General features: G+C 45.7%; 2 protein-coding genes across 10 annotated transcripts in view; both read left to right on the top strand.

Moving 5' to 3' along the window:
• Positions 1 to 59,426: 59,426 nt before the first annotated feature.
• Positions 59,427 to 445,373, top strand: ZNF385B (zinc finger protein 385B). Of its 9 annotated transcripts, none has more exons than XM_083154697.1 (9): positions 59,427 to 59,538; positions 140,516 to 140,821; positions 352,950 to 353,092; positions 376,774 to 376,884; positions 404,233 to 404,374; positions 426,519 to 426,761; positions 431,042 to 431,220; positions 435,702 to 435,803; positions 443,965 to 445,373. In XM_083154697.1, the coding sequence occupies exons 2-9, from the start codon at positions 140,521 to 140,523 to the stop codon at positions 444,175 to 444,177; spliced, it is 1,434 nt and encodes a 477-aa protein (XP_083010823.1). In that variant the 5' UTR covers positions 59,427 to 59,538; positions 140,516 to 140,520; the 3' UTR covers positions 444,178 to 445,373. The 9 variants fall into 9 exon arrangements, with proteins under 9 accessions (XP_083010823.1, XP_083010828.1, XP_083010827.1 ...); XM_083154700.1 differs by having other exon boundaries at positions 59,439 to 59,538; positions 140,519 to 140,821; XM_083154698.1 differs by lacking the exon at positions 59,427 to 59,538 and adding an exon at positions 122,510 to 122,640.
• Positions 445,374 to 492,493: 47,120 nt separating this feature from the next.
• SESTD1 (SEC14 and spectrin domain containing 1) overlaps positions 492,494 to 527,500 on the top strand; it is a 126,264-nt gene continuing 91,257 nt past the window's right edge. The window contains exons 1-2 of the mRNA XM_083154707.1: positions 492,494 to 492,642; positions 525,224 to 525,295. Coding sequence (XP_083010833.1) covers positions 525,241 to 525,295 — 55 coding nt within the window. The 5' untranslated portion in view covers positions 492,494 to 492,642; positions 525,224 to 525,240. The remainder of the gene's footprint in view (positions 492,643 to 525,223; positions 525,296 to 527,500) is intronic.

A 527,500-nucleotide genomic window follows, 5' to 3' on the forward strand; every position in this document is an offset into this window, starting at 1 on the left:
ACATTTACGCTAATTGTGTTAAAGATTCATAGCATTGAATGAAGTTATTTTGAACCGTGTCACAATGGAGTTCACATATGTTACATTCAATAATTCCTATTTGTACAATTATTTATTAATTTATTAACAGTTTCTTATATAACGCATACATATTACGCTGCGCTTCACAGAGAATATTTGAACATTCACATCAGACCCTGCCACACTGGAGCTTACAATCTATATTCCCTACCACATATACATGCACACACAGACATTCTAGGGTTAATTTTGTTTGGAGCCAATTAGCCTACCAGTATGTTTTTGGATTGTGGGAGGAAACCGGAGTACCCAGAGGAAACCCACGCAAGTACGGGGAGAATATACAAACTCCGCACAGTTAGGACCATGGTGGGAATTGAACCCATGACCTCAGTGCTGTGAGGCAGTAATGCTAACCGTTACACCATCCGTATAATGGCATATGCCGCTCATAAACGTTTGTGCCGTTGTATTGCTGGCAGATCGGGTAAAGCAAGGGAGTTAAATGACAAAACGCCATTGTTGTGTGTTTGCATGTATATACATTGGCGTCTCCTCTTGGGCTTCTTAAATTGTGCAATGCAACACATAATATACATTATTATCCTTTATATGGCACCACAAGGTATCTGCAGAGTACATAAATGAATAAGCAAATCAGGAAACCATGACTTACAGTTGAATACAGTAGAGCAGGGGTGGCCAAACCTGTCCTCAAGATCTACCAACGGTGCATGTTTTCCAGGCAACCGGTGGATCTATAGTAGGAATGAATGCAGCATGTTTTAAAATGTGACAGTTAATAATGACTACAGCTGTGCATCAGCTAGGTAACCTGGAAAACGTGGACCGTTGGTAGATCTCGAGGACCGGTTTGGCCACCCCTGCAGTAGAGGAAACACCTACAATAGTGTAATCAGCGCCCAGATGATGTAATGTCCCCTTAATGGCAAATCACATAGAATAAAAATATTATAAAAAATAATAATACACTTTTGGCTTCTTGATTTCGGCGTAATTCTTGTTTCTTTTTTTGAAGTTAAGAACCCAACGCGTTTCGTCCCATTTAGGGACTTCATCAGGGGTGTATGATCTACAAAATGTAGTACAAGCAAGTAAAGCATATATATTGACATTACATTAAACATAATATGACATGATAATTGCAAATAAAATAGTCATTGATTAAAACATGAAAAAAAAAGGGGAAACAATAATGGACTGAACAGATAAAGGAAACAGATAGATGCAATAAAAGGTTTTTAAGAGTTTGATGGTTAATAATTCCATCTTGATTGAGTATATGAGAATGCATACCTCCAATGTATCTCCAATTTATCTAGGCCTTGTAGGTCTGAAAGGATTGTAGTCTCAATATAATGTATTTATTGTATTAATTAATATATATTTTATCAGCCACATTACAAAACCTTATATGTAGAAGACTAGAGAGAGTATATCAATAGTGTTGTATAGTATATCAATAATATCAATTTGTTACCTACCACAAGGAGAAGAAATTAGCTTTCAGTAGAGAACAAGTACATGTGACATGTATCTAAAAAACATATCCAAAATTTGTTCGTTCCTTACTCAAGACACTGCAAAAACTCTAATCCATGCACTCATTATATCACGCATTGATTATTGCAATAGCCTCCTTACCGGTCTTTCTAAGAAAAGACTCTCACCACTACAATGAATACAGCTGCGAGGCCGATCTTTCTGGCTAGATGTTCAACGTCTCCATTGGTTGCCTGTATATTACCGCATTTAATATAAAATACTTCTACTTACATACAACATTACCCTTACTACACCGACATATATCTCTTCGCTTATCTAAAAATATATCCCCACCCGACCTCTCTGCACAAGTTCTGCGTCTCTCATCCACACTCTGGGGGAGATTCTCTAAACAAAAAATGCGGTAAAAACCCCGTTATCGGGTTTTTACAGCATTTTCGGATGCTCTAAGGCAGGCATTCCCAACCACAGTCCTCAAGGCACACCAACAGTGCAGGTTTTGTAGATATCCAGGCTTGAACACAGGTGACTTAATTAGTATCTGAGGGATTCTGATTAAACCATCTGTGCTGAAGCCTAGATATCACTAAAACCTGCACTGTTGGTGTGGGGGGGGGGGGGCGCCCAATTAGCATACGGACGGTAACGTAGGAAAATCGTATCGCACAATTTTTTCTCTTTTTTTGTACACCACAATATTGCATCGCATAGCATCTCCCACAAAATTGCATGCGATTTTATAGGGTGTGCGATGCCATGACATTATGTATACAATAATATGATTGTATGTCCCAAACATAGGTTTAACGCACCCCCCCCCCCCACTATCTCCTCGCGGGGCTCGCTGCGATGCGATGCGATTTCCCTATGCAGAATAGCCCACTAAGCAAATTGCTTAGTGGGCGCCCAACTAACATATAAGTACCCATTTAACTAACATTCCACATGACAAATTTAAGCATTTAAAAAAAAAACTCTAGTTGTGCGATATACTTGTATTTCTTAGTTATTGATCATTTAAAAAGAACAACTAGCGTCTCTAAAATACTCTGCGCATAAGAAAACCAATTATTCCTATTCGATTAACTAAAAATTAGATGTGTTTGAAGACTGAGCCTAAAATATATCAGAAGCACAAACTCTATAATAATTATTTATATTACATAGAACCCTTTGGTTGGGTCAGATGAGTAACCGATTTGTGAGCGCCCGTTGTAGACATTACCATTCATTCATTAGGTTACATTTTTTGGAATCCATGAAACACTCAGATCCTTCTGAATGAGACGCTTGGAGATATTTGTAGCACTTTAATCCATCTATATGTTTTCCAAAGGTTAAAGATAGAAATAGCTTAAGGCAGGCATGCCCAAAGTCAGGCCCGGGGGCCAAATGCGGCCCGTGCTGTTATTTCAAGCGGCCCACAGCCTCCAGCTGGAAGTGGGCAGAGCATCAGATGTGAGAAGCACAGCACAGGACACTAAAAGCGAGCGCACCTTTACCTTGCTGTCTGCTGCACTGAGGAGGTGCCGGCAGCCACAGTCAGATGTAATTGGCATCCTACCCCTGCTGCTGCAATTGTATATCACCCTACTCCACAATCACAGTGACAGCAGTGTTTGGGGAGGGGGGCAGGAAGGGGGAAGCTTGCTTCTGTAACAGAGTGGAGGAGGGCAGCAGTGGGAGCCTAAGCATCTCCTGTCCTTGCAGTTCTTGCTTTGCCTCTCCTTCCTCTGGCTCACACAAGGGGCTGGGAAACATACAGAGAAGGGAGGGGGCAGAGTGGGGGACATACTTTGAAGTAGGGTCAGGCTGGGGGACATACAGTGAATGGAGGCAGCAATGGCCATTCAGAGAAGGGGGAGCAGGGGCTGGCTGGGGGACATACAGTGAATGGGGGCAGAGTGGGATACATAAAGAATGGGGGTCATACAGTGAATGGGAGTCATACAGTGAAGGAGGGTCAGGCTTGGGGACATATAATGAATGGAGGCACTGATGGACATTAAGAGAAGGGGAGCAGGCTGGGGGACAGAGTGAATGGGTGTAGAGTGGGGAACATACAGTGAATGGGAGCAGGCTGGGGGAAATACAGTGAAGGACAGGCTGGGGGACATAGAGTGAATGGGGGCAGAGTGGCTGACCATTCTGATGTGATTAATGATTCAAAGAATGTCAGGCTGAATGGTCGGCCCCCACACATTTACACTTCACCGAATCTGGCCCTCGTCGCAAAAAGTTTGGACACCCCTGGCTTAAGGCATTTCAAACACCTTCTATATTTAGTATACACCATAATTATGCGTATGGTAAGATTGCCTGTTATTTTTGTTACTTAAGCATACGTTGTACTGGGTGGGGTGTTTTGCTTGTCTGCCAATATAGTTCCTCTGTGAATTTTAGGAACAGGAAAATTGATGCACTGAGCGTATTGGTAAAATGATATATACATAGACATTATGCAGTGACAGGATGTAGAACGGGCTACACAACATGCTGGGCCAGATATACTAAGCCTTGGAGAGAGCTAAAATACCAACCAACCAGCTCCTGTCAATTAACTTGACAGCATATACTGTGCACGGGGCAATTACAGCCGTAATGGGGCCTACACGGTTATGGTGTATTAGATCTACAATGTCTAGTTCTAAAGTCATATGGTCGACAGGGTCCAAAGGTCGACAGGGTCCAAAGGTTTAAAGGTCGACAGACAATATATTGACAGGGTCAATAGGTCGGCAGCCAGAATGTTGACATGGAAAAGGTCGACATGAGTTTTCTGTGTTTTTTTTTTGAATGTCGACATAGGTCGACATGGACACTGTCTAAGTGTACTGCATCCCCACGCCACAATATTATATTTTCCCTCCACACCGTAGTGAATGGTAGGGCATGAAATACCGCCTGTCAGCACATGTTGGCTCAACATTTTGATAAAAATTGCATGTCGACCTTTTTCATGTCGACCTTTTGACCATGTCTACTTTTGGCTGTCGACCTATTCACCATGTCGACCTATTGTCTGTCGAGCTTTAAACCCTGTTAACCTTTTGACTATCAACCTTTGGTCCCCGTCGACCTTTTCACTGTCGACTTTTGGACCCTGTCAACCTTTTGATTGTCGACCTTCAGACACTGTCGACCTTTTGACTGTCGACCATTAGTTGCCGCCCTTATGACTGTCGACCTAGAGTCAATCTATGATCAGTCTGGACACCGGCCTACACATGGGGAGATCTATGGGCATTTTCTCAGTGATCTCACCAGATCGCTTATAAAATGCCCCTACATCGCTTAGTGTGTAGTTGCCATAGCGATGCGCAGCCCCTCAGCCACATCTCCCCATGTGTAGGCCCATTTATTAACCTATCTAGATTGCTTAGAAATGAAGCATGGATCGCTCTGTGTGCATGGCCCCCGGCGATGGCGATGCCCGGTCCCTGCATGCAGTATAAATCTAGTCATCGCCAGTGTTCTCTCTCCAGACATATCGATGAGCACACATCGATGGTGCATCGCATTGTGCTGAGCGCTCTGTGCTTAAGTAGATCGCTCAGCACAAATGTCCCGTCGGCCTGTGTGTACGGGGCATTAGGAATTGATTGGCTGTTACTATACCACACTCTACTTTATCACTTTTCAAGGCTTAGTACATTTGGCCCAGTGTAACTTGTAAGATTAATCTGACTGAAAAATAAAGCAATACATACCATGTACAAACATATAACCAAGCATCAGTAATTATCTTATACATACCGCCCAACATTTTGAAGATATGAAGCATGACGTCCCGTTTTCTTTTGTCACGATGGGGGCATGGCCAGCGCGCCGTGAGCTGCTGGCCACGCCCTCAGCCTCTCTTTCTTCATGATTAGACATTGTGCGCATAGCGTCTAATGAGATGAGATGAGATTTACCCCCAATATATCAGGACAGCAAAATTGAGTTTTACATCCAATCCGAATCCCAGTACACAACAATAAAACCTAAGGTGCAATATCCAACCCTCCATCAACCCAAAGTAGAATTCAATTACCATGAGAAATTCAAGGTCAGCTGATAAACGTCTCTCTATGACCACAGAGTCCATGCACCAGGGTTTGTTAATATAAATGTATGTATGAACCTCCACCTCTGGTTTTCCCAGCATCACTAGATATTATGTCTGCCCTCAATTCATATCAGCCCGATAATTCAATGATACTGTCCGATATATTATTGGTCAGCCGTGTCTCTGTAAAGATTGTGATATTACAGTCATAACATCTCTTCCAGTGCATGATGTTTAAATGTATTTCATCCATTTTGTTCACCAGGGATGCAAAAAACAATGACCCTTTAATTTTTAGAAAATAATATGATCTTGGATCTAGGCTGTGGGGAGAGGAGGTTTAGGAACTTAAAATAGGGGGGGGCTAGGGATTAGACAGTGGAGCATTAGGGTTAAGTACTAGCAGTTAGGGAGGGATAGCTTTCAGGGGGGAGGGTTAGGGTTAGGCTCTCTCCCTGCTGTGTCACCCGTAAATGAACTCTGCAGAGAGGAGCAGCAGTCAGCTGTTCTCTCACAGTGAGTATGTGCCGCGCAGGTGTCCCCAGCCTGTCTCGGTCTCTGGGGGGGGGGGGGGGCTAAGAGGCAGGGGGGCTTGGGGTGAGTACTCCCTGGGCTCCCCCTTAATCCATGTCTGAGGGCAGCCAGTCAGTGTTATAGACATACTTGCCTACTTTTATCTTCACCTTTCCGGGAGAAGCCCGGAGAGGCAACACATCAGGGGGGCGGGAGCAAGGCTGACATCACTTGGCCCCGCCCCCATGACGAAAACCTCCGTGATTCGCGGGCCGAGAGGGAGGGGGCGTGGCTTAAATGCCGCGAAATGACGCGATCGCGTCATTTAAGCCCCGCCCCCTCCCCGCGTACCCGCGATTTCATGTAATTTTACCCAGCGGGCAAGGCTGGAGCGGGGCAAATCCCAGAATGCGGGAGACTTGCCCACCTTTCCGGGGGGCCGGGAGAAGGACCCGATTTCCGGGAGGCTCCCGGCCATTCCGGGAGGGTAGGCAAGCCTGGTTATAGACACTGAGATAGCGCTGGCTTTCATCTCAGCTCACCAACAGGGGAAGTCAACTAAGCTCAGCCCGGCTACTGACTGTCACTGCTCCGCATCAGGTGGTTTGCTAAAGGAAGCCACCTGACGCGGAAGCGCTGAGATCCGGACAGTCAGGCAGTAGCCGGGCTGAGCTTTTATGACTTCCACTGTGTTTAAGCTGCGATGAAAGCCAGCACTAGCTCAGTGTCTAGTATAACACTGACTGGCTGCACTGGGTTTAAGGGACAGAATGGGGCTGTCAGGGGGCTGCAGGCATCCACAACATTAATTGAAATCAGCTGTGTGCGCCAATGCGAGGTGCTGCCGCCCGGAGCACAAGCTCCGCCGGCTCCACCGTAGCTACGCCTCTGCTTCTAGTGCCCACTAGACTGAATACGGAACAGCCTAAAGGGCCATACACACGTAGAGATGTATGCTATGCAATTTAGGATAGGCGATTTCCTGGTGTCCACATCTCCCATGGAGAGCACATACACATGCAGAGATTTGTGCTAACTGCTAAGCGATTTTGCTAAGAAATTTTGCTTAAGCAAAAAAAAAGGCCGGGTAGTGGTTGAGAATGAGAGATCTCGATCGGTATCTCTCATTCTGTACACACAGACAGATTTGCACTCACCTGCTAAGCAATTTGACTAGATTTTGACTGCATGCACTTGACTTAGCAGGAGATAATTAATCACTCGGAGTATAAACACGGAGAGATCTGTGCTTACATTCTAAGCAATCTGGTCAGATTGCTTAGAAAATAGCACAAAATCGCTCAGTGTGTATGCTCCTTAAGGGTCTTGACCCAAGTCTTAACCCTCCCAGTGTGACATTTTGATTGCACATGGATACTGCAGCATAGCAAATAAATACTTACAGTATAAACTATATAATTCTGCACACTTAAACCAAAAAAGCATGCCATACCCAATGTACAGCAATGAATGATAGGGTACGTTTTAGCTAACCCACTTGTAATGTAAGATAAGTTTCAATTTATTACTCAAAAACATATTTTTATAATTGAGAGAGCTTGGCAAGAATTAATAATAATTACAGGAAAAATTATTTTCAGACATAGAATTACTTTTTCAACACCACTAAATATTTACAGCTTATCACAGATGCAACCACAATTTTCATTAGTATTTCTATTAATGGTGCAATTATTTGTACCTAGTGTTGATCACTACAACGTCATCTAATCTGATCATCTATGTTTTAGAATCTAAGGTATTTCCATGGACTCTTTCCAGCGATAGCGAGTTGCAAACATCTCCTTTTTTGGTTGATGTGTACAGATGTAGCGCCTGTCATTCTTGCAGGTGCGGTAGATTCACCAGCTGTCAGCCCCCACCAGCCTCCGGAAGGGGACGTGCGTGCGGAACCCCCCACCGGGATCCATTTCTCCGACATCGGCATCTTGACTGTCAGGACCCTGACTGGAGGGCAAGCGCATTCAAGCACATTGGTCGCCACCTATTCTATTCTCGCTCTAAAGGGGGGTGTAGACCCCCGAGAGGGAAAATATCTGAGTAAGTCAGGATTCCAACTGTCGGGCTCCTGACAGGCAGGATTCCAATGTCGGAGAAATGATAGTCGGATTCCCAACTGTTGGTCAGTTATCCGGAACCCACAGGAATATAGGCCTAATTCATTATGAGAAGTTGCAGTTGCCCAGACTAAAAATCCCGGAACATGGAAGCATCTTCTCCGTCTGTGCAAATGTTATTAGGTCTGAGGCTGCCACTAATCTGTGACTGATACAGGCTGGAACTGGACAGTGCCAATGTCAGAGACTCCCCGAAAGGCTGGCCACGCCCAGAAAGTGGCAGGTTTACCACCAGAAATGCTAGCTTCCTGTCAATCAGACTGTGACTCCTTAGCGTTCGGGAACTTTGGCGCTAATTGTGACCATTCATGCACAATGCGGCCGATGTGCAGTAGTTCGCTAATTGGCTGGATTGTGAAGTCACTAATTAGCGATCGATGCTGATTTAGCGCCCTATGTTGCACCAAACGGGGTATGCTGGGAATTACAATCCACAATAAAATAAACACATCTCTGATCAGCTAAACTATCTTGTCCCCCCTTTCTTTTTTTTTTTTAAATTGAGTAGTTTTTATTGGTTTTGTACATAGAACAAAAACAAACAATACGCTACAGTATAAGCAGTGGTACTATACAGGGTGCACATTTCGGTAAGGAGATATCCATAAACACATACATGCATCGGTTACAGGAGAGTGGCTATAGGGAATCGCGTTTATAGGTACAGGATATATTGAGCGAGGATCTACCTTCCAAGGCACTGATAAACACATGAAAACCCGGAGGCGCCATCCGGGGCTTCACGGACATATGGATATAAAGGAGAGTGCGAGTCTATCATTGCTTTTCTCAGTAATTATTAAGCACCATCAAGTTGCAATTTTAAAACAATTTCAAGTTGAAAGCACCACTGGACAATATACATTAATCTACCGCTAACCTATCCCCTTACCTAAACCCACTAGCTTTATTAAAATAAACCACCCAGAATCCCAAAGCAAACCTCCCACATAACCCCCCACCCTGTACAACCCATCCCAACTAAGGCGTACCTGGATCCCATTAACTACCCCCTACCCCTTCCCTAAGCTAAACTAATCTAAACAAACTCCCCCCCCCCCCCAGATCAGGATATTGGAACAAAGATATATCGGGGCGATGGCATGAATATTATATACTGTACTTGTTATTGCAAATATGTGTTAACTTATAGTATATAGCCCCATAGGTGAGGTCGAATTGACTCCACCAAAACCATAGGTTAAATAAAAAAAATAAAAAATGAAAAAAAAAGGCATATATGATAATCGGTTTCATATTGACGGACAACAGAAAAAAATAACAGGGTATACAATTGTTATATAGTGTTAGTCTGGCCATTCTTCGAAATCAGAAAAAGAAGAAGTCATTAGATTAGAATCCTTGCCGGCAACATGGGGGATATCAGGATACGTTCCACAATAACAATACGACCATACCCAGCCAGATACAGAGGATAGGATGCGAAAATGGGGCAGTCCCAAGCAGGTACTGGCAGCATAAGGATGTTGGATAGTCCCGGAGTGGTCAATTCGGAAGGCATGAAGAAGTTGCAAGTAGATCAGGTCATCATAATGGCAGTTGACAACATGAGGATAACTTTTCTCCACTGGGTAGGGTATCATTGGATAGAAGTGGGTCAGCTCAGAGCCAATAGGGGAATATGAAGATATCTCTACAGGCGAGGAAATGAATGGATCCGACACTTTGACCTCAATTGTAGGTTCAGGAGCAGAACAGGGCAACTGGCTAGTGGCAGTTATAGAGGAAAGCATCTGCATCAATCTCTGTGACGAGGCATTCAGCGCCATCAGGATTGTAGACACATTAATGGCCATCGTGAGGTAAGTATAGAGGATGGACCTACCAGCACAAGAGGACCTCCAGGAGTGTAGTGCAATTGAGCAGTCTCTTTGAACAGGCGACGGCTAGCACGTCGCCCAGATCAACAGCATTGGATGTACAGTCCAGCAGGATAAGTGCAGGCACCCGGAGCTCAAAATGGCCACCAGTCACCGCCAACGTTTCACACAAATCGACACAAGCAGCCCAGGGTCATCAGGATCCCGCAGCACATCCCACGGAGCAATTGTCCAGCAACTTTGCCAACAATCCGCGTCCCACCAGGATTCAAACCCCTCCCTGCGGGCTTCAGACAGAAGAGGAATGTCTGCCGAGCCCAGCGTCTGCAGAAGTCAGGCACCTCCGATCCCGAGACCGGCAGGCAAGATGGCGCCGGGCTCCCCGTGCGGTCAAGCAGCGCGCCTCGTCAGAGACGACTCCCGCTCTCCCCGCTACTGCTCCGGAGAGTCTCCAGGCGCCCCCACCCGCCGAATCACCCGACCAGAGACACCAGAAGAGCAAAGGAGTCCAGTCTGAGCCGCCGGAGGATCCAAGATGGCGCCCGCTTCGAGGAGAGGGGTTCACGGATCGCAGCAGGCCTTCCAGTCAACCAGTTCTCCACAGTCCGTCAAGGGGGTCCACAAGTGGCGTCTGTAACTCACGGGCAGTTCCGATGCAGGAGGAGGTGAGTATAGAGTGTCCACGGGTCCCGGGGAAGGATATCTATGCAGGATAATCTTGTCCCCCCTTTCTAAAGATACCGGGCTGCAAAATATACTCTATGGCCACCAGGCACGTCTAGCATATTCCAATGGACTGTTGGGCGTTCCGGCCACACAGAGAACCGGGCTGGCCTCATGCAGGGAAGCCTTCTGGCTCTCTGTTTGACCCCCCTTCCCTGGAGCATTTGTGGCTGGCACATAGATAAATGAGGGCGTGTTGCGAGACCAAGCCCCCCTGACTCATGGCTCACCCTCACAAGCACATTGACATGCCAGGGCTGTAAAGCAGCCCCAGTCCGTTCCTGCACATGGTATTGGTATATCTTGGCTTGGGCATACCTCACAACTATAGTCTTCATAGAATCAGGGCTGGAGGCGCACCCTGCCAGCAAAGGGTGGAGCCTCATGATGTGGGGGTGTGGCCTCAGGTGGAGGGTGTGGCCTCACACTGCAACCTCCAGTTTTTGCTATTTTTGGGGGGGGGGGGGGGGGGGCGTGCCAGCAGTCCAGCATCCAGTGAGCAGGACTGTCCAACTGTCATTGTGGCAGTTGGGAGATATGGCTTGTGGGATACTGTGGTTGCACATTTATGATCTTCCTAACAAATAAGGCACAGTTCCTATTTTAGGCTTGTGGTTACTGGAAGCAGCGTTTTTTGTCTGCATCTCCATACTGACACTTTGACGGATGGACTCCGCTGCAACAGGCAAAAAGAAAGCTGACAGGTATTGAATTAATGGAACCATTTGCCCACACTGCTAGATTTGGAGAGCACTCTACAAAGGCATCCAGCTGGGGGTGGGGATAAAATATGCTGACAAGAGAAAGGATCTAATATTTATCTTACTAAAGTAAATCCTTTTGTAGTATGGTCTAAAAAAAAAGTATAATGTTCCTTGTAGACCAGGGATAGGCAAGATGTGGTACACCGGCCGCTGTAGAACTACACATCCTAGCATGCCCTGTAGTTTTAACATGCCCTAACAGCAGTGCATGCTGGGATCATAGTTACCTACTCTCTTGCATTCTGCAGGAGACTCCCTGAAATAGCAGCAATCTCCCTCACTCCCTGATTAGTCTAGCAATCTCCCTCATTTCACCTAGCCCACATTATGCAGTGTTTTATTGGGAATAAAAGGAATAAGAGATATATACTGTACATTTATATTGAATCAGCAGCACCATTTCCCAGCATTGGTGATAAAACTCAATGAGCCCAAATGCTACATGCATTTCTTGTGGCCATTTATATGGAACCATGTGTAAAACACAATAGATGAACAATCCCTGACGCGTATCAGTGACTTATTTGTACCAAGTATAGTAGCTCTTACTCACTGCTTTGGGGCTCATCTACATTTGGATATAAGTCATTTTAAAGCTTCCCCTCAGATGTAGCAGTACACACCCACGCTTCTAGGTGCCGCGTTCACAATCTCTTTTCACAATCTCTCCATATATGGAGCATGACATGCCCTCTCAATGGGGCACTGTGCAAAATTCTACTACCAACTATAATCTCACTGAAACCAGTTTTCAAAAGTAGGTAAGTAAAGGCTGGGATGCTTCATTATAGATGGCCCCTGTTTAAAAAAATCTATAGCTAACACTATAGGCTGAAATAAAGAGAAGGAACCCCTTTGTGTTTGCAATGTCCAGTTGTATTTGTACCGTGGTTATATTTTCAGTTTGGAATGATGTGAGCAAGCAGCATTCAAGTCATTGGTTCTGACATGGGGATCATGTAGCGATCAGTGTTAGCTGCTGTTATTGTTGGGGCCACATATTTCCCATGTCCCGGGATATACTCTGGAAATCCCAAGAACGTATGAGATCCTCCCAGCATTTGCCGCTGAAACTAACAATAGATATAATGTGATATGTCCAATGCTGTATCTAGCGGCTCACCCAGATAATCATTTCTCTCCTGCAGTCTGTGCAAAACCTTCAATGTCCTAACTAACAGTTGTATTCCATTGTATAATTGTATTATTTACATTGTGCCAACATACAATACAATGAAATGTAACTGTACGTTTAGGGATGTTCATTTCTGCGCTGACCGCTGCGTTCATTGCCGACATTATGTAGAGGGCACCTCTACAAACCGCGCACAACACCAGGATTATAATAATTCCCTTCCACAGTGCAAAATGCCATCAGAAATCCGATCTGGTCTGTCTTTGAAGTCAGCGAAATTGGAACTGAATAATAAATTGACTAATTAATCTATAACTTTAAATTAGCTTTAAAAAAAAAACAGTCTTAACATGTTCTAGTTTATCAATGACCTGACAAACAATCTGAGTGGTAACAATGTAACAGAAAACCCCTAAAATAATCACAGCACTAATATTACTATATACTGTATATTCACCCAGCAGATGCTTTAACCATCTGTAACATACAGGTCAACGGACCTTATTCAGGTCCTTGCGCAGATAGCCTGCGCTCGCACGGGGACCAATGTTTTTGCATACGCATTTTTATGCGCATGTGCTTGGTGCGTGCGTGGGCTGGCGTACCACCAATTGCAAGGTGGAGTTAGGTTGACTCGCAAGGATGCAAATTCACATCTGAGCGAATCAACCAGAATAAGCTCCAAATGTGTTTCCCTCTGTCTCTGTGACTCCCCAGTTGTTCAGGACGCTGTACTGAAGTTGATACGAGATTTGCTCAGACTCTATGAAAGAGACAATGACAAGTGACACAAGGTGTGCTGTAGCTTCAATGTAGTGAGATAGTTTAGGCTTGTCATTGTATCCAATAACACCACAAGGGTTTACGCCAGGATGTACAGCGATTATAGGAGTGACTTGTATTTTCTCACAGGAAAATGGCGTCATACCTATTAAAGATCTATGTCTGATCTAGAAATGAAAAGCCAGGATACCACAAAACAAGATGTCTTAAAAAACCACCAACCTGTGAAGGTTATGGGTCCCCAACAAGCAAAAAGGGGAATGGATGGACCTTTAACTAGTGGCGCAAAGCTTAGCAGCTTCTGCCCCATTATAAGAACTGCATCATTAGCATAAATCCACCCAAATCGCAGGTAGATGGTTAGCAACGTTACTATCTCTGGTTAAACATTTGACAAAAGTATCAGACTAATGGGCAGATTTAGCAATAAGTGATATTCTTGTTATCACTTGTTATGAATGAATAAACATTGTCCCAGCCAATCAGCTCCAAACTAACAAGTGTTTGAAAAAAAGGACAACTAGGAGCTGATTGGCTGGAACACCATTTATCATTTGTACATATAAGCCAAGTTGTGCAAAATGACAAAAATGATCTTCTTATCTTTTCAGTGCTAAATATGCTCTGGTCATTTCTGGGAGCGGGAACCTGGCCCTACGCACCAATGCGGTGTATTTCCGCAAAACTCACGACTATTATCTGAACTCATAAATCTGTCACATGACACACTTATGCAATTAGGCAACCTCATTAAAAAGTGTTTGTAATCGGAATCAATTAAATCCTAATAGATACTTAAACACATTACTACCACTTTACATTAACCCTTACATCATGTGAAGTGCTATTCATTCATTGTTACCCCTTTACCTAGATTTTATGTATGCATATTATATCATAATTGCACGTCAAATGCAATATTCTACAATGTGCTAATTATTACTAACACATACTAAAGCAAACTTACCAACAGTTATAAACACAGTGTGTGTGTATTTTGTTGTTTGGATAATGTTATTTGCTCTACAATTATAGTACATTTGTGTATTGCAAGGATGTGCACACTACAATAACATACATCTATATACAGTATTTACCTTTTGCAAGTAACAAATATTGCAAACAATTTACACATATACTGTTTAATGTCCAAAAAACTCACACACAACTTCTAACTGTCGACAACAATTTATTTTTGTAACAAATTATGATCCAAAAGGTAGAAAAAAATAGAAAAAAAATTACAGCAGCAGGTCTGTCAAGTCCTGTAGGTCCGCTGCCAGAGCCGAATTTCCCATTAGGCACGTGAGGCACCGGCCTAGGGGCGGCACATGTTTGGGGGCGGCACTTGGATGCCTGTGATAGTACTTTCAGCCCAAAATGTACCAATAACTGCAAAATATCCACTGTACTGTACTATATTCCATCTTAAATAGAGTGTAAATGGATAGGACATGCAGATACTGCCCCAATAAACTGTCCTACTTAGTAAACATTATTGTTGTGCCTAGGGGCGCCCTCCTCCCTAAATCCGCCCCTGTCCGCTGCCAATAGCTGCAGATGGTGCCTCATTCGAAGGAGGGCCCCACGGACACCCTCATCTACTTGGCTAGGGTAATCTGTGGGCATGTTAAAGGGGGTACAAAATTACTATGGCTATTCATGAATACATTTAACATAGTCATACATAAATCCACAACATTCAAGTTTACCTCTATATTTATATATCTGTATATATGTAGATATTTATATATATATGTATATATAGATATAGATAGATATATATGACACACACATACATGCATACATACCACATGAAAAGCCTGTTTTTGTCCCTCTACCCTTTACTCTGTAGAAGACCTCACAGTCATAGTGCTCCCTCAGAATCCCAAACCACCCATGACTAAGCTGCTGCTGCTGTTGTCCTTGGACATGAGAAGCATGTAATGAGCTCCACCAATCACAACTCATCAAAAACCTCTCAGTCTCTGTTCTCTGATGCAATGTGGCATGGGACTTAGTCAACTCTCAGGAATGCAGAGTACACTTGTGTAATCACGGATGGCTTGGCTCCATTAATCATTGTCATATTGCCAGTTAGGTGAAGCTGCAGCACTAACCCACTCCCATGCACAAAAACATTATTAAGTCAAAATCAACCAACAATTATGTTTTCAAAAATACATGCCAACCACAGGGGGTGCCTAGCTAGAGGAGGGCCCAGGGGCACTGACCACTTGTGACTCCATTATAAGCCAGGCCTGTCCATACTCCCGGCCCTGCTTCTCCCGGCCCTGCTCCTCCTCGGCCTCCTCCCGGGCCTGTCTTGCGCGTTCACGTGCTGGTAAAAAAAAAAAATGCAGAGTGTCAATTAAGGCACATTATTTTTTGAATCATCATTCACCAAAAACAATGACATATTATACCCACATTACAGCATGTCAAAGAGTAAGTAACACATATATAGTGAAGCCATTTTCAAATCATTACCAGCCATTTACCCACATTTACATAAATAATCTACTTAAATCATTCACTGGTAAATATGTAATGTTTGCATAAAAACTCACATCTTGCAATCTGCAGCCTCAGACGCTGCAGAAGCTCAGGCTGCCGTCGGCGCAGATCCGACCACCTGCGTTCCAATTGCGCGACGGACCTCTGCACCTGTGTCCGCGCGAAAATTCGTCGGCGGGCAGCAAGATACGCCCGCCGCTTTTGTGCATTGGTAATAAAGGGCCCCGCACGCCCTAGCCTGGTCTCCATTACAGAGACCAGGGCCCTCAGCTCTGCAGTGGTGAAAGGCGCAGCACGCTGGTAGGTCCCCATTTTACCAATGGGGCATCACAAACAATCATGTACTGTAATTGGTTGGTAAGATTGTTATTTGGTATTAACTTTATTGTTCATTTTTACATGCACAGTGTGTATGCGCTACAACAATCGGCGAAAACATCGTACCGCCAAACGCTTGCTATACCTTGGCATCGCTGAGCTGCCCTTCGCAGTACTTACTGTATGCAACTAATATTGCCAACAATAACCACATCACCAACACATACAAAACAGACAGGGTGAAAGAAGTTGGGAAAAATATATACTCAGCAAACATGGCAGAAAACAACAGGTGAAACAATATACAGTTACACATATATCTACAAGGTACTAAATTAGACAGCCTTATTGGTGTGAACCCAATACACAACAAACATACAAAATAGTGGAATAGCTTTTCCCATTATTAGGCCATGGTGCCATTTAAACACTAACCTTATACCGGCCCACACTATAGACGTGGATTCAAATGTACCTAGCATCAAGGCAGTATTGAGAGGCCTATCACATGTGATTTTGATGCAAGCAGTGATTACTATTGCATGAGTTGTGGACTGGATTAACATATGGAATGGGTTAGTGTCATTTGTTGTACATACCAGACAAGTGCACAGTACAAATAAACATTAACATATATAATTTATGTCTGGCCAAAGTTGTAGGTGTTTATTGGAGTCAAAATCTGCAAATGAGTACAATATCACACTTGGACGCCTGGTTTTGTACAATTGATTTCCCGGTGGTATGGGCGTGGCTTAAGCGCCGCACAAACAACACGGTTTACGTCGCCGTACGGTACGCTGCCGCACAGAACGCAGGGTGGGGCTGATGTACGCCAATTACAGCAATGTGTATATATAGGTGTGCAAGGAAAAAAACATTGTGCTGCAAACATGTCTGGTTCACTATCAGAGGGAGAACAGGAGCATCAGTGCCTCCTAGCTCAGTTGGACTCCATCACCTCCAATGTTCACCTCACCAGAGACCAGCCATTGGGAGGTGAGCAGGCAGCTGGGCCATCTGCAGCTGGCCCATCTACAGCTGAGCCATCTTCTGCCTCAGCAGAATCATTGGGAACACAGCAGGTGGCTTCACAAGAGAGTAGCCTGGCCAGCACTTCAAGTACAGCGACTGGTAGCCATGGCCGTGGCCGAAAGAGGCCAACAGAGGAACCAAGCAGCAGGAACATGGCATTCAAAGCGCAGGAGCTTGCCATACTGGTACCCCGTGCACGGGATTGGATCGAGTTGACACAGGAGAGGTTGACACACACAAGGAGATGGAAGATTTGGGAGGGCATAACTGTGGAGATTAATGCGGTAGCTCCACAAGTTCGTGAGGCGGAACATGTGAAAAAGAGGCAAGTTCAAGTGTGTTAAATTTGAGCAGAACAAGGCCAGTAATGTTTTTATTAGATGTTAGATGGATTTGGTAAATGGCCGGTCATGTTGCTAGAAGCAACAGACATGATTGCCATGTCACTTATTCTATATTTATTAAAGGGTGAGTGTGAATTTTTCTTCAAAGTGTTGGTTTTATAGTTTAACATAATGTAAGTTATGTTGAATGAAGCACACATAGAAATCTGTAGCAGATTAAAATGCATGCTAAATCAAACGTCAGGGGTAACATGTAATAATATTTAAACTTTGTTTGCAGGTGGCATGATTTCAAAACCTCCCTCAAGAGGAAAATGCACGTTGGAACCACAGCCACACCTCTGGGGCTGGCCCCATGCCACGCCGACTGCAGCTCACCCCCCTGGAGGAGTTGGCTCTGCCCTGCATTGCAATTAAGGAGGTCCGGGGGGTGAGCAACATGGACAGTGAGGCCCCAGTGGACATTTTAGCTGCTGATTTAGAAGGTAATTTGTTTGCATGGCATAAGTAGTTTGTACTAATTTTCTAGGAATGTGTTGTAATTGTACGTTTCTCTTTCAGCATCATCTCCAACGTGCGGGAGTGATACTCTTGAGGAGGCGGAGGAGACTGTGCCACCTGCCACCAGTGGCAGCCATGTGCAGAAGCAGCAGCCAACGGCCACACAGGATTTGGACAGGTGGGTGCAGATGCTTGGGCAGATTCGCCAGCAGGGAGAGTTAGCATCAGAGCGGCTGCTTAGGACCGAGGAGGTCATGCAGGGTATTGTCAGCACCCAGCAGACAATCGCTGCCACCCAGCAGGGCATGGCTGCCACCCAGCAGTCCATAGCTGGCAGCCTGCAGGTGTTGGCAGATCAAGCCCTGCGCCAAAATGACCTCCTCCTCCGCCATAATGAGCTTGTGGTGGAGCTACTTAACACCAATAGGGCCCTATTGTCAGTCGTTTCTGGTGCATTCCCAACACCAGCACTCCCTGCTGGCAGAAGGGGAAGACCATCCCCCCCTTCCACATCATCTGCCCCACCATCCCAACGTGGCCGTGGCCGTGGAGCTGCTGCACGTGGCAAGGACCCTGCCAAACGGTCCCGAAAGTGAACTTGGCTCCGCATTAATCTCCACCCTTATGTCTTCCCAAATCTTTCATTTTGCTGTGTGTGTCAGCTTCATGTGGGCAACCCAATCCCGTGCACAGGGTACCCACATTTGCCCTCGGTTCGAATGTTTTGTTTGGTTCCCCTGTTGCCCTCTTTCTGCTACCATTACTGTGTGCTGTACTTGAAGTGTTGGTGCTATACTTTTGTTGTGAAGCCACCTGATGTGTTCCTAATGATTCTGCTGTGGATATGTATGAAAAGAAGACATTTTTGTACTTTTTGGTTTGTTTTGTAAATTCGTGTTATGGTACCTTTATTTTTTGGCATGTGCCAAATAACATGCTATTAAAATGTTATGCTTTCCCTAACTGTAATAAATTTTTCATTTGATCCCCAAATGTGTGGTGTTATTACTGAATGTAAAAGTGACATGTATATTTATATTAGTGATACCAAGTTCTGTCCATTGCTTGCAGTGTAAATGTGTCTAAAAAATGCAGCCGTGCTTTCAGCATATATTTGTGTGTTTTGTAATGGTCCATTTAGGCTGCAATGGTTCCAAATGAAGCAATGAAAAGAGTGTAATTAATGAGTAATGAGTAGAGGAGTGGATTGTATTGTGTTCATCTGACAGTGGTTCAGGTGCGGCCGTACTAATTGGGCGATCCGAATGCCTAGCCACATGACCGAGTGGTGTCCGCAAAGTAATACTTGCTTATGAAGACCGCATATTTCCTGGCTGTTGGTTCATTTGCAGTCGGTGTTCTGTCCGAATGCACGCCTACCAGAGTTAGTGCACTCCCTTGTGTACGCCCATATTTACGCCCAGTTTAGCCCACTTGTGTAGTTCCGAATGACGCCCATATTACACTCATATTTCCCAAGTGAATGCAGTGGACATTTCTGTACGGTATTAGTGAGAACGAGTACTGAGACCGTGCGTGGCACATGCGCATAGCGTTGCCTACGCATGCGCAGACGGCTAAAAAACGCCATCCAAAAGAATTCGGAAAATTACGCATCGACCAGAATAAGGCCCTGTCAGGCAGGAGCTGATTGCCATTTTATCACTTTTGAAGCTTAGTACATGTACAATTTTATTTGACGGAAAAATGATGCCCATCCAAAAGGTTTGAATTGGGGAAACCAGTTCTCTCCGTAATTGACGCATTCTTCAGAAAGTCATCTCAGATCGTGAAAGTAAACTGCATTCTGTCAGGTTGGGATGAAATAAAAATCATAGATTGCGAGGAAAAAGTTAGTAATTCTTCAAAATTCCGCAAAAATCTGCTTGGTAAACCAGTCACATTCTTCTCCTCTCCATTACATTCAGGCCATGGATAATGAATGCACGGTTCCTTCAGTATTCCAAAGCTATAGGTTAATACAGTGTATTTTTAGCATTCTTTTTATATAAAAAACCACGTCGTTTTATGACGTAGCCATGCAGAAATGGTAAAAAAATATATATATGATTTTTTTTTTTTTGGGGGGGGGGGGGGGGGATTCTATGGGAGATTTATCAAAGCTTGGAGAGAGATTATGGGGGGAATTCAATCTGTGGTGATATTTCCTGACAGGGGAAATACTGGCACTCACCTATTCGATGCTGCCGTTAACAACAGCATTGAAGGGTGTCAGATCCGATTTGTTGGAAACGGCAGCGGATTGCCATTTTCACCGTGTTTTCGACACTCGACAAGTTACAGTCAAGAGAACAAAAACGGTCCGGATTCCAACTGTTGGGACTTTCCGACAGTTGGAATCCAACATGGGGTTGGCTATCTTTAGAGTAATTCAAGAGTTTTCAGCACGCGCACAGGATCTATATACCATCTATATACTATCTATATACCACTGCACTGCATCAATGAGAGAAAGGCTCCCAACTGCTCCCCTCATCCCACCGTGGGACACTGCTGCACACAGGTGGGAGTGTATTGCCAAAACCAGGACTTTTGGGAGGTATGATTCTTTTCACATCTTACGGAACGCACTCTGATTAGACCAGAGTATTTAAATGTTCATTCTCTGAGTGTCACAAACTTGGGGTGCACTACCACTCAGGGATTGGCTAGACCTGACACAGGGGCGCGGAGTCTAACCATGCCGGGGGTTTTCTGCCAGTGACCCCTCCAAGCGGGATATGGGCTTCTGCGGCACCCGACACGTCGGTCGCGGCCCCCTGGTCAGGTTCCCCGTATGAGTGGTGGTAGCTTGTGGAATATGGAGCGTGGTCGTCAAGCCGGGTCAGTAACAGGTGGACAGAAACGGTACCAATGGATGCAGCAATGATTAGTCAGAGTCAGGCCGGGTCATACACAGGAAGGCACAGGATGCGGTACACAGGGAGCAGGCAGGAGGATGGTCACAGAACAAGCCAAGGTCATACACAGGAATCACTGGACACGGTACCGGAGGATCAGGCAAGAGAATGGTCAGGAACAAGCCAAGGTCAGATGCTATAATCAGAAGTCTGGAATAAAACAAGGCACTGGAACGCTGGAGCTGGTGTGAACCTATACTCTGGCAGCTTCTTTCTGCCAGAGACTGCCTTTTATAGGAAGCACAGGGAACTCACAGGTGAACTAATCAACGGGCTGAGCATGCTCAGTTTACACTGAACTCTCCTGCAGGAGAGAGTTACCAGGTGTTACTAATTAGCTGAGCTCAGATCTCACAGCACAGTTCAACTATACAGAGCTATCAGCAGCATGAGACAAAGCCAGCAGGATTTGACCAGCAGGTAACTGAAATACATGCATATTGTGACATTACCTCCCCCTCTAGGGGTGGGCTCCGAACACCCCATAAGGAAATTTTTAGGGTCGTCTGCGGTGCTTCGTCTTTTTGGAAGATCGCTTGGATTTGGTCGATTGATGTGCGACCTTTGGGTCTACAAAACGGGCTCTGGCCAACACTAGACCCCCCAGAAAGGGAGCGGCATCGTGTTCAGAATCATAATCTGAGTTGGAGTCTAGTTCTGGGGTGCAGATCAAAGACTTTTTGGCTGATGATTCACTGAGACCATGAAGTGCTAGAGAGCCGACACGAATGCCCCTAACTGTTGAGTTCTTTGATTCAGATCTTGGTAAAAAAAAAATCCCAGAAGCACTAGTAGTCTCCGCATGCCGTCTAGATGACCCATGGTTTTGAAGAGGCATGGACAGACTTTCAACTAAGGAAGATGAAGGAGTCTTTGATCCAAATTTGTCAATCACGGCCCTGGAGAATGATATCAGATCTCGCAGTCGAGGATCATTGGCTTCAACAAGTGGATTGACCCATTCTAGTGCTTCTCCTCGGAAGGATAAGATCATACATTTTACAATATTTGCCAGATTAACCCCGGAGGATGGATCAAAGTTCATGGCATCTAAGTAGTAATCAGCTACAGCCTGGTAATGGGCAATGTTCCCATCAAAGCAAATGACTTCAGAAGATTCTTCAACTGGCTTTTGTGTACTAGCCAACCCTGGTGGGACCTTAGACACAACGGATGTCTCTTGGACTTGAGGCACTGCTGAAGCCTCATGGATGTCCAGTACAGTAGGCATCGGTACTTTAGAAATTTTTCCTTGGCTGACATGTTTAGGCCCAGAGATCATGGAAGCAATAGACTCAGGCCCAGAGACCACGGAGGAAGGCCCAAAGGCCAAGGAACCATACCTGGAGACCACGGAGGCAGGCCCGGAGGCCACGGAAACTGGCCCGGAGGCCACAGAGACTGGCCCGGAGGCCACAGAGACTGGCTCGGAGGCCACAGAGACTGATCCTGAGACCACAGCACACAAGTCCTCATGCCCGGAGGCAAGGGCAGATGGGTCCTCATGCCCGGAGGCAAGGGCAGATGGGTCCTCATGCCCGGAGGCAAGGGCAGATAGATCTCTACCAGGAGTGACAGACCTGGAACCCCCACCTGGGGTGACTGGCTCGGAACCCCCACCTAGGGTGACTGGCTCGGAACCCCCACCTGGGGTGACTGGCTCGGAACCCCCACCTGGGGTGACTGGCTCGGAACCCCCACCTGGGGTGACTGGCTCGGAACCCCCTTCTGGGGGGACTGACTCGGAACCCCCTTCTGGGGCGATTGACTCGGAACCTCCTTCTGGGGCGATTGACTCGGAACCCCCTTCTGGGGCGATTGACTCGGAACCCCCTTCTGGGGCGATTGAATCGGAACCCCCTTCTGGGGCGATTGACTCGGAACCCCCTTCTGGGGCGATTGACTCGGAACCCCCTTCTGGGGCGACTGACTCGGAATCCCCTTCTGGGGCGACTGACTCGTAACCCCCTTCTGGGGCGATTGACTCGGAACCCCCTTCTGGGGTGATATATAGAGCCCCTTCTTGAGGCAAAGTGCTCAGTGGCCTAACATGGGAAGCCACACTCAGAGACCCTTCCTGGGGTGTGGCGACCAGAGGATCCTTTTGGGGTGCAACTCTCAGAGATTCCTCTTGGGGTAGTGTACTCAGAGGCCCTTTTTGGGGTACCACTTTCAGAGACCCCTCTTGGGGTGCAGTGCTCGGGAAACCCTCCTGGGGCGCAATGCTCAGAGACCCTGTTTGGGGTGTGGTACTCTGAGACCCTGCTTGGAGTCTGACAGTCTGAGACCCCTCCTGGTGCACGACACTCTGAACCCCGTTCCGCTTGAGAATTTGAGAACCCTTCTGGGAAATTACCCTCCGAGACCCCTTCTGAGGAAAAAGACTCTGTACCCCTTCTTGGGGCTCGCCATTCTGAGACCCCTCTCGGAACTCGACACTGTGAGAGTCTACTTGGGGTGAAACACTTTGATCCCCCTCTTTGGGCAAGACACTCGGAAGCTCCTCCTGGAGCACAATACTTGGAAGCCCCTCCTTGGGCTGAACTGACAGGACCCCCATCTGGGGCTGGCTAGAGAGAATCCCATCTTTGGGTTTGATACTTGGACTTTCTTCTCGGGTCTTGATACTCGGATTCCCCTCCTGGGGCTTGTGACATTCTGAGACGCCCCCTCCTGGGGCTGGAAATGAAGACTGTGGACCCTTACTCGGGGCCTGGATCAAAATTTTACTTGTTTTAGGTAAAAAGATCTTGGTTCTTGGACCCCAGTGATAGCCATGAAACTCTTCCTGAGTGGGCACAGAAGCAATAACCTTATTCCTGGCCTCTCGGAGGGAGCAATCCCCAATCAAATGGTCCTGGCCTCCACAATAAAAACATAAATTTAAGGACCTGCGTCGCTGGCGTTCCTCATCGGACAACTGGGGACGAGGCCGACTCACGTACTTGTCCTTAAAGGGCACAGATGTATTTGCCAATGGGGTACCCAGAGTGGAATCTGAGGGTCTTGCAGGCACCAAGCCCACAGTAGACTCGCCGAGCAGTTTGGTGACAAGGGTGAGGACGTTAGACAGCAGCTCCTGTAACTGCTGTATTAGCAGGCGAGGCACCCTAATGGACTCCGGATCAGAAATCACTGGTGTTGCAGAGGGTGTAGCGAGGTCCAATTGCTGCTGCAGAGTTTGCAAGTGTCACAAACTTGGGGTGCACTACCACTCGGGGATTGGCTAGACCTGACACAGGGGCACGGAGTCTAACCGTGCCGGGGGTTTTCTGCCAGTGACCCCTCCAAGCGGGATATGGGCTTCTGCGGCACCCGACACGTCGGTCGCGGCCCCCTGGTCAGGTTCCCCGTATGAGTGGTGGTAGCTTGTGGAATATGGAGCGTGGTCGTCAAGCTGGGTCAGTAACAGGTGAGCAGATACGGTACCAAGGAATGCAGCACACAGGGAGCAGGCAGGAGAATGGTAACAGAACTAGCCAAGGTCATACACTGGATGTCACGGATGTAGTACACAAGGAGCAGGCAGGAGAATAGTCAGGAGACTAGCCGGAATCATACACTGGTAAACACTGGGTACGGTACACGAGGATCAGGCAAGAGAATGGTCAGGAACAAGCCGAGGTCAGATGCAATAGTCAGAAGTCTGGAATAGTACAAGGCACTGGAACGCTGGAGCTGGTGTGAACCTATACTCTGGCAGCTTCTGTCTCCCAGAGGCTGCCCTTTATAGGAAGCACAGGGAACCCACAGGTGGACTAATCAATGGGCTGAGCATGCTCAGTTTACACTGAACTCTCCTGCAGGAGAGTTACCCAGGTGTAACTAATTAGCTGAGCTCAGATCTCACAGCACAGTTCAACTATACAGAGCTGTCAGCAGCAAGGACTCCTCCAGGTGCTGTAATTAGCAAAGCTCAGGCCACACAGAACTTCCTTGCAGCATGGAGCAGGCTGAACAGACAGGAGAAGCCACAAACCAGGTAAGAAACAATACAATAACTGAATGTTGTGACATTACCCTCCCCTCTAGGGGTGGGCTCCGAACACCCCACATGGATACTTTCAAGGTCCCCTGTGGTGCTTCTTCTTTTTCTTAGAAGAACACTTAGATCCCTTCAAGGCTGGTGACGCCTCTGGCTGTTCAAAGTGGGCTCTGGCCAACACTAGACCACCCAAAAAAGGAGCAGCATCGTGTTCAGAATCATAATCTGAGTTGGAATCTAGTTCTGGGGTGCAAATCAAAGATTTTTTAACGGATGATTCTTTGAGACCATGAAGTGCTAAAGAGCCGACACGGATGCCCCTAACTATTGAGTTCTTTGATTTAGATCTTGGCAAAAAATTTTTTGCAGAAGCTCTAGTACTCTCGGTATGCCGTCTAGATGACCCATGGTTTTGAAGAGGCATAGGCAGACTTTTAGCCAGGGAGGATGAAGGAGTCTTAGATTCAAATTCCTCGATCACAGCCCTGGAGAATGATATTAGATCTTGCAGTCGAGGATCATTGTGGATTGACCCATTTTAGTGCTTATCCCCGGAAGGATAAGATCATAAATCTTACAATATTTGCCATATTGACACTGGAAGATGGATCATGATTCATGGCATCTAAGTAGTGATCCGCTAAAGCCTGGTAATGGGCAAGGTTCCCATCAAAACAAATATCTTCAGAAGACTCTTCAGCTGGCTTTTGTGTACTAGCCAACCCTGGTGGGACCTTAGACACAATGGATGTCTCTTGAACTTGAGGCACTGCTGAAGCCTTATGGATGTCCAGTACAGTAGGCATCGGTACTCTAGAAATTTTTTCTTGGCTGACATGTTTAGGCCCAGGGGTCATGGAAGCAGACCTGGAGACCGCAGAGGTAATGGAGACAGGCCCGGAGGCAACGGATGCACACCTGGAGACCATGGAGGTAGGCCCGGAGGCCACGGAGACTGGCCCGGAGGCCACGGAGACTGGCCCGGAGGCCACGGAGACTGGCCCGGAGGCTGTGGAGACTGGCCCGGAGGCCGTGGAGACTGGCCCGGAGGCCATGGAAGTGGACCTGGAGACCACAGAGGCAGGCCCGGAGGCCACGACACACAAGTCCTCATGCCCGGAGGCAAGGGCAGATGGGTCCTCATGCCCGGAGGCAAGGGCAGATGGATCTCCACCAGGAGTGACAGACCTGGAACCCCCACCTGGGGTGAGTGACTCGGAACCCCCACCTGGGGTAAATGACTCGGAACCCCCACCTGGGGTGACGGGCTCGGAACCCCCACCGGGGGTGACGGGCTCGGAACCCCCACCTGGGGTGACGGGCTCGGAACCCCCACCTGGGGTGACGGACTCGGAACCCCCACCTGGGGTGACGGACTCGGAACCCCCACCTGGGGTGACGGACTCGGAACCCCCACCTGGGGTGACGGACTCGGAACCCCCACCTGGGGTGACGGACTCGGAACCCCCACCTGGGGTGACAGACTCGGAACCCCCTTCTGGGGTGACAGACTCGGAACCCCCTTCTGGGGCGACTGACTCGGAACCCCCTTCTGGGGGGAAATATAGAGCCCCTTCTTGAGGCAAAGTGCTCAGTGTCCCAACCTGGGAAGCCACACTCAGAGACCCTTCCTGGGGTGTGGCTACCAGAGGATCCTTTTGGGGTGCAACTCTCGGAGATTCCTCTTGGGGTAGTGTACTCAGAGGCCCTTTTTGGGGTACCACTTTCAGAGACCCCTCTTGGGGTGCAGTGCTCGGGAAACCCTCCTGGGGCGCAATGCTCAGAGACCCTGTTTGGGGTGTGGTACTCTGAGACCCTGCTTGGAGTCTGACAGTCTGAGACCCCTCCTGGTGCACGACACTCTGAACCCCGTTCTGCGGCTTGAGAATTTGAGAACCCTCCTGGGAAATTACCCTCCGAGACCCCTTCTGAGGAAAAAGACTCTGTACCCCTTCTTGGGGCTCGCCATTCTGAGGCCCCTCTCGGAACTCGACACTGTGAGAGTCCACTTGGGGTGAAACACTTTGATGCCCCTCTTCGGGCAAGACACTAGGAAGCCCTTCCTTGGGCAGGACACTAGGAAGCTCCTCCTGGAGCACAATACTCGGAAGCCCCTCCTTGGGCTGGACTAACAGAACCCCCTTCTGGGGTTGGACTGATGGGTCCCCCTCTTGGGGTTGGACACCCGGACTCCCCTCTCGGAACTTGACACTCGGGTTTGCTTCTTGCGGCTTGACCGAAAATGTACTGCTTTTAGGTAAAAAGATTTTAGTTCTTGGACCCCAGTGATAGCCATGAAACTCTTCCTGAGTGGGCACAGCAGCAATAACCTTATTCCTGGCCTCTCGGAGGGAGCAATCCCCAATCAAATGGTCCTGGCCTCCACAATAAAAACATAAATTTAAGGACCTGTGTCGCTGGCGTTCCTCACCTGACAACTGGGGACGAGGCCGACTCATGTACTTGTCCTTTAAGGGCACAGATGTATTTGCCAATGGGGTACCCGGAGTGGAATCTGAGGGTCTTGTAGGCACCAAGCCCACAGTAGACACGCCGAGCAGTTTGGTGACAAGGGTGAGGACGTTAGACAGCAGCTCCTGTAACTGCTGTATTAGCAGGCGAGGCACCCTAATGGACTCTGGATCAGAAATCACTGGTGTTGGAGAGGGTGGAGCGGGGTCCAATTGCTGCTGCAGAGTTTGCAAGCTTTGCATAATCAGAGCTTGGTACTGTCCTTGCTTGTCAACCCGGACCAGCAGGTGTTCCAGGAGTTCTTTATGAGACATGCCACTAACAGCATCCATATTCCAGTTGGGCCAGAGTATTCTGTCACAAACTTGGGGTGCACTACCACTCGGGGATTGGCTAGACCTGACACAGGGGCGCGGAGTCTAACCGTGCAGGGGGTTTTCTGCCAGTGACCCCTCCAAGCGGGATATGGGCTTCTGCGGCACCCGACACGTCGGTCGCGGCCCCCTGGTCAGGTTCCCCGTATGAGTGGTGGTAGCTTGTGGAATATGGAGCGTGGTCGTCAAGCTGGGTCAGTAACAGGTGAGCAGATACGGTACCAAGGAATGCAGCACACAGGGAGCAGGCAGGAGAATGGTAACAGAACTAGCCAAGGTCATACACTGGATGTCACGGATGTAGTACACAAGGAGCAGGCAGGAGAATAGTCAGGAGAATAGCCGGAATCATACACTGGTAAACACTGGGTACGGTACACGAGGATCAGGCAAGAGAATGGTCAGGAACAAGCCGAGGTCAGATGCAATAGTCAGAAGTCTGGAATAGTACAAGGCACTGGAACGCTGGAGCTGGTGTGAACCTATACTCTGGCAGCTTCTGTCTCCCAGAGGCTGCCCTTTATAGGAAGCACAGGGAACCCACAGGTGGACTAATCAATGGGCTGAGCATGCTCAGTTTACACTGAACTCTCCTGCAGGAGAGTTACCCAGGTGTAACTAATTAGCTGAGCTCAGATCTCACAGCACAGTTCAACTATACAGAGCTGTCAGCAGCAAGGACTCCTCCAGGTGCTGTAATTAGCAAAGCTCAGGCCACACAGAACTTCCTTGCAGCATGGAGCAGGCTGAACAGACAGGAGAAGCCACAAACCAGGTAAGAAACAATACAATAACTGAATGTTGTGACAGCAAGCTTTGCATAATCAGAGCTTGGTACTGTCCTTGCTTGTCAACCCGGACCAGCAGGTGTTCCAGGAGTTCTTTATGAGACATGCCACTAACAACACCCATATTCCAGTTGGGCCAGAGTATTCTGTCACAAACTTGGGGTGCACTACCACTCAGGGATTGGCTAGACCTGACACAGGGGCGCAGAGTCTAACCGTGCCGGGGGTTTTCTGCCAGTGACCCCTCCAAGCGGGATATGGGCTTCTGCGGCACCCGACACGTTGGTCGCGGCCCCCTGGTCAGGTTCCCCGTATGAGTGGTGGTAGCTTGTGGAATATGGAGCGTGGTCGTCAAGCCGGGTCAGTAACAGGTGGACAGAAACGGTACCAATGGATGCAGCAATGATTAGTCAGAGTCAGGCCGGGTCATACACAGGAAGGCACAGGATGCGGTACACAGGGAGCAGGCAGGAGGATGGTCACAGAACAAGCCAAGGTCATACACAGGAATCACTGGACACGGTACCAGAGGATCAGACAAGAGAATGGTCAGGAACAAGCCGAGGTCAGATGCTATAATCAGAAGTCTGGAATAGAACAAGGCACTGGAACGCTGGAGCTGGTGTGAACCTATACTCTGGCAGCTTCTTTCTGCCAGAGACTGCCTTTTATAGGAAGCACAGGGAACTCACAGGTGAACTAATCAACGGGCTGAGCATGCTTAGTTTACACTGAACTCTCCTGCAGGAGAGAGTTACCAGGTGTTACTAATTAGCTGAGCTCAGATCTCACAGCACAGTTCAACTATACAGAGCTGTCAGCAGCATGAGACAAAGCCAGCAGGATTTGACCAGTAGGTAACTGAAATACATGCATATTGTGACACTGAGAAAGCTGCCACTGAAGAACTCGTTTATAATACTTTGTTTGGAGTGAGGAAAAAAAAAATAACAAAATCACTTTTGCTTTTGGATGTAATTATTGAGGTAACAGTCAGGGTCCCCAGTCTTTAAAAAAAAATAAAAAAATGTTACGCCTACAGTCAATTGAATTTCTTTATACAAGCACCTATATTAGTTACTGTGATGTATTAGAACACTTCAGATAAATAATTCGTGCTTCCTAATAAATATGAAACCAGTATGACATAATGAGCTTTTAAGTATATACTGTACAGTATTGAGGCAATGTACCATTTCCTGAAACTGGCAATGCACAGAGGAACGACTGTCATTATATCACTATAGTGTAAATGAAGCATAACAGAAATAATAGTCCCATGTCGTTGTACTAATAACATGCTTCCATCTCAGTGTTTAGGTTTTTTTTGTTATTCGGTGACATTTACAACCTGTGACGTCATAAAATCCACGTAAACAATTAAATAATTTTTGTCAACACAGCCATCTGTTAATCTCATCTCTAATTAACCTAGCCACAATGTAATAGAGGCATTAAACCTATGAGTGCCAACGTCTCTGTGAGAGGGGTTCAATATATCCACTAAAAATGCCAGTGCCGCTCACATGGACCTGTCAAACATTTCTTGAGAGAAAGTGATGAATGTACCTACTAAATACATGGCGAAGCCAAGAGCATCAAAGAATGGAATGATAGCTGGATCAGAGACTAGTTGAGTTGGCAAATGGACAATGGAGATTGGAAGATATGGTTGTTAATAGGAAGAGTAAGACTCTTTCTCTATGAAGGCAGCATTGGAGGATCATTTTTTCCACTTGAGTTGGTGGTACTGGAATACTTATAAAGGTCTGAGATAAAAAGTTCCTGGTGTACTGTAGCAATACTCAGGGCTGGACTGGTGCACAGGAGGAAAATCCTGGTGGGCCCCATTGTCTGAGGGCCACACCATCTCTATTTCTGTCAAGCTTCAGACAGTATACTCAAATTATACATTGTTATATTATTACATGGTCAGTTACCTGGTAGTACAGGAACATGGATGACCTGACCTGAGGAAAGGAGACTGTAAAATGGGAAGAGGTCTCTTCACTGTGATGGGCCAAATATGATCTCCAATAGAAGAAACCAAAGAGGGGAGTAAGGGAGAACAATTTAAAGACAGCCATGTCAGTATGGTTGCTGATAAGGATGTTCAGTTCTTCAAAATCTCTGTACTAGGCTTGCTGCCTTAACACAGTGGTTCCCAACCTTTTTTCTCTCCCGTACCCCTTCATTAGGCTTTTCATTGATGAGTACCCCCTCCTCTCAATTTAAAATATAGACAGTACTTATGAGTGGAGTGGAAGTGAGCGGTATGCGTATCCTTATGCATGTCCTTATATTAAGGAGTAGCGGACAGGAATCGTGCCCTTCCGTGTCTTGCCGCTGGTTGTGTATTGTCTCCAGGGTTCCCACTAACACCTGTAGGATTAATGCCGCTGCTTCTTCCACCCGTGTCAGTGCAGGGCAGATGATCGCTGATGTCTGAGGGCAGCACGGGTAGCTCCCATTGGATTGCTGGTCAGGCAAAAGCTCAATGAGACGCTGATGGTGCTGAAGACAAAACCATAAGTGACACTACATGGTTCTTCTCCATAGCAATGGGTCTCTTCTGTCATCAAAATACTTTTTTTCATCTTCCGCCATTACCAATTTTATTTTCAAGTACCCCCAACTGGTCTGCAGAGTACCCCCAGGGGTACTAGTACCCCAGGTTGGGAACCACTGCCTTAACAGACTGAGCTGGTAAGGGTTACTGAGACGTGATTAATGACTGGACTCAACCTCTCCTCCACCATCCCAAAATAGAGGTGGTCAATTATGGGTTTTCCATCAATGGGTGCAATTGACGGGGAACCACAGGAAGAACCATTGATGGTATGAACACTTGCAATGTTATACCATTGATGGTTTTTGCCATCTGTGTTTGCACATTGCATGTCCCTGAATCTCATGCATTTCCCAGCTTAGAGGCGGAGACTATGCCTACAAGGGTAGGACAAGATGTGAGTAGATGTCTTGCAGGTTTATGAATGAGTGAGTGGGCGGGGCTGCAGTGCTGACTGAAGAAGGATACAGTGTACTTGAAGCCAGTGTCGCAGCACAGGGCTCCATGCTGCAATTTTAGAGATAAAAAAAAAAACAATAGCAGGTGGGCCAATGGCTTCTATCGATGGTCTGAAAGTAGTAGTTTCACTGCCATTCTTACATCAGATGATGACCATCGATGGTTTCTTATCATCGGTGGTCAATGGCCATCTCTACCCCAATATCACTACAAGCCTCCGCCTGTATTGAAAGTTTTAAAAAATTAGGTAGTGCACATAAATCACCACACTGGTACATTGGAATAAATATGGATGATGCGCGGCATGGAGGCCAGTGGTCAGAATACCAATTCCGCCATCCCAAAGGAGCTTCTGATAGCTTCCTGGTAAATATGTTAAACTTCCCCTTGCACTTCCCCCAGTCCCTAAACCCTTACCTACATGCAGGTATAACATTTGGAGTATATACAGAATCAAAAAATGACACCAAGCTAGCTAAATAACTCAGGGGTAGATTTATTAAGCTTGGTGAAGTGAAAAAAGTGTCTGTTTTTTTTTATCACCGGCCAATCAGCTCCTACCTGCCATTTTTCAAACCAAGGCTGTAACTTCACAGTTAGGAGCTGATTGGCCGCTGATAAAAACTGGACACTTTTTCACTTCACTGTGTTTAATAAATCTAAGCTGCAGGTTACACACTTCACAGACTTTAATAATTCATCATTAAAATTTTGTTTTGATGTCCATTGTCACCTTAGGGAAGAACGCTTATTGCATATTTATTGCCTCTGTCCGTGTGGGTTTAGTCTAGAAGAGATGAGGTAGGAAAGCACTTTTCTGGCCTCATTTTCTTTCATCCAAAGTGGCAGCTGTATGAAATATTGAAACAACAACCGCAACAGACATTACACAGCCAATTACATTTACTAAATGCTTTACAAAAGTGACAATGCACTAAAGGTTGTTCTACCAAGCATACATCATAAATCTGTTCAACAATAAAGTGGAAATAATCAAAATAAATGAGTATATAGTGTTACTAGAGGCATTCCTCGAGATCATGTATTGCATTAATGTAATTATGTTAGCAGTACAACAACGGGTGTATGATTACGCCTCAGACAATGAATATAGACAAAGTTGCCTATGGTTATGGTAAAACACACCCGCGGTGACAACATCTGCAGCGCAATAGAATATGTTACCATACTGAGACTCCCCAAACTTTTGTTCTTTCAAGGGCTTTCTGATATAACTTTTTACTGCGTGAGTGCCATGAAGATGCTACAATTCACTCTGAATTATATTGCTCGCTAGACAGTAACTTGTTCTTGCTGAACAATTTGTGTCATAAAAAAAGGTTAATCTGATTTAAATGAACGTACCCAGAGGGGGGAATTCAATTGTTTTTAGGGGAATCTAAAGCTCATCTATAAGAACATTTCAATTTGTAGTGCCCATTAGCCGCAGTAGACACTAGTGGCGATGGCTTAGTTAGAAATTTTGCAGCCCCCCAGCTCAAAAAGTTTCTGACACCCCCCCCCCCCCATACAATAATTATTATTGTGTTTTTTGTTTTTTTAACTACCTACTCTTTATTGCTTATTCCCAGGGGTTACAAGTTAATTTCCAGGTGTTTCTTGCTCGTTGGCAGGGGTTTTTTTGCTCGTTGGCAGGGGTTTTTTGCTCATTGCCATAGGACATCTAGGGTGACATTCTATGGGATGAGAGTTTTTCCCACGTCAGTTTTTCGCCCATTATCGCACTTTTTTCAAATCGCATTTTTGCCTTGGATTCGCATATTTAATGAGGTGCGTGGTCCGGCAAGAAAAGTATGATTGAGTGCGATAATGGGCGATTTTTAGGCATGAAAATGTGCGATTTTTAGGCATGAAAATGTGCGAATTTGAGCTTATGTGCGAATTTGAGTTTGTATTAAAAAAAAAAAAAATTGCATGGGGTCCCCCCTCCTGAGCATAACCAGCCCCGGGCTCATTGAGCCAGACCTGGTTCCAAAAATACGGGGGACAAAAAGTGTAGGGGTCCCCTGTATTTCTGAAACCAGCCCCGGACTCTTGGACCGGTCCTGGTTCCAAAAATACGGGGGACAAAAAATCTGGGGGTCCCCCGTATTTTGAAACCAGCACCGGGCTCCAACAGCCCGCAGTGTCATGCCACAGCCGGGGGACACTTTTTACATAAGGTCCCCCGGCCGTACCATGAGCACCGTGGCTGGTCAGCCTTGGACGGGGTACCTGGAGAAGTGGGGACCCCCCTAATAAAGGGGTCCCCCCCAAGGCTTCAGCCCGGGGCTGTCACCGGCGTCCCTGGCCAGTGGACGCTGGCCTGATGGTGTCAAATCTTTCAATCCTAACATTGCTTTATACAGGAGAACTACAAGTCCCAGCAGACCTCCCCCGCAGGCTGGGACTTGGAGAACCACAAGTCCCACACAGAAAAGTAAAACTTTATTACATACACACACACACATCTCACTTTTACAACCACATACTCACCGATCCAGGATCCAGCGCTGGTCTCCCTTCTGCTGCAGAGCCGGTCAGCCCGCACTATCAGCGGGCTGAACCGGCTTTCTCCGATGGAGCTAACAGCTTCTGTCGCACTGTCCCAGCGCAACAGAGGCTGAGAGCGTCTTCGGCTTATGCGTCTCCATGGAGACGCATAGCTCAGCCAATCAGGGCTGTGTCGTGCTGGGACAACGCGACAGAAGCTGTTAGCTGCATCGGAGACAGACGGTTGTCCCCGCTGTCAGTGCGGGGGTAGCCGGCTCTGCAGCAGAAGGGAGACCAGCGCTGGATCCTGGATCGGTAAGTATATTTGTGTAAAAGTGAGGTGTGTGGATGTGTATGTAATAAAGTTTTACTTTTCTGTGTGTGTGTTTTCTTTTAACATTCTTTTTACAGATGGACTACAAGTCCCAGCGAGCCCATTAATGCCCCGCATGCTGGGACTTGTGGTTCTCCAAGTCCCAGCCTGCGGGGGAGGTCTGCTGGGACTTGTAGTTCTCCTGTATAAAGCAATGTTAGGATTGAAAGATTTTACATCATCAGGCCGGCGTTTACTGGCCAGGGACTCCGGTGACAGCCCCGGGCTTCAGCCCTGGACGGGTGAAGCCTTGGGGGGGGGGACCCCTTTATTGGGGGGGGTCCCCACTCCTCCAGGTACCCCGTCCAAGGCTGACCAGCCAAGGTGCTCATGGTACGGCCTGGGGACCTTATGTAAAAAGTGTCCCCCGGCTGTGGCATGACACTGCGGGCTGTTGGAGCCCGGTGCTGGTTTCAAAATACGAGGGACCCCCAGATTTTTTGTCCCCCGTATTTTACTACTGGCTGCTTTATTTTTACACTGCAATTTAGATTTCAGTTTGAACATGCCCCACCCAAATCTAACTCTCTCTGCTCATTTTACATCTGCCCCACCTGCAGTGCAAGTGGTTTTCTCCATTTAAGAAAAAACTGCTTTGCGATCAGATCTGATGTTTCAGAAATTGCGTATGGATTCAAGGGTGAATAGCTGTTATAGTTTCGCAATTCATTTGCAGATTTGCAAGGGGCATTTTCTCTTTCTATCTAGGTGGTGGCTATTTACTCTCAGGGAACTGCGACTCTCAGGGAACTGCGACACTCCAGGAAGTGTGGCCACTTCCTGGAGGCCCTGTCTGGTAGCCACACCCCCTCCATTTTCCCACAACTTGTCAGTGCCCCTGCATACAACTCTTAATCAGAAGCTAAGGGGGTCAGACCTGCACAGCTGCGAATTAACAGGCTGGGCGATAATCAATAGACTGTGCCTATTCGTTGTATTCATGCACAAGGCTATACTGGGATAAAATCTTGCTACCTTTATGATCGCCGGCTGGATGAAAGTGTAGCATCAACGACATCTTTACCACAAGAGAAAATGCATCAAGGGTTATTATTTGTCTGATGGTTTAGAGCAGTGTTTTTCAACCACTGTGCCGTGGTACACTAGTGTGCCATGTGCTATTCTCAAGTGTGCCCCCAGATTTATAGATGCCCAAACCAGGTTACAGCCACCCCCAGTTTGAATGTTATTTACTGGTCTCTTCTTTTCATGTAAAGGGCCAGTGTCTTTTATATTTGTTACTTGTGGGGACCAGTGTGCTTTTTTTTTTTTAATATGGGGGCCAATATGTTTGGTTTCTTTCCTGTGGGGGCCAATGTGTTTTGCCCTGTGCGGATCTCATGGTGTGCCTTGGCAATTTTGAAATCTTATTAATAGAGATGAGCGGGTCCGGATTCCCGAGATCCGACAGATCCGAATATCGGGGATCCGGGCCAGATCCGAGCCGGCTCGGGAGTTCCCGCCTGAATTCCGGACCAATAACGAGGCCGAACGTCATCATCGCGCTGTCGGATTCTCGCGGGAGCGGGATCTTATAAAAGACGCACGCGGGCCCCGCCATCTTCACTCCAATCTTGGAGAGGGAAGAGGGTGGTTGGGAAGCTCCGTGTGCTCCGTGCTGTGCTCTGTGCCATGTGCTCCGTGACCTGACCTGTGCCCTCACTGCACTGCCCTGTGCTGTGCTCCGTGCCATGTGCTCCGTGCTGTGCTCCGTGACCTGCCCTCACTGCCCTGTGCTGTGCTCCGTGCCATGTGCTCCGTGCTGTGCTCCGTGACCTGCCCTCACTGCCCTGTGTTGTAGACTTGAGAGTCAGTGACTGTTTATAGGCCTGAGCCCTACAGTGTGATTTAACTAACTAGGTGCTGCAGTGCTCACACGCAGGGGCTGCAGTGTCCACTGTCCAGGGGCTGTCCTGTGGCCCGTGCCCTGTTGTGATTTATTTAGCCCTAAGCCCTGTGTTGTGATTTATTTAGCCCTGAACCCTGTGTTTTTTGTGATTTAACTAACTAACTCAGTGCTGCAGTGCTCACACGCAGGGGCTTCAGTGCTGCTGAGTAGTACACTGTGTACAGGGGCTGCAGTAATACAAGGGGCTGTGTCCAGTGTGACGGCCTATATCTTATCCATTGTCCAGTGTCACGAGTCACTCACGACATATATCCTGTGTCCTGTCCTGTGTGACGACTGACGACATATCCTGTGTCCAGTGTGACGACATATATCCTGTGTCCAGTGTGACGACATCTATCCAGTGTCCAGTGTGACGACAATATATCCAGTGTCCAGTGTCACAAGTCACAACATATATCCTGTGTCCAGTGTGACATGTAATGTGTGCCGGCATATATCCTGTGTCCAGCGTGACATATATCCAGTGTCCAGTGTGACGACATATATCCTGTGTCCAGTGTGACGACATATATCCTGTGTCCAGTGTGACGACATATACAGTATCCTGTGTCCAGTGTGACGACATATATCCTGTGTCCAGTGTGACGACATATATCCAGTGTCCAGTGTGACATATATCCATTGTCCAGTGTGACTACATATATCCAGTGTCCAGTGTGACAGGGGCTGTGTCCAGTGTACAGGGGCTGTGTCCAGTGTACAGGGGCTGTGTCCAGGGGTTGTGTCCAGTGTACAGGGGTTGTGTCCAGTATACAGGAGCTGTGTACAGGAGCTGTGTCCTGTGTCCAGGGGCAGTGTCCAGTGTGACGGCTGTGTCCAGTGTACAGGAGCTGTGTCCCGGGTGGTGTCCAGAGGCTGTGTCCATTGTCCAGGGGCCGTGTCCAGGGGCTGTGTCCAGGGTAACGGGCTGTGTCCATTGTCCAGGGGCTGTGTCCAGGGTAACGGGCTGTGTCCATTGTCCAGGGGCTGTGTCCAGGGTGACGGGCTGTGTCCAGTGTCCAGGGGCAGTGTCCAGTGTGAAGGCTATGTCCAGTGTACAGGAGCTGTGTCCAGAGGCTGTGTCCAGTGTGACTGCTGTGTCCATTGTCCAGGGGCTGTGTCCAGTGTGATGGCTGTGTCCAGTGTACAAGAGCTGTGTCCAGAGGCTGTGTCCATTGTCCAGGGGCTGTGTCCAGGGTGACGGGCTGTGTCCAGTGTACAAGAGCTGTATCCAGAGGCTGTGTCCATTGTCCAGGGGCTGTGTCCAGGGTGACGGGCTGTGTCCAGTGTCCAGGGGCAGTGTCCAGGGGCTGTGTCCAGGGGCAGTGTCCAGTGTCCAAGGGGCCGTGTCCAGTGTGACAGGCTGTGTCCAGTGTAAAGTAAGAAAAATAAATAAAAGTAATAAATAAAATAAAAACACATTTTTGGAGGATGATGGAGGAGGAAATAGTGGGAGATCAGCAACCTGATAGAAGTGCTGAAGCTGCTACCACCAGTCATGACAAGGCCGATACCTCTTTGTATTTGCTCTTTGGAGCATTTCTCTTTTTTTGGGATAGTTTATTAAACTGCCACCCTGTCTGCCCCTGCAGTGCCGCTCTGCCAGGTTGGAAGTGTAAGGTCCACATGTATGTGATGCCGACTGCTGTCGCTTAGCTTAGTCATCCAGCTACCTCGGTATACCCTTTTGGCCCAACTACAGTAAATGAAAACAATTTTGTAAGCTGTTAAGTGATCAAAATTGACTAGAAATAAGTGGAAACTAATGTTATTGAGGTTAATAATACTTTAGGGGCAAAAACAGGCCCAAATTCTGTTATTTTAGCCATTTTTAGCATTTTTTCATAAAAATCCAGATCCAAAACCCACAAGGGTGGTTTTGCCAAAACCAATCCAGATCCAAAACACGAAGGGAGATCCAGATCCAAAACCAAAACCCGAAAAAGTGGCCGCCGCACATCTCTACTTATTAAGTGTGCCGCAAGGTAAAGAGGTTGAAAATCACTGGTTTAGAGCAAGTTGTATAAACTCATCTCTAACTAAGAACAATGTTGGGTACACGTACAATTGAATGCTAATGAAGACTGACTTTGGAAGACTCATTTCTATTTACAACGTTCGTTTCGCTGCATCAGAGCTGACAAATAAAATCAGACAGCAGCTGTTGTATTTATATTTTGCACAAGACGATGGAATAGTTATGTATTCAGTTATATATTCTGTGTGCATGTGACCTTTTTTGTAGACTCAAGGTCGCACTTCTGAATACTTTTTAAGAACTTGGTATAGTGTATTATTCCCTTACTTCGATTTATACATAAACACAAATTATTTAACTGACAGATAGTTTTATCCTTCTGGTAAACATGGAAAAGCTATGAATACAGATGAAGGGCCTAATTCAGCGAGACGATCTGCCTATGCATGCACGTGAACCCTGAATCTGCGGTCACATTCCCAGAAATATGACCGCAGTGTAAGAGTCGATGGGGGTGGTGATGGACTGTTGCAGGGGTGCGGTCCTGAAACGGAGGAGTGTCTAGACCTTATGGGGGAGAGTTGGGAAGCAGCTGCTGCATGGCGTCATACACAGCCTCTGCGACACTAGGGACTAGCGGTAGTGCCCCCAGTGCATGGCATCAGAGCCAACTGCAATGAAGGTGCCCACAGCTGTTGGAATTATAATAAGTCAGACTGATTGTAGATCAACTGTTGTTAATGCGCCACACCATAACACAGAAGGACGCGGTCTGGCCAGAGAAGAGGAAGAAGTGCTTCCCTTTCCTTCATCCAGCTGTATATCTACCGCTTGATCAGGATTGCAATCACCAAGGGTGCCAGCTGAGGTGGGTCACTACCTACCCATGCCCAGGGAATAGATTCACACCCAGATGTGGCTAAAGTAGCAACCAACCTAGCAATCCTAAAGCTCTCTCCCTGTCATCCACTGCCTCTCCCCATCACCTTCCCAAATAAACCTCTTCCTCTCCCCTTCACCCACTGCCTCTACCTGTCACCCTCTCTAAATCACCCCCTGCCTCTCATTTTAACCCTCACCCCATCACCCTCTGCCTTCCTCCATCATGCAAAGCCTCTCCGTCACCTACTGCTCATCACCTATTGCCTCTCCTATCACACCCACATATCACCCTTTAGCCCCTCCCACTGCCTCGTCCTGCAGTGTCTCCCACTGCCTCTCCATCACTCTCTGCCTCTCCATCCCCAACTTCTTCTCACTTTCACACTCTGCCCATCATCCGCTTTCTCTCCCTGTCATCCTCGTCCTGTCCTACTCAACATCTGCTTCCACCTATCACCCACTACTTTTCCCCAGTCACCCAGTGCCTCTCTCTCAACCGTCTCCCAACCACCCACTACCTCCCCCTATCACCCACTTACTCTAATTGCATTAATTGCATTAATCAGACAGTAACAAAAGTTAGACGTATATTTTATCAGTCTTTGGCCCTGCAAATTCTGTTAGCAGCCCTGGATGGAGATTTTAGTGATGAACCTCTTTTGAAGCGATGATTTTATCACTGTTGCTTTCTACAATAGTGTTTTAGTTTGATCCAAAATCCACACTAAGAAGTTGAGACAGGACCATTGTTAACATAGCATTCACGGGGAAGATCTCCGGAGGGCCAGCACACACACACACACTCTAATGTTTCATGATGCTCATGCCCCTCTTATTAGGTACATCTGTTACTATATACTGTATGCATGTCTATTGCTATGTCATTTGTGGCATCTCCTAAATAAGGATGATGTAAAATATATGGATAATTGGGCATGGTAGGAAATTCCGCAAGTGGGTAGTGACTTGGGGGAAGTCTTGTGAAAGAGGTCAAAGGTAGACCATAGTGGCTAGAGGGTGAGATTATATTGGAGCTATATAAAGGGATGTGGTTGTTTAGGATTTACACAGAGGTGCAGCACATGTTGGGAAGTGAGAGAGGAAGATTACTCTTCTACTATAGATTGAATCATACTGTAGATAGATGATTGAGGGATTGCTGGCCAGAAGGTGATTGAAGAAGTCAAGTCCGGAGATTTTGAGACAATGAATAAAGATACAGTAGGACACAGATTATTAAACTCACACACCTGCAATCCTCTACTGATCATCAGCCACCAAGGATCCATCAACACTGACAGAAGATAATGATGAGGGGAGAAGCCTTCTGCAGAGGGAGGAGATGGTTCAAAATAATAGTTCACACACCTCTCCTATGTCTGGCATGCAACCTGCACATTTGCAGGCCTTACCTTAGTGGTAACCTGCAAATCATCATCATAACTCATGTTAATGTTTGTCCAATTATTATTATTTTTGTCAGAAATTGAATGGATGATAACAATGAGATCACCACATTAATATTGTTTGTGTATGAAAGCAAGTTTTCCCACACTGCAAAAAAAAGACTGCAGACTCAGCAGAATAGGAATACTCCATGTTGCAGAGTGGATGGGGGAGAACTGGGCTGGGATGTCAGAATAGGAATACTCCATGTTGCAGAGTGGATGGGGGGGATGGTCTGGGATGACAGAATAGGACATGCATTAGTTATATATTGGCAACATTTAGACATGCATTAGTTAGACATTTACAAAACTTAGGCATGCCTTATTTACACATTGAGAAAAGTTAGACATGCATTAGTAAGACATTAACACAAGTTAGACATGCATTAATCAGACATTAACAAAAGTTAGACATGCATAAATCAGACATTAACAAAAGTTAGACATGCATTTATCAGGCATTAACAAAAGTTAGACATGCATTAATCAGACATTAACAAAAGTTAGACATGCATTAATCAGGCATTAACAAAAGTTAGACATGCATTAATTATACTTTAACAAAAGTTAGACATGCATTAATCAGCCATTAACAAAAGTTAGACATGCATTAATCAGGCATTAACAAAAGTTAGACATGCATTAATTAGACTTTAACAAAAGTTAGACATGCATTAATCAGACAGTAACAAAAGTTAGACATGTATATTGTATCAGTCTTTGGCCCTGCAAATTCTGTTAGCAGCCCTGGATGGAGATTTTAGTGATGAACCTCTTTTGAAGCTATGATTTTATCACTGTTGCTTTCTACAATAGTGTTTTAGTTTGATCCAAAATCCACACTAAGAAGATGAGACAGGACCATTGTTAACATAGCATTCACGGGGAAGATCTCCGGAGGGCCAGCACACACACACACACACACATAAAAAAGATAAACAACTCTGATTATACAGTATAAATACAATTCTAAAAAGTTCAGACAGAAGCCAGAAAGATCATGCAATATTTGCAGGAAGGCATGTACAAGATATTCTACCAAAGGGTCAAAACACATGAACAAATCAGAGCCATAAGGATGGCAGCGATGGTGGCGGAGGGGGCAGCTCCTTGCATTCAGTTTCACTGCTGCAGTGATTGCTGACATCCTGCAGTCTGTACAACAACTCCGAGCATGCTGACAGGGCCGGCGCTACCCACTCAGCAGCTCCTGCAAAGCAGGGAGGCGCCATGCTGAAAAGGCGCTGTCTCCCTCCCTGCTCTGCTAGAGCTGCCTCAGCCCTCACTGTCACTGCCTCCTGCACGCCGCCCGCAGCGCCTGTCTGACAGCGGGTGGCAGTATGGAGAGGCTGAGCAGCTCCCTGCACCGCGCACACACTGTCCTCCTCCTGCGACCTGCCCCCTCTTCCTCACGGACACTTGCGCTGAGGCATGAAGTGCTGTCTGTGAATGCCTGTATGACATGTCATGTCCGGATCCCCCCCTACCCACTGCTCCCTGCGCCTGTCAGCTGTCAACCAAATGATGAACAGGCAGCAGTGCCGCCCTTCCTTCCCTCTTCTCAGTGTGCTGTGCCAGTGCCACTGCCAGTCCTCAACACTCTGCCCCCTCTATCTCCTCTCCTCTTCTTCCATCTCCTCTTTCTCTCCCCTCCTTTCCCCCTCAGTCATGAGAGGGGTGTAATGGCGTCCTCAGTGTCCTGCCTACGCAGATAGAAGAGGAGGGAGTGCATAAGAGTTAAAGAGCAAAATAACAGTGAGTCTTTTATTATACATGTTTATAACAAATTTTTTAATAATTGTAGATTTGTTTTATATTAATTTAGACACTTTTTAAATAATGGGCAGGGTTATGTGCCTAAAGGTGGCCATACACGCTGCAATAGCAGCGTGCGATGCGATGTGCGCTCCTGCGGGCATCACACAGTACAAAAAGTATGTGCTGCACATACTTTTTGTACTGCTTTCAGATCGCATTGCACACACATTCCATGCATGCCGTGTGATGCGATGCGATCTAGCCCATAACGTATGCGATTCTCGCAGCGTGTATGGGCACCTTTAGTGCCTGCAACATTTTGCGGACACAGCACCGAGATGGTGTATGCATACATGTACATACGCTCCCACAATCGGGCTGCAGCTTGTTGCAATGGCAATCTGAAAGGGCGCAAAATTTATGGTTTGCAGGAGGGCGCCAGACACCCTAGCACCGGCCCTGCATGCTGAGGAGCCTCCTGGTGCAGAGATGTCCCTGATGTGCTGGAAATGAGAGAAGTTTTAAGTTGGTATTCATTCAAGAACAGGGGCTGGCTGGCAACTTTTAACCTAGGGGGCAAGTCCAGAGCACTGGCCCATAACCCCCCCCCCCCCCAGGAAAAATAAAATATTGCCGCAAGTGGGCAGAGACTAATTCAGTAAGAGGGCGAGGACAGAGCTACTATCGCAATGCGTGATCGGCCAAAAAATCAAACGTTTGCTCCATCAGAGGTGAGGGGGGTGGGGGCTGCTAAGGGCTGGGACCCCCCCTCCCCCTGTATAATAATAATAATAATAATAATAATAATAATAATAATAATAGGACACCACAGGGTGCTCCCCTTGCATAATGCCAGGACACCACAGGCTGCTCCTCCTGCATAATAACAGGACACCACAGGCTGTTCCCCCTGAATAATACCAGGACACCACAGGCTGCACCTCCTGCATAATACTAGGACACCACAGGCTGCTCCCCTGGCATAATACCAAGACACCACAGGCTGCTCCTCCTGCATAACATCAGGACACCACAGGCTGCTCCCCCTGCATATTAACAGGAGGACACCACAGGATGTATATGGCAGACATATTATATGACCACTGTCAGCAACACACAGGATGGAACCGCGCTTCTCTGCCTTTTCCTGCGCCCGCCCTGACTCTTCCCTAAACCCCACACGTCAGGCGCAGGGGTGACAGAGTCAGTGTCATGTGCACTGAGGACATGTCCTCAGTGCCGGGGGCCGGCGGCCATTTTCCTATAGCCGCGGCCATGTTCTGGCAGCCGCGGGCAGCGCTGGACGGCTGGAGAAGGAAGACAATGTGCAGGATCACCAGATGGTGATCCAGCCCGGCCATCAGCCAGTAATTGGTAAAGCGGCCCGGGGGGCACATGGCACACTGCCCCCCGGCCCAGCCCGCTCCTGTTCAAGAGGGTGGCCTGTATGCACAGAAATCCTTTATAGCGGACATCACTATCACTATTATAGCCCCGATAATTCCATATTATAAGTTTAATTTATATAGCGCACTTTCTCCAACAGGACTCAAGGCGCTTATACAGCAACTCTATAGTATGCATCAGCTGGTAGACACTAGTGCAGCAGTCTGGGATCCCAAATATCTTGTTGTTCAGCTGAGTGGGTGTGAGAGGGTTTATTTAACCTCCCTACCAAGGGTGACTCCAGAGGAGCGGCCACAGCACAGTTCAAAATTCAAATAGGGGTGTCACAGCAACTGCCATTACAAACTGACTCACTCGCAGTAGGTGTGGTTCCCCTATTTAAATTTTGAACTGTGACTATACTGGAATATGGATAGCACACTCTGTGTGGATTCACAGTGTTTAGTTGGTTTTGGGGAAAGAAAAGGGGAGGAAGAGATGGGGGGGGGGGGGGGTATGGGAGTGGAAATGGAAAAAAAAAAAAGGGGGGGGGGGATGATTCGGGGTGGGTGGGATGGCTGACAAATTAACCTGGATGTCTGAATGAGGATTCGACACACGCTTTGTGTCGAATCCTCATTCAGACATCCAGGTTAATTTGTCAGCCATCCCACCCACCCCGAATCATCCCCCCCCCTTTTTTTTCCATTTCCACTCCCATACCCCCCCCCCCCCATCTCTTCCTCCCCTTTTCTTTCCCCAAAACCAACTAAACACTGTGAATCCACACAGAGTGTGCTATCCATATTCCAGTATAGTCATTACCAAAGGGTTCGGACAACCCCCAGGACAAGCAGCACCAAGCACATGTACCTGGTAGAGCGCAATATACCCGATATCTTGAAATTTTGAACTGTGCTGCAACCACTCCCATCTGAAGTGCCCAGTGGCCTTGAGAGGGGGGGAGTGGGTACTTTTTACCCAGGTCTGCTGGAGGGGCTTGGGTCCTTCTCACCCCTCCCTCCTTGCAAGGAGCCTGGCAGTGGGAAGAGAGATGACAGGTTGCTGCCGCAGCACAGCCTCTCTCCCCAGCTCAGCACACGCTGCTCATTGTCCCATGTGCTGAGCTGGAGAGAGACAGCTTTTTTTTTTCTGTGGGGCGTGGCCACCCCGTACCAGAGGCCCTGCCCCCTCTGTTTTAACAAGGCCTGGCCAGCCTGTCCGGCACCCCAGCATCACCTGACTGTAGCTATACTATCTAGTGCCTGTGAAACACATGACCGTTAGGAGCTGATTGGCCGGAGGACCACATAAGATTAGTAATGACTGATGACAAGAATATCACTGCTGTTAAATCTGCCCCTTCATCAGACCCTTAGGGGTTTATTCTAGTTCATTCTTTCTGACAAAATCCTTCTTAGATGGACAAAACCATGTGCACTGCAGGGGGGCAGATGTAACATGTGCAGAGAGAATTAGATTTGGGTGAGTTATTTTGTTTCTGTGCAGGGTAAATACTGACTGCATGATTTTACACTGCAATATAAATCTCACTGAAGAAAAACCCCACCCAAATCTAACTCTCTCTGCACAAGTTACATCTGCCCCACCCGCAGTGCACATGGTTTTGTCCATCTAAGAAGGATTTTGTCAGAAAGAATGGACTAGAATAACCCCCTTAGTGTTCTAAGAAGTGACTTGGATTTCTCATGCTAATATTACACTTTCCCAGGGAAGTTCTTCAGGTCCGCGGACGCTCAGCTGTGCAAGATAAATGAGGCAGATCTGCATTTATTTCTAGGGCATCTCCATGGAATGCAGAAGAATCTTTAACCCATTCTGGACCAATCCGGTGTCTATTCCGTTATCGTCAGGCGCATTTCTCTGCTCCCCAGTAAGGTGCCAGTGATGTGAATGTGTAGGAATATGTGAATAAAGCAATGAAAGGTGAATTTCAAATGTCAGTGTATATTTCTCAGATACAGTAATTCAGTTAGAAATCCGCTGCGGAATACTTTACAACTGAGGCCAGGCTGAGAGTAGGCTTTGTGAGTACAATATCATTTTATTGTATGTAAATGATGGGACGAGAAAAATAGATATTTCACATCATCATCATCGTCAATGCCGTCATTTGCCACAAAGTGATACATTTATTTTCACTCCATCTGAAACCTATTTGGGATTGTTTCTTTTTGCTCGTTAGTTTCCTTTGCGTCTATGCGAGGATTTCTCTACTGCATATTCTATACACACATTTACATTTGTTATGAATGCTATGTATTATCATGTGATGGATCATTACTACTGTGTATAGGGGTAGATGTATGAAGCAGTGATAATGGAGGAGAAGTGAGCCAGAGATGTAGGCCATGACAACCAATCAGCTGCTCTGTATAATTTTATACTATGCAAATGACAGATGTAACTTCAGTGCTGATTGGTTGCCATGGGCCACTTCTCCTGGGGGTCACTTCTCACTGCTTCATACATTGCCCCTATATTTCTTGCTTTGTGACACTGCTCTATTTCTGTCTCTGCGTTGCCTCTCCCTAACACCAAGCCATCATTTCTATGTAACTACGTTATGGTTACTGGATGCTGGGCTAATGCAGGATTAACACTGCCCACTGCATGATAACTGATTAACACATGGCAGCCCAGTCATTTCCACATGAATCTTCACGTTCATTGGGCGCTCTTCACACCGTTGTAAGGGGCTGCGCCCCCTTAATTTGTTAATGTTTGTATATGAGAAAGATGGTTAGAATTGTATGAAAGATGCCTGTATTGCAACTTGAGTTATAGGTGAAATGTGTTAAATAGAGAGCATATGATTTGGAAGGGGGTGTGTATTGTTTTGTTTTGTTTAATTAAAAAGCGGTTAGAGTAAGATGTACATTGATAGTGTGGAGGGTACAGTGACATTTGTGGGTGTGTGGGGGGGGGGGGGCTGAGTGTGCATGTTGTTTAGGTGTGTGTGCAATAGTATAGTAGGGTGTTTTTGAGTCAGCGGCTCCCCACTGGCAGAGGTCACGACACAGGAAAACAGGAGGCTGGGTAGCGGGAGGGGGGTGGGGCACGGGGGCGCGATGAATCACCTAGTTGGTTATATATTCTTGTAGAAGGATGGTAGGATGTTGCTGTCATTCAGAATGCATTTACATAAACAGTAATAGTGGCAGTAAAAGATCTGACTTAAAACACCTACAGTAAAACAGAACAGGTGTTATATATTATACAAAGAATTGGTTGATGATGTCTAGGTTGACGTGCACAAAGTTGCCAGTGGAAAAAAATTGCCACAAGAAAAAATCAACACAGAAAGGGGTGGCGGTGCTGTGAATCGCGGGAGGGGGGGTCACAGGGTGGGGGGGTGCCGAGAATCGCGGGAGGGGGTGGTCGTGGGGGGGGGGGATGCCGCGAATCGCCACAAGAAAAAATCAACATAGAAAGGTCACATTGCGGGAGGGGGGGAGCGCAGGGGGTTGCAGCGAATCGCGGGAGGAGGGCGGGGGGGTGCTTGCCGCGAATCGTGGGAGGGGGGGTCGCGTGGGGTGGGGGGGTGTGCCGCAAATTACGGGGGGTTGCCGCGCATCGCGGGATGGGGCGGGGGTTGCCGCGAATCGTGGGAGGGGGGGTCACGGGGGGGGCGCGTGAATCGCGGGAGGGGGGTTCACGAGGTGGAGGGGGGCCGCGAATCGCGGGTGGAAGGGTCGTGTGGGTGTTCCGCGAATCACGGGAGGGGGGGTTTGCCGCGAATCGCCACAAGAAAAAATCAACACAGAAAGGTCAACACATGTAAATGTTGACATAAGTGTGGCACTTCATTGGTGTCCATGTCGACACATGAGAATGAATATGAAAACATTAAAAAAATGAAAACTAAATCTTCAAAAACTCATGTCAACCTTTTTCATTGTCGACCATAGCCATGTCAGTGTTTTGCATGTGCCATTTAATCCTGGGGTTGCCGTGAATTGCAGGGGGGGGGGATGTCCGCGAATCGCGGGAGGGGGGGTCACAGGGGGGTTGCCGCGAATTGCGGGAGGGTGGGTCGTGGGGGTTGCCGCGAATCGTGGGAGGGGGGGTCGCGGGGGTGGGGGTGGTGCTCTGAATCGCGGGAGGGGGGGTCACGGGGTGGGGGGTGCCACGAATCGTGGGAGGGGGTGCCACGACTCGCGGGAGGGGGTGCCGCGAATCGCGGGAGGGGGGGTCGTGGGGGGTCGAGGGGGGGTTTGCCGCGAATCGCCACAAGAAAAAATCAACACAGAAAGGTCAACACATGGGAATCACGGGAGGGGGTGTCACGGGGGGGCGTGGGTTGCTGCGAATCGTGGGAGGGGGGGTGCCCGTGAATTGCTGGAGGGGGGGTCACGGGGGGGGGGTGTACCGCGAATCGCGGGAGGGGGGGCGCGGGGGGGCTGTATACCGCGAATCGCGGGGGTGTGTGTGTGTTGCCGCGAATCGCGCGGGGGGGGGGGCACTCACCTGGTGGCTGTGGAGTAGCTGGGCAACATGGGGAGGCAGAGGGTGTCTGGCACTGTGGGCTCACTGGTCTGGTTCTCTGTCATGTGAGTCAGAAGCTCCACCCAGCGTTACAGACACACTCACACACTTTGAGTGACAGATGTAGCCAAATATATAAGAGATACCAGTCTGAGTGGATGTGCCAATGCTGGGGGTCCTCTCCTGGGGCCCAGACTGGGGACGAGCCTTCCATCCCCTGGACTACTCTTGGGAGGGTCTAAACTGATTTTTTTTCTGAAAGCAGATCAATGAAAAGGGGGCGGGTGCTGATGTTATGTGACGTGGACTGCCCGCCCCGAGCAGGGGATACGGTCATTAGGTCTACAGCAAGATGGTCGACAAGCATTGGGTCGACACCATTAGGTCGACATGGGTCTAGGTCAACATGGGTCTAGGTCGACATGGGTCAGTGTCGACATGGGTCAAGGTCGACATGGGTTTAGAGTCAACAGGTCATTAGGTCAACACAATCATTAGTTCGACATGGGCAAGGTCGACAGTCAAAAGGTTGACATGGGTTTTTTTGAGCCAACCTTTGCCGACAGGTGGTATTTATTGCCCCACCATCCACTAGGGCGTGGTGGGAGAATAAAATAGCGTGCCTGTAGCATGGTGAGCACAGACATAGACCGATGTCGACCTAGACCCATGTCGACCTAATGATGTCGATCTAATGCTTGTCAACCTTCTTGCTGTGGACCTAATGATCCATATTCCCGAGCAGGCATTTTCACACCTTTCATGTGCAGGGGAAAGTCCAGGGCCGGACTGGCAAATGCTAGAGGGGCCGATGGCCAGGTGAGCCGATTTCTTTGTGCAAGGTGGAGGCTCCGCCTCCCAATCGGTGCACAGAGCCACTGGACTCACGGCAGGTTCCGGCGTCTCTCTCTGTGTGTCGCTGAGGTCCAGGAGAGAGGAGGGGGCATCACACGCCACTATTCCCCTCTATCCTGCAAGCAGGGAGAGGCAGCCGTGCGCATTCTCGGTGGGTGTGTGCATGCACATGCGCGTGACAAATGCCAGGGCTGATTCGGCGGCCCAGTCCGGCGATGGGAATGCCCATTGAGTTTGTAAATACGTCTGAGATATTAGATGCAATTACCTTCACACTGAGCATCATCCCCACATTAGGCTTGTTATAAACCGAGCATATTCCTTTGTAATATACAGGAAAAGCTCATTCCTTAGGAGTTCATTCTCTGGCTACAAGGTGCATCTGAATGTCTCGGACCACAGTCATGCCAGGGGAATTTGTACAAATACAGGCAAACATTGACGCAATCATGTCACTTCCAGGTTCCATCAAAACTGTCAGTGCCTGCAGTCACCAGGCACACAGGTCTGATAATGACCTGCAATTCTACAAGCAAACCCGCACTGATCACCGATCCCGTACCAACAATACATCAGAACAATTCGGCTTAACACAACTATGGAAGACGACACTAATTCCCATCCTCTGATTACAACGTCATATTACTCAAATCGCATTGTAAGTTTTAGATAGATGGATGCTTCTTTGCCAGCGCAGGACCTGAATGGATGTTGAACATAGATTTCTCAGACAGCGCCAATTGTATTATATCATCTGTAATCGGTGATGTAGCTAGAAATTCTACTCACCACTGCCCAAAAAAAATTCCAGCCCCCCCCAAATGGGGCGAGGCAATGGACTACGGGCGCTGCTGGCTAAGCTGACAGGCGACCCAGGCAGCAGTGAGCACTGAGCTAGTCCCGCTCCGTGCATATCTAATGAGCGGGGACCCAGCGCAGTGCATATTTAATAATAATAAGCCCACAATTTCATATTCCTATCTTATTCAGCAACTCATAAGCTCTCCTCAAGTTTATAACAAACATGTCCCCTGCTGGTCATGCATGATTTACCTGTCCTAAGGATGGTCATCCTAGGTTAACCATCTATGGTCACCAATGATGAAACCATTGAAGTTTTACCACATTCGTATAAAACCATCTGAAGTGAACCATCAATGGTTGCTCCCACCAATGGTCATCAATGCTGTTCTATTCAAGGTACTGCATGCCAATCACAGCCTGGGGGTGGGGTTTTGAAGGTGTTGGGGGGGGGGGGAGCTATGCTCTGTGTCTTGGCACTTGTAGGTGATGATGATGGTTCTGTACCATCGATGACAGGAAACCGTTAGTTTCTATCTCAATGATGTCAAAATCATTTGACACCAGCCATAAAACATTTTTTTTAACATCAATGGTCAATGGCCAGACCTAGCCTGTCATCCTATATCATATTGGGATTCACTGCCAATTCCAAATTATAAATTTATGTTAGAAGTTCTAACACAAGTTTTCTCCCGACAAAGAGTTATACGAGGAAAATGGTCAGGGGAACAAGATAGCCCTCATATTAAATCTTATACAAAAAAGATATTTAAATCTTTGTAACCTCCCAAGATACACAATGCTCTAGTTCTTCTCTGGATAATGTGAAAGCTATGTCCTACATAAAAAGGAGGAAATGTTTTACTGCTCCTTTGCGTGGCAGCGTAGGAACGTTGTCAGTAGTCTATAATTCTAAATTGTAAAAGCAATAGACCGGGCTGATTGGATGTTTGTTTAAACCAGCAGCCAATCAGCATCTACCTATTATTTTTCAAACCCAGCCTGTAACCTGGCAGTTAGAAACTAATTGGCTGCTTGATTATCACTCTCTATTTTCTGACTTTTTGAAGTTTGATACATCTGGCCCTTAGTATTTTGATTATTAGGATTGCTAACACTGAGCTTCCAAAATTCTGCTTCAGAATTGGGTGGGACAGTGCCCAAAAAAAGCATGACTGTCCCACTCTCTGAATCCCACCCACAAGGAGGAGGTAAGGTTTATGTCCCTGTGAAGATGAGGCTCTCAGGCCAAGCTTTGTCTCCTCATGGGCACATCTGATTTGTATTTCTTTGCGTATGGCTTCCCTGTTTGTATGAATGATGTCCCCATGCTTTCACCAAATGATTTTTTTCACAGCGTTTACTCCCTAAAAAATACAATTTTTTACTTATTTACTGTATAGATTTTTTCCGTGTTCCTTTTTTGGATCATGAAACACTGATCTGTTCTATTTTTTTATTTTTTTCATTTTTACAACATTAATAAAAATGTTTTAAAAAATGTTACACTGTGTTTTTCTTTCTCTGTTTCAATGGTTCGTGCATTTATAAGATTTGTCAACAAGGAAAACCAAGAGATCAACTTAAAGATTTCACAGAATGACAGCTTTTCTCTTCTTTCTGACTATCAGGACTATTGTACCTCATGGGAGATTTTATGTACATTTCTGTTTCTTTTTTTTTTTTTTTTTTTTATAAACCTACTAATATTAATTTGCAATTGGGGACATCCTTTGGCATTACAGGGATGAATTTTGCACACCTGCACTATTATATAGGATGTGGTCAGAATGGCAACACTTAATGCTGACAATAATATTGTCGATACCACATTGTCTATAGTTATGATGTCATCATTGTTGAAATGTCGACATTGAACACGTCTGCATGTGTAATATGTTGGCATGTTCACAATTTTGACATCAGAAAAGTCAAACTACTTTCTACATGGACAGGGGAAGGGGTTTGGGTTAGGCTGTAGGAGGCGAGGATAAGGCTCGGTACGCCTTTCGACCTGATAATTTGCCATTCTACAGGGTCAACATGGGTCTTTCCGAATGTGAACGGAACAGCCCGGGTCAACATTACCGGGTCTTAAAACCTACTTTATTCCTGGGTCAAAGACCCGGTAATATCAACCCGGGTTTTTCATACTAGAAAAAGAAAAGGACCCGTGTTGAAATGCAAATTAACGGTTCTAAATGCTTGACTCTGTAATTTGCAGTGCTGTGAGAACATGGCACGTGTATGTTACACTTCCCTAATATATCACATGTATTAATCCACAAAATACACTTTATTATATGTGATTTATTGTAGTGAACATGATATAAACAAGCTAGACAATATTTACAATTGTGCTAACCCTTATCAGAGGCATTTAAACATACTGAAAGGCAGAGAGTGATGGGGAGAGTCAGACAGAGGCTGACGGACAGAGTTAGAGGTTACAGGGAGATGCAGAGGGTGATGGGTAGAGTATGGCTGTGACAGGCAGAGGCTGATGGACAGAGGCCAAGGGTGATGAGGAGAGTCAGTGGTGACAGGCAGAGGCTTAAAGGCAGAGGTATTCTGTTACCAGGAGAAGCAGTGGGTGACAGGGAGAGGCAGGGGGTGAACAGGGAGGGTAAAGTGTTATGGATAGAGGAATGGGGTGATGAGGAAAGTCAGTGATGACAGGCAGAGGCTAAGGCAGCGTTAGTCTGTTCCTGGGAGAAGCAGTGAGTGACGGGGAGAGGGTGAACAGGGAGAGGTAGAAGGTGACAGGAGAGGCAGAGAGTGGATTGCAGTACAAAGTGGAGGAAGACAGACTGGTCAGGTCGAGAGGACACAAAGAAGCGATCTCTTCCTGCCTGCGGCAAGTTCAACATCACCTGGCAAAGTATATGCAGAAGCCAAGCCTGTGTGGGACTGCTAACAAACCAGACTGTCCAAGGCAATTCCAGACTGGCAGGAGGAGATGATGATGACGATGCAAATGAATGGTGGGGACCTCGTGCCCCCTTACTCCTCAGAGGGCCCAATATGATGCACTGTTGGTAGTCCCACCTCTACTAAGGGGGAAATATGTCAAACCTTCTACAGAGAAGAAGAGGATGTGTTGGACCAATGAGATTCTAGCTATCAATTTGTAGACTATACTTGTTCATTTATAGCTACACCTGATTGGCTGCTATTGGCAACACCTTCACTTTTCCTCTTAAGATGGTTTTTATAAATCTATTCCTTAAATACGGGAAAGGGCGAATCACTACAAGTGCTTAGACAACCAGAAGGGATATTTACTAAGATGGGAGTTCTTTTTGACTAAGTATGTTGCTATGGGCAACCAATCAGAATTGACTTTATTTATTTAGCACCTTCTATAAGGTAAAAGACAGGATTTGATTGGTTGCATAAAAGCAACATCCCATGTGAAATAGAACTCCAATCTTAGAAAATGTCCCCCCTAGACCCTCTGTACTCATCTGCAAGGAAGCAAGAAAATTCCTAATTCAAGGCCTAACACAATAATAATAATAATAATAATAATAAGGGCAGCACAAACTTGCATTTTATATATATATATTTATAAAAAAAAACCTCCCATGACTAAGATATTATGGAGGAAATTTACTAAGATGTGTATTCTACTTCACATGTGATGTTGCTATGGGCAACCAATCAGAATCTACTTCTTATTTATATAGCACCCTCTAGAAGATAGTAGACATGATCTGATTGGTTGCCCATGCAACATCACATGTGAAGTAGAATACACATCTTAGTAAATGTCCCCCTATATGTTGATTCTCATGTATATTTTTATACTTATTATAAGTGATGTATATATTGGAATCTATCACTCTACTTCTGGTATAATAAATACACACACAGTTCCCAGAATATAATAGATCCATTTAGCCTAGATACAAGTTATGAGTATGTATCTCGCACATCAGCCCTCTATGAACTTCTGGCCTGGGGGGCAATATGTTCATGTCAATAAAATGACCCTACTGGCTGACGGATGGCTTCTCACTGTGTGCAGCGTTCTCCGGTTGTAGCCAATATATGACCTACATTAAGGCACCGTGTCACATGTGAAATGTTAGGACAATGCTATAGCTCAGTAGGCAAAAGGCTCTGGTCCATATTCTCTAAGCTTCAAAAGTGATAAAATGTAGAGTGATAAACAGCCAGCCAATCAGCTCCTACCTGCCATGCCACAGACTGTGTTTTAAAAATGTCAGACAGGAGCTGATTGGCTGGCTGTTTATCACTCTCAATTTTATAACTTTTGAAGATTAGAGAATCTGGCTCTCAATCTGGTACTGAGCCGCAGTTTAAGGGTTCAGCTGCACCCCTCTTCCTTTCTGGTACAATAAGTGGTAATAGCTACACTATCACTCACAAACTGCTTTCAGTTCTGGAAAGGGCCATCGCAACATTCCTTAATGTCTGCCTATAACAATAGTTGGAATGCCTATGAGCAGCAGCGCTGTAAGAGAAAAGGGCCACGTGCAGTCTCCTCAGTTCAGGGCCCTTCTCTCTGCCAGCAGCAGCGCAGCAGAACCGGAGCACTGGAGTGAAGGCTACTACGCAGAGGCGTAGCTACCATAAGGCAGCCACCGCTGCTGCTTGGGGGAGCAAGCGCCAGCGGGGCGCCCCCGGTGCCCGGGCACTCTGGTCAGACTCCCCCCTTACCCCTCCGCATGCCGCCGCCACCGCATTCAGTCCGGCACCGCAGATAGCCTCCGGGCTCCGTCTCCTGCAGTAATGAAAAATGACACGACAAAATGGCTGCCCCCTAATAGCAGACAGTTTTTACGGATGCTAGAGGAGGCCGCCGCCTCCTCTAACATCCCTAAAAAAAACTGTCTGCTGTACGGGGGCAGCCATTTTGTCGTGTCATTTTTCATTACTGCAGGAGACGGAGCTCGGAGGCTATCTGCGGTGCCGGACTGAATGCGGAGCCGGCGGCGGCATGCGGAGGGGTAAGGTAATTTTTTGGCGGGGGGCGACACAATATTAGTTACGCCTCTGCTACTACGCATGCGCAGAGCTTTGCAAAAACTGCATGTTTCCAGTGATTTCGGCAGTGCTGCAGACTCCGAAAGGGTGAGTACCGGGGTAGTGCAAGGCACCAGAGCGCCCCAAGCAAGTCGGGGTGGGGGCGCCCCGGTGTCTGCCGCCCGGGTACCTGTCCTGCAGCGGGGGGTCCCTGCAGTCAATAAGAAATAACGAGCGCTATCCGCCGGGCTATGCGTAAGTGCTTCTCTTTTGGAAACAGTGGCCGCACGGTGCACGCTGATTGGCTGAATCTCAGCCAATCAGCGTGCGGCCAGTGTTTCTAAAAAAGAAGCGCTGGAGAGAGACAGCTTTTTTTTTCTGTGGGGCGTGGCCACCCCCTACCAGAGGCCATGCCCCCTCTGTTTTACCAAGGCCTGTCGGCACCCCTGCATCACCCGACTGTAGCTATACTATCTAGTGCCTGTGAAACACATGACCGTTAGGAGCTGATTGGCCGGAGGACCACATAAGATTAGTAATGACTGATGACAAGAATATCACTGCTGTTAAATCTGCCCCTTCATCAGACCCTTAGGGGTTTATTCTAGTTCATTCTTTCTGACAAAATCCTTCTTAGATGGACAAAACCATGTGCACTGCAGGGGGGCAGATGTAACATGTGCAGAGAGAATTAGATTTGGGTGAGTTATTTTGTTTCTGTGCAGGGAAAATACTGACTGCATGATTTTACACTGCAATATAAATCTCACTGAAGAAAAACCCCACCCAAATCGAATTCTCTATGCACAAGTTACATCTGCCCCACCCGCAGTGCACATGGTTTTGTCCATCTAAGAAGGATTTTTCAGAAAGAATGGACTAGAATAACCCTCAATGTGTGGGACTGGGACTAAGGGGCCCGTGTGCACTGCACACACTGCACTCATTAGAGATACGCCACTGTCTATGCAGAAGACATCCTTGATGTATTTAATACAGGTGGTGGCTGTGGATATTCTAGGATACCACTTCCACACTTTCACTTATACCCCTTTCACACCAGAAATGCAGAGACAAACCCGGGAATTAAATTCCAGGGACAAGCAGGGACATTCCCGGGTTGGGACCCATTCACACATGCTTTTGAAGCAGGGGCAACCCGGGTCAGCACTTTTCATACTGAACCCGGGATGACCCTGCATTTCTATGAGAATAGCATTGAAAATGGCCTTTTTTAGGCTCACATTAGATTATTGATTATTAATAATTAAGACACAAAATATTTGTATTGTTTCAGCCTTTGTTTACTTGTATAAAACAAATTAAAAGGCATATGAAAGCATCTTCCCCTCGAATGATTAATAGCTCTCTCACCTCCTCATTTGTCCAAGACATGGCACACATTGCAGGCTTTCAGGGGTTAAAACGCACTTCTGGGGTCTGTGGTGCCACAGAACATGCACACTGTCTCCCTGCACGCTGTATGCTGTCTCTGGGCGTGTCTGTGAGTGTCCACCACAACAGGAAGTTGCCCTGCTAGCAAATCAGCACTAGCAGAGGCAACACGGGAAGCAGGGACATGTCCCTGCACCTTTCACACCAGCCAGTAACCCTGGAAGGACCCGGGAGTAACCCTGCTACCTAGCAGGGTTGAATTGCCGGCAAATTAACCTGGGAATTTGTCCCTGGAACCTTTCACACCAGAACTAGTCCCGGGTTGTTCCAGGACCCAACCCGGGAATTTAGGCTGGTGTGAAAGGGGTATTAAAGGGCAGGAAAGTGGGTGTTGGTGGTAGTGTGAGGTGGTGTGTGTGTGTGTCTGTGTGTATGTGTGTGTGGGGACAGACGGGCGGACAGTAGAGTTCTGCCTAGAGTGCCTAGAAGCCTTACACCGACCCTGGTGACATAGCTCTATATATATACCAGGCACTGCAGCCGAGGATCACCAGTGGGGTGTGGGCCATTGGGTCGATCAACTTAAGGTTGACATGCATTGGGTTGACCACTGAAGGTTAACAAGCCTTAGGTCGACACTTGAAATAGGTTGACATGGGTCATCAGGATCTGACGGTCAACACATGCATTAGGTGGACAAAGGGAAGGTCAACAGTCAAACAGTCGACATAAATTGTTCACATTTGCTTTTTGTCCCGAATGTTGACACAGTCGACATGGACACCGTCTAAGTGTACTGCGTCCCCTCGCATGACTCGCTACGCTCGGCACACTATTTCAATCTCCCACCACGCCATAGTGGATGGTAGGGCAAGAAATACCACCTGTAGGCACATGTCGGCTCCCCAAAAAAATGTGAAAAACTCACATCGACCCTTTGACTGTCGATCTTCCCATTGTCGACACTATATCTGATGCAAAGGAAAATAAAACTTTATTATGCAAATAAAGCATTTTTTTCCCATCGATAAAATGGCTTTTAAACAATGGCTATTCGATGTTAAAACACAGCTGCATTCGAGATCGGCCGCAGGTGACATGCATTGGGTCCACCACTAAAGGTATACATGGCTTAGGTCGACATGTCTAAGATCGACAGGGTTGGAATGTTGACACAAGAATTAGGTCGACAATGGCTAGGTCGACAGTCAAAATGTCAACATGAGTTTTACTCTTTTTTTTTGAGCCGACATTTGACGACAGGCGGTATTTCACACTGAGCACAGCGAGACACCATGCCTGGAGCATGGTGAGCATAGCGGTATATACTTTCATGGTGTCCATGTCAACATTCGGGACAAAAAAAACCCATGAAAAACTCATGTCGACATTTTCACTGTCGACCTAGCCATTGTCGACCTAATGCTTGTGTCGATATTCCAACCATATCGACCTTAGCCGTGTTGATCTATTTCATGTATTTACCAAAGCCATGTTGACCTTCTGCGGTCGACACAATGCATGTCGACCTAATGTGTGACATTTAATGGGATGCGAATTTGGTGTTTTGGCGATTTTTAGTAAAAAAAACTCCAGAATACCCACGTTTTCCCCGAAATCACCACGGGATGCGAGCTGCGGGAAAAATCACAATTTTTTGCTTCGAATTCGCATAAATAGTTGAATTCTGGATAAAAGCTGCGATTTGAAAAAATGTGATAAGGTGCGATTTCAGAACTTTGCTAAAAATCGCATCCTAGTAAATGTCACCCAATATGTGTTACCCAATGACCCATGTAAACGGGTTGGGATCATTTGATCTACAGCATGATGGTCAACAGTCATTAGGTCGACATGGGAAACGGTCGACATGGGAAAAGGTCGACATGGTTCTAGGGCGAAAGGTCGTTAGTTCGACAGGTCGTTAGTTCGACAGGTCATTAGTTCGCCAATGTCTATGTCGACAGTCAAAAGGTCGACACAGGGTTTTTCACTGTTTTTTTTACCTGAATGTCAACACAGTCGACATGGACACAGTTTCAAGTGCATCGCTATGCTCGGCACACTATTTTATTCTCCCACCACGCCCTGGTGGATGGCAGGACATGAAATACCCAAGTATTGTATATTAAGCCAACTAGGTGGAGAAATATAAACAGGCACTTATAGACGGTTTTTTGGCTAGCTGCTCACACCTAGGGGTGGTCAAACCCCAAGAATATTTTTATGGAAAAAGAGAAACAAAGGGTGGTGGAGCAAATATAATATATTTGCTAGAATAAAATATTTGTAATACCCAATTGGTCAAACTTATATTTTTATGTAGCACTCCACCACCCTTTGATTCTCTTTAGGGCATGAAATACCGCCTCTCAGCACGTCAGCTCAAAAAACAGTGAAAACCTCCATGTCGACCTTTTGACTGTCGACCTAGACATTGTCGAACTAATGACCTGTCGAACTAACGACCTGTCGAAGTAATGACCTTTCGACCTAGAACCATGTCGACCTTTTCAGGTGTCGACCTAGACCCATGTCGACCTAATGGTGTCGACCTACTAATGACTGTCGACCATCATGCTGTAGACCAAATGACCGCATCCCCATGTGAACATGCTGTATACTTATAATGTACATTTAGCGCTCTAGTTAGAACACATAAATCTGTGATATAACTTAAGTCTTCCCGACTAACTCAATAGAGCTACTGTAATATCAATATTACCAACATAAAACTAGCAGGTTACACATTACACCAGTATATTCCATGTCAATGAGAGTAAAGCAGCAGCAGCCCCATCTGGGCTCTGAGTGATGCTGTGAGCTTACACTCCCTCTAGTATCCCCATCACCTTGCGCCATTGCGCATGTGCGCCACAGATCCGGAGCTGGAGATCTAATGCACGGCTGGGAGAGGGGGTGAGAGCCTGTGCCGAGAAGGAACCTGCGCTGCTGCTTCTGCTGCTGCAGCTATCTCCGAGTCTCTCCAGCAAAGGTAAGGAGACCCTCCCTCCTGCTCCCACCCAGCACCTCACACTTTAGGGAGTAAGTTGTGCAGGGGCTCTGCTGCATGTGTGCAGGTACTCTAGGCACCTACCACTGACACTTGTACCGGGCTGTTTAACTATCGCTGCTCTGCAAAACTCTGTTCTCTTCTATAGCATCCTTCAGGGATCCCTGGCAGATGGGTTAAAGCAATCCAGGGTCTTTAATGTTAAATCACCTGCCTGCTGCTGCTGCTGTGTGGCAGGGACTGGAGAGAAAAGTACTAGATGGGATCTGTCAGTTATAATAAGTCACTGTCCGTATGAAAGCCCAGTGCTTAATGCATTACCCACAACCCAGCCTCCCCTTGGAAATAGGTTAAAGCAGCACTGGAATGCCCTGAATTGTTACTTATAGCGTGAGAGGATTACTGTTGCCTTGTGGGTTGGCTTCCTGGAGGATGCAAGGTTTTACAGTGTTCATTATGTTATTTATAATGTGGCAAACAAAATGCATAACTTTTATTTCTGATATATATATATATATATATATATATATATATATATATATATATATATATATATATATATATATATATATATATATATAACAGTACGGACGGTGTAATGGTTACTGCCTCACAGTGCTGAGGTCATGGGTTTGATTCCCATCATGGCCCTAACTGTGTGGAGTTTGTATATTCTCCCCGTGCGTTTCCTCTGGATACTCCTGTTTCCTCCCACAATCCAAAAATATACAGGTAGGTTAATTGGCTCCCAACAAATTAACCCTAGAATGTCTGTATGTGCGTGTACATGTGGTAGGGAATATAGACTGTAAGCGCCACTGGGGCAGGCACTGATGTAAGTGTTAAAATATTCTCTGTACAGCGCTGCGGAATATGTGTGCGCTATATAAGAAACTGTTAATAAATAAAAAAAAAATATATATATGTATATGTTTTTTTATATATATATTTGTGCCATACTATATAATATTATCACGTTGTTTTATATTTGGAAGGTATTAGACTTGTTTTATATTTAAACACATGTAGTGCAGAAATTCTAGATTCTCCCCTATGTGATATTATTTAAAAACCTCCGCCTTTAAAATACTTCTCCAAAAAAGTAAAGTTAGTTTTAAAAAAGTGCGGCCTGTTGACCTGTCATACACCAAGAAATGTTGTCATTGGAATCCGCATTCCCTACAGCGCCAGTGACGTCACCTGGACTGAGCATCTTTTTCACAAATAACTGACAAATACAATACCTGCTAGGCGAGAAATGTCCGCTAGATTCTCTGCTCTATGATACACAGTAATAATTCATATCCATGCCCTATATTTTACACTTCCGTTCTTAGAGGGTACCGAAACTGGGTCTTTTGTCAATGAAGGTCATAATGATCAATCACAATCCTGGTCTTTTGTTTGTTTATTTATTTTGACTTTTTCAAAACAGATAATAAAGCCGGTATTATTATTAGTTATTGTTCTATGATTATTTGTTTATATTTAATTTAAAAACGTGTTTGTTGTGGAAGTGATTTGAATTATCGAAACATTTTTTTACATTGAATCGTTTTCAGTAAACTTAATCCCCCGTTATGGTTGGTAAGGTCTTGTCTGTGTAAAGCACGTTGCGAAAGGGATCTAGTTTCATGTCCAAGGCTCATATTTATTGGATGAGGGAGTTCTAGGAGTGTCTCAGGTAATTAGGTGTAAGTGTGACGGATACCCTCGTCAAGGTATATGTGGAATCATTTAATTTTAATAGCTCTGTATCTAAGCATTTTTTTAAGAGGAAGAGCGAGCAGTCCTCTGTTGGAATGTCGTGTGTTAACCACACTTTGATGGAACCTGCTGTGCTGTGTAACCTTTCAAATATTGAGACTGATGTTACACATTTAGCAACTAAGTCTGAAATTAGATTTTCCGGAGCGGTGTGTGATCTAGATTCAAAGTGAGACATTTGCCGTGTGCTTCGGGGAGGTTCGTTTTGAACCTTACAAACACTTCAGCAGTATGTGCTGGGCTTTTTGAAGTTTTGGTCTCTTTAGGTGATGATTGGGCGTTTGTGTGGTGGGGGTGGTGTTAGAGCAGCAAGGTATTGCTTTTAACAATCAGCATCAGAACCAGGAACAAGTATGTAAGTCAAGGGCAGTGAGATGAAATCAAGAGGACATTGTAAAAAGGGAATATGAGATTGTGGCGGACACATTGGAAGGTCTAAATAGAAAGACTTCTGTCAATTCCGTTAAATATCAAATTTTTGCCGGTATACACATACAAGTAAGCCCGCTCGAAGCAAATGCTTCAAAAGCTAGTCTGCTACCTTGTGATTGCCTCTGTGTTTGTGCATGTGTGAGACAGAAAGAGATGTAGTTTCACTTTCTGCCAACAGATGGCGGTGTTTTGGAGACACAGAAACGGACTCTAGACATATACACAGTGGCGGATTCACCACGGGGCGACAGGGGTGGTCGCCCCGGGGCCCCCACACATCAGGGGCCCCCACACTCCAGTCTGCAGTGGGCGGGCAGCAGGGTCCGGGCAGCACATCCCTGGTGTCCAGGCAGCAGGCAGCAGGGTCCGGGCAGCACGTCCCTGGGGTCCAGGCAGCGCAGTGCGGGCAGGGGGTCCCTGCGGCGGCTGGACAGTCAGCGGTGGGGTCCCTGCGGCAAATGGGAACTACTTCCCATCCGCCACAGGGACCCCGCCACTGCCCATCAGCCGCAGGAACCCCCTGCCTGCCCCATGCTGTCCCTGTCACCGCATGGTGGATCCGCCACTGTATATACATAGATGATAACCAAGTTCTAGCAGTATTTATTGTATATACTTGAGTATCTATCTATCTATCTATCTATATGTGTATGAATGTTTATTGGTACTGTAGGTACTATCTCTCTCCACTTTATCACTCTCCAAGTCTTAATACATCTGCCCCTATAGTTCTCTCTCTCTCTCTTTCGCTCTATCTATCTATCTATCTATCTATCTATCTATCTATCTATCTATCTATCTATCTATCTATCTATCTATCCTCGCTATTTCATTTTCTCATTCTATAGCTGTATTATTATATCTATAGTTTATATTTTATACAACATGTAATGCAATTGATTATCATCACTTGTATCTACTTACAGTGTGCATTGCTACTGTGTGTCTTTATCATTTTCCTGTGTGTGTGTGTGTGTGTGTGTGTGTGTATTTGGTTATATTTGCTTCCAATGTATAGTATTATATTATTACGCAGAATGTTGTTTTCCTGTGTGTGTGTGTGTGTGTGTGTGTATATGTATTCACACAGTATATGTATATACACATACACGCGTGTACACACACACACACACATATATATATATATATATATATATATATATTTGCTTCCATTGTATATTATTATATTATTACAGAATGCTGTTAGCCAGTATTGTTGTTTTATCCCTATTGCATCTTCTACACGTGAACTTCCTCCGGCCGGAGCATGTACTGTATTAACTCACTGCTACTGTACACCGGTGGGAATAATAGTACTAAACAGGAATGTGTTAGAACTGTGTATTCACATCTTTAAGAACACAATACAGACGTACTGTACATGCTTCTTCCTAAATGATCTAACTGCGGGACAGCAAAATGTTCTCCTTTGGTGGATGGAGCCCAGACTGATGGAATGAAGAGAGCTGGCTGTAGTTCCTGTATTATTTCATCATCTCAAAGTGACTTTGTGGTCAGCAGAGTAATGTGCTGCGTTTCCTATGTCTGGTTTGGTCAATCATGTTATCTGTGCAGCGGCGAGAGCAGAGAGGTGGGCACAGACAGAGGAATAAGTGCACTTGGCGGGTCCCATAGATGATGTACATTGTGATTGATATTGCTTGTGAAAATGATTAATTTGTTCATTAGTGATAATAACCCTCTTCCACTCCGCTGTTACCTATTACACATATGAATATATGAACTGTGACATTATTATTTTATCAGGAAATAAATTATTACAATGTATCTCAACCTTATATCTTGTTCTTCGTAAGGATATATTGTTAGGGACTCTTTAGGAACCTCGTGTACAGTATGTACGCATACAGGCATAACAGTGATTGAATATTTCGTTGTCAGGGAATTCTAGGTTAATTATTGATATGTAATATGTGCAGTGGAGACACTTAAAAGCCATCTCATATTTACGGTGCATAATACATGGATACATGAAGCCATTTGCAACCTCACATCATTCATTTTAAAGTGCATCTGTAACCCCCACATAGCGGGAGCAGATGCCTTGGTGCCTAAGCTAGTATCCATGTGAATGCAGCCTATCAATTCACTAAGTAACTGATGACATCACTGAGTGTGCATCAGACCTCAGTGATGTCACCAGTGTCTAGCAAATTGATTCAGTTAGTATGATCCAGACCACAAAACAGAGGCCTCGAGTGTGTGTCTATAGGGCTAATTCAGACCTGAACTGTCCAAAGCCGTTCGTTAGATGCTCATCATAGAAGGCTTTTTCCACTGGGCACCAGTCATCGCAAGCTAGGAGTAGACTAACTCGGCGGCTGCTATGAATACAGGCATATCCGACCTGTTTATGACATCACACACTCTGCCCTAAACCGTGTGGGAACCCCAGTGTTTTCCCTGACACTCCCAGTGTTTTTCTTGCCATAGAACGTCCAGCTTCCACTCACAGACGCTTACTTACTGTTAATCACATGACGAACGGCTTGCAAATAGAAAAAGTAGCAGGACTTCATTGTTATCCAGCGCATTGCGGTTTATACGCATGTACAGTTCATCGAAAATCATGCGATCGAGTCTGAATCGTGCCCTATGACTTGCACAGGTTGGTGCATTGCATTTGCAGGTGTTCTTGAGTATAAAAAGGAATAATATTTCAGCGAGCTTAGTAACGAGATTTAGCTGATGACTTATACCCCTTTCACACCGCACAGTCTACCCTGGTCGGTGGCCATGTCGAATTTCCTGGGTCCAGCAACCCAGCAATCTGACCTGCGATAAAAGCTATTAGTTATTTCCAGGTTGGACCCGGGATGCTGGGAAGTGTGAACAGGTAACCCGGGTCACATTCACTTCTATGTAGGAGGCACCAGCGTCACCTCAGTGCTGCCTCATCCCCTGCCCCCCGCCTGATGTGTCACCGCTCTGCCATGCCCCCGGATGACGTCGTTCCCGGGACGGACCCGTGCCCAAATCCCAGGTGTGACCCAGTATTTACGTTGTGATAGGGGTATAATGTAACTACAAGAGAAAAGCTCTGCGGGTTTGATGGGTCTCATGGACATACATTTGGTGTTTGCACAAAAAAATAACATTAAGCAAGGCAAGCCCCATTTAAATAAGTAGTGAGGCGCCATTATGGCTTCCTGCTGTCTATGCGGCCTCTCCTGTGTGTGCTGTCAAAACCGCTCTGACCTGCCAAGGGATGGATTCTGCCAGATCTATGAAGGTGTCCTGTGATAACTTGTGCCAGAACGTTACCTGCAGATCCTGTTGGAAGGTGGATCGGAGCGAACGTCTGGTGAGGCCAGGGCAACGCATTGAACATCAGCGCCTCAATTCATTCACGGACGATGCTTGCAGTGTGGCCAGACACATTATCCTACTGAAAGAATTCACTTCCTTCAGGAAATACTGCTGCCATTAAAACAAGTACTTGGTCCATAACCATGTTTAGATAGATGGTACTTGTCAATTTATCCTCCACATGAGTGACCAGACCCAGGGTTCCTCAGTAGATCATTACCCAAAGCATCGCACTATCTGCTCCGGCATTGTTTCCTACCCATAATGCATTATGGTGCCATCTTTTCTGTAGGAAGATGACTCATGTACTTGGGTATCAACATGATGCAACAAAAAATGGGATTCATCGGACATACGATTTATCTGAAGTCCAGTTTCGATGTTCCTGTGCTCATTGTAGGCACTTCTGACAAAAGACAGGGGTTATTTGGGGTACTCTGTAACACATCACTCGCATCACCATCAATGACATGATCAGCCATTTGTTCAGCATTTGTTATCTATTGTTTTTAGCAGGCGGTACAGCTTTCGGTACTTGTGTAGTTTCACGGCGCCAGCATGGCGCCGTAGTTTCACGGCGCCAGCATGGCGCCGTGCGTCTGAGTCCACTTGCGGGGCTCGCTTCGCTCGCCCACGCTGCGGGCTCGGTGGCTCACTACGCTCGCCACGCTATCTAAAATAAACTCCATGCCAACATGGATAGTGGTGGTATGAACTATCCATGTTGGCATGGAGTTAAGTTAGTTTATTTTAGATAGTTTGCCGAGCGTAGAAACCGGAAGTAGCACGGCGCCATGCTGGCGCCGTGAAACTACACAAGTACCCAGCTTTCTTGCGTCAATGAGTCTTGGCCACCGATACTAGACCAATCTCTGTGTGCTACCTCTTGCATGTTTCATGCATTTGACTGAAGGAGGTCAGAAAACAGAGGATCTGATCTCCGCTGTATATTACCTACTTAGTTAGGTTGTCATAAAGGGGCAGATGCCTTTGAGAGTGTTAAAGTACATCAATGGTGGCATTGATGTGCGATGTGGTGTCGGTGGGCTAAGAAAATTTCCGATCTTTGACACAAGTTGTCATTTCTAAAAAAAATGAATATGCTCATCTTCTATTTCAAAAGTAAAATTTATATTTTAATGAACAACATTTACATTGGCACGGCTAACTTTCCAAATAAACATAAATCTATATTTATGTACTTTTTCCAAGTCAGCAGGTTTGCTCTAAATTAATTGTTGTTCCATTCCATATAATCTTTCCATTTGTCCAGAAAAGTATTGGCATAGCTAAGGGCGAACTAGGTTCCCATAGCTGTGCCAAGTTTCTGCAGATACAGAAAATATTATCGTTAAATATGAAGTTATTATTAAAAAGAATATGGGTTTTGTAGTTGGGAGAGAGTCATTTTATATGTACATTGTAGGACACAAGGAGCCAATGTAGTGATTTGCAGATAATTGAGAAAGGAAAATATAACTTGCTACCTCACTTAGGGCCAGATGTATCAAGCTTCATAGAAGTGCTAAACTGGAGAGTGATAATCAGCTCCTAAATGGCATGTCACAGGCTGGGTTTGAAAAATGACAGGTAGGAGCTGATTGGTTGTTTATCTCCACTTAATCACCTTTTGAAGCATAATACATCTGTCCCTATTACGTTGAATTGAAGTGGTGGTACATGGGTGCGAGGAATGCAAGATTGGATGAGGTTGGAGCAGTCAAGGCAGAGATGAAGAGAGAATGGATAAGAGTTCCGGAAGGATAATGAATGTTATGTTGGTTGTTAGTTGTTGAGGTGTTTCCGGAATACAAATGAGTGAATTATTTAAACAGTGAAGGGAGGTAATTTGGGGTTATGTGGGGTATTCAATCTGTGCCAATATTTCCAAACCATTGAGGACAGCATTGAAGAGTGTCCGATCCGGCTTTGTATAAAGTCAGATCTGTTTTGTCGGAAACGGACGCGGATTGTGGACATCATGGCCGTTTTTCTACAATCCATGCCCGTTTTTACCACTCAGCAGCTGGAACATTCAATTCTAGCTGTCGAGTTACAGTCGGAAGAAACTAAACAGCCCAGGATTCCGACTGTCAGGACGATCCAACAGTCGGAATCCCGGATTGAATCCATCCTAAAGGATAGATGTATGTATAAGGGAGGAGAAGTGATAAAGTGCCTGGAACTTTATCACTGGCCAATCGGCTCCTGACTGTTAGGTTGCAGGCTGGGTTAAAAAGGGACAGTTAGTTGCTGATTGGCCGGTGATAAAGTACCAGGCACTTTATCACTTCTTGTCCCTTATCACTGCTTCATACATCTACCGCTGTGTGAGATAAACAGAAGGCCACGAACAGAGCATCGTAGCACCCCAACAGGTGATGAAGGGGAATATGTCAGAGGTGTATAGACACAAAGCAAAGGACTAATAAATATATGATCAGGTAGAAGAGAGTAAGACAAGTTTATGCGGGTGCGCAGAAGGTTGCCAAAACCCCTATGATACATGTACACAGAGAGGCGCTGCTGCTGCTGCAATCAGGACGGATGGTATCGGAACATTTATGGGCATTACTGTCTGGTGACTGGGTAGTATCTACATTAAATGCAAACAATGCCAATGCAAACGGCTGTGTTCCCAGATGTGAAGGTATAGGAAAATTGCATCTTCAATTTGGCTTCTGCCATTTAATTATGGCATCTGAAGATGCACCAATCAGTATTACAACGTGGACGGGAGGTCAGGTCCCATATACACAAGTAGAGGAGTTTGTAGTTCATTTGCATAAACTTGCAGATGGGTGAATGCCAAGGGTGCCCGACAGTTTCCTGAGAGTCGGGATCCCGACAGTCAAAACCCCGACACTCGGGGTCCCGATGGCCACCAGCTATTCTCTCTCGTGGGGGTCCACAATCCCTCCACCGTGCCCGCAAGGGGCTTTGTTGCGCTCGCCATGCTGTCTGAGTCCGGCCAGTAACGATCACGACGTCGGGCTAAATGACTGTCGGGACCATATACCACACCCGAATGCCAATCAGTTTTGCTGTATTTATATGCAACTTAAAATCGGGTCCTTACACCCGGTAATATAACTCAGCTACTCCAGTGATATTTGTTAAATCGCGCTGATGACATGTTAGATTGTATATGGGTGTGATAAGCGACTATAGATATTTTATGTTATTGCTGCACACAGATAAATACCCCTGTGCATGTGATCTGCCACTGTACCTGGGATATATGACACTGACATATCAGGAGCAGAAAACTATAGTACATACAAAAAGGAAAACATTGCAGAAGGAACTGATAAATATCCTAAGAACATACAGTATTGTACAGCACCTTGTGGATTGTCTCCTGACCAGAGATATTTCTGGGTTATAACCTCAAATATGAAGCATTACTACAGTACAGGTCAAGTATCCCTTATCCGAAATGCTCGGGACCACGAGAATTTTGGATAAGGGATATTTACGTTTTTTGGAATAATATTGATTTTTAATACTTACCTGGTTCCCTGGTGGTGCCCGATGGTCCCACGACGTCCACAGTGTCCCCCGGCGTCCACGGAGGTCTTCAGGATCCTCTTTAGTGGTCCCAGGAATACATTGTGTGAGTTTGCAGTGGAATATTTTGGATAACGGACCTACGGATACGGGAGACTCGACCTGTGCCTGGTATCTGCAGCTGTCCAACATTTACATTACAGTTTTTTATAGGGGCTGCTGTATTTTGAGCTTTACCCAATGTTCTGGAACTTAGCCCCAGTAGCTGGCATCAGACCATTGTAGCCTATGTATCATGCTGGGTACACACTATGCAATGTGTGTACCAATGCTGGCTTGACAGAGTAGAGGCAGGGTCCATACTACATTTGGAAACATGGCTCTCGCTTGCGATGTCCTCAGTCTTACTGCATGTACAGACGACGGAGGATGTTGCTGACGACACGCTGGAAGTAGATGGTATTGTTATCTGTCAGTTACGCAGCTTTAAAACTTTTGAAACTTTTGTGTGCGCATGTGCAGCCGCTTTGTGCGAGCGGGTATGGTGAATTGCTTATTCGCCGACTTGTTCGCACCTAGCAGTGCGGGCAGGGGCGGGGTTGCGCCCGTGGGAACGACCAGCTTTTCATGAAAACACTGGACATTGCCATGCTAATGCGGCTTTGTCAAAGGTGCGGGAGGCTGGCAGCTGATGACAGTGGATGTCAGCTGCCCGTCCACTTCCCATACAGGGACCCCGCAGATCTAAGACACCAGAGAGAGGTATCTGGTCTGAGAGCACTTGCAAAATCATTGGTTGGCGACCATCGACTGAGTTTGCCCCCGCGTGCAGGGGGTGTGTTCGTGCATGCGGCGTGCGGGGTTTATATGACCCGCAAGGCTGCGAATTTCACAGCTTTTAGGGTCAACCAGAATGAGGGCCTTTATACATACATATGTGAGTTTGTGTAATAAATAGATAGTTATACAGTATCTAGATCGATCTTTCTATCTATAGTATCTTCTATCTCCTGGAAAATAATGCCTTTTTTAACCCTTTAATTAGCATGTGTATTCGAATGCTCAATCTGGCCTTGGCAGTGAAAGCGTTAAGCAATTCTTCTTATTCCATGTGAACCAATGTAGCGCGCTCTCGCCCCACGAGCAGCATGTGTCAGAAATGACTTAGCAGCAGGCTCTCGCTGCATGACATGATATTCCGCACTCTTCTGTCGCCTGCAGTCCAGCATTACCGGCGCACAGACAAGCCACAAATAGAAGCATGAAACACCTAGAACTGGCAGTGGTATTATTGTCTCGCAGAGGCAGCAGCCTTGTGCGAACAAAGAGTTACGTAAGCCCTCGGTCAGGTGCGCATTGCTATTTAGGTAACCACTGATAGATAAGGCAATAACCAGGGCCACTCGTGCATCTGCTGGCAGCGTATAACCAGGCGTATGAGCGGGTTCCAGAGGCGCTCGCTATGAGCACAAGATTAAGCTCATCTATACATTCTTTTATTCACATTGATTTTTGCGCTGACTTCGTTAGGTCCTTGTTTTGAAAAATCAGATTGCAGCTTTCAGCAGTGTACATTACCAGCAGCATCATAATTAAAATGTTAAAATCATTAGTCATTTTTGCTAGAGCGCATTCAATTATTTAGTAGATTAATGTACGGCCACCATATATGGCACGCGTAACATTTTATAGTACTGCAAAAAAAAAAACATAAATGCACAGAAAAGACACATCAAGCTAGTAATGGAAAGCACACGGTGCGAGATCTAGTTCCACATGCGGCAAAAGACACCAAACAGGCCTGAATTTTGGTGTACTATTGTGTCAAGGGCTTCCAGGACATCTATATCAGTGGTCAGGGAACAGGGGTAAATTACCCCGAATGCGGTGAAAATTAAATTCCTGGGAGTAAGGGATGGTTGTGCTGCCCAGGAATTTCATGTTTTATATTGCATATAGTATCTATATATAGATTCTATATGCATGCCTGGCTGTGTGTGTTACAGTACTGCAGTGTACAAGGACCTGATGCAGTGCAGTGCGTCAGGCCCTTGTGTATAACACGCCTCCCTGTGTGATGCCCCAGGCCCCGCCTCCAAGTCCGCCCACTTCTTCAGTAGAGTTGACTAGTTGCTGCACCATCTCGGCAGCACACAGTCTGTAGTGCCTATGTGGCACCGAGTTTCTTTGCCTGGTTACAGGATCCTGTCAGGGTATACCTATGTCTAGTCTAGGGGGAAAACATTTCCACAGACTGTCACTATATCATCTTGTAATACTGACACTAATAGTTACCTGGACGCGCACAGCCTGGCAGCCATTGATGATGATGATGATTACCATGTATGGCTGTGTAAAAATGTGTACAAATTATGTACCACACTCAGCCATACATGGTAATCATCATCATCAATGGCTGCCAGGCTGTGTACTGTACTAGCAGGATATAGCATCAGTTTCTGGGGGTACAGTGTGTATTACAATTATATGATTTCCTTCCTTTCAAATTAAGGGGAGTAACGTGGGTTTATCTAAATATATTTTAGGGTAAAAGGTTAAAAACTTCCCTGACCCCTGATCTATATTTAAAAACGGCTAACTACACCTCACAGCTAAATTACTCCTTTGTGTGTGGTAAAATAAGTCCTAACAGAAAGTGAGAGCAATTTTTGCACAGACACTGATCTGTTTCTAACATGCTGGATATATAGAGAGGGAGATATGAAGACAGAGATTGGATGTAGGAGCAGATAGGGACCAGGGGTGGGGTGCAGAGTTTGTGGGTTAAAAACTGTCACCGCTCAAAGTGAAAGTAAAAACTGTCACAGCTTTTAAATAGTTCCTTAATAACGGACAGATTTGAATTACACAGATTCTGGGGCTGGCTGGCAGAAGCTGTGTAATTCATATGTGCCGTTAAAAGGGATGATCTGTTGCATCACTACAGATGGGTCCTCATACATAATCGCTGCAATCAACCAAACAGTCCAATCCAGTGTATCAGGTCCTGTGTTACTCCGCTAGCTAGCGTCAGGTATCTTCCTGTTGCGGCCAGATTAATGGACACATCTTTAGCTAACAGCTTAGAATTTTATTGTGATGCTTTTACATGGCCGATAAAAATCTGAAATGTTTTTAAGTGGTAATCTGCCATCACAAAACAGCAGCCTTCTTTACCATGAGGATTACACTGGTTGTGTCTCTGAACTTGTACACTTCTCTTTTGTGGTTGATTTAAATTACCGCCTTAATTGTTTGGCTCCTAATGCCCGCGCTCAAGCTGAAAAGGCAATCCTCAATGCAGATCCGCACACATGTAACTGTAACTCATCCTAACTCGCTTCCTGCTTAACCTTAATCCACTTTATCCACTGGGACCACATGTTATGCTAAAAATGTTCTCACAGAAAAAAAAAGGTATTAGTGTGTGAATCTGCTCACACATGACACCAGCCTGTGATTCACAAACTGTAACCCGCAGAGCTCGGTCACATTCCCTCATCAGTGACCAATGATTGTAACGTCATTGTGCCTCCTGCCGCCCACAGCCCCTGACATTCACCCACAGCCCCTGACATTCACCTACAGACCCCGACATTCACCTACAGCCCCCAACATTCACCCACAGCCCCCGCCATTCACCTACAGACCCTGACATTCACCTACAGCCCCTGACATTCACCCACAGCCCCTGACATTCACCTACAGACCCCGACATTCACCTACAGCCCCCAACATTCACCCACAGCCCCCGCCATTCACCTACAGACCCTGACATTCACCTACAGCCCCTGACATTCACCTACAGACCCCGACATTCACCTACAGCCCCGGACATTCACCCGCAGCCCCCGACATTCACCTACAGCTCCCGACATTAACCTACAGGCCTGGACATTCACCCACAGCCCCTGACATTCACCTACAGACCCTGACATTCACCTACAGCCCCTGACATTCACCTACAGACCCCAACATTCACCTACAGCCCCCGACATTCACCCACAGCCCCCGACATTCACCTACAGCTCCCGACATTCACCTACAGCCCCTGACATTAACCTACAGGCCTGGACATTCACCCACAGCCCCCGACATTCACCCACAGCCCCGGACATTCACCCACAACCCGACATTCACCCACAGCCCCGACATTCACCCACAGCCCCTGACATTCACCCACAGCCCCTGACATTCACCTACAGCCCTGGACATTTACCCAGAGCCCCTGTCACCTACAACCCTGGACACTTACCCACAGACCCGACATCTACCCACAGCCCTGGACATTCACCCACAGTCCCCTACATTCACCCACAGCCCAACATTCACCTACAATCCCTGAAAATCAACTACACCTCCCAACATTCAACCAAAGACCCTTACATTTACATACAACCCACCATGGCCCTAACTGTTCGGAGTTTGTATATTCTCCCTGTGCTTGCCCCCAGTTTCCTCCCACAATACAAAAATATACTGGTAGGTTAGTGGCTCCCAACAAAATTAACCCTAGAATGTCTGTGTGTGCGTGTACATGTGGTAGGGAATATAGATTGTAAGCTCCACTGGGGCAGGGACTGATGTGAATGTTCAAATATTCTCTGTAAAGTTGTAAAAGTTTTGGGGTGCCCTATGGCTTGTGACCACATTGTTTAAATAGAAATTGTAGGGGCTCTGCACTCCCTAAATGAACTGATATTGAAAGTGGAGATTTGGTTCATGTATTGATCAATGCATTTAAGCCTGCCGCCCCCTTCACAGGACCCCACTTTTCTGGAGGTCCTAACACACTATTGCTCAATATTATTACAATACACATAGCTATCACATCAATGTTTGATTCCAGGCATGCTATCTGGTGTAAAGCTCACAGCAGACTATGCTTTAAAAAGCAAATTATCCACTAATTCTGGTGACCTTTTAGTAATGCGATACTTATATTGAAGAAAGCTTTCCCTGTATGTAAGACATAACTATAAGTATGGTCTAGGATCCACTTGTAGGCACACAGTGATCCTTTTATATGTAACATTATCCCTTGGTGAAACTTTTGGACCATACCTACCAGGTTTTGTCCAAACGGACACTGAGGTGCCTAAATTACCTTTTTAAGAAACAGTTCTCCTTTTTTGTACTACCCATCATACATCTGTTACTGAATGACCCCTGATAACGTTTCCATGTAGACGAAACGTGTTGGGTTCTTCTCTGCGTTTCATACAATTAAAAAAAATCATACAAAGAGATCTGCATTTTGTGAAGCTTTTATCCACTTTTTTTTTCAATCAAAGACTTTTAAGAAAATAAACAACATACTGTATATATGGACTTTTTGATTTTCATTCACTATTGAGGCTACAAATTCCACTTTATTCGGACCTTAATTTGGGGCGCCATGTTAAAAAAAATTCTGTTTAGTTTCCAATGGTAAATTGTGTAGGACTGCCCCCCTCTACATATACCACAGATGTATATATATTTAAAAAAATCTTTTACCGGATTTCGAGTATTATTTCACACACAAACACACACACACGCACATATATATATATGTGTGTGTGTGTATATACAGTATATATGAGCCACACTGTTGCAGGAATATAATTATTAGAATTTCAATAAGCGCAACATATAAAAAAAAATCAATAAAACAATTTACAGTACGTGGCGGCTACAGCATAGACTAATATCTAAAAGATGCGGATAACTAAACTCATATAAATTCCAACTCCCAACAGGTCATTCATAAGATTGCAGATTTGTTTTTACATCTTTTTATTGAACAAAGTCAAGTACAGTCAAAGAATATACATAACTCATAGTTATAGGACATCAAAAGGGAATAAATATACATACAGAGGTCTCCAGATAAAGAAATATGAATTATACAACAACCAGCAGTACAGATCTGCATAAACAGTTGTATCCTTTATTCAGATATCACAATCCCTATGTGCATCAATAATAGCAAATGGAAATATATTCAGAAAGGCACACGTGTGTTCCTTGGCTATGGCATTGCCCATTACTCAATTTGTCCCCCTGTATTTTGGGAACGAGGGCTGGCACCAAAAGCCCGATGCTAATTCTTTTTTTTCCTCAAAAAACGTCATCCTGCTAAAATGCGATGTGTGATCATAATTTTAGGAAGGATACTATGGGAAGGTGGCTAAGCACTGCCTGGGATTATGGGAAAAACAGTACACAATCCAAATCCCTATTGGTATACATTGTATTTCCCTGTCCAATGAGCAAGTAGTCAGGTTCTCGAGAAAGCACTGGTTGTGCAAGGTTATATAAGACATAAGGTCAGACACCTCTTATCCATGCCAAGTTTTGGTAATCACAACTTAGAGAACGCAATCATCATTTTTTTTACAGGTGTGTTGCCATAGAAATTTAGCGAACAAGGCTTCAAATCTCTTAAGATCTTTGTATGTATTTCTTGTGATGTTTGCCTCTGATGAAATTGTGCAGGTGAAGGTGAAACGCGTCAGTTTATATCCTAGGAAGTTGTATGCAGAAGTACAATGTCTCTCTAGTCAAATGACTGACATATATAACTTATTTCTATGACTAAGGAGCAGCACCACTTATAGGATCAAGGTTATAAAAATATTGGAGTGTTGGACTCTGCTAGGGATCACTTAGTTTATTTTTGTTTTTTATTGTAATATTCTAGTCAGTCTTTGGGTCTTAATAAGAGACTTTTGTCTGCGTCTCTGTTTGTTTCAATATATTTTATTGGCTGTGCTCTTTGTACCATGTGTTTATTTTGTCTGTAGTTTTCCTATGGTGCTATATGTACTCCATTTATTAAACACTAGCTGAGGTACCCGGCGTTACCTGGGTTTGGTTGTGCAATGACTGTAGCATTACTTGGACCTTATTCTTCTCTTGTGTTGAGCTTGGCAGCTCTTCCAACAGGAGGTGGCTCTCTGGTATTATCTGAAGTTTTCATCCAAATCCATCCAGTGGAAGGCCCGGAACATGCTCCCCATGCCCATGGTGTGCCCGGCATACACCTCAGCATGTACTCTCTGTGCTCGGCTTCCGAATCTGAACACATTTTTTCCCCTTAAACCTCATGTCCTCTTCCCCGTCTATGTTATAGAACTTTGCCATACAGTATCTTCTTTGACCTACTGTGTGTTGTGGCTGGACCACTTTTTGGGCCCCCAGGACCCCCACGAGGTCGGGGGTCTTAGTGCCCATGAACCTTATATGGACCAAGTCAAGCCACCTTGCATTTTCATCCAAATCGTACCAGTGTCCAAATGCATATCGGACCCATGTCTATGGTGTGCCCGGTATACACCTCTCTGTGGTTGGCTCCCAGATCTCAGCACATTTGTTTTCTTAAACCCCATGTCCTCTACCCCCTCTATGTTATGCAACTTTGCCATATCTTGCTTCCCTGACCCATTTTGTGTAACGGTCGTTGGTTTTGTCCACATCGGACCAACAGTGCCCAAATGCATACTGGACAAACAGAGTTTTTTCCTAAAATACAAATTATACAAATAAAAATTATTGTTTGAAATAAAAAAAATTCTTGGGAGTTTTTTGCCAACACCTCGGACACTGTACATCATGACATCACAGAAGAGGAGGGTCAGGGCAGGAAGCAGGACTTTAGGTGCGACCTGCTCAGTTGCCAGCACCTGCACTAGCAAGTTAAACCCCTTTTACACCGCCGTAAAAATCCTGGTCAGCGGCGGGACAGACCCGGATCATCGGTGGTGTAAATGGGTCACGCCGTGTTCCTTTACACGGGACTTCTACCCAGGTCCTGACCTGGGTAGAACACGGCTAGGACCTGGGTAGAGGGCGGTGTAAATGGGTACGCCGGGTCATCCGACCTGGCTCCCGTTTACATGAATGGGGGACGTACAACCTGCCAACCGCAGTGAACGCATGACATTACAGAAGAGGAGGGTCAGAGCAAGAAGCTGGACATCAGGTACGACCTGCTCAGTTTAGTTTCTCCCCTCTGCCTGTGCAAATACCAGCACCTGCACTAGCAAGATATACCCCTTTTACACCTCCGCTAAAACCCGGGTCATCGATGGGTCAGACCCAGGTCAGCAGTTGTGTAAATGGGTCATGCCATGTCCCTTTACACATGACTTCTACCCAGGTCCTGACCTGGGTAGAGCATGGCTAGGACCTGGGTAGAGGGCGGTGTAAATGGGTACGGCTCCCGCTTACATGAATAGAGGACGTTACAACCTGCCAACCGCAACGTCCGCAGGTTGGACAAGGGGCACACGCAGCCTCCTCTGCTATCTTACTCTGCAGACAGCAGCAGCGGCAGAGGAGGAGGTGAATGGATGCCTGTTTACGGCATCCATTCACCTCCCTGACGAGGGCTGGGGGGTTGCACGGGGGCTGGGGGCAGCACAGGAGATTACCTTAGTGCTGGGCTTGCCCCCAGCGCAGCAGTCCAGGTCCCGGTGGCGTCAATCGGCGTTTGGAGATGATGTCATCTTAAAGCGGCGGCTCAGGAACCGCCTGCGCCGAGTGGGGGGTTGCGGCGGTGTAAATGGGAACAAATGCCGGGTCGCACCCAGGTTGAATCTATGTCCAAAAACCCGGGTGTGACCCGGCGTTTTGGTATAAAAGGGGTATAACTCTTTCCTTCCAAAGTTTTGAGCTATACCAAAAAATATACCATATGTGCGAAACAAGGTACACAGCTGATCGAAAACTGCATTACCAGTACAGAGCTGCTGTTTTGGAGCTGTTATTACCAAGGAGGACGGGATTGCCCACCCAACATCGGCTAACACTCCCAATTTCACTGATGCTGCCATATGGACAAATTGATCATTGCCAAAAAAATACTCCTTTTAAATTTCCCCGCCATTATCATTTTTTAAACCTTGAAAACTGCAGGGAAAGGTTCCGAGGGCTTATTTTATGTAGCCCTTGTATTTTACCTTTAATTGTCCTTTACATTTATTGAAGTGTCTGTTTCTTACAAGCTACATTATTAATGTTCACTTCTAAACTAGAAAATGCACTTTCCTAGGTAATGTATTCAGTCTCTCCAAATGGTTTGTACAATCCTCTTATTTATGGGAAACACTTGCGATGTACAAAGCAAATACGTTTAGAAAGTTGGAGTCTGTTCTGCTTAACATCTTCCCAGAGTAGATTTATTTGGTGGTGCTTCTTAAGCTGGGTACACACTGGCGATATGTATTTAAGCATATAGACGATATCGATATTGGTAATGATATCTCCTGCATAACATCCAGTGTACGATCAATCTCATTAACGATGCACACGTTAACGACATCCCCCCCTCCCCTCCCGTCGTCTGTACATGCAGCTCAATCTAAAAATCTTTTCAACAACAGCCATTATGAACCTTATCGGTCAGTGGTCCTTATTCTGATCGGTGCGTACTTAACCAAATTCTTTCGGATCGCGTTTTGTAGCCGTCTGCGCATGCGTGGGGAACGCCATGCGCATGTGCCACGTATGGTCTCCGTACTTGTTCTCACTAATACCATACAGAAATGTGCACCGCAATCACTCGGCCAATATGGGTGTGTTATGGGCGTCATGCGGAATGACACAGGGGCGTAGTTTCAAAGTGGGCTAAACTGGGCGGAAACATGGGCGGACACGGGGGAGTACACTTATTTTGGTAGGCGTGCATTCGGACAGCACACCGAATGCACGCGAACAAAAAGGGAAGAAATGTGCGGTGTCCAAAAGGCTAGTATTGCTTAGCGGACACCACTCGGTCATGCGCTAGGCAATCGGAACGCCTAATCAGGACGGACGCAACACAACCAATGTCAGCTGAACCCAATACAATCACCTAATTTACTCATTACTTGTAAATTACACGCTTCTCACTGCTTCAATTGAAACCAATGCACCCTAAATGGACCATTACCAAACACACACATATATGCTGCAGTTTGCACACACTTTTACACTGCAAATAATGAACACAGCTTCATATGACTAATACTAATACACATGTCACTTCTGCATGTATCAATTAATCCAGACATTTGGGGGGCAAAAATAACATTTATTAAATCAACATAGAAAATATTTTCAAAACCATCACAAAATAAATGGTACCATAACAGGACTAAAAGTAAATAATATATAATAAATAGCCACAGCAGAATCATTAGGATCACATCAGGTGGCTTCACAACAAAAGTAGAGCACCAACACTTCAAGTACAGCACACAGTAATGCTAGGCCAAACAGGGCAACAGGGGAACCAAACATGACATTTGAACCGCGGGCAAATGTGGTGACCCTGGGCACGGATTTTGACACAGGATGCTGACACACACAGCTCAATGGAAGATTTGGGAAGACATAACGGTGGAGATTAATGGGGACACAAGTTCATTTGCGGGCACGTTTGCCCCTGGCAGGCTCCTTGCCACGTGCAGCAGCTCTTCGGCCTCGCCCACGGCCACGCTCAGATGGTGGGTCACGTGGAGCACATGCTGGGGAGGGGAGGGATCTTCTTCCCCCTCTGGCAGCAGGGAGTGATGATGGTGGTAATGCACCAGAAACGGGTGACATTAGGACCCTATTGGTGGTAACTAGCTCCACCATAAGTTCATTATGGCGGAGGAGGAGTTCATTTTGCCGCAGGGCTTGATCAGCCAGCACCTTCAGCGTAGCGGACTGCGAGGGGTCGGAGCTTAGCGGACCGTATGGGGGGGGGGCTTAGTGGGTGGAGGAAGGGGGGGCTGCCCAGCTTGTGTTGGAGCACTGTCTGACTGGCTGTGCTCAATGCAGCATCCGCCTGCTGATCCTGACAGCCGGGAAGGATGATCCGGCTGTCAGGCTGCGGATGCTGCATGAGGGACTGATTTCTGTGTCCATCATCACACAGAACGGGCTCCATGAGGGGCGGAGCTTAGCGGTCAGTGAGGGGCGGAGCTTAGCGGGCTGTGAAGGGGCGGAGCTTAACGGGTGGAGGAAGGGGGGTTGGGGCTGCCCAGCTTGTGTTGAGCACTGCCTTACAGACTGCCTGTTGCGTGCAGGCAGAAGCCTTTCCACAGTTCTCCTCCCCTTCCTTTCCACACATGTCATCAGTGTTAAGCTCCATCCCCAAGAACAACAGAGGAGCTGATGCTGCTAAGGCAGCTTATCAGTGCTGCTGCTACTGCCAGGGCCGTAACTACCTTTGTGTGCCAATGGTGCCTCGCCCACAGCGCATTAGCACTGGCTGTGCACCATCTGGCAGAACCACTCTCCTTCTGCCCACTGCTGCCCTGTATGCTATGTGTGGTGGCGCCATGTACGGGGACCCCATCATGCTACTGCAGGCCCTCCGCAGCCATAAGTTACTTGCTGTCGGGCTACAGGGCACCCTCTCTTCAAGCAGGAGCCACAGACTGCCAGACGCCAGCAGCCAGGACAGCATCCTGACCGCGCTCTCCCCAATTAACATGGAGAGGCAGGAGAAGATCAAGCAGTAGCGCATTGTACACCTGGAGGAGAAGTTGCGGGACCTGAAGAGCAAAAAATGCCAGCAGGAAAAGCAGCTGAAGGACTGGGTGCAGGAGCTCCCCACACACAGCTGCCAACTGCTTGTCACGGCTAAAGGGCTGGATGGAGTCGTGCGGTGCACAGGAACCGGAGACGGACCAGGAGGAGTAGGATTGAAACGTGCAGGTTTAATAACTGATTTCATAAATGATAAACTTCACTCAAATACTTCTTTAAGTGACAGTTGGAATAAATTAAATAGAGTCCAGCACAATACAAATAACGGGCAGGGAAATCTGGAAACGTATACTTGGTGAGCCAGAGTACATAGATGAGGATCCGGAAGGAGGTTGATTTGATGACAGAAGAAATGGATCCGGATGACTGAAAGATGATGGAATGAATGAGTTGTATGAAGGAGGACAGCGGAAAGCTGTGCAGGGTAATTCTGGGACACAAGCAGGAACAAGCACTAGGTAGGACTTGCAGCATTGGTGTCAGGAGAAAACTTCCTTGTAGCAAGATGCAGGGAGCTAGGCACCAGAGTCAGGAGAGAAAGAGCCAGGATCCGGGAATCAGCTAGGAGTTGTGAATGACTCCAAAGACTCATTGCACTGACACTGAACAGCCTAGGCAGATCCCCTATATCCCCAGGGGATGGCTGCCATTGGCTGTCAGCACAGGATGAGGAGGGAACCTCCACTCTGGGCCAATCTGTCTCCTGCCCTCAACCAAGATGGCGACGCCGGCCTCCCGGCACCACTACTGCTGCCATCCCTACCCAGAGCTGCCGCTACCCGCACACCGCAGACCGGAGCCTGCACACGCTAGCCGGCGGCGGGCGCGGACGGGTGAGTACTGTACCCGCCGCGCTCCGTCGCGGCTACGTGTGACAGTACCCCCCCTTTTCAGGGTGACCCCAGGGCGCCTATGGGCCTTGTGCGGATTTCTCTGGAGAAATTGCTTTACCAGTTTTGGAGCGTGCAAATCAATGGAATCCACCCAAGAGTTCTCTTCGGGACCAAACCCAACCCATTCCACCAGATACTGGGTACGAGAATTGCGGCAACGAGAGTCTATAATGCGTCTTACCTCGAATTCAGACCCACTTTCGGAGTTAATCTTGGGCGGTTTGGGAATCTTCTTTTGATAAGAGTTCAACCTTAAAGGCTTGAGGAGGGACACATGGAAGGAATTCGAAATCCTTAGGGAAGGAGGAAGTTGAAGTCTATAAGCGACAGGATTAATGACTTGGATGATAGGGTATGGCCCAATGAACCGGGGAGCCAGCTTCATAGAGGGCAGACGGAGGCGTATATGGCGGGTAGACAGCCATACCCGGTCTCCGACTTTCAATCTGGGCGCTGCCCTTCTTTTCCTGTCTGCCATCCTCTTGTATCGGGCGGAAGATTTAAGAAGAGCGGTGTGGACATCCGACCAGATTTTAGCAAAGCGTTGTAATGAAGTGGTTGCTGCAGGAACTTCGGAAGAGGATAATTCTGAGAAATCCGGAGATCGTGGATGTTTGCCGAATACTGTAAAGAAGGGGGTGGTTCCGGAGGAAGAGTGATAGGAGTTGTTATGCATATATTCTGCCCACGGGAGAAGATCCACCCAGTCATCTTGGGACGACGAGACAAACAGTCGGATAAAGGCCTCCAAGTCTTGATTCACCCGTTCTGTCTGGCCGTTGGTCTGGGGATGAAAGGCAGTGGAAAACTTGAGTTTGACCTGTACCGCGGCACAGAGAGCTCTCCAGAACTTTGCAACGAACTGTACTCCGCGGTCGGATACAATCTCTTTGGGCAGTCCGTGAAGTTTAAAAATGGTTGAGATAAATAGCTGAGCCAGTACTGGAGCAGAGGGGAGACCTTTTAGTGGGAAAAAATGGACCATTTTCGAGAATCGGTCGACCACTACCCAGATTGCGGTATGACCTTTTGAGGGAGGTAGTTCGCAAATGAAGTCCATTGACAGATGGGTCCATGGTTCTGTGGGAATGGTTAGAGGGCGGAGAGGACCAGCGGGAGTTGTTCTGGGCACCTTATGCTGAGCACATCTTACACAAGAAGCGACGAAGTTGGTTACGTCGTGGCGGATGGTTGGCCACCAATAAGAACGTGACAGGAACATCAAGGTCTTTTGTGCTCCTGCGTGCCCTGCGAAGCGGGAAGAATGTGCCCATGACAATATTTTCTTGCGGAGTTCGGGGGGAACGAACGTTTTACCTGGAGGAGGAGATGGCTGTACGGTTACTTGGGCGAAGACCAGCGGATCGAGGATTGGACGAGGAGGTGTCTCTAGGTCAGAGGTCGTCTCAAAGGAGCGGGATAGAGCGTCTGCCTTAGTATTCGTGGTTCCAGGTCGGAATTTAATTTGGAAGTCAAAGCGTTCAAAAAACATGGCCCAACGGGCTTGGCGGGCAGTAAGGCACTGAGCCTGTTTAAGAAAGGACAGATTTTTGTGGTCTGAATACACGGTGATCTTATGCCGTGCCCCCTCCAGAAGGTATCGCCACTCCTCTAACGCAGTTTTGACTGCAAGCAACTCCTGTTCCCCGATGGGGTAATTCTTCTCTGCCGGGAGGAATTTTTTGGAGAGGAAGGCACAAGGGTGTAATTCTTGATCCTCACCTTTTTGTGACAAGATGGCCCCGATCCCTTCCGAGGATGCGTCCACCTCGAGAATGAAGGGCCTGTCGAGGTCTGGTTGGAGGAGGATTGGTGCCGTTATGAATGCTCTCTTTAACTGCTGGAAGGCAGAGGATGCTTCTGGCGACCATCGGCTTGGATCAGCTCCCTTGCAAGTGAGAGCAGTGAGGGGAGCAGCGATAGTAGAGAAGTTCCGGATGAATCGCCGGTAATAGTTTGAGAACCCTAGGAATCTCTGAATTCCTTTGAGTGTTGTGGGGGCTGCCCAGTCTTGGATGGCTCTCACCTTCTCTGGGTCCATTTCTATCCCAGTGGCGGAGAGAATGTGACCCAAGAATGGAATGGACGTGACCTCAAAAACGCACTTCTCCAACTTGCAGAACAGTTGATTTTGGCGAAGACGTCGTAGGACTTCGGACACTGTCTGTCTGTGAAGTTGAAGATTTGGAGAGAAGATGAGTATATCGTCTAGATAGACTACGATGGAGTGGTACAGCAAGTCCCGAAAGATATCATTTACAAACTGTTGGAAGACGGCGGGGGCGTTACAAAGGCCGAAGGGCATCACCAGGTATTCATAGTGGCCGTCGCGCGTGTTAAAAGCCGTCTTCCACTCGTCACCTGGACGGATCCGGATCAAATTGTAGGCCCCTCGCAGGTCCAATTTAGTAAAGATTGCTGCCCCTCTGATCTTGTCGAATAGTTCTGCGATAAGGGGTAAGGGATAGCGGTTTTTAATGGTGATGTCGTTCAGGCCCCTATAGTCGATACATGGCCGAAGACCGCCATCCTTCTTTTTCACAAAGAAAAACCCGGCCCCGGCCGGAGAAGTAGATGGTCGAATGAAACCTTTGTTTAAGTTCTCTTGAATGTACGAGGACATGGCCTCAGTCTCAGGTAGCGACAGGGGATAGATGCGGCCACGAGGAGGGAATTTCCCGGCCACCAGCTCTATCGGGCAGTCCCAAGGACGGTGAGGAGGCAGGGTGTCGGCACCACCTTTACTGAATACATCTGTAAATGAACGATATGGTGCGGGTATCAACAAGGGTGGAGCTGAAGAGGATGAAGGATAGTTACCCTCACGTTGTGGATGGGTCTGGTAGACCGGAAGGATCTGAGGAATGCAAGTAGACTGGCAATCTGTTCCCCAGGCCTTGACCTCCATATTGGTCCAGTCGATGTGTGGGTTATGTTTGGAGAGCCAGGGAAGGCCCAGGACCATTTGGTGTGAGGACTGTGGAAGAATGAAGAATTCGAGGGTCTCTTGATGTAGAGCTCCTATGAGCAGTGTCACCGGGGTGGTCTGATGGGTGATTTGTCCACTACGAATTCGACTCCCATCCACTGCAGTGAGGACCAGCGAGTGATCCAGGGGTTGCACAGGCAGGGCATGTTGGGTGACAAAAGAAGAAGAAAGGAAGTTTCCCGCTGCTCCAGAGTCCAATAGGGCCTGAACTCTTTTTCTCCCTTGGGGACACACAAGGGTAACCGGAATGGTGGAATCAGAAGAAGAGGGAGATGGAAGCAAGACTCCTAATCGGACCTCCCTCGGGGAGATTAGGAGCGGTCGTTTCCCGGCCGCAGCGGGCAGGAAGCCAATAAGTGAGCTGAGGAGCCACAGTACATGCATAGATTCTCTCGCCGTCTTCGGGACTTCTCTTCGAGAGAGAGACGGGAGCGGTTGATTTGCATGGGCTCATCTGTTGACACCGCAGGAGGCGGGGTTGGTTTGGAGGCTGGTGCGACATTGGAAGGAAATCGAGGGCGAAGGCGATCAGAGCGATTCCTCTCAAGTTGGCGTTCTTGGAGTCGCAGATCGACTTTGTTACATAATGAAATGAGTTCAGCCAGGGTGGAAGGAGAATCGCGAGTTGCTAACTCGTCCTTGATGCGCCCGGCTAGGCCGTTCCAGAAGGCAGAAACGAGAGCCTCTTCGTTCCATCTGAGTTCGGAAGCCAGGGTTTGAAATTGTACGACATATTGTCCCACTGGGCGACTGCCCTGACGAATCCTTAGGATCTCTGTGGCTGCGGAGGACACTCTGCCAGGCTCGTCGAAGATGCGACGGAAGGAGGCCACAAACTCTTCATAGTTATTGAGGATGGGATCCGCACGCTCCCAAAGGGGGGACACCCACTCCAGGGCTGGACCCGCCAGTAGGGACACGATGTAAGCCACCCGAGTCTTGGGAGAGGGGAAATTGGAAGGCTGGAGGGTAAAATGGACGTCACATTGATTCAGGAATCCTCGACACCCCCTCGGGGACCCGTCATATTTACTGGGGGTTGACAGGTGTAGATGGTGAGGAGCAGCTGGCCCAGGGGGAGCAGCAGAGGCCGAAGCTCCGGAGGTTGGTGCTGCTGAAACTGAGGGAGCCACCTGAGGTGATGACAAGGTCTGGAGAAATTGAGCCACTTGACGCTGGGTAGTCTCTACTTGTTCCAATCGAGCCATGATGCCTTGAAGAACATCCGTCATGGAGGCCTGTGCTTCACCCGATTCCATCGGGTCAGTGCAAACTGTCACGGCTAAAGGGCTGGATGGAGTCGTGCGGTGCACAGGAACCGGAGACGGACCAGGAGGAGTAGGATTGAAACGTGCAGGTTTAATAACTGATTTCATAAATGATAAACTTCACTCAAATACTTCTTTAAGTGACAGTTGGAATAAATTAAATAGAGTCCAGCACAATACAAATAACGGGCAGGGAAATCTGGAAACGTATACTTGGTGAGCCAGAGTACATAGATGAGGATCCGGAAGGAGGTTGATTTGATGACAGAAGAAATGGATCCGGATGACTGAAAGATGATGGAATGAATGAGTTGTATGAAGGAGGACAGCGGAAAGCTGTGCAGGGTAATTCTGGGACACAAGCAGGAACAAGCACTAGGTAGGACTTGCAGCATTGGTGTCAGGAGAAAACTTCCTTGTAGCAAGATGCAGGGAGCTAGGCACCAGAGTCAGGAGAGAAAGAGCCAGGATCCGGGAATCAGCTAGGAGTTGTGAATGACTCCAAAGACTCATTGCACTGACACTGAACAGCCTAGGCAGATCCCCTATATCCCCAGGGGATGGCTGCCATTGGCTGTCAGCACAGGATGAGGAGGGAACCTCCACTCTGGGCCAATCTGTCTCCTGCCCTCAACCAAGATGGCGACGCCGGCCTCCCGGCACCACTACTGCTGCCATCCCTACCCAGAGCTGCCGCTACCCGCACACCGCAGACCGGAGCCTGCACACGCTAGCCGGCGGCGGGCGCGGACGGGTGAGTACTGTACCCGCCGCGCTCCGTCGCGGCTACGTGTGACACTGCTGCTGGGGGGAAGGGACACTCAGTTTTCTGAGAACCCCAGCACAGCCTGTCCTGTGTATCTACCAGCACCCCCCTCAGGTGGCCCCATCCTCCAAACTGACCACCAAACCCTAAGGGGGTAGAAGAGAGGGGCAAGAAGCTCAGCCTACTGATGTTGATCTGAACCTACTGATGCCATTGATGGTTGAGGGGGGCCAAGAACTACGGTGTGTGGCATAATGTGTAATAGGTATTACGGTGTGTGACATAAAGTTTAATAGGCATTACGGTGTGTGGCATAATGTGTAATGCGCATTATGGTGTGCGGTATAATATGTAATGTGCATTACGATGTGTGCCTAAAGTGTAATGGGAAACAGGATGTGTGGTATAATGTTTAATAAGCATTACAATGTGTGGTATAATATGTAATAGGCATTGCAGTGTGTGGTATAATGTGTAATGGGAATTAAGGTGTGTGACAATGTTTTAATGGGCATTACTTAGGCTTGGCATAATGTGTAATGGACACTACAGTGGGTACACTTTTAGCAATGCAGTTCCGCCATCCAGCAGCTGCACTCTGCATAATGTGTACACAGTCTGTGACCGTTCCCGTTTGCTTTCAATAATGGCACTACCCAATGTTCCCTCTAATTTTACGAAGGCTGTGTGCGGCAAAGGATTTTGGCTGTGCAACTTTGGAATGAAATAAAAAAAATTGTGCGTCACTTATATATAACTGGAAAATGACATTCAGCATTTGTGTTAACTTTACTTCAAAATGATATTAAACATTCAAAACACAGCACACAATTAGTAGTTAATGGGTGAAACACACATTAACTGAGTCCACAACTGCAAAAAGGGACCACTGCTGCTTTGTGCGCTCTGTTGTAATGTCTGTGCGCACACTCGTCAAGTTGTGTGCGCGCGCACGTGCGCACAGCTTAGAGGGAACACTGGCACTACCGTGTGGTGTAATGTGAATAACAAATACTAGAGTGTGGTGTAATGGGAATAACAGACACTGCTGTACGGTGTAAGGTGAATTGGTACTGATATATGGCCACGGCTCTTCCCCTTGAAGTCTTGGCAAAGTTTTGCTAAATATTTAGCGTATGCTTTCGGAACGCTCTGGCCCTATTCTCGGTATAGGGGGCACCAATTAAAGTGGCATGCGGAGGAGTTCGACTGCATAATAGTGGCATGTGGAGAAGGTCATGTCATGTGTGCTATAACCAGTGCTGTTGATACTTACAACAATCCTTAGCATGTATGACAGCAGATAACATAGTGGAAAATCTATGGTATCTGCAAACATCTAACCATTTTGCCGTCACCATACTATTGTATGGCGACAGAAGATAATTCAGATTTATCACAAAATAATAAGCGCACTTTTGCTGCTTATCGTTTTTCACATATGGGCAGGAGATGTGGGCTGGTAGAGAAGCCAGGGCCACTTGCTTGTGTTTGGCCCCCGGGCTGAAAGTTGCCAGCCAGCCCCTGAATGGGGTGGATATTTGTAACCACCTACAAGTAATACACATGGCCTAAAATAAACATGATTAAACCCATTTTTATTACCTTTTCAAATGTTGGAGGGTATGTCATATACGCACTCAGTCACACACTGTTGACCTTTTGTCCATTTTGACCTCCTGACTGTCAACATTTTGTCCATGTTGACCTTCTGACTGTTGACCAATAGTTGTCGACCTTTAACTTGACCTTCACACTGTAGATCTAATATACCATAGCTCTGAAAACTGGGCGCACCGAGCAACTCTCAAGTCCCTTCCAGCCAATCCACAAGCTGAATATAACCGCCACTGGGGCAGCGATGGTGCCACCCTCTCATGTTTGTGCCCTGGATGTCCTGAGAAGCATTATATCATATTTAAGGATTTATTATTAACCCCTTCAGTGGTGTGTTTTTTTTATGGTGAGCGCTCCCCACTGGGCGAGTTTTTAATGGGGAGCGCTCCCTTAAAAAATACCCACCACTGCCTCCCTGGGTCAGAAAAACGCCACTGAAATGTCAATCAGCTGCTGCCCAGACCTGCACCCCGTCCCTGTCCCCGGCAGCCGGCTTGTTATTAGCCGGCGCCGGGGACTTCAATACAAAACCCGGAGGGGAGGGGGGAGGAGGAGGCGAGGCAGAGGGGAGGGAGCACTGAGCGCTGAAGCTGCCTGAGTTCAGTGATTGGACTCAGCAGCGCTGCCCGGCTCTAAACAGTGGCAATCCCGAGAATTTTCCGCGCTTGCCAGACTGGGCACTGGGGCACAGCCCGGAAAATTCTCGGGGTTGCCACTGAAGGGGTTAATGCAACCTCACTATGGGCCTTATTTTGGTTCACTCTTTCTGACAAAATCCTTCTTAGATGGACAAAACCATGTGCACTGCAGGGGGGCAGATGTAAAATGTGCAGAGAGAATTAGATTTGGGTGAGTTATTTTGTTTCTGTGCAGGGTAAATACTGACTGCTTTATTTTTACTCTGCAATATAGATCTCACTTTGAAGTAAAACACCACCCAAATCTAATTCTCTCTGCACAAGTAACATTTGCCCCACCTGCAGTGCACATGGTTTTGTCCATCTAAGAAGGATTTTGTCAGAAAGAGTGAACCAAAATAAGGCCCTATGTCTGCCCTGGTTTTATTATATTATAAGTGCATATCAGTGATGGACATGACACGCTGTGATTGACATATCATACGGTATATTCTACTTCATTATAAATGTTTTAATGTTATATTAAAGCAAGGCTTATATAACTAATGTATATAGGGAAAGCAGTACAGTGAGTGAGAGCGAATGGACCTTCTGTATATAATTAATTGTAATAAAGTCTCTAAGGGTAACACAATACAAGGACAATTAATCCTCTCACTTGCTCTGTATATATGAGATATTGTAGCGCACATCATTTGCTTTATAGACTGACCTGTCCTGTGGGCGCCATTATCAAGCAGATTGGATTGGAAATTATGTATGGGCCGAATCGCTCCGGGAATATCCTCATTATAAGGAAAACTGTGATTTCTCAATTCCTCTAATTCTCACATCCTCTAATTCAAAAGCACATCGCTGATGGACGCTCCGTCTCTCCTCTGATTTTCCAGAAAGTGGCAGAATTAATTATTACACACGGGTTTTGATGATCGTAATGATGACTATTTAATGCAGTCAGTTGCAGATCACAGCTCCCATGATCCCTATACAGGTGAGAGGAACGCCGGAAGGACGGCATCGTGCGGAATGAAAAATAATGAGTTGTGTTTGAAGTTTAATCATAATCAAATATTTATTTACTATATCATCCACGTTCCGTTCCGTGAATCCACAAAGGTCACTGATCTATCTAATGGTCACACAATTCATTTCATTCTCTGGAATTGAAAGTTCCCCTGTAAGAATTACATTCGCCATTTAACTCATCATGGGCGGGATGTATTAATATACATCGCCGCACCGCCGCTGCACTAACATATGCGACTAGCATCGCAATGCAGTGACAGAGGCCCCCCACGATACCTGCGATGTGGTGTGTGTGGGGTCTCCGTCACATCCCTGGCTCAGCGGCAGTCCCTGGCGCCTCCTCCTCCCCCTGCAGCCGGTAGGACCTTCGGCTTTGACATGCTGCTAGGGGGAGGAGGAGTTTGATGGAGAACGGGACTAGTGGGGTCGGCAATTGTGGCGGGCAACGATAGAAGCCCATAGGCTTCTATAGGGTTTTGCCACCCAAAGGTGGCGATACCCTGCCAAGCGAAGACGGGGCAGCCGGGTCTTAGTAAATCTGAAAATGCAGTAAAACCCCCGAAAGCGCATTTTTCCCTTAGTACATCCCGCCCCATGAACCAAGCTAGATCCAGCACATGGAGGGCCTAATGTCTTTGACGCACGCCTTGAGATGCTACCATCGGGTTCACCATCAAAAAACTTGCAAAAAAAAAAAAAAACTCCCAGATTTTAAAGTTTAACAAAAAGACATATGGTGAATGCTTTTCAAAATCTTAGTACATCATATAAAAGTACATGAAATACAGTTTATTTTCAATTGGTTTGTATTTCAATTGGTTTATACAGTCATTTCTTGGCATATAGCAGCCTTCAGTTCATCATTGGTCCTTGGTCGATGTTTGTAGACCTCAGCTCTCACATGGTCCCGATGTTGAGGCCTTTTGACCCGTTGAGTGATGTGAAAGAGGTGGCGCAAAGATTTGCAGCAATCTTGTGAAGAAGAGTATAGCTGGGAACACACTGGGCGATATATCGTCAGTAATATGCAGGTTACTAATATCATTAATGATACATCATGAACATCCGCCAGTTAGATTAGATTAGATACGTCTTTATTGTGATCACCCCAATTAGGGCGACAAAATTCAGTTTAGCATCCATCCAAATACAAACATATAATAAAATACAAAAATGATCCACAGATAATTTACCATAAAACTTAAGTCCCAATTACCCTCCCCCCATGACCCAAACAAGCATTTAATTCTAAAATGGCCCTAGGAAAAAAACTATTCTTCGTCCTACTGGTCCTATTCCTTAGGCAACTAAACCGTCTACCCGAAGGCAGTAATACAAACAACCCATTAGCCGGGTGGGTACCATCTTTTAAGATATTATGCGCCCTACGCCGACAACGCTTCCGCTGAATGTCATCAGCAGAAGGGAGAGTAGTACCCGATATCCATTGGGCAAGTTTAATCACCCTCTGGATTGACTTCCGTTCTGCAACAGTACAATTCCCATACCAGACGGAGATACAACTGGTCAGAATGCTTTCCACTGCACAACGATAAAAATTTACCAAAATTCGCAGTGACAATTGTTGTTTTTTCAGCATTCTGAGAAAAAAAAAAGGCGTTGATGGGCCTTTTTTACCAAACATTTTATGTTAGTTGACCATGTTAAATCCTCAGAGATATAAGTGCCCAAGAATTTAAAATTAGAGACTTGGTCAACATTTGTCCCATTAATCTGTACCGGCATAACTGGGGTAGATTTTATTCTACGAAAATCTACCACAATCTCTTTTGTTTTGCTTGCGTTGAGAAAGTGTGTATGCATCGGTCAGTGTGCAGGAGTGAGTATTGTTAACGCCGTGACAGTGACACTGAATGTTTTATACCATAGATCGGTGGTTCCCAAACGGTGTGCCGTGACACCCTGGGGTGCCTTAGGACAAATGCAAGGGTGCCTTAGTTTGGTGGTCAATTTATTTATGGTCAAATGCTTGTGGCTTCCAATCATAATTTACATGGATAAACAGAAGCAAATTCTATCCTTCACACATAGTTTAACCTAAGAAAATTACTTAATTGTAATATTTTCTTCAACATTTCTCAATAATAATCTTTTGGCCTAAGGGTGCCAAAAAAGCTTGGGAACCACTGTTATAGTCACTGATCAGTAAATAAAGGGGATTGTTTGTATTAAAGAGATTTACTTTTCAATTATAATCATTTGTGTTGCTTTACCAGATTATCAGTGTTCTCAATAATGTTTTTTAAAATGTTCTGTTACCAGTGAGAGGTGTGAGTGGAAATATTTTACTGCATTTATTTATCTCTCTACTATATTAATTATACCTCCGAGAACTGATCGTTAATCATCCAAGATATGATGCGTGCTTTAAAATGACTAATTTATGCATGTGGTTCCCAACCTCCCTCTGCTCTTATTAGCTCCAAATAATTGGTTGCAATGATATTAAATGAAAACAACAATGTTTTTGAGATTTGACGGCCAAAATATTCTTGTGAAGACCATTGCCTGCTGCAGACGGTGGGCCTGGTTCATGGTCGCATAGAAAGTGTCTGCCTCTGCAACCGCGTTACAATAGATATGGATCTGCTGTATTCAGAATCGGTGCATCCATGAGGCTGCCCCTATACATCCGCTTATTATTATTACCTATTATTATAAGGGCACATTTACACCAGCTCTGTCCTTGGTGCAAAAGGTTTCTCTGAAGTCAGCTGGATCCCTGCTTACAACAGTGCGTTACTGAAGCCAGCACTGGCAAGTGCATATACAATTGCCGATGCTGGCAGCTAGGATGGAGGGGGAGCGCGGTCATTAGGGTATCCATTCTCGGGATAAAATAGGCAGGATTTGAATCCCGGGATTGAAGCTCTCAAACCCAGGATTCTGGAATTACAGCGGCCATGCAAAATTCAAAAATATTAAAAGCCGGGCAGCGCTGAGCACCTTATAGGGCTCAGATGTGCTGGCCGCCTGCTAGTACTGTCCCCCCCTGGCAGTGCTGCTGTGCACAGCGCAGACTGACGTGATGTCAAGGGTCATGCTGCACAGCCCAGCCGCTGGTATGCCGCTTACTGTAAGCCCACTCTGTCTCCGCCGTACCCAGTCACCCAGCCACTCTAGCTCAATGTGCCACTCCCAGACGCTCCCCGCTGTGCTGTTCCCAGACACCAGCCCGCTGTGAAGACGGGAGATGGTCCTACTGCTGCCGGTCACCAACGCTGTGTAAGTGACAGTGCAGGACAGGGGGGAAGGGAAGGATTGGTGGGGGGATTAGTTGGGAGCGGGGGCGGATATTTTTTTTAATTAGGGAAGCTAATCCCGGGAATCCCTGGATTGAGTATTTTTTAATTGCAAATCCCGGGATTGAAAAAATGCCCTGGGATTGGCATCCCTAGAGGCCATGTTGCATTCAGCAGTCTGGCATCACTAGTGAGACAACCCACTAAAGAGTTTCTTGTACAGGTGACGGGGCTGTCGCTGGTGACATGCTGGAGCAGGTACATACTGGGTCATGTACAGGTGACGTGGGTGTCGCTGGTGACATGCTGGAGCAGGTACATACTGGACATTGTTGGGATGACATGTCGTTATCAGCGAATGAATGGCTGTATTCTGCAGTACTATAGTACCAGGCAGTGCATGGCCCATGCCCCCAGCCTCACATGGCCGGACACGTACAGCTGGTAATAAGGTAACAGACTGCTACTAGACATATAGTACACCTAGTTTAGAACAATGCAACATAATCTATATAATACTGTAATAATGAACCACACTGGCAGTGGTATGTACTAAAGGAGTGTTGGCAAAACCCTATTTTGAGACTTCATATGCATTTCCCTTAAGTTATAAGCTCTGTAAGTAAGTAAAGGATAATACCAGCAATGTAACCCTATAGAATCCTATGGTCTTTTTCCTGCTTTTTTTTCCAGAGAGGGATAAAATCAGATCCCTCCCAGCAAAGAGGGACTACCATGTCCAAAACCCGGCCATGGTAGTCCCTCTTTTGCAACATCTGTTGTCTGAAGAGCCGTCCTTTGCGATACTAATCCCATATGTACTACATATGGGATTAGTATGTAGGCAGTGGCGTAACTCCCAGAGACATTGTAGGCACTAGCCGCTGGGCTTCAGCTGTCAAAGGGGCCCCAAGAAAGACAGCTGCTGAACTTGGACAAATCTCTTTACTAATTTCATAGAGATTTGCTACAGTCACTGATGTCCCCTTGAGCTGAGGAGTCTCAGAATGTGTGATAATAGATCGCAATGTTTACAGGGTAAGCTACAGCTCTGCTGTTGTGTCTTAAAGAAAGAAGATCTGCCTTTCACACTGCAGCCGAACTGATTCAGACCTGGGTCGTGAACCATGACACGGATCGACCCTTTAACACTGAGCCAGGAGCCGGGTCACACCAGCGTGCCCTGTCAATAACCCAGGTTCTCAGCTTAATGTGAATGGAGTATTAGTGAATAAGCAGTGCCCTATCTTTTAGTCTAGGGGGTGTGAAAGAGCGAATCTTGTTGATGAGCTGCACATCAAACTTAGCGACACCATGTTAATGCTGGATTATTATTGTGTCTCTAATATTGGGTCTCTGCTTCCATCAGACTACGAAGGTTCTTACGTACAAATTAGACTTTTTTTTGTATCAAGGTCACAGACCTATCCCTAAACTTTTTAAGAGATAATAAAAGCGTTTGTGGTTCTTTATAAACCGCAATTTTATCAATGGGGAGCTAATCTACTAAAATGCGCTATGTCATACGCCGTTAATAATGCATAGATAAAATGTGCCTCCATAATTGATCCCTGCATAATCAATTTACAACGGAAACGAGACAGATGGAAGAAGAGAACAATCTAAGAAAAGACTTAGTATACGTCAAACTAATAGCTGTCAATAAAATGTGGAATGGGAGCCATAATGCAAGCTTGCTGAATCATACACATTTATGCCCATAATATTTATTGCACAGCTCTGCGATCTGCTTAGACCTCGGAGAAACGGCCTCAGAGTTTATTTTTGGAGTACACAAATAGTTTGCTGCCCAGCTCACATTTAAGTTGGCCAGTGTGATTAGCAAACGGGTCACACATGTGGGACTGAGCTGTGACTTTTCTCATGTATAGGCTAAAGCTGACATCATCCTGTATAAATGGTGTATTAAATGCCGTGTACAATATTCGTTAGGGCTGTTGCTAGACCTTTAAGCCATGCAGTGCTAATGGCGGTATGTCAGTGTATTCTGATTTCGTCAGGCCTGGGGCAAAGGTTACATATACCCCTTTCACACCGCACAAATAACCCGGGTCCGAACGGATGCATAGTGCGGGTTGCTGGACCCGGTATTGAAAAAAAGGTTGGCACATTAAATCATTCCTGTTCCTGTCTTTTATTTTTTTTTGTGTCGGGTATTTTCCAGAGAATCTAAGATATGGTTTATAATGTACCCACGGTGTTTTAGAAATGTTGCATTTTTTTGCTTTGGCCAAGATTTTATTACTGTAGTTTGCTGTTTATTTATCAAATATTATACCTTCCAACTGCCCGTTTACCACGGGACAGTCCCTTTTTTGGGGGGACTGTCCCACATCCCACCCGGTGCTGCCAGTGTCCTGGGGTGTGCGGGCCAGCTAGGATTCCCCCATGCAACAGCTGTAAATACAGTAGCGTGAGTTCGTTCCAGTTGCCCGGAGGCAAGATATATATTGGTGCCCCCCCCCACACACACACACACACAACCCTATATAACTTTATATAAAATATATATTTCTGTTCAGAAATATCGATAGATAAAGATAGATAGATAGATAGATAGATAGAGAACACATATATAGATAGAGAACACATATATTTCAGAACTCAGCCACAGAAGCAATATTGTTGGCTTTTAAATAACTGATTTAAACTTCCAGGGGAAGGAGAGGTGCCCCCTTGGGAGCAGGAGCCCAGAGGCCGATGACTCCATAGCCTCCCAGAGTTCTGCGTCTGGGTAAATAGACACTGTACGCATGCATACAGTTTCTACTAACTGAAGAGGGAGTCAGGGGGCACAGCCAGCAGCTCCTAGAGCGCTGGCCATGTCCCCACAGCGGTGAAAATAGGGGAGTGGCCTCGCATAAAGCACCTCAATCGCAGGCCATGCCCCCTAGCCAGGAGGCCACGCCCCCTGATTTCATGCGCACCGCAGCATTTGTACATATTGGCAAAAAGAGAAGTTGGGCGGTATAAAATATTATTAGCGGGATATCCTGAAACACCCATTTTCAGGGTGGGGGTAGCCACAAATGTTAAGGGTCCCTAGCATATAAGAAAGAGGGACCCCAATATCTGCTCTGTTAGCTTCAGTTCCAATTTCAAATGTTATGTATTTATTGCTTTATCTGATTTATTCGTTCAATATCTATTTCAAAATGCCATTTCCATATTACTCTTTAATGTGATGTAGCTTTAAACATGATGGATTATTCTCTTATTTGTGTTAAAATGAAATACGGGCAAATGAAGTGGAAAGCTTTGCGTGGTGCGGCCGATTCTCAGTATTATTCTGTGTGCTGAAGGAGAAAGGAAAGGTTGAAAGCAATTGCATATCCATTTATCACAGTGAGATCTGAAAAAGATCAACGTACATTAAAATGACTATTTCATGTTTTTAATGAAAGTAAAAAAACAACAATTTGCAGCCCACCTGCTGGAAACAACAGATCTCCGCAGTAATAATTGTGAGTAAAGAAATGTTACGGTTCTGTGAGACTGAAAATCGCTCTCCGGGTGTAAAGCGCGACAGCCAGTAGCATCCCTGGGTGAGGGCCCGCAAGATGTTCTTAGGGCCAAATGTAAAAGGGTGTGGGAATCAGAAAGGGCCAGATGTATCAAGCTTCAAAAAGTGGAGAGTAAACCACCAGCCAAACAGCTCCTACCTGTCATTTTTTCAAACCCAGCCTGTGACATGGCAGGTAGGAGCTGATTGGCTGGCTGTTTATAACTCTCCGTGTTATCACTTTTTGAAGCTTGATACATCCGGCCCAAAGTGGGAGATTTGGGGAGAGTTTTCCCATTTTTTTAAATCGGCAATCAATTACATGGCAAAATCAACCTGGGTTTTCAGTGTAAATGATTGCCGCTTTTAAAAAATAATCTCCCCAAATCTCTCCGTTTTTGATTCTCACACCCTATAAAATTTTTTAGCCCATAGTCTTAGTTTGTACATTCCTGGGATTTACTTATACACTAAGGGCCTGATTCAGATATGTCCGCTAGGCTGCGCATACTCACAGTCTAGTGAGCAGGTAAAACACCACCCGCTAACGCCTAAACACCCCCCCCCCCATGTGTGAATGCCCTCTCTTACATACGAGTGGGTGTGTACGCTGACACATCTCTTTGCATTCGTCCTCAAGGAGGAGAAAACATTTGATGGTGCTATGGATTGTGTGAGGGGAGCGGGCCCCAAACTGGTATCTTATCTAGGGCCCCCTGAGGTCTAAATCCACCTCTGCTTTAAGGCATACGTTGGAGGATGAAGCAGCCAAGCCACACAGGAGGAGGGAGTGGGAAAGTGAAAATGTGGTATGGGGGCGGGGAAACATGATACATCACTGTTGCACCGCCCCTCCCCTGCTTTACAGTGGCAACATTACTGGTATTGTGGAGCTGGGGGCGGGGCTGTGATGACACAATTTAGCACGAATAACATCATCGTCTTGACCATTTCTCATGCTGGTGGGGGGGGGGGAGGGTTAGCGCAATGCAAGAGACATTATGGCATGTAAATACAAATTTACAAAATGTGTAAAAACACTAAATGTTTCTAATCCCACGTATTTTGGATACGGGGTACTCAACCCACATCTCTATGCTTCCTAGCGGACCCCCAAAGTTGTCCATTTGGTACTCTTTACCTAGCACGGCGCCCATCGCGGGCATCGCGGCCATCAAATGCACTAAAAAATGGGTGCGACGCGATGGCCGCGATGCCCGCGATTTCCCATAGGGAACAATGTTAAAAGTGTGATTGGACACGATTTTACTGTTCAATGCCTCAATGCCCGCGATTTTCCCATAGGAAACAATGTTAAATGGGCCACAGAGCCCAAATAGTCCCCCTGAAGTCTGAAATGGCCCCCACAATTGTTAACGCCACCCCACGATCAACGTGAAGCCGAAGCGTGGCGAGCGCAGCGAGCCCGCGAGGGGCGGCGGTACGCGTCCTCCGACCTTTTCATACCCCCACTATCCACGTCGGCGTGGAGTTGAGAATAGAATAGTGTGGCGAGCGCAGCGAGCCACCGAGCCCGAAGCGTGGCGAGCGGACGCGGATACCTTCACAGGTAAACGCGTCCCTTCGCGGGCTTCACAGGTATCCGCGTACCCTCGCGGGGCTCGCTGCGCTCGCCACGCTTCGGGCTCGGTGGCTCGCTGCGCTCGCCACACTATTCTATTCTCAACTCCACGCCGACGTGGATAGTGGGGGTATGAAAAGGTCGGACGACGCGTACCGCCGCCCCTCGCGGGCTTGCTGCGCTCACCACGCTTCGGGTTCACGTTGATCGTGGGGTGGCGTTAACAATTGTGGGGGCCATTTCAGACTTCAGGGGGACTATTAGGGCTCTGTGGCCCATTTAACATTGTTTCCTATGGAAAAATCGCGGGCATTGAACAGTAAAATCGCGTCCAATCACACTTTTAACATTGATCCCTATGGGAAATCGCGGGCATCGCACCCTTTTTTTAGTGCATGCGATGGCCGCGATGCCCGCGATTTTTTACCCCCGATGACCGCGATGGACATCGTGGGCGCCGTGCTAGGTAAAGAGTACCGTCCATTTTGCTTGAGATACACTTGCTCCAGCTGTGTCTAAAGAATAGAAAAGGGCAATGTGACTTCTGCCCTAATAACAAACGTCCCCTGGTCCCAACAATGAAAAGACGTGGGAACATTACAGTATATAAATGTGTAGAAAGTGATTTTTTCCCTGCTGTTTCCTAACCTGTTCATCAAACCCTATAAAATCTGTGACCGACGCTGTAATTTGTTCCTTGGCTTCCTCTAGAGTCAGCACTGTACAAGAAGCGAAGCCATCCTCTCCCTACTAATTAATTAACATTACTTTCTACTTAATTTGCCATATTTCAAAAGGATATTGAACAAATCTGTCTGTGTGTAAGGATGTGAATATGTGAGACGTGCCTGAATAATATTCCATTACGCGTTCCTGTTTTACTCTAAAGTACCTCAAGACAATTGGAATCAATTACAGGCCATAACATAAACATAATTCTGTGAACACAGCATTTTGTTCTGCTCCATTTTGCAGGCAAATAGCTGTTAAAAGTCTATAGCTTTGCATTATTGAAATGTCCCCGGTGCTTATCTGCGGGCAATAATCTATGCGAATAGTGAAGGATGAAAGCTTTGCTGCTTCATGGAGTCAATGTAGAGCTGTTCCAGAGAAATAGGAGAGTTCCAGAGACAGTAGCAGTCAGCGGTGGAATCTTGGCATTGCCAAGCCACAAGCCAGATTTAAGGGAGGGCTTGGTTCACGCTTGTTTAATTTCCTGAGGACCTTCTGAGAATGAGTTGGGTAGGACATGAACAGCGAAGCCCAGTTCAGGTCCTCTTGGTCATGAGACATGAGTTGGCCTAGGGTATACTCACTTCAGAGAATTTGCCTGTGCTGGTGCATATGATCTGGGGGCCGCTTGACATGCTCAGAACAGCAGAGCTTTAGGAAGATGGTCTGGAACTGGTGGTCCACCCTCACCTCTGGGCCTGTAGCACTAGCAGTGGTGGTAATTCTGCCATTGTTGTCATGGCAACATGTTGGTAGAGACACCAAGAGGAAATGTAGGCCCCAATTTCAAAGCTCCTCCTTTGCAAACACTTGTTCTATGCTCAGAGCCTCCTCATCTGTAGGTCCACAGAGTAATCAGTCCCATTTGCCGCAATCTGTCATCTGGATTGGATAGGGGTCATAAAAATGGATAAATGAGCCAGAGCTGTGGATCTGTTTAAGCTTCCTTCAGCCATTCCAGTCTAGGACCTTTATAAGCTGCCACTATTGTACAAAGTGGGCGATTCAGACACACTCGGTGCGGGACGAATTCGCTACCCCGGGCGATTGTTGGGGTTTGTGCATGCAGATGGCAGAGAGGACAGGAAGAGGAGGAGACGCAAGTTAGAGAGGACAGTAGAGTGAGATGGATGGAAGAGAGGACAGATGGGGGTGGGGCGTGCATGACAGAGAGGGAAAGAGGCCAGATTTGATGGCAGAGATTATGGGGGGGGGGATGAAATAGAGGACAGGTCAGTGGCAGAGAGGAGAGGACGAGAGAGCGCTGTAATTGTTGCTGATTTACAAAATAATTTCAGGATTACAATCTCTAACTCTAGATTATATTGTACCGTGTTACAATAATATTCTATCTCTAATTGTCCAGGTGATTTTGCTTGGTGTTGTGTACCATATTAAGAATGCTATTAATTCGCATTTTTATGGACATCATCTACTTGGTGTCAATTAGCCATTAAAAAAAATGCTTAGCTGCATTAAAAAAAGTATGCAATCAGTTTTTGTCACGGACCCTGTGATGCTCGTGTTTCTGCATTTATACTTCTACCTCCAGGCAGTATTTCTTAACAATGCAAGCAAAGGGCAAAAAAATAAATTGGGCTCATGTCCTCTATTCTCAAAGGAGCATTATAAATGATAGACACAGCCAGGAAACTGGGTTACAAAGAGCACACCTGGTTTTCGTAATTATCCTGTAAGACAGGTGCTGCACCATTTAGGGAACGAAGGTGCCTTTGGACTGTCAGTCATTTAGCACTTGGGAAGAAGCAGCGTATTAATAAGAAATATTGCATAATGAAATCTATTTGTCATTATTGCTAAATTGGCCAGCCGTATGTTTAGTACGCAATTTCTATAGCAATTGTGTGTGTGTGTGTGTATATATATATATATATATATATATATATATATATATATATACACATACACCATGCGAGTATAAGACTACTTTTTCAGAACATTTTTTATGCTGAAAAAGCCCCCCTCGGCTTATACTCGAGTGAGGGTCCCACTTGAGTCAATAAGTTTTTTCCCATTTTTTTTGTTGTAAAATTAGGTGCCTCGGCTTATAATCGGGTCGACTTATACTCGAGTATATACGGTATATATATATATATATATGCATATTGTAGTGGCATGGGTAATAGCTTTATCTTGGTTAAAGCACATGACAGTAGTTAAACATGGATCCAGTCCAGGCTTTGATTCAGGTCTGGAATCAACTGCAGCCAAGTTGATTAGTTGCACCTGTTAACTGACTTTAATAATTGTTTTTGAAGTCAGAGAAGTGACTCCTGATGCTTGACAAGCTGGCCAGGTGATATGCTGGGGTGATAAGGAGAAATAAACCTGCACCCAATCAGCTCCTTACTGACTTTTTTCAAACACAGCCTGTAACATGGCAGTTAGCAGGTGATTGGCTGGACGTTTATCTCTCTTTATCAGCCTTGCATTTATCTCTTGTTAAGGCTTAATACATCTGCCCCATTGTTCATAGAATGACAGTGCAGGAGTGTAAAGGTGAACAAGTGTATTACACTACAGAACATAGCAAAGGAATATATTGTGTCACAAAATGTGCAGTATGCGGCGATAAGTAGTGTAGTAGTGTTGTTTTCAGGGCGCAGCACATTTGAACATAAATAGGCCACAAAATGAGCAGAATAAGCCATCTGGAAAGTATCCTGACCAAATCTCTGTGTAAGTTGATCCATACACACGCAGATTTATCTTCAGATCTGGCTGGTTGGAACAAAAACATGGTTATGGATGAGAGCATATGACAGTTGACCATTTGCTTGGAAATGCTGGAAAACTGACAAACTGTCACTCAACCATAACCATGTTTTTGTTCCAACCAGCCAGATCTGAAGATAAATCTTACTAGTGTATGGGTACCTTTAGATACATCTGACAATTCTGAAATGGGAGGATGTGCATTTACGCCTGTCTTTCTGTGATATACAAACAGTTCTAAACCGCACTATGCCTGTAAAATCTAGCTGGTTGTGGATGTAATTGTTGGTTGTACAGTATCAGCACTCTCTGACTTGTCTATAAATGGAGACTGAAATCAGAATTCTTTGTAATTCAACTTTCTAGCAAACTTTCATATATTGTCTAATGCAGAAGAGAATATTGTAGAATGGTTTTCTCAGAGCCTGCCCTAGCTAATTTAATGGCCCATGCAAGATTTTGGTTGGTGCCCCTCTAGCACTGTTACTAATTCCACTTCTGAACCATTGATCCATTTTTACCACATCGTATTGCTTATTCACAGTACACCACACTCCTTATTCACACTGAAAAACACAGTAGTGCCCTTAATACACATTATGCCACAAAGTAGTTCACATTATGCTACACGGTAATAGCGACCCTTATACACATAATGCCACACATTAATGCCTCTCACACATTATACAACACATAAGTAGTGCCCTTATACACATAATTCCACACAGTAATTCCCCTTAAACATTATGCTGGACATTAGTAATGTTCTTATACACATAACGCCACACAGTAATGCTGCTTACACATATGCCATACATATATTATAACCTAATCCACCCACCCCCCTCTCCCAGACACACACACACACACACACACCACCTCACATCCCCTGTACAGCAGAGCTAGATTAAGGTCTAAATGGGCCTGGAGCTGAAAATTATCAAGGGCCTATTATGCGCAATGATAGGGGTTGTGGCCAGCACCTAATAATGTAGGGGGCGTGACCAGTGTTCTGGCTGGTTGGTCTGCTCATGGGTGTGTCTCTATTTGTGTAAATACTTTCAACTAATTATATATGCCTGGAAAAGGCAGGGGGCTGGCATAGGAAAAATCCAGTTAGATATATTGGCGGGTGCCCTCCAAAGGTGCACCCGCAGGACGCCGATGTCCTAAGATACTTGTGGGGTGAGGCAGTACTCCAGTCATAAAAAAAGGTACTTGTGTACTAGCACGGCGCCCCTGATATTTGGTCGCATGACATATAATCGCATCGCATTGCATGCCATACAGCCGATGCACTGCGATGCGATTTAAAATTGTATAAGCCCCCCATGCGATGTTAAATTGTATAAGCACCCTAATGGGGGCCTACAATGTTAAATGCACCCCCACAATGTCATACAATTCAATGGTATACAATTTAAAATTGTATAACATCGGCTGCCATCGCATCGCATACCATCGCATGCCTTATGGTCTGCGATGCGATGGGCGCCGTGCTAGTACACAAGTACCAAAAAAAACCTGAAAGCCGAAACTTGGTAGAAAACATTTCAGCACCTTTTATGTGGTCACCTAAGTTTATCACACCATATACTGTACCCCTTATACAAATCATGCAACACAATAGTAAACCCCTTATTCTGTACTTGCCCCTTACACAATATGCCACATGGATTGAGTCAAAATTCACGTTATATCACACAGATAAGGCAAAAAGCACATTTTGCCACATGGATTGACCCAAAATAAACACTTTACTAAACAGATTCAGCAATAATGCACAATGTGTTCCACATATGGAAAATGGAAATTTACACCGTAATGCTCATTACATGTTAAAGCCACACACTATAATGTCCATTACGTATTATGCCAAACACCATAATGCCTAGTAAAAATGATGCTACATAAGTGTTGCTTACCTACATGCTCATTGCCAGGGGTTCCATGCTCATTGCCAGGGGTTCCATGCTCATTGTCATGTGGGATTACATGCTCATTACCAAAGGGGAATACATGCTCGCGGTAACTGGGGGACAGCCGCAACGGGCAGAAAGGACAGCCGGGCAGAGAACAGGGGGCTGCCCGGCTGTATTCAGAGCACTGCAGGTCCCGGGTATTTGAAATAATACCCCTTTCACACCATAAAATGCAGGGACTTACCCAGTAATATGGTCCCACGATCATGCAGGGACATTCCCGGGCTGGCCCCTTTTATACCATCCTAGTCCTTGCATTTTCTGGTGTGAGGGGGATATAACCCCTCCTTTAAACAACCAGCTATATCTTCGGAACCAACTGACCCATTTTCATTTGGGCTTCAAATGATTTTGGTCCCGTGAATCTGGGCCATTTGGTTCCAGAGAAATCTGCCCTCAAACAACATGAACAGCCATAAAATTACATTTCAGAAATAAAAAAAAATCGGTTTACCCGCAATATCTCTAGAACCAATGAACCCATATGGACCAGCCTGGTATCAGATTGAAGGCCCAGCGATTGGAGATCAACCTCAAGCTTCTGTGATGCCGGAGGGGGAACTGGCAGCCGTTGAAACAGGGTGGGGTTGTAATTAGCGGGTCCCATGTTATCCTATGGGGAAAATGTTCCAGCTTTGCCTGGCGGTATCTCCAGTTCCCGGGAGGCTAGGAATGCGTTACCAGGCTCGTTGGAAAGCCCTGGCCCTCAGCTACAAAATGGGCATATTTGGAGCTGTAGCTCCATCAGGCCCATTGTTAATCCGGCCCTGCTGTACAGTACTCACCCAGCCTGGACTCGGCATATATGGGGAGCCTGGGATGGCTGCAGGATGTCAGCCAATGCAAGCTCATTCTGCTGTACTCCACAAAGACCTATGGGAGGAGGAGCTGCTGCAGCTGGGCATGCACATCAGCCATCCTCCAGGAAAGGTAGCCATTTTTGTTACTGCCCACCACTGCCTCTGTTCCCCTCACTAGAGTTTCTGCAGTTGCATAAGCTGCATGCACCTAGACATTGTAAATGCCCTAGACATTTGACTAGTCTGCCTATGCCTAGGGTTGGTTCTGGGTTATTTCCAAGTGGAACTAGTTACACAAAAAAGAAACAAGCTTACAAAGCAATACATGTTCTGCTGACCTTTACAGGATTCTCACACAGAACAAAAGTAAATTTTGTAACATCCACCTGCTCCTGACTATTGAAACCAAAAGGGGCGTATTTGACCGCTTTCATCTGCCACCACTAGGGTGATGCCAGCTGGGAAGTCCCATGTGGTTGTCACATGATGAAACACATGATGTTTAATTTAGTAGAATGTAGGTGACGCGTTTCACCACAACTTGCATCGAGGCCACAGTGGAGTGGATTAAATCAGTAGGTTGGACTTCATCAGGGATGGCCAAACCAGTTCTACCAACAGTCCACATTTTCCATGCCACCTAGTTGATGCACAGGTGTAGTTATTACTAACGGTCACATTTTCAAACATGTGCTGCACTCATTCCAAACCGACACATTCTACAGATCCACAAGTGGCCTGGAAAACATGATATGTAGGTTAGATCTTGAGGACCGGAGTTGGCCAACCCTGACCTACATTCTCAAGAGTTTCGAATGGCTATCCAAAATCTATTCCAGGAGAGGAGGCAAGAATTGTATGCACAAAGCTGTGAAGTCTGGCACAAGCACTATATAGACTGTTCCCTTGTCAGTAGAGAAATAGTAATCCTCACATTTTGGTTATTCCATGTCAATTGCTCTAATGCAATTTATCTTACATACATTTTACTTTTATTCTCTGCAGACATTTAATACTATGCGGCATATTAATTATTATTTCCTACTAGGTGATTCATCGCGCCCTACAAGTGCTCTTCACACCATCGTAAGGGGCTCTTGTGAATGACTTTATTGCATGAAATATGGTTTGTGCGGGAGGGGCGCGTGGGGAAATACTGTGGGTGCAGGAGGGTTTGGTGTGGTGTTTCCACAGGTGGATGTGGGAGTGCTGCAGGTGGTGGAGTGGCGGGTGTGGTGGTGTGGCGGGTGGATGTAGAGCGGGTTGGTGAGGTTCGGGTGCCATTGGTGCCATGGGTGGGGGAGGTTGATTGGTGGTGGTGTGCGGGGATATTGCAGGTAGTGGAGTTGCTGGTGTTGGGGTGCCCTGTGTGATTGGTGTGGGTTGCGGGGGGGGGGCATACCTCCACAGGCAGGCACACAGGCCACATACACGTTATGTCACACACTATAATGGCAATTACACATTATGCCACACACCAGGATGCCCATTACACATTATGCCATGACTGGACAATTTAAAAAAAAAGAGGGATAATATATACAGTGCGCGCCATACTGCCTATTTGACATCACACACCCATATTATACCACATGCCATAATGGCCATTACAAGTTATGTCAGGGCTAAATAATTTTTTTTTGTAAATAAGGACAACAGGGACAGTTTACACCATAATGCCTATTATACGTTACACACCCATTACATAGTATACTACATGACCATTACACGTTATACCACACAGTCTAATGGGCATTACAAATAATACCAAACACCATAATGCCCATTACACGTTATCTGAAACTCAATGTAATGCCCATTACATATACCACACACCGTAATGGCTATGACATATGATGCCATATAAGTGCTCTCTACTTACATGTTAATTGCTAAGGGTTTCTTGCTTGATGCCAGAGCCTTCATGTTTGATGCCAGGGCCTCCATGCTCGATGCCGGGGGGTGGGGAGTGTGTGTGCAAATGCCCATTACCAAGGTGAAGGGCAAATGCTTGTTGCCGAGGGGGAGGGCAAATGCCTGATTCCAAGGTGGAGTGCAAATGCTTATTGTCATGGGGGGGTAAAAATGCTCGTGGCCAAGGGGAGTTCAAATGCTGATTATTGCCAAGTGATAGAGGAAATGCTCGCTGCCAAGGGGAAGGGTGGATTGAGTGACTGACTGAATCTGTCTGAATTGGTGGTGACGGTCTGACTCGAGGCTGAGCAGTGCCTCATGAGCTTTTGACAGTGGCTGCCAGTGCCTGCTGCTAACCTGCTCAAGTCCTGGCTGATAGTGGCCGCAGCCTGGCCTGGGCCCCAGTAGATGGGCGCAGCACCGCCGCCCAGCAGGTGACTCAGGTGAGAGAGAGACTGAGCCACCACGCAGGGCACACTGTTAGAGACACTGCGGCAGGAGGGGACTGCAGGATGGGGACTGAGCACTGTAGAGTGCGGGTTGAGCGGCACAGTGCGCAGCCTGTAGAGACTTCACTGTACTGGCCCGGCGGCAGGCTGAAAATAGTAACTGCACCTCCTTCCTCTCCTCACGGCTCACACTCACGGCCGTGGCCGTCATCATGCAGTGCTGCAGGTGGGCACATGACATGCTGCCCCTCCTCCTCCTCCCAGAGCGCGCCGCGCCGGAGTTTCAGTCACAGACTGAATGAAGTGTGTGACGTGGGTGGCCAGGATGGTAACCGGCGGGGGTGGGCATGGGCGTGGAAGGGAAGGGCAGTGAGAGGGCGGCCATGTGTGTTGATCTCTATAGCCAGATCTGTCTGTCTGTGTGTGTATAACGCTGGGCGGGGGGCGGAGTCACAGAGTGACAGTTCTGGGCTATTATATAAGAGATTATTATATTATTTTCACACCATTCCTACATTATTTTAGTATCACTGAAATATATTAAAGAAGCCGTGTTTGTGACTAGTAACGTAAAAGGAAAGTTTGTAACCTAAAGTTTCTCTAATGCCCCTTTCCCACTGCAGCCTTAAAACGGTATTTTGCCGATTTTTGAGGGCAAAATACCGTTTAAGGCTGCAGTGGGAAAGCGCCAGAGTTGAAATACCGTTTAAAGTTAAACGGTATTTCAACCCGTTTTCAGAGCAGGGTTTTAGCCGGTAATCTACCGTTTAAGAGGCAATGGGAATGCCTCTTAAACGGTTTTACCAGCAGATGCAGCGAGGATGGCTCATATTTGAGCCATCATCGCTGAATCTGTATACAGCAGCCGGGCTGAAAGATGCGCGGCTTTCAGTCCAGCTGTCTGCTCCCTCCCTTGCCACCCGCCCTCCCTGCCCGCAGCGATATATACTCACCGCTGCTCACCGGCGCCGTCCCGCTGTCGCTCACCGGCGCCGCCCCGCTGTCAATCACCGCCCGGCAGTCCTGCTCCCCCGCCCGGCCACACAAGCTGGGCGCTCCGCCCCTCCCGGCCTGCTCGCCACGCCCCCCGCCACGGAGACCTGCTCGCCCCGCCCCCCCCGCTGAACACGGAGCCACTGAGCCAGTAATGGAGTATCAGCCAGTAATATATACATTGCTGGCACAGGCCAGCAATGTATATATTATTGGTACCACTGCACACCAATGATTATTTATCAGCCAGTAATATATACATTGCTGGCACAGGCCAGCAATGTATATATTATTGGTACCACTGCACACCAATGATTATTTATCAGCCAGTAATATATACATTGCTGGCACAGGCCAGCAATGTATATATTATTGGTACCACTGCACACCAATGATTATTTATCAGCCAGTAATATATACATTGCTGGCACAGGCCAGCAATGTATATATTACTAGCACCACTGCACACCAATGCTGTAAAAACGTTTTGAAGAGCTGAAACGTTTTACCTGCAATGGGAATGGGACTTAAATGGCATTTCAAACTGTAATCTGCTGCAGTGGGAATGCTAAATACCATTTAAGATTACCTGTAACTTAAAACGGTTCTGCAGTGGGAAAGCATCATCAGAGGCTTCCTTATACAATAGAGAAAGAAAGGGACAATTTTGTGTTATGTTGTAATGGGTACGGGTCATGGGCCGACAGAACCAAAGTTGACAGTTATTAGGTCGACCACTATAGCTCGACAGTCACTCGATCGACACATGAACTAGGCTCGACATGGTCATTAGGTCGACATGGAAAAGGTCGACATGAGTCAACATGGATACTGTATAAGTGTACCGCATCCTCTGGCATGGCTCATCATACTTCGGGCACACTATTATATTCTCACTCTATGCCCACTTGGATAGTAAAGTATGAAAGGGTGTGGGTTGTTAGGTCTACACCAACTAGGTCGACAGGCAGCAAGGTCGACATGGGTCTAGGTCGACAGGGACTGACTGTCGACCTTTTGACTGTCGACCTAGCCCATGTCGACATAATGCTTATGTTGACCTAATGACCTGTCGACCTACACACATGTCGACCTAAACCCATGTTGACCTTGCTGCCTGTGGACCTAGTGGTGTCGACCCAATGCTTGTGGACCTAGTTGGTGTAGACCTAATGACCGTTTCCCGTATGAAAAACCACCCGGTAATTCTTGTAGACCCTATGACCGCATCCCGTTGACTTAATGTCGGCATACTTACTTACATAATATAAATAACATCAGAATTGTGTTCAGTGTATATTATATTGCTTCAGGTATTGTTATAGGGTGAATTGAGTATGAGAAGAGCATTGTTCTTGCTGTTTTAGTTAAATCTTTGAAGTGTTTTGTGTGTTCTTGAAAAGGAACCTGGCTTTAGAATGCCTACAAAAACCCAGCTCTTTTGTTGGCTGTTACAAATGAGGTAAAGAAGCTATTATACAGCGTTTCCATTCTTTTCGTTACTCTCTTTGGAATCATTCAATTTCAGAACGTGTATTAGATTCTGTGAGTGAGTAAGCCATGAATAGAAATGGAGGTCTGCAGAGAATATTTTATAATGGAAATGTTCTAACCTCGTATTTTCCACCAATGCGGAAACAGCTGAACTTGCAAAATTTTATTCGTTTATATTTATATTATACAGCACAGAGCTGTATAAAGGATAAAACATTCGCCATGTTTGGATGAACAAATTCTGAAAACACAAAACTTTAATAAGCTTGCAGAACGAAGGCGGCCATTTTGTATTCTGTAGCAATATCTATCTTATGTTATGAGAATAATGACCCGTAATGGCTTACTATTTAAGGAAAATTTTAATTAGTTCTATGAGTTGTAACAGTTTAATAAATAGAACTCCCTTGTTGGATTGGCATTAAGTAATGTGCTTATAGGGCAGTGACAATACTTAAGGTACTACGCCTAAGCATATATTGGTGTACAACAGAGTGGGTCATAGGGCAGAAGGGAGCAGTGGCAGCACCAGGGTCAGTGACCAACATTACCCCCTTTGTGCCCCTGTCCAACAAAGGGACATTTTCTCTTGGAAAGGAGTGTGGCACCATGGGCAACCCCAGCTGATGTCATTGTGGGGGCGTGACTATGCGGGAAGCCCCAATTACATCACTCTGGGGGCGGGCCGAGAATCCCTAGTGCCTGCAAAGCTGCCTTCTTCTCAGTGACAAGAGCTGGTTGCCTCTGGATAATATGACATTGAAGCACCCGGCTCCTATCACTGTAGAGGAGCCCTCATAGTGGTGTCACCCCCACCCTCTTCCTGGAAGGGTGACAGTAGTGTGTGACCCAGACCCTCCTTATGAATCACTGTTTCAGGGAGCGGCATTAAGTTTGGACCCCAAGTCCAACTGAGTTCAACAATTGCCCTAACTGCATACTTGACGGACATACCAATGTGTCATATCCATGCTTCCCAAAATGATGATGTTGTCTTTACCTGAGAATTTTTTACCCAACATTCCCTCTTTTAGTGGGACTTAACATGTACGGAGGTTATACAGGAATTACATTTCCCACATCGGTCATGTTAAAGTAGTGCAAATCTGTGCAATACTCCGGACCTTACCCTGTTTAAAATTTTTTACTTTAACATCAAATTTGTGATCCTCGGTCCGACCTGGCATTGTAATCTGAAAGGGGTATGACGTTCCCCACCATATGAAAGCCATATATCACACAGCTGGATTTAACTCTGCAGTGGGAAAGTGGTTGGAGCACTTGTGGGTAGTGGATAGTGTACTGCCAGTGGTATTGTGGGCAGGAATACCCCAGAGACACTGTGATGCTGCAATGTGTATTATTTCATGTACGGTCTGCAGTTAAAATAAGCTTTACAAAAATAAAGAGATATTAAAAGGACCACAAGATAAATCGCTCCATACTGTATATTCATTAAAAGTAGAGTTTAAACATCATTAAAATACCATTGTCATTAGTTTCATTTACTTCTGGGTGAGATTACTTTGCAGAAGTAAAAATGTATCCATAATAGGATTTTAATGATGTTTTAAGAGTCTTCATTTTAAAATAGAACAGAAAACGTTAATATTGACTAATGCCTTTATTCTTTACTTTTTAACAAATGAAGAGCAGGCTATTAGGGCCAGATGTACTAACCTTGAAAAAATGATAAAACGGAGAGGGATAAAGTGCCAGCCAATCAACTCCTAACTGCCATGCCACAGGCTGTGTATGAAAAATGACATTTATGGTCTCATTTAGATGGTGGTTTATCACTCTCCATTTTATCACTTTCCAAGACATCTCGTCCAGGGCATATGTGATGGCTTTTGTGCTTCTCTGGATTTCTTTAGGTCCATACGTACTTGCCGACTATGCCCAGCGTGTATGGACAGCGATGATCGCTATCATCGCTTGGGGGGAAAGCCACTCAGTGCGTACACACTGAGCGACTTTGCCCCTCCCCGGCGCCGTCAGCAGGGAGAGGATGGCTTTGCATAGCGCAGTGCTATGCAAAGCCGTCCTCAAAGCTGCTCATCTGCTGGTATTACCAACAGATGAACGGCTTTCCTGGCGATGATGCGGGAGCGCGCAGCAACGCTCACTGCTCATCGCCGCAAACTTGCTGTTTTGAGCGGCTTTCAGCTCAAAGTTGCCCAGTCTGTATGGGCCTTTTAGGTTTTGATTTCAGTATTATGCAATTAGGCAAAAGTAGATGAAAATGATCTCGTCCTAGGGGGTATATTTATTAAGGGTCCTTGTGATTTTGAGTCGATTTTGAAAAATCAGATATTTATTACGGCGAAGTGACTCAAATTCCTCACAAAAAAAAAGACCCCGCAAAGGAATAGAACAGACTAACAATACTTTTTGCATAGACCTCAAAAGAAGCCGCTAATTTATAATAGTTGGGTTAAAAAAATAAAAAAACTTTAGAAACCGTCCTATTTCCACAATTGGCTGCAACCTCCAATGATACCTAAAGCAGGGGAGACAAGCACGTGGGGCATTCTTACTGCCCAAATCATGGCATTTAAATGTACAGCAATGCTTTTAAATGTTCAGGAATAAGCAAATTAACTCTGTCTTGAGCGAAGGGTAATACAGTGCATGTGAGACATTTTAGCCAATTGGAATGCTCCTGTATATTTTGGTTAATTCTGTGGTGATTTTGCGGTAATTTGTAATTTTACTGAGGTTGATTTGAACACAAATAGAAATTCAAATAGAATTAGATGAATCACTGAAATAATACAAACAGAATGAAGAAATGACTGGTAGTAAATAATCTATCTACTATAGAACACTAGAATCGATTTTGTGGGGAATTTGGGTGATTTTGGTTAACTTTGAACCCAACAATTGACCCTTATTGACCTTACTAAATCTACCACATAGTGCTCTTTATGTGTTATGTATTAAAAGAAATATAATTGAACATAAGTATTTAATTAAAAAACTCGTAAATGAGCCGACATGAGTTGTAAAATACCCTGAGGTAAATGTGTGCGCCTTGATGTACGCAGGTTTTTTATGTCCGCTCCATTCATATCACCTGTCTTTGTAGGAAGCTCCATTATTGCCCAGTCACTAGTGGCCATGCTAATACTACAGAGCCCAGTCTCCGTCTGACCTGTACGCAAAGTGGCTGTAGTTGCTGACAGTGACGGAAGCCTGACTTACTATCCCAATGCGCAAATGGGTAATGAAGGGGGGATGAGAACACTGGCGATATAACTAGATTTTGACTGCATGCTCTTAGTAATTATACAAATCTAAGTACAATACCTGAGGCAACTACATCATTTGTAACAGAAACAAGTACTTGTGTTTACCATCACTCTCACATACTGTATCCCTTAACTTTGCCATGTTTCAAAATGTTTTGTAGACATTGTAAGTCACATGCAGAAATCTCGTTAACTCGTGAAGTTCTGGCTTTAAAGACCGATATTTCTTCTACAGGATCTGAGACAGTGTGGTGGAAATTTACTAAGAGTACGAATCTGAAAATTTGTATTGGTATTCTGAATACGAATGAATACGACTGGCATCGCCGTCGTATTTAATTTACAAATTAAATCGCTCTAGTCTCCAACAGGTGCAGCATGTGCGGTGTGGACCCACACTCTAGACCCATTACAGTATTGTGGCAGAGACAGCAAACTTCCAAATGAATTTAAATGTAAAAGATATGATCTAGGTTTTAGAGCAGCAGGAAAACTGATGTGATCCAGGTTGAGCTGATTAGCAGCACCTGTGCTTTCCTGATACAAGTGTTTCCAGGACAGGAACAGCTGCCCAGGTGATAGGCCGGGGATGTGGCCTATGATAGCGACCACTGGAACATACTGAGGAGTTTGTACGATGCTGTGACATCTGTATGCTGCAATGCTGTAACCACTCTTGCCTATGCTGTTTACCTGCTACAAAACAAAGACCAAGACTTCATATTATCCAGCGTACGTGATTCCTTGACACACTATGCTAATGCGTTCCGTATAGAAAGTACAATTTGACATCTCTTTGGTTAAAAGTTTGAAAATAATACCATCAAAAAAAGCTACCAACTGTCATAAAAGTGCATCTTCTGGTTCTCGTAAAATCCCAACATAGCTAATTATCACCCTTCTGCAAGGATATAGCTTTGTGCCAAAAACATGTATTTCTAGGAAATGAATGGCAGACTTCCCATCAATTACTACATGGCTCAAACTGGTGCATGAATCATATTAAATAGAGTCTAATTAAACAGATGTAATTAAACGTGGGCTGCTTGTTGCTTTGTAATGATTTACTACTTATTTCTTCATATTAATATCTGTGCGATGTAAAAAACATAATATCATCGTGTTGTCATGCGCGTCTGCCTGTCGGACCTATAGTGCGCATTTTATAATAAAAATAACTTTTTTTTCTTTATTGAAGCAAAAACAATCATACAAAATCAGTGTAATACGCTAAATGCCTAAATGTTACCATCTGTTTTTTGCTTTCTTTATGTACAATAAAGATTTGCCTTTTCAATAAAAAAAAAATCAGTGTAATATGCATACATAATAATAAACATAACTATTTGCAGATGAGAATTAAATCTGTAATACGCACATTGGGTTATATTGCAATGGATACAGAGTACTACTGTAGGTAGTATATCGAGAGCCAATTACATGGTGCATCATACTGGTTCAAGATGAATGAACATTGGACTGGATCCAAAACCAATTGATGTTTTTTACACATGGAGGAAAGGCAGGGGCAAACAGGATTTTCAGAAGGGGGTTTCCAGAGAGGGGCAGAGCAAAGCACAGAGATGGACACTTAGGTGACCCAGTATATGCCAGGTCAGTTAAAGTATTATAAATAGACCAAATGTGTATGTATATATATATATATATATATATATATATATATATATAGGGAGACAATACTCCGGCACTCTGTGTGTCCCCAAGGACTTCCTTGCTCCGGTGCCCTCTTGATCACTCCCGTCAGGAGCGTGGAATATAGGCAATAGAACATGCGGCACTCGGAGGCTGAGACTTGGTGTGAACAAGTGTTTAATGCCAAATCTACGTTTCGGGGTCAGGTCACCCCTTCATCAGGATAAAAAGCAAGTGGACACGCAGTGTATATATAGTGAAAAAAACTCTTACCTCCTCCCTCCGTCCGTTCCCGCGCCCGCCGGCGCCTGCACTGGGTTTCCGGTCCGCTTCCGGGGTCGGCTCTGTGCTTCCGGCGGAGATAACGTTCCGGACCCTTGTGCGGCGTCCGTCGTAGCCCGGCAACTGGACGTTGTCTAGGAGACAATATCAACAAACAATGTTACGCCAGTGATCAGTGCATAGTACAACAAACTAACAGTGAAATTAGGGGCGGGCATATGAAGCTGGTTTACAGCGTCATTGCTCGCCAAGCTAAACAGTGAATTAAGACTCCAATGGCGGAGATATATATAAACATTTGAAAAATACATCTATCAAATACATTTTAAAAAAGGTGTGAAATTTTAAAAACCAGGACGACCTTCCCCGTGGGAATTAGTCTGCGTGGATCAGGGTGACTATACTACCCAAACATATTTGTTATAATGACTACTGACCTATTTCACCCACCCTCCCGTGGGTGGTCTATGTGGATTTTTTAACTATTTATGGTCAGGCTATACTGATGCACCAGTCTTGCTGCAACATGACATATCGTTTGGAAGTTTATAATATTTGAGACACCCATCGACATGAGTTGACCCGCCACCCCCCGTTACACTGAACCTGTGTCGACATTTTATAGAAAGTTTGACAGGCCCAGTGTTTCATTCAAACCCTTTGGTTTAAGCGTTTCTAAACGGAAGATCCACTGGGTCTCGAGCTGAAGCAGCCTTTTGCTGCGGTTGCCACCTCGCAGATCCTGTGGTACATGGTCCACTATTTTGTACTTGAGGGTGGCCATGCTGTGTCTATTATCCGCAAAATGGCGAGCCACCGGTTGCTCGCTTGTGCCCGTCGCAAGGGCCGTGCGGATAGCTAGCCGATGTTGTGCCATGCGGGTCTTGAACTGGCAATCTGTCTTACCGACATAATACAACCCGCATGGACACATTATCACGTAGATTACAAATTGTGTGCTACACGTGAGAGGCCAGTTGATCTTAACCTTCCTGCCCGAATGGGGATGTAGAATGTAGTCCCCTGGTACTAGATGGCTACACGTGGCACATCCCAAGCATTTGAAGCAGCCATTCCTTCTACTCAGGAAGTGTGTGGGTTTAGGGTTTTTAAATTTGGTGACATCAGTTTTAACGACCATATCCCTGATGTTTTTACTACGGGAATAACTAGGCATGAATTTTGTGCCTTTGAGGCCTTTTAAGTCTGGGTCACTAGTAATAATGGGCCACAACTCCTTTGCTCTTGTGCTGGTGTGCCTGCTATGGGTATTGTATTGGTTGACCCAGGGGAAAACGTTTTTTTCTACATTTTTATTGGACTGTGTGAGTAACTCTGCCCTATCTCGTGACTTAGCCTTCTCTCTAGCTGCCAGGAGTTCCTTTAAAGGGTACCCCCTATCGATGAATTTTTGCGTCATCTTCTCTAGTTGTTCCTCCAGCTCCTCAGGGTTGCTGGTGGTCCTGCACACCCTGATATACTGGGAGTAGGGTAATCCTTTGACCGCTGCTCTAGGGTGAAAGCTGTCGTGTCGCAACAACATGTTGCGATCCGTGGGTTTGGAGTACAAACTTGTACTCAGTTCTCTTGACTCACTGTCAATTTTGATTTTAACATCAAGGAAGCAAATCTCAGATTTGTCACAGGTCATGGTTAGTTTGATGGGGCTGCTGGAGAGGTTGTGTGTCTCTACCAAATCTCTCAGCTCCTGCTCCTCCGCCCTCCAAAATACCAGCAGGTCATCTATATATCGATGGTACACCATCAAGTGTTCTGCTACACCACTTTCCTCGAAGAACAGGCTGCGCTCGGTCTCCCACATGAATGTATTTGCAAACGTGGGAGCCACTGCGGAACCCATCGCGCAGCCTGTCTTCTGGCGGAAAAACTTTCCATTAAAGATGAAGAAATTATGCACCAACGTGAATTCCAGCAGGCTAAGCATGAAATCGATGTCAGGGCCCTCGTAACGCACATTCCCCGTGACCAGTCGCCTGACTGCTTGTAATCCTGCCTCATGGGGAATGCACGTATACAGGCTCGTGACATCGATGGTTGCCATCACCACATTCTCAGGTATTGGGCCAATGCTGGCAAAGCTTTTCAATAAAGTGCTAGAGTCCTTGAGATGGGAGAAAGTGTTCTGTATGCAAGGTTGTAAGTAGTGATCCAGATATTTGGCAATGGGTTCACACATCGAATCCCGGGCCGATATAATCGGTCGTCCCGGTGGTCTTTTAATATCTTTATGTATCTTAGGGATACTATAGAACACCGGGACTCGGGGATGATCCACCAGCAGTTTATGTATAATTTTGGTGCTGATGATATTTTCTTCATGGGCTTGCATAAGGATATTATTCAAAGTCCGTTGGAACTCTTCTGTGGGGTCCATAGTTAACTGTTCATATGTGGCAGTGTCACTCAATAACCTGTCGCATTCTGCAATGTAGTCTTGTGTGTCCTGTATTACTATGGAGCCGCCTTTGTCGGCCCCCCGGACAATGATATCTTCCCGCTTGCCAAGTGCGACGAGTGCAGAATGTTGTTCTTTTGTAAGATTAGAGTGGCATGGGCCCATATCTCTTCGCCCTTCTTGTTCAATTAATCGATGGAATGTTTTAATTGATGCATTATGTGATGTAGGGTCAAAGCGTGACCTAGGGCCCAACTGTTGTATCCTAGCCAGTATTTGTTCACCAGCTGTGGCCTTCCCAGGTGACTGTCTAAAAAAATGCTCTTTAATTTTAAGGGAGCGTTGCAGTTTGTACGTGTCCAGTGTCCATTGAAACTTGTTAGGGTGATTGGTGGGGATAAAGCTTAATCCTTTGCTGAGGACAGTATGTTCAGTGGCTGTGAGAGGTTTGCTGGATAGGTTAAAGATGAGGTCTTGTTGATCTACCGGGTGCGGGAGCCTTTTTTGCCGCCACCTTTGGCCCCCCCGCCTCGTCCTGTGCCTCTGCCTCGGCCTCGAGGAGCCGCCGCCGCCCTGGTATTCACCCCTAAAGGGATGCTCTGCGGTGGTGTTGAAGGTGTTCTTATTTGATCCTCGGACTCACTGGCAGAAGTGCTGGGAATCTCTATGCCAGTCCTTCTTCTCCGGAATCGGGGAACTTGTTCTCTTTTGCCTCCAGATTGCTGGGTAGCACCCAGCCAGGAGTATACTTTGTGTGTGGAGTAGTCCTGCTGTACTTTCACAAATTTTTCTCTTTTGTAACGTAACAGCTCACTGCGGTATGATTCCACCTGTTTGGTGAGCTTAGCGAGCCATGGGGCATTGCCCTCTGTCTGCCACTGTTCCTTATGTTCTTCTTCTAAGGTGGCAATTTTCTCTTTAACCGCTTGATGTTCTTTAGTGGATTCCTCCACCACCAGGAGGATCAGGTCCATCGAACACTTATTAAGGATTGCAATCCATCGCTTGCAAAACGAGATGTTGTACCTGCCAATAGTGGGCGTGTTGTGGATCCTGAACCCCCTGGGGATTTGTTTTGCCCGATAATAATCGGACAATGTCCTGCTGTGGTACAGGTAGTCAAGTTCCCTTTTCTTCAATTTGAAGAGTTCCCGGTATAAGTCCTCATTAGTCACCTCTCCTGTGTCCTCAAACACGGGCTCCTTGTGGAGGATGTTGTCAGCTTCGATGTCAGAGAAGCTTAAGGTGTCATATGTATCACACTGGAGCAGGAATGTGGTAGCATCAGTGTCCTCTGCAGAAGGGGAAGCCATCATGGTATGTGTGTGCTCAGTGCACCACGTGAATACAAGGTGAGACAATAGTGAAAACAAACTGATCACTGAGTGAAGGAGGAAAAAGTTCCAATAGTAAAAATGCACAGGTGCCTTGAGATAGATCATGGTGTCCGTTCCGGATGCTGTGAATCTTGTATATTGGGAGACAATACTCCGGCACTCTGTGTGTCCCCAAGGACTTCCTTGCTCCGGTGCCCTCTTGATCACTCCCGTGATCCCGGGAGCGTGGAATATAGGCAATAGAACATGCGGCACTCGGAGGCTGAGACTTGGTGTGAACAAGTGTTTAATGCCAAATCTACGTTTCGGGGTCAGGTCACCCCTTCATCAGGATAAAAAGCAAGGGTGGGTGAAATAGGTCAGTAGTCATTATAACAAATATGTTTGGGTAGTATAGTCACCCTGATCCACGCAGACTAATTCCCACGGGGAAGGTCGTCCTGGTTTTTAAAATTTCACACCTTTTTTAAAATGTATTTGATAGATGTATTTTTCAAATGTTTATATATATCTCCGCCATTGGAGTCTTAATTCACTGTTTAGCTTGGCGAGCAATGACGCTGTAAACCAGCTTCATATGCCCGCCCCTAATTTCACTGTTAGTTTGTTGTACTATGCACTGATCACTGGCGTAACATTGTTTGTTGATATTGTCTCCTAGACAACGTCCAGTTGCCGGGCTACGACGGACGCCGCACAAGGGTCCGGAACGTTATCTCCGCCGGAAGCACAGAGCCGACCCCGGAAGCGGACCGGAAACCCGGTGCAGGCGCCGGCGGGCGCGGGAACGGACGGAGGGAGGAGGTAAGAGTTTTTTTCACTATATATACACTGCGTGTCCACTTGCTTTTTATCCTGATGAAGGGGTGACCTGACCCCGAAACGTAGATTTGGCATTAAACACTTGTTCACACCAAGTCTCAGCCTCCGAGTGCCGCATGTTCTATTGCCTATATTCCACGCTCCTGACGGGAGTGATCAAGAGGGCACCGGAGCAAGGAAGTCCTTGGGGACACACAGAGTGCCGGAGTATTGTCTCCCAATATACAAGATTCACAGCATCCGGAACGGACACCGTGATCTATCTCAAGGCACCTGTGCATTTTTACTATTGGAACTTTTTCCTCCTTCACTCAGTGATCAGTTTGTTTTCACTATTGTCTCACCTTGTATTCACGTGGTGCACTGAGCACACACATACCATGATGGCTTCCCCTTCTGCAGAGGACACTGATGCTACCACATTCCTGCTCCAGTGTGATACATATGACACCTTAAGCTTCTCTGACATCGAAGCTGACAACATCCTCCACAAGGAGCCCGTGTTTGAGGACACAGGAGAGGTGACTAATGAGGACTTATACCGGGAACTCTTCAAATTGAAGAAAAGGGAACTTGACTACCTGTACCACAGCAGGACATTGTCCGATTATTATCGGGCAAAACAAATCCCCAGGGGGTTCAGGATCCACAACACGCCCACTATTGGCAGGTACAACATCTCGTTTTGCAAGCGATGGATTGCAATCCTTAATAAGTGTTCGATGGACCTGATCCTCCTGGTGGTGGAGGAATCCACTAAAGAACATCAAGCGGTTAAAGAGAAAATTGCCACCTTAGAAGAAGAACATAAGGAACAGTGGCAGACAGAGGGCAATGCCCCATGGCTCGCTAAGCTCACCAAACAGGTGGAATCATACCGCAGTGAGCTGTTACGTTACAAAAGAGAAAAATTTCTGAAAGTACAGCAGGACTACTCCACACACAAAGTATACTCCTGGCTGGGTGCTACCCAGCAATCTGGAGGCAAAAGAGAACAAGTTCCCCGATTCCGGAGAAGAAGGACTGGCATAGAGATTCCCAGCACTTCTGCCAGTGAGTCCGAGGATCAAATAAGAACACCTTCAACACCACCGCAGAGCATCCCTTTAGGGGTGAATACCAGGGCGGCGGCGGCTCCTCGAGGCCGAGGCAGAGGCACAGGACGAGGCGGGGGGGCCAAAGGTGGCGGCAAAAAAGGCTCCCGCACCCGGTAGATCAACAAGACCTCATCTTTAACCTATCCAGCAAACCTCTCACAGCCACTGAACATACTGTCCTCAGCAAAGGATTAAGCTTTATCCCCACCAATCACCCTAACAAGTTTCAATGGACACTGGACACGTACAAACTGCAACGCTCCCTTAAAATTAAAGAGCATTTTTTTAGACAGTCACCTGGGAAGGCCACAGCTGGTGAACAAATACCGGCTAGGATACAACAGTTGGGCCCTAGGTCACGCTTTGACCCTACATCACATAATGCATCAATTAAAACATTCCATCGATTAATTGAACAAGAAGGGCGAAGAGATATGGGCCCATGCCACTCTAATCTTACAAAAGAACAACATTCTGCACTCGTCGCACTTGGCAAGCGGGAAGATATCATTGTCCGGGGGGCCGACAAAGGCGGCTCCATAGTAATACAGGACACACAAGACTACATTGCAGAATGCGACAGGTTATTGAGTGACACTGCCACATATGAACAGTTAACTATGGACCCCACAGAAGAGTTCCAACGGACTTTGAATAATATCCTTATGCAAGCCCATGAAGAAAATATCATCAGCACCAAAATTATGCATAAACTGCTGGTGGATCATCCCCGAGTCCCGGTGTTCTATAGTATCCCTAAGATACATAAAGATATTAAAAGACCACCGGGATGACCGATTATATCGGCCCGGGATTCGATGTGTGAACCCATTGCCAAATATCTGGATCACTACTTACAACCTTGCATACAGAACACTTTCTCCCATCTCAAGGACTCTAGCACTTTATTGAAAAGCTTTGCCAGCATTGGCCCAATACCTGAGAATGTGGTGATGGCAACCATCGATGTCACGAGCCTGTATACGTGCATTCCCCATGAGGCAGGATTACAAGCAGTCAGGCGACTGGTCACGGGGAATGTGCGTTCCGAGGGCCCTGACATCGATTTCATGCTTAGCCTGCTGGAATTCACGTTGGTGCATAATTTCTTCATCTTTAATGGAAAGTTTTTCCGCCAGAAGACAGGCTGCGCGATGGGTTCCGCAGTGGCTCCCACGTTTGCAAATACATTCATGTGGGAGACCGAGCGCAGCCTGTTCTTCGAGGAAAGTGGTGTAGCAGAACACTTGATGGTGTACCATCGATATATAGATGACCTGCTGGTATTTTGGAGGGGGGAGGAGCAGGAGCTGAGAGATTTGGTAGAGACACACAACCTCTCCAGCAGCCCCATCAAACTAACCATGACCTGTGACAAATCTGAGATTTGCTTCCTTGATGTTAAAATCAAAATTGACAGTGAGTCAAGAGAACTGAGTACAAGTTTGTACTCCAAACCCACGGATCGCAACATGTTGTTGCGACACGACAGCTTTCACCCTAGAGCAGCGGTCAATGGATTACCCTACTCCCAGTATATCAGGGTGTGCAGGACCACCAGCAACCCTGAGGAGCTGGAGGAACAACTAGAGAAGATGACCCCAAAATTCATCGATAGGGGGTACCCTTTAAAGGAACTCCTGGCAGCTAGAGAGAAGGCTAAGTCACGAGATAGGGCAGAGTTACTCACACAGTCCAATAAAAATGTAGAAAAAAACGTTTTCCCCTGGGTCAACCAATACAATACCCATAGCAGGCACACCAGCACAAGAGCAAAGGAGTTGTGGCCCATTATTACTAGTGACCCAGACTTAAAAGGCCTCAAAGGCACAAAATTCATGCCTAGTTATTCCCGTAAAAACATCAGGGATATGGTCGTTAAAACTGATGTCACCAAATTTAAAAACCCTAAACCCACACACTTCCTGAGTAGAAGGAATGGCTGCTTCAAATGCTTGGGATGTGCCACGTGTAGCCATCTAGTACCAGGGGACTACATTCTACATCCCCATTCGGGCAGGAAGGTTAAGATCAACTGGCCTCTCACGTGTAGCACACAATTTGTAATCTACGTGATAATGTGTCCATGCGGGTTGTATTATGTCGGTAAGACAGATTGCCAGTTCAAGACCCGCATGGCACAACATCGGCTAGCTATCCGCACGGCCCTTGCGACGGGCACAAGCGAGCAACCGGTGGCTCGCCATTTTGCGGATAATAGACACAGCATGGCCACCCTCAAGTACAAAATAGTGTACCACAGGATCTGCGAGGTGGCAACCGCAGCAAAAGGCTGCTTCAGCTCGAGACCCAGTGGATCTTCCGTTTAGAAACGCTTAAACCAAAGGGTTTGAATGAAACACTGGGCCTGTCAAACTTTCTATAAAATGTCGACACAGGTTCAGTGTAACGGGGGGTGGCGGGTCAACTCATGTCGATGGGTGTCTCAAATATTATAAACTTCCAAACGATATGTCATGTTGCAGCAAGACTGGTGCATCAGTATAGCCTGACCATAAATAGTTAAAAAATCCACATAGACCACCCACGGGAGGGTGGGTGAAATAGGTCAGTAGTCATTATAACAAATATGTTTGGGTAGTATAGTCACCCTGATCCACGCAGACTAATTCCCACGGGGAAGGTCATCCTGGTTTTTAAAATTTCACACCTTTTTTAAAATGTATTTGATAGATGTATTTTTCAAATGTTTATATATATCTCCGCCATTGGAGTCTTAATTCACTGTTTAGCTTGGCGAGCAATGACGCTGTAAACCAGCTTCATATGCCCGCCCCTAATTTCACTGTTAGTTTGTTGTACTATGCACTGATCACTGGCGTAACATTGTTTGTTGATATTGTCTCCTAGACAACGTCCAGTTGCCGGGCTACGACGGACGCCGCACAAGGGTCCGGAACGTTATCTCTGCCGGAAGCACAGAGCCGACCCCGGAAGCGGACCGGAAACCCGGTGCAGGCGCCGGCGGGCGCGGGAACGGACGGAGGGAGGAGGTAAGAGTTTTTTTCACTATATATACACTGCGTGTCCACTTGCTTTTTATCCTGATGAAGGGGTGACCTGACCCCGAAACGTAGATTTGGCATTAAACACTTGTTCACACCAAGTCTCAGCCTCCGAGTGCCGCATGTTCTATTGCCTATATATATATATATATATATATATACACAGCAGTTTAGACCCCTGGGCATAGCAATGTATTGGGGCCCCTACCGATCCTCCAGCGGTAAGTGTGTGTGGAGGTGTGTGGAGCTGGATCAGTAGCCAGTTGCTTGAAGGCTAATATCTCTGGTTCTGGGCACAGTAGAGACCAGCTTCTAGTGTCCATCAAAGGGGGAGAGTCCCAGCTTTTGGAATATACCCTCAGAAAAACTATAAGTCAGACATAACCTGAAATATCTGACTGGAAAGAACAATTAACAGGCTTGGATGGGGACCACTGCTTTGAAGTCAGATATCTCCGGTTCCCCAGGGCCGATTTTTGAAATTCTTGTACCCATGGAAAGAGGGGACCCTCAGCTTTCAGTGTAAGGCCCTTAGATTCCTGTGGGGGTTTCTGGGTACTCAGAAACCCCCCCTGCGTGTGCTACTGAGGAAAGGGAACATTGTAAGAGAGAGAAGGGGTAATAGAGGCTGTAGGAGAGAGGGATGGGGTAAGAGGGGGAGAGGGGAAGCAAAGGAAGACAGTGGATGTTTATTATTGAATTTAGGAACAGAATATTTTAAAGTATGTCCGGAGCCTATCAATTAAATGCCATACTTCAGATGCTAAAGTGCCATTGATTTAAAGGAAAGGGAGAGAGAGAGAGAGAGAGAGAGAGAGAAGGAGAGAGAGAGTGAATGAGATAGAGAAACAGGTAGCGGTGGGGACAATGGCTCAGCCAATCCGCAACCGCCCATTGTATTGTATATTTTTCTTTTCTTTTTTATCTCCTGCGCGGTGCTTCCCCTTTCTGCAGATAGAACATATGTGGAGAGTTAGATTTGGGGGGGGGTTATTTTGTTTCTGTGCAGGGTAAATACTGGCTGTATTCATACCTACACACGTAGCGATTTAGTGGCATTTTCTAAGTGATCTCACTAGATTGCTTGTTAAATGCCCCTACATCGCTCCGTGTGTGGATACCAATGTGCGGCACCCCCGTGCGTCGCTATTGCCGGGTGAATAATATCCAGCATGCTGGACAAATCTAGTCAATCACCGGTAAGGGCCAGTGACAGCAAACACCGTCCTTATGCTATTGCTATATAGCTATCTACACACACACACACACACACACACACACACACACACACATAGACACGCACATAGACACACACACGCGCAATTTTATTTATGTCAGTAAACAAATAAGGCACATTGATCACATTTACTCCCCCCCACACACACACACAAAATACTTCCCTCTGCTAGCATTATAAATACAGTATATAGTGGGTGCTTGCATGTATACTCCTACAGATTTGCACAGTTGTATATAAACCCTTAGGAACTTAATCCTGACAAAAGGGCATCCATCAATCCCATATAAATATAGCATTCCCCTCCCCCAGCGCTGAGACGCGGTAGCAGGGTGAGGAGTTTCCTTGCTCCAGTTACCTGCGGATTACGCTTTATCGGTCTCATATAGTACACAAATCATTTAGATTAGACGTAATCTGATTGTATGGAGGTACAAATTATAGCACGAATGCACTTCAAGTGGGTTAAGTGACCAAGGTTTGCAAACACCATATGACTACTGATTGGTCGGTAAAGGAGTATTATCTGAGAGATAATGATGAGCATTAAGGCAAATCCCTAAAACAGAACAGCTGTAGCTCGCAAATGAGTTCAGTCTCTGGCGACCTTGTGATACGGGGTTTAGTTTCTTTCAGTCAACAATTTCTTAAAAAGTAATGGATTGTGACTAAGCACAAAGAGCCATATGCTTCCCTATATATACTTGTGACAGTTGTGATATGCTTGCTTCACACACACACACACACACACACACACACACACACACACACACACACACACGCACACACACGCAATGAGCTAATAGTGTCTGCTGGTCAGACTGTTTAATAAGCGTACAAGGCAATGCAGTTACCTATTGGGAGTGCATAAGAAATGACTGTATAATTAATATTGCATTGGCGTTCAGGGTAATTGGCTTTGCTGTGCGCTGTAAATCTCGTAGACTGTACACAGAACATTATTTTAGCTATTTAATTATTTGTTATTTTAGTTACATTAAGTGGCGTTCATTTCTTCATTTGTGGATATACTGTAAAATAATAAACCAGCGTGCAGTTGGTCATAAGCTGTCCATTGCATTGGCAAGTTCATACACACAAAAAGGGAAAAAGTGGAGCGCTAAAGATTGGATCAATATGGTACAATTATATACGTGGTTTTATTTACTTAATAATAAGTGGATTTAAAGCCACTTTGTAGGTATAAAATGTTTCACACAATAATACATATAGACATAGTTGAGCGAAATACAAAAAAAATGTAAGGATAAAAAAAGGAATATTAAATGGTACATATAATAAAATGCAAATTAGGGTAATACTTATGGCATGGATTCCCTTGATAGTGTCCTTTTATGGAGGTACTTGTGTATGCTGGATTTTAGCGTCCTGAGGCTAGATAGTGGTGGGGTCCATAAACCTTGGCTTGTACACTTTTAGCCGTAAGGCTACTAGTTTTTCAAGTTCATACACACGCACCGATGAACGATGGTGTTAAGTGTGGGGGGGAATTTTAGTGGGGGCCATTCTGCAGAGTCACCCTTATTTATGACATGCTCTGTTGTCTGTACATTCGGGGGCGACGGAGGACATTGTTCATGAACCATGGGAGCATTGTGTATGTTGACGATATCGAACATACACACTATGGGGGATATTCAATCGCCGTCGAGCATCTCCCGTGGGGGAGATGCTCGACGGGCCCTATTCAATGCTGTCTTCCCCGACAGCATTGAACAGGGTTTCCTGTCAGAACGAGCCCGACATCTCTAGCTGTCGGGCTCGTTCTGCCGAGAACAGCCGGGAAGTGACGAGCTGCCGGCTGCAGCTCGTCACTTCCCGGCCGCAACTCGCGGCCACGCCCCCTTCTCGCCCCGCTGCAGGCGGGACATTGAATCCCGCCTGCATGTTCTCGGTCGAGCTGACCGAGAACGGGACTGGGTCACGGCAGGCGAGCAAGCTCGTCTGCCGTGACCCGAACATTGAATACCCCCCTAAGCCAGCGATTTCCAACCCTTTTCAACTTGCGGCACACCAAACAAGATTTTAACATAATGCCAAAACACACTCTCAGAACCCCACAGGAAAAAAAACAATTACATTTATCCCCACAGGTAACAAAAATAAAATACATTGGCCCTCACATGAAAACAAGAGTCCATTGAATAACAGTTGAACAGGTGGTGGTGGCTATACACTGGTGTGGACGTCTCTCGATCTGATGACATACTTGAGAACAACTTAAGGCATGCATGTCCAAACTATGGCCCTCCAGCTGTGGTGAAACTACAAGTCCCATCATGCCTTGCTACGGTTTTGCTATTAGGGAATGCTAAAACTATTGCAAGGCATGCTGGGATGTGTAGTTTCACAACAGCTGGAGGGCCATAGTTTGGACATGCCTGACTTAAGGCACACTAGTAAAAAACGCTGTAGTAAGCGATATTATAATTGATATCGCTCAGAAGGGGCAAAATGAACTTAAACTATGGCTTAGTGTGTATGGGGCTTTATATCGTGTGTCACATCAGATTGCAGTCAGTCATTCTGTTTCCCTCAGAAACGTTCTGTTCTAGAGCATGTAGCAGTGTCACAACTTGATTATAACGTTCGTGTGTTAAAATAAACACTGAGATTAATGTGGCCTCTATTAGCCAATATCCTTTCCCATTTTAATCCTGTCAATAATATGCTGCTGCTGGGCACTAATTAAACAGAAAGGCAAACATTCCCTTCAGTCTGTTATTTCTAACCTCAATTTATGATATTGGAAAAAGCCATTGAAAATCCATTATGGTCATGTCTCAGGCAATTGAGTTGAAGAACTGATTGTCCTACAGCAGGATGAGATGGCAATTAGGTTTTAGCCGTACAATAGTCACATTCATTATTGATATGGGAAGGAAAAGGCTTTACGGACACATAGAAGTCATTACAATTGTGGAACTTAAAAGGTCTTGCATATTTCGGTACTTGTGTAGTTTCACGGCGCCCGATATATCGGTTGAGATATCGGCCGATATATTAATGTGATCCGATGCAATTTTTTACCTGTTTATAACCCCACTATCCACTACGCATGGAGTTGATTTTATATAGTGTGGCGTGCGCAGCGAGCCACCGAGCCGGAAGCGTGGTGAGCGGACGTCCTGCACTCGCCACACTATATAAAATTAATTCCATGCGTAGTGGATAGTGGGGTTATGAACAGGTAAAAAAATTTGCATCAGATCGCAGCGATATATCAGCCGATATCGCATCCGATATATCGGGTGCCGTGAAACTACACAAGTACCCTCTTAGCAAAGCAAGTATTATTATTCTTATTAATAACAGTTTCACACACATATTCCGCAGCCCTTTACAGATAATAGGGCAGATGTATTAAGCCTGGAGAAGAGATAAACTGGAGAAAAAGTGAATGGAGTTAAAGCACCAGCCAATCAGCTCCCAACTGTCATTTTCAAACACAGTTTATTGGCTGGTGCTTTATCTCCTTTCACTTTATCTGTATTTTATCTCTTCTCCAGGCTTAATACACCTGCCCCATTATTTGAACACTCGCATCAGTCCCTGCCCCAGTGGAGTTTACAATCTACAGTATATTCCCTACCACATGTACACGCACACACATTCACTCTTGGGGTAATTTTGTTAGGAGCCAATTAACCTACCAGTATATTTTTGGAATGTAGGAGGAAACTCACGCAAGTACGGGGAGAATATAGAAACTCTGCACAGTTAGAGCCATGGTGGGTATTGAACCTATGACATCAGTGCTGTGAGGCAGTAATGCTAACCATTACACCATCTATCATTTAGTAACAGTGTTTTTTGACAGTGCTTCCGTGAGAATTAAGATTGAGAGGTTGCTAACAGAATACCCCTTTCACACTGCTGCTTCGATGGGCCCGGGTCCACAAGGGAAAAACCTGGATTTTCGCGAGCAAGTAAAAGGGGTATTAGTGACCTGTAATGTTTCTTTATATAGGAAATATAATCTTTTTTTTTTTTTTTAACAACATTTTTTTATTTGAATTTATATAACAAATGTGAGCGGCACTGGAATTTTTAGCGGGCATTTTGAACATCTCCCATAGAGATGTTGGCACTCAAGGTTGGCACTCAAGGGGTTAAAATACATGATACATAAATATGTCCGATTTATTAAATGTAATATTTGTCTTGGGAGGAAAATATTTGGTGTTATCATTGAAAAAGATGTGACAACACTACCCAGTATTCACCCTGAGGAACACCTGTCTTCAGTTATGTCATCTGCAAGGCAAGCCAGGCATTGGTGCGTCTGTTTGTGTTTGACAAATATCAAGTTGGAATTACTGCCATAAATATCTGTCTGTGGACAGGCGGCATATGTATAGCACTGGCAGCGTGGCAGATACTGACATACTGTAATTGGGCAGCTGGAATTCAGAGTTTTGTGCTATTGCTGATCTCATTATGTAAATGTGGTCAGTTAGCCCATTTGACACTGTATAAGCCAGGCATGGCCACTACAGTATGGCCCTCCATCTGTTGTGTAACTACACGTCCCATCATTCCTTGCCACATTTGTGCTATTAGAGAATGCTAAAACTGTGGCAAGGCATGCTGGGATGTGTAGTTTCACAACAGCTGGAGGGCCACAGTTTGGTCATGCCTGGTATAAGGAATAGTTATCAAAGCTTGGAGAGAGATGAAGTGGTTAGAGAGATGAAGTTGTAGCCAATCAGTTCCTGTTACATGCTGTGTTTTTAAAATAATATGATCTGATTGGTTGGTTCTTTATCCCGCACCAGTTTATCTCTTTCCATTTCTTGATACATATCCCCCCTAAGTCTTTATTGACAGGTAAATATAAATACAAGAATAATGCACACATAGGAGGTGGGGATCGTATGATGCAGCTTCATTTTTACTTTATCAAAAGAAAAAAAATCCATATCCTAAGATTAAAAAAAAGTTAAAATGTAATAAAATACCTGACTGTCATTTAATCATTAGACTTGAATGGCGATGGACTGGGAAGGCTCAGAGAGACACAGAATATCAATATAGATTACTTTGTCCTCCCAGGAGCTTTTAAAACTCTATATTCTAGTTTTCATTTACTTGATGTCACAAGTCAAGGAAAAAAATCGTAATGGGAGCACAGCACAGAGTATGGGAGCACAGCACAGAGTATGGGGGCACAGCACAGAGTATGGGGGCATAGCACAGAGGGAGCACAGCACAGAGTATGGGAGCACAGCACAGAGTATGGGAGCACAGCACAGAGTATGGGGGCATAGCACAGAGGTAGCACAGCACAGAGTATGGGGGCACATCACAGAGTATGGTGGCACATCACAGAGTATGGGGGCATAGCACAGAATATGGGGGCACATCACAGAGTATGGGGGCACATCACAGAGTATGGTGGCACATCACAGAGTATGGGGGCATAGCACAGAGTATGGTGGCACATCACAGAGTATGGGGGCACATCACAGAGTATGGGGGCACATCACAGAGTATGGTGGCACATCACAGAGTATGGGAGCACAGCACAGAGTATGGGGGCATAGCACAGAGTATGCGGGCATAGCACAGAGGGGGCATACAGAGTATGGGTGCCCGGCCAGCACAGAGTATGGGGGCATAGCACAGAGTATGGGAGCATAGATAGCACAAATTATGGGGGCCCAGCACAAAGTATGGGGCATAGCACAAAGTAAGGGGGCATATCACAAAGTATGGGAGCACAGCACAGAGTATGGGGGCACAGCACAGAGTATGGGAGCACAGCACAGAGTATGGGAGCATAGATAGCACAAACTATGGGGGCCCAGCACAAAATATTGGGCATATCACAAAGTATGGGAGCACAGCACAGAGTATGGGAGGCCTAGCACAGAGTATGGGAGGCCTAGCACAAAGTATGGGAGGCCTAGTACAGAGTATGGGGGCAGAGTAAAGAGTATGGGGGCAGAGCAAAAAGTATGGGGGGCTTAGCACAGAGTATGGAAGCATAGCACAAAGTATGGGGGTATAGCAAAAAGTATGGGGACACAGCACAATGTATGGGGGCATAGCACAGAGTATGGAGGCACAGCACAGAGTATGGGGGTATAGCACAAAGTAAGGGGATATAGTACAAAGTATGGGGGTACAGCACAGAGTATGGGGGGCACAGCACAAAGTATGGGGGCACAGCAAAGAGTATGTGGGGCATAGCACAGAGCTTGGAAGCATAGCACAAAGTATGGGGGCATAAGGGGCAGCACGGACGGTGTAATGGTTAGCATTACTGCCTCACAGCACTGAGGTCATGGGTTCTATTCCCACAATGGCCCTAACTGTGTGTACATCTCCCCCTCCCACTGTGAAAGAGAATACTTATACCGCTGGAGAATGTGTGTCCAAACTACAGTCCTGTGGCCGCTTCTATGGGCAGTATTCAATGAGGATAATTCGCCCTGTTTCACGGTGAATTTGTGCTATTTTCGCATTGGAAGGTGATTTTTTGGGTCAGAAAGCGAATCACCCTATTCAATGTGCACTTCTCGCCGTCTTTCTAAGTAATTTTCGCCATGTGTCGCCGTGTAGCAAATCGCCATCTTTTCATGGTGAAGTGGAAAGTGAACTTTTAAAATAAAGTTGTTGTTGTTTTACATTTGGTATCAAAATATCAGGAATTTTATTCTGTGAAGGGGCATGCTATTTTTATTCATGCGCTTATAGCACATGAATATATATTTAATTTTAAATAACATATATATTTTTTACACATAGCAGCCAGCAGGGGGCCGGCAGCAGAGAGCCGCTCATTAGATATTCATATATTCACTGCTCTCGATCATTACATATGCACGATCGGGTGCAGTGAAAACCTGGCCCACTGCTGGCTCTCCTGGGGGGAAGCCTGTGCTGCATGGCTCCCAGGGAGCCCACCTCCCCCCCACATACGTTCTGGGGCAGGCAGGGAGACTTCCATCTCCCTGCCTGCCGCCATCCTCAGGCTCCCTGCGGCGGTTCACACACGCCGTCAGGGGCAGCGAGCCCCTGCCTCGTTGAATACGGGGATAGCAGTGGGACAGCGAGGCTCCGGAACACGGCAACTGTGCAGCGAATCCTAAACAGGATTCGCTGCACGCCGTGAATATTTTCATTGAATACTGCCCTATAAGTGCTAACTGAAGCCCTAAGCCGCTCTCCTACCTGTTATTGCTGCTTGTGTCCTGACTTCGGTCCAGTTGCTGCTATAATACGGGAATACTTACATATTCCACCGGTAATGGTTGGGGCCATGTTATTCATTGGGAGTAAGCAACATTTTGCAGTGGTGGGCAGGGCCATTATGTCCCAATTTGCATCAATATAGCCTACATTTGCCCTTTTTTTCCCCTCCCAGAGGGAAGTTCTAAAAACTGTGTGAAGTTTTTGGGCATTGTTGACAGATTTAAAAAAAAACAGGATGGGATGCAAAGCCACACCCCCTCCCTTTAAGCCATGCCCCCTTTTTGAGAGCAACCAACTGTCACAATTTGGTGTATTATTAACTACTAGTTAAAAGCCTGTCAAAACGACGGCTTCTGCAATGTACTTTGTACAGTTTTAGCCCACAAACTCTACACCCCACCCTTAGTCCCTGGGCCAGATGCACTAAGCTTCAAAAGTGATAAAATGGAGAGTGATGGACAGCCAGTCATCTCCTACCTGTCATGTCACAGACTGTGTTTGAAAAATGTCAGGCAGGACCTGATTGGTTGGTTGTTTATCACTCTCCATTTTATCACTTTTGAAGCTTAGTGCCTCTGGCCCCCTATCTGCTCCTACCTCCAATCTTTGTCTTCACAGATTCCTCTTTCAATAGCCAGAAAGTTTGAAACAGATCAGTGTCCCTGCAAAAATTGCTTTCCCTTTCTGTTATGACATCATTTTAGCGCACAAAAAAGTCCATAGAGTGGCCTCTAGTGGTCACTGGCAGTACTACACTTCATAGAGGGGAATACCGCATTTGCATACTGTATAACACAACACAAATCATTGCTGGCTCCTTGTAGTCTTTGTCCTCTTTTCACTTAGAACAAGTGAGAGCAGGGGAATGATGTATCGTACAGTATGCGTCCCTGAGTCTGGCTGTCAGATTGTCCATTTCAGCCAGACACACATAATGAAATACGCTGACCTGACTGGATTGCAGTTAGATCAGGTGAATGATGAAGGGCTTCAGCTTTCCAGCTGTATTGTGACAGATTTAAACAAACATACAGAACGCACAGTTTGTGATCAATGCTTTATTTTGGTTAACGCAGAGTAAGATGAGACCCTTACCGTACCCAGCGCCTTTTCCCCATTTGTAATAGTTTTGCTTTGAACCTAACGTCCTTTCAAGGTTGTCCTCGCTGCTCTGAAGATTCCATAATTAAAACATTTTTCATTGTTACCAGGTGCCTGTTTCAGTGGAATAATGGGCTGCTGATCATTCGTTTTTAACCGCGTCTTAGCAGGGTTTTTTAAATACTTTTTAGGTAATTGCCGGACTTGAAGACATTTAGCAGTGTCAGGCAAGTGAGAACAATTACCCTCCAACGCTCAGGCAGTAGATGAGGGAAAAGGTTTCTCACACAGGCCCTTATTCTGATTGATGCGGACTTTACCGCGTACTTACGGATCGCGTCTTTATGACGTCTGCGCATGCGTGGAGAACGCTACGCGCATGTGCCACGCCTTGACTCGGTACCAGTTCGGCCAAATCCCGTCCAAAACTGTTCACCGCTATCAGTCGGGAAATAGGGGCGTATTATGGGCGTCATGCGGAATGACACATGGGCGTAGTTTCAAAGTGGGCAAAACGGGGCGGAAACATGGGCGGACACGGGGGAGTACACTTATGTTGGGGGGCGTACATTCGGAAACCACTCCGAATGCACGCGATGAAAAAAGGGCAGAAATGTGCGGTGTCCACAAGTGTACTATTGCTTTGCGGACACCACTCGTTCATGCGGTAGGCGAACGTACGCCTAATGACTACAACCATTAACACCTGAACCCAATAGAATCTACTCCTTTACTCATTACTCACTAATAGGACGCTTGTCAGTGCTTTAATTGAAACCATTGCTGCTTCAAGGAACCCGTACTAAACACCCACATATGCTGTACTTGTCAGACACTTTCAAACTGCTAACAATGGACATGACAGAATATTAATACTAGCAATACACATGTGTATTTGACATGTACTCATGAAACCACACATTTTGGGTAAAGTAAACACATTTATTTATATTCATGTCACAGTCAAGTTTATGAGGATAGGTAATTGAATAAGTGGGTCATGTGATGTATTGCAGAAGATACTTCATAGTGGGTTGTTTGGCGGAAATCCTCCGCTTACGTGCGGTAGCACCGCTTGGCTCCCGTTCGGATGCGGTATTCCCGAGCATACTCTGTAATACTCTGTAATACCGTGCCGAATCGGAGTGTTTCTCCCGCACACGCATGATTTGTATGTCGTCCGTAAACACGCCCTGTTCTTAAAGAGTGAGTCCGTCCGAATGCGGAGGACACGTGGGCGTTTCTACGGACGATGGCCGCATGCGGAAAAACACCGTGGCGTGCGGACCGCTCCGTAAGAATGCGGGAATTTCCGCACAGATCAGAATAAGGGCCACAGACGGCACGAGTCGATACGAGAAAGATGGTTTTTCTTTACCGGTTATTGGGCCTGATTCAGAGCTGATCGCTATTTACAGAATTTGCAAATCGAGTGATTATTGAATGACTGCGTATGGGTACTGTATGCATTGCACATGAGCAAGGGTGAATAGCAACAGAACATTCTGAAAGGTCGACATGAGTTTAGGTCGACACGGGTCTGTGTCGACATGGGGTTAGGTTGACATGGGTTACGTCAACAGGTCATTAGGTCGACACATGCATTCGGTTGACCTGGGCAAGGTCGACAGTCAAAAGGTCAACATTGGGGTTTTCACTGGTTTTTGTCCTGAATGTCGACACAGTCAACATGGACAATTTTGAGTGCACCGCGTCCCCTCGCATGGCGCTCGCCATGCTTCGGGCGCGGTGCCTCGATATGCTCGGCACACTATTTTATTTCTCACCGCGCCCTAGTGGGTGGTAGGGCATGAAATACCGCCTGTCGGCACATGTCGGCTCAAAAAACTGTGAAAAAACCCATGTCGACCTTTTGATTGTCGACCTTGTCCATGTCGACCTAATGCTTGTGTCGACCTAATGACCTGTCCACCTAACCCCATGTCGACCTAGACCCATGTCGAACTTTCAGCATGTCGACCTAGTGGTGTGGATCTAATGACTGTCCAGGGGCGGATTCAGGATAAAATGACAGGGGGGGGCACCATGATAAAAGAGGGTTTAGGTGGGGGAGGGGCAGTGTTAGTGATGCCAGTGTACATGCTAAGAGAGCAGCAGAGAGAGGGTGGGAATGGGATTAAAAATAGGCGCTGGCATTTAAAGTACACAGGCCCACCATGGCAACAAAAGTGAAGGATGTAGTTGTGCGCACGCCGAAGGCGCGCTCCGGAAAAGGGGTGTGGCCACTCAACAGAGGTGTGTCTTTGAGTGTAGTCTACAACACCATATACAACTTCTACACATTAGGCAACAAAATACTAGACCCCATTATACTTCCCCTTACACATGATGCCAAATGGAATGAGCCAAAATTGACATAATGCCAAATGGATTGAGCCAAAATTGACATAATAACACACGGATTGAGCCAAAATTCACATAATGCTACATGGATTGAGCCAAAATTCACATAATGCCACATGGATTGTGCCAAAATTCACATAATGCCACACGGATTGAGCCAAAATTCACATAATGCAACATGGATTGAGCCAAAATTCACATAATGCCACACGGATTGAGACAAAATTCACATAATGCCACATGGATTGAGCCAAAATTCACATAATGCAACATGGATTGAGCCAAAATTCACATAATGCCACACGGATTGAGACAAAATTCACATAATGCCATACGGATTGAGCCAAAATTCACATAATGCCACATGGATTGAGCCAGAATTCACATAATGCCACACAGATTAAGACAAAATTCACAATACGCTTCATAAACGGGGACATTGTGTGCCAAAGGCACGCATTAAACATTTACACCATAATGTCCATTACACGTTAAGTTACATGCCATTATGTCCATTATGTATTATGCCAAACACCATAATGCCTATTAAAAATTATGCTACATAAGTGCTGCTTATCTACATGCTCATTGCCAAGGGTTCCATGCTCATTGCCAGAGGTTCCATGCTCGTTGCCATGTGGGATTACATGTTCATTGCCAAGGGGGAATACATGCTGGGGTTAATGGGGGACAGCCGCCGCCAGGCAGAAGTGATAGCCACTGACAGTGGCAGAGCCTGGCTGTATTCAGAGCACTGCAGGTACCGGCTATTTGAAATAATACCCCTTTCACACCAGAAAATGCATTCCCAGTTTGGCCCCTTTTACACCAGCCTAGTCCCTGCATTTTCTGGTGTGAGGGGGAGAGAAAACCACCCCCCCCCCCCCTTTAACCAGTTATCTCATTTAACCGGCTATATCTTCGGAAGCAACTGGCCCATTTACATGAGTATCATATTGAAGAACTTTTGAGTGGGCTTTGAATGATTTTGGTCCAGTGAAACTGGAACGTTTGCTTCCAGAATAATCTGCCCTCAAAGAACATGAACAGCCATGAAATTACACTTCAAAAATACAAAAATCGGTTTACATGCAATATCTCTGGAACTGATTGACTGATTTGGACCAGCCTGGTATCATATTGAAGGCCCAGCGATTTGGAATGGAATGAGATCAACCACAAGCTTCTGTGATGCCAGGGCGGGAACTGGAAGCCGTCGGAACCAGATGGGGGTCGGAATTGACGGGTCCCATATTATCCTATGGGGAAAAAACGTTACAGCTTTGCCAGGCGATATCTCCGGTTCCCGGGGGGCTAGAGACACGGGGCTGGGCTCGTTGGAAAGCCCTGGTCCTCAGCTACAAAATGTAATGACAGGGGGGGCACGTGCCCGGGTGCCCCCCCTGAATCCGCCACTGTGACTGTCGACCAATTTATGGTCAACCAAATGACCGTTTCCCAGATCGTAAATGTGCATGGATCCTGTCAGGTTGGCTAACATGAAGCCAGCGTTTGGGCGTGGCGACCTGCCATTTTCTAAGTGTGTAAGACAAAACGAATGCGTGTCCAGGCATTTTAAGGGAGGGTCTCTGAGGTCAGCCCTGGCCTTGTTCAGCCTGTCTCAGACGCAGATTAGCGGAATGAATCTAACAAAGGCGGATTAAGCGCTGCAGAGAACCAGAGTTACAATTTATATCTACAGTATATTCACCTCTGTGTATGGCCCAGGTCCGGCACATGCACAGTATCGTCAGCGGTACTGCGCATGTGCAGAATCCGTGTTTTAGGGGCTGCCCCTCAGTTGCGCATAGAGAGGCATTTCAGAGGCAGGGAAATGTCCCAATGGGACTGCCTTGGGTGACTGACAGGTCGGACTTCCAATAGGAAGTCACTGCCAGTCACAGTGAAGCCAGGGCAGTCTCACAGACTGCATCTGGCTTCACACAGTGGCAGATTCTACCTTGGGGGCTGCAGCCGTGCGGCCCATAGGTAAAAAACGCCATTGTTTATATTCTAGATCCGAAAATTCCACTGTATAGTGTCTGGGATCTGGTCAGACTGGTATTACACTTTTGGGACCTCCTAGTTTAACCCTTTAAGTGGCAAGGAAATTTGTCGAAATAGGTGTGAAAATCACCAAGCAAACTTTTTTTTATTAACCCGTTGAGTGCCAACGTTGATATGAGAGATACTCAAACTATCCGTTATAAATGTCAGCGCCACTTACAGCGACGGTTCTTTGTTTGGGTGCAATATTTAACTAAACTTCTGGCTGTATCTGTATTTATTTACACTATAGGAGCAGTCGCTGTGACACTCAAAGGGTTAATGAAAATGCGGTAAAACCCCCGAAAACTGGGTTTTTACTGCATTTTTAGTTTGATGACTCTCGCCCAGTATCTTCTCACATTAGCGATCAGCACTGTATTAGTGCCATTGTGTAGTGGAACTGACGGAGGGCACGGTACAAACAACTCAGTGAAGTTTAAATAGTTTGTTCTCATACATTCTGTAACATGTCCGAGCACCGGCAGTCGGGATTCCGATGTCGGGATACTGACCGTCGGTATCCCAATTGCCGGACCGCAATACCACACTGGTAAATCTTGGCAACACTCCTGATCTCGCACCCCCTGCCGCCCCTTTTAGGTGCTTGACTTGCAGATTTTTGCTCGCTGCCCTTTGAGTTTGCAGTACAGTAAGGGGAGCATAGCGACATCTTTGCAGGGAATAGCATTTAGTCCAAAATATTTAACCAAAAATGAATACCATATGTGTCTGAAAATATACATCTAGGTGTATTTGGTAAAAAAAATAGGAATAACAAAAATTCAATGAGTCGGGGTGGCTGGTTTCAACCAAATGTTTTTGTTTTTTTTGAATCACCTTTTTTAATTATATACTGCCTTCAGGTGTGGTGCCTGAAGGCAGGAAGCTTATTATAAGGGAATCATCCTGGTATTCCACATTTTTGTTGCCTGTGATCTGTATGTGAGCTGAACCAGTGCAGTAAGTTCACACTCAACAGAGATGCAGGGAGGGTGGGACATACTTGCCTACTTTTGAAAACTAGTTTCAGGGAGATTATAGTTGGTAATAGAATTTTGCACAGTGCCCCATTGAGGGGGCGTGTCACGCCCCCCCCAAAGGGCTTGTCTAGTCCCATATATGGAGAGATTGTAAAAAGAGATTGTGAACATGGCCCCTAGAAGCGTGGGTGTGTACTGATACATCTGAGAGGAATCTTTTAAAATGACTTATATCCAAATGTAGATAAGCCCAAAGCAGTTAGTAAGAGCAAATATACTTGGTAAAGTGCTGGGAAATGGCGCTGATGATTCAATGTAAATGTATCTATATCTCATTCCTTTTTCCCCAAAAAATTTAACAGTGTAATGTGGGCTAGATGAAATGAGGGAGATTGCTAGACTAATGAGGGAGAGAGGGAGATTGCTGTTAATTCAGGGAGTCTCCTGCAGAATGCAGGAGGGTAGGCAGCTATGGGGTGGGACGATGAACCAGATAAGGGAGGTACTAAATCTGCCTAGCATCAGCTAAAAATCTACAAACTCCTCCCCTAACATTCCTATAGGACAGGAGAAAACCACAACCAACATTCTCAATTTTAAAGGGTAAACAATTCCAACACAATAAAGGGGCAATACACAGAGAAACACCTCATATGGTTTAATGTCCTTCATGTTTATTTCAATTCAAAAACCTTCAGTCCTATTGAGAGGTCTCTGAGCATACTTTGTATATTTTTAAAATGTTTAGTCTACCTTTATATATTCAGATGTAATATATGTAAAATATGGCTCTAGTAATGTTTTTGGTGTTTTTTTAGATGTCTTAGCTGACGCTAGGCATATTTAGTACCTCTCTTATCGCTGGTTCATTCTCCCACCTTCCTCGTATCTCTGTTGTGTGTGTGTGAACTTACTGCACTGGTTCAGCTCACACACATGAGACATTACCTACCTAACTCTGGGGATTTATGTTGCCCTGTCTATTTGTACCACAGGAAATGCAAACTATTCAGTGTTTAATCCATATGTTTGCAGTTTACATGCTGTGTTGATTGATAACTGTTGTCAAACAAAAGGGCTAACGCTTGCATTTTGCATTGGCGTATTAAGAAATAAGCAGTACAACACTATGCACGGCAAAAAGAGTAATGACCGTACAGCTATCGGATAGGCTGTAGCTATGGTTCCAAGTGTCTTGTGTGTATTATAGCCATGTATGTGTGTTATACTGTTGTTGCGTTTTAAAGAAAACTCCATGCTATAGTAAAATGATACTGTAATACCTCCACACAGAAACACACACACATATACAAAATCTACGCTCTTCTTAACCCTTTCAAGTCCAACGTCTAGTCAGGTTCAATAGCCCTAGCGCTAGAAGCAGATCCAATGGGGAACCACTTTAAAATAAGAACATTAACATCGTTCAACATTCAATGCATTTTTAAATTTAAAAAAATTTCAATTCATTTAAAAATTTAAACCAAACTGTTTGAATTGCAAAAAAATATTTTGGATTGCAAAAGGTTAAGATACCTCAAGTCAACCGATCAAGCATTAGTTCTAGTGCTAAAACAGGGATAAGGAGTTCAAATTTCGGCAGTCTGAGCTCTTGTGCCAAGGGCTCTGATTGGATATCCCCTTAGCACTGGCAACATAACAGAAGAACATAACATAAGATTATGTTGACCAGTAATCCTGCGATGGGGTAAATCACAAACCCAAGGTGTCGTGTACCACAAGTCACAGTTCTTCTGGATAAGGGAAGCTGGTGTAACATTACTGGCATTACTGTGGGTAGAGTCCATCTTTAAAGGCTTGGAAGTGGTGAGAGTTAAAATATTGACCAATCCGCTTCTAAAGCCCCATACAGACTATGCGATAAAGAAAGATGATATGCGCAATATCACAATATATTTTTAAAAAGTCGGATCTGTTTTGTTGGAAAATTGTCAAATTCACGGCCGTTTCTCCACAATCCACGTCCGTTTTCGCCGGCACACCTACTTTTCGACACTCGATAGGTGAAACATTGAATTCCACCTGTCGAGTTGCAGGCAGGCTGACTGAAAATGGCCCATTGAATACCCCCTATATTTTCTTTCTTAAGGAAGTAACGGAATCACAATGCTGACTGATAAATGATACTTTATTTTTTATAACCGCCATTATATAACTTTTATTGATAGGGGCCCCACAAGTTTATTATCCAGGGCCCCAACAGCTTTAATTCGGCCCTGGAGCAGATAAATAGCGGAGCTACTATATAATAGAAATCCATGTATTTCATACTTGCCTACTTTTGAAAACTAGTTTCAGGGAGATTATAGTTGGTAATAGAATTTTGCAAAGCGCCCCATTGAGGGGGCGTGTCATGCTCCTCCCAAAGGGCGTGTCTAGTTCCATATATGGAGAGATTGTGAAAAAAGATTGTGAACGTGGCACCTAGAAGCGTGGGTGTGTACTGCTATATCTTAGGGGAATCTTGTGAAATGATTTATATCCGAATGTAGATGAGCCCCAAAGCAGTTAGTAAGAGCTACTATACTTGGTAACGTGCTGGGAAATGGTGATTCAATGTAAATGTATCTGTCTCTCATTCCTTTTTTTCCCCTAAAATGTGAAAGTGTAATGTGGGCTAGGAGACATGAGGGAGATTGCTAGACTAATGAGGGAGAGAGGGAGATTGCTGCTATTTCAGGGAGTCTCCTGCAGAATGCAGGAGGGGAGGTAACTATGATGTAACAGTGTAATGTGGGCTAGGTGACATGAGGGAGATTGCTAGACTAATGAGGGAGAGAGGGAGATTGCTGCTATGTCAGGGAGTCTCCTGCAGAATGCAGGAGGGTAGGCAACGATGATGTATTTGGGTATTGGACAAACATATGACCCCATTTACCTGTTTATCCAGCAGGTATGAAACGTCCGTTGAGTCCCGACCACGTGCTGGAGAACGGGCGGATGAGCACGGCCATGTTTCTGAGGTGCTTTGAGGAGAAGGTGACCTGGACGGACAGGGCGGACTGCCAGTTTTCCAATGAAAATAAAAAGATCTTCTATTCACTGTGCGATGTGTGCAATATACAACTGAACTCCGCAGCCCAGGCCCAGGTACACTACAATGGGAAATCCCATCTGAAAAGAGTCAAGCAGCTCAACAATGGGAAACTACCGGCAAACACATCACCCGGATCTTTACTTGTGAGCACCAGCGCAGGTAGGAGACAAATTATCATTCTATGTATATTACAGTATTGGACTCCTTTATCTCGGGATTGCCACTGTTTAGAGCCGGGCAGTGCTGCTGAGTTCAATCACTGAACTCAGGCAGCTTCAGCTCCCTCCCCTCTGCCGAGCCTCCTCCTCCCCCTCCCGCTTTTCTATTGAAGTTACCGGCGCCGGCTGCTGGGGACAGGGACGGGGTGCCGGGGCGCAGGTCCGGGCAGCGGCTGATTAACAGTTCATCGGTGCTGCCCGGACCCAGGGAGGCAGTGGTGTTTTTTTTTTTAAGGGAGCACTCCCCATAAAAAACTCACCCAGTAGGGAGCGCTCCCCCCCAAAAAAACCCACCACTGAAGGGGTTAATACAGACGTGTAAATTGTGTTTGATTACATTCGGCCACTGTCTGCCTGGAAATGTAAATTTTGGAGCGAAACTCAGCCTATACAGAGATCCGTGAATGGGGGATTGTGCTACAATGGGACAGTTGGCAGATGAGCATCTGGATGCGTATTTGCATAGAATTATACTTGTAGGTTGCTGCCACAATAATTACACAGAACGGACGGATCCAGGCTCAGCGGTGTGCCACATTTTGAGGAACTTGCTAGCCTTGTATTTGCCCTTGGCTGATAAGTCAGACTTTAGTTAACTGATATATGAGATATGCAAACACATTGCAAAGTCAGAATCTGCAGTACAAATGTTCTTCACTGCAGGACAAGGAGAGGCGTGTCGGCCAAGTAAAAGGTCAGCACCGTAGCACACAGATTAATCCAGCTGTAAGTGTTTCAGACCACTATGAAGCCGCCACATTCCATAACAGTCATTAATCAACTTACACAGCACAGGAATAGAGAACACTGAGGTTACACTGTAGCATCTGTGACGGAAACACTTGATTTGCTAGAAAACAACAGGGGTTATGTTCATCTCTTTATACCATACCTGCATAGAGGCAGCCATAATAACTGTACATGACTGGAGCAGGGGGGCTTGTTCTGGGGGCCCAACCTAGGGAAGGCCCGGGGAACGCAATGCATTTGGGGCCCCTTCACTCCCATTCAAGGGGAAAAAATGTAAACAAAAATAATAATAAAATGCCCCTCCTGTGGTCCCATGCCATCTCTCCACTGGCTTCCATACAGTGAATGGCTGTCAGCACTCTGATTGGTAGATAGCTCCTGCTATCCAGCACTTCACTGGCTGGGAGACAGGTGCTGGACTCTCATTGGTGAATAGCTCCAGACATCTGCCAATCAGCTTGCTAAAAGCCATTCACTGTCTGGTTGCAGGCTGGGAAGCAGGAAATGATTGCGGCCTGGCTGCTCTGTGTATAATTCACAATCAGAGCAACCAGGCAGCATTCTCTACTGCCTTCTAGGAAGCTCAGGAGGCAGGTGGCCAGGTGCCCACACGCCAATTTGCCCCAGCTCGGAGGCCACTAGAAGTGGGGGGCCCTTGGGCAGATGCTCATTAAGCCCATACATTAAGATGGCCTTGGGGCACACAATTCAGGGTGAGCAGAGGATTGGTCAGAGGCAATGCCAGGTAATGTGCTCACTTGGTAATACACATTAATATTCACACTTCTCATACTGGTGCCAATAACATACTGTTTGCTCTATGTTGGCACTGGCTGTATTAAGTAGGACTGGATCTGGCTGAGCTGGGACTGCTTGTGCAGAGCTGGGACTGGCTGTGTAAAGTGGGGACTGGATCTGGCAGAGCTGGGACTGGATCTAGCTGAGCTGGGGCTGCTTGTGCAGAGCTGGGACTGACTGTGTAAAGTGGGGACTGGATCTGGCAGAGCTGGGACTGGATCTGACTGAGCTGGGGCTGCTTGTGCAGAGCTGGGACTGGCTGTGTAAAGTGGGGACTGGATCTGGCAGAGCTGGGACTGGATCTGGCTGAGGTGGGGCTGCTTGTGCAGAGCGGGGACTGGCTGTGTAAAGTGGGGACTGGATCTGGCAGAGCTGGGACTGGATCTGACTGAGCTGGGGCTGCTTGGGCAGAGCTGGGACTGGCTGTCTAAAGTGGGGACTGGATCTGGCAGAGCTGGGACTGGATCTAGCTGAGCTGGGGCTGCTTGTGCAGAGCTGGGACTGGCTGTGTAAAGTGGGGACTGGATCTGGCAGAGCTGGGACTGGATCTAGCTGAGCTGGGGCTGCTTGTGCAGAGCTGGGACTGGCTGTGTAAAGTGGGGACTGGATCTGGCATAGCTGGGACTGGATCTGGCAGAGCTGGGACTGGATCTGGCTGAGCTGGGACTGTTTGTGCAGAGCTGGGACTGGCTGTGTAAAGTGGGGACTGGATCTGGCTGAGGTGGGGCTACTTGTGCAGAGCTGGGACTGGCTGTGTAAAGTGGGGACTGGATCTGGCAGAGCTGGGAATGGATCTGGCTGAGCTGGGACTGGCTGCGCAGGGTTGGGACTGGCTGTGTAAAGTGGCTCAGATTAGAGCTGGCTGTTCACTGGTTTTGTTTATAGGGTTGACCCAGAAGATTGACATGCACAATGTCAACAATGGAAAAAGGTGAAAACAAGGAAAGTTTGCCATGAATATGGCCGACACATGCCCAGTGGCTGCCATTGTTAATCTGCATGTGCTCGTGAGTTTCAGAAGCCCAGTAGCCGGGGAGCATCAGAAGAGCTGTACTTTGCATTACTAATTGCATATGTTAGTGCATAGGTGATTAGAATGGATGCGATACCCCGTGATGTGTAGCAGGATGCAACGGCAGAGTTCAGTGCATCTCACCAAAAGTTTTATTGAAGGGCCCCAAACAAACCTTAACCCAGCTATTGCCTGAATAAACTTTAATGACAAACTAAACTGTACTGTATTAATTACTTTGACAGGGACTGATGTCATTGATTAAACATCCTCTGTAAAGTGCTCTGTAATACGTTGGGGCTATTTAAGTAGAAGATAATATAAATAATGGTCATTTTATTTCTCATTTTCTATCTCTTTGTATTGCTGATGGCAATGATCCTTAGCGGCACAATATTGAATGCATGCAGGATGGAATAGTAGTGCATGAAGGGTTCAGGATTAGATTTGACATACTGTATTAGGATCTTAATGTAAGGGTTTTGCAGAACACTCCCCAAGAACATAAAATGCTGGGATTTCCTTACAGTACATTTTTAATGATTTTCCACACCGAACGCTGTTAATAGTGGAACACATTGGCACAAACAAATGTAAACTAATGCAAAATATAATCTAAACCGGAAAAGAAAATACAGTATGCAACATTTTTTTAATGAACTATGATAACACTGTACAAATTAGGAAAATTGAAAAGTTGTTAACTATAATTACCACTAGATGGTGCCATAATCATATTGCATAAAACAGGAATAGTCAAGTAACATGATACGGGACCGAAATATGCAGGCAGTATGCTGTACATGTTCTCAGATGCACTATATTTTTATTGTTACTATTATGTATACTACTACTACTACTAAAATTATATCTTTGTCTCCCCCCCGCCCGTGTGCAGTGGCCACGTAGTGAAATACTTACAGTGATGCTTCTTGGGAGTTTGACATTAGGGATGCCAGTCCTGGGGCATTTTTTCAATCCCGGAATTCGGGATTGAAAAATGCCCGATTCCCGGGATTGGTTTCCCTAATTTTTATAATTTTAAAAAAATGCCCTGTATGTATATGTACCTGTATGGTGCCGGCGGGAGCAGCTGGGGAGCTGTGCGGGCCGCCGGCTGTGAGCCCAGTGTCAGGGAGCTGGGAGCCTGGTAGCTGTTCTGCTGGATGTGTGGCTAGATGCTGGGGAGCTGGAGCTCGGCACCGGGTAGCTGGGAGCCAGGCCAGGGAGCGATGGATGGGCCTGTGGCGGGCAGAGCGGCTGTTTGGCCTGCGCAGTGTGACCTCTGTGGACCAGGCAGAGCCGCAGGCATCGGGTACAGCTGGGCAGCGTCTGAGTAAGTGCTCAGACACTGCCCGGCACAGTTTAATCCCAAAATCCCGGGATTGGAAACTCCAATCCTGGCGTTTTTGGGGCCAAATCCCGATATCCGATAAGGAAGAGGACTTGATGACACATTTCTCACAATCCTGGCATGCACGGACACAATCTGTGACATCACACAGCACTGGGCGGGGTCTGATCATGGAAATTATGTCATCACAAACCCTGCCCATACTAGGGATCCCAGTGGTGACAGGAAGCATCCCAGAAAATGGGGGCAAGACTATAAAGCAATGGTTTCCAACCCTGGTCCTCAAATACCCCAACAGCTCACATTTTCCTGGTCACTCGGCGGGTGAGACCTGGAAAATGTGCACTGATGAGGGTACTTGAGGACCAGGGTGGGGAACCACTGATATAGAGAATCTAACTCTCTCTGCACATGTTACATCTGCCCCACCTGCAGTGCAGCATGCTTTTGCCCATTTTAAGAACAAATTTCTCCTGCGATCAGGTCTGAATTAGGCCCATAGTCTTGGCACACATTCAGTGACTAAGCGTTGTGTAAGATACACATATTTAGTATCCCTTCTGAACGAGCCATATGCGTGGCAGCATTATTCGGGACTGCATTAGGCGGGACTGTATTTTCCTTATGATTTGGCTTTGAGAGATGTTCAAAATATCTGGAAAAAAAAGGCCAGCGTCTCTCACATTTGTTATATAAATTAAAATAAAAAATGGTGTGTTAAAAAAAAAGATTATGGGGTGATTCAAATTGGCTTGCTCTTTTGCTCTTTTACTGGGCATGCCCACACAAACGGTGGGTGTCCCCATGTGAACGCAGGCGTGTCAAAGCCTGTTCGGGGCGGGCGACTAACGTCACATGGCAAGTGAACGCATGCCTAGGGATCAGTTATGAATTAGGTCCTATATTTCCTGTATAAGGTAACATTACAGGTCATTAGGATGAATACAAATGATTGCTTGGCAATTTTCTCATTTATTTTGACAAATTCCCTTGGCACTCAAAGGGTTAATTCATTCAGGCAACTGCTTCATGGCCCTTTGGCCTTGCAGTGGTTAATTTACTGCTGTCAGTGCTGGAAATGTCTCCTCTGCAGGTAAATGGGTGCCATCACGTCACCTGTCAGCGGGTTTAGGGAAGGTGCTTTGAGTCACAGCCTCTGATATTTTTAGAGATCTGTCAGAGTGAATCCTTGCCTGTCTCTGACACCTGTATAAACAAGAGGAAAGTGGAGTATGTCAGGATGGATGTTAACGGTGCTGAGAGGATGGCTTATTATAACACTTGACATTTATTAATAAATGCAAATTACAAAAAAAAGATCCGTTTAGAAATTTCTACAACAGCTAAAAATTCACTAATCTAATTGATGTCTCGATGACTGTAATCTAGAACTTGAACCTTTTTTCCTGGGTGACAGACCTCTTGGCAACCTACAGAAGGTGAGGTCACCCCAAAAATGGTTTATTAACACATACACTCAGGGGTCCTGATAGTGAGTTGGATGTTTTATTGGTCCTAATAACCAGCTGTATGTAGTTTTGCCCATAGATTATGAAGTTTACGAGCAGGGCCCTCCAACCTTTTTGACTGTCTGTAACTACCCAGTTTATTTTATCACTGGTTCCAATTGTAAAGCGCAACTGAATTTTCTGCGATTATATACAAGAAACTGTTAATGATAATAACATGACTCCTACTGGTCTGCACCAGCTGATTATTTGGCTGGTTACACAAGGCATTAGAATAACCACACAAAAATAATGTGCTATATACAACATTAATACAACAAAACATACATAAGGAATTATCAGCTTAAGAGGTGAATACATTGTCAGCCAACCAGAAGCAGGTAAATCCACAGTCAGCCAACCAGAAGCAGGTGAATCCACAGTCAGTCAATAAGAAGCAGGTGAATCCACAGTAAGCCAATCAGAAGCAAGTGAATCCACAGTCATCCAATCAGAAGCAGGTAAATGCACAGTAAGCCAATCAGAAGCAAGTGAATCCACAGTCATCCAATCAGAAGCAGGTAAATGCACAGTAAGACAATCAGAAGCAGGTGAATCCACAGTAATCCAATCAGAAGCAGGTGAATCCACAGTCAGCCAACCCAAAGCAGGGGAATCAAGCCAATCAGAAGCAGTTATGTGTAAGTAATAGTACATGTGCTTCAACGCCCCACATTTAACAACTCATCGGTACTGTGTCTGCAATTCTTTGCATGATACACTTAATGCTAAATGCATACCTCCCAACTTTCGTGCTGAAGAAACCGCGCGAGCGCCCGAAAAGGGGGCGGGTGTATGCAAATGAGGGTGCGGCTTATGCTAATTAGCCGCAACCTCATTTTCATACGAGAATAGACGCTGTGCGCATGCGCACAGCATCTATTCTATTAGATTAAGGGGTCTCCCAACTGCCACCCCCCGCAGCGGGACAATGCCTGCCGCGGGTGGGACAGCGGGACAGGACCGAAAATCGGGACTGTCCCACTGTAATCGTGACAGTTGGGAGGTATGCTAAATGTATAAAGTGGCGCTTTCCAGAAGCCGGCACGTCCTCAGTGGTTTAAAAGAGCAATTATAGTCAATACAAAAGAGATGGAAAATAAAGAGGTGATTACTTACAAAATGTAGCCCTTATGCTACCCACACGGTGAGATGTGTGCTAGTATCTCCTGGAGCCAGCAGTGTTATACTCTGCTGTGTTGTGGAGACTGGCCCAGGTCATTCTCACCTCACAGAGTACAGGTGTTGATGCCTTTCATGCTCACAGTCCCGCCCCCGCAGAGCGTCTATTCCTGCAGCCAGCTGCTAGGCATGCACCCACAGCACCGAAAATGGGGTGTGGCCTCGCGGCAATGCCACAAGTACAGACCACGCCCCCTACCCACTAGGTCACCCCCCCCCCAAATCTCATTGCACATTGACGGCGCGCACACTGTCCCTCCTTTTCGTGATGAAAATTTGGGAGGTAAGCTTATACAGTATACTTGTGTACAACTCTGCATGGGAAAGAATACATGCCCTCCCACTCTACCTTTTTGGCCAAAAGGGGCTTTGTACCACTATTCTAGGTTTGCAACTCTCCATTGAAAGTATAGGAAAGGGGGCATGGTCATGCACCCTTTACCCATAGCCACTGCCCCTTTCTGAATTTGTACCAGTTTCTGCCCTCCAGATGTTGGTGGGTATGCGAATATAAGAATTAATTTCTATGCACAAACATTGGAGGAATTTAGGGCTATATTAAGGTCCTGGGGCTAAGAATGTGTAAGGGTCTATACTGAGAAGGAGAGGAGCTATGACTAGTGGTGTGTGATGTAAAGGGCATTACAGTGTGTGACGTAATGTGTAAGGGGCATTATGGTGTGTGGCGTATAGTGTAAGTGGCATTACATTGTGTGGTGTAATGGGCATTATGGTGTGTGGCGTATAGTGTAAGTGGCATTACATAGTGTGGTATAATGGGCATCACATAGAGTGGCGTGTAGTGTAAGTGGTATTACATAGTGTGGTGTAATGGGCATTATGGTGTGTGGCGTATAGTGTAAGTGGCATTACATAGTGTGGTGTAATGGGCATTACGGTGTGTGGCGTATAGTGTAAGTGGTATTACATAGTGTGGTATAATGGGCATTACATAGTGTGGCGTGTAGTGTAAGTGGTATTACATTGTGTGTTGTAATGGGCATTACGGTGTGTGGCGTATAGTGTAAGTGGTATTACATAGTGTGGTATAATGGGCATTACATAGTGTGGCGTGTAGTGTAAGTGGTATTACATTGTGTGAGTTATGGGCATTATGGTGTGTGGCGTATAGTGTAAGTGGTATTACATAGTGTGGTGTAATGGGTATTATGGTGTGTGGCGTATAGTGTAAGTGGTATTACATAGTGTGGTGTAATGGGAATTACGGTGTGTGGCGTATAGTGTAAGTGGTATTACATAGTGTGGTATAATGGGCATTACATAGTGTGGCGTGTAGTGTAAGTGGTATTACATTGTGTGTTGTAATGGGCATTACGGTGTGTGGCGTATAGTGTAAGTGGTATTACATAGTGTGGTATAATGGGCATTACATAGTGTGGTGTGTAGTGTAAGTGATATTACATTGTGTGAGTTATGGGCATTATGGTGTGTGGCGTATAGTGTAAGTGGTATTACATAGTGTGGTGTAATGGGCATTATGGTGTGTGGCGTATAGTGTAAGTGGTATTACATAGTGTGGTGTAATGGGAATTACGGTGTGTGGCGTATAGTGTAAGTGGTATTACATAGTGTGGTGTAATGGGCATTACGGTGTGTGGCGTATAGCGTAAGTGGTATTACATAGTGTGGTGTAATTGGCATCATTTTGTGTTGCATAATGTGTAAGAGGCATTAAGAGGAGGGGCTGAAACTATTTTGGCTGGGAGGAGCAACATTTATAGTTACGCCATGACTAGTGCTGTGTGGGTGTGGACAGAGGCACGTGGGCATGCACACCCCTACACCATTGACTCCATAACTACATAACAATAGGAAAATTGCATGAATTGCAGAAGATTGCAGAAGACTAAACATTTTTCATGCTTATAATGATGGGCCTATATTTTGATGTGAAGGCCTCATTATTAGCCGGCCCTGGAGCATGTATGGCTGACTTTGCATTCAACGCTACATCAGCTCCTAAGTGTTGTCTTCAGCTCCAGATCGCAATCAACACCAAAATATATTGTTCTTAAAATAATCTATACATACAAGCAACTTTCAATTGGAGAAGGTAAAACCTTGTTTTCCTCTACTGTTTGAAATAAAAGAAATCCATCTCTAATACGCATACCCTTAAGCGGGACAACATGGGACCATAATACCAGCAATAGTATGCTCAGATGATTTGCTTTAAACTGACCTGATCACCCAGGAAATCTGTCTCCAGGCTCATTAAACTGCTACCAGCATATAAAGAAGGTTTGTATTCATTACCCTTTGTCCGCTGTTAAAGCATGCAGATAATTGCAGCATGATACCGGCGGTATGATGTCAGCAGAAGAGATATTATAAAGGAAAACATTACAATAAATCTCGGTGTGCACCGCGGAGTCAATAGAAATATCTTGTAAGTTTGGCTGATCGTTAAGATAAATAGAGAATAGTGTAGTAATTCCCCATTTGCATGCAGAGACTTTATCCACTTTATTTACTCAAAAATATCTACTAAATGTGGCCAAAAACTTTCCACGCTAATTTCTTTGCATGTTTCACAAATTTTGGGGGCCCAGGACTGACAATAAAATAGGCTGGTTCTCCTGTTACCCTTCTCGAACCCTCGGCATGATTGGCGAGACCTCCAGTGTCCGCAGCAATGGCCACACTATTGTACCTCTATATTGCTTCAGGGGAATGTGAATTTTACCTACCCTCCTGCATTCTGCAGGAGACTCCCTGACATAGCAGCAATCTCCCTCTCTCCCTCATTAGTCTAGCAATCTCCCTCATGTCACCTAGCCCACATTACACTGTTATATCATAGTTACCTCCCCTCCTGCATTCTGCAGGAGACTTCTTGAAATAACATCAATCTCCCTCTCTCCCTCATTAGTCTAACAATCTCCCTCATGACACCTAGCCCACATTACACTGTTACATCATAGTTTCCTCCCCTCCTGCATTTTGCAGGAGACTCCCTGACATAGCAGCAATCTGCCTCTCTCCCTCATTAGTCTAGCAATCTCCCTCATGTCACCTATCCCACATTACACTGAGAGATAGATACATTTACACCGAATCATCAGCACTATTTCCCAGCACTTCACCAAGTACAGTATCTCTTACTAACGGCTTTGGGGCTCATCTACATTTGGATATAAGTCATTTTACAAGATTCCCCTCAGATGTAGCAGTACACACCCACCCTTCTAGGTGCCATGTTCACAATCTCTTTTCACAATCTCTCTCCATATATTGAACTAAACAAGCCCTTTGGGAGAAGCATGACACGCCCCTCAATGAAGCGCTGTGCAAAATTTTATTACCAACTATAATCTCCCTGAAACTAGTTTTCAAAAGTAGGCAAGTATGTCCCTATCTGCTGCTACCTCCAGTCTCTGTCTTCCCAGCTCCCTCTCTCCATAGCCAGCAAATTTGAAACAGATCATTTTGCTTTCACGTTGTGTTAAGTAGTAATTTGGGGCGAGATGTATCAAATGGAAAATGCGGTAAAACCCCGGTTTTACAGCATTTTCCAATGTATCAAAAATGATACCGCAGTGTAGGGTATCGCCACCTTTGGGTGGCGATACCCTATAGAAGCCTATGGGCTTCTTTTCGCCGCCCGCCGACGCAAACCCGCCGCCTCGCCGACCCCCCCTCTCGCTTACCTTCCTGAAAGGTCCTCCTGGACCCTGGAAGGTAAACCCCTCCTCCCCCTACTGACGCAGCCGGACGTCCTTCCGGCTGCAGGGGGGAGGAGGAGGCGCCGGGGACAGCTTGCTTAGCTGTCCCCGGCGTAAGGGATGCAGGAGCCGGCTGGGAGGTGACGGAGACCCCCCGCACACCACATTCCAGGTATCGCGGGGGGCCTCCGTCACTGCATTGCGATGCTAGCCGCATATGTTAGTACATATGCGGCGGCATCGTGGCGGGGGGGGGGGGGGCGTGAAGGGCGGCGATGTATTTTAATACATCCCGCCCTTGGTCCACCGAATGGTCTCTAGTGGTCACATGTGGTACTTCACCTCAAAAAGGTGAGGAATTGTTAAGCTTATACAGTATATATAGATAGATAGACTCTAGTCCTCCCCAATGGCTGCCCTGGCGGTTATTGTCATTTTATGCTTTTTCTTTATTATATCTATTTTGTCTCTCTTTGGGGAAGAGTTATCAATAAATGAGTGAAAAAAATGAATAAAGAGAAGAGAGATAAAGTACCAAACAATCTTACATTTAAACAATATTTAAGAAATGAATAAGGAGAAGTACCAATCAGCTCCTAACTGCCAATTTTATTTCCCAAATTGTTGGGGGGGGGGGGATATGTGCAAATTAGGTGAAAAACATGTATTTAAAGCCAAACTAAATAAGTTTTATATTTAATAAAAAGTTTTTTTCATATTTGGAAAATGTTATTCTTGTAAATATCGGAACATTGGACCGCCAACATTGGAACACGTTGTGAACATTGCAGTTTTGATATTCCAGATTCATTTGATTGCCGGATAAAGACTGATTGGCTGGGGGTGCGGTTAATGTGTATTACTCTTCTGTGTAGCCGTCGTGTGGGGGGTTGTGCCGTGCTGACCATCAGCAGTGATCAAGCAATCACAGAGGGGAGATGACCAGGAAGAAGGGGAGCCGGGAGGTCCAGAAAAAAAACAACAATAATACAGGGGGTCTGACTAGCCCTTATTAAGTAGCCGCTGGTTAATCATACTGTACCCCATCAGTGTCTGTTTTCTGGTCTTAAATATCTTGTTTTTTGGGGGGAAGGGGGGAGCTGGGAAGTACCTCTGAAAGCAGCACCTGTGGAAAGTCCCAGCTCCATATTAAAAAATAATTGTTGATCACCGCAACAGTGCTGGGTTCTTGGTGTCAGTCGCTCCAGACCAGATTGGTATAATATAAAATAAAGTATGTGCTGACAGCCTGAGTCCTGAATCTTACTGAAGGGTTGCATGACAGATATGTTCTATCATAGTCTCAGTGATATAATGTGGGGCTGTCATCACTTCTATACTTCCAGGCCAGGAGGAAGATATGTCTTCTCCCGGTGCAGTGCAAACATGCACTTTGTAGCAGAGTGGTCCAAGCCCCCCCCAGTCTCTGTTCACCAGCGCATGAGGAAAGCACCATCACCCCAGTGGCGTAAGTACAGCACCGCAGCCCCCGCGGTCGCGGGGAGGCGCTGGGTAAGTGCGGGCGCCAGGGGGCTGCGGTGCTATTGTAATGGCCCATCCCCAGCACCTATATTCGCTGCGGTGGTCCCGGCTCCCCTGTTTTCATTCTGATGCTATTGCGACGGGCTATCATAAAATGTCCGCACCATATAGCAGACTGTTCTCTGAAACTGTCTGCTGTATGGGGGCAGACATTTTGTGATGGTCCGTGTTTCATATCATCAGAATGAAGCCAGGAGGGGAGCCGGGACCAGCGCAGCGAATACAGGTAAATATGCGGGGGATGGGGGGGTGGTCATGGGCGGCCAGGGTGGTGGTGGGGGCGTGCTTTATCATCAGCGGGGGGGGGGGGGGGGGGGGCACCCAAATTATAGTTACGGCACTGCATCACACCATGTGTTTTCTGGCAGTAAAATGCAAGTGCGAAGCTGCCGTAGATGACTTGTGACCGCTAAGGGACATTGCTGAATGCACATCCTATAACCTATTGCAGCGGTTCTCAAACTTTTTTGAATCATGGCACAGTTTTCTTTTACCGCACCCTAGGCCAAAAGTTTTTACGGAGAAATTCAGATAAAAAAAATGAATTAAGTTTTGCTTAAATGTGATCCTCAGTGTCTGTTATGTGGTGAGGGACAGGAGTCACATTTTTTATGATTGGCAGCCACTTAATCTGGTTTTACATATTACATTGACCGTTAATATTTTGAATAGATCCTGGACCACTTACTCACAGCACCCAGTTTGGGAACCACTGGCTATTGAATGTCAGTTTTGTAGAAGATGACCTTGTGGTAACATGCTGGCTATAGAAAGTCCTAACAGCATATTAAAAGGAAAGGTAAGTGTGGGGTTGTTTGAGGGCCTGATGACAGGCTCCAGGTGTCCTAGGCTTACACACATGTAGCTCCCCTTGTAATGCTGCTAAACACACGTGTATGGGCACTCGGGGACTCGCCCTACATACTGCCTATGTGCATGTAACGAAGGTTACACAACTGGCATGTAGGATATAATACATGTGGCGTGTGAAGGAGACTTTGACTTTAGACTGCCCAGCTGGCGCTGTAGCACAGTGTACATAAAGTAATGGTTCCATCAGTAAGATACATTGGCACACCCATCTGGCAGTCACCTTAAAATTTTTACCCCCACAGTACATCGGGACAGGCGATCGCTAACAAGTATGGAATAAAGTAGGCCTTCATTTTATTTCTCGGATGCCACCGGCTATCACCTTACCCCCACCCACCAGTTCTGGCGCTCTAGGCTATTCAGTCTAGTGGTTAATAAGGCACTGTTGTGGGGCTGTTCATATTTCATTAGCCACAATAACGCTGGTGTGCACGCAAAATACCGTGCAATATTCACATTCAATTCATGTGTGATAAACGCGTTATCAGAGCTAATTGAATTCCCCTATATCACTCATGGCAGGGTTTCATGTAGAGTCAGATGAAATTTCCATTTAAAACACAGGTAAAATACATATGGAAAAAGGACACAATTATAGTGGTATACTGAGTCGGACGCAAGACGCATCTCCTATTGCAGAAATATGCTATATTATACATTATTATTTTATAGCATACAGTAATACCCCTTTCACATCACACTTTTAAAACGGTATATTGCCGTTTTTTTTCCATTTTAAAACGTTTAAGGCTGCAATGTGAAAGTGCCAAAGTTGATTTACCGGTTAAAGTTAACCGGTATTTCAACACGGTTAAAAAGCAGAGTCCTACACGTTTTAAAGCCGTTTTTTTGGCAGTTTGAACAGCTCTATTTCAATGGCTTGAAACGTGTCCCTTGGGGGTTAAACGGGTTGAATGTTTGAATGGTATTAAATGATTTTTAAAACGGTTTTCACCTGCAATGTGAAAGGTCTCAAGGCTCAGACCCGTTTTAAAGTCCCATTTAAGAATACCGTGTCATTACCCATTTCTGCAATGTGAAAGCAGTATAAGTGCCAGATTTAGACTTGGCATTTGTGCTTGGTTTATACCACAAAATGCTAAAAACATACTACCCCAATATATATGCTATTATTTAATAAGTGTAGTAGTTCGGATGAACCCCAATAGCAGATGCCCATTACATCAGTAATAAGCAGTGAGCAACCAAATTAATCATTTACAGTATAGTAATGACATGTGTTGCTCATGTGTAGAGTGGTCAGACAGATTTGGGGAAATTTACTAAAGGAAATGTGTAAAAAATAGGTGTAAAAATAGGTGTATTTGTATCCAGAAATACACTTATTTTTTACATTTTCTATCCCGAAAATACGGCAATTCGTATTGATAGCACATCAATACGAATTGCCGTATTTTCGGGATAGAAAATGTCAAAAATAAGTGTATTTCTGGATACAAATACACCTATTTTTACACCTATTTTTTACACATTTCCTTTAGTAACTTTCCCCCATTATGTCTGGTCTTCCAACGGTCAGGTGAGCGAGAGAGCCAATAGGGAGCAGGCAAAGAAAGTCCACATGCAGTCCAGTGACTGGTACACTGACAGGTCTAAATGAGTCTAGGTAACAAAGAGTGGTTAGCGTGGCAGAAATCCAAACAATGGAACCAGGTCATAAACAAGGAATCAATATTTGCAAAGCAGAAGTCCAGGTGACTTGGTACACAAGGAATCCACAAGTTTAGCTCATCGGAAGTCCAGTTAATGGAGTTGGATCAGTAGGTATAATCCAATAGAAGTCCAAGAGTCAGCAACAGTTGTCTACTATATTAGCAAGACTCACACAGTTTACAGCACAGAATGTAATCACCTAGCACTGAGTGCCAGGTGAGTCCCAAATTCATAGTAATAGAAAGTGTTGGGAGCAAAGTAGCTGTAAGTAGCACCTGGACAAACCATGTTGTAGAGCAAGGGGTATAAAATGAGAGATAAGAGCTACAACAAAATCTTTTACATATTTTGGGCTCTGAAATCTTTGAACAGTTGGGTTGGGTATATTTGTGCATGTAAATTACTGTAATAAATCATAAGAAAGTCTTCATGTTCTCTTTGTACCTGGTCCACTTAAGTTCAATTGTATTGTGTGATAAACATTAAACTACGACTCAATAATTGATCTCAAAGATTGTGTTACCATTTATTCCTAGTAAATAATAGCAGCCTTTATCAGAACAATATACCCATGACAAGGTATGTATACTTTTAAGTGCAGTAGACAATTATTTTTAAGGCAATTATTTAAACCTGACATTGGACATTTATAGTGTGTCTGCCAAACCATTCCAGGTATTATTGTTGGGAAAAAAAAAAACATAGTTCTGTCACTGGCTCCGAAATCGACTCGTTGATCATTTCTAAAACCACACAATGAAAATAATCAAGTGATCAATCAAAAACAAAAAGGTTCAAGCGCCTAAAAGATTTCTATTACAAGAAAAAATAAAAATCTATATCTTGGCGGTTAGACAGACTTGCCAGGATTCAGTAATACGCTAAAATGTTCTTTGTCACATTGATACTTTAATGTTGCATAATTATAATTCCAGGCTTTGGAACAGGCGACTTGGTTTTTTGATTTAATAACCATTAAAACTTGAGGCTAATGGTATATACACACAAAGAAAGTGACACCACCACACCACTTACACACATATATATATATATATATATATATATACATGGGTGCCGATTTATGTTTTTGCTGGTGGGTGCTCAAGCCAAAAATATAGATGAGTGGCTTCATGGGGAAGGGGTGTGGCCACAAAATAATACCAATTTATATTATGGAGCACAGTTGTCTCCAATATTCAAATTACGGCAACAGAGTTGCACATACATAAATGCCCCCACAGTGCAGGTACATAAATCCCCCCACAGTGCAGGTACATAAATGCTCCCACAGTGCAGGTACATAAATGCCCCCACAGTGCAGGTACATAAATGCCCCCAACTTGCAGGTTCATAAATGCCCCCACAGTGCAGGTGCATAAATGCCCCCACAGTGCAGGTACTCCGTGGACAGAATACACTCTTCCCGGCATACTGTTTCCCAGGTGGTGGGTCCGGCAATGTGGGTGCTGCAGCCGCAAATTAGCAAGTCAATATAGCGGCCCTGCAGCGGGACTCAGGCCCGTGGGTGCTCATCAATTTCAGTGGGTGCTCGGGCCCTTGAGCACCCACAGAATCGTCACCTATGTATATATAGATTTGAGGCTGAATGGCTGATTAGAACAAGAGGAGGTCAAATTTGCCACAGATCAAATTGTTCTACCCTATGCCATATATAAGGTTTTTGATTCTGGGTATAGAGAGTAAGATGATTGACTACCTGAGGTTAGTTTATGCACATCAAGATTCAGTGCTGGAATCAACGTTTATTAACCCTTTAAGCCATCTGTGAGAGATGTTCAAAATATCCGCTAAAAATGCCAGCGTCGCTCACATTTGTTATATAAATTCAAATAAAAATTGTTGTGTAAAAAAAGATCACATTTCCTATATAAGGTAAACATTACAGGTCATCATGATGAATAAAAATGTTTTCTTGGTAATTTTCACATCTATTGGCTGATTGTAAGCCTGAAGACAGTTAAATTCTAAAGGTGGAATGAACAACGCTTTTTTAATTGCAATTTTGGTTGCCCCTTTAAATGTTTAAAATAGTAATTCAATATTATAATTATTTTTTAGCCTATTTTTTTTTTTTTTTGCTGCGGTGGGGTTTCAAGGCTAAATTGAAGTGTGGTTTGTCCATTCAGTGGCGTCTTAGCAATGCAGAGACAAGATGTAAAATAACAATTAACATCATCGTCATGTTTATTTAGCCACTGCAAGCCGCTAACAGATCATTTTAGGATTACGTGTGGCATGATCCGCAGAAGACGATCAGGTGATGAACTATTGATTTGTTTCGGATTTAGGAAGAATACAATCTCCTGGTGATCCAACCAAGAATATTAAAGTTACAATTCCCCTACTAGTAAACAGTTGGCAAATTCTTGAATACACACAATAAACTAGCTAATAATAATAATAATAATGATAATATCTGTCAGGATGCCACTGTTGGCATCCTGGCCATAGGATTACTGAATGCCGGGACTTTATACCCAACCCGCATTAGGACATGCATATAGCGGCATTAATTCCAGTCCCTACAGTGCATGGCTATTTACTGTAGGCTGGCCCCTCCTCTGAGACCAGTCCTGCCCATCTCACCTCCCACATCCTCACCTCTCCCCCTCCCACCTTTGTATGTCCTCTCCACCCCCTTCACCCACTGCCTCCTGACTTCCCACCATTTTCAAATAGGTTTGGCTGAAAACGGACCCAGTAAAGTCTTCCCCATGATCCATAGGATTGCAATGTTGTGTATGCTTCTTTGACCGGGCTGCACACAGGTGCAACTAGCTGCAATCATGATTCAGCCACATGTTCAGCCCATTTGTGGGCAAGTTACCGGCGGCTGCACCTGTGGATAGATACATAGATAGGTTGATAAATAGATAGATATTATTAGGTAGGCCATGTGACGGACAAGTCCAAGTGACACTGTAGGGCGCCATTCAGCAATGATATCTGGCAGCTCACCCCCTCCCACCAAAAAGTTGTGGCACCCCTGGCTGCAATGATGCTATTCTTGGCACTGTGTCACTCTACTTCAGACCTAGACCTCCACCTTTGAGATTCCCAGAGAGGAACAACATATGTCCTGTGTGGTGGTCCCCTGACTAGGGGAAGCAATCAATATAAAAGAGCATTTCAAATGTGTAACAATCATTCTTACAGAAAAATAATATTAACATGTGAGCAATACAGCGAAGGATAATAACAGATATAAATATAAACAGCAGCAGAAGAACCTACCATACTGTGTTGAATCTTTATTTTAAGAAACAGAGACGATAACTTGTATATTAGAAGAACATGAGTATAGAAACTTTTACAGCGATTATTACATTCAGGTGTAGTAATCAGCGTTAATTAGCAGACCCAGAGGCGTCCGCTCGCATCGGGTATCTCTAGGGGTGGTCTGGAGCTATCTTTGGCGTCCGCCTGTTTTTGGGCCAAAATGCACGGTGCGTTCGCCGATCGAGGCGGTTGTGGCACCATGCATTTTGTGTGCACACCCCCGTGTACGCCCATGTTTACGCCCAGTTTTCCTCATTATTCCAGCCGCTCCCATAAAAACGCCCACATGCCGCCCACAATGACCGTGTTCTTGCAGACAGGTTTTTTTGCACAGAGAGACCCGTCCGTGAGCGGTGTGCGGTCACCGCACATGCGCATTGCGAAAGCTACGCATGCGCAGATGAAAAAAAAACCCGATCCGCCCGTATACGGTCCCACCGTACCAAGCAGAATAACGCCCTAATTGTTTAAAAGCCATGAGTCACCTTCAGACAGGAATTAGTTTCCGTTCGTAACATCAGTACTTGGATTGTGGTATAAACTACTATAAAAATACATAGAATTATTTTTATGTTATCAAATGGTATAGACAGTTAATTAGAATTACTCCTGCCTTTCAAGTGCTGTTTTGACCCACTTGTGTATGAACACCGTGTCACAGAAACAGGTTTGGTCCACTGCCTTTAATAACTTCAGGACAGATGTTCAAGATGACTCGGGATCCCACCACCCAAAAATGTCCACCACAGATGATAATGTGTGCCTCGGGAGACTAACACAAGACGGATTCAGTTTAAACCCACTTTACTACAGGTTGTGTGCTGGGGAACTTCCTGGATAGGTCACCTGACACTGCATCGAGCCACGCACCCTTCAAGTGAGGCAGATCTAATAACTGCCTCCCTCTTCATGCTTTCTTTTTGCAGTATTATTGCCCAAAGTGTGGCCCCGCCCCCCAGCACTGTCTGACTAAAGGGGTGTACACACAGTGCGATTGCCTATGAATCGGGATCGAATTGCACAGCAAGGCAAATGCATCAGATTTGGACTATATATTACAGATCTGTACTATATAGTCTTGCCTGCACAGTCTATTTTTCTATTCCATTTCGAAGCCGCAGGGCCATGCTTTGAGATCGAATCGAAATCAAATGTATTTTAGTTCCATTCAATTCTGATTTGATTTTGCTTATATAAGCAAAATCAAATAAAAACTATATTGAACCGTGTATACACCCTATATCACAGAGCGGAGGCTGAGCTTGTAGGTGCCTCACCTCTTCCCTGACCATAAACATCATTAGAAAAGATGATATTTTTAAGTCATAAATATCCTCTTTGCAGAAGGCCCGGCTTCCCCTATCTACGCTGACTACACACCACTGCTCACTGGTCCAATTAGCTACAGGGAGTCTTCTTTACCACCTTGTCCTACATATGTCTCAAACTGTGCTAACTTGGAGGACAACGACTACTGGGTTCTCGGTTGCAAAATCCTTTTAGTCTTGTGAAGTTCTTTTTTTGAAAATGGGGTTTTCTATTAGACTCTCCAGTCCCAGGTCACTAGTGCCAAACCAGGGTAGACCGGTTCAGGATCTTCCAATTCACTCTGCAGAGTGAGTGACACAAGACATGTGCGGCATGATGTCCAAATGGTCCCTGCTGGGTTCTTTTGTGGAATCATCTAGAGATGTAAAGTTGCATATGAGCTAAGAAGAAGAAGCCAGTTGTTTTTTATTGTACTAGATTTGGCTTTCAGTGACATGTTTTTTCCTCAGGAGCGAAAGTAAACTTTTCACACAGGGTAAACCAACTCGCCTGTCACCCCAATGTTTCAGGGCCAAATGTATTAAGCTTCAATAAGTGATAAAATTGAGAGTGATAAACAGCCATCCAATCAGCTCCTAGTTACCACGTTACAGGCTGGGTTTGAAAAATGACAGGTAGGAGCTGATTGGCTGCCTCTTTATCACTCTCTCACGCTCTCAATCTGTTTGTGTTGGGGATTAAAGTGAATTGATATCTATCCCCATAAAGAACGTTATGTACAAGGTGATAATGCTCCAGCCAATCAGCTCCTAACTATCAATTTACATATTGGAGCTGATTGGCTGGTGCCTACTACACGTGTCCACCACATATCCAAAGAATCTCCAGCAAGTGACAGGGTACCCTGTTGGCTAAAGATGGGGCTTTTTTTTATTGATGATCAAGCTTTCGAAAGGTTCACTTTTGGAGCTTGATAAAATTGGTGGGAACCGCAGAACCCATCTGAATGCCCCAGATACCACCGGATACCTGCTTCCAGCCCTTTTTGTTTTTACTCAGTCAAAATGCTACTGGTGCGCTCCCATAGTAATACAGATACATTTAAAAAAATAGTCTCATGTCACCGGCTGGGTTTGAAAATGGCAATTAGGAGCTGAGTGGTTGGCAGTTTATCGCTCTCCATTTTAACACTTATCAAGGCTTATTACATCTGGGTCTTTTATTTCCTGAATCTGTTTCCTTCATTTATTTAAAGGGCTTTGCTCCCAGCTGCAGCACGCACCTATGGGTCTCTAATGCTCTGTAACATGCATCAAAAGTATGTATGAATATTCCTATTGCTTCCCCACCACGTCTATTGGATCTTTTCTACCCTATGAAAGGCACCCATCCATTATTTTTAACTTTTCTCTCTTTCACCAGCCCTGTAAACAAATACCCCTGACAGCTCGGACTGGTGATTATTCTCAGCCTCCACGGCCCCATCATTACTGCTTTTTTTAAGAGAGCACGTTGATAAAGATGTGAGCCTTCATCGTGTAGGCTTCGGAGCTGATTTGGTGGAACCTCTCATAATCACATGCCTTGTTGAGGCTGCCGTGAATCTGATCTCAGGAGCTGATTCCGTGCATTGATAATGAAAGGTTTTTGCCTGCATAATTTCACATGAAGCTTCTGGTGTGACACCGTTCTGTGTTCCAGTCTGTATATAGAGACACAGGGCTGTAATTGCTTTTTTTTTTTTTTTGCTGTTTCTTTACAAATGACTCAGTGTGCGTCTCTCCTTCTCTAAAATGTTGCCAGCGTGTAAAGGATTTTCATTGAGCATTGAGATGAAGCTGCATCCACTGTGCTCGGAGCTGCATTGATTTCAAACTGCACAGACATAATACTGATGGTCGGTTGGAGATCAGTAGTTCTATACGTTACAACATTTACCTTTCGGAACTTCCGCTGCTCTGACTCAGTCTCTGGCTGCTAACTAACCGAACGTTTCCTCCCTGCAAAAATGTGGAGTGGATTATCACGTCGAGGTACCGTAAGCATCATCTTCTCTCAATGCACGTTTGTTTTTTTATTTGTGGTTTCATATTAATTGTGTCTGTACAAGTATGGCAAGTTATTACAGTCATGTACAGTTATCTATTGCATAGAGGCTCTGTGTAAATATATACTAGACTGTGTTCCACCTGTAATGCAGTGTTCCACCTGGACTTTAATTCCTTGTTATCGTATCTATCTATCATCTATGCTTATTGTATTATTTTGGTAGCTTGTCAGTTATTGCAATGTTGCTGTTGTTTATTGTTATTGTATTTTAGTTATTGTTTGTTGTTTTTTTTTGTTTGTTTGTTTTCCATTGGTATATTTGTTTTGTTTATATGCTGTAACATTAAAGAATAACATCCATGGTTACAGAAGGCAACAATAATAAAAAAAATAGCAGACCCAGCTCAGGGGGACTTGGACAGATCAGGTAGGAACACACTTCACCTGAGCACCACCAAATAACACACACAAGTGACAATTTACATGCAAAATACAAAAAAATAAGAAAAAAAATGATACTAAAAGTCTGGGATGTATGCCTGAATTAGAGTAAGCTACAATGTGATACAAACTGGACGAACTACAGGTTGCAAAAGGCATAGCTATAGTACATGGGATATTATTTTTGCATACATAACGCAATGTAAAATCTTGAAGGTGTCATCGGTGTTCTCTGTGTAATTGAGATAGGTTCCCTACAACAAAGTTGTTTAGCCACGGAACGTGGTTGTTTTACTAAACTGTTATATAAAATGGTTCATCTAATGCAGGGACGGGGAACCCTTGGCCCTCCAGCTGTTGTTGAACTACACATCCCAGCATGCCCTGCAACAGTTTTAGCATGGCCAAATAGCAATACTGTAGCATGGCATGCTGGGTTGTGTAGTTAAAAAATAGCTGGAGGACCAAAGGTTCCCCATCCCTAATCTAATGTAAGGCACGTTCTAGTCTGTTGCATGAAGCAGTTAGTGTGTTTATTAATGCTAATTGCTGTAATGAGGCAGGTGTTTCATTTAGCATGTATCGATTTCACTATTACAGAAGGTTCCAGAATTTCCCTGTGTTGCCTCGATTTGCCCAGGATGGTTTCTCCTGACTATATCCGGAAACAAACCAATTGTGTTAGGCAATCTGTCAGGTCCCAGGGCCACTATCTTGCCTGAAGCCACTGGGTGCTTTTGAAACCATGAAATTAGTTTTATTCTCAGCACATGGTTTCTCATTTAACTGGTCTTTTTTATGGTAATGGTCAATTTATGGTTGAGTGAGAGGATTAGAGAGTGCAGTAACTGATAGCTTCCTGCACATGTCTGTTGGAGTGAAAATATAGGAACTGTACTTCCGAGACCTCACCATTTGTCCCACCGCGAATGTTTGCCAGAGCATGTTACATCCCCCATGATGAACTCTTGCAAAGCCAATGCACAGACTTGGCTTAGGTGTTTTCACTGTAGAGAAAATACTCTCTGGGGGCATTTAATGTAGAGTAAAGACTCACTGGAGGCATTAATGTTGAGTGAAGACTCACTGGAGGCATTTAATGTAGAGTGAATAATAGCTGGAGGCATTAATGTTGAGTGAAGACTCACTGGAGGCATTTAATGTAAAGTGAATAATAGCTGGAGGCATTTAATGTAGAGTGAAAACTAACTGGAGGCATTAATGTTGAGTAAAGACTCACTGGAGGCATTTAATGTAGAGTGAAGACTCACTGGATGCATTTAATGTAGAATGAAGACTCACTGGAGGCATTTAATGTTGAGTGAAGACTCACTGGAGGCATTTAATGTAGAGTGAAGACTCACTGGAGGCATTTAATGTAGAGTGAAGACTCACTGGAGGCATTTAATGTAGAATGAAGACTCACTGGAGGCATTTAATGTAGAGTGAAGACTCACTGGACGCATTTAATGTAGAGTGAAAACTCACTGGATGCATTTAATGTAGAATGAAGACTCACTGGAGGCATTTAATGTTGAGTGAAGACTCACTGGAGGCATTTAATGTAGAGTGAAGACTCACTGGAGGCATTTAATGTAGAGTGAAGGCTCACTGGAAGCATTTAATGTAGAATGAAGACTCACTGGAGGCATTTAATGTAGAGTGAAGACTCACTGGAGGCATTTAATGTAGAGTGAAGGCTAACTGGAGGCATTTAATGTAGAGTGAAGATTCATTGGAGGCATTTAATGTAGAATGAAGACTCACTGGTGGCATTTAATGTAGAGTGAATACTTCCTGGTGGCATTTAATGTAGAGTGAAGACTCACTGGTGGCATTTAATGTAGAGTGAAGACTCACTGGGTCATTTAATAAAGAGTGAAGACTCACTGGTGGCATTTAATGTAGAGTGAAGACTCACTGGAGGCATTAATGTAGAGTGAAGACTCACTGGAGGCATTTAATGTAGAGTGAAGACTCACTGGGTCATTTAATAAAGAGTGAAGACTCACTGGTGGTATTTAATGTAGAGTGAAGACTCACTGGAGGCATTTAATGTAGAATGAAGACTCACTGGAGGCATTTAATGTAGAGTGAAGACTCACTGGAGGCTTTTAATGTAGAGTGAAGACTCACTGGAGGCTTTTAATGTAGAGTGAAGACTCACTGGAGGCATTTAATGTAGAGTGAAGACTCACTGGTGGCATTTAATGTAGAGTAAAGACTCACTGGTGGCATTTAATGAAGAGTGAAGACTCACTGGTGGCATTTAATGTAGAGTGAAGACTCACTGGTGGCATTTAATGTAGAGTAAAGACTCACTGGGGGCATTTAATGTAGAGTGAAGACTCACTGAGGGCACTTATGGTGACAATCTTCCATGTTAATCTAAATGGCTATACAAGTGCTTAAAGACAAGTATTGTGCAGGTCTTACCTCAAGGATTGAGGGATGAAAATACTATAAGTAGTAATTTTACTGGGAGCTTATGCAAGTAGACAATGAAGTTCAAAATAGCACATTACATCAGCATCAAACTGCCATAAAAATGACGGTTGGGAGCTGGGTGGTTCTTTATATTTATCAACTTTTTCTCTCTTCAAAATTTGATACATCTCCCCTTTACTGTGGTCCTGCCTCCTTTTGCAGAATGTTGCCTGTCAAGGCACTCTACAATTGGTGATGCATTGCCCATTTGCACACATTATACTTGGGATTTAGCTCTACTTGCAAATAAAGGTGAAAAAAAAACAACAACTGTCCAATCAAACACTGCATAATTGATCATTCAGATATCCCTCTATTAATCTATACATTTCCCTATTTTACCAGTACTAATACTCATTTGGCTATTTGGTCCTGCAACACATACATTTTTCATCATGCAAATTGAAGCTGATAGCGAGCTGGTCTGTGAGGTCAAGAGACTTGAATTTATCCAGCTAATTTAGGTTAAACAGAATACATGTGTCCTATTTGTTAGTAGAGCCATCAGATAACCTCTGTCATATTTCATTATATCCATCTGGAATGGTATGTAGCAGTGGTTCTCAAACTTGGTCCTAAGGATTATTAACATGTGACAATTGGTGATACACAGAGCACCTGCAGTTTGACCCTTTGTGGGGTTCTGGGGACCGAGTTTGAGAACCACTGGTTTAGAGCACAGGTTCTCAAACTTGGTCCTCAAGACCCCGAACGCGGTTTATGTCTTCAGGGTCACTTGTGGATTTTTTTTTTAATGTGACAGTTGGTGATAAACGTGACCTGATTGGGGTTCGGAGGACTGAGTTTGAGAACCACTGGTTTGGAGGATTTGATTGAAGACAATGCAGCCATGGTCCTATTTCCTGGTGTTGGAATTCTTCAAGCTAAAATAGACCTGGGCAGTTTTGCCCTCCATGAAAGCTACCTACAGTCAGTAGATGTTTCAGCCAATAGGTGGCGGATGGTGTCTCATCCTTACTGCGAGTCCATCTCACTCGTTATGCTCATAACATTTTATTTAATTAACAATACATTTGTGAATTTGGAGCTGTAAATGATGTGGGACAACTATAGTAAATAATTGTCATATCTGTCATGAGATGCGGAAATAATTTCATCAGACTAATTAATTTTTTTTCATAACCAATTTGGTTTTCTTTTTTTTTTTTTCTTTTTGTGAAGAACCTTTGTTCTTTTAATTGCTTTTTCAATGAATGACCCGATTTTCTCTCTCATTAAAGGTATGGCCAAAATGTAAGCTTTTTTTATTGAAACTTTTATCTTTTTTTTTGCATTTAATATAATTAGTTGGTGACCTGAACAGTCATACCTCTTCTTCCTGCTCTGTGTACTGATACAGGCTGAGTATCCCTTATCTGTATATCCCAAAACCGAAATATTCCGGTTTTCAGAATATTTCAGTTTTTTTTGTTTGTTCCCCCCATACTCACCTCGTCCCCTGGTGTCCACGGCGAACATCGGAGTTGTCTTCAGCGGCATCCCTGGTCCCAACGATGCGTTGCGCAGGTGCGCCGTCCTTGGAACCGAGGATGCCGCTGAAGACAAATCTGGTGGTGGATGTGGACGTCGGGCGACCGTCGGGGGACCGTCCGGGAATATGAATGTGAATATGTAAAAAAATAAATAAATTCTGAAATCTGGAATAATTCCCTAGGTTTACCATCTATGTCTTTTAAAGATAACTAGAATGGCCTAGCTAATATCATAGTAACCTAAACCAGGTTACCCACTGCCCTCTGTTGCCCCAGTGCTGGGCTGATGGCTGGAATAGAGTGGGCACTACCGATTACAACAACTCAGTGGGGCTGGGTGACGTCACTGACTCATTTGTTCAGTCATATCGCTCAGTGTGTATACCCTGTATCATTCACCCGGGAGGGGGGGGGGGGGGGGGCGCGAGTGAATCATTCAGATCCAAAAAGATCAATTATCAAAATTCAAGGTCTGGGTTTAACTGGGTGGAGATAGTTGTGGTGCGTCCCAATGTGTATTAAGATTCAGGGTCAGAGGTTGCCATGAGTTGTTTTTTGTGGTTTTTTTTTGGTGGTGTCAATATGTAGATTTCTTCACGTGGATGGTAAAGTATAAAAAAGTTCAACAAAAGAAAAAACATTGCCAAAAACTCATGTCGACCTTTTCATGTGTCAGCTGTTGCCACGTTGACATGTTGCTTGTGTCTTTTGTCTATGGCGACCTTCTGCCTGTCGACTGCCAACCTAGACACTGTCGACCTATCAGTCGGGTACCAGGAGACTCACCCAAGCAATATCTCTCTGCGTTCCAATCTTCATGAATATCGGAATTATTATTCAAACTAGTCACAATGACGGCTTCTGCGATGTACTTTCACTTTGAGCTGTGTCAGTTTTTACTTTCCCTTTGAGTTGTGACAGTTTTTAGCCCACAACCCCTCTACCCCACCTGCAGTCCTTAGCTGCTCCTACCTCCAATCTCTGTCTTCACAGCTTCCGCTGTCCATATCCAGCAAGTTTGAAACAGATCAGTGTCCCTGCAAAAATCAATTTCACTGTTATGCCATTTTTAGCACACAAAGGAGTATTTTGGTCTGCCAGTGGCCTCTTGTGGTCAGTGGCGGTACTTTACCTCATGAAGGTGAGGAGTAGTTTGCGTTTTATATATATATAATTTGTTAACTTCTGAAAATGGGGCGAAACTATATTAATGACTACAATAAGGATATATAGAAAGAGACATGTGTGCACTGGCGTAACTATAGCACCACAGCCCCCGCCACCGCGGGGGGGCGCTGTGCATATGGGGCCGCCGGGGGCTGCGGTGCTATAGTTACACCTCCCCCCAATCCCCCGCAGGCTTACCTATTTCGCTGGTCCCGGCGGCTCCGTTCTTCTGCTGAGGACCACCACAAAATGGCCGCCCCCATATAGCACACAGTTCTCTGAAACTGTCTGCTGTATGGGGGCGGCCATTTTGTGGTGGTCCTCAGCAGAAGAACGGAGCCGCCGGGACCAGCGCGAAAGGTAAGGCTGCGGTGGATTGGGGGGGTTTTAATGGGCGGCGCCCCCCCTTAACGGCGGGGGGGGCGCCCAAAACGTAGCTACGCCGCTGCATGTGTGATCATAGATAGCAGGCATAGAGGTCTATTCAGAAACCCCGAAGCCAATGATAACTGTTGACGGGCATTGCTTCTCTATGTGGACGGCGTATGGCATTGATACAATCCATCTCAGGCTGTTTTCTGTTTGCTACTTGATGCCCAAGTGCCGGCTTTTGATGCTTATTTGTCAGGTGACAATGCCAGGTTGTGGATCATTCTTCCCTACTCTTCTGGATGGTCAGGAGGCACATTATAATCAAGTGGCACTCCCAGGCACCTGCAGGGTTACAGAGATCAAGGCTCGGCCTGGGTAATACAGGGGATGTGGCCTAAACGTGGGAGTTATGGCCATGCCCCCTGTTTATTTAAACCCTTCAAAAATAATACTTATGCTTTACTTACCCCACAGCCAGGTGGAGATCCAGGTGGAGCGCGATCGGTTCGAACGCATTTCCCCACATATGCTGGCTGCTGGGGACAGAGAGTGGCTTCTGCCAACTTACTTGTGCGCCTGGGTAATTTTTACCAGCCCCTTCACCTCCCTCTCAGTGCCACTGGTCTTCCGGATCTGATTGCCACCTGCCTGCAGTCATTCAAAGTCACCCACAACCGCTCATTTACCAAGAGAAAGTCCCCAGGTCAGTAACATAAATTGCAACATTTTATAGTGTGTGTGTTAGGGGGAGGGGCCAAAATTCCACAATCACCACACACAATGACCTGCCCACCTTCTTGTAAAATGTCCAACCAGCCGAAGCAGTAATCTTTTTCCAACAAAATCTATTCATGAATTTACAATGATAGAAGAGTTTCTATCGCAGGGTACTGCCACGTATTGATAAATATAGCCCAAATAAGTAATTTGATTACACTTTGTACAGTCATATTGATCCAGGTTGAGTTTAATTAACTTCCATTGTCCTGATATTCTAAGGAAACACAGTGTTGAGGAATTACTTTAGCTTTTGTCGGAGACACGCAATTGTTATTCTATTGATTCAACCAATTAAGCATTCCTATGCATTCATAATCAAGGCGTAAGGGTTATGTTCCTTTCTGTAAGATAAAGACATTTGAAAGCCATGTTCATTATTTTATTTTTGGCAGAAAACGGGAAAGAATAAAATATATTTTTTTACATCCAGTTAACACAAGAAAAATATATATTTTGGATGATTATGTTAACCCTAATCTATTCCAAATCATAATTCCAGTCAAAGCCTAATTTCACCCAAACCCTGAAATGGAGTGTTTACATTGTCAGTGTCAACATCGTGAATCTCGACATTTTGAATGACGATATTGTGCTCCATTTATCATTCCCATTGTTCACATTCAGCACATGTCAACAGACTGGTGTTGACATTCCGAATTTCGATAAACTAACTATATACAGGTTGAATATCCCTTATCCGAAATAATCGGGACCATGAGCATTTCGGATATGGGATTTTTCCGGTTTTTGGATTTTTTTTTTTTAACATACTTACCTGGTCCCCTGGTGGTGCTCCGATGGTCCCCCGGTATCCACTGTGTCCCCCGGGTTCCACCGCGGCCTTAAGGATCCTCTTCAGCGGTCCCAGGGGTGCATTGTGCGAGTTTTTAGGTGCACCACTGGGACCAGAGATGCCACTGAAGGGGATCCTGAAGCCCGCCATGGACTCTGTGGGACATAGTAAGTATGAAAAATGGGGCAGGGGGAAAAAAAAATATTCAGAAAAACCACGTTTTTTAAAAATATTTTGGTTTTTGGATATATGGATAAGGGAAACTCAACCTGTATCGTTTCTCACGATTGGGCTGGCCCATAGGAGGAGGGGGGGATCCCTGTTGGGCCCCACTGTTTGGTTGCCCAATCCACGCACTCTCTAGTTGTTAGCCAAATCTACACGCCTGTGTATGTTAATTTGTAGAGTACGACGTGGGCAATAAACCGTCACCCCCGATGTAGAATAGGCTGCTTTACATAGAATCCTCCTAGGTTGCAGATCTTGTGAAGCAGCTTATCAGTCGTTAATTACAGAGTAGGCAAAGCGTGACAGCTCAGATTGCTGTGACACTCACAAGTACGCCCATCAACACGTCTTTCATACAATGTTCTGGCACCGAGAGATGGGAGACAATTCATGTCGATGCATTTAGATCATGAAGTGAGTAGATATTTCACGTAAACAACTCTATGTTAGGAAATCATCAAATGCTGATTATGTCTGTTTTTGCTAATTGTGCAAAGCAATTACCATCATAGTATTTTATGGTAACTAACTTCTCCAATTACTGGCCTTGAGAGTATTTAGATTCGCTTAAGGCTAGTCTCTCGTGCGGAATAAAATCTCTTCGTCAAAAAATAAAATATGCCGTGGAAAGGGAAACGGCTATTTGTGGGACGTGGAAAGTATGGTTTGATGACGTGTTCATATTGAATCACACTGTTGTGGTCGTACTTAGGAGCACGAAGGGGGGGGGGTAGAAATGACTTGAGCCTCTATTGAGAAGCAGCACCCCTCAAGTGCTTTTTTTTAAAAGGGGCAATCATTTACAAGGCAAAACCATGCCTTGTAAGTGGTTGCCCCTTTAAAAGAACATTCGGTACTCTTTACCTAGAAGGGCGCCCGTCGTGGTGATCGCGGGTAAATTTATGTCTGGCCGCGACGCGACCGACGCGATGCCCGCGATTTCCCATTGAAACCCATGTTAAACATGGAAATCGCGTCGGTCGCGTCGCGGCCGGCCATAAATGTACCCGCGATGCCCGCGACGCGATGCTCCCGATTTCCCATAGGAATCAATGTTAAATGGCCCGACCGACGCGATTTTACTGTTAAATGCCTCAATGGACCCGATGTGGCCATAGGAATCAATGTTAAATGGGCTACAGAGCCCAAATAGGCACAATTAACCCTTAAATGTCCCCCCAAATTTTTAACGCCACCCCACGATCCACGCCAACCCGAAGCGTGGCGAGCGCAGCGAGCCCGCGAGGGGCGGCGGTACGCGTCCTCCGACCTTTTCATGCCCTACTATCCACGTCGGCGTGGAGTTGAGAATAGAATAGTGTGGCGAGCGCAGCGAGCCCGAAGCGTGGCGAGCTCAGCGAGCCCCGCGAGGGGACGCGGATACCTTCACAGGTAAACGCGTCCCCTCGCGGGCTTCACAGGTGTCCGTGGCCACACGGACACCTGTGAAGTCCGCGAAGGGACGCGTTTACCTGTGAAGGTATCCGCGTGCGCTCGCCACGCTTCGGGCTCGGTGGCTCGCTGCGCTCGCCACACTATTCTATTCTCAACTCCACGCCGACGTGGATAGTAGGGCATGAAAAGGTCGGAGGACGCGTACCGCCGCCCCTCGCGGGCTCGCTGCGCTCGCCACGCTTCGGGTTGGCGTGGATCGTGGGGTGGCGTTAAAAATTTGGGGGGACATTTAAGGGTTAATTGTGCCTATTTGGGCTCTGTAGCCCATTTAACATTGATTCCTATGGCCAAATCGCGGGCATTGAGCCATTTTACATGAAAATCGCGGTCAATCAGCCTTTTTAACATTGTTCCCTATGGGAAAATCGCGGTCATCGCGGGCAGCAGATTTTTATGTACCCGCGATTTACCCGCGATGCCCGCGATGACCGCGATTTTACCCCCGACGCCCGCGATTCCAATCGCTGGCGCCCTTCTAGGTAAAGAGTACCGAACATTCATGTTTGCCCAGCATCCAGCACTTCCGCCAAACTCGGGCAGCATTACCTCCAGCCAATAGTGTTTCAGGTTAGGGTTGAGGGCTAGGGTTTGGCACTTGGAGTAGGGTAAGTTTGCTAGAGTATGGGTCATAAGGTCCACCCAATTAAGAAGAACAGTCAATAGGTTGACCCCTATTGGTCAACATGCCATAGGTCAACACATTAAAAATGTCCACTTGACTTAGGTTGACACTGGGCAAAAGGTGGACGCTAGCAATGTGTTGACATGGAAAAGGTAAACATGAGTTTTTCACATTTTTTTGTTTGTCTGTGTTGACCTATGTCAACATGGACACTGTATAAGTGTGCCGCATCCCCTGGCATGGTGAGGGAAGCTGCCTCTATATCCAGTGGGATAGTTAGGTATAAAAAAAATCATGTCCGCTTTTTCCACGTTGACCTATGGTATGTGTTGACCTTGACCATGTCAAACTAAGGTATGTCGACCCTTTTTACGTGTCAACTTGTTGACCAATAGTGGTCAATCTATTAATTGTCGACTTATTTATTGTCACCCCTGCTGACCGCATCCCAGTTTCCGGCCTAACTAGTTAGGGTTAGGCATTTGATGGAGAGTTATGGTTAGTATTACTGTTAAAATAACAAATAAAGGTACTTGTGGATTATCACGGCTCCCATCGCATGCCATATATAGTGGCATGCGATTGGATGCGATTTTTGCAGTTTTTTTTCCATTCTTTTTTCAAAATCGCATGTGATCGCATGCGTTTTTTAACAGAAAAGCATCCAGAAAAGCATCCAAATGCATTGAAATTAGTATCAAACATGTTCAATGGCCCCCAAATGTCATTTTTGAGGCTGTACCACCCCCACTATCAACGCAAACCCGAAGCGTGGCGAGCGCAGAAAGCCCGCGAGGGGCAGCAGTACGCGTGTGGCGAGCCCGAAGCGTGGCGAGCGGACGCGGACACCTGTGAAGCCCGCGAGGGGACGCATATACCTGTGAAGGTATCCGTGTCCGCTCGCCACGCTTCGCGCTCGCCACACTTTCTATTCTCAACTCCACGCCGACGTGGATAGTGGGGGTATGAAAAGGTCGTAGGACGCGTACCGCCGCCCCTCGCAGGCTCGCTGCGCTCGCCACGCTTCGGGTTCGCGTTGATAGTGGGGGTGGTACAGCCTCAAAAATGACATTTGGGGGCCATTGAACATGTTTGATACTAATTTCAATGCATTTGGATGCTTTTCTGTTAAAAAACGCATGCGATCGAATCGCGATGCAATCGAATGCGATGCGATCGAATGTGATGCAATGCGATTTTTTGCTATGCGATGCACATCGTGGGAGCCGTGATTATCCACAAGTACCCAAATAAATCATGTGTCAACCTTTTGTGTTGACCATTTGACCCTGTCATCCATTTATCTGTTGTCCTAATGACCCTGTCGACACAATTATAATATGAGTGAAGCGATCGATCGCACCTATTATAATTCATCCAACTGAATTGTAATTTGTGCGTCTAATTCATGTACAGAGACCATTGCACAGAAATGCAACAATCTGTATGTGTGCAGAGCCGGATTAAGCCTTTGGGGGCCCGGGGTCAATTTAGAAAGGGGGGCCCCCTTGTACTTGTCATTACTGGCCACAAACTGCATGGGAGAATATTACACTGTCAAAACACAGAGTAAAGGCAGAATAAATTTGGTCAATGGTCAACTACAGGGGGGATTAATAAAAACATATATGAAAAGCCTGTGTTTGTTCCTCTGTACCTTACTCTGTAGGAGCCCTGACAGGCTCAGCACTGCCTCTGATTAAAAACCCTCCCACGACAAGGCAGCTGCTGCTGCTATTCTTCATGGGCCTGAGAAGCATATGATGAGCTCCACCAAGCAGAGCTCAGCACAAGCCTCTCAGCCTCTGACCTCTTGTGCAAAGTCTTATGGGGCTTGGTCAACTCCCAGTAATGCACTGCACACTTGTGCAGTCAGTGTGCCTTGACTCCTGATGCTCAGCACCACTCAGCACATAATCTGCTCACGATTTGCATCTGATGCGATTCCGATCCGATCCCGAACTGTACCCAGTTGGGGTCGTTTTCAAATCTTGACTGCTGCAGGTAGGATCTGTAAAACGACCAAACGACCAGCGGGGACGCGCATAGGATCGGAATCGGGTCTAAAACATGCCCAATTTACATACAATTATATTGAAATTGGGGGAATTGAGGCCAAATCGTTCTGGTGTGTACCCTGCATAATTCAATGCCTCTCGGCCTCCCGAGTTTAACTGGTGACATTGATACATTGATCACATTAAAGGTTCTGTACACCAGCGTTGAATACTATTAGTTTCTTCTTATTCTCTTGCCAGCAACCAACGTACAATTGCTAACATTATTCTCGGATAAGATCCTTCCTTATTGAATATGTGGGAACATGTCGGCAGGCATTAATGAGATGCAGCGTGCAGATGCCGGTGATCACCAGAGATGGTGCCAGTTGTGAGGGTTCATCCCTGTGATATTTACGGCTTGTGATGTGTCTTTGTAGATGCTGACTACCTGCCTGCCGCCGCCGCTGCTGCATCTGTTCTGCGTTCTGCATGCTGTTCCTGTACCGTACTTACTGACAGCGAGGATTTCATATACAGGATAATTGCTTTATGGTTCTGCCCTGTTAATTGATTTACTGGTCTTGGCTTTTGCCCGAGAGTACTCGTAGACTGTCTTTATAGAGGATCCAAGCCGGCAGCAAATTGTTGCTGCAAATGTTCCGGAGATATTGTTATTAATAGGGCAGCTTCGGGAATTACTCGGTCACATCTTGCCTACTGTAGCTGGCTATGTAGCTTCTAGCAAACTGTTCTCTCCATGAAGCAAGGTCCTCCCCGCTAATTTGTTATGGACAGTAGGTTGCAGCTGCCCGTCCAACAGCCTGATAATCAGAAATTAATCTGATCATATGCAAATCTGTATCTCACACAGAGAGCTTAGGGACAACATCTTCTGCATGAAATCTATCAAAGCGTTTGCTGTAGAAGAGGATGTTTTTCCCCTCCGGATAGATGTGTGTTCTACCTCCCCCGTTCTGTATAACCTACATGCACTCATATTGGTGGCTCTGGGGATGTAAGTGGATGCAAGAAGGATAACAATATAATGTAGGTGGCATTTGTACTAGGACTAGAGGGTTCTGTTTATTACAGGGAGGGAACAGTGCCAGGAAGAGAGCTTGTTTCTGCTCCTGCTTACTTACGAATGGGAGTTAACAGCAGCGATTAGGGTGGCCAATCCCAGGATCGGGATTGGTGGGATCCCAGGATTTGGCCACTAAATTGCTGGGATTTCAATCCCGAGATTGGATTCTCATCGCAGGTGCCGTGTAGCCCAGGAGCTGTGATGAAAAACAGGCCTATCCGGGCGGCTGCTGACATCACAAACCCTCCCCTATCAGGCTTAGGCACGCCTGCGTTTTCTCTGGCACTCCCAGCATTTTTCTTGGCGCTTCCATGAAATGTGTGTCATGTGTAGGCAAAGGGGATGCCAGATCCAGAGGGATCTCCTGCTCCGTGCACACAGTAGGTGTAATACCACGGATAGCAATATAGACATGGGTATCCCAGTGGCGTAGCTACGTTTTGGGCGCCCTCCCGCCGTTAGGGGGGGTGCCCCCCCTCGCCGCCGCCCCGCCAAGCACCCCTACCCCCCTGCCCTGCCGCCTCGCCGCCTATGCAAACCCCCCCCCCCCCCAATCCCCCACAGCCTTACCTATCGCGCTGGTCCCGGCGGCTCCGTTCTTCTGCTGAGGACCACCACAAAATGGCCGCCCCCAAACAGCAGACAGTTTCAGAGAACTGTGTGCTATATGGGGGCCTCCATTTTGTGGTGGTCCTCAGCAGAAGAACGGAGCCGCCGGGACCAGCGAGATAGGTAAGTCTGCAGGGGATTGGGGGGGGGGGTTAACTATAGCACCGCAGCCCCCGGCGCCCCCACATGCACAGCGCCCCCCCCCCCGCGGTGGCGGGGGCTGCGGTGCTATAGTTACGCCGCTGGGGTATCCGGACCTTACGTCGGCCATGTCTAGTTCAACATTCATTAGGTCAACACCCAGTAGTGGACAGTGAGTAGGTCGACACCTATGAATGGTTGACAGGGTTGACACAAGCTTAAGGTCTGCCATGGGAAGGTCATATCAACCTATGAATATTGCCTATTGCAACCAATCAGATTGTACTTCTTATTTATTTAGCACCTTCCAGAAGATAATAGAGAGAATCTGATTGGTTGCTATGGGCCACATCCCATCTACAATAGAACTCCCATCTTTTGCCCCTAAATCTGCCTGATGTCTGCCCTCTGGTGCAGCCTGATGTGCTCAGATGCCGTATTAATCCTGAACAGTAACCCCGCCCATACTGCACCTAACAACTTCTCAAACGGCAGTTTTATGTAAAATAGGGGCGTGGCTTCATGGCAATGCCCCAATTGCCGGTCATGCCCCCATTTGCCATCACTGGGAGGGCATAGACAGCTCTCTGTGGGGTTTATTTACTAAGATGGGCGTTCTATTGAAGATGGGATGTTGCTACGGGCAACCAGTCAGATTTTATCTATTATCTTCTAGAAGGTGCTAAATAAATAAGTCGATTTTTATCGCCCAGTCTGGATTATCCCGTTATATTCGGGACAGTTGAAAGGTATGCCGGCCTGCTACTGTATCACTACAATATTCACAAAGTTTTGGGCAGCACGGACAGTGTAATGATTAGCATTACTGCCTCACAGCACTGAGGTCATGGGTTCCATCCCCACCATGGAATTACCTGTGCGGAGTTTGTATATTCTCCCTGTACTTGCGTGGGTTTCCTCCGGGCACTCCGGTTTCCTCCCACAATCCAAAAATATACTGGTAGGCTAATTGTCTTCCATCAAATTTACCCTAGAATGTCTGTGTGCGTGTGTACATGTGGTAGGGAATATAGATTGTAAGCTCCACTGGTGAATGTTCAACTATACTCTGTAAAGCGCTGCAGAATATGTGTGCGCTGGAGCCGGCTTTATCTTTGCCCGGCGCTCGCCAGAGCCTCCTCTCTGGCATGCGCCGGTGATAGACACTGGGAGGCGCGTGCGTGCGTCCCAGTATCATGTTGGCTGGGGAGTGTGTCCTTGCCGGGGAGGCAGCGGAGCCCCCCGCCAAGCTCCATTGCCACAGGGAGCATGAGCGTCTCGTGCGCGCGCGCCCCTGGGGAACGCAATATAATCGCCATCCCTTGCAAGGATGGAGCTGGCGCCATCTGTATATAAATAACTGATAATAAATAATAAAATAATAAAGTACAAATGGTTATCTACCAGCTAAAATAACGTTTTCCCGATATTCTAATCTGCAGTCTTCTACTGAAAGTGAGTTTAGTTCAATATAGAAAGCTCTTTTTGCTTTAAAAACCGGTAATAATATAAAGTGTGCTTATATAAACATTATTTATTATTGTAATAAATGGAAATGGGCTTCTGGTATACTAAGCATTAGAAATAACTGTTCTACCTTCTGCCAGAATTTAGTCCATAACAGCAGATTTTATGGTTAGTTTCCTGTCCGCAATGTTTTGCAGTTGAGTATATAAATATTATCTGGGAATTTTATATACAGGTTTTGTGGTGAAAATTGCTTTATAGTCTGTACAGAGTCGTCCCCCCCCCCCCCCCCCTTCCATTTCCATTATGTTTTATACAATAGGTTGTTGTTTTTTTTTAATGTTATTATGATATTAATTATGAGATTGACTAGTTTTCCAGCCTGACAAAAGGACAGAACAACATACAGTAACAGTCACGTCAGCACAGATGGCTGTGCCTGACCGAACAGACCAACATTTGAATTGGGCGCCATCTAGTGGCCCCCGGTGCGCAAAGCACTTGAATCCCTCCTGTAGAGGTGAGGAGCTGCTTTAGACTGAATATACTTCTCAACGTTGCTGCAAATTAAATCAGGACCCCCGACAAGAGGGGTAAAGCCTTGTGGGGAGAGGGACATGACCTTAATGTAATGTTATAGCTATGGGGGGTTGCGATAGATCTGGATGTTACATACATACTGCACATAGTAAATACAATTATATATTAACTCATAGATCCTTTACCTGAAGCTATTTTAGTTGGTTACAGATCTATCCTTTGAGTGGTCATTACATGTTGGAAACAATGATAGAATGAAGGTTAATGGCTGATTCCTCACTTTTCCTGTTTCCAACATAAGTAGAGTTATCATTTCCTCGGTAAGGGCCAGATGTACTAAGCATCAAAAGTGATAAAGTGGAGAGTGATAAACTACCAGCCAACCAGCTCCTAACTCAGGGTGGCCTACCCTCCCGGAATGTCCGTAGACTCCCGAAAATCTGCTCCCCCTCCCAGCCCCCCACAAAGATGGGCATGCCTACTGCATTCTGCTGGCTCTTTTCCGGCAGCCCCCTCCTCCAACGATGAAATAACTGTATTTGCGACTCTTTGGGAGGGGGCGGGATAAAATGATGCAAATCACATCATTGTAGCCCCTCCTCTTTCTTGAAGAGCTGCGAATGGCGGCATTTACTGTGCTGGAGCGGGGCTTCTCCCGGAGAGGAGACATGTAAAGTAGGAAACCCTGTCCTAACTGTCAAACTGTCACATTTTCTTTAAACACAGACTGTAACATGGCAGTTAGAAGCTGATTGGCGGTACATTATCTCTCTCCACTTTATCACTTTTTGAAGCTTTGTACATCTGGCCCCCTAGGTGCCTAGGCCCCCAGAAAGTAGGCAAATTGACTTAGAAAGTTTTGTATTCTGGGAACTATTTTACACAATTTAGAGGTACTCAATACTGGGTAATTTGCTAAAGCTTCTAAAAAAAGAGCGTCCCATAGCAACCAAACAGATTATGGGGGAGATTCTCTAAGCGTCCCCCGCCGGGTTACCGCGGTGGGGGGCATCGCCAGAAAAATCTGGAGATGCCCCATAGAAGCCAATGGGCTTCTACCGCAACCCTCCACCGCCCCACGCCGACCCCCCGCCGCCCCGCATCGCCCCCTCACCTGTGTCCAGGCAGCACAGCGCTGTGCTGCCCGGACCTGTGACCTCCTCCCTGCACTGATCCTCTTCCGGGTGCAGGAGGAGGAGAGCCCGGCGCAGCAGCAGCAGCACCGGGTGTGTGAGGGAGGGGAGAGCCGCCGGGACCTGCTAGGACCCGGTGACCCTCACCGCAAAGGACAGCTCTTAACGCAAGAGCTGTCCTTTGCCTTAATTATCGCATATGTTACAACATATGCGATAATTAAATATGCGATGGGCGGCGAAGGGGGGCGGAGATTCTTAGAGAATCTCCCCCTATGTCTTTCATTTTGTAGGCTGCGATAGAGATATAACACACTCTGATTGGTTGCTAGATTTCTTCATGCAATATCCTCACAGCACCTAAGAAACAAAAAAGCATTTCATGTAATAACTGATGGATTATATTAGCTCAAAAGACAGAGGGAAGAAAAATAACCAAATGCATTGTGGGTATTAGTTATTTCCAGATGTAAAAAAAAATATATATACAACCCACGTTCAGAGATTAAGGTCAGCCAGGATGTATTAGAATTCAGTGTGAAAATAAGTCAGAAACTGTGTTGGGATTTAATATTCAGGTTGCCTTCTACCTCCAGCACTTCGCAGACACGCACACACAATGACCCTGTCCAGAGTGCCCCCCTTTTATTACTGTATGGTACCCGTGTAATATTTTTATTTTTGCGTAAATAATTAAAAAAGTTTTTTTCTTTTAATTATTCCATTATCCATCTTCTAGATCATTGATTGGCTGGGAGCGTGATATCACATCGTAGCCTGCCGCTGATGGCCATTAGTGTCATTGCCATCGATTGTTACCATCAATGACGATTTTGTGAGTGACCATTGATGGTAGTAGCCACCTAGGCAGTGGATGACCATTGAGGGTTTCACCAACAGATGCTCATCCCTTTTCTTTGACTGACTGACCCGTAAGCCAACCAGAACCTGTGGGCGGGACTTTGCAGGAATTTGGTTAGGTTGCACCATTAATGAAGGGAAACCATCTGGTTCTCTCCACCGATTGCAAAAAGTACTGTAATAGGCCAAATACCATAAATGGCATCATCGATTGTCAATGACCTCCTTAGTAATTGTTGTGGAGGAACTGTCGCAGACATCCCCCATATCTTCCAGGGCCGCCAGTACATTGGGTGTTTGCTCTAGCGTATTGAGTATATATCCATCAGTCATTTTTGGCGATAGTCTATACAAACATTGTGCTGCTTTTTTGCCTTTCATGATAATGACCCAATTATTTCTATGGCCCATTCATTTCAGTAGTGTTATGCACTAATGTAGAAACAGTGTTGACACGAATAATCCCTTAGAAATGCTGACTTCCCCATACTCACCAGTAATGACGGTAGAATTAAATTAGGACACAATTGGCCTTTGATTCTGTACCCAGGCTTAACAACATCACTGCTGCAGTATATTGTGCCTGTTCTGTTGCATTGTTCATTCATACTGTTTTATTCTTTTCCCTGTTCCGGGTATACTTGCCTACTTTTGAAAACTAGTTTCAGGGAGATTATAGTTGGTAATAGAATTTTGCAAGGCTCCCCATTGAGGGGGTGGCGTGTCGTGCTCCTCCCAAAAGGCGTGTCTAGTTCCGTATATGGAGAGATTGTGAAAAGAGATTGTGAACGTGGCACCTAGAAGCGTGGGTGTGTACTGCTACATCTGAGAGGAATCTTTTATAATGACTTATATACCAATGTAGATGACCTCAAAGCAGTTAGTAAGAGATACTATACTTGGTAAAGTACTGGGAAATGGCGCTGATGATTCAATGTAAATGTATCTGTCTCTCATTCCTTTTTTCCCAAAAAATTTAACCGTGTAATGTGGGCTAGGTGACATGAGGGAGATTGCTAGACTAATGTGGGCGAGCGAGAGATTGCTGCTATTTCAGGGAGTCTCCTACAGAATGCAGGAGGGTAGGTAACTATGCTGTAACAGTGTAATGTGGGCTAGGTGACATGAGGGAGATTGCTAGACTAATGAGGGAGAGAGGGAGATTGCTGCTATGTCAGGGAGTCTCCTGCAGAATGCAGGACGGGAGGTAACTATGATGTAACAGTGTAATGTGGGCTAGGTGACATGAGGGAGATTGCTAGACTAATGAGGATAAGAGGGAGATTGCTGCTATGTCAGGGAGTCTCCTACAGAATGCAGGAGGGTAGGTAACTATGCTGTAACAGTGTAATGTGGGCTAGGTGACATGAGGGAGATTGCTAGACTAATGAGGGAGAGAGGGAGATTGCTGCTATGTCAGGGAGTCTCCTGCAGAATGCAGGAGGGGAGGTAACTATGATGTAACAGTGTAATGTGGGATAGGTGACATGAGGGAGATTGCTAGACTAATGTGGGAGAGCGAGAGATTGCTGCTATTTCAGGGAGTCTCCTACAGAATGCAGGAGGTGAGGTAACTATGCTGTAACAGTGTAATGTGGGGTAGGTGACATGAGGGAGATTGCTAGACTAATGAGGGAGAGAGGGAGATTGCTGTTATGTCAGGGAGTCTCCTGCAGAATGCAGGAGGGGAGGTAACTATGATGTAACAGTGTAATGTGGGATAGGTGACATGAGGGAGATTGCTAGACTAATGAGGGAGAGAGGGAGATTGCTGCTATGTCAGGGAGTCTCCTGCAGAATGCAGGAGGGGAGGTAACTATGATGTAACAGTGTAATGTGGGATAGGTGACATGAGGGAGATTGCTAGACTAATGAGGGAGAGAGGGAGATTGCTCCTATTTCAGGGAGTCTCCTGCAGAATGCAGGAGGGTAGGCAACTATGGTTCCGGGTATATAGTGTGTTTGCTTTGTTTTAATAACGGGGCATATTTTGAACAATTTTACAATAAGAAGCACAAGCTCTGCTGTGTAATCTCAGGTTAGTAGATCTGGGTTAATAGCAGATCAAATACTTTAAGCAAATAAAATGATAAAAATACTTAAATTCCAGTAAGAGATGTGTTCCGAGTGGGCAATACAGTATACAGTACAATGGGAAAGAATGTCCAGCAGCAGCTCACCGCAATTGTTTCATTTATGGTTCTTCTGCTGGGCTCTCAGGCATATGTGATGCAGCGCGCTGAATGGAAAGGTTCACAAGTCTTTATGAAAGGATGTATTCTTACATTTTCCTATATTCTGATTACTTTTAAAGGGTTAGCACTTAATAAAATAAGCTTTCAAGGTGAGGGTAGTTTTGAACCAGGTTTGCAACAAAGACGTGTTTGATGAGGCTGTAAATGTGTTTCACAGTTCGTCGTTCCTACTTTGAATAGAAGCGCACAGCATTCAGCATGAACACAGCCAGCCTTATGTTAGAGGACCTGCCGTTTTTACAATAGTTTTACATAATAACTTGTTCAATATGTATGATCTAAAAGAAACATCCCCAAATGCATCTTCCATTATGTTAGCAAGTGATCTAATCAGTACCCCGCTACCAGGGCCAGATTAAGGTTTGTGGGGGCCCTGGACAACACGAGGTTTGTGGGCCCAAGGCCCTCCCCCCCTTAACACAGACTCCACTCCCCCCCCCCCCCCGGCCCGGCCAGTTGGTCAGTCAGAGGCACAGTCCACACACACACAGACACACCCCCGGGATGGTACCTTGCGAGGATCGGTGCTGCGCTGGGTCCCTGCGGTGGATGTAAGGTCAGCAGCGGGGTCCGTGCGGCAGATGGGAGCTACTAGTTCCCATCCACCGCAGAGACCCCGCTGCGAACCTCACATACACCGCAGGGACACGCTGCCCACCCCACTGCCTGGCACCCATTCGCCCCCGCTACAGCAGTGGGGTGGTGGTTGTGGGGGCCCTAAAATGTGTGGGGGCCCTGGGGCGACCACCCCTGTTGCCCCGTGGGTAATCTCCCACTGCCCGCTACCCATTTTATACCTTAACAAACAATTAAAACACCAGCAGGCACAAAACACTGATGAACCACAATCCCGACAGCCGGAATGTTTACAAAAATTATACCAAATTCTGTTTTTCATGATTTTTTTCACAAAAAAAAGACTTGTAGTGAGGCACCGTGCCCGAAGCAGGGCAGTCACAGGGAGCCGTGTCGACATTACAACTGTCAGCATTTTAACGTGTTCAGCATTTTAACATGTTCGGCATTATGATCATGTCAGTATTTCAACTGTCAGGATAATGTACCTGTAGGGATATTAACTATTGGTATTTACATAAAAAGTGTCGGCCAAGTGATTGTTGGTAAATCATACTGAACCCCGAATTAGTGCCCCCAAAAATGCTAAACAAGTCATTATAATTTGCAGTACAGGTTTAGTATCCCTTATCCAAAATGCTACATATGTCCTCAGTATTGCCAGTTACATATCATGTCCCCAGTAGTGCCAGTTACAGATTATATACCCTGTAGTGCCAGTTACATATTATCCCAGTAGTGCCAGTTACAGATATCCCCAGCAGTGTCAGTTACATATCATGTCCCCAGTAGTGCCAGTTATATATCCTGTCCCCAGTAGTGCCAGTTACATATCACGTCCTCAGTAGTGCCAGTTACATATGTCCCCAGTAGTGCCAGTTACAGATCATGTCCTCAATAGTGCCAGTTACATATGTCCCCAGTAGTGCCAGTTACAGATCATGTCCTCAATAGTGCCAGTTACATATGATCCCAGTAGTGCCAGTTACAGATATCCTCATTAGTGCCAGTTACATATCATGTCCTCAGTAGTGCCAGTTACAGATCATATCCCCAGTAGTGCCAGTTACAGATTATATACCCTGTAGTGCCAGTTACATATTATCCCAGTAGTGCCAGTTACAGATATCCCCAGCAGTGTCAGTTACATATCATGTCCCCAGTAGTGCCAGTTATATATCCTGTCTCCAGTAGTGCCAGTTATATATCACGTCCTCAGTAGTGCCAGTTACATATGTCCCCAGTAGTGCCAGTTACAGATCATGTCCTCAATAGTGCCAGTTACATATGTCCCCAGTAGTGCCAGTTACAGATCATGTCCTCAATAGTGCCAGTTACATATGATCCCAGTAGTGCCAGTTACAGATATCCTCATTAGTGCCAGTTACATATCATGTCCTCAGTAGTGCCAGTTACAGATCATATCCCCAGTAGTGCCAGTTACAGATTATATACCCTGTAGTGCCAGTTACATATGATCCCAGTAGTGCCAGTTACAGATATCCCCAGCAGTGTCAGTTACATATCATGTCCCCAGTAGTGCCAGTTATATATCCTGTCCCCAGTAGTGCCAGTTACATATCACGTCCTCAGTAGTGCCAGTTACATATGTCCCCAGTAGTGCCAGTTACAGATCATGTCCTCAATAGTGCCAGTTACATATGTCCCCAGTAGTGCCAGTTACAGATCATGTCCTCAATAGTGCCAGTTACATATGATCCCAGTAGTGCCAGTTACAGATATCCTCATTAGTGCCAGTTACATATCATGTCCTCAGTAGTGCCAGTTACAGATCATATCCCCAGTAGTGCCAGTTACAGATTATATACCCTGTAGTGCCAGTGACATATGATCCCAGTAGTGCCAGTTACAGATATCCCCAGCAGTGTCAGTTACATATCATGTCCCCAGTAGTGCCAGTTATATATCCTGTCCCCAGTAGTGCCAGTTACATATCACGTCCTCAGTAGTACCAGTTACATATGTTCCCAGTAGTGCCAGTTACATATCATGTCCTCAGTAGTGCCAGTTACAGATATCCCCCATAGTGTTTTTAGCAAAAAAAAACAAGTACATTCTGGAAACTATGGTTTTCGGAATAATTTGTATAACAGATATCTGGATAAGGGATACTCAACCTATATAATGTCTGGTTGTAAATGACCCCCCGCTGTGCTATGTTACATGATGCACATAGTATCTATAGGCAATCTACCATCAGAGTATAAAACTCGCCTTTCTGAGGGCAAAATTAATGAACAAGGAAATTGCTACAATATGACCCTCACCTGAGGGTGACTTTAAACATTTAATTTCTAAAATGTGCTGATTAAAAATCATTGTTAAGAGAGGCTGGAGTGAAATCAGTTGTATAACTCGCTCCAAATCTACAAGTCACAAAATGAATTTCCTAATTAGTGCTGAGATTGAACGTTGGAGCTAATCGACCATTGAAAAAGTGTAGTCTGGTTGTATGCAATACGTGTCTTTAATGAAGGACTGCGCTCTGCTCTTGATCATAAGTGCTTAATTAATTCCAGAACCACAATAGATGCTCCTCACCAATAGGCAATTTAATCCACTCGCACAATTTACTCGTACAATTCTCTCCAAGCAAAAAAAAAAATACTTTTTGAAGTTAATATTTTTTCAAAAATCCCACAGGTAATATTTTTGCTGTGAACAAATAGGGGGTGGGGGAAATTTATTAATTGCCTAAAGAAAATCAGCTTATGTCTATCACTTTATAAACCGTCCTAGATAAATGATAGCCACAGAAGACTGGTTGCTTCTAGCCGCTTCTCCGCTTGTCCTCTTTAGAGGTCTTGATGCATCTTCCCCTAAATACCAGTAGTATGGAATCTTTAAAAGTGGCATACATACACTAGTGCGATTTGGGCCCTTTTTATCTGATTCCGAAGGATCGGGATAAGATATAGCATGTGTTTTGGCTCTGAATCAGAAGCGTGGCCCCACAAAGTAGCCTGTATGCAAATTAGCACGGAACTCTGGAGAACTGCAGAAGTGTGTCTTTAATGACTGAAATCATGCTGAACAACCATGGCTGAAGAGATACTTCCTGTATAACAAACTGGATGATGTAATTACCACCATCTACATACAGCATACAAAGTGTAATGCTTACTGCAAGGGATATCGTCTGCCATAAAATAACTTTTCTTGCACGGGCAAAGAAATAACAAGCGCAGTAGCCACAATGTGCACCCTGTAAGATACTTCTTTTTCTTCGTGGGTGTTTAGGTATAACTTTAAGTAGTGGGTAGCACCCCCCAGACTAACTTTGGGGAAGACTTGTTCTCCCTAAACTTTGGAAATAACTGGGGGAGGAGAATCCAAAACAAAAGTACTGGTGCGGGAATTCCTTCTTTTTTTGTGGCAGTAGGCACAATGGTTTGCCCTTTGAGAAATATGGTTTCTGTCACAGACAGCGAAATCTAATATCCTGTCTTTTCCTCAACACATAGAAGAGTGTTGCTGAAATGTGTTTCGTAAACAGTACTTTAGAAAATGTGAAAATATAATGAGCTTATTACATTTACATATGTTCCTGTCAGGCTGCATGTGCAGCAAAGAGATGAACCTAAAGTTTGAGGTGAAGAGGTGCACGAATGAGAAATAATGCAAAATATATCAGGTAAGGAAGGAGTTCTGTAAAATATCACATAGTAGCAGCGGCAGTTTCCACTGGTCTGTAGCGCCAACCAAATACTACAGGAGGGAGCCGGCCATCGTATATTAACATACATGTAAAGTTGTATGTAAGATACGTGCTGGCTGCCTTAGCCAGGGATCAGCACCAGCTGCAGAACAGGACACAGCACTCAGCCTGTATAATGTCATTAAGCCTGCTCCTGACTCCCATTGGCTAGTTTCACAGGATTTGGGGGGCGGGCTTATCGACCATAGACACGCAGTGACTGTGTAACTGTCTATACTACTGACAATGTAACTTTATGCCACCCTCAGATGGCATACAGCCCATCAACAGTTTGAATGGTAGCATATGATGCCAAGAAAATGGTGATTTAATGTATGGATATTGTAGATTTATGCTCCGTTGCCTTATTGTGGATGGCGGACAATGCATCACTGCCATCTACTTGTTTTTTTAGGAACTACACCTGAATCCTTTGATCAGCATGACTGCAGCTCGTAGAGTCGCACTCAGGTGTCTAGACCCAGAGGGTGAGATTCTATGGTTTGCGCTAAATGCGCATGTTTTATTCGCGCACCACATCGCCGCAAATCGCCTTTTTCTAATTCGCACTTTTCAGCCAAAATTCGATTATTTAATGTGATGCGCATTGGAGGCTGAAAAGTGCGAAGAGGGGCGATTTGCGGCGAAGTGGTGCGCTATATTTAGTCCTGAAAATGTGCGATTTTCATGTCTGAAAATCGCACATTTGCAGGACAGCGCAAAGTGTAAAAAAAAAAACGAGCGCGGGGTCCCCCGCCCGAGTATAACCAGCCCCGGGCTCACTGAGCCGGTGCTGGTGACATAAAATCAGGGTCCCCGACAAATAGGGGTCCCCTTGATTTCATGAAACCAGCACCAGGCTCAAGGTCCGGCGCTGGTTCCCAAAATACGGGGGACAAAGTGACTAGGGGTCCCCCGTATTTTAAGAACCAGCACCGGACACAACCAGCCAGCAGGGTAATGCCACAGCCGGGGGAAACTTATTATATAAGCTCCCGCGGCCAAAGCATTAACCCCCTGGCTGGTCAGCATGAGCAGGGGTCCTGGGGAAGTGGGGACCCCCCCAATGAAGGGGTCCCCCCCCCTCCAGGACTTACCAGCCCATGCTGATAGTCCGGGGCTGTCCCCGATGCCCCTGGGCGGTGGGCATCGGGCTGATGGCTTGTGTAAAAAAAGAAGTCAAACTATTGTTTTATACTGGCGAACTATGAGTCCCAGCAAGCCTACCCCGCATGCTGGGACTTGGAGAACCACAAGTCCCAGCATGCGGGGCATTAAAGGGCCCGCTGGCACTTGTAGTTCAGCAGTACAAAAAATAGTTAACAAAATCACACTGACACACTGTAAAATAAAAGTTTAATACATACAAAACACACACACACTGATACTTACCTACCTTGAGCCCGTAGGTCGGTCCCTGGATCCTGGGTCCGTCCTCCGGGGCTCCAGGGCAGAAGAGTCCGGTTCCGGGGCCTTGGTCCTGGTTCCGGGGCTGGTCCTGGGGTTCCGGGGCTCCTGGGCTGCAGAATCCGGGGTCCGGGATCCGAGGTAGTCCCCAGGGGTACCTAAGGAAGCAAATCCAACTCACCTGGTCCCCGGCGACGACCTCGGAATCCTCTCCGGTGACAGCGCTGGTCCCATCTGCTACCCGGCTCGCAGGACTTTGACAGGCGCTGAGATGTTTCCTCCTCGGCGTCTCTGCACAGAATGATTTCTTGGCCAATCAGGAGCCGACTTTCTCAACTCCTGATTGGCCAAGAAATCATTCTGTGCAGAGACGCAGAGGAGGAAACATCTCAGCGCCTGTCAAAGTCCTGCGAGCCGGGTAGCAGATGGGACCAGCGCTGTCACCGGAGAGGATTCCGAGGTCGTCGCCGGGGACCAGGTGAGTTGGATTTGCTTCCTTAGGTACCCCTGGGGACTACCTCGGATCCCGGACCCCGGATTCTGCAGCCCAGGAGCCCCGGAACCCCAGGACCAGCCCCGGAACCAGGACCAAGGCCCCGGAACCGGACTCTTCTGCCCTGGAGCCCCGGAGGACGGACCCAGGATCCAGGGACCGACCTACGGGCTCAAGGTAGGTAAGTATCAGTGTGTGTGTGTTTTGTATGTATTAAACTTTTATTTTACAGTGTGTCAGTGTGATTTTGTTAACTATTTTTTGTACTGCTGAACTACAAGTGCCAGCGGGCCCTTTAATGCCCCGCACGCTGGGACTTGTGGTTCTCCAAGTCCCAGCATGCGGGGTAGGCTTGCTGGGACTCATAGTTCGCCAGTATAAAACAATAGTTTGACTTCTTTTTTTACACAAGCCATCAGCCCGATGCCCACCGCCCAGGGGCATCGGGGACAGCCCCGGACTATCAGCATGGGCTGGTAAGTCCTGGAGGGGGGGGGGACCCCTTCATTGGGGGGGTCCCCACTTCCCCAGGACCCCTGCCCATGCTGACCAGCCAGGGGGTTAATGCTTTGGCCGCGGGAGCTTATATAATAAGTTTCCCCCGGCTGTGGCATTACCCTGCTGGCTGGTTGTGTCCGGTGCTGGTTCTTAAAATACGGGGGACCCCTAGTCACTTTGTCCCCCGTATTTTGGGAACCAGCGCCGGACCTTGAGCCTGGTGCTGGTTTCATGAAATCAAGGGGACCCCTATTTGTCGGGGACCCTGATTTTATGTCACCAGCACCGGCTCAGTGAGCCCGGGGCTGGTTATACTCGGGCGGGGGACCCCGCGCTCGTTTTTTTTTTAATTTTAACCCTTTATTTTATTTTTTACAGCAGAACCCTGCACAGAACATTGCGATCTGTGCAGGGTTCTGGCTAATTCGCCAAACAGACCCTGGTCTGAAATAAGTGCGAAAATTAGGCACCTAATTAATGCGATGTGCAAATGCGCATTGCATTAAATAAGCGACTTGTATACTTTTCTGTGCGAAAACATCTGGATGCGATAAAAATGCAAATTAATCTCGCAATTTTTATCAGCATACCTTAAAGCATATAATATGCGATTTCAGTCCCTTAGCGCATCCCATTAAATTTGCGATTTCTATGAAAAAATGCGATATCGCCATTTTGTGGTCTAATTACTGCAAAATAAGCAAAATCGCATCCCATAGAATGTCACCCAGAGTGTCTATGCTTGATATGGGATACGGTCACTAGGTCTACAAGCATTAGGTCGACACCACTAGATCGACATGCATTAAGGTCGACATGCAGGAAGGTCGACATGGGTTCGGTCGACAGGACATTAGGTCGACACAAGCATTAGTTCGACATGGGGAAGGTTGACAGTCAAAAGGCCGACATAGGGTTTTTCTCTTCTTTTTTTTGAGCCGACATGTGCCGACAGGCGGTATTTCATCCCTACCATCCACTAGGACGTGGTGAGAGAATAAAAAAGTGTGCGAGCCATGCGAGGGGATGCGATGCTACGTTTCATTGTCCATGTCGACAGTGTCGAAATTCAGGACAAAAAAAAAGGGAAAAACCCCATGTCGACCTTTTGACTGTCGACCTTCCCCATGTCGACCTAATGCTTGTGTCGACCTAATGACCCGTCGACCTAACCCATGTCGACCTTCTGTCAAGTCGACCCTCCTGCATGTCGACCTAGTTGTGTTTACCTAATGCATGTTGACCAACTTGCTGTCTACCCAAGGATCCATACCCTTTGATATCTGCCGCTAAATTCAGAGCCTTGCTGGTTTCTGGTCCCGTGCTCATTGGCTGTTCAGCCTTTTCAGGGATTCCACTGTCTTTTGTTGGTTGCAATCAGAGTGATTTTGACGCTCGCTTGAATGCCTGCTCGGTTCTGCTGAACGGAGCTCGTTTATTTGTTCTAGTCGGAAGATTTATTCGTTTTTCTTAGCGGTTATCAATCTTGTCTATTCGGACGATAGGAGCAGCGTCTCTCTGTAGTTTAATTACCTGTGCTATTTAGGAGCTCTGCCAGTATACCGCCACAGTGCAACTGATCTGTGATATTCAGAAAATCTGCCAGCTTTAGTATTTACTTGCCATATGTAGATAGTGCCATCTGGTGTAATGGTATATTTCAGGATTGCCTACCCTCCCGGAATGGCCGTGGAGTTCCCGAAAATTGGATCCCCCTCCCAGCCCCCCAGATACCGGCGCCCACCCCCATCTCCCCCGTGGCAGCGTTAATTTCCCACAATTCGCTGGTATTCTCGGAAGGGGCGGGGCTAAATACGTACATCTCATCATTTAGCTCCACCCCCTCCTTGAAGACCCACGTATTGCTGGATTTGCAGTACTGAGGGCAGGCTTGATAACGTCTACATCAGGCCCCACCTCCCATGGAGACTTTCACTGATAATTTTAAAAATTAAACACAATAAAAGACTTCACAGTCTAAACAACATACAATCAACATTTAATTAATAAATGCGCAATTAAGATCCTTATTGGGTATCTCCTACTAGCATTCAGTGAATCCAGCTCCAGTATAACAGTAGTAGTTGGTTTATTTATAAGGCGCCACAAAGTGTCCGCAGCGCCGTACATAGCAAACAAAAAAAACAAATTACAAGGTAACGTACAGGGTGTGTTGATAAAATACAGCATAAATAGGGGTATAGCTGGTAGAACTAAAATCAGCATCAGTTCTGAAGTAGGTGTCGAAATTGTCGAGGAGACTGAATACGAAGTAGAGGAAGGGAAGAACAGGACAGGAGCACAGGTGAGGTAAAGAGGTAGGGTGAGTACTTGAGGAAGGAGGGCCCTACTCATAAGAGTTAACAGACTAAACGGAGGTGGGTGGACGAACGAAAGACAATAGGATAAGTAGGAACGGATGGGAAGAGATGGAGGGGTAGGGGAGGCAGGATAGGAGGAGCGAAAGAGGTTAGGAGGAGGAGGGATAGGCTAGTCGAAAGAAGTGGGTTTTGAGGGAACGCTTGAAGGAGGGAATCAGAAAGTCTGATGGGTGGCGGGAGGTTGTTCCAGTGCATGGGGGCAGCGCGAGAGAAGTCTTGGACACGGGAGTACGAGGAGGTGATTAGGTGAGAGGTCAGGTGGCGGTCGGCGGTGGAGCGAGGACAGGAGGGAGTGTGGATAGAGATCAGAGAAGAGAGGTATGGAGCAGTGGAGGAGGAGAGAGCCTTAATAACACAAGCTTATGGCAAATGTCTCTTAGTTGTTACTTATTGGGGTAGAAACATCCCATATATAATGAGGAATTTGCAAGAAGTAAATAATTCCATATATAATGAGGAATTTGCCAGAAGTAAATAATTATTGCAAGTTATTGAAAGATAGTTTACTCATCCAGTAAAGGAAGATGTATAGTCAATTGATGAAGTAAAAGCTTATACTTAATGGTTGTAGACAATGGATACTACCTTAATAGGTTGCCTCCGTGATAATAACAATGTGTTCAAGAGACCTCCGTTTAGGATCCACACGCAATGAGAGTATAAAGCAATTGTGAGGCTCCAGCTACACCGGCCTGGAATTGACGTCCCCTGATGGAACATACTGGGCGTTTGAGCCGGGAGCGACCCATCCTCTGATGGTGGAAATGCGGTGAGGATGAAGGTGGATGGAAATAAAAATCAGTACATCAACAAACACTGGCCATGGCGACCAGTTTCTGCTTCCTGAATGGAGGTGTCCGAACCCCATCTCCCCCCTCCTGACACCAGTGGCAGTGCTAGCAGCGGTAACCGACCCCTGTCTCCTCCTAAAACCAGCGGCAGTACCTGACCCCCATCTCACTAGCGGCAGTGCTGGTAGCGATAACCCTCCCCTGTCTCCCACTCCTGACACCAGCAGCAGTGCCGGTAGCGGTATCTGACCCCCATCTCCCCCTCCTGACACTAGCTGCAGTGCCGGTAGCGGTAACCGACCCCTGTCTCCCCCTCTGACACCAGCGGAAGCGTGGGCAGTGGTGCCCTGCCCGGTTGTATTCAGACTCGGAGCAGGTCCGCGGCTGTTTTTAAATTTCGCCCTGACTCATGAGCCAACCGCGAGCTCCGATTGGCTCACAAGCCAATGCAAGATTTAAAAATATCCGCAGAGGCGCAGACCTGCTCTCTGCCTGGCTGTCCCTGCTGTCTCTCCCCCCTAATGACACAAGCAGCTGCGCGGGCAGTGGTGTCTGACCCCCCCCCCTCTCCCCCTGACACCAGCGACAGCGGAGTATGAATACATCCGGGCAGGGCACCACTCTCTGCCAGGCTATCACTGCTTTCAATAAGAGCGGCAGCATTTCACTCCCCCTTGGCCAGGAACGTTTAACTCCCCCTTAACCAGGAGCATTTAACTCCCCCTGTGGCAATGAGCATGAAACCCCCTTGGCAACAAGCATGAAACCCCTGGCATTGAGCATGTAGGAAAGCAGCACCTATGTAGCATAATATGTAATGAGCATCATGGTGTGTGGTATAATGTGTAATGGGCATCACAGTATTTGGCACAATGTGTAACAGGCATCACGGTTTGTGGCACAATGTGTAACGGGCGTTACGGTGTGTGGCACAATGTGTAATGGTTTAAATTTTTTGCAGCGCGCCTCCGGCATGCACTGTCTCTTTTTGCAATGTCAATCAAAACGCACGGTGCGCATTGCACCGTGTATGGGCACCCTTTGTTTGTCTAGCTCCTACACTTTCATCCTGGCTCCTAGATTTTTTCTTAAATTGTCAAGCCTTTATATAGAATAGACGGACTATTATTTACTGAAGGGGAGAGAAATCATTGGATGGTCAGCCCACCACCTTCTATTATATATATAAATGCTTTTCAAGCTGCTTCACGGTCACAACCTGTTTGACATCCTACCATCCGGAAGACTGTTCAGGTCCATCATCGTCAAAACGTCCAGATCCGCAAGAAGCTTCTTTCCGTAAGCCGTCCATCACCTGAACAATCCAATCAAAGCAAATGCAATCCCAATATCAACAGCCAAACAACGTTTCCCTACTTGGCGACCTGGCCACCATAGTCGTAGCTAGAAATGAAATGCTTGTAATGTCTTTATGTAATATATGTAATATCTCTCCCCCCCCCCCCCACTTTCATCCCTTCTTGATGCTGCACTGTAGTAATCCACAAAAGATTCCTAGTGTGCGCAAGCATACATGGACAATAAAGTTGATTCTATTCTTCTATTCTATTCCATTATTATAGAAAGAAATAAGGTTGTGATGTTTTTTGTTTGTCCGTTAATATACACTCATTGCCGGTGAATGATACACAGTTCGTAGACATCAGAAAGAAATATAAAGCAATTATATGAATGCAATTGCACGGAATGATGCCATGAATCTATACAAGACTCTAAATATATTAAGTGTTTTCATCCTTGCAAAACAATTAAGATTTTAATTTGTAAGATGATAAGCCCTCAAGGGCTCATTTGTTTTCATATTTGCTCTTTGGTTTACCACAGAACAGATGGGATAGTAATATAGCCAGTCACAAATAAAACATTCTAGGCTCACTATTTCCATAGAAAAGGATGTTATTTACGATTACCAGGCACTGGGTATTTTTCTTATCTAACAAGTGGTAACACATAATTGAAACATGTTCGCTGAATTGCCTTTGAATGAGAATGTTTGTGGGCGACAGGCATGGTAAGACATATTTATTATAAACCTTTAAAGAGCACCAGTCAACTATAAATTAATCTTTCCAGTTCTTTGACAAACACATGCACACATTAGAGGAGCCATTTTGTCAGCAGAACAATATTTCTGAAATGACAGGCTCTCTAAGTCAGCCATTTTGTCAGGTAAACCAAAATTGTTGGCCAATAGCTGCGGTCCAGTCAGAGGTGTCATCGGGTGTGGCACTCCCCCTGAAAAGGGGGAGTGGCCTGATGGAAGGGGAGGCGATGGTACTTGTTTTCAGGACTCCAGGATTTGTCCAGCGTCCCTGGAAAGGCTGGCTTGGCTGTCTCCTGTGCTGGCTTTTTATCTGTGACAGTAGCTGAGTGCTGCAGGAGAGTATCACAACGCAGCACAAGGCTCCTGTCACTACAGATGAGCCAGTGTTTTGGTGCCACCCATTTTAAAAGCGACACAAAGGGGCGCTCCACACACCCCGCGTCTGACCAGTGTCGCCACTGAGTCTAACCAGAGCTGCTTGTGTGTGTTACATTTTATATTACTTTTCTAACAGTTCTGTGTGCGAACCAAATTAGTTCACTACTGAGAAACGCTTGCAGAGTAAAACTCTTCTCCCCCTATGGCTATGGATAATGGCAAGCAGCATTTTGATTACACTTACAGCTTCTAATAGCCCTATTCAATTGCGCGGATGATTTTTTTTCACCTATGCTACAAATTCAGAAGTGGCGCAAAACACTTGGATCGGCAAATTAGTCACCAATCCTTTTCGCTGGAAAAAAAAAGGTGAAAAGGCATCGCCTAAAAAAGGCCTTCAGTAGCTGCGGAAACGGACACAATTGAATAGTTGGGGATTGAATTAGGTGTACATTCTCTAAAAAGGTAAAGCGGTGACGTTGCCTATAGCAACCAATCAGATTATGTCCATTTTTTTATTGCATCCTAGAAAATGATAGATGGAATCTGTTAAGTTGTTATTGGCAACATCACCCAAGAAATTGTGAATCTCCAAAAGGAAAGTAAGCAAATACAGTACGAGTACCGTATATATATATATATATATATATATATATATATATATATATATATATATATATATATATATATATATAAATAAAACAAATCCTGCTGACTGTTCATTTGCTATAAGACTACATCACAATGATTCTCAAATAAGCAGCAGCTAAGCATTTCCGGAGTTAGGGCCCGATGCGTCAAAAAGTGATAAAGTAGAAAGAGATAAACAACCAGCCAATCAGCTCCTAACTGCCATGTTATAACTTACAAGCTGGGTTTGAAAATGACATTTAGGAGCCAATGGGCTATTTGCTTATCACTATCAAATGTATCACTTATTGACACTTATACCTTATTCAGATCTGATCGCAGTACAAATTTGTTCTCAAAATGGGCAAAACCATGGGTACTTGTGTAATATCTGGGCGCCCGATTTTTTTATCGGGTAGGAAAAATCGGGTCCATCGCATCGCATGCGATTTGGTTGCATGTGATTTGGTTGCATGCGATGCAATGCGATCCTCCCGATTTTTTACATTGGATCCAATGTTATATGCCCCCCAGACCCCATTTTTTATTGTATACCCACCCTGTTCATACCCCCACTATCCAAGTGGGCATGGAGTTGATATTATATAGTGTGGCGAGCGCAGCGAGCCACCGAGCCCGAAGCGTGGCGAGCGCAACCGGAATACATGTTAAGTAATCGGCATCCCCTCATGGGGCTCGCTGCGCTCGCCACGCTTGGGGACGCGGATTACTTAACATGTTTTTCCGAAAAAAATCGGGTCCATCGCATCTGATTGTATGCCTTAAGTTAAGGCATACAATCAAAAAATCGGGCACCCAGTTTTTACACAAGTACCAAACCATGTGCACTGCAGGTGGGGCAGATGTAACATGTGAAGAGAGAGTAAAATTTGGGTGGGGTGTGTTGAAACTGAAATCTGAATTGCAGTGTAAATGTAATGCAGACAGTATTTACCCTGCACAGAAACAAAATAACTCACACAAATGTAACTCTCTATATACATGTTACATCTGCCCCACCTGCAGTGCACATGGTTTTGCCCATTTTGAGAACAAATTTGTACTGCGATCAGATCTGAATAAGGGCCTATGTGCATCTGGCACTAAGAATTTAGAGAGAAATTTACTAAGATGGGCGTTCTATTTCACATGGGATGTTGCTATGGGCAACCATTCAAAATCTACTTATTTATTTAGCACCTTCTAGAAGACCATATAGTGTTCCTTCTAGGAACAGGGGCGGGCAGGGCGCCGCTGCACGGGGCCAGAGTCAAGGGGGCGGACGGGGCTGCCGACTTCACTGTTATGGGTGGTCCCAGGCTGCGATGTGATGAAAAGGGGCGAGCCTGGCCGCCGCCGTCAAGAAAAGGGGCACGCCCAGCCGCCATCGTCACTGAAGGGGGCGGGCCCGGCCCCCCAAAGGCTCTGCACTGCCGGGGAAGCGCCGGGCACCGCTATCTACTGCGGCGCTGGGCTTTCCCCGGTACCACCGTGCGAGTAGGAGGCAGGCTGTTTTAGCGGGGCGCTGCCAGAGGGGCAGGGCGCATTTTGCCCTTTAAAAATCGGGCAGCCTAGCGGGAACACTAATCATAGATTGCTTCTGACTGGTTGCCCGTAGCAACATTCCATCTGAAATAGAACTCACTTCTAAAGCCCCGTACACACGGTGTGATTTAAGCCATTACTGCCGGGCATAGGGTCGCTGAGCGACCGTATCCCTGTGTGTACAGGGTGACTGTTGCCGGGAGCGCGGCTTCCCCCGGCAAATAGCTGTTTCCCCCAGCAGTGTCGCCTTTTCATCAGGATACAAAAGGGACACTGAGCAATATATTGCTTCGTGTGTACGGATATTTAGTAAAGTATCACTTAGAATTGGATGTTATATATCTTGATTTTTTTTTTATTGATTCTGTTGAGCTAGACACAACTAATTGTCTTTTGATTCACATATTTTAATGCACATTTACAGGACTGCTGTGGATAAAAAATGTTAACTAGTCCTAATGATGGTCCAAACACAGTTTACGGATTTTTTTTAAGAATACATATGCAAATGGTTGGTAGCCATAGCAATCTGAGTTTAACGGGAAGCTTGAATTTATAACATTCAATTTTGTTAAACACAGGAACACAGCGTTTTGTTCAGGTAATCTGAAGCAGAATTTCGGCATAGAGAGTTTTATTGATTGCCAGTCTATTTTTGTTGTTAAGTAGATGTGTACGTGGGGCACAATACTGTTTCTGGGAAGAACCACATGTGACATAATGCATACCCTCCAACACGGCCCATTCCATTAGGTACAAAATGCTCTGTTTCTGGACTTCCTTACCAGTGACATGTACAGAGGTCGGACTGCACCACTGTCCAATATTCAAAAAGGGGAGCCACACCTAATGCCACTCCAAGCATCACTGTGCTGGACTCACTGGCAGTTGATGTGTCCCCCCTATTTGAATTTTGGACTGTGCTGGAGTCCAACCTCTGTAACTGCCACTGACAGGGAAGTCCAGGAACAGAGCATTTTGTACCTAATGGAATGGGTCATGTTGGAGGGTATGCATATTGCAATCGAGGGTGTAAAGATACATAGGGCCCTATGCAGAGTGGAATCCCACTCATGCAAGGGTGCACAAGGCTTGCGACCCGATCACTGATTTGCAGATCCATTTGCAACTCACCATCCAATGATTTTCCCACTCTGTTCAAATGTGCGTAACTCCGACTCTTCCTTAGCTCTGCGACAGAAACAGGGTGATCGAGGCTGAAGCTGACATCACGCACACTCCTCAAAATCGACACTCGCAAAAAAATGCCATATTGCTGTCAGTCAAATTGTGTTTTTTGTCGTTGTTCGGCCTCGCTCATGCGTTCTACTAGTACCTACATACCTCCCAAATGTCCCGATTACAGTAGGACAACAGTCCCGCTAAGACTGTCCCACTGCCCCTCTTGTTGGTCACAGTGTCCAGCGCGTGGGGGAGAAGGGGGGGCCTGAGACCACTTCTGCTGAAGAAATGTTGTCCACGTGCGCACGGCATCTCTTCAGTGCAGGGAGGGGGAGCAGCAGATGGCCATGCCCACACAGTCAATAGCTCCACCCCTTTTTAGGGTGCCACTATTAAAGAGTCAAAAGTTGGGAGGTATGTACCTATCTATACGCACGTACAATCGTTAACCAGATCCCGTGCTGCACAAGCACCACCACCATCGCACCACAATTCCCTCACACAACACCGCTGAGCCAACACTGCTTCCATGGGGATTGCCGATTGCAGCTCCTGCAGGGCTGCCAGTTATTGGGGTTCCCTGCTACTGTGCATCGGGGGTGATAGCAGCAGCAGGCAGCCCAATGTCTGGCAGCCCTCACCAGAGCACCGATCATCGGACCTGGGGGGGTGTCCGATGTGCACGGGACCGCGCATTGGACCCGACTGCATGTCAGGAAGAGACGATTTGGTCCGATTTAACAGACCGATTGGTCGCAATCAGACGAAATCAGACCAAATCGCCTCAGTGTATGGGCACCTTTACAGTACTACAATAACTTTAGGTACTCTTTACCTAGAACGGCGCCCACGATGTCCATCGCGGTCATCGGGGGTAAAAAATCCACGTCGGCGTGGAGTTGAGAATAGAATAGTGTGGCGAGCGCAGCGAGCCACCGAGCCCGAAGCGTGGTGAGGGGACGCGGATACCTGTAAAGCCCGCGAAGGGACGCGTTTACCTGTGAAGGTATCCGCGTGCGCTCGCCACACTGTTCTATTCTCAACTCCACGCCGACGTGGATAGTGGGGGTATGAAAAGGTCGGAGGACGCGTACCGCCGCCCCACGCGGGCTCGCTGCGCTCGCCACGCTTCGGGTTCACGTTGATCGTGGGGTGGCGTTAACAATTGTGGGGGCCATTTCAGACTATTAGGGCTCTGTGGCCCATTTAACATTGTTTCCTATGGAAAAATCGCGGGCATTAAGGCATTGAACACTCAAATCGCGTCCAATCACACTTTTAACATTGTTCCCTATGGGAAATCGCGGGCATCGCGTCGCACCCGTTTTTTAGTGCATGCGATGGCCGCGATGCCCGCGATGGGCGCCGTGCTAGGTAAAGAGTACCTAACTTTATTTTGATTTATTTCCTGATGTACTCTTAAGGCTTTGTCATCTCCTTTCCAACCTCATGCTGCTTATAATGCCCTCAAGAGGACCAGCGGCCGAAAGGATAACACTTAATTCTATCGTCATGTTCATAATATTACTAGCGGCACTAGATGCTCAGATAGCTGCTACTTGCATTGTCCTGCTGAGTTCATTATAATTATATGTGACTGGGAACAGGCTGCGCTTCTCATCATGTCTCTGGAACAGCGGCGGGTGAAGAGGTGAAGTGAGTGGTGATGTATTGCGTTGTTAGAGTTTTGCCGTGGAACAGGTAGTTTTGCCGAGCTATTGAGTTCCGATGATACAATCTTCAAGTTCCACTTTTGGTTCCTAGTTCTGCTGTAATGATATATTTTGTTTTAAATTCACATATGCAGGAATTTATATCTGATACTTATGGGCCCTACACACATAGCGATGTGTGCAGGGCTACCTAGCTATGCTAGGTCGGGCTGTGCTGCGCCGCTATCGCCTAGCACACAGAGCTGACAGCCCACACACAGAGCGAGCTGTCAGCTCTGTGTGCTAAGCGAGCAGACAGCGCCAGTGTTCTCCGGTGGGAGAACACTGCCGATGCCGAGATTGATGGACACTGTCCATCAATCTCGGCCAGCGATAAAGACGCGCGGGGACGCGCACTGCTGCCGATATAGCCCCCACACATACACCGATGTGAGGGCATTTGCTAAGCGACTTTGCCAAACTAAGCAAAATCGCTTAGAAAATGCCTTAATATCGGCATGTGTGTAGGCCGTATTAGGGCTGGGATTAGGACATTCAGTGAATTCTCATAGGTTGCATTGTGGGGATAGAGTACTACAGTCCATGTAGCACTGAAATTAATAACATGGAATTGATCTTGAAGGTCGACACAAAAATTCTGGTCGCCAATGGGAAGGTTCGACACTCAAAAGAGGTTTTTTTCTGAGCCGAATTGTGCCGACAGGCGGTATTTCATATACTACCGTCCACTAAGGTGTGGAGGGAGACTATAATAGGCCCTTATTCAGATCTGATCGCAGTACAAATTTGTTCTCAAAATGTGCAAAACCATGTGCACTGCAGGTGGGGCAGATGTAAAATGTGCAGAGAGAAATTAGATTTGGGTGAGTTATTTTGTTTCTGTGCAGGGAAAATACTGACTGCTTTATTTTTACACTGCAATATAGATCTCAACTCAAGTAAAACCCCACCCAAATCGAACTCTCTCTGCACATGTTACATCTGCCCCACCTGCAGTGCTAATGGTTTTGTCCATTTAAGAATGAGTTTGCCAGAATTGAGTGAACCAGAATTATCCCCCATAGAGTTTCCACTGGAGTATACTCATCGCCAATGCCACTGCCATGTGGTGTTCAACAGGGTTCTATTCCATCCCCCATGCTTTTAGCAGTATACATGCTACCACTGGGTGAAATAATTAGACGTCACGGCCTGGTCTACCACTGCTATGCAGATGATACACAACTGCACTTGTCCTTTGCTTCAGGTACTGAGAACCCAATAACATCTACAAATGGCTGTCTAGCTGAGCCCCAGTAATGAATGAGTGCCAGTTGGGTGCATTGGTCCATATGATAAGTCACAAGACAAGACTACAGCGTAGCCAACCAATAGGACTTACACTTGGAGGCTCAAAACTACAACACCCTGAACATGTGCGGAATCTTGGCGGTGTTCTGGATGGTGGTGCGACACTTAATCATCAGGTATCAGCCACAATCAAATCCTCATTCTTTCAGCTAAGGAATATAGCCAGAATCTAGCACTTAATTCCCCCAGAAGATCTGCCTGCAGTCATACATGCATTTGTGTCATCACGTGCAGACTACTGCAATGCCCTCTACCTCGGTCTCCCAGCAAAAGACTTGCACCGCTTGAAAAATTCATCTGCCAAGCTATTAACCAACCAGGCCGGTTCCAGCCACATTACACCCATTCTCAACTCCCTTTAGCTGCGGGGCTATAGTTACCTGCGGTCTGCATCTCGCCCGGCTCTCTGGCGGGACCTTCCTGACGTCACGGTCCCGGCCGGCTCCTGCTGCAATGAAAACTGACAATTAGAAAATGGCTGCCCCCATACTGCAGACAGTTTTCTGTCTGCAGTATGGGGGCAGCCATTTTCTAAGAATCCGTTTTCATTGTAGCAGCAGGAGCCGGCCGGGACCGTGACGTCAGAAAGGTCCCGACAGAGAGCCGGGCGAGACGCAGACCGTGGGTAAGAAGGGGGGGGGGGCAGGTTAGGTGTGTGTGTGGGGGGGGGGGGGGGCGCGCCGAATAAACGTGCGGCGGGGGGGGGCGCTAAATAGTTAGTTACGCCCCTGGATGGACTAATAACTGTACCTAGTGTCCCTGAACTTATTAGGGGGTTGGGTTTCAGCTTTGTGGCTCTGACTCTATGGAACTCTCCTCGCACAGTGCCAGATGCCCCCACTGTACGATTCTTCATAAATAGACCCAAAACAGGTCTAAGCTGGGTCACGAGGTGAAACCCTCCATATTGGTGTAACACGGGTATAATGTTCGTCTTTTCCTATAAATCAGAAACCTTATCCTGGTTAAATAGACATAAGAGCCCTGGGGTAATTGATGTTACATAAGATAAAACCTAACTTCCTTTTTTCTGGGCCTTTTACTATCTGTCCGATAACACATTATTTTTGTACTTTATGGCGGACTGTAAGTTCTTCCTGAAAGAAACATTATTTTCATTTTCTGAAATCTCGATGTAGCTTTGTAAGTAAGTATAATTTTCTTATTCTGGCTGCTTGCATCCGTGTTACAGGGCTCACTGTCCAACTGTGCTCTGCGTGATCCGGCTTACAGCTTCATGGAAAATCGGAAAATATGAGCACACCAGAAATACTAGAGTACATTAGAGTCTCTCATTCTGGATAATCTATTCAATTTTGTAGCATTAAAGAGTAGAATAGAATTCTATACATGAAACCTTTGCAAACTACTGGTGTTATTGAGGTGCTGGTATTCAAAAGTGACCGTGTTCTGACCCGTTCCTGGAGACTCGAGGGCCTATTGAATATAAAATGTGATAATGGTTTGAAAGGAGTTTCATACGAATGATCGACAGATGGGTCAGAAGCCCAAAAGCAGAATCCCAATGGATAGAATCCAGGCCATATCCCTGCAATCCCCCCCCCCCCCCCCCCACGCTAAATCTCCCATCCCACAGCCTAACTTTCCCCCCAACAGCCTTTCCCTACCAGTTAGCGTCTAACCCTCCCACCCAGATTTATTACGGCCAAGCAGCCCCTAACTGCATGTAGTTATCCTATATACATAGGTTCCACTATAGCTTAAAACCAAATGAGGAATCACAGTCACGAATTTGAAATAAGGAATTACGTTCGTAATTTTTTAAATACCTGGCAAGGGTCTTCAAGGGTAAAAACCAAATAAGGAATCATGTTCCCGAAATAACAGCAGGGGGTTTTCAGGATAGATACTGTACAAGTAAAAACCAATGATAAAAGTTCTCCCATTGTGTCTTCTGCCAATTCATGGTGCCCACCATGTGTGGGCACCATGAGTCTTGCAGAACGTACTTATATAAAATTGTTACATTAAACAGGCTGATTGTTGCCATTATAAATAGCGTGGTTTTACGCCTGTAGTTTCATTTAAATGGGTCTTTATGGTCTAAAGGCCCATACACACTGGGCGACTTTGAGCTGAAAGTTGCTCAAAAGAGCATGTTTGAGCGGTTTTCAGCTCAAACCGCCCAGTGTGTATGCCCCGGTGATGAGCGGTGAGCGCTGCTGTGCGCTCAATCGCTGGGAAGCCGCTCATCTGCTGGTATTACCAGCAGATGAGCTGCTTTGAGGACAGCTTTGCATAGCTCTGCGCTATGCAAAGCCGTCCTCTCCCCGGCGCCGGCAGAGGGAAAGTCATTCAGTGTGTATGCACTGAGCGGCTTTCCCCCCAGCGATGATAGCGATCATTGCTGTCCATACACGCTGGGCATAGTCACCCAGTGTGTATGGACTTTAAGACGTTCTAGTAATCTGCAATACAGGCAGTAGATAATGTGTTGGATCGGTAACCCTCTTTGGTACCTTGGAGAGCACCTCCGTGTTCTCAGTTTCTTATCCAGATTAAAGAATTTATTTTACATGCATTTTTTTTAAAAAAACCCTTTGACCTGCATCTTGATGTAATGGGTTGTCGATTGGCCATGATCTTCTGAGTCTGATTAAACCAAAACCTCCCCAGACACGCAAACTGACAGAAGTAGTTTAACTCTTTCCGTACCTGAAAAGCAAAACCTGTTAAATACACACAACCCTGAGTGTTATCATTGTGTTTTAAATTGCATTTAAAGCACAATACTATGCATTCATTCAGGCATCCAAACTATGGGGGTTATTCCGGTTGACCCGTACGGATACACATTCGCTCATATCCGAGCGAACGAATTGCACACGCACACGGGGAGCGAAGCTACGCCTACATGGCCAACGGTGGCGCACGTTCGGAATGACACAAAAAGGGGAGTGGCGTGCCAATGCACGTATGCTACCAGGCTCATATGGTTCTCTGGCCGTGCGCTCGTAGTCCGAAGGTACGGCTGGCCGAACAGGATCTGCGGGTGTTTTTATGCGCATTATTACAAATTCGCTCTAAAGTAACGTCCAACCCATTAAGCAATTACCCTGAAATTATGTACTTTATTGGTCTCCATTTAATAATTAAATTTCCGATTTTCAATATAAATGAACCCTTATTACATATTAATTGATTGTGTTGTGAATGTGTCACTTCTCACAATAACTGGCAATGTCTGGTTCTTGTTTTGCTCGAACACTCTCTCGGTTGAGAGTCCAGCACTTTTGGACACCACCCATGTACACGCCCTGGTCACCGCCCAGTTTTGCCCACTTTTGTAGCCGCGCCCCTTCAACACGCCCACATAACGCCCACTCTGGCCGACCGTGCTCGGAGGGGAATTTGTGCTCGCTGCGTCCTGTGCGAGCGTGGTGGCCAGCCCTTGCACATGCGCGTAGCGTACGGTACACATGCGCAGTAGGCACAAATATGCTCTCTGTGGGCCTCCAGCTGTTGGGAAACTACATGTCCCATCATGCTTTGCCACAGTTTTACTATTAGGGAATGCTAAAACCATGGCTAGGCATGCTGGGATGTGTAGTTCCACAACAGCTGGAGGGCCACCGTTTGGACATGCCTGCAGTAAATCATAAAGCAGCGTTATATTGGGCGCGACTTATTGGGTGCGCATTTGCACAGCGGGCGATTATCGTTATACTATGCATGCATATGGGAGCAGTGCACGTGCACGCCACCTGCTGGCGAAGAAATCCTTTACTAAGCTGTTTGCAAGGTGATTGACAAGAAGAGGGCATCTGGGGTGGTTTAGTGGGAGTGGAAAAATGCAAGCATGACCGAGTAAACGCTAGCCTATAAAAACGCAGATGTGCCCAATCGTTTTAGGGGAGGGCGTGTGATGCACCTTCAGGCCGGATTAGCCTGGAAATTTCCCCCTAAGTGTTTCTTTCTTATTAAATAGAATGGCTTCGCTCTGGGAAATGTCACTCTGTTTGTTTAGAACCCACATAGGGTTTAGCTGTGTCTAACCAATCTTAGTGGCATTTCCCATCCATTCATGTATTACTACAAGCAGTGGCGCAACTATAGAGGGTGCAGGGGGTGGAGCTGCTATGGGGTTTGGGGGGCCCGAGGCTCAGCAGACATCCCCTGCACCCTTTTGAAGTTATTTTCATTAAGTGTGCCCACCCAGCAGAGGCTGTGGTCATCTACCCTTATCTGCGGCTCGCACATACAGTATGTGAGCGGGAGATGCCGCGCCGGCTCCAGTGCTGAAAGTGAAAGCCAGCAGGGGATCTGGCCTTGGTAGCACACTCCTCCCTGGCGCTGATCATCACAGACGTCGCGCCGGCTCTGACTCCAGTGCTGGAAGAGACTTGGCGACTCCCCCCTCCTCCTCCACCACTGATCGTAAGACCCCCATGCGGAGCTTGGCGGGCCACCACCTCCCGGCACTGATCAAAGAGACTCCTGTGTGGAGATTGGCGGCTTCTTCTCCCCCCGCACTGGCCTCATCAGGATCCAGCGCTGATCCTCAGAACCAGCAGGGGGACAACACTTGGCGGCTCCCACCCTGCCCTCCACCAGCACAGACCTACAAGTAGTAGCTGGAGCTGAGGAGGTGGATTGTGCAGTGCAACCAAAGAAGCAATCCCAGGTCAGTGCTATCTTCCACTGCCCCCAGCCCAGTGCACTCAGGTGCCCGGACCCCAGCCCAGTGCACCCCCCATATGACCAGCCATCCTCAGCCCAGTGCCCCCCCCATCTAACCAACCATCCCCTGTCCCCAGCTCATAGCCCCTCATCTAACCAGCCAGCCCCAGCCCAGTGCCTCCGCTGTCTGACCAACCATCCCCTGTCCCCAGCCCAGTCGTCCCCACTATCCCAGTGTCTGTCACCCTGCCTCTCCTTCCCCAATCAGCTTACTGCTCACATCCCACTGCCCATGGTCTAACCCCCAGCCAGAACAATCACAGCCCCCCCATAACCTTAATCCTCACCTCACCTTCCTGCCTTCTATCATACCCCTCCCTATGTTCTAATATGACACCAAACCCCCCCCCCCGATTCTGCCAGAATGCTGCTGGGGGGGGGGGGGGGGGGGAATCCCGACTCACAGGGGCTATTCTCCCTTGTGGGGGTCCACGACCTCCATAGAGAAAGAAAAGAACCTGTGGCGAGCTTAGAGAGCCACCGAGCCCGCAGTGTGGCAAGCGCAGCAAGCAAGGGACTACTTTGCACTCGCCCCCCTGTTGGAGCACCCTGTCGGAGCGCCATACCACACCCTCCCTAGCTTAGCGTATGTTCCTACATGCATTGGGTTTCAGGTGGCTATTCAACAGGAGCTCCCTGCCTGTGTGGGGGGATAAGGCCTTCCTGTGGATTTTCCCCTGGCTACGGGGCTCCAAGATGTGATTTTGGGAGGTGTATAATACAAATACACACACACACATATATTTCTATATACACACTGTGACAGGAGTGCTGTCTTGAAGCTGGACATTATTATGGAGCAGTAAGCCATAAAGAGTGTCTTTTCTCCCCTTTGCAAATTACCATATATTATTAACACCATCTTTGCTTCTTCTTTTTCTCAATACCTTATTTTTTTTTTTTATAATTGGACGACCCAGACGCCACTCTGCAATCATAATTAGTCTGTCATAGTTTGACGTGGAAACTGAAAGCAGCCAAACAGCTGATCAGCGCACACCTCTAATTACAGCGACTGCATGCTGCTGGGAAGAGTACAGTCAATCATGATTCACCAAGCATCAGATGTGAATAGACTTCTGAAATCCCCTGATCCATGCAAATTAGTCTTTTCTCTACCACTGGTTCTTATTTGTCCAGGTTCAGCAATATTTTATCACACTTAACGGTCCCGGTGTTCTGCTTTTGTCTTCCCCTGAAAGCTTCAAACTGTTATTGGAAAAGTGGTTTTAATCACATTAGTAGATGGGGCGAGTAGATAGTGGAAATGTGATAGCAGTGAGTCAGGCTGGATAGTGAGCCTGTGACGATAGATTCACAGGGAAGACTCATCAAACATCGGGCTCACATGTCTTCACTTAGTTTAGGTTTTGCTTTGATCTTTCGCTGTGCATTGCAGAATAGCGCGCTTACTGGATTTTTGGTGCGTTTTATCAAAGCCTCTGTACTACTAAGTCGCCTGTAGACGCTACAGTCGGAAATACAAAGTATGGCAGACATTGGAAGGAACAGACAAGTGACAGATAAAATGTTTGAAGCGAGCAGAACCCGTACGGTCATAGTGTGCAACAAACACAGAGGCTACAGAGTGAGACACATCTGGCACGCGGCCGTCGACACGCAAATAAGGGAAAATGCATTCTGTATGTGCATCTATTAAATTGGACATAGTGCAAGTTACTTCCTGCTGTATAATAGTAACATGACAGATATACAGATGTGTATCCTTGCCAGGGGAGCCTCCGTGGTAAAATGGAGGGGGCAGGGCCACCGGATGGGGTGTGGCCTCTAGGAGGGGCATGGCCACACCCCTGCGCTACAGATGTCTCCATACCCCAGCTCAGCACACGGCACTGAGCATCATGTGCTGAGCTAGGGAGAAAGGCTGCGCTGCGGCGACAGCCTGACCTCTCTTCTCCCCACTGCCCGGCTCCCTCCAATGGGGGAGCGGGACCTTGGCCCCTCCAGCAGACCTGGGTCCATGTAAAATGTTCCACCTCTTTGGATCAGGTTCCAGACTCCACTAGTCCACTAACCCTAGTCCACCTGAATTACGCATTGTAAATATGTTACATAATTCCGCACATGACTTCATGGTTTCATTTCTACAGAGCATTGCTGTTATTAATGTGGTACATTTTCATGATGGTACTTGTAGTGTTTAATACATATATTTTTAGCAAGGGGCCTAGATCTAATAGCCAAACCTGTTAGGATCTCCTGTGCCCCGCTGTCTGGCGAGACACCACGTGACACTGGCTGGAAGGAGATAGTGACAGGACCAGGGCAGCCTCGCCAACCTGACTCCGTTGTACTCAGATGGAGTTGACGTGTGTGTGCGGGGTGCTAGGCTTCACCAATAATAGCCGCGTTCGTGGGAGCCCGTTAGTCAGGCTCCCACCTCGATGCCACCTGGTCTTATGTTAAGGACAACACACACGCCAAGGCCAGTGATGAACAAGGGGAAACCTATCTACAAACAAAGAGGCGAGGACCACCCTGCCCTGCGGAGAGGGGTGCCAGTGGTTAGCACTCTAAACAGGAACCCGCTGTGCTAATGCTTAACAGGTGTAACCATACACAGTATGCTGACACACTAAGAACTGCTGACGGGTGTAACAATACACGATATGCTGACACACTAAGAACTGCTGACGGGTGTAACAATACACTATATGCTGACACAATAAGTACTGCTGACAGGTGTAACAATACACGATACGCTGACACACTGAGTACTGCTGACAGGTGTAACAATACACTATACGCTGACACAATAAGCAAATGATTAGTAAGGAGACAAAGAGGGGGAATCTCCCAACTTATCTGGAACCGAGGGATATCAATTTAGCTGGAGAAGGAATCCCACAGAGACCAACAGGAGCTGCAGGGACCGGGAGACGGATAAAGGACGACACACGGACACCGGGAGGACAGGAGACTGGATGGAGGACACAGCTGGAAATCAATGACAGGATGCAGGATGACTGGGAACGGGAACCAGGAACACTTGAGACCCTGAGGTACAAGCTATAACCGGCATGGGAGTGAACAACCAGAGGGTTTATATAGTGAGCACAATGTGGTGCTGATTACACATTGCCTAAAGGTGTGCACTGCAGGCTAGGAGCCTAATCAAGACACCTGAGGTCCAGAACACACAGTACTGAAAGTAACCTGCAATGGCCCAGGCTGACCACTGGATGCCACTAGCGAGTAAACACACACACAGGCTGGGATAAACCCAGGGAGCAGAATCCAGGGAGAGCATGACACTACACACAGAATATGTGAATCTGCGCATAACACAGATCCGCTGGAGGCGGATCCTAACAGTACCCCCCCCTTGAAGAGGGGTCAAGGGACCCCAATACCAGGTTCTCCCCTACATGGAGAATACCAACCCCTGGAATGGGTATCAACCAACAAACAGAAACAAGCTGTGACTGCAGCTTGTAACAGTGCCCCCCTCTCAAAGGTGGCCTACGGACACAACAAAACCAGACAAACAGATATGACAAACAGGACAAAGCAAAAGGTCAGTGCATATACTTCTTTTTTCTTCTCTTAGAATGTTTGGTACGAGAAGATGTCCCTGGTTTTAAACAGGCTTCTTCATAAACCATAGGGCCTGTATACACCGGATACCCATCAATCTCAGACACAAATTCTGAGTCTGAATCTGAGAAAGCATCAAACCTGGATACCAGTGCTCTAGGTGGTAATAATTCAGGAAGATCTCTGTAAGAGGGAGACAAAAAGGCACACCCAGTGGTAATAGCTATGGGCTGGGCCCTTTGTATTGACTCTCCTAAACATGGAGTCTCTGCAGACAAGATGGTCGGCCCAGAGGCATCTGAACCACTTTTATTGGGACCAAATTTTTTCACTACAGCATCACTAAATGCCCGGAAATCCTTAAGAAGGGGATCTTCAGAATTAATCAATTCGAACGCCCATTTGGAAGGCTTCCCTCTAAAGGAGTAGATCATATAGGACACAATATTATCAGAAGTGATACCTAAAAATGGTCTGGACTCCATAATGGAGACATAGTGGTTCGCGAGTGCAACAAATTGGGCTAAGTCCCCATCAAAGACTAGAGATGTAGAGATATCGTTCAAAGAATCAACAGTAACTTCATTATCAGCTAACTGACTGGTCTGTATAGCTGGAATTATGGCCCTTGAGGCTGAGACTTTAGGGACCCCCTTAGAGGTTATGACCTCTTCCAAGTCTGATGGTCTTTCTGGTTGGGCAGCACTATGATGAGTCTCTGGCTGATCACCACTGTGACGTACCTCTAAGTGGGCAGCACTATAGTGAAACTCTGGCTGGGCAGCAACAAAAAGACCAACAGATGGTCCCTCCATGTTACCGACATGGCTGGAACTCTGCTCAGAGACAGGACAATCAGAATCCCTCTTAGGGACTAGATGGACAGAGTCCCCATCTGGGGCGACACAGGCTTGCACCCCCTCTGGGGAGACACCGGCTTGAACCCCCTCTGGGGAGACACCGGCTTGAACCCCCTCTGGGGAGACACCGGCTTGAACCCCCTCTGGGGAGACACCGGCTTGAACCCCCTCTGGGGAGACACCGGCTTGAACCCCCTCTGGGGAGACACCGGCTTGAACCCCCTCTGGGGAGACACCGGCTTGAACCCCCTCTGGGGCGACACCAACTTGAACCCCCTCTGGGGCGACACCAACTTGAACCCCTTCTGGGGCAACACCAACTGGAACCCCACTCGGGGCTGCGCACTTCGGAACCCCACTCGGGGCTGCGCACTTCGGAACCCCACTCGGGGCTGCGCACTTCGGAACCCCACTCGGGGCTGCGCACTTCGGAACCCCACTCGGGGCTGCGCACTTCGGAACCCCACTCGGGGCTGCGCACTTCGGAACCCCACTCGGGGCTGCGCACTTCGGAACCCCACTCGGGGCTGCGGCCTCCGGGCCCCCACTCGGGGCTGCGGCCTCCGGGCCCCCACTCGGGGCTGCGGCCTCCGGGCCCCCACTCGGGGCTGCGGCCTCCGGGCCCCCACTCGGGGCTGCGGCCTCCGGGCCCCCACTCGGGGCTGCGGCCTCCGGGCCCCCACTCGGGGCTGCGGCCTCCGGGCCCCCACTCGGGGCTGCGGCCTCCGGGCCCCCGGCGTCTGACCGGCTCGGCGGGCCCCCGGCATCAGACCGGCTCGGCGGGCCGCCGGCATCAGACCGGCTCGGCGGGCCCCCGGCATCAGACCGGCTCGGCGGGCCCCCGGCATCAGACCGGCTCGGCGGGCCGCCGGCATCAGACCGGCTCGGCGGGCCCCCGGCATCAGACCGGCTCGGCGGGCCCCCGGCATCCGACTGGCCTCCGGCATCAGACTGGCACGGCGGGCCTCCGGCATCAGACTGGCACGGCAGGCCCCCGGCATCAGACCGGCACTGCGGACCCCCGGCATCTAGCTCGCTCGGCGGGCCCCCGGCATCAGACCGGCACTGCGGGCCCCCGGCATCAGGCTCGCTCGGCGGGCCCCCGGCATCAAACTGGCACGGCGGGCCCCCGGCACATGACTCAACCACCTGGGCTTTCCCTTCAAGGGTTTGCAACTCTGACTTAATATGAACAGAAATCCCATCATGCGGGGAGCACCTCCTCTGCTGATTATTAAACCCAAAATGGGGACTCCCAGCACTTGGACCAACCGTATTAATCAGAGCGCTTTTACTGGGCGACTCAGAGCACTCCTCTGCCACAGTGTAGACAGGTATAGATCTGACAACCTGCCCCGACTTGGCCAGAGGAAACACCCTGTTGCCACCACTGGAGTTGCGCAAAACACAAGTTTGCACAAAGTGGCCTGAATCTCCACAGTATAAGCATAGATTCAAGTCTCTACGCCGCTGACGCTCCTCCAATGGGAGCTTCGGCCGTAGAACACTTCTATGCATTACCTGAACCTCTGGGTCTGAGGACTTGCTGCCTAATACCTCCTTAGGCAGGGTCCCATTAGGGGCTAAATGAACCCCTGTGACCTCTGGGAGGATCAGAAAAATTTCTGTGAGGAGTTTTTGCAACTGCAGTAAGGACTGCTGCAAAACCTCTAACTGCCCAGGTTTAAAGGCAGAAAATGCCAAATTTAGAGCCGCTAAAGTTTCTTGCATGGCCTGCATGATATAGCCGTGCAAGGTTACAGACCAGACACAACAAACAATGACACGACAAAAAGTGGCTCGACAAGGACAGTGACAAAACAGATACTGTGACAAGACAGGAAAACTGCAGGACTGAGAGGGCAGAACTCAGCTCCAGAGTAATCTGTTTAGGCCGGTTATAATGTTAGGATCTCCTGTGCCCCGCTGTCTGGCGAGACACCACGTGACACTGGCTGGAAGGAGATAGTGACAGGACCAGGGCAGCCTCGCCAACCTGACTCCGTTGTACTCAGATGGAGTTGACGTGTGTGTGCGGGGTGCTAGGCTTCACCAATAATAGCCGCGTTCGTGGGAGCCCGTTAGTCAGGCTCCCACCTCGATGCCACCTGGTCTTATGTTAAGGACAACACACACGCCAAGGCCAGTGATGAACAAGGGGAAACCTATCTACAAACAAAGAGGCGAGGACCACCCTGCCCTGCGGAGAGGGGTGCCAGTGGTTAGCACTCTAAACAGGAACCCGCTGTGCTAATGCTTAACAGGTGTAACCATACACAGTATGCTGACACACTAAGAACTGCTGACGGGTGTAACAATACACGATATGCTGACACACTAAGAACTGCTGACGGGTGTAACAATACACTATATGCTGACACAATAAGTACTGCTGACAGGTGTAACAATACACGATACGCTGACACACTGAGTACTGCTGACAGGTGTAACAATACACTATACGCTGACACAATAAGCAAATGATTAGTAAGGAGACAAAGAGGGGGAATCTCCCAACTTATCTGGAACCGAGGGATATCAATTTAGCTGGAGAAGGAATCCCACAGAGACCAACAGGAGCTGCAGGGACCGGGAGACGGATAAAGGACGACACACGGACACCGGGAGGACAGGAGACTGGATGGAGGACACAGCTGGAAATCAATGACAGGATGCAGGATGACTGGGAACGGGAACCAGGAACACTTGAGACCCTGAGGTACAAGCTATAACCGGCATGGGAGTGAACAACCAGAGGGTTTATATAGTGAGCACAATGTGGTGCTGATTACACATTGCCTAAAGGTGTGCACTGCAGGCTAGGAGCCTAATCAAGACACCTGAGGTCCAGAACACACAGTACTGAAAGTAACCTGCAATGGCCCAGGCTGACCACTGGATGCCACTAGCGAGTAAACACACACACAGGCTGGGATAAACCCAGGGAGCAGAATCCAGGGAGAGCATGACACTACACACAGAATATGTGAATCTGCGCATAACACAGATCCGCTGGAGGCGGATCCTAACAAAACCTCTATGGTGGTTGGCTGATTCCCCACTGGAGCCTGGCCACACCCTTAAGCACAGGCCCCTACCACCATGCAAGCCCTTCATGACCGAGTCCAACATTGTTATCAATATAACTACAAACAAATACAAAATACAGTACACAGATGTGTCCTCGTACATCTAGCCTTAATACGCCATGTACTGCTACATATGTGTCGTAAACCAGCTGGTAATTCCGTGCAACACAGCCATATGCATAGAAGTCGAACGAGCTGATATTGCTCATTAAAACGATATGCAGCATGCCTATATTCTGTGTGTGACTGTGGCTCTACCTGCATGAAAAACACTGTGAGATGGCATTTTGTATAGAGAGACAAGATGAGGTTGCACAGGGAATATAGACATGCCTAATATCATTTTAATCAGCATAAGCTGCTTATGCAGGTAATTGGACAATAATGGAGTTTTGGTCACTCCTATTTGGTGGGAGGCAATATTCTGCCTACATGGCTAGCCATGGCCACAAGTGGGTTCCCAGGACCAGTGAAAGGTTTTTTTGGTACCCTAGACAGACCCAATACCACCTCAGGTGAAAGTGTGGATGTGCCGTCTTAGAAGTTCAGCACCTGTTGTTTGCATTAAACTCAACAATGTTGTCTCTCAGAGTCGTCCTTAATTACGTGATTGACTCAAGGGTGCCTTTCCCACATTCCGGAGCCCCTCAGCTGCCAAAAGTTGCCTTTACGGTTGAGCCTATCTTGTGAGTTCCCCAGAAATACCCAGGCCCGAGTGTTTATACCCGCTCCAAATTCTTCGCTACGCATCAGCCGCCAGCATTCATAAGAGATTTGCCTCGTTTCCGGTGTGTTTTTGCCTGTAGCCATGAACAGTTGGGTTGCAGTTATGTGACCATACCTTTACTATACTTTGCCAGCACTCTGGAGATTCAACAGTAGTATTTTGACTTTGTAATGGGGTAACCCAGGTCCCTAGGGTCTAGAACAAGAACAGATGTGGATAAGCCAACTTTTCAATAACCATTAAAAAAAAGTTGTAGTCCCCTATAGCTTGCACACCACCTGACACTCCAGAAATAGGTGGCTAAAAAGGTATACTCAGGCCTATTTAGTTGAGCTGCACAGAATAATAAAAGATTTGGTCAGAGGACAAAGATCTAAATGTAGATTTACTAAGTATCCAACCTGCTGACTCTCTGCGGTCTTATATACTGTACTCTCCCCTATTCCAAGATGTCCTAAAACACGCTAATCAGATCAGTTCTGTCTGATCTGTGGACACTTGCTAGATTGCCTCCAAATGTATAACGAATCTTCCTGAGCGCTCTGATCTGACCGGCAAAATATGGTCAGCTCGCTGTATGGAATACACAACAAGCATATTACCAGGCACTCACTGCCCCTTGGAATCTGTGGCTATTACATTTGAGCTTCCACCTCCACTCTGAGCTGTAAATGACGTTAATTGCACATTTGTCGTGAGACTCTATCACCGGTTTCATCAGCCTCAAGACTGACCGTGCTGTGCTGTAGACTGGGACAAACAGATACTGTAACATTTATAGCTACTGGATGGTAATTTAATATATATTTTTTCGGAATTGTGGTTTTTTTTGTAACTAGAATTACATTACGGCAGTTTTTTCTTCTATTGAGATAAATTTGCCTTGAGTGAATTATCTCTTTAAACTCTTCCAGGACGGATTATTATTATTAGATCCAACAAGATTACTTGATAAACTCTGTCGCTATGTGAAGAATGTACTGTATGCATTCTATGATACTCGTCTTGCATTTTAATCATACTTTCCTACTCTCCATGAAGGTGCAGGAGTGTCTAGAATTTGCGTGCAGTCCCCCGGACCCCATAAGAGTAAGGGTGTGGTATGACAGGCCAACATTCAAGATTCCAACGGTCAGGATTCCGACATCGGAATTCTGACCGCTGGTACTCCAACAGGAAAGTGCAAAGAAGGCCTTTGTGGGCTCGCTGAGCTCCCCACAGTTTCTATTCACCCTCTATGGGGGTTGTGCACCCCCAGGATTGACAATCACCCCTGTCAGTCGGGTTCCCAACTGTTGAGCATTTGAACAGTCAGGATTTTGATGTCGGTATACTGACCATCGGGATCACGACTGTTGGGCCGTCATCCGTTACCCAAGAGTAGTCATCCCTTTTATATTCAACCACTTCCTTGCAGAGAGGGGGGGGGGGGGTTGTATGTAGCACCATATGTAGCACCATATATCTTCTTTTGCTCATGTAAGTATTTCCTACAAAGTATTGTATTTATTATATTTCCTATACAATAGTGAGAAGGTGTGTCTACGTTTGTCTTCCCGGCAGGCACCCGCGGGATCTTGGTATATAGATGCGCTCAATAAATTACAATGCCATGTTCTTTGAATTATTTACTCGTATTACTATTGGACAATTGCATCCATTGTTGCTTAAGAAAATCATGTGAATTTACATGGTTTGCAGTCACTGGGTAGACAATGTCAAGGTTCTCCGGTTTCCAACCACAATCCAAAAATATACTGGTAGGCTAATTGGCTCCCAACAACCGTAGAATGACTGTGTGTACATATGGTAGGGAATATAGATTGTAAGCTCCACTGGGGCAGGGACTGATGTGAGTGTTCAAATATTCTCTGTAAAGTGCTGCGGAATATGTGTGCGCTATATAAGGAAATGTTAATAAATAAGAATAAATAAATAAGAAATAGTGCACTGAGTGCATTGAGGCACCGCGCCTGAAGCTTGGCAAGCGCAGCAACCCGAGGGGCTCTGTACACTTATAATGGTGTCCATGTCTACATATGTTGACATAGACCCCCAAAAAAGTGAAAACTCATAGCCTCACCCCCTGCCTCACGATCATGGTTATTTCGCCATTTTGCAGTGGAGGCGGGCCATGCCCCCTGTTTCTTCTCCAACTCAGCATCATGTTTGCCCCAATACGCACCCCAAGTAGAGCTGCATCCCCTAGCTGTGACAACCTGTAGGGGGCAGCCACATGGTCAGGTAGTATGCATTAATGAGCACAAACTCCTGATCTGTCACACACACGTAGCTGTAGACTACAATGTCAGCTCTTTTCTTGCTGCCAGATTAGCGCGCACACAGTGATCTGTGCTATTTCGGCAGCTACATGAACGTCAAGTGTTTGGTACAGTACATTTACTGCATACAAAAATTGCCATCTAGATCAGACAGCGAGGGAGGTATGGGGGTGGTGGTAGTGGGGCGATTAATACGGCATTGGGGGTGTGGAGTGGACCGTGATGCTTATTAAGTGTGTTACTGGAGAATGTATCGGCGAAACCATACCATTGTGGCCCTGCCCCCCTGCTACACAATGCAGAGATTACTGGTATTGTGAACTAGGGGGCATGGTCACAGTAATGCCACCCCTCCTGCATTAGGATCCATCCCCTCTCAAAGACCCGCAAATCGCAGGTTTTGCAAATTCTAGTTGCTCTGTTCTTGTTGTGTGTCTTGGCAGCTATAATGTCAATTACACACACACACATACTGTACATACAGCCTTATATATACTACTGAGACATAGGAGCGGATGTATTTAGCCTGGTGAACAGATAAAACGGAAGGTAATAATGCACCAGCCAATCAACTCCTAACTGTCATTTTTTAAACACAGCTGATTAGCTGGTGCGTTATCTCCTTTTACTTTATCTCTTCACCAAGCTTAATACATCTGCCCCTTAGTGCCTTGTGTCACTAGTTCATGTCTGGGAGATGCTAGAGAGGAAGCCTTGTTGGAAAGTGCATGGGGCGTGGTACTGTGGCGGGATAAATAATGTCAAAATTACATGAAGCAAGTTATCCAGTCATTGGCCCACCCACTTCATTGGGAAGGCTTATTCACTGAACTTTGGTAGTCTCCAGGGCCGGACTGGGACCAGAAATCGGCCCTGGCATTTTGAGCACACAGGCCCACCTGCAGCATGCGGGACCCTTGGGGGTGTGATCGGGGGATTTATTGATCTTTGCCAGAGGGGAATTGCTTTATCATTTTGCGAGGCTGAGCTAGAGGTTCAGAGACAGACCTTTAGGATCTGTCTCTGTGTCCTGTCCTGTGAGCGGGGGCGGCGGGCAGCAGGGGTTCGGGCTGCCACTGTGACTTAAGAGGGGTGTGGGGCAGCAGGACGGACAGCCGCAGAGGACGCGCAGCTGTCACTTCAGCAGCGCAAAGGAAGCTGAGCATGTACGGTGGCCAGCGGGGGACCCTCGGCCGCATTTGTGACAGGAGCATGGGGCAGCGTGAAGTAGGCTGAGCGTACACAGTCAGGGCAGTGGCTCCCACAAGTCGGATCCCTCCTGCCCGGCCGCCGCAGCATGTGGGCTGCACAAAATCGTCCCACAAGGCCATCGGCCCTTCTGGCATTTGCCAGAAGAGCCAGATGGCCAGTCCAGCCCTGGTAGTCTCCCTGACATTAACAGAGTGCAAAAAAGCATGCACTTGTTCTTAATGAATTTACATTCTGCACTTTTATGATCACTCCTATTCATTTACACACATGTTGTGAGGAGTCAGGATAGCGTTCTATCAATCTGTGGCCTCTGCAGTCCATATATAATATATGCGGAGTAATTAGAGAGAGAGCACTGATCATATATTGGCTCTGAGAGAAATGTCTTCCCTATTCATTAACCGTTACAAAAGAAACATTCCAGTATTCATCTAAAAGTTGTGAAATTCTGCAGCACAAGATGTAGAAATTGATTTGTGTCATTATGTACGAATCGCCCACAGAACTCTCCTTTTATTTCTCCCAGAGACACAATCCTTATTTACAGCTTCAGATGTAGAAAAATGAATTCTACGAGATTGATGCTGAGAGATAAAATGTTGGGAATAGCCGTCATAGTATCAATTTGCATCAAATCAACATCAAAGGAGTACAATTTCTCTTGACTCGTAACTAAACACAGAGGAGACTATCATTTTCTTTTCTTAAAATACTAAGAAATATAGAGTTGAGTGTAGAATAATGTGAACACTATTACATGGTAGTCCAAAGGGAGGAGGAACGGAGGCTGGTTTGTTAAATGCTGTGTAGCGTTTTGAGCATTTAGTCGGGTATAATGATTTTTTTTTTTTGGTTCATCTCTATTGTAATTTTTTTTTTTTACAAAAACATAACGTATGTGGTCTGAGATAAAGCTTTTCGACATGTAATATAATATAATAAGAATAGATAAACCTGGGACTTTGGTCGCATCTCAGACCTGATACAAACACATTCACTTACAAACATGTACACACGAGTCCCCTGATCCATATACAAATTGTCCGATGCCATTAGACTGTTGGGTCCAACAGGATACCCTTTAATGCAGGGTTGCCGACCCTCCCGGAATTTGCGGGAGTCTCCCGAAAATCGGGTCCTTCCTCCCGCCCCCCGGAAGGGTGGGCAACCCTCCCGGAATCAGGGGGACCCCCACTGAGCCCCCCGATCGCGGCATTTATATGCCGCAATCCGCGGGTCTCAGGGGAGGGGGCGGAGCTAAAACGGCACAATCGTGTCATTTTAGCCCCGCCTCCTCCATGGATATCACTTCTTTCGGCTATTTGCTGTAATGGGGGCGGGCTTAATGACGTCACAGTTAAGCCCCGCCCCCAAACCTCGTAATGCAAGATTCCTCTCCGAGCTTCTCCCGGAGAGGATTTGTTGAAAGTCGGCAACCCTGCTTTAATGTATTGCATTCCTATCAGAACATGGATTATTTATTGTTTATTAACAGTTTCTTATATAGCGCACACATATTCCGCAGCGCTGTACAGAGAATATTGCAACAATCACACCAGTCCCTGCCCCACTGGAGCTTACAATCTATATTGCCTACCACATGTACACGCACTCACAGACATTCTAGGGTTAATTTTTTGGGGAGCCAATTAACCTACCAGTATATTTCAAGATTGTGGAAGGAAACCGGAGTACCCGGAGGAGACCCACGCAAGAACGTCTAGAATATACAAACTCCGCACAGTTAGAGCCATGGTGGGAATAGAACCCATGACCTCAGTGCTGTGAGGCAGTAATGTAACCATTACACCATCCGTACTGCCCCGTATATAAAACACATGGTGGGGATAGAACCCATGACCTCAGCGCTGTGAGGCAGTAATGTAACCATTACACCATCCTTGCTAAATTAGTTTGATTTTGCAGTGTAAATGATTGCGCTTTATAAAAACTTTCTTTCCAAACCTCTCACTTTTTGAATCTCTCATCCTATTAAATCTCACCCAGTGTGTAGCTTAATTTGTTCCTTTTCATAATATTGTTGGCATTGTCTTCTTGATTTCTGCCTGGCCTGACCCGTGACATGAATCTGCTGTTTTTCACTTTCCCTGTCCTCTGCGTGGATATTGGATCATTCTTGCTATGTACTTGACCTTGCATTTGCCTGTTTGTTGGAACATTTGTTGCTACCAGCCTGTCCTGACCTTTGCCTCTATAGTGGACCATTTTGCTAGCTACCTGCCCTGACCTATAACTAGACTTTTCTTAGTCAGTACATATTAATATGAACTACATATTTCCCAATAAACTCATGCATGTAAATAGATGTAACAACAAAAAGGAATAGTCTCACTTGCGCTCAGGGTATTGTTCCAACACATATAGTGGATCCATATGATTTCCACCTTCCCCTCCAATCCAAAGTAATGGAATGTGGAAACAAGCAAAATAACACAATATTGTAATAATACAACACTTTAAAATGCTCTCATCCTCCCATAATTTCTAAAATATTCACACTTAGCCAGGATTATTCAGCATACAAGTATTATTCCATTCCTTTTGTTTTTTTATTTAATCATTTACTGTAATTATATTGTAAGCTTTTATGAAAAGAACCTCCACATCTAAGTTTATTTTAGTTGGCTCGGTCCCTGGCGAATTCACATCGGGGACCGTTGTTACATAGTTACATAGTAGTTAAGGCTGAATAAAGGCTTGCGTCCATCAAATTCAACCTTGGTAGCGAGTATGATCTATTAGCTTCATCCCTTGTTATACGTAGTGTATTCGGATATCTTTAAAGACAGATAATGATTATTGTTTGTAACCCCTCCCCTCGCACTTTCTGGCCTGGATGATGCAAGTCTAGGTCAGTCTAGATTTGCGAGCAGGGAAAAAATCCTTCCATGGTCGGTGACCATCAAATTATTTCGCCCCTGTACACTACAGTGGGAATGGATGTTTATGCAAAACATCCATTTGCAAAGTGGCGGGGATGCGTGGACCGTGGAGGGGGGGGGGGGGGGGTTGCGTCCATTCGCGCCGGCGGCAAATTTTTTGCAAGTCAATCAGAATCACCCCCAGTATGCGAACCAGTATGTTTGTCTTTCCGCTTGCTATTGTCAGCATAGGTGGCCCACTTCTGCCTGGATTAGTATGTTGCTGATGGCCTACTTACGTTTATTTGATAAATACAAATCTTGCTACTTGAATCAAAGAGCATATATCACTGGTGAAGGTCAATCACCGAGTCTGAGAGCGCTGGGAGAGCCTCTCACACCGTTTCTATGCTTTGGAGATAGCAGCCCCTGGGCTGTGTTCTGCATTATGACACTGCTTGACAGATGGATTGACAGTTATATAACGTGTCATTATAATCTTAGGTGGGAATCTTTGATTATGTTCAAAAAGACATTCGCCAAGCAACAGCTTCTGCACTTTCATTAGTGCTCTCCTTTTCCGCAATATGTTTTAACGCATTGAAAGGAAGATATATAGCATTTGCTAGCAACATTTCATTTCCCTCCTGTTAACAGTAAAATGTTATATTTGCTTGTTTTGAGATGCTTTTCTGTGTTCATAAGTACAACTGGGAAATTCCTCATTCCCAGCTTGGATTGCTGACTAAACAAGAGCATAGAACAGTAACTGGGGCCAGATGCACAAAGCTTCAAAAGTGATAAAATTGAGAGTGATAAACAACCAGCCAATCAGCTACAGACTGTGTTTGAAAAATGTCATGCAGGAGCTGATTGGTTGGTTGTTGATCAATCTCCATTTTATCACTTTTGAAGCTTAGTGCATCTGGACCTGGGTGTTGTTCTGGTAGGTATACAAGATTCTATTCCTACTAGTACTTCAGTGTTTTTAACCACTAGTGTGCCTTGTGCTGTTCTCTAGTGTTCCACCAGAGCTAGAGATGTCCACACCATGTTAAAGCCACCACCACCAGTTCAACTGTAATTCACTGGTCTCTTGTTTTCATGTGAGGACCAATGTACTTTATTTTTGTTACCTGTGTGGACCAGTGTGTTTTTTTTTTCCTGTGGGGGCCACGGTGTTGTTCCCTGTGGGGTCTGATGGTGTGCTTTGGCAATTTTGTTTGGTGTCCCGCGGTGGCTTGTGGGAGCCAGTGCCAAGGGGGAACTTGGGGATCGCTGAGAATACAATGCAGTCCTGCACAATATACTCAAGGGAGAAGTGAGTGAGCCAGTTCTTTCCAGAAGCAGGACAGAATAGCACCCTTCCTTACTCCAGCACTTCTCACCAGCGCTCCTTTGCCCACACACTTGTCCGTCTCACCTCTCTCACGCCTTACTTTCCATAAAGCTCCCTTCTGCATTGACAGCATCCATCTGGAAACTATGACTGTAGGGAGGCAGAGAGGCAGGGAATTCCCACTGAGAGAGGCAGTTGTGGGAAGATGCTCTTCCTGCAGCCGCGCACTCTATGGGGTGTATTGAATATACTAAGGCAAGCTGTGACAGGGAGCAGTGCCGATAGCTTGCCGTCACAGCTCGCGGGTCAGTATTCAACTGATCCTGCTGCACTCGCCGTTTCCACCTCGCTGGGTTTCTCCAGGGAGGTGGAAACGGTGAGGCCATCAAAATGGCGCGGGTCGCTGCTATATGCCAATAGACAAAAAAAGGTGTTAACACACAGCGCTCAATGTATAACCTTAAAAGCACAATACAGATATCACCATTTTTTTCCAAATAGATTTTGTTGTTGGAGATTTCTCAGATGGGTGATAGTATCTGAAAAGATAACCACCAGTTCTCACATAATATGTGAGTTGGTGGAATAGAGGACAATCATAGTGCAGGTTATCTTTGGTTAAAAAGAGGTTTTAATACAAGTCTGCACTTACAACAAGTAGACTTTTTCACAGCATGTATGATAAGACCCTCAGGCAAAGCTGCTAACAATCAGATGGAACAGGAACAAAACAGCATCGATAGGTCCATATACCAGTCCGGAACCAGATGATGGAAAATCTCTGCTGTACCGCCTTGTGGATCGCCAGACAGCTTCTTCTTCCTGGGGGGTCGTCACATCAACACTCAACGCGTTTCGATAATCTTCTTCAGGAGTGTATGCCTTCTGCAGGTCCTACCTGGGTATTTATACCCTGGAGATCCCCGCTATCACCTGAATCAGGTGCGTTGCACTCGGCAAAAAGCCGGATGTCCGGGTCCGGAGAAACCGGAAATAGTCATAGGCAGTGGGTCAGCGTCATATAGAAGATGGCTGTGCGTTTCAAAGTTCCGTCCTTTGGAACGCAAACAACCAGATCACTGTCTTAAAGTAGCTGCCTCTACACTACAGCAAAAAAACATTATCTGCAGTATTACATTTTGCACATTGTATTAGGGAAGCAGGGCTAATATACATATTATTAAAAATACCAATAGGTAAGCTATATAAAATTTTCATTTTAATGTTACGAAAAATATATATAAAAAAATATTTCATTTTATATACTCTAAAAAATATATATAATATCTTCATAAAAATATTTTATTTTATTTTGCTTATAAAAAAGAAATTTATATTTAGCCATCTTCCCAAATACTTACAATAAAAAAAAATTTTCATAGATGAAGAAAATATGGATAGTGATTTCTTTATATTGATCTAGAGGAAAAATAAAAATATATGAGTCCACAAATCAACATGATAATATACAATAAATGAAAAAAAGGGGACCAGAAAGAATGAAAAAAGGGGGACAAGAATCAAAAAGGGGGATAGATTAGATGAGAAACGGTTTTAGCTCGAGTTCACTATTGAGTCCTTGTGGGACCAAGGTCCTCAAGCGGTGAATCCATCTCATCTCGGTTTGGGAGAGTTTTAAATCTACCCCACAAGATCTCCAATTGGCTGAGATCTGTTCAATTCCCCAAAAATTCACTATTTTACATGGATTTGAGTTATGATGGGTCTTAAAATGAGCAGGTACAGTATGGGTTACAAGGCCTTTTTTGATATTGTATGTGTGCTCTGCGAGCCGGACCTTCAACTGTCTAGATGTCTTCCCGACATATGAAAGTCCGCACTCGCATTGCAACACATAAATTACATTTTTGGAATGACAAGTGATAAACTGTTTGATTTGATATATTTTACCATTAACAGTGAATTCAGTAAACTTTCTGCTAGATGTTTTGACAGTTTTACATATAGTACACGAACCACACCGGTGAAAACCGATGGTTCCTATACTTTTTCTTGTCATTAATTCCGACGAACTCTTTACAAGGTGATTACGAAGAGAAGGAGCCCTTCTATAGATAAATTTGGGCTCTTTGGGAATTAAAGTGCCAATTACTGGATCTTTTACCAAAAGTTTCCAGTTTGATCTAAAAACCCTTTCAATTTCTTTATGTTTCGAATTATATTGGCTTATAAAGGCCCATTTAAGTTCTTCCTTTTCAGGTTTTTCAACTGTTTTTATTTTGAGAAGGTCAGTTCTCTCGATTTCCTTAATGCGAGATCTTGATCTACCAAGTGTATTTTGTGAATAGCCTTTGGCGCTAAGACGTTCTGTTAGTTCGTCTAACTGGGCCTCACATACCTCATTATCGGTACAATTCCGCTTGATACGGGAGAATTGCCCAAACGGAATTGTACTTAACCAGTTATGATGGTGTTCACTTGTAACTTCAATGAAGCTATTAGAGTCCGTTAGTTTGGGGCGCTGCTATATGCCCCCAGAACATAGATTAGGGTGAGTGGGTGGCAAGGGGGACTTGTTTTCGGTGATCCTTGTCATATGTGATCAGACTGATGATGCACTTACCGATGTGGGCACAAAAGATGCAGCCATGCCAGGCAAGTGGTAGCTGCTAAGACACAAACAAATAACTAAGGTGCTTAAAAGGAGTAGGGTATTCATGTCCCAGAATTATACAAAAGTATTTTTTTCCATAATTAAGTGATAGCTGCTGTTTGTGGATTCTTAGGGAACAGAAAAGAGGCCAGCTCCTTTCTATGGCGTATGAACACAACAACTACAAGAATACGGGTTGTAGAATGTCATGTTACATTCCCATCTAGACTATTTCCCTGACAACCTGAGTAGCGTAAGTGAGGAACAGGGAAACATTCTCCCCATTATATTCTGACAACGGAGAATCGCTATCAAGGACGATGGGATCCTGTGATGATGGGGGACTACAGCTGGTTCCTTTTTAGAGAGACCAATGAGACACTGTATAAAACAAATGGAAAGGGTCAATATCCTGTCTCCCTAAAGAAAATGGACTTTATTTTTGATCTTTTATGCTGCTTTCCCATTGCCTACACGGGTAAAGACCTGGTTTTTTAAACGGGTCTTTAAACGTGTAAGAGCCATAAAGCCCCTTTCCCACTGCAGCTTTTAAATGGTAAATTACCGTTTAAATGCCGTTTTTGTCCCATTCCCACTTACACGTTTAAAGACCCGTTTAAAATGATAGTAAAGATGGAGGGGGGGGGGGGTTTAAAAAAAAACGACGTGGGGTCCCCCCCCCACTGCCATAACCAGCACCAGGCTGAAAGAGCCGGGGCTGGTATTAAAAAATCAGGAAACCCGACAAATAGGGGTTCCCTGATTTTTTAAAACCAGCCCCAGGCTCCAGGTCCGGGGCTGGTTCCCAAAATACGGGGGACAAAATGACTAGGGGTCCCCCGTATTTTAAGAACCAGCCCCAGGCCAAACCAGCCAGCAGGGTAATGCCACAGCCGGGGGGAGACTTATGATATAAGTTCCTGCGGCCAAAGCATTCATCCCTACTGACCAGTCAGCCTGGCCAGGGGCCCTGGGGGAGTGGGGACCCCCCCCAATGAAGGGGTCCCCCCCTCCAGGACTTACCTGACCAGGCTGAAGCCTGGTGCTGTCCCCGATGCCCCTGGGCGGTGGGCATCGGGCTGATGGAATGGTGTAAAAAAATAGAATAAAAACTATTGTCTTTTACTGTGGAACTATGAGTCCCAGCAAGCCTCCCCCGCAGGCTGGGACTTGGAGAACCACAAGTCCCAGCCTGCGGGGCATTAAAGGGCCCGCTGGCACTTGTAGTTCCACAGTAAAAGAAATAGTTAAATAAACACACTGACACACGTGAAAAATAAAAGTTTAATACATACATTACACAAACACACTGATACTTACCTATCTTGAGCCCGTAGGTAGCCTTCAGTCGGTGTCGGCATCCGGTGTCGGTGTCCGGTTCCGACACAATCCATAGGTGTAGCTGTGGAAGGAAACTATACTTACAAGTGTCCTCCGGCGAAGATCACGTCCTCTTCTTTCCATGTAGCATCCCCGGGACTTGGCAAAATAACAAACCGGCTCAACGCGAAACCCACGGACTGTGAGCAGGAGCCGCACGTGTGTTTGTTTACATCGTGCGGCTCCGCCCCCGAATGCCGCTATTGGCCGCTAGGCACTGCGAGCCGGGTTTAATTTGTGTTTAACCCTACTCATTACCTGGGTTGAAATGGGTAATTTCAACTGGGTCCTTTTACACTGCACAATATTTTGGGTTGCTGCGCGTTCATGTGCAATAAGTCAGGCTATTTATGGCAGTGTAAAAGGGGTATAAGTATGAGTCATTCAGGACCGGATAAAGGCTGGTTGGGGCCAAGGCACAATGACTTTGGGGACCCCCACATGTAAAATCGCTGTCAAACACCAAGCCATCTATGACACACATATATATAAAAACCAATCATGAGACCTCAGGCATCTTGAAATGAACCATGAGTTTTTGCATTTCGTTACCTATGAAATATATTATATACAGTATATATATATATATACTGTATATAATATATTTCTAGGAGTCATGCAGTATGAAGTGCGAGATTTTGAAGTTACTGTGCACAAGTACAAAAGACAGGGCCTCTTACATGCATTTGCCCCCAGGCTAAAAGTTTCCAGCCAGCCCCTGTCAACGTTAAACTGCATTTTCCACCTTTCCGCCCACGTTTCCAGTTTATTTACTGTAAGTCACTTTGTAGTGTTTCCACATCCTCTCCTGAGTTAATTTCCTTACTCAACATCGTGTCGTCCGCAAATATTGCAATTTTACCCACTATGTCACTTCCAATATCACTAATGTATATATTAAACAAGGTGGGTCCCAATCCACATACCTCTCCACATATCATTACATGTAAGTACTGAACACTGGCCTTCCATACTATTACATGTACATACAGATGTTGTTCATTGTCGGTGCCCGCCAGATCCTTCCCTCTGGCGAGCGCCGGTAGATGGGGACTGGGACACGTGTGCGTCTCACGCACGTCCTAGTATCACAGCGGCTGGGCAGCGTCTCCCTGCCATGGGTTAAGGGGGGGGGGTCGGGGAGGCGATGGGGACCGGTGGGGGAAGCAGCGGACGGCAGCGGGCAGCTCCGTTGTCACTGGGCGCATGTGCTTCTCGGGTGCACGCACCCCCTGGCAGGAGCTGGCCATCGTTATGGTAAAAATATTGATGGTCGTCCATTGCATAGTTTAACACTATCGATGGCCACTATGATGGCCATCCCTACTTGTCGGCAGAGAAAGTTACAACTCACCAGTCACAGATCTGCTCATCCTGCAGACGGACAGTAAGAGACAGATCCAGGCGCTGCATCCAGCGGGCTACCCAGTGTAAGTCATATAGCGGCGGCTGTGTGCCGGGCTTCTCTCCATCCCCTCACACACTGGCCGGGGCTACAATCCCTCAATGTCACATTATGGCAGCAGCGGTGGCCTAACCAGTTTGGCATTATGTATCCTGCTGCTGCCATCCGTTATGGAACCAACAGTATGTGGGGGCCTAAGATGGCCGCCGCTATCAGCCCTCTCTTAATACGACCCTGGAGCCATTGTTCATTCCTATGACACATTTTCATCTAGAGAAACACATGTGGTTAGAGTCTATGTACATCTCTATGGCTGGAACTGGCACTAGCACTATGTATTTGTCTGCAAACAATTACTAAAATGATCTATGAACACCGCTCAGAGCGCTTGTTGTTGGTCTCCGCAAGGTTCCGAGCACTTTCTTCCAACACAGTAAGTCTGGTGAACACAGAATTGTACATCCCTCCTGAACTCATAATACCCAATTTAAGTCTATATTATTCAGGCTTCCTTTGATCGCTGAAAGACTCTAAAAACGTTTTCAGATAGAGTATCGCTGAAGATGGATAAAAGGAATTGTATGTGCGAGATAAACCACTTTATTACGCCTTGCTTGGCTTAACAGTACTACATAAAATCAGGCCTGACACTGTGAGCTTCAATTTGGAAATGGGGGGGATGTTTGGGAAATGGGGGGCTACTCTACTTAGTAATGGCACTTATCAAGTCGGTCTGCAAACATCAGATATTTTAGCAGTAATGGTAATGCTTCGATTTGGACATATTTTGGATTCAATTTTGCTTCTAGAAGCAAAATCGAATCGAAATCGAACAGTGTTATCTGCCTTTGATCCAGATTCGATCCAGATACGCGGCACCTGGATCAAAAGCAGAAATAGACTTGGCAGACAAGTCTATTTCTGCTTTGATCTGAAAGATCGAAGGCCGTTACATGCTGCTCTATGCAGCATCCCCTCCCCTCCCTCTGCACGCCATCCTACCGCCATCCTCCTAGCGCCCTCCTGTTCGATTCCGGCAACCCACCGGGTCCTGGCGGCCATCGATATCAAATCGGTATTGACGGCTGCTGGGATTGAAGATTGTGTACACGCCATGAATGTTTTATTTATTTATTTTTAAATATTTGTCCAGCGGAGTAAATGTAAACATGCTGCCTGATTCCATTTCCAATCTTTAGATAAAGATAATACCTTCAGGCAGGCAGCCTGAGGGGGGTCAGTTAAATTTGAGTACATGTTGACACATTCATTATGAGATGTACAATATTAAGTTGACTTGATCTCATCCTGTGTCGTGTATATAATGGGTGCAATGTGCGCGGTACACATGGGCCCCCGAGTCACAAGGGGCCCACACTGCACACTCTGTACCCATTCTTTAATGCTTACTCTCCGTAGTCCGACAATGAAGGCAGTAATCACCATAACAAAAATTCTGCTGCATCATTTTACTGGTTGTGCAGTAGAGTCTGAGCGTTCTGGTACTGAGACTCTTCTGAGCTAGGCTGAGGGGCTAACGTGGCTCTTTTATCAAGGAGCAGGACATCCTGATTGTCCTGCACCTTGGTAAAAGAGCCACAGAGCTCAGAAACGTTGGTAAATCTTTGCCTGGTCTACATTATTTTCGAGTTCAGTTGCACCTTTCTGGTACCCAATCTACACATTGATATTTAGAGCTGTATATTTTGAAACAAGTATCCAATATACTGTATACATTATATGATGACACCAATAGCAATTATCTGCAGTCACAGAATCACATTATGGTAATCATGCAATAACAGATAGATGTAGACGCCTGGCACCTCCACACTGAATTTCCCAGAGGCCTTTCTGTGCTGGAGACCCAAGACCTGTTACAATATCACACTCAGTGTAGAATGTATAGAAGAGTTTTATTTATGCTGCTGGTGTAACCAAGCGGCGTGTCAGCTGTCCACCCACTAACTTAGCGAAATGTGAGAAGTCGCTCTGTAAAGCGTAGAATATGGGAAACCCTGCATTAAATAAACAGGATAACAAATAACGCTCAGATTTATAAATTAAAACATTTACTTCAACTCCCAATGTTTCTAAAGACCCAAAAGGGAAATGTAAGAACAGGCCAGGCTTTTTATGTTAAAAATATAAAAAAGTAAAACACTAGGGGCTATTTCACACACTCCGGCTCCTGCCGGGCAGCGAAACCCCGCACAGCTAAAAGCCGTGCCGCACACCATAGTTAATAATGGACACAAATGTATCCATTCACACGGGGCGACCACGGCCCGGCCGCCCGGTTGCAGCCAGATCCCACCACTGGAAGGGATGACTGCCGGGCTGTGGCCATCCCCATCATTGTAAACTCCTGAGTGTGGCACGGCTTCATGGCCGTGCAGGGTTTTGCCGCCCGGCAGGAGCCGGAGCGTGTGAAATAGCCATAACAGCATCAGTTATGTTTGTACACAATGCTACTGAGTGATTATCGGGAAGCTGTGCCCTGGACGGGTAATGTCCGGAATTCACTTTTTCGAATACACTGGAAATTTGTGGTCCCATAGCAAAATCTTGAAAAGGACCCCCAAGCCACAGATAGAGCCCCCTTATACACATTACACAAGGAAGAGCCCCTCATACACATTACACCAAGTGGAAACCCCATTACATTTTATGCCAGGTAGAGCTCCTTATACACAATATGCCAGGTAGAGCCCCATTAACACATTACACCAGACACAGCCCTCTTTACCTATTCCGCCAAGTCGAGACCCTCATATGCATTGTGCCCGACAGATCCTCCTTTATACATTACATATTATGCCATGTAGGCATACACATTATGCCAGGCAGAACCCCTATTGCACCTGGTCCATCCCCTCATATACACTACACCTAGTTAGACGCCAATTACACATTATGCCAGGTAGAGCCCCTTATGCACATTATGCCAGGTAAAGAACCTTTATACACATTTATAGCGGGTAGAGCACCCTTATACATGTTACACCAGGCAGAGCCCCCCATTACACCTTACGCCAGGTAGAGCGCCATAACGTCAGGTAGAGCCCTTTTACACCTTACATCTGAGAGCCCCCATTAAAACAAATAGAGCCCCCTTACCCATTATGTCAAGTAGAGCCCCCAACACAAGGTAGAGCCCGTTACACTTTACACCTGGTAGAGCCCCAGTTACACCAGCTTTAGCCCCCTACATGTTACGCCAGGTAGAGGCCCTGTTATGCCAGGTAAAGCCCCCTGTACAGCATCTATTACACAAGGTAGAGCCCCCGTATGGGTTTCATCTAGGAAAGTGGGGACTTCCCCACCTTTCTGGGGTCCAGGGGGCCCATTCAGTTTTTGGGGGCCTCACGGCCATTACGGGAGAGTAGGCAAGTATGGTTTACATTTGTGCCAGTTAGCTACTAAACAGCTATTCAGTTAATAACTAGTGTTGTCCCTCAGTAATTTGTTCAAAGCAATAAAGCTATAGCAGAAAATAAAACACTCATATCATCTAAGACTAACAACATAAATGATATACACATCAAAAGCTCCCAACAGATCAAGTACTAATAGGATTATAAAGGCATAATCCACTCATATAAGAACACAACTGTCTTTTATTATACTTGTTGCTTTCTAAAGGGCCCCATACATGTATGTGATTTGGTCCGATTTCACCCGATTCTGACAGGCTGAGAAATCAGCCAAAATCGCCTGTGTTTGACATCGCATCCGATGCGCTGTCCTGTGCACATCGGAATCAGAGGTCGGACCTGCCTGCACGCCCGGCCTCCGACTCGGACCCCCTGTCAGCAGTGGGGAACTGGGTCACATGCGATACATCACATGCAGAAGGACTGCTTGCAATGTATCGCATGCCTGGGCGGCACAAGAGGATCGGATGGCCATACACTTCTCTGAGAAATTGCCTGACCAACGGAATCGGACCTGAAACACATGCGATTTGACACTTTTTATCCAATTTCTCGGGCCGATCCGTTGGAATCGGATGGAAAGTGCCCACATGGTACTAGCGCTCACAATCGTACTAGGGCTCACATCGTACTAGGGCTCACATCGTACTAGGGCTCACATCGTACTAGGGCTCACAATCGTACTAGGGCTCACATCGTACTAGGGCTCACATCGTACTAGAGCTCACAATCGTACTAGGGCTCACAATCGTACTAGGGCTCACATCGTACTAGGGCTCACATCGTACTAGGGCTCACATCGTACCAGGGCTCACATCGTACTAGTATATGGGCACCTTTATTTGCCTCCTCTCTCATTAGCAAGAAAGCTTTACCCATAGATCTTCCGCTTACTGAGGGGGAGATATATACAATTTTTGAAAGATAAAATTGAGAGAAGTACTAACCAATCAGCTCCTGGCATGTTACAGGCTGCATGCATTGTTGCATGTTGCATGCATTGTTGCATGCATCATTCTGGTTATTATTACACCCTCTGCATTGTTGCATGCAGTATTCTGGTTATTATTACACCCTGTGCATTGTTGCAAGCAGCATTCTGGTTATTATTACACCCTGTGCATTGTTGCAAGCAGCATTCTGGTTATTGCAAATCCTGCAAATCGCGGGATTTGCAGTAATGGGGGTGGGGCTTCATGACGTCTACATTAGGCCCCACCCCCTGAAGTTCTGCTGATAGTCTCCTCTCCGGGAGAAAGTAGGCAACCCTGAGTTGTACAGGTCCACCACAAGTTTATTTGCAGCCATGTTTGTACATGAGGCAAACTTCAGTGAAACTTCAGCAAAACACAGGAAATTGTGGGTTAACTGTTTTTATTTCTTCCTATAGCAAATGCATATACTGGAATTCTATTGTTCCGAGCATACTTAATTCGTCTGACTGTCTAATACTCTTCATGTCAAATTACTGTACAGTATTTTTTTGCTAGCTGCTTGAACTTTTAACATAGGAGGGATTAATGGATTAAAATAATGTATTAAATAAAGTCTACTGCTTTTCAGCTAATAAGGAGACTCCCAGAATGCACTTGGGTCTGTTCTAGTTTCCCACATGTGGGTTATACACCATGTCATACCAGTTAAATAGTATTACAGATTTCGATTGGAAAATAAATGCAACTAAACAGTTTATCCTCTCAGTTACTCTGTCTCGTCTGTGCTGATAAATATCCTCTATGACTGAAAATGACATGGAAAGGGAGAACAGTGTTGGAAGGGTTGGGGGGGGGGGTCCTAGCAGCATTGACAGAGCTATGGCGGGGTGTGTGTGTGTGTGTGTGTGTGTGTCAGAATAGATACATAAATAGAGCAGTATATTTTGCAATTGTTCTGTATGGCTTTCCACCTCAACTATAATAGCCTGCACGACACCGGTGCAATTTCAGTACTGAAGATGGATATTTGTGTCAACCAATCTGGTCTTACATTAAAAATTGCTGCGTTTAATCTAGTGGCTATATTACAAAACATTGCCGGCTAATATAGTTAGACACTGGCATATCTGTAATAGATCCACACCTTAACGCTCTGCACCCATTTAATCATACTCCTCTCTCCGCTGGTCTCGCTGCACAGCACATAAGTCACTAGGTACAGTTATTGTCTGCTGCGCCCATTTTCCTGGTGATTCGGGCATGCACAATGCAGGTGTCCTTAGCAATACAGCACGGGCGCCATGTTCCTGGAGACCTCCGCATGCACAGTAGACTAGCAAAATGCTAGATTCTCTGCACAGCCATAGAGAACGAGGCCCAATCGGAGCCTACACACAGGCCTCCTTCTCTCTTCCTGGAGTTGAGCCTCCATCTTTGTTACCACAGCTACTTCAAACTAATGAGCACAACACAGAGAAACGTGATCTACAGTAATTCCTCAAACTGCAGTTGTACAAAGCAACCATATACTGTTGGGCATAGTTGTTTTATGATACCTCCCAACTGTCCAGATTTTAGCAGGACAGTCCCATTTTTTGTTCCACCAATAGGCAGAAATGTTCCACGGTGGGGGAAGGGCGGGGGTCAGTTGGGAGAGTCTCCGCCTTCAGTAGCTACTCTGCTGTGATTACGCGCTGTGTTCTTGCGAACAGCATCTGCTCAAAGAGACAGAGGGGCTGGGGGCATGGCCAGCAGCTCACAGAGTGCGGGGCATTCCCCCCATAGTGCAAAGAAGCGGAGAAGTGTATTGTGATTGGGGCATTGCCCCCCTCACAGAGGCCTCACCCTTTTTGGGGAGGGGAGGGTTTTACTGATCTCTGGCTTTTCAAAGATGGGAGGGATGGTATGTTGACTACACGTACCGCATCTTCCTGGCAAACATTTTGCCCCTATACTTACAGTTAGCTTTATAAAGTTCTCATTTGCATTTTGGACTAGAAAATGCAAATTAAACCCACTTATGTAAAGGCCCCCATACACTAGTCAGATTTGCCTTAAGGGCAAATCGGACCCAATTTCCCATGAGCTCCCCTGGCAGCTTCCCAGGAGGGCTCACATCGGACTGCCGGGGGAGTTCAGGGGAAGTCGGATGATATACTGGGTGGTATTCAATGTGAATTCCGGCGACGTGCAGCGAATCCTGTTTAGGATTCGCTGCACATTAGCCACTGGTCGCCGCGTTCCGGAGCCTCGCCGGCTCTGGTATTCAATGAGTCAGGGGCTCGCTGCCCTTGACCGGCGAATATGAGCTCCTGCGGCGAACGCCGCAGGGAGCCTGAGGAGGCAGGCAGGGAGATGGAAGTCTCCCTGCCTGCCCCAGAAAGTTTGTGGGGGGGAGGTGGGCTCCCCGGGAGCCAGGCAGCACAGGCTGCCCCCCGGGGGTGCCAGCAGGGGACCGTGTATATTCACTACACCCGATCATGAATATGTAATGATTGGGTGAAGTGAATATATGAATATCTAATGAGCGGCTCGGGCCCCCTGCTGGCTGCTCTGTGTAAAAAAAAAAAAATAATAATATTTTTTTTTAAATTAAATATATATTCATGTGCTTACAGCACATGAATAAAAATAGCATGCCCCTCCTCAGAATAAAATTCCAGATTTTTTTACACCAATTGTAAAAAACAAAACACTTTATTTTAAAAGTTCACCTTCCACTTCACCATAAAAAGATAGCGATTGCTACTCTGTGAATCATGGCGAAAAAAACCTAGAAATGTATTCGCCATCTGGTCATTGAATAGGGTGATTCACCGTTTTAGTCAAAAATTCGCCTTACAGCACAAAATCGCCATAAAAACATGGCAAATCAGCATGATGTGCTGTTGTCGGCTGCACACACTGGGGTTTATTCTAGTTCACTCTTTCTGACAAAATCCTTCTTAGATGGACAAAACCATGTGCACTGCAGGGGGGCAGATGTAACATGTGCAGATAGAAATAGATTTGGTGATTCTTTTGGTGATTCTTTGCAGGGTAAATAATGGTTGCTTTATTTTAACACTGCAATATAGATCTCACTTTGAAGTAAAACCCCACCCAAATCTAATTAGATCTGCACAAGTTACATCTGCCCCCCTGCAGTGCACATGGGCCCTTATTCTGATCGGTGCGGCCCGATCAGAATATGCGGCCGCAACCGTGCAGGCGAATCCCCGCCTTCCATACGGATCGCCACCTGCCGTCCGTACGCGGATATGTGGCGATCCGCATGAAATTGGACGGGGATACGCCTCCTCCGTCTTGGGAGCTGCCCCTGCATTCGATGGTCGTCGAACATCGAATGCAGGGCCGCACGCTCCACCAGGTCCCGCAACACAAGACCACACGGACACTTGTCCGTGTGAAATCATGTATGGGGGCGGGCAGCTGACATCCGGCGATGTCAGATGCCCGCCCCGTACCCACGCGTCACGGCCTCATTACCATGCATACGCCCCGCGTTTGCATGGGAACGCCCATGAAACGGGGGGCGTATGCATAGGGTAATGAGGCTAAATAGCCCCTCACGCCCCTCTACGCCCCCTGTGCGGCGTATAAAGAATCCATGCGGCGAAATCGCCTGCACATGCGCAGAGTGACCTCTGCACATGCGCAGACAATAAACATCGGCGGGCCGTACGCAAGCGGGAATATCCGCACCGATCAGAATAAGGGCCATGGTTTTGTCCATCTAAGAAGGATTTTGTCTGAAAGAGTGAACTCGAATAAGGCCCACTATCTCATGTGCATTCTGTCCGACCTCCGACCCCGTCCCGATGCACACAGGATGGAGTGGATGTCAAACACATTTAATTTGGCCCAATTTCGAGTCTCAACATATTGGATTATGAATGTTATTTTTTTTTTAAATTGTAGAAGTAGTTGAGATATTTTAAAATATAGAAGTAAAATTGTACAGCTCTTGGAACTTCTAAGTAGATATATATATATATATATATATATATATATATATATATATACATTTACAACAATAAATCAGCAAGTTCTGTACTCTCAGCTTCTTTAATCTCGCTGTGAGTCATTTCCACTCAGACCTATATTACATTTCTCCTTCGCCTTCTATCTTTACATCATGAAAGAACCTTGATGTTCTAAATTATCGCCGTCTGACAGCAATCACCTCTCTGACCGGGAACCTCTTAACGCTCAACAGTCCCGCCATTCAGCTGGTGTCGCCAATAACAAGATCACATTTCCTTTTCACTACATACATGTGTGCCCAACATCATTGGAAAGATCAGTGCTCAGTTCAAGTGTCAGGACCATCGTGAGGGTCTGAAGATAACCCCACATACAGGCTGATGGCAGCTATTTGCTAACTGCATTTAATGCTTTTCAGCCATGAATAATATAAAGAATGCACAGTTTGTTTGTGATCCCCATGAAGCAGCTTTGTGTGTTTTGACTTCACAGATCTCTGTTTGTTCCGTCATTCTGCTTTTAGTTACAGATAGAATTGTAAGAAAATATACTGTATATACTATGTATCAGTATTTAGTGGTGTAGGAAAGGAAGAGGTGGTGGCAGGCCTAAGGCCTAATTGATGGGCATCAGACTAATACCTTAAAGGCTTGTCATAAAATTGACTTACATCAAGTTGTGTTGCCATTGGTTGCCTGTATTTTACCGTATTCAATATAAAATACTTCTACTCACAAATAAAGCCATTACCCATACTGCACCAGCATATATCTCTTTACTTATCACAAAATATCTCCCAACTTGACCACTCCGCTCTGCACAAGATCTGCGTCTCTCTTCTGCACGGATCACTAGCTCCCATTTACTATTACAGGACTTTCATCGGGCTGCTCCCACCCTATGGAATGCCCTTCCACGCACAATAAGACTCTCCACTAGCCTCCAAACTTTTAAGCGTTCCCTGAAAACTCACCTCTTCAGCCAAGCCAATAATATACAAGTACCACACGCATAACCCTCTGAGGCACTTATGTATTATATAGCTTCCCTTCTCGACTTGCAACTTGGTGGGACTGCTATGCTATTACAGGTGCATGTCCTTGTGTTTCCCTCCTATATCCCTATAGATTGTAAGCTTGCAGCAGGGCCCTCCTACCTCCAAGTCTGTCTGTTGTTACCCAGTTTGTTCTATCACTGTCTACAATTCTAAAGCGCAACAGAATCTGCTGCGCTATATAAGACACTGTAACGGAATCTGCTGCCCTATATAAGACACTGTAACTCTGCTGCGCTATATAAGACGCTGTAACGGAATCTGCTGCGCTATATAAGACACTGTAACGGAATCTGCTACGCTATATAAGACACTGTAGCGAAATCTGCTATCGCTACATAAGAAACTGTAAATAAATAAATAAGTGTAAACAAGCCCTTAAGTAGTTAAAGTTTGGCACTTATATGTACTATATGAAAAAAAGGAAGGAACTGTAGCCAGGGCTGCAGAGAGCCAGGCTGGGCCCAGGTACTTTTCAGGAGATTTGGCCTAATTGTGGGAGGCATGGTTATGCACCCTTGGACTAAAATACAGAAAAAAAATAGTACTTTAAGCACCTTCCTGGACACACACACTGCAGTCCAGCATACATCAGCATGGGCTGAGAAGAGCTGGGCCCCTCCATCAGACCTGAGCTGGGTAATTAGTACCTCCTCTCTCGGCACCACTGACTGTAGATAAAGGGATCATTGTGCCTTATAACCAAAGGGAAAGTATCTCACATGAATGTATATACATACCTCCCAACTTAAGATCAGCGTGGCCTGGTGGCAAGGGGCCTGGTCTATAAAATGTATCACTCCCGCGAGGCCACTGTCCGTTTTTCCACGGTGGGAGCATGGGCAGCAACTCTGAGCCGCTGGCCATGCTCCTAGCCCCTCTGCCTGTGGGAAAAGACACTGTGCGTATGCGCACAGAGTCTATTCACCAGTTCCCCTCCCCCTGCCCCCCCTGACACGGGAAAGTCCCCCCAAAATGGGACAGGCCCACGGAAAGCGGGACAGTTGGGAGATATGGTATATAGCTCTAAATCCCTCCCACCCCCGAGTATATAACAGCCAGGGGTAAAGTACAATAATGGAGAATGCTGCACTCTTTGGGGAGTCATTAAGATTGGGGAGTCATTGAGATTGCTTTTATCTGCTGACTTTTTAGGGAGAGTTGTTATGTGTGGTGCTGACGAAAATACTTGTTGCGGATTTAGACCGCGGCCAGCTGAATCGGCCCTTGTGTACAGAGCTTACCACACTTGCGCTGAATTGAAGTACTCCCATTGATTAGGAGAATGGGTACTTATATGTTAGTTGGGCGCCCACTTAGCTATTTGCTTAGTTTTCCGCGTCCCTACCAGAGAATGTATTATAGTAAATGAAAGAAATCTATTGCCCCAAAAACATTTAAGGTACTTACAAACCATTCAGCATTGTATCAGGACTTCATACAGTAATTATCAAGGGTCACCAATTTATAATCATTCTGCCACTAAAAGATCCTTAAACAAATTGAAAACATGTTTACCATCTTTTAGGGACAATAAAACCCAGTTTGCTGACAAAGGCTTGAAAGAATATGTCATCGTAATGCCAACCAAATCTCATTACGCGTCCTGTGCATGAGATTCCAGGTCTTGCTGGGTCTTATTTAATTATTGTTGATTTAAACAACATGACCAAGAGGAGACGCTGATTTTCTTTTGAAGTTTGATGTTAGAATATAACCTCTACACTATGTATTAATCACTTTGTTGAAATAATAGTTAGATGTAGTGTCATTATTTATTACCCATTTCATACTTACAAATGATTTCTATAACATACTTACCGACTTTTCAGCTGCCCTTTCTGGGACAGGGCAGCCAGCTCTGTCAGGCAGGGGGGGGGGGGCGCTATCTCCAGGAGTGCAAAAAGAGGCGGTTCGGGGGTGGGGCCACATACATGCTGTCCTGTTGGGGGGCGTGCCTACAGCGTCGGGTCATTTTAGCCCCGCTGTGCAATGCTGGTATTTCAAAATGCAGCGATCGCAGCATTTTACTCCCCCCCCCCCCTGCCGAGGGACAGATTGCGGGAGATGGGGGGATTGCCACCCTGTTCTATAATCTGCTTTAAAACTCAACGTTCAGATGAGCACAGTATTCCCTATGTGTGTGGGATATTCCAAACTTGTGGGCGTTGGGTTATGGCATGTGCCGGCAAATTCTTTAGATGATTTTGCACAGATCCTTTTGATTAATGATACTAATCCCTTTATTATGATATTATTGGTTGGCTACACTCCAATTACAGGTGGCTTACTTATTGGAATTACCTGACTTTGGCGTTGACTCGCAATATATAGAGTTTGGACCTGTCCCGATGTTTTGGGGACTGTGCATACGCCTGGTCTATTATGCGCATGTGCAGCTACCCTTTGCGAATGGCTTGTTCAAATTGCATAGTCGCCGAGTCCTACGCAAACATGGGAGGCGGACCGTGGCGGGAATGGGGCCCACCCATGGGAACGCCCAGCCAGAACGTTGGGGGCGCGCGCAAATGAAAGTTAGTTCCCGCTGACTTCTATGCAAAGGCAAGAGAAATCATTTGATGGCCGGAGACCATGGAATGATTTCTCCTGCAGCGGAGGCATGGGAGGGGATGTGTTTTCCTTACACATCCCCTCGCATGTTACCGAGGGGAATCGGCGGCGGCAGGGGGGCAGGTGTTCGGACGGGTAGCGCTCGGTAAACTTCTTACCGAGCCAACCTGAATTGGGCCCTAAGTGAGTAATAGTGTTACTCTGCTAATCCCCTACTGTATTGTTCTATGTATTGTATTGCAGCTGAGAACAATAGGCCTTGGCAGTGGCGTAACTAATATTTTTGTGCCCCCCCCCCCCCCCCCCGCCGAAATTGACATCGCCGCCCCCCCCATAGCCCCCGCCCACTCAAGTAAAATTAAGACCCATCCTTACCCCTCCGCATGCCGCCGCCGCATTCCTGGTCCGGCACCGCAGATATCCTCCTGGCTCCGTCTCCTGCCGTTATGAAAAATTACTCGCCAAAATGGCTGCCCCCTAATAGCAGACAGTTTGGTACTTGTGTATTATCTGGGCACCCAAGATTTCCATCGTAGGGCATTGTACAACCAAAAATCGGTCGTATCGCATGCAATCATATCGCGTGTGATGCGATGCGACCAGATTTTTGGTTGTACAGGCACCCTGATGCCTGATTCCTATGTTTAATGCCCCCCCAGACCCGATTTTTAATTGTTCACCCACCCTGATGGGTGATTACTATGTGAAATGCCCCTCCATTGTTAACGCCACCCCAGTATCAACGCCAACCCGAAGCATGGCGAGCGCATTGAGCTGCCACCTCCTCTTACATTCCTAAAAACTGTCTGCTGTATGGGGGCAGCCATTTTGCCGTGTAATTTTTCATTACACGACAGGAGGATATCTGCGGTGCCGGACCAGGCAGGAATGTGGCGGCATCATGCGGAGGGGTAAGGGGGGCGGCTCTGAGCAGTGTGCCCTGATGAGCACCGGCGGCGCCCCGCTGGCGCTTGCTCCCCCAAGCAGCCGCGGTGACTGCCGTACGGTAGCTACGCCACTGGGCCTTGGCTCACCATAGCTATCCAGAGGAGGCTGGCTGGGGAGGGCTCCATCTGTATGTAAGAACCGGATGCTCCCTGCGTACCACAGCACAAGTCCAGCAACACATAACTTAGCACCGGATTTGTTTATGCTGGCGCTGTAGTGCTGGTGGTGTCTGTTCTGCCCCACAGACTGGGATATATACCGTTCCGCTGGAGAGAGAACATTGCTGCTACGCCCAGCTGTGTTTCTCTCACACGGTCGGCATGGTGCATAATATTGAAGGAACAACGGAAGCCGTTCTCGTATTTTATTGCTGATGAATAATAATTGTGTTCTTAATCTTTAATGTGGATTTCTGCACTCTCTGGTTATAAATGATGAATCAGACAAACTGGCTTTCTAAGAACATTTATACAATATGTCAATCCATAGTTGAGGATCTATATCAGGCACATTGTCGCTAGAAGACCATTCATGTCGCTGTATCAGATAAATTGTCTCTATGAGTCTGTTGATGTATTGTGGAGATTACACATTTACTTTAATTGAACTGTCAGCATTCAATGTCTTTTGGTTGATTGGAATAATATGAATATGTTGTGTAATTATTTTGATGTCAGATGCCGCCATATCAGTTTCTCAGTGTGATCCCAATTCAGTTCCATGTTCTGTCTATGTTGTTTATTGAAACCTAGTTTCCCCGTTTGCAACTCGGTAATTGCTGTTTGGTTTATTGTAGATGTGATTTCTGTTTGGCTGCATGGTAATTTGAGCGCATTGATTTGCAATTGCCATCCAGTTCCCATTTAGTTTAATATATTTATCATTATTAATATTGCTACATATAAGACATTCATGTTTATTGTTCTTTGTTACATGATTAGTACAATATTAGTACATTCTGGGCAATATTTTGCATGTGCACCGCTTGTTAGCACTGACTATGAGGATTGTTATTTTATATTTTTGCAGCTGTGTTTATATGTTTCTAATTCTAAGGAGCATTTGTCATATTTCTTATTGGGGGCCAGGTGCCCCCCCCCCCCCCCCCAATAATTAATACCCCTTTCACACCGCAAATGCCGGGTCACACACTGGATTTTGGTTCAACCAAGGAGGTGGTGTGCAATAACCTGGGCCGCTGATGTCAGACTGGGGTGGTGCAGTGCACCCTCAGGGGCAGAACATCATCGGTGGCATTTTTCGTGCACTGCCTCCTCCATAGTGTGAACGGTACCCAGTTTGCTCTACCTGGTTTACCGAGTTGCTTTAATGGGTAACTCTCACGCTGGTCCTGCTGCAAATCAGGTGTGGCAGTGATGGCTCCTGATTGGCTGCCGGACTGTGAGCTCCGATTGGCTTGCAGTCCAGCGAGAGAGTTCAAAATAGCCGTAGAATGCCGAACAGCGCACAGCTCTCTGAGCGCCTGTGACAGCTTTAAATTGTGTGCGGCTGGCGCCTGTCTAACTTACAGTAAACGGCAGAATTTCACTCCCCCTTGATAAAGGGCAATTCATTCGCCTTTGCAATGAGCATTTAACTCCCCCCTGGCAACGAGCATGTATTCCCCCTTGGCATCGAGCATGATGCCTATGGCATCAAGCACATAACCCCTGGAATGGAGCATGTAACCTCTGGCATTGAGTAAGAACCACCTAGCAATGAGCATATAGGTGGCAGTTATGTGGCATAATATGTAATGGTCATCACTGTGTGTACCATAATGTGTAATGGGCATCACGGTGTGTGGCATAATGTGTAATGGCATCACGGTGTGTGGACTATGTGTAATGGGCATTATGGTGTGTTGCATATGTATAATGGGCATCACCGTGTGTGGCATATGTATAATGGAGCATGCTACAGGGGTAGATGTATGAAGCAGTGATAAGGGAGGAGACATGAGCCAGGGGAGAAGTGGCCCATGGCAACCAATCAGCTGCTCTATATAGTTTTATATTATGCAAATTATAGATGTTACTTAGTGATGATTGGTTACCATGGGCCACTTCTCCTCTGGCTCACGTCTCCTCCCTTATCACTGCTTCATACATCTTCTACCCCATGGAACCTTTGGATGTTTTTGAACTATCAAAAAGTCTATTTGGTTGCAATTATTTTTTTTTATTTTTCAGTCATTTAAACCAGTTTAATTTATTTGTTAGCAGCCATTTAACCACAACACCAACTGTGCTACCTCATTATACCAGATTCTTATGCGTACCAGTTTTCGTAAATGTTCCAAATCTCTGTATACTGTAACTAAATAAGTACAAATTACATTTGCACATACACGAAACAAGACACTTGTGATTTTCCCTGAGCATCTGTAAGCTTCTCATTTGGCTTTTGTAGTGTTATGTAGCAGTGGTTAACGTCCAGTCCTCTTGTGAGTCCTATTATCAACGCCCTATGCTCTGTTGTCTAATGGATATTTGCTAAAGTGGGTGCCAAGCAAACACAGTGCTTTGCCATCATCTTGTGCAAATATGCTGGGTCTAATAAATAAAATATGATCGCAAAATTGAAGATCAGAACTCAATTCCTAATACAGGAATAGCTTCAGAGACTTGGGGGTTTATTTACTAAAGGTGCATAAACACTGTACAATTTTTTTGACCAACTTTTTTGACCAATTTCGTTCATTTCGGCCCTTCTGAACGAAATTGGTCAAAATATCTTTCAGTGCGTTTGCGACGAAGGACGAATGATGATGCGCATCAATTTGGATATCTTTCAAAAAGAGCCTTTAAACTGTAGCTAGATCTTTCGTCTTTCGTCTGTCAATATCTTTCATCAATATCTTTCATCCAGGACACTGGGTTCAAGGGAAATATCTTTTACTGAAATTGGTCAAAAAAAATTGTACAGTGTGTATTAGGGATGGCCATCGACCATCGATGATTCGAAATCATCGATGGTTAATGGCCGATGTCAAATACTTTTGCCATCGATGGGGGAGAACCAGATGGTTTCCCCCCCATCGATGGAACAGCAGTCTCAAAGTGCCGGGACACGTAGCATAGCCCCACCCCTGAAGCACCACCCCTGTGTTTTGATTGACCCACATGCCAATCAATCAAACAAAATGAATGACCATTGATATGTAAAAATATCAACGGTCAGCCAATACATAGTTTAGCACTATCGATGGCCAGTTGCAGAATTGCCATCGATGGCAACCCACGATGGCAATGGCAACGATGGCCATCCCTAGTGTGTATGCACCTTAAGATAGGAAATCTTTTGAAGATGGGATGTTGCTATGGGCAACCAATCAGATTTTAACTATTATCTTCCAGAAGGTGCTATATAAATAAGAAATATATTCTGATTGGTTGCCCATAGCAACATCCATCTTCAATACCCCCTTGCAGTATTATGGACATAAAGCCGGCGTTTAGGGAATTAGGAAGGTAAAGCCTCCATCTCATGTGAGTTATAAACAGTCTGAATTCATCTCTCTCCAATGGCTGCCAGTGGCCACAGTCTAGACCAGGCCTGGCCAACCTATGGCTCTCCAGCTATTGTGAAACTACAAGTCCCAGCATTCTTTGCCACGGTTTTGATATTAGGGTATGCTAAAACTGTGGCTAAGCATGCTGGGATGTGTAGTTTGACAACAGCTGGAGAGCCACAGATTGGCCAGGCCTGGTTTCAACACTTACCCAGCTTCGATAATGGGCAAGTTCAATCCAGCCATACAGTACAATGGAGTAAAAAACACAAGCCGGCCTTTTGATCTGTGGACCTTTTGTCAGTGTTGATCTGTTGACCTACTGACTGTCTACCTAGACATACTGTAGTCTGTGAGCCGTCCGTATACTGCTGATTCACACTTTTGTTTTATTTCATTAGCCAATCAGGCTACAGCGCTGCCTTTTCTTTGGTAATATAGCACTTTGAGGCAAGGAATTTCCAAATAACATTTTATGCACATAATAATGTAGAAGGCTGTGAGACGCTTGACATGTATTTCAAACACAGCTGCCCGGTGGGTACAAAATAGCAGTAAGTGAAATTACTGTCTTGTCCTCATTGTGGATGATACTGAGATCGTACAGCTCCTGCCAGTATAAAGGATGTTCCCCTGTGGAAACAGTGCGACAGTCATCTAGAACATACTGTATGCAACGAAAGGGTGGCCACAGGGCCAACAGCAGGGAGGAAACCAGGCTCGGTGCTGTCTTGGCAGTATTTAGTTCTGTAGTAGCAATATTACTGTGACTTAATAGGAATCATTTTGCCAGATGAACAGCTACCTATCCCCCTTGTAGGGAGCTGGGCAGTGGCCGCCACAGCACAGCCTCTCTACCCAGCTCAGCACACGCTGCTCAGTGCCGTGCGCTGAGCTGGGGAGAGACACAGCTGCACTCTCCATCTCGTTTTTTTCTCTTCCCCTGGGATGTGGCCACGCCCCCTCCTGGAGGACCCACCCATCCAGTAGTCACGCCCCTCCATTTTACCAGGCCCCGAAGCATAGCAAGATGTCAGTGATTCCAAACATTATGGGCCAGATTCTATACTTCAAAGTGATAAAATGGAGAGTAATAAACAGCCAGCCAATCAGCTCCTGTCTGACATTTTTCAAACACAGTCTGTGATATGGCAGGTAGGAGCTGATTGGCTGGCTTTTTATCACTCTCCATTTTATCACTTTTGAAGCTTAGAGAATCTGGCCCTATGTCTTTTCAGGAACGTTTATGGGGTTTTTTTCCTCCCCATTGTGTTGCCTCAGATATCCTCATATTTGTTAACCCTCAATGTCAGTGAGACTCCCTAAACTTTTGAAGATCTCCCTAAATCCTTAAAGCCTCTAGCAAATTCTTTGAGGCCCAGTAAAATAAGAAGTATTGTGCTACAAGACAATGGCCACCACTCTCCAGCACACTGATGACTACATAACTGGCTATGTGGCATAGTTGCCTGATGTCCTGGATACTGCGGTAGAGTCCTGTTCGAAGCTCTTATCTCCTGCTGCACCAGGGTCATTGACAAGTGGTGTGGCCAAGAATCCCCCTGGCGTGCCGAAAGAAGAGGCATGGCTTCCTGGAAAGTAATGACCTTATTCTGGTGGCATCGGCTCAGCATCCTGCAGGAGGCTCGTGGTTCAGTCATAAATCTCCTGCTGCCCTGTATTGTACTTCTAATCTCCTGGATTCTTCAGATTCCAGGGGTGCCACTAAGGAGTGATTTTCTGTAATCACTGTGATCTGCTGTAACTGCATAAAAGTCCCTGCTTATGACTCCCTTTCCCCCCTTGTGGCAACCTCTAACAGGAGATAGGCATAGAGGGTGGGATGTAATGAACCCCGAGATTGGCTGACATGCTATAAGCCACCAATCACATTCTAGCTATTTAATAAACCCATATTTTAGTAAAGATACTCCTAAGTGTGTTTACTTTACAGGAGTACACATACTGTATGTATGGCCTCCTTGAGAATTTGTGGTGAAATGTAATGGGGCTAAAACTGATGGACATGCCTTTCAACATTTTCACTGTGCCATTCAGTACCCTTGTGTTGCGGAGCGGTGCACAAGCGCGAAAAGGAGACGTGGCCTCTGTCAAATCATGCATGGTCTTTCTGGGATATTGTGCCTTCAAGCCATGTCCCATTTCCTGTCACTATGGGGACATGGCCATCTCTCAGTGAGTTGCTGGCCAGGCCCCCAAATTCCTCTATTTCACTGAGTAGACGCTGTGCACATAACGTCTGTACACTGAGCAGAGACGAGACAGGCAGGGGGGGGACTTCCAACCCCCCCCCCCCATACACACACACACACACACACACACACCGCAAGGCACTGCCAGCCACAGGTGGGATGTGGGACAGTCCCCAAAAAATAGCACTGTCCAACGAAAATCAGGACAGTTGGGAGTTAAGGTGCGTACACACGTACAGATTTTCTGTCTGATCTATCTGGTGGGAACAAAAACCTGGAAATGTATGGGAACAAATGACCATCAAAAATGTCCACCCAAATGTAGGAAAACAGAAAAAAAATATATACTTTGATAAATTTGTTATATCAGAACGATTAAACAATTTGTCTGACTGATCACTGTCTGTTTTCAAGTGTTTGGGAACAATTTTTTGATTGTCAGTTGCTCCCATACAGTTCCAGGGTTTTTGTTCCCACCAGATAGATCAGACAGAAAATCTGTACGTGTGTACGCACCTTTATGCTGATGAAGGTGAAGGATGCCAGATGATATTAGACTTTTTTTAAAGCGACAATCATTTACCAGGCATGGTTTTGCTTGTAATTGATTGGCACTGTAAAAAAAAACATCTGGGATCAGCTGGCAACCTGCATCTCTGGTAATCTCAGACCCTAGTACATTTCCCCCATGGCATCATTTCAAATGCTGTAAAAAAACTGTAGTAAGGAGACCCCTGTCACTCACTGCTCTCCCTGGGTGTGTAGCTCGTGGTCAGAGCATCTCTGAGAGGCCACACCCCTTTCCATGAAGGCCAAACCCCTTTCAGGAGGACGCTGGAGCCCCAATTCCTGACATTAAAAAGTCGAGAGGTATGCCATTGCCTCTAGGTAATTAGAGTCAATAAGCCATGACCATTATTTGAGGGATTTGCCGCAAAGCTTGTGATGTTGGTTGTATGATTTGGTGAGTTATCTCTCCACCGACTGTGGAACTTTTACATACAAAGTCCGGTGAGTCTCCTGTGGGGATATTATGTCAATCATATGGTCCACCACCCAACAAGAAAGACCTGAATCTTGTAAATACTTGAAGAAAGTGAGGCGACTCCAGACCAGAATATGGGATGTACAAGGTGGATATTCTCTAAATGTATGTCCTGTTATTGGCAATAAACACTGCTCCATCTGTCTATCCGTCTATATAGGCTGCATCCATCACATTATTACCACTGATTTACAGTACAATGCATAACAGTAGCGGTAAGAGGTGCACTTCATCCTTGACATCAATAAAGGTCCATACACACAGCGATGATGGGGAAAATCGCTGGGCTGAAAACCGCTCAGAGCATACACACAGAGGCATATTGGGCCGTCCCACCAGCAGATGATTGGCGGTGGCCGGTGATGATGCCGGAGCGTACATCAGCGCTCATTGCTGGCCTGTACCCACTGGTCAGCTTTTGAGCTCAAACGACAAAACTGAGCTGCTTTCACCTCAAAATCGCCCAGTGTGTATGGGCCTTTAAAGAGCTGCAAACTATTCAAAGAGAAGTCCAGTGTGACACTACTGTTATTACTACAACAACAAGTAATAATAATAGATATAAGGAAAATCAAATGACACTAATATAAAATGAGTTATTTTCAGCCTTTTACTACCTGCACCGTAGCAGCCAGCTCTGAACTAATATCCCAGCGTTGTTGCGATGAAGACATTTATCCCAGCCATTATGCACATAAATGTGATTGATTTGTACATTAAGCGTGCAATCGAAATTTAGACATCTAATAAGCCGGCCATCAATCCGCAGCTGCTCTCACAGAATGTCTGCCAGTCATGATTTATCTCACATTGCTGCTTACTCATTACAATAATTGTTTATATATGGACATGCTGTTGTGTAGACTCACATTATATCTATGTTTTCTGCTATAATGGACCTGGGAATACACTGAACGTGGTGAATAGATGGTATCTCTGAGAAGTATTTTGAGACACAATTTTTAAGTTGTTTTTTTGGGGGTAATTAAATTACAGGTTGAGTATCCCGTATCCAAAATGCTCGGGACCAGGAGAATTTTGGATAACGGATTATTCCGTATTTCGGAATATTTTAATATTTCAATGATGTATTTTGAAGTATCTTGCATTTATGCTGTATAAACACATAATATACACACAAATATATTTTAATTGTTCAAAAAACAAGGTTTCAAAATGTGAAACAAAATGTGTGTACTATCTCAGCACTGAATTTGAATGCCAAGCAATCATTGTCTTGCACATATATAGTGCCAGTTACATATCATGTCCCCAGTGATGCTGTTACAAATGTCCCCAGTGAGTTTTTAGCAAAAAAAAATTTTTTTTTCACTTTCTGGAATGTCCGTATTTCGGAATAATTCGGATAACGGATATTCGGATACGGGATACTCGACCTGTATTATGACTGCAGGATTCCCATAGGAATTATTCAAGTAGTTGATGATATGTTCTTCACACACACAATTTACTAAGATAGGAGGTCTGTTGAAGATGGGATGTTTCTCATAGCAACCAATTCGATTATGGGCAACATGCACTAAGCTTCAAAAAGGAGAGTGAAAAACAGCAAGCCAATCAGCTCCTACCTGCCATGTCACAGACTGTGTTTGAAAAATGTCAGGCAGGAGCAGGGCCGGTGCAAGGCACCGGAGCGCCCCAGGCGAGTCGGGGTGGGGGCGCCCCGGTGCCGGGGGGAGGGAGGGGGGGTGGTACCTGTGTAAAAAAATTGCTGCCCCGGCATCCCTGCAGTGCTGGGGCGGTCAGGGGTGTCCGTGCCGTAGGGGTACCTGCGACGCCGTCATGTGTATAAAGCTGGCTGCGGCCGGCGGGGTCCCTGTAGTGAATAGCAAATAACTAGCGCTTCCCGCGCCGCTGCGCGCATAGCGCTAGTTATTTGCTATTCACTACAGGGACCCTGCCGGCCGCAGCCAGCTTTATACACATGACGGCGCCGCAGGTACCCCTACGGCACGGACACCCCTGACCGCCCCAGCACTGCAGGGACGCTGGGGCAGCAATTTTTTTACACAGTTCGCTGGGGGTGAGGGGCGAACTGCCGCCCTCCAGGTGCCGGCGCCCTAGGCAAATGCCAAGAGCTGCCTAGTGGTGGCGCCGGCCCTGGGCAGGAGCTGATTGGTTGATTGTTTTTCACTCACCATTTATCACTTTTGAAGCTTAGTGCATCTGGCCCTATATCTGTTATCTTCTATAAGATGCTAAATAAGAAGTAAAATCTGATTGGTTGCTATGGGCAACATCTCATCTTCAATAGAACTCACATCTTAGTAAATGTACCCATTCAAGTTCAAAGACTGGATCTAAAGTTTCCCATAACTCTATTATTAGTGTTATCACTAGTATTAATATTAACAGGGCAATATTAGCAGCATTGTAATCATTGGGCAATGCACTGGGGCCCTACACATTCATTCGGTTCCATGTCTTCTCTACATGCTTCCGTATAGTGAAGGGTTGTCAGCACTCTGGCCCTTATTCTGGTTGGTGCGGCCAGAGCCGCACACGGGGCTCCGGCCGCACAAACCAATCCCCGCCCACCCTACGGATCGCCACGGCCGTCCGTACACGGACGGCTGGCGATCCGCATAAAAATGGTGGAGGCTACGCCTCCACCATGGTGGGAGCTGCCCCCTGCATTCGATGGTCGTCGACCATCGAAGGCAGGTCCGCACGCCGCGGCAGCTCCCGCAAGCTGAGACCACACGGACAATCGTCCGTGTGGTAGCTTGTATGGGGGCTGAAAGCTGACATCCGGCGACGTCAGCTTTCCGCCCCCATGAGTTGCGTCATGGCCTCATTACCATGCATACGCCCCGCGTTTGCATGGGAACGCCCATGAAACGCGGGGCGTACACATAGGGAAATGAGGGCATGATGCCTCTCACGCCCCTATACGCCCCCTTTGCGGCGGACGAAATACGTCTGCGGCGAAGGGGGCTGCACATGCGCAGATTCACCTCTGCGCATGTGCAGAGTAAAAACATCGGCGGTACGGCCGCACGCGGGCCGTACCGATCCGATTAGAATAAGGGCCACTGATTGGTGGATAGCTCCAGCCATTTACCAATCAGCATGCTGACTGCCATTCACTGTCTGCCTGCAGGCTGAACGTCAGGTAAAGAATGCTGCCTGACCATCTGGCTGTGTGACCACCACCCGCCCTGGTCGAAGGTCTCTAGAATTGTGGGACACTGAGCAGCTGCCTAGTTTGCTTGTACAGATGGAGCGCCTCTCATTCAGCGCTGGCTTTCGCCAGATCCCCTCCGCTGACGAGAGCTGGCTGAGAGGCGCTCCATCCGACGGGGACATGCGTGTCCCCATCACTCGGGTCGGGGAGCGGAATCCCTCCACATTAGCGAGATGGGCAGGGTTAGGGGGGTGCGGAGGGCTGCGGGCACCAAACGGGGGAGCGGATTGGGGAAGCTGCGGGAGGCGGCAGTGGGCTCAGATGAAACGGGGATCGCAAGCGTCTCGTGCGTGTCCAGCCTCTTCCGTCTGATGGCGGGTGCCGGCGATTGGCCATAGAATCGCCAGGACCCGCAATAACAAGAGGCATTCCATCTGTATGTTAAAATTCCCCGATTCTTCTTGTTCCTCTTCTATCCTTTACTCTGCCTTTCACCTTTATCTTCTCCTCTTTCTCCTCATTGGAACATTACCACAACAGTGGGCAGTGCAGAAGTTGCAGGTGTAGGGGAATGGGGGTTTTGGAGTCAAGTCTAAGGTCATGTCTAATGAATGGGAATCTGTCTAGAAGGATATAGGACATTCCAGTTTGGAAGCAATGGAGGAAAAATTCCAAAGAAAAGCGTGAGGTCGACAGCTGAGGAAGCAGGTGTGAAATTGAGTTTGGAGATGTAGGGAGGAGTAGACTGCTCAAGGGTATTATAGGTAAGCAAGATTAGATTGAACTTGATTTGGTAAGGAAAGGTGAGCCAATGGAGTGACTGGCAGATGTGGAAGCAGACAGGAGAGAATGAGGTGGGCATGTTCGGTACAGAACATGAGGCAGAGCCAAACCTTGGCATCGGCAAACTAGGCAAATGCCTTAATTATGAAGGACTAGGGGCATGCAGCTCATACAAAACGAGCCAGCATGGTGAGGGGGACCGGTGGAGACGGCGGGGGAGGCATCGGGGACCACCGCTGACCACCGCTGAGCTCCGTTGCCACGGGGCGGGAGCCGGCCGCTGGCAAGGATGGTGATAGAAACGCCATCCACAGCAAGGACAAGGCCGGCTCCATCTGTACTAAAGGGAAAAATGTGGCCAAAATGCCAGGAATTTATGTTTTCTGAGATTGTCCGCATTTCCCATAGGTCCCAAGCTCCGAAGAATGTTACTTTGCCCTCCCAGGTACGACCCAGTAGGCATTTTGCCTAATAAAAGCCTAAGGCCTCCTTATTCCATTCTTCCTGAGAGAGATCTAATCAGATACCTCCCAGTGTCCCCTGTGGTGAATCGCTGATCAAACAATAGGCTGATTTTGCTGCAGCCTAGGGCGTCAGGACTGGGGGGGTAACCTTGCAGGTGACAGCCGAGGAATAAAATGAAGGCCTAATTTATTCCATGCTTGTTAGCTTCTACCCATCCTGATGTACGTTTTAACAAGATGGGACACCCAAATCATTTGCTGCATATAAAGAATGTATACAGTAGTAATAAGAAATGTAAAAATACAATCAAGATGGCTAAATTACACTGAACGTAAAATAGCCGCAGATAGCAAATCTATTCCCAAAAAATTCTACAGTTATATAAATGGGAAACGGTTAAGGAAGGAAAATATTCACCCACTAAAAAATAAGCAGGGTACCCTGGTAATAGAAGGAAAAGAGAAAGCGGATTTATTCAATTAATTTTTTGCTTCGGTATTTACAAGGGAAGAATCTTCAGAAGATCTCCCACAGATTAAATGCTAGGCTCTTTATTGCTCCCAAACTGTATGTTTGAGTGAGGAAAAAGTTAAAAATAGATTACAGAACCTAAATAGTAACAAATCTCCTGGCCCGGACGAAATACACCCTAGGATACTGAAAGAATTGAGTTCTGTCATAGAACTACCATTATATCTGATATTCGAGGAATCAATAAACTTTGGGATGGTACCAAGTGACTGGGGCATAGCTAACGTAGCACCAATATGGAAGAAAGGTAGCAAAACTAACCCTGAAAATTATAGACCAGTCAGCCTTACATCCATTTTGGGGAAAATATTAGAAGGAATAATAAGAGAGAGTGTCCAAAATTTCTTAGGACAGGAGGAAGTGATAAGTAAAGCTCAGAACGGGTTCATCAAAAATAGATCATGTCAGACTAATTTAAATAGCTTCTATGAGGAAGTTAGTAGGGGACTGGATTTAGGGAAATCTGTTGATGTAATGCTGCTCGATTTCGCTAAAGCTTTCAACACGGTGCCTCATAAAAGGTTGTTAATGACACAAGATAATTTAAGGTTAGGAGATAAAATGTGTAATTGGATTAAAAACTGGTTGCACAATCGGGGACAGAGAGTGGTGGTAAATGGCATACATTCCAGCTGGGGTAAGATCCAAAGTGGAGTCCCACAAGGTTCAATATTGGGACCCACCTTGTTTAATATATTCATTAATGAAATTGCAATACTTGCGGACGACACAAAATTGAGTAAGGAAATTAACTCAGGAGAGGATGTGGAAACACTACAAAGTGACTAAAATAAACTGGAAAGGTAGGCTAAAAGGAGGAAAATGCAGTTTAACGTTGAAAAATGTAAAGTAAAACTCGACAGTACTTATAGGCTAAATGCAGTTATTATAGAGAATTCTGCTATAGAGAAGGACTTGGGGGTCAGATGAAAAATTGGGTAATAGTGCACACTGCTCAAGTGCAGCAGTAAAAGCAAGCCGGTCACTTGCATGCATTAAAAGGGGAATGGATTCAACGGATGTCAGTGTTATAGTGCCTCTTTACAAGGCATTGGTGAGACCACACTTGAAATATTGTGTTCAGTTCTGGGCACCGCACCTTAAAAAGGACACAAATGAATTGGAACAGGTACAGAGAAGTGCGAATATGCTAGTAAAAGGTCTCAAATCACTAGAATACAAAGATAGGTTAACCAGGCTGAATATGTTTTCACTGGAGAAACGGAGGTTGAGATGTTCAAATACAGGATTGGGAATCATATGGAACTGGGAGAGGATTTGTTCAGTAAAAATTCTATACTTAGGACACGTGGGCATGTACTAAGGCTCGAGGGGAAAAAAATTCCGTACTGAATTGAGAAGAAGATTCTTCACCATTAGAGCAATAAAATTCTGGAACTCATTGCTGGTGAGGGTGGTTACAGCAACTACTGTTAATGAATTAAGATTAGGATGCATGAATTAAAACTGGATGCAATTTTGGCCACTAAGGGAATCCTATAGATATGACTTACTCAAGTCATTAGTTGCAAGTTAGATAGGTTGAACTCGATGGACTAACGTCTTTTTTCAGTCTTAATTACTATGTTAATATATGTTACTATGTTGGGTAACGTTGATAAGGTGACTGCCAGATGGCTGGGTTGCTTTCCTTCTGCCGGGCCTCCTGAGCCAGCATGCCCCATGGCAAGTGTACCCCCTGTACCCTATATTACCTTGTGACGGTGAGCAGGTAACCTCCTCTGCGGCACCATCTTCCTGGTAATACTGATGAAGGAAGATGGCACATTCACCATACCTCCAAACTGTCCTGATTTTCACAGGAAAGTCTTGGCATCTATTTAGGCAAACAAAGGGGCCAGGGACATTTTCAGCAGCTCTTACTGCGGTTGTCGTTCCCCCCACAGTGGGTAAAATGGGGGCGTTTCCTTGTGGGAGTACCGTGATCCTAGGCCATGCCCCCTGACTTTTATGCCCAATAATTTTGGACACACGCCTTCATCCCTCCTCCACTGCCACCATGGTTGGGAGGTACAGTATGCATGCACATGCAGTAGCGCACGCAGGGGTGGTTTCTGAGTACCCAGAAGGGCCCTAGACTGAAAGCTGAGGGGCCCCTCTTTTCATGAGTACAAGAATTTTAAAAATCGGCCCTGGGGAACCGGAGATAATGGACTTCAAAGCAGTGGTCCCCATCCAAGCCTGTTAATTGTTCTTCCCAGTCAGATATTTCAGGTTCTATCTGACATAGAGGTTTTCTGAGGGTAGATTCCAAAAGCTGTGACTCTCCCCCTTCGATGGATACTAGTAGCTCGTCTCTTCTGTGTCCAGAACCAGCGATATCAGCCTTCAAGCAGCTGGTTACTGCTCCAGCTCCACACACCTGGTATGTAGTTTTCTATACTCGTTGGCAGATTGCTCTGCCTCCTGAACTCTGATCCCCTAGTCCCCAGTAACATTTGGTAGGTGGGATTCTCTAGTTTTTAATAGCATTAAATGCCAAGAAATCTATTTCCGGGAACTGGAGATATCTGCAGTCAAGCAAGCTGTCCCCTCACACTAGAAAATTATGAATAATAAGCCCACTCCACTATACACCCCTCCTCTGCGTATTAAACATCCTCTACCACCCTGGAAGTTATGTATCAGGACCCCGTCATTCAGCCCAATGCCCCCTTCTCCCACCCCATCTCCCACCATCTGTGCAGTAAAGAATTAGTGGAAATTACTGATCCATGCCCGACATGCTGAGCGGTTGATATAATACCCCCTACCACCCGCGGGACTTGAAAGCTTCCGCTCATAGCACCCCCCACCACTGGAGGATCGGTAGGGGCTCCAATACATTGCTATGCCCAGGGGTCTACACTGCTGTTTTATATATATATATATATATATATATATATATATATATATATAGTCCTGGAGACTTGCACTCGCAATGATCCTCCAAACGGCCAATGATGCCCAGGTGTGTTTATATTATTATTATTATTATTATTATTATTTATATATATACACACACATTTGGTCTATCTATAATACTGTAACTGACCTGGCATATACTGGGTCACCTAAGTGCCCATCTCCGTTCTTTGCTCCGCCCCCTCTGGAAACCCCCTTCTGAAAATCCTGCGTTTGCCCCTGACATGAGATAATAAGCTCTGGAACAGTGACACAGCCTTTGGCGCCATGGAGTGAGGAGGGTCTTGCTGACTGATACAAAGTTCCCTTGTGCAATGCATACCCTGCTCCCATTTTAAAAACACCACTGATAAATTACGCCTGTGACTAAGTCATGGGGTACTTTAAGAAACTAATACAGTATGTACGGTAAGTAGTAACTTTGAGCAGTTTCCATTAATGGACATTTTTTTCTGTTATTGATTTAATATAATTAAACATGCTGTAATTTCCTACGCACCACTTCTGTTAATTAGCACAAACTCTGGTTCCTCAACATACTTATGAAACTTAATGCTACCTAACTGATAGGAAGTAGTAATGTGACAAGTACATGAGTGGAACAAGGTGAGGATAATTAACAGAAGAGGGAAAGAGACAATTGCAGCTGGAACGAGCATTGTTCTGTTCAATAGAATTTCAGTCAGTTACATACATCAAGGAATAGAATTAAGTCACAGATAATACAGTGTAATTGTGGATACCTTCTGCAATTGACATGTGGAAATATATATAGCTGGCCATACATCAGACCAACTTTCATCCAACCATCCAACTAGTTGGTTGGATGGAATAAAAATCTGGTACTGGATGGAAGCAAATGTAATTTGTAATTCAGTAATTTGCGCCAAATATATGGAAATGGGCAAAACCGGTCGCTCATACAAAGTAATTTAGTTGTTTATGTTTGATTTAAATAATTTCACTGAATGTGTTTGTCCATTTTCCTGGGTATTGTGAGCAAATTGCTCTTTGTCCTTTGCTCCCATCCATTTCCAGATTTTTATTCCATCCAACCAACTGGTTGGATGCTTGGATGAAAGTTGGACTGATGTGTGGCCAGATATTTGACTGGCTAAAAAAACATGACCACAAAGTTGACAAATTATGCAGATTTGTTAATAAAAGTATTCTGAATTGGGGCTAAGCAGCTGTCATTTCTATAATTATATATGTGAACAAAATAAAAAACTTTGGGGGCATTTAGGAAATTATATATATATATATATATTTGTAAAAAATATATGTGCGCGTGAGTGCATGTCAGCTACACACCTCAATGTTTGACCATATTTCCGCCAGCCTACCACGTTACTCCTGATGTTGGGACAGTATAACTGATATGAGGCACAGTCTAATGACTGTGAGGGGGAGCAGCAGTCTTCCTGCTCTGGTGGGAAATTAGGATTCAATAGAAAATATTACACACACATGAGACATCTTACCTTAAGCCCCGTACACACGGGGGAGATATATTCCTCAGCAATATGTTGCTAGCAATATATTGATGAGCAATATATTGCTCTGTGTCTCCTGTTCATCAGCGCCCAGAGATGGTCGCTGATGAAAAAGAAACTGCCGGGGGAGCCCGGCAGTGGAAATCAGCTGGTCGTTAGGAGCATGTTCCTGCGACCAGCGATCACTACAGGGGTAAAAACGGGAGCGCGCACCCGGCGATATATCACCGGTGCACACTCCCATCGCGGGCAAAATGGTCGCTCAAAATCGCCCCCGTGTGTACACAGCAAACCACTGTGTATGTAGAGATAGACAGAGAGTTAGATAGTTAATAGTTAATTTTGAATATAGATCATCATCGTCACTTATAGCAATCTGAATGCATCACACACTGAATACGTTATTTAAAGTATGAACGAATTTGAGTTGGACATATCTCAGTTGTTTCTTTTTTTTTTAAGCCGCATGATTATTACTGGGGGGGGGGGCAATGGGTTGTTAATGAGGCTTTCACATGTAGAATAAATCTGCCGTGGGCATGTCACGAGCATGTGCACATAGTTGCAGCCAATTCTGAGTGGCGCCTATGCAGGGATTCGGACAATTACAGTCGGTTCTCCTGCACCAAGAATGGGACTTGTGCACTGTTGATGATGGTGACGATGACTGCTCTTGCTAGCGGAGGGATTGGGGTAACACAGGCGCATTGCATACTGATGTATTTCCAGGGTGTGGTATAGGGTTCCGACAGTTGGGATCCTGACAGTCATTAGCCCGACGTTTGGATCCTGGGATCCCGGCTGCCCGAACACAGACAGCATGTTGAGCACGACAAAGCCCCTTGCGGGCTCGCTGCGCTCGCCACGCTGCGCTCAGGACGCTGTGGGCACGGTGGCTCGCTACGCTCGCCACCTATTCTAGTCTCCCTCTATGGGGGTCGTGGACCCCCACGAGGGAGAATAGCGGGTGGCCATGGTGCACCTCCAGGGCACTCTATGCACGGCTCGGGTGCCAAGTTTTTTGGCACCCGAGGCAAAAATTCATCTTACTGCTACCACCACCACCCGCACACTGACTTTCCAGAACCTCGGGTGTGAAGGTGGCGTCTTAGAAGTTCAACGTCTGCTGTTTGCATTAAATTTAACAAGGACGCCTCTCTCCAAGGTATACTTCATTTGGTGATAGGGGCCCCACCCCCAAGATTCCGGAGCTTCTTTGCAGCTGACTAAAGTTACCTAATGGTAAAGCCGGCCCTGACTCCAGGGCAAGACTCTACCATAATGCCCACATCTCGTAGTGCCAGATTACTGTGGCTGAATAGGGCCCATTATTAGCAAATCTATGTATGTAGAACCTATAGGTTGACCTTCCATTGTTCTACTAACTGAACAACCAATAACATACCTCCCAACTGTCCGTTTACTGCAGGAACATCCTGTGTCCCGTGGCTTGGGGGGGGGGGAGCAGTTGGGAGTCCCCCGCTGCCACCTGCTTGTCAGCGGGGAATAGACTCCTCTATTATCCGCAGGCAGAGGGGCATCAGCGGCAAAATGAAGTTTTGTACATTACACTCGCAATTAACATAACTTTTCTAACTACAATCACATAGTCTGGTTATTTACTTGTACTCACATAATCAATTTCATTGATATATTATCTTTATCCCTATTTTTATTTTATTTATATTCATTTATTTATATTTATTTTTATTTTTCTTCTATTTATTTTTCATCATTTTTAATTCATTCATTTTTATTATTGTACTTCATCACCCTCTCCTGCCCGGACCAGTCATATTACACTACCCCGTTTATTAATCCTAGCGCTCCTAGCACCGAACCCTTGAACTATTACTTATATTGGAGCAGCTTATTAAACTCAGAATGCAGTCAAAAAACAAAAAACTACGCATCGCATTGTATGGCATTGTATGCCATATACAATGCCATACAATTTCAAAATTGTATGACATCGGGAGACATCGCGGAACATTGCATCGCATGCCTTATGGTCTACGATGCGATGGGCGCCGTGATAATACACAAGTATCAGTATTTCAATGCAGTTTTTGTTCCTTCACAACACTGAACCCATTTTAACCCATAGAAAACAGTGGATGAAAAAAAAAAAAAAGGATCTGAAACGGGTAGGATCCTGCTTTATTACCGTTTAGAAATACCAAATGGCAAAATAACGGGTAAAAAGTGCGGTCTGAAAGGGGCATAACTGTACTCGGTACTGGTGTACCTAGGGTATAATATTCATTTGTCTGTTCGAGAAAAAGCCAGTGTAGTGAACAGGGGGAATGGCTCCAAAATGAATTATATATCCACTACTCGCCTTCTAATTTCATGCTTCATTTGTGTTTTTCATCTCATCTAGGAATATTTACTAAAATGAATGTAACCTTTTCTGCAGTTACATAAATGCATGTGACTGGGGTACTTCTTCAAAATGTGAAACAATTCACTAAATGCGATGGGGTTCATTAATGGCAGAGAACATTGATACTGTATATGTACATTGGATACGAAATATAACTGACTCTAGTCTCTAATCATTCTCCCCCATCTCAGCATTTTTTCACAAATTTATTTGCAGAAAAATAAATGATCTGGGGCATATTTCTCTATTATTTTAATCTACAATAATGCGAAACCGGTGTTCTCCCACTTTTTTAAGATTATTTCAGTATCACCTAAATGTCTATTTGTTACAAGTTATTTCTATAGCGGACACATATTCCAATTTACAGAGAACATTTGGCCATTTAAATCAGTCCCTATCCCAATGGAGCTTACAATCTATATTCCCTACCACATGTTTTGCATGCAAGGGTTAATTTGGTCAATTAACGTACCAGTATATTTTTGGATTCTGGGAGGAAACTAGAATACCTGAGGAAACCCACACAAGCATGGGGAGAATATACAAACTCCACACAGTTAGGGCCAAGATTGGAATGGAACCCATGACCTCAGTGCTATGAGGCAGTAATGCTAACCATTACACCGTCTATGCTGCCTCAAATAGCCAATGGGAGGAGAATTCAAAAAAGTCTCTGATTCTCTAGCAAACGGGTATTTTGTCTTTTTCATTTTAGTTGTAATGTGAAATGCAGTCTACAGATTTATTCAAATATAATTGTGAAAAAAATGGTTACGGCAGGAGCACAGCTCCAGATGACAGTGGTCACGGCAGGAGCACAGCACCAGATGACAGTGTTCATGACAGGAGCACAGCACAAGATGACAGTGGTCACAGCAGGACCACAGCACCAGATGACAGTGTTCATGACAGGAGCACAGCACAAGATGACAGTGGTCACAGCAGGACCACAGCACCAGATGACAGTGGTTACAGGAGGAGCAAAGCACCAGGTGACAGTGGTTACAGCAGGAACACAGCACCAGATGACAGTGATTACAGCAGAAGCACAGCATCAGATGACATTGATCATGGCAGGAGCACAGCACCAGATGACAGTGGTCACAGGTGGAGCACAGCACCAGATGACAGTGGTCACAGCAGAAGCACAGCATCAGATGACATTGATCATGACAGGAGCACAGCACAAGATGACAGTGGTCACAGCAGGACCACAGCACCAGATGACAGTGGTTACAGGAGGAGCACAGCACCAGGTGACAGTGGTTGCAGCAGGAGCACAGCACCAGGTGACAGTGGTTGCAGCAGGAGCACAGCACCAGGTGACAGTGGTTGCAACAGGAGCACAGCACCAGATGACAGTGATCATGGCAGGAACAAAGCACCAGATGACAGTGGTCACAGCAGAAGCACAGCATCAGATGACATTGATCATGACAGGAGCACAGCACAAGATGACAGTGGTCACAGCAGGACCACAGCACCAGATGACAGTGGTTACAGGAGGAGCACAGCACCAGGTGACAGTGGTTGCAGCAGGAGCACAGCACCAGGTGACAGTGGTTGCAGCAGGAGCACAGCACCAGGTGACAGTGGTTGCAACAGGAGCACAGCACCAGATGACAGTGATCATGGCAGGAACAAAGCACCAGATGACAGTGGTCACAGCAGGAGCACAGGATCAGATGACAGTGATCATGGCAGGAACAAAGCACCAGATGACAGTGGTCACAGCAGGAGCACAGGATCAGATGACTGTGGTCATGGAAGAAGCACATCATCAATTGACAGTGGTCACTGCAGAAACACAGCACCAGATAAGAGTGGTCACTGCAGAAACACAGCACCAAATAAGAGTGGTTACAGCAGGCGCACAGCCCCAGATGACAGTGGTTACAGCAAGAGCACAGCACCAGATGACAGTGGTCATGGCAGGTACAAAGCACCAGATGACAGTGGTCACAGCAGGAGCACAGCACCAGATGACAGTGGTCATAGTAGGAACAAAGCACCAGATGACAGTGGTCACAGCAAGAGCACAGCACCAGATGACAGTGGTTACGGCAGGAGCACAGCACCAGATGACAGTGGTCATGGCAGGAACACAGCACCAAATGACATCGGTCATGGTAGGAACACAGCACCAGATGACCGTGGTCACGGCAGGAGCACAGTACCAGATAACAGTGGTCACAGCAGCAGCACAGCACCAGATAACAGTGGACACGGCAGGTACACATCATCTAATATTTATTATACAACTGCTGAACAAACCACACATCTTTATAAAAGTCCATTCAGGAACATTGTTGAGAAGGAAATTATTTAAAATTGACATTTAAATACCTATACTCCTTTTACCCCTAGTCTTTATCGTCACACTGGAGGGTTGCAATGAGGTATACAGTGATATTTAAAATTTAATTAATTTGCCATTATTATATTGTATTCCAGGTTTGAAAACTTATGCCATGTCATACATTGCCAAGGCCAGAAATAGAGACGGTCGTGCTATAAATAGAAATGGCAGAGCTATATAATAGTATGTAGAAATAACAGCACTGATTAGTACAGATACAATTATAAGGATTCCAAAATGTCATCAAGATGAACCCACACACTTCAGATTTATATATATAATATGACTTTTTGTGATACTCTTTTGTGCAATCAATACTTAAAAGCTGAATCGATGGGTCCACAGGGTGGGGGGGCAGCGCAGTTCAGAATTTGAATAGGGGAGGCACAGCAACTGCCATTCCAAACGGACTAACTGGCAGTTGGAGTTTCTCCACTATTTAAATTTTGACCCTGGATCCGCCACTGGTTATAATTATCTTTACACCTGTAAAAGTGCTCTAAGGATACCAATAAAAGTTTAGATTAGTGTTCATCCTAGCACCCGCCATCTTTGAAACCCATTCAATTCCTGTTCCCTGTCTGGGGTGTCGCTGTCTGCTGTGGTGCTTCTAGCACAGGTCTGGTTTTCATATCAGTGCTGATATACAGACCACACTGTACTAGAAGCACTACAGCAGACAGTGACACCCCAGGCAGGGAAGAGGAACTGCATGGGTTTTCAAAGATGGCGGTGCTAGAATGAACACTATTAGATACTGCATTTTTGTTAGACATTTACTTCTAAATAAATCTACTATTGCGCTAACACTCTCTTTATTGTTGCCAACAATTAACCCATTAAAGTATTGTTGTTTGTTTTCCCCCTTTGAAATGCTGTTTTTACAGAATATTAATTATCCTCTATATTTTGTCTGAATGTTGTAATTAAAACAATGTGATGGTAATTCCAGATTGCAGCAAGGTAGACTGATTTTTAAGAGCGACTACACATTTTATGCAGTAATTCTTTTGTTTCCATGACAACAGAAAGTATAACAATAAGAGGGACTTTCTTATACGATCAGCTAAAAACTTAAATGCTACAGGCAGTGATTACTAGGTGTAGTACAATCAATGCAAGAGACTGAGATCGCAGTTAAGAACTACTCTTCGCATAACCCTTTTGTGACATTTCTTAAGTAGAATAAAAAGAAAAGGCTACTACAATATTTGATGAATTATATATTATTTTTACTCCTCATACCCTGAATAAAAGGCAATGACAATGGGAATAAACGCAGCCTGTGAAAACTTAAAGTGGTTTGACTTATTCCTCAGTCTTCATTATGTAAAGCTTTTTTGGTATCACCTATGTCTTTTGAATTTTTATTTCTTTTGGTAATTGCATACCTCCCAACTTTGAGGAGGGAGGAGGAGTGACGCTGGTGCGTGGCAGAGGCACGGGCAACATTTTTGTGGGTGTGGCTTAGTGGGAAGGGGGTTGGCCTATACTTGCGAAGCTCCCACTAGGCCACGCCCCTGGGTTCGCCACTGTGGTGGCATGAATAGACGCTGTGGGCATCCCAACTCCCCCCCACCCTCCGCGAGCCCCCCTTCCCCATCCGCTGACCTCACCTGTCTGCCCCCCCCCGCACCCACGTCATGGACGCATTTACATGGGAACGACCAGCATTTTCATGGGGATGTCCATGAAACGCTGCGAATTCCCATGAGCGCAGCCCATTGCTGCCGCTCCTCCACCTCCCTCCCGTACTGCTAGGTGCAAACGGGACGGCCCTCTCGTCCCGTTTGCACCTAGCAGTACGGGCGGGGTGGAGGAGCGGCAGCAATGGGCTGCATATGCGCATAAATGCTAAATAAATGCGCAGTCGCTAAACATCGCCTCCCCATGGGAACACGCGGGTTAGCGAGCTGATCAGAATAACCTCCAAAGTCTGGGTCTTCTCCGCTTCCAAAGAGGAGGGGACCTGCTCTTAAAGAGCCCCTGCCAGTGAGTAATGTGAAATTGGGCACCACATTTGTTCTGATCAGTACTGAAGTGCAATAGGAGACACAAGGTGACAGCAAATAATGTGACAAAGCACTATGTAATTACACAAGAGCTGAGAACGGAACACATCATTTGGGCTCCTTAGTCACAGACTAAGTGGACAGTTACACTGGCTGCACCGTTGCTTCCATCGATTGGAAATAATTGCTCTGTGCTTAGAACATTGCGTCTTTCCTTTCTGAATGCAGATCAGCAATTATATGCGGCATAATCTAGTGATAATACATTTGGGTATCAGTTCCTGATTGTGGTTTCAAGGTGAGGTTAATGTTTTTAGTATTCATTACATGGTAATGTGTAAACGCTATTGACTCAGGAATTTAGTTTGCTGAAGAACCTTATTACTATTCCGTACTAGGTAATTGGGATATTTATACAAGATCAAAATGTTATGAAACTATGAAGGGATTGCTTGTACTAAGGCTCCCAAAGGAAGTGAACAATTCTGTGTGTTTGCTGTATTAATGAAAGAAACTTTGATATTGAAGCGTTCTCGGTGGTTCATTAAATCCATCCCGCAGCTCGGTAAAACAGATGGGTATATGGTGCATGCTGTAGCCGGGTGTAACACACTAATTCCACTGGAGATATGTTTTATTTTTACATTAATAGGAATGTAACAGTGTGACATCTCTGACCTACATTACTCACTATTACATTACTGTATATAGAAACGTTCTGTGTTTCGGTTGGCATAGGTTAAAGCAGACCTGTACTTTGGTTCACTCTTCACTGATGTATTAAAGATTGCCTGCTGCATACACACAGATGAACCAGCTCTTACCAATATACCTTGGATTGTCACCTATCAATCATTATTAGAAACTTATGTGTGCCTTATTGATGTCAATAGTACTGTACCTAGTCAATTGGAAGGCTGTATATGGGTTTAACTGGTACTACGGGGACATCTGTAACTGGTACTATGGAAACATCTGTAACTGGCACTACTAGGGACATTATATGTAACTGGCACTACTGGGGATATCTGTAAATGGCACTACTGAGAACATGATATGTAACTGGCACTACTGGGGACATCTGTAACTTTCACTATAGGGTACATGATATGTAACTGACACTACTGGGGACATTTGTAGCTGGCACTATGGGGGACATGGTATGTAACTGGCACAACTTGGGGACATGATATGTAACTGGCACTACAAGGGACATATATAACTGGCACTATGGGGGATATGATATATAACTGGCACTATTGGGTACATCTGTAACCAACTACTGGGGACATGATACAGTATGTAACTGGCAAGAAAATGATTGCTTGGCATTCAAATAGTACACATACTTTGTGTCATGTTTTGTCATGTTTTGAAACCTTGTTTCATGCACAAATAAAATACATTTGTGTGTACTTCATGTGTTTGAGATACCTAATTGAAATAATAAAAATATTCTGAAATATGGAATAATCCGTTATCCAAAATGCTTCTGGTCCCGAGCTTTTTGCATAAGGGTTAAACAACCTATATAAAACTTACAGTATACCTCAAAGAAATTTGTTAATAAAATTATACAAAATATCAAACAATTTTATGATGACAAAGATCGGCCGAAATTGAAAACATTTGATCATGAGATTAATTTATGAATGAAATGGAACCCAGTGTAAAGGAAGCCTAGTTATACATCTGACAGTCATGAATGGGTAATATATTCTGCAAGTAGTGTCAGAGTAATGTAATACATACCACTTGTCTGTTATTACTCAGTCTATACCACTTGTCTGTTATTACTCAGTCTATACCTCTTGTCTGTTATTACTCAGTCTATACCACTTGTCTGTTATTACTCAGTCTATACCACTCGTCTGTTATTACTCAGTCTATACCACTCGTCTGTTATTACTCAGTCTATACCACTCGTCTGTTATTACTCAGTCTATACCACTCGTCTGTTATTACTCAGTCTATACCACTCGTCTGTTATTACTCAGTCTATACCACTCGTCTGTTATTACTCAGTCTATACCTCTTGTCTGTTATTACTCAGTCTATACCACTTGTCTGTTATTACTCAGTCTATACCACTCGTCTGTTATTACTCAGTCTATACTACTCGTCTGTTATTACTCAGTCTATACCACTCGTCTGTTATTACTCAGTCTATACCACTCGTCTGTTATTACTCAGTCTATACCACTCGTCTGTTATTACTCAGTCTATACCACTCGTCTGTTATTACTCAGTCTATACCTCTTGTCTGTTATTACTCAGTCTATACCACTCGTCTGTTATTACTCAGTCTATACCACTCGTCTGTTATTACTCAGTCTATACCACTCGTCTGTTATTACTCAGTCTATACCACTCGTCTGTTATTACTCAGTCTATACCACTCGTCTGTTATTACTCAGTCTATACCACTCGTCTGTTATTACTCAGTCTATACCACTCGTCTGTTATTACTCAGTCTATACCTCTTGTCTGTTATTACTCAGTCTATACCACTTGTCTGTTATTACTCAGTCTATACCACTTGTCTGTTATTACTCAGTCCATACCACTTGTCTGTTATTACTCAGTCTATACCACTTGTCTGTTATTACTCAGTCTATACCACTTGCCTGTTATTACTCAGTCTATACCACTTGCATGTTATTACTCAATCTATACCACTTGTCTGTTATTACTCAGTCTTTACCACTTGTCTGTTATTACTCAGTCCATACCACTTGTCTGTTATTACTCAGTCCATACCACTTGTCTGTTATTACTCAGTCTTTACCACTTGTCTGTTATTACTCAGTCTTTACCACTTGTCTGTTATTACTCAGTCCATACCACTTGTCTGTTATTACTCAGTCCATACCACTTGTCTGTTATTACTCAGTCTATACCACTTGTATGTTATTACTCAGTCTCGTTTTATTACTGTTTAGGTCCCAATTGCAAAGCTTCACGGAATATACTGGCTCTAAATGAACAAATGTTAGTAATGTTAGTACACTTTAATATCAACACTTTCAATGGCTTGTATTATATGTTTGTTATTATACTATTTATGTTGGTGTTTATCCAGTTTTTATATTTATTGTGTTTTCCATTGTTTCTAATGCTAACCTAGGAATATTTGGTAAGTCACATAAATATTTTTTTTTTCTTGATACACATGAAATCAAAATGTTAATTTTGTTTTGTTTAAGAAATTCACATTGAAATTTTATTGTGTAACTTGATTGTAAATGCAATATTGGTGTTAGCATTCGTGTAGAGACCCAGGTATAATATTATGTTCCATTATTGCACCCAGTATTATTTTTTTTTACTTTTTCTTTTGAATTCATTAACCTTAAAGAAGACTCAAAACTTTTATTAAGTTTAGAACTAGTTCATTAGGTCAAGAGTATTACCAGAGGTGCTTTAAGAGAGGAGGAGGCCCATGTGCAGCCTCCTCCGTTCGGGCCCCCTCCTAACTGCCACCGCACTAGTGCATAGCACAGTTGAGTCTGAGCACTAGATCGTGGGACTCTGGAGGAGTAAGTATTAAAATATGGGTGTAGTGTGTGCACCCATTATAAATACACCATTAAGTATTACTTACTATTGCAGCTCTTCTCTGAGCTGTCAAATACCCTTATGCTTTCTCCTAGCTGGTGTTAGCTTGCTCGAGACCAGTGGTGTCTGGGTGCCGGATGATGCTCCGACAGCTGGGATTCCGATGGTCATTAGTCTGACATTGGGAATCCTGACTGTTAATCCTGAAGGTCGGGATCCTGCCTGACAGGGGCTTTTCTCCCTTGTGCGGGTCCATAAACCCCCATAGAGGGAGAAAAAAACCCGACCCCGCACAGCAAAACCGCAAGGGGCTTCATAGCACTTGCCCCTGAAAGAGACAACAACACACCCCCTGTCGGAAGTCCCGGCATTTGGGATTCCGATGTCCGACTAATGACCATCGGAATCCCGATTGTGTGAGGATTATACCACACACATATATATATATATATAAATATATATATATATATATATATATACACATATATATATATATATATATATATATATATATATATACACACACACACATACACCACATCCATATATTTTTCAAAATAGAAAATTAAAGTTTTCTCTGTCTTTTTGTTGTGCTTTTCCATTGCATTTATTTACAGCCCCTGAAGAAATTGTTTACAATCTGAAATGTCGACCAGATGACTGGTGCCAATTGTGATTCCTTTGGTCTGGCAATTCAATTAACCATTGGTCTTCTGCTGGTGCCTTCACAATAAATAAAACAGTCCTCAAATGGTTTAGAATTCAGCCAGGACAACTGTTTCAATGTTTCAGTGCTATATTGCACTATCATCAGGATAAACAGTGCGTCATTGATGTTAGTTCAATAAAGCACTAAAACGTTGACATAAGACACAGTTGTTCTGGCTCATATCATGTCATTCCGCCCACCAGTTTTTCCCTCTTGTGTCACTCTGCCCATCAGGTTTTCCCTTAAATGTCACTGTATGTAGTGTTGTACAGAGAATATGTAATTGTTAGGTCACGGGTCCTCAAACTGCGGCCCTCCAGATGTTGTGAAACTAAAAATCCCAGCATGCCTTGCCACAGTTTTGCTATAAGGGAGTGTTAAAACTGTGGAAAGGCATGCTGGGATTTGTAGTTTCACAACAGCTGGAGGGCCGCAGTTTGAGGACCCATGTGTTAGGTGCTGGGTTCAGACGGCGCCTCCTCCAGTGGCTGGGGCGGCTGTGCAGTGGGACATGGGCTGGGTTGGAGCATCTGCTCTGTTGCTAAACGACAGTCCCTGGGCTAAAGCATCGGGCTGTTGCCTGGTTGTGGGTATGGGCATCAAGTGATGCGCATGCATTAAGTGCGCCAGAGGATGGGGTCATGGGGCTGGCAGGCTCCTAATTGGGTGGCTCAGGTTTTAATTTGGCGGGTGGTCTTTGCTGGACGCCGGTTATACTCTTTGTGCCGTGGCGCTGCCTGTGAGTCCTAGAGAGGGTACTGCTTGATCCTCGGTCCCTGGTCCTTGAGCCCCATTGGTGTTCTGTGTTCTCCATCTGGTCTAGTCCCCTCCTGGAGGTTAAAGATAACTGTGTCCTGCCATTTTGAAACTGTCTTTACCATCCACTAGAACCTCTGTGTGGAGTTATATTGTCTTTTCTCTGGGTCAAGTGTCTTTTAGGACCATGTGTCTTAGTCGCTGTACATTGGCTTTAAGTAACATCCTCATGCATTGTTGCATTCACTGGCTTTGTGTTTTTACATTTGTCTAGTTTAACATCTTCAAGCATTGTTGCATTTGCTTGCGCTGTACAGTTGGATTTCTTTTTGTAAGAACATGTTCATGCATTGTAGCATTTAATTTTGCCTAGGCCGAAATAGTCCGTTAAGGGGCCATCTATATTGTACATTGGACTGCTGGAGGAACTGTTAGCCGTGGGGGACAGCTGTGCCATTTTATGTTTTTTCCACTTTTTCGGGTTTTTAACATAGAAATATAGAATTTGACGGCAGATAAGAACCGCTTGGCATATCTAGTCAGCCCCTTTTTTAAACATGTTACCTCAAACCATATTTGACCCTTATTTTTTTTGTAAGGATATCAATATGCCTATCCCAAGCATGTTTAAATTGTACTACTGTATTTGCCTCTACCACCTCTGATGGGAGGCTATTCCACTTATCTACTACCCTTTATGTGAAATAATTCGGCACTCTATACCTAGAAGGGCGCCCATCGCGGGCATCGCATGTACCAAAAAATCGCATGTGATGCAACGTACGCGATTACAGCGATTTCCCATAGGGAACAATGTTAAATGTCCCAATTGACCAGATTTTCCATAGGGAACAATGTTAAAAGGCCCACAGAGGCCAAATAGCCACCCTGAAGTGTGAAATGGCCCCCCCAATTGTTAACGCCACCCCACGATCAACGTCAACCCGAAGCGTGGCGAGCGGCGGGGATACGCGTCCTACGACCTTTTCATACCCCCACTATCCACGTCGGCGTGGAGTTGAGAATAGAAAGTGTGGCGAGCGGCCGCGGACACCTGTGAAGCCCGCGAGGGGACGCGTATACCTGTGAAGGTGTCCGCGTCCGCTCGCCACGCTTCGGGCTCAGTGGCTCGCTGCGCTCGCCACACTTTCTATTCTCAACTCCACGCCGACATGGATAGTGGGGGTATGAAAAGGTCGGAGGACACGTACCGCTGCGCTCGCCACGCTTCGGGTTGACGTTGATCGTGGGGTGGCGTTAACAATTGGGGGGGCCATTTCACACTTCAGGGTGCATATTTGGCCTTTGTGGGCCATTTAACATTGTTCCCTATGGAAAATTGGGTCAATTGGGACATTTAACATTGTTCCCTATGGGAAATCGCGGTAATCGCGTTGGTCGCATCGCATGCAATTTTTTTCCCTTACAATGCCCAAGATCAAAATCGTGGGCGCCCTTCTAGGTAAAGAGTACCAGTAATTCTTCCTCATATTTCCCCTGAATCTTCCTCCCTCTGGTGTCAGTGCATGTCCTCATGTTCTGCTGCTCCTCTTCCTGTGAAGAATGTCTCCCTCCTGTACCTTGTTAAAACCCTTGATATATTTGATAGTTTCTGTCATGTCCCCCCTTTGCCTTCTCCGATCTAAAGTATACATATTAAGATCTTTTGTCTTTTAGTTGTCCACTTTGGAGGTATTAGGCACCTTGTACCTCATAAGATCTGGTGGCACTGGAGTTGGGGCAGACATAATTTATTCTAGGTGAAGCCTTAGCTCCGCAGGTGCCTATAACCTCTGGAAGGATTAACAGAGTCAGGGGAGGAGATGTGGCCAGTCTTCTACCTTCCTGGTTACACATGTACTCCCTAGAGTCGTAACAGTAATTCATCCTATCTCCTAATATTGGAGGTCTTATAAGTAGGACAGGAGTGTTGTAGCTACAACAGATGCAATAATTATTGTAGCAGAGTTACAGAGATATGTCTGTCGATAGTTTTCACATTTTCTGGAAAGCTTCCATTGAAGCTGGTTTATATGCCATAGGTTGGTGTTTTCTGTTGACATAATGTATTGTACAGATTTTAAGAGCTTTTTTTTTACAATCTTTCAATTGTTTTTTTGGGGTATTTCAAACTATGGTATGTCCTACAGTCTTGAATGTCAACACAATGAAAGTCATTTTACGTTTGTTTGCAAGACAGCTCAGCGATGCAAATGTATTTAGTTGCAAGCTGCAGAGAATAGCGAATGAACCAAATGATTTGCCTACATGAAACCTGTGCTGGGAAATGATTACGCAATATACTGTATGCACTCTGGTTGTACTTGTACGTGGCATGACAGGGACAATTGTAGTACATCAAACGACACTGGATGTGGGCTCATCTGCTTAGTAATATATTTCACAAATTTGTTTCCTTGCAAATCTGTAAAACCTTTAAATTGTATTGAACATGGAATGCAAAATAATAACCTACTGGCGCTATATATGAATAAATAGTATATATTTGCATCTTTACGTGTAATCTGTAAGTACGCACCTGTTAGAAATAGTATGTGATCGTTGCTGCCGAGGTGGGACTAGTTACAGAGGCTCGGGGCTGATGGAGGGGCCAAGGTCTATCCCTTTTGTTGGCAGGCAGCAGCAAGAGCTCTCTTCTCAACCCAGCACATGTTCCTGAGTGCTGGGCTGCCATGAGGCCTGAGAGTTGCCAGTTCGGGTGGGAAGAAAGTGATCATACTGATCTTGCTCTCCCTCCAATTCTCCCTCGCTGAGGACACACCCCCCACACCCAATGGCATTGAGGGGGGTAGCCAGTACTTTTTACCTGGGCCCGGGTCCTACTTCCCCCTCCCCCGTTGCAGGGAGCTAGGCAGTGGGGAGAGAGATGACAGGCTGCAGCCGCAGCACAGCTTCTCTCCCCAGCTCACCACATGCTGCTCAGCACTGTGTGCTGAGCTGGGGAGAGAGAAAGCTGCAGCGGCAGCCTGTCCTCTCTCTCCCTCTCATTTATTTTTTTCCAGGGGGCGTTACCACACCCCTTCCGGAGGCCCCACCCCTTCTGTTGACCACATCCCCTCCATTTTACCGGGACCCGGCCAACCTCCCTTTGCGATGCTACAAATACTTTTTCTTTCATTTTTTTCCCCAAAGGAGATGTGGCCACACCTCTTGCTAATAGGCCACACCTACACATTTACCTGGGCATGGCAGAGTTCTCTACAGCACTGTGCATGATATAGACAATTTATAATTACTATTCACCTTTATGCATTGATAGTCCAAAACGTGCTCTTCTAAAAAAGTCTGGCAAACACCATACAAAAGGTGAATGCAGGATACTAGGCATCTTTCAGTTTTCCTGGTAAAGCAGGTGATCACTGTGGGCTAGTGGTAACCATCAACCATCGATGATTCATAATCATTGATGGTTTATGTCCGATGTTGAATACTTTTGCCAAATGTTTTATTTTTTTTAAAAGATGTCAGAACATAGAGCATAGCTCGGCCCCTGACACCCACAAAGTGTCTCCCCATGTATTCATTGGCCCATGCAGCAGTTGGTGAAACTATTGAAAGTCATCCATCGCATAGTTGATATCCATTGATGGCCACTTGTTAAATCGCCATCGATGGTAACTGCACCAATAGCCATTCCTACTCAGGGCAGTCTTAATAGCAGTGTGGGCCCCTGGGCAAAGCAATGCACTGGGGCCCTTACCCATTCTCCCCTCCTAGGGGTGGGGGGTGCTATCAGCAGCAGCTTTGATGTCCCACGGGTGGCAGGGGGTGCTCTATCTTCCATTCAACATGTAGGACCTGGAGCAGTAACTTCTGCTAATTACTCCTTTACTGCACAGCTGGTGGGAGGGTGAACACTAACGTGTGGAAGGGGGCACTGAGGTGACTGAAGGGTCCCTTGTAAATGACTTCCAGGGAGGTAGGGGGTGTTTTATACACAGGGGACGGTTGGATAATGGAGTGGGCTTAATATTCATCATTTTCCGGTGGAAGCAGTGGCGTAACTATAGCACCGCAGCCCCCGCGGTCGCGGGGGGGGAGCTGTGCATGTGGGGGCGCCGGGGGGCTGCGTTGCTATAGTTAGCACCCTCCCGTCCGCCCGTCCGCCCATCCACCGCTTGCCGCCCGCCCATCGCCCGCTAATCCGCCGCCCGCAGCCTTACCTGTCTTCAGTTCTGCTAGTGAGACGGACCACAATAAAATGTCCGCCCCATATAGCAGACAGTTCTCAGAAACTGTCTGCTGTATGGGGGCGGACATTTTGTGTTGGTCCGTCTCCATAACAGAAGAATGAAGCCAGCAAGGGAGCCGGGAGCAGCGGCAGCAAGACAGGTAAGGCTGCGGGTAGGGGATGGGGGTTGCTGCGGAGGGGGGGTGCTGCGGAGGGGGGGGGAGGGGGCGCCCCCCCATTAATGGCGGGGGGGGCGCCCAATTCATAGTTACGCCCCTGGGTGGAAGGGCAGCTTGTTTGACTGCAGATATCACCATTATCTGGAAATAGATTTCTTAGCCTTCAATAGTATAAAAACCTAGAGTCCCAACTTTCAGGAGGTGCTGGGAACTTGGGGATCAGAGATCAGGAGCCAGAGCAATCCATTGACAAAAATATAAAACTACAACAGACGTTTGAAGCTGGAGCAGGGACCGGCTGCTGGAAGGCTGATATCTCTGGTTCATGATAGAGACAAGCTGCTAGTGTCGACAGAAAGGGGAGAGTCCCAGCTTTTGGAATATACTCTCAGAAAAAGTCTAAGTCAGAGAGAACCTGAGAAATATGACTGGGAATTGCAATTAACAGGTCAGATGTGGACTACTGCTTTGAAGTTGGATATCTCCAGTTCCCCAGGGCCAATTTTCAAATTTCTGGTATCCCTGGAAAAAGGGGAGCATCAGCTATCAGCCTAGGGCCCTTAAACATCTGGGGCCCCTGGGCAAGTGCCCATTAAGCCCATATGAAAAGACGGCCCTGTTCCTACTGTTGAAGGGGGGAAGAAGCACGATGCAGCAAATTGCAGGTTTAGGGTGAAAGGTGGGGCCTATATTATACAAATTGATTAGATTTTTTTCTGTATTTGGCTTTATTTTGGGGTGTTCTTTGGTACATCTGCTTGGTTAAGCGCAAAAAAATTGACTTTGTGTCGTGCCTTCTAACACTGTACGGCCACCTAATTTTATACTTTTAAAATATAATTTGCTAATCAAATGTCATGTATTTTTTAACCATAGGACAGATTAAATACTGGGACCATTTCTATTGCGTTTTACATGCTTATGTATATACTAGTTAAAAGCCCATTACTTTCACTTTGAGCTGTGACAGATTTTACCCCACAAACTCTCCATCCGGAAAAAATAGAATTTCAACAAGCTCAAAATTGTTACATTCCTTGTTCTGAAAAATAATCAAAGGATATCTGAAGGTGAATTTAGTAATGATACTTTTGTATTGCCATGATTGCAATTGCGTAGCAATTAATTTATTGCCAATAGTTTAGTATATGTATATATTGCTTTCGAAGGTCACATACAATCAAGGGTAAATAAAGGCAGTTATTCACCTTATAATCTTGAATTATTTATTTGCGTTGAAACTTAACCACATCCTCTAGAAGCGTTACTAAAAATACATATATGAGTTTATCTTCTTGCGCTGAGGTTGGTCAGTCACCCGCCAGTAATAGGATATAACCCTGTAGCATCAATTAGGTTTCATACAGCATATAACATCTATATCATCAATAAATGAACTCTTTGGATGCATGTTTAATATGGGTACTTTTATTTGCTTACAGCTCTCTGTTGGACTGTTCTGTGAAAGTGACTTCAGTAATTGCCGGTCTCAGTAATTACCAGTCTATAAGTAACGCTACATGATTCGGGTTATCTTACACTTTGTATAAGCCAAAGTTGAAGGAAATGACATAACTAGGACACACTGTCACAGCATGCCTCTAGGCCTGGGGTGAATGTCGTTTTGAATGCTTTGCCAAAAGATTTCTGAAGCTGATATTTACAAACAGAATATGAACAAAATGACTGATATATATCTCATCCTATCAGAACAAATGTAAATGTACAGGAGTTGATTGGTTGGTTTCTTAAAGTATAGAAAATAGAAGGCTCCATTTAATCCCGGTGAGGGTTGAAGTCCAAGGTTGTTGTGAAGGATGCCTGATATTCAGGTCAGTGTGTTGTTGCTTTAAGATTTTGGTGCTGTTTTGGATTAATGTCTGACAGTAGTTTGTTGAGATAATGCTCGTTACGGGTGGTGCGGAGGGGTTGGTTTTAATTGCTTATATAATTAAAGGCCCATACATACTACACCATATTGGTCAGAAAATCGTCCAGTGTGTACGCTATGCATTGTTAACGATGAGCGCTCCTGCGCGTCCATCGTGTCCGGACGAGGGAGGACATAGTCAATGTTGTCCCCCGCCGTGGTCTCCCCCCTCGTGTGTGGCATCGGCAAGTGGGTATGCACTTGCCGATGCCAGTCCTGCCGCCGACAATATCAGGTTCGGCGTAGTGTGTACGGCTCTTTAGGCCCAGCAGTTGTTTGACTTACTTTGCTGATATCCTGCCACCCTCCTCCGCCCCCTACAGAAATGAGGGCAATTCTCCAGGAACCAGCCTCAGCCTCCTTTAGCCTCCTGCACCTCCCTGTAACTTCCATTGAAAGTGTGTGTGTGCATGGGGGGGACCTAGAAGGCAGATAAAGTTGTTTGTGCTGTGACATTTGGCACCAAAATAACTTCAAAAACTCATCGACCATGTGACCATCGTTCTAACGCTGGCGTCTAATTTCCATTACTGTAGATCTAGATGCGGTTGACATAGGCGAATCTAGAATTATGGTAATGGATAGTCCCAGATCTAGACATAATAGTAGGGGGACCTTTGCGCGGCGCAGCCGCGCGCCTAAAAAGGGGGCCTGGCCTCATGGGAAGGAGGCGTGGCATCACAAAAAGGGGTGTGGTATTACACCTTAGACCATACACAGTAATACCCATTACACATAAAGCCACACGCCGTAATGCCAATTACACATAAGGCCACACACCATAATGCCCATTACACATTGTGCCACACATCATGGTGCCCATTACATATTATATAACAAACCGTAATGCCCATTACATATTTGCCACATAAGTGCTGCTTACCTACGTTCTCATTGCTAGGGGGTTCTTGCTTGATGGCACCATAGTACCCATTACACATGATGCCGCACACCATAGAACCCATTACACATGATGCCGCACACCATAGTACACAGTACACATGATGGCGCACACCATAGTACCCATTACACATGATGCTGCACACATAATGCCGCTTACACATGATGCTGCACACCGTAATGCCCCTTACACATTAAGCCACACATTATGCGTAATGCCCCCAACATACCGCCACTTGTTGCATCCCTTAAGCAATGCCCCAAAAAAGTGTCACTTACTGCTGCAGGGAGAGATGGAGAGCGGTGCAGCTGCTTCTATGGGAAGAGGAGCAGAGCACAGCGCAGAGCACGCTACCACTCCCCTCCTGGTGTCCCCCCTCTAGCCGAGTGGACATTTGAAATATTGTGCATGCTGTTGTTGTGCTTGGTGTCAGGGGAGCACGCCGGGGGTCGGCACCACATGATTAAAGGGGGGGCGGGCTGAGGTGAAAGTGTGAAGAAGAATTGGAGCGGAAGCTGCAGGGGTGACAGTCATTGACAGCTGGGCAGAGAGCAGGGGGCTGCCTGGCTGTATTCAGAGCACTGCAGGTCACGGCTGTTTGAAATAATACCCCTTTCACAACAGAAAATGCAGGGATTTACCCGGGAATATGGTCCCAGGATCATGCAGGGACATTCCCAGGCTGACCCCTTATACACCAGCCTAGTCCCTGCATTTTCTGGTGTGAGGGGGAGAGACAACCACTCCCCTCTCCCTACCCCCTTTAACCAACCAGCTATATCTTCGGAACCAACTGACCCATTTACATGAGACCAGTATTATATTGAAGAACTTTTGAGTTGGCTTCGAATGATTTTGGTCCCGTGAAACTGGGCTGTTTTGTTCCAGAGAAATCTGCCCTCAAAGAACATAATCAGTCATGAAATTACATTTAAGAAATGTAAAAAAAAAACGGTTTAACCTCAATATCCCTGGAACCAATTAACCCATATGGATCCAGCCTGGTATCAGATTGAAGGCCCAGCGATTTGGATTAGACTGAGATCAACTTTGAGCTTCAGTGATGCCGAAGGGGGAACTGGCAGCCGTTGAACTGGGTGGGGGTCGGAATTAGCGGGTCCCATGTTATCCTATAGGGAAAACGTTCCAGTTTTGCCTGGCCGTATATCCGGTTCCCAGGGGGCTAGCGACACGGGGCTGAGCTCGTTGGAAAGCCCCATCCCTCAGCTAATGGGTGGTCCTGTGCACCCCCTGACCACCCCCTTGATTCGCCTATGGCGGTTGACTATCTTTAGGGTTCTAATATGTGTGGTGGTTGATTTAGACAGCTTTGATCCACTACTATACCATACACCACCATACTGTGCTCTAATTTGTTAACAAATATTTTATACAATAACTGTTTTGTTTGTCGCTATGATTTACATGGTTAAGCGTTAATATTAGTTAATGTTTGGCCCAATCAAGCAGCAGCAGTCCTCAATCATTAGGCTGTTAATGACCTGAGCTGGTTCCTGCTAGAGTTACAATCTAGTTAATCTCTGAAATCTTTAATGTTGGGTAATAGTTTTTCTATTCTCCATTTTGCTGTAATATCCTTTCAAGCAAACAGTTGTTGTTCTTTATTAACTCATATTCCTACATTATATCTACTAATAATAATATAATAATATCTACTAAGCATGGGCCCTAACAGGGAAAGCTGACCTCACACAGCTACTGTAACTAAGAAGTCTGCTCACCTCCCTGCTAAATATCAGCATAAGAGAAACAAAAGCTAGATGGTACTTGCTTGCAGGGAAGGGGGATGAACAGCCAGGAAATAGCCAGAGGTCGCCACCCGGGATTCCGTTAACCAGAGGTTAACTAGCAGGACCGAACACACCAACAGAGCAGTCTTCAAACACTTCTATATCCAGCACCAGAGCAGCCCAAATGAATCCCTTATAAAAGCTTCCTCCCTGTGTTTCCGCCCCTGATTAGTAATGAACAGCAGCTGCATGCTGCCTCAGGTGCGCTTACTGATTACTTCCCTGCAGCTGCCTGCTGTCCCCGTCACCTAGGCAACCACTGGGGAAGAGGTGGTGCCGGCCGTGAGAGACGCGCTGAGCGCCTTGCAACCGCTGAGGTGACGCCGTCCCGGACCGGAAGTTCGGGACCAGCCGGGACCAGAGCTGCATGGCCTGGCTGCGCTGGGCAAGCGCCGCTAATGAGACCCCTAACAGGATTAGGGCGAGATGTATCAATTGGAAAATGCGGTAAAACCCCGGTTTTACTGCATTTTCCAATGTATCAAAAATGATACCGCACTGAAGGGTATCGCCACCTTTGGGTGGCGATACCCTATAGAAGCCTATGGGCTTCTTTTCGCCACCCGCCGACGCAAACCCGCCGCCTCGCCGACCCCCCCTCTGGCTTACCTTCCTGAAGGGTCCTCCTGGACTCCGGAAGGTAAGCCCTGCCTCCCCCTAGTGAAGCAGCCGGACATCCTTTCGGCTGCAGGGGGGAGGAGGAAGCGCCGGGGACAGCATGCATAGCTGTCCCCGGCGTGAGAGGAGAGCGTGGCGGCAGGGAGGTGACGGAGACCCCCCGCACACCGGTTTACAGGTATCGCGGGGGGCCTCCGTCACCGCACCGCGATGCCAGCCGCATATGTTAGTACATATGCGGCAGCATCGCGGCGGGGGGGCGGCGATGTATTTTAATACATCCCGCCCTTAGACTTCAAGAATGGAGGGTTATGGGAGGTTCTAGTGTCGGCATCCTAACAGCCGGTCATCCGTATGTATCCCGTTTTGAACCTGTGGATGTAAGACAATTGCTCCATTAGGACCTCTGCTCAATGAGAAACAATTTCAAGTTTCCGTTAAATTGCTTTTAGGAATTAAGAACAAGGCTGATGTTACAAAGAAAACAAGGTAGCACCTACGACTAATTAGTATCAACTGTTCTCTCCTGGTTACTGTTTGCTTTTATTTCTGTTCCATTCAACCCAGACGATTTTAGGATCATCTTATCGTGGTTCACGAAAGCGGTAACTCTATTCTTTCAAGGGCTGTCTTGTCTTCCAAGGACCCAAGGGACCTGAGACCCAAGTTTTAATAGCGCCTCTGCTCTCTAAGCCCGATTAGTAAGCTCTAGGAAGGATAATGAATGTCTCAGTGCCCTCTTTGCCGCTTAATTAACTGACCATGTACATGATATGACGCTTTACACTGAGGGTTCACATGAATAAATACAAATTTCTTGCTAAGCTGTTATTTTAAGTTAAGGGAAAATAATCCCTCTGGTAGCTTGACTGAATCTGAATTAAACTCTGATTGTCTAGTTTAATAGTTCCCGATTCCCAATCACCACTAAATAAAAAGCAGATCCAGTAACAGAAAGATTATGGATTTGGCAACATAATTCTGTTAGCGTTCCAAATCAATTTGCATTCAGACAATAGGAGGATTAGTGCGGACCCACCCTTTAAATCTGTCACTTTTCTCTTCAAGAACGTTATCTGCTGCATTATTTTCATGCTTTATCCTTTGCTTGTTTGGAACATTGTTCTACAGTTGAATCCCCAGAGATGATATTTGAAGGCAGGAGCACAGTGTACAAGTCCTCATTAGACCCATTATAATGTGTTTCTTGATGCCCCGAGTCTGCTGAATTGGGCTTTAGGTACTATATATGCTCAGGGCAGTGAGAGTGTCATTGCTCTGAGAAGGTCTCACACAAAACTTCTGAAAGAATTGTTGATCTTGAAGATGAAGTTTTGCCTCGTCTTAATCTATAAACGTTGAAATGGTTGAGATTCCGTATGTTTGGCCTCATTAATTCCACACTCGCTCGGTGGATTTAAAATGTCAGCAGTTTATTTAAACTGCATTTAAAACCGTTCAGGTAAAAAAAGGATGGCCGGGGTTGTGCGGTAATTGTAGCGGTGACTGTTGGAGAGACAGACTGGCCTTGACGGTATAACATCCGTTGGTTGTGTAACCACTTTATTAAAAGGGACTTCTATTTATTTTTACTTAAAATAAGTAAATAAATGATAATAAGTAAATAAATAAACATACGCCATGATTCAGACCTGTTCGCTAGGCTGCGTGTAGTCGCAGCCTGGCGAACAGGTAAACGCTGCCCGGCCAAATGCCCCCGGCACCTGAATCCCCTCGTATGCGAACACATCCCCTCGCATGCTCCCGAATTGGAGAAAAATCATTCGATGGTCGCTGACCATCGAATGATTTTTCTCCCCATCGCTAATAAAGGTCAGTCTAGACTGACTTTTTTTTCGGGGTGTGGATCGTTTTATCGTCCATAGTTAGGTCGACAGTCATTAGGTCGACACCGTTGGGTCGACAGATGGAAAGGTCAACAGGGTTCTAGGTCGACATGGGTCAAGGTCAACGGGTGTCTATGTTGACATGGGACAAGGTCGACATGGGTTTAGGTCGACATATGCGTTAGGTCGACATGGGTTAGGTCGACAGGTCGTTAGCTCGACGTGAGTTTTTCAGTTTTTTTTATCCAAATGTCGACACGTTCCACATGGATACAGTTGGAAGTCAACAGCAGCCCCTCACAATGCTTTGGGCACGGTGCCTCGCTACGCTCGACACACTATTTTATTCTGCCACCGCGCCCTAGTGGATGGTAGGGCATGAAATACCGCCTGTCGGCACGTCGGCTCAAAAAACAGTGAAAAAACCCATGTCGACCTAACAACCTAACCCATGTCGACCTAATGCATGTCGACCTAAGCTCACGTCGACCTTGTCCCATGTCAACCTAGACACCTGTTAACCTTTACCCATCTCGACCTAGAACCCTGTTGACCTTCCCACCTGTCCACCCAACGGTGTCAACCTAATGACTTTCGACCTAACTATGGTCAATAATTTGACCGTATGCCTTTTTTCCAACCGATATCCGACGAATTCGGGACGGGCGCTGACGTCACGTGATGTCAGACGCTTGCCCTGAGCAGGCATCGCCACGCCTGTGTTCTGAGGGGAACGCCCAGTGCTTTTATGGGGATGCCCATAAAACACTGGTGGTTCCCCTGCTGCCACCCGCAGCCCTCCCCTCCCAGAGCAACCGCCTCTTAAGCTATGCCCAACACGTTTCATCACTGTTGTGGACTTCATCAGGGGAGGTGGCGTATCCTAGCTCTACAATGATAACGTTGTGTCACGGGTTTGTTGTACCACTGCCATTGGTAGACTTGCTGGATCAGTTAGATCACTGCTCATCTTGAACTTCTGTCCTACCATTATCAAAGGCAGTGCATCTAACCCAAACCTGTTTCCGTGACACGTTGACAAGTTGGAGATGAATGTTAGCTGCTTTTGTGCCCTATAGACACAGAAATCTGATCACGCTACGCTCATCGGCGTTTGGCCATGTTTCCCCCAGCCTCGCCATTTTAAGCTAAGGTAGGGACGGTATGACTGATATGAGGCATGGTCCCTGTGTGAAGTATTATCAGTGAACAAAATGCAGAGTGACTGAACAGAAGAGAAATCTAAAGTGTGAATGAGATGTGCAGGTGTGCAAAAATCGGTACTTGTTTCCTAGCACGGCCACAATCTTAAGTAATCGTGTCCCTTAATTAAGGGACACGATTACCCCGATGGACCCGATTTCTTTTGAAATCAGGTCCATTTTGCCGGCTAGGAAACAAAAATCGGGTGCATCGCGTCGGTCGGGACCATTAACATTGGTCCCGACGCGACCGACGCGATGCACCCGATATTTCCATTGACTTCAATGTTAAAAAAAATTTTAACATTGAAATCTTGTCGGGAAGTTAAAATATCGGGGGCATCGCGTCGGTCGGGACCATTAACATTGGTCCCGACGCGATGCACCCGATTTTTGCATAGGATTCAATGTTAAAAATTTTTTTAACATTGAAATGGTGTAAAAACGTCAAAAAATGTGAAATGGGTCAATATGACCCATTTCACATTATAAATGTCCCCGTCGTCGCCCCACAATACACGCCAACCCGAAGCGTGGCGAGCGCAGCGAGCCCGCGAGGGGCGGCGGTACGCGTCCTCCGACCTTTTCATGCCCTACTATCCACTAGGGCGTGGAGTGAGAATAGAATAGTGTGGCGAGCGCAGCGAGCCACCGAGCCCGAAGCGTGGCGAGCGCAGCGAGCCCCGCGAGGGGACGCGGATATCTTCACAGTTATACGCGTCCCTTCGCGGGCTTCACAGGTGTCCGTGGCTTCGCGGGCTTCACAGGTGTCCGTGGCGACGCGGACAGCTGTGAAGCCCGCGAAGGGACGCGTTTACCTGTGAAGGTATCCGCGTGCGCTCGCCACGCTTCGGGCTCGGTGGCTCGCTGCGCTCGCCACACTATTCTATTCTCACTCCACGCCCTAGTGGATAGTAGGGCATGAAAAGGTCGGAGGACGCGTACCGCCGCCCCTCGCGGGCTCGCTGCGCTCGCCACGCTTCGGGTTGCCGTCTATCGTGGGGTGGGGTTTACGCGCTTGAATTTGGGGGGGTTGGGAATTTTTTTCATTCAATCCAATGTAAAATTGGGTCCCAGGGACCCAATTTACATTGGATTTAATGAAAAAATCGGGTGAAAAATCGGTCGGTCGCGTCGATCGCATCGCATGCGACCAAATCGCATGCGATGCGATCGACCCAATTTTTTTCAGCACGATCACCCCGATCTTAATCGGTGTGGCCGTGCTAGGAAACAAGTACCCAAAAATCAATATTTGGTGGGATCGTCCTTTGCCTTCAAAATAACATTAGTGCGATCACTGCGTAGTTCGAGTACCCCCATAATCCCCCATCCCTGGAATACAGAAAATTGGGGGGGTTTTTTCAGATGGAGGTGACAGGTGGCGACTATAGATGGAGTCACCATCATTGATAGCACCGATGTGCTGAGCCGACTTCTCTCGGTGCACTGATCGCCAGGACAGGGAGGTTGCCGTCTATCGTGGGGTGGGGTTTACGCGCTTGAATTTGGGGGGGTTGGGAATTTTTTTCATTCAATCCAATGTAAAATTGGGTCCCAGGGACCCAATTTACATTGGATTTAATGAAAAAATCGGGTGAAAAATCGGTCGGTCGCGTCGATCGCATCGCATGCGACCAAATCGCATGCGATGCGATCGACCCAATTTTTTTCAGCACGATCACCCCGATCTTAATCGGTGTGGCCGTGCTAGGAAACAAGTACCCAAAAATCAATATTTGGTGGGATCGTCCTTTGCCTTCAAAATAACATTAGTGCGATCACTGCGTAGTTCGAGTACCCCCATAATCCCCCATCCCTGGAATACAGAAAATTGGGGGGGTTTTTTCAGATGGAGGTGACAGGTGGCGACTATAGATGGAGTCACCATCATTGATAGCACCGATGTGCTGAGCCGACTTCTCTCGGTGCACTGATCGCCAGGACAGGGAGGCGCCAGCATCTCACATGCTCGTGCGTACATTGCTGCGAATGGGGCGTGTGAGCATCACGCACACATCTCATTCACACTGAGGCATGCTGAAGCTGCTCGGCGCCATCTGTAAATGAGCAGGTTAACATACTAGGATATGGACAGGGGGAGACAACATAATGTGGGTTGTGGTTGTCTGATACAAAGCAGGGAGGTCACATAATGTGGGACTTGATGCAAAGCTTGGGAAGACACTATAATGTGGGCAGTGGCATAAGTAGAAATTTTGCGACCCCCCCAGTCAAAAACAGTTTCTGGCCTACCCCCCAAAAATGTATTCTAATTGTTTTTACCTGTATGCTCGATGTCAAGGATTTCTTGCCCATTGCCATGGGCAACATGCTCATTGCCGGTGGTTACATGCTTGTTGCCAGGAGTTATTTATTTATTAACAGTTTCTTATATAGCACACACATATTCCGCAGCTCTTTACAGAGTATATTTGAACAGGAGTTTCATGCTTGTTGCAAGGGTTTTCATGCTCGTTGCCAGGGGTTTCAACAAATCTTCAAAAACTCTTTTTTTCATCTTTTTTTCATGTCGATCCTTTTAATCTCTTCCTTTCGACCATGTTGACCTAAGGCATGTCGACCTTTTGACCGTTGACCAATAATATTCAACCTTTTGACTGTCAACATAGACACTGTCAACCTTTTTACTGCATACATGTGCAGTAGCATAATAATAATAACAATAATAATAATAATAAATAATAATAACATTGCATCCTTCACATAATGAAAAAGCTTAATTACTTGTCAGAAAATGATACTTTTGAAATCTGTATCTATACCAAAAGGCACCATTGTATCACACTAATCTGTATGCAGCAGCATAGAACTTGGAAAAGCAGAAGCAGATGCATGAAACGGTATCAGTAACAGTGTTCACCCTGCGTCCATCTATTCTATGGCAGGATTCCAATCAGTGGCGTAACAATAGAGGGTGCAGGGGATGCAGTTGCTATGGGGCCCGGCGGCTGGGGGGGCCCGGGGCCTAGCAAACATCCCCTGGACCCTTTTAATTTAATTTTGAAGTAATGCTGCGGGCAGGCTGACAGCGCCGCTGTCCCGTGTCCCAGGGACAGCGCAGCACTGTGAAAGTCCAGACTCCTAGTCGGTCCTGGGGCTAAACGTCACTCAAGTAGTGACCAGCCCCAGCGCGACATACAAAAGCGTTTGTGCACAGTTTCCGGCAGTGGCACTGGTGATGTGCGCCGGTGTGCAGACCGGCGTGGACGGTGATGAGGACTCGGGATACCCAGCCGTCTTTGGAGGGGGGGGGGGGGGGTTGCCTGTCCTGCATTCTCTCCTGTCTGTCTCTCTCCCCCTCTTTCTTCCCTGCTCTCTTTCTTACTGCACATCTTTCTCTCAGCCCAAACTCTCACTCCACCTGTCTCTCTCTGCCCCTAGTCTTAGTCCTGCTTCCTCCCTCTCTCTTTCCTCCATCTCCTCTTTCTCTCTCTCTCTCTCTCTAGCAGTCTCCAACCCCTCTTTTACCTGTTCTCTCTCCCCCCCCCCCTCTCTCCCCCCCCCCTCTCTCTCCCCCCCCCCTCCCCCCTCTCTCTCTCTCTGGATCCCGACACTGTTTCTCTCCTGACACCCACTGTTTCTTCTGGTGCAAGCCCCGGTCATTGTAGTGCCATTAGGGGGGAGGGGGCCCGTCCAAGATTTTGCTATGGGGCCCACATCATTCTAGTTACGCCTCTGATTCCAATGTTCTATGTTAGTGAGCTGAGACTTGTTCCCCGATCAGCAGTGTGATGAATGGAACTGGAACATTCTATCCCTTTGTGAACCCAAAGATAACTTGCCGAATAAAAGTGCATACACACAGAACGATTTGAAGAACAATGTGGGCGTTCCTGATTGGAACAACCAATCGTTCCTTGCAATGTTAACAATGCGCGTACCTGCCAATCGCTAACGATGGTCTATGATCTTCCCTTCATGCAGGAAGATCATAGACCAATCTTTTGTGAAGTGTATTAAACCATTCTGTGTGTACGCACGATGAACGATTTGATACACCCGTGAACGATGTTGGATCGCTTTTACGGCATCGTTCCGTGTGTATGAACCTTTACACTATCCCTGATAACTTGGCATTTAATATTATCCCAACTAGGGATGCCAATCCCGGGGCATTTTTTCAATCCCGGATTCCGGGATCCCGGGATTCTCGGGATCCCGGGATTGGCATCCCTAAAAGAAAAACACACCCTGTCCACCCCTATATGGGCGGGCAGGTGCGTGGCGAGCGGGGCAGAGCAGCGCTGCGGGGGTGCAGATTTACTTACAGGCTGGCGGGAGCGGGGCAGACAGCGGCGCTGCGGTGATGCTTGCCTGCCTCCAGGCAGTTAGCGGCGGCACCAGAAGCAGGAGGGGAGGCTAGGAGTCGGCCGGGAGCGGTCCTCTGTAGCAGGACGCTGGCCTGCGCAGCGTGACGGTCAGAGGTTACGCTGCGCAGGCCGCACGCCAGGGTTGGGAACAGCCGGGCAGCTTCTGAGCGGGTGCTCAGAAGCTGCCCGGCATTAGACTGCGCATGCGCAGTCTAATCCCAAAATCCCGGGATTGGATACTCCAATCCCGGGATTGAAATCCCGGACATTTTGGGGCCAAATCCCTGGATCCCTGGACAAAACCATATGCACTGCAGGTGGGGCAGATCTAACTTGTGCAGAGAGAATTAGAGTTGGGTGGGGTTTGTACCTCAAACTGATATCTATATTGCAGTGTAAAAATAAAGCAGCCAGTATTTACCCTGCACAGAAACATTAAAACACCCAAATCTCTGCACATGTTACATCAGCCCCACCTGCAGTGCATATGGTTTTGTCCATTAGAGAGTGATTGTGCCTTTGCGAGTGAACCAGAATAATACCCTAAATGCACTAGGATTTGGAGACTACGTTGGGGGGCTGTTTGGGGGATTGCTGTATTCTTTACATACCAGCGGTTTTTCGCTGCTTATCGGCTGAACGATGTAGATGTAACACAGGTGTAATACAGGTAGAAGTCAATATGCAGTAACACAATTAAATATACAAATCTAGATCAATGCGTAATTTTTAATGTATTCTGTTCTGCTTAAGATTGAAATGTATTTGTGAGATAATTGCAGCTTTTAGCAATCTGGGTGAGAAGTTGTCTGGAGCATTTCCTTTCACTTATAACTTAAATCAATCATAACGTTAAAAGCAGGCACGTCAAAGCGATCAATTTAGTGCGGCGCTCGCTCCGGCTGACACACGTGGCCGGGATTATGTGGCGGCTCCAGGAATCTGCAGAGATATTTTTAAATTGTAAAAATCGCTCAGCTGTAAGGAAGGGCTGAGATAGGATCATGCATCCTCTTCCCCTCCCCCTTCCCCTCCTCTTTGACACTACAGCATAAATGATATCCGATCATTTTGAGTGGAAGCTTAATAATCGTACACCCCTTAGCAGTTCTAAGCTGTCACTGCTATCCTGCTTTCCTTCCTATGAAGAAGCGGCTACATTAATAATGTCCTGTTTAAAATTACATGGTGTTTCCTCGGGATACGAAAAATAACTAATGCAAAACTAAGTTTCCTTCAAGACGCTGCCAGGCAGAATCCGCATGGCAATGCGTAACTAGTGCAACATGCTGAATATTCATCCTGAAACACAGAGGCTTATGTAGTACATTTCTTTCTGTGCTATCTGTATATATGTATGTACTCTGTGGTACTGTATATATAGTATATGCAGTGGCGTAACTAAGTTTTGGCCGCCGCCCCGCCAAGCACCCCCAATCCCCCGCCGCCCATGCAAACCCCCCCCCCCCCCCCAATCCCCTGCAGCCTTACCTATCGCGCTGGTCCCAGTGGCTCCGTTCTTCTTCTGCTGAGGACCACCACAAAATGGCCGCCCCCATACAGCAGACAGTTTCAGAGAACTGTGTGCTATATGGGGGTGGCCATTTTGTGGTGGACCTCAGCAGAAGAACGGAGCCGCCGGGACCAGCGAGATAGGTAAGTCTGCGGGGGATTGGGGGGGGGGGGGGTGTAACTATAGCACCGGAGCCCCCGGCGCCCCCACATGCACAGCGCCCCCCCGCGGTGGCGGGGGCTGCGGTGCTATAGTTACGCCGCTGAGTATATGGCACGTGTAGTGCGAGTCCTGCATCCTCAGATGCACTACAGCTGCAGACATCAAGAGACAGATGTATGTCGCCACCATTAAGGGGGAATGCCGACACCAGGAACTCCGTCAGAAGATGGAGATTACCTGGCCTCTTTTTAGGAGATGTGGCAGCCGGTTTGCGTGGGGTCACTCAGCAGGGTGATTGTATTGCAGATGATGCAATGCTGTGTCCTCAGATCAGCACTGGATTACAAATTCATGCACCAGGTGACTACTATACACCCGTGCACTGCTGCTGCTTCAAAGTAAGCTGCAGCTATGCACCATCCAACCACCTCTGATACCCCTTTCACATTGCATCTAATTACCGGGTACAAGCCGGTTTCTTGCCGGTTATACCCGGTAATTATTGTGATGTGAAAGGGGTCACTGGGTCCCACAAATGGGTAGCAACACAGCAATACGATCAGTAAAAAAAAGGTGGTTTTTACCGGTTCGTTGCCGTGTTCCTGTGCAGTGTGAATGGGTTAAACGGGTAAAGCGATCCGTTTCACGTTCACATTATGGAGTAGGCAGCGATTGGAGCAGCACCAGCCCTAAGTGCTGCCTCCTCCCCCTCCCCCGATGACACGCTGCCGCTCCGCCGCACCCCCTGATGACAATATTGCCGGTTCGCTGTTGCAGTGTGAACTGACCACACATTTGCGATGTGAAAGCGGCATGAGTCAGGTCAGTGTTTGCATAATCTTCACCTATTGTTACAGTTACAGCCTGTAATTTGTTGTGCTTTCATTGCCGTAGATGGGTGATAATGTGGCATGAAATAAAAAAGTGAATTCTGTGAAGCACTGGAGAAATGATAAACAGTAGATACAGTATGTAGATATTTTTCTAGCCAATGTATAGTTAAAACCCCAGGAAGATGTTTGTGGTTGGTTTGCTCAAAGCTTTTGGGATTTTGATTAAAGCCGGATAAGGGTTCCTGGTGGTACCGAAGTGAGAGAGAAAGGAGGGCTCCTTCCCCAGGGCTTATTTCTGGTCATTAAGCCTGCAGCCTACACCAGAGGTTCCCAAACGCGGTCCTCAAGGCACTCCAACGGTCCAGGTATTAAGTATAGCCATGCCTGGCCACAGGTGAATTAATTAGTAGCTCAGTCAGTCTGATTTAACCATCTGTGCTGAGCCATGGATATACCTAAAACCTGGACCGTTGGGGTGCCTTGAGGACCGCGTTTGGGAACCTCTGGCCTACACCTAGACATTGGGGGTTATTCACATTCGTTCGGTCCTCCGTTCGGTCCTCCGTGCATTCTCAGGCGCATTTCTGTGTATATGCAGGCGTAGGGTGCGTGCACCCACGGCAAACTTTCGGTTCGCCGGGTGCACCCATGATGGTGTGCGGGGGGAGGGAGGGGGCGCAGAAGGGCGGGGTGCGCAGGGCTGCTCCATTACCATCTGTTCGCATTGTAATGAGGCGGTGACGCTGGTGTATGGGGCGGAAAGCTGACATCACCGGATGTCAGCTGCCCGCCCATATCCGTGCCAGCGTGCACGCATATATAAGTAAATTTAAAGTCACTTTTATATGCATGTATGCACCACAGCTTCCGATGGTCGCCCACCATCGGAAGATGTGCGCGGTTATCCGAGGCATATAAATGGATGTTTATGCAAAACATCCATTCGCAGCCTGTGCGAGCGAACTCGCACTTCGAGGGGGAGACGGGTGGGCGTTCATTCGCCGGGCGGGGTTCGGTGGACTCGCAAGCCTGCGAATTCAACCAGAATTCCCCCCATTGTGCCTGTGTTTGTGGTAGGGGCATTAGGTCCTTGCACCCTGAGAGAGGAAATCTATTATGTTTATTTAGTGCTCAGATGGGCTAGGACTTATTTTTATGCGTTATTTTATTTACTGCACAATAAAACTAGACACGGATAAATTGAACAATAAGGCACCCCTTATCCTCACAATGGATAATTCATTAAATCAATGAATCATTTTTAAATTAATATCTTTGCTAGATTTGGCTAGAGAGAGTCAAATGCTTATGCTATTTATCACAGCTGTAGGTCCCTTAATTATTATTATTATTTACAGTTTCTTATATAGCGCAGCATATTCCGTTGCGCGTTACAATTAATGCATTTAACTTCTAATTTATTTATTATTATTATTCATTAACAGTTTCTTATATAGCGCACACATATTCCGCAGCGCTTTACAGAGAATATTTGACCATTCACATCAGTCTCTGTCCCAGTGGAGCTTACAATCTATATTCCCTACCACATGTACACGCACACACAGATACATTCTAGGGTTAATTTGTTGGGAGCCAATTAGCCTACCAGTATATTTTTGGATAGTGGGAGGAAACCGGAGTACCCGGAGGAAACCCACGCAAGTACGGGGAGAATATACAAACTCCGCACAGTTAGAGCCATGGTGGGAATTGAACCCATGACCTAGGCATTGTGAGGCAGTAATGCTAACCATTACACCGTCCGTAATATGTTATGTACAGTAGAAGTCAAAGGGGGAGAGGAAAAGAACCAACCAATCAGCTCCTGTCAAGAAGGTAAGTAACATGTCATCAAGTAATATGACAGTAAAGGCCCCCATACACTATGCGACTCTCCGAGGGGAAAAGTCACATACTGTATGATGCTTCCCGGGCGGCAGGGGCACATACGATATATCATATGTGGTCCTTCTGCATACAGTATACAACATCGGATCAGGTGTCAAACACCTCCTATTAGGCCACTTTTCACCATTTCTCAGCCCAATCCATCGGAATCAGGTGAAAATAGGCCAAATTGGACAAGTGTATGAGTCCTTTAGAAGCTGATTGGTTATCTTTTCCACCTACAGTATAGCACCAACATATTCCACAGCGCTGTTCTTCAGAGGTTCCTCTCAGACATTTTGGTAAAATAGATTCTGATACATCGGAATATCTGCTTAGTCTGCAGCGAGCCACCGTAAAAGGAACTACAGAGAATTTTTGGTAAAAAGCAGGGTGGATATACCATTTATGTATGGAGAAGTATGTGTTCATTCCTTGTGTGCAAGTGCTAAGCCCATTATTCATGCTATAATCCTATCACCAACAACTAAGCAGTAATGATTGGGTGGTCTAGACAGACACCAGGTAACTCAGTCTATGTTCTGTCTGGGTTCCAGTGGTTTGTGATTTTTCTGTGGTGGCTTGGCTTTGTTATGTACATGCTTTAATTAAATCCACAAGTAACGATCTATAAGCATCTTTCTTATATTAATCTGTATGGCTTTAGTTCTTGGGAACAAGCATCTGGGCAGTGAAATTCATACTGGCTCTGATTGGACCTGATGGAGGCTTTAGGGATGGTAGAGAGGCTAGGTGGATGATGGGATCCAGGTGGATATGGTAATTGGACACACAGGATAAAGAGAAAGAGAGAGGTCATGAGAGGCAGATGCGGTGTAGGATGTTGGCATTCAGAATGCCATCGCCGGCATCCCGACTACTGCCAGGGGACTGGCGCTGGAATCCAAACATTAATGAGAATCGTGTAATAAGGCAGGATAGGGTTAGGATGGGGAGGGGGGGGGGGTTAAGCTGCTGTGGGGGGTTAGGCTGCTGTGGGGAAGGTGGTTAGCTTTATTAGGTGGGGTACAGGGGTTAGGCACTAGCGGGGAGTGTTAGGGTCAGGCTGCAGGGGGGTTAAGATTAGGCTGCAATGATATTTAGGGTTGGGTGGACAGGGGGAGGGTAAATATACTTACCTGCCCCCTGTTGGGATTCCCTCCTTTGGAACTCTGGCAACGGTATACTGGACACTGGCATCCCAAACTCCGGACATCCGTATGTATCCCCATGAGAAAGGCGGTTTGCCTGCATAGAGGTTTTAATGCAGGTAACATTTGCAGAGAAGAGTGATTTAACCCCTTCCCGACATTTGACGTATATATACGTCATGGCCGGGATGTACTTCCCGACACATGACGTATATATACGTCATGACTTTAAACTGTCACCGCGTCTATAGACGCGGTGACAGTTTAAACATGTCTGCTGTCCCTGACAGCAGACATGTCCCAGCATGCCCAGGGGGGGCGGCGATGCCTCCCCCCCCGTCGGCGATCGCTGCAATTGGCTGTTCAATGTGAACAGCCAATCGCAGCGTTTTCCTGTGTTACCGGCGAATCAGACGCTCGGTAACACAGGGATCAATCACCGCCGGGTGTGAGGGGGTGTGAGGGGGTCACCGGTGATGACCACACCTCACCCCACCTGCCCCCAAGGCTGTGATTGGTCCGTCGGACCGACGGACCAATCACAGCCATGGCGCGTGATTTAAACTAACGGTGACTGCGCTGCAGACGCCATTCCGGTCTGGAATTGCGTGCAGAGCGGTCACCGTGCCAATCTGTCGTGATATACTGACCTGATCCTTGCCTGATACTTACCTGATCACCGCTGGTAGCGTGCTGCCAGCAGCTGGATGCTTCCTGGATCTTGTGACTTCCTGTGTGCTGCTGCTGCAGTGTCATAGAGTGACAGATAGTGAGAGATAGTGAGAGATAGTGACAGAGAGTGATAGAGAGTGCTATATTTTGTGTCTGCTGCCCCCCCTTTTGTGCTGATCAGTATATCTGTGCTGATCAGCAACTTTTTGGGGGTGCAGGGTTTTTTTTTTTATATATATACCTGTCAGTTGCACCAAAGGTTGTGCTGCCTGTGCAACTGACTGCTGCCCCCCCTGCTGCCCCCCCCCCCTTTTGTGCTGATCAGTATAAATTAACTGATCAGCAACTTTTTGGGGGTGCAGGTTTTTTTTTTATATATATATATATATACCTGTCAGTTGCTGTCAGTTGCACTGTCAGTTGCACCAAAGGTTGTGCACCTGCTGCCCCTCACTGGTAATCCGTGTCGCATCACGGATCACCTTTTTTTTTTTTTTTGAGGGTGCTGTGGGGTCTTTTTTTAAATTTTTTTTACACACACTGTGATTTTGTGGGTGTCCTGTGGCCACTGTGCGCTGATCAGTGACGTACATCACTGATCAGCATTTTCGGCACAGGGTTGATCTATTTTTTTTTTTTTTTGATCAAATTCCTGTTGCCTTTGAGCGCTGTTCAGTGACGGACGTTACTGACCAACATCTGTGCTCAATTTTTGGCGCAGGACCTTTTTTTTTTTTTTTTTTTTTAACCCCTTCAAGGTTGTACCAAAAGCTGCCTTGAAGTTGCTGAGTGACGTACATCACAGATCAGCATTTTTGCCACAGGGTTGATCTAATTTTTTTTTTTTTTATTGGGATCAAATTCCTGTATAAAGTATTTTTTTTTCTGCACTACATACACACTACACACTACATACCCCTGTGTTGAAATAAAGTTTGTACCCCCCCTACACTATACACCTGTTGAAACATTACACTTACAGAAACACAAAAATAAAAATGGCATCCCAAATGTCATCCCAAATGTCATCCCAGTCATCCAAAAGAATGTATTCAGCGGAGGAGGCATATGCCATGCTTGCCTCTGACTCTGACACAGCCAGTGATGCAAGCGGGGAATTTGAAGGATTCGTCTTAACCTCATCTTCCTCCTCTAGTGATGAGGGACCCCCTCAAAGACGCCCCCGTAGAGCAGCTGAGACCCCCCCCCCAATGATTGATCCCGTATGGACCCCACCACCAGACAATTTTGAGCCCCAGGTTCCTGAGTTTTTGGCCATCCCAGGAATCCAATTTGAATCAACAGGTCTCAGAGAAATTGACTTTTTCAAATTATTTTTCTCTGATGATTTTATAAATTTAATGGTGGACCAAAGTAATTTATATGCCCAGCAGCTTATTGCTCAAAACCCCACGTCATCATTTGCTAGGTGGACCCCTGTAGATGCAGTAGAGATGATGACGTTTTGGGGTCTGGTGTTACATATGGGCATAGTAAAAAAGCCAGAAATTAGGCAATATTGGAGTACAGATGTTCTGTACAGCACCCCACTTTACCGTATGGCCATGACTCGGACTCGTTTTGAGACAATCCTTAAATTTTTAAATTACACCGATAATGCACAGTGCCCACCCAGAGATGATCCCACCTTTGACCGGCTATTCAAAGTCAGGCCAGTCATTGATCATTTCAGTGCCAAATTTGCAGAGATTTACATCCCTGAAAAATGTATTTGTATTGACGAGTCCCTTATACATTTTAAAGGAAGGGTTAAATTCCGCCAGTACCTTCCCAGTAAGAGGGCAAGGTATGGCATAAAAATATATAAACTGTGTGAAAGCACCTCAGGGTACACCCACAGGTTTAGGGTATATGAAGGGAAGGATTCAAGAATTGAACCGCCAGAATGCCCCCCCTCCCTCGTAGGTGTTAGTGGAAAAATTGTCTGGGATTTAGTGCACCCCTTCCTGGATAAAGGTTATCACCTCTATGTGGATAACTTTTACACTAGCATCCCCCTGTTTAAGGCCCTTGGTTCAAGAGGTACAGCAGCTTGCGGTACTGTGCGCAAGAACCAAAGAGGCCTCCCAAAAACGCACATTGCCCAAGTACTGAGAAGGGGTGAAAGCAGGGCACAATCCACCGAAAATATGTTGTTGGTCAAATATAAGGACAAGAGGGATGTCCTTATACTGACAACAATTCATGGAGACAGTACCACCTCCGTCCCTGTACGAGGTACCAGTACCCACACCTCAAAACCTAATTGTATCCTAGATTACAATAAGTACATGGGCGGAGTGGATCTTTCAGATCAGGTACTGAAGCCGTACAGTGCCCTGCGGAAAACAAATATCTGGTACAAGAAGCTGGCCGTGTATATCATCCAGATGGCACTGTATAACGCTTACGTGCTATTCCGTTCTACCAGCCAGAGGGGGACATTTATGCACTTTCAAGAGGAAGTCATAAAGGGCCTAATATTTGGGAACCAGCAGGCAGAGGGCCCCAGTACTTCTAGTACTGGCCCCCGTATTGTACCAGGGCAGCATTTTCCTAACGAAATCCCCTCCACTGCAAAAAAGGGCAGGACACAAAAAAGGTGCAAAGTTTGCTATAAAAAGGAAATAAGAAAGGATACTATTTTCCACTGTGAAACTTGCCCCGACAAACCCGGCCTATGTATAAAGGAGTGTTTTAAAATATACCACACATCTATGGATTATTAGGTTCATCATTTTACCGTGCTTCGGGGGTCTTGCTAATGCCACATAGCACCCACCATTCATTCCACCAGAATCTGAGCTGCAAAATCCAAATATCACTCCTTCCCTTCTGAGTCCTGCCATGCACCCAACTGGTATTTTTTGGTCACATATGAGGCATTGCCATACTCGGGAGAAATTGGGGCACAGATTTTGGGGTGCTTTTTCTCCTTCATACCTTATGAAAATGAAAAATTTTGAGCCAGAACTGCATTTTTGTGTAAAAAAATGTAATTTTTCATTTGCACAGCCCAGTTGTATCAAAATTGGTGAAACCCCTGGGGGTTTGAAATGTACACTATACCCCTAGTTGAATTCCCTGAGGGGTGTAGTTTGCAAAATGGGGTCACTTGTGGGGGGGTTCCACTGTATTGGTGCTTCGGGGGTCTTGCTAATGCGACATAGCACCCACCAACATTCCACCAGAATCTGTGCTGCAAAATCCAAATATCACTCCTTCCCTTCGGAGTCCTGCCATGCACCCAAATGGTATTTTTTGGTCACATGTGAGGCATTGCCGTACTCGGGAGAAATTGGGGCACAGATTTTGGGGTGCTTTGTCTCCTTCATTCCTTGTGAAAATGAAAAATTTTGAGCCAGAACTGCATTTTTGTGTAAAAAATTAAATTTTTCATTTTCACAGCCCAGTTGTACCACAATTGGTGAAACCCCTGGGGGTTTGAAATGTACACAATACCCCTAGATGAATTCCCAGAGGGGTGTAGTTTGCAAAATGGGGTCACTTTTGGGGGGGTTCCTAACTTTTAGCATCTTATGGTGCCTAGAAACCTACATGGTGCCTAAAAAATAATCTCATAAAAAGGAGGCTCCAAAATCAAGTAGGTGCTCCTTCTATTATGAAGCCTGTGGTTTGGTCAACGTGCACACTAGAGCCACATATAGGATATTTATGAAAACAAAAGAATTGGGGGAATCAATTTTTAGTCACATTTCTCTAGTAAAATCTACTGTGTTCCTTAGAAAAATGTATTAAAATTGAAAATCTGCAAAAAAAATGAAATTTTGAAATTTCACCTACACTTTGTTTTAATTCCTGTGAAACACCTAAAGGGTTAACAAACTTCTAAAATGCTGTTTTGAATACTGTGAGGGGTGCAGTTTTTGAAATGGCATCATTTATGGGGGTGTCTCACATACAAGTCCCTCAAAGTCACATCAGAACTGAACTGGTCCCTAAAAAAATCAGTGTTTGAAATTTTCTTGAAAATTTGAGAATTTGCTATTCATATTTTAAGCCTCCTAGTGTCCCAAAAAATTAAAAGGAGGTTGAAATAATGATGGAAACATAAAGTAGACATATGTTCTATGTTAGTTATTAACTATTTTGAGTGGTATGATTATTTGTCTCACAAGCAGAAAATTTAACATTTTGCAAATTGCAAAATTTTCAATTTTTTTACGACATTTTGGTATTTTTCACAAAAAAACACAGACTGTATCGACCAAAATTTACCACTAACTTGAAGTACAATGTGTCACGAGAAAACAGTCTCAAAATCACTGGGATAAGTAAAAGCAAAAAAAAGTTATCCCCACTTAAGTGATACATGTCAGATTTGAAAAAAAGGGCTCTGTCAGGAAGGCAAAAACAGGCTGCGGCGGTAAGGGGTTAAAGAGACAAAAGCAGGTCACCAAGAACAGAGCCTTGGTCAACATTTACACTGTTGACCTTTTCAAATGTCGACATTAAAATATCAACCAATGCATATCAACCAATAGTGGTTGACTTATTGACAGTATCCGGAGTTATAGCACCACAGGCTCCTGACTTAACTCCACTGTGGTTGGTCAGCAAGTGGTTAATGACAGAGGGCTCATTGTGTTAATGTATGTAATTTAGGGGGTACTCTTTACTTAGTTGGGCGCCCGTCGCGGGCATCGCGGGTACATTTATGTCTGGCCGCGACGCGACCGACGCGATGCCCGCGATTTCCCATTGAAACCCATGTTAAACATGGAAATCGTGTCGGTCGCGTCGCGGCCGGCCATAAATGTACCCGCGATGCCCGCGACGCGATGCTCCCGATTTGCCATAGGAATCAATGTTAAAAGGCCCGATGGACACGATTTTACTGTTAAATGCCTCAATGGACCCGATTTGGCCATAGGAATCAATGTTAAATGGGCCACAGAGCCCAAATAAGCACAATTAACCCTTAAATGTCCCCCCAAATTTTTAACGCCACCCCACGATCCACGCCAACCCGAAGCGTGGCGAGCGCAGCGAGCCCGCGAGGGGCGGCGGTACGCGTCCTCCGACCTTTTCATGCCCTACTATCCACTAGGGCGTGGAGTGAGAATAGAATAGTGTGGCGAGCGCAGCGAGCCACCGAGCCCGAAGCGTGGCGAGCGCAGCGAGCCCTGCGAGGGGACGCGGATACCTTCACAGTTATACGCGTCCCCTCGCGGGCTTCACAGGTGTCCGTGGCGACGCGGACACCTGTGAAGCCCGCGAGGGGACGCGTCTACCTGTGAAGGTATCCGCTGCGCTCGCCACGCTTCGGGCTCGGTGGCTCGCTGCGCTCGCCACACTATTCTATTCTCACTCCACGCCCTAGTGGATAGTAGGGCATGAAAAGGTCGGAGGACGCGTACCGCCGCCCCTCGCGTGCTCGCTGCACTCGCCACGCTTCGGGTTGGCGTGGATCGTGGGGTGGCGTTAAAAATTGGGGGGGACATTTAAGGGTTAATTGTGCCTATTTGGGCTCTGTGGCCCATTTAACATTGATTCCTATGGCCAAATCGGGTCCATTGAGGCATTTAACAGTAAAATCGCGGTCAATCAGCCTTTTTAACATTGTTCCCTATGGGAAAATCGCGGTCATCGCGGGCATCCCGATTTACCCGCGATGACCGCGATTTTTACCCCCGACGCCCGCGATTTCAATCGCTGGCGCCCATCTAGGTAAAGAGTACCATTTAGGGTAACCTATTCAAGTTGTTTCAAAAGTACATTACATTTTACTTAACTTCATTACATGAAATCTTTCACAAAGAAAATGCTTTTAGCCAAGTGAGAACATCCTTTCATCACGGAAAACACATTTCTGTTTAGATATGAAAAGAAACAAATTTGATTTCATTTTCATCGTGGCTCTGGTGCTGATTGCATTTTGAGTGCTGAATTTTTTTTTTTTTTCTATTCTCACTCTTCTTTTGAGCAGAATAACAAAGATTTGTGTTTTATTTATAACTACAGAAACGTGTGCAAAATGTGATTATGTTAGGCCGCAATTTCATTTTAAGCTTCTTTTTTTTATGTACAGTATTTCTTTTTCGCCAGGATGCTGTTAAAGCAGTCACACACCGAGGCTTCGGGATTTCTTTTACATTACGCTGTGATTTGCGGCACAGTCATGTTTTATTTTATGTGAAAATGTGATTTCTACTCCAGCTGTGCTCTAAAGTCACTTTTAAAACCCATTTGTTGTTACGAATATTTGAACTTTGAAGTTTATTTTGTTATTTAGTAGTTAGATTTCCAAAATAGCTTACTTATCCACTCTCCTGGACGTTGTGTGCCAATGAAGTGGGTGGGGTGGTAAGATTAAAAAAGAGAATTTCTGGACCTTACGGAGGGGTCTAACATTATGCGAATGGTGTCATTTTGGATCCACCCCCTCAATGACTTGCAAGTTTGGTCCCGCCCCCTGAAGTGATGAGTTGCAGCCCTCGGTCAGAGCCACACCGACCTAATTTGATGTGCTAGGCGAGATTTTTGTTGGTGCCCCCTAGCACCATCACTAGTTCCGCCTCTGACCTATTGGGGGAAATTTACTAAGATGTCCTACTTCACATGTGATGTTGCTATCGGCAACCACTCAGAATTTACTTATTTATTTAGCACCCTCTTGAACAGTGGTCTCCAACCTTTTTTGGGGTGTGAGCTACTTGCGGCAATATAAACCACCCGAAGAGCTATTAAAATAAAAACACACTGTAACGCCCCTGACAACATTATGCCACATACCGTACTGTAAGAGCGCATCAACAGATGGGTTTAGCCACATGGGGTGTGTCCAATGAAAATGGGGGTGTGATACACATGTGCCCCCAATAGTGCAGTGCCAGATACACATATGCCCAAATAGTGCCATATACACAGATGTCCCCAATAGTGCAAGATACACATATGCCCCCAATAGTGCCAGATACACATATGCCCCCAATAGTGCCAGAAACACATACGCTCCCATGGTGCCAGGTATGCCCCCACAGTGCCAGAAATAGGAATACATCCACGGTGCCGGGTATGACCACATGGTGCTGGATATGCCCCCACAGTGCTAGATACAGGTATGCCCCCACAGTGCCAGCAATGCCCCCACAGTGCCAGCAATGTCCCCACAGTGCCAGCAATGTCCCCACAGTGCCTGCAATGCCCCCACAGTGCCTGCAATGCCCCCACAGTGCCTGCAATGCCCACACAGTGCCAGCAACGCCCACACAATGCCAGCAGTGCCTGCAATGCACACAGTACCAGTAATGCCCCCACAGTGCCAACAATGAGTATGCCCCACAGTGCCAGGAACAAGTATGCCCCACCGTGCCGGTTTCACAGCAGCAGCACACTCACCATTGTTGCTGCTGCTGCCGGGGAGAGGACAGTCCGGCCTCCCCCTTCCAGTAGAATACGCATCTTAGTGAATTTCCCCCATTGTTACACCACAACATTATGCTCCTTATCTACAAATACACCAAACTGGATTGCTTCTTTTTCACACAACACCACAAGTAGTGCCCTTTATTCACATTATGCCACACAGTAGCGCACCTTATACACAAATCTCTTATATATTTGGCTACATCTGTCACTCAAAGTGTGTCTGGAGCTATAACGCTGGGTGGAGCCTCTGACTCACATGACTGACTCACATGACAGAGAACCAGCCCAGTGAGCCCACAGACAGTGCCAGACACCCTCTGCCTCTCCATGTTACACAGCAAAGACACAGCTACTCACCAGACACACCAGGTGAGCGCCCCACACTGCCATACCTTCCAACATGACCCTCTCCAGGAGGGACAGAATGCTCTGTTTGTGGACTTCCATCTTAATTTATGATTGTCATCACCTGTCATTTTAAACAGGGTAATTGATAAGAAAGGTGTTTAAGCACAGGTGATGGTAATCCATAAATTAAGAAGAAAGTCCAGAAACAGAGCAATGTGTCCCTCCTGGAGAGGGTCATGTTGGGTATGCAACTCCCTCCCTCCCCCCCCCCCCCCCCATTCACGGCATCCCCACGATTAAATGGCACATGCAAAACACTGACATGGCTATGGTCGACAATGAAAAAGGTTGACAAGATTTATTTTTCACGTTTTCAATGTTTTCATATTCATTCTCATGTGTCGACATGGACACCAATGAAGTGCCACACTTATGTCAACATTTACATGTGTTGACCTTTCTGTGTTGATTTTTTCTTGTGGCGATTCGCGGCACCCCCCGCGACCCCCCTCCCGCGATTTGCAGCACACCCCCCGCAATTCGCGGCACCCCCGGTGACTCCCGCGATTCGCGGCCCCACCCCATGACACACCCCCCCTCCTGCAATTCGCGGCACCCCGCGACCCCCCTCCCACGATTCACGCCAACCCCCCGGGCCCCCCCTCCCGCGGTTCACGGTGCTCCCCACGACCCCCCCTACCGCGATTCCCCACCCCTGACCCCCCCTCCTGTCATTGCGGCAACCCCCTGCCCCCGCGACCCACCCTCCCGCGATTCACTGCAACCCCCCGCGCCCCCCATCCCACGATTTGCGGCGCCCCCCCCCACCCCCGCGCCCCCCCCTCCCGCAATTCACGGCATCCACCCACGACTCCTCCTCCCGTGATTCGCGGACACCCCTCACCTCCTCCCTCCCCCCCACCCACGCGCGTGATTCACGGCAACCCCAGGATTAAATGGCACATGCAAAACACTGACATGGCTATGGTCGACAATGAAAAAGGTTGACATGAGTTTTTGAAGATTTATTTTTCTTTTTTTTGAATGTTTTCATATTCATTCTCATGTGTTGACATGGACACCGATGAAGTGCCACACTTATGTCAACATTTACATGTGTTGAACTTTCTGTGTTGATTTTTTCTTGTAGCAATTTTTTCCAGTGACAACTATGAACTATGTGCACGTCAACCTACACATCATCAACCAATTCTTTGTATAATATATAACACCTGTTCTGTTTTACTGTAGGTGTTTTAAGTCAGACCTTTTACTGCTACTATTACTGTTTATGTAAATGCATTCTGAATGACAGCAACATCCTACCATCCTTCTACAAGAACATATAACCAACTAGGTGATTCATCGCGCCCCGTGCCCCCCCCCCCCTTCCACAATTCACGGACCCCCGGTGCACCCCCCCTCCCGCGATTCGCAACCCCCCCCCTCCCGCGATTCGCAACCCCCCCCCTCGCGCAATTCACGCCCCCTCCCACGCTTTTGCGGACCCCCGCCCTCTCCCACGATTCGCCGACACCTGCGCCCCCTCCCTCCCTTGATTCACGGCACCCCCCGCGCCCCTTCCGCAATTCACGGCACCCCTAAGCCCCTCTTTAGTCCCTCGTATACTCACACACCCCTATCACTACCCAGCTTCCTGCTCTCCTGAACCGTAACTTCCACCACTGGGGAGTCGCTGACGCTGTTTTGCCCACATGCCCCATAGCCCAGCCTCCTGCTCTCATGCACCCGAACTCCCACCCAGTAGGAGGAGACACTGACTAAGGGCCACCATCCTGTACTCCTGTACTGTAACGCTGGACCCTCACCCACTGGCAGAAGCTGCACAGTATCTCCCACCCTCCTCTGTAGTCCCCCTTATGCCCACACACCCCTATCACTACCCAGCCTCCTGTTTTCCTGTGTCGTGACCTCCGCCAGTGGGGAGCCGCTGACTCAGAAACACCCTACTATACTATTGCACACACACACCTAAACAACATGCACACACAGCCCCCCCCACACCCACAAATGTCACTGTACCATCCACACTATCAATGTACATCTTACTCTGTAACTGCTTTTTAATTAAACAAAACAATACACACCCCCTTCCACATCATATGCTCTCTATTTAACACATTTCACCTATAACTCAAGTTGCAATACAGGCCATCTTTCATACAATTCTAACCATCTTTCTCATATACAAATGTTCACAAATTAAGGGGGCGCAGCCCCTTACGACGGTGTGAAGAGCGCCCATAGGGCGCGATGAATCACCTAGTGCCTCATAGTAATTAACGACTCTTATACACATAATGCCAAACAGTGATGCCCCTTACGTTATACCACACAGTAGAAATATTAAATATTATTTCTTTCTTCTTTTTTTTTCTTCATTAGCAACACTTCACTGGATCCTCTCCTAGATAATTTAGCAGCAGATATACTCAGCAGCACTGAGGTCATAGGTTCGATCCCCACCATGGCCCTAACTGTGTTGAGTTTGTATATTCTCCCCGTACCTGCGTGGGTTTCCTCCGGGCACTCTGGTTTCCTCCCACAATATACTGGTAGGTTAATTGGCTCCCAACAAAATTAACCCTAAAATTAATGTGTGTGCGTGTACATGTGGTAGGGAATATAGATTATAAGCTCCACTGGGGCAGCAACTGATGTGATTGTTCAAATATTCTCTGTAAAGCGCTGTGGAATATGTGTGCGCTATATAAGAAACGGTTAATAAATAAATAATTACATCCTCATTGTTACTATCAGCGCACTGTACGCCTTTCCCCATGCTCTATAGTGTATATAGCATAGCTCTCTCAGCTCCCCAACTACTGTGTTATTTCCCATTACGCATTCTGGTCCCATTGGCCTGGCTAGGCCTCACAGCCTCTTCCCCTGCTGACAGTATACATTCATAAAACAAAGACACAATCAGGGGAAATCTATTTTAAAATAACTTTATTGAGTTTTTACATAAAATTACACTTTTTTTTTTTACTTACTGCATTAGAAATTAGGAAATGATTGACCAAGATTGGCCGGCGGCTCTTTCAAGCTTGTCCTATAAGAGGACCAAGCTGGTGGCAGCCTCATGACTCACAGGGATGATAAGTCCGCTGAGCCTGCAGCTGGGTGGCGCCAGAGCCATCCAGTTAGCGGTCCACTCTGTGTCCAGCTTGGATTCCTGTTTTTCCATCCTTCCCTTCATTCTGTGCCAGGATCCACGGGCCTCAATGACACTCTTCAGGCTGCAGCTTCCGGTGAGTTCTCGGACAGCCCTGTACACACCTACTCCCATGTGTTCTTGAAACTATATCACCCCACCTTCTTCATCTGTGTGTGACCCCCCCTACCATCCGAATGCCCTGTGATACCCCCTGTAAACTATGTGTGTGTGACTCTACCCCACAACCCCTGTGTGTGAAACCTTCCCCATCACCTACATCGTTCCTCTGGGTGTGACCCCTGTACCCCATTCCTGTGTGTGTGACGCCCCCTGGAGCCCCCCAAACCTGTGTGTGTGTGGCCCCCTGTGGAGCCCCCCACCCATGTGTGTGTGAAATCTTGTCCCCCCTACATCCTACATGTGAGACACTCTGTATCCTCCTTGTATAACATTGTTTACATCCACTACCCCTGTGTGTGACCCCCCTACCCTTGTGTGATTGTTTTGTGACACATTTAACCTCCACACTACCTGTGTTTTTGTCACCCTGTGCGTCTCCTCACTCTGCACTCTTCAGGGAGACGGGCAGGGAGCAAGGGCAGGCTGGGAAAGAGGGGACATAGGGGCAGAGCCAGGTGGAGGGCTGCTACAGCCTCCGACAGAACTGGGCACGCGAGCGTCTCGTGCATGGGCATACCCTTCTGTTGGAGGACGGCAGTTGGCGGTGGGCAACGATTGGCGATAGAATCACTAGGAGCCGCTTTATCTGTAATGCCCATTTCCCCAGCGTTTCACTCAGGCGCAGTATAGTTTGGCATACCGCTAGCGTCCTCTAGTAACCATAGTGCCCAGAGAGAGAGGCGGCGATGATCACCGGTGCGCTCTGTAGCCAGACACGTCTAGAACCAGGTTTGAAGTACTGATACTTTGCATGTGAACTGAGGTGACATGAATATTCCCATTGTTATATGTAGAGTTATAGACATAATGCGTTTCCCCGGTGAGAGTGAGCTTATGACTTGTGCATAGAAGTTCATTACAAACAACACCCAGGTTTGTCAGTGACCCCATACAGCAAGGACTACTGCATAAACAATGAGACATTATCCCATGGTAAATACCGTACAGTTCTTCTATTCTGCGCTTCATTATTCCACACATTTCAGAAGAAACGGAATCTGTGTGAATAGAGGCAGAATGACAAAACAACTGATGTTCTCATTATAAAGCAAAATATGGAAGAAATCAGTTGAGGGAAAAAAAAAAAAGTATATTATTATGTAAATTCATCAACATTCATTAGAATCTCGACCATTATAGCTGGGAATACACAAGTAACCCCTGCTGAGTGCAATGAGCCACGTTCGCACAGATGCATTGCAAGCACATCGTCTGTCCTGCAGCACAGATGGAGCCATCCAGGCAGTGGTGTGTATTATGGATGCCATCGATGGCAATAGTGCAAACGACCATAGAGGGTAGGATACTATGTGATGTATGACCATTGATGGTTTTAACTATCGATGGCTATCCCTTTTATTTGACTGACTGGCCCGTGGGCCAATCACAACCTGGGAGCAGGGCTTTATGGGTGTTGGGGGCGGAGCTATGCTATTGTCCCGGCACCTTGGCTGAGAAAAAAAAAACTTTGGTTATGTTTTGACATCGATGGAGGGAATCCATTTGGTCCTCCCCATGGATGGCAAAGCTATTCTACATCGTCCATAAACCATCGATGATGTTGAATCATCGATGGCCGATGTCCATCCCTAGTGTATATGACACAGCACCCTTACTGTATGGGCCACCGCACCAACAATTCCGGCAGTACACACTTTTATCACAAAATACACAATCACCTCTCCCCTCCTTCAGTTCTACCCCCACGTTATTTTGGCTGCCTCCTCCATGCGCACGTAGTATGTAGGTGTCGCAGTAAGGTCTGGTACCTCCATTTTATTAGTGTTACTACATGGCTTACATAAGTGGTCGCAGATGTTCAAAAGTATATAATAGTGCTGCCACTCCCCCCCCCCCCCCCCCCCGCCTATTATTCAATCTGGCTATTGACTTGGCTGGTACTTAATCTCGTTTTCCAAGCACTGCGAAATCCCCCCACCACGTCACTGGCTGCCCATTCATTTGTGTGTTTTATTCTCTATGTGTGCCTGCCGCCCGACTTCCCCTACCCATCACTCTGGTCCCCTCGGCGCATTCACCTCACTTCCTGCTGCGTGCCCTGGCCAGCTCTCCATGAACAGCCTCTACCCCGCCAGACTCACGGCTTCCTCCGCCTGCAGCTCCCCGGCACTGTCAGGATGATTAGGGCATGCACACACTGTTGTGGCTGCGAGAGGTGGAGGTTCGTGTTAGGGTGTGGGAGGGGGAGGTTCGTGTTAGGGTGTGGGAAGGAATGGTTTGGTATAGGCTGTGGGAGGGGGATGTTAGGTTAAGTTATGATGTGGGAGGGGAAGGTTAGGGTGCGGTAGGGTAAGGTTATGGGTAGGGTGTGAGAGGGAAAGGTTATGGTTAGGCTTAGGGAGGGGGGGTTAGGCCGTGGGAAGGAGAGGTTAGTATTAGTGTGTGAGAGGGGAGGTTACGGATAGGCTGTGAAAGGGAAAAGTTTGTTATAGGGTGGGGGAGGGGTAGGTTAGGGTTGGGCAGTCAGAGGGGAAGGTTAGGTTTAGGCTGTGGAGAGGGGAGGTAAGTGTTAGGGTGCGGGGGTTTAGAGTTAAGCTGCGGGAGTTGGAGGTTAGGGTGGGAGAGGTGGAGGTTAGTGGTAGTCTGCGGGTTGGTGAGGTTATGGTGTGGGAGATTAGGGTTGGCTTACACTGTGGGAGGGGGAGGTTAGGGTTAGGTTACGCTGTGGGGGGAGCTTAATGTTAGGTTACAGGATGGGAAGGTTCGGGTTAGGCTGCTGGATGCTAGAGTTAAGTCATTGTGTTCTTGTTTTCGCTGCGGAATCCTTGTGCCGCCATATAAATAAATGATAATCATAATTAATTCTCATTTACAACATTTTTTTTTTTTTTTGCAAATACCCTGTATGATTTTTAAGCCCACCCATTCCCTAGGCCTACACTACTATATATCTAATAACTGTTCCTCTAAATGAGGTGAATCAATACTCTGACTGGGAAAGTCATTCATGTACAAAATAGCGACGTCAATCACTATTCAAACCACTATCCCCACAGTGGAATGCTAAGTTTAGTGTGACATTGTAATCATAACTCACACACGCTGCTAATAATGCTGGGCTATTTATAACTCCTCCCTCTCTCCCTCTCTCTCTCTCTCTCATACACATTGCTATGATGCTGAATCTCCTCTCTCCGGAATTAAGCAGCACACATGATCTGGTCAGTCATTAGCGTTAGTCAACAATTACATGCGATATGTTTAGACATATCGGTGGGAGGCTGTTTCCTAGCATCCGGCATCACAAAGGAATAGCACTGAATTGAAGAGAGTCTTTATATCCAAATATACATACATGCTTGAATGCAGAAGCGAGTTTGGGGTATTATCTTATAAGCCCAGGTAAGCAGATGGAGCCTATCAGCAATTTGCACCTTTGTAATTATTATTATTAATATTATTATTATTATTTTATTAAACAAGATTTTCTGGATAGAACGAATGCACAATCACAAGTAATTAGCTGGGATATACAGGCGACATTATTTTGCATCAGTGCAGAAGGGAATTAATTATTTGATATAGTTCCCTTGTCTGTGCTCAGCAGGGTTCTATTGGAGATGAATGGTGTGCGCGTTGTGTCAAACACAATACGATCGTTTTAAACTACTATCTATTTTTCATGAATTGTCCTCTGTGGTAAACACAATTAGAATGTTTGAAGCATTTTGCCAATGTAAAAACAAAATGTTGCAATAACAATTTGCTATAGAAGTGACAATAAGACTAATTCAGACCTGATTGCGGGACTAATTTGTTCTTAAAATGGGCAAAACCACTGCAGGTGGGGTAGATGTAAAGTGCGGAGAGAGCAATGGTGGATATACACGGTGAGATTTCACTTTCTATTTGATCTGAGTCTGGATCTGGGTTAGTTACAGTGTTCACATTGGATTTTGACTACCCGTATATACTTGAGTATAAGTCGACCCGAATATAAGCCGAGGCACCTAATTGCACAACAAAAAAAACTGGGAAAACTTATTGACTCAAGTGGGACCCTCACTCGAGTATAAGCCGAGGGGGGCTTTTTCAGCATAAAAAATGTTCTGAAAAAGTAGGCTTATACTCGAGTCTATATGGTATGTAGTGCAGATCTGTATTATATAGTCTTGTCCGGCAAGTCTACTTTTCTATTCGATTTACACTTCACGCATTGGAATCAAATCTGCATTGAATGTTGAAAAACCATTCGATGCCCATTTGATTTGCTATTCGTATTTCCATTCGATTCTGCTTCTATTATTAGATTTGGGTGAGTTCATTTTTTTCTGTGTACAGTAAATATTGGGTGTTTTATTTCTACACTGCAATTTAGATTTAAGCTTCAACACACCTCACCCAAATCTAATTCTATCTGCACGTTACATCTGCCCCACCTCCAGTGCCATCAGGTCTGAATTAGGACCAGTGGCGGTAATGCGGATGTGATCTGTGTAGCATTGTCCATCGCAAAGTATCGGACCCGGGTCCTGCACATTTGCAAAGTACACAGGACACCAACAGACTGTCAATGATTGAGAACCAGAAGCCATGTGATACAGTCCTTAGGTTGATCCTATTTAGGTCAACATGCATTGGGTTGACCACTGAAGGTCGATATGGCTTAGATAACAAAGACAAACAAAGTTTTTGAGCGCTGTATGGTGATTATAATGCACTGCAGCTGCTCTACAAGGGGAATACCAAACACCCCTTCAAATGTAGAAGAGCAAGGAAAGAAAAAATGTAGGCAGCGCTTGTGCAAAATAATATAGACAATTTATTTAAAATACAGAGTTAATACTGTTGTGGCCAGCAACATAGACAAGACTTACACACATAGAACACACATTCTCCTATTCACTCAGTGGTAAGGGTTAATATGCATGCACGCTGTCCTTGTGACGGATTAATATTTGTAAACTCTGGTATCCAGCTTGATGTTAATAAAGTTCACAGTCCCCCACTCATGTGCACATATTAGTGGTTATTAGTTGGTTAGTAAATACTTGCAAGTGGGGGTTCGGCTGCCAGTCCCCAATAGTGTTCCCCGACCGCTGGTGCTTATCCAAATTGTGGCGGTCTTGTCAAGGAAAAGGTATATGGTACCGGTCTTTGTGCTGCCAGAACGCTCCCCGTATCCCTCTACGCGTTTCTTCGCCTATTCAAGATCAGCGGCTTCCTCAGGATATGGCTTAGGTCGACACGTGACATAGGCCGACATGGCTTATGTCGACGGGGTTGGAAGGTCGACGTAAGCATTATGTCGACAATGGGAAAGATGACAGTTAAAAGGTGAGTTTTTCACTGTGTTTTTTTTTTAGCTGACATGTGCCGACAGGTGGTATTTCATGCCCTACCATCCACCATGGTGTGGTGGGAGAATAAAATAGTGCAGCGAGGCATTGTGAGTCCATGTCCACTGTGTCGACATTAGGGACATAAAAAATGCATGTCGATCTTTTGACTGTCGACATTCCCTTTGTCAACCTAATGCTTGTGACGACCTTCCAAAACTGTCAAGCTATGCCGTGTCGACCTTCAGTGATCGACCCAATGCATGTCAACCTAATATGACCCCTACACATAGCCATGCAGGGTCTGGGAGGGGGTGGCAGAAATCTCCTTTTCTCCAGGGAAGTGGGCAGTATCTGCATCAGAGAATTCCTGGCCTCTAGGACCACATGGGTCAAGCCGTCGGCCGATGGTGTCTGAGATGATCTGTTACTATGTTCTAGGACTCAGGCTGGATCAGTAATGAAGCAGGAGGCGATGAGTCCCATCAGTGCTGCTTCTATGTTCTGTAAGCCGCAGCCAAAGAAAGTCCAACCACATCGGAATGAAGGCCAATGTGCATATTTGCATTAGATTTTTTTTCAAGGACAAATTTCGCCACCACAAACACTGTAGTCTAGACTGTACTATTCGCATCCTGCCAGGTGGAATTCACAACTTTCTAAAGATTACAAGCTCACAGAAACCAATCAGCATTTAGACATGGTTTTATAGAATGTACTGGGTAAATGGAACTTTGTTTTGTTGCTATTGGACAGTTCTCTACTTGACCTTTTTAAGAAGGTTTGAGAACATCGCAGATCAACACAAAAGTCTCCGCTAAAGTTAAAGTAATAGTAAAATAGTAGTAGTCCAGTAGCCAAGAGTTAGTGGGAATGTGTCATGAGGTCGACAGTCAAATGGTCAACCTTTATTGGTCGACAATGAAAAGGTTGAGGTACATTAGGTCGACAATAATAACAAGGACGATGCAAGTAAAAGGTCGAAAAGGGGAAAGGTTGACATGAGTCTCTTTGGTTTCTATGTCAACAAAGGTCAAAATGGACACTATATAAATGTACCGCGTCCCCTGGCATGGCTCACTGCGCTTGCCATGCTTTGGGCACGGTGCCTCCTTGCACTCAGCACACTATTTTATTCTTCCTCGATGTCACATCACAAAAAACTCATGCCGGGCATTTCCCATGTGGAACTTTTTGACCTTTTGACCATGTTGACCTTCAACCTTTTGACTATCGACCTAGAAACTATTGACCTAATGACCATATACCGAATTAGCAATATCTTTTATTCTTCGTTCACTTTATTTATTATTGTTATTGTTAACTTTTATATTTAAGAGCTAGTTAGCATATATTTGGCCAAAGATATCAACCTGCCCACCAATGTTGAGATCACCTTCTGTCGAGCAGGTCCCTAACATTCTGAGGTTTATATCTGGGGCTCAGGCCACCCCCTAACCAGTACACCTGAAAACCGTCCAAGGCATCACATTAATAAAATATAGTGAAGTGTTACAGAGTGTAAGGTGTCATAAAATATAAGGTATGTGCAATCAACTACTAGTGTTACAGGGGTGTTTCAAAAGTAAAAACAATAATATGTATCTATGTATTTTTTCACATATATTTTTGTATGTGAGTAGTAAAGAATAACCAAGGTTTCAGTGATTAAATAGCAACCCAGATGAAAGTTTCTTTTTATGTACTGAAATGTTGGTTGCCTGTATTCATCACTAGTGCTGCAACATATCTATCTACACAACCTCCGGTCTACAGCATGATGGTTGACAGTCATTAGGTCGACATGGGTCTAGGTCGACATGGTTCACGGGCGAAAGGTCATTAGTTCGACAGTGTCTAAGTCGACAGTCAAAATATCGACATGGGGTTTTTCACTGTTTTTTTACCCAAATGTCAACACAGTCGACATAGAGACAGTTTAAAGTGCACCACATCCCCTTGCTTCAGGCACACTATTTTATTCTCCCACCATGCTCTAGTGGATGGTAGGGCATGAAATACCGCCTGTCGGCACGTCGGCTCAAAGAACAGTGAAAACCCCCATGTCGACCTTTTGACTGTCGACCTAGACATTGTCGAACTAATGACCTTTTGACCTAGAACCATGTCGACCTTTTCCCATGCCGACCTTTTCCCATGTCAACCTAATGGTGTCGACCGAATGACTGTCGACCATCATCCCCAACCTCCTATACCCAGCGGTGTAGCTAGGTGCCATGGTGCCCGGAGCAAGGGCATATTTTGCGCCCCCTCCCCGGTAATGAATTGGGGGCGTGGCTAACGGAATCTGCTGTGCTATATAAGAACCTGTAACGGAATCTGCTGCGCTATATAAGACGCTGTAACTGAATCTGCTGCGCTATATAAGACACTGTAACGGAATCTGCTGCGCTATATAAGACGCTGTAACGGAATCTGCTGCGCTATATAAGACGCTGTAACGGAATCTGCTGCGCTATATAAGACACTGTAACGGAATCTGCTGCGCTATATAAGAACCTGTAACGGAATCTGCTGCGCTATATAAGAACCTGTAACAGAATCTGCTGCACTATATAAGACGCTGTAACGGAATCTGCTGCGCTATATAAAAGACGCTGTAACGGAATCTGCTGCGCTATATAAAACACTGTAACGGAATCTGCTGCGCTATATAAGACGCTGTAACGGAATCTGCTGCGCTATATAAGACACTGTAACGGAATCTGCTGCGTTATATAAGAACCTGTAACAGAATCTGCTGCGCTATATAAGACACTGTAACGGAATCTGCTGCACTATATAAGACGCTGTAACGAAATCTGCTGCGCTATATAAGACGCTGTAACGGAATCTGCTGCGCTATATAAGAACCTGTAACAGAATCTGCTGCGCTATATAAGACACTGTAACGGAAACTGCTGCGCTATATAAGACACTGTAACGGAATCTGCTGCGCTATATAAGACGCTGTAACGGAATCTGCTGCGCTATATAAGACACTAACGGAATCTGCTGCGCTATATAAGACACTGTAACGGAATCTGCTGCGCTATATAAGACGCTGTAACAGAATCTGCTGCGCTATATAAGACACTGTAGCGGAATCTGCTGCGCTATATAAGACACTGTAACGGAATCTGCTGCGCTATATAAGACGCTGTAACGGAATCTGCTGCGCTATATAAGACACTAACGGAATCTGCTGCGCTATATAAGACACTGTAACGGAATCTGCTGCGCTATATAAGACGCTGTAACAGAATCTGCTGCGCTATATAAGACACTGTAGCGGAATCTGCTGCGCTATATAAGACACTGTAGCGGAATCTGCTGCGCTATATAAGACACTGTAACGGAATCTGCTGCGCTATATAAGACACTGTAGCGGAATCTGCTGCGCTATATAAGACGCTGTAACGGAATCTGCTGCGCTATATAACATGCTGACAGCTGTACATAAATAAATATATATACAGATAAAGATAAATACTGTACAGCACAGCAGGGCGGCAGCAGAAGCCAGAGAGATTCACTCCCCCCCCCTCCTCCCCTGGGCCCAGGGCCGGACTGGCCATCTGGCATTTCTGGCAAATGCCAGAAGGGCCATGGCTGGGTAGGGCCAATTTGTCCATCCATTTCGAGACTGGCAGTAGCCGCATTGCCTACCAATCTGGGCCCAGAGAGAGCCGCTGGACTTGCATGTCCAAAAGAGATGGGGCGTAACACGAGGCCATGGCCTTCACTCGTGCACGGCATGATCAGCAGCACACTCGAGTATGTAACAGGGGCGTGCGCATGCCAGGCGCGTGTGTGCGTGTGACTCCAGCATGTGCGCGCATGCGAATCCATCGCACATGTTTATAAATGCCAGGGTCGAATCAGAGGCAGAGTCCGTCCCTGCCTGGGCCCCACGAATCCCCCAAACCCCAAGTTTATTAACATCATTAATCAGCTTAAAATGCACTGTCTGCAGGAGCCTATGATGAGTTGCAACTCACCATTAGGATCAGAATTAGGATGCTGCCACTGCTCTCCGTGAAAGGGGGGACTTCTACATCAAGGGTACATGTCATCAAGCGCAGGGCGGGCAGCAGTAACAGGACCCAGGCACAGCAGGGAGCCTCACTCATGGGGCAGCAGTGTCTGGAGTTTTTGGTGCTCCCAGCAGACCCCGCTGGTGGTGGCTCCTCCACGGGGCCTCTGCCATACAACCACTGCTCCAGAGTAACTTCCGGCCCCCAGAGACGTGTTGACGTCCACCCGCAGGCGCTGCGTATTTCCTGTGCCCCCTGCACAGTGAGTGACAGGTGCGTGCAGGGCAGCAAGCCGGGCTTTCATTGGCGGCAGCGGTGATTGCTGGAGCCTGGCCAGCGGGGGGTGGGGGGCAGGGGGGCGAGTCCACGCAGCAGCCGGAGGTGGGGTGCGGTGCCGTGTGAGTGCGGCTAATTGCCGCACCCCCCGCACCCACATTGTGATGCCACTGAGGCCCTGTATAGTACGATACAGGGATCATTTGCGGAGGGGGGGCGGGCCGTCGGTGCCAATCGACCAATCGCCGCCCGGAGCATGAGCTCCGGTGGCTCCGCCCTCCCTACGCCTCTGCCTATACCTGTTCAGCATTTGTGCCTTTAGTAAAATAGGAAAGAACACAGGGCCTTATTTTGGTTCATTCTTTCTGACAAAATCCTTCTTAGATGGACAAAACCATGTGCACTGCAGGGGAGCATATGCAAAATGTGCAGAGAGAGTTAGATTTGGGTGGGGTTTTACTTCAAAGTGAGATCTATATTGCAGTGTAAAAATAAAGCAGTCAGTATTTTACCTGCACAGAAACAAAATTACTCACCCAAATCTAATTCTCTCTGCACATGTTACATCTGCCCCCCTGCAGTGCACATGGTTTTGTCCATCTAAGAAGGATTTTGTCAGAAAGAATGAACCAAAATAAGGCCCCTAGTCATATTAGAATTTGTTCACACCAAACTAGCATCATAATTCCTTCATAATCTCCTCTTCCATTTTGTGTATATATTAATAAATATAAATTCTGTAGCATACATATATACAACCAGTGGGATATTAAAGGACTTGTAACTGAAGCAAATACAGTATATTTATTTGATGCAGCCCGAGCCTATGATTTCTGTCCCTGGGTTGAGTTACTGGCATTTAATTGCTTTACTTCCAGGAATGTTGGATATTGTCATCTGATCTGCGATGTGCCTGACTGGGCACTTTTACACTCGCGTGCTATTAATACAACCTGACAGCGCTAAAAAGGCATTGAAAGGTTTATTCTGGTATAATTTCTTAATGACCTATTGTCAGACAGGCCTTGATTCACTAAGCCCCATCAAATCAGGGCACAGATGTAGTAACATTGGAGCATACTGTTTATGTGACATGGCAAATATCCATTCATCATGGTCCCACATCTACAGATTAACATATTTTTTGTGTCTTCGTTTAACTATAACCATATATAGGTGATTATTATCTGAACCAATAATAACATACTCTTTGAAAAACGTGGCCAAGCCGGTGTTTATTGTTTTCACTTGTTCTAAATTCATTTAAATATAATCGGTAAAATAAAACAAAGCTGTAATCAAAACTCGTTAAAAAAGTTTTTCTTTTTTGTTTTGAAAAAATAAATTTGAAAGAATAAACGGTTGTCGATGTTCAAATTAATTCTGGTTTTCATATGGGTGAACCTGATTGGTTAAAGTTTGCCAATTTAAGTTTGCTTAATAATTATACACGATACATTGGAAATGTGGGGTAAATTACAAACACCACACTCGTGCAGTAGTTTGTACATATAAGGCACGCTATACAAGCTCCTCCACTGTCAAACCGCCTTGAGTATAGTTGAACCAAAAAAAACATGTTCAAGTCTGTCTCAGACCTTCTGAGATTTTTTATAACCAATTCAATGAACCATATAGAAAATTGAACTGCAAATAATTATCTCTACATAATGGGTGTATCAGTGCCGCGGGGGTACCGCAATAGAACCAGGACTGTAGCAGGGTGATATTCTGCCCAGTCCCTGTTATGGTGTCACAGTGAGGGTGTGGGGCCACCAGGACCAGGAAGGAGCTGAGCACATGGAGTGTCCTAAGGATGGTCCAGGCGGATTTCCGGGCTGCAGGGTGCAATGCCATGCACCCTATGAACCCAATCCTGGTGGCACAGTGGTGTAACAATGCCGCCCACTTGGCTGTGTACCCTGGACCAGTTTACCACCCCTAGCTAGAACCCTGTCAGCGAAGTGTGAGTTGCATTGCATATCCATTGTGCAGTGGCTAGGTGGTGAGACCAAGGGAGTGATGTAAAGAGGCAAGAGATAAAGTACTGTTCAATCAGTGGCAGTCATTTTTAATACACATTCTGGGAAATGACAGTTGGAAAGAAACTTGGCTGGTACTGTCTCTTTAAGCTTTGGTAAAACATTTCCCCAATCCCACCATGAGCGTTATGCTTGACATATGGTTTAACACCCCTTATTTTTGCTCGTACCTCAGGAGGTGCACATCACTGTTCTAAAATATAGAAATTCCGAATAAAAGTTAATCCTGTACGTTACAATCCTCAAAGATCTTTCATCCTGGTTTTATCCAGATTTAACACATTTGACTGTGTTTTGCTTGAATGCCGTAATCCCCCCAAAATCCCTTTGGTTCACCTCCTATTTTGATAGCTTAAATGTTTTTAGTCCACAAGAAATGATCATTTGGTTTTTTTTTACCCCGATTGCTGAATTCATGGAACATTATCGCATCTATCGCTAAAAATAAACTCCTGTAAACTAAACAAGAAAATGTAATTTCACATGAATGAAATCCCTGCATTATAGGATTAAAGAGGTTTGACGTGTGAAGTATAATAACCATCAGCATACAAATTACATATTTATTTATATATATATTTAAATTACTTTGTATGGTTTATAAAATGAATCCTTGAAATAAACTTGGTACAATGTGTATAGTTATATTCAGATTATACATGTGACACATGGTGACTAGAGGAAATGTAGTGCTACAAAGGAAAACAATTTGTGCTTTGTAATGTACACAAACGGCGATGTGTTGTAACAGTAATATCATGGAAACTGTTGCAAGTTGTGAGATTCTGTTGCACTTGTAGGAGATTTCTAAAAACTGCTGAAGAGCGGATTTGTTGCCCATTGCATTTACTAGCCCAATTATAGTTAGGATACAAATGGTTGCTATGGACAACCTTTAGAAGGTTTGCTACCTTAAATCTCCTGTCTGCTAGTGGGGAGATGTATCCAACCTACCTGTCCTGTTTAGAAGGTTAGATACATGGCTAATGACCTACTAGATCAGTGTTTTTCAACCACCGTGCCGTGGCACACCAGTGTGCCCTGAGCTGTTCTCAAGTGTGCCCCCAGTTCTAGAGATGCCCAAACCAGTTTACAGCCACCACCAGTTCAACTGTTATTTACTGGTCTCTTCTTTTCATGTCAAGGGCCAATGTATTTAATTTTTGCTACCTGTGGGGACCAGTGTGATGTTTTTTTTTTTTTTTTATATGGGGGCCAATAGGTTTGTTTTTTTTCTTGTGGGGGCACAATGTGTTTTGCCCTGTGGGGACCCCATAGTGTGCCTTGACAATTTTAAAATCTTATTTAGTGTGCCGCAAGGTAAAAAGTTTGCAAATCACTGTACTAGATAATTGCACCACTTCATTATTAGTTGTCTCTTGATAATAATGATGACGATTTATATTTTGTAGGCTGCAAACAGCGATTGGCCGGATAATCCACTCTAAAGCTGAAAGTCTTTTGTGATCTACCAAGGCAGCCATGCGTGCTTGAAAAGGGGGAGTGGCATGATACAAAGGGGGAGTGGCCGTTTTGTAGGGAATGCGTGGACTGTCTAGCCAAAGTCGCACATTGGCCTATACGGGGGAAAAACATAGCCCTCCCCCCCCCCCAACACACATGTTTTGTCCCCCACAGGAAAAACCAAAACACATCGGCCCCCACAGAACCCTTCTGAACCCTTCTCCGACCCCCAAACCATTGCTCTAGTGAGATACCATGTTGCAGACCTTTGCTCCATACAGTCTGTCAGCCGGCATATAAATAGGCAGAATTGAGATTTTCACGTCACGCTGGCAGTATCAAACAGACTTATTATCCATTCCCAGCATCAATGCTGTAGTGATCATTACGCTTAATAAGACCTGTTCACTGCTGCGTTGACCTTTTGTTTGAATAAAATAAATGGTGGCTACTGCCAGCTCCAGCCCACACCCATGAAGGAATAGGTCATGCTGTTAGTATTTGTTCCATGCCAGAATGCATGATTGTTAGAGAAGCCTGCGGCGAGCAGGTTAACTAGTGAAAGTGATTGCTTCATTTATATATAAGCAGATGTGGAGAAATATACAGAAAGCAACAGGTGCTGGGCCTGAGATGTTGTACCTGGCTTTTTATAGCAGTGACATTGTATATTGGTTTTATTCCACAGCTACATAAACTACAAGTAAAGCACACTGTGGGCCAGGACAGGACAGGTAAGAGCTGATTGGCTGGCTGTTAATCACTCTCCATTCTATCACTTGTTGAAGCTTGATACATTTGGCCCACAAAGAGCAATTTACAGAACGTCGCAGACATATTTGTAAATATTTAAATAACTTCTTTCGCCAGTGTAACCTGAAACAAAGGAATCAGATCATTACTTGAATGAATGAATGAAGATATTTATATACAGTAATCACAAGTTCAATGGAGCGGAAGCTATTTATCTGCCAATACTGTAAAATATGTAAATCTATTTAGCCTATACACTAGTGGTAGAATTTTGCATGTAAACCAGGGGTTAAAGTGAGCTGGAACTGGGTGAAACTGCGTTCTGTCAGTTCAATTTGGGGCGGAACGGTCCCACCTCGGTACGCTCACCTCAGTGGCGTAAGTTCATCCATATAGCCCGGAGGCAAGATATAAGCTGGTGCCCCCCAGCCACCAGCAGCCCCCTGACCTTAGCGACACCGTGGTGCCGGAATTCACATGACCTCCCGTGCCTCTGCTGCCTTCCAGGCCTGCACGCTGTCCCATCATGGAGCCAGGACCGAGCTGCAGTCCTCTTAGGCGTTGATAGACAGTTGCCGGCGCTGCAGATCTAGCGCGGCCTTCAGGGGGCTGTCGCGGGGGGGCGCTATACATCCTCTCTCTGCACCCCCCCCCCCCCCCGAACACCCACAGATAATTACCAGATACCCACCGCCGGGCTGCTTCTGGGCACCCTCTCCCTGCAGCGTTCCCCTGCTCCCGCTGCCGCCAAGCACTGAAGTCGGAGACGCGGCCGTCAGGCAGTGTTACACTGAGCTAGCCCCGGCGCTAGAATAAGAATCTCGGCCTTGATGTCTCACCTTTCAAGGGGTGGGGGACGGCTACAGCGACGGGGAGTGTGTGACAGCCGAGTGCCGATACCTGCTGAGGGGAGAGGGATGGACGGATTTAGTGCTGCAGCTTAATCTCAGCGCTGCGGGGGACCCGCTCATTAGGTATGCAAGGGGCAGGGACCGGAGAAGTGCATAATGCATAATAATGCATACCTATTGAGTGGGGCACTTTTCCTCACAGGGGCTGAGGAATCTCCGGCCGGACTCCCAGCAGGCAATGGAGCCAGTGCCCCCTTTAAGGCTGGCACCCGGCGGCAGATGACTCCATTGCCTCCGGGAGTTCCACCACTGGCTCACCTTGTCCCGCCACCTGTCCTTGCCTGCAGCCAGCTTTGCTCTAAAGGAGACAGCTGGGCAGAGAGGTGGAAAACCTGGCTGTCACTTTCAGAGCAGGTCCCTACGTCTGCGGCGCGGCTATTTCAAATGAGGTGCCGGGCCCGGCTTGCGACACCATAGGAGCTTACGGCCTGGCAGCCAGTTGGGAGCCACTTCTGAGCCCCGGAGAGATCAGGGGCGAGATGTAATAGGGAGCGATTTTTAGACATGTGTGATTTTTTTTGGGGGGTAAAAATGTCCGAATTTGCATGTTTTGCGGTAACCAAAAAAATTGACACATTCAAAATCACATTATCACATTCAGATTTTTTCTTATGGAAAAATGTAATAGGTTGCGATTTTTCAAACACCTGCACATTACCCCTTTATTGGGGTGGGGGGGGACCCCACTCCCCCAGGTACCCCGTCCAGGGTTGACCAGCCGTGACGGCCAGGGGACCTTGTATAAAAAGTGTCCCCCAGCTGTGGCATGACACTGCTGGTTTTAAAATACAAGGGGCCCCTCCTCATTTTGTCCTCTGTATTTTTGGAACCAGGACCGGCCCAGGAGCCACATTCCTGATACTCAAGATCACACCTTTACTAAAAATCGCACGTTCCCGTTTTTTAAAAATTGCACCTCTACTAAAAATCATACATTCCTGTTACCAAAAATCGCATCTTTACTAAAAATCGCACATCCCAGTTACTAAAAAAAAAAAAAGAATCACCAAAAATCGCAAGTGATGACTGAAGTTGTTTAAAAATGGGCACCTTAATACATGTGTGTTTATCGGCTGAAAATTGCACATGTAACATGTGATATGGTGCAATTTTTTAGCGGTCTAAAAAAATCGCACACTATTACATCTCATCCTATTGTATGCGCTTTACGTATTTTTGTGGCTGTATAGGTATTATTATTTATATTCGCTTTAGATTAATTTTCAATATACATATATGGCTCGAAGTTGTTTTACGTTATCAAAGAAAAGCCTATTATACAATACGGTGTATATCATTTACCTCGTGTGATTCTGTGGAATGTAATGTGATGTTTGGGGGCTAGAAAGCCGAGCATTAGCTGATAACACTTATCCTTTTCAAAACTCAGTTAATATTTAAACTGCTTTAACCTTTTCTCTGACAAACACAAAGGGCAAAGTATAAAGACAGAGCTGCTTTGTTTGACTGTAAATATTGTAAAAACAGTGCTGCAACATCCCTTATAATTGTCGGTGTACGGCTGCGTAGCATCCAATGTACAAAAAAACATGGATACTATTCAACAAATGGAAAAAATATTACACAGCATAACTACTAGAATGTGTAACATGTATGTGGTATATTCTAAGTTGTGACATAGGACACAATAGTTGTATGATCACAGAATACAATGTTGTGTATGATTGATGAGTGAAAAGGGAGGGTTTATATCCGGAACCTGCCCATTAGTGTTTCTACCTGCTAAGTGTATGCCCTCGTCAGTGTAGCATGGAGTGAAATCTGCCGCAGATTCCCAGGAAACAGGATATTACAATACTGGGCTTCATTTCATTGACAGCATCTGGTTACTCAGGTACTCATTAAATAATGACTTATATTGCGTATCTCACAATCATGTGCAGTCTGTGTGTTAGATAACAATAGCCAAGCAACAGTGAACTTTAACACGTGACTTATAAATAGGCTCATACTGTACTATGGGCCAGATGTACTAAGCTTGAAAAGTGATAAAATGGAGAATGATAAACCAACAGCCAATCAGCCTCTAACTGTCATGTCAGGAAGGGTAAACTGCGCTAGATATACATTAGAAACAGATCAATTAAAAATAGCATTTAATTAATAATGACATCAGAATAAACACTGTATACAATAAAAAAATACTTAAAATAAACACTAGTTGTGAGTGGGGAATAAAAAATTAATTCATAAAATTGCGTGGGCTCAGTGTAATGACATGTGCGTACAAATAGTCACCGTTTGTGTATCCGCCAGTACTATGGGCCTATGGGGAGTATTTAATTTGTCCCGTTTTTCACCTATAATTTGACCTGTGAGTATTCAATTACATTTTGGAATAATTTTTCGGCCATTCCATTTTATATTTTTACTTGTTTTTTTTTTTTTTGTGGTGTAAAGGCTAGTGGCAAAAATCATTCAAAAATTGGTGCCTGGAAAGTGACAAAAACATGTGCGTCCGATGCGATTTTTTTACCTGTTCATAACCCCACTATCCACTACGCATGGAGTTGATTTTATATAGTGTGGCGAGCACAGCGAGCCACCGAACCCGAAGCGCGGCGAGCCCTGCGAGGGGACGCGGATTACTGCGCTTGCCACACTATATAAAATCAACTCCATGCGTAGTGGATAGTGGGGTTATGAACAGGTAAAAAAATTGCATCGGATCGCATCCGATATATCGGGCGCTGTGAAACTACACAAGTACCCTGAATTTTTTCTCCTAAGTGGAAAAATGGTTCTTTAATTGATTGAAAAATCCCAATTTTCCCCCAAAATTTTTGAAAAGTGTTGCTAAAATTGTCACTAATTGAATACCCCCCTGGTAGACAAAAGCGACTGTACAGTAACAGCAAGTTGATCAATGAGAGATTATTGACATCAGTACTTTGTAGGTATACCACTTATTTCTTATCTATTCCATCATTCTACCAAATTTTCTGTATACTAGTCCAGTGTCACTATGGAAAAGGGACAGTTGGCACTGCTGTCTTTATAAAAACATTTATCAATTCCATAGACCTGTCCCAGTGTAGAGTTATTGGGAACATCTCTGTACATCTGATGTACAGCTGATGTACAGCTCCACAACGTAACGCCACCAACTCCATGCTTTACTGTAGGTACTGTACAATTTGGCATCAGATGTTCTACTTGTGATTGGCAAACCCAAACATATCCATCTGATCTGAAAAGTGTTAATCGTGATACGTCACTCCATAACACAATTGTTCCATTGTCCAGTTTTTTGCACTATGTACACCAGTGGTGTCAAACTCATGGCTCTCCAGCTGTTGTGGAACTACATGTCCCAGCATGCCCTGTCACAGATTTTGTATAATGGATTGCTAAAACTGTGGCAGGGCATGCTGGGACGTGTAATTCCGCAACAGCTGGTGGGCCATGAGTTTGACACCACTGATGTAAACCATTGTAAGTTCTAGGTTGCATTTTTCTTTGCAATTACAGGTTTATGAGCAGCTGCTTGCCCATAATATTCAATGTAAGGACTTCCCCACCTAACCTGCAAATTCCATCTGGAATTTGTGTGCAGTAGTATGCATTGGACAACCCCTGGTTAGCTCTCTCTCTCTTGGGCAGATGTATTAAGCCTTAACAAGAGATAAATGCAAGGGTGATAAGGAGAGATAAACGCCCAGCCAATCAGCTCCTTACTGACTATTTTCAAACACAGCCTGTAACATGGCAGTTAGCAGGTGATTGGCTGGATGTTTATCTCTCTTTATCACTCTTGTATTTATCTCTTGTTAAGGCTTAATACATCTGCCCCAATGTTCCCTGTGTTGCAGTTTTGAGGGTCTTCCAGGTTGAGGTGCATTCCTGCAATGACATTCTTCTTCCAAACATTAATGACAAAAGACACAGTAGATTTAGGGACTTCTTAACATCCGCAATGCTTCTCACACTCATACCTCCGATCGAGCAGCCTACGATGGTCCCCTTTTCAGTTTGCTCCTTCTGGCAAACCATCGGAAGACCCGAGCAGCAGGTGGTGTCTCACACTCCCCAAAAAAACTGACTCCGCTAAAAGAGCAGCGATTCGGAAGTGATAATATAATGATGATATTGATGAAATGGTAATTAAACTCGCTGCCATTTCAATACTTAGTTACCCTTGGTCACATATTTTTTCATGATGAATAGGCTCCGTATTCTTAGTGCTACATTGGTGCACTTTGGGGTAGATGGATTAAGCCTGGTCAAGTGATAAAGTGGTGAAAAAGCGGAAGGCGATAGCGCACCAGCCAATCAGCTCCTAATGGGGCCTACACATGTAGCAATGCTCAGAACACTCAGATTGCTCAGCACACAGCGCTGCACGCCAGTGTGCCACTGACCGATCCGTCAGGGCCAGTGTTCTCTGCCCTGACCCTGGCAATTAACTAAATTTATCCAGCGCGCTGGGGTTTGGGGTTTTTCACTGGTTTTTAACCTGAATGTCAACACAGTCGATATGAACACTGCCACGTAGCACCGTGTCCCCTCGCATGGCTCGCTGAGCTATTTTATTTTCACACCACGCCCTAGTGGATGGTAGGGCATGAAATACCGCCTGTCGGCACATGTCGGCTCAAAAAAACAGTGAAAAACCCCATTTTGACCCTATGACCCTGTCGACCTAATGAACCTGTCGACCTAGCCTATGTCAACCTTCAGTCATGTCAACCTTTTTGCATGTCGACCTAACTGCATGTTGACCTAGTGGTGTCGACCTAATGCTTGCAGACCTAATGCTTGGTGACCCAGTGACCATATACTCTGCGTATATACCACTTAATTGCTACGTGTGCAGGCCCCATAACTGTCATTTTTCAAACACAACTTATTGTCTGTTGCTTTATCACCTTCCACTTTATCACTGTTTTATCACTTCACCAGGCTTAATACATTTTTCCCCTGTACAGTTGGGCCCCAGCACATGAAATCATCCATACAGATACACTTTAGTGTGCAGCCTGGAGGGTAAATGTTATGTGTTTTAGAGATTCCAAACTTATTTTCAGAGTGATGTCTATAATGGGCCATGTATTCTCCTGGTAGTGACTGTATAGCACACAAACACATACAGTACATCACTGTACCTAATGATGACAGCATTGAATGCTCCCAGCCTGGTAACATATTAGTCCGGGAGGTGCTATTGCTCGCAGCCTGTCAGAGTACAGGATCTGGCTTGCAGCTTTCATTCCCGCTAGGCATGAAGACATCATTACTGAGGTGTGATACATCTCATTTCAAGTGTGGCGACAGCCTGTTGAATGCCGTCCGACCGGTCCTTTACTGAATCACCCGATTGTGATTAGAAATGTTCTGATAAATATCGTTGCCTTATATTATATGTCAATTTAATAAAAAAATCCTTGTATTTCAAAGGCAAAAAGGCGCCTTTATTACTCTTAGGTGAGAATACACGTAGCAATAGCCATTTCACCCAGGATCATAAACAGATACCTACAGTATATATGAATGTTTCAGCTCTGAAATTATATATATATATATATATATATATATATATATATATATATATATATATATATATATATATATATATATATATAGAAATACAGTATGGACCTCGCTTTGCGCTGACAATAATCTGCTGCTGCTCCAATAGGACTCCCCTGTTAGTGGGAGTCAGACAAGAGATTTTGAAAAAGGGGGGGTTCTATTGGAGTGCGCTGATTGGTGTACCACCTAGTTACTTCAATACAACATACAATATTAGTACAATTTAGTGTAATGACAGTTGATGTTTGTCCCTTTCCCGAATGAGACGTGCCAATCTGTTCAAGGTAAAAAAAGTTCTTTATTGAAACCCAACGCGTTTCGTCAGAACGACTTCATCAGGGGTAAAAGCTAGAGTGGTACAGAAAGGAAAAAAGGGGGGTGTACTGATCAGTTATGAATTACATCATCTTGTTTATCCGAATGGCAAATACATCTACTGATTTCAGATACATACCAATAAGATTTTCAAGTATGTGGTTTGGTCCACTTTTAGTACTTGTACATAGTAAAATCTAAAATCGTTAAAATAACATAAATTACAATCCAGAACAAAAACAACGTGAAGAGCAAGCAAAAGGATGAAAAAGAGGTTGGCGTTTTTGGGCCAGACTACATACCCATATATGGGGTTTGGGCCAGTACACAGGCTTGGTGATAAATGTAGATCCGCGGATCTACATTTATCACCAAGCCTGTGTACTGGCCCAAACCCCATATATGGGTATGTAGTCTGGCCCAAAAACGCCAACCTCTTTTTCATCCTTTTGCTTGCTCTTCACGTTGTTTTTGTTCTGGATTGTAATTTATGTTATTTTAACGATTTTAGATTTTACTATGTACAAGTACTAAAAGTGGACCAAACCACATACTTGAAAATCTTATTGGTATGTATCTGAAATCAGTAGATGTATTTGCCATTCGGATAAACAAGATGATGTAATTCATAACTGATCAGTACACCCCCCTTTTTTCCTTTCTGTACCACTCTAGCTTTTACCCCTGATGAAGTCGTTCTGACGAAACGCGTTGGGTTTCAATAAAGAACTTTTTTTACCTTGAACAGATTGGCACGTCTCATTCGGGAAAGGGACAAACATCAACTGTCATTACACTAAATTGTACTAATATTGTATGTTGTATTGAAGTAACTAGGTGGTACACCAATCAGCGCACTCCAATAGAACCCCCCCTTTTTCAATATATATATATATATATATATATATATATCACAGAATATGGTTTAGGCTGGGCTATTTTTCAGCAGGCTCCAGCAGGAACTGAGGCCCTTATTCTAGTTCACTCTTTCTGACAAAATCTTTCTTAGATGGACAAAACCATGTGCACTGCAGGGGGGCAGATTTAAAAGAGAGAATTAGATTTGGGTGAGTCATTTTGTTTCTGTGCAGGGTAAATACTGTCTGCTTTATTTTTACACTGCAATATAGATCTCACTTTGAAGTAAAACCCCACCCAGATCTAATTCTCTCTGCACAAGTAACACCTGCCCCACCTGCAGTGCACATGGTTTTGTCCATCTAAGAAAGATTTTGTCAGAAAGAGTGAACTAGAATAAGGGCCTCAGTTCCTGCTGGAGCCTGCTGAAAAATAGCCCTGGGTTTAGGTATTGCGCTAATCAAATAGCGAGCTGCAACTCAAGAACGTCTCTCCTGAGTAGATATAACACAGAGTAGATATAGAAAAAAGGGGATTGTTCGGAGTGCGCTCTAATAGTACCACCTAGCACATATGTACAATAGGCATGATGGGGGAAATTTACTAAAGGAAATTTGTAAAAAAATAGGTGTATTTGTATCCAGAAATACACTTATTTTCGACATTTACTACCCCGAAAATACGTCAATTCGTATTCGTATTGATCTGTTATCAATACGAATACAAATTGCCATATTTTCGGAATAGTAAATGTCAAAAATAAGTGTATTTCTGGATACAAATACACCTATTTTTTACAAATTTCCTTTAGTAAATTTCCCCCGATATCACAATCATTCATCTTCTGAAGTGGAATTTGAATGTTCAACAATACAACAAAGACTTAGTTCGAGAGGTAATTCTTTATTTAAAAATCCCAACGCGTTTCATTAACACAACTTCATCAGTGGCAATGCCATATGTAAAAGTTATATAGCATAAAAGGTATTCCTTATAACGAACAATGTATTAAGATCAATAAACGGTAGTGGGAACAAATTCCCTGGGGTAAATCAATACTCTTGGAAAGGGTCTTATGTGCATAAAAGCAGGACTGAGCGGCTAAAATAAACCCTACCCTGAAAATAAGCCCAATGGTGTTTTTAGGACTGAAAAATAAAATAAGACAGTGTCTTATTATCGGGGAAAAATGGTACCAAGTCAATGTAGGACAAGTACATGATATATAAACATTGTTACATCAACAGACATGATACAGAAATAAGCAATATGGTGGCCAACCTCGAGGTTGAGGTGTCATCTTGAAGAGTTTGGTGTAGGAGCTAGTCTATTTACGAGAAGGAAAAGCCCATGAGGGAAGATGGCCCTGCTTGTGAGAGCTTACATTCTAAAGGGGAGGGGCAGGTCGATAGTGGTGACACAGATGGGGTAGGTAGGGCCTTAGGATGAGAGACGATTTGGTTTGATGAAGAAGTTGGTCTTCTCCCTTCTTACTCACACTTCCTCCCAACAACTCGGATGAGCCTTGCTGACCATCTACACTTTCACCTTCATTATATTTCCCACGTCTCCCCAGCTCATCGAATGCTGTCCAATGCCCACTCAAACTCTCCTCCAAGCTCCCAGCTTTTAAATGTGCCCTCAATACTCATGGCTCCTTTTAGGCCTACCACTCATTTTACTGACCACCCAATGTTTTCTTTCTACAGAACGACATGGTTTAATGTTATATACCAAAGCCAATAAATTATGATCAAAACTATTTGTAGAACCAATTATGATTTAAACAATAAAAAGCTATTTTTTCTCAGTAGTTAGTTAGAGAAACGGCTTATAATTCTAAAGAACTAGACACCGTGAAAAAAGCGGTTGATTCTATATAAATCATATTCCAGACACAGTGATGAGATTAAACAGATGAGTACATTTTAATTTAGTTTAATTTCAGAATATTAAACTAATAGAATAAATTATTCATTTAATAAAGTATTTTATTCTCTAGTCTATTGTTAAGTCTCCAATCTGTTGTACCCCCTAATGTTATACAGTGAGACAGCCACCATGAAATATAACTTAGTGCCCTCAATAACAATTAAAGTGTGATAATATTGACAAACGAATGTTATAGATCATTATGTACTGAGGGGGGATGTTAATTTATGGAATAATTACAGACTCATTCATCTTTGCAATTTATTTATTAACATGGCCCTACAGCAAACATTATAACCATTATACTACTAGGATGTTTACACGGTCTACGAAACACAAAGTTGCAGAAGAATTCTAGAAAAACCTCAGTCCTTTGGGTTGAATTAGGTTTTAGCGATAGGCCTAGATCTTCTCCGCTCCATAGAGGTGAAATTTATTGGATTTTAGATATTTTAATTCCAGTGTATAAATAAGATGGTCTGTTTAAGATGGTTTTCCTATCCCACCATTACTAATACTTGCCTATTCTCTGGGATGGCCGGGATGCTTTCGAAAATCGGGGCACACTATTGGCCTCTTGGAAGAGCGGGCAAGTCTCCTGGCAGGACATCCATCATCTGCAATCCCATGAAGCCAACACACCTCCCAAAAGTAGTTGCAGGCAGAGGGTCCAAGCCCAATGGACTTGAGGTTGGAAAGGGGCAGAGCTGGGGGTGTGCCAGCGTGAATCGCATCACCGTGGTTCCATCTCTTGCCTCACGAAGTTGAACCATGGTGTTGTCACAATGTCACGCCCCAGTTCCACCCATATTCTACTTCATGTCCCTCACCACGCCACGTCACCCCACCCCCTCATGCCAAACCATGCCCCACACTGTTCTGAACTGGCTTTGGACTCGAGATCATTTTAAATATGAATGAACCTATTTTGACAATGGATTGTTAAAATAAATACAATTACACATGAAGCCAATGCAAAAAGTTAACTTAAAAACAGAAAATGGATAATGCACATGTAATACTATAAATACAGTATCCAGTGAACCGTTTAAGCAACACATTTCCTATGCACTATTTAGATGCAGTTTAAAAATAATAAAGTTTGATTTAGAAATCAAAATAGCCCACATGCATGGGTGAGCGCATTGTTGGGTTCCTGGGTCTTGGTCTCCTGGGTTGGAGTCCAGTCAACTATTTTTTATAGTCACATGTTGTAGCAATGAGAAACTATTTTTGGATTTATAAAAATAAAATAAAACAAAAAAAGAAAAGGCTGCCAGGGATAGTGACTCCAATAGGAGCCTGTCCAACCGAAAAGGTCTACAATAAAGTTATATATAGCAATTCTTATAACTATAGTGCGAGTTCCTCGTAGGGATCAGAAGATCTTATCTATCAATGCTCTCCACACAGCTACACACCTATTGGTAAATAAAACAGGGGTAAGGATATATTCAAGCCTTGAAAAAGATTCTAAATCTAAACGCGTTGGCTGGCTTTCTGGATCTGCACAACCTCCTTTTTAAACTTTGGACCATTCCATGCTGGACATTTAAACAAAGGTACCGGGTGTTCACTCACCGACATCTTTAAGCTTATCCGGAGAGTTTTTTGGTGTTATTTAGTGTGAGTCTCAATCAACATCTATCACCCACCTTTGGATTTTTTTACAGTGTACCTATGGTCTTAGTGTATTTTAATAATTTTTTGGCATTAAAATAAATTTTTTCAAGCAAAAGAAACCCAGATGTGCTTTGAAAATTCCTGCCAATTGTGAGTTATTGGTACGCTTGCCTTGAAAAGAAACCTTTATATGTATCATAACATCTTTATCTTGTGAGTGAAAATGTACGCCCAATCTATTTCCATTGGACACCAGGGTGGACTTGGTGAAGGCTATACTATCGTTGAATAAAAAAGATACCTTTACGTATTTGAAATACACACTCCCCTTGTGAGTGTGGTACGTTCTATTTCCATTTCCCTTGTATGTTTTAAAGTTTAAATACAGTCCCACACATTGTGTTCTTTTCCTCGACTCACGAGGACGGGAGAAGTGAAGAGAACACATACAGACAGCGCTTGAATATATCCTTACCCCTGTTTTATTTACCATTGTCTTACTTGTTTTGGTTGAACAAGTTCTAGGTTATATTGAGCTGCTTTTCTGTTTTCTTTGCGCCTTGGAAACCTCCAGTATTTCATATTACATATAGCTACACACCTATTGACTGATAATACCAAATTGGGGCAGTTTGCAGTCAACATTGAGAATAATAAGGACTGTAATATGTAGGGGTCATTTGTCCAAGTAAAAAAAAAACTTAACTTAAACTTAAATCTGAAGGTGCCCACAAATGGTGCGATTATCGCATGCGATTTGAACAAGACGTGATGCTAGCCCGGGTGGGGTATGCCGGCCGACAGTCGGGATTCTGACGGTCAGTATACCAACATCGGAATCACGACTGCCGGTACTCCGACAAGGGGGTGAGCACAATGTAGCCCCTTGCGGGCTCGGTGGCTCAGGGTTTATTCTCCCTCTATGAGGGTCGTGGACCCCCACAAGGGAGAATAGCCTATGTCAGTCGGGATCCCAACTGTCGGGCATTCATCCGGTACCAGCTAGCCTACTATTTAAATGACAGATTGTAGTATAGTCCAAATGGCATCTAGTTCAAATTGCATGCAGTTCAAATAGCACAGTGTATAGAGTTCAAATTGTATAGTACAGATTATATAGCTTAAATCGCACCTAGCAGACACCGTGTGTGGGCACCATTAGCGATACTTAAACCACCCTAAAGCATATTTTTCTTTGTGGATTAGCTTTATTTAATGGTCACCTACTGTAAGCTTATAGTACAAGTTCTTGTTGGAGCACGTTGCCATGGACACACACCCAGCTGATTTGTAATTACTTGAAGAGCAGCTGAGTAGAAATGCTTTGTTTGCTGTTTTATACTAACTTTATTGTTACTGTATTTATTTTTCCACTTCAGAAAAACGTGCATTAAACAACATTATCTATCTGAAGTTTTTAGTCATTTGATAAGTGCTCTCCATTCCTCCATCCATGATTTTTGTATACCCCCTTTCACATCACTAAGCTTGGTTGAAAAGGGGGTCCAACTCGGCTCTGACATTGCGTTTAAGCCTTCCTATAACTCGGGTCAAATTGCTGGATTGGTCGTCCCAGTTTATAAGCTGTGGTGCTTTAACACCGCATCTAGACCTGGGTCCATAAATCACCAACCCGACAATAACCCGGGTCCGATGTGCGATGTGAAAGTGGTATTACAGGGTTAGGAAAATGTACAGTAAATATTGTGACAAGGAATCAAATATGGATAAGCAGATAAACAGCATACCAGGTAAACAGCATAGGCAAGAATGGTAACAGCATTGCTGCATACAGATGTCACAGCATAGTACAAACTTCTAAGTGTGTTCCAGTGGTTCCTACCATAGCCACACCTAGGCCTATCACCTGCCCTGGAAACACTTATATCAGGAAAGTACAGATGCTGCTAATCAGCCCAACCCTGATCACGAGTTTTTCTGCTGCTGCTCTAAAACCTTCTACCTTCATGTGGAAGTATGCCGTCCCTGCCACAATATCCAGTTGCTTTGTTCTGAACACAGCATATATTTCTAGCCATAAGTGTGGTTCTGTTTACTGTTAAAACCAGCTAAGATGCTACAGGACACATGAGCAGTTGTATCTTACTTTACATCGAGCACTTACCAAATGGCTTCACATGTCAAGTCAGTGCTTCAGTTATAATGGAAGGATGAAGACATGCATCATATATTATTGAACAGGCCGCTATGCAATACATTAACACTGCTGTAATCCTCCCATGTAATTAAAGTGCCTCGCACATTGTTCATGGTATCAGTTGCTCATTAAAATACAGTAATGGGTGCAACCATAGAAATCATAGGACAGCTGTCTTCAGCATCAGCCACTTCCTGCTCATGATAAGGATTGTGTTCTGAACAGAAGAAACAGCGGCGCTATAAGGGAGGTGGGGGCTCCTGTGCAGACTCCAGGGGGAGTCGACTCTCATACACTCTGGCATTGTGCCAGTGCGCATACCTCTGGAAACATAGGCCCTCATTCTGGTTCACTCGCAAAGCTGCGGATTTTGCAGCTTTGCCAGCCAATCAAACGCTGCCTGCCTGAACACCCGCCCCCCGCTCGCATGCAAAATATCCCTGCACGCATGCGAATAGATGTTTTGCATAAATGTTTATGCGCAGGTGCAAATCATTGCTCCCCTGTGCGAGCGCGCAGGGGAGCGATCCGATCAGAATGAGGACCAGTGTGCATGGGCGGTGGCCATTTTGTCGGTGATTTTTGCCACAAATGCAGTGGTTGGCGGGATTCCGGAGAGGTAAGTATTAAAACATGGGTGCAATGTGGGCCCCCTAGGATCAGGGACCCTTGTACTCTGCTCACATTGCAGCCATTATAGAAACGCCTATGAGAAGAAATTAAAATACCTTTCCATATGACACAGTGGTGCTCCTTAGAACACAATCACCACTGAGTGTGCAGTTTTATCTTATTACTACTTTGCCTAAGTAAATGTACATGCATGAAAGTAGTATTAATGTACAATGGAACACTGTGCACATGATATGGTTCTGTGACCATATAGAAAATGACAATTTTACTCAGGGCCGACGCAGCATGCTCACAAAACTACACGGTGCTCTCCCTGCTCCGCTAGCCTGCTGCTGTCCACTGTTGCTGTCAGCAGCTGGCCCACTGAGCAGGGAGCATCTGGGCTTGCCCATGCCTGTGCACTTCCTGCCATGAGCTGCTCGGAGCATGGAGGAAGTGAGCCTGGCTGCTCAGCACCACAGTGCCGGGGACAGCTCCAGTACAGAGTAGGTTTAGGGGGAGGTGGCTGCTGTACTGAGGAAGGTGGTGGTGGGGAAGGCAGAGGAGAAGCTGCCAGAAAGTGGCGGGCGCAGGAGTGGGGCTGTGTAACATAATGTGTAAGCGGATTAAGTGTGGTTCTTATGTGTTAGGGGAACTACTACTTTGGGTAATATGCATATATGAGGCACTACTACTGTACGCATTATGTGTATATGAGGCACTACTACTGTAAGCATTATGTGTATATGAGGCACTACTACTGTGAGCATTATGTGTATATGAGGCACTAATACTGTGGGCAATATATGTATATGAGGCACCACTACTGTGGGATTTTGTGTGTAAGAGACACTACTATTGTGTGGTGTTATGTTTATAATTTACACTATTGTGTGATGTCACATGAGTAAAGTACACTACTATGAGGTGTAATGTGAATCAAGATTGCACTACTGTCTGGTGTAATATGAATTAGGGAGTACTATAGTGTGGGGAGGCCCCTTCCTTGTGAGACCCCACCCCCTTATTCAGTACACACCTTTTGTGATCACTGTCCTTTTATAGTGTGGGAAGGAGGTGCTACAGACAGAGCTGCCCTCAGCTTTGCCGAGCACTCGCCAGATCCCCCTAGCTGGCAAGCGCTGGCGGAGGGTGGCAATGTGCAGGCCGGCAGACAGCTCACTCGCTTGTGCGTCCCCTTCAGCAAGGCAGCGGGGACAGGGTGCTTCCCTGCCAATCTCTGCTAGAGAGAGACAGGCAGGGCTTCCGACAGAATGGAGCGCGCGAGCGTCAAGTCCGGCGGCTGGCGGGGGACGGCGCATGGCGATAGAATCTAATGAGAGCGGCTCCATCTGTAATTTATAGTTTGTAGTGGGCACCATACTTGCTAGCACTGACCCTGATTATACATGTAACAGAAGTCCATGGTGACATGATATCTAGAATAGTACAGTAGGATGTATTATTAGTTAAATTCCCAATAAATATTGGCATGATAACATCAAGACTGACTAAATATAACCAGTTACTGTATAACACCATTTAATGTTTGTAGTACAATAGTACAAATAGGGAACAGTGCTCTTCTATGATGGGGGGGGGGGGGGGCACCCTTAGCTGCACAAGGGGGGGGGGGGGGGGGGCACCCTTAGCTGCACCAGAATGAGAGATGCCATTGACTACAACCTGTACAAATAATATAGTACCTATAATGGTCAGCTCAGGGGTAGGAGTGGGGATTTAGGAATAGCTAATGCTGCATATCGTCCTGATCAATGGGTAATGTCTACGAATTTCCTAAAAATACTGTAGGGTGGGTGTTCTTATCGACAGTGGGGGAACCTGGATTCCATATCCGTGTTGAAAGGTTGCTATAGTGTGGTCCTCACGTTTATGACATATTGTCCTACTGTAGCCTCTGTGCCTGGTTCCCACTGGTCACAGCTCAATGGGTGGCATCTGTCTCGTCACCTCCGATATAGAGACTTGTGCCAAGCCAGATGGCATGATGTCCCAATAATATGAATAAATGTAGGGACTTACCCAGAAGTTAGGGGATGTCCGTGTCCTCTCTTCCTCCTGCCTGTGTTCTCCTGGGCGGATGGTAACACCGAAGGGGGATGCAGGTAAGAATAGTGCTGGGAGATTGTAGTAGAGGCTAGAGCAGTGATTTTCAACCTTTTTACCTTGCGGCACACTAAATAAGATTTTTAAATTGGCACACCATGAGATCCCCACAGGGCAAACCTATTGGCCCATCATATAAAAATTGGTACTTGTTTCCTAAAACGGCCACACCGATGTTGATCGGGTCGGAAAAATCGCGTCGGTCGCATCGCATGTGACCAAATCGCACGCGATGCGACCGACGCAATGGTCCCGATTTTTACATTGATTGAAATGTGAATAGGGTCCCTGGGACCCTATTTTACATTGGATTCAATGTAAATTTGTCCCCAGACCCCAATTTTAACCCCACGATTGACGCCAACCCGAAGCGTGGCCTTTTCATACCCCTACTATCCACGTTGGTGTGGAGTTGAGAATATAAAGAGTGGCGAGCGCAGCGAGCTACCGAGCCCGAAGCGTGGCGAGCGGCGGTACGCGTCCTCCGACCTTTTCATACCCCTACTATCCACGTCGGTGTGTAGTTGAGAATATAAAGTGTGGCGAGCGCAGCGAGCCACCGAGCCCGAACGCGCATAACTTCCCAATGGCAGTAAGTGGCTACAGTATTTACAGTAGTTTGTACAATTATTGATATCACTTGTGTATTATAACAATATAAAACCAAATAACAAAATTTCCCTATTGTAATAACTACATTATTTAGGTTGTTCCATGCTTGTTTGTATGTATGAGTTGACTAAAGGTTTGTATGCAGAGCTTAAAGTGGTCTTGGAGAGGTGGTGGAACTCCTTTCCCCTAACACTGTCCCACCATACATTAGGCAGAGACTAGACCAGTGCCAGGGAATTTGTACCCTACCTCCCGTAAAGGGATTATGGTCCCACAAGGAAGGGGTGTGGTCACACAATAGTAAGTCCAATTAAAATTACAACACACAGTAGCACAATCATATACACATTGCACCGCATGTAGTGCCCTTGATTCATATTAAGTCACACATTATTGCCCCTAAATACATATAATGTCCACAGTTGTGCTACTTATACACATCTGGCTCTGTAATTCCAGCTGCTCTCTGTCCATGTCCCTCAGCAGCTCCATGGCCTGTTCCCTCCAGCTGCTTACCCACCTCTGTGTCCCTCCAGCCCCCTCTCACCTGTCTGCAGCATGCACAGAGCCTGTTCCACTTTGTGGCTCTTCTTCACTTCAACTGCAGTGATTGAATGACAACGCATACGCTGTGCCAGAAGAAGAAGCTGTTGGGACAGGCTTTTCTGTTGGAATCACTGTTCAGGGCTGTGGTAGAGGTGGAACTCCGTTCACCCTACCATTAGATGTGGTGGAACTCAGTTTCGGTGAAGCTCTAGGGAGATACTGCCATTCTCTTGCATTTTGGCTCAACTCCCTAAAAAATTAGCTGGGTTTAATGGCATGCTGTGAATTGCTGTGCGATAATGCTAATTGTAGCATTTCACAATAGGATTGGGACCATGATTATGCAGGATGCGTCATCACCTCTACAGGTAAAACAATCACAATAGATTCTTTAATTATTTTACTTACATCTACTGCATGCAACCTTTGTTCCCATGTTCAGTTACCCTTTAGGAAATAATACCGATGCTGTGTATATTTGCTAATCAGAATGTTTTTTTTGAACATTACTGTATGAGACAGACTCCAACCTTGAGCTAGACAGTTTTTCTCCTCATTAATAAATGGGACAGAGTTTGACAACCTAGAAGATAAATGAGGAACAGGGTGACAAAGAGAGAATCTGCGGAATGATTTACTGCGTGTTTCTGTTCTTCCAACAGCACAAAGAAAACAAACAGCTGAGTCGTGCTCCATAAATTTCATGCCACAACATAAAGGGGGAAATATTTTTAAAGAGAGCTGCATGTATAATAATGGAATGAGTTTACACTAGATTGATATATACTGAGTTATTTGGAAGTCATGCGCAAGCAACAGTCTATCCCTCCAGACGTTCATCATTTTTGTTTGTTTGGAGGTTTTTGTTTTATGCTGGAGATTCTTACCAAATATTAGTCTGTGTATTCCACAGCATTTTTTCTAATGTTCAGTGTAGATCATAGCTGCCTACCCTCCTGCATTCTGCCGGAGACTCCCTGAAATAGCAGCAATCCCTCTCTCCCTCATTAGCCTAGCAATCTCCCTCATGTCACCTAGCCCACATTACACTGCTACATCATAGTTACCTCCCCTCTTGCATTCTGCCGGAGACTCCCTGACATAGCAGCAATCTCCCTCTCTCCCTCATTAGCCTAGCAATCTCCCTCATGTCACCTAGCCCACATTACACTGCTACATCATAGTTACCTCCCCTCTTGCATTCTGCCGGAGACTCCCTGAAATAGCAGCAATCTCCCTCTCTCCCTCATTAGCCTAGCAATCTCCCTCATGTCACCTAGCCCACATTACACTGCTACATCATAGTTACCTCCCCTCTTGCATTCTGCCGGAGACTCCCTGAAATAGCAGCAATCTCCCTCTCTCCCTCATTAGTCTAGCAATCTCCCTCATGTCACCTAGCCCACATTACACTGTTCCATCATAGTTACCTCCCATCCTGCATTCTGCAGGAGACTCCCTGAAATAGCAGCAATCTCCCTCTCTCCCTCATTAGCCTAGCAATCTCCCTTATGTCACCTAGCCCACATTACACTGTTACATTTTTTTGGGAAAAAGTAATGAGAGTTAGATACATTTACATTGAATCATCAGCACCATTTCCCAGCACTTTACCAAGTATAGTAGCTCTCACTAACGGCTTTGGGGCTCATCTACATTTGGATGAAAGTCATTTTAAAAGATTCCTCTCAGATGTAGCAGTACGCACCCACGCTTCTAGGTGCCACGTTCACAATCTCTTCACAATCTCTCCATATATGGAACTAGACACGCCCTTTGGGAGAAGCATGACACGCCCCCTCAATGGGGTGCTTTGCAAAATTCTACTACCAACTATAATCTCCCTGAAACTAGTTTTCAAAAGTAGGCAAGTATGGTGTAGATTATAGATGACGTCAGACTGGGGAGTAAAGGGCCTGCTATTGAAGGGGAGTTGATAAATTTAGGGGTAGTGTTCACTCCCAATAAAAATTGTAGAATACAGATGTAGCTGGCCTCATTCAGCTGGGTGCTGGTGGTCAGATCGCCAGGAGGGGACGCATGTGCATACGATGCTTGCCCGTCCCCTTCCGACGGAGCCCAGCACTGCCCTCTGCCGCATCTACTCCGCTCCTCCATCGGTGCCTGCATCCCCCTGAAACCCCCCTAACCCTGCCCAGGGCCGTAACTAGGGGGTGGCTAGGGGGTCACGCGCACCGGGCGCTGGAGGGTGGGGGCGCTAGTTTGGTGTCCCGGCAGCGTGGTCCCTAGGATGAGCAGCGGGGGTCCGGGGACTGGTGGGTTAACTCCGGCTCCTAGCGCTGCCGGACGGGAGGCAGGTTTTGAAAAGACTTGCCGGACGCTGATTGGCTGAATTCAGCCAATCAGCGTCCGGCAAGTCTTTTCAAAGTCATCAGCGCTTCCCGCCGCCAGGCAGATAGCGCTAGGAGACGGAGTGAGTGAAGGCTGCCGCTACACCAGTCCCTGGACCCCTGGACGCTACACACAGGTATGTTGGCAGCGGGGGTCCAGGGACTGGTGTAGCGGCAGCTTTCACATACACAGCCGCTCACTATTTGCCTGGCGGTGGGAAGCGCTGATGTTTTTTGTGGGGGGGGGCGGGGGGCGTCCAAATGACTGCCGACCCGGGCAACGAAACATCTAGTTTCAGCCCTGCCCTGCCTGTTTCCCGCCGATGAAAATCGCCAGCGGGGACATTCTGTCTATTCCCGTCGCTTAATTAGAGGCACTACATCTGTAGATCCAGCTACCACTTAAGAGGCTGCACTGGAGGAACAGCTGCTGATGCCCCCTTAGCAATTGAACCTAACCCCTCCAACAAGAATGGACCCAGGTAATAATTACCTGCCCCCCACCCCCTCCTCTTTGGCAAGGCTGGGGGAATGCATTGGTAGTGGCCCATGGGGTGTGTCCAGCCTCCACAGGGGGTGTGACCAAACAACACAGAGTTTTGACTGACCATTAGAGAGGAGATAGCCTGCAGATAGTAATGATACTACAGTGGTCTGAGCCCCCTTGTAGATAGTCTGGTAATGCACTCTACATATACACACAGGGGACAGTGCCTAAAACTCAGCGCCCATCGTTCATAGTTGACAGAGCATCACGAATGTGTATTTCTCACATGTTCCATAATGGAATTAATAATTGATAAGACTTACATTAGTGTCTACAGAATTACCAGTGTGATGATGACTTAAGTGTTGGTAACTTATTTTCTTTGTCAAATGCATTCTATGCAGAAAGATTTGTTTTAAATATTATTTTCACACTAGAAAATCTTAGATCCATTAAACCAATTTATTGGCGGGAGGGTGAAACTATCGGTGTGAGAATCTGATAGTGAGAGATTTGGGGGAGAGTTTCCCCATTTTTTTTTTTTAAAGCGGCAATCATTTACACTGAAAAACCTGGTTGATTTTGACATCTAATGGATTGCCGCTTCAAAAAAAAAAAGGGAAAACTCTCCCAAAATTCTCTTCCTTTATGATTCTCACATTCACATGTTTATCCATGTTCCTGCTCTACCAGGTAACTAACCCTTTAGGGTACTTGTGGACAATCACGGCTCCCACGATCTGCATCGTATGGTAAAAAAATCGCATCGCATGCGATTTTTAACAGAAATGCATCCAAATGCATTGAAATTTGTATCAAACATGTTCAATGGCCCCCAAATGTAATTTTTCAGGCTGTACCACCCCCACTATCAACGCGAACCCGAAGCGTGGCGAGCGCAGAGAGCCCACGAGGGGCTGCGGTACGCGTCCTACGACCTTTTCATACCCCCACTATCCACGTCGAGCCCGAAGCGTGGCGAGCGCAGCGAGCCCCGCGAGGGGACACGGATACCTTCACAAGTATCCGCGTCCCCTCGCGGGCTTCACAGGTGTCCGCGTCCCCTCGCTGCGCTCGCCACACTGGGACTGCAAATGGGCCAGCCACTCACAAGTCCTGCCACTGCCTAATGCCCTCCTGGTCTACCTTGATTCAAACCCCCCCCCCCCCCCCCCATACACACACACCTCCACCACGTGTGTCCTCCTCCCATCAAATGTTGTTTGAGATCTGTGGCAAGGATAGAATAAATTCATACCTCTAAACATCTGAGACTAGGTAATAAATAAAACCCTTATGTGCGCTGAAGGCATGTGTTTCCTAAAAAGCGTGCTTGTGAAAAGGGGGCAGGGCCTTCTGACAGGAGGCATACCCAGTGGGGAATTTTTCCCTTTAGGCACTTGCCTAGTGGTGGCACCTGCAGGGGCGGATCCAGGAGAAAATGACAGGGGGGGCACCATGACAGGGGGGATGGGAGTGAGCGGTGTTAGTAGTGCCAGTGTGCCTTCTCAGAGAGTAAAGGGAGATAGAGAGGAGGAGAGCAGAGAGAGAGGGAAGGAATGGGATTAGAAATAGGCCCTGACATTTTAAGTACATAGGCCCACTGTGGAGTGAAAAGTGAAGGATGGAGGTTTTATTAAAAAGGGGCGTGGCCATTCCAAATGGGGCGTGTCCTTGAGTGTAGTGTACCACACCATATACCACTTTTACACATTATGCAACGAAATAGTGGACCCTATTATACTTGCCGCTTACACATGATGCCAAAAAGAATGAGACAAAATTTCCATAACGCCACATGGATTAAGCCATAGTATAGATAATGATGTATAAATAGGGACATTGCGTGCCGTCGGCGAGCCAAAAATGTACACAGTAATGCCCATTACACATAATGTCACACACCGTAATACCAATTAAATATAATGTCACACACTGTAATGGCCATTACACATAATGCCAACAAAGTAATGCCCATAAAACACAATGCCATACGTTGTGATGCCTATTAAACATAATGCCAATACCAAAATGCCCATTACATATTATACCATTTAATTGCTGCTTACCTACATACTTATTGTCAGAGGAATATCACTTGTTGCCAGGGGTTACATGCTTCTTGCCAGGGGTTTTACTCTTGTTGCCATGCCATGGGATTGATATTTTTTTTTTTTCCAGGGTGCATGCTTGTGAAGGGTTCCATTTAAATAGCGCGCCAGCGCTACCCAAATCCACACTTCCGGGTAGCGCTGGCCGCACTCTTCTGTTCTGACAAACAATAGGAGGTATAGCAGTACCTCTAGTGTCTGTCTCCTATAAGGCGGCGGCAGTGGTGTAGCTAGGTGCCACGGTGCTCGGAGCAAGGGCATGTTTCGCGCCCCCCTCCCTCTCAATTTGTAGTAGGTGAGGCTCTTGCTCAGTTAAAAGTGGGCATGGACCAACATTATACCACACACCGTAATGCCCATTGCACATTTTAGTGAACTTTGTAAGTCCAATTACACATAAGCCCACACATGATGCCCATTACATACTATATAACACCGTAATCCCCATAACATACTATATGACACCGTAATCCCCATAACATGCTATATAACACACTGTAATGCCCATTACATACTATATAACACACCGTAATGCCCATGACATACTATATAACACACTGTAATGCCCATAACATACTATATAACACACCATAATGCCCATTACATACTATATAACACACCGTAATGCCCATTACATACTATATAACACACCGTAATGCCCATTACATACTATATAACACACCGTAATGCCCATTACATACTATATAACACACCGTAATGCCCATAACAAACTATATAACACTCCGCAATGCCCATTACATACTATATAACACACTGTAATGCCCATTACATACTATATAACACACTGTAATGCCCATTACATACTATATAACACACCGTAATGCCCATTACATACTATATAACACACTGTAATGCCCATTACATACTATATAACACACTGTAATGCCCATAACATACTATATGACACCGTAATCCCCATAACATGCTATATAACACACTGTAATGCCCATTACATACTATATAACACACCGTAATGCCCATCACATACTATATAACACACCGTAATGCACATGACATACTATATAACACACCGTAATGCCCATTACATACTATATAACACCGTAATGCCCATTACATACTATATAACACACTGTAATGCCCATTACATACTATATAACACACCGTAATGCCCATAACATACTATATAACACACCATAATGCCCATTACATACTATATAACACACCGTAATGCCCATTACATACTATATAACACACCGTAATGCCCATTACATACTATATAACACACCGTAATGCCCATAACATACTATATGACACCGTAATCCCCATAACATGCTATATAACACACTGTAATGCCCATTACATACTATATAACACACCGTAATGCCCATAACATACTATATAACACACCATAATGCCCATTACATACTATATAACACACCGTAATGCCCATTACATACTATATAACACACCGTAATGCCCATTACATACTATATAACACACCGTAATGCCCATAACATACTATATGACACCGTAATCCCCATAACATGCTATATAACACACTGTAATGCCCATTACATACTATATAACACACCGTAATGCCCATAACATACTATATAACACACCATAATGCCCATTACATACTATATAACACACCGTAATGCCCATTACATACTATATAACACACCGTAATGCCCATTACATACTATATAACACACCGTAATGCCCATAACAAACTATATAACACTCCGCAATGCCCATTACATACTATATAACACACTGTAATGCCCATTACATACTATATAACACACTGTAATGCCCATTACATACTATATAACACACCGTAATGCCCATAACATACTATATGACACCGTAATCCCCATAACATGCTATATAACACACTGTAATGCCCATTACATACTATATAACACACCGTAATGCCCATAACATACTATATAACACACCATAATGCCCATTACATACTATATAACACACCGTAATGCCCATTACATACTATATAACACACCGTAATGCCCATTACATACTATATAACACACTGTAATGCCCATTACATACTATATAACACACCGTAATGCCCATAACATACTATATGACACCGTAATCCCCATAACATGCTATATAACACACTGTAATGCCCATTACATACTATATAACACACCGTAATGCCCATAACATACTATATAACACACTGTAATGCCCATTACATACTATATAACACACCGTAATGCCTATCACATACTATATAACACACCGTAATGCCCATAACATACTATATAACACACTGTAATGCCCATTACATACTATATAACACACCGTAATGCCCATAACATACTATATGACACCGTAATCCCCATAACATACTATATAACACACCGTAATGCCCATTACATACTATATAACACACCGTAATGCCCATTACATACTATATAACACACCGTAATGCCCATTACATACTATATAACACACCGTAATGCCCATAACATACTATATGACACCGTAATCCCCATAACATACTATATAACAAACTGTAATGCCCATTACATACTATATAACACACCGTAATGCCCATTACATACTATATAACACACTGTAATGCCCATTACATACTATATAACACACCGTAATGCCCATAACATACTATATGACACCGTAATCCCCATTACATACTATATAACACACCGTAATGCCCATTACATACTATATAACACACTGTAATGCCCATTACATACTATATAACACACCGTAATGCCCATAACATACTATATGACACCGTAATCCCCATAACATACTATATAACACACTGTAATGCCCATTACATACTATATAACACACCGTAATGCCCATTACATACTATATAACACACCGTAATGCCCATTACATACTATATAACACACCGCAATGCCCATCACATACTATATAACACACCGTAATGCCCATTACATACTATATAACACACCATAATGCCCGTTACATACTATATAACACACCGCAATGCCCATCACATACTATATAACACACCGTAATGCCCATTACATACTATATAACACACCGTAATGCCCATTACATACTATATAACACACCGTAATGCCCATCACATACTATATAACACACCGTAATGCCCATTACATACTATATAACACACCGTAATGCCCATTACATACTATATAAAACATACCGTAATGCCCATTACATAATATATAACACCGTACTGCTCATTACATACTATATAACACACCGTAATGCCCATAACATACTATATAACACACCATAATGCCCGTTACATACTATATAACACACCGTAATGCCCGTTACATACTATATAACACACCGTAATGCCCGTCACATACTATATAACACACCGTAATGCACATGACATACTATATAACACACCGTAATGCCCGTTACATACTATATAACACACCGTAATGCCCATTACATACTATATAACACACCGTAATGCCCATTACATAGTATATAACACACCGTAATGCCCATTACATACTTTATAACACACCGTAATGCCCATTACATACTATATAACACAACGTAATGCCCATTACATAATATATAACTCACCGTAATGCCCATTACATACTATATAACACACCGTAATGCCCATTACATACTATATAACACACCATAATGCCCATCACATACTATATAACACACCGTAATGCCCATTACATACTATATAACACAACGTAATGCCCATTACATAATATATAACTCACCGTAATGCCCATTACATACTATATAACACACCGTAATGCCCATTACATACTATATAACACACCGTAATGCCCATCACATACTATATAACATACCGTAATGCCCATGACATACTATATAACACACCGTAATGCCCATTACATACTATATAACACACCGTAATGCCCATTACATACTATATAACACACCGTAATGCCCATTACATACTATATAACACACCGTAATGCCCATTACATACTATATAACACAACGTAATGCCCATTACATAATATATAACTCACCGTAATGCCCATTACATACTATATAACACACCGTAATGCCCATTACATACTATATAACACACCATAATGCCCATCACATACTATATAACACACCGTAATGCCCATTACATACTATATAACACACTGTAATGCCCATCACATACTATATAACACACCGTAATGCCCATTACATACTATATAACACACCGTAATGCACATGACATACTATATAACACACCGTAATGCCCATTACATACTATATAACACACCGTAATGCACATTACATACTATATAACACACCGTAATGCCCATTACATACTATATAACACACCGTAATGCACATGACATACTATATAACACACCGTAATGCCCATTACATACTATATAACACACCGTAATGCCCATTACATACTATATAACACACTGTAATGCCCGTTACATACTATATAACACACCGTAATGCCTGTCACATACTATATAACACACGGTAATGCACATGACATACTATATAACACACCGTAATGCCCATTACATACTATATAACACACCGTAATGCCCATTACATACTATATAACACACCGTAATGCCCATTACATACTATATAACACACCGTAATGCCCATTACATACTATATAACACACCGTAATGCCCATTACATACTATATAACACACCGTAATGCCCATTACATACTATATAACACACCGTAATGCACATGACATACTATATAACACACCGTAATGCACATGACATACTATATAACACACCGTAATGCCCATTACATACTATATATCACACCATAATGCCCATTACATACTATATAACACACCATAATGCCCATTACACATTTGACACAAGTGCCACTTACCTACATGCTCGATGCCAAGGGGCTTCATGCTCGATGTCAAGGAGCTTCATGCTCGAGGCCAAGGGGCTTCATGCTCGATGCCAAGGGGCTTCATGCTCAACTGAATCTGCTTGGGTGCAGCAGGGTGGGAGGGTGCTTGCAGCAGGGTGGGTGCAGTAGGGTGGGAGGGTTGTGTGTGCACACCCCCCCCCCCCGCCTGTGCTGACAGCCAGCCAGCCCCCCCCCCCCCCCGCTCCGCTCGCCCGCGTCTCCCCGCTCGCCCGCTCCACAGTGTGCCCGGCCGGGAGAGAAATGTGCTCCTATCCTATGTAAAATTCATATCTAGCCAATAGGCGCTCATGGTCCAGCAGCCACCAGTTGATTGGCTGCTGGACCGCAAGCGTCCATTTGCTAGCGGTCCAGGAGGAGAAGTGAATTTTATACAGTAGCACATCTCTCTCCCGGCCGGGCACAGCGGGGGAGCGGGCAGCAGAAAAAAAAAACGTCTGAAATGACAGGGGGGGGGCACGTGCCCACGTGCCCCCCCCCCCCTGAATCCGCCAGTGGGCACCTGTAAAAGGACAACCCTTAGAGGCTTGATTTAGTCACGTCAGGCCAGATTTTTACCAGTAACTACAAAGCATTTCCACTCTTCCCTACCCTAAAGCATCTTCAGGGAGTGTAAATGGGTAGGACTGCCCCTTATAAATATACATACATAATTAAAAATTAGAATGAAATGACATAGTTCATGGCTTTTTATTATTATATTAAATTGGCAATCATCAAATGAGGGCTGATAACCAATGAATGAAAAGAATAAAATTAGACAGTGGGAGGAGAGAGAGAGAGAGAGAGAGAGAGAGAGAGAGAGAGAGAGAGAGAGAGAGAGAGGGGGACGGGGTAGAGGCAGGAGGGAGAGAAAGAGATAGAAGATAGAGAGGTCTATGGAGGGGGAATGATAGATGAATACAGTACAGTATATGATAAATGGGACTTATTATGGAGAGATTCACAAAATAGAAATAAATACCCTATGTATAGTATTAATGAAGTGTACGCTGTATTCTGACCACAGTCTCCATCTATTTCCATACATTTGAAAGAGACGATAGCTGTCAGCCACTAACAGGGCTTGCTGGTTTACCTCTGTGTATTCATTTCAAGCTTCAGGTGTTTTAGCCTTTTTCCAGAAGCTTTAGCTAGTCAAGGGTATCCAGGCATTCAGCAGCTCAAGTGCGTGTACACTGATATTTGCATTGATATATCTGTATAGTGCTATAGAACATCACTATTCAGGAGAAGCTACAGGGAGACAGGCAGCTCAGCAGGTTCTGACACAATTTACTTCCAATGACTTTGTAACACAAATTACTAGGAGCACCAAATCCATTATTTTACTGCTGCAGATAGATATTCTCTCTCTCCAAACAAACAGATGTTCTACACGTGAAGCCACAATAATAACAGGCCAACGCTGCTCCTCACCTCTAAGGGGGGAATTCAAGTGTTTTGTGCGACAGCTGCCACTAGATGGCGCTCGTAAGTGCAATTGAAGGTATGCTCTGTTCGGGTGTGCTCTGCTGCTGGCACTGACATTACCGTTAGATTGTTCTGTCGTTTTGACGTGATGGTAAGAAGTTAATACTTTGGGGCCGATTCATGCCCATTCAGCACTCTGGGTGCCCATTCCCTCTCTCCAGTGAACAGATCATGCACTTATATGCGTGATGTCACATCCACCATGGCGCTTGCCTAACGACCCCTGTACTGTGCCCAGTCCTGGACCCTCTAGGTGCACTAGAAACCATGGCGCTCACCTCTGCTATGTCTCTGGCTCCACTGGGGTACATGTGGCCGTGTTGTCATCGCGTGGTGACACTGGTGTAGGACATGAGTAGCATATCGCCATGTGTGTTTGTGCCTGGTCTGTGTCTGTGTAAAGGCCGGTGCTTGTGCAGCTGCATACAATCAGGGCTTCCCAGCCTCTCCTGCACGGCTCCGCCTCCCTCTCTGATTGCCTGACCAATCCCAGCACAGCTCACCTGGTAAGTACTGGCTGCTCAGCTAGTCTAGCAGTCAGTACAATGATGTCGATCCCGTAGCATCATTGCTCCTACCTGGCTTTGTAGTACTCCCTACAATCCTGAGCTTCCGCTCTCACCTGGCTCTGTAGTTCCCACTACAATCCTGAGCTTCCCCTGGAGAAGATCCTGCTGGCCGTTTACTGCATCAAGTACCACCGGACTCTGCTTACTGCCTATGTGGACAGCGAGGTCAGATCCTCAAAGGGGTCTCGCCTTGCTATACTCCCGACGGTCACTTCCAAAGGTTACCTCTGGCAGCAGCCACGACCATAAACTGCAAGGATTCCTCTTCTCCAGTTATCTTCATTTATTATCTTCAAATCATCATCCACATCACCCAATTGTCCAATCTACTAACCCTCATCCAATCTTCAAATCCTCATCCAATCCTCCAATCCGCAGCCAATCATCCAATCTTCAAATCATCATCCACATCCCCCAATCAGCCAATCTTCTAACCTTCATCCAATCTTCTAACCTTCATCCACATCATCCAATCTTCCAACCTTCATCCAATCTGCAATACAATCTTCATTCGTTCTTCAAGTCATCCAATCCTCAATTCCTTCTGCAACCCTTAATTACTACTCCGGTTTATATTCTATTCCACTCTTCAATTATATTTCAATATTCTTCAAGGACCAAGCTTCATCATCTATTATAATACTTTCTGGACAATTGGCTTTATATTTGCATACTTGCCATACTGTATACCGTTTTTATCATCATTATCACTGTCTGCAATATCTTCATTAAATTCATTATATTTTATCCTCCTTGTTTCACTCCCTTCTGTCGTGGCTGCAACCACCATACGTTAAGCACCCAGCCTCCGTCACTCTCCAGCTGGTGCTTCTAAGAGCGTGACACATAGCACCCAACATCTAAAGGGCAGAAATCGGCACAAGGAAAAAAAAATTCAGTGAAGGGTGTGTGGTCATCAGTAAAGTGGGAGTGGCCAGGCCCCCTGTAATATACTTGCAAGGGAGAGGTGGAAACCCAGAAAATTGGTACAGGGCAAAAAATGGTAGTGTACTGGCCAAAAAGGTACATTTGGATTGGACGGCGAGATCAAATCACAACTTGTGCAAAGTGAGAGGGAGCCCCCCAACCTCTACCAGACTGCGAGAGTCTACGGCATGTGGGTGGGACAGAGGGACATTGACCAAAAATCAGGACAGTCCCTCCAAAATCACATGGTTCTAAGAAATGGCTTCTCAACGTCTTTGTCTTATAGAGATAATCCCATCTCACCACAATAAATATGGGTTTTGTTACATTGTTAAGACTCAGGGGTTTATTAACTGAGATGGGAGTTCTACTGAAGGTGGGCTGTTTCCCATAGCAACCAATCAGAGTCTACTTCTTATTTGTTTAGCATCTTCTAGAAGATAATAGATAGGATGTTGCTATGGGTAACCAATAAGAATATCTTCAATAGAACTCCCATCTGAGTAAATAAATCCCTCAGTATGGCACAGACACAGAATCCACCAGTAGAAAAACATTTCTGCCATCTTTAGTCAGGGCGGCAGGCGGTGCTGATCTGTTGGCTGGGCTGCAAGTATGTATGTATGTATATATTACTCGTTACTCCTAGAAATAGATGTGCGGTATAATACTTCTGCACTTTCGTGATTAACCTCACTCTATATTCTACATTTTATTTAATTTTTAAACAAATGCAAAGGTTTAACATAACATATATCAATTTTAGTCATTCGAAAACCACAGTTACATTAAATACATCATCTACATCACATCTAAAAATACTTTCACGGTCCAACCTACTCCCAGCCAATAACATGTGTAAATTGTCATTTAAATCGTTTGCTTTTGTCATGAGCACAAATGAAACAAATATAATGGCAAAATATTATATATTATATGTTCTATGCTGCATTTCATCACAGTTCATTTAAGCGCAGAGCAGAGATCTTTGCATTTCCTTTGTACTGTGGCTGGAGGGAAAATAATGGATTTGTGCTTCAGAATCTAGTGTTTGCGCACAGTGTTATTATGCTACATATATAAGATTAATATGCCAAGGTCTACATGTATCTGCCATCTACTTTAGGCAATTCCGAAGCATATATATATATATATATATATATATATATATATATATATATATATATATATGACAAAAATCCCCAAAAATTGCGCTGTTAAAATACAATATTAGGTGGTCGCTGTTGACACTCTATCCCCTACTAGTAGGGATAGAAAAAACTAACTACACCAACAATAGTGTCTTCAGCGCCCCAACTTTGTAATGTCCAACATAAAAATATTTCAATAAAAATATTGACAAGAAACAATTGCAGTGGTTCTTTTATAAGAAGCTTTTCTTTTTATTTTCAGTACATCTGACCAACACCCAGATGTCAGATGTACTGAAAATAAAAAGAAAAGCTTCTTATAAAAGAACCACTGCAATTGTTTCTTGTCAATATTTTTATTGAAATATTTTTATGTTGGACATTACAAAGTTGGGGCGCTGAAGACACTATTGTTGGTATATATATAGGCTTATTTTCTAGCTGGATCAGTTCAGTGGCGGAACCTGTGGGTGGTGAGCGAAGTAAAAAACTATAATTTGGGCCCCCCTCCTTCACCCAAACCCAAGTTCACAATATACAACACAGAAGTGGGTGACAGCAGAGAGAGGCATAGTGTTAAAGGGAAAAACAGTGGGTGACAGGAAGAGAGCATACCTCCCAACTTTCTATGAGAGGGCCTGAAATATGGGGGCATGCCCTTCACATTGCGTCACTCACTCACACCCCCGTTTTGCTGATGCTGGCCCTCTGCCTGCGGGGAATAGATGCTGCCCAGCGGTGGCCCCAGAGCACTGCACCAATCATAGTTCTGCCACTGAGCTGGATGCATTTGCATTATAAGCGCAGAGATGAATTATGGGTGCAAAACACTGTTTATCACTGTCCACTTTATCACTTGGTACATCCGGCCCACACTGAGGATTTGGATGCAGAGTGAATGAAAGTCAGTGGGTATCTATAGGAGGTAATGGGGGTAGCTAGTCAAATGCAGGCATGTTGCCACTTGGGGTTATTCAGACCTGTGAATTTGCAGCCCAGACAATTATTGATCAATTGCTTATGTGAACGGTTCACAGCGTACATGCGCAAGGCCAATTTTTGCGATATAACCCAGCGTCTTTTTTTAATCACTAGCCGTACATAAGTTGATTGACAGGAAGCCACCATTTAGGGGTGGTAAACAGCTGTTTACAGGGAGTGTCCGGGAAAGCATAGGCGTGCCCAGACCTTTCAGGAAAGGCTTGTGACATCAGCACCCGCCTCGATCAGTCCGTTTATATCGCACCGGCCGAGTAGGTCCTGGGTTAGGCACAGACTGCACACAGCAGGAAAATCACTGAGTGAGTTGCGAATGGATTTGGAGCTATTTGGCGATGTGGGATATTTTGGCAACCTAGCACAGGGCAGGAATTTACTCAGGCGGGGAGGTGGCTATATGATCACAGGGCTCTGCAGTTTAGCAGAGAAGAAATCAGGTTTGAATAACCCCCACTGCTTTACAGATGTGTTGCACCCAGTAACTGCGCCTTAATATTCAATTGCTGCCTAGGTTTGCTCAGATGTTGGCTGGGGGGACCGACAGTTGCGTCTTTGTACAGAGGATTAGAGACTTTTTTTTTTAAAGGAGGAGGTCTGGCCGGACCTCCTCTTATTCACCACACCCACTAATTTTACCGGGGCCCAGCTGAACTGTCGGCGCCCCTGTGCACTATAATCTCTTTCCTGCGTTAACAGTAATAGCAACAATGACACATGAAAGTAACAAGAATTTACAGCCTGCTTAAATAAGGCTCTTTCAAATAAAGCAATAGTAAATATTTATACAGTAAATGAGAAAATTGCATAGCGTATCTAGAATCCCATCCTCCCTGCAAGCATTTGATAAAAAGCACACGTTGGAAGTTGCTTCTCTGGGTGTTTGAAGACCTTTCCCCTGTCTGTGAATTCCTAATGTCCTCAATTCCCCTTCTGGTTGCTCCTGTCACAGGGAGCCCTGTCCTGACTTCTAATGTAATTGGTTGCCTTGGGGTGTCTGTTCCAAAGTGTTTTTGTGCCTGTTAGCTGTTGTTGAACTGTCCCTTTGGCAGGTGCTGTAGCACAAGAGCTTGATGTCAGTCAAGGGCGTAACTACCATAGGTGCAAGGGGTGCAGCTGCTATGGGGCCCAGAGATGAAGGGGGCCCATCTTTACTGTATAAGTAATAGGTTTTACATACATTTATCACCGTCAGTTACAGAAACTGCTACGGAAACTGGAACAAATGCAGACTTGACTACCCTCCCGGAATGGCCGGGAGGGTCTCACAAATCGGGTCTCCTTCCCGGTCCCCCCGTAAGGTGGGCAAGTCTCCCGCGTTTTCCCTACAGCCCCGGCTCCCCCCCTTCCCCGCAGTTTAAAGCTCAGAATTTCGCGGATCCTCAGGGAGGGGGCGGGGCTAAATTTTCACAATTTGCGTCATTTCGCTTCATTTTAGCCCCGCCCACCATCCACGGACCTGCAAATTGAGGCTGCTGCCGGTCATGGGGGCGGGGCTTAGTGACATCAGCCTCGCCCCGCCCCCACAACATAGCCTCTCCGGGCTTCTCCCGAAGAGGAGTTTTAAAAAGTCGGCAAGTATGCAAATGTAATTCTGCATTTTCTGCTAATGTATTTCCCCACTTGTTCCAATGCACGATCACGTTTTTAATGGAACAAAATTGCTAATACCTATTATTTTTCCTTGTGTTTGCAAAGTAGTTATGAAATGAAAGGATCTTCTGATGAGCATTTAATTATGCAGAACAATTCCTATCTTTTCCGCGTGCATTTCATTGGTGCCGAATGAAAAGGAAATGTATTTGTTAAATACAAGTTTTACTTTAAAAGGTGTTGAATCTTTCTAAGGAATCCAATTACTTTGCATCATTTTTTTCCGTGCTATATGAGAATGTCCCTATAATGAATGTTTCAGTTCTTTTATATTATTTGATTGCTTACGTTTTATTCCACTGGTTACTTATAATTAAGGTTGTGAGTCGCATCCTAAATATAGCGTGCTCTTTGTCGGAAAAGCCGAGGGAGCTGAAGATAAGTTTCTCTTCCAAGAATAACCCATTCAGCGCGCTGTTGTTCCTCTTATAATAATGTCACATTCGGGAATTCTCCTTCTCCAGAAGGGCCGCACTTGTTTTCACACTGTGCAACATTGCTGCTTTACGTTACAAATGATACATTCTGCTTAATGGATACGTTAAATGTTTTTTTTTTTTATGTATACATATAGGTCCTGATTCTGGTTCACTCGCAAAACCAAATTCTCTCTTTAATGAGCAAAATGATGTGCATTGCAGGTGGGGCAGATGTAACATGTGCAGAGTATATACTGGCTGCTTTATTTTTACACTGTATTATAGATATCAGGCACATGGATTTGTCCTTTAGAGAGAGAGTTTGCTTTAGAATTTCCCTATAAAGTGAACTTTTAAAATTATTTTTTAAAACTTTTTTTTTAATATAGATTATTTTCAATTTTTCCATATAGAAGAAAAGGTAAAAACACAATATTATGTCTATCCTCTCCCCACTAATTGAGTGGAAAGTAAATAAACTTCATATACATTATAAAGACATAAGAAATAAAGACAAAAAAAAAAAACAGTGTAAATGTGGCCATACATCAGAAAGACCGGTCTTACAATCATCATTGTGTCCAATTTCCCTTCAACTCCCCGACAGCCCTTGGTGGTTTTTGGACACACAATGTACTCACAATCTGTCATACAATCCGTCATACAATCCATCTGCTGCATGATTGTATGATTGAAGCTTCATTTAAATAGGGGGCTGGCCTACTAGGATCAAATGGATAGGAGTACCAAAAATCAATTTTTTTTATTTATTTTATTAATTTACAGGTTGCCAGCAGCTATGAATCTGCTGACATCTGCTGTGTTATACCATTATTAAATAGCCCGGATGCAGCAATCCTCTGAGAACTGTTTTCAGAGTAGTGACAGAATTGTGCAAAAGGACATCCACCGCTCTCTTCAGCCTGTCTGCTGCTAAAAGCACATGCAAACTGCTCCCAATCACAACTGATCTGACATGCAGCACGTCAGATCAGAAGACCAATCCTCCAATCTACTGGGGTCGGGAGATTGTGTGATTGTATGATTGTGTACACACGATGTGCACACAATCTGCATAAATCCATTTTACAATCCATTGAGATTGTGTGATTGGGTGCAATGTCTTTCTGATGTATGGCCACCTAAGACAAATAATGATAAATATTAGGAGGTGGGGTGGGTGTGTGAGGGTAAGGCAAGGATCGGGGTACAGGTAAGTAGTTGTGTATGTCGTAATGTGCTTATAAAAACCTTATGTTGATCAGCTCCAAACTCGCATGAACAGTGTAAGGTGCCCATGCAGTAGTATGATTTGGGCCGATTTCAACTGATCCCAATGAATCGGACCAAGAAATTGTCCCACATCGGATATGTTTGATGCCCCCCTCTGGACCACACATAGGACCCGAGCCGGAGGTTGGACCTGCTGGCTGTCCGACCTCCGATTCGGCCCCCCTCCCGACGGTGGCGAGTGGGGTCGTATGCTATGTTTTGCATGCTATCCTGACACCCAGGAAGGTTCCGGGTGTCTTAGGGGGGTTGGATGGCCCATACATTGCAGTTATACATCGCAGTAGTGTATGAGCACCTCAAGGCACCTACTCACAGTGGTGGAACTTGTGGGTGGTGAGCTCAGGTGCAAAAAAATCTAATTTTTACCCCCCCCCCCCTCATCCTTCTCAACCAAGTTTACAATATACAACATGGCAGTGGGTGACAGGGGGAAGCAGAGTGTCACAGGTAAAACAGTGGGTAACCGGAAGGTGGTGACAGGGGCAGCTGTGGGCCACTTAGTCCTCAGGGGCCCCGGTGCACTACACCTGCTTCACCAATAGTAGTTTTGCCTACCCATATTTACCAGCTCCGCCAGAATGTTCGGGACACTCACGATTTTTCATGTAGTCCCCTGTAACAGTAGAGTAGAGTAGTGTGTGTCTACATTCATGGGCGGTTCTACCGTATCTGGGAGGATACCGCGGAGTCTGCCTATCACACATTGAAGGCTGTCAATGAGGAAGACATCCTTGTTGTACTTAATGCAGGTGGCAGCTGTGGAACTTCTAAGATGCCACCTTCACACTTTCCCTTGAGGGACTGTAAAGTCTGTATTGGGGGCAGTGTAGGGTTGGGGTGGGAGGCAGTAGGTTGAAGTTTTGCCTAGGGTGCCGAGAAGCTGCCCTGTCTACATCCCACCCACTTCCTAGTGGAGTGGGCAGGATGAGGAGTGCAATGCCAGGGATAGTGGATGTATGGGGAGGAAACAATACACAATACAATGAATATTGCATCCGTTTGGCCTTGCTCCTTTCTCTTAGACCTGCAATTTGCAGGATTACAGGAACACACAGAGCCCGGCCAAGCCCCCTCGGGGTGGTATAAAAGATTTCCATTGTCTACGTAGACAGTCATTAGGTCAAACTAATATGGTCCAGTTTCACCACAGGGTGAAAAGGATGACCGGTAACAGTTAGACAGTCGGTCAGGTTGAAAAGGTCACAAAGAAACAAGTTTACACAAAAAAGGTTGACACCAGTTTTTTTTGGTGTTTCATTGCTTAACCATATCTAAGCAGAAACATGAGCCGTGTATTGACCTTTTGTGTGTTAACCATTGTCATATCAATCTTTGACCATGTTGACCAAAGATTATTGACCTATTGACTGTCAACCTATCAACTGGAATCATGGGCCCCTCAATAGCCTGGGCTTGCAAGGTAGTTGGAACTGCCCAGTCTATGGAAGCATGTACGGTTAATGATACGGCACACCAATCTTAGAACCATTGAAATTATTCAGACAACAATGGGAGAAGTATCAAGTCTTCTAAAGAAGACAAGCGGAGAAAATGTATATAGCAACCAATAAGCTTCTACTAATATTTTATGAGTGTGTGGTTGCTATGGACAACTACTTCACTTGTCCTGTTTAGAAGGTTTTATACGACCTCTATAAATTGATAGGTTGCAGAGGTCAGCTGACAAGATGGCTGACTCCACTAGATGCAAACAGAAGGGGTTATACTGTAAAGTACATTGACTACTGAATATAAAACATGAATTGTCTTTTTGTATGTTAACAGGCAGCACATGTCATACCACCGCCCTCCCAGCGCTAGTACGGACCCCGAGCCTCATGATGCAACCGTCCTTGGATATGAAACCGTTCGTGTCATTTCCGATGGAGAACAGTGCTACTGTGGGACTCTTCCCAAACTTTAACACTGTAAGTATATTTATTACTTTATCCTTCAGTAAGTGATCTATTCTTAAGTACCACTTAGGGGGAGGTGTACTAAAACTTCGAAAACAGATATGTGTAGGTGTTGTCCATTAGAACCAATCAGATTGGATGTTGCCTATAGCATCCAATCAGATTCTATCTATTATCTTCTAGAAGGTGCTAAATAAAAAAGAAGTAGAATCTGATTGGTTGCTATGGGCAACATCCCATCTTCAATATTACTCCCGTCTTAGTAAATGTACCCCAACGGATATACAAGGAAGGATACTACCTATTACATACTTGCCCAGCTAGTTTGCAAAGGTTCTTAAGGGGATGTACAATATGGTCACCAAGCAATGTTGGCCAAGGGTCCGGAGGATGTGAAAGTGAAGACGAAATATGAGGATGTGCGGACTGTATAGTGGGAAAAATGAGAGCTACTTAAAATTTTTAGAAGCTTTAGTAATCTATATCTTAGGGCTCTATGTACTAAGCCCTGGAGAGAGATAAAGTAGATGGAAATTAAGTGCAACCCAACCAGCTCCTATTTGTAATTTTTAAACCCAACTGACATGTTAGGTTAGGAGCCTGATTGGCTGGTACTTTCTCTCCATCTACTTTATCACTCTCCAAGGCTTTAGTACATAGGTTCCTTGATCTGTTATTTAGGGCCTGATTCAAAGCTAGACTCAAGTCAATACTGTGAGTTGTAGATGTGCCACGGTGGTCAAGTGTGGATTTATTTGCACAGTGATTTATTTATTTTTGTTTATTAACAGTTTCTTATATAGCGCAGCAGATTCCGTCGCGCTTTACAATAGGAGACAGTGATACAACAAACTGGGTATTTACAGACAGTCAAAGGTATGAGGGCCCTGCTCGCAAACGTACAATCTATAGGGACATAGGCATGGATACACAATGATAGATACTGTATTCTTTATTGCATAAAGTCCACCAGAATGCAAAGGTTCCTGGTGTGCTGTAAGATACGGTGACCCAGCAGTTTGGCCATAGGTCAGGAAGATGGAAAATGTGAAGAAAAGATTGGATATGTGTGGTCTGTACAGTGGGGATGTGATTAGATAGGAATGGTATATGAAGGTTAAGTGGCTGGTTCTGGAATTTGCTAAGCTTGCCTGAAGAGGTGAGTGTTCAGGGAACGCTTATAGGTTTGGAGACTGGAGGAGAGTCTTATTGTGCTTGGGAGGGCATTCCACATTCCGAAGAAAGTCCTGCAATTGGGATTGGGAGCGAGTAATGAGTGTGGATGAGAGACGCAGATCGTGTGAGGAGCGTAGAGGTCGGGTTGAAAGATATTTTGGTTTATGGCTTTGTGTTTAAGTAAAATAATTTTGTATTGAATATGGTAGAATACAGGTAACCAATGAAGGCACTGACAGAGTAGCTTTGCAGACGATGAACATCTGGCTAGGAAGATTAGCCTCGCAGCTGCATTCATGATGGACTGTAGTGGTGAGAGTCTGTATTGGGGAAGGCCAATAAGGAGACTATTGCAATAATCAATGCGTGAGATGATGAGAGCATGGATTAGAGTTCTTGCAGTGTTTTGTGTAAGGTAAGGGCAAATTTGGAATATGTTTTTTAGCTGCATGTGGCATGATTTTGAGACAGATTGAATGTGGGCAACAAAGGAAAGTTCAGAGTCAAGGAAAACACCTAGGCAGCGAGCTTGAGAGGTAGGAGTGATTGTCATATTCTCAACAGCAATGGAGATATCAGGTGGGTAACTACTATTTATTGGCAGAAATTTAAGTAATTCCATTTTTGAAATATTAAGTTTGAGGTGGCGAGATGACATCCAGGATGAAACAGCAGAAAGGCATTCAGAGATACGGCTTAATACAGATGGGGACAGGTCCGGGGAGGATAGGTAGAGCGGAGTATCATCCACATACAAATGATACTGAAATCCAAAAGAGCTGATTAGTTTGCCAAGAGATGAGGTAGAGATTGAGAAAAGCAGAGGACCTGAAACTGAACCCTGAGGTACTCCAACTGAAAGAGGTAGCGAAGAGGAGGTAGAATCAGAGAAACGAACACTAAAAGAGCGGTTAAATAGGTAGGATGAGAACCAAGAGAGGGCTGTGTTATTAAGACCTAGGGATTGTAGTGTTTGTATGAGAAGAGAGTGGTCAACAGTGTCAAAAGCAGCAGAGAGATCTAGAAGAATTATTAGTGAATAGTGGCCTTTAGACTTAGCAGTGACCAGATCATTCACAACTTTATTCAGTGCTGTCTCTGTGGAGTGTTGGGAAGGAAAGCCTGACTGAAGCTGGTCCAATAAGTTGTGCAAGTTAAGAAAGTGTGTGAGGTGAGTGTAGGCAAGTCTTTCAAGTAGTTTGGAGGTGCATGGAAGTTGAGAGATGGGAGGGTAGTTTGAGAGAGAGCTTGGGTCAGAATTCTGTTTTTCAGAAATGGATTAATAATTGCATGTTTGAACAATGAAGGAAAGACACCAGTAGAGAAAGAGAGGTTACAGATTTTAATTAAGTTTGGGATGAGCACAGGAGACAGAGATTTACTTATTTTTAAGAGGCAAGAGGAGAGGTAGTAGAGTGGGAGGAAGAGAAAAGTGCAGATACTTCATCTTCATTCGTGGGATCAAATGAAGTAAATGCGTGAGAGGGCACAGGTAGGGAATTGAGCAGATCACCAACTGAGTTGGAGCATACCAATTCATCTCTGATCTTGTCAATCTTATCCCTGAAGTAGGAAGCAAGATCTTGTGCATGGATAGTGGATGGTGGCATGGGTGAGTAAGGGTTGGGAAGTGATTTAAATGTATTGAAAAGACGTTTAGAGCGTTTGTAGATGGTACAATGCAAGGAAATGCAGGTGTGTGTAGTCACCATTTTTGGGGGCGTCTCACGGTTTGCAACTGCAGTCTCATACGCAGTTGCGATGGCTCCTGCATCTTATTGTACATCTAATGGCCATGCTGCAGAACCATAGGGTTACATAGGTCGGTGATCTCCCAACGTGCATGTGATGGTGGTGTCTTCATACAGTGGTGGATCTCAGACGCCGCCAGTGGGCGTTTCAATACAAATCCCAGCGGCTGATATATTTGCATATTCATTTTCACACAGCTGCTGCATACAGGATCGCAACTGCACAGGCGTTTGTCTCCGAGTCAGACCTCAGTCCGTATGTACGCATTAATCAGGCCTCATCCACTGCACCATTTGGTTGAAAACTATCGCACGCAGAAACATTAAAGTATTGAATGAAAAAGAAACAGTGATCTTAGCAGCTAATGTTCTAAATAATATATTTCATTGTTGTTGTTTAACAGGCATTTACGGCACAGGCCAGTAGTGTTTAGAGCCTTGTTAGTTCTATTTTGGCAGCTGTTTAGACAGAGAGCAGGTATTATATAGCGAGTGTTTCTCTGAGCAGACCAAGGGCTGAATTGCAGAGCAGAGCCCCACGTGCGCGCCGGGAAGCCTCAGATAGCGAGTTAGAATGGGCGCATTGATTTTTTTCTTAACTGGAAAGTGTGAATTGATTTTGGGTTTCATCTCACCAAAAGCTGTTTTCATATGGATTTAAATCAATGTTCCATCAACAAGGATGAGTAATACTTTTACTTAAAGCTACAGGGGCACTCACTACATAACTTTGAGCTTTGCAGTCAATGCAGTTTAATGAATCCATGATGGAAGGATGGATTTATCTTTTTTCAATGAAATCTCAGTGAAATGATTATTATTAAAATTGTGTCGCATCAGGATTAATTGACCATTTTCAAACACCCCTAAAGCATACTCGCCTACTTTTGAAAACTGGTTTCAGGGAGATTATAGTTGGTAGCAGAATATTGCACAGTGCCCCATCGAGGGGGAGTGTCATGCTCCACTTTAAGGGCGTGTCTAGTTCCATATATGGAGAGATTGTGAAAAGAGATTGTGACGGTGACACCTAGAAGCGTGGTTGTGTACTGCTACATCTGAGAGGAATCTAGTAAAATGACTTATATACAAATGAAGATGATCCCCAAAGCAGTTAGTAAGAGCTACTATACTTGCTAACGTGCTGGGAAATGGTGCTGATGATTCAATGTAAATGTATCTATCTCTCATTCCTTTTTTTCCCCCAAAATTTTTATCAGTGTAATGCATAGTTGCCGACATTTTCTTTCTCCGCTCCAGGAGAAGCCCATAGAGGAGACCCGATGGTAGTATGTCAGGGGGCGGGGGGAGGTGGACGTCATCAAGCCCCGCCCCCATGGCAGGCAAACACCGCAATTCGCGGGTCCACGGATTGGGGGAGGGGCTAAAATGACGCAATTTGCATCATTTTAGCCCTGCTTCTCGCCACGGACCTGTGAAAAACCGTATTTCAGGCAAAACAAAGGAGGGGTTGCGGGGGCTGCCTTGCCAATGCGGTAGGATTGCCCTCCTTCCCAGGGGACGGGAGGGGTGCCCGATTTTCGGGAGCCTCCCGGCAATTCTGGGAGGGTAGGCAAGCCTGGTGTAATGTGGGCTAGGTGAAATGAGGGAGATTGCTAGACTAATGAGAGAGAGAGGGAGATTGCTGTTATTTCAGGGTAGGCAACTATGACCTAAAGGATTCCTCTCTTGCTAGCCTTAGTGCTAACCCCTTAGTGTAACCTATACCTCCCAACTGTCCCCATCACAGCAGTACAGTCCTGCTCTTTGGAGACTGTCCTGCTGTCCATCCTATGGGTGGCAATATCTTGTAGGCGGGGGCAATTGGGGGGGGGGGGGGAGTCAGAGATCACCGCTGCTCAGTGATCACTGAAGAGGCGCACGGCATCCCTTCAGTGAAGGTAGAGAGGGAGTGTAAGGAGAGAGCCAGAGGCTGCCCAGCTGGTAGGGGAGTGCTGGGAATGCCCCCCAAAAATGACGAAAATGTGGTAGCCCATGCCTCTTCCGTCTGAGGCAATACCCATCGGGCATATAGTTCCACCCCTTATTGGGCATAGCAGGTCCTGATTTTGTATAGATAAAAGTTGGGAGGTACGTGTAACCTTAATGTTAATGTGAATATTTTAATAATATCACATCCCGATATTCTGTCCATGTTGATTTTATTTTTTTCAGTTGTCATTTATGATGTCAAAAGTTGATTTAACATGAACATTCTGGTGTCAACATTGCTGCCCACTGTGGACATATGTCCCATTCCAACATCCGAAGAACAAAAAACGGTACAAATTTGAAAAGGGGCGTGGCTGCCAATGTGAGGTGGCATGGCCACGCCCCTGTAAAAAAGAAAAAAATCAATTTAGCAGGGGGTGCAGGTTGTGTACGGACGGCCGACCAGGGAGAGAGAGGACAGGCTGCTGCTGGCTCTCTCCCCCACTCACCACACAGCACTGGGCAGTGTTTGCTGAGCTGGGGAGAGAGGCTATGCAGCAGCCTGTCCTCTCTACTCCACACTACCCGGCCCCTTGCAACGGGGAAGGGGGGGGGGGCGGGCTCCTCCGGCAGACCTGGATAATAGGTACCTCCCCCCTCTCGATGGCTCTACAATTAGGCAGCTGCCTAGGGGGCACAAGAATCTAGGTGGCACGTCTGAGTCTATCACAAAAGGATGACTCTAAGGGGGAAAATTTACTAAGATGGGAGTTCTAGTGAAGATGTGATGTTGCCCATAGCAACCAATCAGATTCTATCTATTATCTTCTAGAAGGAGCTAAATAAATAAGAAATATAATCTGTTTGGTTGCTGGTGTCCTTGCTGACATCTGGAACGTTTCTCCATGGCCGCCTGAACTGGAAGACAGTGTGCAGCAGTTTTACAGTTAGATGATGTAATGGAATTATCTATTCTATAAATGTTATTTATAATATGCTGTTTTAAGAATACACTTGTATTTAAATATCTATTTGTCTGGGTTTGATGTACCAGCGTTATCTCCAGTAACACTATTTGGGTGGGGTGGTCTGTTTGGGCTGGTGCCGAGACACGGGGAGATCTGTAGCTTCAATGATGAATCTGATCCTCTCTGTAGGACAGAATAATGATACTTACGCCATTGAATAACTATGGACTTTTTAAAAAATATTTGTGGTTATTCATTAAAATCGTACAATGCTGATATAGGAAACGACTTCATATATACCAGATTAGGCTTCCTTAATAAGAGATCCCAAATTCCCAGCAGTAACAAATCCTCCACAACAGGGCAGTCTTATCACCATTGTAGGCCCTGGGCAATGCAATGCATTTGGGGCCCCTATCCACCTGTTCTTGGGGGAAAAAAATAATTAAAAAAGATCCCTTCCTGTGGTCACATGCCATTTCGTCAGTTGCTCCCATACAGTGATTAGCTATCAGCACTCTGATTGGTGCATAGCTCCAGCCATTCACCAGTCAGCATGCTGACAGCCATTCAATGTCTGGATACAGCCTGGACATTTTCATGGTGTATAATTTACTACCAGAGCAACCAACCAGCCAGCCAGCCAGCATTCTCTACTGCCTCCCAAGGAGCTCAGGATGCAGATGCCCACAACCCAATCTGCTCCAGCTTGAAGGCCCCTAGAATTGGGTGGCCATTGGGCAGCTGTCCGTTGAGCCCATACGTTAAGATGGCCTTGCTCCACAATCATCCTATTTGCTTTATGATGTTAAAAATCAGTTATTGTATATCCTGTATCCTGTAATAGTTTTAAATAAAATAGGACTTTTCCCATGATTATAGCATACCTCCCAACTTTCATCACTGATGGGACGTGGCCTATGGTCGCGACTCTCCCGCGAGGTCACGCCATGTTTTCACCACTGTGGGGGCATTTCCAGCACTCTGTGAGCTGCTGGCCAGGCCCTACCGTGGGTCACTGCTGGCAACATGTGAGATGCGGCACAGTCCCAAAATACTGGGACTGTCCTTCAAAAATCGGGACAGTTGGAAGGTATGATATATCTGGGTGAGAGGGGAGAGAAGACTGCGCCACAGACCAATAATACTGGTAGTCAGCGGCTGGGTGTGTGGGTACACTACAAATACCCAAAGTTGTGAGCAATAGGGAAACAAGGGGGATGTACACCCTGCGCTATACTTCCAATCTGAAAAATATTACGTACACAGTGGTTTAGTGAAAATAAAAGTGGATATTTATTATAGTCTGCAATTTGAACAATAATAATATTAAATGCAAATAGTATTTATAATAATAAGATAAAAAATTATTAAGATAAAAATTATTATATAGGATAGTATGCTAGCAGTATGCTACAGTATTACGCTATATAAATGTAACAGCTAATACCGGTATACATATACATAAGGACTGGGGGTCACAAGACAAACATAAAAGAGTCCAATGCAAATGCAAACCAGGTGCAGCGTGTTGGGAAAAGTCTTTTAGGATAGTTGGAGTGGTTTCAAGTAAATGAGTACCTGTTTCCAGGGTACAGGGGGTCTGCCGGCAGACTTACCCGTCAGTGCCGTATTGCACAAACGGCGTTGGCGGGATCTCCACAAACATCGACTAGTTTTGCCAGCAAGGCTTCCCCCAATGGAATATTAGTTATTCCTTCTTAGCACCAGTAACCGCCTGTTACTGACCTCACCCAGTGAGTAGGTAATTCTCTACCACCACCAAGCACCTACTGTACACTGGCGCTTGGAACCACTAACAGTACTTCCACCTACTGTAGGCTCCTACACTGGTACCTCAAACTTCTTTTCCCATACTCCTACCATGGCACCTGGAGCAATGTACTTCTGGTTATGTGTAGACACACTGCTGCAACACATTCTGGTTGGTTTTCTCTAATCCTTACCATGGGCCAATCCCCGAAGGCTACCTGCAGAGGGCCAGAACAGCCAGAACAGAATAGCTTCCTGCGCTATTCTGGTCATCGCAGGATACAGCTGTCATTTCAAAGGCAAGATGTTTATTGCTCAAAAGTCTTTCAAAATTCTAAAGTATAAAGTCCTGTCAGTAATAGTGCTAGGGACCTTTCATAGCATACAGATGTTGCAGCAGAAGTACTGTCACAGAGGATTCGCACCCTTTTTTCTCACAAAATATAAATAAAGACATCTTACATTTCAAAGGAGGAAAACTATTTCCTTCTTTCTTTCATATAACCAGATCTACTATGAAACTAATGAAGCCTAAGCTTCAGGGCCTATAATCCCTGAAAAGGAGCCGTGGCCTATGTCATATGGGGCCCGAGTCTGAACCCGCAGGCCACGTCCCCGTTTTCCATCGCTACAGGGGTATGTAAGCTGCTGCAGCCCCTCTGTCTCTTTGAATAGACATCGTACACATGTTCACAGCATCTATTCCCCAAGCTACAGCGCCGGGGACGGGGGATTCCCAACTGCCCCCCCGCCGTAGAACACTGCCAGCCCCAGGCAGGACCGTCCCAAAAAAAAGGATGATCCCGTGAAAAGCGGTATAGTTGGGAGGTATAATTTATCTAGCACAGGCTTAGCCAAGTGATAGCCGCTGATTGGTTACTTTGGGTGCACACCTCACTTTGGGGGAAATTTACCAATATGAAAAACCTAGTTTTTCGTATTGGTATTTCCCCTACGACTGCATACGACCGTTTCAGTCGTATGCAAAGTCATGTTCCGGAGGGGAAATTACAAAGCAGTCATATACGACTGCTTTGTAAACCTCCGATGGTGTAACCATTCGTATTAGCTGGCCATATATACGGCCGCTAATACAAATTTTTCTAGCAGTCTGCACGGATCAGTCAGATCCTGCAGGCTGCAGAGTGTAAAAAAAAATAGAAAAATAAATAAATATAAAAAAAAAAACGGCGTGGGGTCCCCCCCACAGCCAAAACCAGCACCAGGCTGACAGAGCCTGGAGCCGGTAATTAAAAATCAGGGAACCCGACAAATAGGGGTTCCCCGATTTTTAACAACCAGCCCCAGGCTCCTGCTCTGGGGCTGGTTCCCAAAATACGGGGGACAAAATGAGTAGGGGTCCCCCGTATTTTAAGAACCAGCCCCAGGCAAAACCAGCCAGCAGGGTAATGCCACAGACCGTGTCGTCCTCCAGGTCCATGGCGGTGTCCGGGTCCGAAGAAATCCATGTTGGAGCTGTGGAAGGAAATCCTACTCACCTGGTCCTGTGCTGAAGATGTCTTGTCTTGGTCCGCCGTAATCCAGGTAATCTTCATGCTGTCGCCGGTCCCCGCACTGTCCGCATCGCACTGAGGAGAGATGCTGAGATATTTCATACCAAGAAAGTCCGCACCTGATTGGCCGCTAGGCGGCCAATAGAAATCATACTGAGGAGAGGCGCCAAGTATGAAATATCTCAGCATCTCTCCTCAGTGCGATGCGGACAGTGCGGGGACTGGCGACAGCATGAAGATTACCTGGATTACGGCGGACCAAGACAAGACATCTTCAGCACAGGACCAGGTGAGTAGGATTTCCTTCCACAGCTCCAACATGGATTTCTTCGGACCCGGACACCGCCATGGACCTGGAGGACGACACGGACCGCCTACATGGACCTGGAGGACGACACAGGACACCGGACACCAGGACAGAGGGCTACCTACGGGATCAAGAAAGGTAAGTATCAGTATGTGTGTAATGTATGTATTAAACTTTTATTTTCATTGTGTCAGTGTGTGTTTATTGTACTATTTTTTTAACTGTGGAACTACTGTGCCAGCGGGCCCTTTAATGCCCAGCAGACTGGGACTTGTGGTTCTCCAAGTCCCAGCTTGCTGGGGAGGCTTGCTGGCACTTGTAGTGCCACAGTAAAAAACAATAGTTTAATCTTTTTTTTACACTTGAATCAGCCCGATGCCCACCGCCCAGGGGCATCGGGGACAGTACCAGGCTTCAGCCTGGTCAGGTAAGTCCTGGAGGGGGGAGACCAGTGTTCCCTCTAAGCTGTGCGCACGTGCGCACGCACACAACTCGATGAGCGTGCGCACAGACATTACAACAGAGCGCACAAAGCAGCAGTGGTCCCTTTTTGCAGTTGTGGACTCAATTAATGTGTGTTTCGCCCATTAACTACATTTTAAATATTTAATATCATTTTGAAGTAAAGTTAACACATATGCTGAACGTAATTTTCCAGTTATTTATAAGTGACGCACAAAAATTTAAATTTCCTTCCAAAGTTGCACAAACAAAATCTTTTGCCGCACACAGCCTTCGTAAAATTAGAGGGAACATTGGGGGAGACCCCTTCATTGGGGGGGTCCCCACTCCCCCAGGGCCCCTGGCCAGGCTGACTGGTCGGTAGGGATGAATGCTTTGGCTGGTGGGACTTGTATAAAAAGTCTCCACCCGGCTGTGGCATTACCCTGCTGGCTGGTTTTGCCTGGGGCTGGTTCTTAAAATACGGGGGACCCCTACTCATTTTGTCCCCCGTATTTTGGGAACCAACCCCAGAGCAGGAGCCTGGGGCTGGTTGTTAAAAATCGGGGAACCCCTATTTGTCGGGTTCCCTGATTTTTAATTACCGGCCCCGGCTCCTTCAGCCTGGTGCTGGTTACGGCTGTGGGGGGGACCCCACGCCGTTTTTTTAAAAAAATATTTTTTTTTTCTATTTTTTTTACACTAAAGCCTGCACGGATCTGACTGATCCGTGCAGGCTTAAAGCAAATACGACAGGGAAAGCAGGGTGTATTTTCCTGTCGTATTTGCGTGGGTGTTTTACACCACTTAGCAGCCGTATTATCAGTACGGCTGCTTAGTACATCAGGAACCACCATTCTTTTGAATGGTGATTTCTGTCGTATTCTATTGATGGTGTAGACATTCGTATTTGTAAATACAAATACGAATGTTCCATCTTTAGGAATACGAATTGTTGTATTTTCGGGATTGTAAATCCCGAAAATACAAATTCGTAAAAAAAAGGTGTATTTCTCCCTACGAATACACCTTTTTTCTACGAATCCATTTTGGTAAATGTCCCCCTTTATCTCTCTCCAGGCTTAACACATTTTCCATTGAGACTTAACCATAAATTGTGTCATTTAAGACTGATATAGGGTCCCCAATAGGCTGACTCTTAACGTGGCGTGGGGATTGGTTTATCACTGCATGGCACTAGGGGCACCCGTGGTGGCAGCTACTGGCACTAAGCTGTGGGGGATCAAATTGAGCTTTTATTCTTCTATTTGTTTTAACCATAATGCCCAACTCCAGCGACTGAACTGCATGTGCCGTGTAAATTAGTAAGAGGCTCCATTATTGCATAGTTACCATGGTAACAACAGGCTTCGCTCCATGCTACTCATCCCTAAACGCCACCTGAATTAACCCTTCAACACCAAAGCTAGTTCTCACCTCTGTGACCATGGTAAGAGTTTTGCACTGCATCACTTTCATAGGGATTTATTTTATAATTTCATCATCTAATCAAATATTATTGTTGTTGTTTTTTTATTGGGGGGGAGGGCATATCGTTGATGGTTTAAAAATAAGTTTGTGAATTGATAGATCTACAGTGTCAGTAGGTCGACAGCAAAAGGCAGGGCTGCCACCAGCAGGTCCCGAAGCACAGTCTTCTTCAATGCTGGCGGCTAATTAAAATGCAGCACCAGCTGGTGAGCCAATTAAAGCTCGTGTACTGGCTGGCACCCGCTCTGATTGGCTAATGGTACACGAGCTCTGATTGGCTCTAAAGCCAGTGCAGCATTTTAATTGGCCGCTGGCTTCCTGCATTGAAGAAACCTGTGCTTTGGGACCTACACCGAGTGCAGCGGAGGCAGCCGGGGGGGGGGGGATTGCGGTGGGCAAAATGAGCTGTACCCACAAGCACTCCCCTATCGCCGGCCCTGGAAAAAGGTCAACATGCAGTACGTTGACAGGGCCAAAAGGTTGACAATCAAAATGTCGACATTCAAAAGGTCGACGTGAGTTTTCACATATTTTGTTGACAGTGTCGACACTTGGACCCTCAATTAGTGTAACGCATACCCTCGCATTGCTCACTTCTTCCTCTATGCCGAATTAAAAAAAAAATGAAAAGAATTGTGAAAGAAATATTTTTTACCTTTTTAATGTCGACCTTTTGACCATACACGGCTGATTGCATGTCAACCTTTTGTTGCCGACCTATTGACTGTATAGCTAGACACTGTAGAGCTATCAGCTGGAAACCAAAAATAAAATGAACTGTATGAAATTGTCTTAACAATTTCTGAATATTATTTTAGGCACATAAAGGATTGATAAAGCCAGACATGTAACACTATGGGGGGTATATAATTAAGTCAGTTTTATTCGGCTAGCCTTCAATTGCGGCCCTTTTCGGACAGTTCTTAGATAATTTTTCGCCAATCCAGTTTCTCTTTTTGTTAAAGTCCAATATGCACTGGAGAAAAATTACTAAAAAAACATGAACTTGAAAACAACAATTTTGCCGAAAACATGTGGATCAACCGTGATGGATTTTTCGACAGTCGGAAAAAACGGCACTTTAAGTGAATAGGGGCGGGATTCTCTAAAATCCGCAGCCCTCTTCGCCGGCCACCGCATTTCTAATGACCGCAAATTCTCTAAAATATGCGGTCATTAACGCAAGGGACAGCTCTTGCGGTAAGAGCTGTCCCTTGCGATGAGGCGCCGTTGCTGGACTTCCGGGTCTATGACCTGGGAGTCCGTCTGCGCATGCGCAGACTGACGCGCCGGCTGCAGGGCATGCTGGGAGGGATCCGTGACGGATCCCTCACACACCGCTGCGGTAAGAAGCCCATAGGCATAGGGAGGTTATAGAATACAGAAATGCGGTAAAAACCCAGATAACGGGGTTTTTACCGCATTTCTGTAATAGAGAATCCCGCCCTAGGTCAGATGTAAATTCAACCTAAAAATGCCAAAAAGTGCCATTAACCCCGATGCTGGCATACATTTCCACAATAACCACTGTTTTCAGGGATTATGCTTTACGGGCCTGAGGCTTGCAAAGCAGAATCCCAGATAAGCAGCCACCTGGCCCCGCGATAACACAGGTAAGCAGTGACTTATCCCCACTCCTATGTTTTCAACCTATCGCTCATGGTACGGAGCTCGTGGTTCGACAGCAGCCAATGACTAACTAAGGCTGCCGGACCATGAACTCTTATAGACTGGCGGCCAGCACCACGTGTGAAATGTATGTCTGTTTTCGTCAGCTAAAAACATCCGCTAATAAGATTCCGCAATAATGACCATCAACTGTTTTTACCGGCAGAATTGGTTTGGGGATAATAGAACATCCCCCTATGTGCAGGATGCATGAGGCATCACAAATACTTTGCGATAAGTCTTTCCCATTGTAGCATACCACCTCTTTTTACCGCCGGAATGCATGATTACTTACCATCTAGGACAGCCCTACTGATGTCCTGCTACCCTCGGCCACCACATGTGCAAGCTGCGTTAACCCGTCCAAGAACACAGGAGAACAGCACTGAAAGTGAAAATGCGCATCGGATTTCGATCTTTTGTGCTATCATTACTGTCACCTTGTATTTGCTGGTAATTCATCTTCATGGTCAGCCACAACTGTGGGTTGTGTTGTACAGAGAGCCCGCAAATATTTATCGATCTGCACATGATGGTAATGATACACAATTTAAATAATATATTTTTTTTAAATTTTGACCAATAATTAATGCAACTATATGTACTGTAATATGGAATGAATGTATAACAAGATTATTATTACCGGGTTTTACCCATACATACCAACTTTAACATTTTCCCCTCCAGGAGGGTCCAAAGATCCAATTGATACTGTAGTTGTATGTTCAAGGCAGGTTCTTCTCGTTATTACAATTATTACCCTCTTGCGGCATAATGCTGTGTTTCGCAGGTCCCTGAAAAGGGTTGGGGCTAGGATAACATGACTCTTCAACAATCGCTTCATCACTAGGAAGAGGATGTGCAACGGTGAAATAGGGATGGTCATCAGTGGGTCATAAATTGTCACCTTCCATTGGAACATTGGTGGTTAACTTAAATGGTATGATGCCATTGACAGGGAAACCATTAATGATTTCAATTACCAATGGTCATCCCTGCTTTATTACTCACCAGACACCGGGCCAATCAGTGGTGTGAACGGGACTTTGTGGATCATGTTGGGCTCCATGTCCTGGTACCATTAGTGATTAACCATCAATGGTTAGCCATCGATGACCATCCCTAAGGTGACCTACAATTCCGGGTGTCCATGAGACTCCATACAAATTCAGAAGTTCCCTGGACATTAGGCAAAATGGTGAGCTCTGGTTTTCAGAGCTCACCATTCACTACATTAGGGATGCCGGAAGGTAGAAATCTACCTGTTTGAGGAGCCTGATGTGGGCCTAGGCTAGCTACTGAATTGAGCAACCCCAATCCCCAGTATCCCCATTATCTTCATTTGATTAATATAGACACAAAAAACACACCATGTATTTGACATATGTTCGGAGTCCGGCGCACCATCAATCACCTTTCTGTATGGTGGTGGCATTCTACTTTAATATGCAGATTGAAGACCAACAAAGTGTGCAGAAATCCCATGTGACTCAAGGTGGAAGCCTGTTCCGCCCACTGGATTTCCACACGCAGATGTAACAATCGTCATTAGTACCCGGACTCCATGCTAAGCGCAAATGACCCACCAGAAACAAACCTCCTCTCTCTGAACACTGCGATAACCCAAGAAAGTTGAATTACCAACCCATGACTCTCCCATGAAATGAGGCTGCCCTTCATATGGTTGCCGCCAAGATACCAAACAAAAACGCCCACTTCACGAAAAAGGGTGGGTTGCCATCCAACAGATCAATCGGTTTGCAGAAGCAATATCCCACAGTCTCTGTAAGCTGGATCTAGAACAATTGGCATTTTTTTTCTTTCACTGTACACGGGCCCCCTACAGCATTCATCTTGCAAATAAGTGTGTACAAGCTTGGGTTTCTGTACACACCAGCAGATGCCTAACTACTATGAACGGCACAGGTACTGTACTTAACCAATGGAGTATATTTATTGAAGGTACAGCTGTACTTACAGCTATACACACTGGTAGATGGAGAGGAGTTTCAGCAGTCTTGGGTGTCATTCAGTTCACCAGTCGGTGTATGTAGGCATCAAAATCATCGATGGTTCATGGCCAATGTCTAATACTTTTGCCATCGATGGTGGAGAACCAGATGGTTTCCCTCCATCGATGGAATAGCAAAACAATGTTTTGCTTTTCTTTTATAAAGTGTCGGGACACAGAGTATAGCTCTGCCCCCGACACCCGTGAAGCCCCGCTCCCTGTGTTTGATTGGCCCACAGGCCAATCAATCAAATATAATGGATGACCATCGATATGTAAAAATATTGATGGTCATCCATTGCATAGTTAAGCACTATCGATGGCCAGTTGCAGAATTGCCATAGAATGGCAACCATCGATGGCAATGGCCATCCCTAATGCTGGAACAGCGGATAAATAAGCAGTTAATCGCTGGTCTAGGGGAAGACTATTTTCTGCCACTGTGGTACTCTCATATAGGGCCAAATGTAATAGGGTGTAAGAATCAGAAAGTGAGAGAATATGGTAGAGTTCTCCCTTTTTTTTTTTTTTAAAGCGGCAATCAATTACATGGCAAGAGCAACCTGGCTTTTCAGTGCAAATGATTGCCGCTTTAAAAATATGGGAAAACGCTCTCCCAAAATATCTCCCTTTCTTATTCTCACATCCTGTTATCTTTGGCCCATAGTCTCAAGATGGCTCTGCACAAAGTAGTAGCATCAGCAGCCATCTTGGTACAGGGAATGAAGCAACCACTTGTTAATACACCCCTGAACGTGAGTTTACTTTTTCAAAAATATTACTACAAAAATTGAATTATTTTTAAAGGAAAACCTGTGTATGTCAACTGTATAAATACAAAACTCCTTACATTCGTGCAGATCATTGCTCTGTTCCTTGTATTGCATGGAGGATAGCTATAAAATCAAAAGCACATGAAACAGCTACTGCAGCAATCACAGTCTGTCCTTTTGTTTCCAGTACAGTAATATATAAATGCAAATATCTTAATGGTTGCTCTGGATTACAGCTTTTTATTCATGAATGTTTCCGCTCGACAATCGTGAACAATGCTGTATTCTGCATTTTGCAGCACATTCCAGAATTTAAAAGACCCCTAATCACAACGACAAGCTTCCTGAGTATCTGCATTTCCTAAGTGAACTCTTGCTTTGATTTTCTGCCTCCCTCTCATCCCCGAGTTCTGCCAATGCTTAGAGAATGTGTTCTGTCTCATGGGAGTTAATAAAGTTTTTTCCTGTCTTAAAAGATCTGCTCCATTGAAATGCACTTACTGTACATTTAAATCCTTACTCAGTTTTTCAACTTTGATACAACTATATCCTATTGGTTTGTACACGCCCTACTGCAACTTTTGCTTATCACAGCGCCTTATCTTTCTGTCTATGTATTAAGTTTGGAGGGTGATAAAATTGACAATTAAAAAAGTACTAATTTAACCAATTCCTGATATTTTTCAAGCACAGTCTGTAACATGGCAGTTAGGAGCTGATTGGCTGGTACTTTATCTTAGCCTACTTTATCTATCTCCAAGGCTTTAGTACATAGACCCCAAAAGACCAGCCTAGTAACAGCGAGGGACAGGGGATCTCCAAAATGCACCCACCTACACCCAGCAGAAAACTGCATCCCTCCGGTGAGACAGTGGGACAATCCCAGAAAACCGTGACTGTTCCGCCGAAATCGGGGGAGGTATGCAAGTATGGTTCCTATGATAACTATGGATACTAGTGAGAGAGACCACCAGGACAAGATGAGAAATTGGATAAACAGTATTTATTAACACTCATTTTATTGTCAATCATATTAGAGCGATTTTGGGGTAGTTGGTGCTGATTTTGAATATGATTGACTGTAAATTTTGAGACACATTGAGAAGAAACAAGAAAAATAAAAGTTGACAATGCGGACCATTCATATGACAACTGTCAGTAACCAATCACATATGGACCAATCAACTGTCAACTGTCGGTAACCAATCACATGCGGACAATTAAACTGCCAACTGTTATTAACCAATCACATTTTGACAATTCAACTGCCACTGTCAGTAACCAATCACATTTTGACCATTCAACTGCCAACTGTCCATGAATGATCACATGCGGACCACCATTCAACTGCCAGCTGTCAGTGACGGTTCACATGCAGACCATTCAACTGCCAACTGTCAGTGACCAATCACATGTGGAACATTCAACTGCCAACTGTCCATGAATGATCACATGCGGACCACCATTCAACTGCCGGCTGTCAGTGACGGTTCAAATGCAGACCATTCAACTGCCAACTGTCAGTGACCAATCACATGTGGAAAATTCAACTGCCAACTGTCAGTGAACAATCACATGCAGACCATTCAACTGCCAACTGTCCATGAATGATCACATGCGGACCATCATTCAACTGCCAAATGTCAGTGACTGTTCACATGCAGACCATTCAACTGCCAACTGTCAGTGACCAATCACATGTGGACCATTCAACTGCCAACTGTCAGTGAACAATCACATGCAGACCATTCAACTGCCAACTGTCCGTGACCAATCACATGCGGACCATTCAGCTGCCAACTGTCAGTAACCAATTACATGCAGACAATTCAATTGCCAACTGTCCGTGACCGATTACATGCGGACCACCGATCAACTGCCAGTAACCAATCACTTATATACAGAGGGGAGATATTCTACAATGGTTGCGGAGTAAACACCTACAATATTTGCTTGTCTCTCCTTCTAAAATGTTCTGGTAGATTCCCATATGCACGTATTATGGCTAAGTTCCCTAGTAGTTGAAAATATTCATTATCTCAAGATCTAGACACAATAAAAAAAAAAAAAAACTTTCATTTTTGAGATTAGCAACTCCAAAATAATCTAAATTCATTCAAATATCATTGGCAACATCTTTTTCATGTTGTTGTGTTTTTACTAGAGGGTATCACTAGATGTCATTGAAGCGTGAATTGTTATTTATGGGAGATTAGCCAAGTGTACTGATATTCCGTATTGTTTGTGTGCACAAAGCTATGGATACAACATGCAGGAAGCAATCCTAGATATATTTCTGACAATATGACAGTAGTTTGGTGGGTGAGTACATTGGACCAAGTTTAACATGGTCTGCATTTGTAAAATTCAGACTTTTTCAGAGATTCTGCTGGAGTTTGTTCCAGTTTAATAAAAAGCGAGTGTTGTTGAATGGCAGGGCCAAACTTTTGCCCATGTGTGTGTGCACCACTGACATGCATGCGCAAGAAGAGGGGGGGGGGGGGTGGTGCATAGTGGTGCCACCAACTCTGGGAAGTAGATCTCCACAGGCTCAGAGCAAGTGTAAGATTTTTCAAAGGTGGGGTGGCATACCTCCCAACTTTCTTCATAGCAGAATAGGGACACTCGCGTGGCGAAGCAAAAAAGGGGGTGTGGTCTATGCAAATGAGGGCGTGGATTATGCTAATTAAGCCACACCCCGGTTTTCAGCCGCGAATAGATGCTGTACATGCGCACAGCGTCTATTCGGTCAGATTGGGGGGAACTCCCAACGCCCCCCCCCCCCCCCCCCGCAGCGGGACACCGACGGCCGTAGGAGGGACGCGTGAACGTCCCCATATATCGGACGTTCCCGTGTTTAGCGGGACAGTTGGGAGGTATGGGGTGGTGTTTACAAAAATATAAATATCACCTAGTTCAGCCCACCTCATGGTCAAACGTATCCATATATGTTTTTTTTTACTTTATTTGCATGTACTGTTACACAGATTAATTAGAAGATTCAAACTGAAATAGGCAGGCGATTATGGTGCGGCTGAGGTATGTTTTATATTGTAGTGAGTGCCAATAGATGATGGTAGACACGCCTGATTGGCGGTGTTCAACACGCCCAATAGGTGGTGCTAGAACCCTTTGACGGTGCATCCCCTAATAAAATGTGAACACTTATGTCTAACATGTAGGCAGTAGCTAAAATGACATGATTCGAATGGAATTTCAATATATTGGTTCCACCCCCTCCCCAATGACATGTGCATGGTAGCAAATTGCCACAAGGGGGCGGGGCTTTGTCATGCCTGCTTTATCTCTTCTGTTGGGGCAGGGGGGTGTCTGGGTACTCAGAAACCCCCCCTGTGTGTGCTACTGCCAAGGTACCTGCCAAGGGATGCCTGCAAAAGGCACTGTAGTAGCTTTACTGTCTGCAGTATGCTGTGCCAGGCACCTACAAGCGCCATCCTGTGCTATGGGGTATGCACCTTTTTGCCACAGCACCACTCACACACCCCCGGATTTGGCCCTGGTAACGCACTCCTAGTAAGCAATTTGTTATAAAACTTACAAGGTAAGACGCCTCAAAGTCTTAAAAATATATAAACGTTGGTACCGGCTAAAGGCGCTTCCAAATGCATTTGGTTTCTACAACGGCATTTTTGGTCTTTGTAAACGGAGCCTTAATTACATAATGAAACATTTACACAGTGTTACCATATAACATACAGCCCTAAACTGTCAGGGTTCGGGCTGTTAGATCGACAGTCAAATGTCGACACATAAAAAAAAACAGTTGACATGCCTTAGGTGAAATGGTTGACACAAGGAAAAGGTCAACATGTGTTTCACTTATTTGGGTGTCAATATCGACATGGTCTATGATGACATAGTCCATGTCCACTGGGATAAGTACGAACAAGTCAGTTTAAAAAGAAAATCATGAAAATACTCATGTTGACTTTTTTCCATGTTGATCTTTTTTCATGTCAACCTTTTGTTTGTGTCGACCTTTTTGACCATGTCGGACTAATGCATGTAGACCATCTCCTTGTGTCGACCTTGTGACTCCCGACCTAGATACTGCCGAATTACCTCATCCCAACTGCCAACCGATTGACGAGTAAAAAAAAAAAAAACAACAGAATTGAATGTAAAGTCATTTGCCTTCTGTATTGTATCTGGGATCGAGTTCCATCCAGCCCACACTCCCCATTCTGCTATACAAACACAGTGTAATCTACCTGAGGGTCAGACATATTTAAATGTTAATGTTGCACCTGCCTGAATTCTAATAATGGCCAAACTCTGCTCAGCTCCCTTGTTTGGGTAACATCATCGTCTGCTTAGAAGGGAATCTTACACTATAACCCCGGGAGACTACCAGAGAGCACTGTTTGTGTGGCCATGCCCTTGTTATAGCTTCTCACAGAGACAAGTGTGACATTGGCCATGATCTGCTCTGCCCTCACCACCTGACAATTACCGGTGGTGGATTATTATCTCTCCAACACCAGAGATTTGTCACCAGGTCCTTTGCTGCTGCACGGACGCTCATTTCTTCATGCTGAATGGTTTGCCTGCGGAAGTAAGTACAGTACCTTGGAAAGTGTTTCGGGTGTTTGAAGGAATATGTCAGTGTGTGTTGTGTCATCGTGGGAATGTGACATGTATGTTCCATCTGTATCATTCTTCCTGTAAGTGTGTTGTCTATAGATGTACACAGCGGTGTAAGTTCATCCCAGTTGCCAGGATGCAAGATAAATATTGGTGCCCCCCCCCCCCCCCCCACTTCCCCACAGTGGCGTGCAGTGGGGTGTAGTGGGGTGAGGCAGGTGAGGCACAGCCTTTCCTGTCATATTAACGTATATGCCGGAGTTTTGAGTTAATGTTGAAGTATGTTAAAAATACAAAGAATATATTTTAAAAAATCTTATTTTTATTATTCTAATAATTTTTATAGTCAAAACTCTGAAGTAAAAAGCCTATGGCAGGTGAGGCAGTGCCTCACCTGGCTACCTTTTCTGCACATCTCTTTTTAAAAATCAGCGAGTCTCCAGCAGTATATACTGATGCACAGGTGTATAATGCCCACATGTACCCCATGGCTCATAAATTGTGTGCATATCTGGCTCTGGTACTTGCCATCCATTTAACTCACCGCACATCCCTGCTTCCCCACAAACACACACACATACTACCTTATATAAATATATTTTTGCATGTTTCTATGTATGTTATGTGTATTATGTTTAAAATAAAGAGAGTGTAACCTCTGCTAGGAAGGGAAATCAGACACAGAAGCAATATCAATGGATTTGAATTAATTGTTTTAAATGAGAGGTGCCCCCTTGGGAGCAGGAGCCCGGCAGCAGATGACTCCATTGCCTCCCAGAGTTCTGCCTCTGGATGTACAGTATATAGAGCAGTCAGTTGAATATTTGAGATAAACCTATGACTGATAATAGATGGCGTGTGTGGATTTGTCATTCATTCAATGTATCAGTGATGTCTTATGTCAGAGGTTCCTAAACGTGGTCCTGAAGATTTAAGGATATCCATGACCTGAATAAGTACCTCAATCAATTTGATTTAACCGTCTGTAATGAGCCATGGATATCCTTAAAATCTGGACTGGCCTAAGAACTACATGTGTGAATTACTCACTTATGTATAAAGTAAACCGTGATTAGGCAACATGTAAATATTTCACTGTTGAGTTACGGATCAATTAGTCTTCAGCCAGTAGAGCAGGCAAGGCGTTAATATCAGAATGATAGCTTGGCTGTGTTCCTAGTGCGTGGGACAGGGGGAAGAACGATATGAATATTCAGCAATCAAATATATTCTTTGCTGAATAGTGATGTTACTTTTGCATGGAGTGTAGTGAGGTCATGTCACTCAAGTGATAGAGTTCAGTGATGGAATGTAAATCATTCAGTGTAAAATACCCTGGGTATGAGGATGATCTCATACAAGTAGCAATACAAGGCTGATTACCAATACATTGCACATGCATGCGACTCTGGTGCAGAAAGTACCCATGGCATCACCAGATGACAGCTGCCCGCCCACTTCCTCCCAAGGGTGCACGCTTATCTAAGTGACCTGAGAGTCACTTAGATATGCGCGCACCTTCACCTTCATTCGATTGTCGGCAACCATCGAATGATGGGGGGAGGTTACCCCTAGCCTGCGAATGGATGTTTATGTTAAACATCTATTCACAGCCAGTGCGGGCGAACCCACGCTGCGAGGGGGGGAGGCGGCCCTGCATTCACAGGGCGGGCTCTGGTGGACTGAGCCAGAGTCTGTATGTATGTGGAGGAAGAATAAATATGGATAACCAGTGGTGGGGATGCTGGCAGTCGGAATACTGATACCGCATCCTGACAAGGGTCCAGTAAGTATACTTACCTGCCTCCCCTTACCATCCCTTCCAACAGTCTAACCCTAATCCCCCCCCCCACAGCCCAACCCTAACCGTTCCCACTAGTGCCTAACCCTACCCTCCTAACACTAACCCGCCCCTCTTACTAACAATCAGGATGCTGGCAGTCAGGAATCTGGCTTAGGTATCCTCAGCGACATTGGGATTCCGGCTTCGGACCTCAGTGAGCTAGTAGGGATGCCGGCCCCTGTATTCTGACTGCTGGCATCCCAACTGCATCCCATGGAAGATCCTAACTTCTTCTATGTGCCCTGCTCAAACCTCTGTGACCATATAACTGATATGCAATGTGATTTCTATTAGATGGAAAGATGGATAATTGAACAATTGGTTCGGGAATATTTCACAATGCCCATTACTTCCTAGATAATTGGGTCTCAGTTACTGTACCTGAACAGTCTTCTTATCCCTCCTTGCAGATAATGGCTTTTAGCGCCCAAGAACTAGAAGCTCCCCAATCTTCCACCTGTCTATCACCCCTTTCTAACCGAAAATCAAAGTCTGAGCCAGGACAATGAGCACAGTTTAAAGTCATGTTGACACCGGACACATCAGACCAAGGACCTGGGCAAAAACAGTTCCTGTGTGAATTTGGTCTCCCTGGTCCGCAACCCTGGTCAAAACCAGAGTTTTCCTGGTTCCATGCCGTGTGGAGGGGTGCCGCGAGGAGCTTTTTGAGAAATTTTGGGGCCCGGGACTGACAAAATCCCCCCCCCCCCCCAATGGTACCTTGAGGCCAGGGACCAGGTCTCGCAACTCCTCTCTACATATTGCGCAGCATGCAGACTGTGCTGCTGCGCTACTCGGTTGGTTGTCAGTCAAGAGCGGCGTGATGTCATTCCTTTGCCGAGTCCGGGCACCGGCGGCTGTCTTGTCAGTGACACACTGACACTGTAGGCTGCATATGACTGCACAGTAAGTGCGCAGTCACAATGTGCCGCCGTGCCTGATGGGGTCGTACTCAACTCAGAGCCAGGTGGCGGGTGGGAGACTGGACAGTGAAGGGGCGGCCAACCGCAGGGGTGAGTGACAGCCTGTGACCGTGCTGATGGGGAGAGTTGCCCGGGCCCCTTCCCTCTGTCAGAGCGGCGGGGCCCAGGACTCACGTACCCCCAGAACCCCTCTGTCGGCGGCCCTGTCTATCACAACCCATGTGGAGTAAACTGGAAACACCCTTTCAGACCGCAGTGTATCTAGCTCAGACCTGGGAAATCCTGGACAAGATCAGAGTCATGGAGCCAGGGGCCGAGCTTAAAACCCTAGTTGACTCATTTACACCAGCACAGGACCTGCGGGTTTTCCTTGTCCTCGCTCAGTGTTGTCTATAAACATGCATGTGTTCCGATGCGTTATGCCATTGGGTTGTAATTGGGTCACAACTATATATGATGTATGTAGAATGTTTTACAAATTAATTTTTTTATTCATTGATTTTTGTTTTCATTTTAGATGGACCCTGTGCAAAAAGCAGTCATAAACCATACATTCGGCGTTTCCATTCCACCAAAGAAAAAACAAGTCATTTCTTGCAATGTCTGCCAGCTACGTTTTAATTCTGATGTAAGTACTGTGTATGCATGGTCACGCTTATGAAGAAATATTGCAACTACGAACACATACATGGGGGTTATTCTGACCGGATCGCTGCTGTGTGAATTAGCACGGTGACCATTTATTGAAAGACTGCGCATTTATTGAAAGACTGCGCGAGGACTGTGCATTTATTGAAAGACTGCGCGAGGCCAAACACCAACAAATATCAATAATTACTCTATTCGCAAGCCATATGAAGTCTCCATTTGTGGGAGTCACCCGCCCGTTTCCTGGGAGTGTCAGAAAAAAGGCAGACACGCCCAGGCGTTTTCAGGGAGGGCGTGTGATGTCACTTCCATCCTAGATCAGCCTGGCTCTGTTGTGTTGTTTGCATGTGAACGCCCCTCGCCCGCCTCCATCCCGCCCCCCTCCTGTGCGAGTGACTTGGCGACTATGCAAGTCGCCAATGGTGTCAGCACAGAAGCCCCGCACATGCGCATATGTGAATATGCCAACACGCCGGGGCCGAATCATGTAGGGCCAACAAAACGAATCAGGTCCAACAAATCTTTATTTTATTTAACAAGAAACGATGTGGCCGATTCAGGATCATTTTTAGCGATCCAAATTCAGACCCCAGCCCCAATGAATGGGGTTTGCGCATTTCTGAACATGTGCATCCCCAGCACAGAACAGCTTTGCAGAGTTATACACTCGCCAGGCCGTTCATTGCAGGGTGGGGGGGGGGCGGGGCTGGACCATGGGAACGCCCAGCATTTTATGCCCCATGTAAATGCGGGCAAGCCAATCCCTGCTGGGTCGCGGGCTGCTGACATCACATGACATCAGCACACGCCCCCTCTTCGGCGGACACCGACAGAAATAAAAGTCAGTTCAGACTCAGTTCAGACCATGAAATGATTTCTCTCCCCTTTGGCCGCATGCGAGGGGTTGTGCGCACGTACATCCCCTCACATGGTACAGAGCAGATTTTGTTGTTTGGCCGGGCAATGTTTCACGGCTCGCTAAGCATCGGACAACCACTGCTTAGTGAGCCTTGCTGAATCGGACCCTATGTAAGACTTTCTTTAACAAATACCAATACCTTCAGTAGGGACCTATTTATCAAACATACAACAGGTTTTGCATGATTTAAGTGTCCGCACAATTCACCGTAGGTTGACATCTCCAGTGCTGTCTGCTGTCTCCCCCAATTTATCATTAGCTTTCCAGAGCTTGACCACAGATAGCTGATAACAACTTGAGATGACGGAGGGAAATGGGTTTATAGCCGGCACAAACTTTGGGGGACATGCAGAGCCGAATTTCCCATTAGGCACGTGAGGCACCGGTCTAGGGGCGGCACATGTTTGGGGGCGGCACTTGGATGCTTGTGATAGTACTGTGAGCCCAAAATGTACCAATAACTGCAAAATATCCACTGTACTGTACCGTATTCCATCTTAAATAGAGTGTAAATGGATAGGACATGCAGATACTGCCCCTATAAACTGTCCTACTTAGTAAACATTATTGTTGTGCCCAGGGGCGCCCTCATCCCTAAATCCGCCCCTGGGGACATGTGTTAAACCATCTAACTGCCATGTTACCAGCTGTGTTTGAACAATGACAGTTACAGTTATAGGGACAGATGCACTAAGCTTCGAAAGTGACAAAATTGAGAGTGATAAACAACCAACCAATCAGCTCCTGTCTGGCATTTTTCAAGCACAGTCTGTAACATGGCAGTTAGGAGCTGATTGGTTGGTTGGTTATCACTCTCCATTTGATCACTTTTGAAGCTTAGGGCATCTGGCCCATACTTTGTTGCGTGGGATAGTGGAAGCTTGCGTACACATGCTCCTGTAATCTATACATGGGATCTGGTGCGATTTACAGTAGCAGCATCAACCACCTACAAGGACACATCTGTAGGAGCTGGCTAGTTGGTAGTTTATCTCTCGCTGCTTATCTCTCTCCATGACTTAGTACAAGCCTTAGAGATAAACAGAGGTATCCAATTAACCAAGGTAAATTACTGTGGCTAATTGATTCCCTGAGGGCTATTCATGTTGCCGTGACAATTTGCCACTGATCAGGAATTATGCTTCAATTAATGAAGCAAAATCCACAATAACCAGCTTTTAGAGACCTTTTTTTGGGATAACAAATGGGTTTGGGAATTTATCCTGGATTTCATGTTTTTGCTCAAATATGTAAAATGTTTGTGGCCAAATAATTGGAAAGCACGATAATGACAATCAGGCAAAAGTTAATTGGCTACCACACAAAGTATTAAACAATCAGGCTGTGCTTAAATAATGAATGAGGAGGTGATTGGTTGACTGGTACATCTCCCCCACAGAGACTTTATTGGGGTATTCAATCCCGGGAGGATGTTTCACTAGGCAAAAAATCTACAAGTTTTGCTGTTTTTCCCAAAAAAGTGAAATGTCATAGGCGAAAATGGACTAAAGAATGGGCGAAAAAACGCCCGTGATTGAATACTAATCTGCGAATTATTGCCGATTTATTTTGCCTGGCCAGGAAATTTCGGCTGGGATTAAATACCCCCCTTAGATGGGGTTTGGATAAACATGGTATAACCAAGGCTTTGCTTATATTTATGCTGATTTAACCTAAATGCAGAGGTTATATAAAATTGAGGTTTGAGGCAGAGCAATCCTGTCATTTTTATTCAACCCCTTAAAAGGCTTGTTGCGTTTCATCTAATGTTCCATATTAGCCGGGACATTCTGTTCTTCTTTGTCCTACGAGAGACAGCGGATAGAGAGAATTGAATATAAAGCACACTCCATTTAATGTATACTCATTTTATTATTCAACATTTACTTTGAAAACAGTATTACTGTAAGCAAGATATTTTGTATCTATCAGTTCGTTGGATAAACTGAAGATTAAAGGACTGTATCAATTTATTTCCCAGGATGTTTGAAAATGTACTTTTAAATTGGATCTCGATTCTGTAGATGCACAGCCTAGGAAATAGAAAAATGGGGTATAATTTTGTATCGCGGAGCCAAAAAAGAATATTTTTCAATTTGATAGTAAAAAAGAAAAAGAAAAAAATTCTACAGCAGAACAATAAAAACACAGCTAAGTCCTTACTTGGTATTGCAAGTATGTTTAGTCTTTGGCAAGCTGAGATGAGACATTAGGGCTGGTTTATCAGCTGTTTATACTAATGCTGGTTTATAGGCCGCACCAGTGCCCATGCCAATTCCTATCATGTCAGCTCTACCAAATGAACATAGATCTAATACGGATTATTCCTAATAGCTTTAGGAATCTGTGTTTCCATTGTGACCGGCATTCTACACTCATCCGTGTACAATTCCAATGAGGATGCCATTTATTTTGCTTGTTGAGGACAGACAAGTGGAACATAGTTATGAAAGGTTGAAAGTCCAATGTCTGAGTTTTCTGCCGAAACCAATTCATATTATACTTCCACTACTGATTATTTCCACTAGATGTGTATTTCGTTAGGAAGGTGTGCAAAACAGCCTCATGCATGCATTTAAAAGGTACTCACCACCTACTAATAGTGCACACGATTTTACCTCTCCCCTCTTTGAGGTCCCAGGTGGGGAAGTCTTGATGGGGGATTAAATGTTTAAATCATACTTGCTGGAGAAGTCCGGAGAGGCAACACGTCAGAGGGGGTGGGGCAAGGCTGACATCTTGGCCCCGCCCCATGCCATAAAACTCTGTGATTTGCGGGCGGCAGAGAGAGGGCAGGGCTTAATGATGCCAAATGCCGATATCGCGTCATTTTAGCCCCACCCCCTCTCTCCGCAGACCTGCGACTTGCGGTAATTGAACCAGCAGGGAGTGGGGGCTCTGGCCAGCAAGCGAGAGACTTTTCCACCTTCCCGGGGGGCCGAGAGGCTGACCCGATTTTTGGGAGCTCTCCGGCCATTCCAGGCGGGTAGGCAAGCCTGGTTTAAATGTATATAGTTAGGCTTACCGGGATACATACAGATGACCGGTGTTCAGGATGCCAGCGGTCAGAATACCGACGCCTGCATCCCAATGAAGATAATCCCGACAGGGGTCAGGTAAGAATACTGCACATTTTGGCCATCGCTGGCTTCAATTGTAGGGGGACCGCAAGCTTCCGCACTGCTGACCGCGCGCATGCAAGGTCATTTGATAATAATTCGGGCTGCGAATTTGTAGCCCAGCGAGTGGGTCTGAATTGGGCCCACAGTGTGCACACACTAGACCAGTCGTGTCCAAACTATGGCCATCCAGCTTTTGTGAGACTACAAGTCCCAGCATGCCTTGCCACAGTTTTGCTATTAGGGGAATGCTAAAACTACTGCAAGGCATGCTGGGATGTGTAGTTTCACAACAGCTGGAGGCACACAGTTTGGACATGCCTGCATTAGACGATATACACGAAAATCGCATGCATATCATTTCAAAAATTGTCTTGTGCATAGGCAGCTCAACTCTCTCTGCGCGTGTTACATATGCCCCACCTGCAGCGCAGCATGATTTTGCCCAGGTACACAGTTGGTTGCTCGTTTCTGCATTACTCCTAACTCAGAATCAGGCCCAATGTGCGTATCTTGTGAGAGTCTACAGAACTGATTCATGGGGTAGCGAAACAAAGCGCAGCAGTTATGCCCTCTGCCACTGAGTTATGCCCTCTGCCATCCTGTCTTACACAACCTCAGGCAAGTAATAGAAGAAGCTACATTCCTGGAATTACTGGGCAGAATCAAAACCAGATATTTTTTGTTCCTCCGTTGTGTAAATTATTCATGATGACCTTTCCATTTTCACATCGTTTCTAAGATTCACGGGGGCATTTCTTCCTGACTCATGTGATGTTAGTTACAGTATATGGTCATAAGAATTCGGTACTTCTTATCATGTTGATCTACAGTTCTTTATTCTCATCTACAAAAGTTTTTCCAAAACAGACTATTGTTACAGTTTCTATAACACATTGCAGTTAGCTGTGCACAGCGTTTCCATAAGCCTCTCCCACTGCGCCGCAGTACCCTGAATTGTAGTCATTTAGTGTGCAGGCTGAGAACTTCATTCACTTATCATATTTGAAGACTTTTTTCGGTACATTTTGAAAACGGTTACCACTGTCAATTATGATACATTAGAGCGTTAAATTATGCATCATATTCCAACGGAAATATAGGTTATCTATCATGAAGAGTCTGGGAAAGAAAAAGCACATCTCTTTTTTTTTTCCCCGAGGAACGGAAGAAGACTCGTAGGGAGACTTTGGCTGTCTGCCACAATGTGTCACCACCAATGAATCACCTCCCAGATTTGCCGTCATTATAAGCTTGAACCACTAAATTATTTATTAGCGTTATACAGAATGCAATAATTTCAGTTCATCTGATGACCCTTTATAACACATTTATTACTTTTCACATGAAGCCCTCAGTCCATATCACATATAATAGTTTTCTGAGGCCATTTCAACTTAGCTTGAATGGAACCCGCTGGAGCCAATTACGAAAATGATCCCAGTAGACTCCGAGCGCAGCTTTCTCCGTACTTCTGAGATGGGAACTGGGGACTTGTGCACAAGGAAATTGTAAATGTTCTGTAATAGATAAATATGTAATGTCTGAATCGTATTTGCAGAGGGATATGGGTTATTTTGCAGTGTTGACTTACGGATGTGCTAAAGGGAAGAAAATTGGAATTAATTTCTATGAATTGTTCCTTGTTCCGATTGCATATACATAGTGGAGATGACCTTCTGTGTATTGAACTAATATTCATGAGACTGCAGTCTATCAATTTTCTATTAACGTTTCCCAGTGATGACTGAAAACTTACGTGACAACAGAAATCGTGCACTTTGAAAACCGCTTCCCCTCCCGCTTTGGCGGCAGCTGTGGTGGTTGACAGTAGGGATGGTCATCGATCATTGACGATATGAAGTCATTGATGGCCTATGATTAATGGAGAATACTTTTACCGTTGATGGGAAGAACCACTTGGCTTCCTGCCATCGATGACAAAGAGCTACTGAATATTTTTTTTCCTGGGTGTCGGGACACTGACCCTAGCTCCAACCAAGACAACTGCAATTCCAGGCCCTGTTTTTTTTGGGGTTCAGCTTACTAAACAAAAAATCAGGGGTGATCAGTGAGAGAAACCAGATGGGGTTAACTCCATCAAGTTTTTACATCAATGACAACCATCAATAGAAAACCCACCAATGGCCATCCCTAGTAGACATGGAAGGCCTGGAGCACCATACCATCAGCATCATGACCGGCACCACATGCACCAAGTGACGGGGGAAGGGGGGAGATGGAAGGAGATTGGTTCTTTAAGTCGAGGATATTTAAATTATTAGATGGCACTGCTGTCATAGTCTTTGTGTCCCTGATTTATGTGGCCCCTCTGTCCCCTGGCCGCCATGTGGTTTTCCCTGTGTCCCATCCCTATTGTCAGGCCTGGATTCTGAGTATACTGTATATATAATAAAAGCTGTTTCTCGTATATGATTGTGCTATCATGTAACCTCATCAGTGCTAATCCAGGTATGTGGCCTGCACCACATGCACCATGCTATGTGCCATACTTACCAACTTTGGCAAAAGTCCCTTTCCTGGAGGTCCGCGGATAGCTAAGCCCAAGTAGTTGGGATGGAGGTAGGGTGCAGTGAACTGCATCATTGCTGCCCTGCCCTCTGTGAAGTTTTGATGCAATTCCTGGCATTGTGTCACTGGGGGGATCGCAGCGTTTTTCGGGAGCAGTTCTTTCCTCAAGTTATCTGTGAAGGAGGCTGCCGGGCCCTTAAGGCCCCCATACACTTGTCCGAATTGTCCTAAGGACAAGTCAGACCCAATTTCTTCTGAGCTCCCACAGCAGCTACCCAGGAGAGCTCACAATATAATACTCATGGGGAGCTGAAGGCGGGAGGCCGGATAATTAAAAAAAAAAACATTCAAAAGAATGGACAGCCACTGATTGGGTGAGGGAGCTCTCTCAACCAAACAGTGGCCACCCATTATTTTGAATAGTTTTTTAAAAAAAAATCTTCTTTGTGAAGAACAATGTACAATATTTATTAAAAAATAATAAATTCAATTATTAAGGTATAAAAAAACATATACAACAATTAATTTAGCATCTACTATGAAAATGCATAATAAGATTAATAAAAAATGATGGGTATTCTACTTATTGGTGTGGAGTCCCGTTTTGCAGTCCTTTTGGAAACTCTTAGAGATATTAGTTTCCCTTTGGGTAGATCCATCTTAGAGCTAAGTAAATTGGGGATCCATAAACCTTGCCGGATTTATCGAATAACGTTGGAGGAAATATGCAGGCCCCAGTCGGAATAGGGGTGTCCTCAACGATGTTGCGAAATTGTAATCCACAGTATGCAGGTGGTGGTGTCCCAAAGCTTGTTGTAAAAAGATGGTGCTTTTTCCAGCTAATTGCCCAAGGGGGACTTATTGCAGAGTCAGTCTCCAACATGCAAAATCCAGTATCAGCCAAAGTAACCCAATATGATAAAATCAACAGGTGCTCCCTGACATGTTTCGCTGTCTAGCTGACAGCTTTCTCAAAGGTTTGACCAATTGATCCAATTTCTTAGCGCTCCACCTTTGTTTTTTGTTACCTGGATTTTCTTTAGGGTTTTGACGCCCCCTAGTAGGAGCAGCTTGACATCACACCCTATTAGGTGCCTGTTATACTTTTGCCCGTGAGGCTACTAGTTAACCCCTTTTTTGCCCGTCCCACCACCGCCTTGAACCCGATGTGAATGGGACCGCACATCGGATCAGATCGGATGTCAGACACATTCGATTTGGGCCCGATTTCAGCCTGATCTGATGGAATCTGGTGAAATCGGGCCCAAATCAGACAAGTGTATTGGGGGGGGGGGGCGGTTCCAATGATCGCTTGCCCCCCGTACTTCCCTGCACCTGTGCACAGCTGCGAACGCATACATAGCCATGCACAGAGGGAAAATCATTAGCCGTCAAATGATTCTTCCCCCTGCACCCAGTCCTGTGTTGACCATCCAACCCCGTCGACCTTAGCCATGTTGACTAAAATAGTGTCGATCTAGTGACCAAATTCTCTCTTTTCAAAGCCGTCCTGAAAGCTGCTCATCTGCTGGTATAACCAGCAGATGAACGGCTTTCCCGGCGATGTTGCGGGAGCGCACAGCAGCGCTCACCGCTCATCGCCGGGCCATACACACTGGGCGGCTTTGAGCTGAAAGTTGCTCAAACTTGCTGTTTTGAGCAACTTTCAGCTCAAAGTCGCCCAGTGTGTACGGGCCTTTAGTGCTCTTTAAATGTCATTAGAGGGTTTTTATCGATCCATGAGTGCAGGAATATGGCCAGACTACACTAGATTATGTTATAATAAAATCAATTAGTTGGATAAGCATTTGATAGTCTGTGTGATTGGCTTCTATGTATTCCTGGGTGGGAAGTGCTGATAAACAGCATAGTTCTCAAGTCACTCATTTTTCACTCATAAATAGCATGATAAACAGGGCTTCCGTGTGTCAGATATTTCACATTTGTCCAGTAAATAAGACTATTTATATTGATTGTTTGGCATGGAGAGTAGTGAGGCAGATAGGAGGTAATTAAAAGCATAAATCTCTGCAGGCTGGGGAAGGGAATTCTGTACTTGGAGACAGGCCTGTCAGAATGATAAACATTTTTGATCTCGCAGGCTTCCATTACCTATCTTATAATGAGCCAAATACAGGATAATTTCACGTGTTTCTAACCTTTTATTGACAGTCATCCATGTTTCCATGAGATATTTTTGTCTTGGAAACTTTAGCATAGCATAAAAACATTTAAATCTTAAAATAGTACAAAATCAAATGTAAAGTATCTCCTAGAGCAGGTGTCCTCAAACTATTTTGCTCTGGGACCCCATCAGACAATAGAAATAATGACAGGACCCTAGCAAGTTACTGCAGAAGGTCATCACATCACATGTGTAGCCAGCAGAGAGCCCTTGCATGGCAGCATTGTGGAGGCACAACATGATGTGAGGAGTCTAAAATAACAGACAACTTCAACAGATTTTCCAGACTCCTTGAATCACTGACTGATATTAGACAAGTCATCAGCCTGGTCAGCAATATGGAGTCGTGACCCCATGTTTAGAAGCTCGGGACCCACTTTGGGGTCAGGACCCACAGTTTGAGAACCTCTATCCTAGACGATGTAAATCAACTCTGCAAGTCAAATGTACTGGAACGCTTGGGACAAAGAGTGGGAAAATTTTGTTTGTGTCTGTGAAAAAAAATATTTCTTAGTTCTGTAGCAAAAAAGTGAGTTACCAACCAATCACAATGGAAAAGTTCAGCAAAACCTTTGTGATGTCAAATAACAGATTCTGTGCTGCTATCCTGTGCTGGGAAGTCAAACATTCTGTGCTGCTTTTTACTGTGTTATATGCAGCTTCTGTGCTACACCCTGCATTGGAAACAAACTGTGCTGCCACTACTGTATGTGCTCTATGGCAGTCTGCACCACACATGCGCTAAAGATTGCTCTAAACTGCTTGTCTAGCAGCTTGCGGGCAGAATGTACTAAGGGAAAAATGCGGTAAAACCCCCATTTTGGGGGGTTTTACTGCATTTTCAAATGTACTAAAACCCGGTCACCCGTCTTCGCCGGGCAGGGTATTGCTACCTTTGGGTGGGGATACCATATAGAAGCCTATGGGCTTCTATCACCGCCCGCCGCAGATGCCGGCCCCACTAGTCCTGTCCCATCCTCCTTCAAACTCCTCCCCTTAGCAGCATGTCACAGTCAGAGGTCCTTCCGGCTGCAGGGGGAAGGAGGAGGCGCCGGGGACAGCTGCTGAGCCAGGGATGTGACGGAGACCCCCCGCACACCACATCACAGATATCGTGGGGGCCTCCGTCACTTCATTGTGATGCTAGTCGCATATGTTAGTACATATGTGCTAGCATCGCTGCGGCGGTTCAGCAAGGGACGGCAATGTATTTGGGTCCATAACCTGTTGGAAATGATGTTTGTGCAAATGTTGATACAGGGTTGCCTACCATCCCAGAATGGCCAGAAACCGGAAAGGTACTGTAGGCAAGTCTCCCGGAATGCTGGAAGTCTCCCACACCTCCATTGATGGGGGTCCGTAGGACCAAATGACTCGAATCGCGTCATTGTAGCCTCGCCTACCACTCTGCAGTACCTGAAATAACGGCATTGCATGGCGGGGTCAAAATTACGTGATTGCTCTGGCCAAGCCCCCAAACAGACGTTTCTCTGTGGCCCCGCCCATATACCGCCCCTTTCCCATCCCATGCCATACAATGCGATGCAATGCAATTTTTTTATCGCACCCTATCTTTTTAATGGATTCACTGACACCGAGCAGTGAATACATTAGAAAGGAAAATCGCATTGCCTCGCATGCCATACAATATGGTATGAGATGCGATGGGATTTTACTACCGTGAATAGCCCTCTACGCAGTAGTGGGCGCCGTGATTATGCACAAGTACCATAAAATTTAAATCACATTAAAATGATCAGAAGACTTTCATCTTCTGATGAAACCGCAGATACCTACCTAGCGGAGAAATGCATCAAGAAAGGGTATTCAGACACCAGCTTAATCCATTTCCAGCTCCGGGGATCCCTCCTATGCACTCCCGGTCCCTTTCCACTCAGTGTACCGCACGAGTCTCTGATTGACAGCCGCTGAAATCCATGATCCCTGCCTGACAGACGGCTTGGACGCCGCGGCCGAGGTGAGCGAGCAGCCGGATGGACGGCGCTGGCAGCACTTACTCGGGGCTTAGGGCTAATTCACACGCTCCGGCTCCTGCTGGGTGGCGAAACCTTGCACGGCCAGGAAGCCGTGCCACCCTCAGGAGTTTACAATGGTAGGGATGGCCACAGCCCATCAGCCATCCCCTCTAGTGGTGGGATCCGGCTGCAACCGGGCGGCCGGACCGTGGCCGTCCCGTGTGAATGGATACATTTGTGTCCATTATTAACTATGGTGTGCGGCATGGCTTTTCGCCGTGCTGGTTTTCGCCGCCCGGCAGGAGCCGGAGCGTGTGAAATAGCCCTTAGTGTCTATGAGACGGCGCTTAGTCATCACAGCACCCCCCTGTTATACAGATATTTTTCAGCCGTTCATTACAGTTGGCACATTACTGTCATCCAAATAACCTCTATTTTAACTGCTAGAGCCTATCTGCAAAAAAGGCTCCCTCCAGGACTGAAGGTGCAGAGGTGAGGTCCAATTCAATCAGGTCAAACTCAACATTTCTGGAGGCATACTATACATCAATAAGGAGGACAAGGACTGTTCTAACAAATTAGCAAATATGGACGGTAACTATCTCCTTTAATATATATCTTCTAAGGAACTATATACATATACCCCAATTGAGCAATTAATATGGTCTTGCTGGTGGATTCATATGAGATGTGATTTTAATTTTATTATTAATTCTTAATTATATGTATTGTATTAATATTTTTTATTGATATATATGTGTATTAAAATAAAATATATTTTTTTTATATACTTAAAAATTAAAAAAATGTGGTCCTGCGCTCTCTTACATAATTAGATAAGTCTGCATTGAAGTGCACTCTTCATGCAACAATTACTACATCTGGCTTTTTCTATTCATGATGGTAGCACACCTTGGACAGTCTGCATAAGCCAAAGCTTACTCTGACTGGTCGTTAGATCCAGACAACTGGGTACAGGAAGTCTGTGTCTAACGATGCAATCCCTGGTCCCGATATGCCTACAAAATAGGGATGGTAAGGCCCTTTTTTAAAGAGCGGTGCTAGTTGCCATGCTCCAAACGCTGCAATATGCAAATCGTGCTGCGAAAATGGTGAGCGGTGGAGCGATATTGCAAGACCTGTTCTACAAATATGCATTTGCAGACCAGAAACCATCAGATTTGTTGGTAAACCATTCGGTTTGCATAATAATCCGAATCAGGCCTAAAAAGATTTTACACAGACTTAAAAAATGAATGAACATAATAATTATTAATGATATTGTTATGTACATTATATATATATATATGGAATAACGTAGGTATTGCATACATTTACATTTTATTTTATAACTATGCTAAATTTAAGTGACAGGCATCCTGCTTGTGCTGAGGGGAAGATGACTTTCACAACAGATTGATTGAAGGTCTGACTCGGAATGATTGAGCTTCTTTATTTTATAACTTGGCCCTTTCCGTAATAAATCTCATAGACCGTGAATGGAAAGCTGTGTTTAATCATTAATGAATCCTGGTGGTTTACTTTCTTTTGGTGCAGTTTTGTTTTATTGATTAGCAGTTGATCTAGACCAGTGATTTTCAACCTTTTTACCTTGGGCACACTAAGTAAGATTTTAAAATTGCCAAGGCACACCATGAGATCCCCACAGGGCAAAACACATTGGCCCCCACAGGAAAAAAAAAAACCTATTGGCCCCCATATAAAAAACAATCACACTGGTCCCCACAGGTAACAAAAATAAAATAATGGAAAAAAGAGACCAGTAAATACCAGTTGAACTGGTGGTGGCTGTAAACTGATTTGGGCATCTCTAGTTCTGGGGGCACACTTGGGAACAGCTCGAGTCACACTAGTGTGCCACGGCACAGTGGTTGAAAACACTGATCTGTAATCATCACAAGATACAAATGACAGCTCCTCTTCTTCTCTCAGAGCTGCTCCCTGCAACCGCTTTTTTCCGTGCTCCTTATTTAGCAGGTAATGTAGCAAACTTCCTATAGTGATCGAGTGGAGGTGTTTCTCATTATAACCAATCCGATTGTAGCCATTAGAGCAGTGGTTCCCAACCTGGGGTACTAGAACCCCTGGGGGTACTCTGCAGACCAGTTGGGGGTACTTGAAAATAATATTGGTAATGGCGGAAGATGAAAAAAAGTATTTTGATGGCTGAAGACCCATTGCCATGGAGAAGAACCATGTTGTGTCACTTATGGTTCTGTCTTCAGCGTCATCAGCATCATCAGTGTCTCCTGGTGCTTTTGCCTGACCAGCAATCCAATGGGAGCTTCCCATGCTGCCCTCAGACATCAGCAATCATCTACCCTGTGCTGACACGGGTGGAGGAAGCAGCGGCATTAATCCTACAGGTGTAAGTGGGAACCCTGGAGACAGTACACAACCAGCGGCCAGACACGGAAGGGCACGATTTCTGTCCGCTACTCCTTAATATAAGGACATGCATAAGGATACGCATACCGCTCACTTCCACTCCACTCATAAGTACTGTCTATATTTCAAATTGAGAGGGGGTACTCTTCAATAAAAAAGCCTAATCAAGGGGTACGGGAGAGACAAAAGGTTGGGAACCACTGCATTAGAGGATAAAATGTACTAGATAAACGATAGCTAGAATCTTATAGGTTGCTATGGACAACACCTCCTTTTTAGAAGAAGTACTCTCCCCCTGTCTCATAGTACTGGATGAAAACTGGTAGTGTGTGATATTTAGGCAAGGGGTGTGAGCCATGAGTGTGAGAACCAGTGAAACCCCCCATTTCTGGGCAGCGCTACTTCTGATCAGGGATGGATTAAAGGCCTCATGGGCTTAGGCTAAAAATGTTTTTTGTTTGTTTTTTTACTGAGAAGTGGGACAGTGAAGAAGTTGCCCATGACAACCACTCAACTTTGATGTAACATTTATCAATTCTGTGCAATTATACATAGCAGCAGATTGGTTGCCATGGGTACCTTCTTCCCTGTCTCACTTCTACCCATTTTACATAGAAGCAATTTCCTAGGTTATTGCTGGGTTGACCCGTCCAAAGACTCCTCAGTCCAGCCCAGGAAATACAACGGATTGAACACGGTTAAGACCTGTGTAGTGTAAACGGGTAACCCGGGTCATCTGTTCCCATTTACGTCAATGGGAGAGTCCATACATCCTGACCACAGTGTCCTGCGTTCAGTCCGGAGAATGGGCAGGGGGCGCAAGCAGCCTTGGCTGCTGTCTGCTGTACTATGGAGACAGCAGCGGTGCAATGCCTTTGTCTTTTCCTGCCAGGGCAGATGGAGGCTGGGGGCAGACCAACAGCTTTCCCCAATTGCTGGGCTTGCTCCCAGCATGACATAGGCGCCCCAATGAGAGGTCATCTCCAAACACCAGCTCTCAAGACGCTGCACCCATGTGCAGTATGAATGGTGCAGAATATCCAGGGTCGGTATTGCAGTATAAATGCGGGAAATCCCATATCTGGCTGGGATTGTTCCATATACCAGGTCGGATCTGGGAATTTGATGTAAAAGCAATAATCTCCACTCTTTTCTCTGCTTCATAAATAGACCTGTTAATCTGGTAGAATAATATTCTTCGGTACTCTTTACCTAGAACGGCGCCCATCGCGACCATCGCGACCATCGTATGCACTAAAAAACGGGCGCGATGGCCGTGATTTCCCATAGGGATCAATGTTAAAAGTCAGATTGGACGCGATTTTTGTGTTAAATGCCTCAATGCCCGCGATTTTTCCATAGGAAACAATGTTAAATGGGCCACAGAGCCCTAATAGTCCCCCTGAAGTCTGAAATGGCCCCCACAATTTTTAACGGCACCCCACGATCAACGTCAACCCGAAGCGTGGCGAGCGCAGCGAGCCCGCGAGGGGCGGTGGTACGCGTCCTCCGACCTTTTCATACCCCCACTATCCACGTCGGCGTGGAGTTGAGAATAGAATAGTGTGGCGAGCGCAGCGAGCCACCGAGCCCGAAGCGTGGCGAGCGCACGCGGATACCTTCACAGGTAAACGCGTCCCCTCGCGGGCTTCACAGGTAAACGCGTCGCCACGGACACCTGTGAAGCCCGCGAGGGGACGCGTATAACTGTGAAGGTATCCGCGTCCCCTCGCGGGGCTCGCTGCGCTCGCTGCGCTTCGGGCTCGGTGGCTCGCTGCGCTCGCCACACTATTCTATTCTCAACTCCACGCCGACGTGGATAGTGGGGGTATGAAAAGGTCGGAGGACGCGTACCGCCGCCCCTCGCGGGCTCGCTGCGCTCGCCACGCTTCGGGTTCACGTTGATCGTGGGGTGGCGTTAAAAATTGTGGGGGCCATTTAAGACTTCAGGGGGACTATTAGGGCTCTGTGGCCCATTTAACATTGTTTCCTATGTAAAAATCGCGGGCATTGAGGCATTTAACACTAAAATCGCGTCCAATCTGACTTTTAACATTGATCCCTATGGGAAAATCGCGGGCATCGCGTCGCACCCGTTTTTTATGTGCATGCGATGGCCGCGATTTTTTACCCCCGACACCCGCGATGCTAATCGCGGGCGCCGTTCTAGGTAAAGAGTACCTATTCTTCTGTAAGGGGAAATAGGGCAGCGAATGGGGTTAAGGAAAATGTGGTAATTGAAAACTACTTGCCTACTGTGGGAGACACCCTGTTTTTTGGGGGGGAAAGTCACCCGCAGCCCAAAAAGAGTGGGCACTCCTACCGCATTGCACCCACTTCCTAGTGTTAGGCCCGCCCCTATGCAAATATTTACCCGTTGCTGTAATTTCCCTGTAAGGGGCGGGACCTTATGATGTGAGTTGTTCATCCCCACCCCCATCACCGCCCACATGAATTTATGTATGTGAAAAGTTTGCTGGGAATTTGGTGGCAATCTATAAGAACATTTTTCTTCGCTATGCCGTTTTCTGAATATTGCTAAGTATCTATACATATATTTATTGCAACAATTATCTCTTATAGCGTATATAGATCATGGATCAGTAACATTTGCTAAATATTGTATTGCTGACCTTCATTTTATTATAATTGCAGAATCATTAATTTGTTCCGTTTTACAACTTTTCTGTTGTCTAACCTTCTTCATTTACCTCTCACGCGGTCGCTAGTTCTAAAAATAATATGATGTTTCTATTATACATGTTCAGCTAATTTACTTCACACGTTGCTTTTGTGCACTTCATGTCTCTTTATCCTTCCTTTTAATCATATGTTTACAGTCGTGCTTGAGGGAGTTTAGTAACCCTGGCCAGCGTTCCATTGCCTTTTGGTGATGCAAAATGCAATCTGGCATGAATTCCCCCAATTACCAGTCAGGTCAACTTTCACACATCTGCGGAGAGACTCGAGCGATGAATATTAAATGATGCATTTAAATCTAAGTACTGACCTGGAGGCATGCCTCTCTGTGCCCTCTCTGCATATCACTTCCATGCTTAAGATAAACAGGTCTTGTCTAATTCATTGAGACTTTATGCTGCCATGAATCTATGAGGTTTCCATTTACAGTAGCTGGGAAGTATCATGCTTTGAGCTGTGATAATAGAAGGAAGCAAACTGTGACATTAGAGCAGATTTAGGCAATATGGCCCTCTGTGTGAGACGTTTCCTGCCGCACCAGCTGGAGCAGTGCCGGCTCGAGGCATGTTACATAGGAGCGGCTGCGCTGGTCGGAGACTCCTAAGGGCGCCTGTCAGTTGGGCACAATCAGGGCCGGCCCACCTGTTACGCAAAGTATGCAGCTAAGGCGCCAGGTCACTATGGTGCCTCACTCAGCTGCCGCTCACTGTAAAGGGGCCCATACACTAGAAAGATTTATCTTCAGATCTGGCTGGTTGGAACAAAAACATGGTTATGGATGAGGTTTGTCAGTTTTCCAGCATTTCCAAGCAAATGGTCAACTGTCATTTGCACTCATCCATTACCAGGGTTTTGTTCCAACCAGCCAGATCTGAAGATAAATCTGCGTGTGTATGGCCACCTTAAGGAAGACAGTCGACAGCCGCACACAACTGAAAAGCCGGTACAGCTGGGTAGAGAGCGGTGGGTGGGCTGCCCGGTTGTATACTCAAAGCAGGTCCGTGGCTATTTGGATCGCAAGCCAATCAGAGCTTGGGGTCTGGCAGCCAATTAGGAGCGGCAGTGGTGGCTCCTGATTGGCTGCCGGATTGCGAGCTACGATTGGCTTTCGTATATTGTGATATTGCTGAGCTTACATTTAGGGGCCGATTCAGGCCGGAATTCGTCCCCCGTCCCCGATGCTGGGGGTCCGCGCATGCGCAATTATGAGCATGAGCAAAGGGCATGGAGGGAGGGAATGTGATAGTATATATATAAAATATACCCCACACTCTGGGGTAAACTTACTAAGATGGGAGTTCTTTTTAAGAAGGGATGTTGCCCATAGCAACCAATACTTCTAATTTATTTAGCACCTTCTAGAACACGGGTGTCAAACACAAGGCCCGCGGGCCAAATCCGGCCCGCCAGACCTCGTCATGTAGCCCGCGCGAGGAGATAGCACGCAGGGCAGTGTGTCCCAGCTCCTGCCTAGGCCACCTCCTCTCACCCATCCCACCGCGACCACCTTACCTGTTCCTCCACTGTCGGCGGCCATGTTCCTGTAGGCACATATGTATGCTGCTACAGAAACATGGCCGCCGGCCTCCACGGCTACGTGGAGGAGGGCCCAGCTGCCTGTTCCCTCTGATGCCCGGCAGTGACAGACACTGGGTGGGGACGTCATGACGATGACGCCGCCCGCCCATGCGTCTGTAGAGAAGTAGGAGCAGGCAGGGAAGCTGGACCGGGAGTCGAGGACAGTGTGGCCACAGCAAGCAGTGAAGAAAAGCTGGAAGCCGCAGCAGCTGCAGGACAGACAGAGAAACAGTAAGTGAGGATGAGGATCACACTCACAATAAAAAAAAATATATATCTGCTGTTTCCTGAGGTGTCCCCGTGTATAATAATAATAATGCCATGACACCACAGGCTGCTCCTCCTGTATAATCATTTATGTGTCATGGCATTACTTTTATTATATTATACAGGGGGAGCAGTCTGTGGTGTCATGGCATTATTATTATACAGGGGGAGCAGTCTGTGGTGTCATGGCATTCATTTTATATTATCCAGGGGGAGCAACCTGTGGTGTCACGGCATTATAATTATACAGGGGGACCTACAGATACAACCGGCCCTTTGAGGGTGACCAAACTGCTGATGCGGCCCCCGATGAATTTGAGTTTGGCACCCCTGTTCTAGAAGATAATAGATAGAATCTGATCCCATCTTAGTAAATGTATCCCTCAGAATCCTAATGACAGGTAAGTAGTTGGTGGAGGTATAGGAGCTTATAGCAAATGCTGCTGGTTATTATGTACAATCTATGATGTTAAATAGGGGGTTATTCTGGTTCACTCTTTCTGAAATTTCCTTCTAAGATGGAAAAAGCCATGTGCACTGCAGGGGGGCAGATGTAACATGTGCAGAGAGAATTCAATTTGGGTGAGTTATTTTGTTTCTGTGCAGGGAAAATACTGACTGCTTTACTTTTACACTGCAATATAGGTCTCACTTGAAGTAAAACCCCACCCAAATCTAATTCTCTCTGCACAAGTTACATCTGCCCCACCTGCAGTGCACATGGTTTTGTCCATCTAAGAAGGAACTTGTCAGAAAGAGTGAACCAAAATATCTCCCACAGACACATGACAATATGTATTATTTAAGGGAAATACACTATTACTGTTTTTTCTTATGTCACAACATCCCTCGTTACAACTCCCAGTAATATAATGATGCACAGTGTGGGCTGTAGTTCAGAAATTAGCAAGTCTTCAGACCTGCAATAAGTAACATTTTGTTCTAGATTATTGTTGTGCTCCTTTTACATTCCCTTTACGTTCTTCAAATAACTGTATTGAATTATTCATAACAAACAAATGTAAATATTCCATTTTCCGTGGACAAAGTTTCAACTTTCTCTTTTAGAAATCATATTGCCAGACCACTGACTGCAGCGATTGATGTACAGTTTATTTATTTATTTATTTATTAACAGTTTCTTATATAGCGCAGCATATTCCGTTGCGCTTTACAAAAGGGACAGTGATACAACAAAACAGGGTATTTACACATAGTCAAAATGTAGGAGGGCCCTGCTCGCAAGCTTACAATCTATAGGGAAATAGGCATGGATACATAAGGATAGATACTGTATTCTTTATTGCATCGATTCCACCAGAATGCAAGGTTCTATGACTGGTTCTGGAATTGGATAAGCTTGCCTGAAGAGATGAGTTTTTAGGGAACGCTTATAGGTTTGGAGACTGGAGGAGAGTCTTATTGTGCTTGGGAGGGCATTCCACAGAGTAGGTGCAGCCCGAAGAAAGTCATGCAGTCGGGAATGGGAGCGAGTAATGAGTGTGGATGAGAGACGCAGATCTTGGGAGGAGCGTAGAGGTCGTGTTGGATGATATTTTGAGATAAGAGAAGAGATATATGTTGGTGTAGTTTGGTTTCTGGCTTTGTGTGTAAGTAAAATAATTTTGTATTGAATACGGTAGAATACAGGTAACCAATGAGGTGACTGACAGAGTAGCTTTGCAGACGATGAACGTCTAGCTAGGAAGATTATCCTCGCAGCTGCATTCATAATGGACTGTTAGTCCATCATATTGCCAGACCACATTGCAGGGAGCCAGCGGGGACCGCTGATGACCGTCGGAGAGGCGGCGGGTACCGACGGGGAGCTCCGTCGGAAGGGGGCGTGCGAGCGTCTCATGCACGCGCGCCCCCTTCCGGAAGCTGGCGGTGGCTGGCAATTCTATCACCAGCCCCCAGCTGAATGAGAGGGGCTCTCCATCTGACCTCTCTCTCTCTTTATATACATAGGTACACTAAATGGTTTTGATATATTTTGTTGCTACTCATAACATTAACATGACATATGGATATTGACATTCACATATTCAACATGCAGACCTACAGCTGTTGTGGAACTATACATCCCAGCATGCCATGCCACAATTTTTCTTTTAGGTAATGCTAAAACTGTGGCATTTTGGCTGGCTCACTCATGCTGGGCATCTCAGAGCACTTGGCCTATTGAGGTTCGATGTATGCATGAGCATTCGTCTGAGTTTATATATAAAAGGTGTAATTTTATCTGTTTATTTATTCTTCTGCTCCTTCAGGATAACTGTGGGTGAAATATAATAGGATGAGAGATTCAGAAAGTGAGAGATTTGGTAAGAAATCGCCAGGTTTTATTTAAGTGGCAATCATTTACACTGCAAAATCAAACTGGTTTTGCAGTGTAAATGATTGCCCCTTTAAAATAACTGGAGATTTCTTACCAAATCTCTCACTTTCTGAATCTCTCATCCAATAAATTTCACCCTTAATTTCCTTTACCAAGATGGCCGCTGAGGATATACTGGGCATGTGCAGAGTCACCTTGGGACTGTTACAGTGCCATAGTGGAAAACATCAGTCTTCCACTTACATCCAACGATACCTACGATTCACAGGCGAATCTAGAATTATGGTAATGTGTGGTCCCAGATCCAGACATAATAGCAGGGGGACCTTTGCGCGGTGAAGCCGCGCAGCAAAAAGGGGGCGTGGTCTCATGGGAAGGAGGCGTGGCATCACAAAAATGGGTGTGGTATTACCCTTTAGACCATACACAGTAATGCCCATTACACATTTTAGCAAACTCCGTAATACCCATTACACATAAAGCCACACGCCGTAATGCCAATTACACATAAGGCCACACACCATAATGCCCATTACACATTGTGCCACACATCATGATGCCCATTACATACTATATAACAAACCGTAATGCCCATTACATAATTGCCACATAAATGCTGCTTACCTACGTGCTTATTGCTAGAGGGTTCTTGCTTGATGGCACCATAGTACCCATTACACATGATGCCGCACACCATACTACCCGTTACACATGATGCCGCACACCATAGTACTCATTACACATGATGCCGCACACCACAGTACCCATTACACATGATGCCGTGCACCATAGTACCCATTACACATGATGCCGCACACCATACTACCCATTACACATGATGCCGCACACCATAGTACTCATTACACATGATGCCGCACACCACAGTACCCATTACACATGATGCCGTGCACCATAGTACCCATTACACATGATGCTGCACACATAATGTCCCTTACACATGATGCTGCACACATAATGCCCCTAAGACATGATGCTGCACACATAATGCCCCTTACACATGATGCTGCACACCGTAATGCCCCTTACACATTAAGCCACACATTATGCGTAATGCCCCCACATACCGGCACTTGTAGCGTACCTTAAGCAATGCCGCCAAAAGTGCCACTTATTGTAAATTTTTATATAGGCCTTCGCTGCTGCTGCAGGGAAAGATGGAGGGCGGTGCAGCTGCTTCTATGGGGAGAGGAGCAGAGCACGCTCCCACTCCCCTCCTGGTGTCCCCTCTAGCCGAACGGACATTTGAAATATTTTGCACGCTGTTGTTGTGCATGACGTCGGGGGAGCACGCCGGGCGCCAACACCACATGATTAAAGGGGGGGCGGGGTGAGGTGAAAGCTGGGAGAAGAATTGGAGCGGAAGCTGCAGGGGTGACAGTCATTGACAGCTGGACAGAGAGCAGGGGGCTGCCCGGCTGTATTCAGAGCACTGCAGGTCACGGCTATTTGAAATAATACCCCTTATACACCACCCTGCAGGGATTTACCCGGGAATATGGTCCCAGGATCATGCAGGGACATTCCCAGGCTGACCCCTTATACACCAGCCTAGTCAATGCATTTTCTGGTGTGAGGGGGAGAGACAACCACTCCCCTCTCCCTACCCCCCTTTAACCAACCAGCTATATCTTCGGAACCAACTAACCCATTTACATGAGACCAGTATCATATTTAAGAACTTCTGAGTTGGCTTCGAATGATTTTGGTCCCGTGAAACTGGGCTGTTTGGTTTTAGAGAAATCTGCTCTCAAAGAACATAAACAGTCATGAAATTACATTTAAGAAATAAAAAAAAACGGTTTAACCTAAATATCCCTGGAACCAATTAACCCATATAGATCCAGCCTGGTATCAGATTGAAGGCCCAGCGATTTGGGTTCGACTGAGATCAACCTCGAGCTTTAGTGATGCCGAAGGGGGAACTGGCAGCCGTTGAACTGGGTGGGGGTCGGAATTAGCGGGTCCCATGTTATCCTATAGGGAAAATGTTCCAGCTTTGCCTGGCAGTATCTCTGGTTCCCAGGGGGCTAGAGACATGGGGCTGGGCTCGTTGGAAAGCCCCATCCCTCAGCTACAAAATGGGCTCATGGTTGGTCCAGTGCACCCCCGGACCACCCCCTAGCTTCGCCTATGCTACAATTACCTTCTTATCTATACACTGTTCCGGCATCCTGCATGGCAACCATGCACCCAGTGGCGTAATTTGGGGTCCGCAGCCCCGGCGGTGGTGGGGGGGGGCAGGCGCCACCGGGGCGCAGGTTTGCAGTGTTCTGATGTAGCCCAAGGGCAGTGGGCATGGTGTAAGGGGGAGCGTTCTCTGGCTGTCTGTGTGAGAACGCAGTGACAGGCTCCCACTTCCACCATGCCCGCTGCCCTTCTGGCTTGCAATGCACGCTGCTGACTGTGTATTTCTGGGCTCCCTGGCGGCGAATGTACCCTGCTGTGTATGGCAGACGCGGGGATGGCAGTTAGTAGGACAGCGCTGAGACCTGTTTCTGCCTGCCTCGCTGCTCCTGGCCACAGTGATCAGATAGGCTGTCTGATCACTGTAGCCAGGAACAGTGCGGCTGGTGGAAAATGGGGGCAAGAGCTGGCAGGACATGGTAAGCAGGGGGAGGGGAGAAGAGGGGAGATGAGAGAGCACCAAGCCCCAGTGCTCACCTCCGCCAGCTATTATCCCCCGCCGTGTCAGCGTCCAGTTTCCCCGCCTACTCCCCTTGATCTCCGGTGCCTGCTGGCATTTAGGGGGGGGGGGGCAGATTTTTTTGGGGGCATGGGGGAGCAAAATTGCTAGCTACGCCACTGCATGCACCTACACATTATTCTCAAAATACCTTTAGCAGCTGGTAATAAGATAAAATGACGACCGTCTCCTTCTAATGTACTAAATAATTGCAGGAACACAATGAAGACATCGCACTATCTTTGGACATCTCCCATGTGGGCCATTTCTGTGATTTCCTGTTTCATTTTACAGCATTATCTTGCGTCGCTAACAATCATTGGGTGATATATATCTTTATATCACAGGACAAATGTAATTCAGGAAATGCAGTTATACCAATTATAATATTCGTCTGGTGATTAAATCTCTTACAGCACTGTTCCAGGGGACTATTTAATTAATTTAATGCATCTGAAGATGTACCAGATCCCATATAATGAAATGGAACATTTATAACCCGAGTAATGTGGGTTTACATTAATGTCGGCAGTTTTGTTCAATGCTAGGATATGAATGAAAAATAAGAAAGACCATGAATTAATTTTTTTTTTAGTGTATTGTTTGCAAGATACCATTGCAGCAACAAATGGGACTGTCACGAAATGAGGAACATATTATGGAGACGATTCTGGACACAGAGCACTTATTTACAGTATTATATATAACATACGCAGCTGCCAGAGTCCCTACATCAGTGGTGTCAAATTCTTGGCCCTCCAGCTGTTGTGGAACTATTCTTCCCAGCATGCCATGCCACAGATTTTATATAATGGATTGCTGAAACTGTGGCAGGGCATGCTGGGACATGGAGTTCCGCAACAGCTGAAGGGCCATGAGTTTGACACCACATTATGCTAAGTATCTGACCATGTATGTAAGTAGCCTTGCAAGTTTATGCCCAGCGGCAGCAGCAGCCAGCGTCTGTGGGGTCCAGGGGCGCAGAGAGTAGGGGTACACTTTAACTGCGTCCAGCAGGTGAGGTGGGCAGTTGCTCATTGGTCATGGATCCAATGGTGCCTAGAGGGTGGGGGGAAGTGGATACCCAGACCTGTGTTTGATGGAGGTGCCCGGGGCCGTTTACCCCCATTTACCGTTACAGTATCCTCTCTGCAGCCTGTCCTCTCTCTCCCTGAGCAGTTGTACGATCATACCTGCACCCTGCCACCCGCTGGAGCCCCCTGTGCCCGCACAAACTAAGTAATTTTTTGACAGGGGTGTGGTCAAGTCTTCTACATTGACCACGCCTTCTCCGTTGGTCATGCCCAGTCTGTTGGCCATGCCCCTTCATTTTACCAGGCCCCAGCAGAACTGTCGGCGCCCCTGCATGGATCATAGGATAGACAGTGTACAGGATCAGTGGCGGAACATGGGTGATGTGGATCCAGGTGCAATATGCAACATTGTAGTGAGTGACAGGGAGAGGCAGAGAGAGGCAGGGGAGGGCAGAGTGTTACAGGGAAAACAGTGGGCGACAGGAAGAGGGTGACAAGGGTAGCAGTGGGTCTCATAGTCCTCGGGGGCTCTGGTGCACTGCACCTGCCGAACCAATGGTAGTTCCGCCTCTGTCTAGGTTGATGCCAAAAGGTTGATATACAGAAGTTTGACATTAACCAAAGGTCAACACATTTTAAAGGCTGATGTATGTGAAAGATCAACACATGAAAAAGTCAACATGCATTTTTAAAAACATGTTGTCCACACATTAGCACGTTTGCCCGCAATTAGTTTAGTGCGTACTCTAACATACTTACCTACTTTTGAAAGTAGGTAATTATAGTTGGTAGCAGAATTTTGCACTGTGCCTCATTGTGGGGGCGTGTCATGTTACACCCAAAGGGCGTGGTCTAGTTCCATATATGGAGATATTGTGAAAACAGATTGTGAACATGGCACCTAGAAGTCTGGGTGTGCTGCTATATCTGAAAGGAATCTTTTAAAATGACTTATATCCAAATGTAGATGATCCCCAAAGCAGTTAGGGGATCATCTATGAGGGAGATTGTTAGACTAATGAGGGAGAGAGAGAGATTGCTGCTATTTCAGGGAGTCTCCTGCAGAATGCAGGAGGGTAGGTAACTATGCTCTCTAAGCAGCGAACGCGAATGAATCAGGCCCCCTTTTTGTAGCTGTAAAGCTGCATTGCACCACAAGAACTTGCAGTAGAAGAGATGCTTGCTGACTGATTGCTGTGGATCCGTAGAAGTTTTGCATTTCTTTTCATCGTTAGTCAATCATCCCCAGCATGAACTGGACGAGGGCAACGCAAGTGTCAGCCAAGAATGCAAATGCAGCCAGGAAGAGAGTGAGTGAATACATAGTCAACCACTTTCCCTTCAAATCATGTTTTCAAATATAATGAAATATAATTATGCGCCACAGTTTGCTTCATTCAGAAACACTTGAAGGATGTTTCTGTCTCCAGGGCCAACTAAAAAAGCAGAACAATAGGAAGCGTCCACTCTCAGGCCAAACCCCACGGTCACCTGTGGTCAGCAGCCGTACGTGCTCACAGGTAGCGGTCAGCAAGGTTATATGGCTGATTGAGATGTTGTGTTGCAGATACTGGTCACTGCGCTCATTACAGAGCTACACGGAGGATTATCTCTCGGCAAATAAATAATCACAGCGTGTGTTTCCATTGTATATACTCATAATCACAGAGTTACACAATAACGGTGCGCTGTATATCTCACATGACTATAGATGCCATTTATCGCAGGGGATGGAACCAGACTCAAAAGTACAAATTAAAACAAATATTTAAAAAAAAGATGTAAGTGTTAATTGTAACCAATAGAATATTTTACACTTGATTGGGCTGTATAATAAAGAAGGAAAAAAGTTCACTAGATGCTGTTGGAATATATTGTTGCATGTGGTATGGTAGGTTGACGTTTATCATGTCGATCAGGACAAAATGGTGGAACTTAGGGTCGTCCTTGCTTAGCGGCAGTGCTAGCAGCTAGGGTTGCGTTCTCCATCCAGATTTAGGGGGTATTTAATCCGGGATTCTGACTGTCGGAATGTCGCAACAGTCGGAATACCGGGCCGTTTTCGTCTAATCCGACACTATCTCAACTGTCGGAAAGTGATCGTTGAAAATGACCGCAGATTGTTGAAAAACAGACGTGAATTCGACAATCCGCAGCCGTTTCCGACAAAACAACCGACTTTTAAAAAAAGTCGTATCGGACCCCCTTTAATGCTGTCGTTAACGGTAGCATTGAATCGGTGAGAGACGATTTTTCCCCTGTCGGGAAATATCATCACAGACTGAATACCCCCCTTAGGGAGCAGAGGTGGGGGTGCAGTGGGGGTGCTATTGGGCATGTCTGCAAAATCCATCAATGGGGAAAAGTGATCAGATGCGGGCCCCCATTCAACCCAAAAGAATAGCCCAGCAGCTGCCCAGAAACCCTAATTTGATGATTGGCAGATCCAACCTGTCCAGAACTCCTTATCAACACATGCCCATGCAGCTGTTTTTTGGTACATGCACAGTGTTCTTATATGCAACAAGCTTTAAAACCCAATGCATATGTTAAGTTATGCTCCAATCAGCTCACAACAGTCATTTTTTAAACCCTTGACAGTTAGGAGGCGATTGGTTGGAGCACCATTTATCATTTTCAACTCGATGATAAATAGGCCCCTGAGAATCAAGCGCTATAGTATGTTAATAAGCAAATGGGCAAACGTTGGAGTTACCATACACATTCCTATGAGGAATAATGATGTAAATTAGTTCTCAAACTCGGTCCTCAGGACCCCACACAGTTCCCGTTTTCCAGGTCACCCGGCAGGTGCACTCAATACTGACTGACGCATTTTAAAAGATCCACAGGTGGAGATAATTATTTCACTTGATTCTGTGAGGAGACCTGGAAAACATGCACTGTGTGGGGTCCCGAGGACCGACTTTGAGAACCTGTGATGTAAACCGTGCTTCATAAATAGTTATAAAGAGTTATTGAAGAGTGACGTTTTGAAGCAGGCACTTGCAGGGGTGGATTGAGATGCAAAACCAGCCCTGGAAACTTGTTAAGGGAGCTCTCATGGATGTGGGGTCTATTGAGGGGGTGGGATCTGTTGAAGGGGCAGGATCCCTCCTCCTTGTGCCTGATTCTGAATTGGACACGGTTGCAGCATTTCTTGTGTCTCTTCCTGCAGTTGGGCCTGCAACTTTATGCTAATTTCACTACAATGCCCCTTCCCTGGTGTCATGGGTAGACTGGGAATTTAAAGTGGTCCTGGAAACATTTCCAAAAAGTGGCGCCCTTACACACCCACATTACTAGCTGGACACCTTCTACCCCAGAATATACCCACACCACTGACACTAGCATGCCGCATCTACCCCCTGCCACCAGCCGGTCACTCACTACCCTCTCTTGATAAAAGGTGGCCGCATCGATGAACAGGCCTACCAGGAAACGTTCCCATGACTTTGACTGTCAGTCCACCCCTGGGTGCTTGTATTGTTCTTCATGAGGTTTTTTGCCTATTCCGTTGTGCTACAAGCTAAAAAAATAAGCCGGGCTTGTTCTTCTTTGCAGAGCCAGGCGGAGGCACACTACAAAGGCAGTAAACATGCCAAGAAGCTGAAAGCACTAGAGTCAACGAAAACAAAGCAAAAAAGTGTTTCTTCCAAGGACAGCATCAATGCAATATCCAGCTCTACGGCGAATCACAAATCAGGTCAGTACAACTACTGCTTTGTGTTTCATATTATTTGTCTTATCTACAAGTAGGTGTGTGATACATCTCATGGTTGTGGGACCGCGTTTCTGTACAAATCTAATGAATGTCAAAAAATGTATCTCCGGGAATAAGTTGCTGACATTTTACAAAGGGCAATAAATAATTCAAAATGATAATGACATTAAACTGAGAAATCTGTTTATTAAAAACCCACACGAGAACTCACATATTAATGCATTTTTATCTTTCCTTTCTAGTCTGTCTTCTCTTGAATGCACTCTTTCTCACTCTCATTCTTGCACAGTTGCCGAAATGGGTTTTTATCTAACTTTATCTATCTCTTGCAAACTGCATGGGAGAATATTACACTGTCAAAACACAGAGTAAAGGCAGTATAAACTTGTCTGCTCTCTGATTGGTCAGATTGTGAAAAAAAACAGTAATCAAAGCATTGTGTTGCTGTAGGAAGGGACACAATGACACACATTATGGGCCTGATTCAGACTTGTCCGCTAGTCTGTGTAGTTCGCAGCCTAGCGAACAAGTAAACGCCGGCTGAGCATCCCCCTGCTGCCACCCCGCTGAGCGTTCCCCTATCTCTGCCCCTGCTGAGCGTTCCCCTGCTTCCGCCCCGGCTGAGCATTCCTGTCTTCCCCTGCTTCCGCCCCAGCTGAGCGTTCCCCTGCTTCCACCCCCGCTTAGTGTTCCCTTGTTTTCGCCCCTGCTGAGCTTTCCCCGGTTTCCGCCCCACTGATCATTCCTGCGGTCCCCTGCTTCCGCCCCGATGAGCGTTCCCCTGCTTACACCCCCGCTGAGCGTTCCCCTGCTTCCGCCCCCACAGAGCGTTCCCCTGCTTCCACCACCGCTGTGCGTTCCCCTGCTTACGCCCCCCCTGATTATTCCCCTGCTTCCGCCCCAGTCTGTCCCCTTCCTCCTTGAGTGAATGGCCTGGCGAGTTTCACACTCGCCAAAGCTATTCAGTCTCGGGGTTTACGCATGTGCATATTCATGCATGTGCAAACCCCGACCATCGGGGACGAATTTGGTTCTATGTCAACTGACTACATGACACGCCCCCGTCAAACCAACCTGGCTCAGGCGGGCAACTAGGGAGCAAATATTTATGTAAGGGCAGTTATTAAACAGCCAACCTGACTCTATTATTTATTCTATACACACACATACAGTGGCGACACCAGAGGTGGGCCTGCAGCACAGTTCAAAATTTGAATAGGGAATCCACACCAACTGCCATTCCAAACTGACTCGCTGGCAGTTGGTGCCCCTCCCCTTTTTGAGTTTTGAGCTGTGTTGCTGCCACACCTGTGTATGTATGTGTGTGTTAGCTACTGTATATGTTATATGCATGGCAGGCAATTAAGCCCATTTATGCCACATGATCCACATCTTAAAGGACCCACATAAAATAACAACATACCACACGTGTTGTTAATAATAAGTTTTGTGTCTTTCTATTTTATTTTTTGATTTCTTAATATTGTAGTCATTCTTTCCCTTTCTTTTGTGTCAATAGGATACAAAAGGAACCCAAGTGTTTATTTTTTGTCTGATAGAAGTCATAAATCCTGTGAAAGGATTCAGTTATTGTATATGCCTTTAGCGGCTCCTAAAAAAACATTCTCTCTCCTACCTCTGGGAGCAGGGAAGTAATCATTCATTACCCACTTGGTGTCCCATTAAGCTCAGAAGCATGACAGTAAAATGTATGTTGAAAATCTGTCCATTTCCTTGGAAACAGAGAGAGCACAATCATCTATACTAAATCCATCTACAAAGGAAGTGTAGGTTTCCATTATGTTAGCACATGGCGCTTCCACGCGGAATGAAAGAAGAAAATAGCCGGACCATTTTTACTAGCATATGGCGGCACAAAGCAACTGTGTCAACATCCCGCTTTGCCGTACGTCATGTACCGCTATTTGCCACCTTCACCGGCAAAAGGAAATCACATCTTCTTTGCTTTCTTTTATAACAGTGGTTTCCAAACCTTCTTGAATCACGACGCCCTAGTGTATCAGCATGCAATCCCGATCACCCGCCGCCGGGAAGGGGGCAGAGTCGTAAGTCTGGCGGGGCCTCGCATCGGATCAGATTGGATGTTAAACACACCCAGTTTGGACACTTTTCATTCGATTGCTCAGCCCGATCCGTCAGAATCGGGTGAAAAGTGCCAGACTTGACTAGTGTATGGAGGGAGGGGGAATTAAGGGTAAGTTATGTGTGTGTGTGGGGGGGGGGGGTACAGTTGTGCTTCTGATCGGCCACATGTTTTATGATTGGCTGCCAATAGCGCTGGTTTGCCTATCACGTTAACAATGAATAATTTGATTTGGTTCTGGACCATCAACCATAGGCACCTGTCCAAATGCCTAGGCTCACACTGCCCTATAGTCACTGCCCTATATCATTTCATTGGACTGACAATTTCCCTTATTTGCATAATGGACTTGCCTCTTTGTTCTTGTCATCTGTTCTAATACTTACCTGTAGGTGAGAGCTGTGTGCCTCTATACATATAGGGGTTTATTCTGGTTGATTCGCAAGGCTGCGAATTCGCAGCTTTGCAAATCCACCAAACTCCACCCGCTGAATGTCTTCCCACCCCCCACCCCCCCTTCGCAGTGCCGGTTCACCTGCACATGGATGTTTACCATAAACATTCGTATGCCGCGGGTCACCTCCCACATCTTTCGATGGTCGCCGACCATCGAAAGTTGTGGAAGGTACACCCATAGAACAGTGACTTTCAAGTCATTTCCATATGCGTGCACGCTGGGTCAAATATGGGCGGGCAGCTGACATCCAGTGATGTCAGCTGCCAGCCCCCTGCACCCGCATCACCACCTTATTACAAAGAGAACGCCCATGCTTGTTGACCATCTTGCTGGTGACCCAATGACCGTATCCCAGACTGACAATGTAGGACTAGGATGTGACATCATAGCCCAACAACATTCAGGTGGGGGAGATACTAATTACATGTACTGGTTTGTTACTTGCATTGTTCCTAATGAAAGTGTCTGTGACTGCTGAAACGTTGTTTCTTTACCTGGTGTGAAGTCTCTGCCAATGCTTCTGCTGTTTATGTGGATTTTCAAATGAGGAGGGCAATGTAGCAAGCAGGGCCGTCTTAACAGCAGTATGGGCCCCTGGGCAAAGCAATGCACTGGGGCCCTTACCCATTCTCCCCTGCTAGGGGTGGGGGTGCTATCAGCAGCAGCTTTGATGTCCCACGGGTGGCAGGGGGTGCTCTATCTTCCATTCAACATGTAGGACCTGGAGCAGTAACTTCTGCTAATTACTCCTTTACTGCACAGGTGGTGGGAGGGTGAACACTAACGTGTGGAAGGGGGCACTGAGCTGAATGAAGGGTCCCTTGTAAATGACTTCCAGGGAGGTATGGGGTGTTTTATATGCAGGGGAGGGTTGGATAATGGAGTGAGCTTAATATTGGTCATTTTCCGGTGGAAGGGAAGCTTGTTTGACTGCAGATATCGCTATTATCTGGAAATAGATTTCTTAGCCTTCAATAGTATAAAAACCTAGAGTCCCAACTTTCAGGAGGTGCTGGGAACTTGGGGATCAGAGATCAGGAGCCAGAGCGATCCATTGACAAAAATGTAAAACTGTTCACCAGACGTTTGAAGCTGGAGTAGGGATCGGCTGCTGGATGGCTGATATATCTGGTTCTGGGTAAGATAGAGACAAGCCGCTAGTGTTGACAGAAAGGAGAGTCACAGTTTAAGTCAGAGAGAACCTGAGAAATATGACTGGGAATTGCAATTAACAGGTCAGATGTGGACTGCTGTTTTAAAGTTGGATATCTCCAGTTCCCCAGGGTCGATTTTCAAAATTCTGGTATCCCTGGAAAAAGGGGATCCTCAGCTATCAGAATAGGGCCCTTATACACCTGGGGCCCCTGGGTAAGTGCCCATTGGGTGCAGAACTTGAACCCACAAAGTTCTGAGGTTGTGGGAGTAGAAATAAGCAACAAAAGTGTCCTGGTTACATTGGTGTGTTGCTGTAATGCAGTACCATATTTGCATCTGAGCCTAGTGAAGGCAATGGGTTGGATGGCATACTTGAGCCTGGGTGGCAAACATGGGCTTTGCTATAGTGGGTGCGCTAGTTCCTTATGAATAGATGGGTTGCATATTCATCTCTAAAAATGGCTGCCTCAACTACAAGTAGCCAATGGGTACATGTTACTAACATTGTGACCATAACAAAAGTGGTATGTATCGCATTCTTTCAATTCTCACCTTGGACCTACCTGTGAGTTTTTGTATGTTCTCTTGCATGGGTTTCCTCCGGGTACTCCGGTTTCCTCCCACAATCCAAAAATATACAGGTACTGTAGTTTCATTGGATCCCAACAAAAATTAACTCTAGAATGAATGTGTGCGCATGTACATGAGGTAGGGAATAAAGATTGTAAGCTCCACTGGGGCAGGGACTGAGGTACTTGTGTACAATCACGGCTCCCACGATGTCCATCGCATAGTAAAAAATCGCATCACATGCGATCGCATGCGATTTTTAACAGAAATGCATCCAAATGCATTGAAATTAGTATCAAACATGTTCAATGGCCCCAAAATGTCATTTTTGAGGCTGTACCACCCCCACTATCAACGCAAACCCGAAGCGTGGCGAGTGCAGCCAGCCCGCGAGGGGCGGCGGTACGCGTCCTATGAGCCACCGAGCCCGAAGCATGGCGAGCGCAGCGAGCCCCGCGAGGGGACACGGATACCTTCACAGGTATCCGCGTCCCCTCGCGGGCTTCACAGGTTAGCACTCGCGGGGCTCACTGCGCTCGCCACGCTTCGGGCTCGGTGGCTGGCTTCGCTCGCCACACTTTCTATTCTCAACTCCATGCTTCGGGTTTGCGTTGATAGTGGGGGTGGTACAGCCTCAAAAATGACATTTGGGGGCCATTGAACATGTTTGATACTAATTTCAATGCATTTGGATGCATTTCTGTTAAAAATCGCATGCGATCGCATGCGATGCGATCGCATGTAATTTTTTAAAAATGCTTAAAAACTGCAAAAATCGCATGCCATCGCATGCCACTACATTTGGCATGCGATGGCATGCGATGGCATGCGATGGGAGCCGTGAAAAGACACAAGTACCAGGACTGATATTCTCTGTAAAGCGCTGCGGAATATGTGTGCTCTATATAAGTAACTGTTAATAAATAAAACAATAAATACGGAAATAAATAATGCAAATGATGAAAGGCACCTAGGTGCCACGTTGTGTATTTATTGAATTGATTTACAGAACAAGCGAATTTACAGTCATTTACCCGACGTAGGGATCCCGACTGTTAAAACACCGACAGACGGGTTCCCGACGGCCACCGGCTATTCTCCCTCCTAGAGGGAGAATAGAATAGGTGGCGAGCGTAGCGAGTCACCGTGCCCGCAGCGTGGTGAGCGCAGCGAGCCCGCAAAGGGCTTTGTTGCGCTCGCCATGCTGTCTGAGTCTGGCCAGTCGGGATCCCAATGTCGGGCTAATAACTGTCGGGATCCCGACATTCGGAACCCTATATCGCACACCCAATTTCTTCATAGATGTTTGCAGTGAGCTTCTGCGTGCTGAGATTCTTCAGATGCTCTGACTTGTTCCCACCGTTCATTTGTAGAATTAAGTTGAAAAAATGAGTTCCGTTGAACATTGTTGATTTTCTGTGCGCCCTCCAGCTGCAGGTGATGAGCAAGATCTGTTATTTAAATAATGCAACTGTCTTTAATCTCATCTTTCAACTTATCACATTTTCTGGAACCGATATAAGATCAGAAAGGAAAATGAGAAATATAGTTCACTTATAGCAGCTTGTTGACAATAACGGGATCTTGCGAATTGTTCCATTTGCTACTTTGCGGTATAATTGCATCTTGTTCTGATGGTTGTCCGACAAGGTCTGTTTAGCTTAGCTCATTCTCTCACGGACAAGCTAATAGTTTACTATTGCTGGAGATGAAGGGTGACATTCTATGGGTTGAGATAAATAGACTTTTGCGATTTTTTTCGCAAAAACGGCCGAAATCGCATTTTTTTCCATTTAGCATATTTAATGAGCTGCGAAAATGTGAAAAAAGTGGACACACTGGAAATGCGATGGCTGCTTTTCGCACATCGCATCCAGATGTTTTCACATGAAAAAGTATACAAATCGCATATTTAATGGTATGCGATTTGTATAAAGTGTGTCTATAATTCGCCCAAAAATCAGACCAGGTTCTGATGGGCGAATTAGCCAGAACCCTGCACAGATTGCAATGATCTGTGCAGGGTTCTGGTGTAAAAAAAAGTTTAAACAGTTAAAATAAAAAAAAACCAGCGCGGGGTCCCCCGCCAGAGCATAACCAGCCCCGGGCTCATTGAGCCGGTGCTGGTGACATAAAATCAGGGTCCCCGACAAATAGGGGTCCCCTTGATTTAATGAAACCAGCACCAGGCTCAAGGTCCGGCGCTGGTTCCCAAAATACGGGGGACAAAATGACTAGGGGTCCCCCGTATTTTAAGAACCAGCACCAGACCCAACCAGCCAGCAGGGTAATGCCACAGCCGGGGGACACTTATTATATAAGGTCCCACGGCCAAAGCATTATCCCCCTGGCTGGTCAGCATGGGCAGGGGTCCTGGGGAAGTGGGGACCCCCCCAATGAAGGGATCCCCCCCCTCCAGGACTAACCAGCCCATGCTGAAAGTCCGGGGCTGTCCCCGATGCCCCTGGGCGGTGGGCATCGGGCTGATGGATAGTGTAAAAAATAGAAGAAAAACTATTGTTTTCTACTGTAGAACTATAAGTCCCAGCAAGCCTACCCCGCATACTGGGACTTGGAGAACCACAAGTCCCAGCATGCGGGGCATTAAAGGGCCCGCTGGCACTTGTAGTTCTACAGTACAAAAAATAGTTAAATAAAACACACTGACACCCTGAAAAATAAAAGTTTAATACACACATAACACACACACTGATACTTACCTACCTTGAGCCCGTAGGTCGGTCCCTGGATCCTGGGTCCGGGGTCCGGGGCTCCTGGACAGAAGAGTCCGGTTCCGGGGCCTTGGTCCTGGTTCCGGGGCTGGTCCGGGGTCCTGGGCTCCAGGGCTGATGTCTCCGGGGTCCAGGATCCGAAGAAGTCCAAAAGGGGTACCTGTGGAAGGAAATCCTACTCACCTGGTCCCCGGCGACGACATCGGCATCCTCTCCGGCAGACGCGCTGCTCCCGGCTGGTACCCGCTCTCGGACTGAAGAGGCGCAGAGATGTTTCAGCTTCCGCGCCTCTTCTCAGAATGATTCCATTGGCCGCCTAGCGGCCAATCAGGAGCCGAGAAAGTCGGCTCCTGATTGGCCGCTAGGCGGCCAATAGAATCATCCGGAGGAAAGGCGCGGAAGATGAAAATCTCTGCGTCTCTCCAGTCCGAGAGCGGGTACCAGCCGGGAGCAGCGCGTCTGCCGGAGAGGATGCCGATGTCGTCGCCGGGGACCAGGTGAGAAGGATTTCCTTCCTCAGGTACCCCTTTTGGACTTCTTTGGATCCTGGACCCCGGAGACATCAGCCCTGGAGCCCAGGACCCCGGACCAGCCCCGGAACCGGACTCTTCTGTCCAGGAGCCCCGGACCCCGGATCCAGGGACCGACCTATGGGCTCAAGGTAGGTAAGTATCAGTGTGTGTGTTATGTGTGTATTAAACTTTTATTTTTCAGGGTGTCAATGTGTTTTATTTAACAATTTTTTGTACTGTAGAACTACAAGTGCCAGCGGGCCCTTTAATGCCCCGCATGCTGGGACTTGTGGTTCTCCAAGTCCCAGCATGCGGGGTAGGCTTGCTGGGACTCATAGTTCTACAGTAGAAAACAATAGTTTTTTCTTCTATTTTTTACACTATCCATCAGCCCGATGCCCACCGCCCAGGGGCATCGGGGACAGCCCCGGACTTTCAGCATGGGCTGGTTAGTCCTGGAGGGGGGGGGACCCCTTCATTGGGGGGGTCCCCACTTCCCCAGGACCCCTGCCCATGCTGACCAGCCAGGGGGATAATGCTTTGGCTGCGGGACCTTATATAATAAGTGTCCCCCGGCTGTGGCATTACCCTGCTGGCTGGTTGGGTCTGGTGCTGGTTCTTAAAATACGGGGGACCCGTAGTCATTTTGTCCCCCGTATTTTGGGAACCAGCGCCGGACCTTGAGCCTGGTGCTGGTTTCATTAAATCAAGGGGACCCCTATTTGTCGGGGACCCTGATTTTATGTCACCAGCACCGGCTCAATGAGCCCGAGGCTGGTTATGCTCTGGCGGGGGACCCGGCGCTGGGTTTTTTTTTATTTTAATTTGCGATTTCCTGCAAACGTGCGATTTTCAGACATGAAAATCGCACATTTTCAGGACTAAAGACATCGCACCAACTCGCACCTATTCGCACTATTTGGGCCGTTTTTCGCATCTCATTAAATATGCGAAAAACGGGCCAATCTTGCGATTTTAAAAAGGCGAAGTGGTGCGATAAAAAAAATGCGCATTTATGACAATCCATAGAATGTCACCCAAAATGTCATTGATAAGGTAAATAACAAAATTCAGGTTTAGTTTAACCGTGTCAAAAAATGTTCCTTTGGCATAGAACATAAAGAGAAGCGAGGACCATTCTCTACAGTACATGTGTTTATTGAGGGGAAAAAAGATTGTGGGGAGTAAAAATGGGGTCCACCCAGTGTTGGTCTGGACTATGAAGGGCCTATCCACCACAGAGGGACTATGCAAAGTACAAGGCAACTTCATAATGCAGGGGATAGGGGTGTATCAGTACCAACTATTTTGATTGGAAGGAGGGCTCATCTTGATGTATTTTCCATAGAAACACGGACTCAAATTTTTTTAAATCTTAAGTTTAAATAGTGTTTTTTTAATAGTTTATAGGTTCACAATTTTTAATTAAACATTCAAATAGATCACAGATGTGTCCAAAGACCACAATCCTCAAATAACACCAAATAGCCCAGTTATAGAATTTACTCAATATGCAGCTTTTTAGCACCACTTCAGGCACGAGGCTCGGGCACCTTGTGCACCACTAGTGGTTTTACCTGCTATAGTAGTTCAATAAAGATGCTAATCTAATAAAAAAGGCAATAGACCGGGGACCGATGCAGGATTACCACCCATTCTGATTTCATCAGGATTGTCCCAGATTTGAACCTTTTTTCCCTGGATCCTGGACAAGGACACATTGCCCTGCCTGGTTATGGTATAGATGATATGTCTAAGTCGACAGTCACTGGGACGACCACTAATGGTCAACAGTGACTAAGTTGACACCTAAAAATGGTCGACCTAGATCTAGTTCAACATTGACAGAAGGCTTTAGGTCCACATGGCCATGGTTGATATGAATAAGGTTGTCATGAGTTTTTCATGGTTTTTTTTTGTGTTGTATAAGTGTACCATATAAGTGTACCGCATGGCTCTCTCTGCTCGCCATGCTTCGGGCATGGTGCCTCGCTGCGTTCGGCACACTATTATTTTCTTACTCTATGCCCACTTGGACAGTATGAAAAGCCACCTTTAAACAAAAATTTTAAAAAACCATGTCAACCTTATTCATGTCGGGCCATGTCCATGTCAACCTTAAGTTTGTGTTGATCTTATGTCAATGTCAACCTAGGGTATGTTGACCATTCTTAGGTGCTGACCTACTCATTGTCGGCTATTAGTAGTTGACCAAGTGACTGCCGGCCTAGAAATTATTGACAAAGGGACCGCATATCGTCTTGCTTTCCAATATTGAATCTAGCCACCAGTTTTGATCTGACTGCTCTGAGTCCTCTCTACCTGCAAAGTGCTGTGGGCTACTCCCATTCCCGGGATCTCAGTTCCACCCGGAAGAGGTGCACAGAGGCCACTTTGAGCAGAACCAGAGGCTGAGCCCAAGGACTACCAACTGCAGTGCTAACAGCTGCCACTGCCGGTGTGTTTAGATCAGCCATCAATATGTCCACACCTTATGGTCAAAATTGACCAGGCCGACACAAGCAAAAGGCCAACATGTTTTTTTTATTACTTTTTTTTATATTTTATCATCCACGTGGACTCAGATTGGGAGTGATTAAGTGCCGGAAGCATGGCAAATGAAACGGTACACTGATTTGGGGTCCATGTGCTGAAATCTTCAAACTGATACCCCAAAGTACCCATGTAGACCTTTTGCCTATTCTGACATTGTCCTTGTCGACCATTTGGTGTTGACCGAATAACTGTTGACCTAGACACTGTCAAACCTGTACATGTTAACTCTAATGGGTATATTTACTAAAGTGTGGGTTTTTAGTGGAGATGTTGCCCATAGCAACCAGCCAGATTCTAGCTTTTATCTTCTCGAAGGTGCTAGATAAATAAATAGAATCTAATTGGTTGCTATAGGCAACTTTTGAAAACTGTTTGAAACCCACTTCTGAAAACCCACACTTTAGTAAATATGCCCATAGTAATTCTGGCGGGTAGGAGGATTCGCCCGGTCCTGATATTTATGGAAGGTGACAACCCTATGGACAAGGATGTACTAAGCATCGCTTCCGCAATGCAATATATTGCCACTAGCCCCATAGATACCAATTGTATGTGTAATTACATAGCATCACAAAGGACAACTCTCCATAGAAGAGTTGTCCTTTGTGATGTCAAGTCTTCCAGGTTTTTGCATGAGTGATTAGATGTCTGCAGAGGGTGCTGGGAGAGATACAAATGGATCTGCATGTGGTTTTAGAACATCTGGGCAAATATTAATTTTTTACTTATGCGAATAGAGGAAATAAGAAAGTGGAATTATTTGGCCTCAAACTCAATAATGAGTAAATATACCCCTTCATGTTTGCTACATGCCCCCTAATTGTGCCGTCTACCAGACATTCCAGAAGAGAACCACTATAAATATTCTGAGAACATGCAACACTGGGGATCTCTGATGGCTATAGTCGGCAATGATTGATCAAACATCGATCCAGTGACCTAGAAAGAGTAAGTTTAGAGAACCATGTATCATCCCTAGATGAAGTTGTCTACAGCGACTATTGTTCTGAATCTAGAATTGGCCTTCAAACACCTCTGACATCATTACTCTTCTTAGTACGTAAACAAAGACCTGTTAAAAGAGGATTCTGCAGGCCCAGATTAAGGCCTTTGCGTTCAGATTTACAGTGTAAGTTTACGTTATGACTTCAGCGGCAGTTCTGTCTCATTATGGAAGAGAGGGCTCAACTGAAGCAGATAATAGACTAATGATTGCACCTGCTCGTCTGCGGATTGTGATATGGCAGGCAGTTATTCACCTTTCCTCATAGAGTTAACTAGCTCCTCAGTCTCCTGGAATGCAAGACGACAGCATATCGTACAATGTATACTTTTCTTAAGACAACACAGCCAACATAGATAGATAGATCTAGATCTATCTATATAGATAGATCTATCTACTGTATATATATATATATATATATATAGATATAGATTTATATTTATATAGATAGCATACATATACAGTATATATGTATAGCGTACATAGTCGCGCTAATTAAAAACTATTTCTCAGCTGCCTGATGTCCCTCAAATTGTCACATCCACCATGGCTCTCACCCAAAGCCCCTGTGCTGTGCCCAGCCCTAGGTCCTCTACCAGCATGTCTAACACTATGGCGCTCACCTCCGCTTGTGTCCCTGGTCCTGGTGGGGTACATGTGCCCGCGCTGTCACCGTGTGGTGACAGTGGTGCTGTGTGCTCCGGTGCCATGCTGGGCATGAGCGGCATGAGACCTGAACCGCCATGTGTGTTTGTGCTTGGTCAGGCCTCTGACTGAGTGCCGGCAGCTGCGCACACTCACTGCCGGCTGAATCCTGTCGCCCCCTCTGGCGGCCGCCATCTTTTCGGATACCTCAGCCTGTCCTGTGCGGCTCCGCCTCTCCTGTCAATAGGCTGGCCAATAGCCACACAGCTCACCTGTTAAGTACTGACTGGCCGGGTAAGACCGGCAGTCAGTACAATGATGTCAATACCTAAGCATCATTGCTCTGTTCTGGCTCCATAGTTCCAGCTACAATCCTGTGTCTCCACGTGAAGTTCTTCTCCTGCTGATCATCTCACTGCTCTCCTCGTGCACCACGGACTCTGCTGCCGCCAATGCGGACTGGTTAAGGTTAGCCCCCCAAAGGGGTAATATCTTATCTTTCTTTCCCGTTGTTATCCATGGTCACTCCTGATTGCAGCTACGATCCAATCCAGCAAGGACAGACTTCTTCATTATTGTTCTTTCATTTATTATTCATCCAATCTTCCAACCAATCATCCAATCTTCCAACCAATCATCCAATCTTCCAACCAATCATCCAATCTTCTACTCAACCATCCAATCTTCCAACCAATCATTCAATCTTTAACCAAACATCCAATCCTTCAACCAATTATTCTATTATTCCATCAAACCTCCAATTCTTCAGTTATTCTTCAACTCTTCAATCAACTCTCCAATATTCTTTCCAATATCAAGCATCATCATATTCTTCAATAACGTATTGGACTATTGACTTTTATCATTGCATAATCTACAGTATATTATTTGTGCCACCATTATCAACTTGTATTTCAGTATCTTTATTAAACCAGATTTATTTTATCCTATTGCCTCACTCCCCTCTGTCGTTGATGCAACAACCTTACATTAAAGCACCCAGCCTCCGTTACACTCCAGCTGGTGCTTTAAAGAACTTGACACAAATTACCTGTTGGCAGGAATCTGAGACTTCCGGGTAGCCCCCACAGTGCCATTGTTCTTTCGGTTAACTGTGTTTATATCAGCACTGTGGCCCTTATTCTGATTGAGTCGGATGGCTCAGAGTGCGGACGGACAGCCGATGGTTGGTGTTTGCGCATGTGCAGAGGCGTATCTGCGCATGTGTGAACGCCTCACGTACGAACACGGAGTGAGGTTCGTGCCGAAAATGATCGTACAGAACCATCCAAGCAGGGGGTGGAGAGGGGCGTGAAGGGCTGTTTGGGCTCATTACCATATGCGTACGCCTCGCGTTTCATGGGCGTTCCCATGAAAATGCTGGGCGTACGTATGGTAATGCGGCCGTGATGCACGTGTGGGGGCGGACAGCTGACATAACCGGATGTTAGCTGCCCGCCCATATCCCTGCTTCCATACGGAAAAATGTCCAAGTGGTCTGGAGCACTCGATGCTGCCTGACCACTCGGTCCATCATTTGATGGTCGGCGACCATCGGAGGATGGGGGGAGGTTCCCACAGATGGGGGAGGTGTTCACATGAAACATCCACTCGCGGTCCGTTTGGTCGGCGTCTTACCGAATTCGGAAGGTGTGAGCAGGGCCGTTTCTAGACAATTTAGCTCCCAGGGCGAAGAAATAAAAATGCGCCCCCCCCCCCCCCCAATACATAGCATGGTATTATAGTAATTTCGCGCGCCGAAGGCGCGCGCCGAAATAGGGGGTGTGGCTTGATATTAAAAGGGGTGTGGCTTAATGTAAGGCGTGGTCTAGCAGGAAAACAATTACCTTATATCACACTTTTGCAACCTGCAAGACCAGACATTGGTTGCTGCAGGAATTGTTATTGTCCTCCCGCACTTAAGTTGGCTGGCTGAAGGCCACACAATGACCTAGTACGCCTCACAATGACAGGCTACTTAAATCATTATACACTATTTATCTGTGATGCCAATTACACATTACGCCGTACACTGTGATGACGATTACATATTACGCCGCACACCGTGATGACAATTACACATTACACCGCACACCAAGATGCCCATTAGACCACACACTGTGATGGCAATTACACAATACTCCCCACATCGTAATGCCCATTACACATTATGCCCCATGTGCCGCTGCCGCACAACCGATGCTGTTTACTAATATGCCCCCACAGTGCCAGATATGCCCCCACAGCGCCACAAATATATACCCCACAGTGCCACATATATGCCCCCACAGTGCCACACATATGCCCCCACAGTGACACAAATATATGCCCCCACAGTGACACAAATATATGCCCCCACAGTCCCACAAATATATGCCCCCACAGTGCCACACATATGCCCCCAGTGCCACAAATATATGCCCCCACAGTGCCACAATTATGCCCCACAGTGCCACACATATGCCCCACAGTGCCACACATATGCCCCACAGTGCCACAGATATATGCCCCCAGTGCCACAGATATATGCCCCCAGTGCCACAGATATATGCCCCCAGTGCCACAGATATATGCCCCCCAGTGCCACAGATATATGCCCCCCAGTGTCACAAACATATGCCCCCAGTGCCACAGATATATGCCCCCAGTGCCACAGATATATGCCCCCAGTGCCACAGATATATGCCCCCAGTGCCACAGATATATGCCCCCCAGTGCCACAGATATATGCCCCCCAGTGTCACAAACATATGCCCCCAGTGCCACAGATATATGCCCCCAGTGCCACAGATATATGCCCCCAGTGCCACAGATATATGCCCCCCAGTGCCACAGATATATGCCCCACAGTGTCACAAACATATGCCCCCAGTGCCACAGATATATGCCCCCAGTGCCACAGATATATGCCCCCAGTGCCACAGATATATGCCCCCCAGTGCCACAGATATATGCCCCCCAGTGTCACAAACATATGCCCCCAGTAACAAACTTACTTGGAGAGGGGAGGGGAGCGCATCGTGCTTCTCTCCTATCCCGCGCCCGAGCTCCTATTGGCTGACAGCGGCAGCCCAGTGACGTGGGCGAGGGGACGGAGAAACGCACGATGCGTTCCCCTCCCCTCTCCAGCGTGGAGTCGGGCGGCCGGGGAGACAGCGGCAGCGGCTGCGGCTGCGGCTGCGGGGTTAGACTGCCGGGCGCCCTGGCTGTTTCAGAGGCGGACAAGCCGTGCGGCGCCCCGGGCTGCTGCACGGCTTGTCCGCCTCTAGAAACGGCCCTGGGTGTGAGCGATCCGTACGGTAGGCGGGGCTAAGAACACTCGGTTCCTGTCCAAAATACGCATCCGTCTGATTCAACTAGAATAAGGGCCTGTGTGCAGTAGCCTGTGATGGAATCAGGATCTTAATAGCGAGCATTGGCTTAAATAGACCACATAACATTACTTAAACAGCATCACCTTTAAAGTTTTTTTGTTTTGTTTTAGTTTTATGAAGCTGAAGATGCCTATTGTTTTCATGTGTTATGTTTGTGTCATGGAAGTGTGTCTAATAGCCCTTGCACTCCTCCAGTGTTTAGGAAAAAGCTTCCACACATGCTGATATATTTTAATACTGAGCGGTTCTATTTAAAGCTTGCTTGCATAATTGCATGTTCTGTGCCCCATACTAAGGCAATCTAAAAATGAGCAATTCGCGCATTACATTCTGCCGTCGGAAGTTGTATTGCTGTAATGAAATTCAGCTTCAGACATCCAAAGGCTCAGGATCACTTGGCAATTTTACAGAATCTTTTTCATTCGTCTGTCATTAGAAGGGATACATTAGATGCTGCCATTCTATGGTCCCTGTTCCATTTAAAGAACAACAAGAGTGGCAATTATCCAAGCTCGGGGAGAGATAGAGTGTAAAGAGATAAAATACCATTTACAGCCTGTAACATGGCAGTTGGGAGCTGATTGGTTGGTACTTTATCTCTCCAAGCTTTGATAAATCTAACCCTAGCGCCCCAGTTTCACTTTCAGTTTCACCTTTGGTGGCTGCCATGCAGAACAGTTCTGTCTCATTGGAATGTAAGCCGGATTCCGTGCTAGCTTGGAGCTTGCGGATGCAGACTGGGGATGTCTGTTTCTGATGGCTCTTTTTGCACCTTTTGATGTAGGGAGGCGTGGCATTGTCAAGTGGGCAGTGCAGGGAGTGGCATAACATATCATAAGTTAGAGTAGTGGACACGGGTGCACCAGTCCCATAATGTGTATGTCTGTGTGGCTAAGCTTATTTATAAGGGGATGTACATAATGTAACCACAAACGGATTCAGTATGAAATCCCGGCGGTCGGGATCCCGGCGTTCAAAATCCCGACACTGGAATCCCGACCGCCGAAATCCTGACAAGGGGGGGACGTGGATCGCCCCCCCTTGCGGGCTCGCTGCGCTCGCCACGCAGCGGGCCACGGTGCCTCGCTACGCTCGGCGCGCTAATTTATTCTCCCTCCAGGGGTGTCGTGGACACCCACGGAGGGAGAAAGTGTCGGGATTTCGGCGGTCGGGATTCCAGCGTCGGGATTCTGAACGCCGGGATCCCGACCGCCGGGATTTAAACTGCATCCCACCACAAACATATAGAACCACCACCAACAAATATATATAATATATATATATATGTACTAGAAAGGACTGGCACTCCAGTGCCAACAGGTGCTGGCGCGAGTATACTTGCCCGGGTGCTCACATAGGGGTCACAGGGTACTCCAAAATAGTATAGTAAGAATGTGTCACTCCAGGGGCTTCACCAAAACGTAGTTTATTGGCGCATGTCTAAGGCGTTTCGGGATCTATCCCGTCATCAGGACAATTGTCCTGATGACGGGATAGATCCCGAAACGCCGTAGACATGCGCCAATAAACTACGTTTTGGTGAAGCCCCTGGAGTGACACATTCTTACTATAATATATATATATATATATATATATATATATATATATATATATATATATATACATAGTACTATACCTATCTGTATATATCACGATTTTCATCATGTGGTACCATGCTTGCTTTTATAAAATGGTTGTCCATCTAAATGTACAGATTTGTTGCCTGTATCTCTAGGCAAATGATGAGTGGGAGTCGGATACATGACGTGTTACATTCACTCCTCCTGCGACTTCCTGAGGTGACTCACATCATCAGTCTTTGGGATATAATAATGAATGGTTATGTTGCTAATCAGCCTGGCATAGACTGGAATGGCATCATCAAGCATGGCATTAGTGAACAAAAGGGAAGGGCGTGTTTTTATATGTGAATCACACAGACCCTAGGAACTGATAGAGTTGTATCAGAGAATGGATTGTGTTACTAGTAGAGGGTACGCATGGTGAGTTGTGCACTATTTTTATATTTGATTTTGCTTATAGTAACAAAATAGAATCAAAATCGAATATAAAATCGAATAGGCATTAAATAGTTTTCCTACATTTACATAGTCAAAATCCAATGTGAACACTGTAACCAACCCAGATCCAGACACAGATCGAATAGGGGTTGAATGGAAATTGAAATCTCACCGTGTGTACGCACCTTTAGCAAAAGTCAATTGAAATCTTCTTTATCCATCTACCCAAATTATTAACCCACATCACTATATAACTATGTAAAAGTTTAGTCGAATTACAATTTCCGGTAAAAGTTCAGACAGGTTCAAGAGGTCGACAGGTTTAAAAGGTCAAATGATTGATACACATATGGTTAATTTTTTTTATCATGCCCACATTAGTAGTGCCCCTTACACATTTTGACCACAGTGTTAGTGCTCCGTACACATTATAACCACTTTAGGAGTGCGTAGTGCTCCTTACACATAATGCCCACTTTCGTAGTGCTGATCACACATTGTGCCCACAGTCATAATGGTCCTCAACAGTGGTGGCTGCAACACGTTCAAAATTCAAATGCAGGGGAGCCTCCCCTGATCCTCCCACATTATGCCCACAGTAGTATTGCTCCTCACACATGCGCACAGTAGTTATCGTGCCCCTTACACATTATGACCACATAAATAGTGCACCTTACACATTATACAAACAGTAGATGAACTTCTCACACATTATGCCCACAGTAATATTGTGCCTTACACATTATGCCCACAAAGGTAGTGCTCCTTACACATTATGCTCATAGTAGTTGTGCCCCTTATACATTATGCCCGCAGTAGAAGTACCCCCTACACATTATGTCCACATTAGAAGTGCCCCTTACACATTATAACCACATTAGTAGTGCCCCCTATAAGGTATGCCCACATAAGTTCTGCACGCTTAGGTCAATTCTGAAGTGAGAAGCAGCCCAGGTCTCAGCGTAGAGTAACGTTAAAGCCAGTGTCCATATCTTGTGGTACCGCACAAGTGATCTCCTGGCGACTGAGAGCTGAAGTTTAATGCTTTTCTGATTACTAGCGCAGTGCGGTACAGGTACCGCCAGGAACAGGAGATTGTTGCTGGTCAGTACTGGCTCAGGGTTCCCTCTTCCACTACTCAGGTGTGTACCCGGCATATCTCTTGATCCAGAACTGTACCTATCCCATGTTGGCATTTTCACCCTGTCAAACTTTTCCATGTCGACCAATTGGGATCCGCCTATTGACTGCCCACCTTTTTAATCCAGAGCTATTGAACCCCACCCAATGCTTGCAGCTAGAAGGTGGTCAGTTGTCCAAGTGTTGCACATGATATCTGAGGTGGCAGTATTTCTTCTCCTGACCATTACTAGAAGAACCGTGGGGACTTTTCACGTGACATTGCATCTCCGTGTTATTAGGGATTCGGTATGAAATCCCGACAGTCAAAATACCGACAGCTTTTGACCGATGGTCAAAATCCTGACAAGGTCAAAATCCCAACATGGTCAAAATACTGACATTTAAAATCCCGACAAGGTCAAAATACCGACATATAGAACGTAGACAGGAGAAAACATCAACATGACTTTCGGTCCACAGATGACAAGGTCGACATGGTTTTTTTCACTGTTTTTTACCCAAATGTCGACACAGTCAACATGGACACAGTTGGAAATCAACCGCAGCCCCTTGCATTGCTCGCGATGCTTCGGGCTCACTATTTTATTCTCCCACCACGCCCTAGTGAATGGTAGAGCATGAAATGTCAGGTCAAAAAACAGTGAAAAAAACCATGTTGGCCTCGCGACCTGTCGACCGAAAGTCATGTTTCGAGATATCGGGATTTTGACCTTGTCGGGATTTTGACCGTCGGTCAATGGTTGACGGTATTTTGACCGTCGGGATTTTGATTGCATCTCCGTGTTATTAGCATTTGTTCTGTCTGGCATGAATTTTTAGCGAGGTAAAAAAGAAAGATAATTGATCCTGTGAGAGTACAGGAGAACAGTAGGCTAATGAAATGCCTGCATCGCATTCTATTTTGGGCACTGATTAGTATTTACCGCTTAGATGTGCAGAGGCGCGGGCCTAACAACATCAAAGAAATGGCTTTATGTTCATTTTCTGCTCTGTTGGTCCTGTGTCATCTCTCCATGTATCCACCGGTGGTATCAGCGGGGTTACTGCCGGAACATGAGAGCGGTTCTCTTGTTTTCACAGTTTGTCTTATAACACAGTTGATGCAACCATCAATTACTGATAATAATTATAACAAGTGATGCTACTGCCAAAGTGAAACTCGTTCATTCCTAGTTTATATAACGGGACACATTTGGCCTGATTCTGGTTGACTCGCTTAGCGAGCCATTTAACGCCACCCATTTAACATCCATTTGCAGGGGTGTGTGCGGGGCGGAATGAAATGATTCGATGGTCGCTGACCGCAACATCCCCAGTGCGAATAGGCCGGGGACTGAGAAAATCAGAATCACCCCTATTGATCTGAGGTCTGAGGTAATGAAAACATTTGCACCCTTATTCCAGCATAATATACCGGTTGACACTCTGGAGAAATAAATATATTACTGGCATCTAAGTTATATTTTGCAGACTTGCCTATCCTACCGGAATGGCCGGGAGGGTCCAGCAAATCGGTTCCCCCTCCCGGCCCCCCGGTAAGGTGGGCAAGTCTCCCGCATTTTCCCTACAGCCCTGGCTCCCCCCTTCCCCACGGTTTAAAGCTCTGAATTTCACGGGTCCGCTGGGAGGGGGTGGGGCTAAAATGATGCGATTCGTGTCATTTCGCGTCATTTTAGCCCCGCCCACCATCCACGGACCTGCAATTGATGCTGCTGCCGGTCATGGGGGCGGGGCTTAGTGACATCAGCCTCACCCCGCCCCCACAACGTAGCCTCTTCCCGCCCCCCCTTTCACTCCTCTTCGGGCTTCTCCCGGAGAGGAGTTTTAAAAAGTCGGCCTGTATGATTTTGTATATATAGAACCATTTTAAAGTAAAATAATTTAATTAAAAATACTGTAAAGAAAAATTTGCTTTTTGAACATTAGTAATTATATTCTTATTGTAAAAGGTAATGTTGTTCCGGTATTGTTTTATAAATAGAGTCTGGCGCTGAGGCCACCGCACACATTAACCCTTTGAGTGCCAACACCTCTGAGAGATGTGCAAAATAACCGCTAAAAAAAAATGCCAGCGTCGGTAACATTTGATATATAAATTCAAATTCAAAAAATGTATGTAAGAAAAGATGATATTTCCTATATAAAAGGTAAACATTACTGGTCCTTATGGTGAATAACAATTTTCTTTTGCTTGCTAATTTTCACACCTATTTTGTCAAATTCACTTGGCACTCAAAGGGTTAACGACATAATAATCACATTGTAAGTCACAAGGGTTTGCTTATTTCTATTGAAGATGGGATGTTGCCCATAGCAACCAATCAGATTCTATATATTACAGTGGCGTAGCTACGTTTTGGGCGCCCCCCCGCCGTTAGGGGGGGGCGCCCCCCCCGTCCCGCTAAGCACCCCTACCCCCCCCTGCCCCGCCGCCGCCCATGCAAACCCCCCCTCAATCCCCCACAGCCTTACCTATCGCGCTGGTCCCGGCGGCTCCGTTCTTCTGCTGAGGACCACCAGAAAATGGCCGCCCCCATACAGCAGACAGTTTCAGAGAACTGTGTGCTATATGGGGGCGGCCATTTTCTGGTGGTCCTCAGCAGAAGAACGGAGCCGCCGGGACCAGCGCGATAGGTAAGTCTGCGGGGGATTGGGGGGGTTAACTATAGCATCGCAGCCCCCGGCGCCCCCACATGCACAGCGCCCCCCCGCGGTGGCAGGGGCTGCGGTGCTATAGTTACGCCCCTGATATATTATCTTCTAGAATGTGTTAAATAAAAAGTAGTAAATAAATGTCCGGATGATAGGCCGGTCTTAGGTCGACAGGTCGACCCCATGTGGCCGACATGCGTTAGCTCGACATGGAGAAAATGTTGACATGGTCAATAGGTCAACATGTCAAAAGGTCAAGAGAGATTACCATCAACAGGTACAAAAGGTCAACAAGTGCATTTGGTCCACATAACAGTAGTGGACACATGTGGTCGACACAAGTTTTTGAGGTCTTATAATATTTTTTTCAACTTTTTCATCCGCTATCATCTACCACGGGCAACAGTTGGGAACAATAGAAACCTGTGCAAAACAGAGCAGTTGTGAGCAGCGGGTGACGGGGGCTCCCAACCGCCCTCCCCCACCGTGGGACACCGCAGGCCCCGTGTGGGACGCGGAAACGTCACAAATAAAAGGACCCTCTCATACAGAAGAAATACCTGTGTTAACCAGCAAATTACCGGGTAAAAATTTCTAACCCAGTAATTTGCTTCTCTGTGTGAATGGGATCCAGGCTGGGGCCGGCAAATGACCCAGCACTGAAAATGTCAGGTAAAAGCTGTGAATTTCAGACTTTTCTGTCTGAAAGCGGTATGAAAAACATTTTTCATTCTCAGAATTTCTAAGAAACTTTTGGTTTATGGGTGCCATGTACAACATTCTGAAGTTTTAGGGGGCTGTGATTCCAAAAAGTTTGGGAACCACTGTTGTAGGGTTGTTGTTGTTGTTTTTTTTACAATTATCGGGAAATTTAACAAAACTTGGAGGTCAATAAGTACCAAACAATCAGCTCGTTCATTGGTGGCTAGTTTATCTCTGTCCACTTTACCTCTCTCTCCAAGTTTTGATAACTCTTCCCCTTAGTCATCCATTGAAACAGACAATGAGCTTGATACATTATCTGCCAAACGAAATAATAAAATCTTTCCTGTGCACCCATGTAATACTGACAGATGAATAATATGAAGTTTCCTTCTCAAACAATTGCCATCCATCCGTAATATCCTGTAAATGTCAGATTGACAGCTCTTGGCTTTGGTTTGTGAACTGCGGCTAAACAGTTTGTATTTTCTCTTCTCCAGGTGAGGACAAGAGATTAAAAGCCGGCAGTTCTATTAGTCATAGCATGGCTGAGATAAGGTCGTTCATCGCCAAGTCAGAGGTCACATTAACAGCGGTCATCCCGGCGGCATTTGTGAACAGCACCAATGGCAGTGCCATCCCCATTTCTGAGTCAGAGGAAGAGAAGGCCAAGAAGCTACTCTACTGTTCCCTATGCAAAGTTGCAGTCAACTCTTTGTCCCAGCTGGAGGCACATAACACAGGTAGGGCCCCAATGTGTCCTGGCTTTTTCTTCATGTTGGCAGCCATTTTGTGGTCTGAACCAAAATGCAGCTTATCATTTAAAAAGAGGTGCGCCATGATTAATGATCATTCCTCATGAATATTAGTTACAATCAGGGCCGCCGAGAGCTGAATAGGGCCCAGGTACTAAGGGGGGGCGTGGCCAAATTGGGGATTCATGACCAAATGCTATGCAGCCATGCAAGTGTGGACATCGCAGCTAATCTGACCTCTCTCTGGGGCATACAGTCAATTTACCGACAGGCAAAATACCGGCGGTCAAAATACTGACCACCATTGACCGACGGTCAAAATACCATTTGTTATGCCGACATGGTCAATATACCCACATGGTCAAAATACCGCCATTTCAATTGTTGACAGGTCAAAAAGTCTAAATAAGTTTCTAAGAATTTTTTCTTTGATATCGACTTGTGCCCCAATCATGGTGAGAGCAGTGAGCCATGCGAGGGGACGCGTTACACTTATACGGTGTCCATGTCGACCAGTGGCGTAACAATAGCCCCGCAGACCCTGCGGTGGCGGGGAGGCGCTGTATAGGTGTGGGCGCCGGGGGTCTGTGGGGCTATTGTAATGCAGCTGCCACTGCCGCCTGCCGTTAGCTCACCTGCCGACTCTGTGGGCAGTGGCCGGAGCCCGGGACCCGCTTTTGCTTCTAAGTCCAAAAGCCGCTTTAGCAGTACAGCTGTACCTCTGTGGTCCCAGCTCCCCTGTCCAGTCCTGGCTATCTAAACAGACCATCACAAAATGTCCGCCCCCATACAGCAGAAAACTGTCTGCTGTATGGGGTCAGACATTTTTTGAAGGTCCATTTACATTGGACGCTGTAGTAGCCAGGACTGGACAGGGGAGCCGGGACCACAGAGGTACAGCTGTACTGCTAAAGCGGCTTTTGGAGTGGGGGGGTAACTTTGCTGTGGGGGGTGAGGGGGGGTTAACTGCCAAAATTTAAAAAAAGCATGGCTACTGTTTGACCTTTCAACATTTTAAATGTTGGCATTTTGACCATATTGGCATTTTAATTGATGGTATTTTGACCTTGTCAGTATTTTGACCATCGGCCAATGGTGGTCGGCAATTTGAATGTAGGTAAATCTTACTGTAATAGAGCTATTAAAGATGTATACCAGTAAAATAAATTTATTATATAAAAAAATCTCAACAATTAAAATACATTTAATATCAATAGCCTTAGTAAACATATATCTGATGAAATTTCTTATGGCCCTTGGGCATTGTCCATTTATATAGACATATCAATAGCAATGTCCAGATTTATAAATGCATATACAGAATCTGTATTTCTTCTTATAGCAGAAGACTACTTCTGAGTGGTTTACTTTGTATCCATCATATGTAACTGTAACTTTGCTCAAATTAATCAAATTCATCATAGCAACAATGATTTGTACTGCCTGTTCTCTTGAGCTGTCCAGGACATATCCGCCACCATAGGTGCCGATTTATGTTTTTGTTGGTGTGCTCAAGCCAAAAATATAGGGGGGGGGGCTTCATGGGAAAGGGGCGTGGCCACAAAATAATACTGATTTATATTATAACGCAGCACAGTTGTCTCCAATATTCAAATTATGGTAACAGTGCCAAATACATAAATGCCCCCACAGTGCCAAATACATAAATGCCCCCACAGTGCCAAATACATAAATGCCCGCACAGTGCCTGTGCCAGCGACGAGGGAGGGGGAGTGCAGTGGGACACGGGCGGCTTGGCCGCTGCTGAGCGGATGGGTGCTCATCAATTTCTGTGGGTGCTTGGGCACTCAAGCACCCACAGAATGGGCACCTATGTCCGCCACCCTCACCAATATTCAGAGAATCACGGAGGGTAACTTCATTATTGCGGCACCCACGCCACATCACCCTTCCGGCAGCAGGATCTTGTCTAATCCATCACCCAGCACCCATTGGGGAACTGACAAGCGGGGCCAATGGCGACACACTGCAGGCGGCTCTATGGAGACCTACACCGCATCTGGTGCCCGTCATATTGTTGACGTGCGGCGCCGAGGACCGCTGTGTGCAGACTGCGCCTTTGACATTTGCTGCTGGACCATTATTACCAGGACCCGGTAAGCTCCGGGTTATTGTCATGTCTAATGAGATTGAGATCTGAGGTTCAAACCTGCGTGGAACTGCAAGTATAATAGTGCCTCATTAACCCAATAGGATTCATTTGGTGCAATACAAGTGGCAGTACAAACCATTGTTGCTAAGATTAATTTGAGCAGTTACAGTTATATATTATGGATACAAAGTAATCCACTCAGAAGTGGAAACAATGTGTCTTCTGCAATAAGAAGAAATACAGATTCTGTATGCCAGTGATTTTCAACCTTTTTACCTTGCGGCACACGAAATAAGATTTTAAAATTGCCAAGGCACACCATGAGATCCCCACAGGGTAAAACACATGGGCCCCCACAGGAAAAAAAAAAAAACCTGTTGGCCACCACATAAAAAAACAGTACTTGTTTCCTAGTACGGCCACACCGATTTGCATCGGGGTGGTCGTGTCGGAAAAATCGCATCGGTCGCATCGCATGCGACCAAATCGCATGCGATGCGACCAACGCGATCGACCCGATTTTTACATTGAGTCAAATGTGAATAGGGTCCCTGGGACCCTATTTTACATTGGATTCAATGTAAAATATTCCCCAGACCCCCAATTTTACCCCCTCAACGCCGCCACCCCACGATTGATGCCAACCCGAAGCGTGGCGGGCGCAGCGAGCCCGCGAGGGGTGGCGGTGCGCGTCCTCCGACCTTTTCATACCCCTACTATCCACGTCGGCGTGGATTTGAGAATATAAAGTGTGGCGAACGCAGCGAGCCACCGAGCCCGAAGCGTGGCGAGCGCAGCAAGCCCCGTGAGGGGACGCGTATAACTTCACAGGTATACGCGTCCCCTCGCTGCGCTCGCCACGCTTCGGGCTCGGTGGCTCGCTGCGCTCGCCACACTTTATGTTCTCATCTCCATGCCGACGTGGATAGTAGGGGTATGAAAAGGTCGGAGGACGCGCACCGCCACCCCTCGCGGGCTCGCTGCGCTCGCCACGCTTCGGGTTGGCGTCAATCGTGGGGTGACGACAGGGCCATATACAATGTGAAATGGGTTATATTGGCCCATTTCACATTGTTTCCAAAGTGAGATGGACTTAATCAAGTCCATCTCATCTTGTGCCATTATAATGGCACAAGACCGACGCGATGCTCCCGATTTCAATGTTAAAAAATATTTTAACATTGAAGCCTATGGCAAAATCGGGGCATTGCGTCGGTCGCGTCGGTGGCAATGTTAATGGCCGCGACCGACGCGATGCCCACGATTTTGCCTTTGACTGTAAAATGGACCTGATTTCAAAGAAAATCGGGTCCATCGCGGGCATCGTGTACCTTAACTTTAAGGTACACAATGCCCGCGATTGTGGCCGTTCTAGGAAACAAGTACCAAAAAAACAATCACACTGGTCCCCACAGGTACCAAAAATAAAATACATTGGCCCTTTACATGAAAAGAAGAGACCAGTAAATAACAGTTGAACTGGGGGAGGCTGTAAACTGGTTTGGGCATCTCTAGATCTAGGGGCCACACTTGGGAACATCTCGAGGCACACAAGTGTGCCACGGCACAGTGGTTGAAAAACACTGCTGTATGCATTTATAAATTGGGACATTGCTATTGATATGTCTATATAAATGGAAAATGCTCAAGGGCCATAAGAAATTGCATTAGATATATGTTTACTAAGGCTATTCATATTAAATGTATTTTAATTGTTGACATTTTTTATATAATACATTTATTTTACTGATATACATGCGCTCTCTTTAATAGCTCTATTGTTTGATTATTGACCTCCAGTGTCATTTCTGGGAGCTGCACATTTATACCAGATTGATAATAAGAGATTTTTTAATTATCTGTGGTACATATAGAGAGAATAATTAATTAACTAATTGACATTTTGCGCCTGATCCGATTATAAAAAATCTTACTGTACCCTTCTCTGGGCTCCTCCAAATTGCCCGAACCCAGGCAATCAGCCGCTCCCCCAACACACACACGCCACCCCTGATTATGAACATGATCGGTGTATTTTGCTTTTGCATTTTTATTTGTTTTATCATTTTTATTATTATTATGGGCATACTGATATATCTCATACCTGTATATGCATTCAAAATATTAAGTACATTTCTGCTCTGTTTTCATTAAGGTACTAAACACAAGACAATGCTAGAAGCACGAAATGGCGCAGGTCCCATAAAATCTTATCCTAGATCCGGATCCCGGCTAAAAATCCAAAATGGCACCAAAGGTTCAGGGTTACAGAACAAAACGTTTCATTGTGAAATCTGTGATGTACATGTTAATTCAGAAATCCAACTTAAACAGGTACGGTAACCATATGGGGGACTCCACCCATTGCCACATCACCACTTGATATTATCATGGTTTGTAAATCACTGTTATTTCTGTTGCTTTTGTTTGAGCTGCCTTCTGGTGGAAATAATGGTTTACCAGCGGGGGACTCTTTTGTGAAAGGGGTTTAACTGATGATTCTAACCATCTTACATTTCTAGCTATGGATATGTATTACAAAGTGAGAGACAATATTTTTCCTTATTATTTATAGAGCATCGCAGACTACACTGCACTACATCACTACACTACATCCCCGTATACGCTGCACTACATCACTTCACTACATCCCCCTATACAGTGCAGTAAATCACAACACTACATCCTTTATACACTACATTACTTCCCTAAACTAGTTCCCCCTTTACGCTGCACTACATCACTACACTACATCACCCTCTACTGTACTCTACATCACTGCACTACATTTCCCTACAGGGTCCTGAGGAAGCTCTTGCGAAGCGTGCGCCAACCGCACATCAGTTTTGACTCCCGATACCCCCTCCCCACTTACAATGTATTTTGATTTTTTGTTTGATGCATTGATTCCGCTGTACACGGAACCCATTGCCGGAAGGTGTGGTGTCTAAACGCCTGACAGCCCACCACACACAGGCAGCTTATGTCTCAGAAGCCCTGCACGGGCACACTCACTAGAAGCCGCACGGATATAATCCCCCGACGCTGCCTGGCTATACTAATAACCACAGCTAAAAATCAATAACGGCAATCATTGGACCTTGGGCGGGTGACGGAGAGTACTATCCGCACTCAGCACCAAAGGTCTAAACACTGCATATAGGATACCGTGTTTAAGCCTCTGAATTGTTCCCACAATAGATATCAAAATCCCCTTTCATGGTAGATTAATTAAATGGGAAATATCTAACGGGTTACTCGCAACTTACATAACAATCTTATATTGTGGGATCTCCAGCATTACCAAAGGGGTTTCCCCATGAACATTGCTGGATACACATTGGGGGATCACATTGATTAACCAATATAAATTAAGAGTTTATCGGGAGTCCAACTGAACAAGGATTCTTACCCTTTTTTATTCACCAGTCTGTGTCTATATGTACGTTTGTGTGTTTTATTTCGCAATCTTTTAAAAATTCCTAATAAAAGTTAAATCTTATTGTATCTTTAATCTTTGGTGCACCAACAAAAGACATTCTTTCTTCTTTCAATTCTTGTCTGCATCCCCCTCTACGCTGCACTACATCACTACACTACATCCCCCTATACACTCCACTACTTCACTACACAACATCCCCCTATACACTACTCTGCATCACTAAACTACATCCCCCTCTACGCTGCTCTACATCACTACACTTCATCCACTTATATGCTACTCTACATCACTAAACTACATCCCCCTCTACGCTGCTCTACATCACTACACTTCATCCCCCTATACACTACTCTATATCACTACACTACATCCCCCTATACACTACTCTACATCACTACACTATATCCCCCTCTACGCTCCACTACTTCACTACACAACATCCCCCTATACACTACTCTACATCACTACACTATATCCCCCTCTACGCTCCACTACTTCACTACACAACATCCCCCTATACACTACTCTGCATCACTAAACTACATCCCCCTCTACGCTGCTCTACATCACTACACTTCATCCACTTATATGCTACTCTACATCACTAAACTACATCCCCCTCTACGCTGCTCTACATCACTACACTTCATCCCCCTATACACTACTCTATATCACTACACTACATCCCCCTCTACGCTGCACTACATCACTACACTACATCCCCCTATACACTCCACTACTTCACTACACAACATCCCCCTATACACTACTCTACATCACTACACTATATCCCCCCTACGCTCCACTACTTCACTACACAACATCCCCCTATACACTACTCTGCATCACTAAACTACATCCCCCTCTACGCTGCTCTACATCAGTACACTTCATCCACTTATACGCTACTCTACATCACAACACTACATTGCCCTATTCGATACTCTATATTACTACACTACATCCCCTGTACGCTTTTCTATATCACTACACTACATACCCCCATACACTCCTCTACATAACTACACTGCATCCCCCTCTAAGCTGCACTACATCACTACACTACATCCCCCTATACACTACTCTACAGCACTACACTACATTCCCCTCTGCGTTGCACTACATCACTACACTGCATCTCCCTATATTACTCTACATCACTACACAACATCCCCCTATACACTACTCTACAGCACTACACTACATTCCCCTCTGCGTTGCACTACATCACTACACTGCATCTCCCTATATTACTCTACAACACTACACAACATCCCCCTATACACTACTCTACAGCACTACACTACATTCCCCTCTGCATTGCACTACATCACTACACTGCATCTCCCTATATTACTCTACATCACTACACAACATCCCCCTATACACTACTCTACAGCACTACACTACATTCCCCTCTGCGTTGCACTACATCACTACACTGCATCTCCCTATATTACTCTACATCACTACACTACATCCCCCTATACACTACTCTACAGCACTACACTACATTCCCCTCTGCGTTGCACTACATCACTACACTGCATCTCCCTATATTACTCTACATCACTACACAACATCCCCCTATACACTACTCTACAGCACTACACTACATTCCCCTCTGCGTTGCACTACATCACTACACTGCATCTCCCTATATTACTCTACATCACTACACAACATCCCCCTATACACTACTCTACATGACTAAACTACATCCCCCTATACGCTATATTTCATCACTACACTACATCCCCCTCTACATCCCCCTCTTCATCACTACACTACATCCTCCTCTTTCTGATTCCATCGCATCCTCATGCATTCGCACAGTGGACCGATGTTGTGCTTATGCGCAGGTGCATTTCTGAGCATGTGCATAGGCTGGGTGCTTGCGGTCATGGGGAACAGACTGTTTGAACTGCGGGTGGAAGGCGTGGGGTGGCAGCAGATAGTCATGGGCATTCCCATGAAACCACTAGGCGTTCCCATGGTAATCGGCCTGTGACATGGATGCCGGGGACGGGCAGCTGACATCACCGTATGTCAGCTGCCCGCCCACTTCCTGGTGAATGTGAACGCAGATGTAAGGTGACCTGAGAGTCACTTAGATACGCGTGCACTCACCACATCATTCAATGGTCGCAACCATCGAACAATGTGGATGTTTCCACATAGCCTGTGAATGGATGTTTATGTTAAACATCCATTCACAGCCAGTGCGAGCGGACGCGGTGTGCGTGCGGGGGAGGTGGACCGGCATTTGGTGGGAGGCATCTGGGGGACTCGCAAGGCTGCAAATTCTCAGCCTTGCAAATCAACCAGAATAATTCCCTCCATCCCCTATACTACTCTACATCACTACACTACATCATCCTATACACGACTCTACATCACTACACTACATCCCCCTCTATGCTGTCCTACATCGCTACAATACATTCCCTTATATACATCACTACACTACACTGCATCCCCCTATACACTGCACTACATCTCTCTCTCTCTCTCTCTCTCTCTCTCTCTCTCTCTCTCTCTCTCTCTCTCTCTCTCTCTCTATATATATATATATATATATATATATATATAAACTATATATAGACAGCGGCATAGCTCCCTTGTTGTTAAACACACACCGTCATACATAAAGAGAAGAATAAGTATCAGTACATATAACATGTGGAGATACCACAACTTCCTTATATTAGAGGATAATACATTTTCCTGTGTTTCAAAAATGACAGGAGCTGATTGGTTGGTATTTATCGCCCACCAAGGCTTGATAATCTCGTCTATACTGAGTAAAGCTCTTTACGGTCACTGTATATCATAGGCGTGCGCACATAGAGTGTTAGGGGTGCACAGGCACCCCCTAATGCTGTGCCCACCCTTATATACTTTTGCATTTTAGAACTGGTATTACATTAAAACAAGCGCCCATCAATCAAGTATGTGTGTTTTGCATTGTTAATTGTACTAGACCATTGTCATATCACTACATACCTCTGTCATCCATATCACTACATACATATCACTACATACATATCACTACATACCTGGGTTATCCGTATATGTTTATGACTGTATTTGCATGTGCTGTTAGTGTTACACAGAGTAATAAGAAGATTAAAACTGAACTAGGCCGGAGATTATGGTGCGGCTGAGAGACGTTTTATATTGTAGCGAGTGCGAATAGCTGATGGTAGACACGTCGGATTGGTGGTGTTAGACACACCCAATGGGCGTGTAAGACACCCCCTAATGAAATGTGCACCCCCTAATGAAATGTGCTGCGCACACCTATGCTGTATATACAATGTTTGTGCATTTATTGAATACAACTTACAGAGCCTGTCTCATGTTGTTCCAGCACATCTCCAGCAGAAGACACAAGGACAGAGTAGCAGGAAAACCCATGAAGCCTAAATACAGCCCGTACAACAAGCTGCAGCGCAGTCCGAGTATTTTAGCCGTAAGTAGCCGGAATAACGCAAATAGCTGCAGCAAGCCGGAGTCTTTCTATCGGCTACATAATGACAAAATGTCACTGACTCCTGTACATCCCAATCTGCCAGTCGCTCTACATACCCTGCTATGTTAGAGAGGGGTGCGGTTGTATGGTCGACACACCAAAAAGATTGACATGCATTATGTCAGCATAGACAAAAGGTTGACACAAGCAAAAGGTCAACATGAAAAAGATTTACATGAGTTTTTCACAGTTTTTTTTTTAAGCCAGGTCTTGTTTATACATTACCAATCCAGTGGACATAGGGCCTTATTCTGGTTGACTCGCTCTGGTGCGAATTTGCACCTTTGTGAGTCATTCGGAACTCGCCCGGTGAATGGTGGTACGCCCACCCCCATTTGTGCGCCGGGTTCGTTCGTCCGGCACGCGAATGGATGTTTTACATAAACAACCATTCGCATGCCAGTGGGAACCTCCCCCATTTTTCGATGGTCGCCGACCATCGAATGATGGGAAAGGCACACGCATATGTACAGGTGGTCCAGACCACTCGTACATATAACGAAGAAATGCAGTGATATGGGCAGGCAGCTGGCATCCGGTTATGTCGGCTGCCTGCCACCTCCGCACGTACGACATGACCGCATTACCATGTGTATGCCCAGTGTTTTCTTGGGAACGCCCATGAAATGCTGGGCGTATGCTAATGCCCCTAGCCTTAACCACATGCCCCTCTCGTGCAATCGGCGAACAGATTAAGCACCGAGTTCAGCTGCACATGTGCATACACAAAACATCGGTCCCACTTGCAAATTCGTACAAAAGTGAGTCAACCAGAGTAAGGGCCATAGAAGCAGATGTATTAAGCTTTAACAAGAGATGAATGCAAGGGTGATAAGGAGAAATAAACGTCCAGCCAATCAAACACAGCCTGTAACATGGCAGTTAGCAGGTGATTGGCTGGACGTTTATCTCTCCTTATCACCCTTGCATTTATCTCTTGTTAAGGCTTAATACATCTGCCCCATAGAGTGGGAATTTAAAATTGTGCCTGAAGCACGGTGAGCAAAAGGAACCATGCTATAGCACATGGTACACTTATACTGTGTGCGTGCATTCATTTATCAGCGACCCTCCCACCCAACGGCCGCGTGCCACATGCATTTTCCAGGGCACTGCCAGGAAACACCGGCGTGCCGCCCACAAACCGCTGCCAGCTGTCAATCACCATACAGACGGCCAGCGATGGCTTGCTTCTTTTGCAGGGGGACATTGCGCATGTGCCCTGCAAATCATGCCCATACGCGGTCGTTCAGCAATCGATCTAATCCGCAGCCCAGAGATCGAGTCTGAATCAGGCCCTTTGATTTGATTTAATGTCACTAACCTGTCACCACAAATGTGGTGGTAAGCTGATACGCTTCAAGTGTCGCACAATGACCCTTATTCTGTATAATCAGTTAATACAATAGATTTAAACAGACAACTACAGAGGCGCGACTCCCGCGGCATTTGGGGCGATCCCTTCATCATGCGCGTGAGTCTGATTCTCTCCCAGGGCTCATTGCAAAGCATTGAGCGGCGATATGGCAGTGTAGAGGTTCCGCACCACGGCAGTACCAGCCATAACAGACAAGTCTGACTATATCGCAGTCTCCAGTTTTTCCTATCACTGAATGAAGCGGCTGAAGGGGCTCTATGCAGCTTTTCCCTGTAGTACTTTTAAATGCCACCGTTTCTATTACACCGTTGATTGTACTGTGTAACGTATAGTGCACTCGCTTAAGTAGGAAGTACATTAACTAATGCGTTTCACACCAGTCTGCAATTTGTTTTAAATGTACTCTCGATAGACTTTCCAGCGCCTTTGGAACACTGCAGCAAATGTTCAATATTGTGTCGCCTCAGCAGCAGAATCCATAATAGCCGTAGCTGTGGCTTGCCACTCCTCCCTGCTCTCCGCAGGGGTCAAGTACTCCAATCAGCAACCTGCTGAACTAGACTCTGCTCGGAACGAAAATGAAAAAAGATGCAATCAGGCCTGTAATATATGAGGACATATTGAAAGAGGTTCTGCAATTTAGAAATAAAGTAAAGGTCTTTGGAAGCACAGAAACTGAAACATTGTACTTTTATAAAGAGCTATCTCCGGTACCATTTTAAATGTACATTCTGACAAATTGCTGTAAGGCATTTCTCACAGCTTAGCCGAACTCCATCCCCCCAGCCCATATGTGCCTATCCTCCCGGAATGGCCGGGAGGGTCCCACAAATCGGATCCCCCTCCTGGCCCCCGGGGAAGGTGGTTAAGTATCCTGCATCACTGCCGCAGCCCCCGCCCTCCTCTTCCCCGCTGTATAAAATCCCGAATTTTGTGAGTCCCCGGGGAGGGGGTGGGGCTAAAATGATGCAAATTGTGTCATTTTAGCCCCTCCCAGGGCTGGATTAAAGGGGGGGGCAAAGGGGGTCAGTACCCCTGCCCCCCCACCTAGCTAGGGGCCCCCTGTGGCTGGCAGGTATTTTGAAATACTGCCAGTCGGCACATGGCGGTTCAAAAAATAAAAAGGAAAAGCCCCATATCAAACTTTTGACAGTTGATCTTCCCCATGTTGACCTTCAGTCATGTTGACCTCCATGCATGTCGACCTAATTCTTGTAGACCTAGTGACCGTATCCCCATATTTTATTATTATGTTGTTTAAATGTTTGCATTAGATGTTTTGCATTTCTGTTTTCTCTTGTTAATGTGTTCCTATGCTCATATTTGCTGGACTGGAACACCCAGAATTAATGACTCTTGGCTAATTACTCTATCAGCGCATTTGTACTGTAGCTTCGAAATGGAGCCGGATCTCTTGTTCTGCAGATGTTGTCTGTGACATCTAGTCAGACAGGGCCACAAGGAGATCTTGCAGTGGTAGTGAATACAGATGACCAAATCATTCCGGATATTCGTGGAGTGTCTGTAGGGGAATTTATTTGCATCAGTCTGGACTGGCCCACAGTTAAGTGGCTAAATAATGACCAGTCTATAGATCGGTCAATTACAGGACATCGAGCGTAAAGTCAATCAGCTGCCATCAACCAATGTCAATTGCCCATCTCCCATTATCTCTCTATTGGGGTAGAATGGCGTGCGGTGGGGTGAGGCAGGTGTATGAAGCAGTGATAAGGGAGGAGAAGTGAGCCAGAGGAGAAGTGGCCCATGGCAACCAATCAGCTGCTCTGTATAATTTTATAATATGCAAATTATAGATGTTACTTCAGTGCTGATTGGTTGCCATGGGCCACTTCTCCACTGGCTCACTTCTCCTCCCTTATCACTGCTTCATACATCTTCTACCCCATGTGTATAGTATGAGGAAAAACACTCTGTGGGTACAAGGACGGATTAACCTATCAGGGATGGAGGCTCTTGGGGGCCCAACCGTTGTCAGCACTACCCACCTGGCTGTGTGCAATGTGTGCACATCCTCCATGGTTCAGAAGTAGAGCAGGTCCTACCTGCACTCCTGTAGGGCCATCAAGAGAAGATAAGAGCCCGGGTACCGGAGGAAGCCAGCAGCTCATCTCCCATGTCCCATATCCATGTATCCCCTTTGTCTCTTAGCCTCATCCTCACCCAGCGTGTCTCGCCTTATCCTTGCCCCCTGTCTCTTAGTCTCATCCTCACCCCTTTGTCTCTCTGGTCCAGAGTGATGAAGTGGAGAGTGATAAACCACCAGCCAATCAACTCCTACCTGCCATGTCACAGGCTGTGTTTGAAAAATAACAGGTAGGAGCTGATTGGTTGGTAGCTCCATTTTATCACTTTTCAGGACTATCTCATTCTCTCCCTCTGTGTCTCTAAAGGACCCTGAACACTTAACCCATACCTCCCAACTTTCACCGAGCAGCAGGACTGCCCATCGAATGGGATGCGCGGTACCCAGCCTCGCAGCTTGCTAGTTGGTACTTATAAAGTTTGAATCTGTTCCTCAATCGGAGTCACTGCTCTGCTCCCTCGGCTGCAGAGCTGGGTCCTTCTGCTGTACTGTCTAGCCCCACCTTATTTTATCCTCCCCTTTGGTCTGCGTATTATAAGCACATAACTATTGGCACTGAGAATCATTCTCCTGAATCTTACTAACAGATTTAACACAAAGCATGTCGCAGTTTATTCCTCGGTTCTTGCATTCCCCCTATCAATTGCCATTCTGCCTTTATAAAACCTTAAATGTTAGTTCAGCTCCTGTGTAATATATCACAGTGACTGATGGCAACGAGACTCCAGTTCTCACTAGCAGACACATGTGATGCTACATCTCCATCTGCGAGTACATTGTAGTATTGATTGCTTGCTTGCTGGTTCCCTAACTAATTGCTGGAGAGATGTCCCACTCACGCACTCTATATTGTCACTGCTTTGGCTATTTTAGCAATTGGCAGATTCCAGTCCCCGTCAGGTATATTGAAATCTACCAAAATTATCACCCTACTGATCATAGTCATGTTCTCTAGTAATTATCTTTCCAATCCGTCAGATTGTTCTGTTGATCTGTAAACCGCTCCAATTTGAAGTACTCTCCATCCTGCCTGCCGTGTCCTGGTTTAAATTTGCTTATATTGAACATTTTACGTATAATGCGTCTTCGACTATTTTATTTATCCAACTTTCTTCTAGGAGGGTGTAACTGGGAATAAATATAGTCCTATATACACTAGTGCAGTGTGGGTGAAATCGGGCAACTAGGATGTGTTTTAGATCCACTCCGATCCGCCCCAGAAATGATGTTAACATTGGGTCACTTCACTCGGCCATTCCCCCATTTGACCAGAGCCCCGCCCCTTATGTTGCGGACCCAATCCCTTTTCACTGTGGATGCACCTTTTAATGTGGCGTGTCCCGCTCTGAGCCCCGGCAAAGTTAGGAGGTATGCTGAAGGGGTGTAGGCAATGCAGGGAGCCCCCCAATTACATTACTCCAGTCATATGCCCTGAGCATTCCTGGATATGCAGGGCCTGATTAAAGATTACAGGTGCCCTAGGCTAATACCCTAAGTTTTAGGAACGTTACCCCCCCCCCCCCCCTCCAGTTATAGCTAAGAAGCTTGGGATAAATTATTATTACTATTCCTCGGCTGTCACTTGCAAGGCACCCACTCCCCCTCTAACCGCAGTCCTGGTGCCCTAGGCTGCAGCCTAATAAGCATATTGGTTAATCAGGCAGTGCTCTGGCTCCAGAAACTCTGCCTGCACTGCCAGCTACAACTGGAGCTGGGTGCTGTACACAGGGCCGCCATTAGGGGGGTGCTATGGGGAAAACTGTCCCGCCCCCCCCCCCTGTCACAAGCAGCTGCGCCCAGGCCGCCAGCCCCCTCAACAGTAGCGGGCCGCGTATCCCCCGCAGGCCACTGCTGATCTGCCATATTATAGGCTGTGTTTGAAAAATGACAGGAGCTGATTGGTTGGTGGTTTATCTCTCTCCATTTTATCACTTTTCAAGGCTTAGAACACCTCTCCCTGATATCCTAAACATTTGCTACAAAATAAACGGATTTGATTTTTTTTCTTCACATTAAGCAGCAGTATACATTAATTTGTGTATTGTTTGCAGTCTGATACTAAGGAAGTGCTAATTGCTTCATTTGAAGCCCCTTAATTAAATATTTTAGTTTATTAACATTTTCTACTTTGCATAATATGTTATTTGTGTGAGGGTCAGCGGCAGCTAATATTACAGGTAGAACGTACTTACTAGCTGGAACAAGTATGCATTATTAATCTTCCGCAATTGCACTTGTCACCATGAATTATTACCTTTTCTTACAGTATTTCCTAATATAAGAGAGAGGAGGTGATTCTGGTTGGCTCGCAAAGCTACGAATTTCGCAGCTTTGCAAGTCATTTAAACGTTGCCCGCCCGAACGCACCACAAATCTCCCCGCAGGCATGTGAATGGATTTTTTTTTTGCATAAACATCCATTCGCAGATTGCGCGAGGGGGCGAAATCATTCCATGGTGACCGAGCATGGAATGATTTCCCCAGCGCTCAAAGATCTAATTCAGGCTCTGCTGGCCTTAGATCTGCGGCGCATCTGTAGATGTCAGCTGCCTGCTCACCGCACCCGTGTCACTGGCGAATATCCATGGTAAAGCCCAGCGTTTTCATGGGAATGCCGATGAAATGCTGGGCGTTCCCATGGGCGCAGACACGGCCTGCCACCCTACGCCCCCCCCACCAGCATTGATGTGTGCGAGTTGCCGGCGAATAATTAATTTGCCCTGGCCGCTCGCACAATGCGGCTGCACATGCACGTAAATGCCTAGGCGCATGCGCAGTCGCTAAACATCACGCCCCTGTGTGGATGCGCAAGGGAGCGATCAATTGGAATCACTCCCAAATTTCGGCAACCTAGTACCGTAAATAAAAATGCAGCACTCTCCCATCCTATACAATGAAAGGCTTATGCTGCTCCTCCAGATAATTAATAATACCTCAGTCAATTTGATTTAACAAAGTCACCTGTGCTCGAGCATGGATAGCCTTAAAACCTGGACTGTAATGGTAGAGTTGGAAAACCCGCTGTACGAGGAACTTGGCTGATATTCATACCTCTCCTGTGCAGAGTCGGTGTCTGCGTCCTATGCAAAACTTCAACATACTTCAATGGAGTCTGAGCGCCCTAGTGCTCAGACTCCACACTGCTGCTAGTGTGGAAATCGCTGGACAAATGCCAGCCGTGCCATTTTCCAGAGATCTGCGCATGCGTAGTAGAGTCTGAGCGCTCTAGTGCTCGGACCCTGCTACTCCTGAAGAAGAGGAGGGGCCAAGCCCGGAGGAGGCGTCACACGGGCCTCCTCCTCTTTTAAAACACCCCTGCCCTCAGGTCTCATAGAGGTTGCACATCATGCACCATCTATGACTCCCCTAATGGTGTGTATCATCATGACGTTAACAAGTCAATTTGGCGCTTGTACCTGTTTTGCTTCATTGTAAATGTTTGCTAACTGCCTACATCATACTTGCCTACCCTCCCGGAAGGGGCTGGAGGCTCCCGAAAATCGTGTCCCCCTCCCGGCCCACCAGGTAGGTGGGGAAGTATCCGGCTTGCTCCCCAGAGCCACCACTCGTCCTTCCCCCAATTTCCGTGTCTCAGATGTGGGAGTGGAGCTAAATGATGCAAATAGTGTAATTTTGCATCATTTAGGTCCCGTGGACCCACGAATCACTGTGTTTGTGTTGCCTGGGGGCGGGGCTTGGTGACATCAGCCTCGTCCCTTTTCCCCTGACATGTTGCCTCTTTGGGTTTCTTCTGGAGGGGCAACGATAAAAGTAGGTAAGTAGGGCCTACCTGCTTTGTTGATGCTACAGCCACAAGTATCCTCTTTATCTACCATTGCTGACATGACAAAATATAAAATTTAAGGTACTTGTGAGTTATCCGGGCTGCCGATTTTTTGATTGTATGCCTTAAGTTAAGGCATACAATCAGATGCGATGCGATATCGCATCGCATGCGACCATCGGATGCGATGACCCGATTTTTCCATAGGAATCAATGTTAAAATGGACTGAGTCCATTTTAACATGGAATTCAATGGGAAAAAGGGGTCCTTTTCATACCCCTACTATCCAAGTGGGCATGGAGTTGGATATAAACCTGTGGCGAGCGTAGCGAGCCACCGAGCCCGAAGCGTGGCGAGTGAAGCGAGCCCCGCGAGGGGACGGTATTCTGTGTCCCCTCGCGGGGCTCGCTACGCTCGCCACGCTTCGGGCTCGGTGGCTCGCTACGCTCGCCACAGGTTTATATCCAACTCCATGCCCACTTGGATAGTAGGGGTATGAAAAGGACCCCTTTTTCCCATTGAATTCCATGTTAAAATGGACTAAGTCCATTTTAACATTGATTCCTATGGAAAAATCGGGTCATCGCATCGCATCGCATCCGATGGTCGCATGCGATGCGATGCGATGTGCCCGATCCGACCCGATTTAGAAATCGGCAGCCCGGATAACTCACAAGTACCAAATTTAATGATGTTACATCCATTGAAGAATTTGTTGATGTTTTGTTTGCCATACAAAGCTTATTCTAGACTGTTAAAGCAACATGTAGTTCTAATATATATCAGAATGTGACATGATGTAGAATAATAGATTCTTTTTATTTATTTTTCCAGGCAAAACTGGCCTTCCAGAAAGACATGATCAAGCCTTTAACCCCGACCTTCCTGTCTTCACCTCTAGCAGCCGCCGTAACGTCTACCCTCTCATTACCACCTCGGCCCTACAGTTCCCTATTCCAGGGCTCCGGTTTACCTCCTACATTTCTAAGGCCGGCGCATGGCTCCATCCGGGCAACCACAGCCTCCATTCTGTTTGCCCCCTATTAGCTGCAACGTATCCGTTGCCGGGTGCAGCACCGGTGAGACAAAGGACTGGAACCTTCAGCTGCATTAAAGACTCCTTGCACTGTCATTGCCTCCCTAACAGAGCCGTCTGGAAATTATAATCCGTGAGCCCACGGGCTCAGCCATACTTTGCCATTATTTAAAGCTCAGTCAACGCAATCAGTGAAATACTTGCGGTCTTTGTTAAGAAAAGCACATCTAGGATTGTATTTGCAACTTTGCCTGTGATCCCTATGAGTTATTTATTTTAATCATCAGCGATTGCAAATTGTTTTTATTTTATTTGTTTTTTCCTGGCAGACTTGAAAATGGGGATCTTCCTAGTTCTTTGATGTAAATACATGTTATTAAATCTAAATGACCATCATGAAAGTGTGGAATCTATAGACTTAAAAAGTGCTTTATCGTGGTTAACACCGAATCAGTGGTTAACATTAAATATTATTCTGTGTGATCAAATTGTAAAGTTTACAGGGGAAACGTGTAGTGTTGTCATAGACCCTTATATTGTCGTCTTGTATAGTTCTAGAAGCTAGACGCTGCGTTACGATTGAAAGGCAACTTTCGCTTTTAATAGGTTCATTCTTGTTTTCGTTCCAGTGTTGATAGACGATCCAAATCTAGAAAAGCCATATTACTTTCTATTGCCATAAGGAGAAAATGTCTACAGTCTTTTGTTGCTTTTTTTCCATGACCCAGCGAAGATACTGGTAAAGTAGAGCAAATATACGATATGGAATAAATATATATATATATGTGTATATATATCCAGAAACATAGATGATCTCAGAACATTTGTTTGGTTCTAAAACCAATATAACGCAAGTTATATATTTTCTGTTTTGAAGCTGTTTCCTTGTTTTCATCAAAGCCACTTTATTTTTGTGGATCCCTAATGCAATAATGTACAGAGTTTATATTTATTGTCAAATATCTGTCCTTTATTTTCTAGAACCTAATTGTAATATTTGCATTTTACTGAAGATGTGTTCAATTATGAGGATGCAGATTGCAATGTTCCAATACTGGGTTTTGACGCAGCACATGAATACAAGGGAGCACAAGAGAGAGACTTTTCAAGCACATTCATTTAGAGACATTTATTCTGCAGTAATTAATGGTTTTACTCTGTGTACTTTTTTTTTAATGTACCTTTTCAATAAAACATCATGAAAGGAGTTTGGCGTGTGAGTTTTATGGTGTTCCCACAAGTTTCCACTAGGTGGCAGTACAGAAGCAATAATTGCTGCATCCTTGCTGAACCATGGCATGAGTTGGAGATAAAAGAAAATGTTATCTTTACATTGAATGCACATGTTGTTTGCCTGAAAGGGTATACGTGCAAAATGTCGACATGTATCATGTTGACACTGCCACAATGTCAACACCTAACTAAGACTAATGGGCACATTTTCATAATTGTCAATAAATTGTCCACATCAACATTTTGGAGACTTCTGTATGTGAGATGTCTACAGTTTAACGATGTTGACATCATACCTTTCAACATTCTGATGTCAACATAATGAATGTCGGCATAGTGAATGTCGAATTCTTGACTGCATACCAAAGATGAAAAGATGAAAAAAAAAAAGCATAAATAACAATAGAGAGGAACACCAATTAACTTATTTTATTAATTTCTTAGACATAGCTTTGCGGGCCTCATAGCCCCTGTCCCAAGTCTTCTAGAGGGACACCTCCCCGCAGCAGTTGTTAACCCATAATAGTGCTTCAGTTCACATTGTGTTACAATGCAGGGCTGCCAGCACACATTAGGCAATACAGTGCCCCCAATTAACATAGTGTCCCCAATCTATATTATGCCACATTACAGTGCACCCAGTTCACATTATGCCGCAATATAGTGCAACCACTTTATATTGTGCAACAATACAGTGCCCGCTTCACATTTTGTAACATTATTATGGTCACTGTTTCACTTTATATCACACTACAATGAGCTGGTCCAAGGGCATACCTAGATAAACCCTAAGGAAAAGGTTTTTAAGGGCCCCTATGTACTGTAACACCTAATAATGAAAAATGTATCTAACACATGCACCTATGGTAGCTATGCCCTTATATATAGCTCATGTAACTGTGACAGGGAAGGTGGCCCCTCTCTGCTCTGGGCGTCATAGCAGCTGCACTCCCTGCACCAATGGTAGTTACATCCTGTATGTAACACATGTAACTGTGACAGGGAAGGTGGCCCCTCTCTGCTCTGGGCCCCATAGCAGCTGCACCCCTTGCACCTATGGTAGTTACACCCCTGTATATGACACATGTAACTGTGACAGGGAAGGTGGCCCCTCTCTGCTCTGGGCCCCATAGCAGCTACACCCCCTGCCCCCTTGGAGATACGTAGGAAAATGAATGATGTTTGAGCTGTTCTTGAGCTTGCAACCACACATCACCAGATATTGTATAGCTCCAAATAAATTATTCCATATTTTGACTCTACTTACATGAGATTTTTGTCTCATACAGCAAATGAATATATTCCTGGTGATTCAGATGACGTTAATGCATTTTGACAAATTATATAATAATTTACTAATTACAAATGCAGGAGGATGGGAAATAAAATAGTTCTTCCTTTGGGCACTCGTAACCAAATATAATTTAAATTTCAATTCCCTAAATGAGAGGGTGATTTGCATTTTTTATTTCCACTTTACAACTCTCTGCCTAATTCAATGGAATACAGCTTGGCAGGCAGATAGCTGCTACCTGGGTCACCCACTGTTCATTTTGTACCTTGTTGAAACAATTCTGCTCTGCAGAAGCTGTTGACCGTTAGGGCTCTACCTCTGCGTATCAAAGGGTAAGAAATCCTTATTGCTGGCAAAAATGGACAAACCATTAGGTGTTTTTGTTGCAACAGAAGAGTATGTAGATAAATATAGACGGAAGTCCTAAATGGTAGCTGGTGTTATTAATCATTGTAGAGGTGTTACACACACACGTTATTCACAGGAGAAGCTGTATTTCACACATTTGGAGAAGCGCAATGTACAGTATCCACTAGATAAACATCAAAGACATTTATTGTAGGATTCATTCAAGACCACATAAAACACTAATGTCCATTACAGTTCCACCAACTTGAAATGTTTTAAAAGCATCAATGTCTTTAATATCGCTTTATCATGTGTCATGGAAAAAGGAGGCCTGGATTTATTCATTATTTATGAACAGTTTCTTATACAGGTTGACTATCCCTTATCCGGATTTCTGTTATCCACATTATTCCGAAAACCATTGTTTCCAGAATGTTCTTTTTTGTTGTTGCTAAAAGCACAACTGGGGACATCTGTAACTGGCACTACTGGGGACATCTGTAACTGGCACTACTGGGGACATCTGTAACTGGCACTACTGGGGACATCTGTAACTGGCACTACTGGGGACATCTGTAACTGGCACTACTGGGGACATCTATAACTGGCAATACTGGGGACATCTGTAACTGGCACTACTGGTGACATGATGTGTGACTGGCACTACTGGGGACATCTGTAACTGGCACTACTGGGGACATCTGTAACTGGCACTACTGGGGACATCTGTAACTGGCACTACTGGGGACATCTGTAACTGGCACTACTGGGGACATCTACAGTATAACTGGCAATACTGGGGACATCTGTAACTGGCACTACTGGTGACATGATATGTGACTGGCACTACGGGGGACATCTGTAACTGGCACTACTGGGGACATCTGTAACTGGCACTACTGGGGACATCTGTAACTGGCACTACTGGGGACATCTGTAACTGGCACTACTGGGGACATCTATAACTGGCAATACTGGGGTCATCTGTAACTGGCACTACTGGTGACATGATATGTGACTGGCACTACGGGGGACATCTGTAACTGGCACTACTGGGGACATGATATGTGACTGGCCCTACTAGGGACATATGTAACTAGCACTACTGGGGACATCTGTAACTGGCACTACTGGGGACATCTGTAACTGGCACTACTGGGGACATCTGTAACTGGCCCTACTGGTGACATCTGTAACTGGCCCTACTGGGGACATCTATAACTGGCAATACTGGGGACATCTGTAACTGGCACTACTGGTGACATGATATGTGACTGGCACTACGGGGGACATCTGTAACTGGCACTACTGGGGACATGATATGTAACTGGCACCAACAGGGAGATGATATGTAACTGGCACTACTGGGGACATGATATGTAACTGGCACCAACAGGGAGATGATATGTAACTGGCACTACTGGGGCATGATATGTTACTGGCACTACTGGGGGCATGATATGTAACAGCACTATTGGGGACATGACATGATATTTAATTAGCACTACTCGGGACATCTGTAACTGGCATAACTTATTTCTTCCAATGTGGGGAGCTTTGGGGGAGGTATATGTAGAAATTAGTTTTAGTTCAAACTTGACTTTCAATAGGAAATCTTATAAAAATTGGCAGCTTTTTATGTCATTTCAACTAGGATTGAAATTAAATATGCTGCCATCTTGCTTTTGCAGCAGTTTGGTAGCAAATCAACACTGGCTTAGAGGACAGAAGAGGAAGCACAATGAAGCCTCTAGTGGACATGTAATATAACTGCAAGAGCAAAATAACTTAGCAGATCATTTTGTGACTGCAGATATAAATACCAAAGCTGGAGTGCTCATCTGGCTAAAGTAGAATACTAAACACACGACGGCTTTATACATTGGGCAAGTGGAAATGGCTCTGGGAGGGAAAGTAGAAAGAAGAAAATTACTCATCGAAGGTTAAATGAAAATAAATCTGAAAATGCTGCTTTGTATTGAACTTGATTGAATTACAGTACACAAAAAAAAATGTAATTAATTCTACTTTACATTATCTTGAAACATATTTATAAACACAGGTTTTTGTTTTTTTTTGCTTTGTAAAACATTTCTATTCATGGCACAAATAAGTTGGAACATTTGAAGCAATGTTTATAAATTAACTGGAGAACATGTCCGTGAATGCCTTGCTTATAATCGTGGTGTTGCGAACGCTATTATGTGGATTTCAATAACAGGATTCAGATGTACTTGATTAGCACACAATATTGCATTGTATTGAGGCTCGCTTGCCAGAAGGAACTCTCAAGAGATACAGACACTTGGTTAGAAAGTTCATGAATTTAATTGCATAAAGGACTAATGTTTAACTAAACGTTCAAAATGAATAACACTGCCTTGCCTATATCAACTATGCACAGTGATATTTTGTGATAAAGGTCATGTGCAAAACTGTAGAAATCATTATTTGCATAAAAACCATATCAGATGGACTTAATCAAGTCCATCTCATCTTGTGCCATTATAATGGCACAAGACCGACGCGATGCTCCCGATTTCAATGTTAAAAAATATTTTAACATTGAAGCCTATGGCAAAATCGGAGGCATCGCGTCGGTCGCGTCGGGACCAATGTTAATGGTCCCGACCGACGCGATGCCCCCGATTTTTCCTTTGCCGGCAAAATGGACCTGATTTCAAAGGAAATCAGGTCCATCGCGGGTATCGTGTACCTTAACTTAAAGGTACACGACCCCAACGATTGTGGCCGTGCTAAGAAACAAGTACCGTATATACATTTAAATGCCTGTGTTACAAAGATAAGAAGAATAGTTAGTCCTCTGAGATCTGATGAATCATATAACATTGCCAAATCATCTCTCCCATTGGTTAAGCATAACGTATTTCAGATAAATTATTATTATATTATTTATAAGCATTGCCGCTAGAAGGGTAAATGTAAGAACAATAGATATTAACCACAAATACCGCCTAATAAAACGAATGCTGTGTACCGCCTGGTTCTTATACAGATGCCGCTAGAACTCTCTGCGTCTTCCAAGTTCAGATCATTAATAACTTGTTGTAGACTTGTAGCACGATTTAGAGAAGATGATGATGGTGATAAAAGCTCTCTATTCCGAACACACAGTAATAATACGGCTTCTCATATATTTCCGAGATGATCGAAGTATAAAATATCTGCATTAATTATAAATAAGGTCTTACAGTCAGTATGACGTTGAATGGGTTTATGAAAGCACTAAACTTGAATCATTTATATTTGCGAGTTGCAATAGAAACCTAGTGGAGCTGTAATGAAAGAAGTAAAAATATCATGTCTTTGAAGTATGTTCTAAGCCTTTATGTCTTTCGCTTATTTTTAGACTTTTTGTTTTTTAGCATAATTGTAGAGTAAAGTGCACCAGCTGCCTGTAGCCATTATTCTGGTTGACTCGCTCGGGCGCGAATTCGCACCCTTGCGAGTTAACCAGAACCCACCCTGCGAATGGTGGTACATCCGCCCCCCCCTTCGCACGTCGGGTTTGTTTGCCCAGCATGCGACTGGATTTTTTGCATAAACATCTATTCGCATGCCAGTGGGAACCTCCCCCATCTTTCGATGGTCGTCGACCATCAATGATGGTGAAGGCGCACGCATATGCAAGAGTGGTCCAGACCACTCGTACATATGCGTGTAGATTTCCAAGGAATTGTCGGGCAGCTGTCATTTGGTTATGTCAGCTGTCCACCCCCCACACGTGCGTCATGAACGCATTAGCATGTATATGATCAGTGTTTTCATGGGAACGCCCATGAAACACTGGGCGTTTACATATGCTAATGGACCAGGCCGGCACCCCACGCCCCTCTCCACCCCCTCCTCAAAAGGCTCAAATCAACCTGAAGGGCCTATATGTACACAGTACACAGTGGAGATAGACATTTTGTTACCCGAACCAGATTTGGATTGAGACCTCATGGGGCCCTAGGCAAGATACCGGTTTGGGACCCACCTCCCTCCAACAATTCATAACGCAATATTTATGCTGCTGATTGTAGGCAGCATCGATGGAGTACCTTGGCACCTGCGCAGTCTACAGTTGATGCTCATCTGCATGAACATCGCCATTGCGTACAAATCTGAACCAGGCTCTAGGTATTTTGGAAGTAGCTTAATACCGGTTTCACATGTTCAGGTAAACTGACTGCCCACATACAGTGGATAAAACCATTTTGTGTGTCCATTTATTCTAGAAAAGAAGATCAAAGGGACTTTGGGAGTGTGGGCTAGTCCATGTGATGTCATGACATCATGCGGTAGTCACGCAATGCTCCTCTGGGAACGTTTTGATTGGCCAAGATATCTTTATGGGCCTCTTGGTACATGCTGGGCCCTAGGTAGGTGGAAAATCCAGCTCTGAGCTGAACCAATATTCATAGATTCATAATGACATGAATATCAAGGCTGAAAGAAGATAATAGACCATCATGGTCAAAAAATTTAAATTGTAGCTGTGTTGACCAAGAAGAAGGTAGAACACCGTCTAGACAGTTGACCATTACAGGGACAAAATAATGCCATCACATCTTGATGAGTTGAGCAGTTAACCAAATAATGTTACATGGCCGGACGTAATGACGACCAAGTTCAGCGGCCATATGGGATGCCGGCCAAACTCGGATGTTTTTTTAAAGGGGCATGGTTTTGCCTTGTTAGTGATTACCCCCTTAAAACAACATCCAGGATCGGGCAGCATCCTCCGCTGCTGCCAAACTGAGGCATCGTTACATCCGACTCTTTGTATCTAATAGCGTTAGAAAGTTTTTCGCTATTTGTTCCAACGTGCAGTATTTGAGAAAGCACCAAGAACATTATGGATCTCACCTCTGAAGGTCATCTCTGCTATTAAAGGCACTTCTCTTTGATAATGTGCCCCATTGCTAGCCTTCAACCACCACTGGAATTTAAGGGATAGGTTTATCAAATCTTGGAGAGAGATAAAGTGCCAACCAACTTCCAACTGTCTCTTACAGGTTGTGTTTGAAAACTGTCAGGAGCTGATTGGCTTGTACTTTATATCCCTCTAAGCCAGGGATGGGGAAACTTTTTGGGGAAAAGAGACGTTTGTATTGGTGAAAAATGCCTCGCGGGCCATATATATAAAAAAAAAAACACTTACAAGTTCACCTGCGGCAGCCGTCCCATGCTCCAGCGGCTGCCACAGTTTAAGAATTGCCGGTCTGTGTGGTCCGACAGCTGTGCAGGGAGTCAAGTATAGGGGAAATCTCGCAAGAGGTCGGTAGCTCTCGCAAGATTTCCCCTGTACTTGACTCCCTCTGCAGGCACCGGGCAGGTGGGCGGGCCGGACAGACCGGCTGCGGGGGACCGTATATGACCCGTGGGCCGGAGGTTCCCCACCGCTGCTCTAAGCTTTGATAAATCTCCTCCATAAAAAGAGTGTGCAGTCAAGAAGTTGACATTCACAATGTTAATTTTCATTATGTTAACACCAGCATTCTATCCTAAATTGATAACGGAAGTTTATTTGTCCACATAGAGATATTTGTGTATGTGATGCGCTGGTGAAGGACCCTCTTTTATGTTCAAATATATAAGTGAGTAGATTGGACAATGGTTGCGGCAGCGATAGCGCATGTTAAAGGATAGCAACTTTGACATGTTAGTTTGTTTAGGGCCCCTCCAGTGATGCAAAATATGGTAATATCTTTATAATGGGGTGAGTGTTAGTTCTGGAGGGGTACACTAGTGCACTCTCTTTCTCAGGCAACTAAAATGTCTAGTTACATCTCTAGTTCTGGATTACTCCTTGGCAGGGCTTAAAGTGGTCATGCAGAAGTGGGGGAACTCATTCTCTCTGCCACCTAATTACTCCCCCTCCCCCCATTAGGTAGAGTGAGGGCCAGGGGTAGGGTTTTTGGCATCCCCCTGCAAACTAGAATGCTTTTCTGTGATAATTACTGTGCAGGGCCAATGTGGAGGTTAAAATGTTCCACCTCACCATTAGAGGTGGTGGAACTCAGTTCCACCCCGTTCCCCCTCACTTTAACCCCTGCTCCTTGGGATAGTCTTACACTGCATGTTATATGAGACACTTGGACAAGTAGGTTTTTGTAATGGGGGAAATGTTAATTTTAAATAAATAATTATAAAAAGACCCACTCCTTCTGCTGCTGCTGTTGCTGTTGCACCCTTTGTGATACACGCTAGATTGTTAATTTATTGCTTTATAGAATATACACCTGTTACAGTATTTTCTATACTGAGGCCTACACAGGAGCGGGTAGTACAGGCTTTGATACTATATCAATTTTAGATAACTTTTACTTAAAACTGACCCAAGATTTTGAAAGTGTGAAACATTCGGCGTCTCAGGGAACATTGTTTTATTCTTCATTCTCTCCACTCCTGGTGGCATATAAGGTGGCATTGGATGCAGACCATGGACTCAAGAGGCTGAAAAAGTTGGACTAGGCTACATCATAGGATTTTTATCCAGGTCCAGGAAATAAGGGGACACTTGTACTGGGCCTTAAGAGTCTGAGGGATGCCGGCCCCTCGGGCAGAGAAGCTATGAAGATGAGCAGCAGGAAGCATAAGGTAAGTATGCAATGAAGGTGGAGAGACAATATGGGAAGAGGGATTGTGCAGAAGACATGTGTTGGAGAGAGGGATGGGGCTCAGAGACATGGGGAGACAGTGTTGAGAGACACTAGGGAGGAAGAGGCTGAGAGACACGGGGTAGGAAGCTGAATGCACAGGGCTGTGAAGAGACAAGGGAATCTGTGATGGTAAGATATGGGGGGGAGGAATTAATTCTGAGAGACAAGGGAGAGCGGTGAAAAGGAGGAGATATACAGGAGCGATGAGGCTGAGACACAGGGGGTAGGAGATGAGGATGACATAAAAATGGGGATGAGGCAGGGAGACATAAGGGGAATACAGCTGCTAAGATACAAGGATGTGGCTATACATGGAATGTGACGCGGGATGGGGCTGTAAGATGTGGGGAATGATGCTGAAAAACACCTGCGATAATGAGACTCAGACAAAGAAACGAGGAGGCTGAGAACGCATGTGGGGAAGCTGAAGGCCAATGTCCACCCAGCCTGTACCTACAAGGAATGGCCTGCCCTGCTTTATCACACAGACGAGCAATAAATGAAGAGACCATTATTTCAGCGCAACAGAACTTTGTCCGGTTCTTTTTTTTTCCTACGTTTCTCATTCAGTTACAGCTATGATACCCAAATATCTCTATGTCATCCTTCCAGTCATGTGATCATCTTCTATTTTTAATGACATTGGACCTTATTCTGGTCCCTTCGCGCCCGCATATTCGTGCAGGGGATCAATGCTTCGCGACTGCGCAGGCGCGTAGACCTTTATGTGCCTCTGCAGCCGCTTGGTGCAAGTGGGTGCAGCAAACTACTACGGGCTGTGTCCATGGGAACACCCAGCATTCCATGGGCGTTCCCATGATAATTTCCCGATGGTGCGGGTAGCTGACCTCAGCGGAGGTCAGAGAGGTGTCTTACATCTGCGAGCGCTGTAGAAATCAATCAGTTTCAAAACAAACCAATTTCCTCCCCATACGCAAGCCGCGACTGGATGTATACGCTAAACACCCATTCGCATGCGTGCAGGGGAACTCGGCGTGCGAGGGGGTGCAGGGGGCCGAGCGGGAGGCTTTTCAATGACTGGCAAAGCTGCAAAACTTGTAACTTTGCCAGTCAACCAGAATAAGGCCCATTACCTCTTTGCTTACTCGCTGTTGGATTTGCAAAACCGTCCTTGTCAGTTATCTCTAGTTTCATTCTTTCACCTGAAATCCTCTGAAGTGAGTCCCAGTCATTACTCAGAATCATAGATCTCATTCCTTTCTATCGGCATTCACAGCTGTAACCAGGGAGGTTGGTGCCGTTCTACTTTTTGTTCTTTATATGTTATGCATCTGTTGCCATTAAAAGCTGATCTCTGTCAGCAGCTGCGCTTTAGCCGAAGCTCCTGTAACGAAATCCACCCAATTATAGCTGCATGTTTCCACTGACCTTCTTGTATATAGAGCAGTCTATAACTTTCTTAGTTGTTTTCCCAACTTTGCACTTTTCCCTTGATAGAGGTATTGGGATGTGTAATTATTTTGAGATCCAGGTACTGAAGTTGGAAACTAGTCCACTAGGGAAAGCAGCGCACATCGTATTGTATTCCCCGTTCTACACTTTTCACAGAGTATCTGAAGATAAATTAACCCCAGCTGAACCGTACGGAAATTGGAGACATTGGGTCTGATTCAGCTTGGTTGGCAATTCAAAAAAGCACGAAAATGCGCACAGCCATGTTTCATTTCAGGTGGGGCAGATGTAACATGTGCAGAGAGATTTAGATTTTGGGGAGGTGTTTTCAAAGAGAAATCTTAATTGCAGTGTACAAACAAATATGTCTGACATCTGTGTGCTACATGCAAAAGCAGCCGGTATTTACCCTGCATAGAAACACATATAAATGTACTTGCTCTTCTTGCATAGCAACATGCATAGTTGCCTACACTCCTGCATTCTGCAGGAGACTCCCTGAAATAGCAGCAATCTCCCTCTCTCCCTCATTAGTCTAGCAATCTCCCTCATGTCTCCTAGCCCACATTACACTGTTACATTTTTTGGGGAAAAAAGGAATGAGAGACAGATACATTTACATTGAAGCATCAGCACCATTTCCCAGCACTTTAGCAAGTACAGTATCTCTTACTAACTGCTTTGGGGTCATCTACATTTGGATATAAGTAATTTTACAAGATTCCCCTCAGATGTAGCAGTACACACCCACACTTCTAGGTGCCACGTTCACAATCTCTTTTCACAGTCTCTCCATATATGGAATTAGACACGCCCTTTGGGTGGAGCATGACACGCCCCCTCAATGGGGCGCTGTGCAAAATTATATTACCAACTATAATCTCCCTGAAACTAGTTTTCAAAAGTAGGCAAGTATGGCAATGTGGTTTGTTCTAGGCACAAAGCTATTTTATTTTTGCTTTACTGAATCTGGCCTATTGTGCTGTACAAAACACTGAGATGGACCTGCACCACTTTTCCTAGCATAAAGATGAATTTGCACATGACCAGGAAATCAGGGTTGTGTACATATTTGCATGAATGTGACATGACCACTCGCAACTGAACAGGCAAAAAGAGGCGTATGGGGCATTTTGATGGACAGTAATGCTGGTTACACACTATGGCCCTTATTCTGGTTGGTGCGGAAATTCCCGCTTGCGTACGGGCCGCCGATGTTTATCTTCTGCGCATGTGCAGAGGTCACTCTGCGCATGTGCAGGCGATTTCGCCGCAAGGATTCTCTATACGCCGCACAGGGGGCGTAGAGGGGCGTGAGGGTCTACTTATCCTCATTACCCTATGCATACGCCCAGCGTTTCATGGGCGTTCCCATGCAAACGCGGGGCGTATGCATGGTAATGAGGCCGTGACGCGTGGGTACGGGGCGGGCATCTGACATCGCCGGATGTCAGCTGCCCGCCCCCATACAAGATTTCACACGGACAAGTGTCCGTGTGGTCTTGTGTTGCGGGACCTGGTGGAGCGTGCGGCCCTGCATTCGATGTTCGGCGACCATCGAATGCAGGGGCTGCTCCCACCATGGAGGAGGCGTATCCCCGTCCAATTTCATGCGGATCGCCACATATCCGCGTACGGACGGCCGTGGCGATCCGTATGGAAGGCGGGGATTCGCCTGGTGCGTTGGAGCCGCATATGCGGCTCCGGCCGCACCAACCAGAATAAGGGCCTATAAGATTATCTGTCCAACGCTTCTTTATTTATTAACAGTTTTTCAGCGTGGATGTAAAGGATAAAAAAAAACTTTTAAAAATAAACCTAATTACTGTTGACCAATCATTCAGATCCCTTTTATGACTGTCTGCTTGTGAACACCCACAATTTGGAACTTCCCTCATCACCTGGATACAGAATATGCTTCAGGAGGTCCATAACTAGCAGTTGAACAGATGGCACTAACATGGGACACCGAATAAGGTTGGGTGTCTTCCACCACAAATTTTAACCTCTGGGGGGGGGGGGGGGGGGCATAACTGCAAGATGCTGGAGAAGGCTTGTCACATACAGCCGTGGCGGCACAAGGCGGGTCTGGTACTCACCCCTTCGTGTCCGCCGCCACCTGTCTGTGCATCTGGTAGTCCCTGGGTTGCAGGCGGGTCATGGTGCTGGGGCTGGTGGGGAGTGCTGCAAGGCTGGAAGGATCCCGGCATGTCCTGGGAGCTGTGACTGAGGCGGTGCTGTGATGAGGACAATATAATTATTGGGCCAGCGAGGGTAGTTTCCAGCCTCTCTGCACTGTTCAGCCAATGGCAGCCTTCCACTATGTGTTTAGGGAATCTGCCTCTGCAAACCAGTGTCAGTGCAAAAGTCTTCCTAGCAGAGCCCTTCTGGAGACTCCTGGCTCACTTCTGGTCCTCTGCTATTCCCCACTCCAGTTCACCCTACGATCTGGTTCCGGGAACACCAGATCGTATTGCAGTCACCACCAAAGTTCCCAGTTCGTTCCATCCGGTACCATCTGTCTTGTCTTTACAGTTCTTCAAACCACCTGGATACAATAAGTCGCAGTTTTAACCACGTCTTCTCCATACCATCCAATTGGATCCAGCAGTCATATTGTCTTCTGCACTCTTTCACCATAACTTCATCATCTCTCCACCATATCATTCTTTCTCCATTATTCAGTCATCGTCTCCATTCTTTCAAGTCATGTTACCAGCTCTTCATCTTTGACCTGAGCCGGTACGCTCAGCTGCCTCGTCACCTATTGCAAGAAGTTATTGCATTCCTATTATTTTTTAAGACTTTCCTCAAAGACATTATTTGAGAATTCCCTATTTAGTACAAGCTCTACCTCAAAGACATTATTTGAGTTATCCTATTTCTTCACCATTTATGAAACCATCTATAATAAAATCAGCTCGTTTTAAACCTGCAACAGCTGGTCGAAGAGTAGTTCCTGAGCACCACACAAACCCTCCCAGTCCTCCAACTGTGACACGGCGCTCCTCAAATTACCTCATCTTTGCCTTTTTTCCCAAGCTCCTTGCTCAGGGCTCTGTCACGGAGCCTCCATGAAGTTGTGGAGCAGAAATTCTGAATCTAGACAACTCGAGTAAGTCCATCACTTTCCCAGAGGTGGCCGGTCCTCTAGATATGCCACTGTTCTTCAGTAAGATTCTGAAAGAGGGTTTAACATAAATTATGTTTTTGCATTAAGTTTACACTTTAGCCCCCTAAACTCTATCAACACGTCTTGATATGGGAAAAAAAAAGTTTTTGAAGGATCTTCTCCACTTACGCTTATTTACCGCTCTTCATACTAGAGAAACGTTATAGACATGTTTATCCAATCTGATATATGCTAATACATGCATTTATAAATTGTGTTTCTGTATGAATAAATAGCTGCAAATGGGTTGAAGTGCAGAGACACCATTGTCATTCATGAGGCTGGCGAAGGAAGGAAACACGGAGCACTGTCTTCAATATTTTGACATTTCAACCTTCCTGCTATATTTCTGTAAAAAAAAATGGAAATGATAATCTTAGCGTTTTAATGCAAATCTGTTAAAGGTTAAACATAATAATGATGTATACCAACAGGGTCTTGGGATGTCAATCTTCTAAATGGGGTAAATGACTCAACATTTCAAATGAAAGAAAGCATTGGACATCAAGGACGTTTAATAGGCAGCCATAAATGGAACAAAAATGCAGAACGTACATTTATATAATATAATATTTAACTCAAACCTGGATATTTTGAAAGATTTGGCTAATTTTGTGTATCCCTAACATTTTATACTGAAGTATAGAAATCACACATACTGTAGACCAGGCATTCCCAACCACGGTCCTCAAGGCACACCAACAGTGCAGGTTTTGTAGATATCCAGGCTTGACCACAGGTGACTTAATTAGTATCTGAGGGATTCTGATTAAACCATCTGTGCTGAAGACTGGATATCACTAAAACCTGCACTGTTGGTGTGCCTTGAGGACCGTGGTTGGGAATGCCTGCTGTAGACCATATATATTGTGCTCTCTATTATGTATCATTCCTCAAGACAAAAGTAATTGTATACTGTCATTCCTCAATATATAGATTGGCACATAGGACATATGAGCCAGAAAGATTTTTGAAACATAGTGACTCGCTTTTGCCATGAAGGGACATCTTTACGGGATTGAGTAAATTCCTGAATGGTCAGGACCAGTGGCTGCTCCAAATAGGGAAGCCCCACCCACTGCCAGTGAGTCAGTATGGAATAGCAGTAGCAGTTGTTGTGCCTCCACTCAGTGGCGTAACAATAGCTCCGCAGCCCCTGCGGTGGCGGGGGGGCGCAGAGAAATTGGGGGCGCCGCCGGGGGGGCTGCGGGGCTATAGTTACCCGCAGTCTGCATCTCGCCCGGCTCTCTGTCGGGACCTTCCTGACGTCACAGTCCCGGCCGGCTCCTGCTGCAATGAAAACTGACAATTAGAAAATGGCTGCCCCCATACTGCAGACAGTTTTCTGTCTGCAGTATGGGGGCAGCCATTTTCTAAGAGTCCGTTTTCATTGTAGCAGCAGGAGCCGGCCGGGACCGTGACGTCAGGAAGGTCCCGACAGAGAGCCGGGCGAGACGCAGACCGCGGGTAAGAAGGGGGGGGGGGGGCAGGTTAGGTGCGGCGGGGGGGGGGGGTGCTAAATAGTTAATTACGCCCCTGCCTCCACTATTTGAATTTTGAACCCTCCCCAGAACACTGGACCAGCTCCCTGCAACAAACTCTGCCATTCTTTAGCTTTTAGTGGCTCAATGAAACTGAGCCATTCAGGAACCATGTATAACAGTCTGCTAACATGTGTAAAGTAATTATGAAGCTGGATAAATGACCAGCATGTGGAGTGTATATTACTCTATGTGGAAGAAAGTCATTGGACACCCTGGTTTAACTCTGAAATAATGGAATCTTCCTGACAAAGTGAATATGAACCCTTCCTACATGTATAAATATGGAAGCAAGCGTCGTAGCAGATCATTTGCTGATAAAACGATGGACAGGAAACGCACTGGGAAATCATGCTCTGATCACAAAAACTAATACTCGACAGAGACTTTATTGGTGTAAGGAGCGGAAAAACTGGACGGTGGAGCAATGGAAACACGCTTTACATTGTTTCGATTAGATGGGAGAGTGTGGGTATGGCGATTGCCTGGAGAACGCCTGTTACCCGAATGTGTAGTGCCAACAGTAAAATATGGAGGTGGAGGCATCATATTCTGGGGTTGTTTCTGCTGGCATGGCATGGGCCCACTCGTCCAGGTGCATGGGAACATGACATCGGTGACCTACTGAGATATTCTGGATAACTCCATGTTACCTACGTTGTGGAGTTTCTATGGGAACGACAATTGTGTGTTCCAGGACGACAATGCGACGTGTCATGTTTCGAGGGCTACAATGGAGTGGTATGATGAAAATCGCGTCACCCGACTAGCGTGGCCTGCGCAAAGCCCTGATTTGAACCCCATAGAACATCTGTGGGACGAACTTGAGCACAGGTTGCAGTCGCCATCGCCTCGCCCTTCTACACTACCACAGTTGGTGACTGTACTGCAGGAGAAATGGCACCATATCCCACTATGTGTGCTACACGAACTTGTGGAAAGTTTACCACGACGAGTAGTTGCTGTTATTTCTGCAAAAGGTGGACCTACCCCCTATCGATTGTAAATAAGCGCATGGTTTCCATTGACATGTGGTGTCCAATGACTTTCTTCCATGTAGTGTACTTGCTAGATGAAAGCTTATTCGGTCCATAAGCTGACAGAAGATGCAGGCTGTAATGATAACATCCGTTGATGGAGCTGGTCTCGATGGGTAGTAAGACAGGTCTTAAGGTGACCAAATATGGCAGTTTATAGAGTTTCAATGTGGAATGGTGATGGTCCCATAACTTCCTAATGCTTTACCAGGAAAATGTGCATGTGTGTCTGATCTCCTGTGAGTGGGCGCAGGGGTAATTTCTGCAATTGACTCCATGCAAACTAGTACATTAAACTGCATCAAGGCCCAAACATGTATTGGGAATATTAGTGACTTGAATCTAGAAATGAACGTCACAGCTCTCACGTATAGTATGTGGTGTGTGTGTGTGTGTGTGTGTGTGTAACTACATATAAGGGTAGAATGTCTACAGTACAGTATGTATAAATGTTTTGAAAAAAAAGAATACTTAGAGAGAGAGCATATAATCATTAAGTGGACAAAGGTCTATGAAGCACTTCTTGTAAGTGAGTGCAGCATGGGGGGGTCATCCACGGGTACCACAGTGGGTGGATGGGGTGTAGGGCCGGTGCAAGGCACCAGAGCGCCCCAGGCAAGTCGGGGTGGGGGCACCCCGGTGTCTGCCGCCCGGGTACCTGTCCTGCGGCGCTGTAAAGCTGGCGGTGGCAGTGGGGGGTCCCTGCAGTCAATAAGAAATAACGAGCGCTATCCGCCGGGCTATGCGGAAGCGCTTCTCTTTTGGAAACACTGGCCGCACGGCGCACGCTGATTGGCTGAATCTCAGCCAATCAGCGTGCGGCCAGTGTTTCCAAAACAGAAGAGCTTCCGCATAGCCCGGCGGATAGCGCTCGTTATTTCTTATTGACTGCAGGGACCCCCCGCTGCCGCCGCCGCCAGCTTTTACGCACATATACGCTGCAGGACAGGTACCCGGGCGGAAATACCGCCCTCCAGTGGCCGGCGCCCTAGGCAAATGCCTAGATTTGCCTAGTGGTGGCGCCGGCCCTGATGGGGTGGATTCAGGAAACGGTAGCAGGGGAGAAGTAGGGGGAACGAGGGGAGCACTGAGCACAGACTTTAGGTGATGTTTCCAGGGCTGGTGTAAGGCTTCACAGCACCCTAGACTAAACTTCAACCTACTATACCCCCTATACTGCCACCAATAGGCACTTTCCAACCCCTTAAGGCATACTTGCCTAACATTCTAAAATGTCAGTGAGGCTCCCAAAAATATTGGGTGGTCCTCCCATATTCCCAGAGATGGGCAAGTCCCCTGCCTTCCCTGGAGGCCCCCCCCACCCCCGCACTCTCCCATTTGCTACCCACAACAGAGTACAAAGAGGAGGGGGCAACAAAATAGGGAAGTATGCCTCAAGGGAAAGTATGGAGGTGAGGTCTCAGAAGTTCCACAGCCGCCACATGCATTAAGTACAACAAGGATCCTTAGAGACATCCTTGATTTTTTGATAGGCAGACTTCTCAGATCCTAAAGCTACCTAATGGTAGAGCCAGCCCTGGATGTATCGGTGGAACATTGTAATGGTGGAACACAATGTAAGATGTGGCCCGGGACAGTAGAAAACTCATAAATCAAACCAGCCACTGCCATCCCCCTGGTTCACCCTGCTATCCTCTAATTACCCAATGCCTCCCTCTGTGCCTTCCCATAGTACCCACTGCCACCCCTGCCAGCCTATGCCTTCGCTTCTGCCCTCTGGCTCTCCCTAGTGCCGTCTTCTGCCATTCTGCCTTTTTCATCATTGCCATCTTTGTTAACTGCTTCTCCCTAGCTCCCTAGTCACCGTCTGCCTCTCCCTGTTATCCTCTGCATCTCCATCCACCCACTGCCACCCCCTGTCAACCCATGCCAGTCTCATCACTTTTTACCATGACACCCTTTGTCTCCCCATCATCCTACACCTCCCTCTGCCTCCCATTAATCACCATTTACCTCTGCCAAAAACCCTGTCAACCTCTAACATCCCTGTCACCCTCTTCCATAACCATCACTCACTGCCTCTCCCTACTCACATGCTTCTACCCTCTGCCTCTCACTGTCTTGAGCTGCGTCTCCCTAGTTACCATCTGCCACTTCCTGCTACTCCCTGCATCTCCCTGCCACCTACTGCCTCTCCCTGTCTTTCACTGACTGCCCAGTCTACCACTGCCTCTTACTGCCATCCTCTGCCTCCCCCTGACATCTGCTGCTTCTCTGCCATCCCCAAAGCCTTTACAGCAGGTATAAGCTTTGACATTTGCTGGGATATATTAACCCTTTGCAATTGAAACAGTCTGGTCTAAATGTTTAAATGAATTGTAATTTATTAATTAGTTTAATTCAAAAAATGGTCTACATTGAATGTTGAATGATGTTAATGTTCTTATTTTAAAGTGGTTCACCATTGGATCTGCTACTAGCGCTAGGGCTGTTGAGCCTGATTAGACGTTGGACTTGAAAGGGTTAAAAAAACACATGTAGGGCAGGGACGCTCAAAGGATCTCATCTCTGCAACTGTCTAAGAAATGAAGTAATCGCATTAGCGGTGACTTCACTTCTGCTTTCTGCCTCTGCAATGCTGCCATGCGCCCATTCTGCTGCAACTTCCTGGCGTTCTGTAATTATTTTTATTGCCTGATGGGGTCCCAGAGTAAAATAGTTTGAGAACCCCTGATCTATGGTAACAAAGTAACAATGCAACAATATGTAAAGTACTAGTGAGCCCGCCCCAATGCAACAATATGTAAAGTACTAGTAAGCCTGCCCCAAGCAACTTTGAAAAAAAGTCTGTTACCTTCTGTGTTTGTGCATGTGTGAGAAAGAGATGTAGTTTCACTCTCTGCCAGCAACGGCAGTGTTTCGGAGACTCACGGACACTATGGGCAGTATTCAATGAGAAAAATTTGCCCTGTTTTATGGCGAATTTGTGCTTTTTTCGCCTTGGACTGAGCATTTTGCTCTCCAAAAGCGAGCAACCCTATTCAATGTGAAATATTCGCTGTCTTTCTAAGTGATTTTCGCCGTCTCTCTCCGTGTAGCAATTCTCCATCTTTTCATGGAGAGCTGGAATGTGAACTTTTAAACTAAAAGGATTTTTTTTTTTATTTTGGTGTAAAAAAATCAGGATTTTTTTTCTGTGAAGGGGCATGTTATTTTTATTCATGTGCTTATAGCACATGAATATATATTTAATAAAATTTTTTTTTTTTTTTTTTTTTTTTAAACAGAGCAGCCAGCAGGGGGCCGGAGCGCTCAAGCCGCTCATTAGATATTCATATATTCACTGCATCCGATCATTACATATGCACGATCGGGTGCAGTGAATACTGGGTCCCCCGCTGGCTATAGGGGGGGGGGGCAGCTTGTGCTGCCTGGGTCCCGGGGAGCCCACCTCCCCTCCACATATGTTCTGGGGCAGCCAGGGAGACTTTAATCTCCCTGGCTGCTTCCGTCCCATGGCTCGTCCGCTGCAGGGGTTAAGACTCGCCGCGAGTGGCGGCGAGTCTTAACCACATTGAATAGAGGGAGCAGGAGTGGCACCGAGCCCTCAGGAACAGGGCGAGTGCATGGCGAGAGAAAAAATCTCTCGCCATGCACGGTGAATTTTTTTCATTGAATACTGCCCTATACATATATATAAATGATACCTTTATACAACAGCGCGCAGGCTGTGACAATTCTGTTTAATGCAGGCATGGCCATACATTGGCCCTCCAGCTGTTGTGAAACTACACATCCCAGCATGGCCTTGCCATCGTTTTAGCATTCCCTAATAGCAAAACTATGGCAAGGCATTCTGGGACTTGTAGTTTCACAACAGCTGGAGCGCCATAGTTTGGTCAAGCCTGGTTTAATGGAATCTGCATGAAATACATATGCCAGCGGTTAAAAGACTTGGTTTTGAATATCTCTCCTTCAAAAACCTTTCCGTTAAGCAGCAACGTGACATCCGTAGCAGTGGGAGTTGAAGTGGAATTCTAATCAGGCATTTTAATTGCAGATTTATTACTTCGCTGATGTGTAATTATTGCATTGAGTTACCACTTTGCATGGTTCAGCAATGGTCCAGGTATGACATGAAAGAAAAGCCGGCATCTAAATGTGTAGGTAATTAACATTTGGTGCGGATCACTGGCACTGCACAGTTTTTGAACTTGTTCTAGTCCAGTAAATATTCACCCCAGAAAACCATTTACAAATATATTCTGAATATTACAGAGGAGGCGACCGCACATTACATGTGATACAGTAACAAACAAATGCTGCATTATTTAATGGTGAAACCATTAAAAAACTATCACTTTCTAAAAAAGAACTTTACTAATCAAATATGATTTGAGTGTTTTACCCTTTTAATTTTTTTTTTTTGAATTTACAGTTTAATAATATATCAGTGCGCCCCACCTTACTCTTTAATGATTATAGGGAACCTGCGCTGTATTTAGAAATGTTCAGTATTATTTATGGCTATACTGGCAGAGCAGTTGACCGGGCCCCAGTAAAAAATTGTGGGAGTGGCCTAACCGTTGGAGGTGTGACCACCTCCCGTGATTAGGCCACACCCCCAAAATGTTTAGCGTGGGTGAAAAAAACACTCTAAAGTTGAGGGGGTGGGGTGTTATTTCCCCCCCAGGCTTGCTGGAGGGGCCCGGCGGGGGCCCTGGCCTGCCCCCCCCCCTCCCTCTCTGTCCCTCCCCGGGCCGCAGCAGCAGCACACACCTACAGCATGGGAAGGGGGGGTGTCAGACCAGGGCCCCCACTGGGCCCCTCCAGCAAGCCCGAGCCCTGGTAATTAGTACCCCCCCCCCCCTCGGCAGCCCTGTGTACCGGTAGGCATTTCTACAGAGAATACATTATTTTACCATGTACAATTATTTGCAATTAGTAATGGGAAATTGATTCTAATTCCATTGAACCCTTTGAGTGGCAAGTGAATATGTCAAAATTGGTGTGAAATTTGCCAAGCAAACATTTGTATAGAACATAGCGTCCTGTTATGATCACCCTACATAGGAAATATAGTCTATTTTTTTTTTACACAATTTTTGGTACTTGTGTAGTTTCACGGCGCCACCGCGCGCACAGTGAAACTTTGAAACTTGGCAGTTTGCCAGACTCTTTGTTTACTGTGCGCGTGCCGCTCTAGCTGTTCTCAGCGCAGCGCGTGGCTGCTTTCCTTATGTAAGCTACGTTATCAGCATAGCGCTGGGCAGCAGCAGCGCACCCAGCGCTGACAGGTCACTGTTGTACTTGTAGTTCCACAGTGAAATAGGCAGTCCTGCGCACCGCTGACAACCCGGCAATTTAGACTCCTCCGGCAATTTAGAAGTCTAGATTTAGACATCTAAATCAAGACTCCCTGCAAACCACTAAGATGGGGGCATCTAAATTTAGACGGTAAAGCGGCAGTACGCGTCCTACGACCTTTTCATACCCCCACTATCCACGTTGGCATGGAGTTGATTTTACAAAGTGTGGCGAACGCAGCGAGCCACCGAGCCCGAAGCGTGGCGAGCGCAGCGAGCCCCGTGAGGGGACGCGGATACCTTCACAGGTATCCGCGTCCCCTCACGGGCTTCACAGGTATCCGCGTCCCCTCACGGGCTTCACAGGTATCCGCGTCCCCTCGCGGGGCCACGCTTCGGGCTCGGTGGCTCGCTACGCTCGCCACACTTTGTAAAATCAACTACACGCCGACGTGGATAGTGGGGGGTATGAAAAGGTCGTAGGACGCGTACTGCCGCCCCTCGCGGGCACGCTGCGCTCGCCACGCTTCGGGTTGGCGTGGATAGTGGAATTAAAAAGGTCGACAGCTGTTACGTCGACTAGTGTCATTGTGAACAGGTTTAATAGTGTACCCCTAAACCCTACTAAATTTAGACGCTTTACCGTCTAAATTTAGATGCCCCCATCTTAGCGGTTTGCAGGGAGTCTGGATTTAGACGTCTAAATCTAGACTTCTAAATTGCCGGAGGAGTCTAAATTGCCGGGTTGTCAGCGGTGCGCAGGACTGCCTATTTCACTGTGGAACTACAAGTACCAGAGTGACCTGTCAGCGCTGGGTGCACTGCTGCTGCCCAGCGCTATGCTGATAACGTAGCTTACATAATGAAAGCAGCCACGCGCTGCGCTGAGAACAGTTAGAGCGGCACGCGCACAGTAAACACAGAGTCTGGCAGACTGCCAAGTTTCAAAGTTTCACTGTGCGCGCGGTGGCGCCGTGAAACTACACAAGTACCCAATTTTTTATTTAAATTTCTATAACAGATGTGAGCGACGCTGGGATTTTTACCGGATATTTTGCGCAACTCTTACAGAGATGTTGGCACTCAAAGGGTTAAAGAACATAAAACAATTGGCCTAATTCAGACACGCTGAGCTGCTAATTCTTATATAGAGCAGTATATTCCATTGCGCTTTACACTTGGAAACAACAGTGATTAAACAAACTGGGTAGATACAAACTGACATGGAGGTAGGAGGGCCCTGCTCGCAAGCTTACAATGTATAGCTGTATCTGTAGGAGGGATACATAAGAATAGAATCCATAGCATGGCAGTCCCATCAGATTACAAGACAGTCCTGATGGGATGCAATTAGATATGAATGCTACTGGAGGTTGTGTGGGGGTCCGGAATATGATAAGCTGCCTGAAGAGGTGAGTTTTCAGGGAATGCTTGAAAGTTTGGAGGCTAGAGGAGAGTCTTAGTGTGCAGGTGCCGGCCAGTTTCCCGACAGTCGGGATCCCGACAGTCATTACACTGACATCAGGATCTCGACAGTCAAAACCCTGACACTCGGGGTCCTGACGAGCAAGGGCAACAAAGAACCGCTCACCCTGCCGTACAGGGCCGTTTCTAGACAATTTAGCTCCCAGGGCAAAGAAATAAAAATGCGCCCCCCCCCCCCCCAAATACATAACATGGCATAGAAGAAATTGTGCACGCCGAAATAGGAGGTGGTGGTTTCTTTTAAAAGGGGTGTGGCTTAATATAAGGGCGTGGTCTAGCAGGAAAACAATTACCTTACATCTCACTTTTGCAACCTGCATGTCCCGACATTGGTTACCGCAGGAATTGTCATTGTCCTCCCACACTTAAGTTGGCGGGCTGAAGGCCACACAGTGACATAAAAATATAAAGGCCCACACAGTGACTCCTCACAGATCAAGGCCAAACAATGACAGGCTACTTAAATCATTATACACTATTTATCCATGATGCCAATTACACATTACGCCGCACACCGTGATGACAATTACACATTATGTCGCACACCATGATGCCCATTAGACCCCACACTGTGATGCCCGTTACACCCCACACTGTGATGGCAATTACACAATACTCCCCACACCGTAATGCCTATTACACATTCTGCCCCATGCGCCGCTGCCGCACAACTGATGCCGTTTACTACTATGCCCCCACAGTGCCAGATATGCCCCCACAGTGCCATACATATATGCCCCCACAGTGGCAGATATGCCCCCACAGTGCCACACATATATGCCCCCACAGTGACAGCTATGACCCCACAGTGCCACACATTTGCTCCCACAGTGCCAAATATGCCCCCACAGTACCACAGATATGCCCCCACAGTGCCACAGATATGCCCCCACAGTGCCACAGATATGCCCATACTGTGCCACAGATACGCCCCCACAGTGCCACACATATGCCCCCACAGTGCCACACATATACCCCCACAGTACCACATATGCCCCCACAGTGCCACACATATGCCCCCACAGTGCCACATATGCCCCCAAAGTGCCACACATATGCCCCCACAGTGCCACACATATGCCCCCACAGTGTCACACATATTCCTCCACAGTGTCACTGTCTGGGTCTCCCCCTCCAGGCCCCCCGCCGCTGCCATCGTTGTTGCTGCTGCTTTCCTGGGGAGGGAAGCGGAGCGCATAGCACGCCTCTCCTTCACTGTGTGTACCTGAGCCGTCAGCCATTCATACCTCGCAAGCTGGCCCCTGATTGGCTGCCGGCCCGCGAGCTCTGATTGGCTGATAGTCCAGTGACACAGTGAGCGAGGGGAAGGGTAGACGCACGATGCGCTCCCCTCCCCTGGGAAATGAATCAGCTGTGGCGTCGCGGACGGGGAGAGAGGGAGGAAGGGAGGCGGCGGCGCTGGGGGGAGCTGCCAGACGCCCCGGCTGTTTAATAGAGGCGGACAAGCCGTGCGGCGCGCCGGGATACTGCACGGCTTGTCCGCCTCTAGAAACGGCCCTGACCACACCCTTAGTGTGCATGGCGTATTGCTTAGCAGGGCTTGCGGAAATTAGCCGGACCAGCGATTAGCTGCAAATCTATTTCCACTGTGTGCAGCCTGTATGTAGTACAGGATTTTCTGTGGCAGAGTCAGTCGAATCGGGACCAGAGGTGACATCACACGACGTCCCCTCAAATGCCTGGCTTAGGTCAACACCTGAAATAGTTCGACATGCATGGAAGGTCGACACAAGCATTAGATCGACAACGGCTAGGTCAACAGTCATAAGGTTGACATGGGTCCCCCCCCCCCTTTTTTTTTCTGAGCCGACATGTGCTTTAATTATAGGTTTAATTATTTATTTTTTTCTTGTCCTCTATATTGCTACTTGTGTTGATTGGGTGCAGTTTGTCTAATTATCTGTATGGTTTTTCATAGTTAAATAATGACAATGGTTTTAGGGCCTATGCTTCCAATTTTGTGATTGTCATCTGCAGCATATTTAACAAGTCATTTATATTACCAGGTGCACTATTTCTGAGTCTAAGAAGATTCTGGTAAAAATAATAAGAAGAAGAAAAACAAAAACAGGTCAAATGGTGACTACATAGTTGTAGAGGATAATTAAGTTCTGGATGCAACGATTGAAGTATCAAAGAAAATATCAAAGCAAATAGATAAAACAGGTCACTGTGAGGGCTGATATCTGACAGTGTAATGTGTTGTTTTCATTTTAATTAGGACAAGTAGATATTTAAAAAAAATACAAATAGAAAACATTCTTATGGACTGACTACCTCTAAATAATGTACTTGTCTAGTGTCCCTGTATGTGTATGTTTCATTGTCAGCGCTCGCCAGAACCTCCACACTGGCGAGCACCGGTGGAGATGGACTCCATCAGACTGGGACGCGCGTGCGTTTCACACGCACGCACGTCCCAGTCACTCACCGGCTGGGCGGCGTGACCCTGCCCGTCTCCGCTTCAGGGAGATGGGCAAGGTTAGGGGGGGATTTGGGTGGCGGTGGGAACCAGCAATGGCGGCGGACGGTGGCGGGGAGCTCCGTCGGAACGGGGCGCGCAAGCATCCGACGGCTGGCGATGGAAATGCCAGCCCATGCAAGCGTGAAGCCATCTCCATCTGTAGTTTAAAGTATGATGCAGTATCAGGGCCTACCAGGGTCAGTTACAGGTTTGTGGGTGCTCCGGGCCCAATATCTGTTCGGGGCCCATAGCAATGGCAATATCATAGCTTATTACCTATATGTTTAATGTATGCACACCTGTCAACATGGCTTTCACTTGGCACAATGTTTAGTTTGTGTGACATCTAATGTAAATGAGACAGGCTTTGTATATGACAGGGTGAGTTAATATGGGATGGGGTCATGATCCCAGCAGTTGGGACAGCGGGATCCCTATTATCCCAACAGAACCCAGAGTTGAGTACAGGGGTTACAGTTAAGAACTGGGTAGAGAGTTTGGGTTAAGCTGCAGGTTGGGGGAGGTTAGAGGTGGGTTGCAGGGTGGGTAGGGTTAAACTACTTACCCACACTTTTTTCAGGATATTTACAAAACCTTTTTAAACTACAGTACTAGTCTGGGTCAACAAACATTGAGCAGCAGGGTTTAAATATATAAAGAGATTTCATCTCTTTATTTGCTGTTTTGTATCATCCTATTAGAATTGTGGGGTGTGGTCATGGGTTATTATGTTAGATTTTTGAATATTAATTTTCTGTTGAATCTATTGCCTCCATGGAATTCTCTCAATTGCAAAGACTCCCCCCCCACCACCACCACCACCACAACCACCCCAAATAAGTAAATCACACTTTGATTTTGGTGTTAATGGCTTTATTGCTTTCAGGAAAGAATGGTAGCAGTTGCTGTCTTGCTGTAGATTTGGAGGTGCACTCCCTGTCAATACATGTGTATAGATTGGTTCTACTGGGGTCGGTGTCATCAACAGTTGTGTACTTTTTTGTGCATCAACGGGAGGGGAGTTTGGATACCTTCAGTTTTTTTGCGAGATTGACTAGCAGTTGGCCCCATCTAGGTCTTGAGTTATTGGTGATGGGCTCGCTGTTGGCCCATCTAGGTCTTGAGTTATTGGTGATGGGCTAGCAGTTGGCCCATCTAGGCATTGAGTTATTGGTGATGGGCTAGTAGTTGTCCCCATCTAGGTATTGAGTTATTGGTGATGGGCTAGTAGTTGGCCCCATCTAGGTCTTGAGTTATTGGTGATGGGCTAGCAGTTGGCCCCATCTAGGTCTTGAGTTACCAATAACTCATCTAGGCCCCATCTAGGTCTTGAGTTACCAATAACTCATCTAGGTCTTGAGTTATTGGTGATGGGCTAGCAGTTGGCCGCCCATCTAGGTCTTGAATTATTGGTTCTGGGCTGGCAGTTGCCTCATCTAGGTTTTGGGTTATTGATAATGGTCTGGCAGTTTGCCTCATCTCAATTATTGGGGATGGTCTGGCATTTCACCCTATCTGGGTCTTAAATTATTCGTGATGGGCTGACAGCTGACCCCATCTAGGTCTTTGTGTATTGATAATGGGCTGGCACTTGGCCCCATCTACTTCTTTTATTTGAAGATATTAGGCAATGATGTGTCTACAGCCATTTTGGAAATGGACTGAAAAGCAAATGGTGTATGGAAGCGTTCAGCACAGTCTGGCACATTTACACCACCAATGGGCGGTATTTGTTATTTATTTCAATTAAATAGTTTTTATTACTAAAAGAGTTGAGCAAATATGTATTGCAGAGGCGGGGCGACCTTTTGATTACTATTGGAAATTCTGTAAACCTTTGGTACAACATATATATACACCATCGACAATCAAAACACCGATAAGTAAAACACAAAGACGTAGGAATGTCGACCCAGGTTGACCCTTTCACACTAGAAAAGGACCAGTTTTGAAAGTCAAATTACAGAATCAACATGTTTGACCTGGTAATTTGCATTACAGTGTGAATAGGTAATTAGTACATTTACCCCTAACTATTCATAAAAGAGCCACAGAAGCCTAATATCCCTAGACTTATGCTCTATATCAGTGGTAGCCAACTCCAGTCCTCGAGAGCTACCAACAGTTCACATTTTCCAGACAACCTAGCTGCTGCACAGGTGCACTCATTACTGACTGACACATTTTAAAAGACCCACAGGTGGAGCTAATTACTTCACTTGTGATTCTGCGTGGAGATCTGGAAAACATGAACTGTTGGTAGCTCTCGAGGACTGGAGTTAGCTACCCCAGCTCTTTATAATGGTTTTTATGCTTTGTATAAAGGTTTTTATGCTCTGTATAAAGTTATTTTTATTAACCCACTAAAATTGTCTATTTTACTATTATCATCAGCGATTCACCTGCTATGATATCCTGTAATCACCAGCAGAAACATTTCCATGTGCTTTGTGCAGATTTATCAGCAGTGTATCTCTGAGATGTCCAGAGAACGCAGTGAGTACAGTACTAGAGCGCCAACAAAGGCTGAAGTCAATATATCAGAGTAGGCTTGTTACAGGCTAGCAAAACACTTGTGTTAATTAGAAGCACTGTAGTTTAGTGCATATGACAGTGGGGGTAATTCATGACCAGGAACACAATGCCCATTTCATTATCAGCAAATGTGCTTTGTCTGCCTGGCAGACATAGGAGTCGATCTGGAAAATGTCTCTCCTGCCTATTATCCTTTTGGGAGTACTCCATTGTTTTCATCTCAATAAGACTGGGTGCTTTAGGATGGTCTATCAAAGGCTTTTCCAACCTCGGGCCTCAAAGCACATTTACAGTGCAGGTTTTAGTGATATCCAAGCTTGAGCTCGGGTGACTTAATCAGTACCTGAGTTATTTAGATTTAATCATCTGCGCTGAACAGTCATGTAGCAAGGTGCCACGGAGCCCAGAGCAGGGGCATGATTTGTAGTAGGCGGGGCTCTAGCGCAGCGAGAAGGGGGCATGGCCTAACATAATATACCCATTACACATAAAGCCACATGCCGTAATGCCAATTACACATAAGGCCACACATGATGCCCATTACATACTACATAACAAACCATAATGCCCATTACATACTATATAACAAACCGTAATGCCCATTACACATTTGACACATAAGTGCCACTTACCTAGATGCTCATTGCTAGGAACGTCATGCTCGATGCCAAAGGGCTTCATGCTCGATGCCAAGGGGCTTCATGCTCGATGCCAAGGGGGACTGAAACTACTTGTTGTTAAAGTGGACTTAAATAGCTCGTTGCCAAATGGGACTTAAATAGCTCATTGCCAAGGGGATTTAATAACTCGTTGCCAAGGGGGAACCCCCACCGCACCCCCCCTACCACCCGCTCCACACTGTGCCCGGCTGAGCAGCCCAGTGCCCTGTCCGCCGCTATTTTCAATGAAGTCTCCCGCTGGACCGCTAGCCAATAGACGCTCGCTGCCCAGCTTCGGATTGGCTGCTGGACCACAAGCGCCTATTGGCTAGCGGTCCAACGGGAGACTTCATTGAAAATATCGGCAGACAGGGCAGCATGTGCTCCGCCCTCCCTACGCCTCTGGTGCTGAAGCCTGGATATCTCTAGATTCAGAAAATACTTAGTAAATTTGGAATCACCATTCTTTTGAATGGTGATTCCTATTCGTATTCTATCGATGGTGTATTCATTTGTATTTGTAAATACAAATACGAAATTACGAATGTCCCATCCAAACGAATACGAATAATTGTATTTTTGGCATAGTAAATGCCAAAAATGCGAATAAGCCAACAAAAATCGTATTTTACTATGAAAATACGATTTTTTTTTTACGATTTTAGGTTAGTAAATTTCCCCCAATATGTCTTATCTGAAGATATGCAAAAAAAATGTTCTTTGTTTAACCCAAAACGTTCCTATAGGTCATTTAAAGACAGAACATTACCCCCTGGGTTGTGATGCAGCCTTTGTAATAATAATGACAGATCACCAGAAAGGTGCAATTCCTTTATAGTAGCTACTGTGTTCCCGTCCAATGTTTGATGATAAAATGTGTAATATTTCACACGACTGCACACACAAGACAAGTGATTACAATCTGAAGGGAAATAACACAAGATGTAAATAGTCTGTGAGCGTGTGACTCAAGATCTTGTGGTATTTGGTTTGAGCTCAATGGATATGTGATTTCAGTGGTTTGACTTCTCATTTGACATTGGACAGCAGTCAAGGTCACAGAGGGAAATCAAACAGACGTTTCATCCCAGTTCTGTCAGAGATACGCTGTGATCTCTCTAAAAGCCAGCAATGAGCATGCTGTATGGAGAACCATACTGACCTACCAGGATAGCACAATACAATGAGAGCGTAATGTCACAAGAAGCCTGTTTCCTTGCCTCTGCCCTAAACGCAGCAGATATAAATCACTGACAAAGCACCGCAGCCTCTTCAATAACACAATGGAAATCATTTCCATCTGAACCGTTTAACCAGCTACCAAAACTTTATTAGTCATGGTCATCTTCTGATGCATGAACTAGTAAACCCGCTCGAAGCTAGTCTGCTACCTTCTGTGTTTGTGCATGTGTGAGATAAAGATGTAGTTTCACTCTCTGCCAGCAGATGTCAGTGTTTCGGAGACTCACGGACACTAGTCACACTGGAAGCATAGGAGCTAGATCATTGATCCAGGTTATTGCACTTTACCTAGTGGAAATATCGGTACTTTTGTACTATCACGGCGCCCATCGCATCGCAGACCATAAGGCATGCGATGGTATGGTATGCGATGCGACGAGATTTCCCCCTATGTCATACAATGTTAAAATTGTATAGCATTGTATATGGCATACAATGCGATGCGATTTTAAATTGGATAAGCACCCTAATGGGGGCTTACAATGTTAAATGCACCCCCACCCTACCCCCACTATGAACGTGAACCCGAAGCGTGGCGAGCGCAGCGAACCCGCGAGAGGCGGCGGTACGCATCCTCCGACCTTTTCATACCCCCACTATCCACGCCGGGGTGGAGCTGATTTTATATAGTGCGGCGAGCGCAGCGAGCCACCGAGCCCGAAGCGTGGCGGGCGCAATGAGCCCAGCGAGGGGACGCGGAATACATGTAAAGTAATATGCGTCCCCTCAACTCCACGTCGACATGGATAGTGGGGGTATGAAAAGGTCGGAGGATGCGTACCGCCGACCGCTCGCCACGCTTCGGGTTGGCGCTCATACTGGGGGTGGCGTGGGGGTGCACTTAACATTGTAAGCACCCATTAGGGTGCTTATACAATTTAAAATCGTATAGGGGGCTTATACAATTTGAAATCGCATCGGTGTGCATCAGGTGTATGGCATGCGATGCGATTAAAAGTCGTGCGACTTAATATCGGGGGCGCTGTGATAATACACAAGTACCGAAATATCATCTTTCAATTCTACTTAAGATTCTCTTATCCTGTGGGAAAAGAGTTATTTTCCATATACATTAACACTTCCAAGAAATCTGTAAACCTAACTCCAAATGGTTTAGAGAACATAACCCCTGATGAAGTCATTTATGACGAAACTCGTCGGGTATCATTTTTGGAAGAATTGGATTATGGAATCCGTGTCTGTTTTGATCTAATAAATTTTACTGATTTAAATTGTATGGTCTACCATTTAATTGTTGATGGAGGTGGTGGATTACATGAAGCGCACCCTATATCTTTTTCCTCTATCTATTCCATCCTCCACTAACAGGGAGGATTTATAGAGTGCTGCTACAACTACCAGCGCAAACAAAAGTCTATCCCACTTTTGTGGCTGACTTAGATGTCAAAGCCCCTGCCGGTTATTTTCAATGAGCGACACCATCAACTCTTCAATTTAAATTGTAGATGGTTTTAGCAATCTTTGTTTCTTTAAAAAAGATAAAAGCATTCCAAAATGCTAGTTTCACCAAATTGGTAAATAAATTACATAAATGGTAATATGTAATACAGTCCGAGTTCACCGGACATCTTTTCAAAGCGCCAATGCTTTGTAATGGTGGCCACACGGTTCGATTATAGCCTGCAATTTTTTTTTTCAAATCGCATTGCGTCTAGTTGAAATTGCAGCGTGTTTATTTTCCCTTGCCATGTGATGTGCGCTCCTGCGTGGTCAATGTAGCAAGGCAAAATAGTATGTGCAGGCAGGTATTTTGAACTAGATCACATGTACCCTGTAATTGACTATCGGTAGTCTAAATTGGATGTAGTTCAAATTGCACAGTGTCTACAGTCCAAATTGCACAGCACAAATTGTTTGGCTCAAACCGCACCTAGCACACATCTCACTGTGTGTGGGCACCATAAGTTGTTGCTACTTTAAAGAAAGTCCATGTTTGGACGGCATCCTGCACCTTTGATAAACTCAGACTGTGGGGGGTCACTCCGATGGACTCAGTAAGCTGTGAAGCTCACAGCTTACCAAGTCCATGTGTCGCTACCCCGGCCAATCCCCGCTGCCATTGGAGTTTGCACATGTGCAGACTTTTGGTTCACCCCGTATGAACCACTACCGGCCCCTGTATTACATCTCTCTGAAAGTTTATTACATTGTTTTTTAAACATATTTCTTTTTTATGTTTTTAAAAAGCAGTACAGACATATGTGAATAGCAGTCACCACAACAATAGAATACAAAATATGATACATGAAATTGAATAGAGACAACATTACTAGTAAAGAGTAAATCTGGAAGGCATGCAGAGAAAAAAAAACACATAATACTGCCACTGGGATTTTTGAGGCCTGGGACTGATTTCCAGTCTGGGCACCTCCAGTTCCCTATTTTTGCCCCCTCATCCCCCCCTCCTTCACTTGCTGCTCAACTCCTGCTCCCTCGTCCCCTCCTATTCAACACAGAAGGACCAAAGCACAGGCTTCTTCAATGCAGGAAGCCTGCGACCAATTAAAATGCAGCACAGGCTGGTGAGCCAATCAGAGCTCATGTACCGGCAGCCACTCTGATTGGCTGATGGTACACGAGCTCTGATTGGCTCAAAAGCCGGTGTAGCATTTTAATTGCTGTGTCCTGCATTGACGAAGCCTGTGCTTCGTTCATTGCCCCGAGCGCGGCACAGGCAGCACAGCTGAGGCAGTCAGTGGTGGTGGGGCGGGGGGGGGGGGGGGGGGGGGGTGCAGGTAAGCAATATGGCAATTGAAACAATGCAATGAATATAGTATAAATCCAGTAAATAATACAGGGAATGATGGTAGTTCTGCTGATATAGGAAAGCAACCAGGTTTGCTTGACAGGAGACTTGCACTAATAATCTTCAGCACCAGAGGAGTTAACAGGCTGGAATGAACAGGTTGTTGCTCAGGTGCTTGCACCTGCTGGAAGTCTCTGCTGCACTTAGTGGTGGGATGCGGTCGTTAGGTCGGCACAAGAAAGGTCAACACTCCTTAGGTTGACAGGAATGAATGTCGACAGGGTCCTTAGGTCGGTCGTCGAAAGGTCGACAATGCAGAAGGTCGACGCAGGGTTTCTGATTCTTTCCCTAACTGTGGTTCCAGAACAAGCAGTATTTTATGCCCTACCATCCACTAGGGCAGGGCTGGGCAATTGCAGACCTCCAGATGTTAAGGAACTACACATCCCAGCATGCCTTGCATCAGTTTCAGCATGGCTACATAGCAAAACTAATGCAAAGCATCCTGGGATGTGTAGTTCCTCAACATCTGGAGGGCCGCAATTGCCCAACCCTGCACTAGGGCATGGAGGGATAATAGAATAGTGTGCTGAGCGTAGCGATACACCGCGCCCGAAGCATTGCGAGCGCGTAAACTTAGACAGTGTCCAGAACTAGACGTCTAAATCTAGATGCCTAAAAAAAAAAAATTACGTGTTGATCTTCTGCATTGTCGACCTTCCGCCGGTCGACCTAAGGACCCTGTCAACCTTTCTTGGGTCAACCTAACCATCCATACCCTAGTAGTGGTAGACTTGTACTGCAACTTGGAAACTGGAGTCTGGTCGCTGTGATCAGTAGTTCCACGGAGGGTAATTGGAGTAGAGACACAGGGACTTAGAAAGGAACATGAGGAATAGCCAGCAGGAGGTTACTGACTGGAGGAATCACACTGGGAGCTGAGCAGGTAACTGTGTCAGAACTAGGACACTGAACTGAGAAAGAGCCAGGATACTTGTAGCAGGTAGTGACTTTTAGTCCAAGGCAAGGTTAGCTGGGAATAGCTGATCTTTATATCAGGGTTTGCAAACATTGGTGGAGCGTAAGAGGGGAGGCGTGGCCATGCTCAGGATTGGTCAGCACCTAAGCAGCAGGGACACTAGCATACCTCCCAACTTCCTCAATAGTGAAAGAGGGAAATCTGTGTGCTGGAATTTAGGGGAGTGGCCTGCCGGGAAGGAGGCATGGCCTACAAGTGCATCATTCTGTGAGGCCACACCCTTGTTTTGCCGCGGAGGGTGCATGGCCCAGAGGCTCTGTGAGCTTCTAGCCATGCCCCCAGCCCCTCTAGCTGCTGGAATAGATGCAGTGTGCATGCGTACAGCGTCTATTCACTGCTGCTGAGCCGGTTACAGGTGGGTTTCCCAACTGCCCTCCCCCGCCGTGGGACACTACTGGCCCCGGGCGGGATGCGGAACATCCCCAATAAACGGAGTGGTACAGCATACCGCTATAACATATTGCGCCAGTACCCCATAATGCCATAAAAAAAACCCGGCTAGCGATTTCACTGCGCATGCGCTCGATTTAGCCGTGATGTGACGTCATGGCGCTGCGTCCCTATTGAGCGTGCAGCGGCGGTGCTCAGTTCTTAAGAGAACGAGGCGCTGCCAGCGGGAGTCAGGACGTGCAGCGCAGCCTGGTGACTGAGGTGAGGAGCATCGCTGGCTGGCCTGTCACACTGCACTCTATATTTTCTTAATTGGAACTCCTACATTACTCACTGCTTTGTACCTGCACCAATCTACTAATTACACTGCTGTTGACTACAGTAGCTCCATAATCTATCCTACCTGTCAGCGAGATATCAGAGGTGCCTCCTTTCATTGGCCCACCAGCTCATATTTGCTCAGATGGTCTGTCTAATTACAACAATGGGTAAAAGTATTACTAGAACCCAATGCAAATCTTTACTTGGAATCTGTCAGCAACTGGGCAGATAACTGAATTTGATTGTTGCTGTGAATCTGCTGCACCTGATTTGTGCTAAATGATGGCGTTTCCCAGCCCCCCTATTGGGGAGAGTTTTCTTTACATTGCCCCAATCTTTACTACTGGCCATACAAGGGCAGAGCCCTTCTGCCCTACAGTAGTGTCATAAGGCCGGGGACGCCCATAGATGGCTAAACTGTTTAACAATTAGTTGTTTGAACTAGAGCTGCGCAGGTTCTGATTTACTCTGATTTCAAAGCAGGATCTTATTGGCTATCCCAAATCACATGGCAGTTGTTGACAGTTGATAGCCAATAAGATCCTGCTTTGAAATCAGAGTAAATCAGAGTAAATCAGAGCCTGAACATCTCTAGTTTGAATAATGGTTAATCCAGTTGGTGCGGCCTGACTGCTGATCGTGGCTGACTAGTCATATCTGCATTCTACATTCTTCTGTGTCCTGTGATTTTTCTTAATTCAGATGTCAATGAGCATACCAATGGATGTAATTCCTCAGGGATGGTAAATCGCAAAGTACATAAAATACCTCTCTGTATAGTCCGATTTGTAAAGAAAAGGGGCTGTAAATTTGGTTATGCCCCCTTTGTCATGTAGCCACTCCCACTAGTGGCATATGGCCACGCCCATTTTCCGGCACGCGGCACAGTACCACTAAGACATTTTTCCTACTTGCACCACTGGGAGGTGTGCACTAGGAAGCAGGCGAATTGGAGCTCTCCAGCACAAGAGAGAGGTAACAGTTCTGTAGGCCGGTTCATGACAAACCATACATAATAATAAAGCAGGGCCTAATATGGAAAAGGTGTGGTATGACTGCCCTACAGTCGGGATTCCGATGTTCAGTATCACGTCTGCAGGGGGGCGAGTGCAAAGAAGCCCATTGCGGGCTCAGTGGCACGTTGCACTTGACACAGGTTCTATTTTCCCTCTATGGGGGTCGTGGACCCCCACGACGGAAAACAGCCCCTGTAAGTTGTGATCCCAACTGTCAGGCAATTAACAGTCGGGATTCCGACGTCGGTATACGTACCATCGGAATCCCGACGGGCGGGCTGTCATCCAGCACCCAAATGGAAACAGAACAGTAAAATTAGGAGGGAAAGAAAAGGGATAGTTAAGCATGAGGAATATGAAAAAGAAAATAAGGGGGAGTGAGAAAAGAAGGAAAGAGGCCTAATCTTGGTCTAAATTATAAATTAGGGCAGGGGTCTTTTAAGACAGTGTGGGCCACAATAAAAAATTCAACGAAGCCCAAGAGCCACTAAGCTATACTGTGGTATTTAGCACAGCCCCCATAGACATCCCAGTCCCCATAAAGTATTCCTTCCCTAGATAGATCTACAAATGGATCTACAAAATAAGGGTGAGAGAAAGCGCCTCCTAGTGTAATACATTTTTTTGTTAGATTTGTACCCTTCACCATATGGGAAGACAGCACCCCAACAAGTGCAGGCGTACCGTAATCAGTGGAATCCCACCACTGTTAGATGACCCCGTATTCAATATCCCAGTTGCAGCTGGTCTAATCGGGTCTCCTCAGACTTCTGTATTGTCCACTTTGAATATTCCCACGGTGTGCCACATATGGTTCATAAAGTAGAATTTTTCTATGAGCTGCTGGCCAGCCCCCAGACCCTCTGCCTGCAAGAATAGACGCTGTGCGCATGCGCACAGCTTCTGTTAATGGACTACAGGGGGGGACTCCCAACTGCCCCCCCCCCCGCCGCGGGACACTGCCGGCGGCGGGAGGAACGCGGGAATGTCCCAAAATATCTGGACATTCCCGTGATAAGCGGGACAGTTGGGAGGTATGGGTGTGTGCTATACCAGCACCTTTGAGGTCAGTCAGCGTCCACCAAACATCCCTCAACGCGTTTCGTCCTCCGCACAATTATAGCTAGACTTCTTCAGGAGTATATCTATACCTAATTTTCCACGTTATCACAAAGATGTTACTATTAATTATTGCTAAGACATTTGATAACCTTAAATACACTATTATAAAAAAAAAAAAGATAAGTTAATGGCACAGAGTACACACACAGCTATTTTAGGGCTACCCATATTCCACGACAGGGATGTGGAGAGGAAGTATGGCCAAAACCAGAGGGGTGAACTATTTTATTTAACAGGAAAACAGTGCTATTCTGCTCCATTATTCTCTGGAGCTGACAGGAAGACTCGCACTGGCTTCTGGCTGGGTCTTCGCTGTGCTCCGGACTCCCAGCTACAGCTGCCCTGTGGGAGTCTGTCTCTGCAGTGGCATGCTGCTATCCTATACAGATTGGTGCAGCCCCATTTGTCCCATTGCAGAGAAAACACATATACTGTAGGTATGGAAGACTCTTAAGTGGCTGGCTTGTACCTGGCAGGGACAATGGGTGTACACACCTCCCAACATGACCCATTCCAGTAGGGACACAATGCTCTGTTCCTGGACTTTCCTCTGAATGTATAATTGCAATCACCTGTTATGAACAGGTTAATTGATAAGAAAGGTGTTACAACACAGGTGAGGCCAATCATAGTTTAATTACTACGGACAGTCCGGTAATTAGGCCGTGTGTCCGGAGTCCGGACGGGGGGCATTCCCGGACTATACAATGCCTGCGAACTGGAGACAACTGGAGACAGGAGGCGGGAGACGCGCGCCGCTGCCGGGAAAGAGCCAGCTAGACCATGATCAGCAGGTCCACGCCGTTGCTATTTCAAATATCGCGCCTGCCCTGCTCGCGGTCCGGCAGCCAATTGATGGCTGCCACAAACCTGTTCTGGTGTCTGATACAGTGACACCACCAGGCTGCGCAGCAACGTGCTGTCCTCTGCCCGGCTCCGGCTGCCTGCCTGCAGATGTCTGTCATTAAACTCCCCCTTGGCAATGAGCATTTGTACTCCCATTGGCAACGAGCATTTGCCCTTTCCCTTGGCAATGAACATTTGCACTCCACCTTGGCAACAGGCATTTGCACTTCCCTGTGGCAACGAGCATGAAGGCCCTGGCATCAAGCATGAAGGCCCTGGCATCGAGCATGAAGGCCCTGGCATTGAGCAAGAAACCCCTAGCAATTAACATGTAGGGAAGCAGCACTTCTATGGCATAATGGGGCAGCTGTATTAATCCTTAACAAGAGATAAATCCAAGGGTGATAAAGAGAGATAAACGTCCAGCCAATCACCTGCTAACTGCCATGTTACAAGCTGTGTTTGAAAAAAGTCAGTAAGGAGCTGATTGGCTGGACATTTATCTCTCCTTATCACCCTTGCATTTATCTCTTGTTAAGGCTTAATACATCTGCCCCAATGTGTAATAGCCATTTCGGTGTGTGGTATATGTAATGGGCATTACGTTGTGTTTGGGATAACATGTAATGGGAATTATGGAGTTTGGTATAACGTGTAATGGGCATTAGAGTGTGTGGCATAATGTGCAATGGGCATTATGGCATGTCGAATACTATGTAATGGGTGTGTGACGTATAATAGGCATTACGGTGTAAGTTGTTTGGCGCGCGCTATCGGCGGGCACTGTCCCTGTTGTCCATATTAAAGAGAAAAAAAATTGTTGAGCCCTGGCATAATGCGTAATGGGCATTATGGCATGTGGTATAATATGTAATGGGTGTGTGATGGGTAATACTCATTATGGTGTAAATGTTTGGTGCGCACCTTCAGAGTGCACTGTTCATATTGTCCCAATTGAAAAATAAATTTGTGTATGTGGTATTACTGTGTGCAAAATCAAGAATAGATTTAAAGCAAATGTAAAAAAAAACCCCTAAGGAGGGTCAAGGGGTGGGGCTGGTGGGTGGGTCAATGGGTGGGCTGTGGGTGTGTCAAGGGGCAGAACTCCACTGTCCGGGAATCTCTCAACACAAAGGTGGTAACCCTAGGCTTAATGATGTCTGCTCCTCACCCTGGCCCTTATTCTGGTTGGTGCGGTCGAGCCGCATATGCGGCTCCGACCGCACCAGACGAATCCCCGCCCACGCTACGGATCGCCACGGCCGTCCGTACACGGACGGCTGGCGATCCGCACGAAAATGGTGGAGGCGTACGCCTCCACCATGGTGGGAGCTGCCCCCTGCATTCGATGGTCGACGACCATCGAAGGCAGGGCCGCACGCCGCGGCAGCTCCCGCAAGCTGAGACCACACGGACGATTGTCCGTGTGGTAGCTTGTATGGGGGCTGAAAGCTGACATCCGGCGACGTCAGCTTTCCGCCCCCATGAGTGGCGTCATGCCCTCATTACCATGCGTACGCCCCGCGTTTGCATGGGAACGCCCATGAAACGCGGGGCGTATACATAGGGAAATGAGGGACTGAAGCCCCTCACGCCCCTATACGCCCCCTTTGCGGCGTCTAATTTTTTTAAACGGAGATTTCCCCTGCACATGCGCAGAGTGACCTCTGCGCATGTGCAGAGAGAAAACATCGGCGGTACGGCCGCATGCGGGCCGTACCGCTTCAATCTGAATAAGGGCCCCAGTCTGTGACCTGTAATGTTATTATCATCTAGTATCACCTACTGCCTGCAGCCAGCTAGCATGGACTAGGTCCTAAAATATTTCTATGGGGTATTTTATAATTACTAACATGACTGAAAATGTTTTAAATCCACTTGGTGCGCTTCCAAACCTCCCAATATTAGTTTCTATGGAGAAGTGACACATGCGCATGCCGTAGATACGTGCCCCAAAAAATAGGGGGCATGGCCTGAGATTGTGGTGCTGCCATGAGGCCATGCCCCCCCCCCTGCTGTGGGGGCAAGGCCAGCAACTCTGTTTCAGTGTAGACGATGTGCGCTTGCAGAGCAACCGGTAGCAGGGGGGAATCCCAACTGCCCCTCCAGTAGCGCACGCGGGGGGGGGGGGGGGGTTCTGAGTACCCAGAACCCCCCCCCCCCCCAGGAATCTAAGTGAACTATACTGAAAGCTGAGGGTCCCCTCTTTCCAAAGGTACAAGAATTTTAAAAATCGGCCCTGGGGAACCTGAGATATCTGACTTCAAAGCAGTGGTCCCCATCCAAGCCTGTTAATTGCTCCTCCCAGTCAGATATTTCAGATTTCGTCTGACTTAAGAGTTTTTCTGAGGGTATATTCCAAAAGCAGGGACTCTCCCCCTTTGAAGAACACTAGTAGCTTGTCTCTACTGTGCCCAGAACCAGAGAAATTACCCTTCTAGAAGCTGGTTACTGCTCCAGCTCCACACACCTGGTATGTAGTTTTATATTTTTATTGGCAGATTGCTCTGCCTCCTGAACTCTGAACCCCTAGTCTAGTCCCAAGTACCATCCATTTGGTAGGTGGGATTCTCTAGCTAAGAAACCTAGTTCCGGGAACTGGAGATATCTGCAGTCAAGCAAGCTGTCCTCCCACCAGAAAATTCTGAATAATAAGCCCACTCCACTATACACCCCTCCTCTGCGTATTAAATATCCTCTACCACCCTGGAAGTTATGTATCAGGACCCCTTCATCCAGCCCAATGCCCCCTTCTCCCAACCCATCTCCCACCATCTGTGCAGTAAAGGGGTAATTAGTGGAGATTACTGACCCAGGCCCTACATGCTGAGCGGTTGATATAATACCCCCTACCACCCGCGGGACATCAAAGCTTCCGCTCATAGCACCCCCCACCCTTACAGCTGGAGGATAGGTAGGGGCCTCAATACATTGCTACGCCCAGGGGTCTACACTGCTGTTATGTATTTGTGTATATATATATAAATAAATATATATATATATATCTGAAAAGATATGGTGGGCGCTCCAATAGTGCAAAATTATCGCTGGTACAAAAGTATATTTATTTAAAAATCACATAAAAACACAGGGATGGGTGACGTACCACAGACGGCGGCAAACAAATAGCCGCAATTCAGACAGCATATAAATCACAAGTTGGAGTAGTTACACTCTCTCCTGGCTCCACGGTCACGCTTTGACGCTAGGCCAAGCCCCTACTGGTTTCGTCTCGGAGGACTTCGTCAGAGGGCTGGCCTAGCGTCAGGCAGACTCCTCTTAAATTCTATATGCACAGGTGTTGCTCATTACATCAGCTTTCACCTCTATTACACCGTTTGCAGCCTAAGTACAAAACACTGGCATAATGCATGTTTCAAAAAATGCTGTCTGAATTGCGGCTATTTGTTTGCCGCCGTCTGTGGTACGTCACCCATCCCTGTGTTTTTATGTGATTTTTAAATAAATATACTTTTGTACCAGCGATAATTTTGCACTATTGGAGCGCCCACCATATCTTTTCAGATACAAACCACCTGTTGGATCCAGGAAGAACCTTTTGGTTCATAAATTGTGTGGAGCTGCCGGCTTTAAAAGCCAAAAGTGCTGTGAACTTTTGTGTGTGGAGGATTAACCCACCGTCATCCATTTTCATTGGATCACCAAAGGACTGGTATTTATACTGGGACATTGAATTACCCTACTGCGCACTGTACTTTGTTCCCATTTCTTGTTCTTTTATCCAGTATTGTAACAGAGCTGCGGGGGTAACATGTCCAGGTTTTTAGACCTTAGAGAAAAAAGGGCTCAACAGATAAATGTCTTTTCAGATGAGAGCGTGTCATCCGACACCATTGAGCCTGTTATAGAAGGGGATAGTGATGTATACTCTGACCTTGAATATCAATTAATCAAAGAAATGCGCAACTGGTGGGATATAGAAACCATTAAAAATTATGTTAAATGCGCACGTGTACCGAGAGGTTTACGCTTGGTTAAAGAACCTTCATTCGGACAAAACAATGAAAAATTTTTAGAAGAATGGTATAGAATTCTTGATGAAAGCTCCCTGAAACTCATGCGTTTAATTATTTGCGAAAAAAAGAAAAATCAAAAAGAAATTGAAAACAACATCGCAAACCTAGAAGCTAAACTAGAGAATAAAAACCCTACAGAGGTAGCAGAATTTAAAGTGTACATTAGTGAAAAAATAATCAAAGTAGAGAGTGATGTAATACAAATAAAAGTAAAAAAATTTAAAAGAGATAAGGAGGACTATGACACCAAACAAACTAGAACATGGTTTAAAAAACGTAACGAATCAAGACAAAATAGATCCTCCTACAAACCGATAAGACAAAAGTGGGTTAAAAAATGGGAAGATAGACAGAACGATGCAATATATCCTAAACAGCAGACCCCGTTAAAATGGACAAAGGTAAATAGGGAAAAAGCATGGAGAAGAAATCCAGTCCAGGAGTCAAGATCTCCTGCACTACAAAATAGATTTCAACCTTTACAATCCGTTTCAGGTACCAGTAATTTTTTAGATCAGCGCCAAGGTTCAATGTTCAAACCAACCCCGGAGGTCCAGAACCCACAACGATGGGGCAAAAGAAATCGGGACGAAGGGGCAAGAGAGGGGGAAAAAATACCCACGTTCAAGAAAAGAACCCTGAATTAGAGAACATTGAGCCTAAAGGTATTTTTAATCTTTCAAGTATAACATTGACTGCACAACAAGTAAAATTATTACAGAAAGGGCTTTCTTTCGCCCCTGCAGCAAAACCCAATAAATTTGAGCTTTATGTCGACTTAAACCTGTACATAAGGAAGTTGACATTAAAGCAGCATTTTACAAAAAATAAAAATGAGATCACAGAAATAGGAACCCCCTCAATTGATCCAAAAAATAAAACAGGTTTAAAAAAACGTAGCACATTTTACCCGGTGGAATCCAGGGGACCAAATGTCGATTTGTTTTTTCAACTGGTCAAAAAAGACCTGGAAAAAATCCATGACCAATTAAAAATAAACGAGTTTAATTTATCTCCACACGAAAATAAAGCATTAAAAGAACTCCTAGCAAATACAAATGTAGTATACAAACAAGCAGACAAAGGAGGAGGTCTAGTAGTAATGGACAGAGACAGTTACATCAAAGAGATGCTCAGGTTACTGTCCGATCCATTATCTTATAGGATTCTGCCAAAAGACCCCACGTTAGAGTTTTTAGATGAATTAAAAGATTTATTAAATAGAGGTCTAGCAGAAAAATGTATATGCAAAGACGAGTTCGAATACATGTTAAACAATAAACCTAGGGTGGCGACAATATATCAATTACCGAAAATACATAAAAATAAAACAGCGCCCCCCGGACGTCCAATTGTGTCCGGGGTGGATTCATTAACTTCGAGAGTATCGGAGTGGGTCGATTTCCATCTTAACAAATATGTACCAAACCTGAGATCCTATGTCAAGGATTCCACAGCTGTCCTCAAAATGGTGGAGGAAATTAAGTGGAATAAAAATGCCAGTTGGGGGACGATTGACATAGACTCTTTGTATACATCGATCCCCCACGACAAAGGTCTAGAGTGTGTTTACAATGTATTATCCAGAGATTCCACCTTGGTTGAGGAAAAAAAGCGATTTATTATTAATTGTTTGAGGTTTGTGCTCAAATTTAATTATTTCACATTCCTAGGTGTGTATTATCTCCAGCAATGCAGGACGGCAATGGGGACAGTTTGTGCCCCTGGGTTCGCGAATTTATATTTAGGTGAATGGGAATGTGAACATGTATATGACAACAATCCATAGAGTCATCTGATAACCCTGTATAAGCGGTATATCGATGACTTGATCCTAGTGTGGTCGGGCACACAGGAACAATTCACAGATTTTGTGAAATACATGCACAATAATACATACAATTTGTCATTCACCTATAAGTTTGAATCAAATACCGTAAATTATTTAGATCTCAACATCAATGTCCTCGAGAATCAAGACACCAACGAGTTTGACATTGAAACTTCCACCTTTTTCAAAGCTGTAGATTCCAACAATTATTTGGACTACGGGAGTTGTCACCTTAACAAATGGAAAAGTAACTTGCCTTACTCTCAACTGCTGCGGCTACGCCGCAACTGCAGCAGTCTGGAGCTATTTGAAAAACAGGTGAACACATATTGTATCCGCTTTAGGGAAAAGGGATATCCTGAGAACCTTATCCAACAAGCTATAAATAAATGTAGAGACTTGGATAGGAAGGATTTGTTAAAATATAAGCCGAAGAATGAGAGAAATAAAGATCTTGTCTGTCCCTTTATCACAACATATAATACCAAGAGTGATGAAATAAGACGGGTACTGACCAAACATTGGTCCATAATAAAAATGGATCCCTATCTACAAGAGATAGTGGGAGATAGACCCGAAATTATCTTTAGACGAGCAAGTACCCTAAAGAGCCGTCTAGCACCCAGCCTTTTACAGCTGGAACCTAGATTGAGTACAACACCGTTACTATCATCACCACAGGGTTTTTTTCCCTGTGGTAAATGCAAAATGTGTTCTCACTGTTTAAAAGGAATTAAGAAAATTGAAGGGAAAAACAAAAAAGAAATGTGCTTGAAGGGTTTCATGAACTGTTTAACAACCCACGTGGTGTATCTTCTAGTCTGCCCATGTGGGAAGAAATACGTGGGGCAGACAAAACGAATGCTCAAAATTCGCATCTTGGAGCACTATCGTAATATTAAAAATGGATTAACAACCCACAGTGTCCCTAGACACTTTAAGAAGTGCCAAGCAAGTGATCCAACAGGAATGAGGTTCGTAGGATTAGAACATGTTACGTTGGATATCAGGGGGGGAGATAGAGAGAACGTACTGTTGAAGAAAGAATCATATTGGATATATGCCCTAGACACACTGTGTCCAACCGGATTAAACGAAGGGATGGAGATAACACCATTTCTCAGATGATATGAATATAAATGTAGATTAAACTCCATGGCCCATGTTTATTATGATATGATAACTGGGATCGACATTCTAACATAAAACATCCCCATAGAAATTCTTTAAAAAAATCTCCAAGATGCAGTTTTGAATATATCGATAATTATGTTATCAGTGTATTATTGTCCTGCAAAATTATGTACGTGTATAGCATAATACATGGGAGTACCTTTTTTGAAATATTTTCTGCTAAATAATTACGTCAGTGTTATGTCCCGCCGAGATAAATCGGGACTCATGAATTTTGGAATATTTTATATATTGTGTCTTCTTTCTCTTCTCATTTTTTGTATCAATTTCCCATTTATATATTGGGTTTACATCGATCGATTTTTTGATTTTTGATTTTTTGATATGATTTTATGTTGTTGAAAACGATATATATATCGATTTTTCATCGATGGTTGTATGAAAATTTTATCGTTTACACTGTTCTGTCTATCAAAAATGCTTTTTTAGCAGAAACCAATGTGGTTTAGATTAAGCTTTTTAAATAAGAATGGTTCATGGAGGGAGATTCACATTGGTTCTAGAATGTGATCTTTTCCATGATGTTATGTACACTTTAATATATGTATATGGGTCTGTTCTATTAAGAAGATCCAGTTCTGTTTTTACTATATACCGATCATACACAGTGTTGTATTCAGCCAGAGAATATAATCTTCTCTTTTGCTATTCTAATTGAAAAAGGAAATAGTTTTTTATTCCATCAGTTTATGCATCTTTATATGTATCAGTTATTTCATGTGAAAAATAGTTGCCTTTTGAAACATGCATTATGCCAGTGTTTTGTACTTAGGCTGCAAACGGTGTAATAGAGGTGAAAGCTGATGTAATGAGCAACACCTGTGCATATAGAATTTAAGAGGAGTCTGCCTGACGCTAGGCCAGCCCTCTGACGAAGTCCTCCGAGACGAAACCGGTAAGGGCTTGGCCTAGCGTCAAAGCGTGACCGTGGAGCCAGGAGAGAGTGTAACTACTCCAACTTGTGATTTATATGCTGTCTGAATTGCGGCTATTTGTTTGCCGCCGTCTGTGGTACGTCACCCATCCCTGTGTTTTTATGTGATTTTTAAATAAATATACTTTTGTACCAGCGATAATTTTGCACTATTGGAGCGCCCACCATATCTTTTCAGATACAAACCACCTGTTGGATCCAGGAAGAACCTTTTGGTTCATAAATTGTGTGGAGCTGCCGGCTTTAAAAGCCAAAAGTGCTGTGAACTTTTGTGTGTGGAGGATTAACCCACCGTCATCCATTTTCATTGGATCACCAAAGGACTGGTATTTATACTGGGACATTGAATTACCCTACTGCGCACTGTACTTTGTTCCCATATATATATATATATATATATATATATATATATATATATATATATATATATATATATATATATAATGTATATTATTATTTATATATATTTGGTCTATCTATAATACTTTAACTGACCCGGCATATACTGGGTCACCTAAGTGTCCATCTCCGTGCTTTGCTCCGCCCCTCTCTGGAAACCCCCTTCTGAAAATCCTGCGTTTGCCCCTGCCCTCTCCACCCACTGTGAGACACTGATGGCCCAGAGTGGGAGTTATCCACCAATCAGTGTCCAGCATTCTCTTCCTGCTTCCCAGCCAGACAGTGAATGGCTATCAGCATGGTAATTGGTGGAAGGATGGAGCTTAGGGATGGCCATCAATCATCGATGATCGGAAAACATTGATGGTTTATGGCCGATGTCGAATAGTTTTGACATTGATGGGGGAGAACAAGATAGTTTCCCACCATCGATGTCAGGCTTAACTGAATAGTTAAATTTTTATTTTTTCATCTAGGGGCCGGGACAGGGAACATAGCTCTGCCCCCCACGCCCGTAAAGCCCCACCCCCTATTTTGATTGGCCAAGCGGACAATCTTTCAAAGCAAATGGATGACCATCGATATATAAAAACATCGATAGTCATCCATTGCATACTTATGCACTATCGATGGTCAGTTGCACTTTTGCCATTGATGGCAACCATCGATGGCAAAAGCAACAATGGCCATCCCTAATGGAGCTATCCACCAATCAGAGTCCAGCATTCTCTTCCTGCTTCCCAGCTTGCAGCCAGACAGTGAATGGCTGTCAGCATGGTAATTAGTGGAAGGATGGAGCTATACACCAATCAGAGTCCAGCATTCTCTTCCTGCTTCCCAGCCTGCAGCCAGACAGTCAGTGCCGAATTTCCCATTAGGCACGTGAGGCACGTGCCTAGGGGCGGCACATGTTTGGGGGCGGCACTTGGATGCTTCTGTTGCTGCTGTCAGCCTGAAATGTACCAGTAACTCCACAATATCCACTGTACTGTTCCATATACCATCTTGTATAGAGTGTACATGGATAGGGCATGCAGATACTGTCCCTGTAAATCTGTCCTACTTACTTATTCTATTCTATCAAATGAGGGCTTATAAATAATCAATAAAAATAATACAATTAGGCAGGGGGGGGGGGGGGGCGGCCATTATTGTTGTGCCTACGGGCGCCCTCACTCCTAAATCCGCCCCTGCAGACAGTGAATGACTGTCAGCATGGTAATTGGTGGAAGGATGGAGCTATCCACCAATCAGGGTCCAGCATTCTCTTCCTGCTTCCCAGCCTGCAGCCAGACAGTGAATGACTGTCAGCATGCTTAATAGTGGATGTCTGGAGCTATCGTCCAATCAGAGTATTGGTATTCTCCTTATCGGGATCTTGGGGTCGGCCTTTTACCTCCGGCATTCTAACTGCTGGGATATCATATATATCCCAAGGTAGCGTCTGCAGACCACCCTCAGTCTGAGAGCAGACGACACTGTGGATCATTATTGATGACAATCCTTTCTGCCAAGGGGCCCCTTACTCATCAGGGGCCCCTTGGCCCCTACGATGCACCAGCATAAGTGCCACCCACGAAAATCAAAGAAATGTGGTATAATTTGGGATATGCAACAACTATACTTCCTAGCACACAAGCTCTGCTTATAAATGGATTTATTTTTTTCGGTATTGAAACTGGCTGTTCTATGTACTGCAGCCTCTGTCAGCAGCTGGCCAGCACTGCGCACATGTGTGTGCTGCACAAACATCATCCACTCTTATTACATAAACTCTGATTATTTCCCAGAATCGCTGTTTCCAGCAGCAGCCCTTGGTAGAAATATGGTCACATTTTCCAGTGCACTGTCACACACACACTACATAATATACAGCAATATGATGTGTGTAACTGTGTATGGGGCACGCCCCTCATTCCCTAATTCCCTCCCGACCGCATCACTTTCATTGTTTCCACGTCTGCGGTCGCCAAGGAGGAATCGTCCCAGTCTCCCAGAGGGGCGGGGACAGACGTGGGGAGAAGTGGCCACGTGGATGCAGCGCAGCCAATCAGGTCACTAGCATCCGCCTCGCTCCCTTTGATGCCTTACCTCCCGTGGGCGTGGCTCCGGGGGAGAGTGGGCCGGAATGTAGTGGGGAGGGGACGCAACAGGAAGTGTGGAGCGTAGCCGGAGCCGCCGTGGTCGCTGCATCAGCTCATGTAAATATATACTGATGGGGACGGTGTGAGTGCTGGCTGGGGGGGTTATCGGGCCGGTGCTGGGGGCGAGGGAGGATGAGGAGGGCTGGGTGTAGGGAGCGCTGCCTGTGATTTTCCTGCATGTCAGCGCCGTGTGTGTGTGCTGGTGTGCTGGCTGCATGGTGGCATCACGTAGTGACAATGAGCAGTGTGAGGGTTGTTATGGATATACTGGCTGGGATGCAGAATGGGACCTGCTACCTCCTCCCAGTGCTGTCCCCACTGTGTCCTCTCCTGTGCACTGGGATTGGGATTACTCCCAGTCAGCATGCAGTCATTCTGTTCCTCATTGCTTTGCATTAAGTTTGCTGGACCTGTATTAGATTGAGGGTAATCTGTGCATGGTTATGGTGGAGGTGTGTGTATGTGGTTTTCGGTTGTGGCATGAGTCAACAGTCAGTACAGGTGTTGACACCAAATGTTGACATGGTCAAGGTCAACATAGGCAGAATGTTGACATGGCGGTAGTTTACACATCAGTGTAATCAGTGTTTCTTGGAGGTAGATTTCATCACACGGACCCCATATTTGTGTATGCCGTCCCCTCGCATGGCTGGATTAGTTTATCCATGCTTTTGGCCAAGGTGCATGGTCACACTACTGCTGCGCTCGGTACACGTTACCATTCCCAACAATCAGAGTGCAGATGGGTGGTAAAGTATGAAAAAGTTCCCAAAAATAAATCTCATGTTGACCCTTCTATGTGTCAACCATTGCCTCATTGGCCTTTTGTCTATGTCGACTGGTTGACCTATGGACCAGATACCATGCTCTTATAATTTAAAAGGTTATTTGTGATGCTTGGTAAGAATTCAATTCTACGTGATGTTCCGCGTGCCTCTAGCATTGCAAGTATTCCGTGAAGCGGAACTTGAGATGTTGGCAGCACCGTATATTGGCAATAAGTGTGCAGTTGGGCATTCAAACATGTTGCTTTGAATGGAGTTCACCCATACATCTATTGGTGGTGTGCTGCAGAGCAGTGGTTATCCATTATATGTAATATCTCCCTCCCCCCTTTTCATCCCTGCTTGATGCTGCACTATAATCCACAAAAAATTCCTAGTGTGCGCAAGCACACATGGCCAATAAAGTTGATTCTATTCTATTCTCCTCCATGGTACCGACTGGCAGCCCATCTGCTTTATTTGTACCCTTAACATTTGCAAAGCAATGCATCAGTAATGGATGTTGTTGCTAATAGAATGTATAGATCAGGCATGGGCCTCCAGATGTTGTGAACTACACATCCCAGCATGCCTCGCCATTGTTTTAGCATTCCTTAATAACAAAAAAACTGTGGCAAGGCATGATGGGACTTGTAGTTTCACAACAGCTGGAGGGCCATAGTTTGGCCATGCCTGGTCTAGGTGATAATGCTGTGTTTAACTTTAACATAAATATGTTTAATCAAGATTTATTAAAAAGTACAAATATAGATAAAATGAATCGCACTGGTATATTTCTCAGTTATATATTTTAAAGTCCCATTAAAACGATAGCCCTCGTTGGTTTTTTCCTGTATACAGGGATAGTATTTTACCATGGTACCCGTGATACCTGGGGGTTGTGATTTCAGGACACTGCTTTCCTTATCACCTGGATGTCCCTTCCTGTCATGGGAATGGGTCATAAGGTCGACGGTCAAAAGGTTTTTCATGTTTTTTCATCCCGAATTTCGACGTAAATTCGACATGGACATCGTATTAGTGCACCGCGTCCCCTCGCTTGGCGCGCTGCGCTTGCCATGCTTCAGGCACGGTGAGTGCTATCATATTCTCTCTCCACGCCCTAGTGCACGCATGTCAAAACTGTGGCCCTCCAGCTGTTGTGAAACTACACATCCCAGCATGCCTTGCCATAGTTTTAATATTCCCTAGTAACAAAACTGTGGCAAGGCATGATGGGACTTGTAGTTTCACAACAGCTGGAGAGCCATAGTTTGGACTTGCCTGCGGGCCTAGTGGATGTAAGGTATGAAATGCCGCCTGTTTGGGAAATTTAAAAAAAAACCACGTCTACCTTTTGACTGTCGACCTAATTCTTGTCGACCTTCCGGCCCATGTTGACCTTTAGTGGTCGACCTTCGTAGTGTTGACTTAGCGACCGTATCCCCCCGTCATTACAGGACATTTTATAAAGTACGTATGAATGTCACAGCAAGTACACCTAAAGCAGGGATGGAGAACCTTTCGGCCCTCCAGCTGTTGCTGAACGACACATCCCAGCATGCCCTGCAACAGTTTTAGAATGGCCAAATAGCTTACTGTAGCAGGGCATGCTGGGATGTGTAGTTCAACAACAGCTGGAGGGCCAAAGGTTTCCCATCACTGCCCTTAGGGCTAGTAGTTTCCCAGGATGAGAACCTGCTCATAGACTATTGTAATGGATTGGAAACGTACTGTATGGACTTATTTCCATTATGTGAGTGTATTTGGAAAGATGACCTAGCAGGATACAGTTATTGATGTGATTTCCCACTCACCTGCCCTCTTTGGCACAGAGTACTGTAGTTAACCCTGGCATTACCATTTTATAGTAGGACATTTCCTTGGTGATACTGGGGTCGCCTTCTTGTCCTGATGTGATGATAACGCTCAGCTTTGTTATACTATTATACAGTTCATCAACCTCTCTATTTGAGCCAGTATATGTATTTACACCACTACATCCAGTACTAAGGTGTTGGTTGTTATCCTTGCCTTGAAACTATTTTGACCCAGAACAAACACCATGATGTCTTAAGGCCCCCATAAATCCAGAGCCCCCGATTCCCTGACCAGCCGATACTGTTATCCATCAGGGGATTGGGAAATTAAGCATGTCAAAAATCCGCAATTCCCCAGGATGCTGGTATTCTTTAACACATTCAATATTCCCAATCCCCTGACCTGGCCTTCGGCCCTTTGCCCCAATACATCTTTGATGTTGGGACCTTTAAGCAATCTCTCCCATAGTTATTTATTAAATTGGCATTTTCTGCTTTTTCAGGATATGATTTGCCTAGTCTGACATTAATAAACGCTCTATAGTATCTAGCTTCCTAGCATCCCATTCTGGTATTGGGTTGGGATCATTTGGTCTATTGCATTATGGTAGAAAGTCATTAGGTCGAATCCATTAGGTCGACATGCTAAAAGGTCGACATGATTCTAGGTCGACATGGGAAAAGGTCGACATGATTCTAGGTCGAAAGGTCATTAGTTCGACAGGTCATTAGTTCGACAAGGTCATTAGTTCGACATTGTCAATGTCGACATTCACAAGGTCGACATGGGGTTTTTCACTGTTTTTTTACCTGAATGTCAACACAGTCGACATGGACACAGTTTAAAGTGCACTGCATCCCCTCGCATCGCTCGCTGCGCTCGCTATGCGTCGGGCACGGTGCCTCGCTACGCTCGGCACACTATTTTATTCTCCCACCACGCCCTAGTGGATGGTAGGGCATGAAATACCGCCTGTCGGCACATGTTGGCTCAAAAAACAGTGAAAAACTCCATGTCGACCTTGTGAATGTCGACATAGACAATGTCGAACTAATGACCTTGTCGAACTAATGACCTGTCGAACTAATGACCTTTCGAACTAGAATCATGTCGACCTTTTCCCATGTCGACCTAGAGTCATGTCGACCTTTTAGCATGTCGACCTAATGGATTCGACCTAATGACTTTCTACCATAATGCAGTAGACCAAATGACCGCATCCCCTGGTATTAGGGTAATGTAGTGTTCATTCTAGCACCGGCCAACTTTGAAAACCCATGCAGTTCCTCTTCCCTGCCTGGGGTGTCGCTGTCTGCTGTAGTGCTTCTAGCACAGTGTGGTCTGTATATCAGCACTGATATGCAAACCAGACCTGTGCTAGAAACACCACAGCAGACAGCGACACCCCAGGCAGGGAAGAGGAACTGCATTGGTTTTCAAAGTTGGCGGGTGCTAGAATGAACACTAGTAATGGATCAGCAATTTATTGATCAACTTCATATGTTCGATAGGTTCAGAAAGTCAATATGATTATGGTCGACAAACGCATGGGTGTCAACATGTTTTTGGGGTTTTCACATGTTTTTCTAACATTCGGTGGATTTACTATCGCTTGGACATCTGCTGGGAATAGAAGTAACCTGCAACTTGGGTTGAACTTTATCACGTTGACACTGATGCATGTCAATCATAACATTGTCAATCTACTGATCAGCACTCTCTGATTATAGGGGGTTATTCTGGTTCACTCGCAAAGGCACAGTCACTCTCTAATGGACAGAACCATATGCACTGCAGGTGGGGCTGATGTAACATGTGCAGAGAGATTTAGATTTGGGTGTTTTGTTTTCTGTGCAGGGTAAATACTGGCTGCTTTATTTTTACACTGCGGTATAGATATCAGTTTGAAGTACAAACCCACCCAAATCTAACCCCCTTAATCCTAAAACCTATTAAAGGGAGAAGCATCAATGTGGTCAAGTTTCCCACAGCAACCAATCTGTCATTTATTAAGTGCATTCTAAAAATGGCAGGTCAAAGCTAATGGAAACTACTACTCCATCTGCCCTCTTTAGAAGGTTTGATACATCTTCCCCATAGAAACTTGTGGCTTGATGCAGTTGGATACCCACGTGCCCTGCTTACATCCTAAATGCATGGCTACATGTGAGTTTGGCCTATTACAGACGAAGAGGCATAACTGTGCGTTAAGTGGGGTGGTGTTGGAAATGTGTACAGTTGTGAATCATCCATACACTCATCCTTGGATGTCAAAATAGCAGCTCGACATTAGCCCATGGTGACATTGGTTGTCATTGTACCTGCAAACATGATTCTAAAGGAGTGCTAAACATAAAGTGACAGTTACCTTTAAATAGTTGATATTCTTCCAGACATATAGGTGCATTTATGCCATTGTCTTCGGATGACAGCGTCTGATATAATGTCTGATGTTTCCCCCATTGAGTAGCCTTGACTCTGGGTCTGACACTTGTAACCTCACATACTCACTGGAGTAAATTCAATGATTTTTGCGAGCTGTGACAGGGAGTAGTACTGCCTGCTCGCTGTCACAGCTCGCAGGGTCCGTATTCAACTGACCCCCTGCACGCGCCGTTTCCCCCTCGCTAGGTTTTTTGGAGCGAGGGGGAAATGGCGTGTGCGGTTGCTAAAACAGCGAGGCTCGTGGCTAAATGCAGCGGCCTCCCTGCATTAGCCACGAGCCTCGCTGTTTGGGGGAATCCTTGCCGTCCTCTGACAGCAAGGATTTCCCCGGTGCGTTGAATAGTGTGAGCGGCTGGCGTGTGGGTTAAACGGCGAGGATCATTTGTTTTCGGCGATTCCTGCCATTTAACCCCCTCACCGGTCGCATTGAATACGGACCATTATCTGAGCCCTGGCAGTACTGCAGGGAAGGACTCGCAAGTTAACCGTAACCATTGTCAGTGTAGCGCTTACTGCAAATCGGGTTGTCAACTTTTTATATTGGGACTTGAAAGCTCCACCTGCCCAACTTTTATGTCCAGGGTATCCTGCTTCTCACTTGGTAACAACATGGCTGTAGTGATCATTCTAGCACCCTGCATTTAAAAAAAAAAAAAAAAAAATGCATTTCCTGGGGTGTTGCAGTCTGTTTTACAGTGTGGTCTATATTTCAGCACTGATATGCAGACTAGGCCAGACCTGTACTACAAGCACCACAGCAGAGAGAACAAGACACACCAGGCAGGGCGAGGAACTGCACAGGTTTTGAAAGATGCAGGGTTCTAGAATGAGCACTACAGCAGGATCGCATGCGGTCCTTTCACTGACGATGCTTCACATGCGATCGCAGCCAGGCCTGCTCTGCCCAGATGCCATCCAGCAGATTACTTCTGCAGCCAGTGCTAATCTCAGGCTCTATTATTATCATTTATTTCTATGTCGCAACACAGGTTCAAAATACAAACCAAACTTAACAAGGGACATTAGTGAAATGCTTGGATGAACAGGAAAGTCTTGAGTCTATTTTTATTTAGAGTTGGAGCCACAGCACTGAAAGCTCGACCCCAGATGAATTCCCGGTAATTCAGGGTACTGTTAGTATATAGGGGCAAGACACTGAAATAATCATTAGGGTGGTTAGATGCCATTGATAGTGTAATGGGGCCTACACATGTAGCGATTTTGTGTCATTTTCTAAGCGATCTGACTTAATCTGACTAGATCGCTTAGGAAATTCCCCTACATTGCTCCTTGTGTAGCGGCTATAGCAATGCATGGCCGGCACGGCGCTATCACCAGGCAATGTAGATCATGCATGCAGGATAAATCTAGTCAGATCGCCAGTGTTCTCACCATCGCTGTGTGCTGAGCAATCTTGCTTAGTGTTCATCCTAGCAGCCGCCATCTTTGAAAACCCATGCAGTTCCTCCTCCCTGCCTGGGGTGTCGCTATCTGCTGTGGTGTTTCTAGCTCAGGTCTGGTTTGCATATCAGTGCTGATGTATAGACAACACTGTGCTAGAAGCACTACAGTAGACAGCTACACCCCTGGCAGGGAAGAGGAACTGCATGGGTTTTCAAATATGGCGGGTGCTAGGATGAACACTATAGAAGTGAGCATGTATCAGAAGGTTAGAAGGAGAGATGGCTGGTTTTGATGAAGTGGGTCTTGAGAGTCCATTTTGTATATAGTCTGAAAGGAAGGGGTGGAGAGATCCAGAGATGGGGAACGGCAGAGCCAAAATCTTCAATGGGCAGCATTGATGACCTATTGTTGTGGACTACTATGTAAATGACTCCCAAATGTTAGCTACTAACATTTATGCTGCTTTCTCATCGCAAAAACTTTAAAACGGTTCAGTCCCAGCGCAAACTTTCATTTTGGGATGTTCACATCCCCACAGCGAACCAACAATAATGCTGATTCGCTGATGTCATCCGGGGGTGGGAGTGGAGGCAGCGCTTAGAGCTGGTGCTGCTCCAAGCGCTGCCTCCTCCACAGTGTGAATGGGAAACGGGTCACTCGACCCGTTTAACGCGTTCACAACGCCAAGCAACATGGCAACGAACCGGTAAGAACTCTGCTTTTTTACCGGTTCGTATTGCAGTGTTGCTACCATTTAAGGGACACGGTAACCCCTTTTGAACTAATAACCAGGTCAAAAAAGGCTTGTACTCTGTAATTAGTTGCGCTGTGAAAGGGGTATAAGTAACCCAGGCCTTTTTAATATTTCAAATGGGTATGGTGAATGGAGGTTTTTTTTTTTTTTTCACAAATCTTTATTTCATTTAAGATCTCATTATCTCAAAGAGCGAATCAAGTAATTGGACTGTTTTTCGCATTATGGGAGCAAATGACTGCGGTTCATTATAGTTTGCTCCCACACACTACCAGATTATCATTCCAACTACGTATCGCCTTAGTGTATCCAGACCGTCTTCACCTGCCAAATTATTTTGCTTCCATAGAAGGTGTTAAGTGGATGTCAAAGTACCAGAAGAGGCCATTCATAGGCTGAGGTCTGTCATTTACGGTGATTTACGGTTTGCCTGAAGTGTAACTAGTTAAATAGAGGGTCTGCACTTACACTGGACTCGGAGCATACTGCGTCTGTCTGCTAAGATTGTGCGGAAGCTAATTTCTTGTGCCTCTAATTGGAAGAGCACCGCAGCCGTCGCAGCATCTCCCCAAGCAGTGCGCCGTGTCTGGGTGAATGACAAATGATTCTCTTTTCATACGCCGGCACTCGGAAGCGTGCCTGTGGCCACATGTGAAGCATCTGCATTAGAAAGCGCTGCTCCAGCCTTTGTTTTTATGCCCTTTTCAATGCGCACAATGTTTCCTGTTCTTAAGGCTTTTTTAATTGTGTCTGATTGAAAAAAAAATGGCCCCATTTCAGTCTATTGTTAATATTCCTGCTTGTGTCTATTTATAACGCGCCAACACATTATACAGGGCAGCACAATAGGAAGCCAAAGGGCGTAAATGATACACATAGACTTCCAATTCACAGCCCCAATGAGGTGTAACGTGAGAGCTACAACATAAGACGCAATCATAGGATGGTTAAAGGGAGGATTCATTTTTTGGGTGGAGATTCAGCAATACCTTATTCTTCAGCCACAGAGGAGACTCCCATGTTGTCTCTGCGTTCCCTAATGAATGCGGCTTTTAGGGTAAAATCAATTGTCATTCCATGATGTACTCCCGGCCTTCCCATAGTGCAACTGGGCTCAAATATTGCTCTTCTTTTTTTTTTTTCCATTTAAATAAATCAAGTAGAATTTCTGTGGTAACAATGATTATCAATCAATTTACCTGGTTTTAGGTAATTGCTATGTAGGTCCTTCCTTTTGAGCGCTCGATCAAAGGAACCTGGTATTGGCCAGGGGAGGGCGTCAGTTTGGGTGTAATGGTTGCTGGGATATGGAAACACCCAGTGTGGGAGCTTGTTGTGGGCCTAATTCAGCCACCATCTGACTGGGACGAATTCTACCCCGTTTTTCGATGGTGGGGGTGCGGCAAATGTGCGTAGGAGAACGTTCACACGGGGAGAAGAGGGAAGGGAGTGGACAGGGGCCGGCAACTGGGGAACACACAGCGTTTTTTGAGTATCCTCATGAAAATGCTGGGAGTTCCCGTGGTTACGCAGGCGGGTTGATGCCTGCTCGGGTGGGCGGCTGACGTCACATGACTTCAGCGCCCGCCCACTTTTCGGCCTTCTCCGATGGAAAAATAAGTATATGCGGCCTAGTGAACAGGTCTGAATCAGGCCCTTCTGGGTAAATATGGTGAAACTACTTGCCAGCCCATCTAATTGACTGAGGGGTATGTGCGCTCAAATAGAGCTCTGTGGGCGCCATCTAGTGGCTGCAAGGCACACCATCGAGGTGAGGAGCAGTGTTGTGCTTGTATTATATAGAATTATGTGACTGTTGTTCTATGCGCTGGTAACTGAATAATACAATAGATGCTTAATGTAATTGGGAGAGATTGAGGCCTATGCAAAGGGATTGTGAAAGGTCTATCCCAGCATGGCTGAGCAGATTGCTAATTGACACCCATCATCCATAGTGTGCCACAGGGGCCCATACATCAGTCAGTTATTGGGACAATTCACCGTTCTGCTGATGCCTGCGTTGGGGGATTTTGAAAACCCAACATGTTGGAAGGAGAGGGTAGGGACTGCTTGCAGCATTGCAGCAATCATGGCTGACGGAACACGTGGTAAGAGCCCTGAGTTCATGTGTAGCTCCAGGTTCACTGTTTGATTCAGCCAGTGAGTGGTTATTTCAGCTTCTGACATTCTGTAATACTCATTGGCAGTGCTTGTAATTTGCCCACGCCTCCGCTTCCCCTTTGATCCTCAGCAGCTCCATCGCTTCCTCATCACTTCAATGGGCCATGGCAATTAACCCTCACACTGCTGAGCTTCTAAAATGCTGCTCTCTTGATGTGTGCAAAGTGCTGCCTGTGTGTCCAGGTGCACTGACTGCTGGCATCGTCAAGGGAGACACAGGAACAGCCAATCAGCACCTTTTGTGGAATACACAGGTGGGACCCTTTCGCATTGCACATCAACCTAGGTCTAACCCCCGGGTTATTTTGGGAATGTGAAAGGGGTGTTACCAGTGCTTGAGCACTGATGTTTATATAAAATACCTAAGGTACAGATTATACCCCTTTTACACTCAAATCCCGGTTCCGACTCGGCATTTGGAACACGGAATCAAAGCCAGGTCGAATCCAGGATTTGCACCGTTTACACTGCGGTGCCTACCCGCAGTGTAAACGAGGGCTGTGCTTGGAGATTACATCATCTCCAAGCACCGGGACTGCCGATCATGCCACCAGGACCTCCGATCTTCGCACTGGGTCCAAGGTAAGGTGCTGGGCTACACCCAGCCCCCGTGCACCCCCTCAGCCCCCATCCGCGAGGTGAATGGATGCTGCACACAGGCATCAATTCGCCTCCTCCCCGCCTCCACTGCTGTCTGCACAGTACAGCAGGGGAGGCTGTGTGCACCCCCCGCCCATCCTCCATGTTGACCGCGGGACGCTGCGGTCTGGAGGTTGGGCTTCCCCCATTGCTGTAAACGGGAGCCGGGTCGAATGGCCCGGTGTACCCGTTTACACTGCCCTCCACCCAGGTCCTGCCCGTGTTCCACCCTGGTTGAGACCTGGGTAGTAGTCCCATGTAAAGGGACCCGGGTCCACAAGGGAAAAACCTGGGCTTTTGCGGTGTGTAAAAGGGGAAGAAGTCACCTGTTCTCAAGTATGACTATTCTTAACCCCTGGGCTGTTCGTGTGCCCTAAGGACCATGGTTGAGAGCCCATAATGTACGGCAAATAGACAAAAGCCAGGTCTGATATGAGTGACTTGCGTCATGCATCGGGTATACGGCCATTAAGGTGACCCATATTATGTCGACATGCGTTGGGTTGACAACTGAAGGTTGACATGGCTTAGGTCAACACATGAAATAGGTCGACAGGTTTGCCTTACCATCCATTAGGGCGTTGAACGTGTCCATATCGACTGTGTCAACATCTGGGACCAAAAAAAACCCTTTGACTTTTAACCTTGCCACTGTTGACCTAATGCTCGCGTCATCTTGGTTCAGGCCGTGACTGTATAACATCACAGAGCAGTTGCTGATGGGCGGGTTTGAATGTGCAATATTCCAGCTGCTGACGGTTTCCCCATGGTAACGAGATTGCTTTTGGAGCGCTGCCTGGTCACACAATGGAAGAGTGAGCCGGCCGCAGAGCAGTTACTGCTGAACTTCTATTAGGGATTCTGTTTGCAGAAATGTAGATGTGTTCCTCTATCTAGGACAAGTAACCTCTGAAAGGGACATTGTGTCTCTATATAAGCCACTTCTGTAGTAAGCCATCCATCCTATTTTCACTTAATGGCTTTTCCTCAATCCCATGCATGGCAAACCCACGTAGAACATGGAAGTTCTATTTTACAGACATTTGGCCATCTGATCTGTAGTGTTCATTCTAGCAACCAGTTATACCCCTGTCACATTGCTAACACGGGTCGATCTCGGGTCCGACGCTTTCAAATGAAATCAAATCGTGTGAAAAGTGCCATTTGACTTCCCTCCGATTCGATGCGCGGTCTCATGCTCATCTGATCTGTTCTGGAGATTGTCATGGCTGCCACAATGAATTGTCGTTTCCCACAGATATGTTTCTGGCATCGCATAAGTTACATTGTATGCAAAGGAACCGCAAACGATGTGTTGTATGCCACATCCAGCCGGCGGCGGTTCCCCGACGGGCATTTGCCAAGAAATTGCATGCGATACTTCTGGCGTAGTGTTTGGATACCTTAAGACTTGTTTTGTATTTGCTGCCACCTACACGTCACCATAAAGATCATGCTGGAAGACCAAGTAATGGTTTAACCATTGAGCAATATTATCCGTGAACAGTTTTATTTTATTCTCTGTTACATCAGATGTGGCTTTAGTGAACTGCGGTCTCAGAATATGCACTGAATTCCCGATACGGTACAGCTGTGTTTATACTAATAATCCGTGCAGCCTGCAGTGTGAGGCCCATGCAAATAAAGGTGACAGGTTCAAGCATTCTAAATGGGTGTAGTACATGTTGACAATCATCATTGATTGGCACACTTGTGAACTATGCCCTATGTGAGGCGAGCATAGCCGAATATGATCCCAGTGCTATTGGGACAGTATTGCTGCAGATTTCCTTCAGATACTTAGTATAACAGCATAAAGAAACATTGAACTGTAGTCTATGTTGTGTATATATTTGGCATAAAGTTTTATATAATAAAAGGCTAACACTGCTCCTCACTAGGGATGCCAATCATGGGGCATTTTTCCAATCCTGGGATTCGAGTTTGAAAAATCCTCAATCCCGGGATTGGCTTCCCTAATGAAAAAAAAAAAAACCCGGCTGCACCGCATATTTACTTACCATATGCCGGATGCCGGTGCGGTCTGGAGCCGGGCTGGTGTGGGAGCTGAGCAGGCGGGAGCCAGTCAGGTAGTTACATAGTAGGTAAGGCTGAAAAAAGACTTGCGTCCATCTAGTTCAACCTGGTATAGATATCCATTGCTGATTTGGTAGGTTCTGATATTTTACAGACAGATTATATTTCTTATTTGTAGCCATGGATGTTTTTATCCAGTAAATGCTTGTCCAACTTTGCCTTGAACGCATTTAATGAGCCAGCCATTACCACCTCTCTGGGAAGAGAGTTCCAGAGTTTGACTGTTCTGACCGTAAAGAAATTCTGGTGCTTGTTTCCTAGAACGGCGCCCATCGCGGGCATCGCATGTACATCGCATGCCATTATAATCAAAAACGGGCAAGAAATCGCATACGATGCGACCGACGCGATTACAGATTTTAAATAGGGAACAATGTTAAATGGCCCAATTGACCTGATTTTACATAGGGAACAATGTTAAATGGCCCACAGACCCCTAATAGGCACCCTGAAGTGTGAAATGGCCCCCCCAATTGTTAATGCCACCCCACGATCAACGTCAACCCGAAGCGTGGCGAGCGGCGGCGGTACGCGTCCTCCGACCTTTTCATACCCCCACTATCCACGTCGGAGTGGAGTTGAGAATAGAAAGTGTGGCGAGCGCACACGGAATACGAGCCCGAAGCGTGGCGAGCGGACGCGGAATACGAGCCCGAAGCGTGGCGAGCGGACGCGGAATACATGTTAAGTAATCAGTGTCCCCTCGCGGGGGTCGCTGCGCTCGCCACGCTTCGGGAGCATGTTCCGCGTCCCCTCGCGGGGCTCTCTACGCTCGCCACGCTTCGAGCTCGGTGGCTCGCTGCGCTCGCCACACTTTCTGTTCTCAACTCCACGCCGACGTGGATAGTGGGGGTATGAAAAGGTCGGAGGACGCGTACCGCCGCCGCTCGCCACGCTTCGGGTTGACGTTGATCGTTGGGTGGCGTTAACAATTGGGGGGGCCATTTCACACTTCAGGGTGCCTATTTGGGGTCTGTGGGCCATTTAACATTGCGATGCGACCGACGCGATTTTTTTTCCTTGCGATGCCTAGGATCAAAATTGTGGGCGCCGTTCTAGGAAACAAGTACCGAAATTTTTTCTACTAGCTGAATGAAATCTTTTTTTCTTCTAATTCTAATATTCCTCACCTCTATGGGGGGGGGATTTAAAGTGTCTTGCCTGCCGGGGGGCCACTACAGCAACATAATTCAAGTGTTGCCCCATTGGGCTGCACGCTGCCGCCAGCGCTGACATTACGGTTATGATGGGATGATAACTAGTGATTGTGTAACGCTATTATTTACAAGCCATAATGCACATGCAATTTAACGCATGTGACAGGACTCCCGAGGAGTTCAAGGGAAATCAGATGCGATACACCACGATGTGCACCTAACTGCTACACATATGGTTTATCTTATGTGCAGCACGTATGACCTGATGCACTCATGACCGCGCATTGGTTCAATTCAGATGTCCAACACATGCAATTTCACCCAATTTCTCGGCACGTTCTTTTAGAATCGGGTGGAAACAATTAAAATTGCACTAGTTTATTTTGGGGCCTTAAGATACATACTGCACAAGTTAATGTTCATTCAAATCTTTAATCAGTTCCCTTTCGGCATTATCTTGAAGCGGCAGACATTGCAGCTAATTATATACTAGTGTGTGTCTGGTTTTGTATGCTATGCATATTCTAATGCAAATCCTTGGATCACCAATTATGTCAATTTGCTTCACTGAATTAAGTTACATACATTTGAATAAATGTTTGTTACTGGTCTGTTTAAACATATTCCGAGACCATTTTGCAAATCTAGTTGTTTTCTCTTAACCACACCGTTATATGACTACCATTTGGAATGTCGAGGCTCAGATTGGAGAGGTCTTGTTGCATTTACATGAAACTATATTAGGATGGAAACACTCCGTATGACAAAACAAATTCTATTCTTAATGGTTATCTTAACTTGAGCTTTGCATTGTTACTGTTGTTTCATAGCGAAGGCTTATGCAGAGCTTTCTATGCTGGAGTATTTGGATCTGACCTTCGGATTCAAGCTGCTAGGGGCAGGTGGTGTTTATTGAGTGCAGGACACAACTGGATAGTCAGCTCTTCATCAGCCAGCTCCCAGGAAACTTTATTTACTTAGAACATTCTAAAGTGCAGAAGATACTCGTTCTGTTGAAGCAAGATTTGGTCAGTTAGTTTAGATGACAGTGAGGTCCCAGAGTAGGGAGCCACACCAAAGTGATACCTATAGTACGCATCCAAAGTGGTTGTCAAAATGGCCAAGCCCTTTAATTGTGAAATTTAGGACTGCTTTGCATGTGCCTAAACTTTTCCCAGAGCCGTTGTACGTTTTGAACCACTTGTAAAAGTATTCTAAATGCGAATGTGTCTGCCTTGGCAACAGGGCTGTGGAGTCGGAGTCTCGGAGTCGGAGCAAATTTCGCGTACCTGGGGTCAGAGTCGGCAAACAATGCACCGACTCCAACTCCGAAAATTATAATTAATGACTTCTCTACTGTAAGAATAAAGACCAATGCATGCAGTGCCTCACGTAACTGCAAAACGAACACGTTAAGTGACCGTGAAAAAGCATGCTTTTCATGTGCTTCACTATATGGCACGCAACGCACAATTCGGAGCACCAATACTTATAAATGTATTCTCCCTTGTAGTTTACAACTTATTTCCAACGTTCAATAAGGTTTTCAATACCTCGTTGGTAGAAATCACCTGGTGTAGACTCGAAAAATTCATTCAACCAAGCTCTCCCACCATACGCACAACTTCTTTTTACGCGGATGAAGATCTTGTTTCATGCGCGGGGTCATTTGTTTACCTTGGCTAAGCCATTCCTTACGCTGGTTCATATTGATGTACAGGCACCATTTTTCGTCGCCAGACACGATTCGGTAAAGAAATCGTTCCTTGTGTCCGTGAATTGAACGGTGACGAGCGAGCAAACCAGCGGACAAACATTGTGTCTGTCCTTTGCTTAAACTGTTCAATACAGTAGACTGTTGGCTTCCCAGCCTCTAGTTTCTGTAGTAATAATATGTATGTTGCCTTTCTTTCCTTCAAGGAATGTATCAAATACATTCACATATTAATACAGAGGAGTCGGAGTCGAGGAGTCAGGGGCAGACATACGAGGAGTCGGACCATTTATCTACCGACTCCCACAGCCCTGCTTGGCAAGGCTTGGTAGCTGTTAGTTTGGCTTTAGTGTGCAAATCCATATTTGGGCCAGTTTTGTGGTTTGCACTAGTCCTGTAAACATAACTTCTGTTCTAGTTTGTGTATACATCAGTGGTGGTTTCCCTGTGGGCTGGTGCGGGCAAAAGCTGTAAGCCACCTGTGACCACCAGCTCTTTTATGCTTCGTCCAGATTTGTATGTTATAGATTTGTAATGGATGCTAAGGTATGTCTGAAATTGAGTGCTGTGCCCCCAGTATGATGATTTACTGTAAGCACACTGAACGCAGAACACCAGTAGCCTTTGCTATACATTAAAGCTGCCCAGCCCTCTAGCATAAGTTCTGTTTATTTAACGTATACATCACTCTTATTACCTGTAAAAAAAAGATTATTGTGCAAAGTGTATATTTAAGTTGTTATAGTTAATACATATGATTTGCTACCATAGTCACATGACACATGACGTAGCGAGCACATGTTCCTATTTTCAGAAGCCATGCCTCTGGCCCCTCCCTGCTCTGCCATCATATGACTGAGAAACAGCTTCATGATTGGCTGGCTGTCAGTCCATTAGAGAACAGGTTACACTTTCCCTGTTTAAGTGGAAATCAGTGTCGTCTGTATTCATGTTTATTTTTTATTTTATGTTTTTGTACGCAGTTTATACCCCTTTCACACCAGAAAATGCAGCCACATAACTGGGAATTTGGTCCCGGGATCATGCCATCACTCCCGGGTTGACCCCTTTCACACCAGGATTCTCTGATCAACCCGGGTCTAGTGCTGGTGTGAATGGGTCCCGGGCCAAAAATCCCAGGACCCGGGAATCTAGGCTGGTGTGAAAGGGGCCAACCCGGGAATGGCCGGCATAATCCTGGGACCGAATTCCCGGGTATGCCCCTGCATTTTCTGGTGTGAAAGGGGTATGAGTTGTAGAATTACTTTGTAAAAATAAATCCGCTTCAGTTCATTTTAAAGCTTCGCAAAACGTGCCTGTAATTTCCTAATCAGATCCACATGGGCAGTTAGTGCAAGTCTCTTTTTCTGTGGTTCCTCTGGTTTCACAGTAACCAGCAAACTGCTTTCATTCACCAAATGCGCGGGAAAGCCAGGTGCGAGCGAGAGAACCTATCGCAAGTTGCCATCGCTTGCTCCTATTAATGTGGTTTGTCAGGTCTAAAGCTATCAAATGACTTCCTCTGTCAGGTGATCACCACGGGTGTAAATGAAGTACAGCAGTTCCCGTACCAAACACAACATAATGCAATTAGAGTATTTCCCTGTTTTTCCCTCCTTCCTATTCTCACAGTAAGCAGACTGTCTGGTAACATTTTACAATCAGAGCTGTTCGCTTATCTTTATTGCTGTTTGTACAGTGATAAGATAAAGGCCATAAACATGGCAGATTGGGTGAAGTGGTGGATAACATTACACAGACAGGTGATATATACAGGTGGATGTCTACACATGACTTCCAATCTATTAAAGTGTATTTAATGTATATTAAAATGGGCGCATCAGACAATTGGTTCTTTGTGGCTTCTAAATGACCATGCAGCCCATCCTAACACTGGGAATACTGTATATCCATCGGGGGAAGTTGTTGAGGTTGGCTGATAGTCTCCACATCCGCCTCTGTGAAATGATTACTTCTCAGAAGTGGGGTATGGCGAGATCAGAGTCACTAAGCTCTCAGGGCTGCCCCTGACGGGGTCATATCTGTGCAGAATGTGCTGGCGGCCATGCTGGATTGCAGTGCACCATCAGAGGTGCTGGGGGGATTTAAACATAACATGTGCGGCGCTGATATGGTTCATGTGGCATTAAAAAGGAATGTCAACTTAGAATATGGGTTTGCAATAGTTACAGGACAGAGGCAGAAAATCAGATATTTGTGTCCAAGATTTTGTATCTGCCGTTTCCCAAACTTATATGGAAGTTTGAGGTCCTCTTACTTTAACTGTGATTGCAGAGTTTAATCGTCCAACATTCCATTTGGGTTTTTAAAACTCCAATCCGTATTCGCTCAGGGTTTTTTCTGTTTCCATTTCCCCGGCTGCAAGAACTTGCACTTTCCAGCTCGTGCTGCAGAAACAGCTGTTAAACTGTGAGTGATTTCTTGACTCCAAGTAAATTTGTTTCCAAGTCTGTTGTGACCTCAATTTTTATTTTGCCACTTCTGATTGTATGAAAGCTCAAACACTAGTTTTTAAAGGCACCTAAAAAATCTGAAATGTTGGGACTGGTGACCAGAGATACGGCCAGATGTGTCAAGCTTCAAAAAGTGATAAACAACCAGCCAATCCGCTCCTACCAGCCAATCCGCTCCTACCAGCCAATCAGCTTCTACAGTACCTGTCATTTTTCAAACCCAGCCTGTAACATGGCAGGTTGGAGCTGATTGGCTGGTTGTTTATCACGCTCCACTTTATCACTTTTTGAAACTTGATACATCTGACCCATAGTGAGATTTAGGGGTTTTCAATCCCCCGCTGCTAGTTCCGACAGGGGAAATCGCAGCATGTGCCTATTTCTCGCGGACATGCCCCCTTTTCGGCGCACAACAGGTGGGACATTGAATCCCGTCTGCCGAATCTTAGGCAAGAATGGGACAGGGTCACGACTTTTGGGATGTCCCGACAGCCGTCACCCGGGATTGAATACCCTCTTTAATCTAAAAGTGGAAAAGGAAGTGTTCTATGTGAAGCAGATAAGTGAATGCCATCTGTTCTATTTAGTCACTTATGTAGGGATACGGTTGATGGGTCGACCTAAAGATGGTCGACACCATACGGTTGACATACTGGAAGGTTGACAGGTGTCTAGGTCAACATGGGTTAGGTCGACAGTCAAAAGGACGACATGGGGTTTTTCACTGTTTTTGAGCCGACATGTGCCGACAGTCGGTATTTCATGCCCTACCATCCACTAGGGCGTGGTGGGAGAATAAAATATATAATAGCCCGAAGCTTGCGAGCGCAGTGGTGCACTTAAAACTGTGTCCATTTCGACTTTCGGCTGCCTCATGTCCTGACCATCCCTGCCAGCCTCACTTCTTGCCTTAGGTCTCCTTACCTGCATCTCATATCACCTGTCTGTCACTCCCTCCCTCTAGATTGTAAGCTCCTTAGAGCAGGGCCCTCATCCCTCCTCTTGTCACAGCACTCTTCTTGTATTTCAACTACAGCTCTCTTCTCACCTACAATCTATACCTGCATCTATTCTCATTCACTTCCTTATATCTCAGCTGTATTGTGTACTAAGAATTGTGCTTTAATTGGGTTATGTCTAGTTCTGTGTACCATGTACTGTTCTAATGTGTTCTATATGTACAGTGCTGGCTGATGCAATCACCATGTGGCGCCGCTGAATGGCTGCCTGGGTGCTGCAGAGCTCAGTAATTATATGTTCCCATGTCCGTGTCCCTCATTAGAGTACATCTAGTATATATATCAGTACTGTTACTGGCTGTGCAATCACCATGTGGTGCCACTGAATGGCTGCCCGGGTGCTGCAGAGCTCAGTAATTATATGTTCCCATGTCCGTGTCCCTCATTAGAGTATATCTAGTATATATATCAGTACTGTTACTGGCTGTGCAATCACCATGTGGTGCCACTGAATGGCTGCCTGGGTGCTGCAGAGCTCAGTAATTATATGTTCCCATGTCCGTGTCCCTCATTAGAGTACATCTAGTATATATATCAGTACTGTTACTGGCTGTGCAATCACCATGTGGTGCCACTGAATGGCTGCCCGGGTGCTGCAGAGCTCAGTAATTATATGTTCCCATGTCCGTGTCCCTCATTAGAGTACATCTAGTATATATATCAGTACTGTTACTGGCTGTGCAATCACCATGTGGTGCCACTGAATGGCTGCCCGGGTGCGGCAGAGCTCAGTAATTATATGTTCCCATGTCCGTGTCCCACATTAGAGTACATCTAGTATATATATCAGTACTGTTACTGGCTGTGCAATCACCATGTGGTGCCACTGAATGGCTGCCCGGGTGCTGCACAGCTCGGTAAATATGTTCCCCATGTCTGTGTCCCTTATTAGAATTTTTTTATTATGTTTTTTATGGATTGGACCGATTATGTGTTTTACTGTGTATCATGTGACCAAACTTACTTCCTGCCAAGTCTGGTATAAAAACCCCTCAGTCACATCACTCCATCACCTTTGATAAAGCCGCTGAGTCGGCGAAACGCGTCAGATATCTTTCACCCCCATTTTTGGACTGTTCCAGACCAGCCTTGGACCTAATTGGATTGACCTAACCGTGGACATTACAACACCTCAAAGGACCCCAGCACCATCTTTGGGAGTGCCAACTCTGGGTGTCTCCCCTACTCTGGACGGTGACTCGGCACCAACACCAACTTGGGCCTTGAGTCCCAGGGAGAGAAACAACACACCCCAGCGTGTCTACAGATGGACGGTAATCCCTACCCAATTGTCTTTGCATCTGCACTTTATATGGTCCCAGGCATAATAGGAATGGACAGCCCCGCATTGTGATCCCATTTCTTCCCCCCCCCCAAAACCTTTTATCATTACCAGCATAATTTGGTCACTTTTTGAATAAAATGTATTATTGCTTTTAATTGTACAATCAGTCCAATCCTTTATTAATTAATTTTTTTATGGTATTTTCTCTGACATGCAGCAGGGGCCACTGGGAATCACTTCGGGTTTTGGAGCATGGATAGCTGGGAGCTAGGCACTACTTAGTTTTTATACAGGGGAGACTAGCTCCTCCCCTCCAAGACCCATCATCCCCCAGTGAGAAAATTGTGCCTGAGGGAGCTAGTCACAGCTCTCACTGCTCCTGCACTACTCAAAAGCTTTGTAGTCTTTTTTTCTCAAAATATTCAAGTTCTACACTAAGGATCCCTTCCCTGCTTATTGAAAAGCTAGGGTCCGGGCTTTCCAGCGCCCCTGGGTTTTTCCCAGGCTGTCAGTCAGGGCCTCTTCAAAGGCACCTGCCGCGACATAACAGCGTTCCTGCCACCCTCCATAAAAGAGGATTGCCAGGCGCTACTGAAGACCTCAGCAGGGGTGAGTAAAAGACCCATGTCTTCTAAATGTATCAGACGCCGCAGCGCTAACCTGTCAGACGCCGCGCTAATAGCCATGGCGCGGCGGAAGGGGTTAATGGCGGCTGCGGCGGGGGTCTGAGCGCGCCTTTGCAAAAGGGCGCGCGTACTAGCCCCCACCTGTCCCTAGCCTCTATACGCGGACAGCGCTGTCCCTGCAGGGCGCCGCCGCCATTTTGTCTGGCGCGGCGGGGGTTAATGGCGGCCGCGAGGGGGGATTGATAGATGCCTGAATAGACAGGCGCAACAAGCCCTCCAAGCGCCGGACTGTCCCCTTCCTAAGCAGGGCACAGGCAATGCTGCGGTGAGGAGGGGGGGAAGGTGCGCGCTGAGGGGGCATGGCGCGGCCCTGTTACACACACACACACACTTTATATGCTGCTCTCTCCTCTTGTCTTGCAGACTGCAGCTACAGTAACCCTTTCAGGGCACTTTCTGTCAACTTGTTTATAGGGACTTACTCCCTTCCAGGACCCGCTCTCCCAGGGGGGATTTGGGTATTGCCCTAGGGTGACCCACTGTCTTGTGTGGGTGTGTGTGTGTGTGTGTGTGTGTGTGTGTGTGAGTGTGTGTGTCCCTTAAAAGTCAGTGGCCCACGTGCAGACATGGCGAGCAGGTCCAAGGCTGCTCAAAAGTCTTTCACCTGCACAGTTTGTTCAAATAAGTTCTCCCAATACTCTGATGGGGGAACTTCAGTCTGTCAGACCTGTGCGGTTCCCCCGTCAGGGTCTCAGACTACCGACACGCCAGCCCCCCAGTGGGCTGCAGCATTAGTTGGTACTATGACAAAATTATCTGCGGAGTTGGCAGTATCCCGCAGGGCAGAGCCTGCATGGGCTACGGCTTTGTCCAGGTCAGTAGACTCCTTGGCGGGGGCCCTTGCCAAGCCCCAGAGGCCGGGTCCCTTAGCCCAGAAGCGCCCTTTTCAGATGATGCTTCAGGGAGAGGACACAGACGAGGAGCCTGAGCCCTTTGAAGAGATGGAAGAGGGCGAGTGGGAGGAGGTACAGGATACCCCTCAGGAGGCGGAGCCAACTCCGGTTGGTATAGAAGCCCTTATCCTTGCAGTTAAAGAGGTCTTACATTTGCCTGAGGATCCTCTTCCGGCTCCCCAGGAGTTGGATTTATTTGGAAATACACAGAAAACCTCTGTGGTGTTTCCTTGCCCAAACCAGGATCAGCTGCTAGAGGCCTGGAAGCGGCCAGACAGGCGTTTTCAGGTACCAAAGAGGTTTCCTTCGATGTACCCTTTTGAGCCAGCAGCCTTGAGCAAATGGGAAACACCTCCTCCGGTGGACACATCCGTGTCAAGGTTATCCAAGAAGACCACCTTGCCAGTCCCAGGGGCGTGTTCGCTCAAGGATCCGTCAGACAGAAAGATGGAAGCCACCTTAAAGGCTATGTATACGGCGGCGGGTGCCCAGCTTCGGCCGGCCATAGTGTCGGCCTGGGTAAATAGGGCAAATGCCAGGTGGGCGGAGCTGATCACTGAGGGCCTCGACTCAGGGATGCCAGCAGAGGAGATTCGCCAACTGGCGGAACATATTAAGGAGTGGGCAGGATTCCTTGGAGACTCTGCCAAGGATATTTCCCTTATTTCATCACGCATCTCTGCGAACAGCAATAGCAGCGAGACGGGCCTTGTGGCTGCGTTCTTGGCAGGCGGACGCAGAATCTAAAAGAGCGGTCGAGGGTCTTCCCTTTGCGGGTGATATTCTATTTGGTCCAGAACTGGACAGATGGATTTCGCAGGCTACCGGGGGAAAGTCTGCTTTCTTGCCAACAGCGGCACCTCCTCAGAGACGCCAGTATGCGGGACCCTCTTTTCAATCCTTTCGCCCACAACGTTCCTTTCGGGGCAGAGGAAGAGGCTTCCAATCTTCCAGAGGTACTAGAGCCAGATCTCGTCCACAGCCCGCCCTCCGGGCCCAGGAGCCAAAACAGCCCCCAAAGCCGGCAGCATGACGGTTTGCCAGCTTCAGTGGGAGACTGGTCAGTCGGAGCACGTCTCTCCTACTTCAGAACCCAATGGTTCTCCCTAACGGAGGACCCTTGGGTTCGCAGGATTATTTCAGAGGGCTATCGTATACAGTTCGACGCTCCCCCTCCCAACAGGTTCTTCACCACAGCGCTGCCAGAATCCTCGGTCAAAAGGGATGGGATTCTCCTGGCTATACAGATGCTGTTGGACTCTCAGGTCATCTGTCCGGTTCCGGTCTCACAGAGAAGGTTGGGGTATTACTCCAATCTCTTTGTGGTGCTGAAGACGGATGGGTCTGTGCGACCCATACTAAACCTCAAGGCCTTGAACCTACTGGTCTCGCACCAACCATTCAAGATGGAGTCAGTCCACTCAGTAATAGCTTCCTTGGAGCCAGGGGAATATATGATTTCCCTGGACATAAAGGATGCTTATCTGCATATCCCCATCTGCAGCCATCACCAGGTTTTTCTACGCTTCGCAGTGGGCAGAGACCATTTTCAATTCAGGGCTCTACCTTTCGGATTATCGTCAGCCCCCAGAGTGTTCACCAAGACTCTGTCGGTGGCGATCGCCGCTCTTCGGAGCCAGGGGGTGACGATAATCCCTTATCTGGACGACCTTCTCGTCAAGGCCCCTTCAGCTCAGATGCTCGAGGACCATACCAGGAGGATGATTTCGATGCTGACCAGCTTAGGATGGGTCATGAATTACAAGAAGTCCTCGCTGACCCCTACTCAGAGGATTCGGTTTCTGGGCCTTTGGTTGGACACAGAGGCTCAGAGAGTCTTTCTTCCGGAGGAAAAGATTTTGGCCATTCAGGAGCTAGCTCGAAGAGTGTTGCTACCTCATAGGGTCAGTTTACACCTTTGTGTGCAGTTACTGGGGAAGATGGTGTCGGCCTTTCCAGCACTGGCCTGGGGGCGCTTTCACTCCAGAACTTTTCAGATGGACCTCCTCAAGAAGGGAGCAGGTTCTCATCTATTGCTTCACAGACAGATCCGGTTATCCCCTCACGCCCGGCTATCCTTGACTTGGTGGCTCCAGCGAGATCACTTGAGCGAGGGCCGTCGCTTCGCGATCCACAATTGGACAGTAATGACGACGGACGCCAGTCTGAGCGGTTGGGGAGCGGTCCTCCTAGACCTCAGAATGCAAGGAAGATGGACTACCCAAGAACAGACCTTACCGATCAATGTATTGGAGTTAAGGGCTATTTACAATGCACTGGTCAGATCGGAGAATCTACTTCAGGGTCACGCAGTGAAGGTCCGCTCGGACAATGCGACAGCAGTGGCCTATGTGAACAGGCAGGGGGGAACTCGCAGCAGAATGGCCATGACAGAGGTCAGAAGAATCCTTCTTTGGGCAGAACGTTGGAGGGTGGTTCTGATGGCGGTGTTCCTTCCAGGAGTGGAGAACATAGAAGCAGATTTTCTCAGCCGAAAGAGTCTGCATCCAGGAGAATGGTCCTTACACCCAGAGGTGTTTCAAGACCTCACCAGGAGGTGGGGCACTCCCGAGGTGGACCTGATGGCCTCGCGGGAAAATCATCAGCTACCAAGGTATGTGGCTCGCACAAGAGACCCAGGAGCAATAGCAATCGACGCGCTATCAACTCCGTGGAACTACAGGTTGGTCTACCTGTTCCCTCCGCTGCCTCTCCTAGCGCCAGTCTTGAAGAAGCTCAAGAGAGAGTCAGTTCAGGCGATTCTCATTGCGCCCTTTTGGCCTCGACGGTCATGGTTCTCGGACATTCAGAGGATGGCAGTGGACGAAGTCCGGCTGCCGCTACGCCAGGACCTTCTACAACAGGGCCCATTTTGGCATCAAAAGTTGACACAGCTCCATTTGACGGCGTGGCTATTGAGACCGCGGTGTTGAGGGAGCGGGGCATACCTCGTTCAGTAATTCCCACCATGCTGAGGGCTCGTAGACCGTCGTCAGCAGCCCATTACCACCGGATTTGGCGCACATATTCGAAGTGGTGTGAGGAAAAAGGCTGGCCTTATCGAAATTTCAAGCTCTCTCGCTTACTGTTGTTCCTGCAACGAGGTCTGGATGCAGGCCTTAAGCTAGGATCGCTGAAGGTACAGATCTCAGCGTTGTCCATCCTTTTTCAAAGGAGGTTAGCACTATTGCCTGAGATCCAGACCTTTTTGCAAGGGGTCCTCAGAGTGCAACCACCGTTTGCTCCACCTGTTCCTCCATGGGACCTAGACTTGGTCCTGTCGTTCCTCCAGTCAGAAACTTTTGAACCGCTGGAAAGGGTGGAACTTAAGTTCTTGTGTTGGAAGACAGTCCTTCTGCTAGCTCTGGCCTCTGCGCGCAGAGTATCAGAGCTTAGTGCACTGTCCTGTAGAGCTCCATATCTCATTTTTCATGAGGACAGGGCGGAGCTACGCACAACTTCTGCGTTCCTCCCAAAAGTAGTTTCTTCATTTCATACGAACCAGCCTATAGTGGTACCGGCTTTTCAAGGGGACTCTTCTCAACAAGAATCGTTGGATGTTGTGCGCGCCTTAAAGATTTATGTGTCTAGAACTAGACGAATCCGAAAGACGGATAGTTTGTTCGTGTTGTACGACGCTTTTCGCCGGGGACGTCCGGCTTCAAAACAAACATTAGCGAGATGGATTAAATTCACAATCAGAGGTGCCTACTTAAAGGCGGGGAGAGTTCCGCCTTCCTCCTTGACGGCACATTCTACCAGATCTGTAAGCACGTCTTGGGCTGCAAGACGAGGCGCTACAGTTGCGCAGATTTGCAGGGCGGCCACTTGGTCGTCCGTAAATACGTTTGTACGCTTTTACAGTTTCGACACCTTCGCTGACTCTGCCGCAGCGTTCGGTCGTTTGGTCCTCCAGAATCCCCAGCGCTCTCCCACCCGGGGCCTGGTCTTTGGAACCTCCCCGAAGTGATTCCCAGTGGCCCCTGCTGCATGTCAGAGAAAAGAGGATTTTGGTACTCACCGATAAATCCATTTCTCTGAGATCAGCAGGGGCCACTGGGCGCCCAACCCAGCCTGCGGATCCTGGTCGTTGTGGCTGTACGTGGGTCCAGTTTACTCGCTTGCCTGGTTGTTGTGTTATTGTTGTTTGTTATAACGTTTTTGTTCCTATCTCCTCTAGTTACCAATTTTCTCACTGGGGGATGATGGGTCTTGGAGGGGAGGAGCTAGTCTCCCCTGTATAAAAACTAAGTAGTGCCTAGCTCCCAGCTATCCATGCTCCAAAACCCGAAGTGATTCCCAGTGGCCCCTGCTGATCTCAGAGAAATGGATTTATCGGTGAGTACCAAAATCCTCTTTTAACTACTCCATTTAGCGCTGCTACACCCGTTTTTTTCCTTATTAGAATGCGTCTTGTGCATATCTGTACGTGTGATGTATATCTGTACTGCCATTGTTGCCTGTTGCTTATACTAATAACCCTTTGTATTACAGTATGTGCACTGTTATTTTTTATGTCTGTAAAGCGCCTTGAGTCCTGATGGGACTGATGTGCTATATAAATAAAACTTGCTTACTAAAAAAAACAGTGAAAAACTCCATGTCGACCATTTGACTGTCGACCTAATGCGTGTGTTGACCTAGACACCTATCAACCTTGTCCTATGTCGACCTAGACACCTGTCGACCAAACAGTGTCGACCTTCCAGTATGTCGAACCAACAGTGTCGACCTAATGACTTTTGACCATCATTAGGTTGAACCAATGATCCCATTCCTTATGTAGGGCACATAGTGACTGAACCTTTCAACGCACCCTTACAACTAATTTTTTTTTTTTTTTTTTTTTTTATTTAAATATTTTTTGCTAATTCATTGTGGTACTGTAAGCGCTGTTTTAGAAATCAGATTAGATGTAATGTTTGGGCGTATGGCGTTGTACAGTCACACACTGCTGTTCCATGTGCTCTCGTTTCTTGGTTCATTGTCTTTATTGGCTCATTCACAGATAAGTACTCTGAAAATGGATCAAAATGACACGAAAACGAATGCCCAGTTATCAAGCATTTTCCCTATTTTGTGCTTTATTGTGATGGACGTTATTGTGTAAGAATTAAAAGCACCCCCTTCCTATCAGGACCACCTGTTGCGGCAGAGTTCCTGATGGGGAAAATAATTCCGGACGTATCTAGATAAGTGCAAGCTCTGCAGTTATTTCATGAATATTATTTAGCTTATGCTGGCCATATACTATATCAGGCATGTCCAAACTATGGCCCTCCAGCTGCTGTGAAACTACAAGTCCCATGATGCCTTGCCACAGTTTTGCTATTAGGGAATACTTAAACTGTGGCAATGCATGCTGGGATGTGTAGTTTCACAACTGCTGGAGGGCCACAGTTTGGACATGCCTGTACTATATAATTATCTGGGCATTCTGCCAATACCAGGCGGATAATTTAACTGTTTTTATAAATTGCCAATATCAATTTGCTGGACATGCTTATCGTCCAGCGTGTCTGTCCAATGGACCCTATTCAGGTCCATTCGTTCGGACCCCTTCATTCACAAGGGGTCTTATGGTGTATGTCTGTAGGACGCGTGAAGCCATGGAGAACAGATTCTTTGCCGGGTGCACTCACCCAACATTGTGGGCGGGAGGGCAGCGGCCCAGGGTACTCGCCCATTGGAATGCCCAGTATTTCATGGGCATTCCCATTAAAAGCTGGGCGTTCCCATGGAAATCGTGTACATAAGTGGCCTGAAAGTGCACGTACCACATCTTTCAATGGTCGACGACCATCGAAAGACTTAGGAGGTTCTCCCTGGCCTGTGAATGGATGTTTATGTAAAGCATCCATTTGCCTGCCTTGCATGCGAACCTGCAGTGCGATGGGGGATGGGTGGCCCTGCATTCGCAGGGCAGGTCCTGGTCGACTCCCAAGGCTGCAAATTCGCAGTCTTGCGAATCTACCAGAATAACCCCCAATGTGTATTCGCAATGGCGTACACACGAGCAGACTATATGAAGATACAGGGAACATCAATGCCAAGTTTTGGACTACAGTTGCGCAGACTGGACACAGCAGTAATGACCCTGATGACATGTTTATGCACGCACGCAGATACAAACCCTGAAAATGACCATGACAAGCGGCATTGCAGCCTATGCACAGTCTGCCGGTATCGCTTTCGTTGCCTGAGAATCGGCCATTGTGTACAAAAATGAATAAGGCCCAATGTACACAGTGCTGCTGCCAACCAATGGACATTTCCTCTGGTCCTTCACAGCGGAGGGATGGAGGAATATCTACTCCTCAGCAGCGGAACCCAGATATCATTTGCCCATGCACCATGCATAGAGAGCTAGACCCTGGGCATGCTGCCTGGTACAGTGCCGATTATCTGGATAGCGATGAAAGAACAAGCGGATTTGGTGACTTATGTAAGAGCCTGTGAGTTTCAAACCGCGTGAATTCCGTGTTGCCCGTATTTTTAAAGCGTTGATTTACAAGGCAAAGCCAACCTTTCTCAAGCTGTCCGTACACCGCACTAAAGTTCCCCAGATGCTTGTCGGTTGGAACATCAGGATAGTCTGAGCCCTCCTAGATGGACGTATGAGTCGCTTCGTCTGCCGGTTTGAACCATTACTGCACAGTATATCACCATGTTTAACTATGGAGCCTGTCTTCCTGATGACTGCTATACTGGTAACTGTGTAGAACACCTCCTACGAATATGTAAAAAAAAAAAAAAAAATTGGGGCCACTCCAATATAGTGATGAAACTTCAGAATAAGGAATGCTTTCCTCATGCAGCCTAGGTGTGCTGGATGACGGTCCAACAGTCTGCATCCCATCGGTCAGTATACCGACATCGGGATCCCAACTGGCAGGGGCTATTGTCCCCCGTGGGTGTCCACAGCCCTGGAGGGAGAACAGAACCTGTGGTGAGCACAGCACTCCCACAAGGGGCTTCTTTGCACTCGCCAACTTGTTGGAATACCGGCAGTCGGGATAGTGACCGTCGGAATCTCGACTGTCGAGCCGTCATACCACACCTGCAGCCTAGGGGATGCAGTCGGCAGGTTGGCACGGTTAAGGTCGACAGTCAACAAAAGGTTGACATGAAAAGATCAGCACCAATTTTTATGTTTTTTTAAGTTTTTCATACTTTATACCATGCAAGTGGACATAGTTAGATTATATCAGTGTGCCGACTGTAGTGAGACACCGTGCCCGAAGCATGGCGAGAGAACGCGGTACACTTATACGGCATCCATGTCTCCTTTCAATTCCTTTTTTTTTTTTTTAAGCCTGGATATTCCCTTGGTATGGACCAAAAAAGTGAAGAGGAAAGCCAATAGGGCTGTACGTTCCAAGGGAGCCTTCTGATAATAAGCCTGAGTTCGCTCACCTCTATGAGAGCAATTTGAGGAATATAGGTAATAATGTTTAATAGCTTCTCCAAAGCATTTTGGATTAGAAATCAGAAATTATTCAGAGTACTTTAATTATTTTTTCTTTTATAAAAAACGCTATAATTATATGATACAGAACCAAGAGGGAGACTCTAAACGTCAAGGGCGCACTCACAATTCCGTTCTAGATAATTGCCATGTAATCACTGTAGTCCTTGGTACAGTGGTCACATGATTTGAGGAATAATTTATTTATTAACAGTTTCTTATATAGCGCACACATATTCCGCAGCGCTTTACAGAGAATATTTGTACATTCACATCAGTCCCTGCCCCGGTGGAGCTTACAATCTATATTCCCTACCACATGTACACGCACACACAGACATTGTAGGGTTAATTTTGTTTGGAGCCAATTGGCCTACCAGTATATTTTTGGATTGTGGGAGGAAATGGAGTACCCGGAGGAAACCCACGCAGGTACGGGGAGCATATACAAACTCCGCACAGTTAGAGCCATGGTGGGAATTGAACCCATGACCTCAGCGCTGTGAGGCAGTAATGCTAACCATCACACCATCCGTACTGCCCCTAAACATATTGCCTGTGTCTGTAACCGTACTGTATGCTTCTCATTGCCGGCGGTGGTAACTGTAGGGAACTCTGTTGTGTGTCCAGGGACTTTGCTGTTGTGTGTCGCTGTGTATCGGTCAGTAGTTGTGCTGCACCGTTGCAGAAAGCTGTGGATCTGGCAGGCAGCCTTTGCTCAGTGCAGCAGAAATTTCTAGCTAGCTGGCAGGGACTTTCTGAACTTTTCTGTTTGGCAAAGTCACAATTTCAAGTAGGTTTTAGCATAATTGCCAATATTAAATCTGACCCATGTATCAAGTGCCCATTTAGCGTAGACTTCTGCGCTGCTGCCAGAATAGTGATGGGAATGTTCAGTGATTTTAGAGAGTGCTCGTTCTCTGTATGGATTTGTGTGGTGCTTTTCTGTAGAGGAGAAGATTTGAGCAGTGTTAAAATATAATGGGGGCAATTCAGTTACCCACAATGTGCGATGGTGGACATCGTGGATAATTGCAGGAGAGCAACATCCCTAATTTCCCTGTGCACCTGTATGGGGGTGTAAGGTAAAATCCCCCATACTTCAGTCACGATGTGTCGCTGTTATGCCTGATTCAGACCTGATCATTGGATGACCGAGGCCGGCACTGATGTCACAGACCCTCCTATAAAATGCTTAGGACACCCGTGCATTTTTTTTTTCTGATGCTCTCAGGAAACTTCTGGTCACCGCCCCCAAACGCCGGTTTCCTGTCAGTCATCCTCTGGCCAAATTGTGTATATGATCCCTATGCTTCTTCTGTCTTTATTGCGCATGTGCAGTCATACGATAATTGCTCGATCTGCAAAATCGCTCTTACAGTAAAGCGATCCACTCTGAATTGTGGCCTTTGCATTGGAAGCATCTGCGTTCGGTGCACTTCCTGGGCTAGTCCGCTCCCATGAGCTGTAATTGAATCAGTGTTCGTTCAAGCACCCTGCACCTGTCATGACCGGTGTAGTTCCTCTTTCCTCCATGGGGTGTCTTTCTCTGCTCTGGTTCTTCTAGAACATGCTAGTCTGTATCTTAAAGCTGAGGCACAGACTAGATTGTGCTAGATGCACCATTGCAGAGAGCAGCTCCCCAGGGAGGAAAGAGGAACTGCACCGGATATGACAGGTGCAGGGTGCTACAATGAACACTAATTGAATGACTTCGGGCACTTAACACGAAGGTAAAACCTGTGGCTTACTGATTTCCTCCAGTTGGTCTTTACGGTTTCCATTGCAGTAAAGTGTACGGCTGATGCTTGTACTGCAGAATTGGAGCACCCAGTGATAAGACCGTGTTAGTACTAACTGGTGACATTTTCATGAGCATATTGGCCATCTGGGCTTGCAGGACTCTACAAGCAATTGACCGAAAAGCAAAATGTAAACTCTAAAGGTGGCCATACATCAGAAAGATATTGTACCCAATCATACAATCTCAATTGATTGTAAGATGGATCTTATGTAGATTGTGTGCACATCTTGTGTACACAATCTTACAATCAACCAGCAGATGGATTGTAAGACTGATTGTATGATGGACTGATGCAGATTGTGCGCACCTTGTGTACACAATCATGCAGCAGATGGATTGTATGACTGATTGTATAATGGATTGTGTGTCCAAAAACCACCAAGGACTGCCGGGGATTTCAAGGGAAATTGTACACAATCATGAGCGCAATCGATCTTAAGATCGATCTTTCTGATGTATGGCCAGCTTTACATATGATATATTGGCCTGCACAATACGTATACGTATGACTGATAAAGCAAAGATTTTGGAAAGGCCATGCACACCATTTTGCCTGCCTGGCTTTTTCACGGCTGCCTTAAGGCCCCCATACACTTATGCGATTTTGGCTGATTTTACTAGATTCCTACGGATCTGGCTGAGAAATCGGGTGAAAAGTGGCCTAGTCGCATGAACACCGCCCGCACGAACGCCCCCCTCGGCGAGTATCCCCGCACGCATGTGAATGGATGAGTTGCCTAAACATCCATTCGCAGCCTTGCATGCGGGGCAGAAATCATTCGATGGTCACTGGTGACTCCGATTTGAGGCGCCCTGGTACGTGAACAGGGCGGGCAGCTGACATCCGATTACGTCAGCTGCCCGCCCCCCGGCATCTGCATCGTGGCCGAATTACCGTGGAATGGCCAGCGTTTTCATGGGCATGTGCATGAAATGGTGGGCGTTCCCATGGGCGCAACCCGTGTTTGCTCCGTGTAGACGGGCCGGCGACTGTACAAGTCGCCACGACCGTTTACTGAGCCTGCACATAAATGCTTATGGGCAGTGGCAAAATATCGCTAGCATAGGGGAGCATGAAGACCAGAATGACCTGAATCTGGAGATTGGACCTCCTGCACAGGAACCGCAGCCCTCAGTGCATGTCTGGACCTCATTTGGTTTATCGCATCTGTTTTCCCTTAATCTCCCCCGGCAGCTCCCGAGAGTCCGTCTGTGCTATTTGTACATGCGATAAATCTAATGTAAAAATGGAACATCAATGCTAAATTGGATTGAAGATCTCCCGGGAACTGCCGAAGAAGTTCAAGGGAGATCGAATTGCGACTTGCCCGTCAGACAGGATTGGTATGTAATCCCGACGCCGGACTCCCCACCGCTGAAATCCCGACGGGGGGAAGGGGGGGGGGGGGCGTGGCGGGCCTGGTGCCTCTCTACGCTCAACACACTAATTTATTCTCAGAGGGACAAAGTGCCGGGATTTCGGCGGTCTGGATTTTGACCGCCAGGATTGTGACTGCATTGCCCTTCAGACAAGTTGCACTAATGCATGGCCTTTAGATTTTGATAATGAAACCTTACTGAAATTCTTATGTTATTGTGTATATGCTCTGTACCCTCTATACAACACCTTAATTGCTTACCCACCGGGTTTGCCTCTGCACAAAGATAAAAAGAGGAGACTTTATTTCGCTACATGATAAACTCTTTGGAAAATTGGCTTTGGCACGTGTGTTAAGCTGGTGTTCTAAGGGGCATCATTGTAGAAGTAAAACAACAGAACTTTCATGAGGGCCATAAAAGATTTTTACGATGGGAAATCTCTGATCTACTGTTAACGGTTTACTCTTAACTAATCGTAATTGTCATCATGTGATATCCAAGAGAGGATGCCAGTCCAAAGTACCGTTTCTGTGGGGGTTATTCATTCCAGTTGTTTAAGAACGATTATTTCAGTATTATGTTAGTGTCATTTAGCGGTTTGGTTTTCAGAACTTTAAAATTTAAATCATTTTCTTGTTTATTTTACTTTGCAGAACAGTAACTAAGCAAGATGGACGCCACTGTGATCCTACCAATACTGAAGAAGAAGCTGGCTTTCCTTTCAGGTACGGGCATCTTGGCAGCGTTGGTAGATTTATTTGAAGTAGTGTGTGAACTGTCGGGCCCTTGGGTTTTTACTTACACGCAGGATTTTCAGAAGTACTTGGATTTGTTTGTACGATTTAGTACATTTGTGCGTGGTTTTGGAAGGGAAGTATCTGGCTGGACGATACGCTTGATTAAAGTGATCTTTCCAGTGCAGGTGTTGAAAATATATCCGCTTTCTTTTTCCTTCCAGCCACTGTAGTGGGCCCCCTTTTGTAGGATAAGTGTCTGTTAATGCCACTTGCCCAGCAGATCGAAGCCAAAACCGGCCATGTCATTCCAGAACTCTAGTCTATTTTGTTTTAGTGACTTTGAGAGTATTTCTTTATGGAATATCCATATTACTTTGAGATTACTTATTTCGGAGTTATGATGTCATTGTTGGGGCCTATGTTTGCATAGTGTCATGTTCTTTTTCGTGTCCTTCATTTTTCTTTTCTCTTATGTCATTTTTTAAATGTACTTTGACTTTTAACCCCTTCAGTGGTAATCCCGAGAATTTTTCCGGGCTGTGATTCAGTGCCCAGACTGGCAAGTGCGCTCGCTACTGCCCAAGGGTAAGGGGGGGGGGGGGGGGGCGGCGGGGGTGTGCACGTTACTGCACGGGGAATGCGCTACTGCCGGAGGGGGATGTTACCTCACCAGGCTGAAGGCGGCTCGCGGGTGCCGTCACCAAGCGGCCGCAGCCTGGTCATAAAGAAGGGCAGGATAGCCCAAAACAAATATGGCCGGTCCAACTTCCGGCTCCCGTCCGATGTGCACGGGACCTGGTATCGGACCTTAGGGGGAGGTCAAACACATCCCATTTGGCCCGATTTATGATTTTTGGGTAAAATTGGACTAGTGCAGTGATTCCAAAACTGTGTGCCGTGGCACCCTGGGGTGCCTTGGGGGACTTGCAGGGGTGCCTTTTGGTTGGTGGTCCAGGACAAATTCAAGTAATTTATGTCCAATATAATTGGGGACAGACCGTAGTGAATCCTGTCCATTACCACATAACTGATCCTAAGGATGAGTTATAAACACGATTTATTTAACTTTAATATTTGTTTCTGACTTTCTTAATGATAAACCTTTAGCCCAGGGGTGCCACAAAAAAATTTCTGGTGCTTCGGGGTCCCACGATTCAAAAAGTTTGGGAACCCCTGGACTAGTGTATGGGCACCTTTTTAGGCCAAATTCCATCAGAAACATAGCAAACTTGGAAGGGTTCCCAAACTTTCAAGCATCACTGTCTATAACGGGTGTTTAATAGTTCCTTTAGTGGCTACTTATTGTTAACAAGACAACCTGTGACCAAGGCTTAGGTTAAACCTTCTGAAGAGGTCTGTTTGTTATGTAGAGTAAACAAGCAGATTAATTGTAACTTTGCAGAGCTTCCAGCATGAGTACACGGTATCAGGGATGTAAATAAAGGTTTTAATCTAAAATTCCCTTTATTCGAATGCTCTAAAAGCATTTTGGAATGAAAGGATGAGGCTGCTTCTATTCAATCTCCACACAAGAGAGTGTAAGCGGTTTATTTACTAATATGGGAGTTCTATTGAAGGTGAGATGTTGCCCGTAGCAACCAACCCTTGCACATTCTGCTGCACGGAGGTACACTAGGGGAGGAGTTTGTAGTAGCATTTGCATAAAGACGCACAATCCGGCCCATTGTTTTCAGTACTTAGCGACCGTCTAAAGACGTGTAACCTGTCTCAGGTGATGTTTTACCAAGGCTTCTACAGAGAGGAAATAACAGATTGCTGCAGGTTTTTTTTCTTCTCTGAGACGCAGTATAATTAGCAGTCAGACTCCAGCCACAAGTACTGTTACACCAGCATCCAACACATTGGGCAGTATTCAATGAGGCCAATTCGCCATGTTTCACGGCGAATTTGTGCTATTTTCACGTTGGAAGGTGATTTTTTGTGTCAGAAAGTGAATCACCGTATTCAACGTGCCCTTTTCGTCATCTGCGAACAGTGAATGACGGACAATTCGCCGTCTGATAGTCTCTGCAATTCGCTGTGGTTTTTCAATGTGATTCGCCGTGAGTGTATTCAATGATCAGATGGCGAATTGCTTTCTATGTGATTTTTGCCGTGCGTGACCGTGTAGCAATCGCCATCTTTTCATGGTGAAGTGGAATGTGAACTTTTAAAATAAAGGGTTTTTTTTTT

The sequence above is a fragment of the Crinia signifera genome, chromosome 7, assembly GCF_055691185.1.
Source record: "Crinia signifera chromosome 7, ASM5569118v1, whole genome shotgun sequence".
Classification (NCBI taxonomy): domain Eukaryota; kingdom Metazoa; phylum Chordata; class Amphibia; order Anura; family Myobatrachidae; genus Crinia; species Crinia signifera.

Excerpts from the sequence above, each read along its gene's own strand:
- ZNF385B (XM_083154697.1), top strand. The coding sequence starts at position 140,521 with ATGAAACGTCCGTTGAGTCCCGACCACGTGCTGGAGAACGGGCGGATG. Across the intron at positions 353,093-376,773 it reads TCTTCCCAAACTTTAACACT|ATGGACCCTGTGCAAAAAGC; the intron begins GTAAGTATATTT and ends TTTTCATTTTAG. Across the intron at positions 431,221-435,701 it reads CAGAAATCCAACTTAAACAG|CACATCTCCAGCAGAAGACA; the intron begins GTACGGTAACCA and ends ATGTTGTTCCAG.